Source organism: Lactuca sativa, chromosome 8, assembly GCF_002870075.4.
Source record: "Lactuca sativa cultivar Salinas chromosome 8, Lsat_Salinas_v11, whole genome shotgun sequence".
Lineage (NCBI taxonomy): Eukaryota > Viridiplantae > Streptophyta > Magnoliopsida > Asterales > Asteraceae > Lactuca > Lactuca sativa.
Genome location: NC_056630.2, coordinates 243,337,857 through 243,914,572, shown reverse-complemented (window position 1 = coordinate 243,914,572; position 576,716 = coordinate 243,337,857). Strand labels below are relative to the sequence as shown.

The 576,716-nt window shown below is 37.1% G+C and overlaps 14 protein-coding genes and 4 long non-coding RNA genes across 26 annotated transcripts; 17 read left to right on the top strand and 1 right to left on the bottom strand.

The window, feature by feature from the left end:
* Positions 1–3,144: 3,144 nt before the first annotated feature.
* On the bottom strand, positions 3,145–3,924 carry LOC128127939 (M phase phosphoprotein 10-like). Its single transcript, XM_052766690.1, has one exon. The coding sequence runs from the start codon at positions 3,922–3,924 to the stop codon at positions 3,145–3,147; it is 780 nt and encodes a 259-aa protein (XP_052622650.1).
* A 16,181-nt stretch (positions 3,925–20,105) lies between these two features.
* LOC111899104 (uncharacterized) lies at positions 20,106–26,584 on the top strand. 3 transcript variants are annotated; one of them, XR_008225357.1, is made up of 4 exons: positions 20,106–20,247; positions 21,511–21,618; positions 23,913–23,995; positions 26,168–26,584. It is a non-coding gene; the product is annotated as an uncharacterized LOC111899104 (long non-coding RNA). The 3 variants fall into 3 exon arrangements; XR_002852775.3 differs by having other exon boundaries at positions 26,107–26,584; XR_002852773.3 differs by having other exon boundaries at positions 26,103–26,584.
* Positions 26,585–32,530: 5,946 nt separating this feature from the next.
* LOC111899105 (receptor-like protein EIX1) lies at positions 32,531–34,876 on the top strand. The gene has a single exon (XM_023894981.2). It carries the CDS (start codon positions 32,531–32,533, stop codon positions 34,874–34,876), a length of 2,346 nt encoding a protein of 781 aa, XP_023750749.2.
* Positions 34,877–48,560: 13,684 nt separating this feature from the next.
* LOC128125871 (receptor-like protein EIX1) lies at positions 48,561–50,171 on the top strand. The gene has a single exon (XM_052766689.1). It carries the CDS (start codon positions 48,561–48,563, stop codon positions 50,169–50,171), a length of 1,611 nt encoding a protein of 536 aa, XP_052622649.1.
* A 216-nt stretch (positions 50,172–50,387) lies between these two features.
* On the top strand, positions 50,388–51,927 carry LOC128127595 (receptor-like protein EIX2). The gene has a single exon (XM_052766221.1). The coding sequence runs from the start codon at positions 50,449–50,451 to the stop codon at positions 51,748–51,750; it is 1,302 nt and encodes a 433-aa protein (XP_052622181.1). The 5' UTR covers positions 50,388–50,448; the 3' UTR covers positions 51,751–51,927.
* An 8,142-nt stretch (positions 51,928–60,069) lies between these two features.
* LOC128127938 (receptor-like protein EIX1) lies at positions 60,070–61,525 on the top strand. Its single transcript, XM_052766688.1, has 2 exons — positions 60,070–60,095; positions 60,640–61,525. The coding sequence occupies exons 1-2, from the start codon at positions 60,070–60,072 to the stop codon at positions 61,523–61,525; spliced, it is 912 nt and encodes a 303-aa protein (XP_052622648.1).
* A 6-nt stretch (positions 61,526–61,531) lies between these two features.
* LOC128127937 (receptor-like protein 46) lies at positions 61,532–63,760 on the top strand. Its single transcript, XM_052766687.1, has one exon. It carries the CDS (start codon positions 61,532–61,534, stop codon positions 63,758–63,760), a length of 2,229 nt encoding a protein of 742 aa, XP_052622647.1.
* A 42,713-nt stretch (positions 63,761–106,473) lies between these two features.
* LOC111899102 (LRR receptor-like serine/threonine-protein kinase GSO1) lies at positions 106,474–110,777 on the top strand. Of its 2 annotated transcripts, none has more exons than XM_042896960.2 (2): positions 106,474–109,372; positions 109,520–110,777. In XM_042896960.2, the coding sequence occupies exons 1-2, from the start codon at positions 106,933–106,935 to the stop codon at positions 109,561–109,563; spliced, it is 2,484 nt and encodes an 827-aa protein (XP_042752894.2). In that variant the 5' UTR covers positions 106,474–106,932; the 3' UTR covers positions 109,564–110,777. The 2 variants fall into 2 exon arrangements, with proteins under 2 accessions (XP_042752894.2, XP_052622767.1); XM_052766807.1 differs by having other exon boundaries at positions 106,476–109,372; positions 109,510–110,777.
* A 34,847-nt stretch (positions 110,778–145,624) lies between these two features.
* On the top strand, positions 145,625–404,656 carry LOC111911331 (receptor-like protein EIX2). Of its 2 annotated transcripts, XM_052766806.1 has the most exons (11): positions 145,625–145,766; positions 147,463–147,545; positions 239,772–239,854; positions 292,808–293,001; positions 294,698–294,780; positions 347,718–347,911; positions 349,608–349,690; positions 392,151–392,344; positions 397,781–397,867; positions 399,996–400,071; positions 400,154–404,656. In XM_052766806.1, the coding sequence occupies exon 11, from the start codon at positions 401,254–401,256 to the stop codon at positions 404,518–404,520; it is 3,267 nt and encodes a 1,088-aa protein (XP_052622766.1). In that variant the 5' UTR covers positions 145,625–145,766; positions 147,463–147,545; positions 239,772–239,854; positions 292,808–293,001; positions 294,698–294,780; positions 347,718–347,911; positions 349,608–349,690; positions 392,151–392,344; positions 397,781–397,867; positions 399,996–400,071; positions 400,154–401,253; the 3' UTR covers positions 404,521–404,656. The 2 variants fall into 2 exon arrangements, with proteins under 2 accessions (XP_052622766.1, XP_052622765.1); XM_052766805.1 differs by lacking the exons at positions 145,625–145,766; positions 147,463–147,545 and adding an exon at positions 237,929–238,075 and having other exon boundaries at positions 397,781–397,862.
* Positions 198,760–203,154, top strand: LOC128128034 (receptor-like protein EIX1). 2 transcript variants are annotated; one of them, XM_052766808.1, is made up of 2 exons: positions 198,760–201,749; positions 201,897–203,154. In XM_052766808.1, the coding sequence occupies exons 1-2, from the start codon at positions 199,511–199,513 to the stop codon at positions 201,938–201,940; spliced, it is 2,283 nt and encodes a 760-aa protein (XP_052622768.1). In that variant the 5' UTR covers positions 198,760–199,510; the 3' UTR covers positions 201,941–203,154. The 2 variants fall into 2 exon arrangements, with proteins under 2 accessions (XP_052622768.1, XP_052622769.1); XM_052766809.1 differs by having other exon boundaries at positions 198,761–201,749; positions 201,887–203,154.
* Positions 404,657–410,072: 5,416 nt separating the features above from the next.
* On the top strand, positions 410,073–411,217 carry LOC111911335 (uncharacterized). The gene is made up of 2 exons (XR_002856835.3): positions 410,073–410,172; positions 410,523–411,217. It is a non-coding gene; the product is annotated as an uncharacterized LOC111911335 (long non-coding RNA).
* Positions 411,218–412,529: 1,312 nt separating this feature from the next.
* LOC128127936 (receptor-like protein 49) lies at positions 412,530–415,932 on the top strand. Its single transcript, XM_052766686.1, has 2 exons — positions 412,530–413,815; positions 413,880–415,932. Exons 1-2 carry the CDS (start codon positions 412,530–412,532, stop codon positions 415,930–415,932), a joined length of 3,339 nt encoding a protein of 1,112 aa, XP_052622646.1.
* A 1,862-nt stretch (positions 415,933–417,794) lies between these two features.
* LOC128128035 (uncharacterized) lies at positions 417,795–430,491 on the top strand. Of its 2 annotated transcripts, XR_008225588.1 has the most exons (4): positions 417,795–417,914; positions 423,831–424,132; positions 426,247–426,295; positions 430,327–430,491. It is a non-coding gene; the product is annotated as an uncharacterized LOC128128035 (long non-coding RNA). The 2 variants fall into 2 exon arrangements; XR_008225587.1 differs by lacking the exons at positions 417,795–417,914; positions 423,831–424,132; positions 426,247–426,295 and adding an exon at positions 429,566–429,647.
* Positions 417,826–423,565, top strand: LOC128125838 (receptor-like protein 49). The gene is made up of 2 exons (XM_042896934.2): positions 417,826–423,233; positions 423,318–423,565. The coding sequence occupies exons 1-2, from the start codon at positions 420,162–420,164 to the stop codon at positions 423,420–423,422; spliced, it is 3,177 nt and encodes a 1,058-aa protein (XP_042752868.2). The 5' UTR covers positions 417,826–420,161; the 3' UTR covers positions 423,423–423,565.
* A 9,450-nt stretch (positions 430,492–439,941) lies between the features above and the next one.
* Positions 439,942–443,205, top strand: LOC128127935 (receptor-like protein EIX1). Its single transcript, XM_052766685.1, has one exon. It carries the CDS (start codon positions 439,942–439,944, stop codon positions 443,203–443,205), a length of 3,264 nt encoding a protein of 1,087 aa, XP_052622645.1.
* A 4,266-nt stretch (positions 443,206–447,471) lies between these two features.
* On the top strand, positions 447,472–450,936 carry LOC111911315 (receptor-like protein EIX1). The gene is made up of 4 exons (XM_023907107.2): positions 447,472–447,481; positions 447,586–447,682; positions 448,054–449,632; positions 449,794–450,936. The coding sequence occupies exons 1-4, from the start codon at positions 447,472–447,474 to the stop codon at positions 450,934–450,936; spliced, it is 2,829 nt and encodes a 942-aa protein (XP_023762875.2).
* Positions 450,937–497,833: 46,897 nt separating this feature from the next.
* LOC111911314 (uncharacterized) lies at positions 497,834–514,408 on the top strand. Its single transcript, XM_052766684.1, has 12 exons — positions 497,834–498,217; positions 498,401–498,547; positions 498,659–499,293; positions 499,378–499,459; positions 499,715–499,875; positions 499,954–500,135; positions 500,294–500,821; positions 500,963–501,094; positions 501,266–501,318; positions 501,631–501,856; positions 501,966–502,103; positions 514,185–514,408. Exons 1-12 carry the CDS (start codon positions 497,834–497,836, stop codon positions 514,406–514,408), a joined length of 2,892 nt encoding a protein of 963 aa, XP_052622644.1.
* A 39,877-nt stretch (positions 514,409–554,285) lies between these two features.
* Positions 554,286–556,202, top strand: LOC111911330 (uncharacterized). Of its 3 annotated transcripts, none has more exons than XR_006185985.1 (3): positions 554,286–554,755; positions 555,052–555,360; positions 555,709–556,202. It is a non-coding gene; the product is annotated as an uncharacterized LOC111911330 (long non-coding RNA). The 3 variants fall into 3 exon arrangements; XR_002856833.2 differs by having other exon boundaries at positions 555,052–555,434; XR_002856832.2 differs by having other exon boundaries at positions 555,052–556,202.
* Positions 556,203–576,716: the final 20,514 nt, after the last annotated feature.

Sequence of the window (576,716 nt, the reverse complement as noted above, 5' to 3'; positions counted from 1 at the left end):
ACCTTTCCCCTTTGCATGAGCACACAACCGAGACCTTGATTTGAAGCATCGCAATACACCACAAAATCATCAGTTCCTTCTGGAAGAGACAAGATTGGTGCGTTGCATAGGGCTTGCTTTAGTGTCTGGAAGGCGGCTTCTTTTTTATCTTCCCATTTAAACACCACACATTTCTGAGTCAGGGTGGTGAGGGGCTTAACAATCTTGGAGAAGTTCTATATGAATCTTCAGTAGTAGCCTGCGAGTCCCAAAAATTGTCGGATTTATGTTGGCATTGTAGGTGCTGACCAATTTTCAATCGCCTTGATCTTTGAGGGATCCACATGTATTCCTTCCTTGTTACCACATGGCCAAGGAATCCCACTTCTCGGAGCCAAAATCCGCACTTTGAAAACTTAGCGTAAAGCTTCTCAGCTCTTAGAGTCTCCAGAACTAGTCGTAGGTGTTGCCTGTGCTCTTCTTCGCTTCTCGAATAGACCAAGATATCGTCGATGAACACGATCACGAATTTATCTAGGAAGGGTCGGCACACTCAGTTCATCAAATCCATGAACACCGCAGGTGCGTTGGTTAATCCGAATGGCATCACTACAAACTCGTAGTGCCCATAGCGAGTTCTGAATGCTGTCTTGGGGACATCTTCTTCTTGAACTTGCAGCTGATGATAGCCCGACCTCAAGTTGATTTTTGAGAAATAACTTGCTCCTTGAAGTTGATAGAAAAGGTCATCGATTCGGGGTAGGGGATATCTGTTCTTGATGGTAAGTTTGTTTAATTCCCGGTAGTTGATGCACATGCGAAATGATCCATCCATCTTTTTCACAAAAAGGACTGGTGCACCCCAGGGTGAAAAGTTTGGTCTAATGAACCCTTTGCTCAACAGTTCATTTAATTGGTTGGACAGTTCTTGCATCTCTACCCGTGCTAGGCGGTATGGAGCTTTGGCAACGGGGGCAGCTCCAGGAATTAAGTCGATTCGGAATTCGACTTGTCGTGCGAGTGGTACACCTGGCAGGTCGTTGGGGAATACGTCCGGGAAGTTGCATACTTCTGGAATTTCTTTGATGTCTTTCACCTCTTGTTTCTTGTCTACGGACGTGGGCTAAGAATGCGTTGTATTCCTTTCGGAGGTACTTTTGGGCTTTGACGCAAGAGATGATTAGCAAATTTGCACTGGGTTTATCTTCATAGATGAGAAGGGTTTCGCCGTTTGGCAGATTAAGGCGAACGGCCCTTTCGTAACATAGGATGTCGACACGATGAGAGCTTAACCAATCCATACCAATGATTATGTCGAAACTTTTTATGTTGCCTGGCATTAAATCAATTTTGAACGAATGGTTATCTAGAGTGAGAGTACACCCTATGTAAATATCGTTAGTGCGCTCAACCTTTCCGTTTGCCATTTCTACGACGTAAGAATCTTTTAATGACTGGGAATTTTGTTTAAGTATATGTTTGAATTGGTGACTTACGAAACTTCTTTCTGCCCCACTATCGAAAAGTACGCATGCATAAAAGTTATTGAGGAGAAACGTACCGGTAACCATGGTGGGGTCCCTGACTGCTTCCCTGTGTCCTAAAGTTAAGACTCTCCCTGCATTCGCGGTATTTGTGTTTCGTGTTTTTGGGCAGTTTCTTTTGTAGTGCCTTGTCTCTCTGCAACCATAACAGGTTTGGCTTGCTCCGGTGCTAGCGGTCGTGGCGGCTTGAGTGGCGGGTTGGGTCGTCGCTCTACAGAATCGTGTAGTGTGTCCCTTCTTGTTGCAGTTATTGCAGTGTAACTCTCGAAAAGCACCGTTGTGGTGGTAGCTAAACTTGTTGCACTTGGGAAGAGTTCCCGTGTACTGTTTCGGCGGCGCTGGAGTGGTGGCAGTAGTGGCGGCATGGACAGCAACAGTCTGTTGCTTCTTGGCGGGGTCCTGCGTCGGTCGTTTCTTTTTATTGTCCCAGAACTTCCTCTTGTTGTTCCCTCCTTTTGTTGGGTCGGTGGTGGCTATCACGGTACCACGGCTAGCCCTGTGATCGATAAGTTGTTGTGCCAATTCCTTGGCACTCTCAAAGGTAGTAGGTTTCGATGCCAGTACACTATCTTGAATCTGGGATGACAGCCCCCAGAGGTATCGTTCCACCTTCTTCTCCTCTGGAGTGACCATTCTTGGACATAGGAGTGCTAGGTCATTGAAGCGGGCGGTATAAGTTTAAAGATCTGTGCTCGACATCCTGAGGTTCCAAAGTTCTTCTTCGAGTTTTTGTATTTCGCCGCTCGGGCAATACTCCTTTAACATCAAAGCTTTTAAATCCTCCCAGCTTATAGAGTTAGCCACTACAGGAGTAAGTGATTTAACTCGGCCATTCCACCAAGTAAGAGCTTTTCCGGTGAAAGTGAATGCAGCATACTTGACCTTGCTCACTTCGGGACAAGCATAGATTTCGAAGACTGCCTCGGTCCTTTCGAACCATTGCACCAGTGTGATGATGCCCCTACTTCCATTGAAAGGGTCAGGTTTGCCATTCGAGAAGTCTTTGTAAGAGCACTCCTTCGCACGCCCGGTGTTATCCCCATGAATTGAATTGATAGCTCCGGATCCAGAACCGCCAGAACCATTTGTACCCATTTCCGACATTGCTGCCGCCACAGCTGCCGTCACTACAGCCTGAAACATTGCAGGATCAAACTGCAGAGGTGGTGACGGAGGGGGCGGCGCTATGTTGCCGGAAGGTCTTGGTCTTTTCCTTGGTAGCATGGTTCTGTCATAATTTAAAAAAATGACCAGTCGGTAAGACTTCAATAGTAATAACGAGTCGAGTGTTACTTGTTTCATCTCATTTGTATTTTTTTTTATCACGACTTTATTATTTGTAAGCTATTTGTGTGATCAGGTTATGAAGTCCAATGCCAATCATTCACTAAAATAAAATGCATGCCAAAATTCATTGATAAACTTTTAGTACATAACGCTTTAGGGTAAATTTGACCTCATAAGGGTCTACATTACATCAATGCAAAAGATAGTTTCGACAGCACAAAAGCCCTTTGAATAGTGTAATCACTTAGTCGCAGGTTCAACATACATACAAAAGAGTAGCACCAACGCGTACCCATAAACTTTTACTACAAATATGTGAGAATAGTAATGAGTTCTAATCACGACGATCCTTCCCTGATGGAGCCTGGGATGATGTCGATGCGCCCTGTAGTTCTACCAATCTCCGTTCGGCTGCGACCATTCTCTCTTCGAGCACCATGTATCTTTCCCGATACTCCCTTGCTTCAGATCGAGCAGCGAGAAGGTCTTGAATGAGTTGGTCTCTGTAGTGGGAGTCTCGTTCCAAATCTCTGGTGCGAGCAGTGGTAGACTCTACGATGGTACTTAGCTCCCTGACCTGATTGGTCGTCGTCCTACCATGATCATCCATACTTGCTATTCGCTGAGTCATGACGAGGAGGTCTCTATCAGCCGGTCCACCATGGATGAGGTCATAATAACCTCGTTGGTCGCCATATGGTGACCGTTGGCGTTGTTGTCGGCTCCACCTTTCGATCGTCGTTACCCAACGGGGCTCAGGTCCATTGTATCCAAAGCGGTGTGCGGGTACCCTCGCGATGTAAGGAGGGTTGAATACTTCCAGTTCTTCTTCAATTTCGTTCTCAATCATGACTATATCATCGTCTTCCTCTTCTTCTTCTTCGTCTTCCTCCTCTTCTTCTTGCTCTTCCTCGGATTCCTCCTCGGGATCCTCCTCGGGATCCTCTTTGGGATCCTCCTCGGGGTCCTCTTCGATTTGTTGCTCGGGCTCTTCCTCGATCCATCCAGCATTTCCCTGATTGGGAAAGTACGGGTCCCCGGGTATGTGAAATCCTGCCATGTCGTCTGCACGAGAAATGGGGGGTGAGAAGGACATATCGGATAATAATATCATTACGCTATAGCAATATACAAATACTCCTATAGTATTTTAAAAGTTTATATTTGGTTCTTAGAGTATTATTTGTAGAGTGAAGTTAGGTTATTAGATTTGTCGCCCATTACGACTATCCCCCAGTATGCGTAAGTCACTTCTCGGACGGATATAGTTGATCAGGCTATATCCTTCCCAGAACTGATTACACATGCTAGGGCATACTCGTAGTGTTCAACTCCTCCTTTTTCACTTTATGTTCTCCTTAGTTATGACACTATGCGAACTTGTAATGTATGTTATGTACACTTTAACAAGAAAACTATTTATTTTCTAAAAGTATATTCAATTGAGAGATGTTTAAAATCAGAGAATTTTAGTCCCAAATGTGTTTATAGTTTGTATATCTTATGCGGTTTGATATACTTAATTCACTATAAACCGTGCTCTGATACCAATCTGTCACACCCCCAAACCAAGGATGGCGGAAACGTCCGGGGGTGGAGGACTTCATGTATAGTATCATAACCACAATTGCAATAGTAATTTAAGCAAACACAACAAACATATATATAATTGAAAGAGTTACATCACTGTATGAATTACATGTTTCAAAATCAATTACAATATGTTGACAAAATATGAAAAGTTTGACGCCTTAACGTCCCATCCTCAAAAGCACTTGGTTACCTGTTTAGTGATTCCCTGAGAATACAAGTTGTTTGAAAAAGTGTCAACACGAAGGTTGGTGAGTTCATAAGAGATTTCTTTAGAGAAGTAAACCATTTTCCTTGTAAAAGCGATAGAATATGTATTCAGAAAATCCAATATTTTCTTTAATATGTGTATGTAGTTCTAAATCCCGAGTGATCTGTAGTCTTAAATACCAAGACCGAAAGTGTACAGTAATATCCGTACTTATTGATATAAAAAGTGATTTTTAAATCGACATATAAACTCTATTTATTGTTAACTCTCTATATGAATCGCTATAACCATACTATGACTAGAGGTAACCTGCACAACGTCTTTCAGACGTCCTGATCCTATGACTCTTGTCACCCGCAGACCTGCCGGTCCGGCTGTAGCTAGCAGGGAGGTGTGGGATGTCAACCCCAATATATATATATATACACAATTATCACGCTCTCCCTACAAGAGATTTTGGTTATAACTCACAAGAATTTGGAACCCGTACTCGGACGTACGGGGAGTGAATGTTTCACCACTTAAGTTAACAAGTTTACGTGTAGTGTGTGTGAGTGTAGAACCTTTTTGTATGAATGTACCCTTTTTGTACGAGTGTGTTATGTGATGAATCATAAACAATACCTATTATAGTTTATCAAAACAAGGGTAGTAATGGTAACGTACGTAATCTAAATTCAACGTAGTTCGTTCAATTGTTTGAGTAAAATGGATGTACTTTGATTATAACAATTGTGTTATCCATTATATTTCATATGTATATCTATATCAAAATCCATTTATTAACTGATGCATGTTCATATACCAAGATAAAATATCATTCTTTTGTAATAACATACAGTCACATAAGGATATACACCTTGCTCAACATGATACAAGGTGATAATAATATGTTAGCATTTTTCTGTTTATAACAGCTTCAATCACTGTTATTAGGAAACTTATAAAAACTAAATAAAAGATCCAAATCAAAATCCGTAAATTCTGGGAGTTGGTTTAATGAGTCTAGTTTGTTCATATATTTTTCCATGATTTTTAGTGACCTCCAACTTACGTGAAAACGTCCATAAACACAGACTGGTTCGGTTTGGTTCTTGAAGTGATAGGCAGTTTTGAAAAAATCACCATAAATAGTAGAAAAATCGTATGGAGATGTGCAAGTAGTCATTTTAAAGCTAAGAACTTTAACTACTTGCACCTTATACAGTTTTGAAAACAGAAATGTTTTAGTTGACCAAAACAGTCTGTGAATGAGTCCAACTTTTCTGATGTAAGCTGTTAGAAATATTTAGTTGTGTTCTTGATGATTTCACTTGTATTATCCCCCTTAAAACATAAGAAAAATATGAACATGTAGGGGTAGGAACTCATCTTATGTGATTTCAGTAGATGGTTATTGAAAAATGGAAGTGATCAACCCAGGAACTCTTGAAGATGCCTTGAAGATTTTCGAGAATCTAACATCGAAGTGATGGAGTTTGTGTAAGAAATCAATGATTTGAGTAGAATGAAGTGCAATAATCACAAGGAGGATCAATTACACTTACCAAGAGTGTAAGAAAGATTGATAATCAGCCTTGAATCTCGAATTTGAGGAAGGAAGTTTTAGAGGAAAAGTGGAGTTGGATCCTTAGTGAAATGAGAGCAAATGAGAGAAGTGATGAGAGAAGATGGGTTGTTCCAGTTCTAAGAACGTGGGGAGGGCTGGTAAATGAGTGGAAAGGACATTGAAGTGACCTAGGTAAGGTGGGAAGGTGTGGCTGGTCATAGAGTGGGTATGGGGGTGGTTGCTTGTGTCATAAGGTAAAGCAAAGTCAACACTCCACCTCAATTATTCACCCACTACATTTTATTATTTAAATAAGGATTTTCATGAAAATATGATTAAATTATGAATATTTAGGGTTTATTATGTTAAAATACAAGTTTGAGTGAAAATCCCGCGTTAAAATCATGAAAAACGAAGCTAAAATGATGTCGTAGTCGAAAACCAGAAAGAATTGGTCTTCCAGCGAGACCTCTCGGTCCTAGCCGGAGGTTCGGTCCTCCTGAGGCTAGCAGAGAGGAGAAACGAAGTGAAACAGTAAGGAGCGAAATGCTAAGAAGCAAAGCAGCCAGAAGCGAAGGTAGGTTCGATCCGAGCGCAGCCGAAGCGAAATGGGCCGAGAGAGCGAAATGAATCGAAATGAACAGTAACTTCGGGTTCAGGTGTGTGCGAGGTTCGGTTCCGAGAGCATCCTTCGGGTTCGACCAAGAGGGTTTGGTTCTTTGTTGTTTTCAGTCCAAGGAGTTCGGTTCTTTGTTGCTTTCGGTCCAAGGAGTTCGGCCCTAAGAGGTTTCGGCCCTATAAAGGGTTTTTCGGTTCTTTTAGGGTATTTTACTCGTTTTAACCCCGTTTTAAGTGGTTTTTGACCCGGTTAAAGGTCGGAATGACCCGAATGACTTCAAAAAGTTACGAGAACCATTGAGAGAGATTTGGGAGAGATTTCAAATAGAAAGAGATAGAGTGAAAACGATTGAGAGAGGTTTCGTTTGTGCCCTTTTTGAGTGTCCGGATTCGCAACGCAAGGTCCGTAAACCTCATGAAGCCATGTTTTAATTTCTTACACACTCCCGATGAGTGTTCATTTGTGTTTTATTGCTTTGGTTCATTGTTTACCGCATTTAAGGCTTAGGAAGAATTAAATCACATGGATTTTTCAAATGATTCTTTCTCATTATAATAGCGATTGTTTAGTAAATACACCACGTAAACCCTAATACGCAAGAGCTAATTGAGTCGTCCGGTTTAACTTATTGGATTTCTTTGACTTTGACTTGACCCGAATTTGACTATTGTCATAGCCGGTTAACCACACATGCTCCACTAACAACTGTGAGAATGCAAATATCACAATTGCTATCTACTTAAAAATCTACTTAGTCAAAGCGTTTTCTCACCATCATTTTCATGAATTGGAGAGAAACCTTATGACACTTAGATTTTAAGGTGTATGTGTTCCTATCTATGTGAATTTTTCAAAACCATAATCACAAGACAAGGTTAGTGACAAATCCAAACTCATATGGATTGAACTTGCTCAACCTTATTATCTTGCCACCTGCCAGCACAAGGGCCTACCATGTCTTCCAGGTTGTTATGCAAACAATTGAGAACTCATAGAACTCATAAGCATAGTCAATTTTAACAGGAATAGGCACAGAAACAAGAATATGTTAACGCGATAGGTTACAAACCTTAAGTCGTGTTCTCTTGTCAATAACCATTCCTTGACGAACAAATATTCAAGAGTTAGTACAAATTCCTATCAAGAAAAGCACTTCACATAATTGGTCTTAGTTGGTGTCTATTTTATCCAAAACATAATAACTTTTAAAACATTTTACTCTACATTTGACAAGTGTTATTAACCTGCTTTAGATTATGTCACTCAAGGCTCGATCTTGGATGATTTTGGAACGAAGTCTGACTCATCTTCTTGATTTTAATGAATTCAACAATTTAGGATTCCTCTTCTTAACCATACAAATGCACTAAGGTGTCCTTGAAGGATCAATTGTGATATGATTTCATAATCATTAAGATGATCATAAAACATGATACTAAAGTACTCTCCTATCTTTGTAGAATGGAGAAACTTTTGTCTTTCTCCCTAATTTGAGTTTTCTCATTCTTCCTGCCATACATTGAAAATTTTCCAATATTTCAGAATTATACTTAAACTTGTAAGTATAACCATATTTACTACACTTTAGTAAATCATGACAAATAGTCTTATCGATCTTTGTGGTGGACTTAACCAACACACAACCAAGTGTACCCGATCCCCTAGTCCTTCACTTGACTCATATATACATGTCAATAAGGAATTAGTCATAATTTCCCAAAGATGAAAATTCTCATTCATCATACAATACAAGTTACATGATTCCAAGTTTCTATCCAACCGGAACTTGGGTGATGAGAATCCTTTCCTTATTTAGTAAATTATGACACTACCACAAATGAAAGATTCAAATTCATATTGCTAACATAGAAACATACAAACATCAATTTTTCACAAATGTCATTGTAAGGATATGATATAAAATAAAACAATTTTATTTATTCATAAAATGCGGAAAACTTTTCCTTACAATGCAATTACAAGTGAATTTATGCTATTACATATTTCCTAGCAATCTATCATAACTCCTAAGCAGCAACTCAAAAATCTGATCCTCAAACCATGCAACAAAAATCCATCTTCGTGATCAAATTTAGCATACTCTTCTTTTAGGCTTCTTTCTTTTTGCTTGATCCTAGAAAACATCAAAATGCAACCCTGTCACATCATGTATTAAGAATAAACAATTAGGAACTTAACAGAGTTAGATAGTAGACTTACCTGAAGCAGAGTCAAACTTTTTGATTATTCCTTCTCTCAGATTTTTCAGGTAGTCAGGGTAACTTCGCAACCAATGCCCCTTCTCTTGACAATAGAAACATATAGACTCTTTGGAAATGGTATGCGGGACTATCACAGACTTAGTCTTTCCCTCTACCTTTTGGTCAACCGGGTTGACCAAGGCCGATCCCTTTCCATTAGGAAGAGAAAGCTTTTCTGGACTTCTAATGTTACCATTGTCAATGTCCATGGAAGTTTGAGAATTAGATCTTCTAATCAAGTTTGCTTTACCAGTGCGCCAAATCATTACTGATTCAATAGCAACAAGCAAATAGGCAAGATCATTAAGGATCATGTCGTGGTATGTCACATAGTAGTCCTTTATGAACTCACTATATGAATCGGGAGGTGACTGAAGAACCCAGTCAATAGCCAACTTCCTTGGGGCTATGGCACCCAACATTCTCAACCTGTCAATGTGTGACTTCATCTCTAAGACATGAGTATACATAGGTCTTCCATCTTTATGTTTCATTTCAAGTAGAGCATGAGTGATCTTGAACTTTCCAAGTCTTCGGGCTTGTGGGTCAGGGAGAATAATTGGAGGAGGTGGAGGAAGTGAAGTATGATTTACAGTCCCATTAATACATGACAAAGGGATTAATCTTTCACCTTGAACGTCATGTGGGATATCATCTTCATTAGGAAGGCTTGTTCCTAAAGATTTGGGAAGACCATAGTTGTCTGAAGTAGACATCTAAAAGGGAGAAATTCAAGTTAGTTGATTTAAGTCCTTAATATAACACCCAAATGAAATATTAAGGCTAGGACCCAACACAATATTTTATAACTTGGAAGAGGGATGTCGTAATCTAAGCTACAAAATATTTGAAGGTAGGTAAATGACGATTTAATAATTTCCACCACGAAAAACAAAATTGAAAATTAAGTTTTAATTGGATTGAAACTCCTAGATCCTTTGAGATTCATTGAACGATTCAATGGCATGTTTAAATCTCGATTATGCCCTTCAAGTTTGTGACTAGGATGCCAAGGATCACAAACAAGGAGTGAATAACCATGCAAATTACCTTGGTACACCCAATGTTACAACAACCTAATCAATGTTCCGGTTAACCACACACGCTCCATTGATCTATGATTAACATCTAGCTACCCTTTGACATGCATTGTCAGTCCCATGTTAGTGTGCATGTTAACCACACATGCTCCACTTATGACTTAACAAGGGTGCAAAGTGAAATTTCATGGGTTAGCACCAAATTCACATTTTTCTAAAGTAACTAAGATTGGGAATTTAACAAAAGCTTAGTTACTTTATATTTATCATTATACTTTTAATGAAGGGAGAATTATAGTACTATCCTACTTGTTCGGCTAACGACCCTCCACCAGTTAAGGAAGCGGTGGGTGAGAGTGGACACCCATTAAACTACCATTTTATAGGCAGTAATTTTATACCCCCCTTAGAGACTGACTTCGTGAATGAGGCCTACTAATGGTAAGACTGACTTTACTCTTATACATATATATAAATAATAAACCTACAATATTATAATAGTATAAGGGTTGAATTTTAAACTTTTAAAATTCTAGGGTTTGGAACTAAATGTGTCTAAAGAAGACTCTACATTTACTAATTCCAAAACTGGAGGGCAAGTTTTGAACAATTCAAAAAAAACTTTTGGAATCCATAACATATGAGTTTAATATGGCTTTTAATGGTAAAACTCCTAAAATCCATAACTTGAGGACAAGTTATGACCCTCATAAAACAATTTATTAGAAAAGACTCTTCAATTACATAACTTATGACTTTTAAAGACTCGTTAACAAGAAAGACTTTTGGTTTTTCATAACATGAGGAAAAGTTATGGGATCCATTAAAGGCCATTTAGATAATCTAATAAACTAACAAACATGTCAAATAATTCTATGATCTAGATTAAACTCATATGAACAAGACAATTCAAATCAAACAATTTTTATGTAATTATCCTAACCATTATACTAATAACAAACATGAAACTTTTGATAATTATCTTTTGAATTGGATTAGTATGATCATTACGACATCAAAAATAGGTTTATAAGTTCAAAAACAGCTTAGGGTAATGATCCTAGTGAAATTCCAGACTTAAAACTCGAAGATATGCTGTCAGGGGGTCGAACTCGTCGAGTGCATGAACCAACTCAACGAGTTGGATGAATTTGTTCATGGAATCGTCGAGTCCATCAATGGACTTGGCGATTTCACTATCCAGAAAGCACAAAAACGAGTTTTTTCAGCCTTTTCAAGCAACTAGCATCAAGTATAATTGAAAACAACCCTAGGCTCTGATACCACTATTAGGTTTTGAGCATTCTAACACTCCTATGGTGTACATGCAAACCTATGTGCTTTGGATCTATGTTTTCTCTATTATACATGCATACATTCAAAATTACAAAGCATCATCTTAACTAGCATGTTATGAAGCAACTATACTATAAAATTCTAGTTAGATGACATACCTTTTGATGGAGCTTGAAGTCTTGAACCTTTCATAGCTTAGTGCCCAAAGTGTTGCACCTCAAATGGAATCACACAATACCACCAACAATTGAAATAACTTGAGAAGAGGATACTTGTGCTCCAAAATTCGGCTAGCCCTCTAGATAAGTCTTAGTGCTGATTTTGCTAGCCTATAGGGTCTTTATATAGTGTGCCACATGTAGGGTTACACCATGCAAACCCTAATATGCATGGATTTTCATATTCTTCATGATCCATGGGTTTTAACCTCCATGGAGTATCCATGGATCACTCCATGGGCTTAGCCCAACATGAAGAACTATGCATCATAAGCCCACTATATAAGAATGAATGATTTACATAATCAATCCCCATATATTTAATTAGTCACTTTTGATCACAAAATTAATTCCAAATTAATTCTTGATCAATAATAATTAAATAATATGATTTCATATTAACATATTAGAACTTATAATATATTAACAAATCATAAGTATCCTTTTTCTCATTTGTCTATCCAATTGTTCCGATGTCATGCAACCCAAATGGACCATGCTACTCTCGGGTCAAGTACATACCAATTATAGTTATAGGCTTAGACATCTAATCTAACACACTTTCCCCTAATCGAGTTCTCATACAACAACAACTACCACATGAGCATCAAAGTAGCTCCCTTCGAGGCCCTATATGGACGGAAATGTATATCACCTCTATGTTGGGATGAGGTGGGAGATACTCAACTAGTCAAGGGACTGGTACCCAACAACACTTTAACTGGTTCGGAAATCATCATGGAAACCACTGAGAATATCGTTCAGATTAGAGAACGAATGAAGGCATCCAGGGATCGACAGAAAAGATATGTAGACAAAAGGCAAAAGCCTTTGGAATTCCAGGTCGGTGATCATGTAGTACTCAAAGTCTCTCCCTGGAAGGGGATGATTCAATTCGGGAAGCGGGGAAAGTTGAATCCACGATACATTGGACCATTCGAGATCCTTGCCAGGATCGGTCCGGTGGCCTACAAGTTACAGTTACCCCCATAACTCGGCAATGTACACCCTATCTTCTATGTATCAAACCTGAAGAAATGCTTATCTGATGAAAATCTCATCGTTCCCCTTGATGAGATAGAGATCGATGAAAACCTCCACTTTGTCAAGGAACTAGTTGAGATAATGGACAGGGAAGTGAAACGAACAAAGCAAAGTCATATCCCTATTGTGAAGGTTCGATGGAATGCCAAAAGCGGACCTAAGTTCACATGGGAATGTGAAGACCAGATGATGCAAAATTACCCTCACCTTTTCTCTAGTTTTTAGTGACTACTCTCGAATGAATTTCGGGACAAAATTCCCTCTAACAGGGGGATGATGTCATAACTAGCAATTTTGGTCTATGATTTTCATGCTTGTACCAACACTCTCTACATGTAACTTAATTGTAATGGCCTATGTTGAGGTAATATGGACCTATTTTGAAGGAAAATTACAAGCATAATCCTTGAATGAACTTGCAACACTAGTTAAAGGATCAAAAGTAACCAAAACCCAAACATTATCATCCTTTCAATTGGAAATTCGGTCATGGAATGCCATGACTGAACACACATGGTTTTAGGCCTTTGCAAAACTTATTTCATCTTTATTTGGGCTCCTCAAACTGAATTCCCCTTGTATGACCCAACTAAAACCGATTTCCCTCATATATGCACATTAAGGACCGAATTTCCACTTATGTGTTATGTTAAGACCGATTTCTATTTTCTTAGGGTGAAATCGGTCATGCCTTGAGTGTGTTCGGCTATATCCAATTACTTTTTAGAGGATATCACATATTTTATTAGATATCAGTACGTAAAAGTACACTTGGAAATCAAAATTCGGCTTTACATTGTTATAACCACCGAATCACAATACAACTCCCACAAATGTCCACCAAATAACAAAACCATTCGATTCTCATTCTTAACCCATGACTGGAAGTCATTTTAATCCGCTTGTACTCCAAAACTCTTCCCTCATTCTCTCTAGAACATTCAAACAGCTTCCAACTCTTCCAAGAACAAGAACTAAGTTCTTGTAATATTTCTAACTTCCAAGTGATCTTTAGGCTTATTGGTAAGTATTCCAATAACTCTTAGTGTTCATGCACATATTATTGTTCATTCCATGTTTCCTTACACACATAAATTTTGTGTGTGCCCATCTAAGGTGCTTAGAAGCTCCTAGTTGTTCTTCAAGGGTATTTAAGCGTTAAGCTTCTAAGTTCTTCACAACACACTTCAAATCTTCCCACAAAACACCCAATGTGAGCTTCATACCCCTTATTTTCGTGTTTTCTATCTTTAGGGGGAATACAAGCTTAGTTTTGTGTTAAATCTTGTTATATATGCTTGCATGTGTATGTTTTTCATGCTTATATGGTGATATGTTGTGAAATTTTGACTTACGACCATGAACTCGAAAATTTTCATCATATATTGAAAATAGGACAAGATAACTTATCTTATGTTGCCTTATAAAATGGTTAATATGTTTACAAATTTCCAAGGAACTAAAGATATCACAAGAAAAGACCATATTTGTCAATAATGTGAAAAGTGGACTAAAATCGTCATTTATAAAAATGAACTCCATTTATGTCATTTTTCGATATTAAAAGCACTAAAATGGTTATTTTCATAAAAATGGGCCATTTATTACATTTTAAATAAAAAGGGACCAAAAAGGAACTTTTTATCAAATTTGGGCCATAAATGACAATTTTATGTAAAATGGGCCGAAAAAGGAATTATTCAACAAGTTTGGGTCAAAAGTAGCAATTTCATTTAAAAATGGGTCTTAAGTTAATATTTTAACAAATGGAGCCATTTTAGACACACGCGGAAATAATGGATCAATCATGACATTTTGGATAAATTGAGCCATTTCCGATATCGTCGACAAAAATGAACACATTATGTTTATCTATGGTTTACAGTTGAATGCATACTCTTGTATCACGTTTTCATGGAACACACGAATTTGCATAAATTTTTGTTAAGGCTCTTGTGAGACGCATCTTTACACGTACCGACCTAGTGTACTAGGTCAGATCTGTAGTTATGACCAAAGTCTCTTGAAAGGAGAGCGGAAATTTGTGTATAGATCTATACAGGGTTGACACCCCACACCTAAGCTGCTCACTACAACTAGACAAGGGTGACAAATGTCTCTTAACAAACCGACGCTTGAAAATAAATATAAAACAGGCAATCCGTCAAATTAGTATAGTTATAACAACTCACCAACATATTTTACGTTGACAGTTTTCAAAATTTCTTATATTCTCAGGAACCTAATAAACAGGTATAAGAGCCTCTGATACTAGATATTTTGCTGCATTGAGATTTACTATTGCTACTTTTGTGTAATATTTATGAACAAATATAATATGTAAACAATGTAAGTTTGTTATCTCAATGTATGATACGTGTGGTTCGGGGGTGTGACAGTGGTGGACGAAAATTCCTTTTGGATAAGGGGAATTTCGTTCATGGGGCTATCCTATCCACATGTGCTAGAGGATAAAACCCTAGGAGGTATCCAAGGCTATAAATAGGAGGTACTGCAAGGGAAGACCATGGGACAACCCATGGCAATGTATGTATGATATGTGGTATTTTGGAAAATTCACTAAGCTTTGTGCTTATGGTTTGTGTGTTTAGATGTTTTCAGGTACTTCCAGTTCTAAAGGGAAGGTTTAGCTTGATTGCACAACATTATCCCCCCTGATGATTTCCTGCATTAATGACTACTATTTTACTCTAATGATTTTAATACATTGTATTGTAATTGATTTTGAGACATTGAGACACATGATTTATGAACTTGATGATTTAAAAATGAAAAATTTTATGTCGGTTTTTGGAATGTTACAAAATAACATATCACCGATTCAATCTATAACTACATTTCACACATTATTATTTTTTGATCATACATTCTTCTATTTCATACATAATTACACAACAAAAAGAAATACATTTGTATCATCATTTCCAACATATAAGCATTAATTTTATATTATGTCATTGTTGGACCCCAAACATGAATATCGAACTTGAAAAATCCCTTAACTTGCCAACCACAAGTACTTGATTCTTTAGTGTTTATATATTGATTACAAGGTGTATCCACACAAAAGTGGAGTGTGTGTATGAAATATGATTTTTTTTCTTCCCATAGTAGCATGTAATTAATATATAATTCTCAAAACTTTTAGAGTAAATTACATGAATGGTCCTTATGGTTTGGGGTAATTTGCACGTTTGGTCCCTAACTTATTTTTTTAACTCGAAAAGTCCATATTGTTTGTTTTTGTTGCGCACTTGATCCCTATTATTTGTTTTTTATTACACGCTTGGTCCATATCTTACCTAAAAAGACGATTATTTAAATCGGAAGGGTAAATTACACCAATCGTCCCTCGTGCATATGCCAGAAAACGTGTTTAGTCCTTATTTTCAAAAATTAACTTGGACCATCCCTTGTTTGTTTAAAAGTTGCACGGTTCATCCCTCATTAAATTAAATTAGCACGGTTGATCCATTGCGAGACTTAAAAAGACTATATTGCCATTGTTTATTTTCTTTTAGATTGTTTGTTTTTTTATTAATTATAATATATAGAAAATGAAGTGGGCCTCACACTTACCCACCCCATTCTCAGTTAGCCAGATGCCTTAAATCCCTTTTCCCGTTTCTCTATCTTCATCTGAAAACCACCCTTTCCTGTGAAGTCAAAATCAGGCCACCGGAGGAAGTCAACATCTAGTCGCCGGAGGTACTCATCATCTCCTTCAAACCACTGACATCTTCCCCTTCACACCATCAATTTCATCCCCTGCAAGTAACAACGCCATATCCTCCAAGCCACCATAACCTCCTCCTCTGTGTGTTGCTATTGTGGACCTTGATTGTGGAGTTGGACGGACCACAAATCTCCTTTATGTTTGTCCTCCTTCTTTTCCGATCTAAATACTGATGAGGTTGAATGTAGAAATGGGTTAGTTTATTGAAATGGGATGATGACGATATAGTGGATGTGGAAGGGCAGAGATGAAAAAGCTCAAGGTATGGAGGATGGTGGCGTGTAGGTAGGAAGCGGATGAAGGATGGAGAGAAAGAAGTCATCTGATGATTATTTGGGAATGGATTTGGTGGATTTCGTTGATCAAATTGTCACACCCCAGAACCTAGAACGGCAGACTACGTTTTGGGATGGAGGACGTCATGTATAGTATCATTACAATTGCATAATAGTAAAAACAAGAAACAACAACCATTTCATTAATATAGTGATCATAATTACAAATGTGTTCTGTAAAGTTTAATAGACGCCAAAAGTATAACAAAATAAAAGATGGGTCTTGTATGTGCTCCATCTTCTCCAAAAGCTACACCAGTACCTGTCTATCTTTAACCTGAGGATACAAGTTATTTTGAAAACGAGTATCAGCATAAAGCTGGTGAGTTCATAAGATTTTAGTGTCGTTGTTTGTGTAAAACAGTTTTACGAACACGTAATATAGAAACTGAAACTTATGTTTATGAGTAGTAGGATTCCCTAGAAAATCCTATATTTTCCATAAATACGCATTCGTAAGTCAAATCCTTTGAGTGTGTAAAAGTATTATCTTTGAAACCTTCAGTTGTAAAAGTATAGTAATAGATCTCATGTGAGTAACATAGCTGAAGAAATGTTATGCCTGCTAACAGCAGTAGTGGTGTAACTTTAGTCAGCAATAGATCTTTAATTTCTTCGGGATATTAGCTTAGACTTTAAGTCTTAGTGTATTTATTTGGATATAAGTGTAACCCCTCATGTGACCAATTGTATGATATTAGAGTGTCCGATGACCTTCCTGGTCATCCGTAGTGAAGTGATGTAGTGTCATCCCTGGGCCTAGTAGGCTCGGACTGTTGTTAACAGTCGGGATGTAATAGTGTCAGTTCCGTATAGATATATACATGTAGTGTTGCTTTCCTTCCGGGAAGCCCTGATCACATGGTGTAAGCGCGGTAGAGTACCTTATCAAGGGATAGTGTGTTTTACTTTGGATTAGTGTGTTCTCTTATGCTTTAGCATGGTAGACTTTTCGTATAGTAGGTAGAGTGTTCTCTTATACTTGTATTAACTTGTAATATTGACAGTTGTAGTGTGTATAGTAGTAGTAGAGGTAACAAGCAGTAGCCTTAACTATACCTATTATAGTTAACTAGAGTGTGTGAATTCCTGCCTTTGATCTGCAAAGGTATTGAATAAGATGAAAACTTTCATATCTAACACAAATATATATGATATATAACTAAGAAATTAATGACAGTCGGACGGACAACCAATATCCTAAGACCACATCAAACAAGAACATGAAATAAGGCGAGCTATCGGTCCTAAGTCCTTCAAGTCTTACTTATATAAATATATTAATGTAGATATATTTTAAAAGAAATGTAGTTTAAACATAGTTTTGAAAATATTTAACAACAATTTAACCTTAAAAACACATTTGATAATTAGTTGAAAACAATTTTCTTGATAAGTATCTAAAAGTGTAGAGAGTTCTCCTTTTGATGATGAAATGTAATTCACATATGATTTGATAATAAAAACACGTAGTATTATACTTGTATCCCCCCTAAAACACGTAAAAACATTTAAAAAGGTTCATTAAGGGGTATAAACTCACCGTTTACTGTAGGGTTCAAGTTTGCGATTCGTATAACTGCTGAGTGTCAACGGATGTTCTAAACACAAGTAGCCCCTATTAATCATACGGTGACACATATATAAGTTAGAGATAAGGTGTTTTCATGACTAAACATGAGGGGAAATCCTTCCTAAGGGCATGGAATCACTAAGACTAAGTGTCCCATGTTCTATACCCAATGATCTATGCAAGTTTAAGGCCAAATATGAGTATTAGGGTGTGTTTATGGCCATATAGGTGAGTGTGCGGCTGGGGTCGGCCAGACTTGTGAGTGAGGCTGCACACTAGAGTATGCGGCCGTACACTCCTTGTTCGAGTCCCATGTGTCGATTATGTGGCCTTACTCTCACTTTGGAGGGTATTATGAGTGTGTGCGGCCACCTGATGAAGGTGTGCGGCCGCACTCCTTCATAGGATGAAGAACATGAAGAGCATTATGAGTTTGAGGCTTGGATTCAAGTATTTCATCTCCATGACAAGTAAAATGATGGTGTTCTTCACGTTTTGGGAGTCTTCTAGGTGTTCTTGGGTGGTTTTCTAGAGAGGGAAAGTATAGAGAGAGAAAGGATGCAGCCAAAAGTGAATGGAAGGGGGTCCTCTACTTTATATAGGGTTGAGTGTGAGGCTGGAGGGGTTTGCTGCTAGGTGTGCGGCTGGCTTGGCCGCACACACCTCTCTTGGTGTGTTTGGTTGGATTTCGTGATGCAGCACCCTTCCTAATCTTTCCTAAGTCCATATCTCTTATATATTAAGCCTAAAACACTAGCGCGGGCTCAACATACTTTTAAAAGATGCTAAATTCAAGTGAATTTTAGATATATGGATGGATTGCTCAGTGTAAAAGTATCAAGTTGTCACACAAATTGTAGTTCTTAGTTAAAATTGGGGGAGGAATATTGGACTTTAGAAGAATGCGACAAAGAACCACCATTCGCAGCTGCCAGCACTTGTAGTGGGTGATGATCGAAAAATAGAGAAAGAAAAAGGTTGGTATCGCCGGAGAAAGGAGAAGGAGCGCCGGAGTTGGGTAATTGTCGGTTGTGAGTGTAAATGAGAGAGAGGGAGAAGGAAACTAGGGATAGGGGGAGGGGAGGGGTGGGATATTTACTTTTTTTTAATCTATACACTGATAAATAAGTAACAAAAAAAATAAAATAAAAATTATTAAGGGTAAAATAGTCATTTTATGTCAATAGGGACTAACCATGCAAGAAAAAACAAATTCAGGGACGGTCCGAGTTAATTTTTGAAAATAAGGACTAAACACGCTTTCTACATATACACGAGGGACGGATGGTGTAATTTACCCAAATAGGAAAAAAATGATGAGTAGCTAAGGTAATGTGAGGGGGTGGTATTTGAGGGTGTATTTATTTAAATAAATTAAAAAATCAATGGCAAAATAGTTTTTTTTAGGTAAGACAGGAACCAATCGTATAATAAAAACAAACAATAAGGACCTTCTGAGTTAAAAAATAAATTAGAGACCAAAAATGCAATTTACCTTAAACCATAAAGACCATTCGTATAATTTACTCAAACTTTTATTTTGGATCCAACCATCTTAGCCCTCTTTTCATGATATCATTATTTATTTATTTTATTATTATTATTATTATTATTATTATTATAGTAACCCAATATCATCTTTTAAGCATTTTAACTTATTTCTATTTGCTTCACCTGAGGACTTTACATATGAATGATCCAATCGAAGAAATAGAAAATCATAGGTAATACAAAACAAATTTGTTACTAAATGGATTATATCTGTAACAAAACGAAAGGTAGGGACCAAATTTATAATTTGCTCGTAACAAAATTTCCCCCAAATTTCTGGTCCTCTCAAAACTATCGTCACTGGGAAATAGACGAGTACGGGGAAAATGCGAAGCCTACACTGACGATTCGTATGTCCCCTTTTGTGATTCATGAGTCATCGGTGTTCACTTGGTATGTTTTCTTATTCTTCATTTTTTCTTTGACCCAATTCTCTAGATTTTATGAACTTGCTCTATTTGTTTTTTTAAGAAAATTCAGAAAATGCTACAAAACACACAAATTGGGATCTGTAAGACAAAGAGCATCGGAATTTAGGGCTTTTGAAAACGATACATATATGCTTTTATGTGTAATATAATCCAATTGCATTGATGTATACTGAGAAATGATCCATCTATGCTCGTATGTTTCTGTTTGACCTAATTCTCACACAAATTGGGACCTGTAACACAAGAAGGTAGAATTTTAGCTTGGTGTAAAATGATGCATATAAGCTGATGGTGATAGCCTCTGTTTTGCAACACACTTGCAGCTCCAAATGGTAGATACAATGTCACCACGTAATCTGTAATTACCTGTTTAAGGGAGGAAATACTTCAAACTCAATTAAACCCCTGCTTCTCAGTAGACTCTTTGGTACTTAAAGTCGTATTTTTTTTATTGTGTCAACGAATCACCTATAGTCCTATGTTGACCAGTGGTCATGAAAGGCCTCTATCTTTTCATGCTTTTGTTTACTGTGAGAATATTGGAGAAAAACATGTTTTTTATATTGCTGCTATATATTGAATTGGTTCTTCATATGCTATGAAAGCAGTTTCTACAAATGGAATTGTTACTTTTTATTTTTATTTTATGTATATATAATTTTACTCAGCTTCACATATTATTTATGTATGTATGCAACTGCTCCAATATCATCAAATTAGGTTTTGTATTGATATCTACTGATACATGATATCATAATTGTCATAGGACTTTTAGGAAATTTTCAATTCGCATTAGCAAGTAATCTGATGAAAATGTATAAGGAACAGTTTGAGTTTTGTATACATTTTTCAGAGATCAATACGATATTGAATCTTCCTGGTAATTGCTATATGCATAGTTGCTCATGCTCAAGATCATTATGTACATCATATGCTTTCCAGTTAACTTCTGCAGTGATGATTTATGTGCATTTCTTCTTTCGTTCTATTTTTAACATGTTCACAAAAGTTTAGATTATATACCTAATAGAGTGAACTTGGTATCCTATAATAAATAGAAAGAGATTGTTTGTTTATCATGGTTATGAAGAAAGCGAACTGATTTCTTCTGATTCGAATGCAATGATATCTGCAGTTTATGGGAATTGTTTTTGTTGTGTTTGGGGAATTGGACCCATTTAGTGATCATATGCATTTATAGTGATTGCTTGTGTTGGTGTTTCAGGTGAGTTGTTGGGTGGATGAAGGTTAATACGTATGGGGAATTGAAGCATCCTATGCAGAAACATGTGTTTTTGCCATTGGAGCCTTCTCTGGGTCAAATCTGTTAAAGGTGAGTACACTTGAAATGTTGTTCCTTTATGAAATGTGTTTTTGCAATTTCTCATAATAGCAATGGATACACATACAAATGCATATATACATATACATTGATACACATACAAATACACTAACAAAAAAATACAGATACATAGATACATAGATACATAGATACATTATACATAATTACATACACATACATAGATACATGGATGCTTCCGGATTAACTAATATATGGAGAAATGGTATAAGAAATCATGTATGGCTAGCGAGATAAAGAAATCTCTCCAATGGAACATATATATAATATGTAATCTTTAGGATGTTGAAAAAGGTCTATGAAAATGGAGTGATGTTACAACCATTCCCGTGCTCAATGAATGTGCCTTGCCCATATAAAATTGTTTTAGCACCTTTTCAGTATAAGCTTCTTTGTGCACAATACTCAATCTCTAAACTAAAGACAAAATTTTGTTTGAACTCTGAACCACTATAAATGACAATGAAAATTTTCTTTCTTTATATACTCCTAGTTTTTTTGTTCTTTTTCTTTTTTGAATTGCATTGTGTATCTTATTAGTTTTTATTTTTGAGTTAGTCCTTTTGTAAATAAAGAAGCTAACAAGAGTCTGAAATTTTTTGAAAATCTATTCATCACTTTAAGTCTTTCATTTACTATTGCTATTAGACAGTCTTCCAAGTTTCTATTTTAGCTTTCAAAGTTTTTAAATCTTTCTGTCAAATAGGTTTTGGACTTTTTAATGAAAGATTAATGTTTGAATTTTTCAGAGGCATATTGACCTTTAATTATTTTGTATTGGAATATGATTTTGAAGTTGAAGAACAAACTCTTTTTTTCCATTTGAAAAACTGAAGTTTTATGACCTTTATATTATTTTGTATTGGAATATGATTTTGAAGTTGAAGAACAAAATCTTTTTTCCATTTGAAAAACTGAAGTTTTATATGGAGTTCTAATTTTTCAGAGAACTATGTTTGAAAAACACTTTTATGGCAATATCTCTTAAAATATCAGTAGCTCACCCTTATCAATGGTAAAGAATGAAGAAATCAATGCAGCTTAGGCATACTAAACAAAGACACATACTCCAAAATTTCCACAAAAGCATTGTTAGAAATAAGTTGCATGGAAAGTTCTATAAGAAAAAAATATGCTTTGTGCATTATGGCACTACTTTTCTGTGTATGTTTAAAATCATTGTGAGAAAACTTGTGGCCAGATACCTTTACGTCTACCATGGGGCATAGAATTTAGACTTGAAGTTGTAGAACATGTCTTTTATTGGGATTAAAACATCAACCTTGTTAAGCTCAAATAATCTAAAACTTCTTTACTTGCAATTTATTTTTGCAAACCTTAAACCGTTAAACTGAAGTTTATAATTTCCTGTTGACTTCTAATTCATTGAATGAAAACTTGTGGCCTAAGACATTTACATGTGCAATGAGAACTAAAGGAGTATAAAAGCTTTATACACAGATGTAGGTGGGTGTTTTATTATAGTTTTAAATAATTTAAGAAAACTATTAAAAAACTGTGTCTTAAGAAGTAAAACATTAATTGGTTATTAGAACAACTCACAAGCTTTAACACATTTAAATGAGTTTTTGAACTCGGTTGACTTATGTGAACTATTAGAAATAAAGAATGAGATGAAAATATCTGAAAATCTCTTTATGTTTTGGTGTTGGTATATATTTTAAAATCACAAGACGTGACATTGTAACTTATAATAAGAACTGTTAAATTGATAATATTAACAAGTTAAACTAAGTATACTTCATAATTAACACTGATAAGCTATATTCTTATGAAAATGTATGAGATAAAGTTTGAGTTCTGTATACCTTTTTCAGTAGGTACTGTCCTTTCTATGTCAGATATTTGTACCATTATGCTTCATCCAGTTAACTTGTGTAGTGATGATTCTTGATTGCTATGTTCATGGTTGCACATGTTCTCAATCATTATTTACATTATATGCTTTCTAGTGTCCCTAAACTTGTTCCTCAAGTTAACTTTTGCAGTGATGATTTTTATGCATTTCTTCTTTCGTTTTGTTTTGAACATATACCAAAATTAGAGATCATATATACAGTAAGTAGAATGAATTTATTATCTGATAATTATAATGAGTAAGCTTGTTTGTTTATCATAATTACCAAGAAAGTGAACTATTTATTCTCTCCCAAATAGAATGCAATGGTATCATATATGCTGGTAATTGTTGTTGTTGAGTTTGGTGGTATTAAGCATTTTTGTTGATTGCTTTTGTGGTGTTTCAGGTGACTTGTTGATCATATTGGATGTCTCAGTGGTTGTATCAAGTTTCAAGCATTAATTATGCTGATTGCAACATCTTCTAAAGGTTAGTACACTTGACATGTTATGTTGTTCCTTTATGAAATGTGTGTTTGTCATGTCTCATAAGAACAATATTACGGGTGATGTTAAAGTTAACACGTTTGTAGGATCCATTGGTAGACATATTAGTATATTACATGTACATTGATACACCAACAAATACTCACACACATACATTGATATACATATAGATACACTAAAATACATATACATGTACATTGATGTGATACTTCCGGACCAACAAACTAAATCTACAGAGGACGAGATATCAAGTCTTGTATGATTAGCAAAATATATTAATGACTTGTTTAAATCACACTTAAATGTGCTGCAAACTACCAATGAATATTTCTTATTCAAATAAAGTTGTGTTAGAACAATTTTTGTATCCTTATGTCCACAAATATCACTATACGCTCATATTGTTTCAAACCAACCAGCTTGTTGGTAGCTAGTTTTTTATCTCCTATTTTGCAACAAAGGAAACTCATGAAAGTGGTTTTTACCATTTGATTAAGAGAAAAAGAAAAATACCCCAAGACCAAAATACAAGTTTCTGGATATTAGTTATCTAATATCATTTTTTACTGTATATTTTTGACAGAAAAAAGACAGTTTATTTTCATGTAATCAACTTTTTGTAAATATCAACACAAATATTGCATCTTAGACATATTAGAGACCGCACTAGTTGCAACTAAAATGAATTACAACTTTAAAGATATGAGTTCTAGCATGCATCAATAGTTTTATTCAAATTTAATAACCTGTAAATCTGGTAAAGACAACAAAATCAGTGCTTCTTCTAAGTGCATGTGTGTTTTAAAATATCATAAGTGTTTACTGGAATGCCTTAAATATTTTAAGAAAACTTATTAAAACTGTGTTTTAAGAAGTAAGATATTAATTGGTTATTAAAACAGCTCACAAACTTTTAACACATATAAATGAGTTTTGGAACCGGGCTGACCTGTTTGACCAATTAGATATAAAGAATGACCTAAATCAACCCATTTTTCTATAAATGGGTTGGAATTGTCATCTCTACATCATATTGTATTTACTTACATTAAAAAGTGTAATTTAGAGGAACAAACGAGGATAAAATGAAAGCTGATGGGTAATGTAGAAATTCTTTGGGAAGTGGTATTCTATGAATTGAAATGAAAGTATCTGTCATGACATTCATAGTTTCTGGCATTGATTAAGGACATCAAATTTGTTTTCATTTTTTCTCTTCCATCAACCATAATCTCTTATGTTTTGGTGTTGGTATATATTTAAAAATTACAGGACGTAACATTGTAACTTAAAATAAGAACTAATAAATTGAAAATATTAACAAGTTAAGCTAAGTATACTTCACAACACTGATAGTTAGTCTATGCAATCCTGATAGTAGTTTTTGTTTTTTGTGGAATAATAGCAAAGTGGAATACATTTGGTAATCATGGTCCCCTTTTTTGTGTGTGAGTGTTATTTGGGGGTTTACTTTGTTGACTTCAAAGTTTGTGTGGAAGGTTTTGGCCAAATGTTTTTACGTGTGCCATGGGGCATAGAATATACCCAACAGTGTTCCAATTCAATAACACCAATTCGCTAAAAGCCAAAAAAGTTGTAGCAATAGTGGTATCAAACTTAAAAGAAAAAACTAGAGTAAATTACACAAATGGTCCCTGTGGTTTATGCTAATCTACATTGAGAGCAAGATAGTCATATTAATTTGTTTGGGGACACAAAACCTAAACAAAACCAAACTATAAGGACCGTCCGAGTTAGAAAAAATAGTTAAGGACCATACACACAAATTACCCAAAACTACATGACTCCATTCATGTAATTTACTAAAAAAACTATTATATAATTTCTTTAATGTAATTTTGTATTGTTTATTTAGGTCATTTTTAGTGCCTATTTTCAAGTAAATGGGTTGAAATTGTCATGTCTAATAAAACCGTAATGCATTTGAGAAGACTTTATTTTTTTTTTATAGAAGATGATATAATATCTTTAATTTGGAGTTGCAGAAGAAAGTATCTTTTAATTAGGCTTGGGCTTGGCACATCAACCATGTCAAGTCAAATAATAACAAAAAAATTATTTTCTTGTAGTTAGTTGTGTAAAATGATTGGACATCAAAATTGAGTTTATAATCTTGTCTTCATGGGTGGGTAAGGATTGTTGCCAGTGGAAGCCGGATCCCTGAGTTCATTGGATCCTTCAAACAGCTGATGTACCTCAATCTCTCTGCTGCTGGTTTTCAAGGTATGGTGGTTTTACCTGGACATCATGAGTGGATTTGCAACAGGTTTTTGGGGTGTAATTGGAGTTCTGTTGTTGAAGAAGCAGTGGAGATGGAGGCTTTTCATGTTTGTTGAGAAAATCATGGACAAGATATACGTTGCAGTCATGGTAACAGTTGTTGCCAAGATCAAGAGAGGAAGAGAAGCTGTATAGGCCCTCTGGAATGCAAGTAATTCTCGGATATATGTTATCAATGAAGTTTTTGTTTTAATGCTACTATTTGGATCTATGTTTGTAATGTGGATGTTGTTTAAAGGTTTCAATTTTAAAATGTTTGTTATATTTATCATTCAGTATTTTTATATAATATCTAGTTATTAGATTAGACTATATTTGTATGCTATTGTGCTCTTGACCTGTCACTTCTCTTGCACCAATCTGCTGCAGCATCGATCACTTATCATCTTCATGGCTCCAACTAAGAATCAGGTAATCGACTCATTATCCATTTTTTTTTTTCTAGATGTTCTTGTTTTTCATGTTAAGGAAGAAGATGATTGGGTGAAGGGGTAAAGTTTAGGTATTGATTAATATTTTGTCCCTGCTCTTTTGAACATAAAGTAAGAACAACTGGTTTGTGTGATTTTTGTGGTTTGTTTGTGGGTTTTGGTGTTAGTTTAATTTCTTGCATATTCTCTTCTACTGGTTTGCATGATTTGATTCAGAGATTCCTCTAGAATTATTGGGACATGTGGTTCTGAGGGGTTTAACAAGAGGTGGCGTTTGAAGAACGTTCCAAGGTGGAAGTCTAATCAGTCTCAGCAGGTAGCAAACAAATGAACAACAATTCAAATGGAAGCTGAGATCAAACAATTACACAAAGAGAAAACTTAAAAGAAATCAAGCATGGACATAAGCAAGTTGTGTTGTTGTGTTATTACTTTTCTCTTGAGTGTTTAAGCCCTTGATGTGTCTTTGAGCATTGTCATGCTGCAAAAACTTCCAAGGGTTTGGCAATTCCTGCGGTTCAACATCTTCTTGTTCCGTTTTGTTGCTTTCAATTTAGATACAAGTTGATTGATTGCATATACTTCTTTCTTTTTGTATTTGCTTTTTCAAGTTTCTACTTTTACTCTCAGTTTGTCTTGACCATCAATCAACAACAATAGTTAGTTGTAAAATCAAGGAGTCATTTATGTTACATATCTTGATCTATTTTTCAAAGTAGTTAAGTACTTGTTTCCTATAGTTTTCTTCCAAGATTAGTTCCTCATATACATCTTTAGTATCATTTTTCTTCTCTTCTACATCTCCTTTATTACATAGAAATGTACCAATATTTGGTGTGCTAAAACCGGGATTAATACCAATGAGACAAATTGCAATTTTTTGTCCTGCCCAAAAAGATGAGATGGTGACTTGCTCTTGTTCTTTGGTTGTGCAAAAGAAATCAATCCCCCCACGCCCGACCCTCTTTGAAAATAGTCTTAGAAATCTTGCCTTGTGTTACAAAAGCCACCATAGTACTTTCATCTTCATATATAGTTTAGGTTATATGATCAGGTTTTGAATTCATTTATGTAGTGTTTGAAGAAAGCAACACATTGTTCTTCCTTTCATGTACATTAAATATAGTCCATGATGAAACAATTGCTAGAGAACTTCTTATATTAAAGGTTGTACATTTAGCTTGTAAAATGCAGATTATTATCCTATATTCGATCCATGCTTCTTTGTTTCTTTTGAAACTTGTCATCATCTTGTTCAATTTGATTTTGTAACATAGAAGACCAAGCAATTAACCAGATGATATGACAAGGTTCCACTATTGACCAAATATTTAATGTTAATCTCATCCATTTAATCAATAAGGTTCCACTATTTATCAAATTTGACTATTAGTAAAACATAATCCGAAAACCGTCAAATTTCAAACAAAGCAATTTTATGAGTAAGAACATGGTTAAAGATGATGAAAAATATACCATGCTTACAAAATATGATTTCCACCATTTTGGAAATCATGAAGTTGTTTAGATTACACAATGTTTCTTTATAAGAGCCACAACCACATTGTTAAATCTCTTAGGAGTCTAATTCAACCAAACCAAAACCTCCCTTAAGTGAATAACTATAAGACAAGAATAAACTATTTATACATAAGTGTCACATTTTCTATGTTGAATGAAGTTTTATGATTGTGTCGATATAAACAAAAAGGGTCATATGTGTGATTTTGTTTTTACATAATTATTTATGTATTTCTACAACAATTGGTGTAGTGAAAATGATAAATGCAACAAAGCAGAGTAAACCATAGTGTAAACATGAAAGTTCTTGTAGAAATCCATTCATATATAATCCCTTTGAAATGAATGGTTCCGAATGGCAATGCTTTTATCACCCCAATAAACATAAAACCATTATTCTAACTATATAGTCATTGTTAGAGCTAAACCCAAATAACAATCCAAAGGAGCATGTTAAGTTGAAGTCAACATAGAGTTTCTCATTTGGCTTTTGAGCAAAAGCACCAAACTCCGAAAGAAGTAGTTCTTTACCTAACTGCTCAAGATCTGCATCACTCGAATAGAGTTCTTTCATCCTATCCCAAACCTTCTTCGCTGTTTCACAAGAACTCACCAGAAGAAACGTGTCTGAAGGAAGAGCGAACCTGATTATCCTCATTGCATTGACATTACTTATCAGCTTGTCTCTTTCGTCTTGAGGAACATCTTTAACATCAACAAGAAGAGCATTGTATTTTGCTCGCGTTTTAATAACCCTCCTTTTGGCAGTGTGAGTGAACGTCTGTTGAATCATAGCTTCCCAAATTAATGTGACATGATCTTCAAGACCAAGAACGTAGTCTTCGAAGTGTAAAGCCCATACTACATAGTCTTGTGGAAAGAGAATAAGGATCCTGGTAGTAGAACAATATATTAAAGGAGATAGTATGAGGGTCTTCTGGTTGCATGATGTTGATTCGCAAAGGGCTGTAAAGAGTCAAATGTGTAAAACGATAATCGAGTTAAGGGCACAATAAGGATCAAGATCCAACATCTACAATTGATGAAAATGATGAAGACGGCAAGAACAGATCCAGTAAAAGCGGAAAAACACTAATAACACTCGACAGAAGAATTGTGTATGGTTTACACAATCTCCTACTCTGATACCAATTGTTGAAACAATAAATAATAGAGTGATAGATTCAGAACAATAATATGAATCAAAACAGGAAGAACAATAATCGAAGTTGTGCTGAATGATTAATAATCAATGCCTTAGAAGAGTTCGACTTGAACTTTTATGTAAAGACAAAGTAGGGAATCACAAAACGATTAACCCTAATACAATACATGCATGCAATATATATAACCTAACCCTAGCACCATAATGACGTATGGACAAGCCCAATCCGTTTGATAAAGGCTAATTACTTACAAAGTAAATTTGACACAACACAATAAATAATCCAACAATGAAAAGAATTTCTTGGTTTTATCAACTTCACCTTGATCGGTACTAAAAATTAATACATCATCAACATATAGAAAAATTATAATTTCTTTACCAGAAGAATCAAATTTGCTATATACACATTTATCACCCTGGTTTAATGCAAAACCATTAGACAATATCACATCATTAAACTTTTGATGCCATTGTTTCGGTGCTTGTTTCAAACCATATAATGATTTCTTCAACTTGCACACCTTATGTTCATTACCAGGCATCACAAACCCTTCAAGTTGTTTCATGTAAATTTCCTCATCCAAGTCACCATTCAAGAATGCATTTTTCACATCCATTTGGTAAATCACAAGATTATGTATAACTGCAAGAGCTAACAATAATCTAATTGTGGAAATTCTAGCAACAGGAGCATAAGTATCAAAGAAGTCAATGCCTTCTTTTTGCCTAAAGCTTTGGATAACCAATCTGGCTTTATACTTATCAATTGTTCCATCCACCTTCATTTTTCTTTTGAGGATCCACTTACTTCCCAATACCTTGCAACCATGCAACCAGGAGGTAAACTAGACAATACCCAAGTATTGTTATGCATGATAGAATCAATTACATCCTGAATTGCTGAACATCTTTAGAAGCCATAGCTTCACTAAAAGTATTTGGATCCTCTTCAATATTAAAACAATATTGATGTTGACATATAGTCTCATTCCTTGTTCCTTCAACCAAATAAAGTTGAAAATCAGATCCAAAAGATATAGCTTTTCTAGCTCTTGTGTTTTTCCTAGGTTCAGGTACAATGTAGGGTTTTGAGCATTCTAACACTCCTATGGTGTACATGCAACCCTAAAAACCTTGGATCTATGTTTTATCTATGATACATGCAAATTTGTTTTTCCAAGGTTTATAACCTATCTAGCATACATGAGGAATTTTTAATCATAAAAGTGAGTAAGAAATTCATACCTTGTACTAGTTTGGATTCCTTGAAAATCTTGTGAGCCTAGCACCTCAAGTGTGATGCCTTAAATGTCTCACACAACACCAAATGCACTTGGAATAACTTAGAGAGAAATGAAGAACACTTAGAAATTGGCTAGCCCTCAATTGTATCCTTAGTGGCCAATTTTGGTCTACAACATGATGCTTATATAGCGTGTTGCAATTAGGGTTACACTATGTAAACCCTAATTGTCACAACTTTTCATTTCCATGACCCATGGGTTCTATAAACATCATGGAACATCCATGGAGCATCCTATGAGTTTTAGCCCAACTTGATAATCCATGGAGCATAAGCCCACTATACAAGTATGGATGACTTACACAATCAACCCATATATTTAATTAGTCTTCTTTTGATCACTTAAGTAATTCCAAATTAATTCTTGATCAATACTAATTAAATAATACTATTAATATATTAGAACTTATAATATATTAATAAACCTTAAGTGTTATTTCTTTCATTTTAGTCTATACAAATGCATGATGCCATGCAACCCAAATGGACCATGCTAATCGTGTCAAGTACCTTCATGGTTGGGTTTAACTTTCCCATCCTTCACAACTTGCTGGTATTTTGGGCAGTTTCGCTTCCAGTGCAACTTTTCATGGCAATAGAAGCATTCAGCCTCTTTAGGGTTAGTAGAAGGAGTGACAAAACCTTTCTTGGTTCCACTTGAAGAGGAGCCATCAAGAGACTTTCCCTTGGTACCCTTCGAAGGGCTCTTCCTCTTCTTTCCTTTGCCTTGTTCGATTGCGAAGATAGGGGTCGCGGTAGGAGTAGGAGTGATAACAACTGATTTACTCTTAAGAGTAATGGTAAAACGAATTTTACTTATACATATATAATTATTATTAAACTTATAATATAATATTATAAAGTATAACGGTTGAATTTTAACTTTTAAAATTCTAGGGGTTGGAACTAAAGTTTTTAGAGTGACTTTACATGTTCCAAAACTTGAGGGCAAGTTTTGTAACTTTCAAAAGTTTTCATCTTTCATAATTTATGAATTAATGGTTTAATAAAATGAGTGACTTTTCATTTTATGTAACTTATGTGTTTCTTTAATGGTCTTTAAAAGTGTGACTTTTGGCAATCCATAACTTGAGGACAAATTATAGATTCCATTAAAACACATAATGATCAAGATTTAAACTAACAAGCAAGTTACAAATAATTCCTATGATCTTCTAAACTCACAAGTTCATGAACATGCATATCAACGATTTCAAGAATCATAAAATTAACCATATAAAACTTGAAGTTCTGATAATAGCTATTGAAAATGGATTAGCATAACCATTACACCATCTAAAACAAGTTTTCTAGTAGCAAAACAGTTTAGGGTAATTTTTTTAGTCCATTTCCAGCAGCAAAACTCGTAAAAACTGCATTCTGTGGCTCCTACTCGTCGAGTGCAAGAACCTACTCGACGAGTAGGATGAGTTTACTCATGGACTCGTCGAGTCCCCCCATGGACTCAGCGAGTTCATGTTGCAGAGTGCATAAGAGCTTTGTCTTCATTTGTGGTATTATAAATGAACTGGTTTCTTCATCATAACAATCTATCACTTCATCATAACACAATACCTTTCCACTTCAACTTTCTTCTAAATTAAACCGAGTTAGGGAGGATTGATAATGGGGACTCCGAGGGGTTTGGGGCTCCATCTCATTTTCGTGTTTGTTGTTTTGATTGCAGCCACATATAATTGTTTGGGTGTTGGAAATGTGAGTGTGGTTTGCTCTTAGAAAGAGCAACTTGCTCTTCTCACGTTCAAACACAACATCAAATATGAGTCTAAAGGAATGTTGTCATCATGGGTGGGGGAGGATTGTTTCCTGTGGGAAAGAATCCACTGCGACAGTCTCACTGGAACGGTTGACAGCCTCAATCTCAGAGGAGATTATTATTTTGGTGGCGAAGGAGACAAATACTTAGTTGGTAAAGAGGTGAACTCTTCTTTGGCTGAGTTGAGGCATCTCAAGTACCTGGACTTGAGTTGGAATGATTTACGTGGAAGCCGGATCCCTAAGTTCATAGGATCCTTCAAACAGCTGAGATATCTCAATCTCTCTTATGCTGGTTTTCAAGGTATTATTCCTCCTCACATTGGAAATCTTTCTAATTTAAAGGTTTTGGATCTCAGTTCAAATTATAATCTGACATCAGATGATATGTCATGGACTTTTGGCCTTCCATCACTCGAGCATCTCGATTTGAGTTGGGTGGATCTTGGCGGAGCAAAGAACATGGACATGGTGCTTTACAATCTTCTTTCATTAAAAGAGTTAAGTTTGCGTGGTTGTGGACTTTCCAATGTCCATCTTGGTCCTTTTCTTAATTCGAGTAGAATTCTTGCCAACATAAAACACCTTGATCTTGGCTTAAATTCTTTGAAAACTTCACTCCCTGGATTTTTCCGAAACATGACATCCCTAGCATTCCTAGATCTTTCTAAATTTAATCTTAGTTTGGCATGGAACTTTGCAAACTTGCTAAACATGATCCCTTCTTTATTAGAGCTGCATTTGTCACTTTGTGGGCTAGATAAGACTTTTCTATCTTCCGCTCATTTTAATATCAGTATGCTTTCTAACATCCAACACCTGGATCTTAGCTGGAATTCAATTGAAGGCATAATTCCATCTGTTTTCAGTAACATGAGTTCCTTAAGAGTCCTTGATCTCTCAAGAAACATGCTGCATTCTTCGGTTCCTATTATGGCTAACCTTCTAGAGCTTGATCTTTCTGTTAACCAGCTTACGAATATTGAGGATGTAGGAATCTGGAGACAGTGTCACCTGAAACAGTTGTTTGCATTGAGGAATCCTTCTGAAATAGAAAGGATTGACCCACCGCAAAACGTTTCAGAATGCTCCCAATATGCTTTGGAGCGGTTGGATTTAAGTTGGTGTTTGAATGGTACGATTCCAGAAGCATTTGGAAGACTAACCAATTTGAGAGTCTTAAGTCTATGGAATAGCAGTTTGACAGGTCCAATCCCTGAATCTCTAGGAAGATTAAGATTCTTAGAGGTATTAGATCTACATGATAACGAGTTGACGGGTCCCATTCCTACATTCCTTGGGAATCTTTCCAGAGTTAACCTTTCTTATAACCAATTGAATGGTTCAATTCCAGAATCCTTTGGAAATCTAGCAGCTTTAGAATCTTTGTATTTACAATCCAATCACTTAACAGGCCGCATCCCAGCATCTCTAGGAAGACTTGTTTCATTACAAGATATTCTTCTTTCTTCAAATTTGTTAAATGGGACTATTCCCGTCTCAATTGGGCAACTTGCCAAACTCATTTCACTAGATATCTCAGTCAATTCCTTAGAAGGAGTAGTTTCCGAAGCCCATTTTGCTAACATTTCCATGTTGAGGTACTTGTATGCTTCTTCTAACGCCAAGTTAACATTCAATGTTTCATGTGAGTGGATTCCTCCATTCCAATTGAGAATTCTTCATCTCAGTTCTTGCAATATTACAAATGGATTTCCGCAGTGGCTTCGAAATCAAAGGGAGCTCTCTGTCTTAGTGTTGTCGAATGCTTCAATTTCTGGACCTCTGCCCACATGGTTGCGGGAGATGCCTGTCATTTATTTCTTAGATCTCTCTCACAACAAACTCAATGGACCTTTGACAAACCTTCCTAATGGGAAAAATGTCTTTGAGAAATATGTGGTATATGTAGAGGCATTAATACTGGTAAATAACATTTTCAACGAGTCGATTCCAAGGTCACTGTGCAGAAGGACAGATTTAAGATATCTTGACCTTTCCAGAAATAGGTTAACAGGGAGAATTCCCAAGTGTCTCCAGAATCTCCAAGAGTTGCAAAACCTGATATTAAGCTCGAATTTGCTTTCAGGTGTCATTCCAAGCCATATAGGTCTCAAGCATTCATATTTGTATTGGTTAAAACTGAACGACAATAAGTTCACAGGTAAACTTCCCCGAGAATTGGGAAATTTACAAGCTTTAAGAGTGTTAGATGTGGGTGATAATCAACTGTTCGGAAACATACCCCACTGGATCGGAGAAAAGCTGACAGATTTGATGGTTTTAAGGTTACATGGGAAATTCCAGAATCTTTGTGCAAAATGTCGAAACTTCAAATTTTGGATGTTGCATACAACAACTTAAGGGGAAACATCCCTCATTGCCTAAGAGAGTTGAATGCAATGGTGAAGGGTGCAGAAAAGCAGTATAATGTCATTTATGATCCCAACGAGAATGTGATTCAGGTGATGAAAGGTGTTGATCTTGAATATACAACAAATTGGGATATAGTTTTCAACATGGACCTTTCAAGCAATAAACTTGTTGGAGTAATACCTGTCGAGCTAACTGCACTTTGTACGTTGTTGGGTCTCAAATTGTCCAATAATCATCTCAGTGGGATGATTCCATACAGCATTTGAAACATGACAAGGTTAGAATCCCTCGATTTATATGGAAACAAGTTGACCGGGATGATCCCTCCAAGCATGGCAGCGTTGACTTTTTTGAGCCATCTGAATCTGTCACACAACAACTTGTCGGGATGAATTCCAACAGGAAGTCAGTTGCAGACCCTTATTGATGATCCATCAATATATTCTGGGAACAGAGATCTTTGTGGACCTCCATTGCCAAAGGATTGCTCAGATCATCAAGACCCAATCACAATGCCCAAGAAGAAACATAAAGCAGCTGAGGAGTCGATGAAGGTATGGTGGTTTTACCTAGATATTATGAGTGGTTTTGCGACAGGGTTTTGGGGTGTTATTGGAGTTTTGTTGTTGAAGAAGCACTGGAGACACAAGATTTTCATGTTTGCTGATGAAACTGTGGACAAGATATACGTTGCAATCGTGGTAAGAGTTGCCAAGATGAAGAGAGGACAAGAAGCCACATAGATCCTTGGAATCCGAGTAGTTCTTGGATATATGTTTATCAGTGAATCTTTGGATCTGTGTTTGTAACGTGGATTTATAATTTAAATCTTGGAATGTTTGTTATATTCGGTATTTATATAATATCAAGTTGTTATTATTAGACTATAGGTTTGTATGACATTTGTAATAAGCTATTGTGCTCTTGATCACCTGCTACTTCTCTCGCACTGACTTGTTGTAGCATCCACCACTTTTCATCTCCATGGCTCCAACTAAGAATCAGGTAATCGATCGACTCATTATCGATTTTTTTTTCTTGATGTTCTTGTTTTTCATGTTGAGGAAGAAGATGATTGGGTGAAGGATGAAAGCTGAAAGGTTAGGCCTTGGTTGATGTTTTGGCCCTACTCTTGTGAACAAAAAATAACAAAATACATGGTTTCTCTGGTTTTTTGGTGTTGTTTAATTTCGTGCGCATTCTCGTTTACTGGTTTGTATAGTTTGATTCAGGGATTTCTCAAGATTTATTGGGACAGATGGGTGTTTGCAAGTGAACGATGTTGAAGGGTCTAGCAAGAGGTTGCATTTGAAGAACATTCCAAGGTGGCAGTCTAATTAGTCCCAGCAGGTAACAAATCAGTGAACAATTCAAATGGAAGCTGAGATAGAACGACTACCAAAAGAGAATACGGATATGATGCAAGAAGTTATCGAGTTACAACATGTAAATGGTCAGACACATCATTATTGGAGACACAACATTATATGGAATCAATAAAGAAAAAACTTAAAAGAAGTCAAGGTTGTGTTATTGCTTTTTTCTTGTGTTTAAGCCCTAGATGTGTCTTTGAGCATTGTCATGCTGCAAGAATTTCCATGGGTTTGACAATTCCTGTGGTCAACATCTTGATTTTCCATTTTGTTGCTTTCAAATCAAATACGAGTTTATTGCCTATACTTCTTTCTTTTTGTATTTTGCTTTTCCAAATTGTTACTTTTACTCTTGGTTCGTATTGATCATCAACAACAATAGTTAATTGTAAAATCAAGGACTCATTTACGTTACATATCTTGGTCTATTTTTCAAATAGTTAAGTAAGAATCAGGTATCCACTTATTATCTATTTTTCTATTTGTAAATTTTCTTTTTCTTTTTTCATGCAAAGGGGGAAAGTTTTGGTCTTGGTTATGTTATTATGAATGATAAACAACACCGTACATGCATGGTTGTTGTGGTTTTTGGTGGTGTTTTGTTTCTTACACCTTCATCTTTTATTGGTTTCTGTGATTTAATTCAGGGATTTAGCAAGATTTATTGAATAGGTGGGAGTTTGTGCATGAACATTTCTTATGAGGGGTTTAGCAAGAGGTAACTTTTGAAGAAAATTTGAAGGTGGGACTTAAATCAACTCAGCAGGTAACATAGAATTCAAATCCAAAGGGAAGCTGAAATAGAATGGTTACGCAAAGAGAAGAGTACAGAACTGATGCAAAGTTATCAAATTACAACATCAACATGCTCAGACACATCAAGATATGGAATAAATAATAAGATAACTCAAAGCCGTCGAGCATACACAAAAACAATAGGTTTTTTGTTTTATCACCTTTTTTCTTGAGTGTAAGCCCTTGATGTGTCTTTGAGCATTGTCATGCTGCAAGATTTTCAATGGGTTTGAGATTTCATGGGTTTAACATCTTGATATTCCTTTTTGTTGCTTTCAATTCAGATACAATTTGATTCAATATACTTCTTTCTACTTGTATTTGCCTTTTATTCTTATTTACGTTTACTCTTAGCTAGTCTTGATAATCAACAAAAATAGTTAATTGCGGTTCATGGACTCATTTGAGTTACAGACCATAGTCCATTTTTCTAGTAGTTGAGTGTATGTTTCCTACAGTTATTCCAAGGTTAGTTACACATATATATGCATCTTCAATACCACTTTCCTCTCCTTTCGGCGACCCACTTTTTAGAATGGAAAAATAGGTTGTATTGTATAATTGGCATTTGATATTATACAATCGGCCTTTCAAATGGTGTTATCGACGTTTGATATGGTGGTATTAGTGTTTGATATGGTACAGAATATCTTCTGGGATCAACATATTGAATTTGTCAATACGTGTATTGGTTTTCAGAAACTACTTGTGAATTGAGTTGTTATTGGAACGCAACATATCCACCAACATCGTGATAATCATTTAGAGAGATACAGATACCTATTTGATTGTTGCTACCTCTTCTATGTATCTGTTCTTAGCAAAACTTTTTCCATCTTTTACTACCGGACCCTCTTCTGCTGCTAGATCGGTTCCCACCAACAACATATCGATTTGTTGCATTGTATAAACATGTTGTTTCTAACTGCCATCAACCACCAACAAAAAACAACAATTAGTCATGTACAATGTTTGAACTCATGTTATCTCGGCAAGAGCAAAAGGGTAAGGTGGAAAAAATTGCTAAGGAAATCAGAAGAAAAAACATAGTGAAAATTGTGCTAAAAAATGCAGACAATTGGTTCTGATAACTCTTTTTTACAAAGCAATCTCTTATAAGATAACATCCTCTACAATGTGCAAATTTTCATACCATAGGTTATGATTTTCACAGTATGGTCTTTGAATTTCGCAGTCAACATGACATGATAATACATTTTTTTTAAATCACAGATGATTTCACTTTCCACAGTCAACAACGTCCAAAACGATATCGTTTTCATTTTTCATTTTTTTTGCAGGTGAAGCACACTTTTGCAAATGGTGGCTTGGGAAATTTATGGTCTGGGATTCATTTAAGTTGCATGCCTTGGCTATTTTTCAAATAGTTAAGTATGTGTTTTCTGTAGTTCTTCCAAGATTAGTTCCTCATATGCATCTTCGGTATCACTTTTCTTCTCTTTTAAGCCTCCTTTATTATGTAGGAATGTACCTGCATTTGGAATGCATAAGACCTGGATCGATTTTCTTCCCCTCCCACTCCCAATCCTCTTTGAGAATAGTCTTAGAGATGTTGTCCTGTCATCAGTTTTGTCCTGTGTAACAAAAGCTTTCCTTAGTAATTTCATGTTCATATATAGTGTAGGACTGTAGGTTATATGATTGGGTTTTGAATTCAATCCCGTAGCACTGAAGAAAGCAACATATTGTTCTTCCTTTCATCTGCATCAACTGCACTCCATGATGCAATAACTGCTTGAGAACTTATATTAAAGGTTGTACATTTAGCTTGTAAAATGCAAATGTCCATCTTCGATCCTGCTTCCTTGTTTCTTTTGATACCTTCATCATCTTTTTGTAATTTGATTTTTTAGCATACATGACCAAACAATGAACAAGATGATGATATGACAAGGTTCCATTACTGACCAAATATTTAATGTTAATCACATTGATTTCATCAACAAGGTTCCACTACTTATCAAATATTATTCAAAGTTACTAGTCAAACTAATCTTGAAACTAAGCGTAAGTTCAAACAAAGCAATTTTATGAGTAAGAACATAGTTAAACAAGATGAAAAACATACCATGATGCAAATTGTAATACAAAAACAATATAGCTATGGCCAATCCTTCAAAAAAGTAAAGAAGGTAGGCAATTCATGGGAAAGAATATTTATATCTCCTATTTATTTCTTCATAAAATAAGTTTGTCACAATACCTAATTACCTTGCGTACTTTTCCACAAAAATCGATGGTTCTAGATATATTAGCCTTATATGTGGCAAAATTGGCATGTAGGATGCAATATCAAAACACAAACCTTAAGATACCGTTTAACCATATTGGGCTAACCTGCAAACACTTTTTTCAATTTCATATATAATTAATATATTAAATATGAATAAGATTAGGGTATTAAAACATGATCAAATTGTTTGGACTAATTAAAGCAAGTTAGGATGGTTGAAAATACTTCAATATACTATGGATTTCTATTAAAATGTTTGATCTATTTGAAATGTTTCCTTTTTAGCTAAAATAGTATTTTTACGTGTTTGGCCCATTAAGAACAAACTATTAGTCAAATACATAACTAGTAAAAAAATCCCTATACTTGGCTTTGAATAAGGATAAAATAGGTAAGAACACTTTTTTTTATCTAGTGGGACCAACATACAAAGTGGTGAAGTAAGACGTACCATGTTTTAAAAACAAAAATGTTTAGGCCGTCCAATATATGGACCACGAACCGAGTTGTGGTCTACGTGGCCACAGACAACGACCATGCAGACCACCCTGTCCGGTCGTGGTTCGTCGTTTCGTGATGGCTCATGGTGCTGAAGATGAGACGCAACGCCTAATCATGGCTTCTTGACCAATTTCTTCTCTCTCTCAGCCTTCTTCTGTCTCTCTCTTAGTTATTTCTCTTCGTTATCAGTGGAGAGTACTCCGGTTGTGGTGAGGTGGTTCGTGGTTGCTCCGGTGGCTGATCTGGAAGCTCTCCATGATCGTTGTCGTGGAGAGTATAACAGAAGGTCTTAGGGCCAAAAGTCTAAGAATTTTAGATCTACAAAGAAAAAACATATGTATTTTTTTGTTGTTTCCCCCTATCCTAGCTTAAAGAATATGATTTTCACAAATTGGAAATCATGCATTTGTTTGGATTCAACAATGTTTCTCTGAAATACCCCCAACCATAATGTTAGATCTCTTAGAAGTCGAATTCCAAGCCAAAAAAATCCATTAAGTTAATAACTATCAAGACAAGAATAAACCATTTATACCTAAATGTCACATTTTTTTTGTGTTGAATGAAGTTTTAAGATTAGGTTGATATAAACAAAAACTCAAAAAGGGACACATGGTTATTTTTTTTATTTGATTATTATGTACATCTACAACAATAATCTCTCTCTCTCTCTCTCTCTCTCTATATATATATATATATATATATATATATATATATAGCACCTGGTTCCTGGTACGTGAGTTTTGCCTTAAGTATTTGTGTTTTTGGCCGTGGACTCTGCGAGTTAGAGGCCCGACTCGCCGAGTAGAGACGAGACTTTGGGGCGCGGATAAGATGGCAACTCGACGAGTCCATATTAGGGACTCGGCGAGTTTGTGCTGTTTGATGAAACCCTAATTTCCAAGGGTTTGCACCTTATTTAAACACCCATTTGCGCCCCAACTCCGCCCCATTCACCCCCAGAACCTCTCCATACGTCCTAACTCTTGTTCTTGTGAGTTTAAGGCATTTTAGGGTGTGTTCTTGAAGATTTTGAGAAGGAAGTGGAGTAGATCAAGAGGAAGGGAAGGAAGCCAAGCATCTTAGTGTCCTCTCAGTGATTTCCTTGAGGTAAAACTCGTTTTCCCCCTGTCTATATGCTTATAACTCCATTAAAGTCTTCCTTGAGCCCTTCCCCAAGCTTGTATGTGCATCATATTTCGTAATAAGTTGATTGGTCTCTAGATCTAGACTTGGTTGAGCTCCAGGAGCTCAGATCTACTACCTTTATGGACCTATATTGCATGAAGACCTTAGATCTACTCTTTTGGTGCATTTTGAACCCTAAAACCCTCATGGAGGAATATCTACACGTAAAGTTGGAAACTTGTTGGAAACTTTATGTGTTATTCATGCTCTAGGAACCCAGATCTATGAATGGAATGGATTAGATTCGAGCAAAAACACATATATGGCTCTTGCATGGAGCAGACTCGACGAGTCTCTCATCTGACTCGGCGAGTCTAGTCGTGAGTCTCCTCATAATCTATTAAAGCTGAATATTCAAAAACTTAAAGTTAGTTTTGTAAACCTTTATATGTCAAAATCAAGTTAATAGTTTTTTGTTGATATCAAAGTCATTGAATTAAAACTTGTGGCCTAGGACATTTACGTGTGCCTAGGGACTAGAGGAGTGTAAGTCTGGGCACAATTTCCATTGGCTTCCAAGTTTTCCAAGGATTCTTTCTTGATCCTCTCTTTCTTCAAACCAACCAGCTTGTTGGTAGCTAGTTTTTTATCTCCTATTTTGCAACAAAGGAAACTCATGAAAGTGGTTTTTACCATTTGAGCTAAAATTGATTATTGTTCATATACAGTTTGAACGATCTATGGGGTATGAGCCATGCATGGGTGGAATCACAAATACAGTTTGAACGATCTGTTATAGTACATATGTAAAAGTTACAAAATATAAGTTATGGAATATGTACTTAACATTGTAACATATAATAAGAATTGATAAATATTAAATTAAGTTAAACTAACTATACTTGCTTCATGCAACTGATAATTAGACTGATGCAATCCTGATACTAGGTTCGTTTTTAATGGAATATTAAGAAAAGAGGAATATATTTGTTTTCTTGTTAGGGAGAAGTTGCATGGAAAGTTCCACAAGAAATATGCTAACTTAGTGCATCAATCATGACACTATTTTCCTGTGTCCATGTTATTTATTTCGGGGTTTACTTTGTTGACTCAAATTTCTTTTGTGAAAAATACTTGTGGCCAAATACATTTGTGTTTTCCTTGGGGCATAGAAAAAAAAAATACAGTCCAGATCCAGAGCATACCCGTTTGTGGCTACAAACTGTCCATTGACTTCCAAGTCTTTTGTAGTTAGTGACTTCTAATATAATTGTAATCTTGCCAAATACTATATTATATTCAATTCCTTTTTAATTGTTTAAATTTTTTTTTTATTGCAATTACACTTGCTTCTTCCAAGGGGGATAGACTTGGCTAAAAAGCACTTCTTTCGATCTAGAGAAAACAAAAAATAGGCTTGGATGTATTCATTGACTTCCAAGTCTTCCATGAAAATTAATAGATTGTGGCCAATAAGCCAAATACATTTACGAATGTCATGTGGAATAACCAACAACCACTTATATTGATTAAGAGAAAAAGAAAAATACCCCAAGACCAAAATACAAGTTTCTGGATATTAGTTATCTAATATCATTTTTTTACTGTATATTTTTGACAGAAAAAAGACAGTTTATTTTCATGTAATCAACTTGTTGTAAATATCAACACAAATATTGCATCTTAGACATATTAGAGACCGCACTAGTTGCAACTAAAATGAATTACAACTTTAAAGATATGAGTTCTAGCATGCATCAATAGTTTTATTCAAATTTAATAACCTGTAAATCTGGTAAAGACAACAAAATCAGTGCTTCTTCTAAGTGCATGTGTGTTTTAAAATATCATAAGTGTATGCCTTAAATATTTTAAGAAAACTTATTAAAACTGTGTTTTAAGAAGTAAAATATTAATTGGTTATTAAAACAGCTCACAAACTTTTAACACATTTAAATGAGTTTTGGAACCGGGCTGACCTGTTTGACCAATTAGATATAAAGAATGACCTAAATCAACCCATTTTTCTATAAATGGGTTGGAATTGTCATCTCTACATCATATTGTATTTACTTACATTAAAAAGTAATTTAGAGGAACAAACGAGGATAAAATGAAAGCTGATGGGTAATGTAGAAATTCTTTGGGAAGTGGTATTCTATGAATTGAAATGAAAGTATCTGTCATGACATTCATAGTTTCTGGCATTGATTAAGGACGTCAAATTTGTTTTCATTTTTTCTCTTCCATCAACCATAATCTCTTATGTTTTGGTGTTGGTATATATTTAAAAATTACAGGACGTAACATTGTAACTTAAAATAAGAACTAATAAATTGAAAATATTAACAAGTTAAGCTAAGTATACTTCACAACACTGATAGTTAGTCTATGCAATCCTGATAGTAGTTTTTGTTTTTGTGGAATAATAGCAAAGTGGAATACATTTGGTAATCATGGTCCCCTTTTTTGTGTGTGAGTGTTATTTGGGGGTTTACTTTGTTGACTTCAAAGTTTGTGTGGAAGGCTTTTGGCCAAATGTTTTTACGTGTGCCATGGGGCATAGAATGTTGAACACGACTCTTTTATATGGGAAGCAACAAGACTTTTATTAAGACGCTTAAGAAGATCTTACACTTTGTGAGACTACAATACACTTTGCTTTCTTTGAGGCTTTCTTGGATGGTTTGGATGTTGGGATTGATTTGGAGCAAATGAGCTCCACACCTATTTATAGGTGTTTCCACCTCCTTATAGGAAGTTTCTAGATCTACATAAATTCATGACTATTCTAGAACTATCTACCATATTCTATATCAATTACAAGCTTTTATATGTTTCTAGAATGTTCTATAATGTCCTAGATAAGTATAGACATTCTTGTGCCTTCCATAGTGTTCTAGAATGTTCCATAGCCTTCCAGGGTCTTCCATCTCGTTCTAGAGTATTCTAGAATCTTCTGGCATCTTCTAGACTTCTCCATAGTATTCCATAATGTTCTAGAATCTTCCAGATCATTCTAGAACATGCTAACTTCTTCTAGACAATAACATGATTCTATTGGGGCTAGTGATGACCTTCAACACTCCCCCTCAGCACTAGCCCCCATTCTCCGTATCATGTTGAGCTGACATCTAAAACCTTCATTTTTTTCCTTTACTCAGCCCTTTGGTGAATAATTCCGCTATTTGTTTATCATTCTTGATCTGTCGCATTTTGACTTCTTCCTTGAGAACTTTTTCTCTTCCACATGCTTGGTTTTTTCTTAGTTGTTGTAGTTGTTGCTTCATATATTGTTTTCGTAGTTGACAATGACATTCGTGGTTGCATTTTCTTGCAGCATAATATTGTTCCTGACTTTGTTGAACTATCTTGTGTAGTTTCTTATGCCTCCCTTTGAGAAACTTGTAAGCATGTGAGTTGTCCCTTTTACAAGCCTTGGAAAATTCCCACAATATTAACATGTTATGACGTGATCCCTTATTGATCCGCTCATCTCGTTTAGATGTTGCTCTGTTGAGAAATTCTACTTTGCTCTTACGAATTAATGTGTTTTTCTTCTTTTTCGCCTTATCCAGTTTCTCCATCACATGTTCCATTTTTCGTCTAAGATGAGACTTTTTATGCAACTCTAGTGATGTCATGTTATTATTCTCCTTCGGAACATCCATCTTCCAATGAACGTCTTCCTCCTCCAAGGTTGTCATAAACTTTGTCTCGCTCTTCTTGAGACCTTTGTTGAGTTTCATAGTTGATAGCATTCGGGATCCAATCATATTTCTCTTCAAGGGTACAATGTGAATTATTGAACCCTTAGTGATACGCATGGTATCATCTCTCTCAAATGACCAGGGTCGTACGTTGTCTAGGAAATCCATTCCTAATACCATACGATAGTCATCCATATGCACCACTGTCAAGTCTATGGTGCCTTCCCATTCTGCTATCTTAAGAGGTACTCCATATGCAACACCAATGATAGGCTTGGATAAAGAGTTGACGACTTTCAACCGGTCTGGATTTTTTGTGTATTTGATGCCCAACTTCTTAGCTTCATCTTTAGCAAGGAAATTATGGGATGCACCTGTATCTACCAAAGCCTTGGTGTATCCTCCATTTACCCTGGCATCCACGAACATCAGCCTTCCTCTTTTATTCTTATTCTCTTCTATAGCACATAGTGCCTCAGCATCCCATTCATCCTCTACTTCCTTTTTGGAAGTTACTACATTGCTTTCCACAGACTTTTTCTTTGACCAACAATCCTTGGACATGTGGCCCCACTTTCCACAGTTGTTGCAGTTGCCTTCGAACCTCTTCCCCCGAGAACTTTTATTGTCGGTCTTTTGAGATCTCCATGGTTGTGAGGTTCCTGGTTGACTCTTCCCTTTGTCAGCATTTTTGTATCCTTCTTTAGAAGGTGGCTTGAACTTCCTCCGACTTTTACTTGTGTAGAGTGCTTCTTCTTCACTCTTCAGCGTGATGCCTCCCATTTGCTTAGCCATAGCTTCTTGGCTAGCCAGCAAATTCTCAAACTCTACAAGTGATGGTTGAGCGGGCCATCCTTGTACAGCAGTAACAAAGCTTCTATATTCCGGCCTCAGTCCATGGATAATGATCCTCTTCATTCGAGCTTCTGCAATGACGGATTGCGGATCTAGTTCAGTAATCTCCCGACATATCGACTTGACCTTGTGGAAATATTGAGCAATCGTCATGTCACGTTGTGAGATTGATAATAGCTCGTTCTCCAAAAGTTGTAGTCTCGTATCATTCTTCTTTGAGAAAAGCGTCACAAACGTATCCCAAGCTTCTTTCGGGGTGTTCTCATCCCGAATATGCTCCAACATCTCTTCTTCGATTGTGGTCTTCAAGGCAAACATTGCTTTGCCTGCTTTGATTTTCCATTTACGTAAAGCACCATTAACGTCTTCCTCTGGTGGCGTAGTTTCGCTTCCACCAACGACCTCCCATAGATCTTGTCCTTGTAAGTAGGACTTCATACATGTTTCCCACGTTTTGTAGTTGTTGTTGTTGAGTTTCTTGATTCCTCCGACGACTTGGAGATCACCCATCGTGTTGGCAGTACCTCGGTAATACCAAACAAGCTAGTTTCGATACTAAACTTGCAGAGTCACAAACTACTCACGATACAACGAGAATCACTCGTTCTCACTATCAAGAAACCTTGCTCTGATACCAGATTGTTGAACACGACTCTTTTATATGGGAAGCAACAAGACTTTTATTAAGACGCTTAAGAAGATCTTACACTTTGTGAGACTACAATACACTTTGCTTTCTTTGAGGCTTTCTTGGATGGTTTGGATGTTGGGATTGATTTGGAGCAAATGAGCTCCACACCTATTTATAGGTGTTTCCACCTCCTTATAGGAAGTTTCTAGATCTACATAAATTCATGACTATTCTAGAACTATCTACCATATTCTATATCAATTACAAGCTTTTATATGTTTCTAGAATGTTCTATAATGTCCTAGATAAGTATAGACATTCTTGTGCCTTCCATAGTGTTCTAGAATGTTCCATAGCCTTCCAGGGTCTTCCATCTCGTTCTAGAGTATTCTAGAATCTTCTGGCATCTTCTAGACTTCTCCATAGTATTCCATAATGTTCTAGAATCTTCCAGATCATTCTAGAACATGCTAACTTCTTCTAGACAATAACATGATTCTATTGGGGCTAGTGATGACCTTCAACATAGAATATACCCAACAGTGTTCCAATTCAAGCCAAAAAAATTGTAGCAATAGTGGTATCAAACTTAAAAGAAAAAACTAGAGTAAATTACACAAATGGTCCCTGTAGTTTATGCTAATCTACATTGAGAGCAAGATAGTCATATTAATTTGTTTGGGGACACAAAACCTAAACAAAACCAAACTATAAGGACCGTCCGAGTTAGGAAAAATAGTTAAGGACCATACACACAAATTACCCAAAACTACATGACTCCATTCATGTAATTTACTCAAAAAACTATTATATAATTTCTTTAATGTTTAAATCTAATTATATTAAAGATATTTTAGGATAAAATATGATTGTAACATGCCAACTGTAGGTGCATTATAGACCATTTAATTTTGATTGATAAAAAAAAAAAATAGGCAAAAAAGGACTTAAACAGAATTACGTATTTCATGCAAAAGTAGCCAAAAAAGGACTTAAATTGATCAAGAAAAATTGAAAATTATCCCAAGACCAAAAAATACAAGTTTGTGGATATAAATTGTCTTCCATGACAATAAGTAAATACGACTATAGCTGTGATTATTATAACTTTTAAGACTGAAATGTTTCATGATATCAACTAACTATCAAGTGTCTTTTTTGATAGAAAAAGTCAGTTTATTCTCATGTAATTGTTAACACAGAGGTGAGAGGTTGCATGTTATACACATTAGAGATGGAAGTAGTTGCAACTGAAATGAATAACAACCTTAAAGATGTGAGTTTTAGCATGTGGAAATAGTCAGTTTTAATAACGGTCAAGAACTCAAAATCAGCAACTCTTCTTCCTAGTGACTGTTGCATATTGCATTTGGCCTGATCATTGTAAAAAACAATTGAATTCTCACTGCTATTATTTGGATGATTTTCAAAGTATAGCATGCTAATAAGAATTATTTTTGAAGAACAATGTTATAACTGGGTGCACATTTCAAAGCACAATGCCATAATAAGAAAAAAAAATGAAAATACAATGTTATGGTTAAACAAATGAAAGTGAGATTCTATAATATTTATTTATGTTGGTTTAACCTAGGAAACCTTAAAAAGCTCTTCTATATACATTATCTCATGGGTTATGTTGCTTTCCATGTTTTTTAATTTTTGATTTTTTCTTGACTCATCCCCTGTATTAATTATGTGTTTAAATTGTTTTATTCCCAAATTCTGTCTAATTCAAGTGCATTAGATGTTTTGCCTGAACCTTGTATATATTGTTTCATGACTAACTGTTTCTAATTGCTTCATTTTGTATTGTTTATTTAGGTCATTTTTAGTGCCTATTTTCAAGTAAATGGGTTGAAATTGTCATGTCTAATAAAACCGTAATGCATTTGAGAAGACTGGATTTTTTTTTTTTATAAAAGATGATATAATATCTTTAATTTGGAGTTGCAGAAGAAAGTATCTTTTAATTAGGCTTGGGCTTGGCACATCAACCTTGTCAAGTCAAATAATAACAAAAAATTAGTTTCTTGTAGTTAGTTGTGTAAAATGATTGGACATCAAAATTCAGTTTATAATTTACAACTACTATTTACAAAAAGATTATAAATTATCTTGGATATCTTGAAAATCTAAATGCTTGTTTGACATGGGGAACAGACTTGGCCAAAAACCACTTTTTTTTTTTTTTTTTTTTTTTTTATCAAGAGAGAAATAAAGATAGCATCAGACCACAAAAATACATCTTGTGGGTACAAATGTCCATTGACTTGAAGTCTTCCATGGCATTAAGTTGTTCTTCATTTGTGGCATTATAAATGAACTGGTTTCTTCTTCATAATAATCTATCACTTCATCATAACAAACTATCTTTCCACTTCAACTTTCTTCTAAATTAAACTGAGTTAGGGAGGGTTGATAAATGGGGAATCCGTGGGGTTTGGGGCTCCATCTCATTTTCATATGTGTTTTTTTGTTTGCAACCAAATATACTTGTTTGGGTGTTGGAAATGTCACTGTTGTTTGCTCCCAGAAAGAACGACTTGCTCTTCTCAGGTTCAAAGGGAGTGTCATCAAAAATCGTTACGGAATGTTGTCTTCATGGGTGGGGGAGGATTGTTGCCAGTGGGAAAGAATCCACTGTGACAGTCTCACTGGAACCGTTGACAGCCTCAATCTCAGAGGAGGCCCTTCTTACAGTGAAGGAGAAGGCTACTTAGTTGGTAATGAGGTGAACTCTTCTTTGGCTGAGTTGAGGCATCTCAAGTACCTGGACTTGAGTTGGAATGATTTACGTGGAAGCCGGATCCCTAAGTTCATTGGATCCTTCAAACAGCTGAGATATCTCAATCTCTCTTATGCTGGTTTTCAAGGTATTATTCCTCCCCACATTGGAAATCTTTCTAATTTAAAGGTTTTGGATCTCCGTTCAAATGATAATCTGACATCAGATGATATGTCATGGACTTTTGGCCTTCCATCACTCGAGCATCTCGATTTGAGTTGGGTGGATCTTGGCGGAGCAAAGAACATGGACATGGTGCTTTACAATCTTCCTTCGTTAAAAGTGTTAAGTTTGTGTGGTTGTAGACTTTCCAATGTCCATCTTGGTCCTTCTCTTAATTCGAGTAGAATTCTTTCCAACATAAAACACCTTGATCTTGGCTCCAATTCTTTCAAAGGCCCACTCCCTGGATTTTTCCGAAACATGACATCCCTTGAATTTCTGGATCTTTCTGGTTTTAATCTTAGTTTGTCATGGAACTTTGCAAACGTGCTAAACATGATCCCTTCCTCTTTATCAGAGCTGCATTTTTCAAGTTGTTGGCTAGATAATAAGACTTTTCTATCTTCCGCTCATTTTAATATCAGTATGCTTTCTAACATCCAACACCTGGATCTTAGCTGGAATTCAATTGAAGGCATAATTCCATCTTTTTTCACAAACATGAGTTCCTTAAGAGTCCTTGATCTCTCAGGAAACATGCTGCATTCTTGGGTTCCAATTATGCCTGACCTTCTAGAGCTTGATCTTTCTTCTAACCATTTTAAGAATATTGAGGATGTTGGAATCTGGAGACAGTGTCACCTGAAACAGTTGTTTGCATTGAGGAATCCTTTTGAAATAGAAAGGATTGACCCACCGCAAAACGTTTCAGAATGCTCCCAATATGCTTTGGAGCGGTTGGATTTAAGTGGGTGTTTGAATGGTACGATTCCAGAAGCATTTGGAAGACTAACCAATTTAAGAGTCTTACTTCTAATGAGCAGCAGTTTGACAGGTCCAATCCCCGAATCTCTAGGAAGATTAAGATATTTAGAAGAATTATATTTATCTGATAACCGGTTAACCGGTCCCATTCCTACATTCCTTGGGAATCTTTCCAGACTTGACCTTTCTTATAACCAATTGAATGGGCCCCATCCCAGCATCTCTAGGAAGACTTGTTTCATTACAAGCAATTCGGTTGTCTTCAAATTTGTTAAACGGGACTATTCCCGTCTCAATTGGGCAACTTGCCAAACTCTATAAGTTAGATATCTCAGACAATTCCTTAGAAGGAGTAGTCTCCGAAGCCCATTTTGCTAACCTTTCGATGTTGAGTTGCTTGGATGCTTCTTCTAACACCAAGTTGACATTCAATGTATCACGTGAGTGGATACCTCCATTCCAGTTGTATTTTCTAGATCTCAGTTCCTGCAATCTCACAAATGGATTTCCTCAGTGGCTACGGAATCAGTTCTTGCTCTCTGAGTTAGTGTTGTCGAATGCTTCAATTTCGGGACCTCTGCCCAGATGGTTGCGGAAGATGCCTGCCATTTTTATCTTAGATCTCTCTCACAACAAACTCAGCGGACCATTGACAAACCTTCCAGAAAAAGGACTGGCATTAATACTAGCAAATAACATTTTCAATGAGTCGATTTCAAGGTCCTTGTGCAGATGGACAAATTTGGAATATCTTGATCTTTCCAGAAATAGGTTAACAGGGAAAATTCCCAAGTGTCTCCAGAATCTGAAATTGTTGGAAACCATGATATTTAGTTCAAATTTGCTTTCAGGTGTCATTCCAAGTTATATAGCAAATAATCATTCATCATTGTATTGGTTAACATTGAATGGCAATAACTTTACTGGGGAAATTCCTCAAGGTTTGGGGAATTTACGAGCTTTAAGAGTGTTAGATGTGGGTGATAATCAACTGTTCGGAAACATACCCCACTGGATCGGAGAAAAGCTGACAAATTTGATGGTCTTAAAGCTACACAGGAATAACTTCACTGGGGAAATTCCTGAATCTTTGTGCAAAATGTCGAAACTTCAAATTTTGGATGTTGCGTACAACAACTTAATAGGAATCATCCCTCATTGCCTAAGAGAGTTGAATGCGATGGCGAAGGGTGCAGAAGAGCGGTATAATCACACTCTTGATCCCAACGAGAATGTGATTCAGGTGATGAAAGGTGTTGATCTTGAATATACAACAAATTGGGATATAGTTTTCAACATGGACCTTTCAAGCAATAAACTTGTTGGAGTAATACCTGTCGAGCTAACTGCACTTTGTATGTTGTTGGGTCTCAATTTGTCCAATAATCATCTCAGTGGGATGATTCCAGAAAGCATTGGAAAAATGACAAGGTTAGAATCCCTCGATTTATCTGGAAACAAGTTGACCGGGATGATCCCTCCAAGCATGGCAGCTTTGACTTTTTTGAGCCATCTGAATCTGTCAGACAACAAATTGTTGGGACGAATTCCAACAGGCCATCAGTTGCAGACCCTTATTGATGATCCATCAATATATGCTGGGAACGAAGATCTTTGTGGACCTCCATTGCCAAACAATTGCTCAGATCATCAAGACCCAATCACAATGCCCAAGAAGAAACATAAAGCGGCTGAGGAGTTGATGAAGGTATGGTGGTTTTACCTGGACATCATGAGTGGATTTGCAACAGGGTTTTGGGGTGTAATTGGAGTTCTGTTGTTGAAGAAGCAGTGGAGATGGAAGATTTTCAGGTTTGTTGAGAAAATCATGGACAAGATATACGTTGCAGTCATGGTAACAGTTGTTGCCAAGATCAAGAGAGGAAGAGAAGCTGTATAGGCGCTCTGGAATGCAAGTAATTCTCGGATATATGTTATCAATGAAGTTTTTGTTTTAATGCTACTATTTGGATCTATGTTTGTAATGTGGATGTTGTTTAAAGGTTTCAATTTTAAAATGTTTGTTGTATTTATCATTCGGTATTTTTATATAATATCAAGTTGTTAGATTAGACTATATTTGTATGCCATTTGTAATAAGCTATTGTGCTCTCCACCTGCCACTTCTCTTGCATCGACCTGCTGCCGCATCAATCACTTTTCGTCTTCATGGCTCCAAGTAAGAATCAGGTAATCGACTCATTATCTATTTCTTCTTTTGTAGATCTTGTTTTTCATGTTAAGGAAGAAGTTGATTGGGCGAAGGGGTAAAGGTTAGGTCTTAATTGATATTTTGGCCCTGCTATTGTGAAGATAAAATAGTAACTTACTGATTTGTGTGATTTCTATGGTTTGTTTTTATGGTTTTTGGTGTTAGTTTAATTTCTTGCATATTCTCTTTTACTGGTTTGTGTGATTTGATTCAGGGATTCCCCAAGAATTATTGGGACAGGTGGTTCTGAGGGGTTTAGCAAGAGGTTTGGCTGGAAGTCTAATCAGTCTCAGCGGTTAACAAACGAATGAACAACAATTCAAATGGAAGCTGAGATCAAACAATTACACAAAGAGAAAACTTAAAAGAAATCAAGCATGGACATAAGCAAGTTGTGTTGTTGTGTTATTACTTTTCTCTTGAGTATTTAAGCCCTTGATGTGTCTTTGAGCATTGTCATGCTGCAAAAACTTCCAAGGGTTTGGCAATTCCTGCGTTTCAACATCTTCATGTTCCGTTTTGTTGCTTTCAGTTTAGATACAAGTTGATTGATTGCATATACTTCTTTCTTTTTGTATTTTGCTTTTTCAAGTTTCTACTTTTACCCTCAATTTGTCTTGATCATCAATCAACAACAAATGTTAGTTGTAGAATCAAGGAGTCATATATATTACATATCTTGATCTATTTTTCAAATAGTTTGGTACTTGTTTCCTATAGTTTCCTTCCAAGATTAGTTCCTCATATAAATCTTTAGTATCATTTTTCTTCTCTTCTACGTCTCCTTTATTATTTTGAAAAGTACCAATATTTGGTGTGCAAAGACCGGGATTAATGCCGATGGGATAAATTGTAATTTTTGGCCCACCCAAAAAGATGCAATGGGGACTTGCCCTTCTTCTTTGGTTGTGCAAAAGATATCTGATAGAGAATGGAAATTGATAGAATAATAGCTTATGTAAGAAAATTTTGTAAGAGCTGAAATGAATGGAAGGAGAGATAATTTCTATTGATTAAACGTAATCAAAACCAATCAAAAGATTGTCCAGGGAATGGTCCCTCTCTCATAGAGCATGAATACTCCTGAGCCAATACAAACAGAACAAATAACAAGATGATCAAAACCAAATATTCTCCTCCCTTTTATTCTCTTCTCTCTTCCTAACCAACTTAGCCACTTTCCGGATTTGCCCTTTTTCGCCTTCTAGAATACACTCTTAGTGGTCCCAACGTGCTCCCTTTTCTGATTGTTAGACGTGTATCTGTATCATTACTCCCCCCCATCAATTAAAGTCTTGACCTCAAGACTTGTATTTGGAAACTGTTCTTGGATAGTGAAAGCATCCTCCCATGTAGCTTCTTCCAGCGCTTGACCTTTCCAATGCACCAACCATTGTTCCACCTTGTCGGAAGGATCCCCGACGACACGAGTAGCCAAAACTGCTGCAGGAGTTAAAATATCGCCAGTATCCACCTCCAAATCCGAAGGAAGAGTTGGATCCACTGGAGTTGGCACCGCTTTTTTGAGCAAAGACACGTGAAAAACAGGATGAACTTTAGATGTAGGGGGTAACTGAAGCTTGTAAGCCACCGGGCCTACTTTTTCTAGAATCTGAAATGGACCAAAAAATTTTGCAGCCAATTTATGATGTATCCTGCTAGACACAAACATCTGTCGATATGGTTTGAGTTTAACATACACCCATTCACCCTCCTGAAATTGAACATCTCGCCGTTTTTTGTCAGCTTGAGTCTTCATATTACTCTGTGCTTGAGCTAAGTGGATCTTCAATTGTCGAATTGCTTCATCACGGTCTTGCAACTCTTGAGATACAGCCTGTACGCGCACTTCGCCTGGAACATACTGAAAAATGGTAGGTGGTTTGCGCCCATAAACCACCTCAAAAGGAGAGATGCCTGTGGATCCATGGAATGTGGAATTGTACCAAAACTCAGCCCAGGGGATCCAATGAGCCCACAAACGCGGTTGATCTACTGCAAAACAACGAAGATATGCTTCTAAGCATCTATTAATTACTTGTGTCTGGCCATCAGATTCCGGATGGTAAGCCGAACTTATATGCAAGTGGGTGCCTTGAGATTTGAAAATTTCCTACCAAAACTTACTAATGAACAAGGGATCACGATCACTCACAATGGATTTGGGGATGCCATGGTGGCGGACCACCTCACGAACAAAGACTTCAGCCACCATCTTGGCGGTGTATGGGTGTTTCAAAAGTATAAAATGGGCATATTTAGACAATCGGTCAACAACAACGAAAATCGCATCAAACCCTTTGGACTTGGGAAGTCCAAGTATAAAATCCATGGAGAGATCTTCCCAAATTGCCCTTGGAATCTCTAATGGCTGCAATAAGCCCCCAGGAGTCAACGAACTCGCCTTGCACCGTTGACAAACATCACAAGCGCGCACAAAGTGCTTAATACAAGCAATCATACCAGGCCAATATAAATTTGCTGCCAGCCGTCGATAGGTGCGATAATACCCCGAATGTCCTCCGGTTGCTGACGTGTGGAACTCATGGAGGAGGTCAGGAATAAACTTAGACTGGCGAGAGATCACTAATCGATCCTTATAGTACAAAACTCCATTGCGGACTGAATAGCCCGGATGGCTAGTAGGATGTGTTTGGCATGCTTGAATTAGTCGTTGAATATCCACATCTTCCTGTGCTTCTTTGATCAATTCTGCCCCTTGAACCCATAGTGGAGTAGATTGTAATTGAGTCAACTCCCCTGCTTCGGCTCGACGCGAGACAGCATCCGCTGCCCTGTTTTCCCGGCCCGGTTTATATTGGATGTCAAAATTGTATCCTAACAGTTTTGCAACCCAATTTTGTTGATCCGGGGATGTAATACGTTGTTGCAATAAAAACTTTAGGCTTTTTTGGTCTGTGTACACCACAAATCTTGTTCCCAATAAATAAGCTCGCCAGTGTTGAACTGCAAGGACCAATGCCATAATCTCGCGTTCGTAAGTTGATTTGGACATATTCTGATTACTCAAGGCCTTACTGAAGTAAGCAATTGGTTTATTATGTTGCATCAGAACCGCTCCAATACCTCTACCAGAAGCATCACATTCAACGACGAAGGGGTGTGAGAAATCAGGCAATGCCAGAACAGGGGCTGTGACTAGCGCTGTTTTCAAATTCTCAAAAGCCAATTGAGCCTCCGAATTCCATTTAAAAGCATCTTTTTTTGTTAATTCTGTTAGCGGTCGTGCTATGCTCCCATAGTTTTTAACGAATTTGCGATAGTATCCCGTTAATCCCAGGAATCCCCGGAGCCCTTTCAACTGTTTGGGAACTGGCCACTCCACCACTGCCTCGACTTTTGTTGGGTCCATTGCAACACCCTGCCCATCGATGATGTGGCCCAAATATTCAATCGATTTTTTCCCAAATGAACATTTCTTGTGATTGACCACTAAGTGGTTAAGTTCCAAAATGTACATCACGTCCTCCAAATCTTTTAAGTGTTCATTCCAAGAAGCACTGTATACCAATATATCATCAAAAAAAATAACCACTTTTTTCCGTAACATAGGGCGAAAAACATCATTCATCACCGCTTGGAATGTGGCCGGAGCATTCATCAATCCAAAAGGCATCACCAAGTATTCATAGTGGCCATCATGGGTACGAAAAGCTGTTCTCTCAATGTTGTCTTCATGCATTCTGATCTGATTATAACCCGATTTTAAGTCGAGTTTGGAAAAATAACATGCCCCAAATAATTCATCTAATAGTTCTTCCACCACCGGAATCGGAAACTTGTCGGGAATAGTGGCTTTGTTTAGGGCTCTATAATCCACACACATTCTCCAAGTGTTATCTTTCTTGCGAACTAAGATCACCGGGCTTGAATAAGCACTTTTACTAGGTCGGATCATCCCCAAATCTAACAGCTCTTGAACTTGTCTTTCAATTTCAGACTTTTGAGCATGCGGATAACGATAAGGCCTGACACACACCGGTTCATGAAGATTGGCCAAGTTGATCATATGATCATGTGACCGAGAAGGAGGCAAGCCCTTGGGAGGTTGAAAAACTGCACCAAATCGGTTAAGCAGCGAATGCAACTCAGCTAACTGATCAACTGCTAAAGGCATATCTTCCATAGAAGTAATCAACCCACCGGGAGTACGAGGGATGCATTGGTCGGTTGTGGTGGATGGGTTCTCCTGTAACCATTTGTGTAAGGAAGCTTGAGAATGTTGGCCCGGAGCTAAACCTTGAAGCTGAACAATCTTGCCTTGATACGAAAACCGCATCCAAGACTTATCCCAACTGTGTGTCACTTCACCCAATGTCTTCAACCATTCCATGCCCAAGATGATATCCGTACTCCCCGTGTCAAACACTAACGTATTCACTTCAAAAGAACAACCCCCCCATCAAGATACGCAGGTGGAGACATTTCTCAGTCACCCGAACCACATGGCCATCTCCCAACTTAATGTTGATCCCACAAAATTGGACAGAAGGGATGCCTAAAGCCAATACCAACTGACGTGACACAAAATTGTGAGTGGCTCCACTATCCACAAGGACCACAACAGGAATCCCTAAGAGTTCACCATCAAATTTAAGGGTTTTACCTCCACTACATTCGGTTGATGAGCCAGTGAACTCTAACGCAGCGCAGTGCCCTTCCTCGATTGGAAGAGAAGATGTATCCTCTGGAATGGGTGATTCTGTAAGGATAAATTGGCTTCCCTCATATGCTTCATCATCGCCCAGTATCAACACACGTAATTTTCCTTCTGGACATTTGTGATTTGGACCAAACTGTTGACCACATCGGAAACATAAGCCTTTTTTCCGACGTTCTTCCCATTCGGTGCGTGTCAAAGATCGAACTCCTCTGTCACAATGAGGATGAGAAGGAGGATCGAGTGGGGACGTACTCGAAGAACGAGAAGCTAAGAGAGAACGATGGCCATCAATTCGTTGCATTGGGATACGCTCCGTCTGTTTAGGGTTAGTAAATCCTTTTGGGTCAACCCGACTTCCACTGAAAGATTTAATATCCGACCCAAAATCCGAACCCGATCCAGGAGCTGAATGATAACGAAAACGGGTTTGGGAAATATTACCGGTGGTCGGTCGGAGGATTTCTTCGACGTCTTTGGCGGAGTACATCGCATCTAAACGTGAGTGAGGACGTTGCAATCGAACCCACCGTCGCACTTCATCTTGCAATCCAGCCATAAAATACCCCATAGCTTGCATTTCAGGCATCTTGGGAACGAGGGCCATCAAATACTCAAAATCATCAATGTAATCGTTTATGGAAGACAGTTGTTGAATCGAAGCGAGTTGTTCATAGGGGTTTTGGATCTCCAAACCACTGAAACGCTGAATTAATTCCTCTTGGAATTGCTCCCACGTGAGAGATTCATGAACCTGACGCACAATAGAAAACCAATGTTGAGCAACACCCGTCATGCTGAGTTGAGCCAATCGTATACGAAGAGAAGGATCGGTGCCATTGATCTCGAAGAAGAGTTTGGCCTTTTGGATCCATCCTTGAGGATCGAATCCATAGAACTCAGGCAATTTCACTTTCTTCACAGCCCAGGGTAACCCACCAGCCACAGATCCCGTTGCTCCTGAGAAGGGAATCGAACCACTCCCTGACCCAGGAATGTGAATCAAAGGAGTCTGTACAAATGGAGAACCGCTTCCCATACCAGAAACGCCACCGGAAGAACCATCGGCACCGGATGCCACGGATTTATCTTGCTTCTTAACCCAGTTCATCATATACTGCCGAAATTCCACCATTTCTTCCCGTTCTCTGTCTATCTTAGATTGTATCGCCGTCAAATCAGCTTGCAATTGGGAAATCTGCTCGTCATGGTGATCTAGACGGGATGCCTGAGATCGAGTTTCAACTGTAGCCTGAACCATTCCTTACTCAAGGCAGAGCGTAGCAGGTCGGACCAGTGATAGAGAATGGAAATTGATAGAATACTAGCTTATGTAAGAAAATTTTGTAAGAGCTGAAATGAATGGAAGGAGAGATAATTTCTATTGATTAAACGTAATCAAAACCAATCAAAAGATTGTCCAGGGAATGGTCCCTCTCTCATAGAGCATGAATACTCCTGAGCTAAAACAAACATAACAAATAACAAGATGATCAAAACCAAATATTCTCCTCCCTTTTATTCTCTTCTCTCTCCCTAACCAACTTAGCCACTTTCTGGATTTGCCCTTTTTCCCCTTCTAGAATACACTCTTAGTGGTCCCAACGTGCTCCCTTTTCTGATTGTTAGACGTGTATCTGTATCAATATCAATCCCCCACTTCTTAGATCCTCTTTGAAAATAGCCTTAGAAATCTTGTCTTGTGTAACAAAAGTCAACATAGTACTTTCATGTTCGTATATAGTGTAGGTTATATGATCAAGTTTTGAATTCATTTATGTAGTGTTGTAGAAAGCAACGCCTTGTTCTTCCCTTCATGTATATTAACTGCAGCCCATGATGCAACAATTGCTAGAGAACTTCTTATATTAAAGGTTGTACATTTAACTTGTAAAATGCAACTGTCTATCTTGTTCAATTTGATTATATGACAAGGTTCCACTATTGACCAAATATTTTTTGTTAATTTCATCGATTTCATCAATAACGTTCTATTACTTATCAAATTTGACGACTAGTAAAACATAATCCGAAAACCGTGAAAGTTCAAACAAAACAATTTTATGAATAGAACATGGTTAAAGAAGATGAAAAACATACCATGCTTACAAATTATGATTTCCACCATTTTGGAAATCATGAAGTTGTTTAGATTCAACAATGTTTGTTTATAGGAGTCACAACTACAATGTTAAATCTCTTGGGAGTCAAATTCAACCAAACCTAAAGATCCATTAAATGAATAACTATCAAGACAAGAAGAAACTATTTATATATAAGTGTCGCGTTTTCTATGTTGAACCAACAATTGGTTCCATAAAAGTGACAAATGTAACAAATCAGAGTAAACCATAATGTAAACATAAAAGTTCTTGTAGAAATCCATTTGTATATAATATCTTTGAAATGAATGGTTCCAACCGAAAATACTTTTATCATCCCAACAAAGACAAACCATTATTCAAACTATATAATCATTGTTAGAGCTAAACCCAAATCATAATCCAATGGAGCACGTCAAAGTTGAAGTTAGCATAAAGTTTTTTGCACAATAAGTTTTATATTGTTACGATTTTCATCAATGTTGTTGGCGTTTATGGATAAAACCTATCATACTTAATAAATGTAAAATAATTTAAAAACTTATACTTTTATTATTAATTAAAATTTAATTAAGTTAAAATTTACAAAAAAAAAAAAGTTTAAAGAAAAACTATGAGTTTATTACAAGTTTGATCCCTTTAGGATATTTTTTGGGGTTGGTTGTCACACCTCCAAACCAGAACGGTGGAAACATTCGGGAGCGGAGGACGTCATGTATAATATCACAACAATTGAATAATAGTAATCAAAGTAATAACAACCATTGCATTGATAATATAGTGTTTACATTGTATTTGCAACATTGTTTGTATAATATCAAAATGTATACCAAAAATTATAGATGTGATACCTTGGATGCTTCGTCTTCTAAAAAACCTGTAGTGTACCTGTCTACTGGTTCCTGAGAATACAAGTGATTTTGAAAGTGTATCAACATTTAAGTTGATGAGTTCATAAGTATGTTTTTGAGATAGAAAGCTTGTCTTTGTTCTTTGAAAATGTTAGTATGTTCTCCCAGAAAATCCTATATTTTTTTGTTGTAAATGTATTGTAGTCTTAATGCCATAAGACAAAAATGTGTAATAATTGTTGTACTTAGTTACTAGTATTTAATAGTCTTATTAGTAAATAAAACTAAGTGAAAATGTATGTTTCCCTGAAATGTAAGTTTCTATGTACTGGAAAATAGTATTTTGTAGTATACTTGTATGAAAACTCTATAAATGTATGTGCCTGGATTCCACCAGCTGTAATGTAAAGCACTGTATGGTAGTTGTATCATTTAATAAAACTACTTGAAGTTGTTTATGTATTCTTATATTAATCGTATTGTTCAATACCAAATTGTGAGTTAGTATAACCATGCTTGATGACCTAGGATAGCCTGAAACGATGTTCTTCAGGTGTCGTAATAGTTATGACATTTGTCACCCCAGGCTTGCCGGCCTAATTGTATCTGACAGTTAAGGTGCGAGATTATCAGTCCTGTATAGATCTATACACAAATTCACGCTCTCCCTCCACGAGACTCTGATTATAATTTCAGAGCTTGGTTGGTACTTAGGTAAGTACTTGAAGTGTGTTTCGTAAAGCTATACTGACGATTACATGTAAAATAAATGAAAATCACTTTGTAATGAATAATTGTATGTAAGTTCCATAAACTATACCTAATGTAGTTTATATGTTTGTTACTGTAGTGAAATATGAACTTAGTAAAAGTGGTGCGTACGTTCCGTAAACTATACCAATTATAGTTCATATGTTCGTTTGTATTGTATCTCGGAATTTAGTAACGATGTTGTAAGTTGTTGCCTGTGGGAAAGAATCCACTGTGACAGTCTCACTGGAACCGTTGACAGTCTCACTGGAACCGCCGTTGACAGCCTCAATCTCAGAGGAGATTTTGGTGAAGGAGGGAGCTATTTAGTTGGTAATGAGGTGAACTCTTCTTTGGCTGAGTTGAGGCATCTCAAGTACCTGGACTTGAGTCAGAATTTTTATCAAGGAAGCCGGATCCCTGAGTTCATTGGATCCTTCAAAGAGCTGAGATATCTCAATCTCTCTTATGCTTGTTTTCAAGGTATTATTCCTCCTCACATTGGAAATCTTTCTAATTTAAAGGTTTTGGATCTCAGTTCAAATTATAATCTAACATCGGATGATATGTCATGGACTTTTGGCCTTCCATCACTCAAGCATCTCGATTTGAGTTGGGTGGATCTTGGCGGAGCAAAAAACATGGACATGATGCTTTACAATCTTTGTTCATTAAAAGAGTTAAGTTTGCGTGGTTGTGGACTTTCCAATGTGCATCTTGGTCCTTCTCTTAATTCGAGTAGAATTCTTGCCAACATAAAACGCCTTGATCTTGGCTCTAATTCTTTCAAAGGCCCACTCCCTGGATTCTTCCGAAACATGACATCCCTAACATTCCTAGATCTTTCTAAATTTAATCTTAGTTTGGCATGGAACTTTGCAAACGTGCTAAACATGATCCGTTCTTTATCAGAGCTGCATTTGTCACTTTGTGGGCTTGATAAGACTTTTCTATCTTCCGCTCATTTTAATATCACTATGCTTTCTAACATCCAACACCTGGATCTTAGCTGGAATTCAATTGAAGGCATATTTCCATCTGTTTTCAGTAATATGAGTTCCTTAAGAGTCCATCTCTGAAGAAACATGCTGCATTCTTCGGTTCCTATTATGCCTAACCTTCTAGAGCTTGATCTTTCTGTTAACCAGTTTAAGAATATTGAGGATGTTGGAATCTGGAGACAGTGTCACCTGAAACAGTTGTTTGCATTGAGGAATCCTTTTGAAATAGAAAGGATTGACCCACCGCAAAACGTTTCAGAATGCTCCCAATATGCTTTGGAGCGGTTGGATTTAAGTGGGTGTTTGAATGGTACGATTCCAGAAGCACTTGGAAGACTAACCAATTTGAGAGTCTTAAGTGTATGGAATAGCAGTTTGACAGGTCCAATCCCCGAATCTCTAGGAAGATTAAGATATTTAGAAGAATTATATTTATCTGATAACCGGTTAATCGGTCCCATTCCTACATTCCTTGGGAATCTTTGCACACTTGACCTTTCTTATAACCAATTGAATGGTTCAATTCCAGAATCCTTTAGAAATCTTGCAGCTTTAAAATCTTTGTATCTAGGATCCAATCAGTTAACAGGTCCCATCCCAGCATCTCTAGGAAGACTTGTTTCCTTACAAGCAATCTCGATGTCTTCAAATTTGTTAAATGGGACTATTCCCGTCTCAATTGGGCAGCTTGCCAAACTCATTTCACTAGATATCTCAGTCAATTCCTTAGAAGGAGTAGTTTCCGAAGCCCATTTTGCTAACCTTTCCATGTTGATGTACTTGTATGTTTCTTCTAACACCAAGTTAACATTCAATGTTTCATGTGAGTGGATTCCTCCATTCCAATTGAGAATTCTTCAACTCGGTTCTTGCAATATTACAAATGGATTTCCGCAGTGGCTTCGAAATCAAAGGGCACTTAAGGTGTTAGTGTTGTCCAATGCTTCAATTTCTGGACCTGTGCCCACATGGTTGCGGGAGATGCCTGTCATTTATTTCTTAGATCTCTCTCACAACAAACTCAATGAACCTTTGACAAACCTTCCTAATGGAAAAAATGTCTGTGAGAAATATGTGGTATATGTAGAGGCATTAATACTAGTAAATAACATTTTCAACGAGTCGATTCCAAGGTCACTGTGCAGAAGGACAGATTTAAGATATCTTGACCTTTCCAGAAATAGGTTAACAGGGAGAATTCCCAAGTGTCTCCAGAATCTCCAAGAGTTGCAAAACCTGATATTAAGCTCGAATCTGCCTTCAGGTGTCATTCCAAGCCATATAGGTCTCAAGCATTCATATTTGTATTGGTTAAAACTGAACGACAATAAGTTCACTGGTAAACTTCCCCGAGAATTGGGAAATTTACGATCTTTAAGAGTGTTAGATGTGGGTGATAATCAACTGTTCGGAAACATACCCCATTGGATCGGAGAAAAGCTGACAGATTTGATGGTTTTAAGATTACACGGGAATAAATTCACTGGGGAAATTCCAGAATCTTTGTGCAAAATGTCGAAACTTCAAATTTTGGATGTTGCATACAACAACTTAAGGGGAAACATCCCTCATTGCCTACAAGAGTTGAATGCAATGGTGAAGGGTGCAGAAAAGCAGTATAATGTCATTTTTGATCTCAACGAGAATGTGATTCAGGTGATGAAAGGTGTTGATCTTGAATATACAACAAATTGGGATATAGTTTTCAACATGGACCTTTCAAGCAATAAACTTGTTGGAGTAATACCTGTCGAGCTAACTGCACTTTGTATGTTGTTGGGTCTCAATTTGTCCAATAATCATCTCAGTGGGATGATTCCAGAAAGCATTGGAAACATGATGAAGTTAGAATCTCTTGATTTATCTGGAAACGAGTTGACCGGGATGATCCCTCCAAGCATGGCAGATTTGAATTTTTTGAGTCATTTGAATTTGTCACACAACAACTTGTCAGGAAGAATTCCAACAGGCCATCAGTTGCAGACCCTTAATGATGATCCATCAATATATGCTGGGAACAAAGATCTCCATGGACCTCCATTGCCAAACAATTGCTTAAATCATCAAGACCCAACGACATCAGCTCTCAAGAAGAAACATAAAGCAGCTGGCAAGTTGATGAAGGTATGGTGGTTTTACCTGGACATCATGAGTGGATTTGCAACAGGGTTTTGGGGTGTTATTGGAGTTCTGCTGTTGAAGAAGCACTGGAGACACAAGATTTTCATGTTTGCTGAGGAAACCATGGACAGGATATACATTGCAGTCGTGGTAACAATTGCCAAGATGAAGAGAGGAAGAGAAGCCGCATAGATCCTTGGAATCTGAGTAGTTCTTGAATATATGCTTATCAATTAATATTTGGATCCGTGTTTGTAATGTGGATTTATATATGTTTCAATCTTGGAATGTTTGTTATATTCAGAATTTATATAATATCAAGTTGTTATTATTAGACTAGATTTGTATGACATTTGTAATAAGCTATTGTGCTCTTGACCTGCTACTTCTCTCGCACTGACTTGTTGTAGCATCCACCACTTTTCATCTCCATGGCTCCAACTAAGAATCAGGTAATCGATCGACTCATTATCCATTTTTTTGTAGATGTTCTTGTTTTTCATGTTAAAGAAGAAGATGATTGGGTGAAGGATGAAAGCTGAAAGGTTAGGCCTTGGTTGATGTTTTGGCCCTACTCTTGTGAACAAAAAATAACAACATACATGGTTTCTCTGGTTTTTTGGTGTTGTTTAATTTCTTGCGCATTCTCTTTTACTGGTTTGTATAGTTTGATTCATGGATTTCTCAAGATTTATTGGGACAGATGGGTGTTTGCAAGTGAACGATGTTGAAGGGTTTAGCAAGAGGTTGCATATGAAGAACATTCCAAGGTGGCAGTCTAATTACTCTCAGCGGGTAACAAAAAAGGGAACAACAATTAAAATGTAAGCTGAGATAGAAATGATTATGCCAAGAGAGGACAGATATGATGCAAGAAGTTATCGAGTTACAACATGTAAATGGTTAGACACATCATTATATGGAATCAATAAAGAAAAAACTTAAAAGCAGTCAAGGTTGTGTTATTGCTTTTTTCTTGTGTTTAAGCCCTAGATGTGTCTTTGAGCATTGTCATGCTGCAAGAATGTCCATGAGTTTTACAATTCCTGTGGTCAACATCTTGATTTTCCATTTTGTTGCTTTCAAATCAAATACGAGTTTATTGCCTATACTTCTTTCTTTTTGTATTTTGCTTTTCCAAATTATTACTTTTACTCTTGGTTCGTCTTGATCATCAACAACAGTTAATTGTAAAATCAAGGAATCATTTAAGTTACATATCTTGGTCTATTTTTCAAATAGTTTAGTTAGAATCAGGTATCCACTTATTATCTATTTTTCTATTTGTAAATTTTCTTTTTCTTTTTTCATGCAAAGGGGGAAAGTTTTGGTCTTGGTTATGTTATTATGAATGATAAACAACACCGTACATGCATGGTTGTTCTGGTTTTTGGTGGTGTTTAGTTTCTTACACATTCATCTTTTATTGGTTTCTGTGATTTGATTCAGGGATTTAGCAAGATTTATTGAATAGGTGGGAGTTTGTGCATGAACATTTCTTATGAGGGGTTTAGCAAGAGGTAACTTTTGAAGAATATTTGAAGGTGGGACTTAAATCAACTCAGCAGGTAATTACATAGAATTGAAATCCAAAGGGAAGCTGAAATAGAATGGTTACGCAAAGAGAAGAGTACAGAACTGATGCAAAGTTATCAAATTACAACATCAACATGCTCAGACACATCAAGATATGGAATAAATAATAAGATAACTCAAAGCCGTCGAGCATACACAAAAGCAATAGGTTTTTTGTTTTATCACCTTTTTCCTTGAGTGTAAGCCCTTGATGTGTCTTTGAGCATTTTCATGCTGCAAGATTTTCAACGGGTTTAACATCTTGATATTCCTTTTTGTTTCTTTCAGTTCAGATACAATTTGATTAAATATACTTCTTTCTACTTGTATTTGCCTTTTGTTCTTATTTACGTATACTCTTAGCTGGTCTTGATCATCAACAAAAATAGCTAATTGTGGTTCATGGACTCATTTGAGTTACAGACCGTGGTACATTTTTCTAGTAGTTGAGTGTATGTTTCCTATAGTTAGACGGATGGGTGTGGGCAACGCCCTTATGGCGTTATCCGATGTGGCATCGCCATAACGGGTGAACACCTCCCCACCCTCCTGTTATTACGTGTTATGTTATCGTTCGTTATTGTGGTAACAGGGTGTAGCGTGCATAAATCCGAACGTTGCAAACTTTTGACCGTTTAAAAATGGTACAATATTTCAAAATTAAACCGTTTAAAAACGGTAACTTCAATAAAAAAAATTACTAATTAAATTTTTTTACATTACATATAATATATATACCTCATTCTTATTACCTATACATCTATTTCTCTATATCTATCTCTATTTCTCTTACACTCAAAACACAAACACAAAAATCAACCAACTATGGATCAAAATCCGAATACTCCTCCAAACACAAACACACCCACTCCAATAGGATTTGTGGCATACGAGGGCTACATAAACCTCCTCAACTCGCAAAACTCACCACAAATTCCATATTCCACCAACTTTTTCAATCCCGCCTCACCCCCACTACAATTCACTACCTCGCCTTTTATGCAACAAACAACCACACAACACCCATCCACACAAGAAATGGTTATCAAGATGCAAGTCGGGGGTAGTTGAAAAGCATCGGGAAAAAAGGGAGATCAAAAAAGAAAGGAAAAGAGCCCGGGGCGGGGCGGAGCAAATGGAAGCACCTCCAACATGGTGGACACCGGAGGAAGAGCATGCGTTGGCGGTGGCTTGGTTCGGGACTTCAAAACAACCAACTTTGGGGAATGATATGAGGAGAGTTGCTTTTTGGGAAGCCGTGGTTGTCAAATTCCGCACAATTTTGAACAAGAATGACACATATCGCATTCACGATATGCTTAGTGGCAAATGGACTCAAATTAACCGGAAGTGCACCAAATTCAATTCTATCTACAACAAACTTTCTTTGCAACACAAAGTGGTGCAAATAAGTTCAATGCGCTTAGAGCTACGAGGGAGGAATATCACGTGCAAACGGGTCACATATTTGAGCACGAAAAAATTTGGGAGATCGTAAGGAAAGATCCAAAATGGATAACAATCAAAGTGGTCTCGTGGTTCGAGTTCGGTTGATGTTTCTGACGGACGCACGAACACCGACCTCAACGCGGACACCGATGAGCTCCCGGATGACTTTGACGACATCGAGGAAATCTCTCTGCCACAACGACCAATGGGGTGCGACAAAGCAAAGCGCGCTCAACGACATGCAGAGGAGAATGAAAGTCGGCTTCGAGAGCACGCATAAATGAAACAAAAATTCGACGCCCACCCGGAAGTCGCAAATAATAGATATGAATTGCAAGGTTAGCATTTGGAGTTTCTTCGTCATGAAGCCGAGCAAGATCGCATATCGAATGATTTGGCAATTCTTATGACAAACAAAGAAAATATGCGACCAACACGAGTAGAATTGATATGGAGGAGGAAGGCAAAGATCGTGTCACACCCCCCCCAAACCGGAACGGCGGAAACGTTCGGGGGTGGATGACGTCATGTGTAGTATCACAACAATTGTATCATAACAATCATTGTAAACACAACCAATACATTGAATACATTATATGAAAAGGGTTTACATCTGTTTGATTCTTGTTTTTATATATCAAAAGTATAATCAAAATAATAAGACGTGACTCTATGCACTCCGTCTTCTCAAAACTCCAGGAGGTACCTGTCTACTGATTCCCTGAGAATACAAGCAGTTTTGAAAGAGTATCAGCATAAAGCTGGTGAGTTCATAAGCGATGTTTTTGTAATGAAAACCTGTTGATGACTCTGTTCGTATGTTTTCCAATAAAATCCAATATTTTCTTTAGTAAGAGTGAGATAATATCAGTTCCCTCTATAACCACTTAGTTCATGCTAGCCACGTATAAACAAAAATCGAACAGATAGTTGGTTATATGGATCTGCCCTAAGCCCACAACCAAACAAGGAACAGGAAATGAGGCGGAAACCACATATCCCACAGTCTATCGAGTATTCTTCATACGTAACCTTGATGCATAAACTAAAGAGTTATAGAACTAACCATGAATGTTTGTTATTGTATCCGGTTGTAGTATATAAAACATATTAGTTTGTATGTTTGGTTACTACTAGATGTCTTGTATGATGATATATGTATGAAAACCTTTGTGTAGAATGTTCTGTTTGAAAACCCTGGCTATCAGTGGTACAAATAGTAAGTTCTGTTTGAAAACTCTGGCTACCACCAGTGTGTATAGTAGTTTTATTATTTAAATAAAACCGGGTATTGTATCTCTGGAATCCCCTAATGTAATGTATAATAGTTCTATTAATTAAAATAAAACTAATGAAGAATGAAATCTTGTAAACAAAGGTTAGTTTATACTTATTGTGAGTCGTATAACCATACTTGATATGACCTAGTGACCTTTACGACGTTCTTCAAGTGTCGGTTAAATGAAATTTGTCACCTCAAGCATGTATGCCTAACTGTAGCTAGCAGTTTAGGTGTGAGATTGTCAGTCCCGAATAGATCTATTCACAAATCTCACGCTCTCCCTCCAGGAGACTCTGGTTATACTATGATAGGATTTAATTCAGTACACCTAAGGGTACAGTTTTGAAGTAGAGTCTTACAATTATGTATAATCTAGTTTACGTGTAATTATATATTGTTCCCTTGTATTTGAATCCGTTGAATACTGTATAACGTAATAATTATACTTAAATAATTATTAAATATTGTACTCTTATAGTAATGTATATCATAAACTAAATATGCCATAGTTTATATGTTTAGCAGTGTATAACTCTGAATTCGTAAAAACTGTGTATTGAAAACCCCAAACTATACCTATTTTAGTTTGCATGTATGTTGTGTATTTGGTTCGTATATTGATCTGAAAACTATGCAATTATGGTTGTACGTTGAAAACGTCCATTATGCTCAACATAGTACAAAAGGGATAAAATATCTAAATATTCTATAAAAACGTGGAAATCATTTGTCTGTATCAATTTCATAAGTTTTATACTTGTTAAATCCTTTTGTTTTGGTCCACAAAAATCATTTGTGTTTGACTCGTATTCCCCCATGAAAACGTTTAAAAACCATAAAAGCGTAGGGGTATGAACTCACTGTTAGTAGTGTGCAAACGTCAAATCACGAATTAGAATGATGACCCTCGAGTTGTAGCGTGTGGCACCTAACGGGATCCTAATAACAATTAAATACATTTATGTATTTAAATTAGTGATTTCGCTAGATAAAGTGTAGAAAAACACTTGAGTTCGGTTAAGGAATGTTACCGGGAGTTGATCGAATCGAGGGAAGTAGGATTTTCAGTCAAATACACCACTTAGGAAGTGTGTACGACCGTGTACGGGGTTTACGGACGTAAACAAGTGTGCGGTCGTGAGCAGGGTGTAAGGTCATGAACGTTGTACGACCCTTGAAGGAGTACGACCTTTGAAGGTGTACGGTCGTAGACTGGTGTGCGGTCAATGAACTTAAAGGTGTACGACCATACACTTAAGAACAAAGTTGCTAATTTCGACGAGAAACGTGTTCTAGATGCTCCGAAATGACCCCAAATGGTGTTTCTCGATGTTTTCCGGAAGGTTAAGGGTGTTTTTAGGGGTGTACAGTCGATAGTCTAGAGAGAAGAGGAGAGAGTGTCCGGCCAGAAGAGTGTAAATGAAGGGTAGGGTCTCATATTTATAGGGGTTGTTGTTGGTCGGTGGTGAGGTCCACCCAACGCCGGCCGTATACGAGTGTACGGCCGTGAACTCAAGTCCGACCATGAACTCGGTCTTGCTCGAAGGAAATTCCCGAAATTTCGAGTGGTTTTGGTTCCGACTCGAATATAGAACTTAAAATATATAGTTAAATGATTTTCCAAACCGAAGGAAGTTGACGGAACCCAATAAAATAAAATTTTATTAACGGAAATTAATTAACGGAAACTAGAAAAAGGTTCGGGTTGTCACAGATCAAGAGCAAATACTTGGACGACGAATACTTTATCAGTGTTTTTAGTTAAATTATCGTGTGTTTTTAGGACTATCATGTGTTTTTTGGTCAATTTTTTTTTTTGCTTTGTAATGTTTTTTTAAGTTTGTATGGTATTTTTAATTTACTATTTAATGAAATTATGTTTTATTAATTTGTATGTTTTATATAGATATATGACATAAATAAAAAAAATAAAACAAATTAGAAATATATAATAAAAAAAATAAAAAAATACAATAATAGAAATTAAAAACATCCAAAAAAAATAATAGGTGTTATCTCATGTTATTTGGTGTTGCCCATTTCCAACTTGGGTGTTATAACACCAAATCGTGACTAGGATGATGAGGTGGACACTTTATGTGTGGTAACATATAATAACATATTGCCCACACCTAGTAGTCTTATTCCAAGGTTAGTTACACATATGCATCTTCAATACCACTTTCCTCTCCTTTCGGCCCAGTTTTTAGACCGGAAAAATAAGTCGTATTGTATAATTGGCGTTTGATATTATACAACCAACATTTGAAATGATGTCATCGATGTTTGATATGATGGTATTAGTGTTTGATATAGTGTTTGATATGGTACAAAATATTTGGGATCGACATATTGAATTTGTCAATACGTATATTGGTTTTCATAAACTACTTGTCAATTGAGTTGTTATTTTACCGATGTTCCATAGGCAACATATCCACCAACATTGTGAGAATCATTTAGAGAGATACACATACCTGTTTGATTGTTTCTATCTCTTCTACTGGATCTGATCTTAGCAAAGCTTTTTCCATCTTTTACTACCGAACCCTCTTCTGCTTCTAGATCGGTTCCCACTAACAACATATTGATTTATAGCATTGTATGAACATGGTGTTTCTAACTGCCATCAACCACCAACAAAAACAACAATTAGTCATGTGGAATACATGTTTTTTTAAAAAAAATCACAGATGATTTCACTTTCCACATTCAACAATGTCCAGAACGATGTCGTTTTCATTTTTCATTTTTTTTTGCAGGCGAACCACATTTTCGCCAATGGTGGCCTGGGAAATTTATGGCTATTTTTGTCTCTTTTTTTTGGCTATTTTATGGTTAAAACTAAAAAACATGACTATTATGATATATTTTAAAATTATATTTCAAAACATTATTTCTAGTGTGAGAATGATACAAATATAAAATAATGGTGTAACGTCCCAAATCGCAGAATATTTTTTTTTCATTTTTAAAATAGAATAAACATATATTTTTATAAAGTTACATTCAAGTCAAACCAATTGTTCATAAACCATAATTCAAAAACCATAATCACTACAGGGAAAAGAAGAAACCTTTATTTCTGATTCATCTCTCCTTCTCCTGTTAGAGTGCAAAGTCATGCTTGGATGTGTTAGTGCTTACCCTCTTGTATTGGGTAATGAGTTGTATTTCCTTTATAAGGAAGTGAGCAAAACTCATTTATGTAATGATCATTTTGGAGTGTTAGTTTTAGAGAGAGAAATTGCAAAACCCATTTGTATCCATTCTATCAAAAACTAATGAGAGCTTAAACCAGATTTATTTACTCCATGTGTTCATGTTTTGTATGATGATTCACGAGATATTTCATCTTCCGTATTTGTCATCATAATCTACACCACTACATCTCCATTGTCGAGTCATCGACGCTCTCTTGGTAAGTTTTCCATTTTTTCTATTTGACCTAATTCTTATTCATTTCATGTACTTGCTCTATTTATTTTTTACAAAATTTCGAACATGCTTCAAAACACACAAATTGGGACCTGTAACACAAAGAAAGACAACATTTTAACGTTGTATTAACAAAGATATATCGTATGGGGACAATAATTCATCTATGCTTTCAAGTGTCAGTCTGACCTAAGTCTCACATATTGGAACCGACCTGTAAGGAAAAGAAGATAAAACTTTAGAGTAATATATAATGATGCATATATGATTGTTATTGTGATGTCCTCTGTTCTGAAAAACACTTGCAACTCCTAATAGTAGTTATAAATATATAATGTAAATTAGATAATCTTTTTACATGGGTTATGCAAGCTTTATAATCCCCATGGATCAGGTTAATCAAAACAACATAGCAGGGATTGTTATTGTGACCTTTGGTAAACCATAAGTACTAGTTATGTAATTTTGTCTAAATGTATGTGTTTCCGTTTCTGTTTTTGATTTCGATTCTCTTTTTTTTCCGTTTCGATTTCCATTGTGTAAAAAATTTAATCAAATGAAATATAATTATGAATGGATTATTGAATTTTATAGGAATTAGGAAATGAAATGCTTACATCTGTTGTTGTGTGTGATAATTGTTGGCTTGTTGTTTTTAGAAACTAATTGTATGCAAATACAGTGTTGTGTGCTTATAATGGATTTTATTCAGTATTGGTTCCTATTAAGACGTGCAGAGGAGTAAAGTTGCCAACTTTACATGTTAAGACATCAATTAGGAGCAGATATGAGAAATGGACATAGTGGCTTAACCGATTAAGCACTTAATCCAAGTGGAGAAATCTAAAGGTTGCACAAGAGTAGATAAATCTTTAGACTATCATGCACAAATCCCCCATGGGGATAGGGATCAAATCAATCGGATAGGGAACCCCGATGATCTCCAATACACAACCCTGATATATACTGGATGCAGAAACTGAAGGGTTTTGGTCATAAGACATCTTATGTGCTCATACAAACCCTAATGCTTGGATCTAGGTTTCTCTATTGTACATGCTTTGAATCCAAGACTATAAACCCTAATTCTAGCATATGGAAATCAATATTAACATATAATTAGGTTTATGATATTACCTTGATTGTTATGTAGCAATAACAATCCCAATTCCTCCTTGAATTGACTTTGGAAGGCTTAGAGTCACAAGTGTCACTCCTCTAATGGCTTACAAACACCAAAAGCAAGAGGATGAAGAGGAGAGAGGATGGAGGCTGCCCAAAACGTGTGAAAACCCTAGAAGGTTGCGTGTCCATGTTTTTGAGCCTTAAGGGTTCTATATATAGTGAGGCAATTAGGGTTATCTAACAAGGAAACCCTAATTTGGATGCTTAAGCCCTAAGCAACCCATGGAGCCCTTTCTTAAAGCCTTGGACGACTTCATATGGGCTTTCCCCATAAAATTCGTCCACCTTATAATAAAATGCAATCCATGGCCCAAATTGCAATTATCTTATAATTACAATTCCAGTCCCTTAAGTTTAATTAATCTCTTTGTCACAAAACTAGTTACCAATTAATTATTGACTAATATTAATTAAACAATATTATTTCTCCTTTAATATATTATTCTCATAATATATTAATAAATCCTATTTAATCCTTTCTCTCCATAATTCATCCTATCAAGTTGCTTCGGTGAAGGCAACCCAAAAGGACCATGCACCATCGGGTCAAGTACATACCAAAATAGTTATGGACTTAGACACTAATCCAATAGTCTCCCACTTGGATAAGTCTAATAACTATTATGCGTATGACTTTAGATCCTGATCTGCAATCGTAGCTTTCCAAAGCCGCTATCAACTCTGATCCTATCAGATACGCGTGTCCTTAGATAAGGGATCATATATTCTTCCATTCTAGATATCATATGAGATATGATTTCAAATCATTCTCTTTGTACTACTTCTCGATTTCTGATTTATGACGACAGACTAATTGAACAAATCAAATTAGCCCTAGCCCGGCTGAGCATTTATGTTTGTCATCACTAAACCATCGAGGGGCCCAAAGATATCGCCTTTATCCTACTTTGTATAAAAGGAATGGATAAACTTTGATACAATGCTTGCTTGCATTCACGCACCGAATCACACACAACAATATGTTTTATAACACCAAGTTACTAGTGCGTTTACATATTATCAATGTGCAACCGATTCGCAAGATACAACTCACACATCTCGGTTTAAAGAATATAAGATGTTATCGTCTCACCAACCACTCGTGATACAATTCATGGAGCGATCCAAGTGAGCGTGGGTTTAATCCAATGCTCAAATCATATTCATAAGCACTCATGAACGTTGCCGCAAACATTTGCTTATGTCTAATGCTCTTTAGACAATCCACACACCAATTCACGACAGTCTTCATTCATATCTACTTCCAACATATGAATGACTGTGGCCCATTTGAATAATTCGATTATTCTTAATAAACTCAATTATTCTGGAAGTCAAAACATGCAAAGTGAAACACAAGAATAATACTAATCCCATACGGCCTCAAACCTTTGAGTATAAATAAAACACCTTTTATTTATCACCATATCGATTACTCATTATTTGTCGTTTTGGGTAATCAACTTCTTACTTGAATTATTACACTTGTCCCATGCTCCTAGCATGCACACAATGTTTACCTATGGTTCTTACTTTGTGAAATAGATCACATTGAACACATTTCCAATCATTCTCATTTCACAACTCCAAATCCATTTTTCATAAGTTTAAGAATATCAAATTCTTGCCACTTATAGAATATGCTAGATTCTAACATTTTATGCAACTTACCCTTTCGTAATGCCAATGCACCAAAGTCACAAAGACTATGCCCAATGATATTACAAAGTCTTCTATCAGAGATTGTTACAAGACAATTCCTTAGATATGATGTCTCTAACTCAAAGTACATTCCTTTGAACATCCTTTTGCATAAAAGTTTCTAATCTAGTCATAGTTTTTTCAATATTTAATTTCCAATATGGACACGCTTCCATATTTTCCATATGACAACTCATTCTTAATAGAATCTTATCTATTCATAATAATGTCGATATGGTCCATCCAACATGGAAACATTTCCATATTTTCCAATACTATACTTCCAACTACTCACAAGCGACCAATCCTCGTCAAACTTTAAATTGTCCTTTGATAGTTGTTTAATCATTTTAGTCAAAACCGATTCTAGTCCTTTTTTCCTCTAAATGCGCTAGACATTTGGAAATTTTAGAATGGTCAAACATTAAAGCATTTGCAATCGATCCTATACCCGAAGCGTATGGGACACGACGCATAATGTTTTATTTGCTATGTTCCCAAAATTCGAATTGTGAAAAGGAATTCCGTAATCATAATCGAAATTTTAAGAACACACTATGTACCTTTGACTAAGTTTATTAACATTTCTCAACTTAATCCTTTAGATTTGAAATGAAGCATAATATTCTCTCCCTTAATTATAGCAAAACAACCTTTCAACTCTTACAACTTTGCAAAGTATGACTCTTGTTTTCTATAATTAATATTGCTAACCTTGCAATACTTTCCTTAATAATCATACAACCATAACTTTTATGCTCCCACTATCACGATGATTATTATAAAACATAACACTTATGCTCCCACTAGCTTCGACATGTATTCATAAACATCTTAACTTTCAGAAAACAATACTAATTCATGTTTCTAATACTTAGTGCTTTGATAATCTTTTATCAAGGCTTCTTGAACTTATACACCTTTGCCTTCGATAGTTCATCTGTGTGTCTAAACACTTAAGACTAATTGCCAAACCTCACAATTCAAATTATGGAAAGGGATACTGTAACCATAATCAAATTCGAGAATGCAATTTTACAATCACTATCTTCTTAAAATCTCTCTTAGTGAAAGCATTTCCTCACAATCATTTTCATGAAGGATGAAATCTTATGACACTTAGATTTGAGCGGTGTATGTGTTCCTATCCATGTGAATTTGTTAAAACCAAAGTTTACGACAAATTCAAACTCATATGGACCGAACTATCTTAATCTTGATTTCTTGCCTTATGGTAGCACTGCTGCCCACCACGTCTTCCAAGTAGTTAAGCAGCTCACCTTTTCCTATCAATGTACTTTCCATTGATCAAGGTCATTGCCTTTTATTCGTTCAAAATGAGAACTCATAGAACTCACATGCATAATTAACTCGATTGGATTGGCACAGAAACCAAATAATGTCATCACGATAGGTTGTAAACCTCAACTCGTGTGCTAGTGATGATCGATAAGGTTTATTTGATTTGTTCTTGAAACCTTTCAAGACCATTAAGACTCCCACTGACTCCTTGACATATAAAATTCTCTTGTCAAAACATTTCTTGACAAATAAATATTCAAGAGTTAGTGTATCTTTTATCAAGACAAAACACTTCATAACTTTGGTCCTAGTTGGTCTTTGTCTTATCCAAGACATCACAACTTTCCACAATTGATGAATGTTATAAACCTTCTTAATACTTGTCACTCATTGTCACAATCTTAACTCTAAGACTTGTTTTGGAACGAAGTATGATTGACCTTTTGATTTTAACCATTTCTTCAATTCTTGATTCCTCTTCTTAAACATACAATTGTACTAAGATTCACTTAGAGGATCAATTGAGATATGGTTCTTAATCATTAAGACCTATCATAAAGCATAAAAGGTACTCTCCCTTCTTCTTAGAATGGAGAAACTTTTATCTCTCTGCCTACTTGATTCTTGTTATTCGTTCTACTATTGATTTAAACTTTTTCAATCAATTCAGAATTACACTTAATCTTATAAGTATAATCATATTTACTAAACCTTTAGTAAATCATGACGAATATCTCGTTATTCTTATGGTGGACTTTGATCAACACACAACTTTGTGTACTCGATCTCCTAGTCCTTCACTTGAAACTTTGTCAATGAATTAGTCCAATTTTCAAATACGAAATTTCTCATTCATCGTGCATTCACGTTGCATGATTCCAAGTTTCTGTCGAATTGAAACTTGGGCGATGAGAAACTTTCTATATTCGGACATTTCCATAATTAAGAATCAAATCCATTATTGCTAATAATAGAAGCATTCTAACATCAATTTTTCATATACGCCATTGCAAGGATAAATAAATAATATAAATATCAAAATTTATTTTATTGCGGAAAAAATTTGTCCTTACAATGCAATTCTTTCAAAAACTATGCTAATACATATTTCTTAGCAATCTTATTCTAACTCTAAGTGGTAGCTTAATGATCTAATCTTCAAGTAATGCGATCAAAATCCATTTCTTCACGGTTAGATTCTGCTCACTTCTTCCTTTAAGCTTCCTTTCTTTTCTTCGATCATACAAAACATCAATTGTAATCTTATCACATTATGTATTAAGAATCTAGAATGAAGCTTAAAAGAGTTAGTCAATGGATTTTACCTAAATCAGAGCCATACATTTTGACTCTCCCATCTCTTAGATCTCTTAGGAAAATGGGGCGGCTTCGTTTCCAATGCCCCTTCTCTTGGCAATAAAAGCAAATTGACTCTTTTGGAACAGAACATGGTGATGGGTTTTAGCCATAAGAACTTTCCTATGTGCGCATGCAAAACCCTAATGCTTGGATCTAGGCTTTCTAATAAACATGCTTTGAATCCAAGACTTCTAATTACTAATTAGGTTAAACAAGAACATTAAAACAGATCTAGAATCATACCTTTGAGTTCCTTGTTGATCTTGAGGTCTTGAAGCTTCTAGAGTCACAAGTGTCACTCCTCTAATGGCTTACAAACACCAATAGCAATAAGAATGATTTAGGAGAGAGGAGAGGGGAGGAATTCGACCAGAGTTCTCTTGTTTTTTCAGAAGTGTCGAATTCCCTATGCCATGGGGTCTATTTATACTTGTAGATTCCTTAATGATTACAGATAAGTCCCTATCAGATAATCTTCTCTTAAGGCTATCCAAATCCATTCCTAGATAATCATATGGACGAATTTAGCTTTCCTAAAACTCTTAGAATTCGTCCAAACCATATCCTAATGGATTTACAGTTTAAAGCTTAACTATCAAACAATTGACAGTTTATACCCCTTTATTTAATTAATCTCTTTAAGTCACCAAATCAATTCTAATTAATTCTATGACTTATATTAATCAAATAACAAATATATTATTCATTATATTATTCCCATAATATATTAATAATATTTATTCTCTCTTAATAAATCATCCTATCAAGTTGCTATGGTGAAGGCAACCCAAAAGGACCATGCACAACCGAATATAGTTACAGCCTTAGACACTATTCCAACAGTCTCCCACTTGGATAAGTCTAGTAACTAAACAATTTGGTTTGCAATCGTAGCTCTCAAAGACGCTGTCAACTCTGATCTAATCAATCTTGTCCTTTAGATAAGGGAACGTACAGTCCTCTGTTAGATATCATGCTGACAATCCTATGGAATGGTTAGTCAAGCATTTAGGTTTCTCGATCTCTGATTTATTTGACATAGAACTTAATCGAACACATCAATTCAGTTCTGACCGGGCCCGGCACATAAGTCAAATCAAATCATCGAGCGGCCGAGATATCGCTTTTACCTTCTTAGATAAAAGTTACAGATAAACTTCGACTTATATGCATTTACTTATTCATTTACCAACTATACACAACAATACGTTTTATAACACCAAGTTACTGATGCGTTTTCGTATTATCAATGTACAATCAATTAACAAATAATAAACCATATATCTAAGTTTTAAGACTATATGATATTATCGTCTTGCGATCACCTTTTATATCTTATTCCATAAGGTGATTCCAGCAAGCGCGGGTTTATTCCAATGCTCAAAACTAGTTCATAAGCACTCATGAACGTTGCAGCAATCCTTTGCTATGTCTAACATCATTTAGACATTCTACACACCAATTCACGACAATCTTCTTTCATATCTACTTCCAACATATGAACGATTGTGGACCATTTGAATAATTCGATTATTCCTAATAACCTCAATTATTCTGGAAGTCAAAACATGCAAAGTGAAACAATAGTTAAACAATTAACATAAGATAGTAACTTTACTCATAAATAAAACTCCTTTATTTAATCATCAAATGTCAATTACATTTATCTATTACACGTTTCTAATACTATCTAATCTATGCTAATATCATCCTTCAGCCCAATACTCCTAGCATGCTGCAAGTGCTTAACCCTACTCAGTCCCTTCGTAAGCGGATCTGCTGGGTTATCTTCTGATGATATCCTCTTAACTACGAGTTGTCCTTCTTCTACACGATGTCTAATGAAGTGATACTTTCTGTCGATATGTCTTGATCTACCATGATCCCTCGGTTCCTTGGTTAAGGCAACCGCACCTTCGTTATCACAGAAAATCTCCATTGGCTCCTTTATGGCAGGTACGACTCCAAGATCACCGATGAAGTTCTTTAGCCATATTGCCTCCTTCGACGCTTCGCTCGCTGCAATGTACTCTGATTCGCACGTTGAATCAGCTACTGTTTCCTGCTTGTAACTTTTCCATGTCACTGCTCCTCCATTTAGGGTAAAGACCCAGCCCGACTGCGAACGGTAGTTGTCCCTGTCGGTTTGAAAACTGGCGTCACTATACCCTCGCACTTTCAAGTCATCACTTCCTCCGAGGACTAAGAACCATTCCTTCGTCCTCCGAAGGTACTTAAGGATATTCTTCACCGCTATCCAATGGGCTTTGCCAGGATTCCCTTGATATCTGCTAACCATGCTCAAAGCGAAGGCTACATCAGGGCGAGTACAAGTCATAGCGTACATGATTGAGCCAACTGCGGAAGCGTATGGTACTCGGCTCATTTCTGCTATCTCAGCTTCGGTACTCGGACTTTGAGTCTTACTTAACTTGGCATTACTTTGTATCGGTAGTTCTCCCTTCTTTGAGTTTTCCATACTAAAACGTTTTAGTACCTTCTCTAAGTAAGTATTCTGACTAAGTCCAATTAGTCTCTTACTTCTTTCTCTTACTATCCTTATTCCCAAAATGTAAGAAGCCTCTCCGAGGTCCTTCATAGCGAAACACTTCCCGAGCCAGGACTTTACCTCCTGCAGAGTCGGGATGTCATTTCCTATGAGTAATATGTCATCGACATATAGAACGAGGAAGCTTACTATACTCCCACTGGCTTTGACATATACACAAGATTCGTCTTCGCTTCGTACAAATCCAAACTCTTTGACTTTCTCATCGAAACAAAGATTCCATCTGCGAGATGCTTGCTTAAGTCCATAAATGGACTTCTCAAGCTTACACACTCTATCCGGATGCTTCGGATCCACAAACCCCTCTGGCTGAGCCATGTAAACATCCTCAGCCAACTTTCCGTTAAGGAAAGCGGTCTTGACATCCATTTGCCAAATCTCATAATCATGAAATGCGGCAATTGCTAACATCACCCTAATAGATTTAATCTTCGCAACTGGTGAGAAGGTCTCATCATAGTCAACTCCGGGAGTTTGAGTAAAGCCCTTCGCGACCAATCGCGCTTTATATGTGTGTACGTTCCCATCCACGTCGGTCTTCTTCTTGAAGATCCATTTGCACCCAACGGTCTTACGTCCGGGCACGTAATCAACCAAATTCCAAACTTGGTTATCATACATGGATTGGATCTCGCTATCCATTGCCTCTTTCCACTTTACAGACTCCGGGCCTGCCATGGCTTCCTTGTAGCTATTAGGTTCATCAAGACTTACTAGTGTACCATCACTAATATACGTGTCCCCTTCGGTAGTAATATGAAAGCCATAGAACTGGGGATGAACTCTAACTCTATCCGAACGTCTAAGAGGTAAGGATTCGTCAATTGGTTCAACCGGAGTTTCCTCCTCGGGTTGAGTGCCAGCGGTAGAGGTTCCTTCATCCATCGACTCTTGAATCTCTTCAAGTTCGATTTGCCTCCCACTGTCTCCTTGGCTTATGAGTTCTCGCTCTCGGAAAACTCCTCTCCTCGCAACGAAGACTACATTGTCCTTCGGTCTATAGAAGAGATATCCAAAGGATGTCTGCGGGTAGCCGATGAAAATACATCGCTCACTTCGAGGTTCAAGCTTGTCGTGAGTATCTCGTCTTACGAAAGCCTCGCAACCCCAAACCTTGATATGTGCCAACGAGGGAGCTTTCCCTGTCCACATCTCGTGAGGTGTTTTGGCAACCTTCTTAGTAGGGACTCGGTTAAGGATATGGGCGGCAGTCTCTAAGGCATACCCCCAAAAAGAGATTGGTAGTGAAGCACGACTCATCATAGAGCGAACCATATCCAATAAGGTTCGATTACGCCTTTCTGCCACACCATTCAACTGCGGTGTCCTAGGAGGCGTCAATTGCGAAACTATTCCACACTCCTTGAGATAATCGTGGAATTCAAGACTTAGGTACTCTCCTCCTCGATCGGATCGAAGCATCTTGATTTTCCTGCCCAATTGATTCTCCACTTCATTCTTGAACTCTTTGAACTTTTCAAAGGTGTCTGACTTTTGCTTGATTAAGTAGATATACCCATATCTACTATAGTCATCGGTAAAAGTCACATAGAAGCGGTTCCCATCCTTCGTGGTTGATCTAAACGGTCCACATACATCGGTATGTATTAGGTCCAATAGACCCTCGCCCCTTTCACAAGTACTTGTGAAGGGCGACTTAGTCATCTTTCCAAGCAAACAAGACTCGCATGTGTCATCTTCCCTAAGGTCGAATGACTCCAACACTCCATCCTTTTGGAGTTGGGCTATGCGTTTCTTGTTGACATGTCCAAGACGGCAATGCCACAAGGAAGCTTTATCCATACTAGTGGAAGAATCAATATTCAAAACATCATTTCCAAAGTCATCAACAATCATAACAGTTTCATATATTCCATTACATGGTATAGCTTCAAAGTAAAAGACACCATTTAGATAAGCCAAAATAGAACCATTCTCATTATTAAAAGAAAATCTAAATCCTTGTCTAAATAAACCATGAAATGAAATGATGTTTCTTGCCATTTCTGGCGAATAGCAACAATTGTTCAAATCTAAAACTAAACTATTCCTAAGCACTAAGGAATACACTCCAATCTTGGTTACAGGCGACGATCTTCTGTTCCCCATGATTAGATTGATCCTTCCTTGCTCCACATCCCTACTTCTTCTTAGTCCCTGCACATTAGAACAAATGTGATAACCACAACCGGTATCAAGAACCCAAGAAATAGCACGATTAGAATCGTTAGATTTGATTGTATATATACCTGCGAAAGATGGCTTGATCTTTCCTTCTTTGATTGCTTGCAGGTAATCCGGGCAGCTTCTCTTCCAATGTCCTATCTTGTGGCAGTGGTGACACTCTGCCTCCTTCGGGTTAGAGCAGGGCTTGGCGGGATCGACTTTGGTCCCACTAGAAGAGGCACCATCTCGGGCTTTCACCTTGCGATGGTTCTTCGATGAAGCTTTCCTCTTCTTTCCCTTCCCTTGTCCAATAGCCAAGACAGGAGCAACGGGCGGATTGGGAGTAGGTGCAACAGACTTGTCTTTAAAGTTGCTCTCAGCAACCCTCAAGAGACCTTGGAGCTTGCTTAGGGTGACCTCTTCTTTGTTCATGTGGTAGGTCATCCTAAATTGATTGTACATCGGAGGTAAAGAGTGAAGCACCATGTCGATTGCCAAGTCCTCACCGAAGTCAACATTTAACTTGCGAAGGCGGTCGACATACCTTTGCATCTTTTGCAAGTGCACGGTAAGAGATTCTCCATGACCCATATTCGCGGAAATCATGTTAGTGAAAATCTCGTACCTCTCTTGTCTCGCGTTTTGGTGGTACCTCTCCAATAAGTCTTGATGCATCTCGTACGGGTACATGTCCTCGTAGGACTTTTGGAATTCGGAGTTCATGGTGGCGATCATGATGCAATGTACCTTCGTTGCATCTCGCTCATGAGTTTCAAAGGCGGTGATTTCGGCTGGAGTAGCAATTTCGGTGTTGATTTTCTCGAGCTTCTCATCAAGGACATACTCTTTGTCCTCATAGCGAGCAATGGTGCGAATGTATCTTATCCATTCGCTAAAGTTCGTTCCATCGAAGGTGACCTTTTGGCAAAGGCTCATCAATGTGAAAGAACTAGCAGCAGCGTTGTTTGCGTTCGACATCTATTATTAGAAAAGGACAAAGATAGATTAGAATAAGAGTCCCTAATTATCACCCAATAAGAAAATTAGGGCTAGGATCCAACAATAACATTTACATACTAGAAAAGGGATGCCGTAATCTAACATGCAAATAAATTGAAGGTAAGTGAATGACGATTCACTAATTCTCCATCACGAAACTTAAACTATTAGTCCTAAGTGTTTTTGAGAATTCCTAGGTTCGGATGAGATTCATTGAAACTATTCAATGGCATGTTTAAATCTCGATATGCCCCTCTTGTTTGTGACTGGGATGCCGAGGATCACAAAGCGGGTGTGAATTACCATGCAAATTCACATGGTGCCTTCATTGTAACGATCACCTATTCGATGTGCCGGCAAACCACACACGCTCCATCGAACTATGATAAACAATGAATCACCCTTTGCCACCTTCGCTTAGAACCAATTAGTGTGCCGGTAAACCACACACGCTCCACTAACATCTTAGCAAGGTGCAAAGTGTAATTTCATGGGATTGCATCAATTCACTTTTCCTAAAGTAACTAGGATTGGGAAATTTTTAAAATATGTGTAGTTACTTGTATTTCTTATTATACTTTTAATGAGAGGATGAGGTTGCCCTATCCTACCCGTTCGGCTAACGACCCTCCACCAATCAAGCAAGCGGTGGGTGTGAGTGTACACCCATTAAGCGCCATTTTATAGGCCGCAACCTTATACCCACCTTATAGATCGGCTTCGTGAATGAGGCCTACTAACGGTAAGACTAGCATTTAGTTATACATATATATATTATTCTAGTAATATCATATTAGTATAAGGTTGTATTTTAAAACTTTTAAAAATCTAGGGTTTGAAATTTAAGTTGTCTAAATTAAAGCTTTTAATCACAAAAGTAAATTTCAAAACATGAGGGTAGGTTTTAAACATTTAAAACATGGAGGATCAAATAACAAATAATTCCAATTAACAATTAATATCCTAATTATCTATATTTGATTTATTCAAGATTTCTTTTTAAGATAATTACCAAAATAATCAAAATAATTAATTAATTATCATATAAGGAAATTAAATATTTAATTAGTTGATAATTACCTTTGATTAGATCAAGATAATAGTTATATTTATCAGAAAAACGAATTAATGTTGATCTAATTAGTTTATGGTAAGTTAAGATAAGATAAACACAAAGAAATCCCGAATCTGGCCATTCCTGACGCCTGGACTCGTCGAGTGCACAAATGGACTCGCCGAGTCAGGCCTACTCGCCGAGTCCACTTTGAGACTCGCCGAGTCCATGACTCAGAAACCAAAAAATCGAATTTTGCAGGTTTGTTTCAGTTAATCAAGCAACAATTTACAGAAAACCAAGCTAGGCTCTGATACCACTGATGGGTTTTAGCCATAAGAACTTTCCTATGTGCGCATGCAAAACCCTAATGCTTGGATCTAGGCTTTCTAATAAACATGCTTTGAATCCAAGACTTCTAATTACTAATTAGGTTAAACAAGAACATTAAAACAGATCTAGAATCATACCTTTGAGTTCCTTGTTGATCTTGAGGTCTTGAAGCTTCTAGAGTCACAAGTGTCACTCCTCTAATGGCTTACAAACACCAATAGCAATAAGAATGATTTAGGAGAGAGGAGAGGGGAGGAATTCGACCAGAGTTCTCTTGTTTTTTCAGAAGTGTCGAATTCCCTATGCCATGGGGTCTATTTATACTTGTAGATTCCTTAATGATTACAGATAAGTCCCTATCAGATAATCTTCTCTTAAGGCTATCCAAATCCATTCCTAGATAATCATATGGACGAATTTAGCTTTCCTAAAACTCTTAGAATTCGTCCAAACCATATCCTAATGGATTTACAGTTTAAAGCTTAACTATCAAACAATTGACAGTTTATACCCCTTTATTTAATTAATCTCTTTAAGTCACCAAATCAATTCTAATTAATTCTATGACTTATATTAATCAAATAACAAATATATTATTCATTATATTATTCCCATAATATATTAATAATATTTATTCTCTCTTAATAAATCATCCTATCAAGTTGCTATGGTGAAGGCAACCCAAAAGGACCATGCACAACCGAATATAGTTACAGCCTTAGACACTATTCCAACACATGGAACTACTTCAGACATCGCCTTTCTCTTATGACCAAACTTTTCAATCATAGCATGTTTTCCGTTTCCATTGTCTATATCCATAGAGGTCTTGAAGGCAGATTCACCGATCAACTTTGCTTTTTTATTGCGCCAAATCATTGCTGATTCAGCAGCAATAAGCATATGGGTGAGATCTATAAGGGTCACGTCGCAGTTCATCATATAGTACTCTCTTACGAACTCACTATATGAGTTAGGAAGTGACTGAAGAACCCAATCAACATCCATTTCCTCACAAACAACGGATTCCAACATTCTTAACCTATCAATGTGTGACTTCATCCCTAGGACATGTGCACACACCGACTTTCCTTCTTTATGTTTACTTGCCAAAAGGGCTTGAGTGAGCTTGAACTTTTCAAGCCTTTGAACTTATGGGTTAGGGAGAATAATTGGAGGAGGTGGAGGAAGTGAAGCATGATTTCTTGTTCCTCGATCGAATCGTGGAATATCATCTTCATGTGGAATGCTTGTTCCACGGGATTTGGGAAGACCATAGTTGTCGAACTTTGACATCTACAAAACGGGAGAAAAACGAATTCAAGTTAGTTGATAGATTGAGTTCTTAGTAAAACACCCAAATGAGATACTAAGGCTAGGACCCAACACAATATTCTACAACTTGGGAGAGGGATGCCGTAACCCTAATTTTAGAATATTTGAAGGTAAGTGAATGACGATTCACTAATTTTCACCATGAAAAACGAAAAAAAAAAATAAGTTTTAAATCTATGAAAATTCCTAGATCCTTTGAGATTCATTGAACTTTCAATGGCATGTTTAAATCTCGATATGCCCCTCTTGTTTGTGACTGGGATGCCGAGGATCACAAAGCGGGTGTGAATAACCATGCAAACTTACATGGTGCCCTCACATGTTACAGTCACCTATTCGATGTGCCGGTAAACCACACACGCTCCACCAAACCATGACAAACATTGAGCCACCCTTTGCTACCTTTGCTTAGAACCATTTAGTTTGCCGGTAAACCACACACGCTCCACTAACGTCTTCGCAAGGGCACAAAGTGTAATTTCATGGAATCGCATCAATTCACTTTTGCCTAAGTAACTAAGATTGGGAATTTATGAAAACATTTAGTTACTTTTATACTTCATTATACTTATAATGGAAGGTTTTTGTCCTATCCTACCCGTTCGGCTAACGACCCTCCACTAGTCAAGAGTGCGGTGGGTAAGAGTGGATACCCATTCAATCGCCATTTTATAGGCAATTTCCTTAAACACCCCTTATAGACCAGCTTCGTGAATGAGGCCTACTAACGGTAAGACTGACTTTTACTCATATATATATACATATATATATATATATATATATATATATATATATATATATATATATAATGTTAGACTTTTAATGTTATATATAGTATAGGGTGTATTTTATACTTTCAAAATACTAGGTGGTCTAATTTAACAATTATACTTTTAATTCAATTAAATTGTAAACCTAAACTTTTATGGATTTATTAAACTTCTTTTAATTATACACCTTAATTAATTAATAAAACCATAAGGGTGTGATTTGAACTTTTTCAAAAACTATACTAGAGTTTTAGAATTTAACATTCCTAATTAAACTTTTAATCAACTTTTAAATTCCAAAACTTGAGGGCAAGTTTTGAAACCTTTTTCAAAACATTAGGGTTTTAACTATTTAAATTTCAAAACAACAAAACTTTCGGGTTCAAATTTAAACTATAAAACCTAAAGGGCAAAATATGAAACTTTTCATAACAACAAGGATCAAATAACAAATAATTCAAATTAACATTTAATCACATAATTATCCATATTTGATTTATTTAATGATTTCTTGCAAAACAATTTATCAATTTACTCAAAATAATTAATCAATTATCTTATAAGGAAACAATTATCTTATTAATTGATAAATATCTTCAATTAGATCAAAAATATTGTCAAATATATCATATAATCAGATTAATATTGATCTAACATGATAAGGTAACCATCCATAAGCAGAAACAACAAGAAATCCCGAATATACCTCTGTCTGACGCACCGACTCGCCGAGTCACCCTCTGGAACTCGCCGAGTAGGGGCAACTCGCCAAGTCCACAGTGGGACTCGCCGAGTCCATCAAGCAGAACACCAAAAATCGAATTTTTTAAACATAGCAAGCATCAATACAATAGAAACCAGTCAAGGCTCTGATACCACTGAAGGGTTTTGGTCATAAGACATCCTATGTGCTCATACAAACCCTAATGCTTGGATCTAGGTTTCTCTATTGTACATGCTTTGAATCCAAGACTATAAACCCTAATTCTAGCATATGGAAATCAATATTAACATATAATTAGGTTTATGATATTACCTTGATTGTTATGTAGCAATAGCAATCCTAATTCCTCCTTGAATTGACTTTGGAAGGCTTAGAGTCACAAGTGTCACTCCTCTAATGGCTTACAAACGCCAAAAGCAAGAGGATGAAGAGGAGAGAGGATGGAGGCTGCCCAAAACGTGTGAAAACCCTAGAAGGTTGCTTGTCCACGTTTTTGAGCCTTAAGGGTTCTATATATAGTGAGGCAATTAGGGTTATCTAACAAGGAAACCCTAATTTGGATGCTTAAGCCCTAAGCAACCCATGGAGCCCTTTCTTAAAGCCTTGGACGACTTCATATGGGCTTTCCCCATAGAATTCGTCCACCTTATAATAAAAGGCAATCCATGGCCCAAATTGCAATTATCTTATAATTACAATTCCAGTCCCTTAAGTTTAATTAATCTCTTTGTCACAAAACTAATTACCAATTAATTATTGACTAATATTAATTAAACAATATGATTTCTCCTTTAATATATTATTCTCATAATATATTAATAAATCCTATTTAATCCTTTCTCTCCATAATTCATCCTATCAAGTTGCTTCGGTGAAGGCAACCCAAAAGGACCATGCACCATCGGGTCAAGTACATACCAAAATAGTTATGGACTTAGACACTAATCCAACAGAAACCTCGTGGTTGTTGGTGATAGAAACCCGCAACGGACACTTTAACTCACAAAGAGGCACACCAAAATCTTTATTGATCACGATACAAAAGACTGACTCGCGGCCGAGTCAAATAATACTAGATTAGGCAAAGAGTTCACTAAGAATGTACCTATCAGAAACATAAATATAAGCACTCCATAAAATAATCGACAAAACAATAAATAGAAATATACCGGTCACAACATCGGGCGCTGCTCTGGCCTCCTCGGAAGTAAGCTGAAATGCATGACCATAAGCCCTCAGAGGCTTCGCCCGACCCTGGCTCTCATCCGTGATCCTCATAGTAGCTGGCGTTGGAGCCTGCGCCCGTCTAGAAGCAAGCAAGGGGCATTGGGCCTTTTATGTGGCCCATTTGATCACAGTGATAGCAAATCCTGATGTTGTGTCCCTGCTTGCTACATTTGTGGCATCCCGAAGAAGATTAACTAGGTCCATCATGAACCTTGCCGCACTTCCCGCAAGTGCGGCCCCTATAACTCCCAAATCTAACATTAGCAACCTTGATCCGCTTTGGCGCAGACTAAGACTATACCGACGCCTGCCTATGCTCCTTCTCCTGGAGCTCCATCTCAATCTCACGTCGCCTAGCGGCCTCCTGTAAATCTACCAATAAACCATAGTGTTGCATGGACACAAACTGTCGGATGTCCAGCTTGAGCATGCTCAAGTACCGGGTCATCTAAGCTTGCTTAGAAGAAACAAACTTAGGGTAAAACATATCTCTCTCCGTAAACATCTTGGTGATCTCCGTCACCGACTCGGTCCCCTGCCTGAAATCCAAGTACTCTTGGGATAACCTCTCTCGCTCCACTAGTGGAACATATCTATAACGGAACATCTCCGAGAAATATACGTACCCAAGTCATGGAATCCCTCTTCTCTGGGGAATACGAGCTAGTAAACAGCCTCCACCAATACTTCGCTCCAGACCGAAGAAGGTTTAGAGCCCACTTGACCTTCTGGTCAGCTGGGCAAGAGCATGTAAATAAACATCCCCTCGATGCCAGACAGACACCTCATGGCTATGATCGGATCTTGAACTCCGCCAAACGTCGCGGGCTTCGTATTATCGAAGTCACGGTACTGGAAATCCCTCTCAATGCTAATCCCCACAGCAACAACGACTGCGGTGGCTGCAGCAGCAACAGTCTCAGAAAGTGCAGCGTATCAGTCATCAAAGAACTCCATCATAACGGTCTTAATAGACCCAAATAACTCCGTTATCTGACCCCAGATGATAGAAACGACCTCCTCCTAAATGATATCCTAAACTCGGTCCTCTGCCAAAGCTAGCCTATCCTAGCTACCCTCTCCCGATCCTGATCTGAATCCTGTCTCAAATCGCCTCGTAACTTCCATACTGTAAATAAACAAGGGATATATTAAATAAACACACAAAATACCACAAGGACCAATTCCCATAAAAAACCGAAGGGGTTGTCACTTCCCTACTATGCGTATGGATCATGTGCTTCCGGTAGTACGGACCCATACTACCTTCCACACCTACCCGTATTTGTCTCAGAAGATCATCACAACAACCGTAACAATACTCACTAGAATACGTATACACCATATTCTTACTTCCTAGAGAAAGGATAAACATCCCTCAACTGGTCGGCTGACCCCACATAACTCATCCATGAAACTTCCACCAACCCTGCAGCACTCATGTATGCTAATCATACATAACACTGGATCTTATAGATAGTCGAATACTTGATTCTACCCTAAGCCCACAACCAAACAAAGAACATGAAATAAGGCTAAACCAAACATTCCCGGGCTATAAAATCTTAGTTATGTACAATTTTGATGCATACACTAAGCAACAATAGTAATGATGTCAATTTCATATAAGGAAACACTAGGCTATCAAACATCATATAATCAGACAATTCTATCATGCGATTCATGAAGATCCATAGCCTATCACTAGCATGTTGTTTTAACATATCACAATATCAAATAACAGTGTGATAATTTGGGGTCTACTTACTGGCTCCCGCTGATTGTACACATCGCATCCTCTCTTGATTATTTTGGAAATCATTTTTAAAACCTTTTCATTTCCTTGGTTTGAGTGCTAACTTGTAAAATCTATAAAATCACAACAAATTTAAACATTTAAAAGCAACCCATAGTCATAAAATGTTTACAAAATCATCGTTTCCAAATTATCCCAAAAGCATAAAGCCATAAACATAGGATGTGTATGGTCACGCCTTCGCCTTCCCACGATCATTAGAAGTACCTGAAACAACAGCTAAAAACCGTAAGACAAATCTTAGCGAGTTTCCCTCAAAGTACCAACACACAAAAATATAACATCTACAACAACATATCAGGTCCAATAAACTATCGGGTTGGAATACCCCAGACCCAGTCAACCTCCGAGTCCAGTCATCTTCAAGATGGAATACCCTAGGTTGGAATGTCACTATACAAGGGGTCCATTCATCCTCGGGATGGAATACCCGCGGGCCCAATCAACCATCGGGTTAGAATGCTCCTGGTCTATTGGCTCATGCACAAAGAAGTAAATCCTCAACCACAACTCAAAATATGTTAACATATACATAACAGATAAATATATAATCAACCAACAGACAAACAAGTAGGTCTACAAATCACTATCACATAGCAACACCCTAGAAACTAGGATACATATCTAACATATCACTACAGCGTAACAACATATGGTAAACCAGGATATCAATCCAATGGGCTGGCCTTGGTGCCTTCGACCCGTAAGTACAGTGAGGAAGACTCACATCATAGTCTGAACAAAAGTTGATGAGGTCCCGACTCCGAATATCAGCTCTAACAGTCACCTATCCAACTAAATGACCAATTCTCAACCACAATCCAAAATACCCTTGACTCAAACTTGGGCAATGTCAAAGTCAAACTGGTCAAGATCAATAAGTCAACTGAGTCTACCCGATCGATTCAACCCATAAGAGTCAACTCAGTCGAGTCGATACAGAACGCGTACACGTGGGGTACTCCAAAGGTACACGGGGTGTACCCAAACCTTGACCGCAGACAAGAGAGATGACCTCGTACGTTCTACGTACTCAAGTTACGTAGGGTGTACGCCTAGACTTCTCAAACTTCATTAAGAGCTTAATGCCTTAAGCTCTTACGTCTAACTTTCAGATCCAAGGCTAAATCATCCTCAAGAGTCATAAAGTTTCCAACTTTATGACTTTGCATGTCTATTAAGTGCTTAATCAACATCTTAATACATTAAGATCTTCTAAAGAATACACGGAGCAAAACTAACCATTAAGACCCCATTTTTTATGACTTAAGACCCTTCCTAAGGTTTGAAGGACGACTTAATGGGTCAATGTAACAACGCAAATTTTCAAACAAATTTTTCATTTCAAAAATAAAGTATTTTCATTCAAACAAGGCATAATTATTCCAAGTGTTATGTCAAAATACAATTCATAGAATTCCCAAGATCTCAAAACATCAATCAGTGTGTACAGATCACGCCGGTGCCTTCCCACGGTCCTCGCTAGTACCTGAAACACATACATAACAACTGTAAGCATAAATGCTTGGTGAGTTCCCCAATATACAACTTACGCACATACGCCTTTCCAGGCCCTGACCTTTCGGTCCATGTGTCTCAGGGGACTTCCGTCCCTGCTGGGTAAACCTTCCGGTCCTACCCACGCCGACCTTCCGGTCCATAACACAACGCCTTCCGGCCCATAACATAATCGCCTTCCGGCCCATAACATAATCGCCTTCCGGCCCATAACATATATAGCACATATAACAAATAACTTACCACATATAGCACATATATCACATATCACATCTGACCTTACGGTCATACAGTCAAACCCTTCCGGGTACAGTATAGTGAGAAGACTCACCTCGTGAATATCGAAAGCTAGCAAATCCCGAAATCACTCATGCTCGATCCGCCGAGCTACAATCTCCCTACAACATCATATATCTCTTATTAACACTTTTATCTTCTAAGTTTGACTATCCCTAAGAAGTCAGACATAGTTCAACTCTGGTCAACGGTCAACGGTCAACTTGACCGGACTCGGCGAGTGCTATGGCGACTCGGCGAGTCTAGACGTCCTCACCAATTCTCTAATATTCCCTTTCTACTCGTCGAGTATCCCTCTTGACTCGACGAGTTCCTCGTGGAAGAATCGCGGGGCCACCCCGACTCAACTCGCCGAGCCTGAAGAACAACTCGACGAGTTCCTGTTAATCTTCAAGCTACTCACCGAGTCTGTTCATCGGACTCGGCGAGTCCATGCCATGCAACCGCTCAAACTGCTTTCTAAGGTCAGAACTGCTCCGACCATTCATAGGTCTGGCCTTCCTAGACTGATTCATCACGCAATGTCCCCATTTCGGTGCTCATAATACACCCCATGACTCATAATTTACATTTTGACCTAAGGCATAAGGATTCCAATCCAAAACCTCCATTGATTCCCGAAATGCTCAGGCATGGGACATTCTGGACCTCCAAAGGTCCCAATACAGGGTTCCAATCGTTTGGGGACTAAGGTAACATTCAATCTAGCCACAAAAGGGTTCCATAAACCCTAAATCCATATACACATCAACATAGAAGAATGTAACTCGAATTATTACCTGAATAATGTGCTCTCTGTGTCCTCAATCCTCAGAACGTGACTCTCTTGTTGTTCCCTTAACCAAGCCTTCTCTTCCTTGCACAACAACTCTTCCAAAATCAACAATGGTCTTCAACCTTGCTCCAGATGCACACAATCGAATTAGGGTTTCTCTCAGAAGGCTAAAGTGAACAATGACGGCCAATAAGTCCCTCATATACGTCCCAAACCTGAACGGTTAGGGTTTTCGCTAAACAGCGCACACTCGCCGAGTCCATATCCGGACTCGTCGAGTCCAGTCGCGAACCCGCGACCAGGTCCGCGATCCTACTCGGCGAGTCTAGGTTCCAACTCGCCGAGTCCCCTCTAAAACACCCCAAAAACATAATTATAACAATACCTGAAATTCCGGGCTGTTACAACTCTCTCCCACTAGGACTAGACTTCGCCCTCGAAGTCTCACTCTGAAAATAGCTCCGGATGCTGCTCCCGCATCTCACGCTCCGGCTCCCAAGTCATTTCCGATCCCTTCCGGTGTTGCCACTGAACCAACACCAGAGGTACCTCCTTGTTCCTCAGAACCTTGATCTTCCGATCCCTGATGGCCATTGGTCTCTCGGCATAATTCAGGCTCGCATCCACCTGAATATCTTCTAATGGAACCACTGCCGACTCATCGGCTATACACTTCCTCAATTGCGACACATGAAAAGTGTCGTGGATCTGCCCCAACTCTGCTGGCAACTCCAAACGATAGGCTACCCGGCCTATCCTTGCAATCACACGAAATGGCCTAATATACCGGGGCCCCAACTTGCCCCTCTTCCTGAATCGAATCACTCCTTTCCAAGGAGATACCTTCAGGAGAACGAAGTCGCCGACTTGAAACTCAAGTTCGGATCGGCGTCTGTCTGCATAACTCTTCTGTCGGCTCTGGGCGGTCAATAACCTCTTCCTAACCTGCTGAATCTGCTCTGTCGTCTGAAGCACGATCTCTGTACGGCCCATCACTCTCTGCCCCACCTCTCCCCAGCAAATGGGGGTTCGACATCTCCTGCTATACAACAACTCAAAGGGTGGCATACCAATGCTCGAATGATGGCTGTTGTTGTGGGAAAACTCTGCCAAGGGTAAATACGCATCCCAGCTACCCCCGAAATCTAATACACACGCTCGAAGCATGTCCTCCAGCGTCTGAATCGTTCGTTCACTCTGGCCGTCTGTCTGGGGATGGTATGCGGTACTAAAATGCAATTTAGTACCCAACTCCTCATGGAATTTCTTCCAGAATCTGGAAGTGAAGCGCACATCACGGTCTGAAACAATCGAGATCGGCACCCCATGCCGATATACCACTTCTCTCACATATATCTCCGCCAACTTCTCCGCTGAAGAACTCTCACTGATGGCAAGGATGTGTGCACTCTTCGTCAACCTATCCACAATCACCCAAATGGCATCGACTCCTCTGGCAGTCCTCGGCAATTTGGTGATGAAATCCATAGTGATCTGTTCCCACTTCCACTCGGGAACCTCCAATGGCTGCAACTTGCCATGCGGTCTCTGGTGCTCGGCCTTAACCCTACGGCAGGTCAAACACCTCTCAACGAACCATGCGACGTCCCTCTTCATACAGGGCCACCAATACTCTTTCCTCAAATCCAAATACATCTTCGTAGCCCTGGGATGGATCGAGAATTTCAATCGATGAGCCTCTTCCATCAAAGTAATACGCGTACCACCCACGAACGATACCCAAATCCGACCCTGAAACGTCATAAGCCCTCGTCCATCTGTAACGAACTCTGAAACCAAACCAACGACCCGCTCTCTCTTCTGCATCTCTGGTTGCACAGCCTCGGCCTGTGCCCCACGAATAGCATCCAATACTGGAGCTATCACAGTCAATCTCAAACATACATCTCGCAGTGGAGTGCTCTCCGCCCTGCGGCTCAATGCATCGGCTACCACATTAGCCTTGCCTGGGTGGTACAGGATCTCACAATCATAATCCTTGACCACATCCAACCACCTCCTCTGACGCATATTTAGGTTGGGCTGATCCATCAAATACTTCAAGCTCTTATGGTCCGTGTATATCGTACATCGAACCCTATACAAGTAGTGACGCCAAACCTTGAGAGCGAACACTACTGCCCCCAACTCTAAATCATGCGTGGGATATCTCGCCTCATGAGGCGCCTCGACGCATAAGCTATCACATGACCCCTCTGCATCAACACTGCACCCAGCCCCGAGATCGATGCATCGCAATATACTACAAAATCCTCCATCCCTTCCGGGAGAGCTAATACCGGGGCTTCGCACAACCTTTGGCGAAGTGTCTCAAAGGAGGTCTGCTGCTCGGGTCCCCATGAGAATGCAACACCCTTCTGGGTCAATCTGGTGAGCGGCACTGTGATCTTGGAGAAATCCTTAATAAATCTCCGATAGTACCCTGCCAACCCAAGGAAGCTTCTGATCTCAGAGGGTGACTTCGGCACCTCCCCAACTCATCACCGCCTCAACCTTGGCCGGATCGACCAATATCCCTTCCTGATTAACAACATGTCCTAAAAATTGGACCTCCCGCAACCAGAAGTCACATTTGGAGAACTTTGCATAAAGCTTCTCCGATCTCAATACCTCAAGGACCTCCCTCAAATGCTCCTCATGTTGCTCTCTAGATCTCGAATACACTAGAATATCGTCGATAAATACAATCACTGACCGATCCAACATCGGCCTGCATACCCTGTTCATGAGATCCATGAACACAGCCGGGGCATTGGTGAGCCCGAAAGGCATCACCACAAACTCATAATGCCCATATCGCATCCTAAACGCTGTCTTCTGGACGTCCTCATCCCGTACTCTCACCTGATGGTACCCTGACCTCAGATCGATCTTGGAAAACCAAGATGCTCCCTGCAACTGATCGAATAAATCATCGATCCTCGGTAACGGGTAACGGTTCTTGACCGTCAACTTGTTCAACTCCCGGTAATCGATGCACATCCGGTGTGAGCCATCCTTCTTCTTGACGAACAGAATAGGCGCTCCCCACGGCGAGCTGCTCGGCCGAATGAATCCCTTCCCCAGCAACTCTTGAAGCTGCGAGGACAACTCTTGCATCTCTGGAGGTGCAAGACGATAAGGCACCTTAGCAATAGGCGCGGCCCCCGGAACCAGATCGATACCAAACTCTACTTGCCTCACAGGAGGTACTCCCGGCAGCTCCTCGGGGAAAACATCTAGAAACTCATGCACCACTGGGACCTCCTCAACTGATCTCGGTCTCTCGGAAACCTCCCGCGTATCCATCACATACGCCACAAAACCCTTACAGCCCTGCTGTAGACACTGCCTCGCCCTAGCGGCCGAACAAAAAGCTGATCCCAAACGGGTACCCTCGCCGTACACCGAAAGAACTCCCCCACTAGGGTCTCGTATAGTCACCAGCTGACGCTCACAGTCGATGACGGCGCCGAATCGGCTCAACCAGTCCATGCCCACAATGACACAGACATCACCCATCGCAATAGGAATCAGGTCAATCGGAAACTCAACCCCGAAAATCTCTAACACACATCCCCGGAGAACCTCCATGGCACAAATCACTCTCTCGTCAGCTATAGAAACTCTCAGAGGCCGGCTCAACGACTCACGACTAACGCTGATATGCTGACTAAAAGCTAAGGATACAAAGGACCTACTCGCACCCGAGTCAAATAACACTAAAGCAGGCACAGAGTTCACAAGGAAGGTACCTACGCATATCATAACATAAGCATAACATCGCGACATCAAAATAAATACATAAAATACAGCATACCTGCCACAACATCGGGCGCAGCGCAGACCTCCTCCGCAGTCAGCTGAAAGGCTCTCCCACGAGCCCTCGGGGCCTCGGCCTTCACCGGTCGAGTCGCAGTAGCTCTGGCAGTAGGTGCAGATCCCTGAAGAAGCTGAGGGCACTCGGCCTTCCGATGGCTTGTCTGGTTGCAATGAAAGCAAACCGTAAACCCCTTGGGGCACTCCCTAGCAATGTGCCCCTCCTTGCCACACTTGTAGCAAGCACCAGATCGACACGCCCCATCATGACCCTTGCCGCACTTTCCGCAAGTGCGGCCCTTCGGACCTCCCGTCCTCAAATCGGCGGACTTGGTCCGCTTGGCTGCCGGCTGAGACTGAGCCGGCCGCCGGTCCACCCGCTGAGACTCGGCCTCCTCCCTGGCCTGGGTCTCCAACTCGATCTCGCGCTTCCTGGCATTCGCCTGAAGCTCAGCAAAGGTATGATAGGTGGAGTTTGACACAAACTCCCGGATATCCCTCCTCAAAACACCCAAGTACCGGCTCATCCGAGCCTGCTCTGTGGACACCAGCTCGGGGCAAAACATCGCCCTCTCATGAAACTTCCGCGTGATCACCGCAACCGAATCAGTACCCTGCTTGAGGGTCAAGAACTCCTGAACCAATCGTTCCCTCTCCACCGGGGGAACGTACTCGTCTCTGAACATAGAAGTAAACCCCTCCCATGTCACTGCTGAAATCTCTGCCAAAGTGAAGTTCGCCGTCACGAACTTCCACCAATCCTTCGCTCCCAGACGGAGCTGGTTCAAAGCGAACCGTACCCTCAGGTGCTCCGGACATGAACAAGTGTAGAAGCACCCCTCAATATCAGCGATCCACCTCATCGCAGCAACCGGATCCTGTGTCCCATCGAACTCAGGTGGCTTCGTGTTGCTGAACTCCCGGAACAACAACGAGTCACCCCCCTGTGGCCTGGCAGCGGCCACAACTGCGGTAGCTGCAGCGGCTGCAGCTTCAGTCAATGCGGCGTACCGCTCCTCAAACGTCTCCATCAGGGTGGTCTTAATAGACCCAAACATCTCCGGGATCTCAGCCCGGATCGCTGCAGCTACCTCCTCATGAATCATCTGACGAATCTCCTCGTCACTCACACCGCTCGAACTCGCTCCGTGGCGTGGTCTAACCATGATGTCTCTGAAATACAACATAAAACTATCAGAGACTCCACCGAGTATAATCGCACTCGATAACGCAACCCTACTCAGTCTCCGATATCCAGGGATTCTTACTTGGGTCTCCCACTGACCCGGTGTCTTCGGTAGTACGGGCCCAATACTACCGACCACACCGCATCAGCATTCATCCCAAATCTTCCTCCCCAAACCCCGGATAGTGAATACTCTACTTTTGATATGCACTATCTACCTACACGCTATCAAGCATCTCATATCGGCAAACTCCCTAGACTAAGGCATCACAAATCAGGCCACTCTAGTCCTATCATGAATACCTAGTCTTCTAGCATGCATAACAATTCATATCATAACTCATCTCATAACATAACATTGTAAGGTATTTTGGGGATCTTTACCGTTCGGGCGCTGACTGATCGTACACACTGCTTCTTTCTTGTTTACCACAAAATCATTTATAAAAGTTTATGCCTTTATTTTTAAAAGTTTTCCTCAAATCCTCGGTTTGAGTTCAGTTACGCCCGAAGGTGCACCCGAATCCCTCAAACCAAGGCTCTGATACCAATTGTAACAACGCAAATTTTCAAACAAAATTTTCATTTCAAAAATAAAGTATTTTCATTCAAACAAGGCATAATTATTCAAAGTGTTATGTCAAAATACAATTCATAGAATTCCCAAGATCTCAAAACATCAATCAGTGTGTACAGATCACGCCGGTGCCTTCCCACGGTCCTCGCTAGTACCTGAAACACATACATAAGAACTGTAAGCATAAATGCTTGGTGAGTTCCCCAATATACAACTTACGCACATACGCCTTTCCAGGCCCTGACCTTTCGGTCCATGTGTCTCAGGGGACTTCCGTCCCTGCTGGGTAAACCTTCCGGTCCTACCCACGCCGACCTTCCGGTCCATAACACAACGCCTTCCGGCCCATAACATAATCGCCTTCCGGCCCATAACATATATAGCACATATAACAAATAACTTACCACATATAGCACATATATCACATATCACATCTGACCTTACGGTCATACAGTCAAAACCTTCTGGGTACAGTATAGTGAGAAGACTCACCTCGTGAATATCGAAAGCTAGCAAATCCCGAAATCACTTGTGCTCGATCCGCCGAGCTACAATCTCCCTATAACATCATATATCTCTTATTAACACTTTTATCTTCTAAGTTTGACTATCCCTAAGAAGTCAGACATAGTTCAACTCTGGTCAACGGTCAACGGTCAACGGTCAACTTGACCGGACTCGGCGAGTGCTATGGCGACTCGGCAAGTCTAGACGTCCTCACCAATTCTCTAATATTCCCTTTCTACTCGTCGAGTATCCCTCTTGACTCGACGAGTTCCTCGTGGAAGAATCGCGGGGCCACCCCGACTCAACTCGCCGAGCCTGAAGAACAACTCGACGAGTTCCTGTTAATCTTCAAGCTACTCACCGAGTCTGTTCATCGGACTCGGCGAGTCCATGCCATGCAACCGCTCAAACTGCTTTCTAAGGTCAGAACTGCTCCGACCATTCATAGGTTTGGCCTTCCTAGACTGATTCATCACGCAATGTCCCCATTTCGGTGCTCATAATACACCCCATGACTCATAATTTACATTTTGACCTAAGGCATAAGGATTCCAATCCAAAACCTCCATTGATTCCCGAAATGCTCAGGCATGGGACATTCTGGACCTCCAAAGGTCCCAATACAGGGTTCCAATCGTTTGGGGACTAAGGTAACATTCAATCTAGCCATAAAAGGGTTCCATAAACCCTAAATCCATATACACATCAACATAGAAGAATGTAACTCGAATTATTACATGAATAATGTGCTCTCTGTGTCCTCAATCCTCAGAACGTGACTCTCTTGTTGTTCCCTTAACCAAGCCTTCTCTTCCTTGCACAACAACTCTTCCAAAATCAACAATGGTCTTCAACCTTGCTCCAGATGCACACAATCGAATTAGGGTTTCTCTCAGAAGGCTAAAGTGAACAATGACGGCCAATAAGTCCCTCATATACGTCCCAAACCTGAACGGTTAGGGTTTTCGCTAAACAGCGCAGACTCGACGAGTCCATATCGTCGCGAACCCGCGACCAGGTCCGCGATCCTACTCGGCGAGTCTAGGTTCCAACTCGCCGAGTCCCCTCTAAAACACCCCAAAAACATAATTATAACAATACCTGAAATTCCGGGCTGTTACAGTCAAGAACATGTCGTGCTCAAGAATCACCATTATGGGACCAAAAAGTGTCTTAAAAGAACAAAAATCTAGATCTATAATATGAAGTGGTAAAGTTGCAAGATTTATACCTTCTGGAGGTTGTAATCAAGGTAGAAATCACAGATCCAAGGTGCTTCCCAACTCTAAACTCTTCACACTTCACTCTTCACCTTCAAGAACTCCTCTAAACACTCTAATGGGCTCCAAAAGGCACTCTTTTTCACTTAGGGTTTGCTTGGGGTTCGTTCTCACAGAGGGTGGCTGAAGAAGGAAGGGGACATGAGGTTATAGTGATGTTTATATAGGGTCAAAATCCTAAAAATTAGGGTTTGCATGATCTTCACGTATACCCTGCATACGAGGTGTACGCCTAACGTACTAAGGCGTGCACTAGTACGCTTAGCGTACACACGTACGCTCAGCGTACTCCCCAAAGTCCGAATTTACCGAAGTGCCACTATGGGCCCCTTTTGCACTCTTTCTTTTTTCCTTAGGGACCAAAATGCAATATAATTCAATTATAAAGTCAAAATTAGAAGTACCTCATCATTGGAGTGTTACAATTATACTCATTTTGTAGGAAATTAAAAACAATGAATTTTGATATATTTTTTATAATTTTTTTTGTAGATATATAATTTAATAAATATTAAAAAAACAAAAAAAGGTTGACCAATTACACGAAGAGATAGACTCACCTCATCGTTTACCTGCACCCTCTAAACCGCAACGGTATGATATGTTACATCTTTCGGCCTTAAAAACTTATGCTTTTACTAGGTGTGAGACCCGTGTAACACACGGTTTGACTAAAAAAAATTAAATATCAAGTTGTAATCGGTTCCAGTTGGATTCGTTCACAACATACATCTTGCTCAACCCTAGTTAGATAATAGTTATGTTCTGTAACATAAAAACTTTATCATAAACAACATTAATTGTATATAACAATTTTTTTTTAAAAGCGTAAAAATATTTTAATTTAGTTATATTATTTTCTTATTTAATATAATAACAAAATTAAAAGAAATAAATTAATATGATGTTAAATATAATATATTATAATGATATTTATTATATTCTCATATTCTCTATATATTAGAAAAATAAAATAGAATTAAATTACTCAAAAGCATTAGTTTTCTTCTATATCAAATTTCAAATTCTACTTTTGACCATAAATATTTTAATAAATAAAATAATATAATAGTATAGTAATATAATACATTCTTATATATAAATCATTATTGATAGAGAAGAAATAAGAATATAAGAAGGGAGATGTAGAGATTATATTTACCAAATACATTCCTTAATTTTGTTCCTAATTTAATGACGATTGAATTATCCAATTAGGGATTTTAAATTAAAAAAATGAATTATTAAAATTAACATCTATTTATTATCCTATGAAATTTAATAAAATATAAAAGATATACAAATAAAATTTAAAATCACCATAAAATACGCAAAATTCAAATGAGCCAAAAATTATTTTCTACAACAAGAAGAGTCGAGGGCCCACACACAATTTCCCCCAAAATCTCCTTTTGTTTATCCATCGACGATCGCGTTTTCATACCCTATCCTCCGTCACTACCAGCGAAGAGGCGAGGATAAGGAAAATGCAAAGCCATCAATTGTTGATTCATCCCTCTCCTTCATTCCTTAGTCGTTGTCGACAATATTCACCTCGTAAGTTTTTTTTCCTTCTTTTCTCTATTTGACCTAATTTTCATATGTTGGGACCGGTAACACAGAGAAGATTGAAATTTAGCGTCATTAAAAATGATGCATTGATATATTTATAGGTTTCAAATGATCCTGATGTACCAATGTACCTGATGGCCTTGTTCTGCAACACACTTGCAGCTCCTAATGCTAAATATAATCTGTAGCAAATGCTTTATACTAAATTATCTCCCTTACCTACTCTACCCACATGAGACTCGGGGGAATCCAACTAAGTGTAGCCCAAGCAAGAAATACCTTCAAGACGGTTATTAATGCAGACTATGTAGACAGATATTGGTGATATTCCATATGCGCATGACTACCACAACAATCGTGTCGAATAGCGGTCTTAGAGACTGTATGGCGAGCTTATGCTCCTTAGCTACACCGGCCAGACATTTTATCGACATTAGTGTCGTGTAACACTCTTTAGCAACCTCGCACTCCTCTCAACGAAGGAGTATCTAGTCAAGGCTACATAAGTAATGCTTGGCTCATCACGCAACCCCACGACTCTCGTGGGCGGGGTTCGGTCGTTCTCTCTATTCTTTGATATATTGATGCTTTATCTAGTCCGATCCAATTGTCAGCAACCCAATCGCATCCGACTAGGGGGACTTGACGACGCACAGTTTATATGACTAAGTCCAATCCGATGTCATTGGCCGCATACCAGTAACACCAAACTGGGGGGACTTGATGATATATGGTCCATTACCATGGCCCAGACTGCTCTAGTGCACCAGCCTGGCCTGACGCGCTCCTGCCAGCCCTGCCTGGCATTCCCTTGCCAGCCTCGCTGGGGACTCTCCTGCTAGTTTATATGACTAGTTCTAGTCCGATATCATTGGCCACGTACCAATAACACCAGACTGGGGGACTTGATGATATATGGTACATCAGCATGGCCTAGACCACTCTAAAGCGCCAGCCTAGCCTAGCGCGCTCCCACCAGCCTTGCCTGACATCCCCTTGCCAGCCTTGCCTAGCGTCCCCTTGCCAGCCTTGCCTGGTGCTCCCTTGCCAGCTATATTGGGGACTCTCATGCCGGCCCGACCCGACGCTCCCTTGCCTAGCGCCCCTTGCCAGTCTTTCCTGGTACGCGCCCGCCAGCCCCGCCCCGCGCCTCCGGGCGGCCTTGCCCAACTCCTTGCTAGCTGGGCCTGAATTGGGCGGGCCCAAGGCCTGACCTAATTCCCCTTGACCTAATTTTCCTTATATAATGAACAGTACCTCCTCCATGGAGGGGGATCTTCCCTTTAGCTTAGCCGACATACTATACACAGGCCGGGTGGCTCAACCGCCGCCCGCCGCCGTTAGCCACCATACACCACCACCAACACCAAGATGATTCTCTCCAGCTATGTAGGACCATCTCAGATCTATCAGCTGATCTAACTTGATCGTCGGTGTCCGCTCCCGGGGCACAGTCCCTGGGACGGCTCTAACACATCTCTCTGATTGTGACTAACAGATCTCCGCAGCAGCAGAAGACTAGAAGAATCGTCAGAGGTTAATGTCGTATCAAATATAACGAGGAAGATGTAGAGATTATATTTACCAAAAACATCCGTTAATTTTGTTCCTAATTTAATGACATTAAAATATGATTGAATTATCCAATTAGAAATTTTAAATTTAGAAAGTGAATTATTAAAATTAATATCTATTTATTATCCTATGAAATTTAATAAAATATAAAAAACCATAAAACAATATACGAATAAAATTTAATATTACCACAAAATACGTAAAATTCAAATGAGCCAAAAATTATTTTTTACAGCAAGAAGACTCCAAAATCTCCTTTTGTTTATTCCTCCGTCGACGATCGCGTTCTCATACCCTATCCTCCGTCACTACAAGCGAAGAGGCGAGGACAAGGAAAATCCAAAGCCATCAATTGTTGATTCATCCCTCTCCTTCATTCCTCACTCGTTGTCGACAATATTAACCTCGTAAGTTTTTTTTTTCCTTTTTTTTTCTATTTGACCTAATTTTCACATGTTGCCAACCAATCACTTATTTTGATCAGTACACATCAACCCTAGAGTATTAGTTGCTGCAGCATTGGAAAAAAAAAACATTTCTTGCAATGCTGCATAATTATAGAATTGGTTCTTCTTCATATTCCATGAAAGTTCTTACAAATGATGTATCAATTTATTTATGTATAATTTTATTTGGTTTATCCAAGGATGGGGGAATAGTTATGAGGAAACCCAGCATGTATGTGTGTACTTACTTCCAATATTATCACATTAGGTTCTATTTTGACATGTTCTAGCCAGATGATATCATAGGTATAGAGTTGGTTCTTCTTCTTTGATTTTGAATACCAAACGATCAAGTGTAAAATTGATATGAATTTATTTGATTTTTGGAGATAAACGAATAGATGCTCAAATGCTACAATAAACATGAAAATAACTGGTGCTGTAACCATAGAAGAAAATCTTGTTGACCACAATTACTTTCTACTTCAATTACATATATTCATAAAACATAAATAAGTAATTAAATAAATTACCAAATACTAAAGTGTAAGTATTTAAGTTAATAGATTAATAGTTACAAAAGTCATTGTCTTACATACCTTCTTCCACATAGAATTATTTATTCCGAGTCAGATGTAATACTTTTCAGATAAAGAACATTTGTAACTGTCAAATCTGGTTATAACTTTGAAGAGATGTTGTAGTTGAAGAACACATTTATAAAGCAAAGATATGGGAACACTTGAAGTTTCATAATCATTACAGTAATGTTTTTTAAAAAATAGAAGAAAACAAAGATTTAAACAATTACACAACAAAACAGCAACAGAAACAAAATCCCGGGAATCCCTTTAGAATTGGGTAAAATTTCAAGAAAATGATAGATGATATATATATTGAGATTGTAATTTCTATTTATTAATTTTTAATTTACTTAATGATGATATATGTTAGCAAGATGCCAAGATCACATACTTAACTATTATATCATTCTTCTAAAGGATAACATGTATATATATGATTTTAATAATTCATCTTATTAATTTCTATGTTAAGCAACGTATCAGAATGGTATCTGGGAGGATTTATGTAAACAAGAAAGGACAGAATATTTGGCTGGATCATTATTTACATTATATGCTTTCTAGTGTCCCTAAACTTGTTCCTCAAGTTAACTTTTGCAGTGATGATTTTTATGCATTTCTTCTTTCGTTTTGTTTTGAACATATACCAAAATTAGAGATCATATATACAGTAAGTAGAATGAATTTATTATCTGATAATAACAAGTAAGCTTGTTTGTTTATCATAATCACCAAGAAAGCAAACTATTTATTCTCTCCCAAATAGAATGCAATGGTATCATATATGCTGGTAATTGTTGTTGTTGAGTTTGACCTGTGCTCATGAAAAGCCTCTATTTTTTCTTGCTTTTGTTTTACTGTGAGAAAATTGGAAAAAAAAACATGTTTTCATATTGCTGCTATATTAGGAACCGGTTCTTCTTCATATGCTATGAAAGCAGTTCCTACAAATGAATTTTTATTTATTTATGTGTGTACAGTTTTACCAGGCCAAATATTATATATGTATGTGTGTACACGTAATTGCTCCCAATATAATCAGATTAGGTTTTGTACATGATACCATAATTATCGTATTAGTAAATAAACCTTTTTCAGTAGGCACTGCATGCTGTCAAAGCTTACACATGCGCAAGATCATGATGTACATGATATGGTTTCTAGTGTCCCCAAACTTGTGCTTCCAGTTAACTTCTGCACTGATGGTTTATGTGCATTTCTTCTTTCGTTTCTTTTTTTTAACATTTTTACGAGAGTTGAGATTATATATCTGATCGAGTGAACTTGGTATGAATTTGATTTTCATCAGGAATGGATGATGATGTTGTTTTTTGTCTGTAACAGAGGGGAAAATGGTGTGAGGCTGGATCCTTCAATCTTTTGCAATGGTGGGGGAGGTGGTTTCAAGGGCAGCATCTGGTGTTTGGTGAAGTATCATTTTAGACATTAATAATTTACTCTATTTAATAATAACATAATAATAAAAAATGAACTAAAAAATTATAGAAAAATATTATTAAGCGCAAGATAGTCATATTAAGTTTGTTGGGTACCAAACCCGAAACAAAACCAAACCATAGGGACCATCCAAGTTTAAAAAAACGGTTAAAGGACAATACACGCTAATTACCTGAAATCATAGAGACCATTCGTGTATTTACTTAAAAACTATTGGTATATAATTTCATTAATCTTTAAAAGTAGTTATATTAAAGATATTTTAGGTTAAAATATGATTGTAATTTATTTTAGATTTAAAAGATACTTATAATTATATTAAAGATGAATACATTTGATAGGGAGAAGTTTCATGGAAAATTCCACAAGAAAGATGCTTACTTAGTGCATCAATCATGTCCTTTTTTTTTTTTTTTTTTTTTTTGTATGGGTGATTAGTGGGTCTGCTTTGTTGACTTCAAGGTCTTTGTTTGGAAGACTTTTTTTTTTTTTTTTTTTGCCAAATGCATTTACGTATGCCATGGGCCATAGACTATTCCTCAATGGTGTTCCAATTCACTACCACCAATTTGTTAAAAGCCAAAAACAATTGTAAAAACATTGGTATCAAATTTAAAAGAAAAAACTAGAGTAAATTGCATGAATGGTCCCTGTGGTTTAAGGTAATATGTATGCTTGGTCCCTTATTTAATATTATTATTTCTCAATTCGGACCATCCATGTGGTATTGTTTTGTTATGATTTTTATCCCTAACAGACCTAAAAATACATTTTTTCCCTTACTAGATTTTTTATATCTTTAATTATTTTTTGTACTTTATTTTTTTATTATTAAAACATTGGGTCCCATAAATTCCTCAACTCCCACCCCACCCCACCCCGTTTTTATCTCCTCAACATCTCTTTATATTATTATGAAAATAGGTATTTTTATTATTAATATAACAAATACCTATTTTTCAATTAATTGGGTTGAAATTGTTATGTCTAATGAAATCGTAATGCATTTGAGAAAATACATCTTTTTATAAAAAATAATATAATATCTTTAATTTGGAGTTACATAATGTATCTTTTAATTAAGCTTTGCACAATAACCTTGTCAAGTCAAATAATAACGAAAAATTTATTTTCTTGAAGCTAGTTTTGTAATATGATTGAACATCAAAATCAAGTTTATAATTTATAACTAGTATTTACAAAATATTATAAATTATCCTATACTTCTTGAAAATCTAAATGCTTGTTTGTCATTTATTTTATATTTTTTAAAAGAATTGTTGCCATATACAATTGTGTCTAGCTGTCTACCATGGGGACCACAAAAATTCAACTTGTGCATACAAATGTCTGTTGACTTCAAGTCTTCCATGGCATGGAAATTAGTTTTTCTTCATTGATGGCATTATAAATGAAGTGGTTTCTTCAATATAACAACCTATCTTTCCACTTCAACTTTCTTCTAAATTAAAAAGGAGGGTTAATAATGGGGACTCGGAGGGGTTTAGGGATCCATCTCATTTTCGTATGTGTTTTTTTGGTTGCAAACAAATATTCTTGTTTTGGTGTTGGAAATGTCAGTCTCGCCTGCTCTCAAAAAGAGCGACTTGCTCTTCTCAAGTTCAAAGGGAGTGTTGAAGATACTTCTGGAATGTTGTCTTCATGGGTGGGGGAGTATTGTTGCCTGTGGGAAGGAATCCACTGTGACAGTCTCACTGGAACCGTTGACAGCCTCAATCTCAGAGCAAATTACTACTACGACTGGGGTGATGCAGGCTATTTAGTTGGTAATGAGGTGAACTCTTCATTGGCTGAGTTGAGGCATCTCAAGTACCTGGACTTGAGTTGGAATGATTTACATGGAAGCCGGATCCCTGAGTTCATTGGTTCCTTCAAACAGCTGAGATATCTCAATCTCTCTTATGCTGGTTTTCAAGGTATTATTCCTCCTCACATTGGAAATCTTTCTAATTTAAAGGTTTTGGATCTCAGTTGGAATGGTGAGCTGATGTCGGATGATATGTCATGGACTTTTGGCCTTCCATCACTCGAGCATCTCGATTTGAGTTGGGTGGATCTTGGCGGAGCAAAGAACATGGACATGGTGCTTTACAATCTTCCTTCGTTAAAAGAGTTAAGTTTGTGTGGTTGTAGACTTTCCAATGTCCATCTTGGTCCATTTTTTAATTCGAGTAGAATTCTTGCCAACATAAAACACCTTGATCTTGGCTCCAATTCTTTCAAAGGCCCACTCCCTGGATTTTTCCGAAACATGACATCCCTTGAATTTCTGGATCTTTCAAACTATGATATTAGATTGTCATGGAATTTTGCTAACTTGCTAAACATGATCCCTTCCTCTTTATCAGAGCTGCATTTGTCACTTTGTGGGCTTGATAAGACTTTTCTATCTTCCGCTCATTTTAATATCAGTATGCTTTCTAACATCCAACACCTGGATCTTAGCTGGAATTCAATTGAAGGCATATTTCCATCTGTTTTCAGTAACATGAGTTCCTTAAGAGTCCTTGATCTCTCAAGAAACATGCTGCATTCTTCGGTTCCTATTATGGCTAACCTTCTAGAGCTTGATCTTTCTGTTAACCAGTTTAAGAATATTGAGGATGTTGGAATCTGGAGACAGTGTCACCTGAAAACATTGGCTGCATATGGAAATCCTTTTGAAATAGAAAGGATTGACCCACCGCAAAACGTTTCAGAATGCTCCCAATATGCTTTGGAGCGGTTGGATTTAAGTGGGTGTTTGAATGGTACGATTCCAGAAGCATTTGGAAGACTAACCAATTTAAGACACTTAGATCTATCAATGAGCAGTTTGACAGGTCCAATCCCCGAATCTCTAGGAAGATTAAGATTCTTAGAGGTATTAGATCTACATGATAACCAATTGAATGGTTCAATTCCAGAATCCTTTGGAAATCTTGCAGCTTTAGAATCTTTGTATCTACAATCCAATCACTTAACGGGCCCCATCCCAACATCTCTAGGAAGACTTGTTTCATTACAAGCAATTCGGTTGTCTTCAAATTTGTTAAATGGGACTATTCCGGTTTCAATTGGGCAACTTGCCAAACTCAAATATCTTGATATCTCAGACAATTCCTTAGAAGGAGTAGTTTCCGAAGCCCATTTTGCTAACCTTTCGATGTTGGAGCACTTGGATGCTTCTTCTAACACCAAGTTGGCATTCAATGTCTCACGTGAGTGGATACCTCCATTCCAGTTGTATGGTCTAGATCTCAGTTCCTGCAATCTCACAAATGGATTGCCACAGTGGCTACGAAATCAGTTCTTGCTCTCTGAGTTAGTGTTGTCGAATGCTTCAATTTCGGGACCTCTGCCCAGATGGTTGCGGAAGATGCCTGTCATTGATTTCTTAGATCTCTCTCACAACAAACTCAGCGGACCATTGACAAACCTTCCAGAAATAGGACTGGCATTAATATTAGCAAATAACATTTTCAATGAGTCGATTCCAAGGTCCTTGTGCAGATGGACGCATTTGGAATATCTTGATCTTTCCAGAAATAGGTTAACAGGGAAAATTCCCAAGTGTCTCCAGAATCTGAAATTGTTGGAAACCATGATATTTAGTTCAAATTTGCTTTCAGGTGTCATTCCAAGTTATATAGCAAATAATCATTCATCATTGTATTGGTTAACATTGAATGGCAATAACTTTACTGGGGAAATTCCTCAAGGTTTGGGGAATTTACGAGCTTTAAGAGTGTTAGATGTGGGTGATAATCAACTGTTCGGAAACATACCCCACTGGATCGGAGAAAAGCTGACAAATTTGATGGTCTTAAAGCTACACAGGAATAACTTCACTGGGGAAATTCCTGAATCTTTGTGCAAAATGTCGAAACTTCAAATTTTGGATGTTGCACACAACAACTTCACAGGTATCATCCCTCATTGCCTAAGAGAGTTGAATTTCTTGAGCATTCTCTTTTGAACAAAAAATAACAACACACATGGTTTCTCTGGTTTTTTGGTGGTGTTCAATTTCTTGAGCATTCTCTTTTACTGGTTTCTGTAGTTTGATTCAGGGATTTCTCAAGATTTATTGGGACAGATGGGTGTTTGCAAGTGAACGATGTTGAAGGGTTTAGCAAGAGGTTGCATTTGAAGAACATTCCAAGGTGGCAGTCTAATTAGTCTCAGCAGGTAACAAATCAGTGAACAACAATTCAAATGGAAGCTGAGATAGAAATTGGTTACGCAAAGAGAAGACGGATATGATGCAAGAAGTTATCGAGTTACAACATGTAAATGGTCAGACACATCATTATTGGAGACACATCATTATATGGAATCAATAAAGAAAAAAACTTAAAAGCAGTCAAGGTTGTGTTATTGCTTTTTTCTTGAGTGTTTAAGCCGTAGATGTGTCTTTGAGCATTGTCATTCTGCAAGAATTTCCATGGGTTTGACAATTCCTGTGGTCAACATCTTGATTTTCCTTTTTGTTGCTTTCAAATCAAATATGAGTTTATTGCCTATACTTCTTTCTTTTTGTATTTTGCTTTTCCAAATTGTTACTTTTACTCTTGGTTCGTCTTGATCATCAACAACAATAGTTAATTGTAAAATCAAGGACTCATTTAAGTTACATATCTTGGTCTATTTTTCAAATAATTAAGTAAGAATCAGGTATCCACTTATTATCTATTTTTCTATTTGTAAATTTTCTTTTTCTTTTATCATGCAAAGGGGGAAAGTTTTGGTCTTGGTTATGTTATTATGAATGATAAACAACACCGTACATGCATGGTTGTTGTGGTTTTTGGTGGTGTTTTGTTTCTTACACATTCATCTTTTATTGGTTTCTGTGATTTAATTCAGGGATTTAGCAAGATTTATTGAATAGGTGGGAGTTTGTGCATGAACATTTCTTATGAGGGGTTTAGCAAGAGGTAACTTTTGAAGAAAATTTGAAGGTGGGACTTAAATCAACTCAGCAGGTAACATAGAATTGAAATCCAAAGGGAAGCTGAAATAAAATGGTTACGCAAAGAGAAGAGTACAGAACTGATGCAAAGTTATTAAATTACAACATCAACATGCTCAGACACATCAAGATGTGCAATAAATAATAAGATAACTCAAAGCCGTCGAGCATACACAAAAGCAATAGGTTTTTTGTTTTATCACCTTTTTTCTTGAGTGTAAGCCCTTGATGTGTCTTTCAGCGTTGTCATGCTGCAAGATTTTCAATGGGTTTGAGATTTCATGGGTTTAACATCTTGATATTCCTTTTTGTTGCTTTCAATTCAGATACAATTTGATTCAATATACTTCTTTCTACTTGTATTTGCCTTTTATTCTTATTTACGTTTACTCTTAGCTAGTCTTGATAATCAACAAAAATAGTTAATTGCGGTTCATGGACTCATTTGAGTTACAGACCATAGTCCATTTTTCTAGTAGTTGAGTGTATGTTTCCTACAGTTATTCCAAGGTTAGTTACACATATATATGCATCTTCAATACCACTTTCCTCTCCTTTCGGCGGCCCACTTTTTAGAATGGAAAAATAGGTTGTATTGTATAATTGGCATTTGATATTATACAATCGGCCTTTCAGATGGTGTTATCGACGTTTGATATGGTGGTATTAGTGTTTGATATGGTACAGAATATCTTCTGGGATCAACATACTGAATTTCTCAATACGTGTATTGGTTTTCAGAAACTACTTGTGAATTGAGTTGTTATTGGAACGCAACATATCCACCAACATCGTGATAATCATTTAGAGAGATACAGATACCTATTTGATTGTTGCTACCTCTTCTATGTATCTGCTCTTAGCAAAACTTTTTCCATCTTTTACTACCGGACCCTCTTCTGCTGCTAGATCGGTTCCCACCACCAACATATCGATTTGTTGCATTGTATAAACATGTTGTTTCTAACTGCCATCAACCACCAACAAAAAACAACAATTAGTCATGTACAATGTTTGAACTCATGTTATCTCGGCAAGAGCAAAAGGGTAAGGTGGAAAAAATTGCTAAGGAAATCAGAAGAAAAAACATAGTGAAAATTGTGCTAAAAAATGCAGACAAATGGTTTTGATAACTCTTTTTTACAAAGCAATCTCTTATAAGATAACATCCTCTACAATGTGCAAATTTTCATACCATAGGTTATGATTTTCACAGTATGGTCTTTGAATTTCGCAGTCAACATGACATGATAATACATTTTTTTTAAATCACAGATGATTTCACTTTCCACAGTCAACAACGTCCAAAACGATGTCGTTTTCATTTTTCATTTTTTTTTTTGCAGGTGAACCACACTTTTGCAAATGGTGGCTTGGGAAATTTATGGCCTGGGATTCATTTAAGTTGCAAACCTTGGCTATTTTTCAAATAGTTAAGTATGTGTTTTCTGTAGTTCTTCCAAGATTAGTTCCTCATATGCATCTTCGGTATCACTTTTCTTCTCTTTTAAGCCTCCTTTATTATGTAGGAATGTACCTGCATTTGGAATGCATAAGACCTGGATCAATTTTCTTCCCCTCCCCACTCCCCATCCTCTTTGAGAATAGTCTTATATTAAAGGTTGTACATTCAGCTTGTAAAATGCAAATGTCCATCTTCGATCCTGCTTCCTTGTTTCTTTTGATACCTTCATCATCTTTTTGTAATTTGATTTTTTAGCATACATGACCAAACAATTAACAAGATGATGATATGACAAGGTTCCACTGCTGACCAGATATTTAATGTTAATCACATTGATTTCATCAACAAGGCTCCACTACTTATCAAATATTATTCAAAGTTACTAGTCAAACTAATCCTGAAACTAAGCGTAAGTTCAAACAAAGCAATTTTATGAGTAAGAACATAGTTAAACAAGATGAAAAACATACCACGATGCAAATTGTAATACAAAAACAATATAGCTATGGCCAATCCTTCAAAAAAGTAAAGAAGGTAGGCAATTCATGGGAAAGAATATTTATATCTCCTATTTATTTCTTCATAAAATATGTGTAAGTTTGTCACAATACCTAATTACCTTGCGTACTTTTCCACAAAAATCGATGGTTCTAGATATATCAGCCTTATATGTGGCAAATTGGCATGTAGGATGCAATATCAAAACACAAACCGTAAGATACCGTTTAACCGTATTGGGCTAACCTGCAAACACTTTTTTCAATTTCATATATAATTAATATATTAAATATGAATAAGATTAGGGTATTAAAACATGATCAAATTGTTTGGACTAATTAAAGCAAGTTAGGATGGTTGAAAATACTTCAATATACTATGGATTTCTATTAAAATGTTTGATCTATTTGAAATGTTTCCTTTTTAGCTAAAATAGTATTTTTACGTGTTTGGCCCATTAAGAAAAAACTATTGGTCAAATACATAACTGGTAAAAAAAATCCCTATACTTGGCTCTGAATAAGGATAAAATAGGTAAGAACACTTTTTTCTTATCTAGTGGGACCAACATACAAAGTGGTGAAGCAAGACGTACCATGTTTCAAAAAAAAATGTTTAGGCCATCCAGTATATGGACCACGAACCCAGTTGTGGTCTACGTGGCCACAGACAACAACCGTGCAGACCACCCCGTCCGGTCGTGGTTCGTCGTTTTCGTGATGGCTCATGGTGCCGAAGATGAGACGTAACGCCCAATCATGGCTTCTTGACAAATTTCTTCTCTCTCAGCCTTCTTCTGTCTCTCTCTTAGTTATTTCTCTTCGTTATCAGTGGAGAGTACTCCGGTTGTAGTGGGGTGGTTCGTGGTTGCTTCGGTGGCTGATCTGGAAGCTCTCCACGATCGTTGTCGTGGAGAGTATAACAGATAGTCTTAGGGCCAAAAGTCTAAGAATTTTAGATCTACAAAGGAAAAACATATGTATTTTTTTGTTGTTTCCCCCTATCCTAGCTTAAAGAATATGATTTTCACAAATTGGAAATCATGCATTTGTTTGGATTCAACAATGTTTCTCTGACCCCAACCACAATGTTAGATCTCTTAGAAGTCGAATTCCAAGCCAAAAAGATCCATTAAGTTAATAACTATCAAGACAAGAATAAACCATTTATACCTAAATGTCACATTTTTTTGTGTTGAATGAAGTTTTAAGATTAGGTTGATATAAACAAAAACTCAAAAAGGGACACATGGTTATTTTATTTTTATTTGATTATTATGTACATCTACAACAATAATCTCTCTCTCTCTCTCTCTCTCTCTCTCTATATATATATATATATATATATATATATATATATATATATATATATATATATATATATACACATAGTTGTTAAACTCGTACGAGTTAGGAGTTGACTCGTACGAGTCGAGCCACTTGATACCCAAAGCGAGGCAACTCGTAACATGACTCGTTTTTCTTCTGACTCGTAAAAAAATCCGATTTAAGTCGTGACTCGGACCGAGTTGAGTTGGCTCGTAAATCAGACGAGTCATAAAACATGTGACCTGTTTAGCGGTATGTATAGCTGTTTAGCGGTTGTAGTGCCTCGATTTGTTGTTGGCTCTAAGTTTTGAGATTCTGCTTTGGTCGAGAAAATGCTGGGAGAGATGTGAGGTAGTAGGAAAAGCAAGTAGAAACAAGTTCATCTCTTTCTTGGTGAAAAGATGAGGTTGAAAAGAGAAATCACGTGGTGGTAGGAATTATTTGAGGTGGTAAGAAAAGAAGCTAGGGTTTCAAATAAAATTAAGTGGGTGTAATATATTAATAAGAAGCATGGGCCACAATTCTTTCCTGGGCTTTAAATTAACTGGGTCTTTGTGCAGCCACCAAAAAAGTGGTTATAGTTCATTTCTTTTGATTGTTTTCTTTTTTTCATATAAAAGTAAAATTTTGTGAATATGTTAATTTCATTCTAAAATATGTAATAATCAAGAAATATTATATATATATATATATATATATATATATATATATATATATATATATATATATATATATAGTGTCATGACTCTTACGAGTCGAGTTACGATTCGAGTCACAAGTTAATATTTTGGATTTCGAGACACGAGTCGAGTTACGAGTTGACAGCTATGTGTGTGTGTGTGTGTGTGTGTGTGTGTGTGTGTGTGTGTGTGTGTGTGTGTGTATATATATATATATATATATATATATATATATATATATATATATATATATATATATATATATATATATATATATATATATATATATATATATATATATGGGGAATTGAAGGCTCCTGTGGGGAAGCATCTTCCAAGAAGCATCTTCCAAAGCTTAGTACACTTGAAATGTTCCTTTATGAAAAAAAAATCCATTATTTATAATAACAATTTTATAGATGCTGTTGAACGTGTTTAATGAGCATGACAATAAGATACATCATTGTCATTCACTATCATGTTTAATTAGTTTTTAGGATCAAAATGAATTATTCGTTGTTTAGTTTATATATATACATGTTTAAATGAAATTAAGCTGATAATTAATAACATTAACAACATTGTCATTTAATAAAAATCAACATTAGTTCTAATAGATAGAGTGTAGTGAGCACCAAATAAGTTGTATAACAAAGTCATATGCCCACTTTGATATTTTTTTTTTGCATATTTAACAAATAGTTGAACAGATGTTTATTCACCATCTCAAATATTTTTCTAAATCTATTATATTGTAATCATGAAATTTTCTTATCAAACATATTTTTAGATGTGATGGTTTCTTTTCTATAATTTCCTTTGTCGGATAATATGTAGATAGAGTTAAACAAGAAAAGAAAAATCAATGTTTGTATTCTATTTTTTTATTGGTTCGATAATGGTTTTTATTTTTATTTTTTATATACAGATATAGATGGATATCTTAATTTAGACAGATCCAATCCTGACAGTATTTTTGTTTTTTCATTGAATAATAGGAGAAGTTATAAGGAAAACTCCAGAAGAAAGATTATCGGTGCATCAATCATGACACTCTTAGTTGGTTTACTTTATTGACTTCAAAGTCTTTGTGTGGAGGACTTTTGGCCAAATGCTTTTATGTGTGCCACGGGGCATAGACTATACTCATAACTGTTCCAATACATAACACCAATTGAAAAAATGGGGTACTAGTCCAAACCACGATTTTTTTTAGATTGGTGGTCCTTTTGAGGTAGTTTCGTTGCGTTTTTGGTCCCTCTGTAAACTAAAATGACTGTAATACCTTTGGGGTATTTATTTTTCATTTTTCTTTCATTTTTTTTAAATCTAATTGTTTTTTTTATTTATTTTAATAATTAAAAAAGTGGGGCCACCTCTCTCTCTCTCTCTCTGAAAATATATTCACCCCCATCCACTTCTTCATCTTCCCCAATTCATATATGATGAACACAGATACACACTTCTAAATCATATGAGCACATGGAGTTTTCAGATTCTATTTCTCACACAACCACACATCTAAATTTTTATATGAAGACGAAAATTTCTAGAGAACTTCGTTTGTGATTCACATATATGGAAGGAGGTGTGATAACGACTGCAGGGGAACGTCGGAAGTCAGAGATAGTGACAAGACCCGTTGTCTCCATTCACTCCGATTCAACGGTAACCCTAATTGGATGTTCATAGAAACGACGACGAAACCCTAATCGGAGTTAGGGTTTGTTGTGGATCCGACGACATCAAGCTTCATCTCTATCCTTCTCTGATTGATGCCAATCTTACTACGTTTTACCCATTTCTCAACATATATACATACAGATAAATGTAGATACATGCATTGCTAGCAAAATTAAAAACCCTAGAAGACCCACATCTCCGCAATTAAACATCAATGCCATCATCACCATCCACCCGCCAGACCACCAGTTAAAACAATCACGACATCCAACAGTAGATCGTCTTCACCACCATCTTCTCTTATGTTCATCGAGAACCCCAAAAACACGAAATCGTTTGATTATCCTCCTAATTAGACTTGCAACTTGAACCAAGTGGTTGGATTAACTGATGGGTTTTGGTCCTAAGAACATCCTATGTGCTCATATAAACCCTAATGCTTGGATCTAGGTTTCTCTATTGTACATGCAAGTTATCCAAGACTATAAACCCTAATTCTAGCATTCAAGTAATCATATTAACATAAGAATAGGTTTAAGATGTTACCTTGATTGTTATGTAGTAATAACAATCCCAAATCTCCTTGTATTGACTTTAGAAAGCTTAGAGTCACAATTGTCACTTCTCTAATGGTTCACAAACACCAAGAGCAAGAGGATGAAGAGGAGAGAGGATGGAGGCTGCCCAAAAACATGTGAAACCCTAGAAGGATGCTTAGCCACGTTTTTGGGTCATAAGGGTTCTATATATAGTGAGGCTATTAGGGTTATCCAACAAGGAAACCCTAATTTGGATGCTTAAGCCCTAAGCAACCCATGGATTCCATTCCTTAAGGCCTTGGACGATTTCTTATGGGTTTCCCCATAGAATTCGTCCACTCCTTAATATAAGGCAATCCATGGCCCAAATTGCAATTATCTTATAATTACAATTACAGTCCCTTAAGTTTATTTAATCTCTTTTAGTCACAAAACTAATTACCAATTAATTCTTGACTAATATTAATTAAACAATATGATTTCTCCTTTAATATATTATTCTCATAATATATTAATAAATCATATTTAATCCTTTCTTTCCATAATTCATCTTATGAAGTTGCTTTGATAAAGGCAACCCAAAAGGACCATGCACCATCGGGTCAAGTACATACCAAAATAGTTATGGACTTAGACACTAATCCAACAGTCTCCCACTTGGATAAGTCGAATAACTATCATGCGTATGACTTCAGATCCTGATCTACAATCGTAGCTTTCCAAAGCCGCTGTCAACTCTGATCCTGTCAGATACGCGTGTCGTTAGATAAGGGATCATATATTCCTCCATTCTAGATATCGTATGAGACATGATTTCTAGTCATTCTCTTTGTACTATTTCTCGACTCCCGGTTTATGACGACTGACTAATTGAACAAATCAAATTAGCCCTAGCCCGGCCGAGCATTTACGTTTGTCATCACAAAAATCATCAAGGGGCCCAAAGATATCTCTTTTATCCTACTTTGGATAAAAGGAATGGATAAGCTTTGATACAATGCTTGCTTGCACTCACTCACCGAATCACACACAACAATATGTTTTATGACACCAAGTTACTAGTGCGTTTACATATTATCAATGTGCGACCGATTTGCAAGATACAACTCACACATCTCGATTTCAAGAATATAAGATGTTATCGTCTCACCAATCACTCGTGATACAATTCATGGAGTGATCCAAGTAAGCGTGGGTTTAATCCAATGCTCAAATCTTATTCATAAGCACTCATGAACGTTGCAGCAAACATTTACTTATGTCTAATACTCTTTTAGACAATCCACACACCAATTCACGACAATCTTCATTCATATCTACTTCTGTCACACCCCGAAAACCGAAGGCGGAATACATTTTCGGGGTTGACTACCGTGTTGAGTATCAAATCCAATGTACATAGTAAGTAAAGTAAAACAAGCATTACATTACATAATAACAGTTTTACAGTTGTTTCAAAAGTAAAGTTTGTACAGTTGTGATACATAGTATATATAGACAAAATGTAACGGGTCTTCATGTACACGCCTTCATGCAAAAGGATCTTCGGGTACCTGTTCTAACGCTGACCTGAGAACACAAGCGGTTTGAAAATCAGCATAAAGCTGGTGAGTTTATAAGCGGTTTTGTTTTACGAAAATGTATCGGTTTCCTTTCTGTTTCTGAAATGTTATGTACACCAAGAAAATCCCGTATTTTCTTAAAAGTTGGTTATTGTTTCACAAATGTAAAGTATAGTAAGTTTGTACACTGAAAACATGTTTACTCATGTGAAAATGTGTAGTTGGTTATCTGACTGGTTAAACTGTTCTGTTTACTTATCATGTGTTACTAGGAAAGTCCCACACTTTCCTTATTGTATGTTACAAATTGTAAAAGATGTAATGTTATCCATTCTGTGACTCTTTCTAGTTATGTAAGTGTTACCCAGGAAAGCCCCATGCTTTCCTGCATGTATGTATCTTATGTAAACGATGTGAAAGATGTAAAAGATGTAATCGTGATTAGATTCCATGTTTTCCCCAGGAAGGTCTCGTACCTTCCTGAATGTTAGTTACAGTAAGTAAAAGATGTAAACGATGTAAACGATGTATAAAGAAATCCATTATTACTGTAAGTAAATCTCTGTTATCCTAATTGTGAGTTCCATAACCATACAATAGATTGAAACCTGTGGCAATAAGTAGTCCACATGTGGCAATAAGTCGTCCACATACTTATGACTTTCGTCACCCTTGAACCATTTCGGTTCGGCTGTAGCTAGCAGCCAGGTGTGGGGTAGTCAGCCCCGTATAGATCTATACACTCAAGTCACGCTCTCTAAATACCAGAGATTCTGGTTATCGGTGTAGTCCTCCACTCGCGTAATCCAGGTGGAGTGTTCTCCGAGGACGTGTCTCCAATCGTACCGGAATAACAAATTTACTAGTAATAATATGAAAGTCCTCCACTCGTATAAGTGTGGGGAGTGTTACCGAGGACAAAACAGTGTACAGGTATTAAATTCAAATATTTTAATGTCATGCTTTTAACTGATAAAATGTGGAAAACCATTTGTGAAATACATGTAAAACATACTAGTTTAAAGACTTATTTCACAAATATATGTTACGTGATCTGTATGTTCGATCTGTTATCAGTTGTAGTTATCAGTTATAAAAGCATAAGAATATGAAACACACATTTGAAAACATGTTATGAGTACAAGAATTCCCTTGTACTTTGCTTGTGTTCCCCCCCCCTGAAAACAGTGAAAACAGTGAAAAAGGGTAGGGGTATGAACTCACCGGACTCGGAAACGTGTCGGTTTTGAATGCTAGACGTCGGTTCGGGGTTTGATTACTCGCGATGACCCTATGTAAAATGATATAATGTCCATATATATACAATTAGAGATACATTCGCTAATCATTTGGAACATTACACTCCAATGAGGTTAAACACCTCAAAACGAGCGTTTGGAGTGACCCGGGTGACATCTTCGGACTTGTAATGGCACTAGGGACTTGGGACATGAGTTTACTCTCCATAAGTAAACATTTAAATGAGTTTACAACCATGAAACACACTCACACATGATTTTACGGCCGTAAACTCATGTTGGTGTGGTTTTGAGGGTTTAAGGGCTCAAATGGACCTAGAGGTTGCTAGAATGGATTTTCTAAATTGTCTTGGAACACTTGGACTGAATTCAAATCATCAAAATGCTTATTTTATGGGAGTTTACGGCCCAGTATAGGCTCCTGGCCGTAAACTCCTTAATCTTCATGAAATGGGTGTCAAATGTTGTTAAAACAAATCACATGTGATTCATAAGATTATTCCAAGACCTAGTATGATTTTTATGTGACATTTGAGGGGTGTTATGGAGTTTACGACCCATGAGACCCTCCTCATGGCCGTAAACTCTAATGTAGGGTCATACAAAGTGTTTCAAGGTCTAAAACTTGCATAGAAGGGCTTCTAAAATTCATCTAAAGGCTTTAGGGGTGTTTAGTTTGCATTCTAACACCAAAAGTTTTGGAGTTTACGGCCCAAGAACAAGCCTTGGCCGTAAACCCTTATAAGTCCCACAAATGATGTGTTTTAGACCCTTAAAGCATTTTTGGTTGGTCCCTTGATTTATTCCAAGTCTTTTGGTGGTGTTGGATGGCTTTCTAACACTTTAGAATTGGGTTTATGTCACATTTTGGGGAGTTTACAGCCCAAGCACTATCCTTGGCCGTAAACTCACATAAGTCCCACAAAATTCATGTTTCAAGTGTCCAAATGCTAAAACCAAGGTCCTACAATTCATATCTAAGCCATATGAGTGATTTGGAAGGGTTTTAGGGCATGAAAAACCCCTTTTACTTGAGTTTACGGCCTAAGATTATGCCTTGGCCGTAAACTCCTTTGAATGGCTCAAAATCATAGTTTTAAATGTCCTAAGTCCATATCTTGAAGTCCCATAGCCATATCTAAAGTCCAATTGAGTTTAGGAAGGAGTTTAAGGGCTTAAAACCCCATTAAATGGAGTTTACGGCCCAAGCTTGTTCCTTGGCCGTAAACTCATGTTCTTGGACCTAAAACTCAATTATTTCATCAATTTGAAGGCTAAAGGTGTTGAATAACATGTTAGGGAGGTTACCTTAAAGATTTGAAGCCTTAAACTTGTGATTTGGACCTTAATTCTAGCTTGAGGGGAGAGGTTGTAAGAGTTTAGTGAGAAACTTGCCAAAAGGCTTCAAATGAAGTCTTAAACACGTTTATATAGTGTTTAAGTTTTGGACACGGTGGAATTCTACCCGATACCGGCGTTAGACGGGGTTTTTGGTCGTACCCGATTAAGTTACCGTAACTCGATACGGTAAATTCTAGAATTATTCCGATCACTAAAGTTGGGTGTTAAATTGATTTCTAAATGTATTAAGACACCCATTAAGTCATTTTAAATGTGTACTAATTAATGACTTAATTAAACGGAGAAATCGGAAATCGGAAATCGGAACGACGATCGGTTGCGCGAGTTGATTTATGAAAAAGTTACTTTTAAAAAGAAGCGGAAATTTCGGGTTGTTACAACTTCCAACATATGAACGACTGTGGCTCGTTCGAATAATTTGACTGTTCTAAACCAATTAAATTATTCAGGAAGTCAAAACATGCAAAGTGGAACACAAGAATAATACTAATCTCATATGGCCTCAAACCTTTGGGTATAAATAAAACTCCTTTTATTTATCACCATATCGATTACTCATTATTTTTCATTTCGGGTAATCAACTTCTTACTTGAATTATTACACTTGTCCCATGCTCCTAGCATGTACACAATGTTTACATATGGTTCTTACTTTGTGAAATAGATCAAATTGAACACATTTCCAATCATTCTCATTTCACAACTCCAAATCCTTTTTCATAAATGAAAGAATATCAAATTCTTGCTACTTATAGAATATGCTAGATTCTAACATTCTATGCAGTGATTATTTCGTAATGTCACTGCACCAAAGTCACAAAGACTATTGTCAATGATATTACAAAATCTTCTATCGGAGATTGTTACAAGACAATTCCTTAGATATGATGTATCTCACTCAAAGTACATTCCTTTGAACATCCTTTTGCATAAAAGTTTCTAATTTAGACATAGATTTTCAATATTCAATTCCCAATATGAACATGCTTCCATATTTTCCATATGACAACTCATTCTTAACAGAATCTTATCTATTCGTAATGATGTCGATATGGTCCATCCAATGTGGAAGCATTTCCATAATTTCCATACGACAACTCATTCTTAATTGAATCTTTTCTATTCATAATAACGTCGATATGGTCCATTCAATACCATGCTTCCAACTACTCATAAGCAACCAATCCTCGTCGAACTTTGGATTGTCCTTTGATAGTTGTTTAGTTATTTTAGTCAAAACCGATTCTAGTCCCTTTTCCCTCTAAATGCGCTAGACATTTTTAAAATTTTAGAATGGTCAAACATTAAAGCATTTGCAATCGATCATATACCCGAAGCGTATGGGACACGACGCATAATGTTTTATTTGCTATGTTCTCAAAATTTGAATTGTGAAGAGGAATGTTGTAATCATAATCGAAAATTTTAAGAACACACTATGTACCTTTGACTAAATTTATTAACATTTCTCAACCTAAGCCTTTAGATTTGAAACGAAGCATAATATTCTCTCCCTTAATTATAGCAAAACAACTTTACAACCCTTACCACTTTGCAAGGTATAACTCTTGTTTTCTATAATTAATATTGCCAACTTGCAATACTTGCCTTAATAATCATACAATCATAACATTTATGCTCCCACTATCATGATGATTATTATAAAACATAACACTTATGCTCCCACTAGCTTCGACATGTATTCATAAACATTTTAACTTTCAGAAAACAATACTTATTGAATTTCTTAAGTTCATGTTTCTAATACTTAGTGCTTTGATAATCCTTTATCAATGCTTCTTGAACTTATACACCTTTGCCTTCGATAGTTCATATGTGTGTCTAAACAATTAAGACTAATCGCCAAACCTCACAATTCAAATTATGGAAAGGGATGCCGTAACCATAATCGAATTCGAGAATGCAATTTTACAATCAGTATCTTCTTAAAATCTTTCTTAGTGAAAGCATTTTCTCACAATCATTTTCATTAAGGAGGAAATCTTATGACACTTAGATTTAAACGGTGTATGTGTTCATATCCATGTGAATTTGTTAAAAGCAAGGTTTACGACAAATTCAAACTCATATGGACCGAACTTTCTTAATCTTGATTTCTTGCCTTATGGTAGCATGGCTGCCCACCATGTCTTCCAAGTACTTAAGCAACTCACATTTTCCTATCAATGTACTTTCCATTGATCAAGGTCCTTGCTTTTTATGCATTCAAATGAGAACTCATAAGACTCACATGCATAATTAACTCAATTGAAACAGCACAGAAACAAAATAATGTCAACACGATAGGTTGTAAACCTCAACTCGTGTGCTAGTGATGATCGATAAGGTTTATTTGATTTGTTCTTGAAACCTTTAAAGACCATTAAGACTCCCACTGACTCCTTGACATATAAGATTCTCTTGTCAATAAACATTTCTTGACAAACAAATATTCAAGAGTTAGTGTAGTTTTTATCAAAACACTTCATAAATTGGTCCTAGTTGGTCTTTGTCTTATCAAAGACATCACAACTTATCACATTTTATGAATGTTATAAACCTTCTTAACACTTATCACTCAATGTCACAATCTTAATTCTAAGACTTGTTTTGGAATGAAGTATGATTGACTTCTTGATTTAACCATTTCTTCAATTCTTGATTCCTCTTCTTAGACTTACAATTGTACTAAGACTCACTTAGAGGATCAATTGAGATATGGTTCTTAATCACTAAGACCTATCATAAAGCATAAAAGGTACTCTCCCTTTTTCTTAGAATGGATAAACTTTTATCTTTCTGCCTACTTGATTCTTCTTATTTGTTCTGCTATTGATTTAAACTTTTTCAATCAAGTCAGAATTACACTTAATCTTATAAGTATAATCATACTTACTAAACCTTTAGTAAATCATGACGAATATCTTTGTTACTCTTTGGTGGACTTGATCAACACATAACTTTGTGTGCTCGATCTCCTAGTCCTTCACTCGACACTTTGTCAACGAATTAGTCTAATTTCCAAATATGAAATTTCTCATTCATCATGCAACCAAGTTGCGTGATTCCAAATTTCTGTCCAATTGAAATTTGAGCGATGAGAAACTCTCCCTATTTGGTAAATTTGCATAAATAAGAATCATATCCATTCGTTGTAGAAATATGCAAACATCAATTTTCATAACGATTTCATTGCAAGGGAATAAACAAATAAATAAATAAGTCAAAATAAAATTTATTTTATTTATAAAAGCAGCGGAAAACATTTGTCCTTACAATGCAAAATCCATTGAAAACTATGTATTTCAAAAGGAAAATTTCTAACAACTCTATCATAACTATCTAAGCTCAAAATCTAATCTTCAAGTCCATGCGATCAAGATCCATTCCTTGTGATTAGATTCATCTTGCTCTTTCACCAAGCTTCCTTTCTTTTCACCGATCCTGCAAAACATTCAAATGCAATCTTATCACATCATGTATTAAGAATCAATGAATAGGAACTTAACGGAGTTAGATAGTGGAGTTTATACCCGAAGCACAGCCATACTCTTTGACTCTCCCATCTTTGGAATCTTCAGGCTCTTTGGGCAGACTTGTATCCAACGCCCTTTCTCTTGGCAGCAAACGCGGGTCGCTTCTCTTAGAACGTCCTCGGAAGCATGGTCGGTTGACTTTCCCAACAAATACGCTCCATTGCTTTGCCAAATCATTTCTGATTCAGCAACAATGAGCATGTAAGTTAGGTCAATGAGGTTGTCGTCATGATCCATCATATAATACTTTCTTTTGAACTCATTATATGATTCAGGAAGTGACTGAAAAACCCAATTCACAGCCAACTCATCCGGGAATGACACACCCAACATTATCAACCTATCAATATGTGATTTCATTCATAGAACATGGTCACACACGGGTTTACCATCTTCATGTTTCATTTCCAATAGGGCTTTAGTGATATTGAACCTTTCAATTCTTCGATCTTGTGGGTTAGGGAGAACAATTGAAGAAGGTGGAGGAAGTGAAACATGATTTCTTGTTCCTCGATCAAATCGTGGAATACCATCTTCATGTGGAAAGCTTGTTCCACGGGATTTGGGAAGACCATAGTTGTCGAACTTTGATATCTACAAAACGGGAGAAAACGAATTCAAGTTAGTTGATTGATTGAGTCCTTAGTAAATCACCCAAATGAGATACTAAGGCTAGGACCCAACACAATATTCTACAACTCGGGAGAGGGATGTCGTAACCCAAATTGCAGAACATTTTAAGGTAAGTGAATGACGATTCACTAATTTCCACTATGAAAAATGAAAAAGAAATTTAAGTTTTAAATCTATGAAAACTCCTAGATCCTTTGAGATTCATTGAACATTTCAATGGCATGTTTAAATCTCGATATGCCCCTCTTGTTTGTGACTGGGATGCCGAGGATCACAAAGCGGGTGTGAATAACCATGCAAATTTACATGGTGCCCTCACATGTTACAGTCACCTATTCGATGTGCCGGTAAACCACACACGCTCCACCGAACTATGACAAACATTGAGTCACCCTTTGCTACCTTTGCTTAGAACCATTTAGTGTGTCGGTAAACCACACAAGCTCCACTAACGTCTTCGCAAGGGCACAAAGTGTAATTTCATGGAATTGCATCAATTCACTTTGCCTAAGTAACTAAGATTGGGAATTTGAAAAACATTTAGTTACTTTTGTAATTCATTATACTTATAATGGAAGGTTTCGTCCTATCCCATCCGTTCGGCTAATGACCCTCCACTAGTCAAGAGTGCGGTGGGTAAGAGTGGATACCCATTCAATCGCCATATTATAGGCAATTTCCTTAAACACCCCTTATAGACCAGCTTCGTGAATGAGGCCTACTAACGGTAAGACTAACTTTTACTCATACATATATATAATGTTAGACTTTTAATGTTATATATATAGTATAGGGTGTATTTTATACTTTTAAAATACTAGGTGGTCAAATTTAACAATTATACTTTTAATTCAATTAAATTGTAAACCTAAACTTTTATGGATTTATTAAACCTCTTTTAATTATACACCTTAATTAATTAATAAAACTGTATGGGTGTAAATTGAACTTTTCAAAACATTACTAGGGTTTTAGAATTTAACATTCCTAATTAAACTCTTAATCAACTTTTAAATTCCAAAACTTGAGGGCAAGTTTTGAAACATTTCAAAACATTAGGGTTAGAATTTAAATATACATCAAAATTAAACTTTTAATCAAAATTTAAATTCCAAAACTTGAGGGCAAGTTTTGAAACATTTCAAAACATTAGGGTTTCAACTATTTTAATTTCAAAACAACAAAACTTTTGGGTTCAAATTTAAACTATAAAACCTAAAGGGGAAAAATATGAAACTTTTCATAATAACAAGGGTCAAATAACAAATAATCTAAATTAACATTTAATCACATAATTATCCATATTTGATTTATTTAATGATTTCTTGCAAAACAATTTACCAATTTAATCAAAATAATTAATCAATTATCACATAAGGAAACAAATATTTTATTAATTGATAAATATCTTCAATTAGATCAAGAATATAGTCATATATATCATAAAATCGGATTTATATTGATCTAATATGATAAAGGCAAGTATCTCAAAGATAAACAGCAAGAAATCCCGAAAATAGCTCCATCTGATGCTCGAACTCGCCGAGTACCCCCATGGACTCGCCGAGTAGGGGGCAACTCGCCGAGTCCACAGTGGGACTCGCCGAGTCCATCATGCAGAACCACAAAAATCGAATTTTTTCAACATACAAGGTATCAATATAATAGAAACCAATCTAGGCTCTGATACCACTGATGGGTTTTGGTCATAAGACATCCTATGTGCTCATACAAACCCTAAAGCTTGGATCTAGGTTTCTCTATTGTACATGCTTTGAATCCAAGACTATAAACACTAATTCTAGCATATGGAAATCGACATTAACATATAATTAGGTTTAAGATGTTACCGTGATTGTTATGTAGCAATAACAATCCCAATTCCACCTTGAATTGACTTTGGAAAGCTTAGAGTCACAAATGTCACTCCTCTAATGGTTCACAAACACCATAAGCAAGAGGATGAAGAGGAGAGAGGATGGAGGCTGCCCAAAACGTGTTCTAACCCTAGAAGAAGTCTTCTCCATGTTTTTTGGTCATAAGGGGTCTTTATATAGTGAGGCTATTAGGGTTATCTAACAAGGAAACCCTAATTTGGATGCTTAAGCCCTAAGCAACCCATAAACTCCTTTAATTAAGGCCTTGGACGATTTCCTCATGGGCTTCCCCATAGAATTCGTCCACTCCTTAATTTAAGACAATCCATAGCCCAAATTGCAATTATCTTATAATTACAATTCCAGTCCCTTAAGTTTAATTAATCTCTTTTAGTCACAAAACTAATTACTAATTAATTCTTGACTAATATTAATTAAACAATATATTATTCTCATAATATATTAATAAATCATATTTAATCCTTTCTCTCCATAATTCATCCTATCAAGTTGCTTTGGTGAAGGCAACCCAAAAGGACCATGCACCATCGAGTCAAGTACATAGCAAAATAGTTATGGACTTAGACACTAATCCAACATTGAGTACTACCTCCGTACTCCTAATAACCCTCTGACCGACCTCGCCCCAACAGATTGAGGTCCTACACTTCCTCCCATAGAGCATCTCAAATGGAGGTCGATCTATACTGGAGTGGTAGCTGTTGTTATACAAAAATTCTGCTAACGGAAGGAACGTATCCCAACTGCCACCGAAATCTAGCACACATGCCCGAAGCATGTCCTCGAGATTCTGAATCGTCCTCTCGCTCTATCCGTCAGTTTGGGGGTGGAAAGCGGTGTTGTAGTGGAGACGAGTACCCATCTTGTCGTGAAACCGCTTCCAAAACTTGGAAGTAAAATGGACATCTCGGTTTGACACCATCGAGACAGGCACCCCGTGGTGTACTACTAGCTCTCGCACATAAATCTCAGTCGGCTTCTCGGTCGAGAAGCTCTCTTGGATCGGTATGAAGTGCGCGCTCTTGGTCAACCGATCCATGATGACCCATATCGAATCGACCCACGTGCGGTTCTGGAAAGCTTAGTGATAAAATCCATAGTAATATCTTCGCACTTTTATACACGAATATCACGAATATCAAATGGTTGCATCTTGCCATGCGGCCTCTGGTGCTCCGCCTTGACCTTCCTGCAGGTCAGGCATCTCTCAACGTACCAGGCGACGTCCCGCTTCATGCAGGGCCACCAGTAGTTTGGGCGAAGGTCCCGGTACATCTTCGTTGCTCCCTGATAGATGGAGAACCCGGACTTATGGGCCTCATCCATCAATACCTGCCACACTCCTCCCCAATACGACACCCAAACTCTCCCATGTAGGGTCAACAGCTCTCTACTGTCGTAATCGAAGGAGGCCACCTGGCCTGTAATCCTCTCGCACTTCCGACGCTCCTCCTTTAGGCTCTCGACCTACGCCCCTCGGATATGCTCCAGTAATGGAGTAATCATTGTCATCCTCAAACAGATATCTCGAGTCGAGGTTGATGTCGCCTTGCGGCTCAGGGCGTCGGCCATTACGTTGGCCTTGCCCGGGTGGTAAAGGATCTCATAGTCATAATCCTTAACCACGTCTAACCACCGGCGCTGCCTCATGTTCAGATTCGGCTGATCCATGAGGTACCTCAAACTATTGTGATCCATGTAAAATGTAAAATAGACCCCCTAGAGGTAATGCCACCCCGCGGTGTACTACTAGCTCTCACACATAAGTCTCAGTCGGCTTCTCGGTCGAGAAGCTCTCTTGGATCGGTATGAAGTGCACGCTCTTGGTCAACCGATCCATGATGACCCATATCGAATCGACTCACGTGCGGTTCTGGGAAGCTTAGTGATAAAATCCATAGTAATATCCTCCCACTTTTATACACGAATATCACGAATATCAAATGGTTGCATCTTTCCATGCGGCCTCTGGTACTCCGCCTTGACCTTCCTGCAGGTCAGGCATCTCTCAACGTACCAGGCGACGTCCCGCTTCATGCAGGGCCACCAGTAGTCTGGGTGAAGGTCCCGATACATCTTCGTTGCTCCCTGATAGATGGAGAACCCGGAATTATGGTCCTCATCCATCAATACCTGCCACACTCCTCCCCAGTACGACACCCAAACTCTCCCATGTAGGGTCAACAACTCTCTACTGTCGTAATCGAAGGAGGCCACCTGGCCTGTAATCCTCTCGCACTTCCAACGCTCCTCCTTTAGGCTCTCGACCTGCGCCCCTCGGATATGCTCCAGTAATGGAGTAATCATTGTCATCCTCAGACAGATATCTCGAGTCGAGGTTGATGTCGCCTTGCGGCTCAGGGCGTCAGCCATTACGTTGGCCTTGCCCGGGTGGTAAAGGATCTCATAGTCGTAATCCTTAACCACGTCTAACCACCGACGCTGCCTCATGTTCAGATTCGGCTGATCCATGAGGTACCTCAAACTATTGTGATCCATGTAAAATGTAAACCAGACCCCCTAGAGGTAATGCCACCAAATCTTAAGGGTGAACACCACCGCCCCTAGCTCCAAATCATGCGTCGGGTAGTTAGCCTCGTGAGGCTTCAACTGTCTCGATGCATAAGCTATCACATGCCCCCGCTAATCATCACTGCTCCCATACATATGATTGAAGCGTCACACTAGACTACAAAGTCATCTACTCCCTCTGGCAGGGTGAGAATTGGCGCCTCGCACAGTCACTATTTGAGCGTCTCAAAGGCGTCTACTGCTCAGGAACCCAATGAAAAACCACCGACTTCTTGGTCAGTCGGGTCAACGGAATTGCTATCTTGGAGAAGTCCTGGATAAATCTCCTGTAATACCCTGCCAAACCCAAGAAGCTCAGAATCTTAGTTGGAGACCTCGGAGTCTCCCACTGCATCACTGCCTCTATCTTGTCCGGGTCAACCAATATACCCTTCTGGTTGACAAGGTGCCTAAGGAACTACACCTCGCGCAACTAGAAGTCACACTTGGAGAACTTCGCATACAATCTCTCCCTCCTCAGTGTCTCTAGTACCTCCCTTAGGTGCTCCTCATGCTGCTCCTGAGTCTTGGAGTAAACCAAGATGTCAGTAATGAATACTATCACAGACCAATACAGCATCGGTCTGCATACATGGTTCATGAGGTCCATAAACGTGGCTGGAGCATTGGTGAGCCCAAACGGCATCACCACAAACTCATAATGACCATAGCGGGTCCTAAAAGCGGTCTTCTGCACATCATCATCTCTGACCCGCATCTGGTGATATCCGGACTGAAGATCAATCTTGGAGAACTAAGATACTCCCTGAAGCTGGTCAAACAAATCATTTATCCTCAGGAGTGGGTAACGGTTCTTCATCGTTACGTTGTTCAGCTCTCGGTAATCTATACACATACGGTGCGACCCGTCCTTCTTCTTCACAAACAGGATCGGGGCTCCCCATGGTGAACTGCTCGGCCTGATAAAACCCTTGTCTAGCAGCTCCTGTAGCTGTGTAGATAACTCCTGTATATCGGAAGGAGCCAACCAATATGGTGCTTTAGCTATCGGAGTAGCACCAGGGACCAGGTCAATCCGGAACTCAACCTGCCTCTCCAGAGGTATCCCAGGCAAATCCTCCGGGAATACATTTGGGTACTCTCTCACCACTGGTACATCATCCACTGTCTCCTTACCCTTATCCCGGGTATCCATGACATAGGCGACGTATCCCGCGCAACCCTGCTGAAAGTAACACCTCGCTCTTGCTGCCGAACAGAGAATCGATCCGCGTTGTGGCCTCTCACCCTGAATCACTAGCTCTACCCCACTAGGAGTGCGAACCCTCATAAGCTGAAGCTCACAATCAATCACTGCCCTGTTGGGGCTCAACCAATCTATATCCACTATGACCTTATTCCCTCGCAGGGGAATGGGAACCAAATCTATTGAGAACTACTCATCAAATAACCGTAGTGTACAACCCCTATGAACCCTCACGACTCTGATAGTCCTATCATCTGCTATCTCTACATCAAGTGGGCAATCTAGCTCCCTCGGAGCTCTACTAAACCGCTTGCTAAGTGCGAGCGACACAAAAGATTGGGTAGCCCCTGAGTCAAACAATATCATGGCCGATATACCGTTCACTAAGAATGATCCTATAAATAAACACAAAACATGAGTAATAATCAGAGATAATAAAGAGATAATGGAGAAGATACAAACCCGTAACCACGTTAGGGGTTGCTCGTGCCTCCTCTGCTGTTAACTGGAAGGCTCTGCTCTTTGCTACTGGTGCCTCAGCCCAGCCCTGACGGCTGTCTGTAATCCTTAAAGTGGTAGGCGCGGGTGCCACTACCTGTCCTACTGATGCTAGACTCGGATACTGGGACTTCTTGTGTCCCCTCTGATTGCAGGGAAAGCAAATCAGATCAGATGTTGCGGTGGTGGTGGTAGTAGTTGTACAATCCATGTTGACATGTCCGGTTCGGCCACACTTGAAACAGCCCGAACTACCCGCCCTACACGACCCCTTATGTCCCCTGCCGCACTTGCCACAGCGGCCTCGACCCTACTGGCCCTTCCCTCTGGAATCTGTCTTGGGCTTTTTGCCCGAACCCACTGCGCCAGACACCGACTCTAGCTTCCTCTTCCTCTCCATCTACAAGTCAATCTCCCTTTCACAAGCCCTCACAATCATGTCCTCCAACATCTTGCAGCTAGAGCGGCTCACAAATTGGCGGATATCACTCCGCAAAATCTCATAATATCGGGCCTTTTTCATCTCCTCGTCCGCCACATATTGCGAAATGAGAAGGGCCCTCTCCTTAAACTTGGCGGTAATCTCTACCACAGTCTCAGTCGTCTGCTGGAGATCCTGGAACTCCCTCGCAAGCTGCTGCACCTTAATAACAAGTGCAAACTCGGCCCTACACCTGGTCATAAAGTCACTCAGGTCATCATATCCAACATAGTATCATCACCAATGGCTCTCCCAACCTCCTCTAACCAGTCACATGCTCTGTCCTTCAGAAGACAGGACGCAAGCCTAACCTTGTTGCCCTTGGGACACCTGTTGTCTGCTGGTGCGGAATGCATTGGTGACACCTGCCACCCATCTAGTACTCGCAACGGGGTTCCCGATCCCCATGATAGTCCGAAGCTCCACATGCCCTAAACTCTCGAAAGGTGAGTGTGTGCGGCCCCATCATGGTCACCATCTTAGTACGGAAAGCACTAAACCTCTCATCCATTAGCTCTAGAATACCCTCCTTGACCAAACCGAAGATCACAGGAGTCTACTCAAGTATGCTGCGCATAATCTCTAAGGAGATTAACTCCCTGGTCTGCTCGTCTAACTGCCCGAATCCAGAGCCCGAGCCTGATCCCTCCCCATCACCTGAACTGCAGTCTGCTGGTCTAGGGAGTAGAACCTGATGGGTTTTGGTCATAAGACATCCTATGTGCTCATACAAACCCTAAAGCTCGGATCTAGGTTTCTCTATTGTACATACTTTGAATCCAAGACTTTGAACCCTAATACTAGCATATGGAAATCAGAATTCACATGTAAATAGGTTTAAGAACATACCTTGATTGTTATGTAGCAATAACAATCCAATTCCTCCTTGAATTGACCTTGGAAAGCAGAGAGTCACAAGTGTCACTCCTCTAATGGCTTACAAACACCATAAGCAAGTGGAGAAGGTATAAGGAGAGAGGAGGGAGGTTAGAATTCGTATTTGGCACCTCTTGGGAAGGGATACACGAATTCATAACCCTAGTGGTGTTTATATAGGTGTAAAGATAGGGTTTCAGTCATTATCCTTATCTAGTTGATTATCCATTAAGCAACCAATAAGATAATCCTTGAATCCTTATCATACTCGAATTCTAAGGCTTTCCAACCTTAAATTCGTTCACCACCCTTATAAGATAATCCTTACCTTATTTTGTAACTATCACATAATTACAAATCAGCCCCTCTAGTTTAATTAATTACATTCGATCACAAAACTAATTCTTAATTAATTATCGACCAATATTAATTAAACAAATATGATTTCTCCTTTAATATATTATTCTTATAACATATTAATAAATCATATTATCCTCTCTCTCTTTATTCATTTCTCCAATCAAGTTGCTTTGGTGAAGGCAACCCAAAAGGACCATGCACCATCGGGTCAAGTACATACCAAAATAGTTATGGACTTAGACACTAATCCAACAGTCTCCCACTTGGATAAGTCTAATAACTATTCTGCGTATGACTTCAGATCCCGATCTGCAATCGTAGCTTTCCAAAGCCGCTGTCAACTCTGATCATATCAAATACGCGTGTCCTTTGATAAGGGATCATATATTCCTCCATTCTAGATATCATATGAGATATGATTTCAAATCATTCTCTTTGTACTATATCTCGATTTCCGATTTATGACGACAGACTAATTGAACAAATCAAATTAGCCCTAGCCCGGCCGAGCATTTACGTTTGTCATCACTAAACCATCGAGGGGCCCAAAGATATCGCTTTTATCCTACTTTGGATAAAAGGAACGGATAAACTTTGATACAATGCTTGCTTGTACTCACGCACCGAATTACACACAACAATACGTTTTATAACACCAAGTTACTGGTGCGTTTACATATTATCAATGTGCAACCGATTCGCAAGATACAACTCACACATCTTGGTTTCAAGAATATAGGATGTTATCGTCTCACCAATCACTCGTGATACAATTCATGGAGTGATCCAAGTGAGCGTGGGTCTAATCCAATGCTCAAATCTCATTCACAAGCACTCATGAACGTTGCAGCAAACATTTGCTTATGTCTAATACTTTTCTAGACAATCCACACACCAATTCACGACAGTCTTCATTCATATCTACTTCCAACATATGAACGACTGTGGCCCGTTTGAATAATTCGATTATTCTTAATAAACTCAATTATTCTGGAAGTCAAAACATGCAAATGTGAAACACAAGAATAATACTAATCCCATATGGCCTCAAACCTTTGAGCATAAATAAAACACCTTTTATTTATCACCATATTGATTACTCATTATTTGTCGTTTCGGGTAATCAACTTCTTACTTGAATTACAACACTTGTCCCATGCTCCTAGCATGCACACAATGTTTACCTATGGTTCTTACTTTGTGAAATAGATCACATTGAACACATTTCCAATCATTCTCATTTCACAACTCCAAATCCTTTTCATAAGTGAAAGAATATCAAATATTTGCCACTTATAGAATATGCTAGATTCTAATCATTCTATGCAACTTATCCTTTCGTAATGTCACTGCACCAAAGTCACAAAGACTATTGCCAATGATATTACAAAATCTTCTATCGGAGATTGTTACAAGACAATTCCATAGATGTGATGTCTCTCACTCAAAGCACTTTCTTTGAACATCCTTTTGCATAGAAGTTTCTAATCTAGTCATGGATTTCTCAATATTCAATTCCCAATATGGACACACTTCCATATGTTCCATATGACAACTCATTCTTAATAGAATCTTATCTATTCGTAATGATGTCGATACGGTCCATCCAATATGGAAACATTTCCATATTTTCCAATACTATACTTCCAACTATTCACAAGCGACCAATCTTCGTCGAACTTGGATTGTCCTTTGATAGTTGTTTAATTATTTTAGTCAAAACCAATTCTAGTCCCTTTTCCCTCTAAATGCGCTCGTCATTTGGAAAATTTTAGAATGGTCAAACATTAAGCATTTGCAATCGATCCTATACCCGAAGCGTATGGGACACGACGCATAATGTTTTATTTGCTATGTTCTCAAAATTCGAATTGTGAAGAGGGATGCCGTAATCATAATCGAAATTTTAAGAACACACTTTGTACCTATGACTAAATTTATTAACATTTCTCAACCTAATCCTTTAGATTTGAAATGAAGCATAATATTCTCTCCCTTAATTATAGTAAAACAACCTTTCAACTCTTACAACTTTGCAAAGTATGACTCTTGTTTTCTATAATTAATATTGCTAACCTTGCAATACTTTCCTTAATAATCATGCAATCATAACATTTATGCTCCCACTATCATGATGATTATTATAAAACATAACACTTATGCTCCCACTAGCTTCGACATGTATTCATAAACATTTTAACTTTCAGAAAACAATACTTATTGAATTTCTTAAGTTCATGTTTCTAATACTTAGTGCTTTGATAATCCTTTATCAATGCTTCTTGAACTTATACACCTTTGCCTTCGATAGTTCATATGTGTGTCTAAACAATTAAGACTAATTGCCAAACCTCACAATTCAAATTATGGAAAGGGATGCCGTAACCATAATTGAATTCGAGAATGCAATTTTACAATCACTATCTTCTTAAAATCTTTCTTAGTGAAAGCATTTCCTCACAATCATTTTCATGAAGGAGGAAATCTTATGACACTTAGATTTTAAACGGTGTAAATGTTCCTATCCATGTGAATTTGTTAAAACCAAAGTTTATGACAAATTCAAACTCATATGGACCGAGCTTTCTTAATCTTGATTTCTTGCCTTATGGTAGCACAGCTGCCCACCATGTCTTCCAAGTATTTAAGCAGCTCACCCTTTCCTATCAATGTACCTTTCATTGATTAAGGTGCTTTGCCTTTTATGCGTTCAAAATGAGAACTCATAGAACTCACATGCATAATTAACTCGATTGGATTGGCACAGAATCAAAATAATGTCAACACGATAGGTTGTGAACCTCAACTCGTGTGCTAGTGATGATCGATAAGGTTTATTTGATTTGTTCTTGAAACCTTTCAAGACCATTAAGACTCCCACTGACTCCTTGACATATAAGATTCTCTTGTCATTAACCATTTCTTGACAAACAAATAGTGTAGTTTTTATCAAAACACTTCATAAATTGGTACTGGTTGGCCTTTGTCTTATTCAAGACATCACAACTTCCCACATTTGATGAATGTTATAAACCTTTAATACTTTTCACTCATTGTCACAATCTTAACTTTAAGACTTATTATTGGAACGAAGTATGATTGACTTATTGATTTAACCATTTCTTCAATTCTTGATTCCTCTTCTTAGACATACAATTGTACTAAGACTCACTTAGAGGATCAATTGAGATATGGTTCTTAATCACTAAGACATATCATAAAGCATAAAAGCTACTCTCCCTTCTTCTTAGAATGGAGAAACTTTTATCTTTCTGCCTGCTTGATTCTTCTTATTCGTTCTGCTATTGATCTAAACCCTTTAATCAATTCAGAATTACACTTAATCTTGTAAGTATAATCATATTTACTAAGCCTTTAGTAAATCATGACGAATATCTTTGTTATTCTTATGGTGAACTTGATCAACACACTACTTTGTGTACTTGATCTCCTAGTCCTTCACTTGACACTTTGTCAACGAATTGGTCTAATTTCCAAATATGAATTTCTCATTCATCATGCAACCAAGTTGTCTGATTCCAAATTTCTATCCAATTGAAACTTTGGACGATGAGAAACTTTCCCTATTTGGTAAATTCTTGACATTTCCATAACTAAGAATCATATCCATTCGTTGTAGAAATATTCGAACATCAATTTACATAACGATTTCATTGTAAGGAAATAAACAAATAAATAAATAAGTCAAACAAAATTTATTTTATTTATAAAAGCAGCGGAAAAATTTGTCCTTACAATGCAAAATTCATTGAAAACTATGTACAAAAGAAAATTTCTAACAACTCTATCATAACTTTCTAAGCTCAAAATCTAATCTTCAAGTCCATGCGATGGATATCCATCTCTTGTGATTAGATTCATCTTGCTCTCTTATCAAGCTTCCTTTCTTTTCACCGACCCTACAAAGCACTCAAATGTAATCTTATTACATCATGTATTAAGAATCAATGAATAGGAACTTAATGGAGTTAGATAGTGGATTTTACCTGAAGCGCAGTCATACCTTTGACTCTCCCATCTCTTAGATCTCTTAGGTAATTAGGGCAACTTCGTCTCCAATGCCCCTTCTCTTGGCAATAAAAGCAAATTGACTCTTTTGGAACAACATATGGAACTACTTCAGACATCGCCTTTCTCTTATGATCAACCTTTTCGATCATTGCATGTCTTTCATTGCCATTGTCTATATCCATAGAGGTCTTGAAGGCAGATTCACCAATCAACTTTGCTTTTCTATTGCGCCAAACCATTGCTGATTCGGCAGCAATAAGCATATAGGTGAGATCTATAAGGGTCACGTTGTGGTTCGTCATATAGTACTCTCTTACGAACTTACTATATGAGTTGGGAAGTGACTGAAGAACCCAATCAACTGCCATCTCTTCACTAACAACGGATCCCATCATTATTAGTCTATCAATGCGCGACTTCATCCCTAGGACGTGTGCACACACCGACTTTCCTTCTTTATGTTTACTTGCCAATAGGGCTCGAGTGATATTGAACCTTTCAATTTTACAATCTTGTGGGTTAGGGAGAATAATTGTAGGAGGAGGAGGAAGTGAAGCATGATTTCTTGATCCTCGATCGAATTGTGGAATATCATCTTCATGTGGAATGCTTGTTCCACGGGATTTGGGAAGACCATAGTTGTCGAATTTTGACATCTATAATACGGGAGAAAACGAATTCAAGTTAGTTGATTGAATGAGTCCTTAGTAAATCACCCAAATGAGATACTAAGGCTAGGACCCAACACAATATTCTACAACTCGGGAGAGGGATGCCGTAACCCTAATTGCAGAATATTTGAAGGTAAGTGAATGACGATTCACTAATTTCCACCATGAAAAACGAAAAAGAATTTTAAGTTTTAAATCTATGAAAACTCCTAGATCCTTTGAGATACATTGAACTTTCAATGGCATGTTTATATCTCGATATGCCCCTCTTGTTTGTGACTGGGATGCCGAGGATCACAAAGCGGGTGTGAATAACCATGCAAACTACATGGTGCCCTCACATGTTACAATCACCTATTCGATGTGCCGGTAAACCACACACGCTCCACCGAACTATGACAAACATTGAGTCACCCTTTGCTACCTTTGCTTAGACCCATTTAGTGTGCCGGTTAACCACACACGCTCCACTAACGTCTTCGCAAGGGCACAAAGTGTAATTTCATGGAATTGCATCAATTCACTTTTGCCTAAGTAACTAAGATTGGGAATTTTATAAAACATTTAGTTACTTGATAATTCATTATACTTATAATGGAAGGTTTCGTCCTATCCTACCCGTTCGGCTAACGACCCTCCACTAGTCAAGAGTGCGGTGGGTAAGAGTGGATACCCATTCAATCGCCATTTTATAGGCAATTTCCTTAAACACCCCTTATAGACCAGCTTCGTGAATGAGGCCTACTAACGGTAAGACTGACTTTTAGTTATACATATATATAATGTTAGACTTTTAATGTTATATATAGTATAGGGTGTATTTTACAACTTTTAAAATACTAGGTGGTTCAATTTAACAATTATACTTTTAATTCACTTAAATTGTAAGCCTAAACTTTTATGGATTTATTAAATCTCTTTTAATTATACACCTTAATTAATTAATAAAACCATAATGGTGTGATTTGAACTTTTTCAAAACTATAATAAAGTTTTAGAATTTAACATTCCTAATTAAACTTTTAATCAACTTTTAAATTCCAAAACTTGAGGGCAAGTTTTGAAACATTTCAAACATTAGGGTTTAGAATTTAAATATACATCAAAATTAAACTATTTAATCAAAATTTAAATTCCAAAACTTGAGGGCAAGTTTTGAAACCTTTTTCAAAACATTAGGGTTTCGACTATTTAAATTTCAAAACAACAAAACTTTTTGGGGTTCAAATTTTAAACTATAAAACCTAAAGGGCCAAATATGAAACTTTTCACAACAACAAGGATCAAATAACAAATAATTTAAATTAACATTTAATCACATAATTATCCATATTTGATGATTTCTTGCAAAACAATTTATCAATTTACTTAAAATAATTAATCAATTATCTTATAAGGAAACAATTATCTTATTAATTGATAAATATCTTCAATTAGATTAAAATTATAGTCAAATATATCATATAATCGGATTAATATTAATCTAACATGATAAGGTAATTATCCCAATGCAAAAACAGCAAGAAATCCCGAGATAAGCACTGTCTGACGCACCGACTCGCCGAGTCACCCTCTGGAACTCGCCGAGTAAGGCTGACTCGCCGAGTCAGGTCGAACAGTGAGGCCAAACACGATTTTCAGTTACATCAAGCATCAATACAATAGAAACCAATCATGGCTCTGATACCACTGATGGGTTTTGGTCATAAGACATCCTATGTGCTCATACAAACCCTAAAGCTCGGATCTAGGTTTCTCTATTGTACATACTTTGAATCCAAGACTTTGAACCCTAATACTAGCATATGGAAATCAGAATTCACATGTAAATAGGTTTAAGAACATACCTTGATTGTTATGTAGCAATAACAATCCAATTCCTCCTTGAATTGACCTTGGAAAGCAGAGAGTCACAAGTGTCACTCCTCTAATGGCTTACAAACACCATAAGCAAGTGGAGAAGGTATAAGGAGAGAGGAGGGAGGTTAGAATTCGTATTTGGCACCTCTTGGGAAGGGATACACGAATTCATAACCCTAGTGGTGTTTATATAGGTGTAAAGATAGGGTTTCAGTCATTATCCTTATCTAGTTGATTATCCATTAAGCAACCAATAAGATAATCCTTGAATCCTTATCATACTCGAATTCTAAGGCTTTCCAACCTTAAATTCGTTCACCACCCTTATAAGATAATCCTTACCTTATTTTGTAACTATCACATAATTACAAATCAGCCCCTCTAGTTTAATTAATTACATTCGATCACAAAACTAATTCTTAATTAATTATCGACCAATATTAATTAAACAAATATGATTTCTCCTTTAATATATTATTCTTATAACATATTAATAAATCATATTATCCTCTCTCTCTTTATTCATTTCTCCAATCAAGTTGCTTTGGTGAAGGCAACCCAAAAGGACCATGCACCATCGGGTCAAGTACATACCAAAATAGTTATGGACTTAGACACTAATCCAACAGAACCATCATTCTGAAAAACACATCATAACAACATCAGAATACTGTACATAACTAGAGGAATCTCAAACACTACATGTTTCCTGGATTCATCTCAGGCTTCTTTGATTCGAGTACGGATTCCCTGCTTTCAGTATTACAGGCCCATACTACCTTCCACATCTATCCGTACTTTCCTCAAGTACTGCCTCGACTCCACCAAGTCCCTAATACTACTACTAATGCTTCACGCGCTACTCTCTTCCTAGGCTTGCCCTAGGGAAATCACCATCCCACTCTCCGCCATCAGCTGCATAAGAAGTTCCTGCTATCTTTCCCTAACTAGCTCGCGAATACAATTACATATCACTCAGACTAGATAATTCTTCGAATGAGAGATCCTAACCTACAACGGTTAGACTCAAACATGAGTTGCGAAATAGAGCTAGACCTAACCTTCTAAAATTATTTAGTCCTTGCAATATGTAACGTAATATATTCGTTTACTAGTTAGTGAAAAACAACTAGAACTCCTAAGGCACAAAGAAAGCAGTATTCGGACCTTGGTCCTAAATATCATACTGGCATACCGTGCATAGGGCTAACCCATGGGTCTTCCTACTCATATCTACATGGGCCGACATTGTGGCCGTAGACCCATCCACACAAAGGGAAAACTCACCTTGCACTGCTGAACTTGCTGATAACCCTCTACTGCTGACTGGAAACTCCCCGACTGCTGATTTTTCGGCTCCCCGAGCTACCAAGATCACAATATCACTTAGCCCAATATCATAGTCACTCTTAGGGTAAAATTACCATTTTACCCCTACCCCATAATGGTCCATAACTAGGGCCCAAAACATAATATAAAAATGTCCAACATCAGGTAGGCTTCCCAAGCCCACTATTGGCCCATTAATGGCCTAATTTGCTACATTGGGCCTTACCCTATGCTCAACACATAAACTTGGCCCATAATCACTGACTCATGATGGTCCACTAAGCACAGCCCACACCGAGCGTACTGGCTGATGGCTTGTACGCCGTGCGTACCTCCTTGTATGCCCAACATACATCCCCATTAAGTCAACTTTCTAAGATGTGCTTAATACCCCGATTTAGAAGCTACAAACTCATATCCAAGCCTTATTCCATGTCTTAAGCCATAAAGTCACTGACTTGGTGACTTTATATGGCCCAAACCAACTCAAACTCCCAAAATAATCTTCTACTTCCATAAAGGGGACTAGATCTCATGCATGGACTTAATAGGACCATAAAGGTTGGAACTTTACTGCTTATGGGACTCATCTGACTCTAAGGGAGGCAACCCTGGTCTTAGAAACGTGCTTAAGTCTCAAAGACCCAATCTTGGGACCAAAAAGTCCATAAACTTGAACCAAAGGAGATCTAAGAGATTAATCATCAAGCTCAAAACTTTTTACCTTGAAGAGGTATGAAATGAAGCACTTAACCCAGATCTACAAGCTCTAGCTTCCAAGGTTCCTCCTTGCCAACCTTCTTCTTTTTCTATTCCAAGCTTTAAACCATCAAAAATGGGTTCTCCAAGGTCAAGATCTCACAAAATGAGGGTAGGGATGCTCTAGGGTTTCTTTTGAGGTTGGGGAGGCTGAAATGGGGTTAGGGTTGAAGCCAACATGTCCTTTATATAGTGCTCAACCCAAAAATTAGGGTTTCATGACTTTTAGCTTACGCTGGGCGTACCTCCATGTACGCTGGGCATACGCCTTGAACATCCGCGACCAAGTTGCCCCAGTATGCTGGGCGTACCCACGCGTGTTCCAAACATGCATGCATGGCCTTCCATGCGAACTTTTCTCCATAAGGTCCATTATTGCCAAATCTTCAAAGTGTCATAACGTCTTCATTCTAAATCCGTTTCTGATGAACTTTATATCCACAGAAAGGTGGCGAGAAGCCCTACGCTTCTAGCAGCATGTCTCAGCCCCAAAACCTTCTCAAAATAAACTCCAATCCCATAAATGACCAAAACACCCCTAGCTTTGGTTTCTGAAATTCACGAACGAATACTTTTAGAACAGGGCGTTACATGCGCAGCGCAAGTTTCGCTCATCAAAATGCGTTGCGACTCAAACTCTCGACAACTTTTCCAAAAAAAAAGGGGGGGGGTGGGAGAAGAGTAATACGCTACTACTACTAGTGAATCATTTCGAAATAACAATCAACAGCTACGTTGCGCGACTATCAACAACTATGTTGACCAACTTCAAGCAGTCTTGCTACTCAACCCTCACCATTTATGTTGACTGGCCCCTGCTAGTCTCGTTGCTCAACTCCCAGCGGTTGCGCAGCCCAATCATCAGCAGTTACATTGCCTGACTCCCAGCAGTCGTGCCAGTTGTGCTGCCCAGATTTTGTTGGTACTTGGGTCACTTAGCTTTTCTCAGTAGCTGTGTTGCCCAAATTCCTGCAACTATGCATCCATCGTTTCTATTCCTCGCCTCCTCTAAAAAAAGGGGGGGTAGGGTTGCTGCGATACTATGCAGAAGTAATTTTTACTCCGAATGGGCAAAGTTAGTGTACCGGAAGAGCTGATGTTGTCCATGACAGTGCACCCCTAGGGTGACACCAATATTCCAGATCAAAAGAGCAGCCTCGTGGTTCAATCCTCGGGAGACTCGTTGCCCAACTCTCAGTGGTCATGTTGCTCATGTATCGCTAGCAGCTCGATGCTCAGCTCTCAGCGGCCATGTTGACCAGCTCTCGACGGCAGTCTCGCTGTGCACCACTCGATAACAACTACATTATACAACTCAAAGTAGCATCGTTGCATAGCCTTCGACAGATAGCCAAGACAGCGAGGCACCAATCACCAAACTAGTGATGTAGCAAAGCATCAGATGCCATTACACTTCAACACGAGCTGATCACCCGGGCCAGACACATAGATTGTTGGCCACTAAGCTCCGCATACGAGGTTTAGTACCCTCGCCTTGAGTCGCCTGGCTTCTCAGCCCGACTCCATTATAGCGGCAAGCTCCGCATGCGAGGTTCAGTACCCACCGCCTCAAGTCGCCTGGCTTCTCAGCCCGACTCCATTATAGCAACATGCTCCGACCATTCCACGCGATGCTCTTCCACGTGATTTATCTACGATCGCTGGAAGCCAAGCCCGATCCATTCCACGCGATGCTCTCTCGCGTGATCTATTAACGATCGTTAGCAACCAAACTCGATCTGTTACACACGATGCCTTCCCTCATGACATCTCCATGTTCGCTGGCTGCTAAGCCCGAGCTATTCTCCTAAGTCGCGCATCACAAGCTTATTCCGTGACTAACACCATGATCTCGGTGCTTCCTCTCTCACAATCATCATGGTTCTCTTGTGCTCGGATGATCGATGAAGTGTTATCTACACTACAACCTGCTATAGTGAGGTTACTCTCCAGCAAGAAGGTCATCTTGACAGCAGCCCTGCTACCTACTACCTTTCAGCATCTCTGTTTCCTGGCTCTCGGAAATGGTCTTGCTATGCAACCTTACTTGTAGCCTCGCCGCGTATCCCACAAAATCTCTGTTTCCTGGCTCTCGGAAATGGTCTTGCTATGCAACCTTACCTGTATCCTCGCCGCGTACCCCACAACATCTCTGTTTCATGGCTCTCGGAAACGGTCTTGCTGCGTAACCCCACCTGTAGCCTCGCTGTGTATCCCTCAACATCACTATTGCCTAGCCCTCGGAAACGGTCTTGCTGCGCAACCCATACCTCAGCCTCACCGCTCATCCCTTAGCACCTCTGCTGCCTGGCTCTCGGCAACAGTCTTAATGCATATTTCCTACATATAGCCTCACTGCCTGTTCCTCAGGAGTTCTGTTGTCTGACTATCGACAATAGTCTCACTACGTGACCCTCGCTAGCAACCTAATCGCCCAGCTCTCAAAATCTCTGCCACTTATATTATGGTCAACAACCTTACGGTTTATTGGTTCAACGACATAGTCTGACGCGGCTACCTACTCTACCCACATCAGACTGGGGGGAATCCAACTAGGTGTAGCCCAAGCAAGAAATACCTTCAAGATGGTTATTAATGCAAACTATGTAGACAGATATTGGTGATATTCCATATGTGCATGAATACCACAACAATCATGTCGAATAGCGGTCTTAGAGACTGTACGGCGAGCTTACGCTCCTTAGCTACACTGGCCAGACATTTTATCGACATTAGTGTCGCATAACACTCTTTAGCAACCTCGCACTCCTCTCAACGAAGGAGTATCTAGTCAAGGCTACATAAGTAATGCTTGGCTCATCACGCAACCCCACGACTCTCGTGGACGAGGTTCAAACGTTCTCTCTATTCTTTGATATATTGGTGCTTTATCTAGTCCGATCCAATTGTCAGCAACCCAATCGCATCAGACTAGGGGGACTTGATGACGCACAATTTATATGACTAAGTCCAGTCCGATGTCATTGGCCGCGTACCAATAACACCAGACTGGGGGGACTTGATGATATATGGTCCACTACCATGGCCCAGACTGCTCTATGCGCCAGCCTGGCCTGGCGCGCTCCTGCCAGCCCTGCCTGGCGTTCCCTTGCCAGCCTCGCTGGGGACTCTCCTGCTTGTTTATATGACTAGTTCTAGTCCGATGTCATTGGCCGCGTACCAATAACACCAGACTGGGGGGACTTGATGATATATGGTACATTAGCATGGCCTAGACCACTTTAAAGCGCCAGCTTGGCCTGGCGCGCTCCTGCCAGCCTTGCCTAGCATCCCCTTGCCAACCTTTCCTGGTGCTCCCTTGCCAGCCATGTTGGGGACTCTCTTGCCGGCCCGGCTCGACGCTCCTTTGCCTAACGCCCCTTGCCAGTCTTTCCTGGTGCGCGCTCACCAGCCCCGCCCGCGCGCCTCCGGGCGGCCTTGCCCAACTCCTTGCTAGTTGGGCCTGAATTAGGCGGGCCCAAGGCCTGACCTAATTCCCCTTGACCTAATTGTCCCCTATATAATGAACAGTACCTCCTCCATGGAGGGGGATCTTGCCCTTAGCTTAGTCGCCACACTATACACATGCCGGGTGGCTCAGCCGCCGCCCGCCGCCATCAGCAACCATACACGACCACTAGCACCAAGATGGTTCTCTCCAGCTATGTAGGACCATCTCAGATCTATCAGCTAATCTAACTTGATCATCGGTGTCCGCTCCCGAGGCACAGTCCCTGGGACGGCTCTAACGCATCTCTCTGATTGTGACTAGCAGATCTCCGCAGCAGCAGAAGACCAAAAGAATCATCAGAGGTTAATGTCGCATCAAATATAACGAGGAAGATATAGAAATTATATTTACCAAAAACATCCGTTAATTTTGTTCCTAATTTAATGACATTAAAATATGATTGAATTATCCAATTAGAAATTTTAAATTTAGAAAGTGAATTACTATGAAATTTAATAAAATATAAAAAACCATAAAAAATGATGAACGAATAAAATTTAATATTACCACAAAATAGGCAAAATTAAAATGAGCCAAAATTTATTTTTTACAGCGAGAAGACTCGTGGGCCACACACAATTTCCCCCAAAATCTCCTTTTGTTTATTCCTCCGTCGACGATCGCGTTCTCATACCCTATCCTCCGTCACTACCAGCGAAGAGGCGAGGACATGGAAAATCCAAAGCCATCAATTGTTGATTCATCCCTCTCCTTCATTCCTCAGTCGTTGTCGACAATATTAACCTCGTAAGTTTTTTTTTCCTTCTTTTTTCTATTTGACCTAATTTTCACATGTTGGGACCCATAACACAGAGAAGATTGAAATTTAGCATCATTAAAAATGATGCATTTATATATTTATATGTTTCAAATGATCCTGATGGCCTTGTTCTGCAACACACTTGCAGCTCCCAATGCTAAATATAATCTGTAGCAAATGCTTTATACTAAATTATCTCCCCTGCTTCTTAGTAGATCCTTTGGTGCTTACGCAAGTGCTTGTATCATATTATATCAACCAACCAATCACTTATTTTGATCAGTACACATCAACCCTAGAGTATTAGTTGCTGCAGCATTGGAAAAAAAAAAACATTTCTTGCAATGCTGCATAATTATAGAATTGGTTCTTCTTCATATTCCATGAAAGTTCTTACAAATGATGTATCAATTTATTTATGTATAATTTTATTTGGTTTATCCAAGGATGGGGGAATAGTTATGAGGAAACCCAGCATGTATGTGTGTACTTACTTCCAATATTATCACATTAGGTTCTATTTTGACATGTTCTAGCCAGATGATATCATAGGTATAGAGTTGGTTCTTCTTCTTTGATTTTGAATACCAAACGATCAAGTGTAAAATTGATATGAATTTATTTGATTTTTGGAGATAAACGAATAGATGCTCAAATGCTACAATAAACATGAAAATAACTGGTGCTGTAACCATAGAAGAAAATCTTGTTGACCACAATTACTTTCTACTTCAATTACATATATTCATAAAACATAAATAAGTAATTAAATAAATTACCAAATACCAAAGTGTAAGTATTTAAGTTAATAGATTAATAGTTACAAAAGTCATTGTCTTACATACCTTCTTCCACATAGAATTATTTATTCCGAGTCAGATGTAATACATTTCAGATAAAGAACATGGGTAACTGTCAAATCTGGTTATAACTTTGAAGAGATGTTGTAGTTGAAGAACACATTTATAAAGCAAAGATATGGGAACACTTGAAGTTTCATAATCATTACAGTAATGTTTTTTAAAAAATAGAAGAAAACAAAGATTTAAACAATTACACAACAAAACAGCAACAGAAACAAAATCCCGGGAATCCCTTTAGAATTGGGTAAAATTTCAAGAAAATGATAGATGATATATATATATTGAAATTGTAATTTCTATTTATTAATGTTTTAATTTACTTAATGATGATATACGTTAGCAAGATCACATACTTAACTATTATATCATTCTTCTAAAGGATAACATGTATATATATGATTTTAATAATTCATCTTATTAATTTCTATGTTAAGCAACGTATCTCAACGGTATCTGGGAGGATTTATGTAAACAAGAAAGGACAGAATATTTGGTTGGATCATTATTTACATTATATGCTTTCTAGTGTCCCTAAACTTGTTCCTCAAGTTAACTTTTGCAGTGATGATTTTTATGCATTTCTTCTTTCGTTTTGTTTTGAACATATACCAAAATTAGAGATCATATATACAGTAAGTAGAATGAATTTATTATCTGATAATTATAATGAGTAAGCTTGTTTGTTTATCATAATTACCAAGAAAGTGAACTATTTATTCTCTCCCAAATAGAATGCAATGGTATCATATATGCTGGTAATTGTTGTTGTTGAGTTTGGTGGTATTAAGCATTTTTGTTGATTGCTTTTGTGGTGTTTCAGGTGACTTGTTGATCATATTGGATGTCTCAGTGGTTGTATCAAGTTTCAAGCATTAATTATGCTGATTGCAACATCTTCTAAAGGTTAGTACACTTGACATGTTATGTTGTTCCTTTATGAAATGTGTGTTTGTCATGTCTCATAAGAACAATATTACGGGTGATGTTAAAGTTAAACACGTTTGTAGGATCCATTGGTAGACATATTAGTATATTACATGTACATTGATACACCAACAAATACTCACACACATACATTGATATACATATAGATACACTAAAATACATATACATGTACATTGATGTGATACTTCCGGACCAACAAACTAAATCTACAGAGAACGAGATATCAAGTCTTGTATGATTAGCAAAATATACTAATGACTTGTTTAAATCACACTTAAATGTGCTGCAAACTACCAATGAATATTTCTTATTCAAATAAAGTTGTGTTAGAACAATTTTTGTATCCTTATGTCCACAAATATCACTATACGCTCATATTGTTTTAGTCTATATAATGACTTGTTTAGTTTGATCAAAGTGTTTTTGAGATCCCATCTTACATGTTTATGGTGGTTTAAATCTTTGAGGGAGGTTTATATAAAAGATTGGTATCATGGGAGGCGTACAAATAGGCAGCAGTAAGATCCATCATATGCAATTCAATCTTTCTTATATTGTGAGACTGATAACTTATTACAAAGTAGTTGCTTCTACCACATGAGAGTATGTCTCCTCATAATCTATTAAAGCTGAATATTCAAAAACTTAAAGTTAGTTTTGTAAACCTTTATATGTCAAAATCAAGTTAATAGTTTTTTGTTGATATCAAGTTCATTGAATTAAAACTTGATCCTCTCTTTATTCAAACCAACCAGCTTGTTGGTAGCTAGTTTTTTTATCTCCTATTTTGCAACAAAGGAAACTCATGTAAGTGGTTTTTACCATTTGAGCTAAAATTGATTGTTGTTCATATACAGTTTGAATGATCTATGGGGTATGAGCCATGCATGGGTGGAATCACAAATACAGTTTGAACGATCTGTTATAATACATATGTAAAAGTTACAAAATATAAGTTATGGAATATGTACTTAACATTGTAACATATAATAAGAATTGATAAATATTAAATTAAGTTAAGCTAAATATACTTGCTTCATGCAACTGATAATTAGACTGATGCAATCCTGATACTAGGTTCGTTTTTAATGGAATATTAAGAAAAGAGGAATATATTTGTTTTCTTGTTAGGGAGAAGTTGACTCAAATTTCTTTTGTGAAAAATACTTGTGGCCAAATACATTTGTGTTTTCCTTGGGGCATAGAAAAAAAAATACCAGTTTGTGGCTACAAACTGTCCATTGACTTCCAAGTCTTTTGTAGTGACTTCTAATATAATAGTAATCTTGCCAAATACTATATTATATTCAATTCCTTTTTAATTGTTTAAAATTTTTTTTTATTGCAATTACACTTGCTTCTTCCAAGGGGGATAGACTTGGCTAAAAAGCACTTCTTTCGATCTAGAGAAAACAAAAAATAGGCTTGGATGTATTCATTGACTTCCAAGTCTTCCATGAAAATTAATAAATTGTGGCCAATAAGCCAAATACATTTACGAATGTCATGTGGAATAACCAACAACCACTTATATTGATTAAGAGAAAAAGAAAAATACCCCAAGACCAAAATACAAGTTTCTGGATATTAGTTATCTAATATCATTTTTTACTGTATATTTTTGACAGAAAAAAGACAGTTTATTTTCATGTAATCAACTTTTTGTAAATATCAACACAAATATTGCATCTTAGACATATTAGAGACCGCACTAGTTGCAACTAAAATGAATTACAACTTTAAAGATATGAGTTCTAGCATGCATCAATAGTTTTATTCAAATTTAATAACCTGTAAATCTTGTAAAGACAACAAAATCAGTGCTTCTTTTAAGTGCATGTGTGTTTTAAAATATCATAAGTGTTTACTGGAATGCCTTAAATATTTTAAGAAAACTTATTAAAATTGTGTTTTAAGAAGTAAAATATTAATTGGTTATTAAAACAGCTCACAAACTTTAACACATTTAAATGAGTTTTGGAACCGGGCTGACCTGTTTGACCAATTAGATATAAAGAATGACCTAAATCAAACCCATTTTTCTATAAATGGGTTGGAATTGTCATCTCTACATCATACTGTATTTACTTACATTAAAAAGTAATTTAGAGGAACAAACAAGGATAAAATGAAAGCTGATGGGTAATGTAGAAATTCTTTGGGAAGTGGTATTCTATGAATTGAAATGAAAGTATCTGTCATGACATTCATAGTTTCTGGCATTGATTAAGGACATCAAATTTGTTTTCATTTTTTCTCTTCCATCAACCATAATCTCTTATGTTTTGGTGTTGGTATATATTTAAAAATTACAGGACATAACATTGTAACTTATAAGAACTAATAAATTGAAAATATTAACAAGTTAAGCTAAGTATACTTCACAACACTGATAGTTAGTCTATGCAATCCTGATAGTAGTTTTTGTTTTTTGTGGAATAATAGCAAAGTGGAATACATTTGGTAGGGAGAAGTTGCATGGAAAATTCCACAAGAAAGATGATTGGTTCATCAATCATGGTCCCTTTTTTTGTGTGTGAGTGTTATTTGGGGGTTTACTTTGTTGACTTCAAAGTTTGTGTGGAAGGCTTTTGGCCAAATGTTTTTACGTGTGCCATGGGGCATAGAATATACCCAACAGTGTTCCAATTCAATAACACCAATTCGCTAAAAGCCAAAAAAATTGTAGCAATAGTGGTATCAAACTGAATGGACTCGGCGAGTCCTTTGAGTGGACTCGGCGAGTAGTATGAAGATGGAGATGAACTCGACGAGTTGGATGAACAACTCGGCGAGTCTGTTGAAGATTGCCTTGGACTCAACGAGTCTGTTCATGGACTCGGCGAGTCAAGTCGCGAAACCCCAAACCCTTCGAGTCAAGGCTCAGATTAGTGAGTTGTGTGGAGACTCAGCGAGTTGGACAGGTCAGGACTCGGGAATAGTTGACTCAGCTAGTCATGGACTGACTCGACGAGTCGAGTCGCGAATAGAAAGACCCTGAGCATATGAACTCGGCGAGTCATTAGGTGGACTCGGCAAGTAGGGTTGACCCAGAAGGTTGACTTTGACCAGAGGTGACTTAGTTGACGTTTGGAGGTCAGTTGGACTAAGTGTTATATTGATATTGGTAGCTCGAGGAGCTAGTGGAGCAGCAGTTCGAAGTCAGAGGTCAGGTAGCAGTCAAAGGGATTAGCAGCAGCAGTTCAGCAGTATCAGGTGAGTTTCCTTCCAGTAGGAACGGGTCTAAGGCCACAATGCCGACCCGTTCAGTTAGCAGTAGTTTCCGGACTTCGGTCCGATGCAGTAGTTAGTATGTTTGATGCCTTCGTGGCTCAGACAGGATTTATGTGTTATGTGTTCCGGGCTACAGCCCGATGCAATATGCAGTATATGTGTTCATGCTAGTTGATATGTTATGCTATGCTATGTTCAGTCAGTTTCCGGACTTCGGTCCGATGCAGGGGACAAGGTCCCAGTCAGTTTCCGGACTTAAGTCCGATGCAGGGGGGCAAGGCCCCAGTTAGTCCGAACTTCGGTCCAATGCAGGGGACAAGGTCCCAGTCAGATTCCGGACTTCGGTCCGATGCAGGGGGCAAGGCCCCAGTCAGTCCGGACCTCGGTCCGATGCAGTGGGCAAGGCCTAGTATGTGCTTTATAGGTTATTGCATGGTATGTGGTAGATTGGGGGAGCTCACTAAGCTTCGTGCTTATGGTTTTCAGTTTTGGTTTCAGGTACTCAGTTTTCAAAAGAGGAGCTCGGGAAAGATTGCAGTGCACACATCATAGTCAGTTAGCCTGGGAATGTTTGACTCTGATAATGATATTATGTTTTGAATTAATACTCGAGAATTTATGTTATGACTTATGATACAGTTTTTATAAATATGATTTTAGTAATGTTTTTAAAGAAATTTTTAGTCATGATTTTTGGGTTGTTACAACTCTGATGGTAGCGGTCCATTAAATCCTGGTGCATCTCAAAAGGATAGTAGTCCTCATAGGACTTTTGGAGCTCGGCTGTCATAGTGGCCAACATGATGCATGCCACCTTGGTAGCATCTCTTTCATGTGCCTCATATTCAACGATCTCCTTAGGAGTAGCAGACGACTCAAGTTCGTTAAGATCCTTGTCGAGAACATATTCTTTGTTCTCATACCGAGTGACCGTCCTGATGTTCCTGATCCAATCCATAAAGTTGGATCCATCAAAGATGACTCTCCCACAAAGGTTCATGAGAGAGAAGGAGCCGGTAGGGTTTGATCAGAAGCATCTGATGGGTTTTGGTCACAAGAACATCCTATGTGCTCATACAAACCCTAATGCTTGGATCTAGGTTTCTCTATTGTACATGCAAGTTATCCAAGACTATAAACCCTAATTCTAACATATGGAAATCGATATTAACATATATTTAGGTTTAAGATATTACCTTGATTGTTATGTAGCAATAACAATCCCAATTCCTCCTTTTATTGACTTTAGAAAGCTTAGAGTCACAAATGGCACTCCTCTAAAGGTTCACAAACACCAAGAGCAAGAGGATGAAGAGGAGAGAGGATAGAGGCTGCCCAAAACGTGTTCTAACCCTAGAAGAGAAGTTCCCCACGTTTTTGAGCCTTAAGGGTTCTATATATAGTGAGGCTATTAGGGTTATCTAACAAGGAAACCCTAATTTGGATGCTTAAGCCCTAAGCAACCCATGGAATCCTTTCCTTAAGGCCTTGGACGATTTCCTCATGGATTTCCCCATAGAATTCGTCCACTCCTCAATATAAGACAATCCATAGCCCAAATTGCAATTATCTTTTAATTACAATTCTAGTCCCTTAAGTTTAATTAATCTCTTTTAGTCACAAAACTAATTACTAATTAATTATTGACTAATATTAATTAAACAATATGATTTCTCCTTTAATATATTATTCTCATAATATATTAATAATTCATATTTAATCCTTTCTCTCCATAATTCATCCTATCAAGTTGCTTTGGTGAAGGCAACCTAAAAGGACCATGCACCATCGGGTCAAGTACATACCAAAATAGTCATGGACTTAGACACTAATCCAACAGTCTCCCACTTGGATAAGTCTAATAACTACTCTGCGTATGACTTCAGATCCTGATCTGCAATCGTAGCTTTCCAAAGCCGCTGTCAACTCTGATCCTATCAGATACGTATGTCCTTTAGATAAGGGATCATATATTCCTCCATTCTATATATCTTATGAGATATGATTTCAAATCATTCTCTTTGTACTATCTCTCGATTTCCGATTTATGATGACTGACTAATTGAACAAATCAAATTAGCCCTAGCCCGGCCGAGCATTTACGTTTGTCATCACTAAACCATCGAGGGGCCCAAAGATATCGCTTTTATCCTACTTTGGATAAAAGGAACGAATAAACTTTGATACAATGCTCGCTTGCACTCACTCACCGAATCACACACAACAATATGTTTTATAACACCAAGTTACTAGTGCGTTTACATATTATCAATGTGCAACCGATTAGCAAGATACAACTCACACATCTCGGTTTCAAAAATATAAGATGTTATCATCTCACCAATCACTCGTGATACAATCCATGGAGTGATCCAAATGAGCGTGGGTTTATTCCAATGCTCAAATTCATATTCATAAGCACTCATGAACGTTGCAGCAAACATTTGCTTATATCTAATACTCTTTTAGACAATCCACACACCAATTCACGACAGTATTCATTCATACCTACTTCTAACATATGAACGACTGTGGCCCGTTCGAATAATTTTACTGTTCTTAACCAATTAAATTATTCAGGAAGTCAAAACATATAAAGTGAAACACAAGAATAACTGTGACAATCCAAAGTTATTCCGTACATTACCCCGTTACCGTTAACGGAATATTCCACTGTATAAAAGTTTCGTTAATTAGAGGTCGCCAATTAAATAAACATTTCATTTGTTTATATTTAATATGCCGTTAAGTCGTGATAAAAGGAAATAAAAACACATAACACACATTTCCATTTAATTGAAAAAAGTTAGTTTTTATTATTACGACCACTAAATCGGGTGCGACCAAAAGCCCTGTATAACGGCAGTATTGGGTAGAATTCCACTGAGCTCCAACTCCCACCCATATATAAGGGGGAGTAAACTCCATTTGAGCCTTTCCACCCTCTCTCTCTATACTCTCTCTCTAGACTCGTTTTCGACCCGAATCCGCAACCAAACGCTTCCAAATCGTAAGTCCGCTTATCCTAGCTTGTTCTAAACATTATGACTTGTGTTTATAACCCAAAATTCGACCATATAAGCTGTCAAAGAGGAGTTTACAGCCCAGGAACACTCTAGGGCCGTAAACCCCTTAAATGTGGCCAAAATGACCCGAAATTGTCCCATTGAGCCTAGGAACCAATTAAGGAATTTATCTAGGAGTGTTTAAACATGAAAACACAAAGATTTAGGGCCTAAAAGAGAGTTTACGGCCCAAGCACATGCTTAGGCCGTAAACACCTCTAAACCTTGTCAAAATGCCCCAAACACACTCCCAAACCACCCTTAGGCTTAATACATAAATTAGGGGCTTATCATTTCGGGTTTAGATCATCCAAACACAATGAAATGAAGGGGTAAAAGGAGTTTACGGCCCAGGCATGTACCAAGGCCGTAAACACCCCCAAACATGCCCAAATGATAGTTTTAATTCCCCTAAATGGCCTCACACTTCATTATAAAATGCTAGGAAGGTATTAAGGGCTTAAAACTTCACTTAATTCATGGCATAGGAGTTCACGGCCGTGAACTCCCTTAGGGATGATTCATGGGCCGTAAACTCCATAATAATGCCCTTAAAGACCTTAAACTCATTCATACTATATAGTTTTGGACCTAGAATAATTCCATGAACAAGTTAGAAGCCTTAAAACACACTAAAACCCCTCACCATGAGTTTACGGCTGTAAACTCATGGTGAGATGTCCCTGGGCCGTAAACATCATAAGGTGAGTTTACTCTTGGAGAGTAAACTCCATTCCTAAGCCATACACACCTTTAAACGCTACCCGGGACACCCCAAACACTTAACCAATGTATTTTCCGCTCCTTTGAGTGCGTATACATGTTTAATTAGTATTAAATATACTAATTGTATGTTAACATATGTTATCATATGTTAAATAGGTCATTGAGTGTGTCCGAGTCTTTACGTGACACCGAACACCCAACCGACACCTCCGTTGGACCTACTTACACCAGGTGAGTTCATACCCCTGAATGAACCTTTTAAATGTTTTTACAGGTTTTATAGGGGGAATAAAAGTTAAACATGCCAGTTATCATATCAATCACATGTGATTGATAACCCGCATGCACGAGATTTTACCACACTGTACACTGTTTTACCGAGTAGGGTACTATAAATGGTTTTCTAAAAGGTTTTCACTTGTTCAAGTTCTTAATTATACTGCTTTATCAAAGTTTCATTTCAAACTGATTTATGAAAGGTTTCCAAAGAATTTTTAAAGGTTTTAAATCAAACTTATTTCACAAAGGAATACCAAGTCGTAATTTTCTTAATATATAAAGGTTTTCCAAGGTTTTCGTCAAATTTCTCTTTTACGACGTACTTTTACTTGTTTGTTACTGTTGCTTCGCCCTACTTAGTTTAAACTCCTATCTGACACACTTATACCTGGTGATGCGTTTCATCTTCACGTATACATGATCTCGTTTCCGTTTCACTTATGCATATTAACGATTCCACTTCGGGGTACACTCATACTTGATAACGCTTATACATCACGATTCGATTATCCCACACTGTTTGTTTACACTTTACGATTTGGATATTCCACACTATTCGCTCACACTTTATGATTAAGTTATTCCACACTGTACGTTATACATCGGTTATTCTACACTGTACGTTATACATTGGTTATTCCACACTATTTGTTCACACTTTATGATTCAATTGTTCCACACTATTCATTCACACTTGTTACACACTCAGTCGTAGTTAGATGTATGGTTGTACTTGTATAGTTGCATATAAATAATGATTGAAGGACTTAGGAAGGTTTGTCCGCCCTATTTCATTTTCTTCGTTGAGATGTGGTCTGGTGGGATCGGATGGCCGTCCGAAGGTCGTTTGATTCATTAGTTGTATGTTATGTATACGAGCATAGACATATAGGTTTACTCTAGTCAGTTCAGTTAAGAGTCTCTACCTCTAGTTCACCACTCACATTTGAAACACACTACCCACTATTTGGAAGTCTCTACCCACTATTTGGGATGCATCTTCAGGACACGGCCTTCTCCGTCGTCTAGTTGGTAACCAGAGTCTCCTTTAGTAGAGCGGACATTGTGTGTATAGATCTATACGTGATTGTGTCACACCCCCAAACCTGAACGGCGGAAACGTTCGGGGGCGGATGACTTCATGTGGTAACGTAACAAATGAATACATAGCAAAGAAAGCAATACAACCATCATATATATAATTGAAAGTTTACATTTGTCAAAAGTTACATGTTCAAAACCAATTACAATATGATGTCAAAATATGAGATTAAACTGGCGCCGCAGCATCCCTTCATCAAAAGCGAAATGAATACATGAAATTACTGATTTCCTAGGACATACAAGTAATTTTGAAAGAGTAGATCAACATTTAAGCTGGTGAATTTCATAAGTATTTAAGTGACAATGTTTGAATGAAATGAAATGTTTTATCTTTGTTTGCTTGTGTTTAGAAAATCCTATATTTTCTACTAGTATAAAAGTAGCATTCACTCAAGACCAATGTTTGTTTCCAAAATGTATGTAAATGTAAAATAACCAATGAGTTTGAAAACCTTGTAAATCAATGCATTTTTAATACCCCTTGTGAGTTTTATAACCATACTATTGACTCTGAATGCCTATACACAACGTTCTTCAGGCGTTGGAATGTTATGACGTTTGTCACCCCAAACGGTGGACTGCAGCTAACAGTCAGGGCGCGGGTTGTCAAGCCCGTATAGATCTATACACAAACACCATGCTCCCCCTCCAAGGGATTCTGGTATATAATACAGGACTTGAAATGTGTACTCGAACGTACATGAAGTTAGTGTCTCACAAAACCGTGGTATAAAAACAGATCTACTTGTTAAAATGTTACGTTTGTTCTTGTATACAAAAGTAAACTTCTTGAAATATATGTTTCTAGTACATAAGAGTTAGAAATCTGTTCGTAAAACTATACCTATTATAGTTTTCAAAAAGTGTGTCTTGTTTGTTTAGAAATACCTAGAAAAAGAATCACTTGTTTATGAAAGCATAGATTTTTGGTGTAGAGTCTAAGATAGAAAAGAATAATCTAAGAACAGTTTAGTTTATACATGCATTACAACAACTTTATATTTTAACAGATAAAATGCTATTGTAACATATGTTATATATATATATATATATATATATATATATATATATATATATATATATATATATATATATATATATATATATATATATATATATATATATATATATATATATAAGTTCCTTAAAGGTTTATAAATCGCATGTAATTTGAATATATAACAGTATATGAAAGAGTTTCTTTATGTAACACACGATAATACTCGTGTATTTTACTTGTAATTCCCCCCCCCCCCCCCCTTGAAAGCATATAAAAGTATTTAGAATAATTAAAACGGTTGATTAAGGGGTATGAAACTCACTTGAAAGTTTGAAGATAGCGAGATGGAAAACCGGGCAGAGTTTCGTCTCGGGAAACGGATTTTCCTCGGGATTCTCGGGAATCTCGGGAGTAAAATTGACCTTCGGGACTTGAGCCAAAAAGACCAGAGCTTCGGGTTTGAACGGACACGGAAAACGAGGCAAATTTGAGGGAGAGAGGAGAGAAGTGAGCCCTTTCTTTGGAAACCCTCGCATCCTATTTATAGTAAGGCTGGTCTGCCTCGGTACGCGGGGCGTACGCTCGTACGCAGCGCGTACGCGTACGTCATGCATGACCGAAGCCTCGACTGCCTCGGTTCGGATGGGACGGGTTGCTGGGTACGCGGGTCAGATGGGACGGCGGGTCGGATGGGACGTCGGGTCGGACGGGTCGGTTTCCTTCGGATAGCGCGACGTGGACGATCAGAGGCCAATCCTCTCGGTTACGCGGGGCGTACAGGGGTACGCAGCGCGTACCTCGGATGAGGACGCTGACTCCCCTTCGGATAATATCCGAATTTTGATTAAAATAAATAAATAATTTATTTAATAAACTTCAAAAATTCATATCTTCTTCATACGAACTCCGTTTTCGATGGTCTTTATATCCTCGTGTAGGTGAGACTACGCTCTACAACTTTCGTTTAGACTCCGTCGGCAAATTCCGAAATTATTTTTTTTATTATTTATTAAAAATCCATCGTGTTTAAGGAATTTCTTTGAAAATTCATAACTTCTTTATCTGATGTCGGTTTTTGCCAGACTTTTTACCGCTGGAATACCATTGTCGAGACCTTCGATTCTCGTTTAGGTCATTCCGGCCAAAAGTCGCTCGATCTCCGATTCGAGTTTTTAGCTGTCTGTTGCTAAGCCGAACTTGGAAAAATCATAACTTCGCTATATGAAGTCGGATTTGGGCGTTCTTTTCACGTACGATCATGGTTCAAAGACATTTAATCATAGAAGGAAGTTAAGTGGAACTTATTTATACATTTTATTATGAAAGTAACTTTTATTACTCAGAAGTGGTTACAATACTTGACCCATTTTGGTCGTTACAAAGAGTTGAAATATCGGGTTGTCACATCATCCCCCCGTTAGAGAGAATTTCGTCCCGAAATTTAAAGTAGTAAAGATACTAGTGAATATGAAAGAGATGAGGGTACTTTTGTTTCATCTGATCTTCGCGTTCCCATGTGAATTCGGGTCCCCGCTTGGCGTTCCAGCGAACCTTCACGATGGGTATGCGACTTTGTTTTGTTTGTTTGACCTCTCGGTCCATGATTTCTACTGGTTCTTCCACAAAGTTGAGGCTCTCGTTGATCTCGATCTCGTCGAGTGGAATAACAAGAGTCTCGTCGGACAGACACTTTTTCAAGTTTGAGACGTGGAAGGTTGGATGGATGTTACTAAGTTCGCGCGGTAGGTTAAGCTTGTAAGCCACAGGGCCGATTCTGGCAAGAATCTCGAAAGGCCCTATGTATGTTGGATTTAGTTTCCCACGCTTTCCAAATCGTATTAAACCCTTCCACGGTGAGACCTTTAATAAGACGTGGTCTCCTACCTGGAATTCCAAAGGTTTCCTCCTTTGGTCATCGTAGCTTTTCTGTCGGTCTCTTGAGGCTTTCAATTGTTCACGAATCTGAACGATCTTCTCTGTTGTTTCACGTATGATCTCCGGACCGGTGAGAGTGCTTTCAGGAACTGTTCCTCTAGCTAACTGGGTATCGCCAACTTCAGTCCAGCACAGAGGGGATCTGCACTTTCGACCATAGAGGGCTTCAAACGGAGCAGCCTTTATGCTTGTATGATAACTATTGTTGTATGAAAATTCGACAAGGGGTAAATGAATATCCCATGCCTTTCCAAAGTCAATCACGCAGGCTCTCAGCATGTCTTCTAAAGTTTGTATTGTTCTCTCACTTTGTCCGTCTGTCTGTGGGTGGTAGGCTGTACTCATGTCTAGCCTAGTTCCCAGGGAACTTTGTAGTGACTGCCAGAATCTTGAAGTGAATCTACTATCTCGATCGGAGATAATGGATATCGGAACACCATGCAGTCGCACTACTTCCCTTAAGTAAGTTCTCGTAAGCTTCTCCATTTTGTCAGTCTCCTTGATGGGTAGGAAATGTGCGGATTTGGTCAATCTGTCGACAATGACCCATATGGTATCAAGTCCACTTGTCGTCTTGGGTAACTTGGTTATGAAGTCCATAGTAATCCGCTCCCATTTCCATTCTGGTATCTCTGGTTGTTGTAGTAGTCCTGACGGTTTCTGATACTCGACCTTAACCTTAGCGCAAGTAAGACATTTACTCACGAAGGTAGCAATTTCTGCTTTCATGTTAGGCCACCAGTACAGTTTCTTAAGATCCAGATACATTTTATCTGAACCCGGGTGAACGGAATATCTTGAGTTGTGAGCCTCGGTCATGACTACGTTTCTGAAACCACCATGATTTGGGGTCCAGATTCGGTCCATGAGATAGTAGGCTCCGCCACCCTTGACTTCTAAATTCTTCTCCATTCCTCGCAGGGATTCACCCGCCACATTTTCAGGTTGCAAAGCTTCCATTTGTGCTTCCTTAATTTGTGTGGATAAGTGGGAATGGATAGTCATGGTCAGAGATTTGACCCTCCGACCAATGTATTCCTTTCGACTGAGGGCGTCGGCTACTACGTTGGCCTTGCCAGGATGATAACGAATTTCACATTCGTAGTCATTCAGTAACTCGACCCATCGTCGTTGTCGCATGTTGAGTTCCTTCTGATCGAAAATGTGTTGAAGGCTCTTGTGATCGGTGAAAATAGTACTCTTTGTTCCGTATAAGTAGTGCCTCCAAATCTTCAGAGCAAATACCACTGCTCCTAATTCGAGATCGTGTGTCGTATAGTTCACTTCGTGTGTCTTAAGCTGTCGGGAGGCATAAGCGATAACCTTCCCTCTCTGCATAAGAACACAACCAAGTCCTTGATTTGAAGCGTCACAATACACTACGAAGTCTTCTATCCCTTCGGGGAGGGATAGTATCGGTGCGGTGCACAAGGCCTGCTTTAGTGTCTGGAATGCCTTCTCTTGTTTCGCTTCCCAGTCAAAGGCCACACCTTTCTGTGTTAATGAAGTAAGAGGTTTCGCAATGCTCGAAAAGTTCTTTATGAATCTGTGATAGTAGCCAGCTAGACCTAGAAATTGACGAATTTTTGTAGGTGTCTTTGGTGCCGACCAGTTCTCAATAGCCTTAATTTTGGAGGGGTCCACGTGTATACCTTTCTCGCTAACAACGTGACCTAAAAATTCGACTCTTCGAATCCAAAATTCGCATTTAGAGAACTTCGCATAGAGTTTCTCCGTTCGCAGTGTTTCTAGGACTTTTCGTAGGTGTTGACTATGCTCTTCCTCACTTCGAGAGTAGATAAGTATATCATCGATAAAGATGATGACGAACTGATCCAAGTAAGGGCGGCATACCCTATTCATTAGGTCCATAAATACTGCTGGTGCATTGGTTAATCCGAACGGCATCACCACGAATTCATAGTGTCCATAACGAGTTCGGAAGGCTGTCTTTGGAATGTCCCCCTCTAGAACTCGTAATTGGTGATATCCGGATCGCAGGTCTATTTTGGAGAAGTAGTTCGCCCCTTGAAGTTGATCGAATAGATCGTCGATACGGGGTAGAGGATAGCGGTTCTTGACAGTAAGTTTGTTCAGCTCTCTGTAGTCGATGCACATGCGGAACGATCCGTCTTTCTTCTTTACAAACAAGACCGGTGCTCCCCAAGGTGAGAAACTTGGTCTTATGAATCCTTTGTGAAGGAGTTCATTAAGCTGACTGGAAAGTTCCTGCATCTCTGCTGGTGCAAGACGGTAAGGCGACTTTGCTACTGGGGTAGCTCCTGGAATTAAGTCGATTCTGAACTCGACTTGGCGTTGCGGTGGTAATCCTGGTAGTTCTTCTGGAAAGATATCGGGAAAGTCGCGTACTACCGAGATGCTCTTGATGTCCTTCAGTTCTTGACTTGTATCGACGATGTGCGCTAGGAATGCTCGACAATCCTTCCGCAAGCACTTTCGAGCTTGGATGTACGAAATGATGCGAAGGTTTGCACTAGATTTGTCGCCGTAGATAACTAATGTTTCGTTGTTTGGGAGGTTAAGACGGACTGCTTTCTCAAAGCACATGATGTCGGCGCGAAGAAGGCTTAACCAATCCATGCCGACTATGACGTCGAAACTTTTAATTTGAACCGGCATGAGATTGATTGGGAAAGAATGGCCGTCTAATGTTAACGTACAGCCCATGTATATGCAATTTGTGTTTTCGGTTTTTCCATTGGCCATCTCTATAGTGAATGATTTTTCTAACTTGCTAGGTTTAGGTTTAAGTAAATGAATAAAGTTTTGACTCACGAAGCTTTTCTCCGTTCCACTATCGAATAATATGCATGCGTATGAATTATCGAGAAGGAACGTACCAGCAACTATAGTTGGGTCAGCTACAGCTTCGTCGTGGCCTATTGCCAAAACTCGTCCCACACCTCCGGTGCCTGCTGCCTTAGGACAGTTTCTCTTGTAGTGGCCCACCTCGCCACAACCGTAGCAAGTCTGCCCTACACCCGCACCGGGAACTTGAGTGATCGGCTTTGCGGGTTCCTTGTAGAAACGGGTTGTGTGTCCTTTCCTGCTGCAGTTGGCGCACTGCATATCTCGACAAGGTCCATGGTGGTGGTAATTGCATTTGGTGCATTTTGGGAGGTTACCTATATAAGGCTTTGTTGGGTAGGTATTTGTAGGGGCTGTAGCAGGTACAGTGGCAGCATTTACTGACACCAGTTGTTTCTTTGCGGATTCTTGGGAAGACCCACCCTTCCCTTTAATCCACGCTCTCTTCCTGCCATTGTTGTTGTTGTTGCTGTTGTTGTTGTAGTTGTTGTTGTTGTTGTTTCCTTTCTGTGGTGCTGGTGCAGAAGTGGTTGAGTTCTGATGACCTCCGTAGTCGATCAGAGATTGTGCCAGTTCCTTAGCACTTTCAAAGGTGTCAGGTTTAGAAGCTAACACGCTTGATCGCATTTGGGGCGTCAGTCCCCAGATGTACCTTTCTATCTTCTTGCTCTCGGGAGCAATCATATCTGGACAAAGGATTGCCAGTTCGCAGAATCTGTTGGTATAAGTAGCGATGTCGGTACCCACCATTCCGAGAGTCCATAGCTCGTGTTCAAGCTTTTGAATTTCTCCCCGTGGGTAGTATTCTCTCATCATCATGGCCTTCAAGCTCTCCCAGCTTATGGAGTTCGCCACGATTAGGGTAAGTACTTTAACGTGGCCATTCCACCAAGTTAAAGCTTTATCGAGAAGGGTGAAAGTTGCAAATTTGACCTTGCTGTGCTCGGGGCAGGAGCATATTTCAAAGACTGCCTCCGTCCTTTCAATCCACTGCCTCAGGGCCATCACACCACCAGTACCATAAAACATCCGGGGCTTGGCATTAGTGAAGTCCTTATAGGTGCATTCTCGAGGTGGTCCATGACTCTCGCCATGGTTGGATGGGTGTGTGCCAGATCCCGAGCCATTAGCACTTGAGTTATTGATCTGTGACATGGCAGCTGCCACCGCTGCGGTGACTGCTGCTTGAAACATTACAACATCAAATTGGGGTGGTGGAGGTGGTGGTGGTATAGGTGCTTCCTCACCGTTGTTTCGCCTTGGATTCCTATGCGGAGGCATCCTTCAACTATAGATTGAAAAGACAAGGATAAGAATTTCATAGAATGGAAAATGTATGTGTCTCATGAACTAAATCGCTATAGCTCAACAACAGATGATAGTATGAGTCTTAAAATAGAAGAATGAAAGTTATTTGTAAGACTGAAGGTATGAAACAAGTATTTGGGTTCACAAAGACCATTCAAGGTTCGAACGAAATACTTAACATAGTAGTAATAGTGCCACTTATATTAATATAAAAGTTGTTACAACGATCATGAAAATTTGACCCCTATAAGGGTCTCCGATTACAAAGTTCGAGAAATTTAAAGACTTTTAGCCGAGGTCCTAAGCTATAACAAAATTTGAGTCCTTGACAAGCACTACTTGCGTCGAAGGTTGCGCTTGGAGCTTGACTCCGCATCTGATTGCTTTGACTCCATTAGACGCCTATCGAAAGCGGCTTGTTGTTCCCTTAGTTCGGCGAGGGCTGCAATCATTTGCGCTTGAAACGCTTCGGTTTGGAATTGAGCGTTGTCTTGCATCTTGTCCAGCCTACGGATGTCAGAAGTGTGAACCTGCACTTCCGCGTTGATATCCCGGAGTCGACTAGCTTGTACTCCAGACTGATAGGACTGATTGGCTAACTTACCCACCATTACCGGGAGTGCTCGATCAGCCGAACCTCCGCCGCGGACATCATAAAAGTCCCGGCACATGTCGTAGGGAGGGCGTAGGTTTTGTTGTTGGCTCCAATGGTGGAGGTGACTTCCCCAGACGAGAGTCGGTCCTTGAAAGTTCCTTACGAAGACGGGAGGTTGAATGGGTGGTGGATCGATAACTTCCGGCTCTGAGTCGGTACCGGAGTCATCACCCACTTCTATGGGTTCCTCGTCCTCTTCGGGATCATCTTCGATCCATCCTCCGTTGCCTTGGTTGGGAAAGTAGGGGTCGCCAGGGTGGTGAAATCCAGCCATTTGACTGTACGAGAAATAGGGTTATAAGAATTGAGTAAAGTCGGAACATGTAAAACATGTAAGTTAAACTAGTTTAGATAGCAAATACTCCTATAGTATTTAAATTCTTGTGTTTGATTCTTGTAATGGTTTGGTAAGTTTTGACTTGTTGCTTACTACGATCATTCCTCGATATACGTTGGTCCAATCTTGGGCAAATATAGTTGATCACGCTATATTTGTCCAAAATCTGATTACAGATATCGAGTCTCAATCGTAGTGTCAACTTGTCTAAATACTTGTATAGTTGTATAACATGAAAATAGTTTGTGGTATGCATGTAATTGTACTTAAATGAACTATCAATTTAAGTTGAACGAAATGCTGCTTAAGTGTAAAAAGAAAATTTGTTTCGTCAGAGAGTATTAGTCCCTTAAGCATTTATAGTTTGTATATCTTATGTGGTTCGATATACTTAGTTCACTATAAACATTGCTCTGATACCAATCTGTCACACCCCCAAACCTGAACGGCGGAAACGTTTGGGGGCGGATGACTTCATGTGGTAACGTAACAAATGAATACATAGCAAAGAAAGAAATACAACCATCATATATATAATTGAAAGTTTACATTTGTCAAAAGTTACATGTTCAAAACCAATTACAATATGATGTCAAAATATGAGATTAAACTGGCGCCGCAGCATCCCTTCATTAAAAGCGAAATGAATACCTGAAATTACTGATTTCCTGGGACATACAAGTAATTTTGAAAGAGTAGATCAGCATTTAAGCTGGTGAATTTCATAAGTATTTAAGTGACAATGTTTGAATGAAATGAAATGTTTTATCTTTGTTTGCTTGTGTTTAGAAAATCCTATATTTTCTACTAGTATAAAAGTAGCCTTCACTCAAGACCAATGTTTGTTTCCAAAATGTATGTAAATGTAAAATAACCAATGAGTTTGAAAACCTAGTAAACCAATGCATTTTTAATACCCCTTGTGAGTTTTATAACCATACTATTGACTCTGAATGCCTATACACAACGTTCTTCAGGCGTTGGAATGTTATGACGTTTGTCACCCCAAACGGTGGACTGCAGCTAACAGTCAGGGCGCGGGTTGTCAAGCCCGTATAGATCTATACACAAACACCATGCTCCCCCTCCAAGGGATTCTGGTATATAATACAGGACTTGAAATGTGTACTCGAACGTACATGAAGTTAGTGTCTCACAAAACCGTGGTATAAAAACAGATCTACTTGTTAAAATGTTACGTTTGTTCTTGTATACGAAAGTAAACTTCTTGAAATATATGTTTCTAGTACATAAGAGTTAGAAATCTGTTCGTAAAACTATACCTATTATAGTTTTCAAAAAGTGTGTCTTGTTTGTTTAGAAATACCTAGAAAAAGAATCACTTGTTTATGAAAGCATAGATTTTTGGTGTAGAGTCTAAGATAGAAAAGAATAATCTAAGAACAGTTTAGTTTATACATGCATTACAACAACTTTATATTTTAACAGATAAAATGCTATTGTAACATATGTTATATATATATATATATATATATATATATATATATATATATATATATATATATATATATATATAAAAGTTCCTTAAAGGTTTATAAATCGCATGTAATTTGAATATATAACAGTATATAAAAGAGTTTCTTTATGTAACACACGATAATACTCGTGTATTTTACTTGTAATCCCCCCCCCCCCCCTTGAAAGCATATAAAAGTATTTAGAATAATTAAAACGGTTGATTAAAGGGTATGAAACTCACTTGAAAGTTTGAAGATAGCGAGATGGAAAACCGGGCAGAGTTTCGTCTCGGGAAACGGATTTTCCTCGGGATTCTCGGGAATCTCGGGAGTAAAATTGACCTTCGCGACTTGAGCCAAAAAGACCAGAGCTTCGGGTTTGAACGGACACGGAAAACGAGGCAAAGTTGAGGGAGAGAGGAGAGAAATGAGCCCTTTCTTTGGAAACCCTCGCATCCTATTTATAGTAAGGCTGGTCTGCCTCGGTACGTGGGGCGTACGCTCGTACGCAGCGCGTACGCGTATGTCATGCATGACTAAAGCCTCGACTGCCTCGGTTCGGATGGGACGGGTTTCTGGGTACGCGGGTCGGATGGGACGGCGGGTCGGATGGGACGTCGGGTCGGACGGGTCGGACGGGTCGGTTTCCTTCGGATAGCGCGACGTGGACGATTAGAGGCCAATCCTCTCGGTTACGCGGGGCGTACAGGGGTACGCAGCGCGTACCTCGGATGAGGACGCTGACTCCCCTTCGGATAATATCCGAATTTTGATTAAAATAAATAATTAATTTATTTAATAAACTTCAAAAATTCATATCTTCTTCATACGAACTCCGTTTTCGATGGTCTTTATATCCTCGCGTAGGTGAGACTACGCTCTACAACTTTCGTTTAGACTCCGTCGGCAAATTCCGAAATTATTTTTTTTATTATTTATTAAAAATCCATCGTGTTTAAGGAATTTCTTTGAAAATTCATAACTTCTTTATCTGATGTCGGTTTTTGCCAGACTTTTTACCGCTGGAATACCATTGTCGAGACCTTCGATTCTCGTTTAGGTCATTCCGGCCAAAAGTCGCTCGATCTCCGATTCGAGTTTTTAGCTGTCTGTTGCTAAGTCGAACTTGGAAAAATCATAACTTCGCTATATGAAGTCGGATTTGGGCGTTCTTTTCACGTACGATCATGGTTCAAAGACATTTAATCATAGAAGGAAATTAAGTGGAACTTATTTATACATTTTATTATGAAAGTAACTTTTATTACTCAGAAGTGGTTACAATACTTGACCCATTTTGGTCGTTACAAAGAGTTGAAATATCGGGTTGTCACAGATTGACACCCCCGCACCCTTACTGCTAGCTACAGTCCACGGCCCACCAAGCCAAGGGGTGACAAATGTCATATTTTATAGACGCTTGTAGGCCTTTAGGTACTCTAGTGTCGGTTAGTATGGTTACGAGTATCCCTGGTTGCCTTATAATTCATGGCCTTAAGGTAACGGTATTTCACCGGCAATTTACACTGTATGCTGGTAACTCATTTTTAGAGTCACACTGTTTTGACCTTGCAAGATGTATCTTTCAATTGATACTGTCTGCGGTCTGTATTCTCTGTTTTGACCTTGCAAGATGTATCTTTCATTTGATACTGTCTACGGTCTGTATTCTCTGATTTGACCTTACAAGATGTATCTTTCATTTGATACCGTCTGCGGTCTGTATTCACTGTTTTAGACATTACTAGCTGTACCTTTCATTTGGTACCTTCTGGGGTCTGTGTCTCCATTTGTTAGACTGAATCAGGCGTGTCGTTCGTTCGATACTCTCCTGGAGTCTATGATTCCTTTTCCTTAGTCAGCAGTCCTCACTGCTGAGGCCTATGTGTTTCCCTGAATTCTTCTGCTTCCTTAATAATCAAATTCAGTATTTTGATAATGATAGCGATTAAAGGAAAACTACTTTTTACCACATAATTCTGTCCAGTCTTGGTAGAAGGGTGCTTTTATTAAAGAAAATCTAGGATTTTCTGGAAAGAACTCTAATCCGCTGTAAACTCTTTAACTACTACATTATAAAGTTATTTGAATAAAATGTCACTAAATACTTATGAACTCACCAGCATTTGTAAAAATGCTGATACTCGCTTTTCAAATAACTTGTATTCTCAGGTTAGCATCAGACAGGTACATCCCAGGAGCTGTTGATGAAGATAGATTAGTACCACGCTGTATTCATTCCATTACTTGTATTTCTTTGATGTATTGTAAACCCTGTAAAAGTATTACTATTAATGCAATGTTTTGTTGTACTTTGATTACTATAATGCATGTGTTGTGATACTTGACATGACGTCATCCACCCCAAAACATTTCCGACGTTCCGGTTTTGGGGTGTGACAGATTGGTATCAGAGCATTGTTTATAGTGAGCTAAGTATATCAATTCATAAAAGATATACAACCTATAAATACAAAGGGATAAAACACTCTGACCAAGAATTATACTTTAAAATATAACCATATTTTACCAAAGTATAATAACATCCAGAATCTAAACACTCGAACACAAGTATCACAAGAACAACAAGAATAAAAGTCTTCGGATGTTGAGCATTACCGTCAAACCTAGGCAGTTATGTAATCGTACGCTGGAATAAATGTAACCTGATCAACTACATTTATTCGAGATGCGATGAACGTGTGCTTGGGAGTGATAGTGGTGTTGCAACAGGACTGAAACTTACCAACTAGGAATGCTAGAGCCAAACATAAAGTTTAAAATACTCTAGGAGTATTTTGGAACACTAAAAGACTCACACTAATCCCAGAATCATAATCAGAAGATAAGAAACAAACAAGAATTAAAATACCATAGGGGTATTTTAGGATCCGTAACTAACCTTGTGTGAAAAACTAAAAAGATCCTTATTGATATACCTATAAGTACAGAGAGTATACTCCCAAGGTTATATATAATAAGGATCCCATAGGCTAAGAATGTGTGGTTTCGCCCTATTTCCTTTTCCTTGTTTGGATGTGGATCTAGAGTAGTATCACATATTCGAAGGCCTATCGGATCTAAGTTATATATGATTTGTATACCCTGTGTAATCGTAGCAGGACTCGATATGGATCATCCAGTGAAATGTTAATAATCTCTTAGGATTCTTTAGACATTTCCATTCTCGCACGAACCCTGTAGAAAACCCTATCCACTTCAGTGCCTGACAGACGAGATGATTCAGACCCAGAAGAGGTTCATTGAGAAGATTTCCTGTTCAGAAATAAATGAACTGTGTTGAGACTATTGAATTCACCGAGAGCCTATATCTTTTGGGGACATTGGTGAAAAATTCGCTTAAACTTCCGAGATTCCAGTCATCCATCATGAAGTGATGATACCCATAGTCAGAATTAGAAGGAAGGCGGAGTAGAAATTCAATATGTCCATACGAGGAGAGAACCCTAGGTAACTACCCAAAGAAACCAACGCCGATACCAGTCAAAGATACGAGGCAGACACAAAGGGAGTCAGTGCATCGAACCCGAGAGTTGTCTTCTCCTCGTGTTCGTCACACTAATAAACCCTTAAAATAATACAATTTAGTGAGTCAGTGGTTACACTACTCACACTATGTGTTAGGTAAAATCGTCATTTCCCGTTGCCAGTCACACGATTAGAGCGGATCCCCGCACCTCTGTTGAGGTTGTTTAGCCATAAGCCTTCATGAGCCTCTCTTTCCGCGGTGTTCGTTCCGAACTGTTCTCAAATCTTTCCAGGACGGAAAGTGAAACCTTCCCAGTATAAAGGTAACGTAGTAGGAACGACTCGCATATTATGGCCTTTCCGATACCCATACTCCTACCTTGTACATCAGGACTACATCATAGGGATGTAGGTCGACACTCAAACAACCAGTGCCTGAGGCACGGGAAAAATCTATGCCTAATACAGTCAGGACAGATATGTCCAAGGTTAGCCATCATCTCTCATTATCTTGTATTCCTTTCCGTGTAGGAAAGGCCATGCCTCCAAAGAAGCGTAACCAGTCCACACGGGTTTACCATCTTCATGTTTCATTTCCAATAGGGTTTTAGTGATGTTGAACCTTTCAATTCTTCGATCTTGTGGGTTAGGGAGAACAATTGGAGGAGGTGGAGGAAGTGAATCATGATTTCTTGTTCCTCGATCGAATCGTGAAATACCATCTTCATGTGGAATGCTTGTTCCATGGGATATGGGAAGACCATAGTTGTCGAACTTTGACATCTATAAAACGGGAGAAAACGAACTCAAGTTAGTTGATCGATTGAGTCCTTAGTAAATCACCCAAATGAGATACTAAGGCTAGGACCCAACACAATATTCTACAACTCGGGAGAGGGATGCCGTAACCCACATTGCAGAACATTTGAAGGTAAGTGAATGACGATTCACTAATTTCCACCATGAAAAAACGAAAAAGAAATTTAAGTTTTAAATCTATGAAAACTCCTAGATCCTTTGAGATTCATTGAACATTTCAATGGCATGTTTAAATCTCGATATGCCCCTCTTGTTTGTGACTGGGATGCCGAGGATCACAAAGCGGGTGTGAATAACCATGCAAACTTACATGGTGCCCTCACATGTTACAGTCACCTATTCGATGTGTCGGTAAACCACACACGCTCCACCGAACTATGAAAAACATTAAGTCACCCTTTTCTACCTTTGCTTAGAACCATTTAGTGTGCCGGTAAACCACACACGCTCCACTAACGTCTTCGCAAGGGCACAAAGTGTAATTTCATGGAATTGCATCAATTCACTTTGCCTAAGTAACTAAGATTGGGAATTTGAAAATCATTTAGTTACTTTTGTACTTCATTATACTTATAATGGAAGGTTTCGTCCTATCCTACCCGTTCGGCTAACGACCCTCCACTAGTCAAGAGTGCGGTGGGTAAGAGTGGATACCCATTCAATCGCCATATTATAGGCAATTTCCTTAAACACCCCTTATAGACCAGCTTCATGAATGAGACCTACTAACGGTAAGACTGACTTTTACTCATATATATATATATATATATATATATATATATATATATATATATATATATATATATATAATGTTAGACTTTTAATGTTATATATAGTATAGGGTGTATTTTACACTTTTAAAATACTAGGTGGTCAAATTTAACAATTATACTATTAATTCAATTAAATTGTAAACCTAAACTTTTATGGATTTATTAAACCTCTTTTAATTATACACCTTAATTAATTAATAAAACCATAAAGGTGTGAATTGAACTTTTCAAAACATTACTAGGGTTTTAGAATTTAACATTCCTAATTAAACTTTTAATCAACTTTTAAATTCCAAAACTTGAGGGCAAGTTTTGAAACATTTCAAAACATTAGGGTTTAGAATTTAAATATACATCACAATTAAACTATTAATCAAAATTTAAATTCTAAAACTTGAGGGCATGTTTTGAAACCCTTTTCAAAACATTAAGGTTTTAACCATTTAAATTTCAAAACAACAAAACCTTTGTGTTCAAATTTAAAATATAAAACCTAAAGGGAAAAATATGAAACTTTTCATAACAACAAGGATCAAATAACAAATAATCTAAAATTAACATTTAATCACATAATTATCCATATTTGATTTATTTAATGATTTCTTGCAAAACAATTTATCAATTTAATCAAAATAATCAATCAATTATCACATAAGGAAACAATTATCTTATTAATTGATAAATATCTTCAATTAGATCAGGGATATAGTCAAATATATCATAAAATCGGATTTATATTGATCTAATATGATAAGGTAACTATCCCAAAGCAAAAACAACAAGAAATCCCGAGATATGCTCCATCTGACGAGTTGACTCGTCGAGTCAAGCATGGACTCGTCGAGTCAGCATGGACTCGGAGAGTTCAGCTATGGACTCGGCGAGTCCAGCCTCCAAAACACCAAAAAATCGAATTTTTCAACCATATAATGCATCAATACAATAGAAACCAGTCTAGGCTCTGATACCACTGATGGGTTTTAGTCACAAGAACATCCTATGTGCTCATACAAACCCTAATGCTTGGATCTAGGTTTCTCTATTGTACATGCAAGTTATCCAAGACTATAAACCCTAATTCTAACATATGGAAATCGATATTAACATATATTTAGGTTTAAGATATAACCTTGATTGTTATGTAGCAATAACAATCCCAATTCCTCCTTGTATTGACTTTAGAAAGCTTAGAGTCACAAATGGCACTCCTCTAATGGTTCACAAACACCAAGAGCAAGAGGATGAAGAAGAGAGAGGATAGAGGCTGCCCAAAACATGTTCTAGCCCTAGAAGAGAAGTTCCCCACGTTTTTGAGCCTTAAGGGTTCTATATATAGTGAGGCTATTAGGGTTATCTAACAAGGAAACCCTAATTTGGATGCTTAAGCCCTAAGCAACCCATGGACTCCTTTCCTTAAGGCCTTGGACGATTTCCTCATGCGTTTCCCCATAGAATTCGTCTACTCCTCAATATAAGACAATCCATAGCCCAAATTGCAATTATCTTATAATTACAATTCCAGTCCCTTAAGTTTAATTAATCTCTTTTAGTCACAAAACTAATTACTAATTAATTATTGACTAATATTAATTAAACAATATGATTTCTCCTTTAATATATTATTCTCATAATAATTAATAATTCATATTTAATCCTTTCTCTCCATGATTCATCCTATTAAGTTGCTTTGGTGAAGGCAACCCAAAAGGACCATGCACCATCGGGTCAAGTACATACCAAAATAGTCATGGACTTAGACACTAATCCAACAGTCTCCCACTTGGATACGTCTAATAACTATTTTGCGTATGACTTCAGATCCTGATATGCAATCGTAGCTTTCCAAAGCCACTGTCAACTCTGATCCTATCAGATACGCGTGTCCTTTAGATAAGGGATCATATATTCCCCCATTCTAGATATCGTATGAGATATGATTTCAAATCATTCTCTTTGTATTATTTCTCGATTTCCGATTTATGACGAATGACTAATTGAACAAATCAAATTAGCCCTAGCCCGGCCGAGCATTTACGTTTGTCATCACTAAACCATCGAGGGGCCCAAAGGTATCACTTTTATCCTACTTTGGATAAAAGGAAGGGATAAACTTTGATACAATGCTCGCTTGCACTCACTCACCGAATCACACACAACAATATGTTTTATAATGTAACAGCCCGGAATCTCAGGTATTATTAAAATTATGTTTTTGGGGTGATTTAAGAGGGGACTCGGCGAGTTGGAGCCTAGACTCGCCGAGTAGGATCGCGGACTTGGTCGCGGGTCCGCGGCTGGAGTCGACGAGTCCAGATATGGACTCGGCGAGTCGACGCTGTTCAGCAGAAACCCTAACCGTTCAGTTTGGATCGTATTTAACGCCTCTTAGGCCGTCATTTTCAGTCTTTTGGTCAATTGAGAGGAACCCTAATCGCTGTGGACGCCTAGAGCAAGGGAAAAAGCTTTGGAACTTGGAAGAATTGGTTAGGCAAGAAGAAGAGGGATTTGGCTAAAGGAATATCAAGGAGGATTGAGTCCTGAGATTTGGGGGACACAAAGAGTGCGTTTTCAGGTAATACTCGGACCAAATCTGTTATTTTGATGTATTTATGAAATTAGGGTTTATAGAACCCATTTAGTGATTTGATGATGAGATGCCTTGTTACCCCACGATTATAGTCTTGTATTAGGACCTTTAGAGGTCCAGAAGGTCCCATGCATGTGTCCTTCGGGACGAGACCTATCTCAGGAAGCAGTTACTCGTCTGCATGGCATGGACTCGCCGAGTTGTTCTTCAGACTCGGCGAGTAGCTTGAAGATGTGCTGGGACTCGCCGAGTTGTTCATCAGACTCGGCGAGTGGAGTCGGGGTGGCCCCGCGATTCTTCCACGAGGACCTCGTCGAGTCAAGAGGTATACTCGACGAGTAGAAGGGAATATTCAGGAATCTGTGAGGACGACTAGACTCGCCGAGTCGCCATGGTACTCGCCGAGTCCAGTCGAGTTGACCGTTGACCAGAGTTGACCTAAGTCTGACTTCTTAGGGATAGTCACACTTAGCTGAGATGAGTGTTAATGAGTTATGTAATGTTATAGGAGGGTTGTAGCTCGTTGGTTTGTGCGCGAGTGATTTCAGGAGCTGCTAGCTTTCAGCATTTACGAGGTGAGTCTTCTCACTATACTGTACCCGGAAGGGTTCGACTGTGTGACCGGAAGGTCGAATATGTTATGTGATATGTATGCTATATGTGGTAAGTTAAGTGTTATATGGATGTGCATGCTATGTGTGGTAAGTTAAGTGTTATATGTGCTATGTATGTTATGTGGGCCGGAAGGCAATATGTTATGGGCCGGAAGACGATTATGTTATGGGCCGGAAGGCGTTGTAATGAGAACCAGAAGGTCAGGGCCTGGAAAGGCGTATGTGTGTAAGTGTATATTGGGGAACTCACTAAGCATTTATGCTTACAGTTGTTGTGTATGTATGTATTTCAGGTACTAGCGAGGACCGTGGGAAGGCGCCGGCATGATCGATACACACTGAGATTGTTTTAGGATCTTGGGAGTTTGAATAATTGTATTGACCGAATAATTAAACTGTTTATGCCTTGTTTTTAATGGAAAATGTTATGTTTTAAAAATGAAAATTTTGTTTGAAAAATTTGAGTTGTTACATATAACACCAAGTTACTAGTGATTATATTAGGGTAAAGATGATGATGGTAAGAAAAACAGTGATGTTGTGACAAAAATCACAATTAAAATTTCTTGGGCTATGAAAATACACTAAAGTCCCAATATTTTCAACGATTTGACAAAAATATCCTAAACTTTTTTTTTATAGTAAAGTCTTAATTCACGATTTGACAAGAAAGTCATAAACTTTATTATTTTGACAAAAACAATCTAATTACCGACTAACCAGAAAAAAATGGTAAAAGTGTCAAAAACTGTCGGTGGTTAGAACTTTACTGTCAAAAAAATAAAGTTCAGGACTTTCTTGTCATTTAATTGAAAATATATGACAATAAGTCAATAAGTTATATAAAGCTCAATGTTGTTCAATTTGTGTTGAACTTCCATAATTAGTACTTTTCAAATTTCATGCTGAGAAGGCTTTGTGCTTGATTAAATGTGAATAAAATGTTATAATTAGTACTTTTCAAATTTCATGATTAGAAGACTTTCTGCTTGATTAAATGAGTGTCAATAAGTCAATAAGTTATATAAAGCTCAATGTTGTTCAATTTGTGTTGAACTTCCATAATTAGTTGAAAATATATGACAATAAGTCAATAAGTTATATAAAGCTCAATGTTGTTCAATTTGAGTTGTTACAATTGGTATCAGAGCCTTGGTTTGAGGGATTCGGGTGCACCTTCGGGGGTAACTGAACTCAAACCGAGGATTTGAGGAAACTTTTCAAATAAAGGCATAAACTTTTGTAAATGGTTTTGTAGTAAGCAAGAAAGAAGCAGTGTGTACGATCAGTCAGCGCCCGAACGGTAAAAGATCCCCAAAATACCTTACAATATTATATGATATGAATTGTTAGGCATGCTAGAAGACTAGGTATTCATGATAGGACTAGAGTGGCCTGATTTGTGATGCCTTAGTCTAGGGAAATTGCCTATATGTGATGCTTTGCTAGTATGCGGGTAGCTTGAGCGTATCAGAAGTAGAGTACTCACTATCTGGAGTTTGGGGAGGAGGACTTGGGATGAACATTGATGCGGTGTGGTCGGTAGTATTGGGCCCGTACTACCGAGGACACCGGGTCAGTGGGAGGCCCAAGTAAGAATCCCTGGATATCTGGGACTGAGTAGGGTTGCGTGTCGAGTACGATTATACTCGGTAGAATCTCTGATAGTTTTATGTTGTATTTCAGAGATATCATGGTTAGACCGCGGCACGGGGCGAGTACGAGCGGTGTGAGTGACGAGGATATTCGTCAGATGATCCACGAAGAGGTGGCGGCGGCGATCCGGGCCGAGATCCCGGAGATGTTTGGGTCTATCAAGACCACCTTGATGGAAACGTTCGACGAGCGGTACGCCGCATTGACTGAGGCTGCAACCGCTGCAGCTACCGCAGCTGTGGCCGCTGCTAGGCCACAGGGAGGTGACTCATTGATGTTCCGAGAGTTCAGCAACACGAAGCCACCAGAGTTCGATGGGACGCAGGATCCGATTGCTGCGATGAGGTGGATCGCAGATATAGAGGGGTGCTTCTACACTTGTTCATGCCCGGAGCACCTGAGGGTACGGTTCGCTTTGAACCAGCTCCGTCTGGGAGCCAAGGACTGGTGGAAGTTCGTGACGGCGAACTTCACTTTAGCAGAGACTGCGGCAGTGACATGGGAGGGGTTCACTACCATGTTCAGGGACGAGTACGTTCCCCCGGTGGAGCGGGAACGATTGGTTCAGGAGTTCTTAACCCTCAAGCAGGGTACTGATTCGGTGGCGGCGATCACGCGGAAGTTCCACGAGAGGGCGATGTTTTGCCCCGAGCTAGTGGCCACAGAGCAGGCTCGGATGAGCCGGTACTTGGGTGTTCTGAGGAGGGAGATCCGGGAGTTTGTGTCAAACTCCACTTACCATACTTTTACTGAGCTTCAGGCGAATGCCAGGAAGCGTGAGATCGAGTTAGAGACTCAGGCCAGGGAGGAGGCCGAGTCTCAGCAGGCAGACCGGCGACCGGCTCAGTCTCAGCCGGCAGCCAAGCGGATCAAGTCCGCCGATTCGAGGACGGGAGGTTCGAAGAACCGCACTTGCGTAAAGTGCGGTAAAGGTCACGATGGGGCGTGTCGAGCCGGTGCTTGCTACAAGTGTGGCAAGGAGGGACACATTGCTAGGGAGTGTCCCAAGGGATTTATGGTTTGCTTTCATTGCAACCAGACCGGCCATCGGAAGGCCGAGTGCCCTCAGCTTCGTCAGAGATCTGCACCTGTTGCCAGGACTACTGAGACTCGACCGGTGAAGGTCGAGGCCCCGAGGGCTCGTGGGAGAGCCTTTCAGCTGACTGCGGAGGAGGTCCGCGCTGCGCCCGATGTTGTGGCAGGTATGTTGTAATTCATGTATTTATTTTAATGTCGATATGTTATGCTTATGTTATTATGCGCGTAGGTACTTTCCTTGTGAACTCTGTGCCTGCCTTAGTGTTATTTGACTCGGGTGCGAGTAGGTCCTTTGTGTCCTTGGCCTCTAGTCAGCATATTGGCGTTAGTCGTGAGTCGTTGAATCGACCTTTGAGAGTCTCTATAGCTGACGAGAAGGTGATTTGTGCTACGGAGGTTCTTCGGGGATGTGTACTAGAGATTTTCGGGATTGGGTTCCCAATTGATCTGATTCCTATCGCGATGGGGGATGTGTGTGTCATCGTAGGCATGGACTGGTTGAGCCGGTTCGGCGCTGTCATCGACTGTGAGCGTCAGTTGGTGACTATACGAGACCCTAGAGGGGGAGTTCTTTCGGTGTACGGCGAGGGTACCCGTTCGGGATCAGCTTTTTGTTCGGCTGCTAGGGCGAGGCAGTGTCTACGGCAGGGCTGTAAAGGTTTTGTGGCGTATGTGATGGATACGCGGGAGGTTTCCGAGAAACCGAAGTCAGTTGAGGAAGTTCCGGTGGTGCGCGAATTTTCAGATGTCTTTCCCGAGGAGTTGCCGGGAGTACCGCCTGTGAGGCAAGTGGAGTTTAGTATTGATCTGGTTCCGGGGGCAGCGCCTATTGCTAAAGTGCCCTATCGTCTTGCACCTCCAGAGATGCAAGAGTTGTCTTCGCAACTCCAGGAGTTGCTGGGAAAGAGATTCATTCGGCCGAGCAGCTCGCCATGGGGAGCACCTATTTTGTTCGTCAAGAAGAAGGATGGTTCACACCGGATGTGCATTGATTACCGGGAGTTGAACAAGCTAACGGTCAAGAACCGTTACCCGTTGCCGAGGATCGATGATTTATTCGATCAGTTGCAGGGAGCATCTTGGTTTTCCAAGATCGATCTGAGGTCGGGTTACCATCAGGTGAGAGTACGGGATGAAGATGTCCAGAAGACAGCGTTTAGGACGCGATATGGGCATTATGAGTTTGTGGTGATGCCTTTTGGACTCACCAATGCCCCGGCTGTGTTCATGGATCTCATGAACAGGGTATGCAGGCCGATGTTGGATCGGTCAGTGATCGTATTTATCGACGACATTCTGGTGTATTCGAGATCGAGAGAGCAGCATGAGGAGCATTTGAGGGAGGTCCTTGAGGTATTGAGGTCGGAGAAGCTTTATGCAAAGTTCTCCAAATGTGACTTCTGGTTGCGGGAGGTCCAGTTTCTAGGACATGTGGTTAATCAGAAAGGGATATTGGTCGATCCGGCCAAGGTTGAGGCGGTGATGAGTTGGGAGGTGCCGAAGTCACCCTCTGAGATCAGAAGTTTCCTTGGGTTGGCAGGGTATTATCGGAGATTCATCAAGGATTTCTCCAAGATCGCAGTGCCACTCACCAGGTTGACCCGGAAGGGTGTTACGTTCTCATGGGGGCCCGAGCAGCAGACCTCCTTTGAGACACTTCGCCAGAGATTGTGCGAAGCCCCGGTATTAGCTCTCCCAGAAGGGATGGAAGATTTCGTGGTATATTTCGACGCATCGATTTCGGGATTGGGTGCAGTGTTGATGCAGAGGGGTCATGTGATAGCTTATGCATCGAGGCAGCTGAAGCCTCATGAGGCGAGATATCCCACGCATGATTTAGAGCTGGGGGCAGTAGTGTTCGCTCTCAAGATTTGGCGCCACTACTTGTATGGGGTTCGATGTACGATATACACGGACCATAAGAGTTTGAAGTATTTGATGGATCAACCCAACCTAAATATGCGTCAGAGGAGGTGGTTGGATGTGGTCAAGGATTATGATTGTGAGATCCTGTACCACCCAGGCAAGGCTAATGTGGTAGCCGATGCATTGAGCCGCAGGGCGGAGAGCACTCTATTGCGAGATGTGTGCTTGAGACTGACCGTGATGACTCCTGTATTGGACGATATTCGTAGGGCACAGGCTGAGGCTGTGCGACCAGAAATGCAGAAGAAAGAGCGGGTTGTGGGGTTAATCTCAGAGTTTGTCAAGGATGGTCGAGGCCTTATGACGTTTCGGAGTCGGATTTGGGTGCCGTTCGTGGGCGGTACGCGTATTACGTTGATGGAAGAGGCTCATAAATCGAAATTCTCGATCCATCCCGGTGCTACAAAGATGTATTTGGATCTAAGGAAGGAATATTGGTGGCCCTGTATGAAGAGGGACGTGGCATGGTTCGTTGAGAGGTGCTTGACCTGTCGTAGGGTTAAGGCTGAGCACCAGAGACCGCATGGCAAGTTACAGCCATTGGAGATCCCCGAGTGGAAGTGGGAACAGATCACTATGGATTTTATCACCAAATTGCCAAGGACTGCTAGGGGAGTAGACGCAATTTGGGTGATCGTGGATAGGTTAACCAAGAGTGCACACTTCCTTACCATCAGTGAGAGTTCTTCGGCGGAGAAATTGGCGGAGATATACGTGAGAGAGGTGGTGTCTCGGCACGGGGTGCCGATCTCGATTGTGTCAGACCGTGATGTGCGCTTTACTTCCAGATTCTGGAAGAAATTCCATGAAGAGCTGGGTACTAAATTGCATTTTAGTACCGCATACCATCCCCAGACAGACGGTCAGAGCGAGCGGACAATTCAGACACTGGAGGACATGCTCCGAGCGTGTGTATTAGACTTCGGGGGTAGTTGGGATGCGTATTTACCATTGGCAGAGTTTTCCTACAACAACAGCCATCATTCGAGCATTGGTATGCCGCCTTTCGAGCTGTTGTATGGTAGGAGGTGTCGGACTCCCATTTGCTGGGGAGAGGTGGGACAGAGAGTGATGGGCAGCACGGAGATCATACTCCAGACGACAGAGCAGATTCAACAAGTGAGACAAAGATTATTGACTGCCCAGAGCCGACAGAAGAGTTATGCAGACAGGCGCCGATCCGAGCTTGAATTTCAAGTCGGCGACTACGTTCTCCTGAAGGTCTCTCCTTGGAAAGGAGTGATTCGATTCAGGAAGAGGGGCAAATTGGGGCCCCGGTATATTGGGCCATTTCGTGTGGTTGCAAGGGTAGGCCGGGTAGCCTATCGGTTGGAGTTGCCAGCGGAGTTGGGTCAGATCCATGACACTTTTCATGTGTCGCAGTTGAGGAAGTGCATAGCCGATGAGTCGGCAGTGGTTCCATTGGAGGATATTCAGGTGGATGCGAGCCTGAATTACGCGGAGAGACCAGTGGCTATCAGGGATCGGAAGATCAAGGTTCTGAGGAACAAGGAAGTACCTCTGGTGTTGGTTCAATGGCAACACCGTAAGGGATCAGAAATGACTTGGGAACCGGAGCGCGAAATGCGGGAGCAGCATCCGGAACTATTTGCAGAATGAGACTTCGAGGGCGAAGTCTAATCCAAGTGGGGGAGAATTGTAACAGCCCGGAATCTCAGGTATTATTAAAATTATGTTTTTGGGGTGATTTAAGAGGGGACTCGGCGAGTTGGAGCCTAGACTCGCCGAGTAGGATCGCGGACTTGGTCGCGGGTCCGCGGCTGGACTCGACGAGTCCAGATATGGACTCGGCGAGTCGACGCTGTTCAGCAGAAACCCTAACCGTTCAGTTTGGATCGTATTTAACGCCTCTTAGGCCGTCATTTTCAGTCTTTTGGTCAATTGAGAGGAACCCTAATCGCTGTGGACGCCTAGAGCAAGGGAAAAAGCTTTGGAACTTGGAAGAATTGGTTAGGCAAGAAGAAGAGGGATTTGGCTAAAGGAATATCAAGGAGGATTGAGTCCTGAGATTTGGGGGACACAAAGAGTGCGTTTTCAGGTAATACTCGGACCAAATCTGTTATTTTGATGTATTTATGAAATTAGGGTTTATAGAACCCATTTAGTGATTTGATGATGAAATGCCTTGTTACCCCACGATTATAGTCTTGTATTAGGACCTTTAGAGGTCCAGAAGGTCTCATGCATGTGTCCTTCGGGACGAGACCTATCTCAGGAAGCAGTTACTCGTCTGCATGGCATGGACTCGCCGAGTTGTTCTTCAGACTCGGCGAGTAGCTTGAAGATGTGCTGGGACTCGCCGAGTTGTTCATCAGACTCGGCGAGTGGAGTCGGGGTGGCCCCGCGATTCTTCCACGAGGACCTCGTCGAGTCAAGAGGTATACTCGACGAGTAGAAGGGAATATTCAGGAATCTGTGAGGACGACTAGACTCGCCGAGTCGCCATGGTACTCGCCGAGTCCAGTCGAGTTGACCGTTGACCAGAGTTGACCTAAGTCTGACTTCTTAGGGATAGTCACACTTAGCTGAGATGAGTGTTAATGAGTTATGTAATGTTATAGGAGGGTTGTAGCTCGTTGGTTTGTGCGCGAGTGATTTCAGGAGCTGCTAGCTTTCAGCATTTACGAGGTGAGTCTTCTCACTATACTGTACCCGGAAGGGTTCGACTGTGTGACCGGAAGGTCGAATATGTTATGTGATATGTATGCTATATGTGGTAAGTTAAGTGTTATATGGATGTGCATGCTATGTGTGGTAAGTTAAGTGTTATATGTGCTATGTATGTTATGTGGGCCGGAAGGCAATATGTTATGGGCCGGAAGGCGATTATGTTATGGGCCGGAAGGCGTTGTAATGAGAACCAGAAGGTCAGGGCCTGGAAAGGCGTATGTGTGTAAGTGTATATTGGGGAACTCACTAAGCATTTATGCTTACAGTTGTTGTGTATGTATGTATTTCAGGTACTAGCGAGGACCGTGGGAAGGCGCCGGCATGATCGATACACACTGAGATTGTTTTAGGATCTTGGGAGTTTGAATAATTGTATTGACCGAATAATTAAACTGTTTATGCCTTGTTTTTAATGGAAAATGTTATGTTTTAAAAATGAAAATTTTGTTTGAAAAATTTGAGTTGTTACATATAACACCAAGTTACTAGTGATTATATTAGGGTAAAGATGATGATGGTAAGAAAAACAGTGATGTTGTGACAAAAATCACAATTAAAATTTCTTGGGCTATGAAAATACACTAAAGTCCCAATATTTTCAACGATTTGACAAAAATATCCTAAACTTTTTTTTTATAGTAAAGTCTTAATTCACGATTTGACAAGAAAGTCATAAACTTTATTATTTTGACAAAAACAATCTAATTACCGACTAACCAGAAAAAAATGGTAAAAGTGTCAAAAACTGTCGGTGGTTAGAACTTTACTGTCAAAAAAATAAAGTTCAGGACTTTCTTGTCATTTAATTGAAAATATATGACAATAAGTCAATAAGTTATATAAAGCTCAATGTTGTTCAATTTGTGTTGAACTTCCATAATTAGTACTTTTCAAATTTCATGCTGAGAAGGCTTTGTGCTTGATTAAATGTGAATAAAATGTTATAATTAGTACTTTTCAAATTTCATGATTAGAAGACTTTCTGCTTGATTAAATGAGTGTCAATAAGTCAATAAGTTATATAAAGCTCAATGTTGTTCAATTTGTGTTGAACTTCCATAATTAGTTGAAAATATATGACAATAAGTCAATAAGTTATATAAAGCTCAATGTTGTTCAATTTGTGTTGAACTTCCATAATTAGTACTTTTCAAATTTCATGCTGAGAAGGCTTTGTGCTTGATTAAATGTGAATTTCTTGTCATTTCAAATTTCATGATTAGAAGACTTTCTTGTCATTTAGTTGAAAATATATGACAATAAGTCAATAAGTTATATAAAGCTCAATGTTGTTCAATTTGTGTTGAACTTCCATAATTAGTACTTTTCAAATTTCATGCTGAGAAGGCTTTGTGCTTGATTAAATGTGAATAAAATGTTATAATTAGTACTTTTCAAATTTCATGATTAGAAGACTTTCTGCTTGATTAAATGAGTGTCAAACGGAACACAAATACTATGAATTATAAAACAAGGCATGTAGACTAAGGTTGTAATGAATGTTTTTCCCCAATTTAATGGCACAATTATATTCTTCATTTGGTTTTCTTGTGTCATTCTCTAATGTAATTATTTCTTTACGAACAATGTTTGGATCTTTGTCAATACATTTGATAGAACACCAATACTTTTCACTTCAATGTAGTTACATCTACACCGTGGTTGTTACCTAATAATCGATGAGCAAGAGCATGGTGAAGCGACCAGTGAGCAAGAAGCATGTGTTCACTACAAAGGACAAGTAACGGACTACAAAGGTGTCAATGTGAAATCTTGGCAACCAATAAAAAAGGAAAATGCTTAGATTCTGCATTGAAAACCCACATTTCTAGAGATGGAGATGACCTAATATTTATAGAAATTGGTAAGTGAATGCACGTGGTATGTGTTTAGACATGTTTTTGAAAATGTCAATTTTGATGAGGGTGTGAGATGGAAAATGGAAAGCTATCACAGCCAAAAACTCTCAGAAGACTTACATTTGGTTTCATTTTCCACATCTTTTCGAATGTACACCGATATGAGAGACCTTGCTGTGGAATTCTATTAATTACTTATGCTACAATTATCATTGTTTCCACCCAAAACTTTACCAAAACACTTTTATCATGGATCATACTACTCGAAATCTCTGCCAAATGCTTGTTCTTCCTCTCTGGGACTCCCTTCTATTGTGGGGTATTATAGCATGTCAACTAACTCATGAGGTCATGCAGTTACATCATTGGATTGGTGTTATAAACCTATAATAGAACACATAACTTAATATAATCATGAGTTTCATCATAGATATTAAGATTTATGGAACATTTGTAAACCTAGAAGACAACAAGGAAAAGGAAAGCTACCTTACAAGCTTCTACTTTAAGAATTAGCTTAGAAACACCATTGGATTTTCACTTTTACTCCTAATTTCATCATCTATCTTTCAAAATTGATTTCTCATTTTCTCATTAACTCCGATACATTTAAATAAGGAAAGGAGAGAGATTTTTTTTTTGGGGGGGGGGGGGGGGGGGGGTATGCTCTAATTTTTGACATAATTAGTTTAGGGGAAAATGACCTAAAAGGGTAACCTGGTTCTCCTTTTGTACACGTTGACTCCTTTTTATTTATTTATTTATTTATGTAAAATAGGCCCTCACACTTGTTTTTTTATACTCATGAAATCCTTTTGACCGGTTACACACCTAAACCTGGTTTGTCGGTCATATATGATTTCCCCTTTATTTTGGTGAAATGAATTACATATGTGGTGTCCAGATGGTAGCTTACGTAAATAAGCACATATTACACCCATATTATGATGATAACGGGAAATTAGGATTTATTTACTCAGCCACCATTCCTCCATTATGCCCAAGCTTCTTGAGTCGCAAATGAAATCTACCATGGAATAAGATGAAAATCCAATCTTGGATGTACACTATAATGACACGTTCTCACCTACACCATTGGTGTATTTTGATGTAACTAGAGTTTTGTACAATACATAGATGTGAACAAGATCACCTTCCCCGATTTATCTCTTTTCTTGAGGAAATTACTAAGTATAAGTGCAAAGTTGTATATTATTGTCTACCTAAAGTAAGTGTGGCTTAGGGATTGCATGCCATACAAAATGAGTGAGATTTTCATGAGTTTCTTGAAGCTACCATTAGAAACAAGAGATTAAATATGTATGTAGATCACTATCATGAATCTTTGTTTGATTGGATTCATCCGGATCTTGAAGATGATGTGGTTTCTATTGATGATGTTGATTCTATTTTAGAATATGGTGAAAAATGTGAACATGAAGATGATGAACAAAGAGTAGTTATCCAATGCAACTGCTAAACTCTTGCTGGAATCAAAACTTAGTCCTTAGACAAGTCATGAATTATTCCTTCATTCTAGATATCTCTATGAACATGAGACATTGATAGGGTAAAATCTCAATATTCAACATTTTGTTTCCCGCGATTAACAATTTCTGACAATCAAATCTAACTTCTAAATCGAACACATCAATTTAGTCAAGGCTCGACCAAACACTTTAGATAGTACCAAATCATTGAGGGGCTAATACATATTGCTTCTGAATTATGAGAATGAACAAATAAACTTTGACTACATAATTTTTGTCTACTTATCTAATCATATATGGATATATCCTTTATGACTAGTAGTTACGGATATCATTGGAGCTGACCAATGCACAAGAACCGTATAATGGTGGTCGGGGATTGTTTCTCTGGTGGGAGGTGGTTTCAACGGTAGTGGTGGTATTTCACTGAAGAAGGAAAGCGACATGGGGTTGTGGGTGGGCCTATTTTAAACATTAATAATTTACTCTATCTAATAGTAACATAAAAAAAATGAATTAAAAAAAATTATAGAAAAATATTAGTAAGAGAATGATAGTCATATTAACTCGGGTGAGGATTAAAAGCGAAACAAAACCAAACCATAAGAATCATCCAGAGTTAAAAAAAATAATAATAAGGACCATACATGTAAATTACCCAAACGACATGGACTATTCGAGTAGTTTACATATTATCAATGTGCAACCGATTAGCAAGATACAACTCACACATCTCGGTTTCAAGAATATAAGATGTTATCGTCTCACCAATCACTCGTGATACAATCCATGGAGTGATCCAAATGAGCGTGGGTTTAATCCAATGCGCAAATTCATATTCATAAGCACTCATGAACGTTGCAGCAAACATTTGCCTATGTCTAATACTCTTTTAGACAATCCACACACCAATTCACGACAGTCTTCATTCATACCTACTTCCAACATATGAACGACTGTGGCCCGTGCGAATAATTTTACTGTTCTTAACCAATTAAATTGTTCAGGAAGTCAAAACATGCAAAGTGAAACACAAGAATAATACTAATCCCATATGGCCTCAAACCTTTGAGCATAAATAAAACACCTTTTATTTATCATCATATCGATTACTCATTATTTGTCGTTTCGGGTAATCGACTTCTTACTTGAATTACTACACTTGTCCCATGCTCCTAGCATGCACACAATGTTTACCTATGGTTCTTTCTTTGTGAAATAGATCAAATTGAACACATTTCCAATCATTCTCATTTCACAACTCCAAATCCATTTCCATAAGTGAAAGAATATCAAATTCTTGCTACTTATAGAATATGTTAGATTCTAACATTTTATGCAATGATCCTTTCGTAATGTCACTGCACCAAAGTCACAAAGACTATTGCCAATGATATTACAAAGTCCTCTATCGGAGATTGTTACAAGACAATTTCTTAGATATGATGTCTCTCACTCAAAGTACATTCCTTGAACATCCTTTTGCATAAATGTTTCTAATCTAGACATAGATTTTCAATATTCAATTCCCAATATGGACACGTTTCCATATTTTCCATATGACAACTTATTCTTAATAGAATCTTATCTATTCGTAATAATGTCGACATGGTCCATCCAATATGGAAACATTTCCATATTTTCCATATGACAACTCATTCTTAATAGAATCTTTTCTATTCATAATAATGTCCATATGGTCGATCCAATACCATGCTTCCAACTATTCACAAGCAACCAATCATCGTCGAACTTTGGATTGTCCTTTGATAGTTGTTTAATTATTTTAGTCAAAACCAATTCTAGTCCTTTTTCGCTTTAAATGCGCTAGACATTTGGAAAATTTTAGAATGGTCAAACATTAAAGCATTTGCAATCAATCCTATACCCGAAGCGTATGGGACACGATGCATAGTGTTTTATTTGCTATGTTCTCAAAATTCGAATTGTGAAGAGGAATGCCGTAATCATAATCGAAATTGTAAGAACACACTATGTACCTTTGACTAATTTATCAACATTTCTCAACCTAAGCCTTTAGATTTGAAATGAAGCATAATATTCTCTCCCTTAATTATAGCAAAACAATTATTCCATCCTTACAACTTTGCAAAGAATGACTCTTGTTTTCTATAATTAATATTGCCAACTTGCAATACCTTTCTTAATAATCATACAATCATAACATTTATGCTCCCACTATCATGATGATTATTATAAAACATAACACTTATGCTCCCACTAGCTTTGACATGTATTCAGAAACAACTTAACTTTTAGAAAAACAATACCTATTGAATTTCTTAAGTCCATGTTTCTAATACTTAATGCTTTGATAATCTTTTATCAAGACCTCTTAAACTTATACACCTTTGCCTAAGATAGCTTATATGTGTGTCTAAACAATTAAGACTAATTGCCAAACCTCACAATTCAAATCATGGAAAGGGATACCGCAACCATAATCGAATTCGAGAATGCAATTTTACAATCACTATCTTCTTAAAATCTTTCTTAGTGAAAGCATTTCCTCACAATCATTTTCATGAAGGAGGAAATCTTATGACACTTAGATTTAAACGGTGTATCTGTTCTTATCCATGTGAATTTGTCAAAACCAAAGTTTACGACAAATTCAAACTCATATGGATCGATCTTTCTTAATCTTGATTTCTTGCCTTATGGTGGCATAGCTGCCCACTATGTCTTCCAAGTAGTTAAGCAGCTCACCCTTTCCTATCAATGTACCTTTCATTGATTAAGGTGCCTTGCCTTTTATGCGTTCAAAATGAGAACTCATAGGACTCACATGCATAATTAACTCAATTGGAATAGCACAGAAACAAAATAATGTCAACACGATAGGTTGTAAACCTCAACTTGTGTGCTAGTGATGATCACTAAGGTTTATTTTGATTTGTTCTCGAAACTTTTCAAGACCATTGAGACTCCCACTGACTCCTTGACATATAAGATTCTCTTGTCAATAAACATTTCTTAACAAACAAATATTCAAGAGTTAGTGTAGTTTTTATCAAAACACTTCATAATTGGTCCTAGTTGGTCTTTGTCTTATCCAAGACATCACAACTTTCCACATTTAATGAATGTCATAAACCTTCTTAATACTTGTCACTCATTATCACAATCTTAACTCTAAGACTTGTTTTGGAACGAAGTATGATTGACTTCTAGATTTAACCATTTCTTCAATTCTTGATTCCTCTACTTAGACATACAATTGTACTAAGACTCACTAAGAGGATCAATTAAGATATGGTTCTTAATCATAAAGACCTATCATAAATCATAAAAGGTACTCTCCCTTCTTCTTAGAATGGAGAAACTTTTATCTTTCTGCCTACTTGATTCTTCTTATTCGTTTTGCTATTGATTTAAACCTTTTTAATCAATTCCGAATTACACTTAATCTTATAAGTATAATCATATTTACTAAACCTTTAATAAATCATGACGAATATCTTTGTTACTCTTATGGTGGACTTGATCAACACGCAACTTTATGTACTCGATCTCCTAGTCCTTCACTTGACACTTGTCAATGAATTAGTCTAATTTCCAAATATGAAATTTCTCATTCATCATGCAACCAAGTTGCGTGATTCCAAATTTCTGTCCAATTGAAATTTGGGCGATGAGAAACTCTCCCTATTTGGTAAATTCTCAACTTTTCCATAAACACCATAAATAAGAATCATATCCATTTGTTGTAGAAATATGCAAACATCAATTTCCATAACGATTTCATTGCAAGGAAATAAACAAATAAATAAATAAGTCAAGCAAAATTTATTTTATTTATAAAAGCAGCGGAAAATATTTGTCCTTATAATGCAAAATCCATTGAAAACTATGTATTTCAAAAGGAAAATTTCTAACAACTCTATCATAAATACATAAGCTCAAAATCTAATCTTCAAGTCCATGTGATCGAGATCCATTTCCTTTGTGATTAGACTCATCTTGCTCTTTCATCAAGCTTCCTTTCTTTTCACCGATACTACAAAAACATTCAAATGCAATCTTATCACATCATGTATTTTGAATCAATGAATAGGAACTTAACGAAGTTAGATAGTGGATTTTACCGAAGCGCAGTCATACACTTTGACTCTCCCATCTTTGGAATTTTCAGGCTCTTGGGGCAGACTTCTATCCAACGCCCTTTCTCTTGGCAGCAAACGCGGGTCGCTTCTCTTAGAACGTCCTCGGAAGCATGGTCGGTTGACTTTCCCAACAAATACGCTCCATTGCTTTGCCAAATCATTTCTGATTCAGCAACAATGAGCATGTAAGTTAGGTCAATGAGGTTGTCGTCATGATCCATCATATATTACCTTCTTTTGAACTCATTATATGATTCAGGAAGTGACTGCAAAACCCAATTTATAGCCAACTCATTCGGGAATGACACACCCAACATTATCAACCTATCAATGTGTGATTTCATTCCTAGAACGTGGGCACACACGGGTTTACCATCTTCATGTTTCATTTCCAATAGGGCTTTAGTGATGTTGAACCTTTCAATTCTTCGATCTTGTGGGTTAGGGAGAACAATTGGAGGAGGTGGAGGAAGTGAATCATGATTTCTTGTTCCTCGATTGAATCGTGAAATACCATCTTCATGTGGAATGCTTGTTCCACGGGATATGGGAAGACCATAGTTGTCGAACTTTGACATCTATAAAACGGGAGAAAACGAACTCAAGTTAGTTGATCGATTGAGTCCTTAGTAAATCACCCAAATGAGATACTAAGGCTAGGACCCAACACAATATTCTACAACTCGGGAGAGGGATGCCGTAACCCACATTGCAGAACATTTGAAGGTAAGTGAATGACGATTCACTAATTTCCACCATGAAAAAACGAAAAAGAAATTTAAGTTTTAAATCTATGAAAACTCCTAGATCCTTTGAGATTCATTGAACATTTCAATGGCATGTTTAAATCTCGATATGCCCCTCTTGTTTGTGACTGGGATGCCGAGGATCACAAAGCGGGTGTGAATAACCATGCAAACTTACATGGTGCCCTCACATGTTACAGTCACCTATTCGATGTGCCGGTAAACCACACACGCTCCACCGAACTATGACAAACATTAAGTCACCCTTTGCTACCTTTGCTTAGAACCATTTAGTGTGCCGGTAAACCACACACGCTCCACTAACATCTTCGCAAGGGAACAAAGTGTAATTTCATGGAATTGCATCAATTCACTTTGCCTAAGTAACTAAGACTGGGAATTTGAAAATCCTTTAGTTACTTTTGTACTTCATTATACTTATAATGGAAAGTTTCGTCCTATCCTACCCATTCGGCTAACGACCCTCCACTAGTCAAGAGTGCGGTGGGTAAGAGTGGATACCCATTCAATCGCCATATTATAGGAAATTTCCTTAAACACCCCTTATAGACCAGCTTCGTGAATGAGGCCTACTAACGGTAAGACTGACTTTTACTCATATATATATATATATATATATATATATATATATATATATATATATATATATATATATATATATATATATATATATATATAATGTTAGACTTTTAATGTTATATATAGTATAGGGTGTATTTTACACTTTTAAAATACTAGGTGGTCAAATTTAACAATTATACTTTTAATTCAATTAAATTGTAAACCTAAACTTTTATGGATTTATTAAACCTCTTTTAATTATACACCTTAATTAATTAATAAAACCATAAATGTGTGAATTGAACTTTTCAAAACATTACTAGGGTTTTAGAATTTAACATTCCTAATTAAACTTTTAATCAACTTTTAAATTCCAAAACTTGAGGGCAAGTTTTGAAACATTTCAAAACATTAGGGTTTAGAATTTAAATATACATCACAATTAAACTATTAATCAAAATTTAAATTCTAAAACTTGAGGGCAAGTTTTGAAACCCTTTTCAAAACATTAAGGTTTTAACCATTTAAATTTCAAAACAACAAAACCTTTGTGTTCAAATTTAAAATATAAAACCTAAAGGGAAAAATATGAAACTTTTCATAACAACAAGGATCAAATAACAAATAATCTAAAATTAACATTTAATCACATAATTATCCATATTTGATTTATTTAATGATTTCTTGCAAAACAATTTATCAATTTAATCAAAATAATCAATCAATTATCACATAAGGAAACAATTATCTTATTAATTGATAAATATCTTCAATTAGATCAGGAATATAGTCAAATATATCATAAAATCGGGTTTATATTGATCTAATATGATAAGGTAACTATCCCAAAGCAAAAACAGCAAGAAATCCCAAGATATGCTCCATCTGACGAGTTGACTCGTCGAGTCAAGCATGGACTCGTCGAGTCAGCATGGACTCGCGAGTCCAGCCTCCAAAACACCAAAAAATTGAATTTTTCAACCATATAATGCATCAATACAATAGAAACCAGTCTAGGCTCTGATACCACTGATGGGTTTTGGTCACAAGAACATCCTATGTGCTCATACAAACCCTAATGTTTGGATCTAGGTTTCTCTATTGTACATGCAAGTTATCCAAGACTATAAACCCTAATTCTAACATATGGAAATCGATATTAACATATATTTAGGTTTAAGATATTACCTTGATTGTTATGTAGCAATAACAATCCCAATTCCTCCTTGTATTGACTTTAGAAAGCTTAGAGTCACAAATGTCACTCCTCTAATGGTTCACAAACACCAAGAGCAAGAGGACGAAGAGGAGAGAGGATAGAGGCTGCCCAAAACGTGTTCTAACCCTAGAAGAGAAGTTCCCCACGTTTTTGAGCCTTAAGGGTTCTATATATAGTGAGGCTATTAGGGTTATCTAACAAGGAAACCCTAATTTGGATGCTTAAGCCCTAAGCAACCCATGGACTCCTTTCCTTAAGGCCTTGGACGATTTCCTCATGGGTTTCCCCATAGAATTCGTCCACTCCTCAATATAAGACAATCCATAGCCCAAATTGCAATTATCTTATAATTACAATTCCAGTCCCTTAAGTTTAAGTAGTCTCTTTTAGTCACAAAACTAATTACTAATTAATTATTGACTAATATTAATTAAACAATATGATTTCTCCTTTAATATATTATTCTCATAATATATTAATAATTCATATTTAATCCTTTCTCTCCATAATTCATCCTATCAAGTTGCTTTTGTGAAGGCAACCCAAAAGGACCATGCACCATCGGGTCAAGTACATACCAAAATAGTCATGGACTTAGACACTAATACAACATCATCATTGTTGGAAGACATCTGAAAGGAAGAAGGACAAGTTTAGATTAGATATAAAGATAGTCCTTAATGAAACACCCAAATTCCCAATCAAACAAGAATAAGAAATGAAGCAAAGGCCACAGATTCTAAGTCTATGGCGCCCTAGTCACATGTAACCGTGGTGTATCCACTTAGCAACCATTGTCCTACCAGTAACGACCCTTTTAGTTATCACATACTTAGTTAGTAGAATGCATAATACTCCTATAGTATTCTTGTTCTAACGATCTTGTGGTAGTGTTGGTAAGTTTTTAGACTTGTTGCAACACCACAATCACTCTTAGGCACATGCTAGTCACTCCTAGAGAGATGTAGTTGATCAGGCTACATCCACCCAGATGTGACTATATGTCTCTAAGCTTAATTATGCTGCTAAATAATCTTTAATACTTCTGTTCTGTTCTAGAATGATACTGATCCTTTGTATTGGTGAATGTATATGTATATACACTTAATTAAATATTTTAGTATTTAAAAGTATATATTCTTGGTTAGAGTGTTTTAGTCCTGAAGTGTTTATAGTTTGTATATCTTTTATGGGTTGATATACTTGATTCACTATAAACAATAGCTCTGATACCAATCTATCACACCCCAAAACCTAGAACGGCGGAATACGTTCTGGGGTGGAGGACGTCATGTACAGTATCATTACAATTGCATAATAGTAAAAACAAGAAACAACAACCATTTCATTAATATAGTGATCATAATTACAAATGTGTTCTGTAAAGTTTAATAGACACCAAAAGTATAACAAAATAAAAGATGGGTCTTGTATGTGCTCCATCTTCTCCAAAAGCTACACCAGTACCTGTCTATCTTTGACCTGAGGATACAAGTTATTTTGAAAACGAGTATCAGCATAAAGATGGTGAGTTCATAAGATTTTAGTGTCGTTGTTTGTGTAAAAGAGTTTTACAAAAACATAATATAGAAACTGAAACTTATGTTTATGAGTAGTAGGATTCCCTAGAAAATCCTATATTTTCCAGAAATGTGCATTTGTAAGTCAAATCCTTTGAGTGTGTAAAAGTATTATCTTTGAAACCTTCAGTTGTAAAAGTATAGTAATAAATCTCATGTGAGTAACATAGCTGAAGAAATGTTATGCCTGCTAACAGCAATAGTGGTGTAACTTTAGTCAGCAATAGATCTTTAGTTTCTTCGGGATATTAGCTTAGACTTTAAGTCTTAGTGTATTTATTTGGATATAAGTGTAACCCCTCATGTGACCAATTGTATGATATTAGAGTGTCCGATGACCTTCCCGGTCATTCGTAGTGAAGTGATGTAGTGTCATTCCTGGGCCTAGTAGGCTCGGACTGTTGTTAACAGTCGGGATGTAATAGTGTCAGTTCCATATAGATCTATACATGTAGTGTTGCTTTCCTTCCGGGAAGCCCTTATCACATGGTGTAAGCGTGGTAGAGTACCTTATCAAGGGATAGTGTGTTTTACTTTGTATTAGTGTGTTCTCTTATGCTTTAGTATGGTAGACTTTTAGTATAGTAGGTAGAGTGTTCTCTTATACTTGTATTAACTTGTAATATTGACAGTTGTAGTATGTATAGTAGTAGTAGAGGTAACAAGCAGTAACCTTAACTATACCTATTATAGTTAATTAGAGTGTGTGAATTCCTGCCTTTGATCAGCAAAGGTATTGAATAAGATGAAAACTTTCATAGCTAACATGAATATATATGATATATAACTAAGAAATCAACGATAGTCGGACGGACAACCAATACCCTAAGACCACATCAAACAAGAACAGGAAATAAGGCGAGCTATCAGTCCTAAGTCCTTCAAGTCTTACTTATATAAATAACCTTAAAAACGCATTTGATAATTAGTTGAAAACAGTTTTCTTGATAAGTATCTAAAAGTGTAGAGAGTTCTCCTTTTGATGATGAAATGTAATTCACATATGATTTGATAATAAAAACACGTAGTATTATACTTGTACCCCCCCCCCCCCCCTCCCCCCTAAAACACGTAAAAACATTTAAAAAGGTTCATTAAGGGGTATAAACTCACCGTTTACTGTAGGGTTCAAGTTTGCGATTCGTATAACTGCTGAGTGTCAACGGATGTTCTGAACGCAAGTAGCCCCTATTAATCATACGGTGACACATATATAAGTTAGAGCTAAGGTGTTTTCATGACTAAACATGAGGGGAAATCCTTCCTAAGGGCATGGAATCACTAAGACTAAGTGTCCCATGTTCTATACCCAATGATCTATGCAAGTTTAAGGCCAAATATGAGTATTAGGGTGTGTGTATGGCCATAAAGGTGAGTGTGCGGCTGGGGTCGGCCAGACTTGTGAGTGAGGTTGCACACTAGAGTGTGTGGCCGTACAGGGTGTGTGTGCGGTCGTACACTCCTTGTTCGAGTCCCATGTGTCGATTATGTGGCCTTACTCTCACTTTGGAGGGTATTATGAGTGTGTGCGGCCACCTGATGAAGGTGTGCGGCCGCACTCCTTCATAGGATGAAGAACATGAAGAACATTATGAGTTTGAGGCTTGGATTCAAGTATTTCACCTCCATGACAAGTAAAATGATGGTGTTCTTCACGTTTTGGGAGTCTTCTAGGTGTTCTTGGGTGGTTTTCTAGAGAGGGAAAGTATAGAAAGAGAAAGGATGCAGCCAAAAGTGAATGGAAGGGGGTCCTCTACTTTATATAGGGTTGAGTGTGAGGCTGGAGGGGTTTGCTGCTGGGTGTGCGACTGGCTTGGCCGCACACACCTCTCTTGGTGTGTTTGGTTGGATTTCGTGATGCAGCACCCTTCCTAATCTTTCCTAAGGTCCATATCTATGATATATTAAGCCTAAAACACTAGCGCGGGCTCAACATATTATTAAAAGATGCTAAATTCAAGTGAATTTTAGATATATGGATGGATTGCTCAGTGTAAAGTATCAGGTTGTCACACAAATTGTAGTTCTTAGTTAAAATTGGGGGAGGAATATTGGACTTTAGAAGAATGCGACAAAGAACCACCATTCGCAGCTGCCAGCACTTGTAGTGGGTGGTGATCGAAAAATAGAGAAAGAAAAAGGTTGGTATCGCCGGAGAAAGGAGAAGGAGCGCCGGAGTTGGGTAGTTGTCGGTTGTGAGTGTAAATGAGAGAGAGGGAGAAGGAAACTAGGGATAGGGGGAGGGGAGGGGTGGGATATTTTTTTTTTCTTTTAAATCTATACACTGATAAGTAAGTAACAAAAAAAAAAATAAAAAAAAATTATTAAGGGTAAAATAGTCATTTTATGTCAATAGGGACTAACCATGCAAGAAAAAACAAATTCAGGGACGGTCCGAGTTAATTTTTAAAAATAGGGACTAAACATGCTTTCTGATATATGCACGAGGGACGGATGGTGTAATTTACCCAAATAGGAAAAAATGATGAGTAGGTAAGGTAAGGTGAGGGGGGCATTTGAGGGTGTGTTTATTTAAATAAATTAAAAAATCAATGGCAAAATAGTTTTTTTACGTAAGACAGGAACCAATCGTATAACAAAAACAAACAATAGGAACCTTCTGAGTTAAAAAAATAAATTAGAGACCAAAAATGCAATTTACCTTAAACCATAAGGACCATTCGTATAATTTACTCGAACTTTTATTTTGGACCCAACCACCTTAGCTCTCTTTTCATGATATAATTATTTATTTATTTATTTATTATTATTATTATTATTATAATAGTAACCCAATATCATCTTTTAAGCATTTTAACTCATTTCTATTTGCTTCACCTCATGTTGAGGACTTTACACATGAATGATCCAATTGAAGAAATAGAAAATCATAGGTAATACAAAAAATCATAGGTAATACAAATTTGTTACTAAATGGATTTTATCTGTAACAAAACCAAAGGTAGCTAGTTTTTTATCTCCTATTTTGCTACAAAGGAAACTCATGTAAGTGGTTTTTACCATTTGAGCTAAAATTGATTGTTGTTCATATACAGTTTGAACGATCTATGGGGTATGAGCCATGCATGGGTGGAATCACAAATACAGTTTGAACGATCTGTTATAGTACATATGTAAAAGTTACAAAATATAAGTTATGGAATATGTACTTAACATTGTAACATATAATAAGAATTGATAAATATTAAATTAAGTTAAGCTAAATATACTTGCTTCACGCAACTGATAATTAGACTGATGCAATCCTGATACTAGGTTTGTTTTTAATGGAATATTAAGAAAAGAGGAATATATTTGTTTTCTTGTTAGGGAGAAGTTGCATGGAAAATTCCACAAGAAATATGCTAACTTAGTGCATCAATCATGGCACTATTGTTTAAATTTTTTTTTTATTGCAATTACACTTGCTTCTTCCAAGGGGGATAGACTTGGTTAAAAAGCACTTCTTTCGATCTAGAGAAAACAAAAAATAGGCTTGGATGTATTCATTGACTTCCAAGTCTTCCATGAAAATAAATAGATTGTGGCCAATAAGCCAAATACATTTACGAATGTCATGTCGAATAACCAACAACCACTTATATTGATTAAGAGAAAAAGAAAAATACCCCAAGACCAAAATACAAGTTTCTGGATATTAGTTATCTAATATCATTTTTTACTGTTTTTTTTTTTTGACAGAAAAAAGACAGTTTATTTTCATGTAATCAACTTTTTGTAAATATCAACACAAATATTGCGTCTTAGACATATTAGAGACCACACTAGTTGCAACTAAAATGAATTACAACTTTAAAGATATGAGTTCTAGCATGCATCAATAGTTTTATTCAAATTTAATAACCTGTAAATCTGGTAAAGACAACAAAATCAGTGCTTCTTCTAAGTGCATGTGTGTTTTAAAATATCATAAGTGTTTACTGGAATGCCTTAAATATTTTAAGAAAACTTATTAAAACTGTGTTTTAAGAAGTAAAATATTAATTGGTTATTAAAACAGCTCACAAACTTTTAACACATTTAAATGAGTTTTGGAACCGGGCTGACCTGTTTGACCAATTAGATATAAAGAATGACCTAAATCAAACCCATTTTTCTATAAATGGGTTGGAATTGTCATCTCTACATCATACTGTATTTACTTACATTAAAAAGTAATTTAGAGGAACAAACGAGGATAAAATGAAAGCTGATGGGTAATGTAGAAATTCTTTGGGAAGTGGTATTCTATGAATTGAAATGAAAGTATCTGTCATGACATTCATAGTTTCTGGCATTGATTAAGGACATCAAATTTGTTTTCATTTTTTCTCTTCCATCAACCATAATCTCTTATGTTTTGGTGTTGGTATATATTTAAAAATTACAGGACATAACATTGTAACTTATAATAAGAACTAATAAATTGAAAATATTAACAAGTTAAGCTAAGTATACTTCACAACACTGATAGTTAGTCTATGCAATCCTGATAGTAGTTTTTGTTTTTTGTGGAATAATATCAAAGTGGAATACATTTGGTAGGGAGAAGTTGCATGGAAAATTCCACAAGAAAGATGATTGGTTCATCAATCATGGTCCCCTTTTTTGTGTGTGAGTGTTATTTGGGGGTTTACTTTGTTGACTTCAAAGTTTGTGTGGAAGGCTTTTGGCCAAATGTTTTTACGTGTGCCATGGGGCATAGAATATACCCAACAGTGTTCCAATTCAATAACACCAATTCGCTAAAAGCCAAAAAAATTGTAGCAATAGTGGTATCAAACTTAAAAGAAAAAACTAGAGTAAATTACACAAATGGTCCCTGTGGTTTATGCTAATCTACATTGAGAGCAAGATAGTCATATTAATTTGTTTGGGGACAAAACCTAAACAAAACCAAACTATAAGGACCGTCCGAGTTAGAAAAAATAGTTAAGGACCATACACACAAATTACCCAAAACTACATGACTCCATTCATGTAATTTACTCAAAAAACTATTATATAATTTCTTTAATGTTTAAATCTAATTATATTAAAGATATTTTAGGATAAAATATGATTGTAACATGCCAACTATAGGAGCTGTGCAGACCATTTAATTTTGATTGATAAAAAAAAAAAAAAAAAGGCGAGGCCCAGAGCTTACCAGTTTGTGGCTGCAAACTGTCGATTGACTTCCAAGTCTTTTGTAGTTGGTGACTTCTAACTGATTAAACAGAATTACGTATTTCATGGAAAGTAGCCAAAAAAGGACTTAAATCGATCAAGAAAAATTGAAAATTATCCCAAGACCAAAAAATACAAGTTTGTGGATATAAATTGTCTTCCATGATGATAAGTAAATACGACTATAGCTGTGATTATTATAACTTATAAGACTGAAATGTTTCATGATATCAACTAACTATCAAGTGTCTTTTTTGACAGAAAAAGTCAGTTTATTCTCATGTAATTGTTAACACAGAGGTGAGAGGTTGCATGTTATACACATTAGAGATGGAACTAGTTGCAACTGAAATGAATAACAACCTTAAAGATGTGAGTTTTAGCATGTGGAAATAGTCAGTTTTAATAACGGTCAAGAACTCAAAATCAGCAACTCTTCTTCCTAGTGACTGTTGCATATTGCATTTGGCCTGAACATTGTAAAAAGCAATTGAATTCTCACTGCTATTATTTGGATGATTTTCAAAGTATAGCATGCTAATAAGAATTATTTTTGAAGAACAATGTTATAACTGGGTGCACATTTCAAAGCACAATGCCATAATAAGAAAAAAAAATGAAAATACAATGTTATGGTTAAACAAATGAAAGTGAGATGCTATAATATTTATTTATGTTGGTTTAACCTAGGAAACGTTAAAAAGCTCTTCTATATACATTATCTCATGGGTTATGTTGCTTTCCATGTTTTTTAATTTTTGATATTTTCTTGACTCATCCCCTGTATTAATTATGTTATGTGTCTAAATTGTTTTATTCCCAAATTCTGTCTAATTCAAGTGCATTAGATGTTTTGCCTGAACCTTGTATATATTGTTTCATGACTAACTGTTTCTAATTGCTTCATTTTGTATTGTTTATTTAGGTCATTTTTAGTGCCTATTTTCAAGTAAATGGGTTGAAATTGTCATGTCTAATAAAACCGTAATGCATTTGAGAAGACTGGATTTTTTTTTTATAAAAGATGATATAATATCTTTAATTTGGAGTTGCAGAAGAAAGTATCTTTTAATTAGGCTTGGGCTTGGCACATCAACCTTTTCAAGTCAAATAATAACAAAAAATTATTTTCTTGTAGTTAGTTGTGTAAAATGATTGGACATCAAAATTCAGTTTATAATTTACAACTACTATTTACAAAAAGATTATAAATTATCTTGGATATCTTGAAAATCTAAATGCTTGTTTGACATGGGGAACAGACTTGGCCATAAACCACTTTTTTTTTTTTTTTTTTTTTATCAAGAGAGAAATAAAGATAGCATCAGACCACAAAAATACAACTTGTGGGTACAAATGTCCATTGACTTCAAGTCTTCCATGGCATTAAGTTGTTCTTCATTTGTGGCATTATAAATGAACTGGTTTCTTCTTCATAATAATCTATCACTTCATCATAACAAACTATCTTTCCACTTCAACTTTCTTCTAAATTAAACTGAGTTAGGGAGGGTTGATAAATGGGGAATCCGTGGGGTTTGGGGCTCCATCTCATTTTCATATGTGTTTTTTTGTTTGCAACCAAATATACTTGTTTGGGTGTTGGAAATGTCACTGTTGTTTGCTCCCAGAAAGAACGACTTGCTCTTCTCAGGTTCAAAGGGAGTGTCATCGAAGATGGTTTCGGAATGTTGTCTTCATGGGTGGGTAAGGATTGTTGCCAGTGGGAAAGAATCCATTGTGGCAGTCGCACTGGAACCATTGACAGCCTCAATCTCAGAGGAGATTACTTTGGCTGAGTTGAGGCATCTCAAGTACCTGGACTTGAGTCAGAATGATTTTGGAGGAAGCCGGTTCCCTAAGTTCATTGGATCCTTCAAACAGCTGAGATATCTCAATCTCTCTTATGCTGGTTTTCAAGGTATTATTCCTCCTTACATTGGAAATCTTTCTAATTTAAAGGTTTTGGATCTCAGTTGGAATGATGATATGTCATGGACTTTTGGCCTTTCATCACTCGAGCATCTCGACTTGAGTTGGGTGGATCTTGGCGGAGCAAAGAACATGGGCATGGTGCTTTACAATCTTCCTTCGTTAAAAGAGTTAAGTTTGCATGGTTGTGGACTTTCCAATGCCCATCTTGGTCCTTTTCTTAATTCGAGTAGAATACTTCCCAACATCAAACACCTTGATCTTGGCTTCAATTCTTTCAAAGGCCCACTCCCTGGATTTTTCCGAAACATGACATCCCTAGCATTCCTCGATCTTTCTAAATTTAATCTTAGTTTGGCATGGAACTTTGCAAACGTGCTAAACATGATCCCTTCTTTATCAGAGCTGCATTTGTCACTTTGTATGCTTTCTAACATCCAACACCTGGATCTTAGCTGGAATTCAATTGAAGGCATATTTCCATCTGTTTTCAGTAACATGAGTTCCTTAAGAGTCCTTGATCTCTCAAGAAACATGCTGCATTCTTCGGTTCCTATTATGGCTAACCTTCTAGAGCTTGATCTTTCTGTTAACCAGTTTAAGAATATTGAGGATGTTGGAATCTGGAGACAGTGTCACCTGAAAACATTGGCTACATATGGAAATCCTTTTGAAATAGAAAGGATTGACCCACCGCAAAACGTTTCAGAATGCTCCCAATATGCTTTGGAGCGGTTGGATTTAAGTGGGTGTTTGAATGGTACGATTCCAGAAGCATTTGGAAGACTAACCAATTTAAGACACTTAGATCTATCAATGAGCAGTTTGACAGGTCCAATCCCCGAATCTCTAGGAAGATTAAGATTCTTAGAGGTATTAGATCTACATGATAACCAATTGAATGGTTCAATTCCAGAATCCTTTGGAAATCTTGCAGCTTTAGAATCTTTGTATCTACAATCCAATCACTTAACGGGCCCCATCCCAACATCTCTAGGAAGACTTGTTTCATTACAAGCAATTCGGTTGTCTTCAAATTTGTTAAATGGGACTATTCCGGTTTCAATTGGGCAACTTGCCAAACTCAAATATCTTGATATCTCAGACAATTCCTTAGAAGGAGTAGTTTCCGAAGCCCATTTTGCTAACCTTTCGATGTTGGAGCACTTGGATGCTTCTTCTAACACCAAGTTGGCATTCAATGTCTCACGTGAGTGGATACCTCCATTCCAGTTGTATGGTCTAGATCTCAGTTCCTGCAATCTCACAAATGGATTGCCACAGTGGCTACGAAATCAGTTCTTGCTCTCTGAGTTAGTGTTGTCGAATGCTTCAATTTCGGGACCTCTGCCCAGATGGTTGCGGAAGATGCCTGTCATTGATTTCTTAGATCTCTCTCACAACAAACTCAGCGGACCATTGACAAACCTTCCAGAAATAGGACTGGCATTAATATTAGCAAATAACATTTTCAATGAGTCGATTCCAAGGTCCTTGTGCAGATGGACGCATTTGGAATATCTTGATCTTTCCAGAAATAGGTTAACAGGGAAAATTCCCAAGTGTCTCCAGAATCTGAAATTGTTGGAAACCATGATATTTAGTTCAAATTTGCTTTCAGGTGTCATTCCAAGTTATATAGCAAATAATCATTCATCATTGTATTGGTTAACATTGAATGGCAATAACTTTACTGGGGAAATTCCTCAAGGTTTGGGGAATTTACGAGCTTTAAGAGTGTTAGATGTGGGTGATAATCAACTGTTCGGAAACATACCCCACTGGATCGGAGAAAAGCTGACAAATTTGATGGTCTTAAAGCTACACAGGAATAACTTCACTGGGGAAATTCCTGAATCTTTGTGCAAAATGTCGAAACTTCAAATTTTGGATGTTGCACACAACAACTTCACAGGTATCATCCCTCATTGCCTAAGAGAGTTGAATTTCTTGAGCATTCTCTTTTGAACAAAAAATAACAACACACATGGTTTCTCTGGTTTTTTGGTGGTGTTCAATTTCTTGAGCATTCTCTTTTACTGGTTTCTGTAGTTTGATTCAGGGATTTCTCAAGATTTATTGGGACAGATGGGTGTTTGCAAGTGAACGATGTTGAAGGGTTTAGCAAGAGGTTGCATTTGAAGAACATTCCAAGGTGGCAGTCTAATTAGTCTCAGCAGGTAACAAATCAGTGAACAACAATTCAAATGGAAGCTGAGATAGAAATTGGTTACGCAAAGAGAAGACGGATATGATGCAAGAAGTTATCGAGTTACAACATGTAAATGGTCAGACACATCATTATTGGAGACACATCATTATATGGAATCAATAAAGAAAAAAACTTAAAAGCAGTCAAGGTTGTGTTATTGCTTTTTTCTTGAGTGTTTAAGCCGTAGATGTGTCTTTGAGCATTGTCATTCTGCAAGAATTTCCATGGGTTTGACAATTCCTGTGGTCAACATCTTGATTTTCCTTTTTGTTGCTTTCAAATCAAATATGAGTTTATTGCCTATACTTCTTTCTTTTTGTATTTTGCTTTTCCAAATTGTTACTTTTACTCTTGGTTCGTCTTGATCATCAACAACAATAGTTAATTGTAAAATCAAGGACTCATTTAAGTTACATATCTTGGTCTATTTTTCAAATAATTAAGTAAGAATCAGGTATCCACTTATTATCTATTTTTCTATTTGTAAATTTTCTTTTTCTTTTATCATGCAAAGGGGGAAAGTTTTGGTCTTGGTTATGTTATTATGAATGATAAACAACACCGTACATGCATGGTTGTTGTGGTTTTTGGTGGTGTTTTGTTTCTTACACATTCATCTTTTATTGGTTTCTGTGATTTAATTCAGGGATTTAGCAAGATTTATTGAATAGGTGGGAGTTTGTGCATGAACATTTCTTATGAGGGGTTTAGCAAGAGGTAACTTTTGAAGAAAATTTGAAGGTGGGACTTAAATCAACTCAGCAGGTAACATAGAATTGAAATCCAAAGGGAAGCTGAAATAAAATGGTTACGCAAAGAGAAGAGTACAGAACTGATGCAAAGTTATTAAATTACAACATCAACATGCTCAGACACATCAAGATGTGCAATAAATAATAAGATAACTCAAAGCCGTCGAGCATACACAAAAGCAATAGGTTTTTTGTTTTATCACCTTTTTTCTTGAGTGTAAGCCCTTGATGTGTCTTTCAGCGTTGTCATGCTGCAAGATTTTCAATGGGTTTGAGATTTCATGGGTTTAACATCTTGATATTCCTTTTTGTTGCTTTCAATTCAGATACAATTTGATTCAATATACTTCTTTCTACTTGTATTTGCCTTTTATTCTTATTTACGTTTACTCTTAGCTAGTCTTGATAATCAACAAAAATAGTTAATTGCGGTTCATGGACTCATTTGAGTTACAGACCATAGTCCATTTTTCTAGTAGTTGAGTGTATGTTTCCTACAGTTATTCCAAGGTTAGTTACACATATATATGCATCTTCAATACCACTTTCCTCTCCTTTCGGCGGCCCACTTTTTAGAATGGAAAAATAGGTTGTATTGTATAATTGGCATTTGATATTATACAATCGGCCTTTCAGATGGTGTTATCGACGTTTGATATGGTGGTATTAGTGTTTGATATGGTACAGAATATCTTCTGGGATCAACATACTGAATTTCTCAATACGTGTATTGGTTTTCAGAAACTACTTGTGAATTGAGTTGTTATTGGAACGCAACATATCCACCAACATCGTGATAATCATTTAGAGAGATACAGATACCTATTTGATTGTTGCTACCTCTTCTATGTATCTGCTCTTAGCAAAACTTTTTCCATCTTTTACTACCGGACCCTCTTCTGCTGCTAGATCGGTTCCCACCACCAACATATCGATTTGTTGCATTGTATAAACATGTTGTTTCTAACTGCCATCAACCACCAACAAAAAACAACAATTAGTCATGTACAATGTTTGAACTCATGTTATCTCGGCAAGAGCAAAAGGGTAAGGTGGAAAAAATTGCTAAGGAAATCAGAAGAAAAAACATAGTGAAAATTGTGCTAAAAAATGCAGACAATTGGTTTTGATAACTCTTTTTTACAAAGCAATCTCTTATAAGATAACATCCTCTACAATGTGCAAATTTTCATACCATAGGTTATGATTTTCACAGTATGGTCTTTGAATTTCGCAGTCAACATGACATGATAATACATTTTTTTTAAATCACAGATGATTTCACTTTCCACAGTCAACAACGTCCAAAACGATGTCGTTTTCATTTTTCATTTTTTTTTTTTGCAGGTGAACCACACTTTTGCAAATGGTGGCTTGGGAAATTTATGGCCTGGGATTCATTTAAGTTGCAAACCTTGGCTATTTTTCAAATAGTTAAGTATGTGTTTTCTGTAGTTCTTCCAAGATTAGTTCCTCATATGCATCTTCGGTATCACTTTTCTTCTCTTTTAAGCCTCCTTTATTATGTAGGAATGTACCTGCATTTGGAATGCATAAGACCTGGATCAATTTTCTTCCCCTCCCCACTCCCCATCCTCTTTGAGAATAGTCTTATATTAAAGGTTGTACATTCAGCTTGTAAAATGCAAATGTCCATCTTCGATCCTGCTTCCTTGTTTCTTTTGATACCTTCATCATCTTTTTGTAATTTGATTTTTTAGCATACATGACCAAACAATTAACAAGATGATGATATGACAAGGTTCCACTGCTGACCAGATATTTAATGTTAATCACATTGATTTCATCAACAAGGCTCCACTACTTATCAAATATTATTCAAAGTTACTAGTCAAACTAATCCTGAAACTAAGCGTAAGTTCAAACAAAGCAATTTTATGAGTAAGAACATAGTTAAACAAGATGAAAAACATACCACGATGCAAATTGTAATACAAAAACAATATAGCTATGGCCAATCCTTCAAAAAAGTAAAGAAGGTAGGCAATTCATGGGAAAGAATATTTATATCTCCTATTTATTTCTTCATAAAATATGTGTAAGTTTGTCACAATACCTAATTACCTTGCGTACTTTTCCACAAAAATCGATGGTTCTAGATATATCAGCCTTATATGTGGCAAATTGGCATGTAGGATGCAATATCAAAACACAAACCGTAAGATACCGTTTAACCGTATTGGGCTAACCTGCAAACACTTTTTTCAATTTCATATATAATTAATATATTAAATATGAATAAGATTAGGGTATTAAAACATGATCAAATTGTTTGGACTAATTAAAGCAAGTTAGGATGGTTGAAAATACTTCAATATACTATGGATTTCTATTAAAATGTTTGATCTATTTGAAATGTTTCCTTTTTAGCTAAAATAGTATTTTTACGTGTTTGGCCCATTAAGAAAAAACTATTGGTCAAATACATAACTGGTAAAAAAAATCCCTATACTTGGCTCTGAATAAGGATAAAATAGGTAAGAACACTTTTTTCTTATCTAGTGGGACCAACATACAAAGTGGTGAAGCAAGACGTACCATGTTTCAAAAAAAAATGTTTAGGCCATCCAGTATATGGACCACGAACCCAGTTGTGGTCTACGTGGCCACAGACAACAACCGTGCAGACCACCCCGTCCGGTCGTGGTTCGTCGTTTTCGTGATGGCTCATGGTGCCGAAGATGAGACGTAACGCCCAATCATGGCTTCTTGACAAATTTCTTCTCTCTCAGCCTTCTTCTGTCTCTCTCTTAGTTATTTCTCTTCGTTATCAGTGGAGAGTACTCCGGTTGTAGTGGGGTGGTTCGTGGTTGCTTCGGTGGCTGATCTGGAAGCTCTCCACGATCGTTGTCGTGGAGAGTATAACAGATAGTCTTAGGGCCAAAAGTCTAAGAATTTTAGATCTACAAAGGAAAAACATATGTATTTTTTTGTTGTTTCCCCCTATCCTAGCTTAAAGAATATGATTTTCACAAATTGGAAATCATGCATTTGTTTGGATTCAACAATGTTTCTCTGACCCCAACCACAATGTTAGATCTCTTAGAAGTCGAATTCCAAGCCAAAAAGATCCATTAAGTTAATAACTATCAAGACAAGAATAAACCATTTATACCTAAATGTCACATTTTTTTGTGTTGAATGAAGTTTTAAGATTAGGTTGATATAAACAAAAACTCAAAAAGGGACACATGGTTATTTTATTTTTATTTGATTATTATGTACATCTACAACAATAATCTCTCTCTCTCTCTCTCTCTCTCTATATATATATATATATATATATATATATATATATATATATATATATATATACACATAGTTGTTAAACTCGTACGAGTTAGGAGTTGACTCGTACGAGTCGAGCCACTTGATACCCAAAGCGAGGCAACTCGTAACATGACTCGTTTTTCTTCTGACTCGTAAAAAAAATCCGATTTAAGTCGTGACTCGGACCGAGTTGAGTTGGCTCGTAAATCAGACGAGTCATAAAACATGTGACCTGTTTAGCGGTATGTATAGCTGTTTAGCGGTTGTAGTGCCTCGATTTGTTGTTGGCTCTAAGTTTTGAGATTCTGCTTTGGTCGAGAAAATGCTGGGAGAGATGTGAGGTAGTAGGAAAAGCAAGTAGAAACAAGTTCATCTCTTTCTTGGTGAAAAGATGAGGTTGAAAAGAGAAATCACGTGGTGGTAGGAAATATTTGAGGTGGTAAGAAAAGAAGCTAGGGTTTCAAATAAAATTAAGTGGGTGTAATATATTAATAAGAAGCATGGGCCACAATTCTTTCCTGGGCTTTAAATTAACTGGGTCTTTGTGCAGCCACCAAAAAAGTGGTTATAGTTCATTTCTTTTGATTGTTTTCTTTTTTTCATATAAAAGTAAAATTTTGTGAATATGTTAATTTCATTCTAAAATATGTAATAATCAAGAAATATTATATATATATATATATATATATATATATATATATATATATATATATATATATATATATATAGTGTCATGACTCTTACGAGTCGAGTTACGATTCGAGTCACAAGTTAATATTTTGGATTTCGAGACACGAGTCGAGTTACGAGTTGACAGCTATGTGTGTGTGTGTGTGTGTGTGTGTGTGTGTGTATATATATATATATATATATATATATATATATATATATATATATATATATATATATATATATATGGGGAATTGAAGGCTCCTGTGGGGAAGCATCTTCCAAGAAGCATCTTCCAAAGCTTAGTACACTTGAAATGTTCCTTTATGAAAAAAAATTCCATTATTTATAATAACAATTTTATAGATGCTGTTGAACGTGTTTAATGAGCATGACAATAAGATACATCATTGTCATTCACTATCATGTTTAATTAGTTTTTAGGATCAAAATGAATTATTCGTTGTTTAGTTTATATATATACATGTTTAAATGAAATTAAGCTGATAATTAATAACATTAACAACATTGTCATTTAATAAAAATCAACATTAGTTCTAATAGATAGAGTGTAGTGAGCACCAAATAAGTTGTATAACAAAGTCATATGCCCACTTTGATATTTTTTTTTGCATATTTAACAAATAGTTGAACAGATGTTTATTCACCATCTCAAATATTTTTCTAAATCTATTATATTGTAATCATGAAATTTTCTTATCAAACATATTTTTAGATGTGATGGTTTCTTTTCTATAATTTCCTTTGTCGGATAATATGTAGATAGAGTTAAACAAGAAAAGAAAAATCAATGTTTGTATTCTATTTTTTTATTGGTTCGATAATGGTTTTTATTTTTATTTTTTATATACAGATATAGATGGATATCTTAATTTAGACAGATCCAATCCTGACAGTATTTTTGTTTTTTCATTGAATAATAGGAGAAGTTATAAGGAAAACTCCAGAAGAAAGATTATCGGTGCATCAATCATGACACTCTTAGTTGGTTTACTTTATTGACTTCAAAGTCTTTGTGTGGAGGACTTTTGGCCAAATGCTTTTACGTGTGCCACGGGGCATAGACTATACTCATAACTGTTCCAATACATAACACCAATTGAAAAAATAGGGTATTAGTCCAAACCACGATTTTTTTTAGATTGGTGGTCCTTTTGAGGTAGTTTCGTTGCGTTTTTGGTCCCTCTGTAAACTAAAATGACTGTAATACCTTTGGGGTATTTATTTTTCATTTTTCTTTCATTTTTTTTAAATCTAATTGTTTTTTTTATTTATTTTAATAATTAAAAAAGTGGGGCCACCTCTCTCTCTCTCTCTGAAAATATATTCACCCCCATCCACTTCTTCATCTTCCCCAATTCATATATGATGAACACAGATACACACTTCTAAATCATATGAGCACATGGAGTTTTCAGATTCTATTTCTCACACAACCACACATCTAAATTTTTATATGAAGACGAAAATTTCTAGAGAACTTCGTTTGCGATTCACATATATGGAAGGAGGTGTGATAACGACTGCAGGGGAACGTCGGAAGTCAGAGATAGTGACAAGACCCGTTGTCTCCATTCACTCCGATTCAACGGTAACCCTAATTGGATGTTCATAGAAACGACGACGAAACCCTAATCGGAGTTAGGGTTTGTTGTGGATCCGACGACATCAAGCTTCATCTCTATCCTTCTCTGATTGATGCCAATCTTACTACGTTTTACCCATTTCTCAACATATATACATACAGATAAATGTAGATACATGCATTGCTAGCAAAATTAAAAACCCTAGAAGACCCACATCTCCGCAATTAAACATCAATGCCATCATCACCATCCACCCGCCAGACCACCAGTTAAAACAATCACGACATCCAACAGTAGATCGTCTTCACCACCATCTTCTCTTATGTTCATCGAGAACCCCAAAAACACGAAATCGTTTGATTATCCTCCTAATTAGACTTGCAACTTGAACCAAGTGGTTGGATTAACTGATGGGTTTTGGTCCTAAGAACATCCTATGTGCTCATATAAACCCTAATGCTTGGATCTAGGTTTCTCTATTGTACATGCAAGTTATCCAAGACTATAAACCCTAATTCTAGCATTCAAGTAATCATATTAACATAAGAATAGGTTTAAGATGTTACCTTGATTGTTATGTAGTAATAACAATCCCAAATCTCCTTGTATTGACTTTAGAAAGCTTAGAGTCACAATTGTCACTTCTCTAATGGTTCACAAACACCAAGAGCAAGAGGATGAAAAGGAGAGAGGATGGAGGCTGCCCAAAAACATGTGAAACCCTAGAAGGATGCTTAGCCACGTTTTTGGGTCATAAGGGTTCTATATATAGTGAGGCTATTAGGGTTATCCAACAAGGAAACCCTAATTTGGATGCTTAAGCCCTAAGCAACCCATGGATTCCATTCCTTAAGGCCTTGGACGATTTCTTATGGGTTTCCCCATAGAATTCGTCCACTCCTTAATATAAGGCAATCCATGGCCCAAATTGCAATTATCTTATAATTACAATTACAGTCCCTTAAGTTTAATTAATCTCTTTTAGTCACAAAACTAATTACCAATTAATTCTTGACTAATATTAATTAAACAGTATGATTTCTCCTTTAATATATTATTCTCATAATATATTAATAAATCATATTTAATCCTTTCTTTCCATAATTCATCTTATCAAGTTGCTTTGATAAAGGCAACCCAAAAGGACCATGCACCATCGGGTCAAGTACATACCAAAATAGTTATGAACTTAGACACTAATCCAACAGTCTCCCACTTGGATAAGTCGAATAACTATCATGCGTATGACTTCAGATCCTGATCTACAATCGTAGCTTTCCAAAGCCGCTGTCAACTCTGATCCTGTCAGATACGCGTGTCGTTAGATAAGGGATCATATATTCCTCCATTCTAGATATCGTATGAGACATGATTTCTAGTCATTCTCTTTGTACTATTTCTCGACTCCCGGTTTATGACGACTGACTAATTGAACAAATCAAATTAGCCCTAGCCCGGCCGAGCATTTACGTTTGTCATCACAAAAATCATCAAGGGGCCCAAAGATATCTCTTTTATCCTACTTTGGATAAAAGGAATGGATAAGCTTTGATACAATGCTTGCTTGCACTCACTCACCGAATCACACACAACAATATGTTTTATGACACCAAGTTACTAGTGCGTTTACATATTATCAATGTGCGACCGATTTGCAAGATACAACTCACACATCTCGATTTCAAGAATATAAGATGTTATCGTCTCACCAATCACTCGTGATACAATTCATGGAGTGATCCAAGTAAGCGTGGGTTTAATCCAATGCTCAAATCTTATTCATAAGCACTCATGAACGTTGCAGCAAACATTTACTTATGTCTAATACTCTTTTAGACAATCCACACACCAATTCACGACAATCTTCATTCATATCTACTTCTGTCACACCCCGAAAACCGAAGGCGGAATACATTTTCGGGGTTGACTACCGTGTTGAGTATCAAATCCAATGTACATAGTAAGTAAAGTAAAACAAGCATTACATTACATAATAACAGTTTTACAGTTGTTTCAAAAGTAAAGTTTGTACAGTTGTGATACATAGTATATATAGACAAAATGTAACGGGTCTTCATGTACACGCCTTCATGCAAAAGGATCTTCGGGTACCTGTTCTAACGCTGACCTGAGAACACAAGCGGTTTGAAAATCAGCATAAAGCTGGTGAGTTTATAAGCGGTTTTGTTTTACGAAAATGTATCGGTTTCCTTTCTGTTTCTGAAATGTTATGTACACCAAGAAAATCCCGTATTTTCTTAAAAGTTGGTTATTGTTTCACAAATGTAAAGTATAGTAAGTTTGTACACTGAAAACATGTTTACTCATGTGAAAATGTGTAGTTGGTTATCTGACTGGTTAAACTGTTCTGTTTACTTATCATGTGTTACTAGGAAAGTCCCATACTTTCCTTATTGTATGTTACAAATTGTAAAAGATGTAATGTTATCCATTCTGTGACTCTTTCTAGTTATGTAAGTGTTACCCGGGAAAGCCCCATGCTTTCCTGCATGTATGTATCTTATGTAAACGATGTGAAAGATGTAAAAGATGTAATCGTGATTAGATTCCATGTTTTCCCCAGGAAGGTCCCGTACCTTCCTGAATGTTAGTTACAGTAAGTAAAAGATGTAAAAGATGTAAACGATGTAAACGATGTATAAAGAAATCCATTATTACTGTAAGTAAATCTCTGTTATCCTAATTGTGAGTTCCATAACCATACAATAGATTGAAACCTGTGGCAATAAGTAGTCCACATGTGGCAATAAGTCGTCCACATACTTATGACTTTCGTCACCCTTGAACCATTTCGGTTCGGCTGTAGCTAGCAGCCAGGTGTGGGGTAGTCAGCCCCGTATAGATCTATACACTCAAGTCACGCTCTCTAAATACCAGAGATTCTGGTTATGGGTGTAGTCCTCCACTCGCGTAATCCAGGTGGAGTGTTCTCCGAGGACGTGTCTCCAATCGTATCGGAATAACAAATTTACTAGTAATAATATGAAAGTCCTCCACTCGTATAAGTGTGGGGAGTGTTACCGAGGACAAAACAGTGTACAGGTATTAAATTCAAATATTTTAATGTCATGCTTTTAACTGATAAAATGTGGAAAACCATTTGTGAAATACATGTAAAACATACTAGTTTAAAGACTTATTTCACAAATATATGTTACGTGATCTGTATGTTCGATCTGTTATCAGTTGTAGTTATCAGTTATAAAAGCATAAGAATATGAAACACACATTTGAAAACATGTTATGAGTACAAGAATTCCCTTGTACTTTGCTTGTGTTCCCCCCCTGAAAACAATGAAAACAGTGAAAAAGGGTAGGGGTATGAACTCACCGGACTCGGAAACGTGTCGGTTTTGAATGCTAGACGTCGGTTCGGGGTTTGATTACTCGCGATGACCCTATGTAAAATGATATAATGTCCATATATATACAATTAGAGATACATTCGCTAATCATTTGGAACATTACACTCCAATGAGGTTAAACACCTCAAAACGAGCGTTTGGAGTGACCCGGGTGACATCTTCGGACTTGTAATGGCACTAGGGACTTGGGACATGATTTTACTCTCCATAAGTAAACATTTAAATGAGTTTACAACCATGAAACACACTCACACATGATTTTACGGCCGTAAACTCATGTTGGTGTGGTTTTGAGGGTTTAAGGGCTCAAATGGACCTAGAGGTTGCTAGAATGGATTTTCTAAATTGTCTTGGAACACTTGGACTGAATTCAAATCATCAAAATGCTTATTTTATGGGAGTTTACGGCCCAGTATAGGCTCCTGGCCGTAAACTCCTTAATCTTCATGAAATGGGTGTCAAATGTTGTTAAAACAAATCACATGTGATTCATAAGATTATTCCAAGACCTAGTATGATTTTTATGTGACATTTGAGGGGTGTTATGGAGTTTACGACCCATGAGACCCTCCTCATGGCCGTAAACTCTAATGTAGGTTCATACAAAGTGTTTCAAGGTCTAAAACTTGCATAGAAGGGCTTCTAAAATTCATCTAAAGGCTTTAGGGGTGTTTAGTTTGCATTCTAACACCAAAAGTTTTGGAGTTTACGGCCCAAGAACAAGCCTTGGCCGTAAACCCTTATAAGTCCCACAAATGATGTGTTTTAGACCCTTAAAGCATTTTTGGTTGGTCCCTTGATTTATTCCAAGTCTTTTGGTGGTGTTGGATGGCTTTCTAACACTTTAGAATTGGGTTTATGTCACATTTTGGGGAGTTTACAGCCCAAGCACTATCCTTGGCCGTAAACTCACATAAGTCCCACAAAATTCATGTTTCAAGTGTCCAAATGCTAAAACCAAGGTCCTACAATTCATATCTAAGCCATATGAGTGATTTGGAAGGGTTTTAGGGCATGAAAAACCCCTTTTACTTGAGTTTACGGCCTAAGCTTATGCCTTGGCCGTAAACTCCTTTGAATGGCTCAAAATCATAGTTTTAAATGTCCTAAGTCCATATCTTGAAGTCCCATAGCCATATCTAAAGTCCAATTGAGTTTAGGAAGGAGTTTAAGGGCTTAAAACCCCATTAAATGGAGTTTACGGCCCAAGCTTGTTCCTTGGCCGTAAACTCATGTTCTTGGACCTAAAACTCAATTATTTCATCAATTTGAAGGCTAAAGGTGTTGAATAACATGTTAGGGAGGTTACCTTAAAGATTTGAAGCCTTAAACTTGTGATTTGGACCTTAATTCTAGCTTGAGGGGAGAGGTTGTAAGAGTTTAGTGAGAAACTTGCCAAAAGGCTTCAAATGAAGTCTTAAACACGTTTATATAGTGTTTAAGTTTTGGACACGGTGGAATTCTACCCGATACCGGCGTTAGACGGGGTTTTTGGTCGTACCCGATTAAGTTACCGTAACTCGATACGGTAAATTCTAGAATTATTCCGATCACTAAAGTTGGGTGTTAAATTGATTTCTAAATGTATTAAGACACCCATTAAGTCATTTTAAATGTGTACTAATTAATGACTTAATTAAACGGAGAAATCGGAAATCGGAAATCGGAACGACGATCGGTTGCGCGAGTTGATTTATGAAAAAGTTACTTTTAAAAAGAAGCGGAAATTTCGGGTTGTTACAACTTCCAACATATGAACGACTGTGGCTCGTTCGAATAATTTGACTGTTCTAAACCAATTAAATTATTCAGGAAGTCAAAACATGCAAAGTGGAACACAAGAATAATACTAATCTCATATGGCCTCAAACCTTTGGGTATAAATAAAACTCCTTTTATTTATCACCATATCGATTACTCATTATTTTTCATTTCGGGTAATCAACTTCTTACTTGAATTATTACACTTGTCCCATGCTCCTAGCATGTACACAATGTTTACATATGGTTCTTACTTTGTGAAATAGATCAAATTGAACACATTTCCAATCATTCTCATTTCACAACTCCAAATCCTTTTTCATAAGTGAAAGAATATCAAATTCTTGCTACTTATAGAATATGCTAGATTCTAACATTCTATGCAGTGATTATTTCGTAATGTCACTGCACCAAAGTCACAAAGACTATTGTCAATGATATTACAAAATCTTCTATCGGAGATTGTTACAAGACAATTCCTTAGATATGATGTATCTCACTCAAAGTACATTCCTTTGAACATCCTTTTGCATAAAAGTTTCTAATTTAGACATAGATTTTCAATATTCAATTCCCAATATGAACATGCTTCCATATTTTCCATATGACAACTCATTCTTAACAGAATCTTATCTATTCGTAATGATGTCGATATGGTCCATCCAATGTGGAAACATTTCCATAATTTCCATACGACAACTCATTCTTAATTGAATCTTTTCTATTCATAATAACGTCGATATGGTCCATTCAATACCATGCTTCCAACTACTCATAAGCAACCAATCCTCGTCGAACTTTGGATTGTCCTTTGATAGTTGTTTAGTTATTTTAGTCAAAACCGATTCTAGTCCCTTTTCCCTCTAAATGCGCTAGACATTTTTAAAATTTTAGAATGGTCAAACATTAAAGCATTTGCAATCGATCATATACCCGAAGCGTATGGGACACGACGCATAATGTTTTATTTGCTATGTTCTCAAAATTTGAATTGTGAAGAGGAATGTTGTAATCATAATCGAAAATTTTAAGAACACACTATGTACCTTTGACTAAATTTATTAACATTTCTCAACCTAAGCCTTTAGATTTGAAACGAAGCATAATATTCTCTCCCTTAATTATAGCAAAACAACTTTACAACCCTTACCACTTTGCAAGGTATAACTCTTGTTTTCTATAATTAATATTGCCAACTTGCAATACTTGCCTTAATAATCATACAATCATAACATTTATGCTCCCACTATCATGATGATTATTATAAAACATAACACTTATGCTCCCACTAGCTTCGACATGTATTCATAAACATTTTAACTTTCAGAAAACAATACTTATTGAATTTCTTAAGTTCATGTTTCTAATACTTAGTGCTTTGATAATCCTTTATCAATGCTTCTTGAACTTATACACCTTTGCCTTCGATAGTTCATATGTGTGTCTAAACAATTAAGACTAATTGCCAAACCTCACAATTCAAATTATGGAAAGGGATGCCGTAACCATAATCGAATTCGAGAATGCAATTTTACAATCAGTATCTTCTTAAAATCTTTCTTAGTGAAAGCATTTTCTCACAATCATTTTCATTAAGGAGGAAATCTTATGACACTTAGATTTAAACGGTGTATGTGTTCATATCCATGTGAATTTGTTAAAAGCAAGGTTTACGACAAATTCAAACTCATATGGACCGAACTTTCTTAATCTTGATTTCTTGCCTTATGGTAGCATGGCTGCCCACCATGTCTTCCAAGTACTTAAGCAACTCACATTTTCCTATCAATGTACTTTCCATTGATCAAGGTCCTTGCTTTTTATGCATTCAAATGAGAACTCATAAGACTCACATGCATAATTAACTCAATTGAAACAGCACAGAAACAAAATAATGTCAACACGATAGGTTGTAAACCTCAACTCGTGTGCTAGTGATGATCGATAAGGTTTATTTGATTTGTTCTTGAAACCTTTCAAGACCATTAAGACTCCCACTGACTCCTTGACATATAAGATTCTCTTGTCAATAAACATTTCTTGACAAACAAATATTCAAGAGTTAGTGTAGTTTTTATCAAAACACTTCATAAATTGGTCCTAGTTGGTCTTTGTCTTATCAAAGACATCACAACTTATCACATTTTATGAATGTTATAAACCTTCTTAACACTTATCACTCAATGTCACAATCTTAATTCTAAGACTTGTTTTGGAATGAAGTATGATTGACTTCTTGATTTAACCATTTCTTCAATTCTTGATTCCTCTTCTTAGACTTACAATTGTACTAAGACTCACTTAGAGGATCAATTGAGATATGGTTCTTAATCACTAAGACCTATCATAAAGCATAAAAGGTACTCTCCCTTTTTCTTAGAATGGATAAACTTTTATCTTTCTGCCTACTTGATTCTTCTTATTTGTTCTGCTATTGATTTAAACTTTTTCAATCAAGTCAGAATTACACTTAATCTTATAAGTATAATCATACTTACTAAACCTTTAGTAAATCATGACGAATATCTTTGTTACTCTTTGGTGGACTTGATCAACACATAACTTTGTGTGCTCGATCTCCTAGTCCTTCACTCGACACTTTGTCAACGAATTAGTCTAATTTCCAAATATGAAATTTCTCATTCATCATGCAACCAAGTTGCGTGATTCCAAATTTCTGTCCAATTGAAATTTGAGCGATGAGAAACTCTCCCTATTTGGTAAATTTGCATAAATAAGAATCATATCCATTCGTTGTAGAAATATGCAAACATCAATTTTCATAACGATTTCATTGCAAGGGAATAAACAAATAAATAAATAAGTCAAAATAAAATTTATTTTATTTATAAAAGCAGCGGAAAACATTTGTCCTTACAATGCAAAATCCATTGAAAACTATGTATTTCAAAAGGAAAATTTCTAACAACTCTATCATAACTATCTAAGCTCAAAATCTAATCTTCAAGTCCATGCGATCAAGATCCATTCCTTGTGATTAGATTCATCTTGCTCTTTCACCAAGCTTCCTTTCTTTTCACCGATCCTGCAAAACATTCAAATGCAATCTTATCACATCATGTATTAAGAATCAATGAATAGGAACTTAACGGAGTTAGATAGTGGAGTTTATACCCGAAGCACAGCCATACTCTTTGACTCTCCCATCTTTGGAATCTTCAGGCTCTTTGGGCAGACTTGTATCCAACGCCCTTTCTTTTGGCAGCAAACGCAAGTCGCTTCTCTTAGAATGTCCTCGGAAGCATGGTCGGTTTACTTTCCCAACAAATACACTCCATTGCTTCGCCAAATCATTTCTGATTCAGCAGAAATCAGCATGTAAGTTAGGTCAATAAGGTTATCGTCATGATCCATCATATAATACTTTCTTTTGAACTCATTATATGATTCAGGAAGTGACTGAAAAACCCAATTCACAGCCAACTCATCCGGGAATGACACACCCAACATTATCAACCTATCAATATGTGATTTCATTCATAGAACATGGTCACACACGGGTTTACCATCTTCATGTTTCATTTCCAATAGGGCTTTAGTGATATTGAACCTTTCAATTCTTCGATCTTGTGGGTTAGGGAGAACAATTGAAGAAGGTGGAGGAAGTGAAACATGATTTCTTGTTCCTCGATCAAATCGTGGAATACCATCTTCATGTGGAAAGCTTGTTCCACGGGATTTGGGAAGACCATAGTTGTCGAACTTTGATATCTACAAAACGGGAGAAAACGAATTCAAGTTAGTTGATTGATTGAGTCCTTAGTAAATCACCCAAATGAGATACTAAGGCTAGGACCCAACACAATATTCTACAACTCGGGAGAGGGATGTCGTAACCCAAATTGCAGAACATTTTAAGGTAAGTGAATGACGATTCACTAATTTCCACTATGAAAAATGAAAAAGAAATTTAAGTTTTAAATCTATGAAAACTCCTAGATCCTTTGAGATTCATTGAACATTTCAATGGCATGTTTAAATCTCGATATGCCCCTCTTGTTTGTGACTGGGATGCCGAGGATCACAAAGCGGGTGTGAATAACCATGCAAATTTACATGGTGCCCTCACATGTTACAGTCACCTATTCGATGTGCCGGTAAACCACACACGCTCCACCGAACTATGACAAACATTGAGTCACCCTTTGCTACCTTTGCTTAGAACCATTTAGTGTGTCGGTAAACCACACAAGCTCCACTAACGTCTTCGCAAGGGCACAAAGTGTAATTTCATAGAATTGCATCAATTCACTTTGCCTAAGTAACTAAGATTGGGAATTTGAAAAACATTTAGTTACTTTTGTAATTCATTATACTTATAATGGAAGGTTTCGTCCTATCCCATCCGTTCGGCTAATGACCCTCCACTAGTCAAGAGTGCGGTGGGTAAGAGTGGATACCCATTCAATCGCCATATTATAGGCAATTTCCTTAAACACCCCTTATAGACCAGCTTCGTGAATGAGGCCTACTAACGGTAAGACTAACTTTTACTCATACATATATATAATGTTAGACTTTTAATGTTATATATATAGTATAGGGTGTATTTTATACTTTTAAAATACTAGGTGGTCAAATTTAACAATTATACTTTTAATTCAATTAAATTGTAAACCTAAACTTTTATGGATTTATTAAACCTCTTTTAATTATACACCTTAATTAATTAATAAAACTGTATGGGTGTAAATTGAACTTTTCAAAACATTACTAGGGTTTTAGAATTTAACATTCCTAATTAAACTCTTAATCAACTTTTAAATTCCAAAACTTGAGGGCAAGTTTTGAAACATTTCAAAACATTAGGGTTAGAATTTAAATATACATCAAAATTAAACTTTTAATCAAAATTTAAATTCCAAAACTTGAGGGCAAGTTTTGAAACATTTCAAAACATTAGGGTTTCAACTATTTTAATTTCAAAACAACAAAACTTTTGGGTTCAAATTTAAACTATAAAACCTAAAGGGGAAAAATATGAAACTTTTCATAATAACAAGGGTCAAATAACAAATAATCTAAATTAACATTTAATCACATAATTATCCATATTTGATTTATTTAATGATTTCTTGCAAAACAATTTACCAATTTAATCAAAATAATTAATCAATTATCACATAAGGAAACAAATATTTTATTAATTGATAAATATCTTCAATTAGATCAAGAATATAGTCATATATATCATAAAATCGGATTTATATTGATCTAATATGATAAAGGCAAGTATCTCAAAGATAAACAGCAAGAAATCCCGAAAATAGCTCCATCTGATGCTCGAACTCGCCGAGTACCCCCATGGACTCGCCGAGTAGGGGGCAACTCGCCGAGTCCACAGTGGGACTCGCCGAGTCCATCATGCAGAACCACAAAAATCGAATTTTTTCAACATACAAGGTATCAATATAATAGAAACCAATCTAGGCTCTGATACCACTGATGGGTTTTGGTCATAAGACATCCTATGTGCTCATACAAACCCTAAAGCTTGGATCTAGGTTTCTCTATTGTACATGCTTTGAATCCAAGACTATAAACACTAATTCTAGCATATGGAAATCGACATTAACATATAATTAGGTTTAAGATGTTACCGTGATTGTTATGTAGCAATAACAATCCCAATTCCACCTTGAATTGACTTTGGAAAGCTTAGAGTCACAAATGTCACTCCTCTAATGGTTCACAAACACCATAAGCAAGAGGATGAAGAGGAGAGAGGATGGAGGCTGCCCAAAACGTGTTCTAACCCTAGAAGAAGTCTTCTCCATGTTTTTTGGTCATAAGGGGTCTTTATATAGTGAGGCTATTAGGGTTATCTAACAAGGAAACCCTAATTTGGATGCTTAAGCCCTAAGCAACCCATAAACTCCTTTAATTAAGGCCTTGGACGATTTCCTCATGGGCTTCCCCATAGAATTCGTCCACTCCTTAATTTAAGACAATCCATAGCCCAAATTGCAATTATCTTATAATTACAATTCCAGTCCCTTAAGTTTAATTAATCTCTTTTAGTCACAAAACTAATTACTAATTAATTCTTGACTAATATTAATTAAACAATATATTATTCTCATAATATATTAATAAATCATATTTAATCCTTTCTCTCCATAATTCATCCTATCAAGTTGCTTTGGTGAAGGCAACCCAAAAGGACCATGCACCATCGAGTCAAGTACATAGCAAAATAGTTATGGACTTAGACACTAATCCAACATTGAGTACTACCTCCGTACTCCTAATAACCCTCTGACCGACCTCGCCCCAACAGATTGAGGTCCTACACTTCCTCCCATAGAGCATCTCAAATGGAGGTCGATCTATACTGGAGTGGTAGCTGTTGTTATACAAAAATTCTGCTAACGGAAGGAACGTATCCCAACTGCCACCGAAATCTAGCACACATGCCCGAAGCATGTCCTCGAGATTCTGAATCGTCCTCTCGCTCTATCCGTCAGTTTGGGGGTGGAAAGCGGTGTTGTAGTGGAGACGAGTACCCATCTTGTCGTGAAACCGCTTCCAAAACTTGGAAGTAAAATGGACATCTCGGTTTGACACCATCGAGACAGGCACCCCGTGGTGTACTACTAGCTCTCGCACATAAATCTCAGTCGGCTTCTCGGTCGAGAAGCTCTCTTGGATCGGTATGAAGTGCGCGCTCTTGGTCAACCGATCCATGATGACCCATATCGAATCGACCCACGTGCGGTTCTGGAAAGCTTAGTGATAAAATCCATAGTAATATCTTCGCACTTTTATACACGAATATCACGAATATCAAATGGTTGCATCTTGCCATGCGGCCTCTGGTGCTCCGCCTTGACCTTCCTGCAGGTCAGGCATCTCTCAACGTACCAGGCGACGTCCCGCTTCATGCAGGGCCACCAGTAGTTTGGGCGAAGGTCCCGGTACATCTTCGTTGCTCCCTGATAGATGGAGAACCCGGACTTATGGGCCTCATCCATCAATACCTGCCACACTCCTCCCCAATACGACACCCAAACTCTCCCATGTAGGGTCAACAGCTCTCTACTGTCGTAATCGAAGGAGGCCACCTGGCCTGTAATCCTCTCGCACTTCCGACGCTCCTCCTTTAGGCTCTCGACCTACGCCCCTCGGATATGCTCCAGTAATGGAGTAATCATTGTCATCCTCAAACAGATATCTCGAGTCGAGGTTGATGTCGCCTTGTGGCTCAGGGCGTCGGCCATTACGTTGGCCTTGCCCGGGTGGTAAAGGATCTCATAGTCATAATCCTTAACCACGTCTAACCACCGGCGCTGCCTCATGTTCAGATTCGGCTGATCCATGAGGTACCTCAAACTATTGTGATCCATGTAAAATGTAAAATAGACCCCCTAGAGGTAATGCCACCCCGCGGTGTACTACTAGCTCTCACACATAAGTCTCAGTCGGCTTCTCGGTCGAGAAGCTCTCTTGGATCGGTATGAAGTGCACGCTCTTGGTCAACCGATCCATGATGACCCATATCGAATCGACTCACGTGCGGTTCTGGGAAGCTTAGTGATAAAATCCATAGTAATATCCTCCCACTTTTATACACGAATATCACGAATATCAAATGGTTGCATCTTTCCATGCGGCCTCTGGTACTCCGCCTTGACCTTCCTGCAGGTCAGGCATCTCTCAACGTACCAGGCGACGTCCCGCTTCATGCAGGGCCACCAGTAGTCTGGGTGAAGGTCCCGATACATCTTCGTTGCTCCCTGATAGATGGAGAACCCGGAATTATGGTCCTCATCCATCAATACCTGCCACACTCCTCCCCAGTACGACACCCAAACTCTCCCATGTAGGGTCAACAACTCTCTACTGTCGTAATCGAAGGAGGCCACCTGGCCTGTAATCCTCTCGCACTTCCAACGCTCCTCCTTTAGGCTCTCGACCTGCGCCCCTCGGATATGCTCCAGTAATGGAGTAATCATTGTCATCCTCAGACAGATATCTCGAGTCGAGGTTGATGTCGCCTTGCGGCTCAGGGCGTCAGCCATTACGTTGGCCTTGCCCGGGTGGTAAAGGATCTCATAGTCGTAATCCTTAACCACGTCTAACCACCGACGCTGCCTCATGTTCAGATTCGGCTGATCCATGAGGTACCTCAAACTATTGTGATCCATGTAAAATGTAAACCAGACCCCCTAGAGGTAATGCCACCAAATCTTAAGGGTGAACACCACCGCCCCTAGCTCCAAATCATGCGTCGGGTAGTTAGCCTCGTGAGGCTTCAACTGTCTCGATGCATAAGCTATCACATGCCCCCGCTAATCATCACTGCTCCCATACATGTGATTGAAGCGTCACACTAGACTACAAAGTCATCTACTCCCTCTGGCAGGGTGAGAATTGGCGCCTCGCACAGTCACTATTTGAGCGTCTCAAAGGCGTCTACTGCTCAGGAACCCAATGAAAAACCACCGACTTCTTGGTCAGTCGGGTCAACGGAATTGCTATCTTGGAGAAGTCCTGGATAAATCTCCTGTAATACCCTGCCAAACCCAAGAAGCTCAGAATCTTAGTTGGAGACCTCGGAGTCTCCCACTGCATCACTGCCTCTATCTTGTCCGGGTCAACCAATATACCCTTCTGGTTGACAAGGTGCCTAAGGAACTACACCTCGCGCAACTAGAAGTCACACTTGGAGAACTTCGCATACAATCTCTCCCTCCTCAGTGTCTCTAGTACCTCCCTTAGGTGCTCCTCATGCTGCTCCTGAGTCTTGGAGTAAACCAAGATGTCAGTAATGAATACTATCACAGACCAATACAGCATCGGTCTGCATACATGGTTCATGAGGTCCATAAACGTGGCTGGAGCATTGGTGAGCCCAAACGGCATCACCACAAACTCATAATGACCATAGCGGGTCCTAAAAGCGGTCTTCTGCACATCATCATCTCTGACCCGCATCTGGTGATATCCGGACTGAAGATCAATCTTGGAGAACTAAGATACTCCCTGAAGCTGGTCAAACAAATCATTTATCCTCAGGAGTGGGTAACGGTTCTTCATCGTTACGTTGTTCAGCTCTCGGTAATCTATACACATACGGTGCGACCCGTCCTTCTTCTTCACAAATAGGATCGGGGCTCCCCATGGTGAACTGCTCGGCCTGATAAAACCCTTGTCTAGCAGCTCCTGTAGCTGTGTAGATAACTCCTGTATATCGGAAGGAGCCAACCAATATGGTGCTTTAGCTATCGGAGTAGCACCAGGGACCAGGTCAATCCGGAACTCAACCTGCCTCTCCAGAGGTATCCCAGGCAAATCCTCCGGGAATACATTTGGGTACTCTCTCACCACTGGTACATCATCCACTGTCTCCTTACCCTTATCCCGGGTATCCATGACATAGGCGACGTATCCCGCGCAACCCTGCTGAAAGTAACACCTCGCTCTTGCTGCCGAACAGAGAATCGATCCGCGTTGTGGCCTCTCACCCTGAATCACTAGCTCTACCCCACTAGGAGTGCGAACCCTCATAAGCTGAAGCTCACAATCAATCACTGCCCTGTTGGGGCTCAACCAATCTATATCCACTATGACCTTATTCCCTCGCAGGGGAATGGGAACCAAATCTATTGAGAACTACTCATCAAATAACCGTAGTGTACAACCCCTATGAACCCTCACGACTCTGATAGTCCTATCATCTGCTATCTCTACATCAAGTGGGCAATCTAGCTCCCTCGGAGCTCTACTAAATCGCTTGCTAAGTGCGAGCGACACAAAAGATTGGGTAGCCCCTGAGTCAAACAATATCATGGCCGATATACCGTTCACTAAGAATGATCCTATAAATAAACACAAAACATGAGTAATAATCAGAGATAATAAAGAGATAATGGAGAAGATACAAACCCGTAACCACGTTAGGGGTTGCTCGTGCCTCCTCTGCTGTTAACTGGAAGGCTCTGCTCTTTGCTACTGGTGCCTCAGCCCAGCCCTGACGGCTGTCTGTAATCCTTAAAGTGGTAGGCGCGGGTGCCACTACCTGTCCTACTGATGCTAGACTCGGATACTGGGACTTCTTGTGTCCCCTCTGATTGCAGGGAAAGCAAATCAGATCAGATGTTGCGGTGGTGGTGGTAGTAGTTGTACAATCCATGTTGACATGTCCGGTTCGGCCACACTTGAAACAGCCCGAACTACCCGCCCTACACGACCCCTTATGTCCCCTGCCGCACTTGCCACAGCGGCCTCGACCCTACTGGCCCTTCCCTCTGGAATCTGTCTTGGGCTTTTTGCCCGAACCCACTACGCCAGACACCGACTCTAGCTTCCTCTTCCTCTCCATCTACAAGTCAATCTCCCTTTCACAAGCCCTCACAATCATGTCCTCCAACATCTTGCAGCTAGAGCGGCTCACAAATTGGCGGATATCACTCCGCAAAATCTCATAATATCGGGCCTTTTTCATCTCCTCGTCCGCCACATATTGCGAAATGAGAAGGGCCCTCTCCTTAAACTTGGCGGTAATCTCTACCACAGTCTCAGTCGTCTGCTGGAGATCCTGGAACTCCCTCGCAAGCTGCTGCACCTTAATAACAAGTGCAAACTCGGCCCTACACCTGGTCATAAAGTCACTCAGGTCATCATATCCAACATAGTATCATCACCAATGGCTCTCCCAACCTCCTCTAACCAGTCACATGCTCTGTCCTTCAGAAGACAGGACGCAAGCCTAACCTTGTTGCCCTTGGGACACCTGTTGTCTGCTGGTGCGGAATGCATTGGTGACACCTGCCACCCATCTAGTACTCGCAATGGGGTTCCCGATCCCCATGATAGTCCGAAGCTCCACATGCCCTAAACTCTCGAAAGGTGAGTGTGTGCGGCCCCATCATGGTCACCATCTTAGTACGGAAAGCACTAAACCTCTCATCCATTAGCTCTAGAATACCCTCCTTGACCAAACCGAAGATCACAGGAGTCTACTCAAGTATGATGCGCATAATCTCTAAGGAGATTAACTCCCTGGTCTGCTCGTCTAACTGCCCGAATCCAGAGCCCGAGCCTGATCCCTCCCCATCACCTGAACTGCAGTCTGCTGGTCTAGGGAGTAGAACCTGATGGGTTTTGGTCATAAGACATCCTATGTGCTCATACAAACCCTAAAGCTCGGATCTAGGTTTCTCTATTATACATACTTTGAATCCAAGACTTTGAACCCTAATACTAGCATATGGAAATCAGAATTCACATGTAAATAGGTTTAAGAACATACCTTGATTGTTATGTAGCAATAACAATCCAATTCCTCCTTGAATTGACCTTGGAAAGCAGAGAGTCACAAGTGTCACTCCTCTAATGGCTTACAAACACCATAAGCAAGTGGAGAAGGTATAAGGAGAGAGGAGGGAGGTTAGAATTCGTATTTGGCACCTCTTGGGAAGGGATACACGAATTCATAACCCTAGTGGTGTTTATATAGGTGTAAAGATAGGGTTTCAGTCATTATCCTTATCTAGTTGATTATCCATTAAGCAACCAATAAGATAATCCTTGAATCCTTATCATACTCGAATTCTAAGGCTTTCCAACCTTAAATTCGTTCACCACCCTTATAAGATAATCCTTACCTTATTTTGTAACTATCACATAATTACAAATCAGCCCCTCTAGTTTAATTAATTACATTCGATCACAAAACTAATTCTTAATTAATTATCGACCAATATTAATTAAACAAATATGATTTCTCCTTTAATATATTATTCTTATAACATATTAATAAATCATATTATCCTCTCTCTCTTTATTCATTTCTCCAATCAAGTTGCTTTGGTGAAGGCAACCCAAAAGGACCATGCACCATCGGGTCAAGTACATACCAAAATAGTTATGGACTTAGACACTAATCCAACAGTCTCCCACTTGGATAAGTCTAATAACTATTCTGCGTATGACTTCAGATCCCGATCTGCAATCGTAGCTTTCCAAAGCCGCTGTCAACTCTGATCATATCAAATACGCGTGTCCTTTGATAAGGGATCATATATTCCTCCATTCTAGATATCATATGAGATATGATTTCAAATCATTCTCTTTGTACTATATCTCGATTTCCGATTTATGACGACAGACTAATTGAACAAATCAAATTAGCCCTAGCCCGGCCGAGCATTTACGTTTGTCATCACTAAACCATCGAGGGGCCCAAAGATATCGCTTTTATCCTACTTTGGATAAAAGGAACGGATAAACTTTGATACAATGCTTGCTTGTACTCACGCACCGAATTACACACAACAATACGTTTTATAACACCAAGTTACTGGTGCGTTTACATATTATCAATGTGCAACCGATTCGCAAGATACAACTCACACATCTTGGTTTCAAGAATATAGGATGTTATCGTCTCACCAATCACTCGTGATACAATTCATGGAGTGATCCAAGTGAGCGTGGGTCTAATCCAATGCTCAAATCTCATTCACAAGCACTCATGAACGTTGCAGCAAACATTTGCTTATGTCTAATACTTTTCTAGACAATCCACACACCAATTCACGACAGTCTTCATTCATATCTACTTCCAACATATGAACGACTGTGGCCCGTTTGAATAATTCGATTATTCTTAATAAACTCAATTATTCTGGAAGTCAAAACATGCAAATGTGAAACACAAGAATAATACTAATCCCATATGGCCTCAAACCTTTGAGCATAAATAAAACACCTTTTATTTATCACCATATTGATTACTCATTATTTGTCGTTTCGGGTAATCAACTTCTTACTTGAATTACAACACTTGTCCCATGCTCCTAGCATGCACACAATGTTTACCTATGGTTCTTACTTTGTGAAATAGATCACATTGAACACATTTCCAATCATTCTCATTTCAACACTCCAAATCCTTTTCATAAGTGAAAGAATATCAAATATTTGCCACTTATAGAATATGCTAGATTCTAATCATTCTATGCAACTTATCCTTTCGTAATGTCACTGCACCAAAGTCACAAAGACTATTGCCAATGATATTACAAAATCTTCTATCGGAGATTGTTACAAGACAATTCCATAGATGTGATGTCTCTCACTCAAAGCACTTTCTTTGAACATCCTTTTGCATAGAAGTTTCTAATCTAGTCATGGATTTCTCAATATTCAATTCCCAATATGGACACACTTCCATATGTTCCATATGACAACTCATTCTTAATAGAATCTTATCTATTCGTAATGATGTCGATACGGTCCATCCAATATGGAAACATTTCCATATTTTCCAATACTATACTTCCAACTATTCACAAGCGACCAATCTTCGTCGAACTTGGATTGTCCTTTGATAGTTGTTTAATTATTTTAGTCAAAACCAATTCTAGTCCCTTTTCCCTCTAAATGCGCTCGTGATTTGGAAAATTTTAGAATGGTCAAACATTAAGCATTTGCAATCGATCCTATACCCGAAGCGTATGGGACACGACGCATAATGTTTTATTTGCTATGTTCTCAAAATTCGAATTGTGAAGAGGGATGCCGTAATCATAATCGAAATTTTAAGAACACACTTTGTACCTATGACTAAATTTATTAACATTTCTCAACCTAATCCTTTAGATTTGAAATGAAGCATAATATTCTCTCCCTTAATTATAGTAAAACAACCTTTCAACTCTTACAACTTTGCAAAGTATGACTCTTGTTTTCTATAATTAATATTGCTAACCTTGCAATACTTTCCTTAATAATCATGCAATCATAACATTTATGCTCCCACTATCATGATGATTATTATAAAACATAACACTTATGCTCCCACTAGCTTCGACATGTATTCATAAACATTTTAACTTTCAGAAAACAATACTTATTGAATTTCTTAAGTTCATGTTTCTAATACTTAGTGCTTTGATAATCCTTTATCAATGCTTCTTGAACTTATACACCTTTGCCTTCGATAGTTCATATGTGTGTCTAAACAATTAAGACTAATTGCCAAACCTCACAATTCAAATTATGGAAAGGGATGCCGTAACCATAATTGAATTCGAGAATGCAATTTTACAATCACTATCTTCTTAAAATCTTTCTTAGTGAAAGCATTTCCTCACAATCATTTTCATGAAGGAGGAAATCTTATGACACTTAGATTTTAAACGGTGTAAATGTTCCTATCCATGTGAATTTGTTAAAACCAAAGTTTATGACAAATTCAAACTCATATGGACCGAGCTTTCTTAATCTTGACTTCTTGCCTTATGGTAGCACAGCTGCCCACCATGTCTTCCAAGTATTTAAGCAGCTCACCCTTTCCTATCAATGTACCTTTCATTGATTAAGGTGCTTTGCCTTTTATGCGTTCAAAATGAGAACTCATAGAACTCACATGCATAATTAACTCGATTGGATTGGCACAGAATCAAAATAATGTCAACACGATAGGTTGTGAACCTCAACTCGTGTGCTAGTGATGATCGATAAGGTTTATTTGATTTGTTCTTGAAACCTTTCAAGACCATTAAGACTCCCACTGACTCCTTGACATATAAGATTCTCTTGTCATTAACCATTTCTTGACAAACAAATAGTGTAGTTTTTATCAAAACACTTCATAAATTGGTACTGGTTGGCCTTTGTCTTATTCAAGACATCACAACTTCCCACATTTGATGAATGTTATAAACCTTTAATACTTTTCACTCATTGTCACAATCTTAACTTTAAGACTTATTATTGGAACGAAGTATGATTGACTTATTGATTTAACCATTTCTTCAATTCTTGATTCCTCTTCTTAGACATACAATTGTACTAAGACTCACTTAGAGGATCAATTGAGATATGGTTCTTAATCACTAAGACATATCATAAAGCATAAAAGCTACTCTCCCTTCTTCTTAGAATGGAGAAACTTTTATCTTTCTGCCTGCTTGATTCTTCTTATTCGTTCTGCTATTGATCTAAACCCTTTAATCAATTCAGAATTACACTTAATCTTGTAAGTATAATCATATTTACTAAGCCTTTAGTAAATCATGACGAATATCTTTGTTATTCTTATGGTGAACTTGATCAACACACTACTTTGTGTACTTGATCTCCTAGTCCTTCACTTGACACTTTGTCAACGAATTGGTCTAATTTCCAAATATGAATTTCTCATTCATCATGCAACCAAGTTGTCTGATTCCAAATTTCTATCCAATTGAAACTTTGGACGATGAGAAACTTTCCCTATTTGGTAAATTCTTGACATTTCCATAACTAAGAATCATATCCATTCGTTGTAGAAATATTCGAACATCGATTTCATTGTAAGGAAATAAACAAATAAATAAATAAGTCAAACAAAATTTATTTTATTTATAAAAGCAGCGGAAAAATTTGTCCTTACAATGCAAAATTCATTGAAAACTATGTACAAAAGAAAATTTCTAACAACTCTATCATAACTTTCTAAGCTCAAAATCTAATCTTCAAGTCCATGCGATGGATATCCATCTCTTGTGATTAGATTCATCTTGCTCTCTTATCAAGCTTCCTTTCTTTTCACCGACCCTACAAAGCACTCAAATGTAATCTTATTACATCATGTATTAAGAATCAATGAATAGGAACTTAATGGAGTTAGATAGTGGATTTTACCTGAAGCGCAGTCATACCTTTGACTCTCCCATCTCTTAGATCTCTTAGGTAATTAGGGCAACTTCGTCTCCAATGCCCCTTCTCTTGGCAATAAAAGCAAATTGACTCTTTTGGAACAACATATGGAACTACTTCAGACATCGCCTTTCTCTTATGATCAACCTTTTCGATCATTGCATGTCTTTCATTGCCATTGTCTATATCCATAGAGGTCTTGAAGGCAGATTCACCAATCAACTTTGCTTTTCTATTGCGCCAAACCATTGCTGATTCGGCAGCAATAAGCATATAGGTGAGATCTATAAGGGTCACGTTGTGGTTCGTCATATAGTACTCTCTTACGAACTTACTATATGAGTTGGGAAGTGACTGAAGAACCCAATCAACTGCCATCTCTTTACTAACAACGGATCCCATCATTATTAGTCTATCAATGCGCGACTTCATCCCTAGGACGTGTGCACACACCGACTTTCCTTCTTTATGTTTACTTGCCAATAGGGCTCGAGTGATATTGAACCTTTCAATTTTACAATCTTGTGGGTTAGGGAGAATAATTGTAGGAGGAGGAGGAAGTGAAGCATGATTTCTTGATCCTCGATCGAATTGTGGAATATCATCTTCATGTGGAATGCTTGTTCCACGGGATTTGGGAAGACCATAGTTGTCGAATTTTGACATCTATAATACGGGAGAAAACGAATTCAAGTTAGTTGATTGAATGAGTCCTTAGTAAATCACCCAAATGAGATACTAAGGCTAGGACCCAACACAATATTCTACAACTCGGGAGAGGGATGTCGTAACCCTAATTGCAGAATATTTGAAGGTAAGTGAATGACGATTCACTAATTTCCACCATGAAAAACGAAAAAGAATTTTAAGTTTTAAATATATGAAAACTCCTAGATCCTTTGAGATACATTGAACTTTCAATGGCATGTTTATATCTCGATATGCCCCTCTTGTTTGTGACTGGGATGCCGAGGATCACAAAGCGGGTGTGAATAACCATGCAAACTACATGGTGCCCTCACATGTTACAATCACCTATTCGATGTGCCGGTAAACCACACACGCTCCACCGAACTATGACAAACATTGAGTCACCCTTTGCTACCTTTGCTTAGACCCATTTAGTGTGCCGGTTAACCACACACGCTCCACTAACGTCTTCGCAAGGGCACAAAGTGTAATTTCATGGAATTGCATCAATTCACTTTTGCCTAAGTAACTAAGATTGGGAATTTTATAAAACATTTAGTTACTTGATAATTCATTATACTTATAATGGAAGGTTTCGTCCTATCCTACCCGTTCGGCTAACGACCCTCCACTAGTCAAGAGTGCGGTGGGTAAGAGTGGATACCTATTCAATCGCCATTTTATAGGCAATTTCCTTAAACACCCCTTATAGACCAGCTTCGTGAATGAGGCCTACTAACGGTAAGACTGACTTTTAGTTATACATATATATAATGTTAGACTTTTAATGTTATATATAGTATAGGGTGTATTTTACAACTTTTAAAATACTAGGTGGTTCAATTTAACAATTATACTTTTAATTCACTTAAATTGTAAGCCTAAACTTTTATGGATTTATTAAATCTCTTTTAATTATACACCTTAATTAATTAATAAAACCATAATGGTGTGATTTGAACTTTTTCAAAACTATAATAAAGTTTTAGAATTTAACATTCTTAATTAAACTTTTAATCAACTTTTAAATTCCAAAACTTGAGGGCAAGTTTTGAAACATTTCAAACATTAGGGTTTAGAATTTAAATATACATCAAAATTAAACTATTTAATCAAAATTTAAATTCCAAAACTTGAGGGCAAGTTTTGAAACCTTTTTCAAAACATTAGGGTTTCAACTATTTAAATTTCAAAACAACAAAACTTTTTGGGGTTCAAATTTTAAACTATAAAACCTAAAGGGCCAAATATGAAACTTTTCACAACAACAAGGATCAAATAACAAATAATTTAAATTAACATTTAATCACATAATTATCCATATTTGATGATTTCTTGCAAAACAATTTATCAATTTACTTAAAATAATTAATCAATTATCTTATAAGGAAACAATTATCTTATTAATTGATAAATATCTTCAATTAGATTAAAATTATAGTCAAATATATCATATAATCGGATTAATATTAATCTAACATGATAAGGTAATTATCCCAATGCAAAAACAGCAAGAAATCCCGAGATAAGCACTGTCTGACGCACCGACTCGCCGAGTCACCCTCTGGAACTCGCCGAGTAAGGCTGACTCGCCGAGTCAGGTCGAACAGTGAGGCCAAAACACGATTTTCAGTTACATCAAGCATCAATACAATAGAAACCAATCATGGCTCTGATACCACTGATGGGTTTTGGTCATAAGACATCCTATGTGCTCATACAAACCCTAAAGCTCGGATCTAGGTTTCTCTATTGTACATACTTTGAATCCAAGACTTTGAACCCTAATACTAGCATATGGAAATCAGAATTCACATGTAAATAGGTTTAAGAACATACCTTGATTGTTATGTAGCAATAACAATCCAATTCCTCCTTGAATTGACCTTGGAAAGCAGAGAGTCACAAGTGTCACTCCTCTAATGGCTTACAAACACCATAAGCAAGTGGAGAAGGTATAAGGAGAGAGGAGGGAGGTTAGAATTCGTATTTGGCACCTCTTGGGAAGGGATACACGAATTCATAACCCTAGTGGTGTTTATATAGGTGTAAAGATAGGGTTTCAGTCATTATCCTTATCTAGTTGATTATCCATTAAGCAACCAATAAGATAATCCTTGAATCCTTATCATACTCGAATTCTAAGGCTTTCCAACCTTAAATTCGTTCACCACCCTTATAAGATAATCCTTACCTTATTTTGTAACTATCACATAATTACAAATCAGCCCCTCTAGTTTAATTAATTACATTCGATCACAAAACTAATTCTTAATTAATTATCGACCAATATTAATTAAACAAATATGATTTCTCCTTTAATATATTATTCTTATAACATATTAATAAATCATATTATCCTCTCTCTCTTTATTCATTTCTCCAATCAAGTTGCTTTGGTGAAGGCAACCCAAAAGGACCATGCACCATCGGGTCAAGTACATACCAAAATAGTTATGGACTTAGACACTAATCCAACAGAACCATCATTCTGAAAAACACATCATAACAACATCAGAATACTGTACATAACTAGAGGAATCTCAAACACTACATGTTTCCTGGATTCATCTCAGGCTTCCTTGATTCGAGTACAGATTCCCTGCTTTCAGTATTACAGGCCCATACTACCTTCCACATCTATCCGTACTTTCCTCAAGTACTGCCTCGACTCCACCAAGTCCCTAATACTACTACTAATGCTTCACGCGCTACTCTCTTCCTAGGCTTGCCCTAGGGAAATCACCATCCCACTCTCCGCCATCAGCTGCATAAGAAGTTCCTGCTATCTTTCCCTAACTAGCTCGCGAATACAATTACATATCACTCAGACTAGATAATTCTTCGAATGAGAGATCCTAACCTACAACGGTTAGACTCAAACATGAGTTGCGAAATAGAGCTAGACCTAACCTTCTAAAATTATTTAGTCCTTGCAATATGTAACGTAATATATTCGTTTACTAGTTAGTGAAAAACAACTAGAACTCCTAAGGCACAAAGAAAGCAGTATTCGGACCTTGGTCCTAAATATCATCCTGGCATACCGTGCATAGGGCTAACCCATGGGTCTTCCTACTCATATCTACATGGGCCGACATTGTGGCCGTAGACCCATCCACACAAAGGGAAAACTCACCTTGCACTGCTGAACTTGCTGATAACCCTCTACTGCTGACTGGAAACTCCCCGACTGCTGATTTTTCGGCTCCCCGAGCTACCAAGATCACAATATCACTTAGCCCAATATCATAGTCACTCTTAGGGTAAAATTACCATTTTACCCCTACCCCATAATGGTCCATAACTAGGGCCCAAAACATAATATAAAAATGTCCAACATCAGGTAGGCTTCCCAAGCCCACTATTGGCCCATTAATGGCCTAATTTGCTACATTGGGCCTTACCCTATGCTCAACACATAAACTTGGCCCATAATCACTGACTCATGATGGTCCACTAAGCACAGCCCACACCGAGCGTACTGGCTGATGGCTTGTACGCCGTGCGTACCTCCTTGTATGCCCAACATACATCCCCATTAAGTCAACTTTCTAATATGTGCTTAATACCCCGATTTAGAAGCTACAAACTCATATCCAAGCCTTATTCCATGTCTTAAGCCATAAAGTCACTGACTTGGTGACTTTATATGGCCCAAACCAACTCAAACTCCCAAAATAATCTTCTACTTCCATAAAGGGGACTAGATTTCATGCATGGACTTAATAGGACCATAAAGGTTGGAACTTTACTGCTTATGGGACTCATCTGACTCTAAGGGAGGCAACCCTGGTCTTAGAAACGTGCTTAAGTCTCAAAGACCCAATCTTGGGACCAAAAAGTCCATAAACTTGAACCAAAGGAGATCTAAGAGATTAATCATCAAGCTCAAAACTTTTTACCTTGAAGAGGTATGAAATGAAGCACTTAACCCAGATCTACAAGCTCTAGCTTCCAAGGTTCCTCCTTGCCAACCTTCTTCTTTTTCTATTCCAAGCTTTAAACCATCAAAAATGGGTTCTCCAAGGTCAAGATCTCACAAAATGAGGGTAGGGATGCTCTAGGGTTTCTTTTGAGGTTGGGGAGGCTGAAATGGGGTTAGGGTTGAAGCCAACATGTCCTTTATATAGTGCTCAACCCAAAAATTAGGGTTTCATGACTTTTAGCTTACGCTGGGCGTACCTCCATGTACGCTGGGCATACGCCTTGAACATCCGCGACCAAGTTGCCCCAGTATGCTGGGCGTACCCACGCGTGTTCCAAACATGCATGCATGGCCTTCCATGCGAACTTTTCTCCATAAGGTCCATTATTGCCAAATCTTCAAAGTGTCATAACGTCTTCATTCTAAATCCGTTTCTGATGAACTTTATATCCACAGAAAGGTGGCGAGAAGCCCTACGCTTCTAGCAGCATGTCTCAGCCCCAAAACCTTCTCAAAATAAACTCCAATCCCATAAATGACCAAAACACCCCTAGCTTTGGTTTCTGAAATTCACGAACGAATACTTTTAGAACAGGGCGTTACATGCGCAGCGCAAGTTTCGCTCATCAAAATGCGTTGCGACTCAAACTCTCGACAACTTTTCCAAAAAAAAAGGGGGGGGGGGGTGGGAGAAGAGTAATACGCTACTACTACTAGTGAATCATTTCGAAATAACAATCAACAGCTACGTTGCGCGACTATCAACAACTATGTTGACCAACTTCAAGCAGTCTTGCTACTCAACCCTCACCATTTATGTTGACTGGCCCCTGCTAGTCTCGTTGCTCAACTCCCAGCGGTTGCGCAGCCCAATCATCAGCAGTTACATTGCCTGACTCCCAGCAGTCGTGCCAGTTGTGCTGCCCAGATTTTGTTGGTACTTGGGTCACTTAGCTTTTCTCAGTAGCTGTGTTGCCCAAATTCCTGCAACTATGCATCCATCGTTTCTATTCCTCGCCTCCTCTAAAAAAAGGGGGGGTAGGGTTGCTGCGATACTATGCAGAAGTAATTTTTACTCCGAATGGGCAAAGTTAGTGTACCGGAAGAGCTGATGTTGTCCATGACAGTGCACCCCTAGGGTGACACCAATATTCCAGATCAAAAGAGCAGCCTCGTGGTTCAATCCTCGGGAGACTCGTTGCCCAACTCTCAGTGGTCATGTTGCTCATGTATCGCTAGCAGCTCGATGCTCAGCTCTCAGCGGCCATGTTGACCAGCTCTCGACGGCAGTCTCGCTGTGCACCACTCGATAACAACTACATTATACAACTCAAAGTAGCATCGTTGCATAGCCTTCGACAGATAGCCAAGACAGCGAGGCACCAATCACCAAACTAGTGATGTAGCAAAGCATCAGATGCCATTACACTTCAACACGAGCTGATCACCCGGGCCAGACACATAGATTGTTGGCCACTAAGCTCCGCATACGAGGTTTAGTACCCTCGCCTTGAGTCGCCTGGCTTCTCAGCCCGACTCCATTATAGCGGCAAGCTCCGCATGCGAGGTTCAGTACCCACCGCCTCAAGTCGCCTGGCTTCTCAGCCCGACTCCATTATAGCAACATGCTCCGACCATTCCACGCGATGCTCTTCCACGTGATTTATCTACGATCGCTGGAAGCCAAGCCCGATCCATTCCACGCGATGCTCTCTCGCGTGATCTATTAACGATCGTTAGCAACCAAACTCGATCTGTTACACACGATGCCTTCCCTCATGACATCTCCATGTTCGCTGGCTGCTAAGCCCGAGCTATTCTCCTAAGTCGCGCATCACAAGCTTATTCCGTGACTAACACCATGATCTCGGTGCTTCCTCTCTCACAATCATCATGGTTCTCTTGTGCTCGGATGATCGATGAAGTGTTATCTACACTACAACCTGCTATAGTGAGGTTACTCTCCAGCAAGAAGGTCATCTTGACAGCGGCCCTGCTACCTACTACCTTTCAGCATCTCTGTTTCCTGGCTCTCGGAAATGGTCTTGCTATGCAACCTTACTTGTAGCCTCGCCGCGTATCCCACAAAATCTCTGTTTCCTGGCTCTCGGAAATGGTCTTGCTATGCAACCTTACCTGTATCCTCGCCGCGTACCCCACAACATCTCTGTTTCATGGCTCTCGGAAACGGTCTTGCTGCGTAACCCCACCTGTAGCCTCGCTGTGTATCCCTCAGCATCACTATTGCCTAGCCCTCGGAAACGGTCTTGCTGCGCAACCCATACCTCAGCCTCACCGCTCATCCCTTAGCACCTCTGCTGCCTGGCTCTCGGCAACAGTCTTACTGCATATTTCCTACATATAGCCTCACTGCCTGTTCCTCAGGAGTTCTGTTGTCTGACTATCGACAATAGTCTCACTACGTGACCCTCGCTAGCAACCTAATCGCCCAGCTCTCAAAATCTCTGCCACTTATATTATGGTCAACAACCTTACGGTTTATTGGTTCAACGACATAGTCTGACGCGGCTACCTACTCTACCCACATCAGACTGGGGGGAATCCAACTAGGTGTAGCCCAAGCAAGAAATACCTTCAAGATGGTTATTAATGCAAACTATGTAGACAGATATTGGTGATATTCCATATGTGCATGAATACCACAACAATCATGTCGAATAGCGGTCTTAGAGACTGTACGGCGAGCTTACGCTCCTTAGCTACACTGGCCAGACATTTTATCGACATTAGTGTCGCATAACACTCTTTAGCAACCTCGCACTCCTCTCAACGAAGGAGTATCTAGTCAAGGCTACATAAGTAATGCTTGGCTCATCACGCAACCCCACGACTCTCGTGGGCGAGGTTCAAACGTTCTCTCTATTCTTTGATATATTGGTGCTTTATCTAGTCCGATCCAATTGTCAGCAACCCAATCGCATCAGACTAGGGGGACTTGATGACGCACAATTTATATGACTAAGTCCAGTCCGATGTCATTGGCCGCGTACCAATAACACCAGACTGGGGGGACTTGATGATATATGGTCCACTACCATGGCCCAGACTGCTCTATGCGCCAGCCTGGCCTGGCGCGCTCCTGCCAGCCCTGCCTGGCGTTCCCTTGCCAGCCTCGCTGGGGACTCTCCTGCTTGTTTATATGACTAGTTCTAGTCCGATGTCATTGGCCGCGTACCAATAACACCAGACTGGGGGGACTTGATGATATATGGTACATTAGCATGGCCTAGACCACTTTAAAGCGCCAGCTTGGCCTGGCGCGCTCCTGCCAGCCTTGCCTAGCATCCCCTTGCCAACCTTTCCTGGTGCTCCCTTGCCAGCCATGTTGGGGACTCTCTTGCCGGCCCGGCTCGACGCTCCTTTGCCTAACGCCCCTTGCCAGTCTTTCCTGGTGCGCACTCACCAGCCCCGCCCGCGCGCCTCCGGGCGGCCTTGCCCAACTCCTTGCTAGTTGGGCCTGAATTAGGCGGGCCCAAGGCCTGACCTAATTCCCCTTGACCTAATTGTCCCCTATATAATGAACAGTACCTCCTCCATGGAGGGGGATCTTGCCCTTAGCTTAGTCGCCACACTATACACATGCCGGGTGGCTCAGCCGCCGCCCGCCGCCATCAGCAACCATACACGACCACTAGCACCAAGATGGTTCTCTCCAGCTATGTAGGACCATCTCAGATCTATCAGCTAATCTAACTTGATCATCGGTGTCCGCTCCCGAGGCACAGTCCCTGGGACGGCTCTAACGCATCTCTCTGATTGTGACTAGCAGATCTCCGCAGCAGCAGAAGACCAAAAGAATCATCAGAGGTTAATGTCGCATCAAATATAACGAGGAAGATATAGAAATTATATTTACCAAAAACATCCGTTAATTTTGTTCCTAATTTAATGACATTAAAATATGATTGAATTATCCAATTAGAAATTTTAAATTTAGAAAGTGAATTACTATGAAATTTAATAAAATATAAAAAACCATAAAAAATGATGAACGAATAAAATTTAATATTACCACAAAATAGGCAAAATTAAAATGAGCCAAAATTTATTTTTTACAGCGAGAAGACTCGTGGGCCACACACAATTTCCCCCAAAATCTCCTTTTGTTTATTCCTCCGTCGACGATCGCGTTCTCATACCCTATCCTCCGTCACTACCAGCGAAGAGGCGAGGACATGGAAAATCCAAAGCCATCAATTGTTGATTCATCCCTCTCCTTCATTCCTCAGTCGTTGTCGACAATATTAACCTCGTAAGTTTTTTTTTCCTTCTTTTTTCTATTTGACCTAATTTTCACATGTTGGGACCCATAACACAGAGAAGATTGAAATTTAGCATCATTAAAAATGATGCATTTATATATTTATATGTTTCAAATGATCCTGATGGCCTTGTTCTGCAACACACTTGCAGCTCCCAATGCTAAATATAATCTGTAGCAAATGCTTTATACTAAATTATCTCCCCTGCTTCTTAGTAGATCCTTTGGTGCTTACGCAAGTGCTTGTATCATATTATATCAACCAACCAATCACTTATTTTGATCAGTACACATCAACCCTAGAGTATTAGTTGCTGCAGCATTGGAAAAAAAAAAACATTTCTTGCAATGCTGCATAATTATAGAATTGGTTCTTCTTCATATTCCATGAAAGTTCTTACAAATGATGTATCAATTTATTTATGTATAATTTTATTTGGTTTATCCAAGGATGGGGGAATAGTTATGAGGAAACCCAGCATGTATGTGTGTACTTACTTCCAATATTATCACATTAGGTTCTATTTTGACATGTTCTAGCCAGATGATATCATAGGTATAGAGTTGGTTCTTCTTCTTTGATTTTGAATACCAAACGATCAAGTGTAAAATTGATATGAATTTATTTGATTTTTGGAGATAAACGAATAGATGCTCAAATGCTACAATAAACATGAAAATAACTGGTGCTGTAACCATAGAAGAAAATCTTGTTGACCACAATTACTTTCTACTTCAATTACATATATTCATAAAACATAAATAAGTAATTAAATAAATTACCAAATACCAAAGTGTAAGTATTTAAGTTAATAGATTAATAGTTACAAAAGTCATTGTCTTACATACCTTCTTCCACATAGAATTATTTATTCCGAGTCAGATGTAATACATTTCAGATAAAGAACATGGGTAACTGTCAAATCTGGTTATAACTTTGAAGAGATGTTGTAGTTGAAGAACACATTTATAAAGCAAAGATATGGGAACACTTGAAGTTTCATAATCATTACAGTAATGTTTTTTAAAAAATAGAAGAAAACAAAGATTTAAACAATTACACAACAAAACAGCAACAGAAACAAAATCCCGGGAATCCCTTTAGAATTGGGTAAAATTTCAAGAAAATGATAGATGATATATATATATTGAAATTGTAATTTCTATTTATTAATGTTTTAATTTACTTAATGATGATATACGTTAGCAAGATCACATACTTAACTATTATATCATTCTTCTAAAGGATAACATGTATATATATGATTTTAATAATTCATCTTATTAATTTCTATGTTAAGCAACGTATCTCAACGGTATCTGGGAGGATTTATGTAAACAAGAAAGGACAGAATATTTGGTTGGATCATTATTTACATTATATGCTTTCTAGTGTCCCTAAACTTGTTCCTCAAGTTAACTTTTGCAGTGATGATTTTTATGCATTTCTTCTTTCGTTTTGTTTTGAACATATACCAAAATTAGAGATCATATATACAGTAAGTAGAATGAATTTATTATCTGATAATTATAATGAGTAAGCTTGTTTGTTTATCATAATTACCAAGAAAGTGAACTATTTATTCTCTCCCAAATAGAATGCAATGGTATCATATATGCTGGTAATTGTTGTTGTTGAGTTTGGTGGTATTAAGCATTTTTGTTGATTGCTTTTGTGGTGTTTCAGGTGACTTGTTGATCATATTGGATGTCTCAGTGGTTGTATCAAGTTTCAAGCATTAATTATGCTGATTGCAACATCTTCTAAAGGTTAGTACACTTGACATGTTATGTTGTTCCTTTATGAAATGTGTGTTTGTCATGTCTCATAAGAACAATATTACGGGTGATGTTAAAGTTAAACACGTTTGTAGGATCCATTGGTAGACATATTAGTATATTACATGTACATTGATACACCAACAAATACTCACACACATACATTGATATACATATAGATACACTAAAATACATATACATGTACATTGATGTGATACTTCCGGACCAACAAACTAAATCTACAGAGAACGAGATATCAAGTCTTGTATGATTAGCAAAATATACTAATGACTTGTTTAAATCACACTTAAATGTGCTGCAAACTACCAATGAATATTTCTTATTCAAATAAAGTTGTGTTAGAACAATTTTTGTATCCTTATGTCCACAAATATCACTATACGCTCATATTGTTTTAGTCTATATAATGACTTGTTTAGTTTGATCAAAGTGTTTTTGAGATCCCATCTTACATGTTTATGGTGGTTTAAATCTTTGAGGGAGGTTTATATAAAAGATTGGTATCATGGGAGGCGTACAAATAGGCAGCAGTAAGATCCATCATATGCAATTCAATCTTTCTTATATTGTGAGACTGATAACTTATTACAAAGTAGTTGCTTCTACCACATGAGAGTATGTCTCCTCATAATCTATTAAAGCTGAATATTCAAAAACTTAAAGTTAGTTTTGTAAACCTTTATATGTCAAAATCAAGTTAATAGTTTTTTGTTGATATCAAGTTCATTGAATTAAAACTTGATCCTCTCTTTATTCAAACCAACCAGCTTGTTGGTAGCTAGTTTTTTATCTCCTATTTTGCAACAAAGGAAACTCATGTAAGTGGTTTTTACCATTTGAGCTAAAATTGATTGTTGTTCATATACAGTTTGAATGATCTATGGGGTATGAGCCATGCATGGGTGGAATCACAAATACAGTTTGAACGATCTGTTATAATACATATGTAAAAGTTACAAAATATAAGTTATGGAATATGTACTTAACATTGTAACATATAATAAGAATTGATAAATATTAAATTAAGTTAAGCTAAATATACTTGCTTCGTGCAACTGATAATTAGACTGATGCAATCCTGATACTAGGTTCGTTTTTAATGGAATATTAAGAAAAGAGGAATATATTTGTTTTCTTGTTAGGGAGAAGTTGACTCAAATTTCTTTTGTGAAAAATACTTGTGGCCAAATACATTTGTGTTTTCCTTGGGGCATAGAAAAAAAATACCAGTTTGTGGCTACAAACTGTCCATTGACTTCCAAGTCTTTTGTAGTGACTTCTAATATAATAGTAATCTTGCCAAATACTATATTATATTCAATTCCTTTTTAATTGTTTAAAATTTTTTTTTTTATTGCAATTACACTTGCTTCTTCCAAGGGGGATAGACTTGGCTAAAAAGCACTTCTTTCGATCTAGAGAAAACAAAAAATAGGCTTGGATGTATTCATTGACTTCCAAGTCTTCCATGAAAATTAATAAATTGTGGCCAATAAGCCAAATACATTTACGAATGTCATGTGGAATAACCAACAACCACTTATATTGATTAAGAGAAAAAGAAAAATACCCCAAGACCAAAATACAAGTTTCTGGATATTAGTTATCTAATATCATTTTTTACTGTATATTTTTGACAGAAAAAAGACAGTTTATTTTCATGTAATCAACTTTTTGTAAATATCAACACAAATATTGCATCTTAGACATATTAGAGACCGCACTAGTTGCAACTAAAATGAATTACAACTTTAAAGATATGAGTTCTAGCATGCATCAATAGTTTTATTCAAATTTAATAACCTGTAAATCTTGTAAAGACAACAAAATCAGTGCTTCTTCTAAGTGCATGTGTGTTTTAAAATATCATAAGTGTTTACTGGAATGCCTTAAATATTTTAAGAAAACTTATTAAAATTGTGTTTTAAGAAGTAAAATATTAATTGGTTATTAAAACAGCTCACAAACTTTAACACATTTAAATGAGTTTTGGAACCGGGCTGACCTGTTTGACCAATTAGATATAAAGAATGACCTAAATCAAACCCATTTTTCTATAAATGGGTTGGAATTGTCATCTCTACATCATACTGTATTTACTTACATTAAAAAGTAATTTAGAGGAACAAACAAGGATAAAATGAAAGCTGATGGGTAATGTAGAAATTCTTTGGGAAGTGGTATTCTATGAATTGAAATGAAAGTATCTGTCATGACATTCATAGTTTCTGGCATTGATTAAGGACATCAAATTTGTTTTCATTTTTTCTCTTCCATCAACCATAATCTCTTATGTTTTGGTGTTGGTATATATTTAAAAATTACAGGACATAACATTGTAACTTATAAGAACTAATAAATTGAAAATATTAACAAGTTAAGCTAAGTATACTTCACAACACTGATAGTTAGTCTATGCAATCCTGATAGTAGTTTTTGTTTTTTGTGGAATAATAGCAAAGTGGAATACATTTGGTAGGGAGAAGTTGCATGGAAAATTCCACAAGAAAGATGATTGGTTCATCAATCATGGTCCCTTTTTTTGTGTGTGAGTGTTATTTGGGGGTTTACTTTGTTGACTTCAAAGTTTGTGTGGAAGGCTTTTGGCCAAATGTTTTTACGTGTGCCATGGGGCATAGAATATACCCAACAGTGTTCCAATTCAATAACACCAATTCGCTAAAAGCCAAAAAAAATTGTAGCAATAGTGGTATCAAACTGAATGGACTCGGCGAGTCCTTTGAGTGGACTCGGCGAGTAGTATGAAGATGGAGATGAACTCGACGAGTTGGATGAACAACTCGGCGAGTCTGTTGAAGATTGCCTTGGACTCGACGAGTCTGTTCATGGACTCGGCGAGTCAAGTCGCGAAACCCCAAACCCTTCGAGTCAAGGCTCAGATTAGTGAGTTGTGTGGAGACTCAGCGAGTTGGACAGGTCAGGACTCGGGAATAGTTGACTCAGCTAGTCATGGACTGACTCGACGAGTCGAGTCGCGAATAGAAAGACCCTGAGCATATGAACTCGGCGAGTCATTAGGTGGACTCGGCAAGTAGGGTTGACCCAGAAGGTTGACTTTGACCAGAGGTGACTTAGTTGACGTTTGGAGGTCAGTTGGACTAAGTGTTATATTGATATTGGTAGCTCGAGGAGCTAGTGGAGCAGCAGTTCGAAGTCAGAGGTCAGGTAGCAGTCAAAGGGATTAGCAGCAGCAGTTCAGCAGTATCAGGTGAGTTTCCTTCCAGTAGGAACGGGTCTAAGGCCACAATGCCGACCCGTTCAGTTAGCAGTAGTTTCCGGACTTCGGTCCGATGCAGTAGTTAGTATGTTTGATGCCTTCGTGGCTCAGACAGGATTTATGTGTTATGTGTTCCGGGCTACAGCCCGATGCAATATGCAGTATATGTGTTCATGCTAGTTGATATGTTATGCTATGCTATGTTCAGTCAGTTTCCGGACTTCGGTCCGATGCAGGGGACAAGGTCCCAGTCAGTTTCCGGACTTAAGTCCGATGCAGGGGGGCAAGGCCCCAGTTAGTCCGAACTTCGGTCCAATGCAGGGGACAAGGTCCCAGTCAGATTCCGGACTTCGGTCCGATGCAGGGGGCAAGGCCCCAGTCAGTCCGGACCTCGGTCCGATGCAGTGGGCAAGGCCTAGTATGTGCTTTATAGGTTATTGCATGGTATGTGGTAGATTGGGGGAGCTCACTAAGCTTCGTGCTTATGGTTTTCAGTTTTGGTTTCAGGTACTCAGTTTTCAAAAGAGGAGCTCGGGAAAGATTGCAGTGCACACATCATAGTCAGTTAGCCTGGGAATGTTTGACTCTGATAATGATATTATGTTTTGAATTAATACTCGAGAATTTATGTTATGACTTATGATACAGTTTTTATAAATATGATTTTAGTAATGTTTTTAAAGAAATTTTTAGTCATGATTTTTGGGTTGTTACAACTCTGATGGTAGCGGTCCATTAAATCCTGGTGCATCTCAAAAGGATAGTAGTCCTCATAGGACTTTTGGAGCTCGGCTGTCATAGTGGCCAACATGATGCATGCCACCTTGGTAGCATCTCTTTCATGTGCCTCATATTCAACGATCTCCTTAGGAGTAGCAGACGACTCAAGTTCGTTAAGATCCTTGTCGAGAACATATTCTTTGTTCTCATACCGAGTGACCGTCCTGATGTTCCTGATCCAATCCATAAAGTTGGATCCATCAAAGATGACTCTCCCACAAAGGTTCATGAGAGAGAAGGAGCCGGTAGGGTTTGATCAGAAGCATCTGATGGGTTTTGGTCACAAGAACATCCTATGTGCTCATACAAACCCTAATGCTTGGATCTAGGTTTCTCTATTGTACATGCAAGTTATCCAAGACTATAAACCCTAATTCTAACATATGGAAATCGATATTAACATATATTTAGGTTTAAGATATTACCTTGATTGTTATGTAGCAATAACAATCCCAATTCCTCCTTTTATTGACTTTAGAAAGCTTAGAGTCACAAATGTCACTCCTCTAAAGGTTCACAAACACCAAGAGCAAGAGGATGAAGAGGAGAGAGGATAGAGGCTGCCCAAAACGTGTTCTAACCCTAGAAGAGAAGTTCCCCACGTTTTTGAGCCTTAAGGGTTCTATATATAGTGAGGCTATTAGGGTTATCTAACAAGGAAACCCTAATTTGGATGCTTAAGCCCTAAGCAACCCATGGAATCCTTTCCTTAAGGCCTTGGACGATTTCCTCATGGATTTCCCCATAGAATTCGTCCACTCCTCAATATAAGACAATCCATAGCCCAAATTGCAATTATCTTTTAATTACAATTCTAGTCCCTTAAGTTTAATTAATCTCTTTTAGTCACAAAACTAATTACTAATTAATTATTGACTAATATTAATTAAACAATATGATTTCTCCTTTAATATATTATTCTCATAATATATTAATAATTCATATTTAATCCTTTCTCTCCATAATTCATCCTATCAAGTTGCTTTGGTGAAGGCAACCTAAAAGGACCATGCACCATCGGGTCAAGTACATACCAAAATAGTCATGGACTTAGACACTAATCCAACAGTCTCCCACTTGGATAAGTCTAATAACTACTCTGCGTATGACTTCAGATCCTGATCTGCAATCGTAGCTTTCCAAAGCCGCTGTCAACTCTGATCCTATCAGATACGTATGTCCTTTAGATAAGGGATCATATATTCCTCCATTCTAGATATCTTATGAGATATGATTTCAAATCATTCTCTTTGTACTATCTCTCGATTTCCGATTTATGATGACTGACTAATTGAACAAATCAAATTAGCCCTAGCCCGGCCGAGCATTTACGTTTGTCATCACTAAACCATCGAGGGGCCCAAAGATATCGCTTTTATCCTACTTTGGATAAAAGGAACGAATAAACTTTGATACAATGCTCGCTTGCACTCACTCACCGAATCACACACAACAATATGTTTTATAACACCAAGTTACTAGTGCGTTTACATATTATCAATGTGCAACCGATTAGCAAGATACAACTCACACATCTCGGTTTCAAGAATATAAGATGTTATCATCTCACCAATCACTCGTGATACAATCCATGGAGTGATCCAAATGAGCGTGGGTTTATTCCAATGCTCAAATTCATATTCATAAGCACTCATGAACGTTGCAGCAAACATTTGCTTATATCTAATACTCTTTTAGACAATCCACACACCAATTCACGACAGTATTCATTCATACCTACTTCCAACATATGAACGACTGTGGCCCGTTCGAATAATTTTACTGTTCTTAACCAATTAAATTATTCAGGAAGTCAAAACATGTAAAGTGAAACACAAGAATAACTGTGACAATCCAAAGTTATTCCGTACATTACCCCGTTACCGTTAACGGAATATTCCACTGTATAAAAGTTTCGTTAATTAGAGGTCGCCAATTAAATAAACATTTCATTTGTTTATATTTAATATGCCGTTAAGTCGTGATAAAAGGAAATAAAAACACATAACACACATTTCCATTTAATTGGAAAAAGTTAGTTTTTATTATTACGACCACTAAATCGGGTGCGACCAAAAGCCCTGTATAACGGCAGTATTGGGTAGAATTCCACTGAGCTCCAACTCCCACCCATATATAAGGGGGAGTAAACTCCATTTGAGCCTTTCCACCCCCTCTCTCTATACTCTCTCTCTAGACTCGTTTTCGACCCGAATCCGCAACCAAACGCTTCCAAATCGTAAGTCCGCTTATCCTAGCTTGTTCTAAACATTATGACTTGTGTTTATAACCCAAAATTCGACCATATAAGCTGTCAAAGAGGAGTTTACAGCCCAAGAACACTCTAGGGCCGTAAACCCCTTAAATGTGGCCAAAATGACCCGAAATTGTCCCATTGAGCCTAGGAACCAATTAAGGAATTTATCTAGGAGTGTTTAAACATGAAAACACAAAGATTTAGGGCCTAAAAGAGAGTTTACGGCCCAAGCACATGCTTAGGCCGTAAACACCTCTAAACCTTGTCAAAATGCCCCAAACACACTCCCAAACCACCCTTAGGCTTAATACATAAATTAGGGGCTTATCATTTCGGGTTTAGATCATCCAAACACAATGAAATGAAGGGGTAAAAGGAGTTTACGGCCCAGGCATGTACCAAGGCCGTAAACACCCCCAAACATGCCCAAATGATAGTTTTAATTCCCCCAAATGGCCTCACACTTCATTATAAAATGCTAGGAAGGTATTAAGGGCTTAAAACTTCACTTAATTCATGGCATAGGAGTTCACGGCCGTGAACTCCCTTAGGGATGATTCATGGGCCGTAAACTCCATAATAATGCCCTTAAAGACCTTAAACTCATTCATACTATATAGTTTTGGACCTAGAATAATTCCATGAACAAGTTAGAAGCCTTAAAACACACTAAAACCCCTCACCATGAGTTTACGGCCGTAAACTCATGGTGAGATGTCCCTGGGCCGTAAACATCATAAGGTGAGTTTACTCTTGGAGAGTAAACTCCATTCCTAAGCCATACACACCTTTAAACGCTACCCGGGACACCCCAAACACTTAACCAATGTATTTTCCGCTCCTTTGAGTGCGTATACATGTTTAATTAGTATTAAATATACTAATTGTATGTTAACATATGTTATCATATGTTAAATAGGTCATTGAGTGTGTCCGAGTCTTTACGTGACACCGAACACCCAACCGGCACCTCCGTTGGACCTACTTACACCAGGTGAGTTCATACCCCTGAATGAACCTTTTAAATGTTTTTACAGGTTTTATAGGGGGAATAAAAGTTAAACATGCCAGTTATCATATCAATCACATGTGATTGATAACCCGCATGCACGAGATTTTACCACACTGTACACTGTTTTACCGAGTAGGGTACTATAAATGGTTTTCTAAAAGGTTTTCACTTGTTCAAGTTCTTAATTATACTGCTTTATCAAAGTTTCATTTCAAACTGATTTATGAAAGGTTTCCAAAGAATTTTTAAAGGTTTTAAATCAAACTTATTTCACAAAGGAATACCAAGTCGTAATTTTCTTAATATATAAAGGTTTTCCAAGGTTTTCGTCAAATTTCTCTTTTACGACGTACTTTTACTTGTTTGTTACTGTTGCTTCGCCCTACTTAGTTTAAACTCCTATCTGACACACTTATACCTGGTGATGCGTTTCATCTTCACGTATACATGATCTCGTTTCCGTTTCACTTATGCATATTAACGATTCCACTTCGGGGTACACTCATACTTGATAACGCTTATACATCACGATTCGATTATCCCACACTGTTTGTTTACACTTTACGATTTGGATATTCCACACTATTCGCTCACACTTTATGATTCAGTTATTCCACACTGTACGTTATACATCGGTTATTCTACACTGTACGTTATACATTGGTTATTCCACACTATTTGTTCACACTTTATGATTCAATTGTTCCACACTATTCATTCACACTTGTTACACACTCAGTCGTAGTTAGATGTATGGTTGTACTTGTATAGTTGCATATAAATAATGATTGAAGGACTTAGGAAGGTTTGTCCGCCCTATTTCATTTTCTTCGTTGAGATGTGGTCTGGTGGGATCGGATGGCCGTCCGAAGGTCGTTTGATTCATTAGTTGTATGTTATGTATACGAGCATAGACATATAGGTTTACTCTAGTCAGTTCAGTTAAGAGTCTCTACCTCTAGTTCACCACTCACATTTGAAACACACTACCCACTATTTGGAAGTCTCTACCCACTATTTGGGATGCATCTTCAGGACACGGCCTTCTCCGTCGTCTAGTTGGTAACCAGAGTCTCCTTTAGTAGAGCGGACATTGTGTGTATAGATCTATACGTGATTGTGTCACACCCCCAAACCTGAACGGCGGAAACGTTCGGGGGCGGATGACTTCATGTGGTAACGTAACAAATGAATACATAGCAAAGAAAGCAATACAACCATCATATATATAATTGAAAGTTTACATTTGTCAAAAGTTACATGTTCAAAACCAATTACAATATGATGTCAAAATATGAGATTAAACTGGCGCCGCAGCATCCCTTCATCAAAAGCGAAATGAATACCTGAAATTACTGATTTCCTAGGACATACAAGTAATTTTGAAAGAGTAGATCAACATTTAAGCTGGTGAATTTCATAAGTATTTAAGTGACAATGTTTGAATGAAATGAAATGTTTTATCTTTGTTTGCTTGTGTTTAGAAAATCCTATATTTTCTACTAGTATAAAAGTAGCATTCACTCAAGACCAATGTTTGTTTCCAAAATGTATGTAAATGTAAAATAACCAATGAGTTTGAAAACCTTGTAAATCAATGCATTTTTAATACCCCTTGTGAGTTTTATAACCATACTATTGACTCTGAATGCCTATACACAACGTTCTTCAGGCGTTGGAATGTTATGACGTTTGTCACCCCAAACGGTGGACTGCAGCTAACAGTCAGGGCGCGGGTTGTCAAGCCCGTATAGATCTATACACAAACACCATGCTCCCCCTCCAAGGGATTCTGGTATATAATACAGGACTTGAAATGTGTACTCGAACGTACATGAAGTTAGTGTCTCACAAAACCGTGGTATAAAAACAGATCTACTTGTTAAAATGTTACGTTTGTTCTTGTATACGAAAGTAAACTTCTTGAAATATATGTTTCTAGTACATAAGAGTTAGAAATCTGTTCGTAAAACTATACCTATTATAGTTTTCAAAAAGTGTGTCTTGTTTGTTTAGAAATACCTAGAAAAAGAATCACTTGTTTATGAAAGCATAGATTTTTGGTGTAGAGTCTAAGATAGAAAAGAATAATCTAAGAACAGTTTAGTTTATACATGCATTACAACAACTTTATATTTTAACAGATAAAATGCTATTGTAACATATGTTATATATATATATATATATATATATATATATATATATATATATATATATATATATATATATATATATATATATATATATAAGTTCCTTAAAGGTTTATAAATCGCATGTAATTTGAATATATAACAGTATATAAAAGAGTTTCTTTATGTAACACACGATAATACTCGTGTATTTTACTTGTAATTCCCCCCCCCCCCCCCCTTGAAAGCATATAAAAGTATTTAGAATAATTAAAACGGTTGATTAAGGGGTATGAAACTCACTTGAAAGTTTGAAGATAGCGAGATGGAAAACCGGGCAGAGTTTCGTCTCGGGAAACGGATTTTCCTCGGGATTCTCGGGAATCTCGGGAGTAAAATTGACCTTCGGGACTTGAGCCAAAAAGGCCAGAGCTTCGGGTTTGAACGGACACGGAAAACGAGGCAAAGTTGAGGGAGAGAGGAGAGAAATGAGCCCTTTCTTTGGAAACCCTCGCATCCTATTTATAGTAAGGCTGGTCTGCCTCGGTACGCGGGGCGTACGCTCGTACGCAGCGCGTACGCGTACGTCATGCATGACCGAAGCCTCGACTGCCTCGGTTCGGATGGGACGGGTTGCTGGGTACGCGGGTCAGATGGGACGGCGGGTCGGATGGGACGTCGGGTCGGACGGGTCGGTTTCCTTCGGATAGCGCGACGTGGACGATCAGAGGCCAATCCTCTCGGTTACGCGGGGCGTACAGGGGTACGCAGCGCGTACCTCGGATGAGGACGCTGACTCCCCTTCGGATAATATCCGAATTTTGATTAAAATAAATAAATAATTTATTTAATAAACTTCAAAAATTCATATCTTCTTCATACGAACTCCGTTTTCGATGGTCTTTATATCCTCGTGTAGGTGAGACTACGCTCTACAACTTTCGTTTAGACTCCGTCGGCAAATTCCGAAATTATTTTTTTTATTATTTATTAAAAATCCATCGTGTTTAAGGAATTTCTTTGAAAATTCATAACTTCTTTATCTGATGTCGGTTTTTGCCAGACTTTTTACCGCTGGAATACCATTGTCGAGACCTTCGATTCTCGTTTAGGTCATTCCGGCCAAAAGTCGCTCGATCTCCGATTCGAGTTTTTAGCTGTCTGTTGCTAAGCCGAACTTGGAAAAATCATAACTTCGCTATATGAAGTCGGATTTGGGCGTTCTTTTCACGTACGATCATGGTTCAAAGACATTTAATCATAGAAGGAAGTTAAGTGGAACTTATTTATACATTTTATTATGAAAGTAACTTTTATTACTCAGAAGTGGTTACAATACTTGACCCATTTTGGTCGTTACAAAGAGTTGAAATATCGGGTTGTCACATCATCCCCCCGTTAGAGAGAATTTCGTCCCGAAATTTAAAGTAGTAAAGATACTAGTGAATATGAAAGAGATGAGGGTACTTTTGTTTCATCTGATCTTCGCGTTCCCATGTGAATTCGGGTCCCCGCTTGGCGTTCCAGCGAACCTTCACGATGGGTATGCGACTTTGTTTTGTTTGTTTGACCTCTCGGTCCATGATTTCTACTGGTTCTTCCACAAAGTTGAGGCTCTCGTTGATCTCGATCTCGTCGAGTGGAATAACAAGAGTCTCGTCGGACAGACACTTTTTCAAGTTTGAGACGTGGAAGGTTGGATGGATGTTACTAAGTTCGCGCGGTAGGTTAAGCTTGTAAGCCACAGGGCCGATTCTGGCAAGAATCTCGAAAGGCCCTATGTATGTTGGATTTAGTTTCCCACGCTTTCCAAATCGTATTAAACCCTTCCACGGTGAGACCTTTAATAAGACGTGGTCTCCTACCTGGAATTCCAAAGGTTTCCTCCTTTGGTCATCGTAGCTTTTCTGTCGGTCTCTTGAGGCTTTCAATTGTTCACGAATCTGAACGATCTTCTCTGTTGTTTCACGTATGATCTCCGGACCGGTGAGAGTGCTTTCAGGAACTGTTCCTCTAGCTAACTGGGTATCGCCAACTTCAGTCCAGCATAGAGGGGATCTGCACTTTCGACCATAGAGGGCTTCAAACGGAGCAGCCTTTATGCTTGTATGATAACTATTGTTGTATGAAAATTCGACAAGGGGTAAATGAATATCCCATGCCTTTCCAAAGTCAATCACGCAGGCTCTCAGCATGTCTTCTAAAGTTTGTATTGTTCTCTCACTTTGTCCGTCTGTCTGTGGGTGGTAGGCTGTACTCATGTCTACCCTAGTTCCCAGGGAACTTTGTAGTGACTGCCAGAATCTTGAAGTGAATCTACTATCTCGATCGGAGATAATGGATATCGGAACACCATGCATTCGCACTACTTCCCTTAAGTAAGTTCTCGTAAGCTTCTCCATTTTGTCAGTCTCCTTGATGGGTAGGAAATGTGCGGATTTGGTCAATCTGTCGACAATGACCCATATGGTATCAAGTCCACTTGTCGTCTTGGGTAACTTGGTTATGAAGTCCATAGTAATCCGCTCCCATTTCCATTCTGGTATCTCTGGTTGTTGTAGTAGTCCTGACGGTTTCTGATACTCGACCTTAACCTTAGCGCAAGTAAGACATTTACTCACGAAGGTAGCAATTTCTACTTTCATGTTAGGCCACCAGTACAGTTTCTTAAGATCCAGATACATTTTATCTGAACCCGGGTGAACGGAATATCTTGAGTTGTGAGCCTCGGTCATGACTACGTTTCTGAAACCACCATGATTTGGGGTCCAGATTCGGTCCATGAGATAGTAGGCTCCGCCACCCTTGACTTCTAAATTCTTCTCCATTCCTCGCAGGGATTCACCCGCCACATTTTCAGGTTGCAAAGCTTCCATTTGTGCTTCCTTAATTTGTGTGGATAAGTGGGAATGGATAGTCATGGTCAGAGATTTGACCCTCCGACCAGTGTATTCCTTTCGACTGAGGGCGTCGGCTACTACGTTGGCCTTGCCAGGATGATAACGAATTTCACATTCGTAGTCATTCAGTAACTCGACCCATCGTCGTTGTCGCATGTTGAGTTCCTTCTGATCGAAAATGTGTTGAAGGCTCTTGTGATCGGTGAAAATAGTACTCTTTGTTCCGTATAAGTAGTGCCTCCAGATCTTCAGAGCAAATACCACTGCTCCTAATTCGAGATCGTGTGTCGTATAGTTCACTTCGTGTGTCTTAAGCTGTCGGGAGGCATAAGCGATAACCTTCCCTCTCTGCATAAGAACACAACCAAGTCCTTGATTTGAAGCGTCACAATACACTACGAAGTCTTCTATCCCTTCGGGGAGGGATAGTATCGGTGCGGTGCACAAGGCCTGCTTTAGTGTCTGGAATGCCTTCTCTTGTTTCGCTTCCCAGTCAAAGGCCACACCTTTCTGTGTTAATGAAGTAAGAGGTTTCGCAATGCTCGAAAAGTTCTTTATGAATCTGTGATAGTAGCCAGCTAGACCTAGAAATTGACGAATTTTTGTAGGTGTCTTTGGTGCCGACCAGTTCTCAATAGCCTTAATTTTGGAGGGGTCCACGTGTATACCTTTCTCGCTAACAACGTGACCTAAAAATTCGACTCTTCGAATCCAAAATTCGCATTTAGAGAACTTCGCATAGAGTTTCTCCGTTCGCAGTGTTTCTAGGACTTTTCGTAGGTGTTGACTATGCTCTTCCTCACTTCGAGAGTAGATAAGTATATCATCGATAAAGATGATGACGAACTGATCCAAGTAAGGGCGGCATACCCTATTCATTAGGTCCATAAATACTGCTGGTGCATTGGTTAATCCGAACGGCATCACCACGAATTCATAGTGTCCATAACGAGTTCGGAAGGCTGTCTTTGGAATGTCCCCCTCTAGAACTCGTAATTGGTGATATCCGGATCGCAGGTCTATTTTGGAGAAGTAGTTCGCCCCTTGAAGTTGATCGAATAGATCGTCGATACGGGGTAGAGGATAGCGGTTCTTGACAGTAAGTTTGTTCAGCTCTCTGTAGTCGATGCACATGCGGAACGATCCGTCTTTCTTCTTTACAAACAAGACCGGTGCTCCCCAAGGTGAGAAACTTGGTCTTATGAATCCTTTGTGAAGGAGTTCATTAAGCTGACTGGAAAGTTCCTGCATCTCTGCTGGTGCAAGACGGTAAGGCGACTTTGCTACTGGGGTAGCTCCTGGAATTAAGTCGATTCTGAACTCGACTTGGCGTTGCGGTGGTAATCCTGGTAGTTCTTCTGGAAAGATATCGGGAAAGTCGCGTACTACCGAGATGCTCTTGATGTCCTTCAGTTCTTGACTTGTATCGACGATGTGCGCTAGGAATGCTCGACAATCCTTCCGCAAGCACTTTCGAGCTTGGATGCACGAAATGATGCGAAGGTTTGTACTAGATTTGTCGCCGTAGACAACTAATGTTTCGTTGTTAGGGAGGTTAAGACGGATTGCTTTCTCAAAGCACATGATGTCGGCGCGAAGAAGACTCAACCAATCCATGCCGACTATGACGTCGAAACTTTTAATTTGAACCGGCATGAGATTGATTGGGAAAGAATGGCCGTCTAATGTTAACGTACAGCCCATGTAAATGCAATTTGTGTTTTCGGTTTTTCCATTGACCATCTCTATAGTGAATGAATTTTCTAACTTGCTAGGTTTAGGTTTAAGTAAATGAATAAAGTTTTGACTCACGAAGCTTTTCTCCGCTCCACTATCGAATAATATGCATGCGTATGAATTATCGAGAAGGAACGTACCAGCAACTATAGTTGGGTCAGCTACAGCTTCGTCGTGGCCTATTGCCAAAACTCGTCCCACACCTCCGGTGCCTGCTGCCTTAGGACAGTTTCTCTTGTAGTGGCCCACCTCGCCACAACCGTAGCAAGTCTGCCCTACACCCGCACCGGGAACTTGAGTGATCGGCTTTGCGGGTTCCTTGTAGAAACGGGTTGTGTGTCCTTTCCTGCTGCAGTTGGCGCACTGCATATCTCGACAAGGTCCATGGTGGTGGTAATTGCATTTGGTGCATTTTGGGAGGTTACCTATATAAGGCTTTGTTGGGTAGGTATTTGTAGGGGCTGTAGCAGGTACAGTGGCAGCATTTACTGACACCAGTTGTTTCTTTGCGGATTCTTGGGAAGACCCACCCTTCCCTTTAATCCACGCTCTCTTCCTGTCATTGTTGTTGTTGTTGCTGTTGTTGTTGTAGTTGTTGTTGTTGTTGTTTCCTTTCTGTGGTGCTGGTGCAGAAGTGGTTGAGTTCTGATGACCTCCGTAGTCGATCAGAGATTGTGCCAGTTCCTTAGCACTTTCAAAGGTGTCAGGTTTAGAAGCTAACACGCTTGATCGCATTTGGGGCGTCAGTCCCCAGATGTACCTTTCTATCTTCTTGCTCTCGGGAGCAATCATATCTGGACAAAGGATTGCCAGTTCGCAGAATCTGTTGGTATAAGTAGCGATGTCGGTACCCACCATTCCGAGAGTCCATAGCTCGTGTTCAAGCTTTTGAATTTCTCCCCGTGGGCAGTATTCTCTCATCATCATGGCCTTCAAGCTCTCCCAGCTTATGGAGTTCGCCACGATTAGGGTAAGTACTTTAACGTGGCCATTCCACCAAGTTAAAGCTTTTATCGAGAAGGGTGAAAGTTGCAAATTTGACCTTGCTGTGCTCGGGGCAGGAGCATATTTCAAAGACTGCCTCCGTCCTTTCAATCCACTGCCTCAGGGCCATCACACCACCAGTACCATAAAACATCCGGGGCTTGGCATTAGTGAAGTCCTTATAGGTGCATTCTCGAGGTGGTCCATGACTCTCGCCATGGTTGGATGGGTGTGTGCCAGATCCCGAGCCATTAGCACTTGAGTTATTGATCTGTGACATGGCAGCTGCCACCGCTGCGGTGACTGCTGCTTGAAACATTACAACATCAAATTGGGGTGGTGGAGGTGGTGGTGGTATAGGTGCTTCCTCACCGTTGTTTCGCCTTGGATTCCTATGCGGAGGCATCCTTCAACTATAGATTGAAAAGACAAGGATAAGAATTTCATAGAATGGAAAATGTATGTGTCTCATGAACTAAATCGCTATAGCTCAACAACAGATGATAGTATGAGTCTTAAAATAGAAGAATGAAAGTTATTTGTAAGACTGAAGGTATGAAACAAGTATTTGGGTTCACAAAGACCATTCAAGGTTCGAACGAAATACTTAACATAGTAGTAATAGTGCCACTTATATTAATATAAAAGTTGTTACAACGATCATGAAAATTTGACCCCTATAAGGGTCTCCGATTACAAAGTTCGAGAAATTTAAAGACTTTTAGCCGAGGTCCTAAGCTATAACAAAATTTGAGTCCTTGACAAGCACTACTTGCGTCGAAGGTTGCGCTTGGAGCTTGACTCCGCATCTGATTGCTTTGACTCCATTAGACGCCTATCGAAAGCGGCTTGTTGTTCCCTTAGTTCGGCGAGGGCTGCAATCATTTGCGCTTGAAACGCTTCGGTTTGGAATTGAGCGTTGTCTTGCATCTTGTCCAGCCTACGGATGTCAGAAGTGTGAACCTGCACTTCCGCGTTGATATCCCGGAGTCGACTAGCTTGTACTCCAGACTGATAGGACTGATTGGCTAACTTACCCACCATTACCGGGAGTGCTCGATCAGCCGAACCTCCGCCGCGGACATCATAAAAGTCCCGACACATGTCGTAGGGAGGGCGTAGGTTTTGTTGTTGGCTCCAATGGTGGAGGTGACTTCCCCAGACGAGAGTCGGTCCTTGAAAGTTCCTTACGAAGACGGGAGGTTGAATGGGTGGTGGATCGATAACTTCCGGCTCTGAGTCGGTACCGGAGTCATCACCCACTTCTATGGGTTCCTCGTCCTCTTCGGGATCATCTTCGATCCATCCTCCGTTGCCTTGGTTGGGAAAGTAGGGGTCGCCAGGGTGGTGAAATCCAGCCATTTGACTGTACGAGAAATAGGGTTATAAGAATTGAGTAAAGTCGGAACATGTAAAACATGTAAGTTAAACTAGTTTAGATAGCAAATACTCCTATAGTATTTAAATTCTTGTGTTTGATTCTTGTAATGGTTTGGTAAGTTTTGACTTGTTGCTTACTACGATCATTCCTCGATATACGTTGGTCCAATCTTGGGCAAATATAGTTGATCACGCTATATTTGTCCAAAATCTGATTACAGATATCGAGTCTCAATCGTAGTGTCAACTTGTCTAAATACTTGTATAGTTGTATAACATGAAAATAGTTTGTGGTATGCATGTAATTGTACTTAAATGAACTATCAATTTAAGTTGAACGAAATGCTGCTTAAGTGTAAAAAGAAAATTTGTTTCGTCAGAGAGTATTAGTCCCTTAAGCATTTATAGTTTGTATATCTTATGTGGTTCGATATACTTAGTTCACTATAAACATTGCTCTGATACCAATCTGTCACACCCCCAAACCTGAACGGCGGAAACGTTCGGGGGCGGATGACTTCATGTGGTAACGTAACAAATGAATACATAGCAAAGAAAGAAATACAACCATCATATATATAATTGAAAGTTTACATTTGTCAAAAGTTACATGTTCAAAACCAATTACAATATGATGTCAAAATATGAGATTAAACTGGCGCCGCAGCATCCCTTCATCAAAAGCGAAATGAATACCTGAAATTACTGATTTCCTGGGACATACAAGTAATTTTGAAAGAGTAGATCAGCATTTAAGCTGGTGAATTTCATAAGTATTTAAGTGACAATGTTTGAATGAAATGAAATGTTTTATCTTTGTTTGCTTGTGTTTAGAAAATCCTATATTTTCTACTAGTATAAAAGTAGCCTTCACTCAAGACCAATGTTTGTTTCCAAAATGTATGTAAATGTAAAATAACCAATGAGTTTGAAAACCTAGTAAACCAATGCATTTTTAATACCCCTTGTGAGTTTTATAACCATACTATTGACTCTGAATGCCTATACACAACGTTCTTCAGGCGTTGGAATGTTATGACGTTTGTCACCCCAAACGGTGGACTGCAGCTAACAGTCAGGGCGCGGGTTGTCAAGCCCGTATAGATCTATACACAAACACCATGCTCCCCCTCCAAGGGATTCTGGTATATAATACAGGACTTGAAATGTGTACTCGAACGTACATGAAGTTAGTGTCTCACAAAACCGTGGTATAAAAACAGATCTACTTGTTAAAATGTTACGTTTGTTCTTGTATACGAAAGTAAACTTCTTGAAATATATGTTTCTAGTACATAAGAGTTAGAAATCTGTTCGTAAAACTATACCTATTATAGTTTTCAAAAAGTGTGTCTTGTTTGTTTAGAAATACCTAGAAAAAGAATCACTTGTTTATGAAAGCATAGATTTTTGGTGTAGAGTCTAAGATAGAAAAGAATAATCTAAGAACAGTTTAGTTTATACATGCATTACAACAACTTTATATTTTAACAGATAAAATGCTATTGTAACATATGTTATATATATATATATATATATATATATATATATATATATATATATATATATATATATATATATATATAAAAGTTCCTTAAAGGTTTATAAATCGCATGTAATTTGAATATATAACAGTATATAAAAGAGTTTCTTTATGTAACACACGATAATACTCGTGTATTTTACTTGTAATCCCCCCCCCCCCCTGAAAGCATATAAAAGTATTTAGAATAATTAAAACGGTTGATTAAGGGGTATGAAACTCACTTGAAAGTTTGAAGATAGCGAGATGGAAAACCAGGCAGAGTTTCGTCTCGGGAAACGGATTTTCCTCGGGATTCTCGGGAATCTCGGGAGTAAAATTGACCTTCGCGACTTGAGCCAAAAAGACCAGAGCTTCGGGTTTGAACGGACACGGAAAACGAGGCAAAGTTGAGGGAGAGAGGAGAGAAATGAGCCCTTTCTTTGGAAACCGTCGCATCCTATTTATAGTAAGGCTGGTCTGCCTCGGTACGTGGGGCGTACGCTCGTACGCAGCGCGTACGCGTATGTCATGCATGACTGAAGCCTCGACTGCCTCGGTTCGGATGGGACGGGTTTCTGGGTACGCGGGTCGGATGGGACGGCGGGTCGGATGGGACGTCGGGTCGGACGGGTCGGTTTCCTTCGGATAGCGCGACGTGGACGATTAGAGGCCAATCCTCTCGGTTACGCGGGGCGTACAGGGGTACGCAGCGCGTACCTCGGATGAGGACGCTGACTCCCCTTCGGATAATATCCGAATTTTGATTAAAATAAATAATTAATTTATTTAATAAACTTCAAAAATTCATATCTTCTTCATACGAACTCCGTTTTCGATGGTCTTTATATCCTCGCGTAGGTGAGACTACGCTCTACAACTTTCGTTTAGACTCCGTCGGCAAATTCCGAAATTATTTTTTTTATTATTTATTAAAAATCCATCGTGTTTAAGGAATTTCTTTGAAAATTCATAACTTCTTTATCTGATGTCGGTTTTTGCCAGACTTTTTACCGCTGGAATACCATTGTCGAGACCTTCGATTCTCGTTTAGGTCATTCCGGCCAAAAGTCGCTCGATCTCCGATTCGAGTTTTTAGCTGTCTGTTGCTAAGTCGAACTTGGAAAAATCATAACTTCGCTATATGAAGTCGGATTTGGGCGTTCTTTTCACGTACGATCATGGTTCAAAGACATTTAATCATAGAAGGAAATTAAGTGGAACTTATTTATACATTTTATTATGAAAGTAACTTTTATTACTCAGAAGTGGTTACAATACTTGACCCATTTTGGTCGTTACAAAGAGTTGAAATATCGGGTTGTCACAGATTGACACCCCCGCACCCTTACTGCTAGCTACAGTCCACGGCCCACCAAGCCAAGGGGTGACAAATGTCATATTTTATAGACGCTTGTAGGCCTTTAGGTACTCTAGTGTCGGTTAGTATGGTTACGAGTATCCCTGGTTGCCTTATAATTCATGGCCTTAAGGTAACGGTATTTCACCGGCAATTTACACTGTATGCTGGTAACTCATTTTTAGAGTCACACTGTTTTGACCTTGCAAGATGTATCTTTCAATTGATACTGTCTGCGGTCTGTATTCTCTGTTTTGACCTTGCAAGATGTATCTTTCATTTGATACTGTCTGCGGTCTGTATTCTCTGATTTGACCTTACAAGATGTATCTTTCATTTGATACCGTCTGCGGTCTGTATTCACTGTTTTAGACATTACTAGCTGTACCTTTCATTTGGTACCTTCTGGGGTCTGTGTCTCCATTTGTTAGACTGAATCAGGCGTGTCGTTCGTTCGATACTCTCCTGGAGTCTATGATTCCTTTTCCTTAGTCAGCAGTCCTCACTGCTGAGGCCTATGTGTTTCCCTGAATTCTTCTGCTTCCTTAATAATCAAATTCAGTATTTTGATAATGATAGCGATTAAAGGAAAACTACTTTTTACCACATAATTCTGTCCAGTCTTGGTAGAAGGGTGCTTTTATTAAAGAAAATCTAGGATTTTCTGGAAAGAACTCTAATCCGCTGTAAACTCTTTAACTACTACATTATAAAGTTATTTGAATAAAATGTCACTAAATACTTATGAACTCACCAGCATTTGTAAAAATGCTGATACTCGCTTTTCAAATAACTTGTATTCTCAGGTTAGCATCAGACAGGTACATCCCAGGAGCTGTTGATGAAGATAGATTAGTACCACGCTGTATTCATTCCATTACTTGTATTTCTTTGATGTATTGTAAACCCTGTAAAAGTATTACTATTAATGCAATGTTTTGTTGTACTTTGATTACTATAATGCATGTGTTGTGATACTTGACATGACGTCATCCACCCCAAAACATTTCCGACGTTCCGGTTTTGGGGTGTGACAGATTGGTATCAGAGCATTGTTTATAGTGAGCTAAGTATATCAATTCATAAAAGATATACAACCTATAAATACAAAGGGATAAAACACTCTGACCAAGAATTATACTTTAAAATATAACCATATTTTACCAAAGTATAATAACATCCAGAATCTAAACACTCGAACACAAGTATCACAAGAACAACAAGAATAAAAGTCTTCGGATGTTGAGCATTACCGTCAAACCTAGGCAGTTATGTAATCGTACGCTGGAATAAATGTAACCTGATCAACTACATTTATTCGAGATGCGATGAACGTGTGCTTGGGAGTGATAGTGGTGTTGCAACAGGACTGAAACTTACCAACTAGGAATGCTAGAGCCAAACATAAAGTTTAAAATACTCTAGGAGTATTTTGGAACACTAAAAGACTCACACTAATCCCAGAATCATAATCAGAAGATAAGAAACAAACAAGAATTAAAATACCATAGGGGTATTTTAGGATCCGTAACTAACCTTGTGTGAAAAACTAAAAAGATCCTTATTGATATACCTATAAGTACAGAGAGTATACTCCCAAGGTTATATATAATAAGGATCCCATAGGCTAAGAATGTGTGGTTTCGCCCTATTTCCTTTTCCTTGTTTGGATGTGGATCTAGAGTAGTATCACATATTCGAAGGCCTATCGGATCTAAGTTATATATGATTTGTATACCCTGTGTAATCGTAGCAGGACTCGATATGGATCATCCAGTGAAATGTTAATAATCTCTTAGGATTCTTTAGACATTTCCATTCTCGCACGAACCCTGTAGAAAACCCTATCCACTTTAGTGCCTGACAGACGAGATGATTCAGACCCAGAAGAGGTTCATTGAGAAGATTTCCTGTTCAGAAATAAATGAACTGTGTTGAGACTATTGAATTCACCGAGAGCCTATATCTTTTGGGGACATTGGTGAAAAATTCGCTTAAACTTCCGAGATTCCAGTCATCCATCATGAAGTGATGATACCCATAGTCAGAATTAGAAGGAAGGCGGAGTAGAAATTCAATATGTCCATACGAGGAGAGAACCCTAGGTAACTACCCAAAGAAACCAACGCCGATACCAGTCAAAGATACGAGGCAGACACAAAGGGAGTCAGTGCATGGAACCCGAGAGTTGTCTTCTCCTCGTGTTCGTCACACTAATAAACCCTTAAAATAATACAATTTAGTGAGTCAGTGGTTACACTACTCACACTATGTGTTAGGTAAAATCGTCATTTCCCGTTGCCAGTCACACGATTAGAGCGGATCCCCGCACCTCTGTTGAGGTTGTTTAGCCATAAGCCTTCATGAGCCTCTCTTTCCGCAGTGTTCGTTCCGAACTGTTCTCAAATCTTTCCAGGACGGAAAGTGAAACCTTCCCAGTATAAAGGTAACGTAGTAGGAACGACTCGCATATTATGGCCTTTCCGATACCCATACTCCTACCTTGTACATCAGGACTACATCATAGGGATGTAGGTCGACACTCAAACAACCAGTGCCCGAGGCACGGGAAAAATCTATGCCTAATACAGTCAGGACAGATATGTCCAAGGTTAGCCATCATCTCTCATTATCTTGTATTCCTTTCCGTGTAGGAAAGGCCATGCCTCCAAAGAAGCGTAACCAGTCCACACGGGTTTACCATCTTCATGTTTCATTTCCAATAGGGTTTTAGTGATGTTGAACCTTTCAATTCTTCGATCTTGTGGGTTAGGGAGAACAATTGGAGGAGGTGGAGGAAGTGAATCATGATTTCTTGTTCCTCGATCGAATCGTGAAATACCATCTTCATGTGGAATGCTTGTTCCATGGGATATGGGAAGACCATAGTTGTCGAACTTTGACATCTATAAAACGGGAGAAAACGAACTCAAGTTAGTTGATCGATTGAGTCCTTAGTAAATCACCCAAATGAGATACTAAGGCTAGGACCCAACACAATATTCTACAACTCGGGAGAGGGATGCCGTAACCCACATTGCAGAACATTTGAAGGTAAGTGAATGACGATTCACTAATTTCCACCATGAAAAAACGAAAAAGAAATTTAAGTTTTAAATCTATGAAAACTCCTAGATCCTTTGAGATTCATTGAACATTTCAATGGCATGTTTAAATCTCGATATGCCCCTCTTGTTTGTGACTGGGATGCCGAGGATCACAAAGCGGGTGTGAATAACCATGCAAACTTACATGGTGCCCTCACATGTTACAGTCACCTATTCGATGTGTCGGTAAACCACACACGCTCCACCGAACTATGAAAAACATTAAGTCACCCTTTTCTACCTTTGCTTAGAACCATTTAGTGTGCCGGTAAACCACACACGCTCCACTAACGTCTTCGCAAGGGCACAAAGTGTAATTTCATGGAATTGCATCAATTCACTTTGCCTAAGTAACTAAGATTGGGAATTTGAAAATCATTTAGTTACTTTTGTACTTCATTATACTTATAATGGAAGGTTTCGTCCTATCCTACCCGTTCGGCTAACGACCCTCCACTAGTCAAGAGTGCGGTGGGTAAGAGTGGATACCCATTCAATCGCCATATTATAGGCAATTTCCTTAAACACCCCTTATAGACCAGCTTCATGAATGAGACCTACTAACGGTAAGACTGACTTTTACTCATATATATATATATATATATATATATATATATATATATATATATATATATATAATGTTAGACTTTTAATGTTATATATAGTATAGGGTGTATTTTACACTTTTAAAATACTAGGTGGTCAAATTTAACAATTATACTATTAATTCAATTAAATTGTAAACCTAAACTTTTATGGATTTATTAAACCTCTTTTAATTATACACCTTAATTAATTAATAAAACCATAAAGGTGTGAATTGAACTTTTCAAAACATTACTAGGGTTTTAGAATTTAACATTCCTAATTAAACTTTTAATCAACTTTTAAATTCCAAAACTTGAGGGCAAGTTTTGAAACATTTCAAAACATTAGGGTTTAGAATTTAAATATACATCACAATTAAACTATTAATCAAAATTTAAATTCTAAAACTTGAGGGCATGTTTTGAAACCCTTTTCAAAACATTAAGGTTTTAACCATTTAAATTTCAAAACAACAAAACCTTTGTGTTCAAATTTAAAATATAAAACCTAAAGGGAAAAATATGAAACTTTTCATAACAACAAGGATCAAATAACAAATAATCTAAAATTAACATTTAATCACATAATTATCCATATTTGATTTATTTAATGATTTCTTGCAAAACAATTTATCAATTTAATCAAAATAATCAATCAATTATCACATAAGGAAACAATTATCTTATTAATTGATAAATATCTTCAATTAGATCAGGGATATAGTCAAATATATCATAAAATCGGATTTATATTGATCTAATATGATAAGGTAACTATCCCAAAGCAAAAACAACAAGAAATCCCGAGATATGCTCCATCTGACGAGTTGACTCGTCGAGTCAAGCATGGACTCGTCGAGTCAGCATGGACTCGGAGAGTTCAGCTATGGACTCGGCGAGTCCAGCCTCCAAAACACCAAAAAATCGAATTTTTCAACCATATAATGCATCAATACAATAGAAACCAGTCTAGGCTCTGATACCACTGATGGGTTTTAGTCACAAGAACATCCTATGTGCTCATACAAACCCTAATGCTTGGATCTAGGTTTCTCTATTGTACATGCAAGTTATCCAAGACTATAAACCCTAATTCTAACATATGGAAATCGATATTAACATATATTTAGGTTTAAGATATAACCTTGATTGTTATGTAGCAATAACAATCCCAATTCCTCCTTGTATTGACTTTAGAAAGCTTAGAGTCACAAATAGCACTCCTCTAATGGTTCACAAACACCAAGAGCAAGAGGATGAAGAAGAGAGAGGATAGAGGCTGCCCAAAACATGTTCTAGCCCTAGAAGAGAAGTTCCCCACGTTTTTGAGCCTTAAGGGTTCTATATATAGTGAGGCTATTAGGGTTATCTAACAAGGAAACCCTAATTTGGATGCTTAAGCCCTAAGCAACCCATGGACTCCTTTCCTTAAGGCCTTGGACGATTTCCTCATGCGTTTCCCCATAGAATTCGTCTACTCCTCAATATAAGACAATCCATAGCCCAAATTGCAATTATCTTATAATTACAATTCCAGTCCCTTAAGTTTAATTAATCTCTTTTAGTCACAAAACTAATTACTAATTAATTATTGACTAATATTAATTAAACAATATGATTTCTCCTTTAATATATTATTCTCATAATAATTAATAATTCATATTTAATCCTTTCTCTCCATGATTCATCCTATTAAGTTGCTTTGGTGAAGGCAACCCAAAAGGACCATGCACCATCGGGTCAAGTACATACCAAAATAGTCATGGACTTAGACACTAATCCAACAGTCTCCCACTTGGATACGTCTAATAACTATTTTGCGTATGACTTCAGATCCTGATATGCAATCGTAGCTTTCCAAAGCCACTGTCAACTCTGATCCTATCAGATACGCGTGTCCTTTAGATAAGGGATCATATATTCCCCCATTCTAGATATCGTATGAGATATGATTTCAAATCATTCTCTTTGTATTATTTCTCGATTTCCGATTTATGACGAATGACTAATTGAACAAATCAAATTAGCCCTAGCCCGGCCGAGCATTTACGTTTGTCATCACTAAACCATCGAGGGGCCCAAAGGTATCACTTTTATCCTACTTTGGATAAAAGGAAGGGATAAACTTTGATACAATGCTCGCTTGCACTCACTCACCGAATCACACACAACAATATGTTTTATAACACCAAGTTACTAGTGATTATATTAGGGTAAAGATGATGATGGTAAGAAAAACAGTGATGTTGTGACAAAAATCACAATTAAAATTTCTTGGGCTATGAAAATACACTAAAGTCCCAATATTTTCAACGATTTGACAAAAATATCCTAAACTTTTTTTTTATAGTAAAGTCTTAATTCACGATTTGACAAGAAAGTCATAAACTTTATTATTTTGACAAAAACAATCTAATTACCGACTAACCAGAAAAAAATGGTAAAAGTGTCAAAAACTGTCGGTGGTTAGAACTTTACTGTCAAAAAAATAAAGTTCAGGACTTTCTTGTCATTTAATTGAAAATATATGACAATAAGTCAATAAGTTATATAAAGCTCAATGTTGTTCAATTTGTGTTGAACTTCCATAATTAGTACTTTTCAAATTTCATGCTGAGAAGGCTTTGTGCTTGATTAAATGTGAATAAAATGTTATAATTAGTACTTTTCAAATTTCATGATTAGAAGACTTTCTGCTTGATTAAATGAGTGTCAATAAGTCAATAAGTTATATAAAGCTCAATGTTGTTCAATTTGTGTTGAACTTCCATAATTAGTTGAAAATATATGACAATAAGTCAATAAGTTATATAAAGCTCAATGTTGTTCAATTTGTGTTGAACTTCCATAATTAGTACTTTTCAAATTTCATGCTGAGAAGGCTTTGTGCTTGATTAAATGTGAATTTCTTGTCATTTCAAATTTCATGATTAGAAGACTTTCTTGTCATTTAGTTGAAAATATATGACAATAAGTCAATAAGTTATATAAAGCTCAATGTTGTTCAATTTGTGTTGAACTTCCATAATTAGTACTTTTCAAATTTCATGCTGAGAAGGCTTTGTGCTTGATTAAATGTGAATAAAATGTTATAATTAGTACTTTTCAAATTTCATGATTAGAAGACTTTCTGCTTGATTAAATGAGTGTCAAACGGAACACAAATACTATGAATTATAAAACAAGGCATTTAGACTAAGGTTGTAATGAATGTTTTTCCCCAATTTAATGGCACAATTATATTCTTCATTTGGTTTTCTTGTGTCATTCTCTAATGTAATTATTTCTTTACGAACAATGTTTGGATCTTTGTCAATACATTTGATAGAACACCAATACTTTTCACTTCAATGTAGTTACATCTACACCGTGGTTGTTACCTAATAATCGATGAGCAAGAGCATGGTGAAGCGACCAGTGAGCAAGAAGCATGTGTTCACTACAAAGGACAAGTAACGGACTACAAAGGTGTCAATGTGAAATCTTGGCAACCAATAAAAAAGGAAAATGCTTAGATTCTGCATTGAAAACCCACATTTCTAGAGATGGAGATGACCTAATATTTATAGAAATTGGTAAGTGAATGCACGTGGTATGTGTTTAGACATGTTTTTGAAAATGTCAATTTTGATGAGGGTGTGAGATGGAAAATGGAAAGCTATCACAGCCAAAAACTCTCAGAAGACTTACATTTGGTTTCATTTTCCACATCTTTTCGAATGTACACCGATATGAGAGACCTTGCTGTGGAATTCTATTAATTACTTATGCTACAATTATCATTGTTTCCACCCAAAACTTTACCAAAACACTTTTATCATGGATCATACTACTCGAAATCTCTGCCAAATGCCTGTTCTTCCTCTCTGGGACTCCCTTCTATTGTGGGGTATTATAGCATGTCAACTAACTCATGAGGTCATGCAGTTACATCATTGGATTGGTGTTATAAACCTATAATAGAACACATAAGTTAATATAATCATGAGTTTCATCATAGATATTAAGATTTATGGAACATTTGTAAACCTAGAAGACAACAAGGAAAAGGAAAGCTACCTTACAAGCTTCTACTTTAAGAATTAGCTTAGAAACACCATTGGATTTTCACTTTTACTCCTAATTTCATCATCTATCTTTCAAAATTGATTTCTCATTTTCTCATTAACTCCGATACATTTAAATAAGGAAAGGAGAGAGATTTTTTTTTTTGGGGGGGGGGGGGGTATGCTCTAATTTTTGACATAATTAGTTTAGGGGAAAATGACCTAAAAGGGTAACCTGGTTCTCCTTTTGTACACGTTGACTCCTTTTTATTTATTTATGTAAAATAGGCCCTCACACTTGTTTTTTTATACTCATGAAATCCTTTTGACCGGTTACACACCTAAACCTGGTTTGTCGGTCATATATGATTTCCCCTTTATTTTGGTGAAATGAATTACATATGTGGTGTCCAGATGGTAGCTTACGTAAATAAGCACATATTACACCCATATTATGATGATAACGGGAAATTAGGATTTATTTACTCAGCCACCATTCCTCCATTATGCCCAAGCTTCTTGAGTCGCAAATGAAATCTACCATGGAATAAGATGAAAATCCAATCTTGGATGTACACTATAATGACACGTTCTCACCTACACCATTGGTGTATTTTGATGTAACTAGAGTTTTGTACAATACATAGATGTGAACAAGATCACCTTCCCCGATTTATCTCTTTTCTTGAGGAAATTACTAAGTATAAGTGCAAAGTTGTATATTATTGTCTACCTAAAGTAAGTGTGGCTTAGGGATTGCATGCCATACAAAATGAGTGAGATTTTCATGAGTTTCTTGAAGCTACCATTAGAAACAAGAGATTGAATATGTATGTAGATCACTATCATGAATCTTTGTTTGATTGGATTCATCCGGATCTTGAAGATGATGTGGTTTCTATTGATGATGTTGATTCTATTTTAGAATATGGTGAAAAATGTGAACATGAAGATGATGAACAAAGAGTAGTTATCCAATGCAACTGCTAAACTCTTGCTGGAATCAAAACTTAGTCCTTAGACAAGTCATGAATTATTCCTTCATTCTAGATATCTCTATGAACATGAGACATTGATAGGGTAAAATCTCAATATTCAACATTTTGTTTCCCGCGATTAACAATTTCTGACAATCAAATCTAACTTCTAAATCGAACACATCAATTTAGTCAAGGCTCGACCAAACACTTTAGATAGTACCAAATCATTGAGGGGCTAATACATATTGCTTCTGAATTATGAGAATGAACAAATAAACTTTGACTACATAATTTTTGTCTACTTATCTAATCATATATGGATATATCCTTTATGACTAGTAGTTACGGATATCATTGGAGCTGACCAATGCACAAGAACCGTATAATGGTGGTCGGGGATTGTTTCTCTGGTGGGAGGTGGTTTCAACGGTAGTGGTGGTATTTCACTGAAGAAGGAAAGCGACATGGGGTTGTGGGTGGGCCTATTTTAAACATTAATAATTTACTCTATCTAATAGTAACATAAAAAAAATGAATTAAAAAAAATTATAGAAAAATATTAGTAAGAGAATGATAGTCATATTAACTCGGGTGAGGATTAAAAGCGAAACAAAACCAAACCATAAGAATCATCCAGAGTTAAAAAAAATAATAATAAGGACCATACATGTAAATTACCCAAACGACATGGACTATTCGAGTAGTTTACATATTATCAATGTGCAACCGATTAGCAAGATACAACTCACACATCTCGGTTTCAAGAATATAAGATGTTATCGTCTCACCAATCACTCGTGATACAATCCATGGAGTGATCCAAATGAGCGTGGGTTTAATCCAATGCGCAAATTCATATTCATAAGCACTCATGAACGTTGCAGCAAACATTTGCCTATGTCTAATACTCTTTTAGACAATCCACACACCAATTCACGACAGTCTTCATTCATACCTACTTCCAACATATGAACGACTGTGGCCCGTGCGAATAATTTTACTGTTCTTAACCAATTAAATTGTTCAGGAAGTCAAAACATGCAAAGTGAAACACAAGAATAATACTAATCCCATATGGCCTCAAACCTTTGAGCATAAATAAAACACCTTTTATTTATCATCATATCGATTACTCATTATTTGTCGTTTCGGGTAATCGACTTCTTACTTGAATTACTACACTTGTCCCATGCTCCTAGCATGCACACAATGTTTACCTATGGTTCTTTCTTTGTGAAATAGATCAAATTGAACACATTTCCAATCATTCTCATTTCACAACTCCAAATCCATTTCCATAAGTGAAAGAATATCAAATTCTTGCTACTTATAGAATATGTTAGATTCTAACATTTTATGCAATGATCCTTTCGTAATGTCACTGCACCAAAGTCACAAAGACTATTGCCAATGATATTACAAAGTCCTCTATCGGAGATTGTTACAAGACAATTTCTTAGATATGATGTCTCTCACTCAAAGTACATTCCTTGAACATCCTTTTGCATAAATGTTTCTAATCTAGACATAGATTTTCAATATTCAATTCCCAATATGGACACGTTTCCATATTTTCCATATGACAACTTATTCTTAATAGAATCTTATCTATTCGTAATAATGTCGACATGGTCCATCCAATATGGAAACATTTCCATATTTTCCATATGACAACTCATTCTTAATAGAATCTTTTCTATTCATAATAATGTCCATATGGTCGATCCAATACCATGCTTCCAACTATTCACAAGCAACCAATCATCGTCGAACTTTGGATTGTCCTTTGATAGTTGTTTAATTATTTTAGTCAAAACCAATTCTAGTCCTTTTTCGCTTTAAATGCGCTAGACATTTGGAAAATTTTAGAATGGTCAAACATTAAAGCATTTGCAATCAATCCTATACCCGAAGCGTATGGGACACGATGCATAGTGTTTTATTTGCTATGTTCTCAAAATTCGAATTGTGAAGAGGAATGCCGTAATCATAATCGAAATTGTAAGAACACACTATGTACCTTTGACTAATTTATCAACATTTCTCAACCTAAGCCTTTAGATTTGAAATGAAGCATAATATTCTCTCCCTTAATTATAGCAAAACAATTATTCCATCCTTACAACTTTGCAAAGAATGACTCTTGTTTTCTATAATTAATATTGCCAACTTGCAATACCTTTCTTAATAATCATACAATCATAACATTTATGCTCCCACTATCATGATGATTATTATAAAACATAACACTTATGCTCCCACTAGCTTTGACATGTATTCAGAAACAACTTAACTTTTAGAAAAACAATACCTATTGAATTTCTTAAGTCCATGTTTCTAATACTTAATGCTTTGATAATCTTTTATCAAGACCTCTTAAACTTATACACCTTTGCCTAAGATAGCTTATATGTGTGTCTAAACAATTAAGACTAATTGCCAAACCTCACAATTCAAATCATGGAAAGGGATACCGCAACCATAATCGAATTCGAGAATGCAATTTTACAATCACTATCTTCTTAAAATCTTTCTTAGTGAAAGCATTTCCTCACAATCATTTTCATGAAGGAGGAAATCTTATGACACTTAGATTTAAACGGTGTATCTGTTCTTATCCATGTGAATTTGTCAAAACCAAAGTTTACGACAAATTCAAACTCATATGGATCGATCTTTCTTAATCTTGATTTCTTGCCTTATGGTGGCATAGCTGCCCACTATGTCTTCCAAGTAGTTAAGCAGCTCACCCTTTCCTATCAATGTACCTTTCATTGATTAAGGTGCCTTGCCTTTTATGCGTTCAAAATGAGAACTCATAGGACTCACATGCATAATTAACTCAATTGGAATAGCACAGAAACAAAATAATGTCAACACGATAGGTTGTAAACCTCAACTTGTGTGCTAGTGATGATCACTAAGGTTTATTTTGATTTGTTCTCGAAACTTTTCAAGACCATTGAGACTCCCACTGACTCCTTGACATATAAGATTCTCTTGTCAATAAACATTTCTTAACAAACAAATATTCAAGAGTTAGTGTAGTTTTTATCAAAACACTTCATAATTGGTCCTAGTTGGTCTTTGTCTTATCCAAGACATCACAACTTTCCACATTTAATGAATGTCATAAACCTTCTTAATACTTGTCACTCATTATCACAATCTTAACTCTAAGACTTGTTTTGGAACGAAGTATGATTGACTTCTAGATTTAACCATTTCTTCAATTCTTGATTCCTCTACTTAGACATACAATTGTACTAAGACTCACTAAGAGGATCAATTAAGATATGGTTCTTAATCATAAAGACCTATCATAAATCATAAAAGGTACTCTCCCTTCTTCTTAGAATGGAGAAACTTTTATCTTTCTGCCTACTTGATTCTTCTTATTCGTTTTGCTATTGATTTAAACCTTTTTAATCAATTCCGAATTACACTTAATCTTATAAGTATAATCATATTTACTAAACCTTTAATAAATCATGACGAATATCTTTGTTACTCTTATGGTGGACTTGATCAACACGCAACTTTATGTACTCGATCTCCTAGTCCTTCACTTGACACTTGTCAATGAATTAGTCTAATTTCCAAATATGAAATTTCTCATTCATCATGCAACCAAGTTGCGTGATTCCAAATTTCTGTCCAATTGAAATTTGGGCGATGAGAAACTCTCCCTATTTGGTAAATTCTCAACTTTTCCATAAACACCATAAATAAGAATCATATCCATTTGTTGTAGAAATATGCAAACATCAATTTCCATAACGATTTCATTGCAAGGAAATAAACAAATAAATAAATAAGTCAAGCAAAATTTATTTTATTTATAAAAGCAGCGGAAAATATTTGTCCTTATAATGCAAAATCCATTGAAAACTATGTATTTCAAAAGGAAAATTTCTAACAACTCTATCATAAATACATAAGCTCAAAATCTAATCTTCAAGTCCATGTGATCGAGATCCATTTCCTTTGTGATTAGACTCATCTTGCTCTTTCATCAAGCTTCCTTTCTTTTCACCGATCCTACAAAAACATTCAAATGCAATCTTATCACATCATGTATTTTGAATCAATGAATAGGAACTTAACGAAGTTAGATAGTGGATTTTACCGAAGCGCAGTCATACACTTTGACTCTCCCATCTTTGGAATTTTCAGGCTCTTGGGGCAGACTTCTATCCAACGCCCTTTCTCTTGGCAGCAAACGCGGGTCGCTTCTCTTAGAACGTCCTCGGAAGCATGGTCGGTTGACTTTCCCAACAAATACGCTCCATTGCTTTGCCAAATCATTTCTGATTCAGCAACAATGAGCATGTAAGTTAGGTCAATGAGGTTGTCGTCATGATCCATCATATATTACCTTCTTTTGAACTCATTATATGATTCAGGAAGTGACTGCAAAACCCAATTTATAGCCAACTCATTCGGGAATGACACACCCAACATTATCAACCTATCAATGTGTGATTTCATTCCTAGAACGTGGGCACACACGGGTTTACCATCTTCATGTTTCATTTCCAATAGGGCTTTAGTGATGTTGAACCTTTCAATTCTTCGATCTTGTGGGTTAGGGAGAACAATTGGAGGAGGTGGAGGAAGTGAATCATGATTTCTTGTTCCTCGATTGAATCGTGAAATACCATCTTCATGTGGAATGCTTGTTCCACGGGATATGGGAAGACCATAGTTGTCGAACTTTGACATCTATAAAACGGGAGAAAACGAACTCAAGTTAGTTGATCGATTGAGTCCTTAGTAAATCACCCAAATGAGATACTAAGGCTAGGACCCAACACAATATTCTACAACTCGGGAGAGGGATGCCGTAACCCACATTGCAGAACATTTGAAGGTAAGTGAATGACGATTCACTAATTTCCACCATGAAATAACGAAAAAGAAATTTAAGTTTTAAATCTATGAAAACTCCTAGATCCTTTGAGATTCATTGAACATTTCAATGGCATGTTTAAATCTCGATATGCCCCTCTTGTTTGTGACTGGGATGCCGAGGATCACAAAGCGGGTGTGAATAACCATGCAAACTTACATGGTGCCCTCACATGTTACAGTCACCTATTCGATGTGCCGGTAAACCACACACGCTCCACCGAACTATGACAAACATTAAGTCACCCTTTGCTACCTTTGCTTAGAACCATTTAGTGTGCCGGTAAACCACACACGCTCCACTAACATCTTCGCAAGGGAACAAAGTGTAATTTCATGGAATTGCATCAATTCACTTTGCCTAAGTAACTAAGATTGGGAATTTGAAAATCCTTTAGTTACTTTTGTACTTCATTATACTTATAATGGAAAGTTTCGTCCTATCCTACCCATTCGGCTAACGACCCTCCACTAGTCAAGAGTGCGGTGGGTAAGAGTGGATACCCATTCAATCGCCATATTATAGGCAATTTCCTTAAACACCCCTTATAGACCAGCTTCGTGAATGAGGCCTACTAACGGTAAGACTGACTTTTACTCATATATATATATATATATATATATATATATATATATAATGTTAGACTTTTAATGTTATATATAGTATAGGGTGTATTTTACACTTTTAAAATACTAGGTGGTCAAATTTAACAATTATACTATTAATTCAATTAAATTGTAAACCTAAATTTTTATGGATTTATTAAACCTCTTTTAATTATACACCTTAATTAATTAATAAAACCATAAATGTGTGAATTGAACTTTTCAAAACATTACTAGGGTTTTAGAGTTTAACATTCCTAATTAAACTTTTAATCAACTTTTAAATTCCAAAACTTGAGGGCAAGTTTTGAAACATTTCAAAACATTAGGGTTTAGAATTTAAATATACATCACAATTAAACTATTAATCAAAATTTAAATTCTAAAACTTGAGGGCATGTTTTGAAACCCTTTTCAAAACATTAAGGTTTTAACCATTTAAATTTCAAAACAACAAAACCTTTGTGTTCAAATTTAAAATATAAAACCTAAAGGGAAAAATATGAAACTTTTCATAACAACAAGGATCAAATAACAAATAATCTAAAATTAACATTTAATCACATAATTATCCATATTTGATTTATTTAATGATTTCTTGCAAAACAATTTATCAATTTAATCAAAATAATCAATCAATTATCACATAAGGAAACAATTATCTTATTAATTGATAAATATCTTCAATTAGATCAGGAATATAGTCAAATATATCATAAAATCGGATTTATATTGATCTAATATGATAAGGTAACTATCCCAAAGCAAAAACAGCAAGAAATCCCAAGATATGCTCCATCTGACGAGTTGACTCGTCGAGTCAAGCATGGACTCGTCGAGTCAGCATGGACTCGCGAGTCCAGCCTCCAAAACACCAAAAAATTGAATTTTTCAACCATATAATGCATCAATACAATAGAAACCAGTCTAGGCTCTGATACCACTGATGGGTTTTGGTCACAAGAACATCCTATGTGCTCATACAAACCCTAATGTTTGGATCTAGGTTTCTCTATTGTACATGCAAGTTATCCAAGACTATAAACCCTAATTCTAACATATGGAAATCGATATTAACATATATTTAGGTTTAAGATATTACCTTGATTGTTATGTAGCAATAACAATCCCAATTCCTCCTTGTATTGACTTTAGAAAGCTTAGAGTCACAAATGTCACTCCTCTAATGGTTCACAAACACCAAGAGCAAGAGGACGAAGAGGAGAGAGGATAGAGGCTGCCCAAAACGTGTTCTAACCCTAGAAGAGAAGTTCCCCACGTTTTTGAGCCTTAAGGGTTCTATATATAGTGAGGCTATTAGGGTTATCTAACAAGGAAACCCTAATTTGGATGCTTAAGCCCTAAGCAACCCATGGACTCCTTTCCTTAAGGCCTTGGACGATTTCCTCATGGGTTTCCCCATAGAATTCGTCCACTCCTCAATATAAGACAATCCATAGCCCAAATTGCAATTATCTTATAATTACAATTCCAGTCCCTTAAGTTTAAGTAGTCTCTTTTAGTCACAAAACTAATTACTAATTAATTATTGACTAATATTAATTAAACAATATGATTTCTCCTTTAATATATTATTCTCATAATATATTAATAATTCATATTTAATCCTTTCTCTCCATAATTCATCCTATCAAGTTTCTTTTGTGAAGGCAACCCAAAAGGACCATGCACCATCGGGTCAAGTACATACCAAAATAGTCATGGACTTAGACACTAATACAACATCATCATTGTTGGAAGACATCTGAAAGGAAGAAGGACAAGTTTAGATTAGATATAAAGATAGTCCTTAATGAAACACCCAAATTCCCAATCAAACAAGAATAAGAAATGAAGCAAAGGCCACAGATTCTAAGTCTATGGCGCCCTAGTCACATGTAACCGTGGTGTATCCACTTAGCAACCATTGTCCTACCAGTAACGACCCTTTTAGTTATCACATACTTAGTTAGTAGAATGCATAATACTCCTATAGTATTCTTGTTCTAACGATCTTGTGGTAGTGTTGGTAAGTTTTTAGACTTGTTGCAACACCACAATCACTCTTAGGCACATGCTAGTCACTCCTAGAGAGATGTAGTTGATCAGGCTACATCCACCCAGATGTGACTATATGTCTCTAAGCTTAATTATGCTGCTAAATAATCTTTAATACTTCTGTTCTGTTCTAGAATGATACTGATCCTTTGTATTGGTGAATGTATATGTATATACACTTAATTAAATATTTTAGTATTTAAAAGTATATATTCTTGGTTAGAGTGTTTTAGTCCTGAAGTGTTTATAGTTTGTATATCTTTTATGGGTTGATATACTTGATTCACTATAAACAATAGCTCTGATACCAATCTATCACACCCCAAAACCTAGAACGGCGGAATACATTCTGGGGTGGAGGACGTCATGTACAGTATCATTACAATTGCATAATAGTAAAAACAAGAAACAACAACCATTTCATTAATATAGTGATCATAATTACAAATGTGTTCTGTAAAGTTTAATAGACACCAAAAGTATAACAAAATAAAAGATGGGTCTTGTATGTGCTCCATCGTCTCCAAAAGCTACACCAGTACCTGTCTATCTTTGACCTGAGGATACAAGTTATTTTGAAAACGAGTATCAGCATAAAGATGGTGAGTTCATAAGATTTTAGTGTCGTTGTTTGTGTAAAAGAGTTTTACAAAAACATAATATAGAAACTGAAACTTATGTTTATGAGTAGTAGGATTCCCTAGAAAATCCTATATTTTCCAGAAATGTGCATTTGTAAGTCAAATCCTTTGAGTGTGTAAAAGTATTATCTTTGAAACCTTCAGTTGTAAAAGTATAGTAATAAATCTCATGTGAGTAACATAGCTGAAGAAATGTTATGCCTGCTAACAGCAATAGTGGTGTAACTTTAGTCAGCAATAGATCTTTAGTTTCTTCGGGATATTAGCTTAGACTTTAAGTCTTAGTGTATTTATTTGGATATAAGTGTAACCCCTCATGTGACCAATTGTATGATATTAGAGTGTCCGATGACCTTCCCGGTCATTCGTAGTGAAGTGATGTAGTGTCATTCCTGGGCCTAGTAGGCTCGGACTGTTGTTAACAGTCGGGATGTAATAGTGTCAGTTCCATATAGATCTATACATGTAGTGTTGCTTTCCTTCCGGGAAGCCCTTATCACATGGTGTAAGCGTGGTAGAGTACCTTATCAAGGGATAGTGTGTTTTACTTTGTATTAGTGTGTTCTCTTATGCTTTAGTATGGTAGACTTTTAGTATAGTAGGTAGAGTGTTCTCTTATACTTGTATTAACTTGTAATATTGACAGTTGTAGTATGTATAGTAGTAGTAGAGGTAACAAGCAGTAACCTTAACTATACCTATTATAGTTAATTAGAGTGTGTGAATTCCTGCCTTTGATCAGCAAAGGTATTGAATAAGATGAAAACTTTCATAGCTAACATGAATATATATGATATATAACTAAGAAATCAACGATAGTCGGACGGACAACCAATACCCTAAGACCACATCAAACAAGAACAGGAAATAAGGCGAGCTATCAGTCCTAAGTCCTTCAAGTCTTACTTATATAAATAACCTTAAAAACGCATTTGATAATTAGTTGAAAACAGTTTTCTTGATAAGTATCTAAAAGTGTAGAGAGTTCTCCTTTTGATGATGAAATGTAATTCACATATGATTTGATAATAAAAACACGTAGTATTATACTTGTACCCCCCCCCCCCTCCCCCCTAAAACACGTAAAAACATTTAAAAAGGTTCATTAAGGGGTATAAACTCACCGTTTACTGTAGGGTTCAAGTTTGCGATTCGTATAACTGCTGAGTGTCAACGGATGTTCTGAACGCAAGTAGCCCCTATTAATCATACGGTGACACATATATAAGTTAGAGCTAAGGTGTTTTCATGACTAAACATGAGGGGAAATCCTTCCTAAGGGCATGGAATCACTAAGACTAAGTGTCCCATGTTCTATACCCAATGATCTATGCAAGTTTAAGGCCAAATATGAGTATTAGGGTGTGTGTATGGCCATAAAGGTGAGTGTGCGGCTGGGGTCGGCCAGACTTGTGAGTGAGGTTGCACACTAGAGTGTGTGGCCGTACAGGGTGTGTGTGCGGCCGTACACTCCTTGTTCGAGTCCCATGTGTCGATTATGTGGCCTTACTCTCACTTTGGAGGGTATTATGAGTGTGTGCGGCCACCTGATGAAGGTGTGCGGCCGCACTCCTTCATAGGATGAAGAACATGAAGAACATTATGAGTTTGAGGCTTGGATTCAAGTATTTCACCTCCGTGACAAGTAAAATGATGGTGTTCTTCACGTTTTGGGAGTCTTCTAGGTGTTCTTGGGTGGTTTTCTAGAGAGGGAAAGTATAGAAAGAGAAAGGATGCAGCCAAAAGTGAATGGAAGGGGGTCCTCTACTTTATATAGGGTTGAGTGTGAGGCTGGAGGGGTTTGCTGCTGGGTGTGCGACTGGCTTGGCCGCACACACCTCTCTTGGTGTGTTTGGTTGGATTTCGTGATGCAGCACCCTTCCTAATCTTTCCTAAGGTCCATATCTATGATATATTAAGCCTAAAACACTAGCGCGGGCTCAACATATTATTAAAAGATGCTAAATTCAAGTGAATTTTAGATATATGGATGGATTGCTCAGTGTAAAGTATCAGGTTGTCACACAAATTGTAGTTCTTAGTTAAAATTGGGGGAGGAATATTGGACTTTAGAAGAATGCGACAAAGAACCACCATTCGCAGCTGCCAGCACTTGTAGTGGGTGGTGATCGAAAAATAGAGAAAGAAAAAGGTTGGTATCGCCGGAGAAAGGAGAAGGAGCGCCGGAGTTGGGTAGTTGTCGGTTGTGAGTGTAAATGAGAGAGAGGGAGAAGGAAACTAGGGATAGGGGGAGGGGAGGGGTGGGATATTTTTTTTTTTCTTTTAAATCTATACACTGATAAGTAAGTAACAAAAAAAAATAAAAAAAAAATTATTAAGGGTAAAATAGTCATTTTATGTCAATAGGGACTAACCATGCAAGAAAAAACAAATTCAGGGACGGTCCGAGTTAATTTTTAAAAATAGGGACTAAACATGCTTTCTGATATATGCACGAGGGACGGATGGTGTAATTTACCCAAATAGGAAAAAATGATGAGTAGGTAAGGTAAGGTGAGGGGGGCATTTGAGGGTGTGTTTATTTAAATAAATTAAAAAATCAATGGCAAAATAGTTTTTTTACGTAAGACAGGAACCAATCGTATAACAAAAACAAACAATAGGAACCTTCTGAGTTAAAAAAATAAATTAGAGACCAAAAATGCAATTTACCTTAAACCATAAGGACCATTCGTATAATTTACTCGAACTTTTATTTTGGACCCAACCACCTTAGCTCTCTTTTCATGATATAATTATTTATTTATTTATTTATTATTATTATTATTATTATAATAGTAACCCAATATCATCTTTTAAGCATTTTAACTCATTTCTATTTGCTTCACCTCATGTTGAGGACTTTACACATGAATGATCCAATTGAAGAAATAGAAAATCATAGGTAATACAAAAAATCATAGGTAATACAAATTTGTTACTAAATGGATTTTATCTGTAACAAAACCAAAGGTAGCTAGTTTTTTATCTCCTATTTTGCTACAAAGGAAACTCATGTAAGTGGTTTTTACCATTTGAGCTAAAATTGATTGTTGTTCATATACAGTTTGAACGATCTATGGGGTATGAGCCATGCATGGGTGGAATCACAAATACAGTTTGAACGATCTGTTATAGTACATATGTAAAAGTTACAAAATATAAGTTATGGAATATGTACTTAACATTGTAACATATAATAAGAATTGATAAATATTAAATTAAGTTAAGCTAAATATACTTGCTTCACGCAACTGATAATTCGACTGATGCAATCCTGATACTAGGTTTGTTTTTAATGGAATATTAAGAAAAGAGGAATATATTTGTTTTCTTGTTAGGGAGAAGTTGCATGGAAAATTCCACAAGAAATATGCTAACTTAGTGCATCAATCATGGCACTATTGTTTAAATTTTTTTTTTATTGCAATTACACTTGCTTCTTCCAAGGGGGATAGACTTGGTTAAAAAGCACTTCTTTCGATCTAGAGAAAACAAAAAATAGGCTTGGATGTATTCATTGACTTCCAAGTCTTCCATGAAAATAAATAGATTGTGGCCAATAAGCCAAATACATTTACGAATGTCATGTCGAATAACCAACAACCACTTATATTGATTAAGAGAAAAAGAAAAATACCCCAAGACCAAAATACAAGTTTCTGGATATTAGTTATCTAATATCATTTTTTACTGTTTTTTTTTTTTTTTGACAGAAAAAAGACAGTTTATTTTCATGTAATCAACTTTTTGTAAATATCAACACAAATATTGCGTCTTAGACATATTAGAGACCACACTAGTTGCAACTAAAATGAATTACAACTTTAAAGATATGAGTTCTAGCATGCATCAATAGTTTTATTCAAATTTAATAACCTGTAAATCTGGTAAAGACAACAAAATCAGTGCTTCTTCTAAGTGCATGTGTGTTTTAAAATATCATAAGTGTTTACTGGAATGCCTTAAATATTTTAAGAAAACTTATTAAAACTGTGTTTTAAGAAGTAAAATATTAATTGGTTATTAAAACAGCTCACAAACTTTTAACACATTTAAATGAGTTTTGGAACCGGGCTGACCTGTTTGACCAATTAGATATAAAGAATGACCTAAATCAAACCCATTTTTCTATAAATGGGTTGGAATTGTCATCTCTACATCATACTGTATTTACTTACATTAAAAAGTAATTTAGAGGAACAAACGAGGATAAAATGAAAGCTGATGGGTAATGTAGAAATTCTTTGGGAAGTGGTATTCTATGAATTGAAATGAAAGTATCTGTCATGACATTCATAGTTTCTGGCATTGATTAAGGACATCAAATTTGTTTTCATTTTTTCTCTTCCATCAACCATAATCTCTTATGTTTTGGTGTTGGTATATATTTAAAAATTACAGGACATAACATTGTAACTTATAATAAGAACTAATAAATTGAAAATATTAACAAGTTAAGCTAAGTATACTTCACAACACTGATAGTTAGTCTATGCAATCCTGATAGTAGTTTTTGTTTTTTGTGGAATAATATCAAAGTGGAATACATTTGGTAGGGAGAAGTTGCATGGAAAATTCCACAAGAAAGATGATTGGTTCATCAATCATGGTCCCCTTTTTTGTGTGTGAGTGTTATTTGGGGGTTTACTTTGTTGACTTCAAAGTTTGTGTGGAAGGCTTTTGGCCAAATGTTTTTACGTGTGCCATGGGGCATAGAATATACCCAACAGTGTTCCAATTCAATAACACCAATTCGCTAAAAGCCAAAAAAATTGTAGCAATAGTGGTATCAAACTTAAAAGAAAAAACTAGAGTAAATTACACAAATGGTCCCTGTGGTTTATGCTAATCTACATTGAGAGCAAGATAGTCATATTAATTTGTTTGGGGACACAAAACCTAAACAAAACCAAACTATAAGGACCGTCCGAGTTAGAAAAAATAGTTAAGGACCATACACACAAATTACCCAAAACTACATGACTCCATTCATGTAATTTACTCAAAAAACTATTATATAATTTCTTTAATGTTTAAATCTAATTATATTAAAGATATTTTAGGATAAAATATGATTGTAACATGCCAACCATAGGAGCCGTGCAGACCATTTAATTTTGATTGATAAAAAAAAATAAAAAAAATAGGCAAAAAAGGACTTAAACAGAATTACGTATTTCATGCAAAAGTAGCCAAAAAAGGACTTAAATTGATCAAGAAAAATTGAAAATTATCCCAAGACCAAAAAATACAAGTTTGTGGATATAAATTGTCTTCCATGACAATAAGTAAATACGACTATAGCTGTGATTATTATAACTTATAAGACTGAAATGTTTCATGATATCAACTAACTATCAAGTGTCTTTTTTGACAGAAAAAGTCAGTTTATTCTCATGTAATTGTTAACACAGAGGTGAGAGGTTGCATGTTATACACATTAGAGATGGAAGTAGTTGCAACTGAAATGAATAACAACCTTAAAGATGTGAGTTTTAGCATGTGGAAATAGTCAGTTTTAATAACGGTCAAGAACTCAAAATCAGCAACTCTTCTTCCTAGTGACTGTTGCATATTGCATTTGGCCTGAACATTGTAAAAAGCAATTGAATTCTCACTGCTATTATTTGGATGATTTTCAAAGTATAGCATGCTAATAAGAATTATTTTTGAAGAACAATGTTATAACTGGGTGCACATTTCAAAGCACAATGCCATAATAAGAAAAAAAAATGAAAATACAATGTTATGGTTAAACAAATGAAAGTGAGATGCTATAATATTTATTTATGTTGGTTTAACCTAGGAAACGTTAAAAAGCTCTTCTATATACATTATCTCATGGGTTATGTTGCTTTCCATGTTTTTTAATTTTTGATATTTTCTTGACTCATCCCCTGTATTAATTATGTTATGTGTTTAAATTGTTTTATTCCCAAATTCTGTCTAATTCAAGTGCATTAGATGTTTTGCCTGAACCTTGTATATATTGTTTCATGACTAACTGTTTCTAATTGCTTCATTTTGTATTGTTTATTTAGGTCATTTTTAGTGCCTATTTTCAAGTAAATGGGTTGAAATTGTCATGTCTAATAAAACCGTAATGCATTTGAGAAGACTGGATTTTTTTTTTATAAAAGATGATATAATATCTTTAATTTGGAGTTGCAGAAGAAAGTATCTTTTAATTAGGCTTGGGCTTGGCACATCAACCTTTTCAAGTCAAATAATAACAAAAAATTATTTTCTTGTAGTTAGTTGTGTAAAATGATTGGACATCAAAATTCAGTTTATAATTTACAACTACTATTTACAAAAAGATTATAAATTATCTTGGATATCTTGAAAATCTAAATGCTTGTTTGACATGGGGAACAGACTTGGCCATAAACCACTTTTTTTTTTTTTTTTTTTTATCAAGAGAGAAATAAAGATAGCATCAGACCACAAAAATACAACTTGTGGGTACAAATGTCCATTGACTTCAAGTCTTCCATGGCATTAAGTTGTTCTTCATTTGTGGCATTATAAATGAACTGGTTTCTTCTTCATAATAATCTATCACTTCATCATAACAAACTATCTTTCCACTTCAACTTTCTTCTAAATTAAACTGAGTTAGGGAGGGTTGATAAATGGGGAATCCGTGGGGTTTGGGGCTCCATCTCATTTTCATATGTGTTTTTTTGTTTGCAACCAAATATACTTGTTTGGGTGTTGGAAATGTCACTGTTGTTTGCTCCCAGAAAGAACGACTTGCTCTTCTCAGGTTCAAAGGGAGTGTCATCGAAGATGGTTTCGGAATGTTGTCTTCATGGGTGGGTAAGGATTGTTGCCAGTGGGAAAGAATCCATTGTGGCAGTCGCACTGGAACCATTGACAGCCTCAATCTCAGAGGAGATTACTTTGGCTGAGTTGAGGCATCTCAAGTACCTGGACTTGAGTCAGAATGATTTTGGAGGAAGCCGGTTCCCTAAGTTCATTGGATCCTTCAAACAGCTGAGATATCTCAATCTCTCTTATGCTGGTTTTCAAGGTATTATTCCTCCTTACATTGGAAATCTTTCTAATTTAAAGGTTTTGGATCTCAGTTGGAATGATGATATGTCATGGACTTTTGGCCTTTCATCACTCGAGCATCTCGACTTGAGTTGGGTGGATCTTGGCGGAGCAAAGAACATGGGCATGGTGCTTTACAATCTTCCTTCGTTAAAAGAGTTAAGTTTGCATGGTTGTGGACTTTCCAATGCCCATCTTGGTCCTTTTCTTAATTCGAGTAGAATACTTCCCAACATCAAACACCTTGATCTTGGCTTCAATTCTTTCAAAGGCCCACTCCCTGGATTTTTCCGAAACATGACATCCCTAGCATTCCTCGATCTTTCTAAATTTAATCTTAGTTTGGCATGGAACTTTGCAAACGTGCTAAACATGATCCCTTCTTTATCAGAGCTGCATTTGTCACTTTGTATGCTTTCTAACATCCAACACCTGGATCTTAGCTGGAATTCAATTGAAGGCATATTTCCATCTGTTTTCAGTAACATGAGTTCCTTAAGAGTCCTTGATCTCTCAAGAAACATGCTGCATTCTTCGGTTCCTATTATGGCTAACCTTCTAGAGCTTGATCTTTCTGTTAACCAGTTTAAGAATATTGAGGATGTTGGAATCTGGAGACAGTGTCACCTGAAAACATTGGCTGCATATGGAAATCCTTTTGAAATAGAAAGGATTGACCCACCGCAAAACGTTTCAGAATGCTCCCAATATGCTTTGGAGCGGTTGGATTTAAGTGGGTGTTTGAATGGTACGATTCCAGAAGCATTTGGAAGACTAACCAATTTAAGACACTTAGATCTATCAATGAGCAGTTTGACAGGTCCAATCCCCGAATCTCTAGGAAGATTAAGATTCTTAGAGGTATTAGATCTACATGATAACCAATTGAATGGTTCAATTCCAGAATCCTTTGGAAATCTTGCAGCTTTAGAATCGTTGTATCTACAATCCAATCACTTAACGGGCCCCATCCCAACATCTCTAGGAAGACTTGTTTCATTACAAGCAATTCGGTTGTCTTCAAATTTGTTAAATGGGACTATTCCGGTTTCAATTGGGCAACTTGCCAAACTCAATGAGTTAGATATCTCAGACAATTCCTTAGAAGGAGTAGTTTCCGAAGCCCATTTTGCTAACCTTTCGATGTTGAGTTACTTGGAAGCTTCTTCTAACACGAAGTTGACATGCAATTTTTCACATAAGTGGATGCCTCCATTCCAGTTGGATGGTCTTGATCTCAGTTCCTGCAATCTCACAAATGGATTGCCACAGTGGCTACGGAATCAGTTCTTGCTCTCTGAGTTAGTGTTGTCGAATGCTTCAATTTCGGGACCTCTGCCCACATGGTTGCGGAAGATGCCTGTCATTGCTTTCTTAGATCTCTCTCACAACAAACTCAGCGGACCATTGACAAACCTTCCAGAAACAGGTCAGGCATTGATACTGGCAAATAACATTTTCAATGAGTCAATTCCGAAGTCCTTGTGCAGATGGACAGATTTAGTTTTACTTGATCTTTCCAGAAATAGGTTAACAGGGACAATTCCCAAATGTCTCCAGAATCTGCAAGGGTTGGGTGCCATGATCCTTAGCTCAAATTTACTTTCAGGTGTCATTCCAAGCTATATAGCACTTAGTCATTCATCATTGCATTGGTTAAAATTAAATGACAACAACTTTACTGGTGAACTTCCTCAAGAGTTGGGGAATTTAAGAGATTTAAAAGACCTAGATGTGGGTGATAATCAATTGTTTGGAAAGATACCCCACTGGATTGGAGAAAACCTGACAAGTTTGATTGTTTTAAGATTACACAAGAATAACTTTACCGGGAAATTCCTGAATCTTTATGCAAAATGTCATATCTTCAAATTTTGGATGTTGCATACAACAACTTAACGGGTATCATCCCTCATTGCCTAAGAGAGTTGAATGCAATGGTTAACGGTGCAGAAAAGTGGTATGACAGTAATGGTGGTGATGATTCTAATGAGAATGTGATTCAGGTTATGAAAGGTGTTGATCTTGAATATACAAGAATTTTGGATATAGTTTATAACATGGACCTTTCAAGCAATAAACTTGTAGGAGAAATACCTGTGGAGATAACTGCGCTTTCTATGTTGTTGGGTCTCAATTTGTCAAATAATCATCTCAGTGGGAGAATTCCAGAAAACATTGGAAACATGATGAGGTTAGAATCTCTTGATTTCTCAAACAATGAGTTGACCGGGATGATTCCTTCAAGCATGGCAGCTTTGACTTTTTTGAGTCATTTGAATCTGTCACACAACAACTTGTGGGGAAGAATTCCAACAGGCCATCAGTTGCAGACCCTTATTGATGATCCATCAATATATGGTGGGAACAGAGATCTTTGTGGACCTCCATTGACAAACAATTGCTCAAAGCATGAAGACCAAACAACAACAACAACAATAACAATGCCCAAGAAGAAATACAAACAAACTGATGCGCCTACCAAAGCATGGTTGAAGACATGGTATTACGTAGATGTAACGTGTGGTTTTGCAACAGGGTTTTGGGGTGTTATTGGACTTTTGTTGTTCATGAAGCAGTGGAGACAGAAGCTTTTCACGTTTGTGGAGGAAACCATTGACAATATTTCTTAAGTGTATATTAGTTATGATTGTTTTACTTCTTAATACACCTATTGTGCTTATTTATGCTACTATTTGGATTTTATATATGTATGACATTTGTAATATAGGTGTTGTTTAGATGTCAGATTAGATTATAATGAAATTGAATCTCATGGGAACTCAAATTAAAATCTGACAAGTTTGATTGTTTTAAGATTACACAAGAATAACTTTACCGGGGAAATTCCTGAATCTTTATGCAAAATGTCAAATCTTCAAATTTTGGATGTTGCATACAACAACTTAACGGGTATCATCCCTCATTGCCTAAGAGAGTTGAATGCAATGGTTAATGGTGCAGAAAAGTGGTATGACAGTAATGGTGGTGATGATTCTAATGAGAATGTGATTCAGGTTATGAAAGGTGTTGATCTTGAATAAACAAGAATTTTGGATATAGTTTATAACATGGACCTTTCAAGCAATAAACTCGTAGGAGAAATACCTAAAGAGATAACTGCACTTTCTATGTTGGTGGGTCTCAATTTGTCTAATAATCATCTCAGTGGGAATATTCCAGACACCATTGGAAACTTGACGGCATTATTTTCTCTTGATTTCTCAAACAATGAGTTGACCGGGATGATCCCTCCAAGCATGGCAACTTTGATTTTTTTGAGTCATTTGAATCTGTCACACAACAACTTGTGGGGAAGAATTCCAACAGGCCATCAATTGCAGACCCTTATTGATGATCCATCAATATATGGTGGGAACAGAGATCTTTGTGGACCTCCATTGACAAACAATTGCTCAGATCATCAAGACCCAACAACAACAGCAAAGCCCAAGAAGAAACATAAAGCAGCTGAGGAGTCGATCAAGGTATGGTGGTTTTACCCGGACATAATGAGTGGATTTGCAACAGGGTTTTGGGGTGTAATTGGAGTTCTGTTGTTGAAGAAGCACTGGAGATGGAAGATTTTCAGGTTTGTTGAGAAAATCATGGACAAGATATACGTTGCAGTCATGGTAACAGTTGTTGCCAAGATCAAGAGAGGAAGAGAAGCTGTATAGGCCCTCTGGAATGCAAGTAATTCTCGGATATATGTTATCAATGAAGTTTTTGTTTTAATGCTACTATTTGGATCTATGTTTCATATCTTGATCTATTTTTCAAAGTAGTTAAGTACTTGTTTCCTATAGTTTTCTTCCAAGATTAGTTCCTCATATACATCTTTAGTATCATTTTTCTTCTCTTCTACATCTCCTTTATTACATAGAAATGTACCAATATTTGGTGTGCTAAAACCGGGATTAATGCCAATGAGACAAATTGCAATTTTTTGTCCTGCCCAAAAAGATGAGATGGTGACTTGCTCTTGTTCTTTGGTTGTGCAAAAGATATCAGTCCCCCCACCCCCGACCCTCTTTGAAAATAGTCTTAGAAATCTTGCCTTGTGTTACAAAAGCCACCATAGTACTTTCATCTTCATATATAGTTTAGGTTGTTTTGAATTCATTTATGTAGTGTTTGAAGAAAGCAACACATTGTTCTTCCTTTCATGTACATTAAATATAGTCCATGATGAAACAATTGCTAGAGAACTTCTTATATTAAAGGTTGTACATTTAGCTTGTAAAATGCAGATTATTATCCTATATTCGATCCATGCTTCTTTGTTTCTTTTGAAACTTGTCATCATCTTGTTCAATTTGATTTTGTAACATAGAAGACCAAGCAATTAACCAGATGATTATATGACAAGGTTCCACTATTGATCAAATATTTAATGTTAATCTCATTGATTTAATCAATAAGGTTCCACTATTTATCAAATTTGACTATTAGTAAAACATAATCCGAAAACCGTCAAAGTTCAAACAAAGCAATTTTATGAGTAAGAACATGGTTAAAGATGATGAAAGATATACCATGCTTACAAAATATGATTTCCACCATTTTGGATATCATGAAGTTGTTTAGATTACACAATGTTTCTTTATAAGAGCCACAACCACATTGTTAAATCTCTTAGGAGTCTAATTCAACCAAACCAAAACCTCCCTTAAGTGAATAACTATAAGACAAGAATAAACTATTTATACATAAGTGTCACATTTTCTATGTTGAATGAAGTTTTATGATTGTGTCAATATAAACAAAAAAGGACATATGTGTGATTTTGTTTTTACATAATTATTTATGTATTTCTACAACAATTGGTGCAGTGAAAATGATAAATGCAACAAAGCAGAGTAAACCATAGTGTAAACATGAAAGTTCTTGTAGAAATCCATTCATATATAATCCCTTTGAAATGAATGGTTCCGAATGGCAATGCTTTTATCACCCCAATAAACATAAAACCATTATTCTAACTATATAGTCATTGTTAGAGCTAAACCCAAATAACAATCCAAAGGAGCATGTCAAGTTGAAGTCAACATAGAGTTTCTCATCTGGCTTTTGAGCAAAAGCACCAAACTCCGAAAGAAGTAGTGCTTGACCTAAATGCTCAAGATCTGCATCACTCGACTAGAGTTCTTTCATCATATCCCAAACCTTCTTCGCTGTTTCACAAGAACTCACCAAACTCCGAAAGAAGTAGTGCTTGACCTAAATGAGGGTAGGGATGTTCTAGGGTTTCTTCTGAGGTTGGGGAGGCTGAAATGGGGTTAGGGTTGAAGCCAACATGTTCTTTATATAATGTTCAACCCAAAAATTAGGGTTTCATGACTTTTAGCTTACGCTGGGCGTACCTCCATGTACGTTGGGCGTACGCCTTGAACATCCGCGACCAAGTTGCCCCAGTATGCTGGGCGTAACCCAGCTTACGTTGGGCGTACCCACGCGTGTTCCAAACATGCGTGCATGGCCTTACATGCGAACTTTTCTCCTTAAGGGCCATTATTGCCAAATCTTCAAAGTGTCATATCTTCTTCATTCTAAATCCGTTTCTGATGAACTTTATATCCACAGAAAGGTGGCGAGAAGCCCTACGCTTCTAGCAGCATGTCTCAGCCCCAAAACCTTCTCAAAATAAACTCCAATCCCATAAATGACCAAAACACCCCTAGCTTTGGTTTTTGAAATCCACGAACGAATACTTTTAGAACAGGGCGTTACATGCGCAACGCAAGTTTCGCTCATCAGAATGCGTTGCGACTCAAACTCTCGACAACTTTTCCAAAAAAAAAGGGGAGGGGGGTGGGAGAAGAGTAATACGCTACTACTACTAGTGAATCATTTCGAAATAACAATCAGCAGCTGCGTTGCGCGGCTATCAACAACTGTGTTGACCAACTTCAAGCAATCTTGCTACTCAACCCTCACCATTTATGTTGATTGGCCCCTGCTAGTCTCGTTGCTCAACTCCCAGCGGTTGCGCAGCCCAATCATCAGCAATTACATTGCCTGACTCCCAGCAGTCATGCTAGTTGCGCTGCCCAGTTTTTGTTGGTACTTGGGTCGCTTAGCTTTTCTCAGTAGCTGTGTTGCCCAAATTCCTGCAACTATTCATCCATCGTTTCTATTCCTCGTCTCCTTTAAAAAAAGGGGGGGGGGGTAGGGTTGCTGCGATACTATGCAGAAGTAATTTTTACTCCGAATGGGTAAAGTTAGTGTACAGGAAGAGCTGATGTTGTCCATGACAGTGCACCCCCAGGGTGACACCCATATTCCAGATCATAAGAGCAGCCTCGTGGTTCAATCCTCGGGAGACTCGTTGCCCAACTCTCAGTGGTCATGTTGCTCATGTATCGCTAGCAGCTCGATGCTCAGCTCTCAGCGGCCATGTTGACCAGCTCTCGACGGCAGTCTCGCTGTGCACCACTCGATAACAACTACATTATACAACTCTAAGTAGCATCGTTACATAGCCTTCGACAGATAGCCAAGACAGCGAAGCACCAATCACCAAACTAGTGATACAGCAAAGCATTAGACGCCATTACACTTCAACACGAGCTGATCACCCGGGCCAGACACATAGATTGTTGGACGCTAAGCTCCATATGCGCATGAATACCACAACAATCGTGTCGAATAACGGTCTTAGAGACTGTATGGCGAGCTTACACTCCTTAGCTACACTGGCCAAACATTTTATCGACATTAGTGTCGCGTAACACTCTTTAGCAACCTCGCACTCCTCTCAACGAAGGAGTATCTAGTCAAGGCTACATAAGTAATGCTTGGCTCATCACGCAACACCACGACTCTCGTGGGCAAGGTTCGAACGTTCTCTCTATTCTTTGATATATTGGTGCTTTATCTAGTCCGATCCAATTGTCAGCAACCCAATCGCATCAGACTAGGGGGACTTGATGACGCACAGTTTATATGACTAAGTCCAGTCCGATGTCATTGGCCGCGTACCAATAACACCAGACTGGGGGGACTTGATGATATATGGTCCACTACCATGGCCCAGACTGCTCTATGCGCCGGCCTGGCCTGGCGCGCTCCTGCCAGCCATGCCTGGCGTTCCCTTGCCAGCCTCGCTGGGGACTCTCCTGCTAGTTTATATGACTAGTTCTAGTCCGATGTCATTGGCCGCGTACCAATAACACCAGACTGGGGGGACTTGATGATATATGGTACATTAGCATGGCCTAGACCACTCTAAAGCGCCAGCTTGGCCTGGCGCGCTCCCGCCAGCCTTGCCTAGTGTCCCCTTGCCAGCCTTTCCTGGTGCTCCCTTGCCAGCCATGCTGGGGACTCTCCTGCCGGCCCGGCCCGATGCTCCTTTGCCTAGTGCCCCTTGCCAATCTTTCCTGGTGCGCGCTCACCAGCGCCGCCCGGTGCCTCCGAGCGGCCTTGCCCAACTCCTTGCTAGTTGGGCCTGAATTAGGCGGGCCCAAGGCCTGACCTAATTCCCCTTGACCTAATTGTCCCCTATATAATGAACAGTACCTCCTCCATGGAGGGGGATCTTCCCCTTAGCTTAGCCGCCACACTATACACATGCCGGGTGGCTCAACCGCCATCCGCCGCCATCAGCCACCATACACCACCACCAGCACCAAGATGGTTCTCTCCAGCTATTTAGGACCATCTCAGATCTATCAGCTGATCTAACTTGATCATCGGTGTCCGCACCCGAGGCACAGTCCCTGGGACGACTCTAACGCATCTCTCTGATTGTGACTAGCAGATCTCCGCAGCAGCAGAAGACCAAAAGAATCGTCAGAGGTTAATGTCGCATCAAATATAACGAGGAAGATATAGAAATTATATTTACCAAAAACATCCGTTAATTTTGTTCCTAATTTAATGACATTAAAATATGATTGAATTCTCCAATTAGAAATTTTAAATTTAGAAAGTGAATTATTAAAATTAATATCTATTTATTATCCTATGAAATTTAATAAAATATAAAAAAGACAAAACTGCACAAATGGTCCTTGTGGTTTGTCAAAAATTGCCACTTTGGTCCAAAAAAGTTTGGGCTAGCACCAGAGGTCAAAAGTTTTCATTTCATTGCTTGTTTGGTCCAATCTATTATGATTTTTTTTCAAAATGACGGATTTGCCCTTGTCGATATGATTTTTTGGTTTTTTCTTAATTGTTTTTCTGATTTTCAGATTAAAAAAAAAATAAAATTAAATCTCTCTCTCTCTCTCTCTCTCTCTCTCTCTCTCTCTTTTCTTTCTCTTTCTCTCTCTCTCTCTCTCCCTCTCTCTCTCATCTATCTCTTTCTCTCTCTCTCTCCCTCTCTCTCATCTATCTCTTTCTCTCTCTCTCTCTCTCTCTTGATTTTATAAAATCAAAATCAATTTTACCATAAATTAATACTGAATCTTCATTTAGAACAAATAGGGAAAACCATACAAAGAAAAAACCTAGAAAAAACTCTTAGCTCCCACCACCATCGTCTCCATCGTGGTCCTCCTGCTCTGCCACCCCTTTTCTCATTGAAACCCACCTTCAACGCCAATATCATTTTAGCAGCGACATCAATCTTCACCGCCATCTCCCTCGTTCTTCAACTTATCTCCTCACTGGTGCTTATTAGCAAGAAGCGTGCTCTAATCTAAATGTATTGACTGGATTGTGTTTGTAATTAACAGGGAAGCAGAGTAAGAAAGGTGATAGATCTGATCGACTTCAAGTAGCAAGGGCTCAACAACATTGTGTCAAATTATCTCAAATCTTGGGTTCTAAAGCACCCAACTATCGACGGAGGCAGAGATGGGTGGTGGTATTGGTTGGAATATGAAGAGAGGAAGAAGATGATGATGTTCATGAGGAAGAAGACGGGTGCACTCCAGGTGCTCGACCTTATGTCTAGCTTAGTCTCCGGTCCAATTCCTCCATTAATTGGCTCTCTAAATCAACTCAATCTTCTACAACAGTACATAGCCAGAGTATACAGTTAGTTGTAGATAGTTGGTAAACCTAGTACCCAACATAGTAGGTGAAGATCCGTTCAAGTTGTAGGGCCGGTGCCGAATCACAGCAACACCTAGCCGGAGAATCATGTGCCGGGGCACAGTAACAGTCTGATTTCCAGACTGCAGGGTTGAACGGAGCCATGGTGTTCGGCCGTCGGTTTGTGACTGATATTGGAATTGGTGGTACAGTTGGTATTTGGGAGTCGAAGAAAAAAGGAGTGACGAGAAGGAAGATTGAAGAAAGAGATAGAGGAGAGAGGAGAGAGAAAGAAATAGAGAGAAAGAGAGGAGAGAGAGATTTAATTTTATTTTTATTTTTTTTGAATCTGAAAATCAAAAAAACAATTAAGAAACAAAGAAAAAAAATCATATTAACAGGGGCAAATCCGTCATTTTGAAAAAAATCATAATAGATTGGACCAAACAAGCAACAAAATGAAAACTTTGGACCTCTGGTGCTAGCCCAAACTTTTTTGGACCAAAGTGACAATTTTTGACAAACCACAGGGACCATTTGTGCAGTTTTGTCTATAAAAAACCATAAAAAATGATGAACGAATAAAATTTAATATTACCACAAAATACGCAAAATTCAAATGAGCCAAAATTTATTTTTTACAGCAAGAAGACTCGTGGCCCACACACAATTTCCCCCAAAATCTCCTTTTGTTTATTCCTCCGTCGACGATCGCGTTCTCATACCCTATCCTCCGTCACTACCAGCGAAGAGGCGAGGACAAGGAAAATCCAAAGCCATCAATTGTTGATTCATCCCTCTCCTTCATTCCTCAGTCGTTGTCGACAATATTAACCTCGTAAGTTTTTTTTTCCTTCTTTTTTCTATTTGACCTAATTTTCACATGTTGGGACCCATAACACAGAGAAGATTGAAATTTAGCATCATTAAAAATGATGCATTTATATATTTATATGTTTCAAATGATCCTGATGGCCTTGTTCTGCAACACACTTGCAGCTCCCAATGCTAAATATAATCTGTAGCAAATGCTTTATACTAAATTATCTCCCCTGCTTCTTAGTAGATCCTTTGGTGCTTACGCAAGTGCTTGTATCATATTATATCAACCAACCAATCACTTATTTTGATCAGTACACATCAACCCTAGAGTATTAGTTGCTGCAGCATTGGAAAAAAAAAAACATTTCTTGCAATGCTGCATAATTATAGAATTGGTTCTTCTTCATATTCCATGAAAGTTCTTACAAATGATGTATCAATTTATTTATGTATAATTTTATTTGGTTTATCCAAGGATGGGGGAATAGTTATGAGGAAACCCAGCATGTATGTGTGTACTTACTTCCAATATTATCACATTAGGTTCTATTTTGACATGTTCTAGCCAGATGATATCATAGGTATAGAGTTGGTTCTTCTTCTTTGATTTTGAATACCAAACGATCAAGTGTAAAATTGATATGAATTTATTTGATTTTTGGAGATAAACGAATAGATGCTCAAATGCTACAATAAACATGAAAATAACTGGTGCTGTAACCATAGAAGAAAATCTTGTTGACCACAATTACTTTCTACTTCAATTACATATATTCATAAAACATAAATAAGTAATTAAATAAATTACCAAATACCAAAGTGTAAGTATTTAAGTTAATAGATTAATAGTTACAAAAGTCATTGTCTTACATACCTTCTTCCACATAGAATTATTTATTCCGAGTCAGATGTAATACATTTCAGATAAAGAACATGGGTAACTGTCAAATCTGGTTATAACTTTGAAGAGATGTTGTAGTTGAAGAACACATTTATAAAGCAAAGATATGGGAACACTTGAAGTTTCATAATCATTACAGTAATGTTTTTTAAAAAATAGAAGAAAACAAAGATTTAAACAATTACACAACAAAACAGCAACAGAAACAAAATCCCGGGAATCCCTTTAGAATTGGGTAAAATTTCAAGAAAATGATAGATGATATATATATATTGAAATTGTAATTTCTATTTATTAATGTTTTAATTTACTTAATGATGATATACGTTAGCAAGATCACATACTTAACTATTATATCATTCTTCTAAAGGATAACATGTATATATATGATTTTAATAATTCATCTTATTAATTTCTATGTTAAGCAACGTATCTCAACGGTATCTGGGAGGATTTATGTAAACAAGAAAGGACAGAATATTTGGTTGGATCATTATTTACATTATATGCTTTCTAGTGTCCCTAAACTTGTTCCTCAAGTTAACTTTTGCAGTGATGATTTTTATGCATTTCTTCTTTCGTTTTGTTTTGAACATATACCAAAATTAGAGATCATATATACAGTAAGTAGAATGAATTTATTATCTGATAATTATAATGAGTAAGCTTGTTTGTTTATCATAATTACCAAGAAAGTGAACTATTTATTCTCTCCCAAATAGAATGCAATGGTATCATATATGCTGGTAATTGTTGTTGTTGAGTTTGGTGGTATTAAGCATTTTTGTTGATTGCTTTTGTGGTGTTTCAGGTGACTTGTTGATCATATTGGATGTCTCAGTGGTTGTATCAAGTTTCAAGCATTAATTATGCTGATTGCAACATCTTCTAAAGGTTAGTACACTTGACATGTTATGTTGTTCCTTTATGAAATGTGTGTTTGTCATGTCTCATAAGAACAATATTACGGGTGATGTTAAAGTTAAACACGTTTGTAGGATCCATTGGTAGACATATTAGTATATTACATGTACATTGATACACCAACAAATACTCACACACATACATTGATATACATATAGATACACTAAAATACATATACATGTACATTGATGTGATACTTCCGGACCAACAAACTAAATCTACAGAGAACGAGATATCAAGTCTTGTATGATTAGCAAAATATACTAATGACTTGTTTAAATCACACTTAAATGTGCTGCAAACTACCAATGAATATTTCTTATTCAAATAAAGTTGTGTTAGAACAATTTTTGTATCCTTATGTCCACAAATATCACTATACGCTCATATTGTTTTAGTCTATATAATGACTTGTTTAGTTTGATCAAAGTGTTTTTGAGATCCCATCTTACATGTTTATGGTGGTTTAAATCTTTGAGGGAGGTTTATATAAAAGATTGGTATCATGGGAGGCGTACAAATAGGCAGCAGTAAGATCCATCATATGCAATTCAATCTTTCTTATATTGTGAGACTGATAACTTATTACAAAGTAGTTGCTTCTACCACATGAGAGTATGTCTCCTCATAATCTATTAAAGCTGAATATTCAAAAACTTAAAGTTAGTTTTGTAAACCTTTATATGTCAAAATCAAGTTAATAGTTTTTTGTTGATATCAAGTTCATTGAATTAAAACTTGATCCTCTCTTTATTCAAACCAACCAGCTTGTTGGTAGCTAGTTTTTTATCTCCTATTTTGCAACAAAGGAAACTCATGTAAGTGGTTTTTACCATTTGAGCTAAAATTGATTGTTGTTCATATACAGTTTGAATGATCTATGGGGTATGAGCCATGCATGGGTGGAATCACAAATACAGTTTGAACGATCTGTTATAATACATATGTAAAAGTTACAAAATATAAGTTATGGAATATGTACTTAACATTGTAACATATAATAAGAATTGATAAATATTAAATTAAGTTAAGCTAAATATACTTGCTTCGTGCAACTGATAATTAGACTGATGCAATCCTGATACTAGGTTCGTTTTTAATGGAATATTAAGAAAAGAGGAATATATTTGTTTTCTTGTTAGGGAGAAGTTGACTCAAATTTCTTTTGTGAAAAATACTTGTGGCCAAATACATTTGTGTTTTCCTTGGGGCATAGAAAAAAAATACCAGTTTGTGGCTACAAACTGTCCATTGACTTCCAAGTCTTTTGTAGTGACTTCTAATATAATAGTAATCTTGCCAAATACTATATTATATTCAATTCCTTTTTAATTGTTTAAAATTTTTTTTTTATTGCAATTACACTTGCTTCTTCCAAGGGGGATAGACTTGGCTAAAAAGCACTTCTTTCGATCTAGAGAAAACAAAAAATAGGCTTGGATGTATTCATTGACTTCCAAGTCTTCCATGAAAATTAATAAATTGTGGCCAATAAGCCAAATACATTTACGAATGTCATGTGGAATAACCAACAACCACTTATATTGATTAAGAGAAAAAGAAAAATACCCCAAGACCAAAATACAAGTTTCTGGATATTAGTTATCTAATATCATTTTTTACTGTATATTTTTGACAGAAAAAAGACAGTTTATTTTCATGTAATCAACTTTTTGTAAATATCAACACAAATATTGCATCTTAGACATATTAGAGACCGCACTAGTTGCAACTAAAATGAATTACAACTTTAAAGATATGAGTTCTAGCATGCATCAATAGTTTTATTCAAATTTAATAACCTGTAAATCTTGTAAAGACAACAAAATCAGTGCTTCTTCTAAGTGCATGTGTGTTTTAAAATATCATAAGTGTTTACTGGAATGCCTTAAATATTTTAAGAAAACTTATTAAAATTGTGTTTTAAGAAGTAAAATATTAATTGGTTATTAAAACAGCTCACAAACTTTAACACATTTAAATGAGTTTTGGAACCGGGCTGACCTGTTTGACCAATTAGATATAAAGAATGACCTAAATCAAACCCATTTTTCTATAAATGGGTTGGAATTGTCATCTCTACATCATACTGTATTTACTTACATTAAAAAGTAATTTAGAGGAACAAACAAGGATAAAATGAAAGCTGATGGGTAATGTAGAAATTCTTTGGGAAGTGGTATTCTATGAATTGAAATGAAAGTATCTGTCATGACATTCATAGTTTCTGGCATTGATTAAGGACATCAAATTTGTTTTCATTTTTTCTCTTCCATCAACCATAATCTCTTATGTTTTGGTGTTGGTATATATTTAAAAATTACAGGACATAACATTGTAACTTATAAGAACTAATAAATTGAAAATATTAACAAGTTAAGCTAAGTATACTTCACAACACTGATAGTTAGTCTATGCAATCCTGATAGTAGTTTTTGTTTTTTGTGGAATAATAGCAAAGTGGAATACATTTGGTAGGGAGAAGTTGCATGGAAAATTCCACAAGAAAGATGATTGGTTCATCAATCATGGTCCCTTTTTTTGTGTGTGAGTGTTATTTGGGGGTTTACTTTGTTGACTTCAAAGTTTGTGTGGAAGGCTTTTGGCCAAATGTTTTTACGTGTGCCATGGGGCATAGAATATACCCAACAGTGTTCCAATTCAATAACACCAATTCGCTAAAAGCCAAAAAAAATTGTAGCAATAGTGGTATCAAACTGAATGGACTCGGCGAGTCCTTTGAGTGGACTCGGCGAGTAGTATGAAGATGGAGATGAACTCGACGAGTTGGATGAACAACTCGGCGAGTCTGTTGAAGATTGCCTTGGACTCGACGAGTCTGTTCATGGACTCGGCGAGTCAAGTCGCGAAACCCCAAACCCTTCGAGTCAAGGCTCAGATTAGTGAGTTGTGTGGAGACTCAGCGAGTTGGACAGGTCAGGACTCGGGAATAGTTGACTCAGCTAGTCATGGACTGACTCGACGAGTCGAGTCGCGAATAGAAAGACCCTGAGCATATGAACTCGGCGAGTCATTAGGTGGACTCGGCAAGTAGGGTTGACCCAGAAGGTTGACTTTGACCAGAGGTGACTTAGTTGACGTTTGGAGGTCAGTTGGACTAAGTGTTATATTGATATTGGTAGCTCGAGGAGCTAGTGGAGCAGCAGTTCGAAGTCAGAGGTCAGGTAGCAGTCAAAGGGATTAGCAGCAGCAGTTCAGCAGTATCAGGTGAGTTTCCTTCCAGTAGGAACGGGTCTAAGGCCACAATGCCGACCCGTTCAGTTAGCAGTAGTTTCCGGACTTCGGTCCGATGCAGTAGTTAGTATGTTTGATGCCTTCGTGGCTCAGACAGGATTTATGTGTTATGTGTTCCGGGCTACAGCCCGATGCAATATGCAGTATATGTGTTCATGCTAGTTGATATGTTATGCTATGCTATGTTCAGTCAGTTTCCGGACTTCGGTCCGATGCAGGGGACAAGGTCCCAGTCAGTTTCCGGACTTAAGTCCGATGCAGGGGGGCAAGGCCCCAGTTAGTCCGAACTTCGGTCCAATGCAGGGGACAAGGTCCCAGTCAGATTCCGGACTTCGGTCCGATGCAGGGGGCAAGGCCCCAGTCAGTCCGGACCTCGGTCCGATGCAGTGGGCAAGGCCTAGTATGTGCTTTATAGGTTATTGCATGGTATGTGGTAGATTGGGGGAGCTCACTAAGCTTCGTGCTTATGGTTTTCAGTTTTGGTTTCAGGTACTCAGTTTTCAAAAGAGGAGCTCGGGAAAGATTGCAGTGCACACATCATAGTCAGTTAGCCTGGGAATGTTTGACTCTGATAATGATATTATGTTTTGAATTAATACTCGAGAATTTATGTTATGACTTATGATACAGTTTTTATAAATATGATTTTAGTAATGTTTTTAAAGAAATTTTTAGTCATGATTTTTGGGTTGTTACAACTCTGATGGTAGCGGTCCATTAAATCCTGGTGCATCTCAAAAGGATAGTAGTCCTCATAGGACTTTTGGAGCTCGGCTGTCATAGTGGCCAACATGATGCATGCCACCTTGGTAGCATCTCTTTCATGTGCCTCATATTCAACGATCTCCTTAGGAGTAGCAGACGACTCAAGTTCGTTAAGATCCTTGTCGAGAACATATTCTTTGTTCTCATACCGAGTGACCGTCCTGATGTTCCTGATCCAATCCATAAAGTTGGATCCATCAAAGATGACTCTCCCACAAAGGTTCATGAGAGAGAAGGAGCCGGTAGGGTTTGATCAGAAGCATCTGATGGGTTTTGGTCACAAGAACATCCTATGTGCTCATACAAACCCTAATGCTTGGATCTAGGTTTCTCTATTGTACATGCAAGTTATCCAAGACTATAAACCCTAATTCTAACATATGGAAATCGATATTAACATATATTTAGGTTTAAGATATTACCTTGATTGTTATGTAGCAATAACAATCCCAATTCCTCCTTTTATTGACTTTAGAAAGCTTAGAGTCACAAATGTCACTCCTCTAAAGGTTCACAAACACCAAGAGCAAGAGGATGAAGAGGAGAGAGGATAGAGGCTGCCCAAAACGTGTTCTAACCCTAGAAGAGAAGTTCCCCACGTTTTTGAGCCTTAAGGGTTCTATATATAGTGAGGCTATTAGGGTTATCTAACAAGGAAACCCTAATTTGGATGCTTAAGCCCTAAGCAACCCATGGAATCCTTTCCTTAAGGCCTTGGACGATTTCCTCATGGATTTCCCCATAGAATTCGTCCACTCCTCAATATAAGACAATCCATAGCCCAAATTGCAATTATCTTTTAATTACAATTCTAGTCCCTTAAGTTTAATTAATCTCTTTTAGTCACAAAACTAATTACTAATTAATTATTGACTAATATTAATTAAACAATATGATTTCTCCTTTAATATATTATTCTCATAATATATTAATAATTCATATTTAATCCTTTCTCTCCATAATTCATCCTATCAAGTTGCTTTGGTGAAGGCAACCTAAAAGGACCATGCACCATCGGGTCAAGTACATACCAAAATAGTCATGGACTTAGACACTAATCCAACAGTCTCCCACTTGGATAAGTCTAATAACTACTCTGCGTATGACTTCAGATCCTGATCTCCAATCGTAGCTTTCCAAAGCCGCTGTCAACTCTGATCCTATCAGATACGTATGTCCTTTAGATAAGGGATCATATATTCCTCCATTCTAGATATCTTATGAGATATGATTTCAAATCATTCTCTTTGTACTATCTCTCGATTTCCGATTTATGATGACTGACTAATTGAACAAATCAAATTAGCCCTAGCCCGGCCGAGCATTTACGTTTGTCATCACTAAACCATCGAGGGGCCCAAAGATATCGCTTTTATCCTACTTTGGATAAAAGGAACGAATAAACTTTGATACAATGCTCGCTTGCACTCACTCACCGAATCACACACAACAATATGTTTTATAACACCAAGTTACTAGTGCGTTTACATATTATCAATGTGCAACCGATTAGCAAGATACAACTCACACATCTCGGTTTCAAGAATATAAGATGTTATCATCTCACCAATCACTCGTGATACAATCCATGGAGTGATCCAAATGAGCGTGGGTTTATTCCAATGCTCAAATTCATATTCATAAGCACTCATGAACGTTGCAGCAAACATTTGCTTATATCTAATACTCTTTTAGACAATCCACACACCAATTCACGACAGTATTCATTCATACCTACTTCCAACATATGAACGACTGTGGCCCGTTCGAATAATTTTACTGTTCTTAACCAATTAAATTATTCAGGAAGTCAAAACATGTAAAGTGAAACACAAGAATAACTGTGACAATCCAAAGTTATTCCGTACATTACCCCGTTACCGTTAACGGAATATTCCACTGTATAAAAGTTTCGTTAATTAGAGGTCGCCAATTAAATAAACATTTCATTTGTTTATATTTAATATGCCGTTAAGTCGTGATAAAAGGAAATAAAAACACATAACACACATTTCCATTTAATTGGAAAAAGTTAGTTTTTATTATTACGACCACTAAATCGGGTGCGACCAAAAGCCCTGTATAACGGCAGTATTGGGTAGAATTCCACTGAGCTCCAACTCCCACCCATATATAAGGGGGAGTAAACTCCATTTGAGCCTTTCCACCCTCTCTCTCTATACTCTCTCTCTAGACTCGTTTTCGACCCGAATCCGCAACCAAACGCTTCCAAATCGTAAGTCCGCTTATCCTAGCTTGTTCTAAACATTATGACTTGTGTTTATAACCCAAAATTCGACCATATAAGCTGTCAAAGAGGAGTTTACAGCCCAGGAACACTCTAGGGCCGTAAACCCCTTAAATGTGGCCAAAATGACCCGAAATTGTCCCATTGAGCCTAGGAACCAATTAAGGAATTTATCTAGGAGTGTTTAAACATGAAAACACAAAGATTTAGGGCCTAAAAGAGAGTTTACGGCCCAAGCACATGCTTAGGCCGTAAACACCTCTAAACCTTGTCAAAATGCCCCAAACACACTCCCAAACCACCCTTAGGCTTAATACATAAATTAGGGGCTTATCATTTCGGGTTTAGATCATCCAAACACAATGAAATGAAGGGGTAAAAGGAGTTTACGGCCCAGGCATGTACCAAGGCCGTAAACACCCCCAAACATGCCCAAATGATAGTTTTAATTCCCCCAAATGGCCTCACACTTCATTATAAAATGCTAGGAAGGTATTAAGGGCTTAAAACTTCACTTAATTCATGGCATAGGAGTTCACGGCCGTGAACTCCCTTAGGGATGATTCATGGGCCGTAAACTCCATAATAATGCCCTTAAAGACCTTAAACTCATTCATACTATATAGTTTTGGACCTAGAATAATTCCATGAACAAGTTAGAAGCCTTAAAACACACTAAAACCCCTCACCATGAGTTTACGGCCGTAAACTCATGGTGAGATGTCCCTGGGCCGTAAACATCATAAGGTGAGTTTACTCTTGGAGAGTAAACTCCATTCCTAAGCCATACACACCTTTAAACGCTACCCGGGACACCCCAAACACTTAACCAATGTATTTTCCGCTCCTTTGAGTGCGTATACATGTTTAATTAGTATTAAATATACTAATTGTATGTTAACATATGTTATCATATGTTAAATAGGTCATTGAGTGTGTCCGAGTCTTTACGTGACACCGAACACCCAACCGGCACCTCCGTTGGACCTACTTACACCAGGTGAGTTCATACCCCTGAATGAACCTTTTAAATGTTTTTACAGGTTTTATAGGGGGAATAAAAGTTAAACATGCCAGTTATCATATCAATCACATGTGATTGATAACCCGCATGCACGAGATTTTACCACACTGTACACTGTTTTACCGAGTAGGGTACTATAAATGGTTTTCTAAAAGGTTTTCACTTGTTCAAGTTCTTAATTATACTGCTTTATCAAAGTTTCATTTCAAACTGATTTATGAAAGGTTTCCAAAGAATTTTTAAAGGTTTTAAATCAAACTTATTTCACAAAGGAATACCAAGTCGTAATTTTCTTAATATATAAAGGTTTTCCAAGGTTTTCGTCAAATTTCTCTTTTACGACGTACTTTTACTTGTTTGTTACTGTTGCTTCGCCCTACTTAGTTTAAACTCCTATCTGACACACTTATACCTGGTGATGCGTTTCATCTTCACGTATACATGATCTCGTTTCCGTTTCACTTATGCATATTAACGATTCCACTTCGGGGTACACTCATACTTGATAACGCTTATACATCACGATTCGATTATCCCACACTGTTTGTTTACACTTTACGATTTGGATATTCCACACTATTCGCTCACACTTTATGATTCAGTTATTCCACACTGTACGTTATACATCGGTTATTCTACACTGTACGTTATACATTGGTTATTCCACACTATTTGTTCACACTTTATGATTCAATTGTTCCACACTATTCATTCACACTTGTTACACACTCAGTCGTAGTTAGATGTATGGTTGTACTTGTATAGTTGCATATAAATAATGATTGAAGGACTTAGGAAGGTTTGTCCGCCCTATTTCATTTTCTTCGTTGAGATGTGGTCTGGTGGGATCGGATGGCCGTCCGAAGGTCGTTTGATTCATTAGTTGTATGTTATGTATACGAGCATAGACATATAGGTTTACTCTAGTCAGTTCAGTTAAGAGTCTCTACCTCTAGTTCACCACTCACATTTGAAACACACTACCCACTATTTGGAAGTCTCTACCCACTATTTGGGATGCATCTTCAGGACACGGCCTTCTCCGTCGTCTAGTTGGTAACCAGAGTCTCCTTTAGTAGAGCGGACATTGTGTGTATAGATCTATACGTGATTGTGTCACACCCCCAAACCTGAACGGCGGAAACGTTCGGGGGCGGATGACTTCATGTGGTAACGTAACAAATGAATACATAGCAAAGAAAGCAATACAACCATCATATATATAATTGAAAGTTTACATTTGTCAAAAGTTACATGTTCAAAACCAATTACAATATGATGTCAAAATATGAGATTAAACTGGCGCCGCAGCATCCCTTCATCAAAAGCGAAATGAATACCTGAAATTACTGATTTCCTAGGACATACAAGTAATTTTGAAAGAGTAGATCAACATTTAAGCTGGTGAATTTCATAAGTATTTAAGTGACAATGTTTGAATGAAATGAAATGTTTTATCTTTGTTTGCTTGTGTTTAGAAAATCCTATATTTTCTACTAGTATAAAAGTAGCATTCACTCAAGACCAATGTTTGTTTCCAAAATGTATGTAAATGTAAAATAACCAATGAGTTTGAAAACCTTGTAAATCAATGCATTTTTAATACCCCTTGTGAGTTTTATAACCATACTATTGACTCTGAATGCCTATACACAACGTTCTTCAGGCGTTGGAATGTTATGACGTTTGTCACCCCAAACGGTGGACTGCAGCTAACAGTCAGGGCGCGGGTTGTCAAGCCCGTATAGATCTATACACAAACACCATGCTCCCCCTCCAAGGGATTCTGGTATATAATACAGGACTTGAAATGTGTACTCGAACGTACATGAAGTTAGTGTCTCACAAAACCGTGGTATAAAAACAGATCTACTTGTTAAAATGTTACGTTTGTTCTTGTATACGAAAGTAAACTTCTTGAAATATATGTTTCTAGTACATAAGAGTTAGAAATCTGTTCGTAAAACTATACCTATTATAGTTTTCAAAAAGTGTGTCTTGTTTGTTTAGAAATACCTAGAAAAAGAATCACTTGTTTATGAAAGCATAGATTTTTGGTGTAGAGTCTAAGATAGAAAAGAATAATCTAAGAACAGTTTAGTTTATACATGCATTACAACAACTTTATATTTTAACAGATAAAATGCTATTGTAACATATGTTATATATATATATATATATATATATATATATATATATATATATATATATATATAAGTTCCTTAAAGGTTTATAAATCGCATGTAATTTGAATATATAACAGTATATAAAAGAGTTTCTTTATGTAACACACGATAATACTCGTGTATTTTACTTGTAATTCCCCCCCCCCCCTTGAAAGCATATAAAAGTATTTAGAATAATTAAAACGGTTGATTAAGGGGTATGAAACTCACTTGAAAGTTTGAAGATAGCGAGATGGAAAACCGGGCAGAGTTTCGTCTCGGGAAACGGATTTTCCTCGGGATTCTCGGGAATCTCGGGAGTAAAATTGACCTTCGGGACTTGAGCCAAAAAGGCCAGAGCTTCGGGTTTGAACGGACACGGAAAACGAGGCAAAGTTGAGGGAGAGAGGAGAGAAATGAGCCCTTTCTTTGGAAACCCTCGCATCCTATTTATAGTAAGGCTGGTCTGCCTCGGTACGCGGGGCGTACGCTCGTACGCAGCGCGTACGCGTACGTCATGCATGACCGAAGCCTCGACTGCCTCGGTTCGGATGGGACGGGTTGCTGGGTACGCGGGTCAGATGGGACGGCGGGTCGGATGGGACGTCGGGTCGGACGGGTCGGTTTCCTTCGGATAGCGCGACGTGGACGATCAGAGGCCAATCCTCTCGGTTACGCGGGGCGTACAGGGGTACGCAGCGCGTACCTCGGATGAGGACGCTGACTCCCCTTCGGATAATATCCGAATTTTGATTAAAATAAATAAATAATTTATTTAATAAACTTCAAAAATTCATATCTTCTTCATACGAACTCCGTTTTCGATGGTCTTTATATCCTCGTGTAGGTGAGACTACGCTCTACAACTTTCGTTTAGACTCCGTCGGCAAATTCCGAAATTATTTTTTTTATTATTTATTAAAAATCCATCGTGTTTAAGGAATTTCTTTGAAAATTCATAACTTCTTTATCTGATGTCGGTTTTTGCCAGACTTTTTACCGCTGGAATACCATTGTCGAGACCTTCGATTCTCGTTTAGGTCATTCCGGCCAAAAGTCGCTCGATCTCCGATTCGAGTTTTTAGCTGTCTGTTGCTAAGCCGAACTTGGAAAAATCATAACTTCGCTATATGAAGTCGGATTTGGGCGTTCTTTTCACGTACGATCATGGTTCAAAGACATTTAATCATAGAAGGAAGTTAAGTGGAACTTATTTATACATTTTATTATGAAAGTAACTTTTATTACTCAGAAGTGGTTACAATACTTGACCCATTTTGGTCGTTACAAAGAGTTGAAATATCGGGTTGTCACATCATCCCCCCGTTAGAGAGAATTTCGTCCCGAAATTTAAAGTAGTAAAGATACTAGTGAATATGAAAGAGATGAGGGTACTTTTGTTTCATCTGATCTTCGCGTTCCCATGTGAATTCGGGTCCCCGCTTGGCGTTCCAGCGAACCTTCACGATGGGTATGCGACTTTGTTTTGTTTGTTTGACCTCTCGGTCCATGATTTCTACTGGTTCTTCCACAAAGTTGAGGCTCTCGTTGATCTCGATCTCGTCGAGTGGAATAACAAGAGTCTCGTCGGACAGACACTTTTTCAAGTTTGAGACGTGGAAGGTTGGATGGATGTTACTAAGTTCGCGCGGTAGGTTAAGCTTGTAAGCCACAGGGCCGATTCTGGCAAGAATCTCGAAAGGCCCTATGTATGTTGGATTTAGTTTCCCACGCTTTCCAAATCGTATTAAACCCTTCCACGGTGAGACCTTTAATAAGACGTGGTCTCCTACCTGGAATTCCAAAGGTTTCCTCCTTTGGTCATCGTAGCTTTTCTGTCGGTCTCTTGAGGCTTTCAATTGTTCACGAATCTGAACGATCTTCTCTGTTGTTTCACGTATGATCTCCGGACCGGTGAGAGTGCTTTCAGGAACTGTTCCTCTAGCTAACTGGGTATCGCCAACTTCAGTCCAGCATAGAGGGGATCTGCACTTTCGACCATAGAGGGCTTCAAACGGAGCAGCCTTTATGCTTGTATGATAACTATTGTTGTATGAAAATTCGACAAGGGGTAAATGAATATCCCATGCCTTTCCAAAGTCAATCACGCAGGCTCTCAGCATGTCTTCTAAAGTTTGTATTGTTCTCTCACTTTGTCCGTCTGTCTGTGGGTGGTAGGCTGTACTCATGTCTAGCCTAGTTCCCAGGGAACTTTGTAGTGACTGCCAGAATCTTGAAGTGAATCTACTATCTCGATCGGAGATAATGGATATCGGAACACCATGCATTCGCACTACTTCCCTTAAGTAAGTTCTCGTAAGCTTCTCCATTTTGTCAGTCTCCTTGATGGGTAGGAAATGTGCGGATTTGGTCAATCTGTCGACAATGACCCATATGGTATCAAGTCCACTTGTCGTCTTGGGTAACTTGGTTATGAAGTCCATAGTAATCCGCTCCCATTTCCATTCTGGTATCTCTGGTTGTTGTAGTAGTCCTGACGGTTTCTGATACTCGACCTTAACCTTAGCGCAAGTAAGACATTTACTCACGAAGGTAGCAATTTCTGCTTTCATGTTAGGCCACCAGTACAGTTTCTTAAGATCCAGATACATTTTATCTGAACCCGGGTGAACGGAATATCTTGAGTTGTGAGCCTCGGTCATGACTACGTTTCTGAAACCACCATGATTTGGGGTCCAGATTCGGTCCATGAGATAGTAGGCTCCGCCACCCTTGACTTCTAAATTCTTCTCCATTCCTCGCAGGGATTCACCCGCCACATTTTCAGGTTGCAAAGCTTCCATTTGTGCTTCCTTAATTTGTGTGGATAAGTGGGAATGGATAGTCATGGTCAGAGATTTGACCCTCCGACCAGTGTATTCCTTTCGACTGAGGGCGTCGGCTACTACGTTGGCCTTGCCAGGATGATAACGAATTTCACATTCGTAGTCATTCAGTAACTCGACCCATCGTCGTTGTCGCATGTTGAGTTCCTTCTGATCGAAAATGTGTTGAAGGCTCTTGTGATCGGTGAAAATAGTACTCTTTGTTCCGTATAAGTAGTGCCTCCAGATCTTCAGAGCAAATACCACTGCTCCTAATTCGAGATCGTGTGTCGTATAGTTCACTTCGTGTGTCTTAAGCTGTCGGGAGGCATAAGCGATAACCTTCCCTCTCTGCATAAGAACACAACCAAGTCCTTGATTTGAAGCGTCACAATACACTACGAAGTCTTCTATCCCTTCGGGGAGGGATAGTATCGGTGCGGTGCACAAGGCCTGCTTTAGTGTCTGGAATGCCTTCTCTTGTTTCGCTTCCCAGTCAAAGGCCACACCTTTCTGTGTTAATGAAGTAAGAGGTTTCGCAATGCTCGAAAAGTTCTTTATGAATCTGTGATAGTAGCCAGCTAGACCTAGAAATTGACGAATTTTTGTAGGTGTCTTTGGTGCCGACCAGTTCTCAATAGCCTTAATTTTGGAGGGGTCCACGTGTATACCTTTCTCGCTAACAACGTGACCTAAAAATTCGACTCTTCGAATCCAAAATTCGCATTTAGAGAACTTCGCATAGAGTTTCTCCGTTCGCAGTGTTTCTAGGACTTTTCGTAGGTGTTGACTATGCTCTTCCTCACTTCGAGAGTAGATAAGTATATCATCGATAAAGATGATGACGAACTGATCCAAGTAAGGGCGGCATACCCTATTCATTAGGTCCATAAATACTGCTGGTGCATTGGTTAATCCGAACGGCATCACCACGAATTCATAGTGTCCATAACGAGTTCGGAAGGCTGTCTTTGGAATGTCCCCCTCTAGAACTCGTAATTGGTGATATCCGGATCGCAGGTCTATTTTGGAGAAGTAGTTCGCCCCTTGAAGTTGATCGAATAGATCGTCGATACGGGGTAGAGGATAGCGGTTCTTGACAGTAAGTTTGTTCAGCTCTCTGTAGTCGATGCACATGCAGAACGATCCGTCTTTCTTCTTTACAAACAAGACCGGTGCTCCCCAAGGTGAGAAACTTGGTCTTATGAATCCTTTGTGAAGGAGTTCATTAAGCTGACTGGAAAGTTCCTGCATCTCTGCTGGTGCAAGACGGTAAGGCGACTTTGCTACTGGGGTAGCTCCTGGAATTAAGTCGATTCTGAACTCGACTTGGCGTTGCGGTGGTAATCCTGGTAGTTCTTCTGGAAAGATATCGGGAAAGTCGCGTACTACCGAGATGCTCTTGATGTCCTTCAGTTCTTGACTTGTATCGACGATGTGCGCTAGGAATGCTCGACAATCCTTCCGCAAGCACTTTCGAGCTTGGATGCACGAAATGATGCGAAGGTTTGTACTAGATTTGTCGCCGTAGACAACTAATGTTTCGTTGTTAGGGAGGTTAAGACGGATTGCTTTCTCAAAGCACATGATGTCGGCGCGAAGAAGACTCAACCAATCCATGCCGACTATGACGTCGAAACTTTTAATTTGAACCGGCATGAGATTGATTGGGAAAGAATGGCCGTCTAATGTTAACGTACAGCCCATGTAAATGCAATTTGTGTTTTCGGTTTTTCCATTGACCATCTCTATAGTGAATGAATTTTCTAACTTGCTAGGTTTAGGTTTAAGTAAATGAATAAAGTTTTGACTCACGAAGCTTTTCTCCGCTCCACTATCGAATAATATGCATGCGTATGAATTATCGAGAAGGAACGTACCAGCAACTATAGTTGGGTCAGCTACAGCTTCGTCGTGGCCTATTGCCAAAACTCGTCCCACACCTCCGGTGCCTGCTGCCTTAGGACAGTTTCTCTTGTAGTGGCCCACCTCGCCACAACCGTAGCAAGTCTGCCCTACACCCGCACCGGGAACTTGAGTGATCGGCTTTGCGGGTTCCTTGTAGAAACGGGTTGTGTGTCCTTTCCTGCTGCAGTTGGCGCACTGCATATCTCGACAAGGTCCATGGTGGTGGTAATTGCATTTGGTGCATTTTGGGAGGTTACCTATATAAGGCTTTGTTGGGTAGGTATTTGTAGGGGCTGTAGCAGGTACAGTGGCAGCATTTACTGACACCAGTTGTTTCTTTGCGGATTCTTGGGAAGACCCACCCTTCCCTTTAATCCACGCTCTCTTCCTGTCATTGTTGTTGTTGTTGCTGTTGTTGTTGTAGTTGTTGTTGTTGTTGTTTCCTTTCTGTGGTGCTGGTGCAGAAGTGGTTGAGTTCTGATGACCTCCGTAGTCGATCAGAGATTGTGCCAGTTCCTTAGCACTTTCAAAGGTGTCAGGTTTAGAAGCTAACACGCTTGATCGCATTTGGGGCGTCAGTCCCCAGATGTACCTTTCTATCTTCTTGCTCTCGGGAGCAATCATATCTGGACAAAGGATTGCCAGTTCGCAGAATCTGTTGGTATAAGTAGCGATGTCGGTACCCACCATTCCGAGAGTCCATAGCTCGTGTTCAAGCTTTTGAATTTCTCCCCGTGGGCAGTATTCTCTCATCATCATGGCCTTCAAGCTCTCCCAGCTTATGGAGTTCGCCACGATTAGGGTAAGTACTTTAACGTGGCCATTCCACCAAGTTAAAGCTTTTATCGAGAAGGGTGAAAGTTGCAAATTTGACCTTGCTGTGCTCGGGGCAGGAGCATATTTCAAAGACTGCCTCCGTCCTTTCAATCCACTGCCTCAGGGCCATCACACCACCAGTACCATAAAACATCCGGGGCTTGGCATTAGTGAAGTCCTTATAGGTGCATTCTCGAGGTGGTCCATGACTCTCGCCATGGTTGGATGGGTGTGTGCCAGATCCCGAGCCATTAGCACTTGAGTTATTGATCTGTGACATGGCAGCTGCCACCGCTGCGGTGACTGCTGCTTGAAACATTACAACATCAAATTGGGGTGGTGGAGGTGGTGGTGGTATAGGTGCTTCCTCACCGTTGTTTCGCCTTGGATTCCTATGCGGAGGCATCCTTCAACTATAGATTGAAAAGACAAGGATAAGAATTTCATAGAATGGAAAATGTATGTGTCTCATGAACTAAATCGCTATAGCTCAACAACAGATGATAGTATGAGTCTTAAAATAGAAGAATGAAAGTTATTTGTAAGACTGAAGGTATGAAACAAGTATTTGGGTTCACAAAGACCATTCAAGGTTCGAACGAAATACTTAACATAGTAGTAATAGTGCCACTTATATTAATATAAAAGTTGTTACAACGATCATGAAAATTTGACCCCTATAAGGGTCTCCGATTACAAAGTTCGAGAAATTTAAAGACTTTTAGCCGAGGTCCTAAGCTATAACAAAATTTGAGTCCTTGACAAGCACTACTTGCGTCGAAGGTTGCGCTTGGAGCTTGACTCCGCATCTGATTGCTTTGACTCCATTAGACGCCTATCGAAAGCGGCTTGTTGTTCCCTTAGTTCGGCGAGGGCTGCAATCATTTGCGCTTGAAACGCTTCGGTTTGGAATTGAGCGTTGTCTTGCATCTTGTCCAGCCTACGGATGTCAGAAGTGTGAACCTGCACTTCCGCGTTGATATCCCGGAGTCGACTAGCTTGTACTCCAGACTGATAGGACTGATTGGCTAACTTACCCACCATTACCGGGAGTGCTCGATCAGCCGAACCTCCGCCGCGGACATCATAAAAGTCCCGGCACATGTCGTAGGGAGGGCGTAGGTTTTGTTGTTGGCTCCAATGGTGGAGGTGACTTCCCCAGACGAGAGTCGGTCCTTGAAAGTTCCTTACGAAGACGGGAGGTTGAATGGGTGGTGGATCGATAACTTCCGGCTCTGAGTCGGTACCGGAGTCATCACCCACTTCTATGGGTTCCTCGTCCTCTTCGGGATCATCTTCGATCCATCCTCCGTTGCCTTGGTTGGGAAAGTAGGGGTCGCCAGGGTGGTGAAATCCAGCCATTTGACTGTACGAGAAATAGGGTTATAAGAATTGAGTAAAGTCGGAACATGTAAAACATGTAAGTTAAACTAGTTTAGATAGCAAATACTCCTATAGTATTTAAATTCTTGTGTTTGATTCTTGTAATGGTTTGGTAAGTTTTGACTTGTTGCTTACTACGATCATTCCTCGATATACGTTGGTCCAATCTTGGGCAAATATAGTTGATCACGCTATATTTGTCCAAAATCTGATTACAGATATCGAGTCTCAATCGTAGTGTCAACTTGTCTAAATACTTGTATAGTTGTATAACATGAAAATAGTTTGTGGTATGCATGTAATTGTACTTAAATGAACTATCAATTTAAGTTGAACGAAATGCTGCTTAAGTGTAAAAAGAAAATTTGTTTCGTCAGAGAGTATTAGTCCCTTAAGCATTTATAGTTTGTATATCTTATGTGGTTCGATATACTTAGTTCACTATAAACATTGCTCTGATACCAATCTGTCACACCCCCAAACCTGAACGGCGGAAACGTTCGGGGGCGGATGACTTCATGTGGTAACGTAACAAATGAATACATAGCAAAGAAAGAAATACAACCATCATATATATAATTGAAAGTTTACATTTGTCAAAAGTTACATGTTCAAAACCAATTACAATATGATGTCAAAATATGAGATTAAACTGGCGCCGCAGCATCCCTTCATCAAAAGCGAAATGAATACCTGAAATTACTGATTTCCTGGGACATACAAGTAATTTTGAAAGAGTAGATCAGCATTTAAGCTGGTGAATTTCATAAGTATTTAAGTGACAATGTTTGAATGAAATGAAATGTTTTATCTTTGTTTGCTTGTGTTTAGAAAATCCTATATTTTCTACTAGTATAAAAGTAGCCTTCACTCAAGACCAATGTTTGTTTCCAAAATGTATGTAAATGTAAAATAACCAATGAGTTTGAAAACCTAGTAAACCAATGCATTTTTAATACCCCTTGTGAGTTTTATAACCATACTATTGACTCTGAATGCCTATACACAACGTTCTTCAGGCGTTGGAATGTTATGACGTTTGTCACCCCAAACGGTGGACTGCAGCTAACAGTCAGGGCGCGGGTTGTCAAGCCCGTATAGATCTATACACAAACACCATGCTCCCCCTCCAAGGGATTCTGGTATATAATACAGGACTTGAAATGTGTACTCGAACGTACATGAAGTTAGTGTCTCACAAAACCGTGGTATAAAAACAGATCTACTTGTTAAAATGTTACGTTTGTTCTTGTATACGAAAGTAAACTTCTTGAAATATATGTTTCTAGTACATAAGAGTTAGAAATCTGTTCGTAAAACTATACCTATTATAGTTTTCAAAAAGTGTGTCTTGTTTGTTTAGAAATACCTAGAAAAAGAATCACTTGTTTATGAAAGCATAGATTTTTGGTGTAGAGTCTAAGATAGAAAAGAATAATCTAAGAACAGTTTAGTTTATACATGCATTACAACAACTTTATATTTTAACAGATAAAATGCTATTGTAACATATGTTATATATATATATATATATATATATATATATATATATATATATATATATATATATATATATATATATATATATATATAAAAGTTCCTTAAAGGTTTATAAATCGCATGTAATTTGAATATATAACAGTATATAAAAGAGTTTCTTTATGTAACACACGATAATACTCGTGTATTTTACTTGTAATCCCCCCCCCCCCCCCCTGAAAGCATATAAAAGTATTTAGAATAATTAAAACGGTTGATTAAGGGGTATGAAACTCACTTGAAAGTTTGAAGATAGCGAGATGGAAAACCAGGCAGAGTTTCGTCTCGGGAAACGGATTTTCCTCGGGATTCTCGGGAATCTCGGGAGTAAAATTGACCTTCGCGACTTGAGCCAAAAAGACCAGAGCTTCGGGTTTGAACGGACACGGAAAACGAGGCAAAGTTGAGGGAGAGAGGAGAGAAATGAGCCCTTTCTTTGGAAACCGTCGCATCCTATTTATAGTAAGGCTGGTCTGCCTCGGTACGTGGGGCGTACGCTCGTACGCAGCGCGTACGCGTATGTCATGCATGACTGAAGCCTCGACTGCCTCGGTTCGGATGGGACGGGTTTCTGGGTACGCGGGTCGGATGGGACGGCGGGTCGGATGGGACGTCGGGTCGGACGGGTCGGTTTCCTTCGGATAGCGCGACGTGGACGATTAGAGGCCAATCCTCTCGGTTACGCGGGGCGTACAGGGGTACGCAGCGCGTACCTCGGATGAGGACGCTGACTCCCCTTCGGATAATATCCGAATTTTGATTAAAATAAATAATTAATTTATTTAATAAACTTCAAAAATTCATATCTTCTTCATACGAACTCCGTTTTCGATGGTCTTTATATCCTCGCGTAGGTGAGACTACGCTCTACAACTTTCGTTTAGACTCCGTCGGCAAATTCCGAAATTATTTTTTTTATTATTTATTAAAAATCCATCGTGTTTAAGGAATTTCTTTGAAAATTCATAACTTCTTTATCTGATGTCGGTTTTTGCCAGACTTTTTACCGCTGGAATACCATTGTCGAGACCTTCGATTCTCGTTTAGGTCATTCCGGCCAAAAGTCGCTCGATCTCCGATTCGAGTTTTTAGCTGTCTGTTGCTAAGTCGAACTTGGAAAAATCATAACTTCGCTATATGAAGTCGGATTTGGGCGTTCTTTTCACGTACGATCATGGTTCAAAGACATTTAATCATAGAAGGAAATTAAGTGGAACTTATTTATACATTTTATTATGAAAGTAACTTTTATTACTCAGAAGTGGTTACAATACTTGACCCATTTTGGTCGTTACAAAGAGTTGAAATATCGGGTTGTCACAGATTGACACCCCCGCACCCTTACTGCTAGCTACAGTCCACGGCCCACCAAGCCAAGGGGTGACAAATGTCATATTTTATAGACGCTTGTAGGGCGTTAGGTACTCTAGTGTCGGTTAGTATGGTTACGAGTATCCCTGGTTGCCTTATAATTCATGGCCTTAAGGTAACGGTATTTCACCGGCAATTTACACTGTATGCTGGTAACTCATTTTTAGAGTCACACTGTTTTGACCTTGCAAGATGTATCTTTCAATTGATACTGTCTGCGGTCTGTATTCTCTGTTTTGACCTTGCAAGATGTATCTTTCATTTGATACTGTCTGCGGTCTGTATTCTCTGATTTGACCTTACAAGATGTATCTTTCATTTGATACCGTCTGCGGTCTGTATTCACTGTTTTAGACATTACTAGCTGTACCTTTCATTTGGTACCTTCTGGGGTCTGTGTCTCCATTTGTTAGACTGAATCAGGCGTGTCGTTCGTTCGATACTCTCCTGGAGTCTATGATTCCTTTTCCTTAGTCAGCAGTCCTCACTGCTGAGGCCTATGTGTTTCCCTGAATTCTTCTGCTTCCTTAATAATCAAATTCAGTATTTTGATAATGATAGCGATTAAAGGAAAACTACTTTTTACCACATAATTCTGTCCAGTCTTGGTAGAAGGGTGCTTTTATTAAAGAAAATCTAGGATTTTCTGGAAAGAACTCTAATCCGCTGTAAACTCTTTAACTACTACATTATAAAGTTATTTGAATAAAATGTCACTAAATACTTATGAACTCACCAGCATTTGTAAAAATGCTGATACTCGCTTTTCAAATAACTTGTATTCTCAGGTTAGCATCAGACAGGTACATCCCAGGAGCTGTTGATGAAGATAGATTAGTACCACGCTGTATTCATTCCATTACTTGTATTTCTTTGATGTATTGTAAACCCTGTAAAAGTATTACTATTAATGCAATGTTTTGTTGTACTTTGATTACTATAATGCATGTGTTGTGATACTTGACATGACGTCATCCACCCCAAAACATTTCCGACGTTCCGGTTTTGGGGTGTGACAGATTGGTATCAGAGCGTTGTTTATAGTGAGCTAAGTATATCAATTCATAAAAGATATACAACCTATAAATACAAAGGGATAAAACACTCTGACCAAGAATTATACTTTAAAATATAACCATATTTTACCAAAGTATAATAACATCCAGAATCTAAACACTCGAACACAAGTATCACAAGAACAACAAGAATAAAAGTCTTCGGATGTTGAGCATTACCGTCAAACCTAGGCAGTTATGTAATCGTACGCTGGAATAAATGTAACCTGATCAACTACATTTATTCGAGATGCGATGAACGTGTGCTTGGGAGTGATAGTGGTGTTGCAACAGGACTGAAACTTACCAACTAGGAATGCTAGAGCCAAACATAAAGTTTAAAATACTCTAGGAGTATTTTGGAACACTAAAAGACTCACACTAATCCCAGAATCATAATCAGAAGATAAGAAACAAACAAGAATTAAAATACCATAGGGGTATTTTAGGATCCGTAACTAACCTTGTGTGAAAAACTAAAAAGATCCTTATTGATATACCTATAAGTACAGAGAGTATACTCCCAAGGTTATATATAATAAGGATCCCATAGGCTAAGAATGTGTGGTTTCGCCCTATTTCCTTTTCCTTGTTTGGATGTGGATCTAGAGTAGTATCACATATTCGAAGGCCTATCGGATCTAAGTTATATATGATTTGTATACCCTGTGTAATCGTAGCAGGACTCGATATGGATCATCCAGTGAAATGTTAATAATCTCTTAGGATTCTTTAGACATTTCCATTCTCGCACGAACCCTGTAGAAAACCCTATCCACTTTAGTGCCTGACAGACGAGATGATTCAGACCCAGAAGAGGTTCATTGAGAAGATTTCCTGTTCAGAAATAAATGAACTGTGTTGAGACTATTGAATTCACCGAGAGCCTATATCTTTTGGGGACATTGGTGAAAAATTCGCTTAAACTTCCGAGATTCCAGTCATCCATCATGAAGTGATGATACCCATAGTCAGAATTAGAAGGAAGGCGGAGTAGAAATTCAATATGTCCATACGAGGAGAGAACCCTAGGTAACTACCCAAAGAAACCAACGCCGATACCAGTCAAAGATACGAGGCAGACACAAAGGGAGTCAGTGCATGGAACCCGAGAGTTGTCTTCTCCTCGTGTTCGTCACACTAATAAACCCTTAAAATAATACAATTTAGTGAGTCAGTGGTTACACTACTCACACTATGTGTTAGGTAAAATCGTCATTTCCCGTTGCCAGTCACACGATTAGAGCGGATCCCCGCACCTCTGTTGAGGTTGTTTAGCCATAAGCCTTCATGAGCCTCTCTTTCCGCAGTGTTCGTTCCGAACTGTTCTCAAATCTTTCCAGGACGGAAAGTGAAACCTTCCCAGTATAAAGGTAACGTAGTAGGAACGACTCGCATATTATGGCCTTTCCGATACCCATACTCCTACCTTGTACATCAGGACTACATCATAGGGATGTAGGTCGACACTCAAACAACCAGTGCCCGAGGCACGGGAAAAATCTATGCCTAATACAGTCAGGACAGATATGTCCAAGGTTAGCCATCATCTCTCATTATCTTGTATTCCTTTCCGTGTAGGAAAGGCCATGCCTCCAAAGAAGCGTAACCAGTCCACACGGGTTTACCATCTTCATGTTTCATTTCCAATAGGGTTTTAGTGATGTTGAACCTTTCAATTCTTCGATCTTGTGGGTTAGGGAGAACAATTGGAGGAGGTGGAGGAAGTGAATCATGATTTCTTGTTCCTCGATCGAATCGTGAAATACCATCTTCATGTGGAATGCTTGTTCCATGGGATATGGGAAGACCATAGTTGTCGAACTTTGACATCTATAAAACGGGAGAAAACGAACTCAAGTTAGTTGATCGATTGAGTCCTTAGTAAATCACCCAAATGAGATACTAAGGCTAGGACCCAACACAATATTCTACAACTCGGGAGAGGGATGCCGTAACCCACATTGCAGAACATTTGAAGGTAAGTGAATGACGATTCACTAATTTCCACCATGAAAAAACGAAAAAGAAATTTAAGTTTTAAATCTATGAAAACTCCTAGATCCTTTGAGATTCATTGAACATTTCAATGGCATGTTTAAATCTCGATATGCCCCTCTTGTTTGTGACTGGGATGCCGAGGATCACAAAGCGGGTGTGAATAACCATGCAAACTTACATGGTGCCCTCACATGTTACAGTCACCTATTCGATGTGTCGGTAAACCACACACGCTCCACCGAACTATGAAAAACATTAAGTCACCCTTTTCTACCTTTGCTTAGAACCATTTAGTGTGCCGGTAAACCACACACGCTCCACTAACGTCTTCGCAAGGGCACAAAGTGTAATTTCATGGAATTGCATCAATTCACTTTGCCTAAGTAACTAAGATTGGGAATTTGAAAATCATTTAGTTACTTTTGTACTTCATTATACTTATAATGGAAGGTTTCGTCCTATCCTACCCGTTCGGCTAACGACCCTCCACTAGTCAAGAGTGCGGTGGGTAAGAGTGGATACCCATTCAATCGCCATATTATAGGCAATTTCCTTAAACACCCCTTATAGACCAGCTTCATGAATGAGACCTACTAACGGTAAGACTGACTTTTACTCATATATATATATATATATATATATATATATATATATATATAATGTTAGACTTTTAATGTTATATATAGTATAGGGTGTATTTTACACTTTTAAAATACTAGGTGGTCAAATTTAACAATTATACTATTAATTCAATTAAATTGTAAACCTAAACTTTTATGGATTTATTAAACCTCTTTTAATTATACACCTTAATTAATTAATAAAACCATAAAGGTGTGAATTGAACTTTTCAAAACATTACTAGGGTTTTAGAATTTAACATTCCTAATTAAACTTTTAATCAACTTTTAAATTCCAAAACTTGAGGGCAAGTTTTGAAACATTTCAAAACATTAGGGTTTAGAATTTAAATATACATCACAATTAAACTATTAATCAAAATTTAAATTCTAAAACTTGAGGGCATGTTTTGAAACCCTTTTCAAAACATTAAGGTTTTAACCATTTAAATTTCAAAACAACAAAACCTTTGTGTTCAAATTTAAAATATAAAACCTAAAGGGAAAAATATGAAACTTTTCATAACAACAAGGATCAAATAACAAATAATCTAAAATTAACATTTAATCACATAATTATCCATATTTGATTTATTTAATGATTTCTTGCAAAACAATTTATCAATTTAATCAAAATAATCAATCAATTATCACATAAGGAAACAATTATCTTATTAATTGATAAATATCTTCAATTAGATCAGGGATATAGTCAAATATATCATAAAATCGGATTTATATTGATCTAATATGATAAGGTAACTATCCCAAAGCAAAAACAACAAGAAATCCCGAGATATGCTCCATCTGACGAGTTGACTCGTCGAGTCAAGCATGGACTCGTCGAGTCAGCATGGACTCGGAGAGTTCAGCTATGGACTCGGCGAGTCCAGCCTCCAAAACACCAAAAAATCGAATTTTTCAACCATATAATGCATCAATACAATAGAAACCAGTCTAGGCTCTGATACCACTGATGGGTTTTAGTCACAAGAACATCCTATGTGCTCATACAAACCCTAATGCTTGGATCTAGGTTTCTCTATTGTACATGCAAGTTATCCAAGACTATAAACCCTAATTCTAACATATGGAAATCGATATTAACATATATTTAGGTTTAAGATATAACCTTGATTGTTATGTAGCAATAACAATCCCAATTCCTCCTTGTATTGACTTTAGAAAGCTTAGAGTCACAAATAGCACTCCTCTAATGGTTCACAAACACCAAGAGCAAGAGGATGAAGAAGAGAGAGGATAGAGGCTGCCCAAAACATGTTCTAGCCCTAGAAGAGAAGTTCCCCACGTTTTTGAGCCTTAAGGGTTCTATATATAGTGAGGCTATTAGGGTTATCTAACAAGGAAACCCTAATTTGGATGCTTAAGCCCTAAGCAACCCATGGACTCCTTTCCTTAAGGCCTTGGACGATTTCCTCATGCGTTTCCCCATAGAATTCGTCTACTCCTCAATATAAGACAATCCATAGCCCAAATTGCAATTATCTTATAATTACAATTCCAGTCCCTTAAGTTTAATTAATCTCTTTTAGTCACAAAACTAATTACTAATTAATTATTGACTAATATTAATTAAACAATATGATTTCTCCTTTAATATATTATTCTCATAATAATTAATAATTCATATTTAATCCTTTCTCTCCATGATTCATCCTATTAAGTTGCTTTGGTGAAGGCAACCCAAAAGGACCATGCACCATCGGGTCAAGTACATACCAAAATAGTCATGGACTTAGACACTAATCCAACAGTCTCCCACTTGGATACGTCTAATAACTATTTTGCGTATGACTTCAGATCCTGATATGCAATCGTAGCTTTCCAAAGCCACTGTCAACTCTGATCCTATCAGATACGCGTGTCCTTTAGATAAGGGATCATATATTCCCCCATTCTAGATATCGTATGAGATATGATTTCAAATCATTCTCTTTGTATTATTTCTCGATTTCCGATTTATGACGAATGACTAATTGAACAAATCAAATTAGCCCTAGCCCGGCCGAGCATTTACGTTTGTCATCACTAAACCATCGAGGGGCCCAAAGGTATCACTTTTATCCTACTTTGGATAAAAGGAAGGGATAAACTTTGATACAATGCTCGCTTGCACTCACTCACCGAATCACACACAACAATATGTTTTATAACACCAAGTTACTAGTGATTATATTAGGGTAAAGATGATGATGGTAAGAAAAACAGTGATGTTGTGACAAAAATCACAATTAAAATTTCTTGGGCTATGAAAATACACTAAAGTCCCAATATTTTCAACGATTTGACAAAAATATCCTAAACTTTTTTTTTATAGTAAAGTCTTAATTCACGATTTGACAAGAAAGTCATAAACTTTATTATTTTGACAAAAACAATCTAATTACCGACTAACCAGAAAAAAATGGTAAAAGTGTCAAAAACTGTCGGTGGTTAGAACTTTACTGTCAAAAAAATAAAGTTCAGGACTTTCTTGTCATTTAATTGAAAATATATGACAATAAGTCAATAAGTTATATAAAGCTCAATGTTGTTCAATTTGTGTTGAACTTCCATAATTAGTACTTTTCAAATTTCATGCTGAGAAGGCTTTGTGCTTGATTAAATGTGAATAAAATGTTATAATTAGTACTTTTCAAATTTCATGATTAGAAGACTTTCTGCTTGATTAAATGAGTGTCAATAAGTCAATAAGTTATATAAAGCTCAATGTTGTTCAATTTGTGTTGAACTTCCATAATTAGTTGAAAATATATGACAATAAGTCAATAAGTTATATAAAGCTCAATGTTGTTCAATTTGTGTTGAACTTCCATAATTAGTACTTTTCAAATTTCATGCTGAGAAGGCTTTGTGCTTGATTAAATGTGAATTTCTTGTCATTTCAAATTTCATGATTAGAAGACTTTCTTGTCATTTAGTTGAAAATATATGACAATAAGTCAATAAGTTATATAAAGCTCAATGTTGTTCAATTTGTGTTGAACTTCCATAATTAGTACTTTTCAAATTTCATGCTGAGAAGGCTTTGTGCTTGATTAAATGTGAATAAAATGTTATAATTAGTACTTTTCAAATTTCATGATTAGAAGACTTTCTGCTTGATTAAATGAGTGTCAAACGGAACACAAATACTATGAATTATAAAACAAGGCATTTAGACTAAGGTTGTAATGAATGTTTTTCCCCAATTTAATGGCACAATTATATTCTTCATTTGGTTTTCTTGTGTCATTCTCTAATGTAATTATTTCTTTACGAACAATGTTTGGATCTTTGTCAATACATTTGATAGAACACCAATACTTTTCACTTCAATGTAGTTACATCTACACCGTGGTTGTTACCTAATAATCGATGAGCAAGAGCATGGTGAAGCGACCAGTGAGCAAGAAGCATGTGTTCACTACAAAGGACAAGTAACGGACTACAAAGGTGTCAATGTGAAATCTTGGCAACCAATAAAAAAGGAAAATGCTTAGATTCTGCATTGAAAACCCACATTTCTAGAGATGGAGATGACCTAATATTTATAGAAATTGGTAAGTGAATGCACGTGGTATGTGTTTAGACATGTTTTTGAAAATGTCAATTTTGATGAGGGTGTGAGATGGAAAATGGAAAGCTATCACAGCCAAAAACTCTCAGAAGACTTACATTTGGTTTCATTTTCCACATCTTTTCGAATGTACACCGATATGAGAGACCTTGCTGTGGAATTCTATTAATTACTTATGCTACAATTATCATTGTTTCCACCCAAAACTTTACCAAAACACTTTTATCATGGATCATACTACTCGAAATCTCTGCCAAATGCCTGTTCTTCCTCTCTGGGACTCCCTTCTATTGTGGGGTATTATAGCATGTCAACTAACTCATGAGGTCATGCAGTTACATCATTGGATTGGTGTTATAAACCTATAATAGAACACATAACTTAATATAATCATGAGTTTCATCATAGATATTAAGATTTATGGAACATTTGTAAACCTAGAAGACAACAAGGAAAAGGAAAGCTACCTTACAAGCTTCTACTTTAAGAATTAGCTTAGAAACACCATTGGATTTTCACTTTTACTCCTAATTTCATCATCTATCTTTCAAAATTGATTTCTCATTTTCTCATTAACTCCGATACATTTAAATAAGGAAAGGAGAGAGATTTTTTTTTTTTTTGGGGGGGGGGGGGGGGGTATGCTCTAATTTTTGACATAATTAGTTTAGGGGAAAATGACCTAAAAGGGTAACCTGGTTCTCCTTTTGTACACGTTGACTCCTTTTTATTTATTTATGTAAAATAGGCCCTCACACTTGTTTTTTTATACTCATGAAATCCTTTTGACCGGTTACACACCTAAACCTGGTTTGTCGGTCATATATGATTTCCCCTTTATTTTGGTGAAATGAATTACATATGTGGTGTCCAGATGGTAGCTTACGTAAATAAGCACATATTACACCCATATTATGATGATAACGGGAAATTAGGATTTATTTACTCAGCCACCATTCCTCCATTATGCCCAAGCTTCTTGAGTCGCAAATGAAATCTACCATGGAATAAGATGAAAATCCAATCTTGGATGTACACTATAATGACACGTTCTCACCTACACCATTGGTGTATTTTGATGTAACTAGAGTTTTGTACAATACATAGATGTGAACAAGATCACCTTCCCCGATTTATCTCTTTTCTTGAGGAAATTACTAAGTATAAGTGCAAAGTTGTATATTATTGTCTACCTAAAGTAAGTGTGGCTTAGGGATTGCATGCCATACAAAATGAGTGAGATTTTCATGAGTTTCTTGAAGCTACCATTAGAAACAAGAGATTGAATATGTATGTAGATCACTATCATGAATCTTTGTTTGATTGGATTCATCCGGATCTTGAAGATGATGTGGTTTCTATTGATGATGTTGATTCTATTTTAGAATATGGTGAAAAATGTGAACATGAAGATGATGAACAAAGAGTAGTTATCCAATGCAACTGCTAAACTCTTGCTGGAATCAAAACTTAGTCCTTAGACAAGTCATGAATTATTCCTTCATTCTAGATATCTCTATGAACATGAGACATTGATAGGGTAAAATCTCAATATTCAACATTTTGTTTCCCGCGATTAACAATTTCTGACAATCAAATCTAACTTCTAAATCGAACACATCAATTTAGTCAAGGCTCGACCAAACACTTTAGATAGTACCAAATCATTGAGGGGCTAATACATATTGCTTCTGAATTATGAGAATGAACAAATAAACTTTGACTACATAATTTTTGTCTACTTATCTAATCATATATGGATATATCCTTTATGACTAGTAGTTACGGATATCATTGGAGCTGACCAATGCACAAGAACCGTATAATGGTGGTCGGGGATTGTTTCTCTGGTGGGAGGTGGTTTCAACGGTAGTGGTGGTATTTCACTGAAGAAGGAAAGCGACATGGGGTTGTGGGTGGGCCTATTTTAAACATTAATAATTTACTCTATCTAATAGTAACATAAAAAAAATGAATTAAAAAAAATTATAGAAAAATATTAGTAAGAGAATGATAGTCATATTAACTCGGGTGAGGATTAAAAGCGAAACAAAACCAAACCATAAGAATCATCCAGAGTTAAAAAAAATAATAATAAGGACCATACATGTAAATTACCCAAACGACATGGACTATTCGAGTAGTTTACATATTATCAATGTGCAACCGATTAGCAAGATACAACTCACACATCTCGGTTTCAAGAATATAAGATGTTATCGTCTCACCAATCACTCGTGATACAATCCATGGAGTGATCCAAATGAGCGTGGGTTTAATCCAATGCGCAAATTCATATTCATAAGCACTCATGAACGTTGCAGCAAACATTTGCCTATGTCTAATACTCTTTTAGACAATCCACACACCAATTCACGACAGTCTTCATTCATACCTACTTCCAACATATGAACGACTGTGGCCCGTGCGAATAATTTTACTGTTCTTAACCAATTAAATTGTTCAGGAAGTCAAAACATGCAAAGTGAAACACAAGAATAATACTAATCCCATATGGCCTCAAACCTTTGAGCATAAATAAAACACCTTTTATTTATCATCATATCGATTACTCATTATTTGTCGTTTCGGGTAATCGACTTCTTACTTGAATTACTACACTTGTCCCATGCTCCTAGCATGCACACAATGTTTACCTATGGTTCTTTCTTTGTGAAATAGATCAAATTGAACACATTTCCAATCATTCTCATTTCACAACTCCAAATCCATTTCCATAAGTGAAAGAATATCAAATTCTTGCTACTTATAGAATATGTTAGATTCTAACATTTTATGCAATGATCCTTTCGTAATGTCACTGCACCAAAGTCACAAAGACTATTGCCAATGATATTACAAAGTCCTCTATCGGAGATTGTTACAAGACAATTTCTTAGATATGATGTCTCTCACTCAAAGTACATTCCTTGAACATCCTTTTGCATAAATGTTTCTAATCTAGACATAGATTTTCAATATTCAATTCCCAATATGGACACGTTTCCATATTTTCCATATGACAACTTATTCTTAATAGAATCTTATCTATTCGTAATAATGTCGACATGGTCCATCCAATATGGAAACATTTCCATATTTTCCATATGACAACTCATTCTTAATAGAATCTTTTCTATTCATAATAATGTCCATATGGTCGATCCAATACCATGCTTCCAACTATTCACAAGCAACCAATCATCGTCGAACTTTGGATTGTCCTTTGATAGTTGTTTAATTATTTTAGTCAAAACCAATTCTAGTCCTTTTTCGCTTTAAATGCGCTAGACATTTGGAAAATTTTAGAATGGTCAAACATTAAAGCATTTGCAATCAATCCTATACCCGAAGCGTATGGGACACGATGCATAGTGTTTTATTTGCTATGTTCTCAAAATTCGAATTGTGAAGAGGAATGCCGTAATCATAATCGAAATTGTAAGAACACACTATGTACCTTTGACTAATTTATCAACATTTCTCAACCTAAGCCTTTAGATTTGAAATGAAGCATAATATTCTCTCCCTTAATTATAGCAAAACAATTATTCCATCCTTACAACTTTGCAAAGAATGACTCTTGTTTTCTATAATTAATATTGCCAACTTGCAATACCTTTCTTAATAATCATACAATCATAACATTTATGCTCCCACTATCATGATGATTATTATAAAACATAACACTTATGCTCCCACTAGCTTTGACATGTATTCAGAAACAACTTAACTTTTAGAAAAACAATACCTATTGAATTTCTTAAGTCCATGTTTCTAATACTTAATGCTTTGATAATCTTTTATCAAGACCTCTTAAACTTATACACCTTTGCCTAAGATAGCTTATATGTGTGTCTAAACAATTAAGACTAATTGCCAAACCTCACAATTCAAATCATGGAAAGGGATACCGCAACCATAATCGAATTCGAGAATGCAATTTTACAATCACTATCTTCTTAAAATCTTTCTTAGTGAAAGCATTTCCTCACAATCATTTTCATGAAGGAGGAAATCTTATGACACTTAGATTTAAACGGTGTATCTGTTCTTATCCATGTGAATTTGTCAAAACCAAAGTTTACGACAAATTCAAACTCATATGGATCGATCTTTCTTAATCTTGATTTCTTGCCTTATGGTGGCATAGCTGCCCACTATGTCTTCCAAGTAGTTAAGCAGCTCACCCTTTCCTATCAATGTACCTTTCATTGATTAAGGTGCCTTGCCTTTTATGCGTTCAAAATGAGAACTCATAGGACTCACATGCATAATTAACTCAATTGGAATAGCACAGAAACAAAATAATGTCAACACGATAGGTTGTAAACCTCAACTTGTGTGCTAGTGATGATCACTAAGGTTTATTTTGATTTGTTCTCGAAACTTTTCAAGACCATTGAGACTCCCACTGACTCCTTGACATATAAGATTCTCTTGTCAATAAACATTTCTTAACAAACAAATATTCAAGAGTTAGTGTAGTTTTTATCAAAACACTTCATAATTGGTCCTAGTTGGTCTTTGTCTTATCCAAGACATCACAACTTTCCACATTTAATGAATGTCATAAACCTTCTTAATACTTGTCACTCATTATCACAATCTTAACTCTAAGACTTGTTTTGGAACGAAGTATGATTGACTTCTAGATTTAACCATTTCTTCAATTCTTGATTCCTCTACTTAGACATACAATTGTACTAAGACTCACTAAGAGGATCAATTAAGATATGGTTCTTAATCATAAAGACCTATCATAAATCATAAAAGGTACTCTCCCTTCTTCTTAGAATGGAGAAACTTTTATCTTTCTGCCTACTTGATTCTTCTTATTCGTTTTGCTATTGATTTAAACCTTTTTAATCAATTCCGAATTACACTTAATCTTATAAGTATAATCATATTTACTAAACCTTTAATAAATCATGACGAATATCTTTGTTACTCTTATGGTGGACTTGATCAACACGCAACTTTATGTACTCGATCTCCTAGTCCTTCACTTGACACTTGTCAATGAATTAGTCTAATTTCCAAATATGAAATTTCTCATTCATCATGCAACCAAGTTGCGTGATTCCAAATTTCTGTCCAATTGAAATTTGGGCGATGAGAAACTCTCCCTATTTGGTAAATTCTCAACTTTTCCATAAACACCATAAATAAGAATCATATCCATTTGTTGTAGAAATATGCAAACATCAATTTCCATAACGATTTCATTGCAAGGAAATAAACAAATAAATAAATAAGTCAAGCAAAATTTATTTTATTTATAAAAGCAGCGGAAAATATTTGTCCTTATAATGCAAAATCCATTGAAAACTATGTATTTCAAAAGGAAAATTTCTAACAACTCTATCATAAATACATAAGCTCAAAATCTAATCTTCAAGTCCATGTGATCGAGATCCATTTCCTTTGTGATTAGACTCATCTTGCTCTTTCATCAAGCTTCCTTTCTTTTCACCGATCCTACAAAAACATTCAAATGCAATCTTATCACATCATGTATTTTGAATCAATGAATAGGAACTTAACGAAGTTAGATAGTGGATTTTACCGAAGCGCAGTCATACACTTTGACTCTCCCATCTTTGGAATTTTCAGGCTCTTGGGGCAGACTTCTATCCAACGCCCTTTCTCTTGGCAGCAAACGCGGGTCGCTTCTCTTAGAACGTCCTCGGAAGCATGGTCGGTTGACTTTCCCAACAAATACGCTCCATTGCTTTGCCAAATCATTTCTGATTCAGCAACAATGAGCATGTAAGTTAGGTCAATGAGGTTGTCGTCATGATCCATCATATATTACCTTCTTTTGAACTCATTATATGATTCAGGAAGTGACTGCAAAACCCAATTTATAGCCAACTCATTCGGGAATGACACACCCAACATTATCAACCTATCAATGTGTGATTTCATTCCTAGAACGTGGGCACACACGGGTTTACCATCTTCATGTTTCATTTCCAATAGGGCTTTAGTGATGTTGAACCTTTCAATTCTTCGATCTTGTGGGTTAGGGAGAACAATTGGAGGAGGTGGAGGAAGTGAATCATGATTTCTTGTTCCTCGATTGAATCGTGAAATACCATCTTCATGTGGAATGCTTGTTCCACGGGATATGGGAAGACCATAGTTGTCGAACTTTGACATCTATAAAACGGGAGAAAACGAACTCAAGTTAGTTGATCGATTGAGTCCTTAGTAAATCACCCAAATGAGATACTAAGGCTAGGACCCAACACAATATTCTACAACTCGGGAGAGGGATGCCGTAACCCACATTGCAGAACATTTGAAGGTAAGTGAATGACGATTCACTAATTTCCACCATGAAATAACGAAAAAGAAATTTAAGTTTTAAATCTATGAAAACTCCTAGATCCTTTGAGATTCATTGAACATTTCAATGGCATGTTTAAATCTCGATATGCCCCTCTTGTTTGTGACTGGGATGCCGAGGATCACAAAGCGGGTGTGAATAACCATGCAAACTTACATGGTGCCCTCACATGTTACAGTCACCTATTCGATGTGCCGGTAAACCACACACGCTCCACCGAACTATGACAAACATTAAGTCACCCTTTGCTACCTTTGCTTAGAACCATTTAGTGTGCCGGTAAACCACACACGCTCCACTAACATCTTCGCAAGGGAACAAAGTGTAATTTCATGGAATTGCATCAATTCACTTTGCCTAAGTAACTAAGATTGGGAATTTGAAAATCCTTTAGTTACTTTTGTACTTCATTATACTTATAATGGAAAGTTTCGTCCTATCCTACCCATTCGGCTAACGACCCTCCACTAGTCAAGAGTGCGGTGGGTAAGAGTGGATACCCATTCAATCGCCATATTATAGGCAATTTCCTTAAACACCCCTTATAGACCAGCTTCGTGAATGAGGCCTACTAACGGTAAGACTGACTTTTACTCATATATATATATATATATATATATATATATATATATATATATATATATATATATAATGTTAGACTTTTAATGTTATATATAGTATAGGGTGTATTTTACACTTTTAAAATACTAGGTGGTCAAATTTAACAATTATACTTTTAATTCAATTAAATTGTAAACCTAAATTTTTATGGATTTATTAAACCTCTTTTAATTATACACCTTAATTAATTAATAAAACCATAAATGTGTGAATTGAACTTTTCAAAACATTACTAGGGTTTTAGAGTTTAACATTCCTAATTAAACTTTTAATCAACTTTTAAATTCCAAAACTTGAGGGCAAGTTTTGAAACATTTCAAAACATTAGGGTTTAGAATTTAAATATACATCACAATTAAACTATTAATCAAAATTTAAATTCTAAAACTTGAGGGCATGTTTTGAAACCCTTTTCAAAACATTAAGGTTTTAACCATTTAAATTTCAAAACAACAAAACCTTTGTGTTCAAATTTAAAATATAAAACCTAAAGGGAAAAATATGAAACTTTTCATAACAACAAGGATCAAATAACAAATAATCTAAAATTAACATTTAATCACATAATTATCCATATTTGATTTATTTAATGATTTCTTGCAAAACAATTTATCAATTTAATCAAAATAATCAATCAATTATCACATAAGGAAACAATTATCTTATTAATTGATAAATATCTTCAATTAGATCAGGAATATAGTCAAATATATCATAAAATCGGATTTATATTGATCTAATATGATAAGGTAACTATCCCAAAGCAAAAACAGCAAGAAATCCCAAGATATGCTCCATCTGACGAGTTGACTCGTCGAGTCAAGCATGGACTCGTCGAGTCAGCATGGACTCGCGAGTCCAGCCTCCAAAACACCAAAAAATTGAATTTTTCAACCATATAATGCATCAATACAATAGAAACCAGTCTAGGCTCTGATACCACTGATGGGTTTTGGTCACAAGAACATCCTATGTGCTCATACAAACCCTAATGTTTGGATCTAGGTTTCTCTATTGTACATGCAAGTTATCCAAGACTATAAACCCTAATTCTAACATATGGAAATCGATATTAACATATATTTAGGTTTAAGATATTACCTTGATTGTTATGTAGCAATAACAATCCCAATTCCTCCTTGTATTGACTTTAGAAAGCTTAGAGTCACAAATGTCACTCCTCTAATGGTTCACAAACACCAAGAGCAAGAGGACGAAGAGGAGAGAGGATAGAGGCTGCCCAAAACGTGTTCTAACCCTAGAAGAGAAGTTCCCCACGTTTTTGAGCCTTAAGGGTTCTATATATAGTGAGGCTATTAGGGTTATCTAACAAGGAAACCCTAATTTGGATGCTTAAGCCCTAAGCAACCCATGGACTCCTTTCCTTAAGGCCTTGGACGATTTCCTCATGGGTTTCCCCATAGAATTCGTCCACTCCTCAATATAAGACAATCCATAGCCCAAATTGCAATTATCTTATAATTATAATTCCAGTCCCTTAAGTTTAAGTAGTCTCTTTTAGTCACAAAACTAATTACTAATTAATTATTGACTAATATTAATTAAACAATATGATTTCTCCTTTAATATATTATTCTCATAATATATTAATAATTCATATTTAATCCTTTCTCTCCATAATTCATCCTATCAAGTTGCTTTTGTGAAGGCAACCCAAAAGGACCATGCACCATCGGGTCAAGTACATACCAAAATAGTCATGGACTTAGACACTAATACAACATCATCATTGTTGGAAGACATCTGAAAGGAAGAAGGACAAGTTTAGATTAGATATAAAGATAGTCCTTAATGAAACACCCAAATTCCCAATCAAACAAGAATAAGAAATGAAGCAAAGGCCACAGATTCTAAGTCTATGGCGCCCTAGTCACATGTAACCGTGGTGTATCCACTTAGCAACCATTGTCCTACCAGTAACGACCCTTTTAGTTATCACATACTTAGTTAGTAGAATGCATAATACTCCTATAGTATTCTTGTTCTAACGATCTTGTGGTAGTGTTGGTAAGTTTTTAGACTTGTTGCAACACCACAATCACTCTTAGGCACATGCTAGTCACTCCTAGAGAGATGTAGTTGATCAGGCTACATCCACCCAGATGTGACTATATGTCTCTAAGCTTAATTATGCTGCTAAATAATCTTTAATACTTCTGTTCTGTTCTAGAATGATACTGATCCTTTGTATTGGTGAATGTATATGTATATACACTTAATTAAATATTTTAGTATTTAAAAGTATATATTCTTGGTTAGAGTGTTTTAGTCCTGAAGTGTTTATAGTTTGTATATCTTTTATGGGTTGATATACTTGATTCACTATAAACAATAGCTCTGATACCAATCTATCACACCCCAAAACCTAGAACGGCGGAATACATTCTGGGGTGGAGGACGTCATGTACAGTATCATTACAATTGCATAATAGTAAAAACAAGAAACAACAACCATTTCATTAATATAGTGATCATAATTACAAATGTGTTCTGTAAAGTTTAATAGACACCAAAAGTATAACAAAATAAAAGATGGGTCTTGTATGTGCTCCATCGTCTCCAAAAGCTACACCAGTACCTGTCTATCTTTGACCTGAGGATACAAGTTATTTTGAAAACGAGTATCAGCATAAAGATGGTGAGTTCATAAGATTTTAGTGTCGTTGTTTGTGTAAAAGAGTTTTACAAAAACATAATATAGAAACTGAAACTTATGTTTATGAGTAGTAGGATTCCCTAGAAAATCCTATATTTTCCAGAAATGTGCATTTGTAAGTCAAATCCTTTGAGTGTGTAAAAGTATTATCTTTGAAACCTTCAGTTGTAAAAGTATAGTAATAAATCTCATGTGAGTAACATAGCTGAAGAAATGTTATGCCTGCTAACAGCAATAGTGGTGTAACTTTAGTCAGCAATAGATCTTTAGTTTCTTCGGGATATTAGCTTAGACTTTAAGTCTTAGTGTATTTATTTGGATATAAGTGTAACCCCTCATGTGACCAATTGTATGATATTAGAGTGTCCGATGACCTTCCCGGTCATTCGTAGTGAAGTGATGTAGTGTCATTCCTGGGCCTAGTAGGCTCGGACTGTTGTTAACAGTCGGGATGTAATAGTGTCAGTTCCATATAGATCTATACATGTAGTGTTGCTTTCCTTCCGGGAAGCCCTTATCACATGGTGTAAGCGTGGTAGAGTACCTTATCAAGGGATAGTGTGTTTTACTTTGTATTAGTGTGTTCTCTTATGCTTTAGTATGGTAGACTTTTAGTATAGTAGGTAGAGTGTTCTCTTATACTTGTATTAACTTGTAATATTGACAGTTGTAGTATGTATAGTAGTAGTAGAGGTAACAAGCAGTAACCTTAACTATACCTATTATAGTTAATTAGAGTGTGTGAATTCCTGCCTTTGATCAGCAAAGGTATTGAATAAGATGAAAACTTTCATAGCTAACATGAATATATATGATATATAACTAAGAAATCAACGATAGTCGGACGGACAACCAATACCCTAAGACCACATCAAACAAGAACAGGAAATAAGGCGAGCTATCAGTCCTAAGTCCTTCAAGTCTTACTTATATAAATAACCTTAAAAACGCATTTGATAATTAGTTGAAAACAGTTTTCTTGATAAGTATCTAAAAGTGTAGAGAGTTCTCCTTTTGATGATGAAATGTAATTCACATATGATTTGATAATAAAAACACGTAGTATTATACTTGTACCCCCCCCCTCCCCCCTAAAACACGTAAAAACATTTAAAAAGGTTCATTAAGGGGTATAAACTCACCGTTTACTGTAGGGTTCAAGTTTGCGATTCGTATAACTGCTGAGTGTCAACGGATGTTCTGAACGCAAGTAGCCCCTATTAATCATACGGTGACACATATATAAGTTAGAGCTAAGGTGTTTTCATGACTAAACATGAGGGGAAATCCTTCCTAAGGGCATGGAATCACTAAGACTAAGTGTCCCATGTTCTATACCCAATGATCTATGCAAGTTTAAGGCCAAATATGAGTATTAGGGTGTGTGTATGGCCATAAAGGTGAGTGTGCGGCTGGGGTCGGCCAGACTTGTGAGTGAGGTTGCACACTAGAGTGTGTGGCCGTACAGGGTGTGTGTGCGGCCGTACACTCCTTGTTCGAGTCCCATGTGTCGATTATGTGGCCTTACTCTCACTTTGGAGGGTATTATGAGTGTGTGCGGCCACCTGATGAAGGTGTGCGGCCGCACTCCTTCATAGGATGAAGAACATGAAGAACATTATGAGTTTGAGGCTTGGATTCAAGTATTTCACCTCCGTGACAAGTAAAATGATGGTGTTCTTCACGTTTTGGGAGTCTTCTAGGTGTTCTTGGGTGGTTTTCTAGAGAGGGAAAGTATAGAAAGAGAAAGGATGCAGCCAAAAGTGAATGGAAGGGGGTCCTCTACTTTATATAGGGTTGAGTGTGAGGCTGGAGGGGTTTGCTGCTGGGTGTGCGACTGGCTTGGCCGCACACACCTCTCTTGGTGTGTTTGGTTGGATTTCGTGATGCAGCACCCTTCCTAATCTTTCCTAAGGTCCATATCTATGATATATTAAGCCTAAAACACTAGCGCGGGCTCAACATATTATTAAAAGATGCTAAATTCAAGTGAATTTTAGATATATGGATGGATTGCTCAGTGTAAAGTATCAGGTTGTCACACAAATTGTAGTTCTTAGTTAAAATTGGGGGAGGAATATTGGACTTTAGAAGAATGCGACAAAGAACCACCATTCGCAGCTGCCAGCACTTGTAGTGGGTGGTGATCGAAAAATAGAGAAAGAAAAAGGTTGGTATCGCCGGAGAAAGGAGAAGGAGCGCCGGAGTTGGGTAGTTGTCGGTTGTGAGTGTAAATGAGAGAGAGGGAGAAGGAAACTAGGGATAGGGGGAGGGGAGGGGTGGGATATTTTTTTTTTTCTTTTAAATCTATACACTGATAAGTAAGTAACAAAAAAAAATAAAAAAAAAATTATTAAGGGTAAAATAGTCATTTTATGTCAATAGGGACTAACCATGCAAGAAAAAACAAATTCAGGGACGGTCCGAGTTAATTTTTAAAAATAGGGACTAAACATGCTTTCTGATATATGCACGAGGGACGGATGGTGTAATTTACCCAAATAGGAAAAAATGATGAGTAGGTAAGGTAAGGTGAGGGGGGCATTTGAGGGTGTGTTTATTTAAATAAATTAAAAAATCAATGGCAAAATAGTTTTTTTACGTAAGACAGGAACCAATCGTATAACAAAAACAAACAATAGGAACCTTCTGAGTTAAAAAAATAAATTAGAGACCAAAAATGCAATTTACCTTAAACCATAAGGACCATTCGTATAATTTACTCGAACTTTTATTTTGGACCCAACCACCTTAGCTCTCTTTTCATGATATAATTATTTATTTATTTATTTATTTATTATTATTATTATTATAATAGTAACCCAATATCATCTTTTAAGCATTTTAACTCATTTCTATTTGCTTCACCTCATGTTGAGGACTTTACACATGAATGATCCAATTGAAGAAATAGAAAATCATAGGTAATACAAAAAATCATAGGTAATACAAATTTGTTACTAAATGGATTTTATCTGTAACAAAACCAAAGGTAGCTAGTTTTTTATCTCCTATTTTGCTACAAAGGAAACTCATGTAAGTGGTTTTTACCATTTGAGCTAAAATTGATTGTTGTTCATATACAGTTTGAACGATCTATGGGGTATGAGCCATGCATGGGTGGAATCACAAATACAGTTTGAACGATCTGTTATAGTACATATGTAAAAGTTACAAAATATAAGTTATGGAATATGTACTTCAACATTGTAACATATAATAAGAATTGATAAATATTAAATTAAGTTAAGCTAAATATACTTGCTTCACGCAACTGATAATTAGACTGATGCAATCCTGATACTAGGTTTGTTTTTAATGGAATATTAAGAAAAGAGGAATATATTTGTTTTCTTGTTAGGGAGAAGTTGCATGGAAAATTCCACAAGAAATATGCTAACTTAGTGCATCAATCATGGCACTATTGTTTAAATTTTTTTTTTATTGCAATTACACTTGCTTCTTCCAAGGGGGATAGACTTGGTTAAAAAGCACTTCTTTCGATCTAGAGAAAACAAAAAATAGGCTTGGATGTATTCATTGACTTCCAAGTCTTCCATGAAAATAAATAGATTGTGGCCAATAAGCCAAATACATTTACGAATGTCATGTCGAATAACCAACAACCACTTATATTGATTAAGAGAAAAAGAAAAATACCCCAAGACCAAAATACAAGTTTCTGGATATTAGTTATCTAATATCATTTTTTACTGTTTTTTTTTTTTTGACAGAAAAAAGACAGTTTATTTTCATGTAATCAACTTTTTGTAAATATCAACACAAATATTGCGTCTTAGACATATTAGAGACCACACTAGTTGCAACTAAAATGAATTACAACTTTAAAGATATGAGTTCTAGCATGCATCAATAGTTTTATTCAAATTTAATAACCTGTAAATCTGGTAAAGACAACAAAATCAGTGCTTCTTCTAAGTGCATGTGTGTTTTAAAATATCATAAGTGTTTACTGGAATGCCTTAAATATTTTAAGAAAACTTATTAAAACTGTGTTTTAAGAAGTAAAATATTAATTGGTTATTAAAACAGCTCACAAACTTTTAACACATTTAAATGAGTTTTGGAACCGGGCTGACCTGTTTGACCAATTAGATATAAAGAATGACCTAAATCAAACCCATTTTTCTATAAATGGGTTGGAATTGTCATCTCTACATCATACTGTATTTACTTACATTAAAAAGTAATTTAGAGGAACAAACGAGGATAAAATGAAAGCTGATGGGTAATGTAGAAATTCTTTGGGAAGTGGTATTCTATGAATTGAAATGAAAGTATCTGTCATGACATTCATAGTTTCTGGCATTGATTAAGGACATCAAATTTGTTTTCATTTTTTCTCTTCCATCAACCATAATCTCTTATGTTTTGGTGTTGGTATATATTTAAAAATTACAGGACATAACATTGTAACTTATAATAAGAACTAATAAATTGAAAATATTAACAAGTTAAGCTAAGTATACTTCACAACACTGATAGTTAGTCTATGCAATCCTGATAGTAGTTTTTGTTTTTTGTGGAATAATATCAAAGTGGAATACATTTGGTAGGGAGAAGTTGCATGGAAAATTCCACAAGAAAGATGATTGGTTCATCAATCATGGTCCCCTTTTTTGTGTGTGAGTGTTATTTGGGGGTTTACTTTGTTGACTTCAAAGTTTGTGTGGAAGGCTTTTGGCCAAATGTTTTTACGTGTGCCATGGGGCATAGAATATACCCAACAGTGTTCCAATTCAATAACACCAATTCGCTAAAAGCCAAAAAAATTGTAGCAATAGTGGTATCAAACTTAAAAGAAAAAACTAGAGTAAATTACACAAATGGTCCCTGTGGTTTATGCTAATCTACATTGAGAGCAAGATAGTCATATTAATTTGTTTGGGGACACAAAACCTAAACAAAACCAAACTATAAGGACCGTCCGAGTTAGAAAAAATAGTTAAGGACCATACACACAAATTACCCAAAACTACATGACTCCATTCATGTAATTTACTCAAAAAACTATTATATAATTTCTTTAATGTTTAAATCTAATTATATTAAAGATATTTTAGGATAAAATATGATTGTAACATGCCAACCATAGGAGCCGTGCAGACCATTTAATTTTGATTGATAAAAAAAAATAAAAAAAATAGGCAAAAAAGGACTTAAACAGAATTACGTATTTCATGCAAAAGTAGCCAAAAAAGGACTTAAATTGATCAAGAAAAATTGAAAATTATCCCAAGACCAAAAAATACAAGTTTGTGGATATAAATTGTCTTCCATGACAATAAGTAAATACGACTATAGCTGTGATTATTATAACTTATAAGACTGAAATGTTTCATGATATCAACTAACTATCAAGTGTCTTTTTTGACAGAAAAAGTCAGTTTATTCTCATGTAATTGTTAACACAGAGGTGAGAGGTTGCATGTTATACACATTAGAGATGGAAGTAGTTGCAACTGAAATGAATAACAACCTTAAAGATGTGAGTTTTAGCATGTGGAAATAGTCAGTTTTAATAACGGTCAAGAACTCAAAATCAGCAACTCTTCTTCCTAGTGACTGTTGCATATTGCATTTGGCCTGAACATTGTAAAAAGCAATTGAATTCTCACTGCTATTATTTGGATGATTTTCAAAGTATAGCATGCTAATAAGAATTATTTTTGAAGAACAATGTTATAACTGGGTGCACATTTCAAAGCACAATGCCATAATAAGAAAAAAAAATGAAAATACAATGTTATGGTTAAACAAATGAAAGTGAGATGCTATAATATTTATTTATGTTGGTTTAACCTAGGAAACGTTAAAAAGCTCTTCTATATACATTATCTCATGGGTTATGTTGCTTTCCATGTTTTTTAATTTTTGATATTTTCTTGACTCATCCCCTGTATTAATTATGTTATGTGTTTAAATTGTTTTATTCCCAAATTCTGTCTAATTCAAGTGCATTAGATGTTTTGCCTGAACCTTGTATATATTGTTTCATGACTAACTGTTTCTAATTGCTTCATTTTGTATTGTTTATTTAGGTCATTTTTAGTGCCTATTTTCAAGTAAATGGGTTGAAATTGTCATGTCTAATAAAACCGTAATGCATTTGAGAAGACTGGATTTTTTTTTTATAAAAGATGATATAATATCTTTAATTTGGAGTTGCAGAAGAAAGTATCTTTTAATTAGGCTTGGGCTTGGCACATCAACCTTTTCAAGTCAAATAATAACAAAAAATTATTTTCTTGTAGTTAGTTGTGTAAAATGATTGGACATCAAAATTCAGTTTATAATTTACAACTACTATTTACAAAAAGATTATAAATTATCTTGGATATCTTGAAAATCTAAATGCTTGTTTGACATGGGGAACAGACTTGGCCATAAACCACTTTTTTTTTTTTTTTTTTTTTATCAAGAGAGAAATAAAGATAGCATCAGACCACAAAAATACAACTTGTGGGTACAAATGTCCATTGACTTCAAGTCTTCCATGGCATTAAGTTGTTCTTCATTTGTGGCATTATAAATGAACTGGTTTCTTCTTCATAATAATCTATCACTTCATCATAACAAACTATCTTTCCACTTCAACTTTCTTCTAAATTAAACTGAGTTAGGGAGGGTTGATAAATGGGGAATCCGTGGGGTTTGGGGCTCCATCTCATTTTCATATGTGTTTTTTTGTTTGCAACCAAATATACTTGTTTGGGTGTTGGAAATGTCACTGTTGTTTGCTCCCAGAAAGAACGACTTGCTCTTCTCAGGTTCAAAGGGAGTGTCATCGAAGATGGTTTCGGAATGTTGTCTTCATGGGTGGGTAAGGATTGTTGCCAGTGGGAAAGAATCCATTGTGGCAGTCGCACTGGAACCATTGACAGCCTCAATCTCAGAGGAGATTACTTTGGCTGAGTTGAGGCATCTCAAGTACCTGGACTTGAGTCAGAATGATTTTGGAGGAAGCCGGTTCCCTAAGTTCATTGGATCCTTCAAACAGCTGAGATATCTCAATCTCTCTTATGCTGGTTTTCAAGGTATTATTCCTCCTTACATTGGAAATCTTTCTAATTTAAAGGTTTTGGATCTCAGTTGGAATGATGATATGTCATGGACTTTTGGCCTTTCATCACTCGAGCATCTCGACTTGAGTTGGGTGGATCTTGGCGGAGCAAAGAACATGGGCATGGTGCTTTACAATCTTCCTTCGTTAAAAGAGTTAAGTTTGCATGGTTGTGGACTTTCCAATGCCCATCTTGGTCCTTTTCTTAATTCGAGTAGAATACTTCCCAACATCAAACACCTTGATCTTGGCTTCAATTCTTTCAAAGGCCCACTCCCTGGATTTTTCCGAAACATGACATCCCTAGCATTCCTCGATCTTTCTAAATTTAATCTTAGTTTGGCATGGAACTTTGCAAACGTGCTAAACATGATCCCTTCTTTATCAGAGCTGCATTTGTCACTTTGTATGCTTTCTAACATCCAACACCTGGATCTTAGCTGGAATTCAATTGAAGGCATATTTCCATCTGTTTTCAGTAACATGAGTTCCTTAAGAGTCCTTGATCTCTCAAGAAACATGCTGCATTCTTCGGTTCCTATTATGGCTAACCTTCTAGAGCTTGATCTTTCTGTTAACCAGTTTAAGAATATTGAGGATGTTGGAATCTGGAGACAGTGTCACCTGAAAACATTGGCTGCATATGGAAATCCTTTTGAAATAGAAAGGATTGACCCACCGCAAAACGTTTCAGAATGCTCCCAATATGCTTTGGAGCGGTTGGATTTAAGTGGGTGTTTGAATGGTACGATTCCAGAAGCATTTGGAAGACTAACCAATTTAAGACACTTAGATCTATCAATGAGCAGTTTGACAGGTCCAATCCCCGAATCTCTAGGAAGATTAAGATTCTTAGAGGTATTAGATCTACATGATAACCAATTGAATGGTTCAATTCCAGAATCCTTTGGAAATCTTGCAGCTTTAGAATCTTTGTATCTACAATCCAATCACTTAACGGGCCCCATCCCAACATCTCTAGGAAGACTTGTTTCATTACAAGCAATTCGGTTGTCTTCAAATTTGTTAAATGGGACTATTCCGGTTTCAATTGGGCAACTTGCCAAACTCAATGAGTTAGATATCTCAGACAATTCCTTAGAAGGAGTAGTTTCCGAAGCCCATTTTGCTAACCTTTCGATGTTGAGTTACTTGGAAGCTTCTTCTAACACGAAGTTGACATGCAATTTTTCACATAAGTGGATGCCTCCATTCCAGTTGGATGGTCTTGATCTCAGTTCCTGCAATCTCACAAATGGATTGCCACAGTGGCTACGGAATCAGTTCTTGCTCTCTGAGTTAGTGTTGTCGAATGCTTCAATTTCGGGACCTCTGCCCACATGGTTGCGGAAGATGCCTGTCATTGCTTTCTTAGATCTCTCTCACAACAAACTCAGCGGACCATTGACAAACCTTCCAGAAACAGGTCAGGCATTGATACTGGCAAATAACATTTTCAATGAGTCAATTCCGAAGTCCTTGTGCAGATGGACAGATTTAGTTTTACTTGATCTTTCCAGAAATAGGTTAACAGGGACAATTCCCAAATGTCTCCAGAATCTGCAAGGGTTGGGTGCCATGATCCTTAGCTCAAATTTACTTTCAGGTGTCATTCCAAGCTATATAGCACTTAGTCATTCATCATTGCATTGGTTAAAATTAAATGACAACAACTTTACTGGTGAACTTCCTCAAGAGTTGGGGAATTTAAGAGATTTAAAAGACCTAGATGTGGGTGATAATCAATTGTTTGGAAAGATACCCCACTGGATTGGAGAAAACCTGACAAGTTTGATTGTTTTAAGATTACACAAGAATAACTTTACCGGGAAATTCCTGAATCTTTATGCAAAATGTCATATCTTCAAATTTTGGATGTTGCATACAACAACTTAACGGGTATCATCCCTCATTGCCTAAGAGAGTTGAATGCAATGGTTAACGGTGCAGAAAAGTGGTATGACAGTAATGGTGGTGATGATTCTAATGAGAATGTGATTCAGGTTATGAAAGGTGTTGATCTTGAATATACAAGAATTTTGGATATAGTTTATAACATGGACCTTTCAAGCAATAAACTTGTAGGAGAAATACCTGTGGAGATAACTGCGCTTTCTATGTTGTTGGGTCTCAATTTGTCAAATAATCATCTCAGTGGGAGAATTCCAGAAAACATTGGAAACATGATGAGGTTAGAATCTCTTGATTTCTCAAACAATGAGTTGACCGGGATGATTCCTTCAAGCATGGCAGCTTTGACTTTTTTGAGTCATTTGAATCTGTCACACAACAACTTGTGGGGAAGAATTCCAACAGGCCATCAGTTGCAGACCCTTATTGATGATCCATCAATATATGGTGGGAACAGAGATCTTTGTGGACCTCCATTGACAAACAATTGCTCAAAGCATGAAGACCAAACAACAACAACAACAATAACAATGCCCAAGAAGAAATACAAACAAACTGATGCGCCTACCAAAGCATGGTTGAAGACATGGTATTACGTAGATGTAACGTGTGGTTTTGCAACAGGGTTTTGGGGTGTTATTGGACTTTTGTTGTTCATGAAGCAGTGGAGACAGAAGCTTTTCACGTTTGTGGAGGAAACCATTGACAATATTTCTTAAGTGTATATTAGTTATGATTGTTTTACTTCTTAATACACCTATTGTGCTTATTTATGCTACTATTTGGATTTTATATATGTATGACATTTGTAATATAGGTGTTGTTTAGATGTCAGATTAGATTATAATGAAATTGAATCTCATGGGAACTCAAATTAAAATCTGACAAGTTTGATTGTTTTAAGATTACACAAGAATAACTTTACCGGGGAAATTCCTGAATCTTTATGCAAAATGTCAAATCTTCAAATTTTGGATGTTGCATACAACAACTTAACGGGTATCATCCCTCATTGCCTAAGAGAGTTGAATGCAATGGTTAATGGTGCAGAAAAGTGGTATGACAGTAATGGTGGTGATGATTCTAATGAGAATGTGATTCAGGTTATGAAAGGTGTTGATCTTGAATAAACAAGAATTTTGGATATAGTTTATAACATGGACCTTTCAAGCAATAAACTCGTAGGAGAAATACCTAAAGAGATAACTGCACTTTCTATGTTGGTGGGTCTCAATTTGTCTAATAATCATCTCAGTGGGAATATTCCAGACACCATTGGAAACTTGACGGCATTATTTTCTCTTGATTTCTCAAACAATGAGTTGACCGGGATGATCCCTCCAAGCATGGCAACTTTGATTTTTTTGAGTCATTTGAATCTGTCACACAACAACTTGTGGGGAAGAATTCCAACAGGCCATCAATTGCAGACCCTTATTGATGATCCATCAATATATGGTGGGAACAGAGATCTTTGTGGACCTCCATTGACAAACAATTGCTCAGATCATCAAGACCCAACAACAACAGCAAAGCCCAAGAAGAAACATAAAGCAGCTGAGGAGTCGATCAAGGTATGGTGGTTTTACCCGGACATAATGAGTGGATTTGCAACAGGGTTTTGGGGTGTAATTGGAGTTCTGTTGTTGAAGAAGCACTGGAGATGGAAGATTTTCAGGTTTGTTGAGAAAATCATGGACAAGATATACGTTGCAGTCATGGTAACAGTTGTTGCCAAGATCAAGAGAGGAAGAGAAGCTGTATAGGCCCTCTGGAATGCAAGTAATTCTCGGATATATGTTATCAATGAAGTTTTTGTTTTAATGCTACTATTTGGATCTATGTTTCATATCTTGATCTATTTTTCAAAGTAGTTAAGTACTTGTTTCCTATAGTTTTCTTCCAAGATTAGTTCCTCATATACATCTTTAGTATCATTTTTCTTCTCTTCTACATCTCCTTTATTACATAGAAATGTACCAATATTTGGTGTGCTAAAACCGGGATTAATGCCAATGAGACAAATTGCAATTTTTTGTCCTGCCCAAAAAGATGAGATGGTGACTTGCTCTTGTTCTTTGGTTGTGCAAAAGATATCAGTCCCCCCACCCCCGACCCTCTTTGAAAATAGTCTTAGAAATCTTGCCTTGTGTTACAAAAGCCACCATAGTACTTTCATCTTCATATATAGTTTAGGTTGTTTTGAATTCATTTATGTAGTGTTTGAAGAAAGCAACACATTGTTCTTCCTTTCATGTACATTAAATATAGTCCATGATGAAACAATTGCTAGAGAACTTCTTATATTAAAGGTTGTACATTTAGCTTGTAAAATGCAGATTATTATCCTATATTCGATCCATGCTTCTTTGTTTCTTTTGAAACTTGTCATCATCTTGTTCAATTTGATTTTGTAACATAGAAGACCAAGCAATTAACCAGATGATTATATGACAAGGTTCCACTATTGATCAAATATTTAATGTTAATCTCATTGATTTAATCAATAAGGTTCCACTATTTATCAAATTTGACTATTAGTAAAACATAATCCGAAAACCGTCAAAGTTCAAACAAAGCAATTTTATGAGTAAGAACATGGTTAAAGATGATGAAAGATATACCATGCTTACAAAATATGATTTCCACCATTTTGGATATCATGAAGTTGTTTAGATTACACAATGTTTCTTTATAAGAGCCACAACCACATTGTTAAATCTCTTAGGAGTCTAATTCAACCAAACCAAAACCTCCCTTAAGTGAATAACTATAAGACAAGAATAAACTATTTATACATAAGTGTCACATTTTCTATGTTGAATGAAGTTTTATGATTGTGTCGATATAAACAAAAAAGGACATATGTGTGATTTTGTTTTTACATAATTATTTATGTATTTCTACAACAATTGGTGCAGTGAAAATGATAAATGCAACAAAGCAGAGTAAACCATAGTGTAAACATGAAAGTTCTTGTAGAAATCCATTCATATATAATCCCTTTGAAATGAATGGTTCCGAATGGCAATGCTTTTATCACCCCAATAAACATAAAACCATTATTCTAACTATATAGTCATTGTTAGAGCTAAACCCAAATAACAATCCAAAGGAGCATGTCAAGTTGAAGTCAACATAGAGTTTCTCATCTGGCTTTTGAGCAAAAGCACCAAACTCCGAAAGAAGTAGTGCTTGACCTAAATGCTCAAGATCTGCATCACTCGACTAGAGTTCTTTCATCATATCCCAAACCTTCTTCGCTGTTTCACAAGAACTCACCAAACTCCGAAAGAAGTAGTGCTTGACCTAAATGAGGGTAGGGATGTTCTAGGGTTTCTTCTGAGGTTGGGGAGGCTGAAATGGGGTTAGGGTTGAAGCCAACATGTTCTTTATATAATGTTCAACCCAAAAATTAGGGTTTCATGACTTTTAGCTTACGCTGGGCGTACCTCCATGTACGTTGGGCGTACGCCTTGAACATCCGCGACCAAGTTGCCCCAGTATGCTGGGCGTAACCCAGCTTACGTTGGGCGTACCCACGCGTGTTCCAAACATGCGTGCATGGCCTTACATGCGAACTTTTCTCCTTAAGGGCCATTATTGCCAAATCTTCAAAGTGTCATATCTTCTTCATTCTAAATCCGTTTCTGATGAACTTTATATCCACAGAAAGGTGGCGAGAAGCCCTACGCTTCTAGCAGCATGTCTCAGCCCCAAAACCTTCTCAAAATAAACTCCAATCCCATAAATGACCAAAACACCCCTAGCTTTGGTTTTTGAAATCCACGAACGAATACTTTTAGAACAGGGCGTTACATGCGCAACGCAAGTTTCGCTCATCAGAATGCGTTGCGACTCAAACTCTCGACAACTTTTCCAAAAAAAAAGGGGAGGGGGGTGGGAGAAGAGTAATACGCTACTACTACTAGTGAATCATTTCGAAATAACAATCAGCAGCTGCGTTGCGCGGCTATCAACAACTGTGTTGACCAACTTCAAGCAATCTTGCTACTCAACCCTCACCATTTATGTTGATTGGCCCCTGCTAGTCTCGTTGCTCAACTCCCAGCGGTTGCGCAGCCCAATCATCAGCAATTACATTGCCTGACTCCCAGCAGTCATGCCAGTTGCGCTGCCCAGTTTTTGTTGGTACTTGGGTCGCTTAGCTTTTCTCAGTAGCTGTGTTGCCCAAATTCCTGCAACTATTCATCCATCGTTTCTATTCCTCGTCTCCTTTAAAAAAAGGGGGGGGGGGGTAGGGTTGCTGCGATACTATGCAGAAGTAATTTTTACTCCGAATGGGTAAAGTTAGTGTACAGGAAGAGCTGATGTTGTCCATGACAGTGCACCCCCAGGGTGACACCCATATTCCAGATCATAAGAGCAGCCTCGTGGTTCAATCCTCGGGAGACTCGTTGCCCAACTCTCAGTGGTCATGTTGCTCATGTATCGCTAGCAGCTCGATGCTCAGCTCTCAGCGGCCATGTTGACCAGCTCTCGACGGCAGTCTCGCTGTGCACCACTCGATAACAACTACATTATACAACTCTAAGTAGCATCGTTACATAGCCTTCGACAGATAGCCAAGACAGCGAAGCACCAATCACCAAACTAGTGATACAGCAAAGCATTAGACGCCATTACACTTCAACACGAGCTGATCACCCGGGCCAGACACATAGATTGTTGGACGCTAAGCTCCATATGCGCATGAATACCACAACAATCGTGTCGAATAACGGTCTTAGAGACTGTATGGCGAGCTTACACTCCTTAGCTACACTGGCCAAACATTTTATCGACATTAGTGTCGCGTAACACTCTTTAGCAACCTCGCACTCCTCTCAACGAAGGAGTATCTAGTCAAGGCTACATAAGTAATGCTTGGCTCATCACGCAACACCACGACTCTCGTGGGCAAGGTTCGAACGTTCTCTCTATTCTTTGATATATTGGTGCTTTATCTAGTCCGATCCAATTGTCAGCAACCCAATCGCATCAGACTAGGGGGACTTGATGACGCACAGTTTATATGACTAAGTCCAGTCCGATGTCATTGGCCGCGTACCAATAACACCAGACTGGGGGGACTTGATGATATATGGTCCACTACCATGGCCCAGACTGCTCTATGCGCCGGCCTGGCCTGGCGCGCTCCTGCCAGCCATGCCTGGCGTTCCCTTGCCAGCCTCGCTGGGGACTCTCCTGCTAGTTTATATGACTAGTTCTAGTCCGATGTCATTGGCCGCGTACCAATAACACCAGACTGGGGGGACTTGATGATATATGGTACATTAGCATGGCCTAGACCACTCTAAAGCGCCAGCTTGGCCTGGCGCGCTCCCGCCAGCCTTGCCTAGTGTCCCCTTGCCAGCCTTTCCTGGTGCTCCCTTGCCAGCCATGCTGGGGACTCTCCTGCCGGCCCGGCCCGATGCTCCTTTGCCTAGTGCCCCTTGCCAATCTTTCCTGGTGCGCGCTCACCAGCGCCGCCCGGTGCCTCCGAGCGGCCTTGCCCAACTCCTTGCTAGTTGGGCCTGAATTAGGCGGGCCCAAGGCCTGACCTAATTCCCCTTGACCTAATTGTCCCCTATATAATGAACAGTACCTCCTCCATGGAGGGGGATCTTCCCCTTAGCTTAGCCGCCACACTATACACATGCCGGGTGGCTCAACCGCCATCCGCCGCCATCAGCCACCATACACCACCACCAGCACCAAGATGGTTCTCTCCAGCTATTTAGGACCATCTCAGATCTATCAGCTGATCTAACTTGATCATCGGTGTCCGCACCCGAGGCACAGTCCCTGGGACGACTCTAACGCATCTCTCTGATTGTGACTAGCAGATCTCCGCAGCAGCAGAAGACCAAAAGAATCGTCAGAGGTTAATGTCGCATCAAATATAACGAGGAAGATATAGAAATTATATTTACCAAAAACATCCGTTAATTTTGTTCCTAATTTAATGACATTAAAATATGATTGAATTCTCCAATTAGAAATTTTAAATTTAGAAAGTGAATTATTAAAATTAATATCTATTTATTATCCTATGAAATTTAATAAAATATAAAAAAGACAAAACTGCACAAATGGTCCTTGTGGTTTGTCAAAAATTGCCACTTTGGTCCAAAAAAGTTTGGGCTAGCACCAGAGGTCAAAAGTTTTCATTTCATTGCTTGTTTGGTCCAATCTATTATGATTTTTTTTCAAAATGACGGATTTGCCCTTGTCGATATGATTTTTTGGTTTTTTCTTAATTGTTTTTCTGATTTTCAGATTAAAAAAAAAAATAAAATTAAATCTCTCTCTCTCTCTCTCTCTCTCTCTCTTTTCTTTCTCTTTCTCTCTCTCTCTCTCTCCCTCTCTCTCTCATCTATCTCTTTCTCTCTCTCTCTCCCTCTCTCTCATCTATCTCTTTCTCTCTCTCTCTCTCTCTTGATTTTATAAAATCAAAATCAATTTTACCATAAATTAATACTGAATCTTCATTTAGAACAAATAGGGAAAACCATACAAAGAAAAAACCTAGAAAAAACTCTTAGCTCCCACCACCATCGTCTCCATCGTGGTCCTCCTGCTCTGCCACCCCTTTTCTCATTGAAACCCACCTTCAACGCCAATATCATTTTAGCAGCGACATCAATCTTCACCGCCATCTCCCTCGTTCTTCAACTTATCTCCTCACTGGTGCTTATTAGCAAGAAGCGTGCTCTAATCTAAATGTATTGACTGGATTGTGTTTGTAATTAACAGGGAAGCAGAGTAAGAAAGGTGATAGATCTGATCGACTTCAAGTAGCAAGGGCTCAACAACATTGTGTCAAATTATCTCAAATCTTGGGTTCTAAAGCACCCAACTATCGACGGAGGCAGAGATGGGTGGTGGTATTGGTTGGAATATGAAGAGAGGAAGAAGATGATGATGTTCATGAGGAAGAAGACGGGTGCACTCCAGGTGCTCGACCTTATGTCTAGCTTAGTCTCCGGTCCAATTCCTCCATTAATTGGCTCTCTAAATCAACTCAATCTTCTACAACAGTACATAGCCAGAGTATACAGTTAGTTGTAGATAGTTGGTAAACCTAGTACCCAACATAGTAGGTGAAGATCCGTTCAAGTTGTAGGGCCGGTGCCGAATCACAGCAACACCTAGCCGGAGAATCATGTGCCGGGGCACAGTAACAGTCTGATTTCCAGACTGCAGGGTTGAACGGAGCCATGGTGTTCGGCCGTCGGTTTGTGACTGATATTGGAATTGGTGGTACAGTTGGTATTTGGGAGTCGAAGAAAAAAGGAGTGACGAGAAGGAAGATTGAAGAAAGAGATAGAGGAGAGAGGAGAGAGAAAGAAATAGAGAGAAAGAGAGGAGAGAGAGATTTAATTTTATTTTTATTTTTTTTGAATCTGAAAATCAAAAAAACAATTAAGAAACAAAGAAAAAAAATCATATTAACAGGGGCAAATCCGTCATTTTGAAAAAAATCATAATAGATTGGACCAAACAAGCAACAAAATGAAAACTTTGGACCTCTGGTGCTAGCCCAAACTTTTTTGGACCAAAGTGACAATTTTTGACAAACCACAGGGACCATTTGTGCAGTTTTGTCTATAAAAAACCATAAAAAATGATGAACGAATAAAATTTAATATTACCACAAAATACGCAAAATTCAAATGAGCCAAAATTTATTTTTTACAGCAAGAAGACTCGTGGCCCACACACAATTTCCCCCAAAATCTCCTTTTGTTTATTCCTCCGTCGACGATCGCGTTCTCATACCCTATCCTCCGTCACTACCAGCGAAGAGGCGAGGACAAGGAAAATCCAAAGCCATCAATTGTTGATTCATCCCTCTCCTTCATTCCTCAGTCGTTGTCGACAATATTAACCTCGTAAGTTTTTTTTTCCTTCTTTTTTCTATTTGACCTAATTTTCACATGTTGGGACCCATAACACAGAGAAGATTGAAATTTAGCATCATTAAAAATGATGCATTTATATATTTATATGTTTCAAATGATCCTGATGGCCTTGTTCTGCAACACACTTGCAGCTCCCAATGCTAAATATAATCTGTAGCAAATGCTTTATACTAAATTATCTCCCCTGCTTCTTAGTAGATCCTTTGGTGCTTACGCAAGTGCTTGTATCATATTATATCAACCAACCAATCACTTATTTTGATCAGTACACATCAACCCTAGAGTATTAGTTGCTGCAGCATTGGAAAAAAAAAAACATTTCTTGCAATGCTGCATAATTATAGAATTGGTTCTTCTTCATATTCCATGAAAGTTCTTACAAATGATGTATCAATTTATTTATGTATAATTTTATTTGGTTTATCCAAGGATGGGGGAATAGTTATGAGGAAACCCAGCATGTATGTGTGTACTTACTTCCAATATTATCACATTAGGTTCTATTTTGACATGTTCTAGCCAGATGATATCATAGGTATAGAGTTGGTTCTTCTTCTTTGATTTTGAATACCAAACGATCAAGTGTAAAATTGATATGAATTTATTTGATTTTTGGAGATAAACGAATAGATGCTCAAATGCTACAATAAACATGAAAATAACTGGTGCTGTAACCATAGAAGAAAATCTTGTTGACCACAATTACTTTCTACTTCAATTACATATATTCATAAAACATAAATAAGTAATTAAATAAATTACCAAATACCAAAGTGTAAGTATTTAAGTTAATAGATTAATAGTTACAAAAGTCATTGTCTTACATACCTTCTTCCACATAGAATTATTTATTCCGAGTCAGATGTAATACATTTCAGATAAAGAACATGGGTAACTGTCAAATCTGGTTATAACTTTGAAGAGATGTTGTAGTTGAAGAACACATTTATAAAGCAAAGATATGGGAACACTTGAAGTTTCATAATCATTACAGTAATGTTTTTTAAAAAATAGAAGAAAACAAAGATTTAAACAATTACACAACAAAACAGCAACAGAAACAAAATCCCGGGAATCCCTTTAGAATTGGGTAAAATTTCAAGAAAATGATAGATGATATATATATATTGAAATTGTAATTTCTATTTATTAATGTTTTAATTTACTTAATGATGATATACGTTAGCAAGATCACATACTTAACTATTATATCATTCTTCTAAAGGATAACATGTATATATATGATTTTAATAATTCATCTTATTAATTTCTATGTTAAGCAACGTATCTCAACGGTATCTGGGAGGATTTATGTAAACAAGAAAGGACAGAATATTTGGTTGGATCATTATTTACATTATATGCTTTCTAGTGTCCCTAAACTTGTTCCTCAAGTTAACTTTTGCAGTGATGATTTTTATGCATTTCTTCTTTCGTTTTGTTTTGAACATATACCAAAATTAGAGATCATATATACAGTAAGTAGAATGAATTTATTATCTGATAATTATAATGAGTAAGCTTGTTTGTTTATCATAATTACCAAGAAAGTGAACTATTTATTCTCTCCCAAATAGAATGCAATGGTATCATATATGCTGGTAATTGTTGTTGTTGAGTTTGGTGGTATTAAGCATTTTTGTTGATTGCTTTTGTGGTGTTTCAGGTGACTTGTTGATCATATTGGATGTCTCAGTGGTTGTATCAAGTTTCAAGCATTAATTATGCTGATTGCAACATCTTCTAAAGGTTAGTACACTTGACATGTTATGTTGTTCCTTTATGAAATGTGTGTTTGTCATGTCTCATAAGAACAATATTACGGGTGATGTTAAAGTTAAACACGTTTGTAGGATCCATTGGTAGACATATTAGTATATTACATGTACATTGATACACCAACAAATACTCACACACATACATTGATATACATATAGATACACTAAAATACATATACATGTACATTGATGTGATACTTCCGGACCAACAAACTAAATCTACAGAGAACGAGATATCAAGTCTTGTATGATTAGCAAAATATACTAATGACTTGTTTAAATCACACTTAAATGTGCTGCAAACTACCAATGAATATTTCTTATTCAAATAAAGTTGTGTTAGAACAATTTTTGTATCCTTATGTCCACAAATATCACTATACGCTCATATTGTTTTAGTCTATATAATGACTTGTTTAGTTTGATCAAAGTGTTTTTGAGATCCCATCTTACATGTTTATGGTGGTTTAAATCTTTGAGGGAGGTTTATATAAAAGATTGGTATCATGGGAGGCGTACAAATAGGCAGCAGTAAGATCCATCATATGCAATTCAATCTTTCTTATATTGTGAGACTGATAACTTATTACAAAGTAGTTGCTTCTACCACATGAGAGTATGTCTCCTCATAATCTATTAAAGCTGAATATTCAAAAACTTAAAGTTAGTTTTGTAAACCTTTATATGTCAAAATCAAGTTAATAGTTTTTTGTTGATATCAAGTTCATTGAATTAAAACTTGATCCTCTCTTTATTCAAACCAACCAGCTTGTTGGTAGCTAGTTTTTTATCTCCTATTTTGCAACAAAGGAAACTCATGTAAGTGGTTTTTACCATTTGAGCTAAAATTGATTGTTGTTCATATACAGTTTGAATGATCTATGGGGTATGAGCCATGCATGGGTGGAATCACAAATACAGTTTGAACGATCTGTTATAATACATATGTAAAAGTTACAAAATATAAGTTATGGAATATGTACTTAACATTGTAACATATAATAAGAATTGATAAATATTAAATTAAGTTAAGCTAAATATACTTGCTTCGTGCAACTGATAATTAGACTGATGCAATCCTGATACTAGGTTCGTTTTTAATGGAATATTAAGAAAAGAGGAATATATTTGTTTTCTTGTTAGGGAGAAGTTGACTCAAATTTCTTTTGTGAAAAATACTTGTGGCCAAATACATTTGTGTTTTCCTTGGGGCATAGAAAAAAAATACCAGTTTGTGGCTACAAACTGTCCATTGACTTCCAAGTCTTTTGTAGTGACTTCTAATATAATAGTAATCTTGCCAAATACTATATTATATTCAATTCCTTTTTAATTGTTTAAAATTTTTTTTTTATTGCAATTACACTTGCTTCTTCCAAGGGGGATAGACTTGGCTAAAAAGCACTTCTTTCGATCTAGAGAAAACAAAAAATAGGCTTGGATGTATTCATTGACTTCCAAGTCTTCCATGAAAATTAATAAATTGTGGCCAATAAGCCAAATACATTTACGAATGTCATGTGGAATAACCAACAACCACTTATATTGATTAAGAGAAAAAGAAAAATACCCCAAGACCAAAATACAAGTTTCTGGATATTAGTTATCTAATATCATTTTTTACTGTATATTTTTGACAGAAAAAAGACAGTTTATTTTCATGTAATCAACTTTTTGTAAATATCAACACAAATATTGCATCTTAGACATATTAGAGACCGCACTAGTTGCAACTAAAATGAATTACAACTTTAAAGATATGAGTTCTAGCATGCATCAATAGTTTTATTCAAATTTAATAACCTGTAAATCTTGTAAAGACAACAAAATCAGTGCTTCTTCTAAGTGCATGTGTGTTTTAAAATATCATAAGTGTTTACTGGAATGCCTTAAATATTTTAAGAAAACTTATTAAAATTGTGTTTTAAGAAGTAAAATATTAATTGGTTATTAAAACAGCTCACAAACTTTAACACATTTAAATGAGTTTTGGAACCGGGCTGACCTGTTTGACCAATTAGATATAAAGAATGACCTAAATCAAACCCATTTTTCTATAAATGGGTTGGAATTGTCATCTCTACATCATACTGTATTTACTTACATTAAAAAGTAATTTAGAGGAACAAACAAGGATAAAATGAAAGCTGATGGGTAATGTAGAAATTCTTTGGGAAGTGGTATTCTATGAATTGAAATGAAAGTATCTGTCATGACATTCATAGTTTCTGGCATTGATTAAGGACATCAAATTTGTTTTCATTTTTTCTCTTCCATCAACCATAATCTCTTATGTTTTGGTGTTGGTATATATTTAAAAATTACAGGACATAACATTGTAACTTATAAGAACTAATAAATTGAAAATATTAACAAGTTAAGCTAAGTATACTTCACAACACTGATAGTTAGTCTATGCAATCCTGATAGTAGTTTTTGTTTTTTGTGGAATAATAGCAAAGTGGAATACATTTGGTAGGGAGAAGTTGCATGGAAAATTCCACAAGAAAGATGATTGGTTCATCAATCATGGTCCCTTTTTTTGTGTGTGAGTGTTATTTGGGGGTTTACTTTGTTGACTTCAAAGTTTGTGTGGAAGGCTTTTGGCCAAATGTTTTTACGTGTGCCATGGGGCATAGAATATACCCAACAGTGTTCCAATTCAATAACACCAATTCGCTAAAAGCCAAAAAAAATTGTAGCAATAGTGGTATCAAACTGAATGGACTCGGCGAGTCCTTTGAGTGGACTCGGCGAGTAGTATGAAGATGGAGATGAACTCGACGAGTTGGATGAACAACTCGGCGAGTCTGTTGAAGATTGCCTTGGACTCGACGAGTCTGTTCATGGACTCGGCGAGTCAAGTCGCGAAACCCCAAACCCTTCGAGTCAAGGCTCAGATTAGTGAGTTGTGTGGAGACTCAGCGAGTTGGACAGGTCAGGACTCGGGAATAGTTGACTCAGCTAGTCATGGACTGACTCGACGAGTCGAGTCGCGAATAGAAAGACCCTGAGCATATGAACTCGGCGAGTCATTAGGTGGACTCGGCAAGTAGGGTTGACCCAGAAGGTTGACTTTGACCAGAGGTGACTTAGTTGACGTTTGGAGGTCAGTTGGACTAAGTGTTATATTGATATTGGTAGCTCGAGGAGCTAGTGGAGCAGCAGTTCGAAGTCAGAGGTCAGGTAGCAGTCAAAGGGATTAGCAGCAGCAGTTCAGCAGTATCAGGTGAGTTTCCTTCCAGTAGGAACGGGTCTAAGGCCACAATGCCGACCCGTTCAGTTAGCAGTAGTTTCCGGACTTCGGTCCGATGCAGTAGTTAGTATGTTTGATGCCTTCGTGGCTCAGACAGGATTTATGTGTTATGTGTTCCGGGCTACAGCCCGATGCAATATGCAGTATATGTGTTCATGCTAGTTGATATGTTATGCTATGCTATGTTCAGTCAGTTTCCGGACTTCGGTCCGATGCAGGGGACAAGGTCCCAGTCAGTTTCCGGACTTAAGTCCGATGCAGGGGGGCAAGGCCCCAGTTAGTCCGAACTTCGGTCCAATGCAGGGGACAAGGTCCCAGTCAGATTCCGGACTTCGGTCCGATGCAGGGGGCAAGGCCCCAGTCAGTCCGGACCTCGGTCCGATGCAGTGGGCAAAGCCTAGTATGTGCTTTATAGGTTATTGCATGGTATGTGGTAGATTGGGGGAGCTCACTAAGCTTCGTGCTTATGGTTTTCAGTTTTGGTTTCAGGTACTCAGTTTTCAAAAGAGGAGCTCGGGAAAGATTGCAGTGCACACATCATAGTCAGTTAGCCTGGGAATGTTTGACTCTGATAATGATATTATGTTTTGAATTAATACTCGAGAATTTATGTTATGACTTATGATACAGTTTTTATAAATATGATTTTAGTAATGTTTTTAAAGAAATTTTTAGTCATGATTTTTGGGTTGTTACAACTCTGATGGTAGCGGTCCATTAAATCCTGGTGCATCTCAAAAGGATAGTAGTCCTCATAGGACTTTTGGAGCTCGGCTGTCATAGTGGCCAACATGATGCATGCCACCTTGGTAGCATCTCTTTCATGTGCCTCATATTCAACGATCTCCTTAGGAGTAGCAGACGACTCAAGTTCGTTAAGATCCTTGTCGAGAACATATTCTTTGTTCTCATACCGAGTGACCGTCCTGATGTTCCTGATCCAATCCATAAAGTTGGATCCATCAAAGATGACTCTCCCACAAAGGTTCATGAGAGAGAAGGAGCCGGTAGGGTTTGATCAGAAGCATCTGATGGGTTTTGGTCACAAGAACATCCTATGTGCTCATACAAACCCTAATGCTTGGATCTAGGTTTCTCTATTGTACATGCAAGTTATCCAAGACTATAAACCCTAATTCTAACATATGGAAATCGATATTAACATATATTTAGGTTTAAGATATTACCTTCATTGTTATGTAGCAATAACAATCCCAATTCCTCCTTTTATTGACTTTAGAAAGCTTAGAGTCACAAATGTCACTCCTCTAAAGGTTCACAAACACCAAGAGCAAGAGGATGAAGAGGAGAGAGGATAGAGGCTGCCCAAAACGTGTTCTAACCCTAGAAGAGAAGTTCCCCATGTTTTTGAGCCTTAAGGGTTCTATATATAGTGAGGCTATTAGGGTTATCTAACAAGGAAACCCTAATTTGGATGCTTAAGCCCTAAGCAACCCATGGAATCCTTTCCTTAAGGCCTTGGACGATTTCCTCATGGATTTCCCCATAGAATTCGTCCACTCCTCAATATAAGACAATCCATAGCCCAAATTGCAATTATCTTTTAATTACAATTCTAGTCCCTTAAGTTTAATTAATCTCTTTTAGTCACAAAACTAATTACTAATTAATTATTGACTAATATTAATTAAACAATATGATTTCTCCTTTAATATATTATTCTCATAATATATTAATAATTCATATTTAATCCTTTCTCTCCATAATTCATCCTATCAAGTTGCTTTGGTAAAGGCAACCTAAAAGGACCATGCACCATCGGGTCAAGTACATACCAAAATAGTCATGGACTTAGACACTAATCCAACAGTCTCCCACTTGGATAAGTCTAATAACTACTCTGCGTATGACTTCAGATCCTGATCTGCAATCGTAGCTTTCCAAAGCCGCTGTCAACTCTGATCCTATCAGATACGTATGTCCTTTAGATAAGGGATCATATATTCCTCCATTCTAGATATCTTATGAGATATGATTTCAAATCATTCTCTTTGTACTATCTCTCGATTTCCGATTTATGATGACTGACTAATTGAACAAATCAAATTAGCCCTAGCCCGGCCGAGCATTTACGTTTGTCATCACTAAACCATCGAGGGGCCCAAAGATATCGCTTTTATCCTACTTTGGATAAAAGGAACGAATAAACTTTGATACAATGCTCGCTTGCACTCACTCACCGAATCACACACAACAATATGTTTTATAACACCAAGTTACTAGTGCGTTTACATATTATCAATGTGCAACCGATTAGCAAGATACAACTCACACATCTCGGTTTCAAGAATATAAGATGTTATCATCTCACCAATCACTCGTGATACAATCCATGGAGTGATCCAAATGAGCGTGGGTTTATTCCAATGCTCAAATTCATATTCATAAGCACTCATGAACGTTGCAGCAAACATTTGCTTATATCTAATACTCTTTTAGACAATCCACACACCAATTCACGACAGTATTCATTCATACCTACTTCCAACATATGAACGACTGTGGCCCGTTCGAATAATTTTACTGTTCTTAACCAATTAAATTATTCAGGAAGTCAAAACATGTAAAGTGAAACACAAGAATAACTGTGACAATCCAAAGTTATTCCGTACATTACCCCGTTACCGTTAACGGAATATTCCACTGTATAAAAGTTTCGTTAATTAGAGGTCGCCAATTAAATAAACATTTCATTTGTTTATATTTAATATGCCGTTAAGTCGTGATAAAAGGAAATAAAAACACATAACACACATTTCCATTTAATTGGAAAAAGTTAGTTTTTATTATTACGACCACTAAATCGGGTGCGACCAAAAGCCCTGTATAACGGCAGTATTGGGTAGAATTCCACTGAGCTCCAACTCCCACCCATATATAAGGGGGAGTAAACTCCATTTGAGCCTTTCCACCCTCTCTCTCTATACTCTCTCTCTAGACTCGTTTTCGACCCGAATCCGCAACCAAACGCTTCCAAATCGTAAGTCCGCTTATCCTAGCTTGTTCTAAACATTATGACTTGTGTTTATAACCCAAAATTCGACCATATAAGCTGTCAAAGAGGAGTTTACAGCCCAGGAACACTCTAGGGCCGTAAACCCCTTAAATGTGGCCAAAATGACCCGAAATTGTCCCATTGAGCCTAGGAACCAATTAAGGAATTTATCTAGGAGTGTTTAAACATGAAAACACAAAGATTTAGGGCCTAAAAGAGAGTTTACGGCCCAAGCACATGCTTAGGCCGTAAACACCTCTAAACCTTGTCAAAATGCCCCAAACACACTCCCAAACCACCCTTAGGCTTAATACATAAATTAGGGGCTTATCATTTCGGGTTTAGATCATCCAAACACAATGAAATGAAGGGGTAAAAGGAGTTTACGGCCCAGGCATGTACCAAGGCCGTAAACACCCCCAAACATGCCCAAATGATAGTTTTAATTCCCCCAAATGGCCTCACACTTCATTATAAAATGCTAGGAAGGTATTAAGGGCTTAAAACTTCACTTAATTCATGGCATAGGAGTTCACGGCCGTGAACTCCCTTAGGGATGATTCATGGGCCGTAAACTCCATAATAATGCCCTTAAAGACCTTAAACTCATTCATACTATATAGTTTTGGACCTAGAATAATTCCATGAACAAGTTAGAAGCCTTAAAACACACTAAAACCCCTCACCATGAGTTTACGGCCGTAAACTCATGGTGAGATGTCCCTGGGCCGTAAACATCATAAGGTGAGTTTACTCTTGGAGAGTAAACTCCATTCCTAAGCCATACACACCTTTAAACGCTACCCGGGACACCCCAAACACTTAACCAATGTATTTTCCGCTCCTTTGAGTGCGTATACATGTTTAATTAGTATTAAATATACTAATTGTATGTTAACATATGTTATCATATGTTAAATAGGTCATTGAGTGTGTCCGAGTCTTTACGTGACACCGAACACCCAACCGGCACCTCCGTTGGACCTACTTACACCAGGTGAGTTCATACCCCTGAATGAACCTTTTAAATGTTTTTACAGGTTTTATAGGGGGAATAAAAGTTAAACATGCCAGTTATCATATCAATCACATGTGATTGATAACCCGCATGCACGAGATTTTACCACACTGTACACTGTTTTACCGAGTAGGGTACTATAAATGGTTTTCTAAAAGGTTTTCACTTGTTCAAGTTCTTAATTATACTGCTTTATCAAAGTTTCATTTCAAACTGATTTATGAAAGGTTTCCAAAGAATTTTTAAAGGTTTTAAATCAAACTTATTTCACAAAGGAATACCAAGTCGTAATTTTCTTAATATATAAAGGTTTTCCAAGGTTTTCGTCAAATTTCTCTTTTACGACGTACTTTTACTTGTTTGTTACTGTTGCTTCGCCCTACTTAGTTTAAACTCCTATCTGACACACTTATACCTGGTGATGCGTTTCATCTTCACGTATACATGATCTCGTTTCCGTTTCACTTATGCATATTAACGATTCCACTTCGGGGTACACTCATACTTGATAACGCTTATACATCACGATTCGATTATCCCACACTGTTTGTTTACACTTTACGATTTGGATATTCCACACTATTCGCTCACACTTTATGATTCAGTTATTCCACACTGTACGTTATACATCGGTTATTCTACACTGTACGTTATACATTGGTTATTCCACACTATTTGTTCACACTTTATGATTCAATTGTTCCACACTATTCATTCACACTTGTTACACACTCAGTCGTAGTTAGATGTATGGTTGTACTTGTATAGTTGCATATAAATAATGATTGAAGGACTTAGGAAGGTTTGTCCGCCCTATTTCATTTTCTTCGTTGAGATGTGGTCTGGTGGGATCGGATGGCCGTCCGAAGGTCGTTTGATTCATTAGTTGTATGTTATGTATACGAGCATAGACATATAGGTTTACTCTAGTCAGTTCAGTTAAGAGTCTCTACCTCTAGTTCACCACTCACATTTGAAACACACTACCCACTATTTGGAAGTCTCTACCCACTATTTGGGATGCATCTTCAGGACACGGCCTTCTCCGTCGTCTAGTTGGTAACCAGAGTCTCCTTTAGTAGAGCGGACATTGTGTGTATAGATCTATACGTGATTGTGTCACACCCCCAAACCTGAACGGCGGAAACGTTCGGGGGCGGATGACTTCATGTGGTAACGTAACAAATGAATACATAGCAAAGAAAGCAATACAACCATCATATATATAATTGAAAGTTTACATTTGTCAAAAGTTACATGTTCAAAACCAATTACAATATGATGTCAAAATATGAGATTAAACTGGCGCCGCAGCATCCCTTCATCAAAAGCGAAATGAATACCTGAAATTACTGATTTCCTAGGACATACAAGTAATTTTGAAAGAGTAGATCAACATTTAAGCTGGTGAATTTCATAAGTATTTAAGTGACAATGTTTGAATGAAATGAAATGTTTTATCTTTGTTTGCTTGTGTTTAGAAAATCCTATATTTTCTACTAGTATAAAAGTAGCATTCACTCAAGACCAATGTTTGTTTCCAAAATGTATGTAAATGTAAAATAACCAATGAGTTTGAAAACCTTGTAAATCAATGCATTTTTAATACCCCTTGTGAGTTTTATAACCATACTATTGACTCTGAATGCCTATACACAACGTTCTTCAGGCGTTGGAATGTTATGACGTTTGTCACCCCAAACGGTGGACTGCAGCTAACAGTCAGGGCGCGGGTTGTCAAGCCCGTATAGATCTATACACAAACACCATGCTCCCCCTCCAAGGGATTCTGGTATATAAAACAGGACTTGAAATGTGTACTCGAACGTACATGAAGTTAGTGTCTCACAAAACCGTGGTATAAAAACAGATCTACTTGTTAAAATGTTACGTTTGTTCTTGTATACGAAAGTAAACTTCTTGAAATATATGTTTCTAGTACATAAGAGTTAGAAATCTGTTCGTAAAACTATACCTATTATAGTTTTCAAAAAGTGTGTCTTGTTTGTTTAGAAATACCTAGAAAAAGAATCACTTGTTTATGAAAGCATAGATTTTTGGTGTAGAGTCTAAGATAGAAAAGAATAATCTAAGAACAGTTTAGTTTATACATGCATTACAACAACTTTATATTTTAACAGATAAAATGCTATTGTAACATATGTTATATATATATATATATATATATATATATATATATATATATATATAAGTTCCTTAAAGGTTTATAAATCGCATGTAATTTGAATATATAACAGTATATAAAAGAGTTTCTTTATGTAACACACGATAATACTCGTGTATTTTACTTGTAATTCCCCCCCCCCCCCCCCCCCCCCTTGAAAGCATATAAAAGTATTTAGAATAATTAAAACGGTTGATTAAGGGGTATGAAACTCACTTGAAAGTTTGAAGATAGCGAGATGGAAAACCGGGCAGAGTTTCGTCTCGGGAAACGGATTTTCCTCGGGATTCTCGGGAATCTCGGGAGTAAAATTGACCTTCGGGACTTGAGCCAAAAAGGCCAGAGCTTCGGGTTTGAACGGACACGGAAAACGAGGCAAAGTTGAGGGAGAGAGGAGAGAAATGAGCCCTTTCTTTGGAAACCCTCGCATCCTATTTATAGTAAGGCTGGTCTGCCTCGGTACGCGGGGCGTACGCTCGTACGCAGCGCGTACGCGTACGTCATGCATGACCGAAGCCTCGACTGCCTCGGTTCGGATGGGACGGGTTGCTGGGTACGCGGGTCAGATGGGACGGCGGGTCGGATGGGACGTCGGGTCGGACGGGTCGGTTTCCTTCGGATAGCGCGACGTGGACGATCAGAGGCCAATCCTCTCGGTTACGCGGGGCGTATAGGGGTACGCAGCGCGTACCTCGGATGAGGACGCTGACTCCCCTTCGGATAATATCCGAATTTTGATTAAAATAAATAAATAATTTATTTAATAATTTATCTCGACAAGGTCCATGGTGGTGGTAATTGCATTTGGTGCATTTTGGGAGGTTACCTATATAAGGCTTTGTTGGGTAGGTATTTGTAGGGGCTGTAGCAGGTACAGTGGCAGCATTTACTGACACCAGTTGTTTCTTTGCGGATTCTTGGGAAGACCCACCCTTCCCTTTAATCCACGCTCTCTTCCTGTCATTGTTGTTGTTGTTGCTGTTGTTGTTGTAGTTGTTGTTGTTGTTGTTTCCTTTCTGTGGTGCTGGTGCAGAAGTGGTTGAGTTCTGATGACCTCCGTAGTCGATCAGAGATTGTGCCAGTTCCTTAGCACTTTCAAAGGTGTCAGGTTTAGAAGCTAACACGCTTGATCGCATTTGGGGCGTCAGTCCCCAGATGTACCTTTCTATCTTCTTGCTCTCGGGAGCAATCATATCTGGACAAAGGATTGCCAGTTCGCAGAATCTGTTGGTATAAGTAGCGATGTCGGTACCCACCATTCCGAGAGTCCATAGCTCGTGTTCAAGCTTTTGAATTTCTCCCCGTGGGCAGTATTCTCTCATCATCATGGCCTTCAAGCTCTCCCAGCTTATGGAGTTCGCCACGATTAGGGTAAGTACTTTAACGTGGCCATTCCACCAAGTTAAAGCTTTATCGAGAAGGGTGAAAGTTGCAAATTTGACCTTGCTGTGCTCGGGGCAGGAGCATATTTCAAAGACTGCCTCCGTCCTTTCAATCCACTGCCTCAGGGCCATCACACCACCAGTACCATAAAACATCCGGGGCTTGGCATTAGTGAAGTCCTTATAGGTGCATTCTCGAGGTGGTCCATGACTCTCGCCATGGTTGGATGGGTGTGTGCCAGATCCCGAGCCATTAGCACTTGAGTTATTGATCTGTGACATGGCAGCTGCCACCGCTGCGGTGACTGCTGCTTGAAACATTACAACATCAAATTGGGGTGGTGGAGGTGGTGGTGGTATAGGTGCTTCCTCACCGTTGTTTCGCCTTGGATTCCTATGCGGAGGCATCCTTCAACTATAGATTGAAAAGACAAGGATAAGAATTTCATAGAATGGAAAATGTATGTGTCTCATGAACTAAATCGCTATAGCTCAACAACAGATGATAGTATGAGTCTTAAAATAGAAGAATGAAAGTTATTTGTAAGACTGAAGGTATGAAACAAGTATTTGGGTTCACAAAGACCATTCAAGGTTCGAACGAAATACTTAACATAGTAGTAATAGTGCCACTTATATTAATATAAAAGTTGTTACAACGATCATGAAAATTTGACCCCTATAAGGGTCTCCGATTACAAAGTTCGAGAAATTTAAAGACTTTTAGCCGAGGTCCTAAGCTATAACAAAATTTGAGTCCTTGACAAGCACTACTTGCGTCGAAGGTTGCGCTTGGAGCTTGACTCCGCATCTGATTGCTTTGACTCCATTAGACGCCTATCGAAAGCGGCTTGTTGTTCCCTTAGTTCGGCGAGGGCTGCAATCATTTGCGCTTGAAACGCTTCGGTTTGGAATTGAGCGTTGTCTTGCATCTTGTCCAGCCTACGGATGTCAGAAGTGTGAACCTGCACTTCCGCGTTGATATCCCGGAGTCGACTAGCTTGTACTCCAGACTGATAGGACTGATTGGCTAACTTACCCACCATTACCGGGAGTGCTCGATCAGCCGAACCTCCGCCGCGGACATCATAAAAGTCCCGGCACATGTCGTAGGGAGGGCGTAGGTTTTGTTGTTGGCTCCAATGGTGGAGGTGACTTCCCCAGACGAGAGTCGGTCCTTGAAAGTTCCTTACGAAGACGGGAGGTTGAATGGGTGGTGGATCGATAACTTCCGGCTCTGAGTCGGTACCGGAGTCATCACCCACTTCTATGGGTTCCTCGTCCTCTTCGGGATCATCTTCGATCCATCCTCCGTTGCCTTGGTTGGGAAAGTAGGGGTCGCCAGGGTGGTGAAATCCAGCCATTTGACTGTACGAGAAATAGGGTTATAAGAATTGAGTAAAGTCGGAACATGTAAAACATGTAAGTTAAACTAGTTTAGATAGCAAATACTCCTATAGTATTTAAATTCTTGTGTTTGATTCTTGTAATGGTTTGGTAAGTTTTGACTTGTTGCTTACTACGATCATTCCTCGATATACGTTGGTCCAATCTTGGGCAAATATAGTTGATCACGCTATATTTGTCCAAAATCTGATTACAGATATCGAGTCTCAATCGTAGTGTCAACTTGTCTAAATACTTGTATAGTTGTATAACATGAAAATAGTTTGTGGTATGCATGTAATTGTACTTAAATGAACTATCAATTTAAGTTGAACGAAATGCTGCTTAAGTGTAAAAAGAAAATTTGTTTCGTCAGAGAGTATTAGTCCCTTAAGCATTTATAGTTTGTATATCTTATGTGGTTCGATATACTTAGTTCACTATAAACATTGCTCTGATACCAATCTGTCACACCCCCAAACCTGAACGGCGGAAACGTTCGGGGGCGGATGACTTCATGTGGTAACGTAACAAATGAATACATAGCAAAGAAAGAAATACAACCATCATATATATAATTGAAAGTTTACATTTGTCAAAAGTTACATGTTCAAAACCAATTACAATATGATGTCAAAATATGAGATTAAACTGGCGCCGCAGCATCCCTTCATCAAAAGCGAAATGAATACCTGAAATTACTGATTTCCTGGGACATACAAGTAATTTTGAAAGAGTAGATCAGCATTTAAGCTGGTGAATTTCATAAGTATTTAAGTGACAATGTTTGAATGAAATGAAATGTTTTATCTTTGTTTGCTTGTGTTTAGAAAATCCTATATTTTCTACTAGTATAAAAGTAGCCTTCACTCAAGACCAATGTTTGTTTCCAAAATGTATGTAAATGTAAAATAACCAATGAGTTTGAAAACCTAGTAAACCAATGCATTTTTAATACCCCTTGTGAGTTTTATAACCATACTATTGACTCTGAATGCCTATACACAACGTTCTTCAGGCGTTGGAATGTTATGACGTTTGTCACCCCAAACGGTGGACTGCAGCTAACAGTCAGGGCGCGGGTTGTCAAGCCCGTATAGATCTATACACAAACACCATGCTCCCCCTCCAAGGGATTCTGGTATATAATACAGGACTTGAAATGTGTACTCGAACGTACATGAAGTTAGTGTCTCACAAAACCGTGGTATAAAAACAGATCTACTTGTTAAAATGTTACGTTTGTTCTTGTATACGAAAGTAAACTTCTTGAAATATATGTTTCTAGTACATAAGAGTTAGAAATCTGTTCGTAAAACTATACCTATTATAGTTTTCAAAAAGTGTGTCTTGTTTGTTTAGAAATACCTAGAAAAAGAATCACTTGTTTATGAAAGCATAGATTTTTGGTGTAGAGTCTAAGATAGAAAAGAATAATCTAAGAACAGTTTAGTTTATACATGCATTACAACAACTTTATATTTTAACAGATAAAATGCTATTGTAACATATGTTATATATATATATATATATATATATATATATATATATATATATATATATATATATATATATATATATATATAAAAGTTCCTTAAAGGTTTATAAATCGCATGTAATTTGAATATATAACAGTATATAAAAGAGTTTCTTTATGTAACACACGATAATACTCGTGTATTTTACTTGTAATCCCCCCCCCCCCCTGAAAGCATATAAAAGTATTTAGAATAATTAAAACGGTTGATTAAGGGGTATGAAACTCACTTGAAAGTTTGAAGATAGCGAGATGGAAAACCAGGCAGAGTTTCGTCTCGGGAAACGGATTTTCCTCGGGATTCTCGGGAATCTCGGGAGTAAAATTGACCTTCGCGACTTGAGCCAAAAAGACCAGAGCTTCGGGTTTGAACGGACACGGAAAACGAGGCAAAGTTGAGGGAGAGAGGAGAGAAATGAGCCCTTTCTTTGGAAACCGTCGCATCCTATTTATAGTAAGGCTGGTCTGCCTCGGTACGTGGGGCGTACGCTCGTACGCAGCGCGTACGCGTATGTCATGCATGACTGAAGCCTCGACTGCCTCGGTTCGGATGGGACGGGTTTCTGGGTACGCGGGTCGGATGGGACGGCGGGTCGGATGGGACGTCGGGTCGGACGGGTCGGTTTCCTTCGGATAGCGCGACGTGGACGATTAGAGGCCAATCCTCTCGGTTACGCGGGGCGTACAGGGGTACGCAGCGCGTACCTCGGATGAGGACGCTGACTCCCCTTCGGATAATATCCGAATTTTGATTAAAATAAATAATTAATTTATTTAATAAACTTCAAAAATTCATATCTTCTTCATACGAACTCCGTTTTCGATGGTCTTTATATCCTCGCGTAGGTGAGACTACGCTCTACAACTTTCGTTTAGACTCCGTCGGCAAATTCCGAAATTATTTTTTTTATTATTTATTAAAAATCCATCGTGTTTAAGGAATTTCTTTGAAAATTCATAACTTCTTTATCTGATGTCGGTTTTTGCCAGACTTTTTACCGCTGGAATACCATTGTCGAGACCTTCGATTCTCGTTTAGGTCATTCCGGCCAAAAGTCGCTCGATCTCCGATTCGAGTTTTTAGCTGTCTGTTGCTAAGTCGAACTTGGAAAAATCATAACTTCGCTATATGAAGTCGGATTTGGGCGTTCTTTTCACGTACGATCATGGTTCAAAGACATTTAATCATAGAAGGAAATTAAGTGGAACTTATTTATACATTTTATTATGAAAGTAACTTTTATTACTCAGAAGTGGTTACAATACTTGACCCATTTTGGTCGTTACAAAGAGTTGAAATATCGGGTTGTCACAGATTGACACCCCCGCACCCTTACTGCTAGCTACAGTCCACGGCCCACCAAGCCAAGGGGTGACAAATGTCATATTTTATAGACGCTTGTAGGGCGTTAGGTACTCTAGTGTCGGTTAGTATGGTTACGAGTATCCCTGGTTGCCTTATAATTCATGGCCTTAAGGTAACGGTATTTCACCGGCAATTTACACTGTATGCTGGTAACTCATTTTTAGAGTCACACTGTTTTGACCTTGCAAGATGTATCTTTCAATTGATACTGTCTGCGGTCTGTATTCTCTGTTTTGACCTTGCAAGATGTATCTTTCATTTGATACTGTCTGCGGTCTGTATTCTCTGATTTGACCTTACAAGATGTATCTTTCATTTGATACCGTCTGCGGTCTGTATTCACTGTTTTAGACATTACTAGCTGTACCTTTCATTTGGTACCTTCTGGGGTCTGTGTCTCCATTTGTTAGACTGAATCAGGCGTGTCGTTCGTTCGATACTCTCCTGGAGTCTATGATTCCTTTTCCTTAGTCAGCAGTCCTCACTGCTGAGGCCTATGTGTTTCCCTGAATTCTTCTGCTTCCTTAATAATCAAATTCAGTATTTTGATAATGATAGCGATTAAAGGAAAACTACTTTTTACCACATAATTCTGTCCAGTCTTGGTAGAAGGGTGCTTTTATTAAAGAAAATCTAGGATTTTCTGGAAAGAACTCTAATCCGCTGTAAACTCTTTAACTACTACATTATAAAGTTATTTGAATAAAATGTCACTAAATACTTATGAACTCACCAGCATTTGTAAAAATGCTGATACTCGCTTTTCAAATAACTTGTATTCTCAGGTTAGCATCAGACAGGTACATCCCAGGAGCTGTTGATGAAGATAGATTAGTACCACGCTGTATTCATTCCATTACTTGTATTTCTTTGATGTATTGTAAACCCTGTAAAAGTATTACTATTAATGCAATGTTTTGTTGTACTTTGATTACTATAATGCATGTGTTGTGATACTTGACATGACGTCATCCACCCCAAAACATTTCCGACGTTCCGGTTTTGGGGTGTGACAGATTGGTATCAGAGCATTGTTTATAGTGAGCTAAGTATATCAATTCATAAAAGATATACAACCTATAAATACAAAGGGATAAAACACTCTGACCAAGAATTATACTTTAAAATATAACCATATTTTACCAAAGTATAATAACATCCAGAATCTAAACACTCGAACACAAGTATCACAAGAACAACAAGAATAAAAGTCTTCGGATGTTGAGCATTACCGTCAAACCTAGGCAGTTATGTAATCGTACGCTGGAATAAATGTAACCTGATCAACTACATTTATTCGAGATGCGATGAACGTGTGCTTGGGAGTGATAGTGGTGTTGCAACAGGACTGAAACTTACCAACTAGGAATGCTAGAGCCAAACATAAAGTTTAAAATACTCTAGGAGTATTTTGGAACACTAAAAGACTCACACTAATCCCAGAATCATAATCAGAAGATAAGAAACAAACAAGAATTAAAATACCATAGGGGTATTTTAGGATCCGTAACTAACCTTGTGTGAAAAACTAAAAAGATCCTTATTGATATACCTATAAGTACAGAGAGTATACTCCCAAGGTTATATATAATAAGGATCCCATAGGCTAAGAATGTGTGGTTTCGCCCTATTTCCTTTTCCTTGTTTGGATGTGGATCTAGAGTAGTATCACATATTCGAAGGCCTATCGGATCTAAGTTATATATGATTTGTATACCCTGTGTAATCGTAGCAGGACTCGATATGGATCATCCAGTGAAATGTTAATAATCTCTTAGGATTCTTTAGACATTTCCATTCTCGCACGAACCCTGTAGAAAACCCTATCCACTTTAGTGCCTGACAGACGAGATGATTCAGACCCAGAAGAGGTTCATTGAGAAGATTTCCTGTTCAGAAATAAATGAACTGTGTTGAGACTATTGAATTCACCGAGAGCCTATATCTTTTGGGGACATTGGTGAAAAATTCGCTTAAACTTCCGAGATTCCAGTCATCCATCATGAAGTGATGATACCCATAGTCAGAATTAGAAGGAAGGCGGAGTAGAAATTCAATATGTCCATACGAGGAGAGAACCCTAGGTAACTACCCAAAGAAACCAACGCCGATACCAGTCAAAGATACGAGGCAGACACAAAGGGAGTCAGTGCATGGAACCCGAGAGTTGTCTTCTCCTCGTGTTCGTCACACTAATAAACCCTTAAAATAATACAATTTAGTGAGTCAGTGGTTACACTACTCACACTATGTGTTAGGTAAAATCGTCATTTCCCGTTGCCAGTCACACGATTAGAGCGGATCCCCGCACCTCTGTTGAGGTTGTTTAGCCATAAGCCTTCATGAGCCTCTCTTTCCGCAGTGTTCGTTCCGAACTGTTCTCAAATCTTTCCAGGACGGAAAGTGAAACCTTCCCAGTATAAAGGTAACGTAGTAGGAACGACTCGCATATTATGGCCTTTCCGATACCCATACTCCTACCTTGTACATCAGGACTACATCATAGGGATGTAGGTCGACACTCAAACAACCAGTGCCCGAGGCACGGGAAAAATCTATGCCTAATACAGTCAGGACAGATATGTCCAAGGTTAGCCATCATCTCTCATTATCTTGTATTCCTTTCCGTGTAGGAAAGGCCATGCCTCCAAAGAAGCGTAACCAGTCCACACGGGTTTACCATCTTCATGTTTCATTTCCAATAGGGTTTTAGTGATGTTGAACCTTTCAATTCTTCGATCTTGTGGGTTAGGGAGAACAATTGGAGGAGGTGGAGGAAGTGAATCATGATTTCTTGTTCCTCGATCGAATCGTGAAATACCATCTTCATGTGGAATGCTTGTTCCATGGGATATGGGAAGACCATAGTTGTCGAACTTTGACATCTATAAAACGGGAGAAAACGAACTCAAGTTAGTTGATCGATTGAGTCCTTAGTAAATCACCCAAATGAGATACTAAGGCTAGGACCCAACACAATATTCTACAACTCGGGAGAGGGATGCCGTAACCCACATTGCAGAACATTTGAAGGTAAGTGAATGACGATTCACTAATTTCCACCATGAAAAAACGAAAAAGAAATTTAAGTTTTAAATCTATGAAAACTCCTAGATCCTTTGAGATTCATTGAACATTTCAATGGCATGTTTAAATCTCGATATGCCCCTCTTGTTTGTGACTGGGATGCCGAGGATCACAAAGCGGGTGTGAATAACCATGCAAACTTACATGGTGCCCTCACATGTTACAGTCACCTATTCGATGTGTCGGTAAACCACACACGCTCCACCGAACTATGAAAAACATTAAGTCACCCTTTTCTACCTTTGCTTAGAACCATTTAGTGTGCCGGTAAACCACACACGCTCCACTAACGTCTTCGCAAGGGCACAAAGTGTAATTTCATGGAATTGCATCAATTCACTTTGCCTAAGTAACTAAGATTGGGAATTTGAAAATCATTTAGTTACTTTTGTACTTCATTATACTTATAATGGAAGGTTTCGTCCTATCCTACCCGTTCGGCTAACGACCCTCCACTAGTCAAGAGTGCGGTGGGTAAGAGTGGATACCCATTCAATCGCCATATTATAGGCAATTTCCTTAAACACCCCTTATAGACCAGCTTCATGAATGAGACCTACTAACGGTAAGACTGACTTTTACTCATATATATATATATATATATATATATATATATATATATAATGTTAGACTTTTAATGTTATATATAGTATAGGGTGTATTTTACACTTTTAAAATACTAGGTGGTCAAATTTAACAATTATACTATTAATTCAATTAAATTGTAAACCTAAACTTTTATGGATTTATTAAACCTCTTTTAATTATACACCTTAATTAATTAATAAAACCATAAAGGTGTGAATTGAACTTTTCAAAACATTACTAGGGTTTTAGAATTTAACATTCCTAATTAAACTTTTAATCAACTTTTAAATTCCAAAACTTGAGGGCAAGTTTTGAAACATTTCAAAACATTAGGGTTTAGAATTTAAATATACATCACAATTAAACTATTAATCAAAATTTAAATTCTAAAACTTGAGGGCATGTTTTGAAACCCTTTTCAAAACATTAAGGTTTTAACCATTTAAATTTCAAAACAACAAAACCTTTGTGTTCAAATTTAAAATATAAAACCTAAAGGGAAAAATATGAAACTTTTCATAACAACAAGGATCAAATAACAAATAATCTAAAATTAACATTTAATCACATAATTATCCATATTTGATTTATTTAATGATTTCTTGCAAAACAATTTATCAATTTAATCAAAATAATCAATCAATTATCACATAAGGAAACAATTATCTTATTAATTGATAAATATCTTCAATTAGATCAGGGATATAGTCAAATATATCATAAAATCGGATTTATATTGATCTAATATGATAAGGTAACTATCCCAAAGCAAAAACAACAAGAAATCCCGAGATATGCTCCATCTGACGAGTTGACTCGTCGAGTCAAGCATGGACTCGTCGAGTCAGCATGGACTCGGAGAGTTCAGCTATGGACTCGGCGAGTCCAGCCTCCAAAACACCAAAAAATCGAATTTTTCAACCATATAATGCATCAATACAATAGAAACCAGTCTAGGCTCTGATACCACTGATGGGTTTTAGTCACAAGAACATCCTATGTGCTCATACAAACCCTAATGCTTGGATCTAGGTTTCTCTATTGTACATGCAAGTTATCCAAGACTATAAACCCTAATTCTAACATATGGAAATCGATATTAACATATATTTAGGTTTAAGATATAACCTTGATTGTTATGTAGCAATAACAATCCCAATTCCTCCTTGTATTGACTTTAGAAAGCTTAGAGTCACAAATAGCACTCCTCTAATGGTTCACAAACACCAAGAGCAAGAGGATGAAGAAGAGAGAGGATAGAGGCTGCCCAAAACATGTTCTAGCCCTAGAAGAGAAGTTCCCCACGTTTTTGAGCCTTAAGGGTTCTATATATAGTGAGGCTATTAGGGTTATCTAACAAGGAAACCCTAATTTGGATGCTTAAGCCCTAAGCAACCCATGGACTCCTTTCCTTAAGGCCTTGGACGATTTCCTCATGCGTTTCCCCATAGAATTCGTCTACTCCTCAATATAAGACAATCCATAGCCCAAATTGCAATTATCTTATAATTACAATTCCAGTCCCTTAAGTTTAATTAATCTCTTTTAGTCACAAAACTAATTACTAATTAATTATTGACTAATATTAATTAAACAATATGATTTCTCCTTTAATATATTATTCTCATAATAATTAATAATTCATATTTAATCCTTTCTCTCCATGATTCATCCTATTAAGTTGCTTTGGTGAAGGCAACCCAAAAGGACCATGCACCATCGGGTCAAGTACATACCAAAATAGTCATGGACTTAGACACTAATCCAACAGTCTCCCACTTGGATACGTCTAATAACTATTTTGCGTATGACTTCAGATCCTGATATGCAATCGTAGCTTTCCAAAGCCACTGTCAACTCTGATCCTATCAGATACGCGTGTCCTTTAGATAAGGGATCATATATTCCCCCATTCTAGATATCGTATGAGATATGATTTCAAATCATTCTCTTTGTATTATTTCTCGATTTCCGATTTATGACGAATGACTAATTGAACAAATCAAATTAGCCCTAGCCCGGCCGAGCATTTACGTTTGTCATCACTAAACCATCGAGGGGCCCAAAGGTATCACTTTTATCCTACTTTGGATAAAAGGAAGGGATAAACTTTGATACAATGCTCGCTTGCACTCACTCACCGAATCACACACAACAATATGTTTTATAACACCAAGTTACTAGTGATTATATTAGGGTAAAGATGATGATGGTAAGAAAAACAGTGATGTTGTGACAAAAATCACAATTAAAATTTCTTGGGCTATGAAAATACACTAAAGTCCCAATATTTTCAACGATTTGACAAAAATATCCTAAACTTTTTTTTTATAGTAAAGTCTTAATTCACGATTTGACAAGAAAGTCATAAACTTTATTATTTTGACAAAAACAATCTAATTACCGACTAACCAGAAAAAAATGGTAAAAGTGTCAAAAACTGTCGGTGGTTAGAACTTTACTGTCAAAAAAATAAAGTTCAGGACTTTCTTGTCATTTAATTGAAAATATATGACAATAAGTCAATAAGTTATATAAAGCTCAATGTTGTTCAATTTGTGTTGAACTTCCATAATTAGTACTTTTCAAATTTCATGCTGAGAAGGCTTTGTGCTTGATTAAATGTGAATAAAATGTTATAATTAGTACTTTTCAAATTTCATGATTAGAAGACTTTCTGCTTGATTAAATGAGTGTCAATAAGTCAATAAGTTATATAAAGCTCAATGTTGTTCAATTTGTGTTGAACTTCCATAATTAGTTGAAAATATATGACAATAAGTCAATAAGTTATATAAAGCTCAATGTTGTTCAATTTGTGTTGAACTTCCATAATTAGTACTTTTCAAATTTCATGCTGAGAAGGCTTTGTGCTTGATTAAATGTGAATTTCTTGTCATTTCAAATTTCATGATTAGAAGACTTTCTTGTCATTTAGTTGAAAATATATGACAATAAGTCAATAAGTTATATAAAGCTCAATGTTGTTCAATTTGTGTTGAACTTCCATAATTAGTACTTTTCAAATTTCATGCTGAGAAGGCTTTGTGCTTGATTAAATGTGAATAAAATGTTATAATTAGTACTTTTCAAATTTCATGATTAGAAGACTTTCTGCTTGATTAAATGAGTGTCAAACGGAACACAAATACTATGAATTATAAAACAAGGCATTTAGACTAAGGTTGTAATGAATGTTTTTCCCCAATTTAATGGCACAATTATATTCTTCATTTGGTTTTCTTGTGTCATTCTCTAATGTAATTATTTCTTTACGAACAATGTTTGGATCTTTGTCAATACATTTGATAGAACACCAATACTTTTCACTTCAATGTAGTTACATCTACACCGTGGTTGTTACCTAATAATCGATGAGCAAGAGCATGGTGAAGCGACCAGTGAGCAAGAAGCATGTGTTCACTACAAAGGACAAGTAACGGACTACAAAGGTGTCAATGTGAAATCTTGGCAACCAATAAAAAAGGAAAATGCTTAGATTCTGCATTGAAAACCCACATTTCTAGAGATGGAGATGACCTAATATTTATAGAAATTGGTAAGTGAATGCACGTGGTATGTGTTTAGACATGTTTTTGAAAATGTCAATTTTGATGAGGGTGTGAGATGGAAAATGGAAAGCTATCACAGCCAAAAACTCTCAGAAGACTTACATTTGGTTTCATTTTCCACATCTTTTCGAATGTACACCGATATGAGAGACCTTGCTGTGGAATTCTATTAATTACTTATGCTACAATTATCATTGTTTCCACCCAAAACTTTACCAAAACACTTTTATCATGGATCATACTACTCGAAATCTCTGCCAAATGCCTGTTCTTCCTCTCTGGGACTCCCTTCTATTGTGGGGTATTATAGCATGTCAACTAACTCATGAGGTCATGCAGTTACATCATTGGATTGGTGTTATAAACCTATAATAGAACACATAACTTAATATAATCATGAGTTTCATCATAGATATTAAGATTTATGGAACATTTGTAAACCTAGAAGACAACAAGGAAAAGGAAAGCTACCTTACAAGCTTCTACTTTAAGAATTAGCTTAGAAACACCATTGGATTTTCACTTTTACTCCTAATTTCATCATCTATCTTTCAAAATTGATTTCTCATTTTCTCATTAACTCCGATACATTTAAATAAGGAAAGGAGAGAGATTTTTTTTTTTTTTGGGGGGGGGGGGGTATGCTCTAATTTTTGACATAATTAGTTTAGGGGAAAATGACCTAAAAGGGTAACCTGGTTCTCCTTTTGTACACGTTGACTCCTTTTTATTTATTTATGTAAAATAGGCCCTCACACTTGTTTTTTTATACTCATGAAATCCTTTTGACCGGTTACACACCTAAACCTGGTTTGTCGGTCATATATGATTTCCCCTTTATTTTGGTGAAATGAATTACATATGTGGTGTCCAGATGGTAGCTTACGTAAATAAGCACATATTACACCCATATTATGATGATAACGGGAAATTAGGATTTATTTACTCAGCCACCATTCCTCCATTATGCCCAAGCTTCTTGAGTCGCAAATGAAATCTACCATGGAATAAGATGAAAATCCAATCTTGGATGTACACTATAATGACACGTTCTCACCTACACCATTGGTGTATTTTGATGTAACTAGAGTTTTGTACAATACATAGATGTGAACAAGATCACCTTCCCCGATTTATCTCTTTTCTTGAGGAAATTACTAAGTATAAGTGCAAAGTTGTATATTATTGTCTACCTAAAGTAAGTGTGGCTTAGGGATTGCATGCCATACAAAATGAGTGAGATTTTCATGAGTTTCTTGAAGCTACCATTAGAAACAAGAGATTGAATATGTATGTAGATCACTATCATGAATCTTTGTTTGATTGGATTCATCCGGATCTTGAAGATGATGTGGTTTCTATTGATGATGTTGATTCTATTTTAGAATATGGTGAAAAATGTGAACATGAAGATGATGAACAAAGAGTAGTTATCCAATGCAACTGCTAAACTCTTGCTGGAATCAAAACTTAGTCCTTAGACAAGTCATGAATTATTCCTTCATTCTAGATATCTCTATGAACATGAGACATTGATAGGGTAAAATCTCAATATTCAACATTTTGTTTCCCGCGATTAACAATTTCTGACAATCAAATCTAACTTCTAAATCGAACACATCAATTTAGTCAAGGCTCGACCAAACACTTTAGATAGTACCAAATCATTGAGGGGCTAATACATATTGCTTCTGAATTATGAGAATGAACAAATAAACTTTGACTACATAATTTTTGTCTACTTATCTAATCATATATGGATATATCCTTTATGACTAGTAGTTACGGATATCATTGGAGCTGACCAATGCACAAGAACCGTATAATGGTGGTCGGGGATTGTTTCTCTGGTGGGAGGTGGTTTCAACGGTAGTGGTGGTATTTCACTGAAGAAGGAAAGCGACATGGGGTTGTGGGTGGGCCTATTTTAAACATTAATAATTTACTCTATCTAATAGTAACATAAAAAAAATGAATTAAAAAAAATTATAGAAAAATATTAGTAAGAGAATGATAGTCATATTAACTCGGGTGAGGATTAAAAGCGAAACAAAACCAAACCATAAGAATCATCCAGAGTTAAAAAAAATAATAATAAGGACCATACATGTAAATTACCCAAACGACATGGACTATTCGAGTAGTTTACATATTATCAATGTGCAACCGATTAGCAAGATACAACTCACACATCTCGGTTTCAAGAATATAAGATGTTATCGTCTCACCAATCACTCGTGATACAATCCATGGAGTGATCCAAATGAGCGTGGGTTTAATCCAATGCGCAAATTCATATTCATAAGCACTCATGAACGTTGCAGCAAACATTTGCCTATGTCTAATACTCTTTTAGACAATCCACACACCAATTCACGACAGTCTTCATTCATACCTACTTCCAACATATGAACGACTGTGGCCCGTGCGAATAATTTTACTGTTCTTAACCAATTAAATTGTTCAGGAAGTCAAAACATGCAAAGTGAAACACAAGAATAATACTAATCCCATATGGCCTCAAACCTTTGAGCATAAATAAAACACCTTTTATTTATCATCATATCGATTACTCATTATTTGTCGTTTCGGGTAATCGACTTCTTACTTGAATTACTACACTTGTCCCATGCTCCTAGCATGCACACAATGTTTACCTATGGTTCTTTCTTTGTGAAATAGATCAAATTGAACACATTTCCAATCATTCTCATTTCACAACTCCAAATCCATTTCCATAAGTGAAAGAATATCAAATTCTTGCTACTTATAGAATATGTTAGATTCTAACATTTTATGCAATGATCCTTTCGTAATGTCACTGCACCAAAGTCACAAAGACTATTGCCAATGATATTACAAAGTCCTCTATCGGAGATTGTTACAAGACAATTTCTTAGATATGATGTCTCTCACTCAAAGTACATTCCTTGAACATCCTTTTGCATAAATGTTTCTAATCTAGACATAGATTTTCAATATTCAATTCCCAATATGGACACGTTTCCATATTTTCCATATGACAACTTATTCTTAATAGAATCTTATCTATTCGTAATAATGTCGACATGGTCCATCCAATATGGAAACATTTCCATATTTTCCATATGACAACTCATTCTTAATAGAATCTTTTCTATTCATAATAATGTCCATATGGTCGATCCAATACCATGCTTCCAACTATTCACAAGCAACCAATCATCGTCGAACTTTGGATTGTCCTTTGATAGTTGTTTAATTATTTTAGTCAAAACCAATTCTAGTCCTTTTTCGCTTTAAATGCGCTAGACATTTGGAAAATTTTAGAATGGTCAAACATTAAAGCATTTGCAATCAATCCTATACCCGAAGCGTATGGGACACGATGCATAGTGTTTTATTTGCTATGTTCTCAAAATTCGAATTGTGAAGAGGAATGCCGTAATCATAATCGAAATTGTAAGAACACACTATGTACCTTTGACTAATTTATCAACATTTCTCAACCTAAGCCTTTAGATTTGAAATGAAGCATAATATTCTCTCCCTTAATTATAGCAAAACAATTATTCCATCCTTACAACTTTGCAAAGAATGACTCTTGTTTTCTATAATTAATATTGCCAACTTGCAATACCTTTCTTAATAATCATACAATCATAACATTTATGCTCCCACTATCATGATGATTATTATAAAACATAACACTTATGCTCCCACTAGCTTTGACATGTATTCAGAAACAACTTAACTTTTAGAAAAACAATACCTATTGAATTTCTTAAGTCCATGTTTCTAATACTTAATGCTTTGATAATCTTTTATCAAGACCTCTTAAACTTATACACCTTTGCCTAAGATAGCTTATATGTGTGTCTAAACAATTAAGACTAATTGCCAAACCTCACAATTCAAATCATGGAAAGGGATACCGCAACCATAATCGAATTCGAGAAGGCAATTTTACAATCACTATCTTCTTAAAATCTTTCTTAGTGAAAGCATTTCCTCACAATCATTTTCATGAAGGAGGAAATCTTATGACACTTAGATTTAAACGGTGTATCTGTTCTTATCCATGTGAATTTGTCAAAACCAAAGTTTACGACAAATTCAAACTCATATGGATCGATCTTTCTTAATCTTGATTTCTTGCCTTATGGTGGCATAGCTGCCCACTATGTCTTCCAAGTAGTTAAGCAGCTCACCCTTTCCTATCAATGTACCTTTCATTGATTAAGGTGCCTTGCCTTTTATGCGTTCAAAATGAGAACTCATAGGACTCACATGCATAATTAACTCAATTGGAATAGCACAGAAACAAAATAATGTCAACACGATAGGTTGTAAACCTCAACTTGTGTGCTAGTGATGATCACTAAGGTTTATTTTGATTTGTTCTCGAAACTTTTCAAGACCATTGAGACTCCCACTGACTCCTTGACATATAAGATTCTCTTGTCAATAAACATTTCTTAACAAACAAATATTCAAGAGTTAGTGTAGTTTTTATCAAAACACTTCATAATTGGTCCTAGTTGGTCTTTGTCTTATCCAAGACATCACAACTTTCCACATTTAATGAATGTCATAAACCTTCTTAATACTTGTCACTCATTATCACAATCTTAACTCTAAGACTTGTTTTGGAACGAAGTATGATTGACTTCTAGATTTAACCATTTCTTCAATTCTTGATTCCTCTACTTAGACATACAATTGTACTAAGACTCACTAAGAGGATCAATTAAGATATGGTTCTTAATCATAAAGACCTATCATAAATCATAAAAGGTACTCTCCCTTCTTCTTAGAATGGAGAAACTTTTATCTTTCTGCCTACTTGATTCTTCTTATTCGTTTTGCTATTGATTTAAACCTTTTTAATCAATTCCGAATTACACTTAATCTTATAAGTATAATCATATTTACTAAACCTTTAATAAATCATGACGAATATCTTTGTTACTCTTATGGTGGACTTGATCAACACGCAACTTTATGTACTCGATCTCCTAGTCCTTCACTTGACACTTGTCAATGAATTAGTCTAATTTCCAAATATGAAATTTCTCATTCATCATGCAACCAAGTTGCGTGATTCCAAATTTCTGTCCAATTGAAATTTGGGCGATGAGAAACTCTCCCTATTTGGTAAATTCTCAACTTTTCCATAAACACCATAAATAAGAATCATATCCATTTGTTGTAGAAATATGCAAACATCAATTTCCATAACGATTTCATTGCAAGGAAATAAACAAATAAATAAATAAGTCAAGCAAAATTTATTTTATTTATAAAAGCAGCGGAAAATATTTGTCCTTATAATGCAAAATCCATTGAAAACTATGTATTTCAAAAGGAAAATTTCTAACAACTCTATCATAAATACATAAGCTCAAAATCTAATCTTCAAGTCCATGTGATCGAGATCCATTTCCTTTGTGATTAGACTCATCTTGCTCTTTCATCAAGCTTCCTTTCTTTTCACCGATCCTACAAAAACATTCAAATGCAATCTTATCACATCATGTATTTTGAATCAATGAATAGGAACTTAACGAAGTTAGATAGTGGATTTTACCGAAGCGCAGTCATACACTTTGACTCTCCCATTCGCGACAAAGAACCACCATTCGCAGCTGCCAGCACTTGTAGTGGGTGGTGATCGAAAAATAGAGAAAGAAAAAGGTTGGTATCGCCGGAGAAAGGAGAAGGAGCGCCGGAGTTGGGTAGTTGTCGGTTGTGAGTGTAAATGAGAGAGAGGGAGAAGGAAACTAGGGATAGGGGGAGGGGAGGGGTGGGATATTTTTTTTTTCTTTTAAATCTATACACTGATAAGTAAGTAACAAAAAAAAATAAAAAAAAAATTATTAAGGGTAAAATAGTCATTTTATGTCAATAGGGACTAACCATGCAAGAAAAAACAAATTCAGGGACGGTCCGAGTTAATTTTTAAAAATAGGGACTAAACATGCTTTCTGATATATGCACGAGGGACGGATGGTGTAATTTACCCAAATAGGAAAAAATGATGAGTAGGTAAGGTAAGGTGAGGGGGGCATTTGAGGGTGTGTTTATTTAAATAAATTAAAAAATCAATGGCAAAATAGTTTTTTTACGTAAGACAGGAACCAATCGTATAACAAAAACAAACAATAGGAACCTTCTGAGTTAAAAAAATAAATTAGAGACCAAAAATGCAATTTACCTTAAACCATAAGGACCATTCGTATAATTTACTCGAACTTTTATTTTGGACCCAACCACCTTAGCTCTCTTTTCATGATATAATTATTTATTTATTTATTTATTATTATTATTATTATTATAATAGTAACCCAATATCATCTTTTAAGCATTTTAACTCATTTCTATTTGCTTCACCTCATGTTGAGGACTTTACACATGAATGATCCAATTGAAGAAATAGAAAATCATAGGTAATACAAAAAATCATAGGTAATACAAATTTGTTACTAAATGGATTTTATCTGTAACAAAACCAAAGGTAGCTAGTTTTTTATCTCCTATTTTGCTACAAAGGAAACTCATGTAAGTGGTTTTTACCATTTGAGCTAAAATTGATTGTTGTTCATATACAGTTTGAACGATCTATGGGGTATGAGCCATGCATGGGTGGAATCACAAATACAGTTTGAACGATCTGTTATAGTACATATGTAAAAGTTACAAAATATAAGTTATGGAATATGTACTTAACATTGTAACATATAATAAGAATTGATAAATATTAAATTAAGTTAAGCTAAATATACTTGCTTCACGCAACTGATAATTAGACTGATGCAATCCTGATACTAGGTTTGTTTTTAATGGAATATTAAGAAAAGAGGAATATATTTGTTTTCTTGTTAGGGAGAAGTTGCATGGAAAATTCCACAAGAAATATGCTAACTTAGTGCATCAATCATGGCACTATTGTTTAAATTTTTTTTTTATTGCAATTACACTTGCTTCTTCCAAGGGGGATAGACTTGGTTAAAAAGCACTTCTTTCGATCTAGAGAAAACAAAAAATAGGCTTGGATGTATTCATTGACTTCCAAGTCTTCCATGAAAATAAATAGATTGTGGCCAATAAGCCAAATACATTTACGAATGTCATGTCGAATAACCAACAACCACTTATATTGATTAAGAGAAAAAGAAAAATACCCCAAGACCAAAATACAAGTTTCTGGATATTAGTTATCTAATATCATTTTTTACTGTTTTTTTTTTTTTTGACAGAAAAAAGACAGTTTATTTTCATGTAATCAACTTTTTGTAAATATCAACACAAATATTGCGTCTTAGACATATTAGAGACCACACTAGTTGCAACTAAAATGAATTACAACTTTAAAGATATGAGTTCTAGCATGCATCAATAGTTTTATTCAAATTTAATAACCTGTAAATCTGGTAAAGACAACAAAATCAGTGCTTCTTCTAAGTGCATGTGTGTTTGACCAATTAGATATAAAGAATGACCTAAATCAAACCCATTTTTCTATAAATGGGTTGGAATTGTCATCTCTACATCATACTGTATTTACTTACATTAAAAAGTAATTTAGAGGAACAAACGAGGATAAAATGAAAGCTGATGGGTAATGTAGAAATTCTTTGGGAAGTGGTATTCTATGAATTGAAATGAAAGTATCTGTCATGACATTCATAGTTTCTGGCATTGATTAAGGACATCAAATTTGTTTTCATTTTTTCTCTTCCATCAACCATAATCTCTTATGTTTTGGTGTTGGTATATATTTAAAAATTACAGGACATAACATTGTAACTTATAATAAGAACTAATAAATTGAAAATATTAACAAGTTAAGCTAAGTATACTTCACAACACTGATAGTTAGTCTATGCAATCCTGATAGTAGTTTTTGTTTTTTGTGGAATAATATCAAAGTGGAATACATTTGGTAGGGAGAAGTTGCATGGAAAATTCCACAAGAAAGATGATTGGTTCATCAATCATGGTCCCCTTTTTTGTGTGTGAGTGTTATTTGGGGGTTTACTTTGTTGACTTCAAAGTTTGTGTGGAAGGCTTTTGGCCAAATGTTTTTACGTGTGCCATGGGGCATAGAATATACCCAACAGTGTTCCAATTCAATAACACCAATTCGCTAAAAGCCAAAAAAATTGTAGCAATAGTGGTATCAAACTTAAAAGAAAAAACTAGAGTAAATTACACAAATGGTCCCTGTGGTTTATGCTAATCTACATTGAGAGCAAGATAGTCATATTAATTTGTTTGGGGACACAAAACCTAAACAAAACCAAACTATAAGGACCGTCCGAGTTAGAAAAAATAGTTAAGGACCATACACACAAATTACCCAAAACTACATGACTCCATTCATGTAATTTACTCAAAAAACTATTATATAATTTCTTTAATGTTTAAATCTAATTATATTAAAGATATTTTAGGATAAAATATGATTGTAACATGCCAACCATAGGAGCCGTGCAGACCATTTAATTTTGATTGATAAAAAAAAATAAAAAAAATAGGCAAAAAAGGACTTAAACAGAATTACGTATTTCATGCAAAAGTAGCCAAAAAAGGACTTAAATTGATCAAGAAAAATTGAAAATTATCCCAAGACCAAAAAATACAAGTTTGTGGATATAAATTGTCTTCCATGACAATAAGTAAATACGACTATAGCTGTGATTATTATAACTTATAAGACTGAAATGTTTCATGATATCAACTAACTATCAAGTGTCTTTTTTGACAGAAAAAGTCAGTTTATTCTCATGTAATTGTTAACACAGAGGTGAGAGGTTGCATGTTATACACATTAGAGATGGAAGTAGTTGCAACTGAAATGAATAACAACCTTAAAGATGTGAGTTTTAGCATGTGGAAATAGTCAGTTTTAATAACGGTCAAGAACTCAAAATCAGCAACTCTTCTTCCTAGTGACTGTTGCATATTGCATTTGGCCTGAACATTGTAAAAAGCAATTGAATTCTCACTGCTATTATTTGGATGATTTTCAAAGTATAGCATGCTAATAAGAATTATTTTTGAAGAACAATGTTATAACTGGGTGCACATTTCAAAGCACAATGCCATAATAAGAAAAAAAAATGAAAATACAATGTTATGGTTAAACAAATGAAAGTGAGATGCTATAATATTTATTTATGTTGGTTTAACCTAGGAAACGTTAAAAAGCTCTTCTATATACATTATCTCATGGGTTATGTTGCTTTCCATGTTTTTTAATTTTTGATATTTTCTTGACTCATCCCCTGTATTAATTATGTTATGTGTTTAAATTGTTTTATTCCCAAATTCTGTCTAATTCAAGTGCATTAGATGTTTTGCCTGAACCTTGTATATATTGTTTCATGACTAACTGTTTCTAATTGCTTCATTTTGTATTGTTTATTTAGGTCATTTTTAGTGCCTATTTTCAAGTAAATGGGTTGAAATTGTCATGTCTAATAAAACCGTAATGCATTTGAGAAGACTGGATTTTTTTTTTATAAAAGATGATATAATATCTTTAATTTGGAGTTGCAGAAGAAAGTATCTTTTAATTAGGCTTGGGCTTGGCACATCAACCTTTTCAAGTCAAATAATAACAAAAAATTATTTTCTTGTAGTTAGTTGTGTAAAATGATTGGACATCAAAATTCAGTTTATAATTTACAACTACTATTTACAAAAAGATTATAAATTATCTTGGATATCTTGAAAATCTAAATGCTTGTTTGACATGGGGAACAGACTTGGCCATAAACCACTTTTTTTTTTTTTTTTTTTTATCAAGAGAGAAATAAAGATAGCATCAGACCACAAAAATACAACTTGTGGGTACAAATGTCCATTGACTTCAAGTCTTCCATGGCATTAAGTTGTTCTTCATTTGTGGCATTATAAATGAACTGGTTTCTTCTTCATAATAATCTATCACTTCATCATAACAAACTATCTTTCCACTTCAACTTTCTTCTAAATTAAACTGAGTTAGGGAGGGTTGATAAATGGGGAATCCGTGGGGTTTGGGGCTCCATCTCATTTTCATATGTGTTTTTTTGTTTGCAACCAAATATACTTGTTTGGGTGTTGGAAATGTCACTGTTGTTTGCTCCCAGAAAGAACGACTTGCTCTTCTCAGGTTCAAAGGGAGTGTCATCGAAGATGGTTTCGGAATGTTGTCTTCATGGGTGGGTAAGGATTGTTGCCAGTGGGAAAGAATCCATTGTGGCAGTCGCACTGGAACCATTGACAGCCTCAATCTCAGAGGAGATTACTTTGGCTGAGTTGAGGCATCTCAAGTACCTGGACTTGAGTCAGAATGATTTTGGAGGAAGCCGGTTCCCTAAGTTCATTGGATCCTTCAAACAGCTGAGATATCTCAATCTCTCTTATGCTGGTTTTCAAGGTATTATTCCTCCTTACATTGGAAATCTTTCTAATTTAAAGGTTTTGGATCTCAGTTGGAATGATGATATGTCATGGACTTTTGGCCTTTCATCACTCGAGCATCTCGACTTGAGTTGGGTGGATCTTGGCGGAGCAAAGAACATGGGCATGGTGCTTTACAATCTTCCTTCGTTAAAAGAGTTAAGTTTGCATGGTTGTGGACTTTCCAATGCCCATCTTGGTCCTTTTCTTAATTCGAGTAGAATACTTCCCAACATCAAACACCTTGATCTTGGCTTCAATTCTTTCAAAGGCCCACTCCCTGGATTTTTCCGAAACATGACATCCCTAGCATTCCTCGATCTTTCTAAATTTAATCTTAGTTTGGCATGGAACTTTGCAAACGTGCTAAACATGATCCCTTCTTTATCAGAGCTGCATTTGTCACTTTGTATGCTTTCTAACATCCAACACCTGGATCTTAGCTGGAATTCAATTGAAGGCATATTTCCATCTGTTTTCAGTAACATGAGTTCCTTAAGAGTCCTTGATCTCTCAAGAAACATGCTGCATTCTTCGGTTCCTATTATGGCTAACCTTCTAGAGCTTGATCTTTCTGTTAACCAGTTTAAGAATATTGAGGATGTTGGAATCTGGAGACAGTGTCACCTGAAAACATTGGCTGCATATGGAAATCCTTTTGAAATAGAAAGGATTGACCCACCGCAAAACGTTTCAGAATGCTCCCAATATGCTTTGGAGCGGTTGGATTTAAGTGGGTGTTTGAATGGTACGATTCCAGAAGCATTTGGAAGACTAACCAATTTAAGACACTTAGATCTATCAATGAGCAGTTTGACAGGTCCAATCCCCGAATCTCTAGGAAGATTAAGATTCTTAGAGGTATTAGATCTACATGATAACCAATTGAATGGTTCAATTCCAGAATCCTTTGGAAATCTTGCAGCTTTAGAATCTTTGTATCTACAATCCAATCACTTAACGGGCCCCATCCCAACATCTCTAGGAAGACTTGTTTCATTACAAGCAATTCGGTTGTCTTCAAATTTGTTAAATGGGACTATTCCGGTTTCAATTGGGCAACTTGCCAAACTCAATGAGTTAGATATCTCAGACAATTCCTTAGAAGGAGTAGTTTCCGAAGCCCATTTTGCTAACCTTTCGATGTTGAGTTACTTGGAAGCTTCTTCTAACACGAAGTTGACATGCAATTTTTCACATAAGTGGATGCCTCCATTCCAGTTGGATGGTCTTGATCTCAGTTCCTGCAATCTCACAAATGGATTGCCACAGTGGCTACGGAATCAGTTCTTGCTCTCTGAGTTAGTGTTGTCGAATGCTTCAATTTCGGGACCTCTGCCCACATGGTTGCGGAAGATGCCTGTCATTGCTTTCTTAGATCTCTCTCACAACAAACTCAGCGGACCATTGACAAACCTTCCAGAAACAGGTCAGGCATTGATACTGGCAAATAACATTTTCAATGAGTCAATTCCGAAGTCCTTGTGCAGATGGACAGATTTAGTTTTACTTGATCTTTCCAGAAATAGGTTAACAGGGACAATTCCCAAATGTCTCCAGAATCTGCAAGGGTTGGGTGCCATGATCCTTAGCTCAAATTTACTTTCAGGTGTCATTCCAAGCTATATAGCACTTAGTCATTCATCATTGCATTGGTTAAAATTAAATGACAACAACTTTACTGGTGAACTTCCTCAAGAGTTGGGGAATTTAAGAGATTTAAAAGACCTAGATGTGGGTGATAATCAATTGTTTGGAAAGATACCCCACTGGATTGGAGAAAACCTGACAAGTTTGATTGTTTTAAGATTACACAAGAATAACTTTACCGGGAAATTCCTGAATCTTTATGCAAAATGTCATATCTTCAAATTTTGGATGTTGCATACAACAACTTAACGGGTATCATCCCTCATTGCCTAAGAGAGTTGAATGCAATGGTTAACGGTGCAGAAAAGTGGTATGACAGTAATGGTGGTGATGATTCTAATGAGAATGTGATTCAGGTTATGAAAGGTGTTGATCTTGAATATACAAGAATTTTGGATATAGTTTATAACATGGACCTTTCAAGCAATAAACTTGTAGGAGAAATACCTGTGGAGATAACTGCGCTTTCTATGTTGTTGGGTCTCAATTTGTCAAATAATCATCTCAGTGGGAGAATTCCAGAAAACATTGGAAACATGATGAGGTTAGAATCTCTTGATTTCTCAAACAATGAGTTGACCGGGATGATTCCTTCAAGCATGGCAGCTTTGACTTTTTTGAGTCATTTGAATCTGTCACACAACAACTTGTGGGGAAGAATTCCAACAGGCCATCAGTTGCAGACCCTTATTGATGATCCATCAATATATGGTGGGAACAGAGATCTTTGTGGACCTCCATTGACAAACAATTGCTCAAAGCATGAAGACCAAACAACAACAACAACAATAACAATGCCCAAGAAGAAATACAAACAAACTGATGCGCCTACCAAAGCATGGTTGAAGACATGGTATTACGTAGATGTAACGTGTGGTTTTGCAACAGGGTTTTGGGGTGTTATTGGACTTTTGTTGTTCATGAAGCAGTGGAGACAGAAGCTTTTCACGTTTGTGGAGGAAACCATTGACAATATTTCTTAAGTGTATATTAGTTATGATTGTTTTACTTCTTAATACACCTATTGTGCTTATTTATGCTACTATTTGGATTTTATATATGTATGACATTTGTAATATAGGTGTTGTTTAGATGTCAGATTAGATTATAATGAAATTGAATCTCATGGGAACTCAAATTAAAATCTGACAAGTTTGATTGTTTTAAGATTACACAAGAATAACTTTACCGGGGAAATTCCTGAATCTTTATGCAAAATGTCAAATCTTCAAATTTTGGATGTTGCATACAACAACTTAACGGGTATCATCCCTCATTGCCTAAGAGAGTTGAATGCAATGGTTAATGGTGCAGAAAAGTGGTATGACAGTAATGGTGGTGATGATTCTAATGAGAATGTGATTCAGGTTATGAAAGGTGTTGATCTTGAATAAACAAGAATTTTGGATATAGTTTATAACATGGACCTTTCAAGCAATAAACTCGTAGGAGAAATACCTAAAGAGATAACTGCACTTTCTATGTTGGTGGGTCTCAATTTGTCTAATAATCATCTCAGTGGGAATATTCCAGACACCATTGGAAACTTGACGGCATTATTTTCTCTTGATTTCTCAAACAATGAGTTGACCGGGATGATCCCTCCAAGCATGGCAACTTTGATTTTTTTGAGTCATTTGAATCTGTCACACAACAACTTGTGGGGAAGAATTCCAACAGGCCATCAATTGCAGACCCTTATTGATGATCCATCAATATATGGTGGGAACAGAGATCTTTGTGGACCTCCATTGACAAACAATTGCTCAGATCATCAAGACCCAACAACAACAGCAAAGCCCAAGAAGAAACATAAAGCAGCTGAGGAGTCGATCAAGGTATGGTGGTTTTACCCGGACATAATGAGTGGATTTGCAACAGGGTTTTGGGGTGTAATTGGAGTTCTGTTGTTGAAGAAGCACTGGAGATGGAAGATTTTCAGGTTTGTTGAGAAAATCATGGACAAGATATACGTTGCAGTCATGGTAACAGTTGTTGCCAAGATCAAGAGAGGAAGAGAAGCTGTATAGGCCCTCTGGAATGCAAGTAATTCTCGGATATATGTTATCAATGAAGTTTTTGTTTTAATGCTACTATTTGGATCTATGTTTCATATCTTGATCTATTTTTCAAAGTAGTTAAGTACTTGTTTCCTATAGTTTTCTTCCAAGATTAGTTCCTCATATACATCTTTAGTATCATTTTTCTTCTCTTCTACATCTCCTTTATTACATAGAAATGTACCAATATTTGGTGTGCTAAAACCGGGATTAATGCCAATGAGACAAATTGCAATTTTTTGTCCTGCCCAAAAAGATGAGATGGTGACTTGCTCTTGTTCTTTGGTTGTGCAAAAGATATCAGTCCCCCCACCCCCGACCCTCTTTGAAAATAGTCTTAGAAATCTTGCCTTGTGTTACAAAAGCCACCATAGTACTTTCATCTTCATATATAGTTTAGGTTGTTTTGAATTCATTTATGTAGTGTTTGAAGAAAGCAACACATTGTTCTTCCTTTCATGTACATTAAATATAGTCCATGATGAAACAATTGCTAGAGAACTTCTTATATTAAAGGTTGTACATTTAGCTTGTAAAATGCAGATTATTATCCTATATTCGATCCATGCTTCTTTGTTTCTTTTGAAACTTGTCATCATCTTGTTCAATTTGATTTTGTAACATAGAAGACCAAGCAATTAACCAGATGATTATATGACAAGGTTCCACTATTGATCAAATATTTAATGTTAATCTCATTGATTTAATCAATAAGGTTCCACTATTTATCAAATTTGACTATTAGTAAAACATAATCCGAAAACCGTCAAAGTTCAAACAAAGCAATTTTATGAGTAAGAACATGGTTAAAGATGATGAAAGATATACCATGCTTACAAAATATGATTTCCACCATTTTGGATATCATGAAGTTGTTTAGATTACACAATGTTTCTTTATAAGAGCCACAACCACATTGTTAAATCTCTTAGGAGTCTAATTCAACCAAACCAAAACCTCCCTTAAGTGAATAACTATAAGACAAGAATAAACTATTTATACATAAGTGTCACATTTTCTATGTTGAATGAAGTTTTATGATTGTGTCGATATAAACAAAAAAGGACATATGTGTGATTTTGTTTTTACATAATTATTTATGTATTTCTACAACAATTGGTGCAGTGAAAATGATAAATGCAACAAAGCAGAGTAAACCATAGTGTAAACATGAAAGTTCTTGTAGAAATCCATTCATATATAATCCCTTTGAAATGAATGGTTCCGAATGGCAATGCTTTTATCACCCCAATAAACATAAAACCATTATTCTAACTATATAGTCATTGTTAGAGCTAAACCCAAATAACAATCCAAAGGAGCATGTCAAGTTGAAGTCAACATAGAGTTTCTCATCTGGCTTTTGAGCAAAAGCACCAAACTCCGAAAGAAGTAGTGCTTGACCTAAATGCTCAAGATCTGCATCACTCGACTAGAGTTATTTCATCATATCCCAAACCTTCTTCGCTGTTTCACAAGAACTCACCAAACTCCGAAAGAAGTAGTGCTTGACCTAAATGAGGGTAGGGATGTTCTAGGGTTTCTTCTGAGGTTGGGGAGGCTGAAATGGGGTTAGGGTTGAAGCCAACATGTTCTTTATATAATGTTCAACCCAAAAATTAGGGTTTCATGACTTTTAGCTTACGCTGGGCGTACCTCCATGTACGTTGGGCGTACGCCTTGAACATCCGCGACCAAGTTGCCCCAGTATGCTGGGCGTAACCCAGCTTACGTTGGGCGTACCCACGCGTGTTCCAAACATGCGTGCATGGCCTTACATGCGAACTTTTCTCCTTAAGGGCCATTATTGCCAAATCTTCAAAGTGTCATATCTTCTTCATTCTAAATCCGTTTCTGATGAACTTTATATCCACAGAAAGGTGGCGAGAAGCCCTACGCTTCTAGCAGCATGTCTCAGCCCCAAAACCTTCTCAAAATAAACTCCAATCCCATAAATGACCAAAACACCCCTAGCTTTGGTTTTTGAAATCCACGAACGAATACTTTTAGAACAGGGCGTTACATGCGCAACGCAAGTTTCGCTCATCAGAATGCGTTGCGACTCAAACTCTCGACAACTTTTCCAAAAAAAAAGGGGAGGGGGGTGGGAGAAGAGTAATACGCTACTACTACTAGTGAATCATTTCGAAATAACAATCAGCAGCTGCGTTGCGCGGCTATCAACAACTGTGTTGACCAACTTCAAGCAATCTTGCTACTCAACCCTCACCATTTATGTTGATTGGCCCCTGCTAGTCTCGTTGCTCAACTCCCAGCGGTTGCGCAGCCCAATCATCAGCAATTACATTGCCTGACTCCCAGCAGTCATGCCAGTTGCGCTGCCCAGTTTTTGTTGGTACTTGGGTCGCTTAGCTTTTCTCAGTAGCTGTGTTGCCCAAATTCCTGCAACTATTCATCCATCGTTTCTATTCCTCGTCTCCTTTAAAAAAAGGGGGGGGTAGGGTTGCTGCGATACTATGCAGAAGTAATTTTTACTCCGAATGGGTAAAGTTAGTGTACAGGAAGAGCTGATGTTGTCCATGACAGTGCACCCCCAGGGTGACACCCATATTCCAGATCATAAGAGCAGCCTCGTGGTTCAATCCTCGGGAGACTCGTTGCCCAACTCTCAGTGGTCATGTTGCTCATGTATCGCTAGCAGCTCGATGCTCAGCTCTCAGCGGCCATGTTGACCAGCTCTCGACGGCAGTCTCGCTGTGCACCACTCGATAACAACTACATTATACAACTCTAAGTAGCATCGTTACATAGCCTTCGACAGATAGCCAAGACAGCGAAGCACCAATCACCAAACTAGTGATACAGCAAAGCATTAGACGCCATTACACTTCAACACGAGCTGATCACCCGGGCCAGACACATAGATTGTTGGACGCTAAGCTCCATATGCGCATGAATACCACAACAATCGTGTCGAATAACGGTCTTAGAGACTGTATGGCGAGCTTACACTCCTTAGCTACACTGGCCAAACATTTTATCGACATTAGTGTCGCGTAACACTCTTTAGCAACCTCGCACTCCTCTCAACGAAGGAGTATCTAGTCAAGGCTACATAAGTAATGCTTGGCTCATCACGCAACACCACGACTCTCGTGGGCAAGGTTCGAACGTTCTCTCTATTCTTTGATATATTGGTGCTTTATCTAGTCCGATCCAATTGTCAGCAACCCAATCGCATCAGACTAGGGGGACTTGATGACGCACAGTTTATATGACTAAGTCCAGTCCGATGTCATTGGCCGCGTACCAATAACACCAGACTGGGGGGACTTGATGATATATGGTCCACTACCATGGCCCAGACTGCTCTATGCGCCGGCCTGGCCTGGCGCGCTCCTGCCAGCCATGCCTGGCGTTCCCTTGCCAGCCTCGCTGGGGACTCTCCTGCTAGTTTATATGACTAGTTCTAGTCCGATGTCATTGGCCGCGTACCAATAACACCAGACTGGGGGGACTTGATGATATATGGTACATTAGCATGGCCTAGACCACTCTAAAGCGCCAGCTTGGCCTGGCGCGCTCCCGCCAGCCTTGCCTAGTGTCCCCTTGCCAGCCTTTCCTGGTGCTCCCTTGCCAGCCATGCTGGGGACTCTCCTGCCGGCCCGGCCCGATGCTCCTTTGCCTAGTGCCCCTTGCCAATCTTTCCTGGTGCGCGCTCACCAGCGCCGCCCGGTGCCTCCGAGCGGCCTTGCCCAACTCCTTGCTAGTTGGGCCTGAATTAGGCGGGCCCAAGGCCTGACCTAATTCCCCTTGACCTAATTGTCCCCTATATAATGAACAGTACCTCCTCCATGGAGGGGGATCTTCCCCTTAGCTTAGCCGCCACACTATACACATGCCGGGTGGCTCAACCGCCATCCGCCGCCATCAGCCACCATACACCACCACCAGCACCAAGATGGTTCTCTCCAGCTATTTAGGACCATCTCAGATCTATCAGCTGATCTAACTTGATCATCGGTGTCCGCACCCGAGGCACAGTCCCTGGGACGACTCTAACGCATCTCTCTGATTGTGACTAGCAGATCTCCGCAGCAGCAGAAGACCAAAAGAATCGTCAGAGGTTAATGTCGCATCAAATATAACGAGGAAGATATAGAAATTATATTTACCAAAAACATCCGTTAATTTTGTTCCTAATTTAATGACATTAAAATATGATTGAATTCTCCAATTAGAAATTTTAAATTTAGAAAGTGAATTATTAAAATTAATATCTATTTATTATCCTATGAAATTTAATAAAATATAAAAAAGACAAAACTGCACAAATGGTCCTTGTGGTTTGTCAAAAATTGCCACTTTGGTCCAAAAAAGTTTGGGCTAGCACCAGAGGTCAAAAGTTTTCATTTCATTGCTTGTTTGGTCCAATCTATTATGATTTTTTTTCAAAATGACGGATTTGCCCTTGTCGATATGATTTTTTGGTTTTTTCTTAATTGTTTTTCTGATTTTCAGATTAAAAAAAAAATAAAATTAAATCTCTCTCTCTCTCTCTCTCTCTCTTTTCTTTCTCTTTCTCTCTCTCTCTCTCCCTCTCTCTCTCATCTATCTCTTTCTCTCTCTCTCTCCCTCTCTCTCATCTATCTCTTTCTCTCTCTCTCTCTCTCTTGATTTTATAAAATCAAAATCAATTTTACCATAAATTAATACTGAATCTTCATTTAGAACAAATAGGGAAAACCATACAAAGAAAAAACCTAGAAAAAACTCTTAGCTCCCACCACCATCGTCTCCATCGTGGTCCTCCTGCTCTGCCACCCCTTTTCTCATTGAAACCCACCTTCAACGCCAATATCATTTTAGCAGCGACATCAATCTTCACCGCCATCTCCCTCGTTCTTCAACTTATCTCCTCACTGGTGCTTATTAGCAAGAAGCGTGCTCTAATCTAAATGTATTGACTGGATTGTGTTTGTAATTAACAGGGAAGCAGAGTAAGAAAGGTGATAGATCTGATCGACTTCAAGTAGCAAGGGCTCAACAACATTGTGTCAAATTATCTCAAATCTTGGGTTCTAAAGCACCCAACTATCGACGGAGGCAGAGATGGGTGGTGGTATTGGTTGGAATATGAAGAGAGGAAGAAGATGATGATGTTCATGAGGAAGAAGACGGGTGCACTCCAGGTGCTCGACCTTATGTCTAGCTTAGTCTCCGGTCCAATTCCTCCATTAATTGGCTCTCTAAATCAACTCAATCTTCTACAACAGTACATAGCCAGAGTATACAGTTAGTTGTAGATAGTTGGTAAACCTAGTACCCAACATAGTAGGTGAAGATCCGTTCAAGTTGTAGGGCCGGTGCCGAATCACAGCAACACCTAGCCGGAGAATCATGTGCCGGGGCACAGTAACAGTCTGATTTCCAGACTGCAGGGTTGAACGGAGCCATGGTGTTCGGCCGTCGGTTTGTGACTGATATTGGAATTGGTGGTACAGTTGGTATTTGGGAGTCGAAGAAAAAAGGAGTGACGAGAAGGAAGATTGAAGAAAGAGATAGAGGAGAGAGGAGAGAGAAAGAAATAGAGAGAAAGAGAGGAGAGAGAGATTTAATTTTATTTTTATTTTTTTTGAATCTGAAAATCAAAAAAACAATTAAGAAACAAAGAAAAAAAATCATATTAACAGGGGCAAATCCGTCATTTTGAAAAAAATCATAATAGATTGGACCAAACAAGCAACAAAATGAAAACTTTGGACCTCTGGTGCTAGCCCAAACTTTTTTGGACCAAAGTGACAATTTTTGACAAACCACAGGGACCATTTGTGCAGTTTTGTCTATAAAAAACCATAAAAAATGATGAACGAATAAAATTTAATATTACCACAAAATACGCAAAATTCAAATGAGCCAAAATTTATTTTTTACAGCAAGAAGACTCGTGGCCCACACACAATTTCCCCCAAAATCTCCTTTTGTTTATTCCTCCGTCGACGATCGCGTTCTCATACCCTATCCTCCGTCACTACCAGCGAAGAGGCGAGGACAAGGAAAATCCAAAGCCATCAATTGTTGATTCATCCCTCTCCTTCATTCCTCAGTCGTTGTCGACAATATTAACCTCGTAAGTTTTTTTTTCCTTCTTTTTTCTATTTGACCTAATTTTCACATGTTGGGACCCATAACACAGAGAAGATTGAAATTTAGCATCATTAAAAATGATGCATTTATATATTTATATGTTTCAAATGATCCTGATGGCCTTGTTCTGCAACACACTTGCAGCTCCCAATGCTAAATATAATCTGTAGCAAATGCTTTATACTAAATTATCTCCCCTGCTTCTTAGTAGATCCTTTGGTGCTTACGCAAGTGCTTGTATCATATTATATCAACCAACCAATCACTTATTTTGATCAGTACACATCAACCCTAGAGTATTAGTTGCTGCAGCATTGGAAAAAAAAAAACATTTCTTGCAATGCTGCATAATTATAGAATTGGTTCTTCTTCATATTCCATGAAAGTTCTTACAAATGATGTATCAATTTATTTATGTATAATTTTATTTGGTTTATCCAAGGATGGGGGAATAGTTATGAGGAAACCCAGCATGTATGTGTGTACTTACTTCCAATATTATCACATTAGGTTCTATTTTGACATGTTCTAGCCAGATGATATCATAGGTATAGAGTTGGTTCTTCTTCTTTGATTTTGAATACCAAACGATCAAGTGTAAAATTGATATGAATTTATTTGATTTTTGGAGATAAACGAATAGATGCTCAAATGCTACAATAAACATGAAAATAACTGGTGCTGTAACCATAGAAGAAAATCTTGTTGACCACAATTACTTTCTACTTCAATTACATATATTCATAAAACATAAATAAGTAATTAAATAAATTACCAAATACTAAAGTGTAAGTATTTAAGTTAATAGATTAATAGTTACAAAAGTCATTGTCTTACATACCTTCTTCCACATAGAATTATTTATTCCGAGTCAGATGTAATACTTTTCAGATAAAGAACATGGGTAACTGTCAAATCTGGTTATAACTTTGAAGAGATGTTGTAGTTGAAGAACACATTTCTAAAGCAAAGATATGGGAACACTTGAAGTTTCATAATCATTACAGTAATGTTTTTTAAAAAATAGAAGAAAACAAAGATTTAAACAATTACACAACAAAACAGCAACAGAAACAAAATCCCGGGAATCCCTTTAGAATTGGGTAAAATTTCAAGAAAATGATAGATGATATATATATTGAGATTGTAATTTCTATTTATTAATTTTTAATTTACTTAATGATGATATATGTTAGCAAGATGCCAAGATCACATACTTAACTATTATATCATTCTTCTAAAGGATAACATGTATATGTATGATTTTAATAATTCATCTTATTATTAGCAAGATATATTAATGACTTGTTTAAATGACACTTAAATGTGCTTTGGACCACCAATTTCCTTGGAATCTTTAAAAGGTTGAAAGGGGTCTTAACCAAAGTCAAGTCTTGTATGATTAGCAACAAAATATGTAATGACTTGTTTAATTTGATCAAATAGTGTTCTTGAGATCCCATCTTACTTGTTTATGGTGGTTTAAATCTTTTGAGGGAGGTAAAAGTTTATATAAAAGATTGGTATCATGGGAGGAGTACAAAACTACAAATAGGCAGTAGCAAGATCCATCATATGCAAGTCAATATTTCTTATATTGTGAGACTGATAACCTATTAAAAAGTAGTTGCTTCTACCACATGAGATTATGTCTCCTCATAATCTGTTAAAGTTGAATAATCAAAAACTTCAAGTTAGTTTTGTAAAACTTTTATATGTCAAAATCAAGTTTATAGTTTTTTGTTGACTTTAAAGTCATTGAATGAAAACTTATAGTTTTTCGTTGGTATTTTTTATCTCCTATTTTTCAACAAAGGGAACTCAGGTAGGTGCTTTTTACCATTTGAGCTAAACTTGATTGTTGTTCATATACAATTCAAACGATCTATGGGGCATTAGGCGTGGGTGGAATCACAAATAATTGAATGAACATAGAAATCTAAAGAACATGGCAATAAGATAGATAATTATCATTTCACTATCATGTTTCTTTGGTCTATAGGATCGAAATGAACTATTCCAACATGTTTTTTAGTTCGTATTTATGGACGTTTAAATGAAATGAAATTTGGTAAATAACAACATTGTCATTTAATAAAAATCAGCATTAGTTCTAATAAAGAGAGAGCACCAAATAATGTGTAAAGGTTACATGCCCAGTTCAATTTTTTTTATATGTATCTAACAATTAGTTGAACAAATATTGATTCACCATTTCAAAGCTTCTTTTAAATTGATATTATTGATAATCATGAAAATTTATCTTAAAGCATATTTGCGATATTGTTTTTTCCGTTGAATTGTTATTTCATCGACTTAATAGAAGGAAAAATCAATGTTTGTATTTTGTTTTTTTTTTCATCGGTTGAATAATGGGTTTTATAAAGGGAAATCTTTATATATGGATATCCTATTTTAGTTAGTAAAAAGTAAAAATTTCAGGAAAGCTGTTATAAATTAATCTAAAAAAAGTAAAATATTAATCTTTTAAATTTTAATAAACATTTAATGACTGTCCATTTACCTATAAATGGGTTGGAATTGTCCCTCAAAATCATACTGTATTTAATTTCATGAAGAAGTGCAACTTAGAGGACCAACTGAGGGTAAAATGAAAGTTGAGGGTTAAGCAGAAGTTGTTTGAGAAGTGATATTTTAGGAAATGAAAATAAAATCTTCATGATTTATGGCATTGATAAAGACATTGTTTTTTGTTTTACACTCTTTCTCATTCATTAGATTAAATCTGTGATGTTTCTATGATAGTACATATGTAAAAATTACAAAATATCAGTTATGGAATATGTTAATTAACATTTGAACTTATCATATATAAGAATTGATAATATTAATTAAATTAAGTTAACCTGAATATAGTTACTTCATGCCACTGTTTGTTAGACTGATTATTCATTCCTGAATTCCTGATACTAGTTTTGTTTTCCATGGAATAACAATAAAAAAGGAATATATTTTTTAGGGAGAAGTTGCATGGAAAATTCCATAAGGAAGATTTTTGGTGCATCAATCATGGCATTATTTTTCTGTGTCCGTGTTATTTGGAGGTTTATTTTGTTGACTCAAATTTCTTTTGTGAAAAATATACAATTCATTTTTTTTTATACAGTTTGTGGCTACAAACAAACTGTCCATAGACTTCCAAGTCTTGTGTAGTGACTTCTAACTGAATAGTAATCTTACCAAATATTCAATTCATTTTTTTTATAGATTTCTTGTCAAATACACTTGCTTCTGCCTTGGGGAATAGACTTTGGCCATAAACAAACTTATTTTGATCCACAGAAAATGAAAAAAATAAAATAAAAAGCTCTTCTATATTCATTATCTTATGGGTTATGATGCTTTAATATATAAATAAATAAAAGTGCGTTGGTTTTTGCACTAATCCCTTATTATATTTATGTTGGTTTAACCTAGGAAACATTAAAAATTTCTTATGTATTAATTATGTGTTATATTTTTTTATGTATGGTTTCATGATTATCCTGGCTATTTTGCTTCTTTATATTTTGTTTCTTTAGGTCATTTTTAGTGCATCTTCCTGGGTATTATCCTCCATTCCATGTCACGGATCAGTTTTGTTGCCAAATTCTGTCTAATTCAAACTTCAAAGGATAAGACGTTTTTCCTCAACTTTTGTAATTTTTCATGGAATAATAGCAAAGAGGAATACATTTGATAGGGAGAAGTTGCATGGAAAAATTCCACAAGAAAGATGCTTATTTAGTGCATCAATCATGGCCTCTTTTTTGTGGAAAATTTTCATTAATAAAACTTACCTTTTAATTTCAAAATTCCAAGATTAAAGCTTTATTAACTTCTTTTGTTTATTTATTTAAATTACTTGTTTAAATTTAAAAGATAAAAAATATTTCAATTATAATAATTCATTATTTTTCTTATAAATTCAAAGTTCTCAAATATTTTGATTTTTATATTTATTTTAAAAAAAAATAAAAATCAACCCATATAATACATGGGTCCCACAACTAGTATTTATAAAGACATCATTTTTTTTTTCATAGTAACACAACATCACTTCTTCTTCCTTTAAACACTTTAACTCGCTTCTATTTGCTTGACCTATTTTTGAGGACATTACACATGAATAGTCTGATCGAAGAAATAAAGATAAAAATCATAGGTTTTGACATAATACAAAAAGTACAAAATTCGTAATTTATCCTAGATTTTACTAAATAGATTATATCTGTAACAAAACAAAACCTAAGGGACCAAATTTGTAATTTACTCGTAACAAACTTTCCCCCAAATTTCCGGTCCTCTCAAAACTATCGTCACTGGGAAGTAGACGAGAACGGGGAAAGGCGAAGCCTAAACTGCCGATTCATATGGTGTTCACTTGGTATGTTTTCCGATTTTCTATTTTTCTTAGGCCTAATTTTCTATACTTTATGAACTTTGCTGTATTTGTTTTTTAAGAAAAATGAGAAAATGCTACAAAGCACACAAATTGGGACCTGTAAGATAAAAAAGATAGTAATTAAGGGCTGTTGAAAACGATGCATATATGCTAATCCAATTTCATTGGTGTATACTGGGAAAATGATCCATCTACGATTTTATGATTCTGTCTGACCTAATTGTCTCACAAATTGGGACCTGTAACACAGAGAAGGTAATGATGCATATAAGCAGATGGTGATAGCCTCTGTTTTGCAACACACTTGCAGCTCCTAATGGTAGATATAATGTCACCACGTAATCTGTAATTACCTGTTTAAGGGAGGAAATGCTTCAAGCTCAATTAAACCTCTGCTTCTCAGTAGATCCTTTGATACTTAAAAGTGTTTGTATTTTTTTATTGTATCAACGAATCACCTATAGACTATAGTCCTATGTTGACCTGTGCTCGTGAAAAGCCTCTATTTTCTCTTGCTTTTGTTTTACTGTGAGAAAATTGAAAAAAAAAAACATGTTTTCATATTGCTGCTATATTAGGAACCGGTTCTTCTTCATATGCTATGAAAGCAGTTCCTACAAATGAATTTTTATTTATTTATGTGTGTACAGTTTTACCAGGCCAAATATTATATATGTATGTGTGTACACGTAATTGCTCCCAATATAATCAGATTAGGTTTTGTACATGATACCATAATTATCGTATTAGTAAATAAACCTTTTTCAGTAGGCACTGCATGCTGTCAAAGCTTACACATGCGCAAGATCATGATGTACATGATATGGTTTCTAGTGTCCCCAAACTTGTGCTTCCAGTTAACTTCTGCACTGATGGTTTATGTGCATTTCTTCTTTCGTTTCTTTTTTTTAACATTTTTACGAGAGTTGAGATTATATATCTGATCGAGTGAACTTGGTATGAATTTGATTTTCATCAGGAATGGATGATGATGTTGTTTTTTGTCTGTAACAGAGGGGAAAATGGTGTGAGGCTGGATCCTTCAATCTTTTGCAATGGTGGGGGAGGTGGTTTCAAGGGCAGCATCTGGTGTTTGGTGAAGTATCATTTTAGACATTAATAATTTACTCTATTTAATAATAACATAATAATAAAAAATGAACTAAAAAATTATAGAAAAATATTATTAAGCGCAAGATAGTCATATTAAGTTTGTTGGGTACCAAACCCGAAACAAAACCAAACCATAGGGACCATCCAAGTTTAAAAAAACGGTTAAAGGACAATACACGCTAATTACCTGAAATCATAGAGACCATTCGTGTATTTACTTAAAAACTATTGGTATATAATTTCATTAATCTTTAAAAGTAGTTATATTAAAGATATTTTAGGTTAAAATATGATTGTAATTTATTTTAGATTTAAAAGATACTTATAATTATATTAAAGATGAATACATTTGATAGGGAGAAGTTTCATGGAAAATTCCACAAGAAAGATGCTTACTTAGTGCATCAATCATGTCCTTTTTTTTTTTCTTTTTTTTTGTGTGTGTGTGTGTGATTAGTGGGTTTGCTTTGTTGTTTGGAAGACTTTTTTTGCCAAATGCATTGACGTATGCCATGGGCCATAGACAATTCCTCAATGGTGTTCCAATTCACTACCATCAATTTGTTAAAAGCCAAAAACAATTGTAAAAACATTGGTATCAAATTTAAAAGAAAAAAACTAGAGTAAATTGCATGAATGGTCCCTGTGGTTTAAGGTAATATGTATGCTTGGTCCCTTATTTAATATTATTATTTCTCAATTCGGACCATGCATTTGGTATTGTTTTGTTATGATTTTTATCCCTAACAGACCTAAAAATACATTTTTTCCCTTACTAGATTTTTTATATCTTTAATTATTTTTTGTACTTTATTTTTTTATTATTAAAACATTGGGTCCCATAAATTCCTCAACCCCCACCCCACCCCGTTTTTATCTCCTCAACATCTCTTTATATATCTATTTATATTATTATGAAAATAGGTATTTTTATTATTAATATAACAAATACCTATTTTTCAATTAATTGGGTTGAAATTGTTATGTCTAATGAAATCGTAATGCATTTGAGAAAATACATCTTTTATAAAAAAATATATAATATCTTTAATGTGGAGTTACATAATGTATCTTTTAATTAAGCTTGACACATCAACCTTGTCGAGTCAAATAATAACAAAAAAACTTATTTTCTTGAAGTTAGTTTTGTAAAATGATTGAACATCAAAATCAAGTTTATAATTTATAACTAGTATTTACAAAATATTATAAATTATCCTATACTTCTTGAAAATCTAAATGCTTGTTTGTCATTTATTTTATATTTTTTAAAAGAATTGTTGCCATATACAATTGTGTCTAGCTGTCTACCATGGGGACCACAAAAAGTCAACTTGTGCATACAAATGTCCGTTGACTTCAAGTCTTCCATGGCATGGAAATTAGTTGTTCTTCATTGATGGCATTATAAATGAAGTGGTTTCTTCAACATAACAACATTTGAACTTGTCGTAAGAATTGATAATATTAAATTAAGTTGAGCTGAATATAGTTACTTCATGCCACTGTTTGTTAGACTGATTATTCATTCCTGAATTCCTGATACTAGTTTTGTTTTCCATGGAATAACAATAAAAGTGGAATATATTTGTTAGGGAGAAGTTGTATGGAAAATTCCATAAGAAAAGATTCTTGGTGCATCAATCATGTCACTATTTTCTTTTGTCCATGTTATTTATTTGGGGGGTTTACTTTGTTGACTGAAATTTCTTTTGTGAAAAATACTTGTGGCCAAATACATTTGTGTGTTCCTTGGGGCATAGAAAAAAAATATACAGTCCAGATCCAGAGCATACCAGTTTGTGGCTAAAACTGTCTATAGACTTCCAAGTCTTGTGTAGTGACTTCTAATTGAATAGTAATCTTACCAAATATTCAATTCATTTATTTTATAGATTTGTTGTCAAATACATTTGCTTCTGCCATTCGGAATAAACTTTGCCAAAACCCACTTATTTTGATCCACAGAAAACGAAAATAAAATAAAATAAAAAGCTCTTCTATATTCATGTTGGTTTAACAGGAAACATTAAAAAGCTCTTATGTATTAAATTTTTTTATGTATGGTTTCATGACTAACCTGGCTATTTTGCTTCTTTATATTTTGTTTCTTTAGGTCATTTTTAGTGCATCTACCTGGAACAACATGTCTCTTCATGATCTCGGTTATTATCCTCCATTCCATGTCATGGGTCAGTTTTGTTTGCAAATTCTTTCTAGTTAAAGTGGATAAGACGTTTTTCCTGAACTTTGTAAATTTTCATGGAATAATAGCAAAGAGGAATACATTTGATGGGGAGAAGTTGCATGGAAAAATTCCACAAGAAAGTTGCATCAATCATGGCCCCCTTTTTTGTGTGTGAGTGTTACTTTGTTGACTTCAAAGTCTTTGTGTGGAAGACTTTTGGCCAAATGCATTTATGTGTGCCATGGGACATTAGACTCTAATCAAAAGTGTTCCAATTCAATAACACCAATTCGCTAAAAGCCATAATCATTTGTAGCAATATTGGTATCAAATTTAAAAGCAAAAACCTAGAGTAAATTAAACAAATCGTCCATGTGATATTGTTTTGTTACAGTTTTCGTCCCTAACTGACCTAAAAGACTATTTTGCCCTTCCTAGATTTTTTATTTTTTAATTACTTTTTTATACCTTATTTTTGTTATTATTAAAACATTGGGTCCCACAAATCCACCAACCCCCACCACTTCCTTTTTATTCTCCGCAACATCTCTTTATATACTATTTTTATTATTATGAAAATAGGTTTTTTTATTATTAATAAAACAAATATCTATTTTCAAGTGAATGGGTTGTCTAATAAAACCGTAATGCATTTGAGAAGGCTACATTTTTTTTATAAAAGATAATATAATATCTTTAATTTAGAGTTACAGAAGAAAGTATCTTTTAATTAGCTAGGCTTGTCACACCAGCCTTGTCAAGTCAAATAATAACAAAAAAACTTATTTTCTTGTAGTTAGTTTTGTAAAATGATTGAACATCAAAATTAAGTTTATATTGATTTACACCTACTATTTACAAAAGGTTATAATTTATCTTGGATTTCTTAAAAATCTAAATGCTTGTTTGTCAATTATTGTGCTTCATTTTATTTATAATTTTTTAAAGAATTGTTTCCATATGCAATTGCATCTGACATGGGGAACAGACTTGGACCACAAAAACACAACTTGTGGAGACAAATGTCCATTGACTTGAAGTCTTCCATGGCATTAAGTTGTTCTTCATTTGTGGCATTATAAATGAACTGGTTTCTTCTTCATAATAATCTATCACTTCATCATTACAAACTATCTTTCCACTTCAACTTTCTTCTAAATTAAACTGAGTTAGGGAGGGTTGATAAATGGGGAATCCGTGGGGTTTGGGGCTCAATCTCATTTTCATATGTGTTTTTTTGTTTGCAACGAAATATACTTGTTTGGGTGTTGGAAATGTCACTGTTGTTTGCTCCCAGAAAGAACGACTTGCTCTTCTCAGGTTCAAAGGGAGTGTTGAAGATACTTCTGGAATGATGTCTTCATGGGTGGGTAAGGATTGTTGCCAGTGGGAAAGAATCCACTGTGACAGTCTCACTGGAACCGTTGACAGCCTCAATCTCGGAGGAGACCCTTCTGACAGTGAAGGAGAAGGCTACTTAGTTGGTAATGAGGTGAACTCTTCTTTGGCTGAGTTGAGGCATCTCAAGTACCTGGACTTGAGTTGGAATTATATTAGAGGAAGCCGGTTCCCTGAGTTCATTGGTTCCTTCAAAGAGCTGAGATATCTCAATCTCTCTTATGCTGGTTTTCAAGGTATTATTCCTCCTCACGTTGGAAATCTTTCTAATTTAAAGGTTTTGGATCTCAGTTGGAATGGTGAGCTGATGTCAGATGATATGTCATGGACTTTTGGCCTTCCATCACTCGAGCATCTCGATTTGAGTTGGGTGGATCTTGGCGGAGCAAAGAACATGGACATGGTGCTTTACAATCTTCCTTCGTTAAAAGAGTTAAGTTTGCGTGGTTGTGGACTTTCCAATGTCCATCTTGGTCCTTCTCTTAATTCGAGTAGAATTCTTGCCAACATAAAACACCTTGATCTTGGCTTCAATTCTTTCAAAGGCCCACTCCCTGGATTTTTCCGAAACATGACATCCCTTGAATTTCTGGATCTTTCTGGTTTTAATCTTAGTTTGGCATGGAACTTTGCAAACGTGCTAAACATGATCCCTTCTTTATCAGAGCTGCATTTGTCACTTTGTGGGCTTGATAAGACTTTTCTATCTTCTGCTCATTTTAATATCACTATGCTTTCTAACATCCAACACCTGGATCTTAGCCGAAATTCAATTGAAGGCATATTTCCATCTGTTTTCAGTAACATGAGTTCCTTAAGAGTCCTTGATCTCTCAAGAAACATGCTGCATTCTTTGGTTCCTATTATGGCTAACCTTCTAGAGCTTGATCTTTCTGTTAACCAGTTTAAGAATATTGAGGATGTTGGAATCTGGAGACAGTGTCACCTGAAACAGTTGTTTGCATTGAGGAATCCTTTTGAAATAGAAAGGATTGACCCACCGCAAAACGTTTCAGAATGCTCCCAATATGCTTTGGAGCGGTTGGATTTAAGTCCCTGTTTGAATGGTACGATTCCAGAAGCATTTGGAAGACTAACCAATTTAAGACACTTAACGCTAAGGTTCAGCAGTTTGACAGGTCCAATCCCCGAATCTCTAGGAAGATTAAGATTCTTAGAGGTATTAGATCTACATGATAACGAGTTGACGGGTCCCATTCCTACATTCCTTGGGAATCTTTCCAGACTTGACCTTTCTTATAACCAATTGAATGGTTCAATTCCAGAATCCTTTGGAAATCTTGCAGCTTTAGAATCTTTGTATCTACAATCCAATCACTTAACGGGCCCCATCCCAACATCTCTAGGAAGAGTTGTTTCATTACAAGCAATTCGGTTGTCTTCAAATTTGTTAAATGGGACTATTCCGGTTTCAATTGGGCAACTTGCCAAACTCAATGAGTTAGATATCTCAGACAATTCCTTACAAGGAGTAGTTTCCGAAGCCCATTTTGCTAACCTTTCCATGTTGAGGTACTTGAATGCTTCATCTAATTCTAAGCTGACATGCAATTTTTCACATAAGTGGATGCCTCCATTCCAGTTGTATCATCTTGATCTCAGTTCCTGCAATCTCACAAATGGATTGCCACAGTGGCTACGGAATCAGTTCTTGCTCTCTGAGTTAGTGTTGTCGAATGCTTCAATTTCGGGACCTCTGCCCAGATGGTTGCGGAAGATGCCTGTCATTGATTTCTTAGATCTCTCTCACAACAAACTCAGCGGACCATTGACAAACCTTCCAGAAATACGATGGGTATTGATACTAGCAAATAACATTTTCAATGAGTCAATTCCGAAGTCCTTGTGCAGATGGACAGATTTGGAATTACTTGATCTTTCCAGAAATAGGTTAACAGGGACAATTCCCAAGTGTCTCCAGAATCTGGAATGGTTGGGTGCCATGATCTTTAGCTCAAATTTACTTTCAGGTGTCATTCCAAGCTATATAGGTCTTAATCTTTCATCATTGAATTGGTTAAAATTGGATGACAATAACTTCATTGGTGAACTTCCTCCAGAGTTGGGGAATTTAAGAGATTTAAAAGTCCTAGATGTGGGTGATAATCAATTGTTTGGAAAGATACCCCACTGGATTGGAGAAAACCTGACAAGTTTGATTGTTTTAAGATTACACAAGAATAACTTTACCGGGGAAATTCCTGAATCTTTATGCAAAATGTCAAAACTTCAAATTTTGGATGTTGCATACAACAACTTAACGGGTATCATCCCTCATTGCCTAAGAGAGTTGAAAGCAATGGTTAATGGTGCAGAAAAGTGGTATTACAATTATGGCTGGGGTGATTCTAATGAGAATGTGATTCAGGTTATGAAAGGTGTTGATCTTGAATATACAAGAATTTTGGATATAGTTTATAACATGGACCTTTCAAGCAATAAACTTGTAGGAAAAATACCTATAGAGATAACTGCACTTTCTATGTTGGTGGGTCTCAATTTGTCTAATAATCATCTCAGTGGGAATATTCCAGACACCATTGGAAACTTGACGGCATTATTTTCTCTAGATTTCTCAAACAATGAGTTAACCGGGATGATCCCTCCAAGCATGGCAGATTTGACTTTTTTGAGTCATTTGAATTTGTCACACAACAACTTGTGGGGAAGAATTCCAACAGGCCATCAGTTGCAGACCCTTAATGATGATCCATCAATAATATATGGTGGGAACAGAGATCTTTGTGGACCTCCATTGACAAACAATTGCTCAGATCATCAAGACCCAACAACAACAGCAAAGCCCAAGAAGAAACATAAAGCAGCTGAGGAGTCGATCAAGGTATGGTGGTTTTACCTGGACATCATGAGTGGATTTGCAACAGGGTTTTGGGGTGTAATTGGAGTTCTCTTGTTCAAGAAGCAGTGGAGATGGAGGCTTTTCATGTTTGTTGAGAAAATCATGGACAAGATATACGTTGCAGTCATGGTAACAGTTGTTGCCAAGATCAAGAGAGGAAGAGAAGCTGTATAGGCGCTCTGCAATGCAAGTAATTCTCGGATATATGTTATGAATGAAGTTTTTGTTTTAATGCTACTATTTGGATCTATGTTTGTAATGTGGATGTTGTTTAAAGGTTTCAATTTTAAAATGTTTGTTATATTTATCATTCAGTATTTTTATATAATATCTAGTTATTAGATTAGACTATATTTGTATGCTATTGTGCTCTTGACCTGTCACTTCTCTTGCACCAATCTGCTGCAGCATTGATCACTTATCATCTTCATGGCTCCAACTAAGAATCAGGTTCATTATCTATTTCCTCTTTTTTTTTTTTTTTTTTTTTTTTTTTTTTTTTTTTCGTGTTAAGTTAGAAGTTGATTGGGTGAAGGGGGAAAGGTTAGGTCTTGATTGATATTTTCATCTTCATGGCTCCAACAAAGAATCAGGTAATCAACTCATTATCCATTTTTTTTTTCTAGATGTTCTTGTTTTTCATGTTAAGGAAGAAGATGATTGGGTGAAGGGGTAAAGTTTAGGTATTGATTAATATTTTGTCCCTGCTCTTTTGAACATAAAGTAAGAACAACTGGTTTGTGTGATTTTACTCTCGGTTTGTCTTGATCATCAACAACAATAGTTAATTGTAAATACAAGGTCTCATTTAGGTTACATATCTTTGTCTATTTTTCAAATAGTTCAGTAAGAATCAGGTACCCACTTATTATCTATTCTTCTCTTTGTAAATTTTCTTTTTTCTTTCATCATGCAAAGGACGAAGACGGTTGACTAAAGGGGGAAAGTTTTGGTCCTGGTTATGTTATTATGAATGATAAACAACACCCTACATGCATGGTTGCTGTGGTTTTTGGTGTTGTTTAGTTTCTTACACGTTCATCTTTTATTGGTTTCTGTGATTTGATTCAGGGATTTAGCAAGATTTATTGAATAGGTGGGAGTTTGTGCATGAACATTTCTTATGAGGGGTTTAGAAAGAGGTAACATTTGAAGAATATTAGAAGGTGGAACTTAAATCAGCTCAGCAAGTGAAATCCAAAGGGAAGCTGAAATAGAATGGTTACGCAAAGAGAAGAGTACAGAACTGATGCAAAGTTATCAAATTACAACATCAACATGCTCAGACACATCAAGATATGGAATAAATAATAACATAACTCAAAGCCGTCAAGCATACACAAAAGATTTTCAATGGGTTTGAGATTTCATGGGTTTAACATCTTGATACACCTTTTTGTTGCTTTCAATTCAGATACAATTTGATTCAATATACTTCTTTCTACTTGTATTTGCCTTTTATTCTTATTTACGTTTACTCTTAGCTGGTCTTGATAATCAACAAAAATAGTTAATTGCGGTTCATGGACTCATTTGAGTTACAGACCATGATCCATTTTTCTAGTAGTTGAGTGTATGTTTCCTACAGTTATTCCAAGGTTAGTTACACACACACACACACACACATATATATATATATATATATATATATATATATATATATATATATATATATATATATATATATATATATATATATATATATATATATATGCATCTTCAATACCACTTTCCTCTCCTTTCGGCCCACTTTTTAGAATGGAAAAATAGGTTGTATTGTATAATTGGCATTTGATATTATACAATCGGCGTTTCAAATGGTGTTACCGACGTTTGATATGGTGGTATTAGTGTTTGATATGGTACAGAATATCTTTTGGGATCGACATATTGAATTTGTCGATACGTGTATTGGGTTTCAGAAACTACTTGTGAATTGAGTTGTTATTGGAACGCAACATATCCACCAACATCGTGAGAATCATTTAGAGAGATACAGATACCTATTTGATTGTTGCTACCTCTTCTATGTATCTGTTCTTAGCAAAACTTTTTCCATCTTTTACTACCGGTCCCTCTTCTGCTGCTAGATCAGTACCCACCAACAACATATTGATTTGTTGCATTGTATAAACATGTTGTTTCTAACTGCCATCGACCACCAACAAAAATAACAATTAGTCATGTACAATGTTTGAACTCATGTTATCTCGACAAGAGCAATAGGGTAAGGTGGAAAATTGCTAAGGAAATCAGAAGAAAGAATATAGTGAAAATTGTGCTAAAAAATGCAGACAATTGGTTCTGATAACTCTTTTTTACAAAGCAATCTCTTATAAGATAACATCCTCTACAATGTGCAAATTTTCATACCATAGGTTATGATTTTCACAGTATCGTCTTTGAATTTCGCAGTCAACATGACATGATAATACATTTTTTTTAAATCACAGATGATTTCACTTTCCACAGTCAACAACGTCCAAAACGATGTCGTTTTCATTTTTCATTTTTTTTTTCTTTTTGCAGGTGAAGCACACTTTTGCAAATGGTGGCTTGGGAAATTTATGGTCTGGGATTCATTTAAGTTGCATACCTTGGCTATTTTTCAAGTAGTTAAGTATGTGTTTTCTGTAGTTCTTCCAAGATTAGTTCCTCATATGCATCTTCGGTATCACTTTTCTTCTCTTTTAAGCCTCCTTTATTATGTAGGAATGTACCTGCATTTGGAATGCATAAGACCTGGATCAATTTTCTTCCCCTCCCCACTCCCAATTCTCTTTGAGAATAGTCTTAGAGATGTTGTCCTGTCATCAGTTTTGTCCTGTGTAACAAAAGCTTTCCTTAGTAATTTCATGTTCATATATAGTGTAGGATTGTAGGTTATATGATCGGGTTTTGAATTCAATCCCGTAGCACCGAAGAAAGCAACATATTGTTCTTCCTTTCATCTGCATCAACTGCACTCCATGATGCAATAATTGCTTGAGAACTTATATTAAAGGTTGTACATTTAGCTAGTAAAATGCAAATTTCCATCTTCGATCCTGCTTCCTTGTTTCTTTGGATACCTTCATCATCTTTTTGTAATTTGATTTTTTAGCATACATGACCAAACAATTAACAAGATGATGATATGACAAGGTTCCACTACTGACCAGATATTTAATATTAATCACATTGAAATTAGGGACTAAACTTGATATTTTTGAAAACCACAGTGATCATTTTTGAAGTTTTGTCATAAATGTATTTGAATAAAATGTCAAAAAAGAATTTAAAAAAATTAGACAAAATTGCAAAAATGGTCCTTGTGGTATGCATTTTTTGGGGTTTTAATCCAAACAATGATTTTTTTTGGATTGGTGGTCCTTTTGAGGTAGTTTGTATGTGAAAATAATCCCTCCGAAAATTGAAATGACTATAATACCCTTGGGGTATTTATTTTTCATTTTCTTTCATTTTTTTTAAATTAAATATTTATTTATTTATTTTAACAATTAAAAAATAATGGAGGACCCCTCTCTCTCTCTCTCTCTCTCTCAAGCAAACACACACACTTCAGATCATCGACATTCATCATCTTCCTTTTAGCCACCATCATCCATACATCAAGAATGTTGAACCCAAGCTTCCTTCTTCAACCACCGACGCTGCACCACTGAAAACCCCACAACAAAAACATGCACCGAGGTAATCATCCCTTGTCACCATTGATCACAAACACCATGGGGAAGAGACACACACACTGATCTTTATTTGGGTTTGATTTTGTTTATGGTGTCGATTTCGATTTTGGTTCTCCCTCTAACCAGAACCAAAAACCCATGGAACAACTCTGATTTTGTTTTCAATCAAGTTTTTAGTTTTATTTCATACTTCTATTTTGATTCCGTTCAAGTTTATTTCTTCAAGAACCCATATGAATTCCAGATTTCTTTTTAATTCAGGGCACACACAATGAAACCGTTGAAATATGGGTTTATTTTTAAATGTCAAACCTTTGATTTAGTTGCAGGTTCTCTAAGGGTTTTAGAGCAAGAAACCTTAATCTTTGATTTAGTTGACGTCCTGTAATGGTTTTTGAATAGGGATGAAGGTTTCATCTTCATCAGTTTTGAGCAAGGATGAAGGTTCCCTAGTTACACCAGAAATCCATGTATGTGTGTGTCTTTTGGTTCCTCCCCTAATCTCGACTCATCAACTTCCTCTTCCCTCCTACCTATTCTTCTTCACCATCATTATCTCCCCCCTGAACTCATCCCAGATAAAAATTAAAACATGTAACCAACACCAAACCAAAATCAAGAACAACCCATTAATCAATTCCCCCATCAAAATTAGAGGAAGGGAGAAGTATGGAGAGATAACAGGTGGGTAAATCGACTTTTTGATGAACAAGAATGGTGAAAATAGAATGAATGTTTTTTCCGAAAAACTGATCATTCCATCCTCGAAGATCGAATCGAATCTAGGGGAATTGATGAATTGACGAAGTGTAATTTAAAAAAAAATAACAAATCAGGGGAGAAGGGTGGATATTGAAAGAAGAGGGAAGGTTCGTCTGTTTGTGTGTGTGTGTGTGATGAAGTGATAGCTCGGGATGAGAGAGAGAGAGAGAGAGAGAGAGAGAGAAAAAGAGAAGAGAGAGAGAGAGAGAGGTGGGTCCTCCATTATTTTTTAATTGTTAAAGTAAATAAATAAATATTTAATTTAAAAAAATGAAAGAAAAATGAAAAATAAATACCCCAAGGGTATTATAGTCATTTCAATTTTTGGAGGGACTATTTTCACATACAAACTATCTCAAAATGACCACTAATCCAAAAAAGTCACTGTTTGGATTAAAACCCCAAAAAAATACATACCACAGGGACTATTTTTGCAATTTTGTCAAAAAATTACACGAACCAAAATCAAAAAATGCAAGTGATTTTTTAAAAAAAAATCAAGAATATATTCAAACAAAACGTTAAGAAAATTCTAAATCATAGAATATAAATAAATTAAATAAAAAAATAATAGAGAAAGTTACATAAACGGTCCCTATGGATAGAACAAATTACATAAATGGTCCGTATGGAATGAATGGCAAATAGATCATTTCACAATGAACTTAATTGAAAAAGCTAACATCTTTAGTCAAAAGGAATATCTTTGCAAGATTTTAAAACCATATGAACTATCTACACATAAAATTTGTCATAAGAGCCAAAGTTGGTCAATTGGATCAACCTCAAGGACCACTTATGTAATTTTGTCTAAAATCTATCATATTCAATAAATATCTAAAAGAAATTAGAACCATCTAACATATATACTTATAAATGTATACATTTTGCTATAAACGAGACTTGAACCTTAACATTTAACTGATGATTAATTTTTTGTCAACTTTTAATACTATTAGGCGGTAAATCTTTTGTTATTGGATAAATGTAAAACAGTTTAGAAACTTATACTTCTGATATAATTACACATTAAACGTAAAACATCATATAATTAAGAAAAAAGAGTTTACTCATGAAACTATAAGTAAAATACAAGTTTGGTCCTCTGGTATATTATCTTTTGGAATTTGAGATAAAATGTTCTTTAAAGAAAAATTTGTAAGAAAAAAGTTAATCTGGACAAAACATGTCATTTAAAAAAAAAAAAAAAAAAGAACCCGTTTTGTATTTTAATTAAAAAAACACATTTCCCCAAACTTCCAGTTCTTCTCGAAAGGAATGCTTCCTCCAGCGAAGTAGTAGTTGTGTACAGGGGAAAAGGCGAATCTGTTTTATCTCTATCCTTCTTAATTCTCGAGTCATCGATGTTCGCTGGGTATTCCAATTCTTTTTCTATTTGCGCTAATTTCTTATTGATTTCATGAACTTACTCTATTTAGTTTTTACAAAAAATTTAACATGCAACAAAACACACAAATTTGAACCTAGTAATTTAGCATGGTAGAAACGGATGCATCGTATTGGGATGCTTCTAAGTTTTTATATTTCTGTCTGACCTAATTCTCACACAAAATTGGGACCTGTAAGACATAGAAGATCGAAATCATGCGATTTTATGATGATTCATATAAGCTGATGGTGATGGACTTTGTTCTGCAACACTTTTGGAGCTCCTAATGGTAGATATAATGTCAAACTCATTATCTGTTAATACCTGTTAAACAGGTGGAGATGCTTAAAACTCAAGTGTTTCCCCTGCTTCTCAGTAGAACCTTTTATCAGTGGCATTATGGGGAAGAAATGAGCTCTTGTAGCTCAGCCATAAAAAAAAAGCACAAAGAGATGATGATGGTCCTTCTGGATTCATGCTGACATATGCTTCAAGTTATTAAATTATTTACTCTGAATAGCTGCCCATCATCCACATAATCATTCCGTAAGGCGATGCCTGGAACCCACCTTGGTTTGCCAATTAATTACTTCCTATTTAAAAATTGATATGAAATTGTTTAGTTTGTAGGGATAAATGAATGCTAATCTAAGAGTACTATAAACACCCAAATAATCAGTGTTAAAACAGTAGATACTTACTCCCTCCGTGCGAAAAAATGCCATATATGCTTGACATCTAATTTGATAAAAAATGTTACCCTTAATCAAATTTCCAAAATGCCCAATTAAGGAAACCTGTTGACCACAGTGAACTTCTGCAGTAATGGTTTTTGTGCATTTTTTCTTTTGTTTTGTTGTGATAATGTTCAGTAAAGTAGAGATTAATCTTCATTTTTAGAAGTTTGTTGAACAATTATTGTTTTGAATTTTATAAAGGTGTATTAATCATCATACGGTTTTGTATTAGAAAATTGAAGCCTTATGTATTTCATTATTTTAAAAAAAATGTTTGACACTTCTCTTAAAAATTTTATCCTATATCGAAAGCGCTGTTAGGAAGTAGCATTTAAAATTCTACCAGAAAGATGCTAGGTGCAGCATCAATCATCATGTCACTACGTTTGTGTGTACGTGTTTACTTCAAAGTTATTGTGTAAAGAGTTGTGGGGAAATAATCTAACTCTGCTAAGTGAGATCTCAGGTTCAATAATTGTCAAGGCTTTCTTAGTCTGGTGTCCATCGGATCTTTTTATTTAACAGCTGAGATCAAACACGTACTATCTTTCAGTTCCCATGCACAGATGCACTTGCCCATATGTATGTATGTATTGCATGGACCAATTGATGTGTGTCATTTTGTTCTCTTCTACCATAACATAGGCATAAGATCACAAGTCAACAAAAAAAAAAACAGCTTTAGGGAAATATATGTCATTTTGGCCCAAAATGGAAATGAGTGTGTTAGTAACTTAGTATTGTGCATAAAATCTATATTGGCTGTAGTGAGAAATGAACGAAAGTGGGTTTCTAGATGGTCATTTAGCCCTAAATAGTATTTTATTGGGCTTGAAACATAACCCTTAAAGTCAAATAATCATCAATAGCTGTCTTTTCCTGCAACATAGTTAGTTTTATAATCCTTTAAATGTCAAAGTCAAGTTTGTAATTTTGTGTAAATTTCAAAGTAAAGTTAGCTAGTCAATAACTTTCTTTTTCTGCAACTTAGTTCTTTAATCCCTCATGTAAAAGTCAAGGGTGTAGTTATGTAGACTTAAAAGTACTTGAATGAAACTTTATATTTAGAAATACATGTATTGGTTGAAATTGTTACCTCTAAAACATAAAAAGGTACTTTAGATAGGCGATAAAAAAAATGAAAGTTGAGGATTAATGTAAAATTTGTATAGAGGTCATATTCTGTCAAATTAAAGTATTTGTCACAGATGTCAGTTCTTTTTTTCATATTTCTCTTTCCTTGGATTAACGCTGTAACATTTTTATCACAATATATATATATATATATATATATATATATATATATATATATACACATATATATATATACACACACACACACACACATACACACACCCCACCAGATTTTGATTGAGAAAAAGAAAAATATGCCAGTGGATAGAATTTGTCTATTGACTTCCAAATTTTCCAAGTCATGTCCATTGACTTGCAAGTCTTTGATGGCAGCAAGTTGCTTTCAATTCAGGGTTTATAAATAAAGTAGTTTCTTGATCATAAAAACCCACCAGTTCATCATAAGAACTCATCTTTCCACTTCATTATTTTTTCGAAAAAAAAAACCAAGTTAATTAGGAAGGGTTGCTAATGGGGAATCCAAGGGGTTTGGGGCTGCATCTCATTTTCACAAGTATAGTTTTTCTTGCAAACACGTATACCTGTTTGGGTGTTCGAAATATCTCTGTTGTTTGCTCTCAGAGAGAGCGTCTTGCTCTTCTTAAGTTCAAACACAACATCAAAGATCCTTCTGGAATGTTGTCATCATGGATTGGCAGTGATTGTTGCAGGTGGGAAGGAATTCAGTGTGATGGTGTCACTGGAGATGTTGAAAGACTTCATCTGAGAAGAGATCGGGACTCTTATTCTTACACTGTTGACAACTATTTAGTTGGTAATGAGGTGAGCTCTTCGTTGGCGGAGTTAAGGCATCTAAAATACTTAGACTTGAGTGGGAATGATTTTCAAGGAAGCCGGATCCCTAATTTCATTGGTTCCTTAACGAAGCTGAGGTACCTTAATCTCTCTTACGCTGGTTTTCATGGTATTATTCCTCCTCACATTGGAAATCTCTCTAATTTAAAGGTTCTTGATCTCAGTTCAAATAGACGGCTCATGGCGGATGATATGGCATGGACTTTTGGCCTTTCATCACTCGAGCATCTCGACTTAAGTTTGGTGAATCTTGCTGGAGCACAAAACTGGGACATGGTGCTTTTCATGATTCCTCTGCTAAAAGAGATAAGTTTGTCAAAATGTGGACTTTCCAATGTTGGTCTTGGTTCCACTGTTAATTCAAGTAGAATACATCACAACATCAAACACCTGGATCTCGGCTTCAATTCTTTCAGAGGTTCACTCCCTAGTTTTCTTCAAAACATGACATCCCTAACATTCCTAGATGTTTCAGGGTTTGATCTTAGTTTTTCTCAGAACTTTCAACACTTGTTAGACATGATCCCTTCTTTATCAGAGTTGCATTTGTCAATTTGTGGGCTCCATAACATGCACCTATCTGCCCCTCATCTTAATTTCAGTACACTTTCTAACATCCAACACCTGGATCTTAGCAAAAATTCAATTGAAGGCATATTTCCATCACTTTTTACAAATATGAGTTCCTTAAGAGTTCTTGACCTTTCAAAAAACATGTTAAGTTCTTCAGTTCCTATTATGCCAAACCTTCTGGACCTTGATCTTTCTTTTAACAAGTTTAAGCAGATTGAGCAGGTTGGAATCTGGAGGCAGTGTCACCTGAAACGATTGAAAGCATCAGGAAATGATTTTGATATAGAGATGATCGCCTCACCAAAAAAACATATCGGAATGCTCCGGATATTCTTTGGAGAGGTTGGATTTACGTGGGAGTTTAAATGGTACAATTCCAAAACCACTTGGAAGTCTGTTGTTGAATTTAAGAGTCTTAGATTTATCATACAGTGGATTGACAGGTCCAATCCCCGAATCTCTAGGAAGATTAAGATTCTTAGAGGAGTTATGTCTGTCCAATAACGATTTGATGGGTCCCATTCCTACATTCCTTGGGAAACTTTCCAAACTTGACCTTTCTTTCAATCAATTGACTGGTTCAATTCCATACTCCTTTGGCCACTTAGCAACTTTAACAGATTTGCATCTACAATTCAATCGGTTAACTGGTCCCATTCCAACATTTCATTGGAAACTTTCCAAACTCGATCTTTCTTTTAACAGATTGAATGGTTCAGTTCCAGAGTCATTTGGAAAATTAACCGCTTTAACAGATTTGTCTCTAGAAGTCAATCAGTTAACCGGCCCTATCCCAGCATCTCTAGGAAGACTTGTTTCACTAAAAGCAATTTCGTTGCATTCAAATTTGTTAAATGGGACTATTCCAATTTCATTTGGGCAACTTTCCAAACTCCATTCTCTAAATATCTTTAATAATTCATTAGAAGGAGTTGTTTCTGAAGCCCATTTTGGTAAACTTGCGATGTTGACTGAACTAGATACTTCTTATAACACTAAGTTGACATTTAATGTTTCACGTGAATGGATACCCCCGTTCCAATTGGTAATTCTTCAACTCAGTTCTTGCAATATTGCAAATGGATTCCCACAGTGGCTTAGAAATCAAAGGAAACTTGAGGCGTTAATCTTGTCGAATGCTACAATTTCGGGACCTCTGCCCACATGGTTGCGGAAGCTGCCCGTCATTAGTATCTTAGACCTCTCTTACAACGAAATTAAGGGTCCTTTGAGAAATCTTCCTAATGAATATGGATCTATGAGAAAATTATTCCTTCAAAGTAACCGTTTTAATGAGTCGATTCCAAGATCATTATGCAGAATGACAAGTTTGATATTTCTTGATATCTCCAGAAACATGTTAACCGGGAAACTCCCCACGTGTCTTGAGAATCTCCAAAACTTGCTTGCCATGAGATTTAGCTCAAATCGGTTGTCTGGTGTCATCCCAGGTTCTATAGCACTTAATTCTTCATCATTAATCCGATTAAGTTTGAATGACAATAACTTTAGTGGTGAACTTCCCCAAGAGTTGGGGAATTTAAGATATTTAAGTGTCTTAGATTTGGGTGATAACAAGTTCTCCGGAAGTATACCTGAATGGATTGGAGAAAAACTTAAATCTTTGGTAGTTTTGAGGTTACACAAAAACAACTTCTCCGGAAGAATTCCTCCATCTTTATGCAAAGATTCAAATCTTCAAGTTCTTGATGTTGCATGTAACAACTTAACGGGAGCTATCCCTCCTTGTCTAGGCGAGCTGAATGCGATGTTTAATAGTAGTCGGGTACATTCGCCTCTTTGGCAATACGGTTACAATGAGAATGTGATCGAGGTCATAAAAGGTCTTGAACTTGAATATGGTACAATTCTGGGTATACTTTTTAGCATAGACCTTTCAAGCAATAAACTTGTTGGAGAAATACCAATCGAGCTAACTGCACTTTCGATGTTGGTGGGTCTTAATCTGTCTAATAATCATCTCAGTGGGGGTATTCCCGACAACATTGGAAACATGTCGAAGTTAGAATCTCTCGATTTCTCAAAAAATATATTAACAGGGAGGATACCTCCAAGCATGGCAGCTCTGACTTTTTTGAGCCGTTTGAATTTTTCATACAACAACTTGTCTGGACAAATTCCAACAGGTCGTCAATTGCAGACACTTACTGATCCATCAATATATGCTGGGAACAAAGATCTGTGTGGATCTCCATTGCCAAAGAATTGCTTAAATCATGAAGACCCAACAACAACGCCCGACAAAAAATACAAAGCAGACGACGAGCCCACGAAGATATGGCTGTTTTATTTGGACATAATCGGTGGTTTTGCAACAGGGTTTTGGGGTGTTATAGGAGTTTTGTTATTCAAGAAACATTGGAGACATAAACTTTTCATGTTTGCTGAGGAAACCGTGGACAAGATATATGTTGCAGTCATGGTAAGAGTTGCCAAAATGAAGAGACAAAGAGAAGACGCATAGATCCTTTTTAAATATATATCATCAATTAAGGATTAACAGTCCTTTTAATATTGATATTGTGCTTGTTTATAATACTATTTGGATTTTAGATTTTTATGAGATTTGTGATATAGATGGTATTAAAAGGTGTTAATTTTGAAATGTTTGTTTGATTCGGTATTTATACAAGATGAAGTTGTTAGATTAGATTAGGGTTACATCTTAGGTTGATGGTTTGGTTCTGCTTCAAACACCACAACTGATTCCATAATCATCATGGGTTCACTGTGTTAATCTCATCTTCTCTTTCTTTATATGTTTCTGTTGTCTTGTTTCTCCTTCAATTTTCTGATCTGGTAATATGCCTTTGTTACTTGTTTTGTATATATTTTGATGTAATTCTTTGATTAAGATATAAGATATCAGAGGGAATTCATATGTAATTCATGATGTTTAACATCATTATCATTATCTTGGTTTCTGCATTGGGTGTATGATCCTTTTACAGTGTATCGATGCAGATTTATGCTGTGAACATAGTTTCTTTAATGTGTTTTCATCAGTAATTAATAAAGATTTTACCATTATTGTATTTGTATTCAACTTAATATTAACAGTGGATATTTATAACTCTAATACAAGAAGCATCAACTTTAACTTCAATTTGAGTGATATTGGAGGATCAAACACATGTATCTACATATCTTGAGTATGAATTCTTATTTTATTTTTTCCATGTCTGTGATGATCCTATCCATACCATTTCAAGTAATACATTACTTACTAGATACAACTTTCATCTTTCTTTCATTCTTGCATCATCATATGTTATTTCAAGTTCACTTTAATACAGATACACTTATAGTTATGTTTACTTTACATATACAAGGAAATTAGCGTCCTACTTTCCAATATGAAATTAACCAACATTTCCAACTTGTCAAGTATCTTTGTTTACATACATTTTTTTTTTATTCAACACTTTGACAAATCATTCTCAAATTATTTACGTGTCCATTTTCCTTGACCTTTACCCAAACAAGATATGCTATCCATTTATGGACCAATTTTTCCTTAATTTGCAATTAACCTTCCATAAAATAATATTTCACCAATTCAAGCTATATCTACATGTCACACATTATTATTTTTTTGATCATATATTCTTCTATTTCACACATAATTACACATTGAAAAAAATAGATTTATATCATCCTTTCCAACATATAAACATTAATTTTATATCTTGTCATTGTTGGACTTGGACCTCAAACATGAATATTGAACTTGAAAAATCCTATAATTTGCCAACCACAAGTACCTCATTCTTTGTTGTTTATATATCGATTACAAGGTGTACACAAGAGAAGTGTGTGTTTGTGTGATCCCCTACCAATTGGTACCCCTTAACTAGTAATAAAGAAACAAAATTATTATTTTTATTTATTTTTCCCTTGCTATCATGTAATTAATACTATATCATTCTCACAACTTTCATTTCGGATCCCAACCATATCAGTCCTCTTTATATATATAATTTATAGGACTTTTACACCTAATAATTTTTAGGTTTAAGTTACTATGAATCTCCAAATTTAATGTAATGATTACAAAAATATAAAAATATTTATAATAACATCATACTTTATTTTTATGGTAGTAACCCAACATCACTTCTTCTTCCTTTAAGCATTTTAACTCACTTCTATTTGCTTGACCTCATTTTGAGGACCTTACACATAAATGGTCCATCGAAGAAATAGTTTTGAAAATTATAGATTTTGACATAATACAAAAATGACCAAATTTGTAATTAATCCTAGATTTTACTAAATGGGTTATATATCTGTAACAAAACGAAACCTAAGGGACCAAATTTGTAATTTACTTGTAACAAAATTTCCCCCAAATTTCGAGTACTCTCAAAACTATCGTCACCTGGAAGTAGACGAGAACGGGGAAAAGGCGAAGCCTACACTACCGATTCATATGGTGTTCACTTGGTATGTTTTCCGATTTTCTTTTTTTCTTTGACCTAATTCTCTATATTTTATGAACTTTGCTGTATTTGTTTTTTTAAGAAAATTCAGCACACAAATTGGGACCTGTAAGATAAAAAAGATAGTAATTTAGGGCTATTGAAAACGATGCATATATGTTTTTATGTGTAATATAATCCAATTGCATTGATGTATACTGGGAAAATGATCCATCTATACTTTTATGATTCTGTCTGACCTAATTGTCACACAAATTGGGACCTGTAACACAGAGAAGGTAATGATGCATATAAGCAGATGGTGATAGCCTCTGTTTTTCAACACACTTGCAGCTCCTAATGGTAGATATAATGTCACCACGTAATCTGTAATTACCTGTTTAAGGGAGGAAATGCTTCAAGCTCAATTAAACCTCTGCTTCTCAGTAGATCCTTTGATACTTAAAAGTGTTTGTATTTTTTTATTGTATCAACGAATCACCTATAGACTATAGTCCTATGTTGACCTGTGCTCGTGAAAAGCCTCTATTTTCTCTTGCTTTTGTTTACTGTGTGAAAATTGGAAAAATAAAAACAGGTTTTCGTATTGCTGCTATATTTGGAACTGGTTCTTCTTCATATGCTATGAAAGCAGTTCCTACAAATGAATTTTTATTTATTTATGTGTGCATAGTTTTACTAGGCCACATATTATATATGCATAATGTATGTGTGTAATTGCTCCCAATATTATTAGATTAGGTTTTGTATTGATATCTACTGGTACATGATACCATAATTATTGTAGGTCAATAGATTTTTTTATTTTTTAATTCGCATTAGTAAATAAACCTTTTTCAGTAGGCATTGCATGTTGTCAAAGTTTGCACATGTGTAAGTGTAAGATCATTAAGTACCTGATATGGTTTCTACTGTCCCTAAACTTGTGCTTCCTGTGAACTACCACAGTGATGGTTTATGTGCATTTTTTCTTTCGTTTCTATTTTTAACGTGTTTATGGAAGTTTAGATGTAGTTATATTAAAGATATTTTAGGTTAAAATATGATTGTAATTTATTTTAGATTAAAAAGATACAAATAATAATATTAAAGAGGAATACAGAGAAGTTTCATGGAAAATTCCACAAGAAAGATGCATACTTAGTGCATCATTCGTGTCCTCCATGTTTTTTGTTTATGGGTGTGATTAGTGGGTTTACTTTGCTGACTTCAATGTCTTTGTGTGGAAGATTTTTTTTTTTTTTGCCAAATGCATTTACATGTGCCATGGGCCATACACTATTCCTCAATAGTGTTTCAATTCACTAACACCGATATGTGAAAAGCCAAAAACAATTCTAAAAATATTGGTATCATATTTAAAAGAAAAACTAGAGTAAATTGCATGAATGGTCCCTATGGTTTAAGGTAATGTGTATGCTTGGTCCCTTATTTAATATTATTATTTCTCAAGTCGGACCATCCATGTGGTATTGTTTTATTATGATTTTTATCCCTAACAGCCCTAAAAATACATTTTTTCCCTCACTAGATTTTTTATATCTTTAATTATTTTTTGTACTTTATTTTTTTATTATTAAAATATTGGATCCCATAAATTCCCCAACCCCCACCCGCCCCGTTTTTATCTCCTCAACGTCTCTTTATTTATCTATTTATATTATTATGAAAATAGGTATTTTTATTATTAATATAACAAATACCTATTTTTCAATTAAATGGGTTGAAATTGTTATGTCTAATGAAATTGTAATGCATTTGAGAAAACACATCTTTTATAAAAAAAAAATATATAATATCTTTAATGTGGAGTTACATAATGTATCTTTTAATTAAGCTTGACACATCAACCTTGTCAAGTCAAATAATAACAAAAAACTTATTTTCTTGAAGTTAGTTTTGTAAAATGATTGAACATCAAAATTAATTTTATAATTTATAACTACTATTTACAAAATATTATAAAATAATCTTAGACTTCTTGAAAATCTAAATGCTTGTTTGTCAATTATTGGGTTTCATTTATTTTATATTTTTAAAAGAATTGTTTCCATTTACAATTGCATCTACCATGTGTACCACAAAAATACAACTTGTGCATCCAAATGTCCATTAACTTCTAGTCTTTCATGGAAATAAGTTGTTTTTCATTTATGGCATTATAAATGCAGTAGTTTCTTCAATGTAACAACCTATCTCTCCACTTCAACTTCCTTCTAAATTAAACCAAGTTAGTTAAGGAGGGTTAATAATGGGAATTCGGAGGGGTTTAGGGATCCATCTCATTTTCGTATGTGTTTTTTTGGTTGCAAACAAATATTCTTGTTTTGGTGTTGGAAATGTCAGTGTCGCCTGCTCTCAAAAAGAGCGACTTGCTCTTCTCAAGTTCAAAGGGAGTGTTGAAGATACTTCTGGAATGTTGTCATCATGGGTGGGGGAGGATTGTTGCCTGTGGGAAAGAATCCACTGTGACAGTCTCACTGGAACCGTTGACAGCCTCAATCTCAATGGAGATTACTATTATGGTAGCGAAGGAGACAACTACTTAGTTGGTAATGCGGTGAACTCTTCATTGGCTGAGTTGAGGCATCTCAAGTACCTGGACTTGAGTCGGAATGATTTTGGAGGAAGCCGGTTCCCTGAGTTCATTGGATCCTTCAAACAGCTGATGTACCTCAATCTCTCTGCTGCTGGTTTTCAAGGTATTATTCCTCCTCACATTGGAAATCTTTCTAATTTAAAGGTTTTGGATCTCAGTTGGAATGGTGAGCTGATGTCAGATGATATGTCATGGACTTTTGGCCTTTCATCACTCGAGCATCTTGACTTGAGTTGGTTGAATCTTAGTGGTTGGGACAAGGTGCTTTACAATCTTCGTTCATTAAAAGAGTTAAGTTTGCATGGTTGTGGACTTTCCAATGTCCATCTTGGTCCTTTTCTTAATTCGAGTAGAATTCTTGCCAACATACAACACCTTGATCTTGGCTTTAATTCTTTGAAAACTTCACTCCCTGGATTTTTCCAAAACATGACATCCCTTGAATTTCTGGATCTTTCTGGTTTTAATCTTAGTTTGTCATGGAACTTTGCAAACTTGCTAAACATGATCCCTTCCTCTTTATCAGAGCTGCATTTTTCAAGTTGTTGGCTAGATAATAAGACTTTTCTATCCTCCGCTCATTTTAATATCAGTATGCTTTCTAACATACAACACCTGGATCTTAGCCAAAATTCAATTGAAGGCATAATTCCATCTTTTTTCACAAACATGAGTTCCTTAAGAGTCCTTGATCTCTCAGGAAACATGCTGCATTCTTGGGTTCCAATTATGCCTGACCTTCTAGAGCTTTATCTTTCTTCTAACCATTTTAAGAATATTGAGGATGTTGGAATCTGGAGACACTGTCACCTGAAAACATTGGCTGCATATGGAAATCTTTTTGAAATAGAAATGAATGACTCACCACAAAACACATCGGAATGCTCCCGATATGCTTTGGAGTCGTTGGATTTAAGTGGTTCTTTGAATGGTACGATTCCAGAAGCACTTGGAAGACTAACCGATTTAAGACACTTAGATCTATCAATGAGCAGTTTGACAGGTCCAATCCCCGAATTTGCAGGAAGACTAAGACATTTAGAAATGTTAGATCTATCTAATAACCAGTTGATCGGTCCCATTCCTACATTCATTGGGAATCTTTCCAGACTTGACCTTTCTTCCAACCAATTGAATGGTTCAATTCCAGAATCCTTTGGAAATTTATCAGCTTTAACACATTTGAATCTAGGATCCAATCGGTTAACGGGCCCCATCCCAGCATCTCTAGGAAGACTTGTTGCATTACAAGATATTTTTCTTTCTTCAAATTTGTTAAATGGGACTATTCCGGTTTCAATTGGGCAACTTGCCAAACTCAAATATCTAGATATCTCAGACAATTCCGTAGAAGGAGTAGTTTCTGAAGCCCATTTTGCTAACCTTTCGATGTTGGAGCACTTGGATGCTTCTTCTAACACCAAGTTGGCATTCAATGTCTCACGTGAGTGGATACCTCCATTCCAGTTGTATCATCTTGATCTCAGTTCCTGCAATCTCACAAATGGATTGCCACAGTGGCTACGAAATCAGTTCTTGCTCTCTGAGTTAGTGTTGTCGAATGCTTCAATTTCGGGACCTCTGCCCACATGGTTGCGGAAGATGCCTGTCATTGATTTCTTAGATCTCTCTCACAACAAACTCAGCGGACCATTGACAAACCTTCCAGAAATAGGACTGGCATTAATACTAGCAAATAACATTTTCAATGAGTCAATTCCAAAGTTGTTGTGCAGAATGACAGATTTAGTTTTACTTGATCTTTCCAGAAATAGGTTAACAGGGAAAATTCCCAAGTGTCTCCAGAATCTGAAATGGTTGGGTGCCATGATCTTTAGCTCAAATTTACTTTCAGGTGTCATTCCAAGCTATATAGCACTTAGTCATTCATCATTGCATTGGTTAAAATTAAATGACAACAACTTTACTGGTGAACTTCCTCAAGAGTTGGGGAATTTAAGATATTTAAGAGTCCTAGATGTGGGTGATAATCAATTGTTTGGAAAGATACCCCACTGGATTGGAGAAAACCTGACAAGTTTGATTGTTTTAAGATTACACAAGAATAACTTTACCGGGGAAATTCCTGAATCTTTATGCAAAATGTCAAAACTTCAAATTTTGGATGTTGCATACAACAACTTAACGGGTATCATCCCTCATTGCCTAAGAGAGTTGAATGCAATGGTTAATGGTGCAGAAAAGTGGTATGACAATAATGGTTGGGCTGATTCTAATGAGAATGTGATTCCGGTTATGAAAGGTGTTGATCTTGTATATGCAAGAATTTTGGATATAGTTTATAACATGGACCTTTCAAGCAATAAACTTGTTGGAGATATACCAGTGGAGCTAACTGCACTTCGTATGTTGTTGGGTCTCAATTTGTCAAATAATGATCTCAGTGGGAATATTCCAGACAGCATTGGGAACATGACGAGGTTAGAATCTCTTGATTTATCTGGAAACAAGTTGACCGGGACGATCCCTCCAAGCATGGCAGCTTTGACTTTTTTGAGCCATCTGAATCTGTCACACAACAACTTGTGGGGACGAATTCCAACAGGCCATCAGTTGCAGACCCTTAATGATGATCCATCAATATATTCTGGGAACAGAGATCTTTGTGGACCTCCATTGACAAACAATTGCTCAGATCATCAAGACCCAACAACAACAGCAAAGCCCAAGAAGAAACATAAAGCAGCTGAGGAGTCAATCAAGGTATGGTGGTTTTACTCAGACATCATGAGTGGATTTGCAACAGGTTTTTGGGGTGTAATTGGAGTTCTGTTGTTGAAGAAGCAGTGGAGATGGAGGCTTTTCATGTTTGTTGAGAAAATCATGGACAAGATATACGTTGGAGTCATGGTAAGCGTTGCCAAGATCAAGAGAGGAAGAGAAGCTGTATAGGCGCTCTGGAATGCAAGTAATTCTCAGATATATGTTATCAATGAAGTTTTTGTTTTAATGAAACTATTTGTATCTATGTTTGTAATGTGGATGTTGTTAAAGGTTTCAATTTTAAAATGTTTGTTATATTTCTCTTCCGTTAACCATAATCTCTTATGTTTTGGTGTTGGTATATATTTAAAAAAAGAGGCACAGAGTATTACCAAAACCTCAAAATAAGGACCAAAATTACATGTGGTCTTCTTTGTACTAAAACTGAAAAATCAGCTAAACTTGGCGACTGTAAATACAATTTACCAACTAATTTTTACTTCTCTGCACTTCATCGATAAATACCATAAAAGTTCAGAAGGATAGCATACTATTTACTACTTTATGTGTAATAAATTTTCATTCCTTTTATCTTAGAACTCCACAAGAAAGAGACATGTGAGGCAGTGACAATCATTGAAACACCCCCAATGGTGGTTGTTGGGGTATGTCAAGACCCCACGTGGGCTCCGCAGCTCGAACACAGTGTGGGCCCAGCATCTGAGTGAAGACATCAAGAGGAGATTTTATAAAAGCATCTGAGTGCAAATCAAAAAAAGAAAGCTTTTACAAATTATTCAAAGAAAGATGAAACTGAAACAGGAAAGAGAGACATCCAGTCACAGCTGGAGAAGATGAAGAAGTACTGCAATGTCATCCGTGTTCTTGCTCACACTCAGGTAAACCCTAATTTTTATTTTCGTTTTCTGGTTTGATGGAATCGGAATCGTTTATTACATTGGATTCTGAAAGTATGTTTGTTGTGTCTGATGGAATGGAATATGGTATTCCTGTAGAAATTTGTAATTCTTTCAATTTTGTTAACTTTTGTACTGATGTAAGGTTTGCTTTATTTGGTATCTTTTATTCACACAAATCCTTTTCAAATGTTTTCAATATTTTTATGTTTACAAATTTGATTTATTAAATTAACGATAAATATTACTTTGATGATCCTTTTTTTTTTTTAAGATATGGTTAAATAGAAGTTTTTTTTTTCTTATTTTATTTGGGGTTTACTTTGTTGACTTCAAAGTTGGATTTAACTCGGACTATCCATGTGGTATTGTTTTGTTACGATTCTTGTCCTAAAAATGCTTTTTTGCCCTTACTAGATTTTTTATTTGTTAATTATTTTATATACATTATTTTTATTATTATTAAAACATTGGGTCCTACAATGCCCCCACTCCCACACTCTTGTTATCTCCTCAAGGTCTCTTTACTCCACAGTCCTAGATCACTTCTTTTTACTCCAACGAGTGACCATTTTAGACCATTGAAATTTGAAACTGGCGGCCGTGATATTTCTCTGATGAAGACAAGCGACGTGGGGTTGATGGGTGGGTCCATTTTAGACGTTAATAATTCTTTACTCTATTTAATAATAATAACATAATAAAAAATGATTTAAAAACTTACAGAAATTTATCATTGAGGGCAAGATAGTCATATTAACTCGGTTGGGGACCAAAACCGAAACCACAGGACTCCATTATGTGGTTTACTCAAAAAACTATTATATAATTTCTTTAATGTATAAATCTAATTATATTTAAGATATTTTAGGATAAAATATGATTGTAACATGCTAACTATAGGTGCCGTATACACCATTTAATTTTGATTGATAAAAAAAAGAAAAAGATAGGCGAGGCCCAGAGCTTACCAGTTTGTGGCTGCAAACTGTCCATTGGCTTCCAAGTCTTTTGTAGTAGTGACTTCTAACTGATTAAATAGAATTACGTATTTCATGGAAAGTAGCCCAAAACCACTTATATTGATCAAGAAAAATTGAAAATTATCCCAAGACCAAAAAATACAAGTTTGTGGATATAGATTGTTTTCCATGACGATAAGTAAATACGACTACAGCTGTGATTATAAGACTGATATGGTTCATGATATCAATTGCCTTTTTTTTACAGAAAAAGGGTAATAGTTTATTTTCATGTAAACGTCAACACAGATATTTCATGTTATACACATTAGAGATGGCACTAGTTGCAACTGAAATGAATAACAACCTTAAAGATGTGAGTTGTAGCATGTGGCAATAGTCTTATTCAGTTTTAATAACTGTAAATTTGGTAAAGAACTCAAAATCAGCAACTCTTCTTCCGAGTGAGTGTCGCATATTGTATTCTGCCTGAACATTGTAAAAAGCAATTCTCACTGCTATTATTTGGATGATTTTCTAAGTACAGCATGCTAATAAGAATTATTTTTGAAGAACAATATTATAACTGGGTGCACATTTCAAAGCACAATGCCATAATAAGAAAAAAAAAAATGAAAATACAATGTTATGGTTAAACAAATGAAAGTGAGATGCTATAATATTTATTTATGTTGGTTTAACCTAGGAAACCTTAAAAAGCTCTTCTATATACATTATCTCATGGGTTATGTTGCTTTCCATGTTTTTTAATTTTTGATTTTTTCTTGACGCATCCCCAGTATTAATTATGTGTTTAAATTGTTTTATTCCCGAATTCTGTCTAATTCAAGTGCATTAGACGTTTTGCCTGAACCTTGTATATATTGTTTCATGACTAACTGTTTCTAATTGCTTCATTTTGTATTGTTTATTTAGGTCATTTTTAGTGCCTATTTTCAAGTAAATGGGTTGAAATTGTCATGTCTAATAAAACCGTAATGTCAAATTCTGTCTTTCATTTCTTTTTTTTAACATTTTTACGAGAGTTGAGATTATATATCTGATCGAGTGAACTTGGTATGAATTTGATTTTCATCAGGAATGGATGATGATGTTGTTTTTTGTCTGTAACAGAGGGGAAAATGGTGTGAGGCTGGATCCTTCAATCTTTTGCAATGGTGGGGTAGGTGGTTTTAAGGGCAGCATCTGGTGTTTGGTGAAGTATCATTTGACATTAATAATTTACTCTATTTAATAATAACATAATAATAAAAAATGAATTAAAAATTATAGAAAAATATCATTAAGTGCAAGATAGTCATATTAACTTTGTTGGGTACCAAACCCGAAACAAAACCAAACCATAGGGACCGTCCAAGTTTAAAAAAACTGTTAAAGAACAATACACGCTAATTACCTGAAATCACAGACACCATTCGTGTGTTTACTTAAAAACTATTGGTATATAATTTCATTAATCTTTAAAAGTAGTTATATTAAAGATATTTTAGGTTAAAATATGATTGTAATTTATTTTAGATTTAAAAGATACTTATAATTATATTAAAGATGAATACATTTGATAGGGAGAAGTTTCATGGAAAATTCCACAAGAAAGATGCTTACTTAGTGCATCAGTCATGTCCTTTTTTTTTTTTTTTTTTTTTTTTTTTTTTTTTTTTTTTTGTGTATGAGTGTGATTAGTGGGTCTGCTTTGTTGACTTCAAGGTCTTTGTTTGGAAGACTTTTTTTTTGCCAAATGCATTTACGTACGCCAATGGCCATAGAGTATTCCTCAATGGTGTTCCAATTCACTACCACCAATTTGTTAAAAGCCAAAAACATTTGCAAAAACATTGGTATCAAATTTAAAAGAAAAAACTAGAGTAAATTGCACGAAGGCTCGGAGAACGGTCCAGACAGAGTGAAGGCCCTGGAGGGTGGGCCAGACATGCTGAAGGTTCTGAGAATGGTCTGGATTGGCTGAAGGCCTGGTAAGGCGGTCCAGTCATGTTAAAGACTCTGTATGTGTGGATAGATCTATATGAGGAGATGGTTGAGTATGTTGTGATGCAATAGCAACCAGTAGGTCTAGCCCCGGGTATTGATTATGTTAGTAAAAGGTGTGGAAAGGTCTATATGAGGAGATGGCTTGAGTATGTTGTGATGCAATAGCAACCAGTAGGTCTGGCCTCGGGTATTGATTATGTTAGTAAAATGTGGTGTATGGACTTTGATAGCCCTTGTGATCGGATTCAGAGTATATGTGATGCATGGAATATCAGTTACTCTATAAGGGATAGTGTAGAGTGGGGTGTGAGCATCGTGGCACTTGTTGTTGTGGTAAGGTCGTCGAGTAGGTTTCCTTGGATAAGGAAAGGGAAGGGTATGTAGCTCCGAGAAGGAGTGTTGGTTCACTGCAGTGGAAGCATTAGTATGGATGGATGATTGAAAGTATTCCAATTATGATTATTGAGCATTGTGTTTGTACCAGTGGTATGAAAGCACATACGGGTTGGGTGTCCGTTGAGGCCGCGGAAGAATTTCCGGTGGTGTAGAACCAGAGGAGTTCGGAAGGGATACAAGGATGAAGTCTTGGATTTTCAGTAGGGTTGTGATTAGGAGGTTATGTATGTAGTGGTATTTCATCCGGGGGATGTCTGGAGGTATCGTCAGTGTGTCGGGTCTTTCCAGCCCAAGGATGTTGGATCAGGTTCAATATGTGTATATGTTTGTAAATGGGAGCTCATAGGAGTTGCTCAGGAGCTGTAGGATTTATCATCCTGTTAGCATGGAAAGAAAGAGTTGTTTCAAGAAGAAATCGGGATGAGTTCCCAGCAGTGCAATTCAATAGAAGTAGTGCCGGTTTGGGCAAGGGGTAACGAATTGGTATCGGGTCAGGACCGGTACGTTGTAATGATATCTAGTTTCGCGCGAGGCGAAGTGGGAAAATTCAGAAATAAGAATGTATCCTCTGGGTGACCCTGAGTTGATAAGTGCTGTTATCAGTAGGAGAAAGCAGGTAGCCAGTTTGGAGCAATTGTCAGAAATCTACAGAGAAAGAGTTGGATTCTATGAGATTTGATGGTAGTGTTTGGAGGAATCTGAGTCAGTTGAGATCCGAAGTTTCATCGTGGGATTATTATTTTGGAATTTTGTGCTGCAGCAGGCTTCGAGGACGAAGCCTAATTTAAGTGGGGGAGAATTGTAACATACCAAGTTAGAAGCAAGAGTTCCAGGGAGTAGAGTGTAAATTAAGTCAGGGACTCGACGAGTAGGTCCTCTTACTCGCCGAGTCTGAGCGGAATTTTGTTACGGGTTAAGTGGCCAACTCGCCGAGTCGGCAGATGGACTCGACAAGTTGGTGCTAAAGGGAGAAAACCCTAATCCCGGAAGTTGTACCCTATATAAAGAACATTATAGCCACCCTCAGCCTCTTTTCTGCCCATTTGAGTTCTAGAAACCCTAATTAGTGTGTATGAGCCTCCATTGTTAAAGTTTGAGCTTGGAAGAAGAATTTAAGACAAGAAAGTTAGAATATCAAGATGCTAGCATCGGGAGATCATTGTAGATTCGAAATTTACTTCTTCTTGGGCACATTTCTGAGGTAACAAGTCGTTACCTTGAGTTTTATACTTCTAGATCCATTCTTGGTTGTTTTGGGAATTTTAGCTTGATTGGAACCCATTTTGGGTTTAGAGGTTAGATATGAAGTTGCAACTTCAGATCTAGGTTAATAGTGAGCTATGAAAGCCTAAAGCATTAGCCATGGGGTTTGATTTAGAGTATCTTTGTCCCAAAACCTCCTTATAGCTTGATTGGAGCTTGTTGAGCCTTGCATGCACGTAAAGTTGGAAACTTTACGTGTGAATCTGGCCCTAGGAGTCTAGATCTATGTTTTGGAAGTAATGAAATGGCCTGAAATCGTCTGAATGAAGATGTTATGTATGGACTCGATGAGTCTGGGAGATGACTCGGTGAGTCGGGCTAGATATTAGACTTGAGTCGCATAGTAACTCGGCGAGTCACATGGGTGGACTCGGCGAATTGTATAAAGATGGGTAGGAACTCGATGAGTTGGAAGAACAACTCGACGACTCTGTTGAAGATTGCCTCGGACTCGGTGAGTCTGTTCTTGGACTCGGCGAGTCTGGTCGTGAAGTCCTAACCTTTTCTGGTTGAGTTGTGAATCGGTGAGTCGAGGGATGACTCGGTGAGTTGAGCAGGAAAGGACTTAGAGCTTGTTGGACTTGACGAGTCTTGGGGCGACTTGGCGATTTGAATCGTGGCATGGGAGTTTCTGAGCATAGGAACTCGACGAGTCAACGGGTTGACTCGACGAGTAGGGTCAACCAGGAAGGTTGACTTTGACTGAGGACTTTGACTTGGACCAAGGGTTGACCAGTTTGACTTTCAAGGGTATTTTGGTAATTATTCGTGTTTATTGGTTTTGGTTAATTGGTAATGATCAGTGGTGGAGTTCGTGCTGGTGGTCGAAGCAATGTGGTCTTATTTCTTCAAGTCGGCAGTTGCAGGTGAGTTATCCTCACTATATCGACAGGGTCTAAGGCACCAAGGCCAACCCTTTCTCGGATTGAAATATGGGTATCTGTTTGATATGTTATTGCTTGCTATGTCTGTATCCTGGTATATATATGATGATGCTATGTTAGAGACCTGGTTAAGGTCGGTATCTTGGTATATAGGATGATACTATGTTAGTGACTGGTTAGGTCAGTATCCTGGTTAGTATGTTGCTATGATATGTGATCTACTAGATCAGTTTGATTAGATGTGAATTATTATATGATTATATGTTTATGTGCACATGGTTGTTTGGACTGAGGTTGGGTTGAGGCGGGTCATGCTATGTGCTGTAGGCCAACATACCCAGGGCGGACCGGTTAGACCGAAGGGCCGACGAGCGGTCCGGATAGGCGGAAGGCCCTAAGAGGACGGACCAGACGTGCCGAGGTTCGGAGAGTGGACCAGACAGTCTGAAGGCCCGGTGCGGGCAGACCAGTCATACTGTAGACTTAGAGAGTGGACTAGGTGGACTGAAGGCCTGGTGTAGGCGGACCAGTCACATTGTAGACTCGATATGAATGACTGTTGTGTTTATGATATGATATGCTATGTGTATGGTATTGTGGTTGGTATTTTAGGGGTAACTCACTAAGCTTTCGGGCTTACAGTTTCAGTGTATTATTTCAGGTACTTCAGGAGACCGTGGCAAGACGAATGCGTGATCGTACTGCTCCTCATGTTTTATGACTTATGTGATATGGGTTTTGGAAATACTCTGATTAAACTATTTTGAAAACAAATGTATGAACTTAATGGTTTTGAATGAATTAAAATGTTTTAATTTGGCTCGAATTTTATGGTTGTTACAATATGTGCATGATAGTGGCGGTTAAACATGTAAACATGTAGTTTTAGAGGTTGTTCACAACATGTGCCTCTGTTTAAACTTGTATAGACAAACTACTTTTGTGTTGTATAAAATGCTTGAGTGGCATGCAATTAGTAGTTACGAACTAATGATGACAAAATGATTTGATTATCTCGAAAATTGTTTGGCAATTCAATTATCAAGGCGTGACATCTTTGCATAAGATGTTGTAGTAAAAAGATTATCTATTATGTAGTAGATTAGTATTTTTGCATAAATACCTTAACTCACTGAAGTTGAAGGCATGTCATGATTGTCATAATAAAGTTTTAGTAAATATTTTAGTTTTTACTAAATGGTGATGATAAAAAAAATATTATATGGTAAAATTAGCTGAAAAGTTAACTGAAAAATATAAAACGACTTAATAAAACAATTTAAAAAAAAAGACATTTTTGTAATTAAGTAAGTGGTATATTTGGTAATCCAAACATGACAGTTTAAAAAAACTCGAAAAATAAACTAGTTTATCAGTTAACTTATCAGCTAACTGTGACGCGTCAAATACAATGTATTGCACATCAACATACTTAAGAATAATTAAGAACTTTGTCTAGTAAATATTTACATTAATAATTTTGTTATTTAATGTAATGTTTTTTTAGATAATTTCACAATTAACTTTAATTATTTATAAACAAATTATTTATTTGATATTTTAATTAAATTTATTTAGTAATATAATTTTAAAAGTTATTGTACCAAAAAAGGTTCTAGATAAATTTATGAAAATCTAGAAATAAAAATAGTATTTATGAAAGTTAAAAAAAAAAAAAAAAACAAAAAAAAAAGTATTTGAAGCGTTCTATTTTTCACTCCAGTACCCACATGTCCACACACAATTTCCCCAAATTTTGTATATTCCTCGCACCTCGATTGCGTTCTCAGGCGCTATCCTCCGCCACCACCAGCGAGGAGTTGAGGAAAAGGACAATGCTAAGCCATCGATTTCTAATTCATCTCTCTCTCCTTCATTCCTCAGTCGTTATCGACATTTACCTGGTAAGTTTTTCCAATCTTTTTTCTATTTGACCTAATTCTCACATATTGAGACCGGTAGCACAAAGACAAAGAAGATTGTAATTTAGCGTCATTGAAAATGATGCATTTATATATTTATATGTTTCAAATGATCCAGATGTATTAACATACCTGATGTCAAACGATAATCTGTAGCAAATGTAGCAAATGCTTTAAACTAAATTATCTCCCCTGCTTGTCAGTAGACCCTTTGGTGCTTACACTCGTATTATTTCAAACCAATCACTTATTTTGATCAAAACACATTAATTCTTGAGTATTAGTTGCTGCAGCAATACAAGTACATGAGATTTTTGCTCTTGCACACTGAAAAAAAAAACATTAATTATAGAATTGGTTCTTCTGCATTGGTTGTGCTGCTCTGAGTTTGAATAATGAACAATCAAGTTTAAAATTGGGATGAATTTATTTGGTTTTTAGGGATAAACGAATAGATACTCAAATGCTACAATAAACATGCAAATAACCGGTGCTGTTAACATAGAAGAAAACCTTTTTGGCCACAGTTACTTTTTACTTCAAGTACGTATATTCTTAAAAAATAAATAAGCAATAAAATAAATTCCCAAATACTAAAGTGTAAATATTTAAGTTAATAGATTAATACTTACAGAAGTTAAGGTCTTGCATACCTTCTTCCACATAGAAATTTTTTATTCCTAGTCAGATGTAATATTTTTCAGATAAAGAACATTTGTAACTGTCAAATTTGGTTATAACTTTGAAGAGATGTGGTAGTTGAAGAACACATTTATAAAGCAAAGATATGTGGAAACTTGAACTTTCATAATCATTACAGTAACTTTAAAAAAAAAAATAGAAGAAAATAAAAATTTAAACAAATACACTGACACTACAAAACAGCAATATAAACAGATCCCTGGAATCCCATTAGAATGGGGTAAAAATTCAAGAAATAGTAATAGATGATACATATTGAGATTGTAATTTGTATTTATTAATGTTTTGGTTAAGTTAAGGTTACTTAATAATGATATACATACTATTTATCAGCACATAACATGTAATTATCTGCTCATCAGTGTGTATATCTTTGTTTGGGTTAGCAATATCACATCCGTAACTGGTATTCATTCTTCCAAAGGTTAACATGAATATATTTGATCTCAATGATTCATCTTATTAATTTCTATGTTAAGCATTGTATATCAATGGTATCTGGGAGGATTTATGTAAACAAGAAAAGACATAATAGTTTCTAGGAAAGTTGGTGAGTTTGTGCATTAACAAGCTATATTCTTATGAAAATGTATGAGATAAAGTTTGAGTTCTGTATACCTTTTTCTGTAGGTACTTTCCTTTCTATGTTAGATATTTGTACCATTATGCTTCTTCCAGTTAACTTGTGTAGTGATGATTCTTGATTGCTATGTTCATGGTTGCACATGTTCTCGATCATTATGTACATGATGACATGCTTTCTAGTGTCTCTAAACTTGTGCCTCCAGTTAAATTTTGCATAGTGATGAATTTTGTGCATTTCTTCATTCGTTTTGTTTTGAACATAGCTTATATACAGTAAGTAGAATGAATTTATTATCTGATAATTATAATGAGTAAACTTGTTTGTTTATCATAATTACCAAGAAAGCGAACTATTTATTCTCTCCCAAATAGAATGCAATGGTATCATATATGCGGTTGCTGGTAATTGTTGTTGTTGAGTTTGGTGGTATTAAGCATTTTTGTTGATTGCTTTTGTGGTGTTTCAGGTGACATATTGGATGTCTTAGTGGTTGTTATCAAGTATCAATCATTTATGCTGATTGCAGCATCTTCTAAAGGTTAGTACACTTGACATGTTATGTTGTTCCTTTATGAAATGTGTGTTTGTCAATTGTCATGTCTCATACATTAGATACACTAAAATCTACAGAGAACGATATATCAAATCTTGTATTATTAGCAAGATATATTAATGACTTGTTTAAATGACACTTAAATGTGCTTTGGACCACCAATTTCCTTGGAATCTTTAAAAGGTTGAAAGGGGTCTTAACCAAAGTCAAGTCTTGTATGATTAGCAACAAAATATGTAATGACTTGTTTAATTTGATCAAATAGTGTTCTTGAGATCCCATCTTACTTGTTTATGGTGGTTTAAATCTTTTGAGGGAGGTAAAGGTTTATATAAAAGATTGGTATCATGGGAGGAGTACAAAACTACAAATAGGCAGTAGCAAGATCCATCATATGCAAGTCAATATTTCTTATATTGTGAGACTGATAACCTAATAAAAAGTAGTTGCTTCTACCACATGAGATTCTGTCTCCTCATAATCTGTTAAAGTTGAATAATCAAAAACTTCAAGTTAGTTTTGTAAAACTTTTATATGTCAAAATCAAGTTTATAGTTTTTTGTTGACTTTAAAGTCATTGAATGAAAACTTATAGTTTTTTGTTGGTATTTTTTATCTCCTATTTTTCAACAAAGGGAACTCAGGTAGGTGCTTTTTACCATTTGAGCTAAACTTGATTGTTGTTCATATACAGTTCGAACGATCTATGGGGCATTAGGCTTGGGTGGAATCACAAATAATTGAATGAACGTAGAAATCTAAAGAACATGGCAATAAGATAGATAATTATCATTTCACTATCATGTTTCTTTGGTCTATAGGATCGAAATGAACTATTCCAACATGTTTTTTAGTTTGTATTTATAGACGTTTAAATGAAATGAAATTTGGTAAATAACAACATTGTCATTTAATAAAAATCAGCATTAGTTCTAATAAAGAGAGAGTACCAAATAATGTGTAAAGGTTACATGCCCAGTTCAATTTTTTTTATACGTATCTAACAATTAGTTGAACAAATATAGATTCACCATTTCAAAGCTTCTTTTATATTGATATTATTGATAATCATGAAAATTTATCTTAAAGCATATTTGTGATATTGTTTTTTCCATTGAATTGTTATTTCATCGACTTAATAGAAGGAAAAATCAATGTTTGTATTTTGTTTTTTTTTCATCGGTTGAATAATGGGTTTTATAAAGAGAAATCTTTATATATGGATATCCTATTTTAGCTAGTAAAAAGTAAAAATTTCAGGAAAGCTGTTATAAAATAATTTAAAAAGGTAAAATATTAATCTTTTAAATTTTAATAAACATTTAATGACCGTCCATTTACCTATAAATGGGTTGGAATTGTCCCTCAAAATCATACTGTATTTAATTTCATGAAGAAGTGCAACTTAGAGGACCGACTGAGGGTAAAATGAAAGTTGAGGGTTAAGCAGAAGTTCTTTGAGAAGTTATATTTTAGGAAATGAAAATAAAATCTTCATGATTTATGGCATTGATAAAGACATCGTTTTTTGTTTTACACTCTTTCTCTTTCATTAGATTAAATCTGTGATGTTTCTATGATAGTACATATGTAAAAATTACAAAATATCAGTTATGGAATATGTTAATTAACATTTGAACTTATCATATATAAGAATTGATAATATTAATTAAATTAAGTTAACCTGAATATAGTTACTTCATGCCACTGTTTGTTAGACTGATATTCATTCCTGAATTCTTGATACTAGTTTTGTTTTCCATGGAATAACAATAAAAGTGGAATATATTTGTTTTCATTTTTTCTCTTTCAATATTAACCATAATAAGAACTGTTAAATTATAGTATTAACAAGTTAAACTAAGTATACTTCATAATTAACACTGATAAGCTATATTCTTATGAAAATGTATGAGATAAAGTTTGAGTTCTGTATACCTTTTTCAGTAGGCACTATTCTTTCTAAGTCAGATATTTGTACCATATTGCTTCTTGCAGTTAACTTGTGCAGTGATGATTCTTGATTGCTATATTCAAGGGTGCAATGTACATGCTCTCGATCATTATTTACATCATATGTTTTCTAGTGTCCCTAACCTTGTTTCTTCAAGTTTTCTTTTGTAGTGATAATTTTTGTGCATTTCTTCTTTGGTTTTGTTTTGAACATATACCAAAAGTAGAGATCATATATGTAGCAGAATGAATTGACTATCTGATAATAATGAGTAAGCTTGTTTGTTTATCATAATTACTGTTTATCATATATGTGGTTGCTGGTGATTGTTGTTGTTGAGTTTGGTGGTATTAAGCATTTTTGTTGATTGCTTTTGTGGTGTTTCAGGTGACTTGTTGATCATATTGGATGTCTCAGTGGTTGTATCAAGTTTCAAGCATTAATTATGCTGATTGCAACATCTTCTAAAGGTTAGTACACTTGACATGTTATGTTGTTCCTTTATGAAATGTGTGTTTGTCATGTCTCATAAGAACAATATTACGGGTGATGTTAAAGTTAAACATGTTTGTAGGATCCATTGGTAGACATATTAGTATATTACATGTACATTGATACACCAACAAATACTCACACACATACATTGATATACATATAGATACACTAAAATACATATACATGTACATTGATGTGATACTTCCGGACCAACAAACTAAATCTACAGAGAACGAGATATCAAGTCTTGTATGATTAGCAAAATATACTAATGACTTGTTTAAATCACACTTAAATGTGCTGCAAACTACCAATGGATATTTCTTATTCAAATAAAGTTGTGTTAGAACAATTTTTGTATCCCTAGGACATTTCCGTGTGCATAGGGACTAGTCACTAGAGGAGTGTAATTCTGGGCACAATTTCCATTGGCTTCCAAGTTTTCCAAGGATTCTTTCTTGATCCTCTCTTTCTTCAAACCAACCAGCTTGTTGGTAGCTAGTTTTTTATCTCCTATTTTGCAACAAAGGAAACTCATGTAAGTGGTTTTTACCATTTGAGCTAAAATTGATTGTTGTTCATATACAGTTTGAACGATCTATGGGGTATGAGCCATGCATGGGTGGAATCACAAATACAGTTTGAACGATCTGTTATAGTACATATGTAAAAGTTACAAAATATAAGTTATGGAATATGTACTTAACATTGTAACATATAATAAGAATTGATAATATTAAATTAAGTTAAGCTAAATATACTTGCTTCACGCAACTGATTATTAGACTGATGCAATCCTGATACTAGGTTCGTTTTTAATGGAATATTAAGAAAAGAGGAATATATTTGTTTTCTTGTTAGGGAGAAGTTGCATGGAAAATTCCACAAAAAATATGCTAACTTAGTGCATCAATCATGGCACTATTGTTTAAATTTTTTTTTTTTTTTTTTTTTTTTTTTTTTTTTTTTTTTTTTTTTTTTATTGCAATTACACTTGGTTAAAAAGCACTTCTTTCGATCTAGAGAAAACAAAAAATAGGCTTGGATGTATTCATTGACTTCCAAGTCTTCCATGAAAACAAATAGATTGTCATGTGGCCAATAAGCCAAATACATTTACGAATGTCATGTGGAATAACCAACAACCACTTATATTGATTAAGAGAAAAAGAAAAATACCCCAAGACCAAAATACAAGTTTCTGGATATTAGTTATCTAATATCATTTTTTACTGTATATTTTTGACAGAAAAAAGACAGTTTATTTTCATGTAATCAACTTTTTGTAAATATCAACACAAATATTGCATCTTAGACATATTAGAGACCGCACTAGTTGCAACTAAAATGAATTACAACTTTAAAGATATGAGTTCTAGCATGCATCAATAGTTTTATTCAAATTTAATAACCTGTAAATCTGGTAAAGACAGTTTTAAAATATCATAAGTGTTTACTGGAATGCCTTAAATATTTTACGAAAACTTATTAAAACTGTGTTTTAAGAAGTAAAATATTAATTGGTTATTAAAACAGCTCACAAACTTTTAACACATTTAAATGAGTTTTGGAACCGGGCTGACCTGTTTGACCAATTAGATATAAAGAATGACCTAAATCAACCCATTTTTCTATAAATGGGTTGGAATTGTCATCTCTACATCATATTGTATTTACTTACATTAAAAAGGTATTTAGAGGAACAAACAAGGATAAAATGAAAGCTGATGGGTAATGTAGAAATTCTTTGGGAAGTGGTATTCTATGAATTGAAATGAAAGTATCTGTCATGACATTCATAGTTTCTGGCATTGATTAAGGACATCAAATTTGTTTTCATTTTTTCTCTTCCATCAACCATAATCTCTTATGTTTTGGTGTTGGTATATATTTAAAAATTACAGGACGTAACATTGTAACTTAAAATAAGAACTAATAAATTGAAAATATTAACAAGTTAAGCTAAGTATACTTCACAACACTGATAGTTAGTCTATGCAATCCTGATAGTAGTTTTTGTTTTTTGTGGAATAATAGCAAAGTGGAATACATTTGGTAATCATGGTCCCCTTTTTTGTGTGTGAGTGTTATTTGGGGGTTTACTTTGTTGACTTCAAAGTTTGTGTGGAAGGCTTTTGGCCAAATGTTTTTACGTGTGCCATGGGGCATAGAATATACCCAACAGTGTTCCAATTCAATAACACCAATTCGCTAAAAGCCAAAAGAATTGTAGCAATAGTGGTATCAAACTTAAAAGAAAAAACTAGAGTAAATTACACAAATGGTCCCTGTGGTTTATGCTAATCTACATTGAGAGCAAGATAGTCATATTAGTTTGTTTGGGGACACAAAACCTAAACAAAACCAAACTATAAGGACCGTCCGAGTTAGAAAAAATAGTTAAGGACCATACACACAAATTACCCAAAACTACATGACTCCATTCATGTAATTTACTCAAAAAACTATTATATAATTTCTTTAATGTTTAAATCTAATTATATTAAAGATATTTTAGGATAAAATATGATTGTAACATGCCAACTATAGGAGCTGTGCAGACCATTTAATTTTGATTGATAAAAAAAAAAAAAAAAAAAGGCGAGGCCCAGAGCTTACCAGTTTGTGGCTGCAAACTGTCGATTGACTTCCAAGTCTTTTGTAGTTGGTGACTTCTAACTGATTAAACAGAATTACATATTTCATGGAAAGTAGCCAAAAAAGGACTTAAATTGATCAAGAAAAATTGAAAATTATCCCAAGACCAAAAAATACAAGTTTGTGGATATAAATTGTCTTCCATGACGATAAGTAAATACGACTATAGCTGTGATTATTATAACTTATAAGACTGGAATGTTTCATGATATCAACTAACTATCAAGTGTCTTTTTTGACAGAAAAAGTCAGTTTATTCTCATGTAATTGTTAACACAGAGGTGAGAGGTTGCATGTTATACACATTAGAGATGGAAGTAGTTGCAACTGAAATGAATAACAACCTTAAAGATGTGAGTTTTAGCATGTGGAAATAGTCAGTTTTAATAACGGTCAAGAACTCAAAATCAGCAACTCTTCTTCCTAGTGACTGTTGCATATTGCATTTGGCCTGAACATTATTGAATTCTCACTGCTATTATTTGGATGATTTTCAAAGTATAGCATGCTAATAAGAATTATTTTTGAAGAACAATGTTATAACTGGGTGCACATTTCAAAGCACAATGCCATAATAAGAAAAAAAAATGAAAATACAATGTTATGGTTAAACAAATGAAAGTGAGATGCTATAATATTTATTTATGTTGGTTTAACCTAGGAAACCTTAAAAAGCTCTTCTATATACATTATCTCATGGGTTATGTTGCTTTCCATGTTTTTTAATTTTTGATATTTTCTTGACTCATCCCCTGTATTAATTATGTGTTTAAATTGTTTTATTCCCAAATTCTGTCTAATTCAAGTGCATTAGACGTTTTGCCTGAACCTTGTATATATTGTTTCATGACTAACTGTTTCTAATTGCTTCATTTTGTATTGTTTATTTAGGTCATTTTTAGTGCCTATTTTCAAGTAAATGGGTTGAAATTGTCATGTCTAATAAAACCGTAATGCATTTGAGAAGACTGGATTTTTTTTTTATAAAAGATGATATAATATCTTTAATTTGGAGTTGCAGAAGAAAGTATCTTTTAATTAGGCTTGGGCTTAGCACATCAACCTTGTCAAGTCAAATAATAACAAAAAATTAGTTTCTTGTAGTTAGTTGTGTAAAATGATTGGACATCAAAATTCAGTTTATAATTCACAACTACTATTTACAAAAAGATTATAAATTATCTTGGATATCTTGAAAATCTAAATGCTTGTTTGACATGGGGAACAGACTTGTGGGTACAAATGTCCATTGACTTCAAGTCTTCCATGGCATTAAGTTGTTCTTCATTTGTGGCATTATAAATGAACTGGTTTCTTCTTCATAATAATCTATCACTTCATCATAACAAACTATCTTTCCACTTCAACTTTCTTCTAAATTAAACTGAGTTAGGGAGGGTTGATAAATGGGGGATCCGTGGGGTTTGGGGTTCCATCTCATTTTCATATGTGTTTTTTTGTTTGCAACCAAATATACTTGTTTGGGTGTTGGAAATGTCACTGTTGTTTGCTCCCAGAAAGAACGACTTGCTCTTCTCAGGTTCAAAGGGAGTGTCATCGAAGATCGTTACGGAATGTTGTCTTCATGGGTGGGTAAGGATTGTTGCCAGTGGGAAAGAATCCACTGTGACAGTCTCACTGGAACCGTTGACAGCCTCAATCTCAGAGGAGATTACTATTTTGGTGAAGGAGAAAGCTACTTAGTTAGTTATGAGGTGAACTCTTCATTGGCTGAGTTGAGGCATCTCAAGTACCTGGACTTGAGTCAGAATGATTTTGGAGGAAGCCGGTTCCCTGAGTTCATTGGATCCTTCAAACAGCTGATGTACCTCAATCTCTCTGCTGCTGGTTTTCAAGGTATTATTCCTCCCCACATTGGAAATCTTTCTAATTTAAAGGTTTTGGATCTCAGTTGGAATGATGAGCTGATGTCAGATGATATGTCATGGACTTTTGGCGTTACATCACTCGAGCATCTCGACTTGAGTGATGTGGATCTTGGCGGAGCAAAGAACATGGGCATGGTGCTTTACAATCTTCCTTCGTTAAAAGAGTTAAGTTTGCGTGGTTGTGGACTTTCCAATGTCCATCTTGGTCCTTTTCTTAATTCAAGTAGAATTCTTGCCAACATAAAACACCTTGATCTTGGCTCCAATTCTTTCAAAGGTCCACTCCCTGGATTCTTCCGAAACATGACATCCCTTGAATTTCTGGATCTTTCTGGTTTTAGTCTTAGTTTGGCATGGAACTTTGCAAACTTGCTAAACATGATCCCTTCCTCTTTATCAGAGCTGCATTTTTCAAGTTGTTGGCTAGATAATAAGACTTTTCTATCTTCCGCTCATTTTAATATCAGTATGCTTTCTAACATCCAACACCTGGATCTTAGCCGAAATTCAATTGAAGGCATATTTCCATCTGTTTTCAGTAACATGAGTTCCTTAAGAGTCCTTGATCTCTCAGGAAACATGCTGCATTCTTCGGTTCCTATTATGGCTAACCTTCTAGAGCTTGATCTCTCTGTTAACCAGTTTAAGAATATTGAGGATGTTGGAATCTGGAGACAGTGTCACCTGAAACAGTTGTTTGCATTGAGGAATCCTTTTGAAATAGAAAGGATTGACCCACCGCAAAACGTTTCAGAATGCTCCCAATATGCTTTGGAGTGGTTGGATTTAAGTGGGTGTTTGAATGGTACGATTCCAGAAGCATTTGGAAGACTAACCAATTTAAGACACTTAGATCTATCAATGAGCAGTTTGACAGGTCCAATCCCCGAATCTCTAGGAAGATTAAGATATTTAGAAGAATTATATTTATCTCATAACCGGTTAACCGGTCCCATTCCTACATTCCTTGGGAATCTTTCCAGACTTGACCTTTCTTATAACCAATTGAATGGTTCAATTCCAGAATCCTTTGGAAATCTTGCAGCTTTAGAATCTTTGTATCTACAATCCAATCACTTAACAGGCCCCATCCCAGCATCTCTAGGAAGACTTGTTTCATTACAAGAAATTAGGATGTCTTCAAATTTGTTAAATGGGACTATTCCGGTTTCCATTGGGCAACTTGCCGAACTCAGTTTGCTAGATATCTCAGACAATTCTTTAGAAGGAGTAGTTTCTGAAGCCCATTTTGCTAACCTTGCGATGTTGAGTGCCTTGGATGCTTCTTCTAACACCAAGTTGACATTCAATGTTTCATGTGAGTGGATTCCTCCATTCCAATTGCGATTTCTTTATCTCGGTTCTTGCAATATTGCAAATGGATTTCCGCAGTGGCTACGAAATCAAAGGGAGCTCTCTGAGTTAGTGTTGTCGAATGCTTCAATTTCGGGACCTCTGCCCACATGGTTGCGGAAGATGCCTGTCATTGCTTTCTTGGATCTCTCTCACAACAAACTCAGCGGACCATTGAAAAACCTTCCAGAAATAGAATGGGAATTAATACTAGCAAATAACATTTTCAATGAGTCGATTCCAAGGTCCTTGTGCAGATGGACAAATTTGAAATATCTTGATCTTTCCAGAAATAGGTTAACAGGGAAAATTCCCAAGTGTCTCCAGAATCTATTATGGCTGGAAACCATGAGATTTGGTTCAAATTTGCTTTCAGGTGTCATTCCAAGTTATATAGCAAATAATCATTCATCATTGTATTGGTTAACATTGAATGGCAATAACTTCATTGGTGAACTTCCTCGAGAGTTGGGGAATTTACGAGCTTTAAGAGTGTTAGATGTGGGTGATAATCAACTGTTCGGAAACATACCCCACTGGATCGGAGAAAAGCTGACAGATTTGATGGTTTTAAGGTTACATGGGAATAAATTCACTGGGGAAATTCCAGAATCTTTGTGCAAAATGTCGAAACTTCAAATTTTGGATGTTGCACACAACAACTTCACAGGTATCATCCCTCATTGCCTAAGAGAGTTGAGTGCCATGGTTAAGGGTGCAGAACAGCGGTATAATGACACTCTTGATCCCAACGAGAATGTGATTCAGGTGATGAAAGGTGTTGATCTTGAATATACAAAAACTTGGGATATAGTTTTCAACATGGACCTTTCGAGCAATAAACTTGTAGGAGAAATTCCGGTCAACCTCACAGCACTTTCTATGCTGATTGGTCTGAATCTGTCAAATAATCATCTCAGTGGGATGATTCCAGAAAACATTGGGAACATGACGAGGTTAGAATCTCTCGATTTATCTGGAAACAAGTTGACCGGGATGATCCCTCCAAGCATGGCAGCTTTGACTTTTTTGAGCCATCTGAATCTGTCACACAACAACTTGTCGGGACGAATTCCAACAGGCCATCAGTTGCAGACCCTTATTTATGATCCATCAATATATGCTGGGAACGAAGATCTTTGTGGACCTCCATTGCCAAACAATTGCTCAGATCATCAAGACCCAACAACAACAGCAAAGCCCAAGAAGAAACATAAAGCAGCTGACAAGTCGATCAAGGTATGGTGGTTTTACCTAGATATTATGAGTGGTTTTGCAACAGGGTTTTGGGGTGTTATTGGAGTTCTGTTGTTGAAGAAGCACTGGAGACACAAGATTTTCATGTTTGCTGATGAAACTGTGGACAAGATATACGTTGCAATCGTGGTAAGAGTTGCCAAGATGAAGAGAGGACAAGAAGCCACATAGATCCTTGGAATCCAAGTAGTTCTTGAATATGTGTTTATCAGTGAATATTTGTATCTGTGTTTGTAATGTGGATTTATAATTTCAATCTTGGAATGTTTGTTATATTCGGTATTTATATAATATCAAGTTGTTATTATTAGACTATAGGTTTGTATGACATTTGTAATAAGCTATTGTGCTCTTGATCACCTGCTACTTCTCTCGCACTGACTTGTTGTAGCATCCACCACTTTTCTTCTCCATGGCTCCAACTAAGAATCAGGTAATCGATCGACTCATTATCGATTTTTTTTTTCTTGATGTTCTTGTTTTTCATGTTGAGGAAGAAGATGATTGGGTGAAGGGTGAAAGCTGAAAGGTTAGGCCTTGGTTGATGTTTTGGCCCTACTCTTGTGAACAAAAAATAACAACACACATGGTTTCTCTGTTGTTTTGGTGGTGTTCAATTTCTTGTGCATTCTCTTTTACTGGTTTCTGTAGTTTGATTCAGGGATTTCTCAAGATTTATTGGGACAGATGGGTGTTTGCAAGTGAACGATGTTGAAGGGTCTAGCAAGAGGTTGCATTTGAAGAACATTCCAAGGTGGCAGTCTAATTAGTCTTAGCAGGTAACAAATCAGTGAACAACAATTCAAATGGAAGCTGAGATAGAAATTGGTTACGCAAAGAGAAGACGGATATGATGCAAGACGTTATCGAGTTACAACATGTAAATGGTCAGACACATCATTATTGGAGACACATCATTATATGGAATCAATAAAGAAAAAAACTTAAAAGCAGTCAAGGTTGTGTTATTGCTTTTTTCTTGAGTGTTTAAGCCGTAGATGTGTCTTTGAGCATTGTCATGCTGCAAGAATTTCCATGCGTTTGACAATTCCTGTGGTCAACATCTTGATTTTCCTTTTTATTGCTTTCAAATCAAATACGAGTTTATTGCCTATACTTCTTTCTTTTTGTATTTTGCTTTTCCAAATTGTTACTTTTACTCTTGGTTCGTCTTGATCATCAACAACAATAGTTAATTGTAAAATCAAGGACTCATTTAAGTTACATATCTTGGTCTATTTTTCAAATAGTTAAGTAAGAATCAGGTATCCACTTATTATCTATTTTTTTATTTGTAAATTTTCTTTTTCTTTTTTCATGCAAAGGGGGAAAGTTTTGGTCTTGGTTATGTTATTATGAATGATAAACAACACCGTACATGCATGGTTGTTGTGGTTTTTGGTGGTGTTTAGTTTCTTACACATTCATCTTTTATTGGTTTCTGTGATTTGGTTCAGGGATTTAGCAAGATTTATTGAATAGGTGGGAGTTTGTGCATGAACATTTCTTATGAGGGGTTTACCAAGAGGTAACTTTTGAAGAAAATTTGAAGGTGGGACTTAAATCAACTCAGCAGGTAACATAGAATTGAAATCCAAAGGGAAGCTGAAATAAAATGGTTACGCAAAGAGAAGAGTACAGAACTGATGCAAAGTTATTAAATTACAACATCAACATGCTCAGACACATCAAGATGTGCAATAAATAATAAGATAACTCAAAGCCGTCGAGCATACACAAAAGCAATAGGTTTTTTGTTTTATCACCTTTTTTCTTGAGTGTAAGCCCTTGATGTGTCTTTGAGCATTGTCATGCTGCAAGATTTTCAATGGGTTTGAGATTTCATGGGTTTAACATCTTGATATTCCTTTTTGTTGCTTTCAATTCAGATACAATTTGATTCAATATACTTCTTTCTACTTGTATTTGCCTTTTATTCTTATTTACGTTTACTCTTAGCTAGTCTTGATAATCAACAAAAATAGTTAATTGCGGTTCATGGACTCATTTGAGTTACAGACCATAGTCCATTTTTCTAGTAGTTGAGTGTATGTTTCCTACAGTTATTCCAAGGTTAGTTACACATATATATGCATCTTCAATACCACTTTCCTCTCCTTTCGGCGACCCACTTTTTAGAATGGAAAAATAGGTTGTATTGTATAATTGGCATTTGATATTATACAATCGGCCTTTCAAATGGTGTTATCTACGTTTGATATGGTGGTATTAGTGTTTGATATGGTACAGAATATCTTCTGGGATCAACATATTGAATTTGTCAATACGTGTATTGGTTTTCAGAAACTACTTGTGAATTGAGTTGTTATTGGAACGCAACATATCCACCAACATCGTGATAATCATTTAGAGAGATACAGATACCTATTTGATTGTTGCTACCTCTTCTATGTATCTGTTCTTAGCAAAACTTTTTCCATCTTTTACTACCGGACCCTCTTCTGCTGCTAGATCGGTTCCCACCAACAACATATCGATTTGTTGCATTGTATAAACATGTTGTTTCTAACTGCCATCAACCACCAACAAAAAACAACAATTAGTCATGTACAATGTTTGAACTCATGTTATCTCGGCAAGAGCAAAAGGGTAAGGTGGAAAAAATTGCTAAGGAAATCAGAAGAAAAAACATAGTGAAAATTGTGCTAAAAAATACAGACAATTGGTTCTGATAACTCTTTTTTACAAAGCAATCTCTTATAAGATAACATCCTCTACAATGTGCAAATTTTCATACCATAGGTTATGATTTTCACAGTATGGTCTTTGAATTTCGCAGTCAACATGACATGATAATACATTTTTTTTAAATCACAGATGATTTCACTTTCCACAGTCAACAACGTCCAAAACGATATCGTTTTCATTTTTCATTTTTTTTTGCAGGTGAAGCACACTTTTGAAAATGGTGGCTTGGGAAATTTATGGTCTGGGATTCATTTAAGTTGCATGCCTTGGCTATTTTTCAAATAGTTAAGTATGTGTTTTCTGTAGTTCTTCCAAGATTAGTTCCTCATATGCATCTTCGGTATCACTTTTCTTCTCTTTTAAGCCTCCTTTATTATGTAGGAATGTACCTGCATTTGGAATGCATAAGACCTGGATCGATTTTCTTCCCCTCCCACTCCCAATCCTCTTTGAGAATAGTCTTAGAGATGTTGTCCTGTCATCAGTTTTGTCCTGTGTAACAAAAGCTTTCCTTAGTAATTTCATGTTCATATATAGTGTAGGACTGTAGGTTATATGATTGGGTTTTGAATTCAATCCCGTAGCACTGAAGAAAGCAACATATTGTTCTTCCTTTCATCTGCATCAACTGCACTCCATGATGCAATAACTGCTTGAGAACTTATATTAAAGGTTGTACATTTAGCTTGTAAAATGCAAATGTCCATCTTCGATCCTGGTTCCTTGTTTCTTTTGATACCTTCATCATCTTTTTGTAATTTGATTTTTTAGCATACATGACCAAACAATGAACAAGATGATGACATGACAAGGTTCCATTACTGACCAGATATTTAATGTTAATCACATTGATTTCATCAACAAGGTTCCACTACTTATCAAATATTATTCAAAGTTACTAGTCAAACTAATCTTGAAACTAAGCGTAAGTTCAAACAAAGCAATTTTATGAGTAAGAACATAGTTAAACAAGATGAAAAACATACCATGATGCAAATTGTAATACAAAAACAATATAGCTATAGCCAATCCTTCAAAAAAGTAAAGAAGGTAGGCAATTCATGGGAAAGAATATTTATATCTCCTATTTATTTCTTCATAAAATAAGTTTGTCACAATACCTAATTACCTTGCGTACTTTTCCACAAAAATCGATGGTTCTAGATATATTAGCCTTATATGTGGCAAAATTGGCATGTAGGATGCAATATCAAAACACAAACCGTAAGATACCGTTTAACCATATTGGGCTAACCTGCAAACACTTTTTTCAATTTCATATATAATTAATATATTAAATATGAATAAGATTAGGGTATTAAAACATGATCAAATTGTTTGGACTAATTAAAGCAAGTTAGGATGGTTGAAAATACTTCAATATACTATGGATTTCTATTAAAATGTTTGATCTATTTGAAATGTTTCCTTTTTAGCTAAAATAGTATTTTTACATGTTTGGCCCATTAAGAACAAACTATTAGTCAAATACATAACTAGTAAAAAAATCCCTATACTTGGCTCTGAATAAGGATAAAATAGGTAAGAACACTTTTTTTTATCTAGTGGGACCAACATACAAAGTGGTGAAGTAAGACGTACCATGTTTCAAAAACAAAAATGTTTAGGCCGTCCAATATATGGACCACGAACCGAGTTGTGGTCTACGTGGCCACAGACAACGACCGTGCAGACCACCCTCTCCGGTCGTGGTTCGTCGTTTTCGTGATGGCTCATGGTGCTGAAGATGAAACGCAACGCCTAATCATGGCTTCTTGACCAATTTCTTCTCTCTCTCAGCCTTCTTCTGTCTCTCTCTTAGTTATTTCTCTTCTTTATCAGTGGAGAGTACTCCGGTTGTGGTGAGGTGGTTCGTGGTTGCTCCGGTGGCTGATCTGGAAGCTCACCATGATCGTTGTCATGGAGAGTATAACAGAAGGTCTTAGGGCCAAAAGTCTAAGAATTTTAGATCTACAAAGAAAAAACATATGTATTTTTTTGTTGTTTCCCCCTATCCTAGCTTAAAGAATATGATTTTCACAAATTGGAAATCATGCATTTGTTTGGATTCAACAATGTTTCTCTGAAATACCCCCAACCATAATGTTAGATCTCTTAGAAGTCGAATTCCAAGCCAAAAAAATCCATTAAGTTAATAACTATCAAGACAAGAATAAACCATTTATACCTAAATGTCACATTTTTTTGTGTTGAATGAAGTTTTAAGATTAGGTTGATATAAACAAAAACTCAAAAAGGGACACATGGTTATTTTTTTTTATTTGATTATTATGTACATTTACATGGAAGCCGGATCCCTGAGTTCATTGGTTCCTTCAAAGAGCTAAGATATCTCAATCTCTCTCATGCTAGTTTTCAAGGTATTATTCCTCCTCACATTGGAAATCTTTCTAATTTAAAGGTTTTGGATCTCAGTTTGAATGTTGAGCTGATGTCGGATGATATGTCGTGGACTTTTGGCCTTCCATCACTCGAGCATCTCGATTTGAGTTGGGTGGATCTTGGCGGAGCAAAGAACATGGACATGGTGCTTTACAATCTTCCTTCGTTAAAAGAGTTAAGTTTGCATGGTTGTGGACTTTCCAATGTCCATCTTGTTCCTTTTTTTAATTCGAGTAGAATTCTTGCCAACATAAAACACCTTGATCTTGGCTTCAATTCTTTCAAAGGCCCACTCCCTGGATTTTTCCGAAACATGACATCCCTAGCATTCCTAGATCTTTCTGAATTTGATCTTAGTTTGGCATGGAACTTTGCAAACGTGCTAAACATGATCCCTTCTTTATCAGAGCTGCATTTGTCACTTTGTGGGCTTGATAAGACTTTTCTATCTTCCGCTCATTTTAATATCAGTATGCTTTCTAACATCCAACACCTGGATCTTAGCTGGAATTCAATTGAAGGCATATTTCCATCTGTTTTCAGTAACATGAGTTCCTTAAGAGTCCTTGATCTCTCAGGAAACATGCTGCATTCTTCGGTTCCAATTATGCCTGACCTTCTAGAGCTTGATCTTTCTGTTAACCATTTTAAGAATATTGAGGATGTTGGAATCTGGAGACAGTGTTACCTGAAACAGTTGTTTGCATCGAGGAATCCTTTTGAAATAGAAAGGATTGACCCACCGCAAAACGTTTCAGAATGCTCCCAATATGCTTTGGAGTGGTTGGATTTAAGTGGGTGTTTGAATGTTACAATTCCAAAAGCATTTGGAAGACTAACCAATTTGAGAGTCTTAAGTCTATGGAATAGCAGTTTGACAGGTCCAATCCCCGAATCTCTAGGAAGATTAAGATATTTAGAAGAATTATATTTATCTGATAACCGGTTAACCGGTCCCATTCCTACATTCCTTGGGAATCTTTCCAGACTTGACCTTTCTTATAACCAATTGAATGGTTCAATTCCAGAATCCTTTGGAAATCTTGCAGCTTTAGAATCTTTGTATCTACAATCCAATCACTTAACGGGCCCCATCCCAACATCTCTAGGAAGACTTGTTTCATTACAAGAATGTTGGCTTTCTTCAAATTTGTTAAATGGGACTATTCCGGTTTCAATTGGGCAACTTGCCAAACTCAATGAGTTAGATATCTCAGACAATTCCTTAGAAGGAGTAGTTTCCGAAGCCCATTTTGCTAACCTTTCGATGTTGGAGCACTTGGATGCTTCTTCTAACACCAAGTTGGCATTCAATGTCTCACGTGAGTGGATACCTCCATTCCAGTTGTATCATCTTAATCTCAGTTCCTGCAATCTCACAAATGGATTGCCACAGTGGCTACGGAATCAGTTCTTGCTCTCTGAGTTAGTGTTGTCGAATGCTTCAATTTCGGGACCTCTGCCCAGATGGTTGGGGAAGATGCCTGTCATTGATTTCTTAGATCTCTCTCACAACAAACTCAGCGGACCATTGACAAACCTTCCAGAAATAGGACGGATATTAATACTAGCAAATAACATTTTCAATGAGTCAATTCCGAAGTCCTTGTGCAGATGGACAAATTTATATTTACTTGATCTTTCCAGAATAGGTTAACAGGGAAAATTCCCAAGTGTCTCCAGAATCTGCAAGGGTTGTGTGCCATGATCCTTAGCTCAAATTTACTTTCAGGTGTCATTCCAAGCTATATAGCACTTAGTCATTCATCATTGCATTGGTTAAAATTAAATGACAACAACTTTACTGGTGAACTTCCTCGAGAGTTGGGGAATTTAAGACATTTAAGAGTCCTAGATGTGGGTGATAATCAATTGTTTAGAAAGATACCCCACTGGATTGGAGAAAACCTGACAAGTTTGATTGTTTTAAGATTACACAAGAATAACTTTACCGGGGAAATTCCTGAATCTTTATGCAAAATGTCAAAACTTCAAATTTTGGATGTTGCATACAACAACTTAACGGGTATCATCCCTCATTGCCTAAGAGAGTTGAATGCAATGGTTAATGGTGCAGAAAAGTGGTATGACAGTTATAGCTGGGCTGATTCTAATGAGAATGTGATTCAGGTTATGAAAGGTGTTGATCTTGAATATACAAGAATTTTGGATATAGTTTATAACATGGACCTTTCAAGCAATAAGCTTGTAGGAGAAATACCTATAGAGATAACTGCACTTTCTATGTTGGTGGGTCTCAATTTGTCTAATAATCATCTCAGTGGGAATATTCCAGACACCATTGGAAACTTGACGGCATTATTTTCTCTTGATTTCTCAAACAATGAGTTGACCGGGATGATCCCTCCAAGCATGGCAGATTTGACTTTTTTGAGTCATTTGAATCTGTCACACAACAACTTGTGGGGAAGAATTCCAACAGGCCATCAGTTGCAGACCCTTACTGATGATCCATCAATATATGCTGGGAACAGAGATCTTTGTGGACCTCCATTGCCAAACAATTGCTCAGATCATCAAGACCCAACAACAACAGCAAAGCCCAAGAAGAAACATAAAGCAGCTGACAAGTCGATCAAGGTATGGTGGTTTTACCTGGACATCATGAGTGGATTTGCAACAGGATTTTGGGGTGTAATTGTAGTTCTGTTGTTCAAGAAGCATTGGAGACGGAGGCTTTTCATGTTTGTTGAGAAAAGCATGGACAAGATATATGTTGCAGTCATGGTAAAAGTTGCCAAGATCAAGAGAAGAAGAGAAGCTGTATAGGCCCTCTGGAATGCAAGTAGTTCTCGAATAGATGTTTATTAAAGAAGTTTTTGTTTTAGTGCTACTATTTGGATCTATGTTTGTAATGTGGATGTTGTTTAAAGGTTTCAATTTTTGAAATGTTTGTTATATTTATCATTCGGTATTTATATAATATCAAGTTGTTAGATTAGACAATATTTGTATGCTATTGTGCTCTTGACCTGTCACTTCTCTTGCACCAATCTGCTGTAGCATCGATCACTTATCATCTTCATGGCTCCAACTAAGAATCAGGTTCATTATCTATTTCCTCTTTTGTTTTTTTTTTCGTGTTAAGTTAGAAGTTGATTGGGTGAAGGGGGAAAGGTTAGGTCTTGATTGATATTTTCATCTTCATGGCTCCAACAAAGAATCAGGTAATCGACTCATTACCTTTTTTTTTCCCTAGATGTTCTTGTTTTTTATGTTAAGGAAGAAGATGATTGGGTGAAGAGGTAAAGTTTAGGTATTGATTAATATTTTGTCCCTGCTCTTTTGAACATAAAGTAAGAACAACTGGTTTGTGTGATTTCTGTGGTTTGTTTGTGGGTTTTGGTGTTAGTTTAATTTCTTGCATATTCTCTTCTACTGGTTTGTGTGATTTGATTCAGAGATTCCTCTAGAATTATTGGGACATGTGGTTCTGAGGGGTTTAACAAGAGGAGGCGTTTGAAGAACGTTCCAAGGTGGAAGTCTAATCAGTCTCAGCAGGTAGCAAACAAATGAACAACAATTCAAATGGAAGCTGAGATCAAACAATTACACAAAGAGAAAACTTAAAAGAAATCAATCATGCACATAAGCAAGCTGTGTTGTTGTGTTATTACTTTTCTCTCGAGTGTTTAAGCCCATGATGTGTCTTTGAGCATTGTCATGCTGCAAAAACTTCCATGGGTTTGGCAATTCCTGCGGTTCAACATCTTCATGTTCCGTTTTGTTGCTTTCAATTTAGATACAAGTTGATTGATTGCATGTACTTCTTTCTTTTTGTATTTGCTTTTTCAAGTTTCTACTTTTACTCTCAGTTTGTCTTGACCATCAATCAACAACAATAGTTGGTTGTAAAATCAAGGAGTCATTTATGTTACATATCTTGATCTATTTTTCAAAGTAGTTAAGTACTTGTTTCCTATAGTTTTCTTCCAAGATTAGTTCCTCATATAAATCTTTAGTATCATTTTTCTTCTCTTCTACGTCTCCTTTATTATTTTGAAAAGTACCAATATTTGGTGTGCAAAGACCGGGATTAATGCCAATGGGATAAATTGTAATTTTTTGGCCCACCCAAAAAGATGCAATGGGGACTTGCTCTTCTTCTTTGGTTGTGCAAAAGATATCAATCCCTCACCTCTCAGATCCTCTTTGAAAATAGCCTTAGAAATCTTGTCTTGTGTAACAAAAGTCAACATAGTACTTTCATCTTCATATATAGTTTAGGTTGTTTTGAATTCATTTATGTAGTGTTTGAAGAAAGCAACACATTGTTCTTCCTTTCATGTACATTAAATATAGTCCATGATGAAACAATTGCTAGAGAACTTCTTATATTAAAGGTTGTACATTTAGCTTGTAAAATGCAGATTATTATCCTATATTCGATCCATGCTTCTTTGTTTCTTTTGAAACTTGTCATCGTCTTGTTCAATTTGATTTTTTAACATAGAAGACCAAGCAATTAACCAGATGATTATATGACAAGGTTCCACTATTGACCAAATATTTAATGTTAATCTCATCGATTTAATCAATAAGGTTCCACTATTTATCAAATTTGACTAGTAGTAAAACATAATCTGAAAACCGTCAAAGTTCAAACAAAGCAATTTTATGAGTAAGAACATGGTTAAAGATGATGAAAAATATACCATGCTTACAAAATATGATTTCCACCATTTTGGAAATCATGAAGTTGTTTAGATTACACAATGTTTCTTTATAAGAGCCACAACCACATTGTTAAATCGCTTAGGAGTCTAATTCAACGAAACCAAAACCTCCCTTAAGTGAATAACTATAAGACAAGAATAACTATTTATACATAAGTGTCACATTTTCTATGTTGAATGAAGTTTTATGATTGTGTCGATATAAACAAAAAGGGACATATGTGTGATTTTGTTTTTACATAATTATTTATGTATTTCTACAACAATTGGTGTAGTGAAAATGATAAATGCAACAAAGCAGAGTAAACCATAGTGTAAACATGAAAGTTCTTGTAGAAATCCATTCGTATATAATCCCTTTGAAATGAATGGTTCCGAATGGCAATGCTTTTATCACCCCAATAAACATAAAACCATTATTCTAACTATATAGTCATTGTTAGAGCTAAACCCAAATAACAATCCAAAGGAGCATGTCAAGTTGAAGTCAACATAGAGTTTCTCATCTGGCTTTTGAGCAAAAGCACCAAACTCCGAAAGAAGTAGTGCTTGACCTAAATGCTCAAGATCTGCATCACTCGAATAGAGTTCTTTCATCCTATCCCAAACCTTCTTCGCTGTTTCACAAGAACTCACCAGACGAAACGTGTCTGAAGGAAGAGCAAACCTGATTATCCTCATTGCATTGATATTACTTATCAGCTTGTCTCTTTCGTCTTGAGGAGCATCTTTAACGTCAACAAGAAGAGCATTGTATTTTGCTCGCGTTTTAATAACCCTCCTTGTGGCAGTGTGAGTGAACGTCTGTTGAATCATAGCTTCCCAAATTAATGTGACATGATCTTCAAGACCAAGAACGTAGTCTTCGAAGTGTAAAGCCCAGACTACATAGTCTTGTGGAAAGAGAATAGGGATCCTGGTAGTAGAACCAATGTTGCTGGATAGATTAAAGGAGATAGTATGAGGGTCTTCTGGTTGCATGATGTTGATTCACAAAGGGCTGTAAAGAGTCAAATGTGTAAAACGATAATCGAATTAAGGGAAAAATAAGGATCAAGATCCAACATCTACAATTGATGAAAACGATGAAGACGGCAAGAACAGATCCAGTAAAAGCGGAAAAACACTAATAACACTCGACAAAAGAATTGTGTATGGTTTACACAATCTCCTACTTTGATACCAATTGTTGAAACAATAAATAATAGAGCGATAGATTCACAACAATAATATGAATCAAAACAGGAAGAACAATAATCAAAGTTGTGCTGAATGATTAATAATCAATGCCTTAGAAGAGTTCGACTTGAACTTTTATGTAAAGACAAAGTAGGGAATCACAAAACGATTAACCCTAATACAATACATGCATGCAATATATATAACCTAACCCTAGCACCATAATGACGTATGGACAAGCCCAATCCGTTTGATAAAGGCTAATTACATACAAAGTAAATTTGACACAACACAATAAATAATCCAACAATGAAAAGAATTTCTTGGTTTTATCAACTTCACCTTGATCGGTACTAAAAATTAATATATCATCAACATATAGAAAAATTATAACTTCTTTACTAGAAGAATCAAATTTGCTATATACACATTTATCACCCTGGTTTAATGCAAAACCATTAGACAATATCACATCATCAAACTTTTGATGCCATTGTTTTGGTGCTTGTTTCAAACCATATAATGATTTCTTCAACTTGCACACATTATGTTCATTACCAGGCATCACAAACCCTTCAAGTTGTTTCATGTAAATTTCCTCATCCAAGTCACCATTCAAGAATGCATTTTTCACATCCATTTGGTGAATCACAATATTATGTATAGCTGCAAGAGCTAACAATAATCTAATTGTGGAAATTCTAGCAATAGGAGCATAAGTATCAAAGAAGTCAATGCCTTCCTTTTGCCTAAAGCCTTGGATAACCAATCTGGCTTTATACTTATCAATTGTGCCATCCACCTTCATTTTTATTTTGAGGATCCACTTACTTCCCAATACCTTGCAACCAGGAGGTAAACTAGACAATACCCAAGTATTGTTATGCATGATAGAATCAATTACATCATGAATTGCCGAACATCCTTAGATGCCATAGCTTCACTAAAAGTATTTGGATCCTCCTCAATATTAAAACAATGTTGATGTTGACATATAGTCTCATTCCTTGTTCCTTCAACCAAATAAAGTTGAAAATCAGATCCAAAAGATATAGCTTTTCTAGCTCTTGTGCTTTTCCTAGGCTCGGGTATAATGTAGGGTTTTGAGCATTCTAACACTCCTATGGTGTACATGCAACCCTAGAAACCTTGGATCTATGTTTTATCTATGATACATGCAAATTTGTTTTTCCAAGGTTTATAACCTATCTAGCATACATGAGGAACTTTTAATCATAAAAGTGAGTAAGAAATTCATACCTTGTAGTAGTTTGGATTCCTTGAAAACCTTGTGAGCCTAGCACCTCAAGTGTGATGTCTTAAATGTCTCACACAACACCAAATGCACTTGGAATAACTTAGAGAGAAATGAAGAACACTTAGAAATTGGCTAGCCCTCACTTGTATCCTTAGTGGCCAATTTTGGTCTACAACATGATGCTTATATAGTGTGTTGCAATTAGGGTTACACCATGTAAACCCTAAGACTTTTCATTTCCATGACCCATGGGTTCTATAAACATCATGGAACATCCATGGAGCATCCTATGGTTTTTAGCCCAACTTGATAATCCATGGAGCATAAGCCCACTATACACGTATGGATGACTTACACAATCAACCCATATATTTAATTAGTCTTCTTTTGATCACTTAAGTAATTCCAAATTAATTCTTGATCAATACTAATTAAATAATACTATTAATATATTAGAACTTATAATATATTAATAAACCTTAAGTGTTATTTTTTTCATTTTAGCCTATACAAATGCATGATGACATGCAACCCAAATGGACCATGCTAATCGTGTCAAGTACCTTCATGGTTGGGTTTAACTTTCCCATCCTTCACGACTTGCTGGTACTTTGGGCAGTTTCGCTTCCAATGCAACTTTTCATGGCAATAGAAGCATTCCACCTCTTTAGGGTTAGCAGAAGGAGTGACAAAACCTTTCTTGGTTCCACTTGAAGAGGAGCCATCAAGAGACTTTCCCTTGGTACCCTTCGAAGGGCTCTTCCTCTTCTTTCCTTTGCCTTGTCCGATTTCAAAGACAGGGGCCGCGGTAGGAGTAGGAGTGATAACAACCGATTTACTCTTAAGACCAATTTCTGCGGTCTTCAAGAGCCCTTGAAGTTTGTTGAGTCTAACTTCCTCCTTGTTCATGTGGTATGTCATATGGAATTGATCATAACATGAAGGCAAGGAGTGCAAAATGATGTCTATTGCTAACTCCTCGGGGAAGTTCACATTTAGTTTCAACAAAAAGTCCACATACCTTTGCATTCTCTTCATGTGGCCCGTGATGGGATCACCATCCTTCATCCAGGTTGTTATCATAGAGGAGATGATTTCATATCGCTCTTGAGGAGCACTCTGATGGTAGCGGTCCATCAAATCCTAGTGCATCTCAAAAGGATAGTAGTCCTCATAGGACTTTTGGAGCTCGGTTGACATAGTGGCCAACATGATGCATGCCACCTTGGTAGCATCTCTTTCATGTGCCTCATATTCAGCGATCTCCTTAGGAGTAGTAGACGACTCAAGTTCGTTAAGATCCTTGTCGAGAACATATTCTTTGTTCTCATACCGAGTGACCATCCTAATGTTCCTGATCCAATCCATAAAGTTGGATCCATCAAAGATGACTCTCCCACAAAGGTTCATGAGAGAGAAGGAGCCGGTAGGGTTTGAGCCAGAAGCATCATTGTTGGAAGAGATCTGAAAGGAAGAAGGACAAGTTTAGATTATATATAAAGATATTCCTTAATGAAACACCCAAATGTAATATTAAGGCTAGGACCCAACACAATATTTTATAACTCTGAAGAGGTATACCGTAATCCAAGCTATAAAATATTTGAAGGTAGGTGAATGACGATTCACCAATTTCCACCATGAAAAACGAAATAAAATATTAGGTTTTAATTGGTTTTGAAACTCCTAGATTCTTTGAGATTCATTGAACTTTTCAATGGCATGTTTCAATCTCGAGTGTGCCCTTCAGGTTTTGTGGCTGGGATGCCGAGGATCACAAAACAAGGTGTGAAGTAACCATGCAAATTACTTGGTACCCTTAATATTTACCTTGCAATCGATGTGCCGGTTAACCACACGCGCTCCACCGATACTATGATAAATATTAAGTTACCCTTTGACTACATTGTTAAGTCCATGTTAGTATGCTGGTTAACTACACACGCTCCACTAACGACTTAATCAAAGTGCAAAGTGTAATTTCATGGGTTAGCACCTTATTCACATTTTCCTAAAGTAACTAAGATTGAGAATTTATACAAACATTTAGTTTTTTTTTATATTTATCATACTTTTAATGAAGATTTAAAGTCCTTATCTTATGCGTTCGGCTAACAATCCTCCACCGATCAAGGAAGCGGTGGGTGAGAGTGGACACCCATTAAGCTGTCATTTTATAGGCAGCAACCTTATGACCCCCTTTATAGACCAACTTCATGAATGAGGCCTACTAACGGTAAAACGAATTTTTCTTATACATATATAATTATTATTAAACTTATAATATAATATTATAAAGTATAACGGTTGAATTTTAACTTTTAAAATTCTAGGGGTTGGAACTAAAGTTTTTAGAGTGACTTTACATGTTCCAAAACTTGAGGGAAAGTTTTGTAACTTTCAAAAGTTTTCATCTTTCATACTTTATGAGTTAATGGTTTAATAAAATGAGTGACTTTTCATTTTATGTAACCTATGTGTTTCTTTAATGGTCTTTAAAAGTGTGACTTTTGGTAATCCATAACTTGAGGACAAATTATGGATTTCATTAAAACACATAATGATCAAGAATTAAACTAACAAGCAAGTTACAAATAATTCCTATGATCTTCTAAACTCATAAGTTCATGAACATGCATATCAACAATTTCAAGAATCATAAAATTAACCATATAAAACTTGAAGTTTTGATAATAGCTATTGAAAATGGATTAGCATAACCATTACACCATCTAAAACAAGTTTTCTATTAGCAAAACAGTTTAGGGTAATGTTTCTAGTCCATTTCCAGCAACAAAACTCGAAAAAACTGCATTATGTGGCTCCTACTCGTCAAGTGCAAGAACCTACTCGACGAGTAGGATGAGTTTACTCATGGACTCGTCGAGTCCCCCCATGGACTCAGCGAGTTCATGTTGTAGAGTGCATAAGAGAGTTGTCCTCAATTTGGATGTTGGGTACAACAACTTAACGGGTATCATCCCTCATTGCCTAAAAGAGTTGCAAGCAATTGTTAATGGTGAAGAAAAGTGGTATGAGAGTAATGGCGGTGGTGATTCTAATGAGAATGTGATTCAAGTTATGAAAGGTGTTGATCTTGAATATACAAGAATTTTGGGTAGGTCAGCACCCCAGAATGGCTTGACATGGGTAGGTAAGCACCCCAAAATGGCTTGACACGGGTAGGTCGGCACCCCAGAATGGCCGCATCAGGTAGGTCGGCACCCCAGAATGGCCGTACCGGGTAGGCCAGGCACCTCAGAACTGCCCGACAGTATGTATGCTTTGTGATTGTATGGTATGTGGTATGATGGGGGAACTCACTAAGCTTTGTGCTTATAGTTTTCAGTTTTGGTTTCAGGTACTTCATTTTCAAAGGAAAGGAGTCGGCTCGATCGTAGCGCATCATACTATGTTTTCCGCACATGAGATTCTTTAGAATTACTCTCTGATATGGTTTTATGATACTATGTTTTAGATTACTGACACTTGGGTTTTGACATGAGACGTTATTATCAATGTTTTTATACTGATGGTTTTATGTAATAACATAATTAAAATGAAATTTTTGGCATGTATTTTTGGGATGTTACACTAGGTTTTGGGAAAGACGAGTTTGTTATGTGGAGGCTGAGGTAGGGGAGGTTCTGGAGCTTATAATGTATTTAATATAGGCCCCAAACCCTAAATATTAGGGTTTCATTCCTGACGTTAGTACACCCAGCGTACTAAGGCGGACCTTAGTACGCTTAGCGTATTCTTATGTACGCGCAACGTACTCCCTTTTGGCCCAAATTTGCAAACTTGGCCCTTAAACTTATCTTTGCTCTTCATTCTAAATCCCAAGGGCTATAATTGACAAATTGATGATAGAAGAGGGTTCAGAAATACCTGCAAAATCTCGGGATGTTACAGTATTAGTGTTGACTAATTACTCAAAGTTGAAACTAAATTTGTGCAACTTGACATAGCTGTAGCTTTATGATCAAATTCAACAACTTGGGGGTAATATGTGTTCTTTGTACAAGATAGATACTAAATTCAATTGGTATGTATATGCCCGCTTTACATGCTATTTGCCTAACTGTAAGTCTATAAACTTCATTCGTATTAAATTCAATACATACTATTCATTCATCCCTTTAAAGAAACTAAATAAATTCACATTATATTTTACACATATGACACCTAAAACCTAATTATCATAAAATACGATTAACAAAATTTCTGAAGAAATCAAATAATCTATCACAAAACTAGAAATCAATTACCTGATTAGCACAGATGTAAGAGTGGACGATCGAATGCCCCAGTGATTAATTTGAGTAATCAACCCTTGTTGAATGATCATTTTGCATCTTTCGTGAGTGAACTACGATTCTACGACTGATCTTGATTAGAGGATTGGTCTAGACTTCCTTTGCATTTGGGCCTAAAAACTTAATATAGTATAAAAAAACAATTGGTCTGGTCTTTCAGTGAACTTCTACATTCGAGAAGAGTCTCCTCACTGTTCTATGGGTTGAAAAAACCAATGTTGGCCCATCCGGTTTATGTTTTGTAGTAAGACCCGGGGGTAACCTCTAGCATTTTGTATGAAAGACCGGGAGGAGGCTACTAGAAAACTGTATGTAGGACAAGGGTTTTAACTCTGGCAGATAATTAGTTGAGTAGTTGAAGATTGTATGCTAGTTGTCTTTGTGATGCTTTCATGGAAGACCAGGAGGTGGATCCTGACACTTATCTATAAGATCCATGGTTTTGGTCCCTGGCCTGACAAAAAGACCATGAGGTGGCTCGTAGCATAATGACAAGACTATGGTTGGCACATAGCACTTTTATTGATTGATTGGTTATGTATGATATATATATATATATATATATATATATATATATATATATATATATATATATATATATATAGACCATCAGTTGCAGACCCTTATTGATGATCCATCAATATATGTTGGGAACAGAGATCTTTGTGGACCTCCATTGACAAACAATTGCTTAGATCATCAAGACCCAACAAGAGTTGACTAGTGTTGACCGTTGACCGTTGACCGTTGACCGTTGACCAAGAGTTGACTAGTGTTGACTTAAAAAGGGTAGTCAACCTTAGTGGTAAAAGTGTTAATAAGAGATGTATGATGATATAGGGAGATTGTAGCTCGGAGGATCGAGCACGAGTGATTTCGGGATTTGCTAGCTATCGATATTCACGAGGTGAGTCTTCTCACTATACTGTACCCGGAAGGGTTTGACTGTGTGACCGGAAGGTCGGATATGATATGAGACATATGTGCTATATGTGATAAGTGAATTGTTATATGTGCTATGTATGATATGCTTGATATGGGCCGGAAGGCATTATGTTATGGGCCGGAAGGCGAATATGTTATGGGCCGGAAGGCGTTGTAATGTGGAGCGTAAGGTTGGCGTGGGTAGGACCGGAAGGTTTACCCAGTAGAGACGGAAGTCCCCTGAGACACATGGACCGGAAGGTCAGGGCCTGGAAAGGCGTATGTGCGTAAGTTGTATTTTGGGGAACTCACTAAGCATTTATGCTTACAGTTGTTGTGTATGTGTTTCAGGTACTAGCGAGGACCGTGGGAAGGCGCCGGCGTGATCTGTACACACTGATGGATGATTTATGATCTTGGGATTTGTATTATGACATGATACGTTGGATATTTATGCCTTGTTTTGGATGAAAATACATTTTTAGAAATGAAAATTTTGTTTTAAAATTTCCGTTGTTACAATTTGGTATCAGAGCCTTGGTTTGAGGGATTCGGGTACACCTTCGGGCGTAACTGAACTCAAACCGAGGATTTGAGGAAAACTTTTAAAAACAAAGGCATAAAATTTTTATAAAGGATTTTGTGGTAAACAAGAATGAAGCAGTGTGTACGATCAGCTAGCGCCCGAACGGTAAAAATCCCCAAAATACCCTTACAATGTTGTGTTAAGTGATATGATATGATATGGTATGAAATGTTATGCATGCTAGAAGACTAGGTATTCATGATAGGACTAGAGTGGCCTGATTTATGATGCCTTAGTCTAGGGAATCTATTGCTATGAGATGCTTGGAGAGCGAGCGGGTAGTTAGTGCATGACGAGAGTAGAGTACTCAGGATCCGGGGTTTGGGGAGGAGGACTTGGGATGAATGCTGATGCGGTGTAGTCGGTAGTATTGGGCCCGTACTACCGAAGACACCGGGTCAGTGGGCGACCAAAGTAAGAATCCCTGGGTATCGGAGACTGAGTAGGGTTGCGTTATCGAGTGCGATTATGCTCGATAGAGTCTCTGATAATTCTATGTTGTATTTCAGAGGCATCATGGTTGGACCACGCCACAGACCTAGTACGAGCAGTGTGAGTGACGAGGAAATTCGTCAGATGATTCACGAGGAGGTGGCTGCAGCGATCCGGGCTGAGATTCCGGAGATGTTTGGATCTATTAAGACCACCTTGATGGAGACCTTTGATGAGCGGTACGCCGCGTTGACTGAGGCTGCAGCCGCTGCAGCTACCGCACCTGTGGCTGCTGCCAGACCACAGGGAGGTGACTCGTTGCTGTTTCGGGAGTTCAGCAACACGAAGCCACCTGAGTTTGACGGGACGCAGGATCCGATCGCTGCGATGAGATGGATTGCTGACATCGAGGGATGCTTCTACATTTGTTCATGTCCGGAGCATCTGAGAGTACGGTTCGCCTTGAACCAGCTCCGTCTGGGAGCGAAGGATTGGTGGAAGTTCGTGACGGCGAACTTCACTTTGGCAGAGATTTCAGCTGTGACGTGGGAGAGGTTTACCTCTATGTTCAGAGACGAGTACGTTCCCCCGGTGGAGAGGGAACGGTTGGTTCAGGAGTTCTTGACCCTCAAGCAGGGTAATGATTCAGTTACGGTGATCACGCGGAAGTTTCATGAGAGGGAGATGTTCTGCCCCGAACAGGTGTCCACAGAGCAGGCTCGGATGAGCCGGTATTTGAGTGTGTTGAGGAGGGATATCCGGGAGTTCGTGTCGAATTCAACATATCATACCTTTGCTGAGCTTCAGGCAAATGCCAGGAAGCGTGAAATTGAGTTGGAGACCCAGGCCAGGTAGGAGGCCGAGTCTCAACGGGTGGATCGGCGGCCGGCTCAGTCTCAGCCGGCAGCCAAACGGACTAAGTCCGCCGATTCGAGGACGGGAGGTCCGAAGGGCCGCACTTGCGGAAAGTGCAGCAAGGGTCACGAGGGGACATGTCGATCAGGAGCTTGCTACAAGTGTGGCAAGGAGGGGCACATTGCGAGGGACTGCCCCAAGAGGTTTATGGTTTGCTTTCATTGCAACCAGACCGGCCATCGGAAGGCCGAGTGCCCTCAGCTTCATCAGGGATCTGCACCAACTGCCAGGGCTACTGAGACACGACCAGTGAAGGCCGAGGCCCCGAGGGCTCGTGGGAGAGCCTTCCAGCTGACTGCGGAGGAGGTCCGCGCTGCGCCCGATGTTGTGGCTGGTATGTTTTTCTTTCATGTATTTATTTTGATGTCGAGATATTATGCTTATATTATGTTATGCGTAGGTACTTTCCTTGTGAACTCTGTACCTGCTTTAGTGTTATTTGACTCGGGTGCGAGTCGGTCTTTTGTATCCTTGTCCTTTAGTCAGCATATCAGTGTTAGTTGTGAGGCGTTGAGTCGGCCTCTGAGAGTTTCCATAGCTGACGAGAGAGTGATTTATGCCGCGGAGGTTCTCCAAGGATGCGTGTTAGAGATTTTCGGTGTTGAGTTCCCGATTGATCTGGTTCCTATTGCGATGGGTGATGTCTGTGTCATTGTGGGCATGGACTGGTTGAGCAGATTTGGCGCAGTTATCGACTACGAGCATCAGTTGGTGACCATACGAGACCCTAGTGGGGGAGTTCTTTCGGTGTACAGCGAGGGTACACGTTCGGGATCGGCTTTTTGTTCGGCCGCTAGGGCCAGGCAGTGTCTACAGCAGGGCTGTAAGGGTTTTGTGGCGTATGTGATGGATACGCGAGCGAATTCCGAGAGACCGAGTTCAGTTGAGGAGGTACCAGTGGTGCGTGAGTTTCCAGATGTCTTTCCCGAGGAGTTGCCGGGTGTGCCTCCTGTGAGGCAAGTGGAGTTTGGTATTGATTTGGTTCCGGGGGCCGCGCCTATCGCTAAGGTGCCTTATCGTCTTGCACCTCCAGAGATGCAAGAGTTATCCTCGCAGCTCCAGGAGTTGCTGGGGAAGGGATTTATTCGGCCGAGCAGCTCGCCGTGGGGATCACCTATTTTGTTCGTCAAGAAGAAGGATGGTTCACACCGGATGTGCATTGACTACCCGGAGTTGAACAAGCTGACGGTCAAGAACCGTTACCCGTTACCGAGGATCGACGATTTATTCGATCAGTTGCAGGGAGCATCTTGGTTCTCCAAGATCGATTTGAGGTCGGGATATCATCAGGTGAGAGTGCGGGATGAGGACGTCCAGAAGACAGCGTTCAGGACGCGATATGGGCATTATGAGTTTGTGGTGATGCCTTTTGGGCTCACTAATGCCCCGGCTGTGTTCATGGATCTCATGAACAGGGTATGCAGGCCGATGTTGGATCGGTCAGTGATTATATTTATCGACGACATTCTGATATATTCGAGATCTAGAGAGCAGCATGAGGAGCATCTGAGGGAGGTCCTTGAGGTCCTGAGATCGGAGAAGCTTTATGCAAAGTTCTCCAAGTGTGATTTCTGGTTGCGGGAGGTCCAGTTCTTAGGATATCTCGTTAACCAGGAAGGGATATTGGTCGATCCGGCCAAGGTTGAGGCGGTGATGAGTTGGGAGGTGCCGAAGTCACCCTCTGAGATCAGGAGTTTCCTTGGGTTGGCAGGGTATTATCGGAGACTTATCAAGGATTTCTCCAAGATCGAAGTGCCACTCACCAGATTGACCCGGAAGGGTGTTGCTTTTTCATGGGGTCCCGAGCAGCATACCTCCTTTGAGACACTTCGCCAAAGGTTGTGCGAAGCCTCGGTATTAGCTCTCCCGGAAGGGATGGAGGATTTTGTAGTATATTGTGATGCATCGATTTTGGGGCTGGGTGCGGTGCTGATGCAGAGGGGGCATGTGATAGCATATGCATCGAGGCATCTGAAGCCTCATGAGACGAGATATCCCACGCATGATCTAGAGTTGGGGGAAGTAGTGTTCACCCTCAAGATTTGGCGTCACTACTTGTATGGGGTTCGGTGTACGATATACACGGACCATAAGAGTTTGAGGTACTTGATGGATCAGCCCAACCTAAATATGCGGCAGAGGAGGTGGTTGGATGTGGTCAAGGATTATGATTGTGAGATCCTGTACCACCCAGGCAAGGCTAATGTGGTAGTCGATGCGTTGAGCCGTAGGGTGGAGAGCTAGCACTCCACTGCGGGATGTATGTTTGAGATTGACCGTGATAGCTCCGGTACTGGATGCCATTCGTGGGGCACAGGCCGAGGCTGTGCAACCAGAGATGCAAAAGAAGGAGTGGGTCGTTGGGTTGGTTTCGGAGTTGGTTACGGATGTTTGAGGGCTTATGACTTTTCAGGGTCGGATTTGGGTACCGTTTGTGGGCGGTACGCGTACTACTTTGATGGAAGAGGCTCATCGGTCAAAATTTTCGATCCATCCGGGGGCTACGAAGATGTATTTGGATTTGAGGAAAGAGTATTGGTGGCCCTGTATGAAGAGGGACGTCGCATGGTTTGTTGAGAGGTGTTTGACCTGCCGTAGGGTTAAGGCCGAGCACTAGAGGCCGCATGGCAAGTTGCAGCCATTGGAGGTTCCCGAGTGGAAGTGGGAACAGATCACTATGGATTTCATCACCAAATTGCCAAGGACTGCCAAAGGAGTTGATGCAATTTGGGTGATTGTGGACAGGTTGACGAAGAGCACTCACTTCCTTGCCATCAGTGAGAGTTCTTCAGCGGAGAAATTAGCGGAGGTGTATGTGAGAGAAGTGGTATCTCGGCATGGGGTGCCGATCTTGATTGTTTCGGACCGTGATGTGAGTTTCACTTCCAGATTCTGGAAGAAATTTCATGAGGAGTTGGGTACTAAACTGCATTTTAGTACCACATATCATCCCCAGACGGACGGTCAGAGTGAGCGCACGATTCAGACGCTTGAGGACATGCTCCGCGCATGTGTGTTGGACTTCGGGGGTAGTTGGGATGCGTATTTATCCTTGGCAGAGTTTTCCTACAACAACAGCCATCATTCGAGCATTGGTATGCCACCCTTTGAGCTGTTGTATGGGAGGAGGTGTCGGACCCCCATTTGCTGGGGAGAGGTTGGACAGAGAGTGATGGGTAGTACAGAGATCGTGCTTCAGACGATAGAGCAGATTCAGCAGGTCAGACAGAGGTTGTTGACCGCCCAGAGCCGAGAGAGAAGTTATGCGGACAGACGCCGGTCCGAGCTTGAGTTTCATGTCGGCGATCTCGTTCTCCTGAAGGTCTCTCCTTGGAAAGGAGTGATTCGGTTCAGAAAGAGGGGCAAGCTAGGGCCCCGCTATATTGGTCCATTCCGTGTGATCGCGAGGGTAGGCCGGGTAGCCTATCGGTTGGATTTGCCGGCAGAGTTGGGGCAGATTCACGACACTTTTCATGTGTCACAGCTGAGGAAGTGCATCGCCGATGAGTCGGCCGTGGTTCCATTAGAGGATATTCAGGTTGATGCGAGCCTGAATTATGCCGAAAGGCTGGTGGCCATCAGAGATCGGAAGATCAAGGTTCTGAGGAACAAGGAGGTACCCTTGGTGTTGGTTCAGTGGCAACATCGGAAGGGATCAGAGATGACCTGGGAGCCGGAGCGTGAGATGCGTGAGCAGCATCCGGAGCTATTTTCAGAGCGAGACTTCGAGGGCGAAGTCTAGTTCTAGTGGGGGAGAGTTGTAACAGCCCGGATTTCCAGGTATCTTTTATGTTTCTAAATTTTGATGTTTTGTGAGTGGACTCGGCGAGTTGGAGCTCAGACTCGCCGAGTAGGGTCGTGATTCTGGACGCGGGTTCGCGTCTGGACTCGGCGAGTCCAAAGTATGGACTCGGCGAGTCCACGCTGTTTAATGAAACCCTAATTTCTCGGGTTTGGGACCTATTTAAAGGGCCTTATGGCCGTCATTTGTGCTCACCAGTCCCTTGAGTGAAACCCTAATCGAGTGTGAGCGTTTGGAGCAAAGAAGGAGGCCATTATTAATCTTGGAGGTGTCATCTTGCAAGGGAAAGGGAGGATCAGCTAAGGGAAAGCAAGAGGAGCCACTTCCTGAGAGTTTGAGGTCCAGAACATCACATTTGAGGTAATATCTTCAAGCTATCTTCTGTTATGTTGATGTTTACATTGATTTAGGGCTTATTGAGCCCTTTTGTGGCTAGATCTAGTGCCTCCTTGGTCCCTTAAGCGATTTAGATTATAGATCTGGACCCTTGGAGGTCCAGAGTGTTCCTTTGCCCAAGCTTTTTGTGAATCAATGGAGGTTTTGGATTGGAATCCTTATGCCTTAGGTCAAAATACTATTTATGAGCCATGGGGTGTGTTATGAACACCAAGATAGGGACTTTACGTGATGAATCAGTCTAGGAAGGCTAGATCTATTAATTGTTGGAGCAGATCTGACCTTAGAAGCAAGTTTGTGTGATTGCATGGCATGGACTCGCCGAGTCCGACGAACAGACTCGGCGAGTAGCTTGAAGATTGCCCTTAGATCGCCCAGTGAGTGGTCCAGTCGAGTCGTGGGTTGACTCAGTGAGTCAGGGCGAGTTAGAGAGGGTTGACAGGTGGACTGAGTCGAACTGGGACTCGCTGAGTTGTTCTTGAGACTCGGCGAGTTGAGTCGGGGTGGCCCCGCGATTCTTCCAGGTGGAACTCGTCGAGTCAGGGGAGTACTCGATGTGTCAAAAGGGAATCCTAGAGAGTTGGTGAAAACGTCTAGACTCGCCGAGTCGCCCTAGTGCACTCACCGAGTCCAGTCAAAGTTGACCGTTGACCGTTGACCGTTGACCAAGAGTTGACTAGTGTTGACTTAAAAAGGGTAGTCAACCTTAGTGGTAAAAGTGTTAATAAGAGATGTATGATGATATAGGGAGATTGTAGCTCGGAGGATCGAGCACGAGTGATTTCGGGATTTGCTAGCCATCGATATTCACGAGGTGAGTCTTCTCACTATACTGTACCCGGAAGGGTTTGACTGTGTGACCGGAAGGTCGGATATGATATGAGACATATGTGCTATATGTGATAAGTGAATTGTTATATGTGCTATGTATGATATGCTTGATATGGGCCGGAAGGCATTATGTTATGGGCCGGAAGGCAAATATGTTATGGGCCGGAAGGCGTTGTAATGTGGACCGTAAGGTTGGCGTGGGTAGGACCGGAAGGTTTTCTTCCCCTCCCCACTCCCCATCCTCTTTGAGAATAGTCTTAGAGATGTTGTCCTGTCATCAGTTTTGTCATATGTAACAAAAGCTTACCTTAGTAATTTCATGTTCATATATAGTGTAGGACTGTAGCTTATATGATCGGGTTTTGAATTCAATCCCGTAGCACTGAAGAAAGCAACATATTGTTTTTCCTTTCATCTGCATCAACTGCACTCCATGGTGCAATAACTGCTTGAGAACATATATTAAAGGTTGTACATTTAGCTTGTAAAATGCAAATGTCCATCTTCGATCCTGCTTCCTTGTTTCTTTTGATACCTTCATCATCTTTTTGTACTTTGATTTTTTAGCATACATGACCAAACAATTAACAAGATGATGATATGACAAGGTTCCACTATTGACCAGATATTTAATGTTAATCACATTGATTTCATCAACAAGGTTCCACTACTTATTAAATATTATTCAAAGTTACTAGTCAAACTAATCCTGAAACTAAGCGTAAGTTCAAACAAAGCAATTTTATGAGTAAGAACATAGTTAAACAAGATGAAAAACATACCATGATGCAAATTGTAATACAAAAACAATATAGCTATGGCCAATCCTTCAAAAAAGTAAAGAAGGTAGGCAATTCATGGGAAAGAATATTTATATCTCCTATTTATTTCTTTATAAAATATGTGTAAGTTTGTCACAATACCTAATTACCTTGCGTACTTTTCCACAAAAATCGATGGTTCTAGATATATTAGCCTTATATGTGGCAAAATTGGCATGTAGGGTGCAATATCAAAACACAAACCTTAAGATACCGTTTAACCATATTGGGCTAACCTGCAAACACTTTTTTCAATTTCATATATAATTAATATATTAAATATGAATAAGATTAGGGTATTAAAACATGATCAAATTGTTTGGACTAATTAAAGCAAGTTAGGATGGTTGAAAATACTTCAATATACTATGGATTTCTATTAAAATGTTTGATCTATTTGAAATGTTTCCTTTTTAGCTAAAATAATATTTTTACATGTTTGGCCCATTAAGAACAAACTATTAGTCAAATACATAACTGGTAAAAGAATCCCTATACTTGGCTTTGAATAAGGATAAAATAGGTAAGAACACCTTTTTTTATCTAGTGGGGACCAACATACAAAGTGGTGAAGCAAGACGTACCATGCTTCAAAAACAAAATTGTTTAGGCCGTCAGGTATACGGACCACGAACCCGGTTGTGGTCTACGTGGCCACAGACAACGACCGTGCAGACCACCCCGTCCGGTCGTGGTTCGTGGTTTTCGTGATGGCTCGTGGTGCCGAGGATGAGACGCAACGCCCAATCATGGCTTCTTGACCAATTTCTTCTCTCTCAGCCTTCTTCTGTCTCTTTCTTAGTTATTTCTCTTTGTTATCAATGAAGAGTACTCCGGTTGTGGTGGGGTGGTTCGTGGTTGCTCCGGTGGCTGATCTGGAAGCTCTCCACGATCATTGTTGTGGAGAGCATAACAGAAGTCTTAGGGCCAAAAGTCTAAGAATTTTAGATCTACAAAGGAAAAACATATGTGTTTTTTTGTTGTTTCCCCCTATCCTAGCTTAAAGAATATGATTTTCACAATTTGGAAATCATGTATTTGTCTGGATTCAACAATGTTTCTCTGAAATACCCCCAACCACAATGTTAGATCTCTTAGAAGTCAAATTCCAAGCCAAAAAAATCCATTAAGTTAATAACTATCAAGACAAGAATAAACCATTTATACCTAAATGTCACTTTTTTTTTGTGTTGAATGAAGTTTTAAGATTAGGTTGATATAAACAAAAACTCAAAAAGGGACACATGGTTATTTTATTTTTATTTGATTATTATGTACATCTACAACAATAATTAATCTCTCTCTCTCTCTCTCTCTATATATATATATATATATATATATATATAGAGAGAGAGAGAGAGAGAGAAAGAGAGAGAGAGAGAGAGAGAGATTAAAGAAGTTAAACCATATAAACAGTAAATTTGATGGGAGTTTGGCATATCTATATCTATATCTATATATACTTATAAAGGAAGCATTTTTCCTTTCACCACATTCATTTGAAACTTCTATGACTTTTCAATTTCTTTCTAATAATAATTATAAGTTGGTTAATAAGGTTAAGTAAATATCAAACCTAAAGTATAACCATATTTAAAATAAACTTCAATATAAAAAAATATCTTTACTTCTACTTATAAAGTTATGCTTTTTAACATTTAACATATTATACTTAATTTATTAGTTTTAATATATTGTTGGATGTAAACTATTATCATTTTAAAGATACAATTTTGGAACATTTTGTATAAAATACTTAAATTATTAATTTAAATAAAATATTATCGGGTCAACTTAAATATAAATTTTAGTTTAACTTAAACAACCCAATAAATATTTTGTAAATAGTTAAAAGTGATAAATTGTAGTGTATTTCTAATAACTATTATAAGTTCGTTAATAAGGTTAAATAAATATCAAATCTAAAGTGTAATCATAAATAAACTAAATTTCAATTTTAAAATAATATCTTTACTTCTACTTATAAAGTTATGTCTTAACTTTTAATATATTATACTAAATTTATTAGATTTAAAATGTTGTTGTATGTAAACCAGTATCAGTTTAAAGCTACAACTTTTAAATGATTTTGACAAAATACTTAAATTGTTAATTTAAATATAACATTATGGTGTCAACTTAAATATAAAGTTCAATTCCCTTTAAAAAAACCAAAGGATATTTTATAAATAGTTAAAAGTGATAAATTGTAGTGATAAATGCAAAAACTAAATTGTAATCTCAATATAACTAAAATATTTCTTAAATATATTTTTATAATCGTTAAAAGTTTTAAATTAGAAGCATAAAATAACTTACAATAACAATAATTAAAAAATAATTCTATATAAACGATTATATTGTTATCTTAAAATTCAAAAAATAATGTTTGATGTTTTAAATAATTATAATTATAGAAACTAAAACAATAAGAAACCTAATTTTTAAAAATCAGTTAACAATAACAACAACTATAAATAACATTAAATCATATATTATATTTAATTTTATTAATGTGTAACTCGCATATAGAAGTTATTCAAACGATTAAGAGTATACAGTTGTAATAGATGTATATATATTATCATATAATTCAAAATAATCAATATATTATATCAATTTAGTATACGAATTATTATATCAAATTTAACAATGACGTTGTTGTTATATTTTAAAAAACATATATTTGTAAATACTTCAACTATATAAGTGTTTCTGCGCAACGCGCGGGCATTCGGCTAGTATCTTATAAAGCTAGCATTTTTCTAAGCATCACATTGATTAAAAAACTCTTTTGTCCTTTCATATTCTCAAAACTTATAAAAGAGACAAATTTCCAAACACCATATTGATTTGAAACTCCCATGTTTTTTCATATTCTCCAATGACTTTTCAAATGCATTTTAATAATGATTACTAATTGTTTATACATCAAACATGTTATATAAGTTGTTACATGTGACTTATGAATCTTTGTTTCTCTCTTTAGTTCTTGATTTCCTAAACATCTCACTTTGAGTGAAATTCTTTCTGTATCTTCTTAGTTTATAGTATCACCAACTTGAAGCATTACAGTTTTAACAACATTGCACCACACTTCTCCAATCACTCATGTAAGAAGAATGTTGATTACATTGTGTTTTTATATAGAAAAGGAAAAATATGATTTGTTGTGTTATGAATTTTTAGAAAAATGGTGGTTAGATATTGTATATTTAATTGTAGTGGACGTCTAATATTATGATTTGGTTCATAATATTCTTTTTATATGTTAATATCCTTTTGTTTATGTTATATGAAGATTATTGTGCAATGTGGTGGTTGTGTGGTAACTTTATGTTTGTAATTATATTTTAGTTTTCATTTATGGGTGGTTGTAATTGTACTTTATATTTGTAATTGTATTTTAGTTTGTATTTTACTTTATGTTTATGGTGTTTACAGGAAGCAAATATGAGAATGATCGATACTTTGATTGTTGGCGTCTTTTTTGTTGTATGCATCATATCCACGTTAAACATAGATGGACATTTAACCTTATGGTTTATGTTATAATAGAGTAAAAAAATATATTTATTTTATTTAGGTACCTTTATCTTTTAATAAACAAGATTTAATTAATTAGAAAAATATAGTTTAATATATATCGATTGAAGATAAACGGGCAACAAGTTGCGCCACTAGCCCTTACTGGATGGCAAAACTAATTCTCTGGAAAAGCCTTGCTACACAAGTTCTATCTTTATTCCACTTATATAGAAGAAATTCTAAAATGTTTACATTTTTTTAATATTGGAATGCGATTGTCCTTTCTATTTTTTCCCATTGGTGTACCACACAAATGAACACAATTAATATTTAAAACAATTAGCATTATTAATAACTTTATTTATAAATAACTTAAAACTTTATCGAGTTGTAGTATATGAAGTATTTTCAACCAAATGCTTAATTTCCTTAACAATTAAACACCAATAGATGTTTATAATTCACATTTTATTAACAAATAGTGTTTTTTCTATGATAAGTAATAAAAATTGTTCTAACTATTTTCTTGAAATAACATGATAACAATAATAGTTTAAACAACATAAATTAAAAAAAAATAGATTATGATACATTGGAAAAACGATTAATGTTTGAAATTAATTATAAAATAAATAAAAAAAATGTTTAAATAAATGGTTTTCCAATTAACAATGTCAATAGTTAAAAAATGTATCAAATAAAAAACTACATTTAACTAACTAAATTCACACACAACATTTGAATGGATACCATTGAGATGATATGATCCTAAAATACATCTATCTAAGTTGATTGACCATAAGTAGATGCTATTATAATGATTTGGTTTATATATATATATATATATATATATATATATATATATATATATATATGTGTGTGTGTGTGTGTGTTATGGTATATTTAAAATAATTATAATATTTTATAACATCTTAGTGTAATATTCATTTGAAACACCCTATTTTAATTAATATCACTCAAAATTCTTCTTAATAATGACTTAAACACTCAAAAGTTTTATAACGTATGTATTATGTTAGCTTAGGAGTAGATTAGATTTGTCGGTTCAATATATATATATATATATATATATATATATATATATATATATATATATATATATATATATATATATGTGTATATATATATATATATATATATATATATATATATATATATATATATATATATATATATATATATATATATAATGTTTAATATGCATTTAATGAAAATATTACTATAAAAGATCAATATTTTATGTAGACAACCATATAAATCACATACAATTGAAAAAGAAAACAAGTTTAAAGATTTTTGTGATGTTTTGAAGTATTTTGACCTTTTTTGAATTATTTTATTATGGTAGAGATTTTAATTTATATGTTTGTTATATGTTAATTCTTTTTTTATATTTTTTTGGTTGTAGTATTCTTTTAATACAATTGTTGTATGTTGTGGTTAAATCGTTAATGCAAATTATATTGTATACATGTTATCGATCATATTATATATGTGGCTTCAAAAAATAATTAATTAAAATTCATGTATATGCTATATTTTCTAGGGGTGTGTATGGGTCGGTTTCGTTCGGTTATAGGCCAAAACCAAACCATAATCATTTCAATCGGTTAATAAATTTTGGTAACCAGTGTGAATCGGTTAACATTTTAGTCGGTTAATGGCAAAGTTCTAAATAACATAAGGCATGACTAGGCGGAAATGTCAAGTCTCAAGCTTTTCCTAGCCTTGGCGAACCATGTCGTTTGTAAGGTGAGAATTAAAGCAGCAATTTTGTATATAATTCATATTTTTATATGTATTTTCAACTATTATTTATTTCTATACACATATATGAGTCAAGGCGGCGTTTTGGTAAAGGTTGGCGGCACGTACAAGCCTTGGAGTCATGGCGCGCCATGGTGGAGCCATGACAAGCTTTTTAGAACCTTGGCTAATGGTGTTCGGTCATCGATTAATATCGGTTAACGATAATGGTTCAAAATAATATGGAAATTAAAATATATTACTACAAAATGTGAGAAACAAAAAAAATCATTGCGATAAAAACTACATTACTATAATATGTAAGCAACAAAAAATCATTGCTATAAAAAGTGAAAAATTAGAAATTAGGTTGCTAAAATTACAAGTGGGAAATTAATGGTGATTAACTAATACCAAATTTTATAACTAAATCTAATTCAAAATTGAGCACTTTATAACTGTGACATGATTACTTTTCAAATTCTCAGTTTCCAATATAATTACATATTATATATATATATATATATATATATATATATATATATATATATATATATATTAGTTTAGTTAATATTGTTGGATTGATTCAGTTCATTTTATAGTGATTTGGTTTTTGATGAAAACCATAAGGGAATCATATGTATTCGGTTAATCAGTATTAGAAATCAAACCATCTTTTAGTAATGGTTCGATTATAATGGTTCAATTATATTGGTTGATTCGATTTTTGTGTGGTTTTCGGTTAATATGTCCACCTAAATATTTTCCATGTAAGTCTCTTTTGAAATTCAAATCGTCAATCTTATCATGTTATACTAATTTTGCGCAACGCGCGAGTATACACCTAGTTTAGACGTAATTGAATCAACTTGGCATCTGATGATGATGAAAAAACTCGTATATATGGCAAACTGAAGCTTCCTCTGGGGAATTGAAGGCTCCTGTGGGGAAGCATCTTCCAAAGGTTAGTACACTTGAAATGTTCCGTTATGAAAAACAAAATTCCATTATTTATAATAACAGTTTTATAGATGATGTTGAACGTGTTTAATGAGCATGACAATAAGATAGATCATTAATTATCATTCACTATCATGTTTAATTGGTTTTTAGGATCAAAATGAATTATTCGAGCATGTTGTTTAGTTTATATATAAAGATGTTTAAATAAAATTAAGCTAATAATTAATAACATTAACAACATTGTCATTTAATGAAAATCAACATATGTTCTAATAGATAGAGTGCAGTGAGCACCAAATAAGCTGTATAACAAAGTCATATGCCCACTTTGATATTTTTTTGCATATTTAACAAATAGTTGAACAGATGTTTATTCACCATCTCAAATATTCTTCCAAATCTATTTTATTGTAATCATGAAATTTTGTTATCAAACATATTTTTAGATGTGATGGTTTCTTTTCTATAATTTCCTTCGTCGAATAATATGTAGATAGAGTTAAACAAGAAAGGAAAAATCAATGTTTGTATTCTATTTTTTTATTGGTTCGATAATGGGTTTTTTTTTTAATTTTTTATACACAGATATAGATGGATATCTTAATTTAGACAGATCCAATCCTGACAATATTTTTGTTTTTTCATTGAATAATAGGAGAAGTTATAAGGAAAACTCCAGAAGAAAGATTAGTGGTGCATCAATCATACACTCTTAGGTGGTTTACTCTATTGAATTCAAAGTCTTCTTTTGTCCAAATGCTTTTACGTGTGCCACAGGGCATAGACTATACTCATAACTGTTCCAAACACCAATTGAAAAAAGATAAAATTGCAAAAATGGTCCCTGTGGTATGCATTTTTTTGGGGTATTAGTCCAAACCACGATTTTTTTAGATTGGTGGTCCTTTTGAGGTAGTTTCGTTGCGTTTTTGGTCCCTCTATAACTGAAATGACTGTAATACCCTTTGGTTATTTATTTTTCATTTTTCTTTCATTTTTTTAAATCTAATTGTTTTTTTATTTATTTTAATAATTAAAAAAGTGGGGCCACCTCTCTCTCTCTCTCTCTCTCTCTATCTCTCGGAAAAGAAATTCACCCCCATCCACTTCTTCATCTTTCTAAATCATATGAACACATGGAGTTTTCAGATTCTATTTCTCACACAACCACACATCTATATTTTCATATGAAGACGAAAATTTCTAGAGAACTTCGTTTGCGATTCACATATATGGAAGGAGGTGTGATAATGACTGCAGAGGAACGTCGTAAGTCAGAGATAGCGACAAGACTCGTTGTCTCCATTCACTCCGATTCAACGGTAACCCTAATTGGATCTTTATAGAAAAGACGACGAAACCCTAATCGGAGTTAGGGTTTGTTGTGGCTCCGACGACATCAAGCTTCATCTCTATCCTTCTCTGTTTGATCCAATCTCACTGCGTTCTACCCATTTCTCAACACATATACATACAGATAAATGTAGATACATGCATTGCTAGCAAACTTAAAAACCTTAGAAGACCCACATCTCCACAATTAAACATCAATGCCATCATCATCATCCACCCGCCAGACCACCGGTTAAAACAATCACGACTTCCAACAGTAGATCGTCTTGACCACCATCTTCTCTTATGTTCATCGAGTACCCCAAAACACGAAATCGTTTGATTATCCTCCTAATTAGACTTGCAACTTGAACCAAGTGGTTGGATTAACAACAAAAAGAACTGATCTTATTATGCACTTTGGATTTAGATCGGATTGACATTTGCACTGATTTTCGCCATCTTCATCTATTTCTGGTTAAATTTTCATCTTCCTTACTTTCTCTTTCGTTCTCTCAACAGGTAATGCTCACTGTATTTGTTAGAATCAAATTGGTTTTGTTTTGGATCTATTAATCTAATTAAAAATGGATTGGAAGTGGGTTGATTTGGGAATCGAGGTTTGTGTTGATTGGGATATTGTTTCCTCAAAATCTGTTAAGACGGTAATGGGTTTGGAGAGAGAGAGAGAGAGAGAGAGAGAGAAGAGAAATTTATTTTGGAGACGGTAATCTAGTGAACAGTAGCAACAATAGACAGTAATATGTTATGGTGCTGAAATTGATTTTAGGGAAGGAGGAGGGTCACCAGAGGGAAGGGAGAGGGACTTCTTGATAGTCACTGAAATGGGTCTTCTTCACCTCGATCTAGAGTGTGTATGTGTGTTCATAGTGAAAGTGGGTGAAGATCTTTAGGTTTTTTGTGGGTTAATCCAAGTTGCTGGAATTTGATGTTGAAATGGATTATGAACGATCGTTGGTGTGTTTGCATAGGAGAGAGAGAGAGAGAGAGAGAGAGAGAGATTATGAATGATCGTTGGTGGGTTTGCACAGGAGAGAGACAGAGAGAGAGGGAGAGAGAGAGATGTGGGTCCAATTTAATTATTTATTTTCTTTTTCATTTAAATTAAATAGAAAAAACATAAAAATAAATATCAGAAGGGCATTACAGTCATTTTAGTTTACCGAAGGACCAAAAACGCAACGAAACTGACTATCAATCTAAAAAAGTCGTGGTTTTGACTAAAACTCCAAAAAAATGCATACCACAGGGACCATTTTTGCAATTTTGTCTTGAAATAAAAAACACTACAGCAACATTGGTATCAGATTAATGAGAAAAATATTAATTTTTTGATGTAATATCTTTAATTCTTTAAGCTAATTATATTAAACATCTTTTAAAATACGCCATACAACTTCTCGCTAACAGTGCTTCTGTAATTTGAAATTGAGTTTTAGGTAATCGGTATTAAAGAAGATGTCATTAGTGTCAAAGTCTTCACATGATTTTGAAGTCAACAAAGCCAATGTATTTGGTCTAACCTTTCAAATAAACAATGCACAAAAGTAAGTGGTGTCATAACAACAAACCTGTCAATGTCTTTTGTTGAATTATCCACCCAACTTCTTTTTCATGGAATTTTCCAAAGAACTCATTTTTTTAGTACACTCAAATTCCATGCAACTTCTTCATTCTTTGATATTGACAATGATGAAGAATTTTATACAGAGTTTATTTTCATTTACAAGACAATGTTTTAGCAGACAAGTATTTTTTATAAACTTTTTGAAAATTAATCAACAGAACTAAACTTTATTTATTCAAATATGAAAAATATTTTGATTTTAACTTCAAAATATTTTTATAATAGAAGATAATTTGAAAAACATTTTGATTTTAACTCCAACTCTTCCATGGCTATAAATTGCTCTTCATCTTTGGCTCTATAAATGAAGTGGTTGCCTCATCGTAACAGCCCATCACTAGATCATAACAACCAACCTTTCCACTTCTAATTTCATCTAAATCAAAACGATTGGGGTTGATAATGAGGAATCCAAGGGGTTTGGGGCTACATCTCATTTCCATATGTGTTTTTTGGTTGAAATAACATATACTTGTTTCGGTGTTGGAAATGTGACTGTTGTTTGCTCCCAAAAAGAGCGACTTTCTCTTCTCAAGTTCAAAGGGAGCATCCAATATGCTTCTGGAATGTTGTCATCATGGGTGGGAAATGACTGTTGCCAGTGGGGAAGAATCCAATGCGACAGTCTCACCGGAACAGTTGAAAGTCTTCAGCTACGAGGAAATTACTAGGGTGGTGGAGGCTATTTAGTTGGTAATGGGGTGAACTCTTCTCTTGCAGAGTTGAGGCATCTTAAATACTTGGATTTAATTTGTAATGATTTTGGAGGAAGTTAGATCCCTGAGTTCATTGAATCCTTCAAACAGCTCATCTTCCTCAATCTCTCTTATTCAGGTTTTCAAGGTATTACTCCCAATCACTTTGGAAACCTTTCTAATTTGAAGCTTCTGGATCTTTCAGGCTCTAATCTTAGTTTGGAATTTAACTTTGTAAACTTGATAAACATGATCCCTTCTTTATCAGAGCTGCATTTTTCAAGTTGTGGGCTTGATAAGACTTTTCTGTCTTCCCCTGATCTTAATATCAGTACGCTTTCTAACATCCGATACATGGATCTAAGCTCAAACTGGATTGAAGGCATAATTCCAGATGACACTGGAAGCTGCTAAAGATGAAGCTGATGTCGCTTCAGGTACCTTTCTCGTAAACGAATTGTCTGCCTAAATTTTATTTGATTCCGGAGCCAACTACTCATTTATATCGCATGAATTTGGTAGAAAACTAGCTTTGCCTATTGATAGACTAGATAATGTTTTATTAGTCGAAGTTGCTAGTGGCAAGTTTGTACCTGTTAGCCATCGTATGAAAAACATCTTAATTGACTTGAATGGGAATAAGTTCCATGAGGAATTATTGCCTATCGAACTAAACAGTTTCGGCATTGTGCTGGGAATGGATTGGCTTAGCGCCAATGATGTCGAAATACTATGCAAGAAGAAGATTGTAAAAGTAAACCCGCCAGGGAAAAAGTCATTTATGGTGTATGGAGATAAACGCAGAGTAAATTATGGAATCATTTCATTGATGAAAGCCAGAAAGTGTTTGCCCAAAGGATGTACATCATGTTTGACATTTGTGATAGATGTTAAGAAGGAGAAAAAGGAGGTGCAGAGCATTCCGATGGTGTATGATTATCCGGAAGTGTTTCCCAAAGATCTTCCCGAATTACCGCATGATATACAAGTGGATTTTAGAATAGACTTGTTACCAGGGACGACACCAATAGCAAAGGCACCTTACCGACTAACATCGACGGAGATGAAGGAGCTAATGATGCAGCTTCAGGAGTTATTTGACAAAGGTTTCATTAGACCTAGTTCATCATCCTGGGGAGCTCCGGTGTTATTCGTGAAGAAGAAAGATGGAAGTATGAGAATGTGCATCGATTACAGAGAGTTGAACAAGGCAACAATAAAGAATAGATATCCATTGTCGAGGATTGATGACCTGTTCGATCAGCTACAAGGTTCAAGTTATTTTTCAAAGATCGACTTGAGGTCAGGATATCATCAGCTGAAAGTAAGAGAGCAGGATATAGAGAAGACTACATTCAGAACATGATATGGACACTACGAGTGTTTGGTTATGTCGTTTGGACTAACCAATGCTCCAGCAGCATTCATGGATTTAATGAACAGGGTTTGTAATCCGTTCCTTGATAAATCTGTGATAGTGTTCATAGATGGCATTCTGATTTACTCGAAAAGCCAAGAGGAGCATGGCAAACACTTACGAGAAGTGTTAGAAGTCTTGAAGAATGAGAAGTTATATGCTAAGTTCTCCAAATGTGATTTTTGGATCCGAGAAGTCCAATTTTTGGGTCACGTGGTCAACCAAGAAGGGATAATGGTTGATCCAGCAAAGATTGAGGTTGTAATGAAGTGGGAGCAACCAAAAAGTCCCACGGAGATCCGAAGCTTTTTGGGATTAGTCGGGTATTACCGAAGGTTTATCCAAGGCTTTTCTTTGATCGCTAGTCCATTAACAGCTTTGACCCACAAAGGAGCCGCTTTATGCGTGGAGTGATAAGCACAAAGAAGCGTTCGAGATGCTAACGAAGAAGCTATGTGAGGCACCAATTTTATCTTTACCCGACAGAGTTGAAGACTTCGATGTCTATAGCAATGCGATTGGGGTTGGATTGGGTTGTGTTTTGACCCAAAGAGAAATGGTGATCGCATATACGTCTCGACAGCTGAAAGAGCATGAAAAGAACTACCCGACTCACAATATGGAGCTGGTAGCGGTAGTTTTCGCTCTTAAGATATGGAGGCATTACCTCTATGGCATGAAGTGCAAAATTTTCACTGATCATAAGAGTCTCCAATACCTCTTTAGTCAGAAAGAATTGAATATGAGGCAGCGACGCTGGCTAGAGTTACTTAAGGACTACGACTGTGAGATACTTTACCACCCCGGAAAAGCAAATGTTGTAGTTGATGCTCTCAGTCGGAAAGTCAATCTTGAAAGAAAAAGGCCAAGAGCGTTGAGAATAGAAGTTGTCTCGACAATTTTGGAGAGTATAAAGAAAGCTCAAGAGGAAGCTTCAGAGACGAATGACCGAAAGGAAGAACGTTTGGGCAAAACGTTAGTATTCGGTATAAATAGTCATGAAGAAGCTCACAAGACCATGTACTCGATTCATCCTGGTAGCACTAAAATGTATAGGGACCTGAAACCCTACTACTAGTGGCCGACGATGAAGCTTGATGTTGCGAAGTATGTGGCCGAGTGTGTGACTTGTGTGAAAGTTAAGACATAACATCAGAAACCGTACGGGAGTTTAGAACCTCTTCCTGTGCCTATGGGTAAGTGGGAAGACATAGCTATGGATTTTGTCACTAAACTGCCCAGAATGAAAAGTGATCACGACATGATTTGGGTGGTCGTTGATCGATTCACTAAGAGTGCGCATTTCATAGCAGCCAATGAGAAATGGTCTATGTATAAGCTTGAGAATTCTTACGTGAAGGAAAGTGTGAGGCTTCACGGTGTTCCGTTAACGATTGTATCGGATCGTGATAGTCGTTTCACATCAAAATTGTGGAGAAGTCTACAAGAGGAATTGGGTACCAAGTTGTGTTTGTGTACAGCTTACCATCCACAGACTGATGGTCAGAGCGAACGAACGATACAAACGCTTGAAGATATGCTGAGAGCTTGTACCCTGGAATTACAAGGCAACTGGGATGAACATTTTCCTTTGGTAGAAGTTTCCTACAATAATAGTTTCCACTCGAGCATAACGATGGCACCTTATCAAGCTATGTACGGACAAAAATGTCGTACGCCGTCTTGTTGGCTTGAGGCTGGGGAAAAGCAGTTTATAGGACCGGAGATAGTCCATCAAACTACTAAAAAGCTAAAAATAATCAGAGAAAGAATGTTAGCGGCTCAGGATCGTCAAAAGAGCTATGCTGACAAAAAGCGAAGACCGATGACTTTTGAAGTTGAAGATTCGGTTTTGCTTAAAGTCTCGCCGTGGAAGGGACTTATAAGATTTGGTAAAAGGGGAAAGTTAAGTCCAAGGTTTATTGGACCGTTTAAAGTTTTTCAAAGAATTGGGAATCAAGCTTACAAGCTCGAAATACCCGAAGAACTGAATGGAATTCATAACACTTTTCATGTGTGTTATTTGAGGAAGTTCACGGGAGAAGTTCCCGACATGATTCCATTTTTGGAGTTGAGAATCAATGAGAACAAAAGGTTGATTGAAGAACTAGAGACAATCGTTGACCGAAAGACTAAGAAGTTGCGACGCAAGATGGTCGAATTAGTGCTTGTCCAATGGAAACATACGAATGGGCCAAATCTCACTTGGGAAACGGAGAGTGACATGATGAGTCGCTATCCGCATTTGTTTGTTGATGTTCGATTCCGGGGACGGAATCATTATAACGTGGAGAGAATTGTAAAGTCCGTGTTTCTAGGCTTGTCATTAATAGCGATGTAATAGTCTAGGTTAACCTTTGTAACCCGTCTTGAAATAATAGAGATGTATTATTTGAGTATTATGTGTTTTATGCTTAATTGCTTAATTATGTGGCTTAAATGAATTAAAAATGAAAATAAGCGTGAAAATGAAATGTTAGATAAGCCCGATATCGATACATGAAGACGTAGTGGTCGTGACGAGGTTTATGAAAATATAAAGAATGCTGAAATACGAGTTATAACGAAGAAGTTATGACCTGTCGAAGTTTCGCGACAGAACCGGTACGACATTGAATGACGTAAAATACAAATTTAAGATAGAGCAATATCTAGCCTTAGTGATCTAAACAAAAGTCATAGAATATGTTAAACCGAGATCGTACATAAAAAGAACGCCCAAATCTGACTTCGTATGAGGAAGTTGTGATTTTTCGAAGTTTCAGCTTAGCAGTAGACAGCTCGAAGTTCGAATATGAGATCGAGTGATATTTAGCCAAAACTTTCTAAATGAGAATTGAAGATCTCATCAATAGTAGTGCAATGAGGGAAAGACAGACGAAAACGGACGTCAGACGAAGGAGTTATGATTTTCTAATGGAGTTTTCCTGTTCCGGCCTATTAAAAATAATATAATAAATATATAATAAAAATAAAATCAAAATTAGCCAACGGAGTCTAAAAAAAAGTTGTAGATCTTGTTTTTACCTACACGTGCATATAAAGAACGTCAAAAACGGAGCTCGTATGCGAAAGATATGAATTTCTGAAGTTCGGGGCACGAAACCCGGTACTGTGTCAGAGTTCACGACGTGAACACTATGTTCACGACGTGAACTCAGAGATTTGACCCTTCCAGAGCTGGAACACCCAAGTGGACGAGTGACTCATGCAATGACAATCAAGCCCCATGACGTGAGCATTAGAAACTCACGACGTGAACCCCGAAAATTCACCCTATAAATAGAAATCAAGGGTCAGCCGATTTAGGTTGCTCATCACTTACTCTCCCACTCCTGATACTCTCTCTAAGCCCTATTTTAACCCCCCGAAGCCCCGGTATCATCCCGAGACCCGAATCGAGTCCCGAAGCCCGAAGATCCCAAGAAGAAAAGAGTTTCCGAGCCGAAGCTCTGCCTGCGAGAAGCCCGGTGTGTGAAGATCTTCCAAATCTACCGAAGAATAGTACTCTTAGAGCCGTAGTGCTGTCCGATCATCTTTTGATCAAGTGATTGTATATTCCTTTTCTTCTGACACATATATATAAAGTATATCCGAGTGAATACGCGCTATGTGTATATAGATATATATTATATGTTACTTGGAATGAATATGTATATTTGGAACGAGTATTAAATGAATATCTTATCAGTTTTTAAGTTACATATGTATGCATATGTATATTGCTATCTACAAAATATTGGGTAGACCTTGGGTAGATAGGTGATGTGTAATAAACTAATGAGAGGCCTCGTGTAAATCCAGTCTCAAATCAAGGAAAGATTTTCAAAATGGGTTTAAATGGTTTTCGAAATAAGTAAAGGAGGATGCAGGGTGTATGATCAGCCGGAGCCAGTAAGTAGGCCCCAAAATACCATACAGATATTTGATTATGTGATATGTTAGAACATCATGCTAGTACTAGGCTAGGGATCTTCTATAATTGCATGATAGAATTGCCTGATTACATGATGCCTGCTAGCCTAGGGTTTTCCTTATATTAGATTGATATCATTACTATAGTTATTTGTGTATGCATCACAGCTGTATATAATTAAGATCTTATAGCCTGAGAATATTTGATTTGGCCTTATGTTATGTTCTCGTTTGGGGGCTTAGGGTAGGATCAAATATTCGAAAGTCTATAGGATCCAGCGTTGTGTATAGCTAGCATACACCAGTGCTGCAGGGTTGGTGGAAGTTTCATGGATGGGTGGGTTGTGTGAGGCAGGTAGGCCAATTATGAGACATTTAGCATTCCTCTAGGAGTAAGGATTGGGTGCTCGCTATGATTATGTATAATGTTAGGGCGTTTTGATGATACTAAAGACAAATATGGGTAGGTGTGGAAGGTAGTATGGGCCCGTCCTACTGAAAGCACAGGACCCATACGCGTAGCAAGGAAGTCACAACCCCTAGGGTTGGGTTGGGAGTTGGTCCCCTGTCATTATATGGATTATCAGAGATCTTTCTGGTGTCTTACCAGAATGGTGGTTACGAGACGTCTTGAGACCGGATCCAAGTTAGGATCGAGAGATGGCAGCCAGGATAGGCCAACATTGTCAAAGATCTGTGTCAGTGAGATCATCCGGGAGGAGGTGATCGAGATTGTCCGGGAATAGTTTCCGGAGATGTTTGGGTCTATTAAGACTGCCACGGTTGAGTATTTTTGATGAGTGCTATGCATCCATTGCCGAGACAGTTATCGCGACAACTATAACAGCTGTAACGACGACAAAGGGAGGAGCTGGTCGAGCTTTCCAGTACCGAGAATTGTTACTGGAACATATTCTAATGAGCAGAGGGCTACAGTTACTTAGGATCAAGGAGATATTTTGTACTTGTTACATCCCGCGGGTTGGGCAGGAGAGTCTAGCACATGAGTTTCTAGATTTGAGGCTTCGAAGGTTTTGTTCGAGGCCGGGATGTGAGTTGCGAGGACTCTAGAAAGGAGTGATGCTTGTGTTCAGCTGGGGTTTTGCAGTTGGAAGTAGAATGGTTAATTGGTGGACTGGAATGTCGTTATATAGGGAAAAGAATGTGCCCTTTCAGTTTACAAGCTCGAAGGATTGAGCAGGCTTGTGACCCCAGGATCAGGTTGTATTCTAGCTCATGTTCAGTTGGTCGTCGGGATTGGTGCCAGTAGTTTAGCACTGGTAAGCGCGGGTGGGTCGATGTGGAATAAGTATTTTGGAGGTCCAGTTTGCCTTGGATCTCTTGTATCGGGCGATAAGGATTGATTGCACGATCTGTTGCACTTTTGGGATTGTAGACTATGTCTTGGGAGTAGTTATAGCCCGATTTAGGGTAGAGTTGTTTCAGTTATTGCAGTTCAGCTGTGCATGATCAAGCTGGTGAGTGAGTCAGGGTGCGAGACCCTGAATGATATGATTTCTAGAGGTGAGAGCGGGAGATTTGTTGGAGCACTTTGGGAAGAGGGGTATTATGTGGGAGGTGTGCGGATAGGGTCCCACATGATGGCTATTCAGCATCGTCAGGATTCAATAGTTCAGTAACCGTTATTGGATAGCAGAGGAAAACGCCAAGGGAAGTAGCTCGTTGCTGAGATGCTAGTTGGAGCATCTATCTTTTGGACTTCAAGATTTGAGTGTGGGATCATTCGAGCATTGGGGACTGTTGGTGTCCCTAAGATTCAGAAAGTGTTCATCTAGTTATTAGAAGCGTGCAATCATATTGTGTTGGCTAGTAAAGGAGTACTAGTTGGAAAGGTCTGGTTATCATCAGATTGATCGTTGGAAAGCGAGAAGGATTGGAAATTTCTCAAGTTTTCATGTACGATGAAGACTTAGTTGAATCTAAGTGGGGGAGAATCATACCGGAATACAGAAGCAGGATCGGTTTTGAAATGGGATAAGTTTCCCATCGTTGTTAGGAAGGAAGACAACCCAAGTGGTTGTTTGGTTTGAGGGTTATGTGAGTTGGGAGTTCGGTAAAAACTCCCCACAATGGGTATCATGTCTTCTCGGTTGATGATAACAGGAATTAGGGAATCAGGTTGGAGCTCTATTCATGAAATGAGTTCCATTAGAGTATTCGGTCGAGGGTGTGCTTGACTCTGAAGGTTTTTGGATTGATAGATTGAGGGTTTTGTTAGCTGCCAGGGCTTGGCAATACTTTCTACACAGGTGTGCGGGTTATTAGCATATGTGGTAGACACACGGGTCATGGAACAGACCAAGGATTTCCGAGAGGATGGACGATCAACATGAGGCCTAAGGCTAGGCCGAGGTTAGAATCCACAAAATGGATCAGGAGTTTGGAACCCCAAGTGGGTGAGAACAGTATGTATTAGAAAGATCACCAAGGGGGTGGTCCAAGGAGATGCTCAACAGTTTAGAGTGGTCCAGATGACTGAAGGCCTAGTGAGGTGGTCCAGTCATGCTGAAGACTCTGTATGTGTTTGCAGATTTATGTGCAAGTATTGAGTATGTTGTTATGCTATATCAATCAATAGGTATGTTCCCAAGTATTGAACATGTTGCTGGAATAGGCTGAAGACTCCGGTGTATTTTGATTTGATCGGAAGTTGTTATTAGAAATCGGATAAAATTCAGAGGATCCTTGTGATCTCATCAGTTCGGAGTGTCTCATAGGATTAATCTGCTTGGATCGGGTAATACCAGTCGGGGACCGGGAGTACATCTGAATGGATATCATGTTGGGTTTTGAGCATTCTAACACTCCTAAGTGTACATGCAACCCTAAATACCTTGGATCTATGTTTTCTCTATTATACATACAAATATGAACATCCAAGGTATTATCCTAATCTAGCAAATAAAATAATGAATATAATAAGATAGAATACATACCTCTTTCATGTAGAAAGTCTTCATGAAGCTTGAGTGCCAAGTGCCCCAAGTGTGACACCTCAAATGGTTCACACAACACCAAATACAAGTGGAATAACTTGAGAGAATTCTACACTTCATGAAAATCGGCTAGCCCTTTCTAGAATGATACTAGTCGCCGATTTTGTCAAGAATAAGATCTTTATATAGTGTTACAATTAGGGTAAATCCTAATTGTCATGACTTTCCATTTCCTTGGATCCATGGGTTCAAATACACCATGGAGCATCCATGGACCATCCTATGGGTTTTAGCCCAACTTCATTATCCATGGAGCATTAGTCCACTATACAAGTATAGATGATTTACACAATCAACCCATATATTTAATTAGTCTTCTTTTGATCATTTAATTAATCCTAGATTAATTCTTGATCAATACTAATTAAATAATCCTATTATTCTTATTATTAATATACTAGAACTTATAATATATTAATAACCATAAGTGTCTTATTTCTCTCATTATAGTCTATCCAAGTGCATGATGCCATGCAACCCAAATGGACCATGCCGGGTCGGGTCAAGTCTTACCAATTATAGTTATGGACTTAGACATTAATCCAACAGTCTCCCACTTGGATAAGTCTAAAACTAATATTGCGTATGACTTCAGGAACTGACTGGCAATTGTAGCTCTCAAAAGCTTTTGTCGAACTCTGACCTTGTAGATGAACTCTGACCTTTGTCAGTGACTTGTCCATTAGATAAGGGATCATATATTCCTCCATTCTAGATATCATTTGGACCGAGACATGGATTATCATCATTCTCTCTGTCCATTTGTTGTTTCCCGATTACCGATTTATGACGACTGACTAATTGAACAAATCAAATTAGTCCTGGCCCGGCCGAGCACTTCCATTTGTCATCATCAAATCATTGAGGGGCCCACAGATATCGCTTTTATCTTGAAGGTAAAAGGAATGGATAAACTTCGACTCATATGGCTTGTTCTACTACTTGTTGAATCATACACAAAGACACGTTTTATAGCACCGAGTTACCAAATGCGTTTTCGTGCAATCAATGTACTATCAACTCATAATAACAACTCATATCTCTAGGTTTGAAGAATATAAGATATTATCGTCTCATGACCACTCGTGATAAAATCCATGAAGTGATTCCAATGAGCGCGAGTTGAATCCAATACTCAAAACTTATGAGCACTCATGAGTGTTGTAGCCCTTTGTCCATCACCATAGACCTCTACAAGCCAACCCATGACAGTCTTAATTCATATCTACTTCCAACATATGACTGACTGTGGATGGTTTGAATAACTTAGTCATTCCGGAAGAATAAACTAGTTTATTCGGGAAGTCAAAACATGCAAAGTGAAACACAATAATAATTGAATCCAATATGGTATCAAAACCTATGAACATAAATAAAACACCTTTTATTTATCACCATATGATTACACATTATTCATTGTATACTGTTTCAGTTATCAACTTTATTCTTGAATTTAAAACAATAGTTGTCCCATGCTCCAAGCATGTACACTATGTTTTCTAAACACTAGTCATGCCATACACCAAGTATGCATACTATGTTTGTCTATGATCTTTACTTTGTGAACTAGATCCATTGAACATAACTTCAATGATTCTCTTTTCACACTCCTAAATCCTTACTGCAAATACAAGAATTCCAAATTCATGTCATTTACTGAAATCTGTTGGATTCTAAACTTATATGCATTGATCCTCTTGTAATGATTGTGCACAAAGTCAGAAAGACATGACAACAATCATTACAGAGTATTCCAAAGGAGGTCAGCTCCTTGGAAACATCCTTCTTGCATTAAGTTTCCTAATCTTAAACAGATTGAAAATTCTAACTTTGAAACATTTCCCGATTCCATTTTGACTATCACTTCTGAACAAGAGTTGCCTCCTTCCAGATTATGTCAATATGGTCCTTCTAGAATTATCACTATACTTCCAACTGTCCTTGAGCAACCAATCTTTGGTAAACCTTAGATTGTCCTCAACAATTGTTTAATCCTTTTAGTCATATCCAGTTCTAAACCTTTTCCCTTCTTAATGCCCTAGGCATTTGGAAAATTTTAGAAAGGATGAATATAGCACATGTAATCGATCCTATATCTGAAGCATATGGGACACGATTCATGATGTCTCACATAAAGACTAAACCAATTTTTTTCTATAATATGTCCATTTCAATTTGCCAAGTTCTCATAATTCAGATTATGAAAAAGGGATGCCGTAATCATAATCGAATTTTAGAACGCAAATAATGGACCCATATACAGAATTTCCTTATGTTGAGCCATTCCAACATGAAATTCATATATATTTCCTTGACTAAATGATTAAAACCTCACGATCTAAGCTTATAGATTTGAGATGAAGTATAATTTCCTCTCCCTTATTTATAGCAAAACAACTCTTTCCCAATTGAAACTTTTGTTTTCTATAATTAACATTTCTAACTTGAAATACTTATCATAATTATCATGCTCCCACTAACATGATGATTATTAGCATAACACTTATGCTCCCACTAGCTTTGACATGTACTCAGAAATCAACTGACTTTCTTACCAAAGTTCAGATTTCTGATACTAGATTGTTTTGATAAAACTTTATCAAAATCATACACCTTCCCTTAGATAGCACACTTGTGTGTCTAAAAAATTATGAAGAGCGATGCCGTAATCATAATGGTTAGACCTTTTTCCCACTTCTCAAAAGTCCAGGTTAGTGTGCCGGTAAACCACACACGCTCCACTAACGACTTTGAGAATGCAAATATCACAATTGCTATCTAGCTAAAATCTACTTATTGAAAGTGTTTCCTCACCATCATTTTCATGAATCGGAGAGAAACCTTATGACACTTAGATTTAATGGTGTATGTGTTCTTATCCATGTGAATTGTCAAAACCATAGACACAAGACAAGGATAATGACAAATCCACACTCATATGGATTGAACTCAATCTTAATTTCTTGCCACCTGGCAGCTTAAGGGCCTGCCATTGCTTCCAAGTTGTTGTGCAACTAATTTAGAACTCTAAGAACTCATATGCAAAGCCAACTTTAACTGGATTGGGCACAAAATATGTCAACACGATAGGTTATAAGCCTCAAGTAGTGTGCTAGTGAAGAACTTCAGGTTTTATTATTGATTAGTTCTTGAGACTTTCAAGACCTTTAAGACTCCTACTGTCCTCTTCACATATAAGACTTTCTCGTCAGTTATTCAAGAGATAGTGTGGATTCTAATCAAGACAAACACTTCACAAAATTGGCCTAAGTTGGTCTTTGTTTTATCCAAAACATCACAACTTACCAATTTCAAATGTACAAGAGTAGAAAACTTTTACTCTTACATTTGACAAGTGTTTTAAACCTTCTTTAAGACATGTCACTCAAGTTACAATCTTGGAGTATGACTCTAAGACTTGTATTGGAACGAAGTATGACTCATCTTCTTGATTTAACCATTTCAACAATTCAAGTTCCTCTTCTTAGTCATAAGAATACACTAAGATTTCCTTAGAGAATTAACTTTGATATGGTTTCTTAATCATTAAGATGATCACAAAAACTGATAATAAAGTACTCTCCCATCTTTTCAGATTTGAGAAACTTTTATCCTTCTGCCTAAGTTGATTCTTCTTATTCGCTCTACCTTACATTGAAACTTTTCCAATGTCTCAGAATTATACTTTAGCCTGTAAGTATAACCATATTTACTAAGCTTTAGTAAATTATGACGAATAATCTTATCGATCTTTTGTGGTGGACTTAATCAGTGCATAAGAATGTGTACGCGATCCCTTAGTCCGTTACTTGACTCAAACATCCATGTGAACAAGTAATTAGTCTTAATTTTCCAATACTAGAAAGTTCTCATTCATCATGCTATACAACTTGCATGATTCCAAGTTCCGGTCCAATTGAAACTTGGGTGATGAGAATCTTTCCTTATTTGGTAAATTTAGACATTACCACAAATGAAAGAATCAATTTCATATTTCCACTCTTGCTATTAATGGAATCATATAAGCAACAATTTTTCCTCAAATGCCATTGTAAGGATATTTTAAAATAAATAAAATCTAAAATTTTCTTTTATTTTAAAACTTTGCGGAAAAACTTATCCTTACAATCCATATGAAAACTTGTTGTTATCTATTCCTAAGCAATATCTCATAACTCCTAAGAAGTGGCTCACGAATCTGATCTTCAAGCTACGCGATAGAAATCCATCTACGTGATCAGATTCAGCATATTCTTTATTTAAGTTTCTTTACTTTTCTTTGATTCTTAAAACATCAACATGTGACCCAGTCACATCATGTATCAAGAATCTCATATTAGAAACTTAGCAAAGTTAGATAGTGGACTTTACCTGAAGTAGAGTCAAACTTATTGACTTCAACATCCTTAGGTAAACTTGGCAGATTCGTAACCAATGTCCCTTCCTTTGCCAATATAAACATATGGACCCTTTGATAATGGTACACGGGACTATCACATACTTAGATTTTCTCTTTACCATTTGGTCAACCGATTTGACTATGGTCGATCCCTTTCCATTGGGAAGAGAATGTTTTTCTGGATTTCCTGTGTCACTATTGTCAATGTCCATCAAGTTTTAAGGAAGTTGATCTTAACAAATAGATAAGATCATTAAGGGTCTTATCATAGTCTGCTTCATAGGTGTCCCAAAGGAACTCACTATGTGACTTAGAAAGTGATTGAACCACCAACTTTTCTCAAGACTTTGACACCCAACTCTCCCAGCTTGTCAATATGTGACTACATCTCCAAGATGTGATCACAACTAGACCTTGCCTTGCCAATAGGGCTTGAGTGACCTTGAACTTGTGGGTTAGGGAGAATAACTGGAGGAGGTGAAAGAAGTATGATTTGCATGGGACATCATCTTCATTTAGGAAAGCTTGTTTCAAGAGATTTGGGAAGATCATAAATGTCTAAACCAGACATCTTTTGGGAGATATTCAAGATAGTTGATCTTAAGTCCTTAATATGACATCCAATATGAAATATTAAGGCTAGGACCCTACAAACTATTTTGTAACTTAGAAGAGGGATGCCATAATCCAAGCTATAAAATATTTTAAGGTAGGTGAATGACGATTCACCAATTTCCACCAAGATAAACGAAATGTATTATTAGGTTTTAATTGGTTTTTGAAACTCCTAGATCTTTGAGATTCATTGAACTGTTCAATGGCATGTTTCAATCTCGAGTGTGCCCTTCAGGTTTTGTGACTGGGATGCCGAGGATCACAAAACAAGGTGTGAAGTAACCATGCAAATTACTTGGTACCCTTAAGTGTTTACCCCTCAATCGATGTGCCGGTTAACCACACACGCTCCATTGATACTATGATAAACATTAAGTTACCCTTTACCTACCTTGTTAAATACGAGTTAGTGTGCCGGTTAACCACACACGCTCCACTAACCGACTTAAACAAAGTGCAAAGTGTAATTTCATGGATTAGCACCTTATTCACATTTTCCTAAGTAACTAAGATTGGGTATTATTAAGAGTTTAGTTACTTAGTATTTATCATTAATTCTTTTAATGAAGGGAGAATTCTAGTCCTGTCAAACCCGTTCGGCTAACGACCCTCCACCAATCAAGCAAGCGGTGGGTGAGAGTGGACACCCATTAAGTTGCCATTGTATAGGAAACAACCTTATACCCACTTTATAGACCGGCTTCGTGAATGAGGTGTACTAGCGGTAAGACTGACTTTACTCTTATACATATATATATTGTTAACTTATAATATTATAAAGTATAAGGGTTGAATTTTAACTTTTAAAATTCTAAGGGCTAACTTGGAATTAAAGTATTCATAATAGAAAACTTTACAAATTCCAAAACTTGATGGCAAGTTTTGAAACTATTCAAAACTAATTAATTCCATAACTTATGTGTTTAAAGTAGTTTTAATCCAAAAACTCTTCAAGTTCCATAACTTGAGGACAAGTTATGGAAGACTTTAAACTAATAAAAAAATTAACTTTTCTTTATTTTATAACTTATGAAATTAATTAAGGTTACATTTTTTTTAATTTATTATTTAATGAAGAGACTCTTGGTCCTCCATAACTTGAGGACAAGTTATGGAGTCATAAAACCATTTAATTAGAACTAGACTCTTCATTTTTGTAACCTTTGTCAACTATTATGAGTTTTATGAAACTTAAATGTGACTTTTCATATAACTTGAGGACAAGTTACAAAAACACATTTTAGAATCAACTCTTAGATTAATTTGGATTGAAAACAACTATTTCACTCAACTTTCTATTAATCTAAGCAACTCATAAGAACAAGATAATTCAAATCAAACTTTTTCATGTAATTAGTCTAAACCTTAAACTAATACAAAACATGAATCTATTGACAATTATCTCTTTGAAATTGGATTAGCATGAACATTACCATATCAAAAACAAGTTTATAAGTCCAAAAACATCTTAGGGTAATGTTCCTAGTCCAATTCCAGCCAAAAAAGTCGAATTTATGCTGTCTGGGGGTCCAACTTGTCAAGTGCACGAACCAACTCGGCGAGTTGGATGCATTTAGCCTTGGACTCGGCGAGTCCATTCATGGACTCGGCGATTCTGCTAGGCAGACAGCATCAAAACTTGATTTTTCAGGTACTTTTGCAAGTATAACAAGAAAACAAGCCTAGGCTCTGATACCACTGTTGGGTTTTGAGCATTCTAACACTCCTAAGTGTACATGCAACCCTAAATACCTTGGATCTATGTTTTCTCTATTATACATACAAATATGAACATCCAAGGTATTATCCTAATCTAGCAAATAAAATAATGAATATAACAAGATAGAATACATACCTCTTTCATGTAGAAAGTCTTCATGAAGCTTGAGTGCCAAGTGCCCCAAGTGTGACACCTCAAATGGTTCACACAACACCAAATACAAGTGGAATAACTTGAGAGAATTCTACACTTCATGAAAATCGGCTAGCCCTTTCTAGAATGATACTAGTCGCCGATTTTGTCAAGAATAAGATCTTTATATAGTGTTACAATTAGGGTAAACCCTAATTGTCATGACTTTCCATTTCCTTGGATCCATGGGTTCAAATACACCATGGAGCATCCATGGACCATCTTATGGGTTTTAGCCCAACTTCATTATCCATGGAGCATTAGCCCACTATACAAGTATAGATGATTTACACAATCAACCCATATATTTAATTAGTCTTCTTTTGATCACTTAATTAATCCTAGATTAATTCTTGATCAATACTAATTAAATAATCCTATTATTCTTATTATTAATATACTAGAACTTATAATATATTAATAACCATAAGTGTCTTATTTCTCTCATTATAGTCTATCCAAGTGTATGATGCCATGCAACCCAAATGGACCATGTCGGGTCGGGTCAAGTCTTACCAATTATAGTTATGGACTTAGACATTAATCCAACATATCCGTCAGTTTTGGGAAGGCTTGGGATTTGAATGTTCTGTCGTTCAGGTTTTGGGAACCGGATTGGACCTGGTTAAGCTAATAATAAGACTGTAGGAGCGCCACTACAGTTATGAGACTAAGGAAGCAATGGATAGCTTAAGGTTGTGTGTGATGTAAGGCTACCACTGGTCATGTAGCAATCGCTTTTAGCCATGGTTTGGTAGCGACGAGATTCGACGCATGGATCCGATTGGTTAGATCAGGAGGTTATTAGAGCCTCAGTGACATGATAACTAGTGGCAACTAGTTCCAGAGAACGATTTTGTTCAGAAGTTGTGTGAGACGACTAGGTGGGAGCCCTTTAGCTAAGTGACCTGCAGGGATAATTGGGTATGTGACTTCAACTTTCACGCTGGGAGCCCAAAGCGGACAATATTGTGATACGTGCCAGTGAGGGATGTTACAGATGATTCAGTATGAGCAATCTGTCAGGAATCCAGAGACTCTAGATTTTGGATTGAGTAAATATGATCAAGTTTTAAGGGATTCGTTTATTTTCCTGGTTTTAGAACCCTACGAGGGTTGGTTACGATTGCCTTGGAAGGGCTAGGGTTATGCTCGGGATCGTAGTTTGCGGTTGTTTAGCATGTAAGGAATGAGAAGAAACGATTTTGAGGACGAAATCAAATTTAAGTGGAGGAGAATTGTAACATCCCGTTTAAAATAGAATAATTAATATTAAACCCGGAATCCCGAGAAGTAACTTTTATTATTATTTATTTATTATTATTGTACAAAATCAAATAATAATTGGTGGGGTGTTAGTTTCGGGAAGCCACATGACAAGATCTGAATCTCTAGGGGTTAAAGTGTGATTGTGAGACTTAATTTGTAAAGATTTTCATAAGCCAAGGGCTGATTGGTAACATTTTGGACTTGAATTGTAAGGATTTCCGGAAGGAGGGGTTAAATGGTAATTTATGGATCTCAATTGAGAATAATTTGTATAGGAGGGGTTGTTTTGTAATTGTCGGACTTGTATTGAAAAGAATTATGAGAGAAAGGGTTTAAAGGGTAAATTAAGGATTTGTTTTGAAAGAAAAGGGAGGAGAGGGACTATTTCCGTCAATATGGCTTATAGTATGTATGTGATGGGTATAACTGTTCCATTGCTCATACCCTAACCCTAACAACACTATCTCCAGCCGCCACCTTCACCACCTTGTCTCTCCAGACGTCACCCCTCCATAACCGCTGATGTGAGTCATCGGCCATCCAACCCATAGTTGTTTCCACCGCCGAAAAGGACCACAAACTGCGCCATGTTTCTGTCGCTGCTGTGTATCGCCGAAGTTCGTTTGGAGCTGTGAACGCTGATGTCAAACCGCCACTATCCTCCGGCCGCCAGTGATGTCGTGAACAACAAGGGTTTTCGCCTGGGTCGTCGGAATCCGTGAGACAGAGCTGGTACCACTACTGTTGTGGTGTTATCCTTCCTCCGCGTTTTCTCTTCCCCTCTCTATATTCTTCGTTCCTTTCTGTTGTTGCTGTCGATTCGAAGCACCCATCGACGTGGGGGAGTTCTGCCGCCAAGGGCCACCGCGACTGCCGTTTTCTTGTGCTAATGTTGTCGCCACCCATTTCAGTAGGTGTTGGGTTTATTGTTTCGGGGAACTATGTTTGTTATCTGATGTCGTATGGTGGTGATGTTGTGTTGTGTGTGTGGGTTTTTGTCGAGTAAAGTTGTGAAGAATCATCATGGCAGCCGCCCATCGAGGCTGATGCCGTTGCCAACCGCCACCAGGAGGGTGGCTGGGTCCGTTTGCAAGCGAGAAGGCATGTGGGTGTTTGTTTCTGTTGTAGTGTGTTCTCGTGAGTGTGTGTATTTGAATATCATGTTGTAATTTTGTAATCCATTGGAATAGTAAATAAATTTCGTTACCACCACCATTAGGTGGTGGTTGCCGCCTCCTGCCGCCACCGGCCGCCGTGTCGGGTGGCGGTGTGCTTTGATTGCGTTTGGACCTCGTTTGGGGGATGTTTGGACAATGTGGGACCAATGAAACCCTAGTGGGCCCAATGGAACCCGAATGGGCCAATAAGACCCAATGTGACCTAAAATCCCAACCAATGGACTAATGGGCTAGTATTAGGTTGGAAAAACCTTAATTAGGGTTTGGAAAACCCTAATGGCATAAAACCCTTATTTTTGAGAATTAATCGGGACACACACGAGATTATTTAATAACTTGAAATATTAAATAATAATCATTGACAAATTAGCCTAAGTCAATATTAGACTTAATGGATTAAGTCCTTAAAAGGGTTAAGTGAGAAACACTTAACCCTAACTGTCACTTTATGTAAAACCCTAATTTGACTTGGGCTTTTGTGTTGGGTCTTTTATTGGGCTTTGGTAATTGGATTATTAATGCACCATCCAAGAATGATCATATAGATTATAATATGTTGATGGGCTTTAGGGTAAGGCCCGTATGAGGGGTTAGGCCCAATTTGTAAATTTGGGCCATAATTTGGGCCTTTATGATTATGTGATATTGGGCCATGGGAATTAGATTGGAATAATTGGATGGGCCTTAAGGAAAGACCATGAAGAGGTCTGGGCCCAATTTGGAAGATTGGGCCATATGTTAGGCCTTGCTCCATTATTGGACTTTTGGGCTTTTGTAGTGTGAGTTGGACCTTGGGCTTGGAACCCAATTATTAATTGGGAGTTGTTTGATGTTGACAGTTCAGGAACCTGTCAATCAGCAGCTGGAGTTTTATCTGCGGGACTTCAGCAATGCCAGGTGAGTTATCGTCACTATATCAACAGGGTCTATAGCACCAAGGCCGACCCTTTATGATTTATGCATGATGTTCTGTATTGGTTATATGATATGGTTATGTTGTATGGTGTTGGTATTTTGGGGTAACTCACTAAGCTCTTGGGCTTACAGTTTCAGTTTATTGTTTCAGGTACATCACATGATCGCAGGAAGGTAAAGGCATTATCATACAGCTCCTCATATTTTATGGTTTTATGAATTGATTCTGGGGATACTCTGATGTTTAAACTATTTTGAAAACAAACTATAATAATTTGATGGTTTTAGAATGTATTAAAAAGTTTTAATTTGGCTTGAATTTTTGGGATGTTACATATTCTCTCTTTTCCTTTGTCTCTTGGTTAAATCCTTGTTTTTTTAATTGTTGGGTTCGTACTGAGTTTCTGTTGAAATCCCAGTCTATTAAACCCATTAGTGAACATCTAGGGTTCTTTTTGGTTAATCTGGATCTTCATCCAGGTGGTTTTTATTTTAAGAATCTGGTACTGCGAGTTTCTTGTGATTTGTTTCAGGATTGTCTTCAAGTGGAGATCCTTGCGAGGTGTCGTCTTTATCAAGTGGAGATCCTTGAAGATTGTCTTCAGTGTTCTTGATCGGTTAATCTTGTACTCTGAAATAACTCTTATTAACAGATTTCATCACCGTTAATTTGTAAAAAGAGAACGGAGTTACAGGAGTCGATCTAGTTCATCCTTGTTCTGCTTATCGCTATGAGAGTTTCTTGTTCCCTTATATCTTGTTCTAGCTGTAGATGTGGGAGAACCTGGTTGTCTTGAGTACACCAGTTATTGTTTCAACTTATTTGTTGTCTCCTGTGATTGTTTTTGATCCAGTGATCCTTGTCTTGGGCCTCAAGATACTGTGGTGACCATCTGGACATTTAAGGATCATTATGGTTTGTTTTGTTTTCTATTTGGCTGATTCTGTGTGAACATTATGTCTGATTCACCTCCTAAGGGTAGTGGTTCTAAGGTTGATCCTGTGAACTACGATGACCCTCTGTATATACATCCTTCTGACAATACTGTAACTACAATTGTAAGTTTTATACTAACTGGGACCGATAACATTCGTGTGTGGCGTAGTTCTATGGTTAGAAGTCTTAAGGCTAGGAACAAATTAGGTTTTGTAGAGGGAATAGTAAAAAAGGATTCTACTGATGAACTAAAATCTTCAAAATGGGAACGTGCTAATGCTGTTGTGTGTTCTTGGATTCTTGGGTCTTTATCTGAGTCAATTTACTCTGGTCATGCATATTCTGAGTCTGCTGTAGATATATGGAATGAACTTTTTGAAATATATAACAAAGCTGATGGATCTGTTATTTTCAACATACATTAACGAATTAATTCACTTAAACAAGATGGTTCTTCTTTGTCTGAATATTTTAATAAACTTGACACTCTTTGGAAAGAGTTTGATGGTCTTACAAATCTATCTGAATGTACTTGTGAAGCTGCATCTCAGTATAATGATCATTCAAAATTAATGAAATTGATGCAGTTTTTAAATGGACTTGATGATTCTTTTAATCAAGTTAAAAGTCATATTCTTCTGTTGGACCCTCTTCCAAATGTTAAAACTGCTTTCTCAATTGTTTCTAGAGAGGAGTCTCATCAGAAGAATGAGGCTTTAACTTCTATTTCTAATGTGTCTAAAACTTAGTCTTCTGCATTTAATAGTAGATTTAATGATAAAAAAGATTCTCACTCAGGAGGAGGAAGAAATCAAAATTTATAGTGTAAAAATTGTGGACTTAAGGGACATCTTATTGATAGGTGTTATAAATTGATTGGTTATCCAAAAGACTTTAAACCTAGAAATAAGCTTAATAATGATAATCAAAGAAATCAAAATAAAACCTTTTCTGTTAATTCTTCTTATGTTCCTTCTAGTAGTTCCTTTGCTTCTGGAAGTAGTGGAACTTATTCATTTACTAGTGAGCAGTATAATAAACTTTTAAGTCTTATTAGTGAAAATTCATCTGCTTCTGAGGATACTTCAGTCAGTGCTAATATGGCAGGTATTCCTTTGCTTCACTCTTATAACTCTACTGTTGGTCATCAAAAGTGGATTGATGACTCAGGTGCTAATCAACATATGACTTCATCTGAGTCTCTTTTGCAAGACACTGTTGATGTTTCTAAACTAAATCTTCTTGTTAATCATCCAAATGGTTCCGCTGCAAAAATTGAAAAAACTGAAAATTTACAGTTTTCTGAAAAATTAACTTTGTTTGATGTTTTTTCTATTCCTAATTTCAATGTAAATCTTCCTTTTGTTCACAAACTATGCAAAGACACAAACTGTGAAATTGTTTTTGATGAAAACTGTTGCAAAATTCAGGATTTACAATCCAAGAAGGTTGTGGAGAACGGTAGAGAGTCCGGGGGACTGTATTATCTTGATGCTTTTCCCTCAGGTATTAGTTCTAGTTGTTTTGCTAAATCTTGTGTGTCTAAAATTACATGGCATTGTAGATTAGGACACCCTACTGAACAAGCTTTAAATTCTTTAAAACACACACTCAACTTTGATAATTCCTCTCTTCCTCCTTGTGAGGTATGTCATAAGGCTAAACAAACTTGTGAGTCCATTCCTCTTAGTGTTCATAGTTCAACTAAACTTGGTGAGTTGATTCATTTAGATGTTTGGGGTCCTTATAGAGTGTCAACTAGAGAAGGCTTTAGGTTTTTCTTGACTATTGTCGACGATTTCACAAGGGCTACTTGGGTTTATCTTTTAAAAAGTAAGGATGAAGCTTATAGCTGTTTTTCTTTATTTTTTAATGTTTTACAAAATCAATTTGATTCAAAGGTTAAAATAGTTCGTTCTGATAATGGTGCTGAATTTTTAAGTCATAAGATGAAATCTTTTTTTGAACTTCATGGTGTTATTCATCAAACTTCTTGTGTTTATACACCACATCAAAATGGTATTGTTGAAAGAAAACATAGGCATATTCTTAATGTGGCTAGGTTATTACTTTTTCATTCTGGCCTTCCTTTAAAGTATTGGGGAGAGTCTGTTTTTATTTCAGTTTTTTTAATTAATAGAATGCCAACATCAGTTTTGAAAGGTCAATCTCCTTATCAACTTGTGTTTAAGAAAAAACCTATATTTGATCACTTAAGAGTTTTTGGTAGTTTATGTTTTGCTACTAAACTTAATAATCTTGATAAGTTTTCTGAACATGCTGAAAAATGTGTTTTGTTAGGTTATTCTTCTGAGAAAAAGGGTTATAAACTATTAAGTCTTGATACAAATTCTATTTTTATTTCCAGGGATGTGAAGTTTTATGAGTCAGTTTTTCCATTTAAGTTGAAATCAACAACTGTTGATAATCAGTTTGATTTTAATAATTCATTAGACCTTTTTTTTCCTATGATGATACAGATAATTCTGAATATGTGAATGATGTAATAGATCTAAATGACTTGAGTGTTAACCATCAGATGGATGGTTCTAATGCAACTCATAATCTAAATGAAACTTTTTTTGATACTACTTTAGAAAATATTAACCAGACTAGCGGGGTATCTAAACCTTTATCTGATAGGACTATGCCAAGTCATTCAGATTCAACTGAGGAAAATAGTCATTTTGACTCATTGCCTTTTCTAGGACAGCCTTTAGGAGTGTCTAGGTCTAGAAGGGAGTCTCGAATGCCAGTGAAATTCAATGATTATATTGTTGAAGGGAGGCATAAATATGGTATTGAACACACTTTAAATTACTCTGTTCTTAGTACAGAAAATAAGTGTTTTTGTTCTAATCTAAATAAAACAATTGAACCAAAAAGTTTTGAAGAAGCCTCTTTAGATCCCAACTGGGTTGAGTCAATGAATAATGAAATGGAAGCTTTATATCGTAATCATACTTGGGATATTGTAGATCTTCCTAAAAAACAAAAACCAATAGGATGTAAATAGGTTTATAGAATTAAGTATAAACCTAACGGAGAGGTAGAAAAATATAAGGTCTGTCTTGTAGCAAAGGGTTACAATCAGAGAGAAGGTATTGATTATCAAGAAACCTTTTCTCCTGTAGCAAAAATTGTTACAGTCCGTGTAGTTATTACATTAGCTGTAAACAAATATTGGCCTTTATATCAGTTGGACATTAATAATGCCTTTATTTGTGGAGACTTAACTGAAGATGTGTATATGAATTTACCTCAAGGGTATCATACTAAAGGTGATACTAGAGTGTGCAAATTAGTTAAGTCTTTATATGGTTTGAAACAAGCCCCTAGAAAATGGAATGAGAAATTGTGTTCTGAGTTGTTTAGTTTTGGTTTTACTCAAAGTATATATGATTACTCCTTGTTTGTTAAAAAGAATAATGATTCAGTTATTGTTTTGTTAGTTTATGTAGATGACATTATTTTAACAGGTAGTAATGAAGTTGAAATTCAAAATGTAAAGTCATTTTTAAATTCAAATTTTTTAATAAAAGACTTAGGAAAGTTAGATTACTTTCTTGGAATTGAAGTCTTAAGTACAAGTGAAGGTGTGTGTTTAAATCAAAGAAAGTATTGTCTTGAATTATTACATGAATTTGGTATGTTAAGCTGTAAGCATGTTTCAACTCCAGTAGAGGCCAATTTTGTTCCTAAGAGAAGTTGTAATGACAGTGATCCTTTACTTGAAAATATAACTGAATTTCAAAAATTAATTGAAAAACTTATATATCTTACTATTACAAGACCAAATATATCTTATTGTGTTTAGATTCTTAGTCAGTTTATGCATAAGCCCCATAAGTCACATCTAAATATAACATTCAGGTTACTCAGATATTTGAAAGGTAGCCCTGGAAAAGGTGTTTCAATTGCTAAATCAAAAAATCTTGACTTAATGGGATATGTAGATGCTGATTGGGCAAAATGTCTTAATTCAAGAAAATTAGTTACTAGATATTTGGTTTATTTTGCAAACTCTTTGGTTTCATGGAAAAGTAAAAAAGCAAGCTACTGTATCCAGATCTTCAACAGAGTCTGAATACAGAGCTTTGGGTTCTGTTACTTGTGAAATTGTTTGGATTCTAAAACTATTATTTGATTTAGGAATAAAAAATTTGGTTCCTGTAACAGTGTTTTGTGATAATGAATATGCTATTAAGCTTGCTTTAAATCCTGTTTTTCAAGAAAAAACAAAACACTTTGAAATTGATTTGCATTTTGTTAGAGAAAAGATTACAAGAGGTGTTTTAAAAGTTGAAAAAATAACGTCTTCTAAACAGAGAGATGATATTTTAACAAAGTTTCTAAGTGTGTCACAACATAATTTTTTGTTGAAAGAAATTGGTTTAATTGATCTTTTTAATAAAGGATAATTTTCTTTCTTAAAATGTCAAGTTTGAGGAGGGGTGTTAAATGTTGTGGATATTGTTATTATTACAAACTTGCATTTCAGGAAAAGTGCAGGGTGCTAAGTGAAAGTTATATGGATTAGTTTTGTTTTGTTATGTGTTGAGCTTTTGGACTAGTTGTGTTATTTACTTGAAGTTGTGGACTTGCTTGTAATTGGAGGCTAATTATGTCGGGTCGTCAGACGGGTTTGCACGCAGGTTGTGAGAGTTCTTTACCCGAAGTATAAAGGTTAAGCTGAAGGGTTATTTGTATTCATTCAATCAAATATTTTGTGTGTGTTCTCTATGTTTTCTCTCAAGCGTATTACGATTAGGGTTTGTGTACTCTAAATAATTTCTTTTCTTCTTAATCGTTGTAGTTTAGGCTGAGTGTAAATCAAGAGAATAGTTTAGGTTTTGTGTAGTGAGGTTTACTCTATAAGTACCTTAAAACCATCTGTGTATTTGTCCTTCAATAATATAATAGATGATGATGTTGGGAAATTGTGTTTCTACGTTTTTTCAAACATTACCCACAAATGGTCCAATTGAAGAGGACATTACCCACGAATGGTCCAATTGAAGAAATAGTTTTAGGATGAATATCATAACTTTTGACATATACAATACAAAGAATAAATTTGTAGTTTATCCCAGATTTTACTAAATGGATTATATCTGTAACAAAACGAAACCAAGGGGACCAAATTTGTAATTTATCGTGGATTTTACTAAACGGATTCTATCTGTTACAACTTACAAAACGATACAAGTAACAAAAATTCCCCCAAATTTCCGTTCCTCTCAAAACTATCGTCACCGGGAAATAGACGAGTACGGGGGAAAGGCGAAGCTTAAACTCATATGGCGTGATTGGCGTCCACATGGTATGTTTTCTGATTTTCTTTTTTCTTTGACCTAATTCTCTATATTTTATGAACTTTGCTGCATCTGTTTTTTAAGAATATTCAGAAAATGCTACAAAACACACAAATTGGGACCTGTAATACAAAGAAGATAGTAATTTAGGGCTGTCGAAAACGATGCATATATGTTTTTATGTGTAATATAATCCAATTGCATTGATGTATACTGGGAAAATGATCCATCTACGCTTTTATGATTCTGTCTGACCTAATTGTCGCACAAATTGGGACCTGTAACACAGAGAAGGTAATGAGGCATATAAGCAGATGGTGATAGCCTCTGTTTTGCAAGACACTTGCAGTTCCTAATGGTAGATACAATGTCACCACGTAATCTGTAATTATCTGTTTAAGGGAGGAAATGCTTCAAACTCAATTAAACCTCTGCTTCTCAGTAGACCCTTTGGTAGTGGTTGTGTTGTTTTATTGTATCAACTAATCACCTATAGACTATAGTCCTATGTTGACCCGTTCTCATGAAAAACCTCAATCTTCTCTTGCTTTTGTTCACTGTGAGAAAATTGGAAAAAAATCATGTTTTCGTATTGTTGCTATGTTTGGAACTGGTTTTTCTTCATATGCTATGAAAGCAGTTCCTACAAATGAATTTTTATTTATTTATGTGTGTATAGTTTTACTAGGCCACATATTATATATGTATAATGTATGTGTGTAATTGCTCCCAATATTATCAGATTAGGTTTTGTGTTGATATCTACTGGTACATGATACCATAATTATTGTAGATTTTTTTTTCCGCATTAGTAAATAAACCTTTTTCAGTAGGCATTGCATGTTGTCAAAGTTTGCACATGTGTAAGTGTAAGATCATTAATTACCTGATACGCTTTCTAGTGTCCCTAAACTTGTGCTTCCTGTGAGCTTCCACAGTGATGGTTTATGTGCATTTCTTCTTTCGGTTCTATTTTGAACTGTTTATGGAAGTTGAGAATTTGAGATTATATATCTAATAGAGTGAATTTGGTATTCTATAATAAGGAAAGAGATTTTGATTTTCATCAGGAATGGATGATATTGTTGTTCTTTGTCTATAACAGAGGGGAAAATGGTGAGGCTGGATCCTTCAATCTTTTACAAGAAGTATGCAGTGGTGGGGGAGGTGGTTTCAAGGGCAGCATCCGATGTTTGGTGAAGTATCATTTTACACATTAATAATTTACTCTATTTAATAATAACATAATAATAAAAAAATGAATTAAAAAATTATAGAAAAATATCATCAAGTGGAAGATAGCCATATTAACTTTGTTGGGGACCAAACCCGAAACAAAACCAAACCATAGGGATCGTCCAAGTTAAAAAAAATGTTAAAGGACCATACACTCTAATTACCTGAAATATTCGTGTATTTACTTAAAAACTATTATATAATTTCTTTAATGTTTCAATGTAATTATATTAAAGATATTTTAGGTTAAAATATTATTGTAATTTATTTTAGATTTATAGATATATATGATAATATTAAGACAAAATTACAAAAATGGTCCCTATGGTTTGCCAAAAATCACAAAGTCAGTCCCTGCTAATTTTTTTTGATGCAAATGGTCCTTGTGATTTGTAAAACTTGAATTGATGGCCCTTTTTACTAACTCGGTTAGTATTTTGCCGTTAGGACTGTATCTATAAGGGCATTTTCGTCTTTTCAAGTATAAAATGACTGAATCCATGACATTTACTAAACCACAGAGATCATTTTCGAAATTTGTTTGAAAAAGACAATTAAATGGCTAGGGAGAGGCCTGGAACTCGTGACCTCCAACCTATTAAATTACTAAAGTTTTAACCAGTTGAGCTGCATGCTCACTTGGTTTATAGTTTCCTAAAACTAATTTATATAATAACAAAATCGTTAAACATAAACAATCAATAAATTACAAAAAACATTTGTTTACATAATTTTTTTTTAAATAAACAAAATGTATTTTAGTTGTATTATAAAAAATACTTTTTTTACAAACAATTTGCATGTATTTTTATATATTTATTTTATGAAAATATACTTTTTTTTCTTTAAAAAATACGTTTTCGTATAAAAAAACGTTTTCGTAAAATATATTTTTTATGTCTTTGAAATAATAACAATTAACACTGCTGATGACATAAAAAAAACTGTATAAATTCTTTTGGGTCGCTAGTTCTAAAACTGTTTTTTCGGTTATATGTATTAAAACAACTTAACAACGATTTTGTTATGCATCTAAACAATTTATACGTTTTTTATGTCAATAATATTGTTAATAATTGTTATTTCAAAAAGATATATCAATATTTTTTCCTTCTTCATTTTTAACTATACGATTTAGAACTTATGATTAAGATGAAATACATATTGTAAATAAAATATATAGTTGAATAGGTTTTTTATGTTTTCTTAAATACATATAACTGAAAACGTATTTTAAATAAGATATATAACCGAATAGGTTTTTTTGGTTTGGTATAATATGTTATTATGTTGTATTGGAAGGCAAAATCGGCTAAATATGTTTTTGATTTGGTCCAATCGGTTTTCTGAAAACTGTTTTTTTATGTTTTTTTTTATAAATACGTATTCGGTAATATGTATTTAAGAAAAGAAAAAAAAAACCTATTCGGTTATATATCTTATTTAAAATACGTGTTTCATTTTAATTGCAAGTTCTAAATCATATAGTTAAAATGAAGATGGAAAGAAATAATGATATATCTTTTTGAAATAACAATTATTAACATAAAAAAACCGTATAAATTGTTTAGATACATCAGAAAATCGTTGTTAAGTTGTTTTTAATACATATAACCGAAAAAATGGTTTTAGAACTAGCGACCCAAAAGAATGTTTATAGTTTTTTTATGTCATAAGTAGTGTTAATTATTATTATTTCAAAGGCATAAAAAAAATATACTTTACGAAAACGTATTTTTTAAAGACAAAAAAATATATTTTACGTGAAGTAAATACATAAAATACATACAAATTGTTTGTTGAAGTGTGTTAAGTGCACTAGTTTTAGTCCTACTATTTTAACATAAATTCGACACACAAAAGGCAGTGTACCTGTCAATTAGTGGTATAGTTTAAGCAAGCATGGTATTGAACACAGAGAACGGTAATTAAACTAACTACTAGAATTATCTAAAAACAAATAATAAAAGAAAGGGGTTTTCTCTAGTTTTGCAAGCCTATAAACTTAAACAATTAACTAATATTAAAACAAAGGCTATTAACAAATAAAGCAAATAAAAATCAACTAAATTCAATAATAAAGGAGCCTTCTGTTCAGGACTTCAGGTTCGACTCACTTATTCTTATGGTTGATTTTATGGCAAGTGCAATGAATTAATTTGTCATTGGCTACCGATTAATGTGATTAGGTTCATGTTCACTATTACTAATCCTTAGAAAACAATTTAAATTCAACCAGTGGCCAATTGGTTAAACTAATGAGTTTCCTAGTATATTGATTCAGGTTAAGTAAGACTTGTAGTTAGAATTAAATTACTAATTTAATTAACATCTTGTATGGTTGTTCAACATACAAGCTCACACATTAACTTATCTATTTTCTAGTTAACCCTAGTTTCAAGTTCACTATTCCTAGGCATATAATCTTGTTTTCACAGAGGCAAACAATTAAAAGGATGTTCATGCAACTTAATCTTTATAGTTAACAAAAAATAGTTATTGTTAACACAAAATGATCTTTAGCAAACTTAGCAAAAACAATCTCACCAAATCAAATAATCCATGCCATAGAAATCATACCATATTAACAAGCTAATCTACCCTAAACAGAAGCTATAAGTGTTTAGCTCATATTCATAGTAGAAAATATCTCACAAACTAAACCTAATGATTCAAACATGTTGTAAACACTAGATTAAGAAAAGAGAATATGTTTTTGCCTTTTAATCTCCTCAAAATTGATAACTAAGGTTGATATTCGAGTTCGAGAGCCTCAGTAGCACTTCTAATCACAATATGGTCGCCAAAGGCACCAGAAAAAGCTAGGGTATCGGGCAATTAAGCCCTTTATATAGACTTCTGAAACAGGGGCTACTCGTCGAGTCCAGTGACCGACTTGACGAGTCCCTCACTTAAAACCCGTGTACGGCAAGGCATCTGATGTTCGCGAATATTCGTATCTATTTGCCGAGTAGGTGTCTGACTCGCCGAGTCCTTCAGATTTTTAGCTCCTTCTGTTCTTTCTTCAATTCCCAAGCTTCCAATTGCTAGTCCTGCTTCCTTTTGCTCCCGAGCATGTCTTTTAGGCTGAAAAATACAATTTAAGCAAAATTAAGTACCTTCTGTTCAATAATTGCAATAAAATAGCCAAAAAGCATTAAGATTCTATATAAATTATATGATCAAATATGCACATATCAAAATACTCCACACTTGACTTTTGCTTTCCCCTAAGCAAAACTGAATTTTAAGCACACCAGCATCACATAAGACAATCTCACTCGAACCCAACCAATATGCCAAGACCGCAACGCATGCATCTGTGTCTTAATTTTTTCCTAAGGACACCCCCTAATTCTAAATAGTTACAATCCTCATAAACACTCATCCACTTCTTTTGAACAACGCTCATTTTATGCATTCCTCTGAATCCATCCGCAGAAAACTATCTTAACCTCAAGGTATTTTTGGTCAAGCTACCCAAGCATACATAATCTAGAAAAAATTACAATTTTTGATACCACAATGAAGCTCTTTGGAATTCTTCACTTCTTTGATAAATTGATTTCTTTGAATTCACCACCTTCTTTGTTTGATTTTTGATATCTTCAACTTTTGAATTTCTTCAGAATTTTGATATTCATATTTTATACTTTGATTGCTCCAAAATTCTTTAACTTTTTGGTAATTTCTCTCTTTTTTTTCAACATGTATCTCACTTTTTTTCTCATTCAAAACCGACTTGGGGAGGAGCATGAAGAAATCACCAAAAAGTGAGATACACGTTGAAAAAAAAAAGAGAAATTTAAAAAAAGTTAAAGAATTTTAGACCAATCAAAGTATAAAATGAAGATCAAAATTCTGAAGAAATTCAAAAGTTGAAGATATCAAAAATCAAACAAAGAAGGTGGTGAATTAAAAAAAAAAAATCAATTTATCAAAGAAATGAAGAATTCCAATGAGCTCCATTGTGGTATCAAAAATTGTATTTCTTTCTAGATTATGTATGCTTGGGTAGCTTGACCAAAAATACATTGAGGTTAAAAGAGTTTTTTGCGGATGGATTAGGAGAAATACATAAAATGAGCGTTGTTCAAAAGAAGTGGACAAGTGTTTATTAGGATTGTAAGTATATAGAATTAGGGGGGAGGTCCTTAGGAAAAAATTAAGACACAATAAATGCGTTGCGGTCTTGGCATAATGGCTGGGTTTGAGTGAGATTATCTTATGTGATGCAGGTGTGCTTAAAATTCAGTTTTGCTTGGGGGCAAGCAAAACTTAAGTTTGTGGTATTTTGATATGTGCATATTTGATCATATAATTTATGTAGAATCTTAATACTTTTTGGCTATTTTATTGCAGTTATTGAACAAAAGGTACTTAATTTTTGCTTAAATTGTATTTTCAGCCTAAAAGACATGCTCGGGAGCAAAAGGAAGCAGGACTGACAACCGGAAGCTTGAGAATTGAAGAAAGAAGAGAAAGAGCTAAAAATCTGAAGGACTCGGCAAGTCGGACACCTACTTGGCGAAAAGATACGAATATGCGTGAACATCAGATGCCTTGCCATACACGGGTTTTAAGTGAGCTACTCGTCGAGTCGGTCACTGGACTCGACGAGTAGACTCTGATTTCAAAAGTCTATATAAAGGGCTTAATTGCCCAATACCCTAGGTTTTTCTGGAACCTTTGGCGACCATATTGCGATTAGAATTTGGTGGTTGTCGATGCCAACAAAATAAATAACCCTAAATCCTTTACACTAAAATAGTGTATAGTGGTAAATGGATCGAATCCACGGGGATTGGTTTAGTTTGTTACTCAATGAAAATCTCTTTGTAAAAATATTTGTTAAATAACAATAAAAATAAGGGTTTTGGTCTTTTGAAATATACTAAAACTAAACTAAGATTTAAATAGACTATTTAACAAAAACAAGATTTTGATGTAAAATCAATAAGGGAAAGATGGTTGACTTAAGATTTTCTCACTTTGACTTTGTGATGAACAAATCATTAGAATCCAATAGTGCAATACTTGTTTTAAACCCTTAATTTGGCTATAGTAATCCAAGAAGCTTGAGATTACCTAGACTTTTCTTAGTTGTTAAAATGGTTAGAGATGTTCATAACAACTTTCTTAGTCAAAGTCACAATTTCCATTAAGCATGTAATTAGTGAAAGTCAACTAGCATTAAGAACTAAAAACTCACCAAATCTAAGAGGAATCAAAAGCTTCCACTACCATGTTGGAGAAAATGTTTTTATAATTGTGAGAAGTAAAACTAACACAAAAATCACTAGTTGCTTCCTAATTTGAAGATCTTTTACTTAATCAAGAAATTAGTCAACTAATCACCACAAACATATTTAAATTCATGAATAAAAACATACAAGTAGTGATAAAATGTTACAACACAAAACATTTTCATAAAGAGTCAAACACAAGTTCATGAAATCTTCAACATTCAACAATTAGTCAAATGATTCCACCAAAGTCGACCACAATTAGTTTAGCCAAACATGGCTAAACTTAAGAAAATAAAGTTAGTGAAGATTGTACCAAACATTTTACAAGAATCAAGAGGCGAAATAATGAAGTTCTTCAAGGTTCTTGGCTTTCAAAGCGCTCCAAAACTCCAGAGAGAATGCTCAAAAATCGGATGTCTAAGAGTGTGCTAAAGATGCACACCGACCTTCCCCATATAGCCCTCTAATGAAATTCTGAAACTGCCCCTGCTGAATCGTGCGCAGCCGCGCAACCCTGTGCGGGTGGTATCAGATCATGGGTTCTTGAGAGTTTGGGCCTCCACAGCTTAGCCTACTTGGCCCAGTTCGAGTCCAAACAGCTTCTAGCCCATTTTCTTTAAGTTCACTTCATTTTAAGCCTAATTTGGCTTCTCGAAATCCTCCAAAGCTCGTGAACTCGCCCGATTAACAATCTCCACACGCTCGAATAGTCTCCCACATCCTGCAATTTAAAGTTCATTTTCTCCAAGCGTTCAAATAATCATCAAGCCCACTCCATGCATTAACTCCATTATCATCAAGCTTATAATTCTCGACTTCCTCTTATTCCAATCGCTTTCCATACGTCCCGAACACTCCTGCTACACTAATCTCCATAAAATCTGCAATAAAGCTCACGAAACTAGAAAGTACCCGAAATGGTCATAAAAAAACAAAAAGGAAAATATGCATGATAAATACCTAAATTAGGGATGAAATAAACTAAAATAAACTATAAAAAGAAGTAAATAAAATAAACTATCAAATCACCCCAAGCTTAAACCTTACTTGTCCTCAAGTAAGACAAGACTAAAATGAACTCGGGATGAACTATCCTTAGAAAAGTAAAAAGAATGGATAGAACTGTAGAACCTGATCACCGTTAGTCAACATGGTCAGAATTGATCTTGTTGTTATCTCACGAATTTTTCATCCGATGACAATGGAACCATTAACCACAGCTAGGACAACTCCTCTAGGTGAGTAAGGAGGGATGGTCAGTCGCCGCCCCAATGGAACATGCATATAATGAAGAACATTTGTAGTAGGGAGAGAACAGCTGGATGGGCTCGTGTGGAGCTCTTCTTTAAGTGTACACTCTTATCACGACAGTTGCGTGATCTCACGTCTGTCGGTTACTCTCATGTGTAATTGGGTTTAATCCCTTGGACACCGTTGTAGGAATCGGTTCACTTAGTGTTGGCCAAAACCTCCTGTAGTATCCGACTCGACAGTCTCCTTAACATCACCAATTTACGAAAAACAACTCGATCTATATATAATAAAACAAAGCTATATAAATGAATATCAAACGCCAGGTGACCAAAACGTTGGAAATTTGTTCTATAATTAAACCGATCACCCATCTAAGACAGCTGCAGCTGGAAATTTGCTTGCCATTATTATTATATTTTTTTTTTCTTTAGTGATTCAATATGATAACACATACTTGAAGATAATGTACTAACAGTCGAAATTTTTAACAAGAAAAACCTTTTGACTCAAAATTTGGTTCCCAAAAGTGTGTAAGTGGAACCGAAAGGGTAGTAATATAATCCAAATGGTCTAAGTGTGAAAATGACCATGTGTGGAGCATAAAGATGTAAGCTCCTTTTTAAACTTGTGATTTCTCAAAAACAATGAAAATGTCCAAATGTGGACTAAAAGACTCTCTAAAATCCTAAGAAAATCGCAAAAAAAAAAAAATGGTGATGTAAAGAGACCTGATATAGATTCTACTCGGGGACAAGCACCCGTGCTTCATCCTAACGGTTCAAACATGATCAAGTGCGATCCTCTCAGCGGTATGGACCGCAAGGCTAAAAACATCTATTGCTATAGTGTATCCTACAGTTGTTAGTATTGCATGCATAATTCTTCATGAAAACTACATGTCCATGATCACTTACCCATTTAAGCTTCCAGCATCTGATCCCAAGTATGAAGTCCAAAACTGCAGCTAATGACCCCGATTCGATGGGTGAGATAGCAACAAGATCCTGGACCAATAATGATACAATAACTGTGAATATGTTCCATGGCATCCAAAGGAGGTGAGAATAAACAAACAACAAAAATGCATGAATGCTAATGCCCTAAGCTAAATGTTATGCAAAAATAAAAAGTAGAAAAGAAGAAAGTAATTTTTTTTTGGAATTTTATAAAATGAAAAAATTGAATGCAAATTCGCTTAATAACTAATATGCTATGCAACTAACTAAAAAAATGCATGAAAAAGTAAAAGGAAATACCCCACCCCAAGCTTAAGAACAAACATTGTCCTCAATGCTTAAGGTAAGGATAGAAATGACCTAAATCGGAGGATCGGGCGGCGGGAAATGCCTGTGGCGATAGTGGTAGTCCCACATGTCTTGGACTTGACGCGAAGTGGATGGGAAGGACTACTCCAGTTGACTAACGCATACTGCTACATCTTGGATCACTTGGGTGTTCGCTTGCGTTTGAGTGTCAATGCGCCGAACTGTGGAGAACATTGTGGCGAACTGATCAAAAAATGTAGGGGGGAAATATGATGGGACTTCGTGCCCCCTCTGCTAGTGTGGCTGATACTGAGGCTGAACAAAGTGTCGTGGAGGGGCCTAGATATGGTCATGTTGATACATCAGTTACTGCACCGGAGGCTGATCAAAGTCGAGTAACATACCTGTTGGAGTCGATTGATCCGGAGGACTTGGGGTCATTCGGTTCGAATGAATTACTTACCCAGCTGGGAAGGATGTAAACCGGGTGCTTGTCACCGTCAAGCCAATTGTATTTTTCATTGCCCCGACAATCCAACATTTTCGCTCGCTCAAGAGCGTAACAATCCAGTAGGAAGTTGGGCTGGTAGTGGTCAACGGACAAGTAGTCGGGGGCGGGGAAGTTTAGGCCGACGACTCGACCTATGATAGTAATGAGCCCCCCGATATGGATATCTCCTGTAATGCGCTGACGGACAGCCTCACATTTATAGATGAGAAATGTGGAGAAATCAGACTCTTCCCGATGTCTCATGCAATATAGGAAGAAAAGTTCACATCTATTTATTTGACCAGGCTCGAGGCGACCGAAAATGCTAGTGTTGAGAATGTGGTGTGCAGTGCGCCAACAAGGATGGACTATGTGCTTGGCCCTCTGGCGGCTTGGATTGAACGTGTCGAGACCGGTGATTTGCGACCAAAACTCCATGTTGTGGGAACGCAGGAAGCTGACATAAGCTTGAGAACGGATGGTTGTGTCGTTTGTGCGGTCTACTCCCATGATAGAGTTCAGTCGCCCGAATAAAAGCAGATGACTTTAGCCTTGTAATTGGAAGGTGAGGACTTTGGATTCATTGTCAGTGGCGAAAGTGGACAGGAATTCTAGTGTCGGCTCTTCGTAGGTCCTATCGTAGAGGTTGGGAAAGTCTCCCCACCCCATACCACAAAACATAGATTCTAAACCGATGTGATCCCCTAGCGTATTCATTGACTCCTCGTGGTAAAACTTTGTGGGCCGGATTGGGCGTCCGTGGAGGTTTGACCGGTATGTTTTGATTTCCGTCTTTGTAAGGGAAGGACCGCTACCCTCATTTCCACTTTGCTTCCGTTTCCCAGTGGCTTTTCGTGAAGTACCAATTGCATCCTTTTGTGGGTTAGGATCAACGGATGAGCCATGAGTGCGTGCCTAAGTTTTGGTTTTGCCCATTTCCAAGACCTACAATATCAAAAACAATTCACCAAATTAATCCCTCCCTCACCACTCTCAAAGTAATGCGACTATTTTCAAACCGAACACAAAATTCCAATAAATAATGACACCTAACTTTTGACAATTCAAAAAGGATTCAACAACACCACTCGGTTTATTTGACAATTCTAACAAAAATTTGGCAGCATTTCTAGACAAAATGAGCAAATTCCAACAAAGGTTTAAGCAAATTTTAAACAAATTCCCAAGAAAATTAACCAATTTCAACTATTCTCAAACAAAAATTTCCAAATAAACCAGGCAATAACTAACGATCCTAGGCGATTTTCATAGCATAATTGGATGCAATTATCGTATTAGAACAATGCAATGAAATAAAAACCAAGGAAAGAAGATACCCGATTCAATTGTTTTTGTCCCAAAAATTGAGCTTGAACCCGGAATCTGCTACCGTGCACCCCAAGCTTAGTGGTTGTTCGTGGGTGCCAAAATGCAAGACTTGTTCACTAAAACTATATTTTCAACTTGATGTTTGCGAAAAATCTGGCGGCGGCTCGTGGTGGCTCAAAATTCCCGGCAAAATTTTTGTGAGATTTTGAGGTTTTGTTCTGTTGAATGTAAAGAGCTTGGAAAAAGAAACACTTTGGTGGTGTCGGAATTGCGAGAGGTGGTCGGATTTGGCCGGAAAATAGCCGGAAAGTGGCGAGATGGTGATGGTAGCACCCTTAAATCCGGCAACGGATCGGAGGAAATTTTGAGTGGGGTTTGTAGAGAACGAAAAATGGTGAAGAATGGCGGTGGTCTCGCCGGATTCCGACCAGTAGAACTCCAGGAAATCGAATTTTAGTGAGAGGTGGGTGTTTGTGTTCTTGAGAGTTTGAGAGAAAAATGGTGGGATTTGTTAGGGTTGAATGAAGAAGATGAAGTGCTGGAAGTTTTAATCCATGGTCAAGGTCTGGTCAACGGAAGTCAATGTTAGTCAACACATTAATCAACCTGGTCAACAAAAGTCAAAGCTGGTCAAAAAAATAAGGCATGGTTGGACACGAGGTGTGCGGGTCGCGCAGGTATGGCACGCGGCCGCGTGCATGATGCAGTTAGAGGTCCTATTTTGTGAGCTTGTTTCAAACGATCAGGGGTGTCCGCGCAACCCACCCGCGCAAGGCTGCCCGGCCGCGCATGCTGGTTGCGTAAGGGGGCGAGCAAGGCCACACGGGCGCGTGCTGGTCACAGTCTCCGGCTTCGTTTCGCTTCCACTTGTTGGGATTCTTGGCTTGCATTTGAAGGCCTAAACACTTGAAAAACTTATTTTCTTCAAAGATATTTTCAAAATAAACATCAAAACATCTTCAACACTTCTTTATTCGAGTTCAAAGACATGAAAGCACAACGCTTTCCAAAAATGCCCTTCTTTAACGTCTTTGGCGAGACCTCCTTCTAGCTTGCTTCAACACCTCGGGACATCCAAATGGATGATTTCAAGAGCATTTGCATCGAAACCTTCATAGAATGGCTTCAAACGGTGCCCATTGACTTTGAAAATTTGTCCCGTTTCTTCACTTTGGATTTTTACCGCCCCATGGTCAAAAGTTTTTATGACAACAAAAGGCCCTATCCACCTTGATCTAAACTTGCTCGAAAAAAAGTTCAATCGTGAATGGTAAAGTACGACCCTATGTCCCGGTTCAAAGTACTTTTCGGTGATGGACTTGTCATGAAAAAGTTTTGTTTTCTCCTTATAAATCCTTGAGTTTTCATAAGAGTAATTTCTCAACTCTTCTAACTCTTGTAGTTGAAGCTTCCTATGTCCTCCTGCCTCATCAATATTGAAATTACATTGTTTGACCGCCCAAAATGCACAGTGCTCCAATTCGATAGGAAGATGACACGACTTTTCAAAAACCAACCTAAATGGGGACATTCCTATCATGGTCTTGTAAGCGGTTCGATAGGCCTACAAAGCATCATCAAGCCTTAAACTCCAATCATTTCTTGTCAGCTTCACTGTTTTCTCAAGAATACTCTTCACTTCACGATTCGAAACCTCCACTTGACCGTTTGTTTGAGGATGGTAGGCGATAGAGACGCGATGGGTCACGTTGCACTTCTTTAATAAAGCCTCCATCATCTTGTTGCAAAAATGCGTCCCTCGATAACTAATCAAAGCCCTAGGCACACCAAATCTCACAAAAACATTAGACTTCAAAAACTCGATAATCGTTTTGGCATCATCCGATCTTGTGGCTTTGGCATCAACCCATTTTGAGACATAGTCAACCGCGAGTAAGATGTAAATGTTGCCATATGAGACAGGAAATGAGCCCATAAAATCAATCCCCCATACGTCAAAAACTTCACAAACAAAGATTGGATTTTGTGGCATTTGATTCTTTTGTGAAATATTCCCCATCCTTTGGCACCGTTCATAACTTTTACAAAACAAGTAACAATCGCGTGACATGGATGGCCAAAATGGTGCACACTCAAGAACCTTTCTTAAAGTTCGGTTAGGTCCGAAGTGTCCCCTACAAGCAAATTCGTGACAAAACTGCAAAATTGATTGGTGTTCTTGTTGGGGCACACATCACCTAATGATTTGATCGGGATAATGTTTCCATAAATAAGGTTCATCCCACACATAATATTTTGCATCACTTTTCAATTTATCTTTTTGAGCACGTGTGGATGTGTCGGAATACCTTTTTGTGACCAAAAAGTTAACGATATCGGCATACCAAGGGATAGATTGAGTAAGGGAAAATAGATGCTCATATGGAAACTCGTCCCGCAACGGGAGAGGAGTTTCAGTTGAAGTGATCCGGATTAGATGGTCGACAACAAGGTTTTCACATCCTCTTTTGTCCCGAATTTCCAAATCAAATTCTTGCAATAATAAGATCCACCGGATGAGTCTTGACTTTGCATCCTTCTTCGTCATCAAGTACTTGAGGGCCGCATGATCCGAATACACAATAACTTTGGTACCAAGTACTTAAGGGCCGCAAGATCTACCTCGATTCCTTTCTTAGACACAATGTGACCCAAAATGAGACCTTGACTCACCATGAAATTAAATTTCTCAAAATTTAAAACCAAATTTGTTTCAATGTATCTTTTCAAAATTTTGGTGAGATAGGTCAAACATTCTTGAATCAAGTTCCAATACACCGTAAAGTCATCCATAAAAACTTCAATTATGTTTTCGACATATTCGGAAAAGATACTAACCATGCAACGTTGGAAAATGGCCGAGGCGTTACACAATCCAAATAGCATGCTACGGTATGCGAAAGTGCCAATTAGACATGTAAAAATTGTCTTCTCTTGGTCTTCTAGTGCCACCGTGATTTGGTGAAAACCGGAATACCCGTCTAGACATCAATAGTGAGATTTCTCGGCCAACCCTACCTCTCACTAAAATCTGATTTTCCGGAGTTCTACCGGTCGGAATCCGGCGAGACCACTGCCATTCTTATCCATTTTCCATTCTATACAAACCCCACCCAAACCTTCTTCCGATCCGTTGCCGGATTTAGGGGCGCTACCACCACCATCTCGCCATTTTCCGGCTATTTTTCGGCTAACTCCGGCCATCTCTCGCAATTCCGACTCCATCAAAGTGTTTCTTCTTCCAAGCTCTTTACATCCATCCGAACAAAACCTCAAAATCTCACAAAAATTTTGCCGGGAATTTTGAGGCACCACGAGTCACCACTAGATTTTTCGCTAAAATCAAGTTGAAAATATTGTTTTAGTGAACAAGTTTTACATTTTGGCACCCACGAACAACCACTAAGCTTGGGGTGCATGGTAGCAGATTTCGGGTTCAAGCTCAATTTTCGAGATAAAAACGATTGAATCGGGTATTTTCTTTCCTTGGTTTTTATTTCATTGCATTGTTCTAATACGATAATTGCATCCAATTATTCTTTGAAAATCGCCTAGGATCGTTAGTTATGTCCCGGTTTATTTGGAAAAATTGGTTTGAGAATAGTTGAAATTGGTTAATTTGCTTGAGAATTTGTTTAAAATTTGCTTAAACTTTGGTTGGAATTTGCTCATTTTGTCTAGAAATGCTGCCGAATTTTTGTTAGAATTGTCAAATAAACCGAGTGGTGTTATTGAAACCTTTTTGAATTATCAAAAGCTGGATATCATTCTTTATTGGAATTTTGTGTTCGGTTTGAAAATAGTCGCATTACTTTGAGAGTGGTGAGGGAGGGATTACTTTGGTGAATTGTTTTTGATATTGTAGGTCTTGAAAATGGGCAAAACCAAAACCCAGGCGCGCACTCATGGCTCATCTGTTGATCCTAATCCACAAAAAGATGCAACTGGTACTTCACGAAAAGCCATTAGGAAACTGAAGCAAAGTGGAAATGAGGGGAACGGTCCTTTCCTTACAAAGATGGAAATCAAAACATACTGGTCAAACCTCCGCGGACGCCCAATCCGACCCACAAAGTTTTACCATGAGGAGTCAATGAATATGCTTGGGGATCACATCGGTTTAGAATCTATGTTTTGTGGTATGGGGTGGGGTGATTTTCTCAACCTATGCGATAGGACCTACGAAGAGCCCACACTAAAATTCTTGTCCACTTTCGCCACTGACAATGAATCCAAAGTCCTCACCTTCCAATTACAAGGCCAAAGCCATCGGCTTTCATTCGGGCGACTAAACTCTAACATGGGAGTAGACCGCACAAACGACACAACCATCCATTCTCAAGCTTAAGTCAGCTTCCTGCATTCCCCCAACGTGGAGTTTTGGTCGCAAATCACCATTCTCGACACGTTCAATCCGAGCCGCCAGAGGGCCAAGCACATAGTCCATCCTTGTTGGTGCATTGCACACCACATTCTCACCACCAATATTTTCGGTCGCCTCGAGCCCAGTCAAATAAATAGATGTGAACTTTTCTTCCTATACTGCATGATACATCGGGAAGAACCTGATTTGTCCACATTTCCCCTCGATAAATGCGAGGCTATCTGTCAGCGCACTATAGGAGAGATCCATATCGAGGGGCTCATTACTATCATAGGTCGATTTGTCGGCCTAAACTTCCCCGCCCCCGACTACTTGCCTGTTGACCACTACCAGCCCAACTTCCTACTGGATTGTTACGTTCTTGAGCGAGCGTAAATGTTGGAGAGTCGGGGCAATGAAAAATACAGTTGGCTTGACAGTGACAAGCGCCCGGTTTACATCCTTCCCAACTGGGTAGGTGATTCATTCGAGTCGAATGACGCCGAATCCTCCGGATTAGTTGACTCCAACATGTATGTTACTCGACTCCGAGGATGAGGAGCAGGACGAAGAAGATGATGAAAGGATTCCCGAGGCAGAGGACCACTTTGATCAGCCTCCAGTGCAACAACTGATGTATCAGCATGACCACATCCAGGCTCCTCCACAACACTTTGATCAGCCACACTAGCAGGGGGGACACGAAGTCCCATCATATTTCCCCCCTACATTTTTTTGACCAGTTCGCCACAATGTTCTCCACAGTTCGGCGTATTGACACTCAAACGCAAGAGAACACCTAAGCCATCCAATATGTGGCAGCACGCGTTAGTCAACTGGAGCAGTACTTCCTATCCACTTCGCGTCAGGTCCAGGACATGCGAGACTATCACTATCACCACGGGCATTTCCTGCCGCCCGATCCTTCGATTTAGGTCACTTCTGTCCTTACCTTAAGCATTGAGGACAATGTTTGTTCTTAAGCTTGGGGTGGGGTATTTCCTTTTATTTTTCATGCATTTTTTTTTTAGTTCGGTTGCATATCATATTAGTTTTAAGCTAATTTACATTCATTTTTTTTAATTTTATAAAATTCCAAAAAGATTTTACTTTCTTCTTTTCTACTTTTTATTTTTGCATAACATTTAGCTTAGGGCATTAGCATTCATGCATTTTTGTTGTCTGTTTATTCTCACCCCCCTTGGATGCCATGAAACATATTCACAGTTATTGTATCATTATTGGTCCAGAATCTTGTTGCTATCTCACCCATCGAATCAGGACCATTAGCTGTAGTTTTGGATTTCATACTTGGGATCAGATGCTGGAAGCTTAAAGGGGTAAGTGATCATGGACATGTAGTTTTCATGAAGAATTATGCATGCAATACTAACAACTGTAGGATACACTATAATAATCGTTTTTTTTTATCATTGCGGTCCATACCGCTGAGAGGATCGCACTTGATCAAGTTTGAACCGTTAGGATGAAGCACGGGTGCTTGTCCCCGAGTAGAATCTATATCAGGTCTCTTTACATCACCATTTTTTTGCGATTTTCTTAGGATTTTAGAGTCTTTTAGTCCACATTTGGACATTTTCATTGTTTTTGAGAAATCACAAGTTTGAAAAGGAGCTTACATCTTTATGCTCCACACATGGTCATTTTCACACTTAGACCATTCGGATTATATTACTACCCTTTCGGTTCCACTTACACACTTTTGGGAACCAAATTTTGAGTCAAAAGGTTTTTCTTGTTAAAAATTTCGACTGCTAGTACATTTTCTTCAAGTATGTGTTATCATATTGAATCACTAAAGAAAAAAATAATAATAATGGCAAGCAAATTTACAGCTGCAGCTGTCTTAGATGGGTGATCGGTTTAATTATAGAACAAATTTTCAACGTTTTGGTCACCTGGCGTTTGATATTCATTTATATAGCTTTGTTTTATTATATATAGATCGAGTTGTTTTTCGTAAATTGGTGATGTTAAGGAGACTGTCGAGTCGGATACTACAAGAGGTTTTGGCCAACACTAAGTGAACCGATTCCTACAATGGTGTCCGAGCGATTAAACCCAATTACACACGAGAGTAACCGGCAGACGTGAGATCACGCAACTGTCGTGATAAGAGTGTACACTTAAAGAAGAGCTCCACACGAGCCCATCCAACTGTTCTCTCCCTACTACAAATGTTTTTCATTATATGCATGTTCCATTGGGGCGGCGACTAACCATCCCTCCTTACTCACCTAGAGGAGTTGTCCTAGCTGTGGTTTATGGTTCCATTGTCATCAGATGAAAAATTAATGAGATAACAGCGAGATCAATTCTGGCCATGTTGACTAACGGTGATCAGGTTCTACGGTTCTATCCATTCTTTTTATTTTTCTATGGATAGTTCATCCCGAGTTCATTTTAGTCTTATCTTACTTGAGGACAACTAAGGGTTAAGCTTGGGGTGATTTGATAGTTTATTTTATTTACTTCTTTTTATAGTTTATTTCATCCCTAATTTAGTTAATTTCGATGCATATTTTCCTTTTTGTTATTTTATGACCATTTTGGGTACTTTCTAGTTTCGTGAGCTTTATTGCAGATTTCATGGAGATTAGTGGAGCGGGGGTGTTTGGGACGTATGGAAAGCGATTAGAATAAGAGGAAGTCGAGAATTATAGGCTTGGTGATAATGGAGTTGATGCATGGAGTGGGATTGATGATTATTTGAAGGATTGGAGAAAATGAACTTTAAAATTGCAAGATGTGGGAGAATATTCGAGCATGTGGAGATTGTTAATCGGGCAAGTTCACGAGCTTTGGAGAATTTGGAGAAGCCAAATTGGGCATAAAATGAAGTGAACTTAAAGAAAAATGGGCTAGAAGCTGTTTGGACTCGAACTGGGCCAAGTTGGCTAAGCTGTGGAGGCCCGAACTCTCAAGAACCCATGATCTGATACCACCCGTGCAACCCACCCGTGCAGGGCTCGTGGCCGCGCACGACTCAGCAGGGGCAGTTTCAAAATTTCATTTTGAGGGCTATTTGGGGAAGGTTGGTGTGCATCTTTTGCTTATTCTTAGACATCCGATTTTTAAGCATTCCCTCTGGAGTTTTGGAGCACTATGAAGGCCAAGAACCCTAAAAAACTTCATCATTTCACCTCTTGATTCTTGTTAAATGTTTGGTACAATCTTCACTAACTTTGTTTTCTTAAGTTTAGCCATGTTTGACTATACTAATTATGGTTGACTTTGGTGGAATCCTTTGACTAATTGTTGAATGTTGAAGATTCCACGAATTTATGTTTGAATCTTTATGAAAATGTTTTGTGTTTAACATCTTATCACTACTTGTATGTTTTTATTCATGAGTTTAAATGTGTTTGTGGTGATTAATTGGCTAATTTCTTGATTAAGTAAAAGATCATCAAATTAGCAAGCAACATGTGATTTTTGTGTTAGTTTTATTTCTCACAATCATAAAAACATTTTCTCCAAAATGGCAGTGGAAGCTTTTGACTCCTCTTGGATTTGGTGACTTTTTAGTTCTTTATGCTACTTGACTTTCACTAATTACATGCTTAATGGAAATTGTGATTTTGACTAAGAAAATTGTTATGAGCTTCTCTAATTATTTTAACAACTAAGAAAAGCCTAAGTAATCTCAAGCTTCTTGGATTACTATAGCCAAATTAAGGGTTTAAAACAAGTATTGCACTATTGGATTCTAATGATATGTTCATCAAAAAGTCAAAGTGAGGAAACCTTAAGTCAACCATCTTTCCCTTATTGATTTTACATCAAAATCTTGTTTTTGTTAAATTGTATATTTAAATCTTAGTTTAGTTTTAGTTTATTTCAAAAGACCAAAACCCTCATTTTTATTTTTATTGTTATTTAACAAATATTTTTACAAATAGATCTTCATTGAGTATCAAATTGAACCAATCCCCGTGGATTCAACCCCTTTAGCACTATACATTATTTTAGTGTAAAGGATTTAGGGTTATTTATTTTGTTGGTTTCGACAACCACCAGCTTCTAATCGCAATATGGTTGCCAAAGGTTCCAGAAAAAGCTAGGGTATAATTAAGCCCTTTATATAGACTTCTGAAAACAGGGGATACTCGTCGAGTCCAATGACTGACTCGACGAGTCCCTCACTTAAAACCCGTGTACGGTAAGGCATCTGATGTTCGTGAATATTCGTATCTATTCGCCGAGTAGGTGTCTGACTCGTCGAGTCCTTCAGATTTTTAGCTCTTTCTCTTCTTTCTTCAATTCGCAAGCTTCAGATTGCCAGTCCTGCTTCCTTTTGCTCTCGAGCATGTCTTTTAGGTTGAAAATACAATTTAAGAAAAATTAAGTACATTTTGTTCAATAATTGCAATAAAATAGTGAAAAAGTATTAAGATTCTACATAAATTATATGATCAAATATGCACATATCAAAATACCCCACACTTGACTTTTGCTTGCACCCATACAAAACTGAATTTCAAGCACACCAGCATCACATAAGGCAATCTCACTCAAACTCAGTCATTCTGCCAAGACCGCAACGTATGTATCTCACTTTTTTTGTTTGATTTTTTGATATCTTTAACTTTTGAATTTCTTCAGAATTTTGATCTTCATATTTTATGCTTTGACTGCTCCAAAATTCTCACTTTTTGGTAGTTTTTCTCTCTCTCTCTCTCTCTCTCTCTCTCTCTCTCTCTCTCTCTCTTTTTCTTTTCAACATGCATCTTACTTTTTTTTCTCACTCAAAACCTACATGCTTAAGTAAGTGAGGTCAACTTCACACCTTCGAACAAGACGGCGGAAACGTCTGAGGGCTTGTGTGTGACTTCATCTTGAAATATCATTACAGTTATTAATATAATTGAAACATAACATCATCATCATCACACATTAATATAACAACATTCATTGTTTAAATCAAGTATTGTATTTTAATATTACATGCCAAAATAGTAAGAGTATGATGAAACAATATATAACACAATATCCATTAGTTTGTTTCGTTCATCCCGCTTCAACGGTTTCCTGAGAATACAAGTTATTTTGAAAATGTCAACATATATAATGTTGGTGAGTTCATAAGCATGTTTGTGAAAATGAATTGTATAACTTTGAAACCACCAGAAAATCCGATATTTTCTGCAAACTGTTTAGTATGTTTGTGTCACATCTTGTATTAATGCATGTATGTTTTTGTTTATTTGACTAAAAGGGGTAAAGAGAATATATAGGGAATGTAATGAGCATGTAAAGAGAATGTTCCCAGACAACCCAATGTTGCCTGTAAAAGAGAAAGCTGCCATACCAACCCCCGAGGTTGAGTACCAGTACGAGAATGTTTCCGAGTAACCCAAGAGAAAAGTGAATGGTCTTCCGTAAACTTCATAACGTTAATTCCTCTAAGTGAGCCGTCATAACCATACTAAATAATGACAATTTCGTCTGTCTTGGCGTTGTTGGACGCCGATTTTGATTTTTAATTATATGGTTTTCGTCACCCTAGACTGAGTTAGTCTAACTGTAGCGAACATCTCAGGTGTGGGGTGTCATCCCCGTATAGATCTATACACAAATCCCCGCTCTCCCTCCAAGAGACTCTGGTTATAACTACAGGCTACAATCATACACTTAATAGGTGCCAACCGACAAAACTCACTAGATCCTTAATCAAATTTACACGAAGAAAAGTATAAACTCATTCCAGGCCCAATGAACCATGTAAGTGAACCACTAAGACATCGCTAATCATGTAAATCATTTCAAGGCTCAATTGGAACGAGATTATATAACATGGGCCCGAAATATATATGAAAGGACAACTAAGGCCCATTTCACATGTAAGGTATTTATAGGCCCAAATAGCACACAAATAGTATCCAATGTCCGTTGCACATGTTAATGGGTCAATGAGGCCTAATAAACATATAAATAGTATACAGGACCTATCACACATAAAAAATGGACCACTAGGACCAAATAACCTAGAAAATGATCAAATTAATCCGTTTGTTGGTTTATCGTTGGTTTTGGTTGAAGTATTCACTAAAATAGCATAAAAGCCCACTTTTTGTAAAAATGACGTTCTTGGCCCAATAAGCCAAAAATTTACAATTAAGGCCCAATTTTTTTGTAAGAAATACACTTTAGTCTCCATTTTGTTCAAAACTTGTGTTGATGACTAGTTTGTGGTAAAAATAACATTTTAAAACCTATTATTGTCAAAAATATCATTCTTTGATTGATTTTTGTGAAAATACACATTTTTCTGGTTTTGAGTTTTTCTGACCTAGTTGTTGGAAAATTCGTAGAAAAATCATCGTAAGTCGAAATTTGGATCCGTAAATTCTGGAAGTTTGGAAATTTTGTCTAATTATTTTACAATTTTTTTCATAATTTTTGATGGCTTCAAACTAGTGTGAAATTACTCACCTTCACAGGTTGGTCCGAAATTATTTCAATTCTGATAGGCAGTTTTGTAAAATTCGCCAAAAATTGTAGAAAAATCGTATGAAAACGTGAGAGTAGTCATTTTAAAGGTATAGTTCTTAACTTTGACCATGTAAAACAGTTTTGAAAAATACTTCGATTAAGAGGGTCAAAACAGTTCGAGATTGGGCTAAAACTTTCCTGTCAAAAGCTGATTTTTGAGTATAAGTTATAGATCTTTGAGCACAACACTCATTTTTGTTATTTTAAGTGTATAATTCCGATATCTACAAGTTTATATGTAATATATGTGATAAAACATACTTTTCTCAAGGTTCTTATGAAGATCGAAGTGATAAACTTCAAGTTTTTAACATATTTTTAGATTAATGAAGTAATCAACACATAATCACCAAATAATTCATGGAAAACACACATAGTCATGCATATACACATAGATCTACACAAAGCAACTTGTATTCTCCCCCAAAATCATATGAAAACCGAAAACAAGGGGTATGAAGTCACCTTTGCTTGATTTTTCGGTTTTTGGAGAAGAAGTGGAAGAGATTTTTGGTCTTAGCATACCTTTGTTGTGGATCTCGAGTTTAAGAAGCTTCTAAGGTGTGATCATGGAATAAAACCATGTAAGAAGGAGTTTTTAATGTTAACATGAAAGAAGATACTTGTGTTTGACAATAACTTACCAAGAATTGGAATGACTTGATGAAGGTCCTTAAATCTCTAGCAAATTTTCGAGATCTTGGAGGAAGGAGGAGAATGATGTTTGAGAGTGATTGAGGAAGTGTTTGAAAGAGTGTGTGTGTGTGTTTTTGGTTCTTGGCCGAGATTCAAGTGGAGAGGGGAGAGAGTATGCATGGTTATATGGAACTTGTATAGATGTATGTGATGTATTAGGCTTGGTTATCCTTTAAACAAAAGTGATGTGTCACTAGTAGATAATTCCTCATTGTTCTCTTTTTTTCGTTTAGTTACATGGGCCGAGAATGTGCTTAAAAGAATGGAGATGAAATGGTTTTGGGCCCATTCTTGGCTTATTCAGATTTTTGTGAAGCTCAAAAGCATTTTTTTCTTCGGCCCATTGGGCCCCTTATTAGGGTTCACGACCCAAGATGGTAAAAGGAATGGGTTTATGGCCCATTAGGGCTAATTAAATCATTTATGACCCATCATGGTCCATTGGAGGTAGAATGAATCATTCTAGGCCCAAATGGCCCAAAATGTTATAGATTGATGAATTGATGATTTATTGGTCCCTTAGAACCAATAAGAGAATCCTACTCCATAATGAACTTGAGCCGGGATTTCTAGTGTTTTCAACCCATAGTTGAACGTATGAGGTGTATTGTATTAGGTCTTGAACCTCTTGAGAGAGTTTTGATTTCAAATGGATGATTTTGATTGAGCATAGAGTTTGATTTTCACTTAGAGCACATGCCTTACAATGGATGATGTTTTTATGAGAATAGAATTTCCTAGCTAAAAATGCTAGTTGTGACAGAGTTGAAGCGTAAAGTTGGCAGAAGTCGTGTTTTTTCACTTGGAATCGCCGAGTTGAGTATATGGACTCGCCGAGTCCATCGCTGTATGGACAAAAATTGTTCTGCCATCAGGTCCGTTTCTGGGGTGTTTGTTGGGTAATATCAACATGATACTTTTCCTCATTTTTCTTCAGTAAATAAGCACTATTTAACCCTTTTCATGATCAGACTCGATACCGGACTCTAAACTTCTATTTCTCTCGCCTAGACTCGATTATTTTCTTGGTTAGCCTTGACTCTAGACTCTTGTATGCATTCCTTACCCTCAAACTGAAAGGACCAAAAAACTACATACAAGTGATAGAAAAGGAAAACAAAAAAATCCTACATAGTTCCTGATTACTACATGTTCCAAACATAAACCAATAAAAACAAGCCAAAAACAAAATAAAAATTGTCTCAAACGAAACCACACAAATAAAAATAAAAACTAAAAAGGATAGTCATTCTGCATCTTCCTCATCATCTCCATCTCCGCAACCTCCCTCTCCGCTTCTTCTTGCTTCAGTCTACTCGTCCGAACTCCTAACATAAGGGTAATCCGGGGGATCCATGCTTGGAATATTCAAGTGGGTAAACAAATGTGAAAGAGTCATATTGTTGTAGTTCATGCTCCTCCCTAAGTCATCCTGGTACCGCCTCACCTCCATATTGTACCCATCCATTGGTACCTCATCGTCAACCGGGATTACCGGTGGGTCGTCATGTGCCTGCTCATGTCTTGGCCTCACCCGTCTACCTGGTTCCTCGGGCGATACTACTTCATCCTCATGTGGAATAGCAAAAGTCCCACCACCAAAATCCTCAACAATCCTCGCCCTCCTGTAAAGCATAATACTAAACTAAGGTGTAGGTATCATTGTCAAGGTATTCCCGAGTCCTCTCCCCATTACACCATATGATCTTGCCAAGCGGGTCACAAATATCCCGCCATTTATTTTCGAGGTCTTTCTTTCCTTGACTGCTCCATCCCCCAAATATCTTGCCAAACAATAAGGTATGTTGCAAAATGTGTTCGGCATAATAATGCTCCATAAATAAAACACATCAAGGTTCGGGACCTTGTCATCATCTTTTCTCATATTTATGGTGCTCGAGATAAGGCGGTGAATTAATCTGTGGATAGGGGATCGAATACTTCCTTTTTGAGCGGGAGATGAAATGTAAACTTCGTTGGCGATTGTGTTCCACCAACCAAGACCCATCGTCCCTTCCGGAAAGTCTTTATGGCAATGCTCCTCTATAAATGCACCAAAAGCTTCAGACATGACCACAGATTGGTCATAAATTCTCATCCTCCATCCAAGTTCCACCATACTACATCGGAGATACTCTCCGCAAAGACAAAATATAATGACCCCCGAATTGTAATAATCATTACCCCCGTAGAAGGTAATGGTCGAGAAGAACTCCCAACATAGCTCCTGGTAAACTGGTTCCTGAATCCTAAACAACCTATTCCACCCATCACATATAATGGTCACCCCGTTGTGCACAAAAGTTTTGACCGAATACAAGGTCAATTCTTCTTCCAATCTAACCTATCCAATCCATTCCCAATTTATTTCAGTTGGGACATAAATTTATTTTTCTTCAATACCTCTAGAATGGATTAGCCAAGTTAGATTGGAAGAAGAATGGTCTTCTTCTTCAATACCTCTAGCTTCTTTCTCTAATAGACCATTTGGTCAAAATGAAAGAAATTTATGTCCCAAATGAAATAAATTGGGAATGGATTGGCCAGGTTAGATTGGAAGAAGAATTGACCCCGTATTCTGTCAAAACTTTTGTGCACAACGGGGTGACCATTACATGTGACGGGTGGAATATGTTGTTTTGGATTCAGGAACCGATTTACCAGGAGCTATGTTGGGAGGTCTTCTCGACCATTACCTTCTACGGGGTGAATGATTATTACAATCTGGGGGTCATTACATTTTTTCTTGGCGGGGAGTATCGCCAATGTAGTATGGTGGAACTTGGATGGAGGATGAGAATTTATGACCAATCTGTGGTCATGTCTGAAGCTTTTGGTGTATTTATGGAGGAACATTGCCATAAAGACATTCCGAAAGGGATGACGGGTTCGGGTTGGTGGAACACAATCGCCAACAAAGTTTATATTCCATCTTCCGCTCAAGAAGGAAGTATTTGATCACTTATCCACAGATTAATTCATCGCCTTACCTCGAGCACCATAAATATGAGAAAAGATGATGACAAGGTCCCGAACCTTGATGTGTTTTATTTATGGAGCATTATTACGCCGAACACATTCTGCAACATACCCTATTGTTTGGCAAGATATTTGGGGGATGGAGCAGTCAAGGAAAGAAAGACCTCGAAAATAAATGGCAGGATATTTGTGACCCGCTTGGCAAGATCATATGGTGTAATGGGGAGAGGAGTCGGGAATACCTTGACAATGATACCTACACCTCAGTTTAGTATTATGCTGTACATGAGGGCGAGGATTGTTGAGGATTTTGGTGGTGGGACTTTTGCTATTCCACATGAGGACAAAGTAGTATCGCTCGAGGAACCGGGTAGACGGGTGAGGCCGAGACATGAGCATGCACATGACGACCCACCGGTAATCCCGGTTGACGATGAGGTACCGTTGGATTGGTACAATATGGAGGTGCGGTACCAGGATGACTTAGGGAGGAGCATGAACTACAACAATATGGCTCTTTCACATTTGTTTACCCACTTGAATATTCCAAGCATGGATACCCCAGATTACCCTTATGTTAGGAGTTGGGACGAGCGGATTGAAGCAAGAAGAAGCGGAGCGGGAGGTTGTGGAGATGGGGAAGATGAAGAATGACTATCCTTTTTAGTTTTTATTTTTATTTGTGTGGTTTTGTTTGAGACAATTTTTATTTTGTTTTTGGCTTGTTTTTATTGGTTGATGTTTGGAACATGTAGTAATCAGGAACTATGTAGGATTTTATTTGTTTTCCTTTCTATCACTTGTGTGTTGTTTTTTGGTCTTTTCAGTTTGAGGGTAAGGAATGCATACAAGAGTCTAGAGTCAAGGCTAACCAAGAAAAAAATCGAGTCTGGGCGAGAGAAATAGAAGTTTAGAGTCCGGTATCGAGTCCAATCATGAAAAAGGTTAAAGAGTGCTTATTTACTAATGAAAATTGAGGAAAAATATCATGTTGATATTATCCAACAAACACCCTAGAAACGGACTTGATGGCAGAACAATTTTTGTCCATACAACGATGGACTCGGCGAGTCCATATACTCAACTCGGCGATTCCAAGTGAAAAAACATGACTTCTGCCAACTTTACGCTTTAACTCGGCAAGCCACCTGAGGAACTCGACGAGTTGATCATTATCTTATTTTTCAAGCTGATGATTTGATGACATTCAACACAGTGATTGGCTATATTTTTAAAGATCATTTTCCGAGTGTTTCCAAGAGCTTTTTCGTCTATATTTGGAGCTGTACCACACGAGACGAATGACACCCAAGGCATGGATGAGCTGTTCCCATTTCTAAAAGTCAGCTGAAGATGGATCTTCACAAGAAGAATATCGACCTCATGATTACTATCCCAGGGGAGTTTGTTCCAATTGCCTATTTACTTTTATGTTCTTTATCCTGCATAACATGTAATGGGGACATTGCATGAATTAAGTGTGGGGTAGGGGGTTGGTTAAATTAGTAGAATCAGAATCCTAATTTTAGGTTTAATTTTAAAAAAATTTGCATGAAATTGCTAGGACTTAAATTAGAAAACCATGATAAAAAGCAATTAGGATTCCATGCTAGTATTGTGTTTGATGATTTTATGAGGACCCAAATGTGTAGTTGAGCCTATATACGTTATAATGCATTTGTGGCCCCCTTTATTCTAGTGAAATCATGGGACAAAAACACAACCTTTCTTAGTTTGAGGATCGCAATATGTTTAGCATCGTGTACTTGAAATGTATCCAGGAAAGCTTAAGTAGTCATTGCACACTAAGACTAATGCTTAAACCAATAATGGTTAAGAGTAGCTCCCTCGCTTAAGCATGTAGGTTTTGAGTGAGAAAAAAAATGAGATATATGTTGAAAAAAAGAGAGAGATTACAAAAAAGTTAAAGAATTTTGGAGCAGTGAAAGTATAAAGTATGAAGATCAAATTCTGAAGAAATTCAAAAGTTGAAGAAACCAAAAATCAAACAAAGAATGTGGTGTATTCAAAAAAATCAATTTAGCAAAGAACTGAGGAATTCTAAAGAGCTCCATTGTGATATCAAAAATTGTAATTCTTTCTAGATTATGTATGCTTGGGTAGCTTGACCAAAAATACCTTGAGATTAAGATAGTTTTCTGCGGATGGATTCGCCGCAATGCATAAAATGAGCGTTGTTCAAAAGAAGTGGACAAGTGTTTATGAGGATTGTAAGTATTTAGAATTAGGGGGGTGTCCTTAGGAAAAAATTAAGACACAAATACATGCGTTGCGGTCTTGGCATAATGGCTGGGTTTGAGTGAGATTATCTTATGTGATGCTGGTGTGCTTAAAATTCACTTTTGCTTGGGGGCAAGCAAAACTCAAGTTTGGGGTATTTTGATATGTGCATATTTGATCATATAATTTATGTAGAATCTTAATACTTTTTGGCTATTTTATTGCAATTATTGAACATAAGGTACTTAATTTTGCTTATGTTGTATTTTCAGCCTAAAAGACATGCTCGGGAGCAAAAGCAGGACTGGCAACCGGAAGCTTGAGAATTGAAGAAAGAAGAGAAAGAGCTAAAAATCAGAAGGACTCGGCGAGTCGAACACCTACTCGGCGAAAAGATACGAATATGTGTGAACATCAGATGCCTTGCCGTACACGGGTTTTAAGTGAGGGACTCGTCGAGTCGGTCACTGGACTCGACGAGTAGACTCTGATTTTAGAAGTCTATATTAAGGGCTTAATTTCCCGATACCCTAGGTTTTTCTAAAACCTTTAGAGACCATATTGCGATTAGAATTTGGTGGTTGTCGAAGCAACCAAAATAAATAACCCTAAATCCTTTACACTAAAATAGTGTATAGTGGTAAATGGATCGAATCCAGGGGGATTGGTTCAGTTTATTACTCAATGAAGATCTCTTTGTAAAAATATTTGTTAAATAACAATAAAAATAAAAATGGGGGTTTTTGTCTTTTGAAATATACTAAAACTAAAATAAGATTTAAATATACAATTTAACAAAAACAAGATTTTGATGTAAAATCAATAAGGGATAAATGGTTGACTTAAGGTTTCCTCACTTTGACTTTGTGATGAACATTTCATTAGAATCCAATAGTGCAATACTTGTTTTAAACCCTTAATTTGGCTATAGTAATCCAAAAAGCTTAAGATTACCTTGACTTTTCTTAGTTGTTAAAATGGTTAGAGAAGCTCATAACAGTTTTCTTAGTCAAAGTCACAATTTCCATTAAGCATGTAATTAGTGAAAGTCAACTAGCATTAAGAACTAAAAAGTCACCAAATCCAAGAGGAGTCAAAAGCTTCCACTACCATTTTGGAGAAAGTGTTTTTATGATTGTGAGATGTAAAACTGACACAAAAATCACATGTTGCTTGCTAATTTGATGATCTTTTACTTAATCAAGAAATTAGCCAACTAATCACAACAAACACATTTAAACTCATGAATAAAAACATACAAGTAGTGATAAGATGTTAATGTTGGGTTTTGAGCATTCTAACACTCCTAAGTGTACATGCAACCCTAAATACCTTGGATCTATGTTTTCTCTATTATTCATGCAAATATGAATATCCAATGTATTATCCTAACTAGCATACCAAAACATTGATACTAGGGTAATAAAATAGATAGAATACATACCTTGTTGATGTTGCTTGACTCCATGAAGCTCGAGAGCCTAGTGCCCCAAGTGTGACACCTCAAATGGTTCATACAACATCATGAACGCTTGGAATAACCATGAGAAGAAGACACTCTAAGCTCAAATTGACTAGCCCTCACATATGTATCACTTGTGTCCATTTCTTGAGCTAAAGGGGTCCTTATATAGTGTGCACATTAGGGTTACTCCATGTAACTCATTCATTATGCTCCATGGGTTTTAACCTCCATGGAGTATCCATGGGTCACCACATGGGTTAAACCCAACATAAGGAATCTTGGATCATAAGCGCACATATATAAGAATGAATGATTTACACAATCAATCCCCATATATTTAATTAGTCTCTTTTGATCACTAAATTAAGTCCAAATTAATTCTTGATCAATACTAATAAAATAACATGATTTCATATTAATATATTAGAACTTATAATATATTAATATGTCACAAATGTCTTATTTTCACAAAAGGTCTATCCAAATGTTTCGATGCCATGCAACCCAAATGGAGCATGTCGAGTCAGGTCAAGTCTTACCAATTATAGTTATGGACTTAGAAACTAATCCAACAGTCTCCCACTTGGATAAGTCTAAAACTATTATTGCGTATGACTTCAAAACCTAACTGGAAATCGTAGCTCTCAAAAGCCGTTGTCGAACTCTGACCTTGTCGATGCACTCTGACCTTTGTCAATGACTTGTCCATTAGATAAGGGATCATATATTCCTCCATTCTAGATATTATATGGACCGATACATGGATTATAAATCATTCTCTCCGTCCATTTGTTGTTTCCCGATTTCCGATTTATGAAGACTGACTGATTGAAGAAATCAGATCAGTCCTGGCTTGGCCAAGCACTCACATGTATCATCATTAAATCATCGAGGGGCCCACGAATAACGCTTTTATCCCGAAGGTAAAAGGAATGGATAAACTTCGACTCATATGACTTGTTCTACTACTTTTTGAATCATACACAAATGCACGTTTTATAACATCGAGTTACCAATGCGTTTTCATGCAATCAATGTACAACCAACTTATAGTAAGAACTCATATCTCTTGGTTTGAAAAATATAAGATATTATCGTCTCATGATTACTCGTGATTAAATCCATGAAGTAATTCAAATGAGCGTGGGTTGAATCCAATACACAGAACTTATGAGCACGCATGAGTGTTGTAACACCACTTTGTCCAACATCTTAGACCTCTACAAGCCATCTGGGTAGGATGGAAACTGGGTGCTTCTCACCGTCAAGCCAACTGTATTTTTCATTGCCCCGACTCTCTAACGTTTCCGCTCGCTCAAGAGCGTAACAATCTAGTAGGAAGTTGGGCTAGTAGTGGTCAACGGGGAAGTAGTCGGGGGCGGGGAAGTTTAGGCCGACAAATCGACCTATGATAGTAATGAGCCCCCCGATATGGATCTCTCCTATAGTGCATTGATGGACAGCCTCGCATTTATCGAGGAGAAATGTGGACAAATCAGGTTCTTCCCGAGATCTCATGCAGTATAGGAAGAAAAGTTCACATCTATTTATTTGACCGGGCTCGAGGCAACCAAAAATATTGGTGGTGAGAATGTGGTGTGCAATGCACCAACAAGGATGGACTATGTGCTTGGCCCTCTGGCTGCTCGGATTGAACGTGTCGAGAACGGTGATTTGCGACCAAAACTCCACGTTGGGGGAATGCAGGAAGCTGACTTAAGCTTGAGAATGGATGGTTGTGTCGTTTGTGCGGTCTACTCCCATGTTAGAGTTTAGTCGCCCAAATGAAAGCCGATGGCTTTGGCCTTGTAATTGGAAGGTGAGGACTTTGGATTTATTTTCAGTGGCGAAAGTGGACAAGAATTCTAGTGTGGGCTATTTTTAGGTCCTATCACAGAGGCTGAGAAAGTCACCCCACCCCATACCACGGAACATAGATTCTAAACCGATGTGATCCCTAAGCATATTCATTGACTCCTCGTGGTAAAACTTTGTGGGCCGAATTGGGCGTCCGCGGAGGTTTGACCGTATGTTTTGATTTCTGTCTTTGTAAGGGAAGGACCGCTCCCCACATTTCCACTTTGTTTCCGTTTCCTAGTGGCTTTTCGTGAAGTATCAGCTACATCTTTTTGTGGGTTAGGATCAACGGATGGGCCTTGAGTGCGACCCTGGTTTTTGGTTTTGCCCATTTCAAAGACCTACAATATAAAAAACCATTCACCAAAGTAATCCCTCCCTCACCACTCTCAGAGTAATGCGACTATTTTCAAACTGAACACAAAAATTCCAAGAAATAATGGCACCCAACTTTTGACAATTCAAAAAGGTTTCAACAACATCACTCGGTTTATTTGACAATTCTAACAAAAAATCGGCAGCATATCTAGACAAAATGAGCAAATTGCAACCAAAATTTAAGCAATTTTTAAACAAATTCCGAAGCAAATTAACCAATTTCAACTATTCTCAAACCAAATTTTCCAAATAAACCGAGCAATAACTAACGATCCTAGGCGATACTCAAAGCATAATTGGATGCAATTATCGTATTAGAACAATGCAATGAAATAAAAACCAAGGAAACAAGATAATTGATTCAATCATTTTTGTCCCAATAATTGAGCTTGAACTCGGAATCCGCTACCGTGCACCCCAAGCTTAGTGGTTGTTCATGGGTGCCAAAATGCAAGACTTGTTCACTAAAACAATATTTTCAACTTATTTTTTGCGAAAAATATTGCGGCGGCTCGTGGTGGCTCAAAATTCCCGACAAAATTTTTGATGAGATTTTGAGGTTTTGTTCGGTTGGATGCAAAGAGCTTGGAAAAAGAAACACTTTGGTGGTGTCAGAATTGCGAGAGGTGGCCGGAAAATGGTCGGAAGTGGAGAGATGGTGGTGGTGGCACCCCTAAATCTGACAACGGATCGGAGGAAATTTTTGGTGGGGTTTGTTGAGAATGGAAACTGGTGAAGAATGGCAGTGGTCTCGCCGGATTCCGACCGGTAGAACTTCGGGAAATCTGATTTTAGTGAGAGGTGGGTGTTTGTGTTCTTGAGAGTTTGAGAGAAAACTCGTGGGATTTGTTAGGGTTGAATGAAGAAGATGAAGTGCTGGAAGTTTTAATCCATGGTCAAGTTCTGGTCAACAAAAGTCAATGTTAGTCAACTCATTAATCCACCTGGTCAACGGAAGTCAAAGCTGGTCAAAAAATAAGGCATGGTCGGACACGAGGTGCGTGGGTCGCGCAGGTATGGCACGCAGCCGCGTGCATGATGCAGTTAGAGATCTTATTTTGTGAGCTTGTTTTAAACGATCAGGGGTGTCTACGCAACCCACCCGCGCAAGGCTGTGCTGCCGCACATGCTGGTCGCGTAAGGGGGGCGAGCAAGGCCACGCAGGCACGTGCTGGTCGTAGTCTCCGACTTCGTTTCGCTTCCACTTGTGGGGATTCTTGGCTTGCATTTGAAGGCCTAAACACTTGGAAAACTTATTTTCTTCAAAGATAACTTCAAAATAAACATCAAAACATCTTCAACACTTCTTTATTTGTGTTTAAAGACATGAAAGCACAACGCTTTCCAAAAATGCCCTTCTTTAACGTGTTTGGCGAGACATCTTTCTAGCTTTCTTCAACACCTAGGGACATCCAAATGGATGATTTCAAAAGCATTTGCATCTAAACCTTCATAGAATGGCTTCAAACGTTGCCCATTGACTTTGAAAATTTGTCCCGTTTCTTCACTTTGGATTTCCACCGCCCATGGTCAAAAGTTTTAATGACAACAAAAGGCCATATCCACCTTGATCTTAACTTGCCCGAAAATAACTTCAATCATTAATGGTAAAGTATGATCATATGTCTCAGTTCAAAGGGCTTCCGGGTGATGGACTTGTAATGAAAAAGTTTCGTTTTCTCCTTATAATTACTTGAGTTTTCATAAGAGTCATTTTTCAACTCTTCTAACTCTTGGAGTTGAAGCTTCCTATGTCCTCCAGCCTCATCAATATTGAAATTACATTGTTTGACCGCCCAAAATGCACAGTGCTCCAATTCGACGGGAAGATGACACGACTTTCCAAAAACAACCTAAATGGGGACATTCCTATCGGGGTTATGTAAGCGATCCGATAGGACCACAAAGCATCATCAAGCCTCAAACTCCAATCCTTTCTTGTCAGATTCACTATTTTCTCAAGAATACTCTTCACTTCATGATTTGAAACCTCCACTTGACCATTTGTTTGAGGATGGTAGGCGGTAGAGACACGATGGGTGACGTTGCACTTCTTCAATAAAGCCTCCATCATCTTGTTGCAAAAATGCATCCCTCGGTCACTAATCATAGACATAGGCACACCAAACCTCGAAAAAACATTAGACTTCAAAAACTCGATAACCGTTTTGGCATCATCCGATCTTGTGGCTTTGGCCTCAACCCATTTTGAGACATAGTTAACCGCGAGTAAGTTATAAACGTTGCCATATGAGACGGGAAATGGGCCCAAAAATCAATCCCTCATACGTCAAAAACTTCACAAACAAGGATTGGATTTTGTGGCATTTGGTTCTTTTGTGAAATATTCCCCATCCTTTGGCACCGTTCATAACTTTTACAAAACAAATAACAATCACGTGACATGGATGGCTAAAATAGTCTACACTCAAGAATCTTTCTTAAAGTTCGGTTAGGTCCGAAGTGTCCCCCACAAGCAAATTCATGACAAAATTGCAAAACTGATTGGTGTTCTTATTGGGGCACACATCGCCTAATGATTTGATCGGGACAATGTTTCCACAAATAAGGTTCATCAAACACATAATATTTTGCATCACTTTTCAATTTATCTTTTTAAGCACGTGTGGATGTGTCGGGATACCTTTTTGTGACCAAAAAGTTAACGATATTGACATACCAAGAAATAGATTGAGTAAGGGAAAGGAGATGCTCATCTAGAAACTCTTCCAGCAACGGGAGAGGAGTTTCAGTTGAAGTGATCCAAATTAGATGGTCAGTAACAAGGTTTTCGCTTCCGCTCTTGTCCCGAATATCCAAATCAAATTCTTCCAATAATAAGATCCACCGGATGAGTCTTGGCTTTGCATCCTTCTTCGTCATCAAGTACTTGAGGGCCGCATGATCCAAATACACAATAACTTTGGTACCAAGCAGGTATTGTCTAAACTTCTCCAAAGCAAACGCTATGGCCAATAGCTCCTTCTCCGTGGTAGAGTAGTTGCTTTGAGCATTGTCTAGTGTCCTTGATGCATAATAGATCACATGGGAGGCTCTTCCATTATTTTGATCCAAAACGGCGCCAATAGCATAATTGCTTGCATCATACAAGATCTCGAAGGGTAGATCCCAATTTGGTGCTTGTATGATGGGGGCGGATGTAAGCAATTCATTAAGCTTGTCGAAAGCTTCTTTGCACGCCTCATTGAACTTGAAATCGACCTCCTTTTGCAAAAGTTGGCACATTGGTCTTGTTATCTTTTAAAAGACCTTGATGAACCTTTGGTAGAATCTGGCATGACCTAAAAAAGAACAAACTTCCCGAACACAAGTCGGGTAAGGTAAGCTTTGAATAACATTAATTTTCGCCTTATCTACCTCGATTCCTTTCTTAGACACAATGTGACCCAAAATGAGACCTTGACTCACCATGAAATGACATTTCTCAAAATTTAAAACCAAATTTGTTTCAATGCATCTTTTCAAAATTTTGGTGAAATTGGTCAAACATTCTTGAAACGACTTCCCATATACCGTAAAGTCATCCATAAAAACTTCAATTATGTTTTTGACATATTCGGAAAAGATACTAACCATGCAACGTAGGAAAGTGGCCGGAGCGTTACACAATCCAAATGGCATTCTACGGTATGCGAAAGTGCCAAATGGACATGTAAAAGTTGTCTTTTCTTGGTCTTCCGGTGCCACTGGGATTTGGTGAAAACCGGAATACCTATTTAGACAAAAATAGTGAGATTTCCCGTCCAACCTTTCTAACATTTGGTCAATGAAAGGCGATGGAAAATGTTCTTTTCTTGTGCTTTCATTGAGTTTGCGGTAGTCAATACATACTCTCCACCTGTTTTGCTCACGGGTGGGGACCATCACACCTTTGTTGTCCTGGATCATCGTGATTCCCGTCTTCTTTGGAACAACTTGCATCGGGCTCACCCATTTGCTATCAGAGATTGGATAGATCATCCCCGCATCAAGAAGCTTCAATATCTTTTTATTCACAACTTCCATCATAGGCGGGTTCAATCTTCTTTGTGCATCCCAACTCGGCTTGCATTCATCCTCCATCAAGATCTTGTGCATACAAGTGGAGGGGCTCAATCCCTTTATGTCCGCAATTGTCCAACCCATGGCTTCTTTGTGCTCTTTCAACACCTTGAGGAGTTGTTCTTATTCACCTTCGGTTAAGTGAGTTGAAATAATAACCGAAAGAGTTTCATTCTTTCCCAAATATGCATACTTTAAGTGTTGAGGTAGGACCTTCAATTCCAATTAGGATGGTTGAACAACGGATGACGAAAACTTTGTATGGGTTGGGGGCAACTCAATTTGATTGACATCAAATCTTGTAGATTTCTTTATCTCCATTTTATTCACCAACTTCTCAACCTCCGGATCCAAAGAATAAAGCTTTAATTGCTCGACTAGTTTCCCACAATCGAATCCTTTGCTTAAGATCATCTCCAACATATCACCATTGGATAACTCAGACAATTTTTGGGTTATTGGCTCAACAACGTCAACAAAGTACAAAGATGAAGCATTACTAGGATATCTCATGGCATCATAAATATTGAAACTTATTGTTTCACCATCAAACTCCATTGTCAAACTTCCCGCATACACATCGATCTTCGTCCTAGTCGTCTTAAAAAATGGTCTCCCAAGTAAGATTAGAGCCGATTTGTAGGAGACTTGCTCATCTAGATCAATCAGATAGAAATCCATCGGAAAGACCAATTGATTCACTTGCACCAAAACATCTTCTAGAATACTTATGGGAAAGACACTCGATTTCTCCGCAAAAGAAATTATGACACTGGTTTCACTTAAAGACCCAACATTCAAAGATTCATACACCGAATAGGGCATGACATTAATAGAAGCACCAAGATCAAGCATGAAACTACTAAAAGTTACATCCCTAATCTTTCAAGGGACCGTAAACATTCCCGGGTCTTGGAACTTTGGTGGAAGTTTCCTTTGTAAGACCGCAGATGCATTTTCATTCATTGAGATTTTCTCATTCCCATTCAATTTTCTATTATTGGTGCAAAGATCCTTCAAGAATTTTGCATATCTAGGAATTTGCTTGATTGCATCGAGTAAATGAATGTTTACTTCAACCTTTCGGAAGGTGTCTAAAATCTCTTTCTCCTCCATATTCTTCCTTGAAGTTTCAAGTCGGGAGGGGAATGACGGTGGAGTGGCTATTGGTGTCACTAGAGGAATAGTCTTCTTTGGAACTCCGGCTTGTACATCGTTCTTGACTATAGATTCTTCAATGGGAATGACTTATATTTCTTCCTTTTCTTCCCTTGGCTTCTTCTTTGAACTACTCTCTCCGGTTTGTTTGCCGCTTCTCAAGGTCACCACATTGACATTTGGGTTCTTTTCAGTTTGAGAATGTAATTTTCCATGGGACTCCAACTTGCTTATGGATGTAACTATATCTCCCATTTGTGCTTCAAGGTTGGAGATACTAGTTCTTGTATCTTTTTGGAATTGTTGGGTACTAGTGGCTAAGGATTTGACAATGTCTTCAAGAAACATTCCGGAGCTATTCGGTTGGGTTTGAGGAGGTTGTTGATGATGTGGAGGGTGCGGTTTGGGTTGATAGTGTGGTTGTGGTGTTGGTAGTGAGGTTGTTGTGGTGGGTAAAAAGGTCTAACTAATGCATTTTGGCGCAATGGTCTTGGGTTGTAGCTCATATTGGGATTTGGCTTCTAACTTGAATTATACGCATTTTGGTAACCGGATGGCTTGTTGTGATAATTTTGGAACTCTCTCGTGGCATTTACATGTTCCGCATCTTCTTGAAGAATGGGACACATATCCGTAGGATGTCCCATTGTTGCACATATTCCACAAACCAGCACTTGTGGAATTTGTCCCATGGCTAACTTTTGAACAATGGATCTTAGATCTTTGATTTGAGACTCTAGATTTGATGTCCCTACTTCGTTGACTTTTTGTTGACTTTCTCTCTTCATATCTTGGCAATGGCCAAAATGTTGGGAATTCGCGGCTATGGTGTTGAAAAGTTGTCTTGTTTGTTGTGGAATTTTGCTAAAGACATCACCACCGCTTGAGGCATCAACTAGTCTTCTCTCCATTGGCAACAATCCCTCGTAGAAGTGTTGAATGAGGATTTGTTCCGGAATTTGATGTCGTGGACAACTATAGCACAAGTTGTTGAACCTCTCCCAATAATCATGAAAAGTCTCATTTTGTCCTTGGTGGATTCCACAAATCTCATTTCTAAGACTTGAGACTCGTGAAGCGGGATAGAACTTGTCTAGAAAACCTGTTGCCATGTCGGTCCATGAGTTGATTGACCCTGGAGGAAGATAGAATAGCCAATCCTTTGCTCTATCGGCCAATGAAAGGGGGAATGCCCTTAGCTTGACTTGGTCATCGGTTGACCCTTGTGGCTTCATACTAGTGCAAATAATGTGGAACATCTTCAAGTGCTTATGAGGGTCTTCATTTTCCAATCCACGAAAAGTTGGAAGGTGATGGACTAAACTTGACTTCAATTCCGAACCTCCTTCCAAAATGGGGCAATTGATACCAGTTGGAGTTTGGGTAACATCGGTCTCCATCATTTGCCTCAAAATTCTTTCGGAAGCTTCTCCTCCGCCGCCATTTCAATTGGGTTTATGATGGGTGGATTTTGTTGTAGGGGTGGTGTTTCGGGAATTTCTTGGCGAGCGTCGGGGCTAGAATCGGGTTCCGTATCACTTGATGAAGCGGTTTCAACCTCCGGGTCCCCGTGAGGATTGGAAGTTTGACCACTTTCTATTCTTTTTTCCTTCTCCAAATGCCTTGGTTCTTTTTCAATTTCCGGATTATAAATCAAAGCACCTGTACGTTGAGATTTGGGCATAGAGAAACAAACTGATTAAAAATAAACTAATCCCCGACAACAGTGCCAAAATTTGGTGGTTGTCGAGGCCAACAAAATAAATAACCCTAAATCCTTTACACTAAAATAGTGTATAGTGGTAAAGGGGTCGAATCCATGGGGATTGGTTCAATTTGTTACTCAATGAAGATCTCTTTGTAAAATTTTTTGTTAAATAACAATAAAAATAAAAATGGGGGTTTTGGTAGGGATGTCAAAAAGTCCCGTGGGACCCCGATCCCACGGGGGCCCCGTCCCGTATGGGGGCATTTGTTGAAAAAAATCGAGGACAGGGGCGGGGGCAAGTTTAACCCCCGTTTTAATTTCGGGGGCGGGGGCGGGGGTTGGCAATCCTGTCCCGAAACCCTCGTGGGGGCCCCGTTAATAAATTATATAAATTGACATATGTTAATTATATAAGTATAATAAACAACAAAATGATTTTTACGTACAAAAATTTAACAAAAACATGTCTTTAAGTTGTTTGTAACATGTAAAGTTATCTTATAAATATCTATTTGTTATCCAAAAAATAGTTTTTTTAGCCCAAACAAAAACTTATTTTAGCCCAAATAAGTTAGCTCAAAATCAATCGGGGGCGGGGGTCAGAAGGGGAATTCGGCGGCGGGGGCGGGGGAACGGGAAAATTTTGGGGGCGGGGGCGGGGGATGCAATCCTCGTCCCGTTTGCCCCCGTTGACATCCCTAGGTTTTGGTCTTTTGAAATACTTGAAATAAACTAAAACTAAACTAAGATTTAAAAAGACAATTTAACAAAAACAAGATTTTGATGTAAAATCAATAAGGGAAAGATGGTTGACTTAAGGTTTCCTCACCTTGACTTTGTGATGAACATATCATTAGAATCCAATAGTGCAATACTTGTTTTAAACCATTAATTTGACTATAATATTCCAAGAAGCTTGAGATTACCTAGACTTTTCTTAGTTGTTAAAATGGTTAGAGAAGCTCATAACAATTTTATTGGTCGAAGTCACAATTTCCATTAAACATTTAATTAGTGAAAGTCAACTAGCATTAAGAACTAAAAAGTCACCAAATCCAAGAGGAGTCAAAAGCTTCCACTACCATGTTGGAGATCATGTTTTTATGATTATGAGAAGTAAAACTAACACAAAAATCACTTGTTGCTTGCTAATTTGAAGATCTTTTACTTAATCAAGAAATTAGCCAACTAATCACCACAAACACATTTAAACTCATGAATAAAAACATACAAGTAGTGATAAGATGTTAAAACACAAAACATTTTCATAAAGATTCAAACACAAGTTCATGGAATCTTCAACATTCAACAATTAGTCAAAGGATTCCACTAAAGTTAACCACAATTAGTTTAGCCAAGCATGGCTAAATTTAAGAAAACAAAGTTAGTGAAGATTGTACCAAATATTTAACAAGAATAAAGAGGTGAAATGATGAAGTTCTTGTGGGTTCTTGGCCTTCAAAGTGCTCCAAAACTCCAGAGAGAATGCTAAAAAATCGGATGTCTAAGAGTGTGCAAAAGATGCATACCAACCTTCCCCATATATCCCTCTAAATGAAATCCCGAAACTGCCCCTGCTGAGTCGTGCGCGGCCGCGCAGCCCTACGCGGGTGGGTTGCACTAGTGGTATCAGATCATGGGTTCTTGAGAGTTTAGGCCTCCACAACTTATCCCACTTGGCCCAGTTCAAGTCCAAACACCTTCTAGACCATTTTTCTTTAAGTTCACTTCATTTTAAGCCCAATTTGGCTTCTCCAAATCCTCCAAAGCTCGTGAACTCGCCCGATTAACAATCTCCACACGCTCGAATATTCTCCCGCATCTTGAAATTTTAAAGTTCATTTTCTCCAAGCCTTCAAATAATCATCAAGCCCACTCCATGCATCAACTCCATTATCACCAAGCCTATAATTGTCGACTTCCTCTTATTCCCATCGCTTTCCATACGTCCAGAACACTCCCGCTCCACTAATCTACATGAAATCTGCAATTAAGCACACGAAACTAGAAAGTAACCAAAATGGTCATAAAATAACAAAAAGGAAAATATGAATGGAAATTAACTAAATTATGGATGAAATAAACTAAAATAAACTATAAAAAGAAGTAAATAAAATAAACTATCAGAAGTGCTACTGAGGCTCTGGAGCTCGAAGATCAACCATAGTTATCAATTTTGAGGAGATTGAAAGGCAAAAACATATTCTCTTTTCTTAATCTAGTGTTTACAACATGTATGAATCATTAGGTTTAGGTTGTGAGATGTTTTCTACTATGAATATGAGCTAAAAACTTATAGCTTCTGTTTAGGGTAGATTAGCTTGTTAATATGGTTTGAATTTTATGGCATGGGTTATTTGATTTGGTGAGATTGTTTTGCTAAGCTTGTTAAAGATTCTTTTGTGTTAATAACTATTTTTTGTTAATTATAAAGTATATTAAGTTACATGAACATCCTTTTAATTGCTTGCCTCATATAGTTTATGTTAAAACAAGATTGTATGCCTAGAAATAATGAAAATGAAACTAGGGTTAACTAAAAAATAGATAAGTAAATTTCTGAGCTTGTATAATGAACAACCATACAAGATGTTAATTAAATTAGTAATTTAATTAGCTAACTACAAGTCTTACTTAACCCGAATCAATATACTAGGAAACTCATTAGTTTAACTAATTGGCCACTGTTTGAATTAGTTTGTTTTCTAAGGATTAGTAATAGTCAGCATGAACCTGATCACTTTAATCGGTAGCCAATGACAAATTAATCCATTGCACTTGCCATAAAATCAACCATAGGAATAAGTGAGTCGAACCTGAACAAAAGTCTCCTTTATTATTGAATTCAGTTGATTTTTATTTGCTTTAGTTGTTAATAGCCTTTGTTTTAATATTACTTAATTGTTTAAGTTTCTAATCTTGAAAAACAAGAGAAAACCCCTTTCTTTTATTATTTGTTTTTAGATAATTCTAGTAGTTATTTAATTAGCGTTCCCTGTGTTCGATATCCTGCTTGCTTAAACTATACCACTAATTGATAGGTACATTGCCTTTTGTGTGTCTAATTTGCGTTAAAACAGTAGGACTAAAACTAGTGCATTCAACACACATCAAATTTTTGGCACCGTTGTCGGGGAACGGTTCTAAAATTAAATTTAATTGCTAGTGTTGTCGATCCTTTTTGTAAGATTTATCTTGCATAAAGTTACTATTTTTAGTAGGTTTGTTATTAGGTTTGAGTTTTAGTTTTTCTGATTTTAGAATTTTCGTATTAGTTTTTCTGTTTTAGCAGTGAACTCACCGAGTCCAGTCAAAGCTACTCGGCGAGTCCATCGCAAATTTTCAGTTTCGTTTTTAGTTTTGTTTTGTTCTTTTTACACGTGTTTTTATGTTTTATTGCAGTACGTTTATGACCAGAGGAGGAGTTACACCTTTGATTCAACCACTTGAAGACCCGAAAGTAACTCTTTGGAAGAATAAAGACAAAAACTGTAGAAGAGTCTGCAACATCAAAAAAGTCACCATTTAAGAGTATCAAATCAGTCTTTGGCAAGAAAAAGGGAAAGAAAGTGGGAGAATCCAGCATCTCATCATTGGCCGACAATGACCCAATTAAGGAAGACACCGAGTACGAATCTGAAAGGGAAGGAAGTGAAACAGAAACTGAAGAAGAAATCGAGCCAGAAAGCGAACCTGATAACACCATGGCTAACATCGCAAACATTCCCATGGGCGAATGGAAGAATAGGATGTGTGACGATACCAGGCCAAGACTTGTGCAACCCGCAATTCTAGCAACTGCCAACTTTGAGCTGAAGGGCCACATTCTCACCCAACTCAGGGACATCCCATTCTATGGGAAAGATCACGAAGATGCATACAAGCATCTCGACGAGGTCAACAACATAGCCGATTACTTCAACACCCCTAATATGCCTCATGCGACTGTTTTGCTTTGTATGCTATCGGTCACGTTTAAGGGAGCCGCAAAAGATTGGTTGAAATCATTCCCTCCATGATCCATCACCACTTGGGCAAAGATGCGTGAAGAGTTTATTGATCAATTTTCCCTCCCTCAAAAATAGCAAAATTAAAGAAGACCATTGCAAATTTCGAGCAACAACCAAGCGAGTCACTTTATGACGCGTGGGAATGATACAAAAGCTTGTTAAGGAACTGTCCACACCATGATCTAAGCATTCAACAAGAAGTCTCCATTTTCTATGATGGAGTGAACGTGACGACTAGGAAGCTCCTTGGTTCGCAAGGACCACTCACGAAGAGAGCACCCGCAGCTATAAAAGAGCTAACTGAAGAATTCTCTAAACACTCTAGAGATTATCATAACCCAAGGAATGACCCGAATCGAGGGGTAGTAAACTCAGTTACCGATATCATGGCGGCAATGATGGCTAAGTTGGATAGCATGGGCTGTAGGATGACAAAGATGGATCAAACCATCCATTCCATTCGGGTGGGGTGTGAGATTTGTAACGGACCTCACCTTACTAGAGATTGTGATTTCGACGAGAACGGGAACCAGAAGACACATCTTACTTCCTTAACTGTTTCTTGGTTTTTTTATACTATCTGTTGATTTTAGCGAAATTATTGATGGTCCTTTTTATCATCTATCATATACTTTGCTCCTATGTGATGATTTTTGCTTCCACTAACTATTTCATTGATCGTACTTTGATTCTATGCGTAGTGCAAGTTTGAAAGGTGAGCAGTTGATCCATCTAAAAGAGTTGTTAGCAAAATCTTCAACATCTCGCTGGAAACGTACTTGCCTTATTAAGTTTTTGGTACGTTTTTGCAGATTTCTTCATATTTGTTGGTCTTTATCACATGCCAACTATTTTTTAGTTTATAAAAATATTACTGATTGTTTCAATACATTGTTACTTTCATGTGGACAAGAACTGTTCGATGAAATGCACAAACGAAATCTTGTCTGCATATTCTTCTAATAAGTTCAACACAATTGCTATGCACCGATGGTTTTTTTTTTTTTTTTTTTTTTGTTTTATGTGTATTTGTTGACATTTAGATATCTACATGTGACTGGACTATTATTTATACGTTTAGAATTTCCCTCAAATGTGATCTTAGTGTGACTTTGCAATAACTTGGATGCAAATCCATAAAAAACATCAATTAAAAGCCCCTTTATGGTTTTCATATAGGGATTTTATATTATCTCTCTCTTATAACTGTTGGTTAATTTATTTAATTTTTTTTTAATAAACTGAGATACTGAAGTCTTCATTGATGGATAAATTTAGTTACTAGCGAGCTTATCCGATAACACTTAAGAAATGAGTTTTATAATTTAGTGATGATTTTATATATTAGTAGTAGATCTTTAAATTTGAATTTATTATTGACTCTTTTGGAAAAGATCAAGTAAAAACTTTTCTCTTGAGTGCTTTTATATCCATTATATTACTTTATGTGGTATGTGTGTCTACTAAATACAATATAGAATGGTTTTCATAATATTTTAACAAAGCTGGTGTATTTCTCATGTTATGTACACTTGATGTCAAACAAATTACTATGTCTGAGCAAGTTAAGATTGCATATTGACAAACATAACATGAAACTTTTTGGGTTTTATTCACAATGCCTAAGTAACACGGTTCTGTGTAAGTGAAGTGGTTGAAACAACCATATATAGTCAGCTTAGGTACTTAATCCATGAAGTATAAAGAAAAAAACCCCTTACCTTAATCTATGTGTCTGAATTACAACAACAAAGTATTTCAATATGCTATTGTTTAATATCTTGAGTGAGTTTTCTTATTAAGGATAAATATGTCTAAAATGTCAAGGGCAAATTTGTCTACCATGTACAGAAGAGGAATCATGGGTTCTCAAGGTCTAATGCATTTCTTACTTCTATGTTTAATCACATGAGTTTAGAATTTCGATCAATTTTATTTTGTGATGATCAAAGGGTTTTTTTTTTTAATTTAATAGTTACATTTTTTCGTGGATGACAAATTGACAATGACCGGGTCTATGCACTGGTGCTGTTATTTTGTTAAGTATTAGAGGAATGAACTCATATATGTTTGTCTTTAGTGAAGACCTTTTCTTCGGTTACCTTCTTCCACCTATTATCTTTAATGTTGGGTATCTTTTACTCTTTGTAAATTTATATATGATTATTATCCGTTTGCTTTCAATGTTTCTATTTTTTTGTTTTTTGCAATAAAAAATCAACAGGTTGGGTAAGGATTAAAGAAAATACATTTTTTTTTGCAAATTTTATGACTGTTGTGCTATTTATGGTTGTTGTTGTTGTACTGCAATATCCTTCAACATCATCTTATATGGGTAGAAACTCAAAATCATCACTCTAATACAGTCTCCATTTTATTTTCTTTATCATATGATAAAGTTTTGTGTAACTTCTTTTACGGGAGCTATAAACCTTTTCAAAAGAAGAATGTTGACTCTCTTGACCTAGGAGATTTTCTTGGTATTATTTACTCCTTTTTTCAAATATTTGCAATTTTTTTCCTTCCAGCCATATAGACCTGTTGGAAAAACCCGAAATCCGTTCTACACACCTGATCCGTTCCGAATTCGGGTAGAATGGGTCGGGTAGAACGGGTAATGGGTATGAACATTCGGGTAATATGTTAACCCGATAATAATATAGGTTGGGTTTTAGGTATGAATATTTGTTTTCAGGTATACCCGAATACCTGAATTCGTTTTTTAACTAATACCAAATATACAATGGAGTCACGTACGCACACTTCAAATAAAACAAAACCATTCATAACATATTATAATAATTTGTATTGTTATTATATATGTATTTGTTAATTGTATGGAGTATTTTGCTAACCAATTCTTTATTAAACCAACCAACATGTAAAAAACAAAAAAAAATTATCAATAAGTGTCACTTAATAAATTTTCGGGTATACCCGAAACTTACCCGACCCGACCTTAAACCCGAATACCCGAAACCTGAAAACCCGAATTACAATATAGGTCGGGTATCAGATATTATTTTCTTAAGGAAATACCCGATCTACCCGAAACCCGAAAATTTTACCCGTTCGACACCCCTACAGCCATAGGTGCTTGCAATCTTTTTTGCAACAAATTTTGTCTAGAATTTACAAGTCAAAGAAGTTCATTAAGATTTTATATAAACATTTTCAAAATAGCCCTTTATAAGTCAAAGGGTTATTTTACCCTTTTATCCATTGGAAAAAATGAACCTGTTTATCTAAGAACCATTATAAATAATGATACAAATTAAATTATATAACATCATTAAATGATTAATAATTGAAGTTAAACAACAATATTAGTCTAAACATCATTTATTGTGTTTCCAAGCTTCAAATTTAATGTAAAGGTTTGTTAAATCTAATTACTTCCAATTTTATAATTTTGCTTGATTTACCAATCAAATGGTAAATGGGTTATTATTTTGTAATTTTATAGAAATGCCACCCTTTGGAGATGATTGACAGGTAGTTTCTTCCCAAAACATCCTCTAATATTTCTGCCATTACTGATACGCTAATATGTTCATTCCTTCACTGTACAAGTTTTCATTTTTTTCATGTATGCTTCTTTTTATTATTTTTTATGACATGATGATTTTTCTCATTGTTAACGAAAAGATGATGATAAGGAAGAAATGTGGAAAGAGAGATGATGAAAACATAAACTTTCAGCATCCTTATGTAGAGGATCAGTTGTACATTCATCTTATGGCATTTTCAACATAAACTTCACCATCATGTTCATTAGTGTTGTTTTTTCATTCTCATCTATTCGTGTTTAAAAGTCGTGTGTATATATATATATATATATATATATATATATATATATATGTGTGTGTGTGTGAGCTTTTACACAGGCATCATTTCTGTTAACATATACATTTTTTAGGTTCATTGTCACCTGTATTGTGTTTTTTGTTTTTGAATGAAATGAGAATGCACTTTGATTTTGTTTTTTGGTTTTCTGTCACATGGTATGGGTTTTTCCATGAAAGGGCAGTGTAGTTTCATTGTTTTAGAAATTGTCACCTTGGTTATTGTTTTGGTAATCAAAGTAATCATTAATCTCAAAAACGATTACATAAACAAGATGTTTTTTTTTTATCAAATTTATTGTTATAATGGTATAAAAAGTACAAAAAAATGTTTTAAGAACTTTAAAAATTTATTTTTTTCCTAAATCTTTTACCTGTGGTTCGGACGTCTTGTAATCTAGTTTGTTTTAATAAATAGGGTATCTTTATGTCTTTGTTTTACTAATTAATTTACGTGTATATATCTCTAAATTATGCAAGTACTTTTAGATAGAGTAAATTACATAAATGGTCCTTGTCGGTTGGTTGAATTCTTAGTTTTGGTCCTTAAGTTTAAAATTTTATAGGTTACATCCCTGTGGTTTGTGAAAATTGCACTGTAGGTCTTTGGTCCATATAAAAAGACCAAATTACCCTTTCTTTCCTTTTTTTCTTTTAAAAATTATATATATATATATATATATATATATATATATATATATATATATAATTCTTTTTTATCTTTATATTAATAAAATTAATATAGATTATTTAGAGAATTATTTTTATTTTTTAAATCGATTATCTAAATTATATAAAATCATATTATTATTATTATTATTATTATTATTATTATTATTTATTTATTTATTTATTTATTTATTTTTTGCTTTATTTATTTATATTTGTTTTTGTGGTTGAAAAGTCTTTTAATATTTTTGACGTTTTATTTAAATACATTTTTTAATGTCGGTTTTTTGATGTTTTCTTCATTTAAATTCTATAATAATTTTTTGGATTTTTTTTTTCAAAAAAAACAAATTAAAACAATAACATGAAAATGAACACAAGTTATCGTTCGTTTAGTTAAACGAACGAACATGAATAATGATCTCTTTCGTTCCTTTATGTTTGTGAATGTTCGTTTACACTTATTTGTTTTCGTTCATTTAATTTATTTATATTCAATTATGTTCAATTTTTTATATTATAATTCCATATTATATGTTTGTTTATGCTCATATATGTTCAATTGTATTTGTTTATTTTGTTCGTTTATGTTTGCTTAATATGTTCACGAACATAAAGGAACGAACATGGACAAGATAATCTATTAAACGAACGAACACGAAAAAGAAAATCCCGTTCGTTTATCCGTTCGTGTTCGTTTGTTTGTTCGACTATTTTAAACGAACAAACACAAAGTAAACAAAAACCGCTTGTTCGTTCGTTCGTTCATGTTTGTTTATTTATTAAACGAACATGAACCAAATCATTCGTTTATATGTTGGTGTTTCTTCCTTTATTGCCTAAATAATTATATTCTTCTGTATAACTATTTACGGAAAAAAAAACCAAAGTAAACATATATATATATATATATATATATATATATATATATATATATATATATATAGGGAAAGTGAATATACCTAACAACCTTGTATAAGCTTAGGTACCTAACCACATCATACTACGTAATTTTGTATAATATTTGCATTGTTGTCACCCAAAATTCTTAAAATTCAACCTCGTAACTTGATTGCTTCCAAAATCTTTGGACTTTTACCATTATCTTTCTTCAAATGACGTCGTTCTATCGGAGACCCTTGGTGGGCTTCATATACTACCGTTACAAATGAAATGATGTACGAGGAATATAATGATGAATGTTTGAAAATTTTGGAAGTAAATCATGTTAAGGGTTGAAGTTTAAAAGCCTTAGACGATTGCAATGAAAAATATAATGCAAAACAATGTAGTATAATGTGGTTAGGTACCTAAGCTTATATAAGGTTGTTAGGTATATTCACTTTACTCATATATATATATATATATATATATATATATATATATATATATATATATATATATATATATATATATATATATCGCTAAAAGAAAGAGAAAAAAACAAATATTAAATAATTTTATTGGAAGACTGATATTTATTTGGGTTATTGTTTTAATTTGTTTTAAAAAAAAACCCAAAAAAATCATTATATAATTTAAACGGACAAAATGTAAAAAAAAGAAAAACAACTTTAGAAAATATATTTAAATATAACGTCAAAAATATTAAAAGATTTTTACACCAGAAAACAAAGATGAATAAAGCACAAAATAAATAAATAATAATAATAATAATAATAATAATATGATTTTATATAATTTTGATTTGATTTAAAAAAATAAAAATAATTTTATAAATAATCTAAATTAATTCTATTAAAATAAAGATAAAAAACAATAATATATATATATATATATATATATATATATATATATATATATATATATATATATATATATATATATATATATATATATATATATATATATATATATCGAAACAGTGAATATGTGGCTATAATGTATTTAAGATTAGGTATAGAAATTCTAATAGATTATTATTTTTACTTTGACTTTGCATATGTAAATCTATGGAGACAATCGGAATTTATGTGCCAACAGTTGACACTGAAGACATGTTTATCTTTTTTTTGTTTGAGTATTAAACAAAACTAACGTTGTTATATTTGAGAAATTGGATTTAAGAAAATTATAGTCAACTTGAAGTTAATAAATGTTTAAAATCAAATTTCAATTAAAATTATATAGTTTTGATAGATTATATATATATATATATATATATATATATATATATATATATATATATATATATATATATATATATATATATATATATATGTTCAGGTTCATTTGAGACCATTCTAATTTTGTGAGACCGTGAGACCAAATCTAAAAATAATTTTAAAATGCAAAATAAATGGAAAAATCCAAAAATTCTTTTTTTAAATGTTATTTTCGAAACTTGAATTAACTAAAAAAAATATTAAAAAAATATAAAAAAAATAAAAAAAAATCCGCTTTTTTTTTTTTTGAAAAATACGTGAAATATTCTAAATAGAATATTTCACTGACATATTCTAAAAAATAATTTTAAAATGCAAAATAAATGGAAAAATCTAAATATTCTTTTTTTAAATATTATTTTCGGAACTTGAATTAACTAAAAAAAATTAAAAAAAATAAAAAAAAAATTCTATTTTTTTTTGAAAAATACGTGAAATATTCTAAATAGAATATTACACTGTACATATTCTAAAAATAATTTTAAAATGCAAAATAAATGGAAAAATCAAAAAATTCTTTTTTTTAAATATTATTTTCGGAACATGAATTAACTAAAAAAAAATAAAAAAAAATAAACAAATGCGTCTCACGGTCTCACAAAATATAAGTGGTCTCAAATGAACCTAACCCTATATATATATATATATATATATATATATATATATATATATATATATATATAGGGTTAGTGAATATGTGGTTGTCATATATATATATATATTCACTAACCCTATATATATATATATATATATATATATATATATATATATATATATATATATATATATATATATCAATAAGAGAGAGAGAGAGAGAGAGAGAGAGAGAGAGAGAGGTAAAAGATCAAATGAGAACCCTAAGGTGCTGTTTGTTTTTACTGAGGCAAAATGTCTGCAGTCTGCGGACCACATCTGTAGACCTCTGAAGTAGAAGAGGTGGACCAAACGTCTGCAGTCTGGAAAAAGAAGACTGTTTGTTTTTTTAACATCTGCGGGCTACTAAAATAAAATAAACTGAAATCTAAATAAACTGATTTTTTTAAACTTCAAAGTGATTTTTTAATATTTTTATGACTTTGTTATAAATAATCAACGAATCTAGATCAACTTTTATGTATTATTATATAAAAAATCAAAATAAAAATGGTATGATTTAATGTATATATTTGATAAAAACCAACAACTTTGGTTACAAAGTTATAACTAAACATTATAATATGCATAAATGGATGAAAATAAACTTTCGGTTTTTTCAATTAAATCCATTAAAAATGTATCATGAATATTTTCTCGAGAAATTGACGATACTATATTAAATAATGTTTTACAAAATTTAGCAAAAAATATAAGAATATATTATGATTTTTTTTCATATTTTATAAACAACTTCAATGTCTATTATTGTAATAAATGTTTATTTATAAATTTATCAAAAAATCATGTTTGTATCGTCAAACGTTTTTTTGTAGTTTTGTAATTTTTTTTTTTCAAATTGTTTACCATTAATAAAGTTGGAAAAAATATAAATTAAAATAAAACTTAAAAATAATAAAGATATATATGTTTTTTTTTAGGCTAGACGATGTCTGAAGATGTTACAAGACTTTGGTCCACATCTGCGCCAAGAAAAGGGCGCACATACAAACGCAGATCTGCAGACAAAAAACAAACACTACCTAAAAGAGTAGGAACCCTAAGAACCATAAATATCTAACATATAATAACGTTTCAAACACTTCATAAATGTTTTTTACAAGAAAACTCTTTCAAAACCTCCTCAAAGCCTCTCAACCTCTCCCAAGAACATAAACCCTAACACCACTTCAGCTAGCTGCCACTGCCACCTTCCGCCGTCACCTACCACCTTCACTCGTATTAATATCTCAGATCTGAAACCATAACACTACTACCGTCGTGAATCATCGTCATTGTTACTCTCAGTCAATACACGAGAGGCCATAAGGATCATTTCTATAAATTACTCTTTGAAACGTGAAAAATGCACCTCGTCCTCAAAAACACTTGCATCGGTTCTCTTTGAAAACCACAGGACCAAATATGTAATTATATATATATATATATATATATATATATATATATATATATATATATATATATATATATATATATATATATATATATATATATATATATATATATATATATATATATATTAAATTTCTCCTTCCTTAGCTAAGTAAACCTATAGTTATTTTGTCTATTTTGTCACAATAGTTTGTCAGATTTGCATTCTCCTCTCCTCCCTCTGAATCTCTGATCCTTTATTATTACCAATTCTTTTACATTTTCAATCTGTTTACTTCCATCACCAAAAGAGATTGAGATGCTTCTCGAACCTTTTGATAACCACCCCACCGATTCACCGATTATTCTCCACCGCCTTATCTCATGTATTTGATTTTTTTCTCACTGCCTCCATCAGATGCTCATACGCTCTCCACCGGTCATCCTCCTACAACAGACTTTTTTTTCTTCATCCCTCTGCCTCTGCAATCGATTCGATTTTGCTTCTCTTCTACTTTCGTTTTCCTCTCTTACTCCACTTCTGCTGTAATAGAATCCTTAGAGATATAAAAATGTCGATCACTTCCACTCGTCGTCTTGTCTGTGCCCTTTTATTCCAACTCGAATCTCAGGTCTCTTCGGTAAGGTAAGGAAGTAACATAACTTAAAACCTAGGAGCCAAATTTATAACCGCTTACTACTATTTGTCGATTTTCTATATCTGGTCGTCGTCACCATCAAACCCAATTTTTCACTGGGTTTTTATTTTTTTCGCTAGTTATTTTTGCAGTTGTTGCGCACACCAACTGCTCGATATATTGCTCCAAAGAATAGTTATCTTTTTTACTTTCTTTTTACCTGCTTTCATTTATGCGGGTTCATGTATGATGTTTTGGTTATATTAGTTTTTTTATAGTTCCTTTGATGTTGATTGATTTATAGATGATGTGTTGATGACGACCGATGTTGCGGTTTTGTCCATTCAAAGAATATGATATCGAAGAAGAAGGCCAAAGGGATGGAGCATCGAATCAGATTGAGGACAAAAATGTAACACAAATAACAGTGTACCGACCTTTTATCATAGTTCTTCTGTTTTGTCTTAATATTTTACGTTTTTTTTTATCAAAATGGTGCAACCTTACACGCCTGTTATCATTTTCAGATTATTCCCATTTTTTATGTCTTGATGACAGATGTGTACCTATTTGATGCCATTATATAATGTTTCATTACATGATTTCAATACAGGTATGTGGCAGAACAAGAGAATAAAACTCTCTCTAATTTATTCAGGGGTTTGTTCATGACATTTGTTGTGTGAAGTATGTTCTCTTAGATTCACAAATTAAAGTCTTTCTTTACTATTAATTTATTTTGTGTTTATCTATTTAACTTTGTGCGTATTTGGTCATTCATTGGATACCCAAGGACAATTAAGTTAGAATTCCCAATCAAAACCTCTTTTTTTAAATCTCCATTGGGTCTCAAACCTTAGTCCTATTCATGGATATATGGCTTATATGTTGCAAAATTTGTAGTTTGCATTTGGATTCCTTAATTTCAAAACAATGTTGATCTATTGATACTGCTTTTCAGGGTTCTGTAGCCACAAAGAAACTCAAGGACCTGAAAAGGAAGGCTGGAGCAGAGAGGTTGTTATGACGATATCATCAGATATTAATAAGTCATTAAAAATTTAAAATAAAAGATATTATTCAGATTTGGGATCACATAAGTAACACAGTTAAGAAGACAACAAGAAGAAAGTTAGACTTTCTACGTTTTGATCGGCATCATGTGCTGGTTCTCTTGAAGAACAGAAAAAGAAGGCAACAAGCAAGAATACCCACAGGGGTCGAAGAGGCGATCCTCTGCTTCCGACATTGCATCTTCATGTATGTTTTTTTCTTCACATGGATGTGGATTAAGTTTTATTTGACAACAGATGGAATTTCCCTTTGGGCCAAACTGATTACGCATCTATTTCTTGATGTTAATTCTTAATTGAATATTGTAACTTTCGAACCATGGCTAAAAAAATGAAGATGATAGCAAAAAGTACGGGCTGAAGTTAGCATTATCGGAGCAAATTACTGTTATGTTCAGTTGTTATTGTGTATGCTACGTTTACCATTTTTTTCATTTATTTCAGGCAACTGATGCAGAAGTTAGCATTATTGTTGTCGAATAGGTTAAATTAGAAAAGTCTAAATCATAATTTTGTAACGATTTCTTAATGCTATCATGTACATAAACTATCACAACCCGAAATTTCTATTTGTACAAACCCTACAGTCAATCAAAATTAGATTCATTTTCTGTTAACTTTTAACTCTATTTAGAGTCCGTTTGGATGTTTTAATCTTAATTCATCAAAAGAACAAATGAAAGGAAGTACCTTCTAGGGTTTATGGTGCATCAATCAAGCATATAACACCATAACATGGTGTTTACGGCCAAAATTTAGGAGTTTGGGCCGTAAACTCCACTTTGGCTGTGAACTCATGCCATAAGCATGAGTTTACTCCTTTTCTCTTTCATTTCTTACCTTCCAAGTTCAAGAACCTTCATTTCTCTCTCAAGTATCATAAGATCTTCATCTAAATCTTCAAAACATGTAAGTATTTCTTCTCTTGATTTGTTGTTACAACTCTTCATCTAGTAGTTATATATGATTTCATACATGAAATCCTTTCATTTTGATAGATCTTCAAGTGTTCTTCATTTCACCAAGAACACACACTAGTGTTCTTGGACTTTAAACACCATTACAAGATTCCTATAAGTAATTACACTCCTCTTAACTAGTTATATGCTTAGATTACTTGTTAAACCATTGGAAAACACCAAGAAAACTCAAGAACACATGGTTTTTACGGCCAAGGAAATCTCCTTGGGCCGTAAACACTATCAAGTGGTGCATTTGTGCCACCACTCCTTCCTAAGGCTTGGATATTGTTCTAGAACACTTCCTACATGAACTAAGGACCTTAAAGACTGAAATGGTAGAAGTTACCATGGGTTTACGGCCATAAACCCATTAGGGCCACAAACCCTAGGCCGTAAACTCATGGAGAGTTTACTCTTGGACCTTACACTTCAAAGAAAAGCCCTACAACCCTTACATTCAACCCTATGATCTTCTAACACTTGAAGCAAGGTATTTTCCATGTTTTAGGATGTATATACATGCTTAATTAATGTTATAATCACTAATTAGATACATATATGTGTCTTTATATGTTAAATAAGATCATTGTGTGTGCTCAAGTCTTCACTTGACACCTACTACCTTATCCAACACTTTCATTCAAACTGCTCATTACAGGTGAGTTCATACCCCTTAATCAACCTTTTAAATGCTTTTATGGGGCGGGGGGGGGGGGGGGGGGGGATACAAGTTGAATCATGATAGTTATAATATCAATCACATGTTATTTATAACTTGCAAACAAATGGATTTACTATACTTTAAACTGTTTTGTCAACAAAACTACTTCAAAATGATTAGCAACCACTTATACATGTTAAACTCATTATAAAACTTAGTTTTAGTTATCAAATCTTTACTTTCAATTCTTTAAACTTATATATTGTCAAATCATGTCCAGTGCATATATAATTATATAAGTAAGGTTTGAAGGACTTAGGACTGATAATACACTCTATTTCATGTTCCTTGCTTGGTTGTGGACTTGGAGTACCCTATTGTTTGTCCAAGTGTCTTTTGATCCTTAGTTGTTTATCATGTGTATATGTATAGACATAAAAGCTTGTTATCTTATTTCAATACATACAGTTATACAAACAACATTTCTAGTAAACTATAATAGGTATAGTTTAGAGGTATACTACTACTATTTCTAGTACATTGAAACATACACAGAGTCCGTTCATACATGAGTCAATACATACTGTAAACAATACATACACTACACTATACAACTGAGCATACTATAATAAGAGTCAGAGAGAACATACTACACACTAGATAGAGAGAACATACACTAGTACATACTATTCATACACACTATATACTATACTAAAGAGCATAGTATGATGAGAATCAGGGAGGACATACACTACACTAGTACATACAATACATACACACTATAATATAAATGTGAGGCACTACTTCGGAGCATGGAATCTCTGTCATGGCTCGTCTTGTAACCAGAGTCTTCTGAAGGGAGAACATGAATTCGTGTATAGATCTATACTGGACTGACCGTCCTACACCTTGCTGCTAGCTACAGTGGGACCTGTAGGTCTTCGGTGATGAATGCCATACCATCTCGACGTATTCGAGCGTCGTGTTTTACTAGGTAGATCAAGTATGGTTACAATTATATCACATTATACCTTAATTAACAATTGGTTTGAGGTAGTTAGTACAACAGTAGTTACTATAACATAATACTAAAGTACTTCATTATTTTCCCATTACACCTACTTTGTGATCTTCTCACATAAACATGTAACAATGTAAATTTTCAAAACGATTTTTCATTTTTAAAGCATACTTCCATTCATAAAATATCATAATAATTCACTATATTACATGCCATCATAATAAACAAATCCCAAGATCTCAAATACATAAATCCTCTCAGTGTGTATAGATCATGCCGGCGCCTTCCCGCGATCCTCGCTAGTACCTGAAACACATATCACATAACACGGTAAGCATAAATGTTTAGTAAGTTTCCCAAAATACCACATACAAAACATACGCCACTCTAGGCCATAACTCTGTGGGACCTTCCGGTCCAAGTGTCTCAGGGGACTTCCGTCCCGAAATCCTAGTAGACCTTTCGGTCCTACCCGTATCGACCTTCCGGTCCATAACCTCCTGACCTTCCGGTCCATATCATCTTGACCTTCCGGTCCTTATCATTCATAACATACATAACACATACATATCATAGCATATAAGACCTCCCGGTCACACATAGGTACCCTTCCAGATATAGTACAGTGAGAAGACTCACCTCGAAGGATGTCTAGTAAGCTCTCGTGCTCGACGTCCTCGATCTAGCTTCCGCCTACCAACATGATAACATCTCTAATCAGTAGTTTTCTATTGTCTTCATCTCTAAAGAATGGGTAGAAGGCCATTCTACCCCTCCCTGACCTCTCTCAAATCAGCATCATCAAAATCCCATGGTCAACTGAAGTCAATTCTAGTCAACGGTTAAACTTTGACCAGACTCGTTGAGTACACTCGAGTGACTTGGCAAGTCCATGCGTGTCCTTTGAATTCCCAAAAAGCCTCACTCGACTCGTCGAGTTAACCTTTCACTCGACGGGTTACCACTGGTCACGAATCGCGGGTCAACCCGACTCGACTCATCGAGTCCCCATATGGACTCGGCGAGTTCCCTCCATGGCAACACTTAACTGACCTTCTAAGGTTAGATCTGTTTGTCTAACTTATAGATCTGACCTTATTACACCCAACAATCACATAAAGGTTCAATCTTTAAGCTCATGAAACATTCTTATGCCCTTATATGAAGAAATAGCTCCTAAAATGGCAACCTAGATCCATAACCCCAAAGGGACTGCATAAAGCTGGAAGGTTGAGACTCTCTGGACCACTTAAGGTCTAGATCTAAAGCTTATTCCACATTGGGACCTCATATACTTCATATTCCTTAAAAGAAAAGGGGTCAAGAAACCCTAGATTCATGAAATCAACATTATACAGAAGGAAAAGTCCGATTTATTACCTCAAAGTGAAGCTCCTTGCTTTAAAGTCTCAGAATGTCAACCTCCTTTGGTCTCTCATGCTAGAACCCTCCTTCTCCTTTGCAATGTCACACCAAAAAGGCTCAAGATGGCTCTTCTTCACTCTCTAAGCTCTCTGGTTCGAAAAGAGTCTCTCAAGGGTGTAGGTGGCCACCACTATAGGCCATAAGGACATATAAATATGCCCCAACCCGGACAATTAGGGTTTTCCTTAACAGCGCTGACTCGGCGAGTCAGAAACCTGACTCGTCGAGTCCTTTCATTAAACTGGTCATCGAGTCACGATTCTACTTGACAAGTTGAGGCGTCAACTCGTCGAGTCACTCCTCAAATTGTCATGCCTGGAAATCTGGATATTACAATTCTCCCCCAATTGAAATAGATTTCGCCCTCGAAATCGCTCCTCAGATGACATAGATAGAAACCAAATATTCGAAAAGCAACACTGAGAGGTTCTCACACTAAAATGATATCTTTCTTCATGAATACCTGGATCCGACCAAGAACTCCAAATTTGGAACAAAACCGACCCCTCTGTCGCTAAAATACCCCCTTCCTGACCTTCCCAGAATCAGGAAACTCTAGTGGCTTGGCCCGCCGCCATACCACCCACTCACGCTATCACCATGATGTTCGCTCCTCGAGCATCTAACCCTGATAACTCACTGCTCCTCTGATTCTCACAAGACAAATCCGACAATCGGCTACCGATCACTCATACCAACGTACCAAAACAGTCTGGATCACGCCCCAAGGAACGAAAGGGTTCACATCCCACCAGGTCTCATCCACTGAACTACTATTAGAATCCATCCGAAAAATAAACTTTCATCATCCTGTTCTCTGACATAAGAAAATCATGCTCGCTCAGAAGTCCACAGACATCTAAAATCATAAGCCTCAGCTGCATTCCTCGTATCCCTTTTAACACTGAGTACCAGGTATGATCTCGACCCAACATTTGAACCTCTGGGGTCATCCGTTGCATTATCCCACCCGTCTCCATGGTTTCCTTCTTACTATAACCACATCGGCCCAATGTGACACACAAGTAGCGAAGTTCGCTTAACCCTAAGCGAATGCTACCTTCCCAGCTGGAGATCGACACAACCCCGACCTCTGTCATCTGTTACTCATTGTTCCATGCAACTTGCGGCACCTCCCGTACCCGAGTACTGACCCTCACAAGTCTAAGACATCAGACGACAACAATACTCCTCAACATGGAACCCACCTCAAAATCCAGAATCTCATCTCGCCTATCTAACGCACTACCAGAGCCAAACTCAAACTCGAGAGTTTGGTCTGACCTAGAGTTGGAACCACTCGTCCCAACGAAACACTCAACTCAGAACTCATTTTCCGCAATGCATGTGTTCCTCACTTATCTCATTCTTTCGGATTGCGATGACCACACCTTGCTCAGAACATAATGATTCCCTATCATTGAGGAGACCCCGGTCTCGCCCCTTATACGACCACAAGGTTCCTAATAACTCATAAATTAGGGCCACCCCATGCCTAAAACTCTTCTGCACTATGCTCTGATTAAAGAGTACTTTACCATAACAACTTCTCGCTGACTAGTGTGTACTACGTCTTCCCGTAGCACCACATCAACCTCTCACTGACCGGTGAGTACTACGGCTTCCCGTAGTATCACCACAACCTCTTATTGGCTAGTGAGTACTACGGCTTCCCATAGCATCAGAACAACCTATGACTAGTGAGTACTACGACTTCCCGTAGCATCACAACAACCTATGACTAGTGAGTACTATGGCTTCCCATAGCTTCACAACAACCTCTGAATAGTGAGTACTACGGCTTCCCGTAGCATCACAACAACCTCTGACTGACCCAAAATCCACGGATCAATCATAGATAGGTGCATGCACTTACCCAAATTGTGCACCACTATATCTAGCAGCAATCGTCATAACAAAACACCCTTCCCTGCTACAATCCATATTATTGGACAATCCTACTTGCTGTCATTAGCCGAAAGGGACCCCACTGGAACCATCGATGCTCGACCCACCACTTGCCGTCTTCACTCAAGACTCACACTTATCCGAAATCCAATGCATTAAATTCGGATACCTCGATACACCACATAGAACCTCACGATGTCTCGTCTCATCCACTGATCCTCCTGTTCCACAACCTGAAATTGGTTGTCTAATCAACTTCTACCCTTCCCAAGCTGAATAACAGCTCTATCATTGAACCAGAATTTCTCAACCGCCGAACTCACCCTACGAGCCAACCATCTCGGATTCACCATTATGACCTTGAAGAATTTCCGTTCGCCCCAAGGTCTCCGATCAATGGCCACTTGCCGTGGAGGCACTCACCCTTTTCAAACATAACACATGCATTATCCCACTCTGCACCTCGTCTCAATCACCAATAACCTTGGGCTTCATGAATTTGCACCGCCGGTTTCTATATCCAGATCTCTAACCATTCTTAATCGAATCTCTGATCCCCTCAATTAAATACTCGGTTCTTCCCAACTTAGGGTTCGAACCATCCCCAATAGGCGCACCAGTAATCTATTACACAGACTGTTTCCACCAGTAACCATCGCACCTACTCTTGGAAGGTGTTAGGCAACGCTCGATGATCTCCCGACAGAGATCGAGCACTGCAAATGCCCTGAAACTCAGATGAAATCCTTAGAACTTCCCACCATGACTGCTTCTTAGTTATTCAGGATCTAACACCATTCCATCACCGGACCCCCCAACTGTCCAGTATTACCCTGACTCTTAGTTTGAAAGTAATGATCTACCGCACTCCTTATCATCGACTTCTCAACCAACATTCCATCACGTCACTTATCATAAGAGCAGAAACCATATTTCCACTCTTAATACCCATCAAAGTCAATAAGGGCCACCACCCTGATATACTCATCTTGATCGTCCGACGCTGCAGCTAACACATGCCCTACTATACTCAATTAGGGTGTATCCTGGTCCTTGACCATCTCAATCCCCACTGACGACCTGTTCAAGCTATATCTTTACCTCACAGCAGACCTACTTCCATATACTCTGTTTGAAGATCACCATACGTGCAATCCCACAGGGTTCACCCCCAAACTCAAAAACCAAAACCTCAACACCTCTTATGTCTCCCACAAGAAACAGAAATAGCACAATTCGGGTCACAGAAAGTGACCTCTCCACTATCGGCCGGTCGCCTAGCTCATGCCGTATTCTCCCATAACGCACCATCCCTTCTCATCCCTGAGTCTTGCGACTCCAACTGGCATATCACCCACAATCCCACGGAGCTCACTCAATTTCCTCTTTTAAGGGATGCTCCACTAAACTTGTTCATCATGGCCTTCTGGCCCCATACTCATTCACCTCTGATCTCAGTCTAGACAATCCCCATGGAATAACTGGTAAAAAACAGAAACACTAACCGCCACATGTCATGATACTCAAACCGTGTGGCCACCTCTCGATCTACTGTGAATCACGGTACCTGAACCATGTTATCTCTTCTTAATCTTCTACGAATCATGGTACTCAAACCATGTTCCCTCTTCTCAATCCACCTCACATCATGGCACTCGAACCATAACATCACCTCTCGACCTGCTACAACTCATGGTACTCGATCCATGACATCACTTCTCAATCCGCTACTTATCATGGTACTCGAACCATGACATCAATTCTTAATCTGTCACCAATCATGGTACTCGTACCATGATATTGCCTCTCACGGCAATCAGATCCTGTCCCATCAAACCCTGGTGACTTTGTGTTGTTGAGCTCCTGGTACAACAATGAGTCACCCCTCGTGGCCTAGCAGTTGTGACAACTTTGGTGGCTGCAACAGCAGCTTCCGAATCAGCAGCATATCGCTCATCGAACGTCTCAATCAATGTGGTCTCTATAGACCCAAACATCTCATGTATGACCTCTCGTATGGTCGCGACCACCTCGTCACGAATCATTCTACGAATCTCGTCATCGCTAACTCCACTGCTCTTTGGTGTGTGACGTGTACCCACCATGATGCCTCTGAAACGCAACACAAAGATACCAGAGACTCGATCGAGTATATTCGCACTTGATCGCCCAATCCTACTTGTTCCTTGGTACCCTAAGGATTCTTACTTGGACTGCTCACTGATCTTGTGTTTTCAGTAGTACGGGCCCTATACTACCGTCCACACATCATCAATATTCACTCAAGTCCTCCTCCTTGGATCCCAAATCACAAGTACTCTACTTCTTATCACACATAGGCTACTTTCCAGTAGACCTCTCGCTAGCTCCTTACCACTACCTACTCACTCTCGAAGCATCTCATAGCAGCAGTAATCTCCTAGGCTAAGGCATCATAAATCAGGCCACTCTAGTCCTAATATGAATACCTAGCCTACTCTAGCATGCACATCATAACATATCATATCATATCTCATAACACATAAAGTAAGGGTATTTTGGGAGATCACCGTTCGGGCGCGGGCTGATCGTACACCCTGCTTCTTTCCACTTTTCTCAAATTCTTTTACTTATTAGAAAAATTGTTTCTTTTATGAAAAACTTCCTCAAATCATCAATTTGAGTTCAGATACGCCCGAAGGTGCATCCGAATCCCTCAAACAAAGGCTCTGATACCAACTTGTAACAATGTAAATTTTCAAAAAAAAATTTCATTTCTAAAACATACTTCCATTCATAAAATATCATAATAATCCACTGTATTACATATCATTATAATAAACAAATCCCAAGATCTCAAATACATAAATCCTCTCAGTGTGTACGGATCATGCCGGCGCCTTCCCGTGATCCTCGCTAGTACCTGAAACACATATCACATAACATAGTAAGCATTAATGCTTAGTGAGTTCCCCAAAATACCACATACAACACATACGCCACTCAAGGCCATAACTCTGTGGGACCTTCCGCTCCAAGTGTCTCAGGGGACTTCCTTCCCAAAATCCTGGTAGACCTTCCGGTCTTACCCATATCGACCTTCCGGTTCGTAACCTCCTGACCTTCCGGTCCATATCATATTGACCTTCCGGTCCTTATCATTCATAACATACATAACACATACATATCATATAACAGCATACAACACATACATCTCATAGCATATAAGACCTCCTGGTCACACATAGGTACCCTTCCAGGTACAATATAGTGAGAAGACTCACCTCGAAGTATGTCTAGTCAGCTCTCATGCTCGCTGTCCTCGATCTACCTTCTGCCTACCAACATGATAACATATCTAATCAATACTTTTCTATTGTCTTCATCTCTAAAGAATAGGTAGAAGGCCATTCTACCCCTCCCTGACCTCTCTTGAATCAGCTTGACCAAAACCCATGGTCAATTGAAGTCAACGGTCAAACTTTGACTAGACTCGCTGAGTGCACTCGAGTGACTCGGCGAGTCCATGCGTGTCGTTTGAATCCTCAAAAAGCCTCACGCGACTCGTCGAGTTAACCTTTCACTCGACGGGTTACCACTGGTCATGAATCGCGGGGCAACCCGACTCGACTCGTTGAGTCCCCATATGGACTCGGCGAGTTCCCTCCATGACAACACTCAAATGACCTTCTGAGGTCAGATCTGTTTCTCTAACTTATAGATCTGACCTTATTACACCCAAAAATCACGTAAAGGTTCAATCTTTAAGCTCATGCAACATTCTTATGCCCTTACATGAAGAAATAGCTCCTAAAATGGCAACCCAGATCCATAACCCCAAAGGGATTGCATAAAGCTGGAAGATTGGGACTCTTTGGACCACTTAAGGTTCAGATCTAAAGCTTATTCCACATTGGGACCTCATATACTTCATATTCCTTAAAAGAAAAGGGGTCAAGAAACCTTAGATTCATGAAATCAACACTATACAGAAGGAAAGGTCCGATTTATTACCTCAAAGTGAAGCTCCTTGCTTTAAAGTCTCAGAATGTCAACCTCCTCTGGTCCCTGATGCTAGAACCCTCCTTCTCCTTTGCAATGTCACACCAAAAAGGCTCAAGATGTCTCTTCTTCACTCTCTAAGCTCTCTGGTTCGAAAGGAGTCTCTCAAGGGTGTAGGTGGCCGCCACTACAGGCCATAAGGACATTTAAATAGGCCCCAACCCGGACAATTAGGGTTTTCCTTAACAGTGCTGACTCGGTGAGTCAGAAACCTGACTCATCGAGTCCTTTCATTAAACTGGTCACCGAGTCATGATTCTACTCAATGAGTTGAGGCGTCAACTCGTCGAGTCACTCCTCAAATTGTCATGCCTGGAAATCCGGATGTTACGAAACTGTAATGTACAAACTATATTTTATTAATGATAGTTACATTTAGGAGAAATACTCACTTTTACAATGAATAAACATACAACACATTTGATGCCTTGGTAGAAGGCTACTTTTAGTAGAAAATATTGGATTTTCTAGGAGATTCATTACTACAAACTTATACTTAAAACACTTACAAACATTTTCATGCAAACAATGACACTAAATTGCTTATGAACTCACCAACTTTAAAGCTGATAAACTCTTTCAAAATAACTTGTATTCTCAGGTCATCGGTAGACAGGTACCGATGCCAGCTTTTGAGAAGATGGAGCACATTCAAGACTCATCTTTTATTTTGATTCATATTTTGGTGTCTTATAAACCACAGAACACACTTGTATTTAAAGTATATTATTAATGCAATGGATGATGTTGTTTGCTTGTTTACTATTATTCTGTGTTGTGATACTATACATGACGTCCTCTGCCCCAAAACGTTTCCGCCGTTCCGGTTTTGGGGTGTGATAGTTTGATATCAGAGCATTGTTTATAGTGAAATGAGTATATCAACCCATAAAAGATATAAAAACTATAAACACAATGGGATTAAAATACTCTGACCAAAAGTTTATACTTTTAAATAATAAAATATTTAAGTAAGTATACATACATGTGTTCATACTAAAATCAGTGTCACTAGGACAAAACAAAAGTATTACGATTGTTGAATGTCACAAATAGGCTTGGGGATGTATGGTCAGTACTGGGAGTGACATAGCCTGATCAACTATGTTGGTTCGAGGAGTGATTAGCATATGCCCGAGAGTGATTGTGATATGACAACAAGTCTAAAAACTTACCAACACTACTACAATGAAAACACTAGAACAGAACATAAACCTAAAATACTATAGGAGTATTTTGTGTTACTATAATTACTTATTTGAGAACTTAAAAGATCCTTACTAAGTGGGTCAATAGTTTCTATGTGGATACACTAAGGTTATATGAGATTAAGGTGTCATATATAGACTTAGAATCTGTGATCTTTGCTTTACCTCCTGTTCCTTGTGTGGTTGTGGATTTGGAGTTAGGGTCACTTATTCGAAGGTGTATCCTGTTTTGATTTCATATAACTGGTATGCACTATGCAAGTGTTGAAGTAACTAGTAAGGATCATCTTATAATTATCTTAAGTAGTGTGTCTATTTATATAAGATTCTTATATGCCTTTTATTGCGTAGATATCATGGTTGGATTCCATCCCCACGGCGACTTGTACTTCCCAAACGAAGGAAATGCTGGATGGCTCAAGGAAGAACCAGAAGATGATCATCCAATACCTTTGGTTGATTACCATGCTGAAGGCTTTTCTGACAGTTCTGACTCCGAGCCTGAAGTCAACAACCTACCCCAAGTGGGTCAAGTCCCAAACAACAACCCCCGACCAGCATTTCAAGGCCCCACACCCTTGTGGGCAACAAACTTGAATTGCTGGAGTGGCGAACAAGGTCAACCCTTATCTTACTATGGGGACCGTAGCGTTTATGACCTTAGTAAAGGTGGCTTAGTGGATCGGACTCTGCCTGTCACGATCTGCAGGATTGCTCGTAATAATGAGCAAGGTCGAGCGGCCATCGACCGAGTCATGGAAGTTGATGCCAAATCAGGCGTTAACACCATCTGCATTCGCCATCTTGAAGAGGATGTCGAAGGGACGAGAAGAGCCAATGAGGCTCTACAACAACAGTTAGCTGCATCCCGAGTCGAAGTCATAGAACTTCGAGTTCGTCAGAGGGATCACGAGCGACATCTCCAAGAGGTGGTACGTCAACTGGTGGATATGAGGATTCACCCGAGGAATGCCCGCCACCGGTAGAAGATGTCTAGCACATCTTTTCTTTTGGTTTAAGGAATAGCCTTTTCTTATCTGTGCTCTATGTAGCTCTTGTCTGTAAAATATTCCTATCTTCCAAGAACTTTAGCTAGACTTCTAAAACTGTCACTTTTTCCCTTATGGTATGATGTAAGACCTACTGATAGGTCATTTTTCCCGAACTTGTTACATCAATAATACCAGCAATATTGAAAGTTATCTAATCTGTTGGACAATCTATACTCTTGTGTTTCTCAACTCTTCTATTGTGCCTCTATTTCAAAACATACACTCGTTCAACTATTGGACTATGACAATTTAGCCCATGGATCACTCTCACTATACTTACAATTGATCCTTACTATTGTGTTCATCTTTATAAACTTATAGCTGAATGATGCCTCCTCGCAAATCAACAAGGCATAATCCTCCACCACCACCACGTCCTCCACAATTCGATGCAGCAGCTCTAAATGTTGCAGTAGCTGCGGCTGTGGCAATAGCCATGGCTCAATGTCACTCTACCGGTGCCAGCGGAGGCGGAACGCCAGTTCATTCTACTAAAGGTGAACTCCTCGTGCGCTCGAGAGAGTGTGTGACAACTGTTAATTCAGGTCATTTTCGGACTCATGCATCTTTATAAAAACCATTCATGCACAATATGCCATGGCCTAGTAGTATAGATTAGGTCAAAATCTTGCATAAACTAGGATCCAACTAAGATCTAGTACTAATATACTTGACACTTACGATTCTAGTAAGTTGCTTAACTACAATAGGAAATGCCAATGCTATAATTAGAATGAAACTTCAAACTTTGTTATAATTGAAAAAAGGTGTAAAACCCTAAAAATAAATTAAAATATTTTAATTATATTTCAATATGATGGTAAATATCAAACAATGTTCCAAAAACCCTAAAGAGACAAAATCCAAATTTATAAACCTTAAAGCTTAAAAACTTTATAAAATTGGCTATAAGCTTCCTAATATCAAATTTTTATTAATCAAATTATGGATTATAATCAATGAAATAAAAATTTAAATTATCATACATTAATCATAATTTATGAGTTAAAAACAAAGATTTTTAAATAAATCAAGAATTACATAAAGAAGAATTTTTATAAAAAAATTGGGTTTTATAAAAAGGAAGAGGGAATTTATTTAATTTGAATTTTAAGAGAGAGGGAGCCTCTCTCACTCATAAATTCAGCCACCTCCTCCAAGGCACCCCTTTTCCCCAAAAATCTTAATCGTTAAGCTCATTCCCTCACACTTCCTCTTCTCTCTTCACTCTCTCACACTCCACCTTCCTAACACACAAACTCTCTTCCTCTCTCTCTCTCTCTCTCTCTCTCTCTCTCTCTAATCCACGAAAATCCTCCCTTCCTCTGCCATAATTTCGATATTTAGGAGACCTTGAAGTGTTCTTGCTTCTCTCAAAATCAAAACCAAGGTAAACAACACAATCCTCTCTCATAGTTTCATGATTTTACTTCCTCTTCTTCATAGTTTTCTCTACTTTTTGGATTCTATGCCTTTCCATGGCTAGAAATCCTTATTTTTCCCTTGTGGTTTGTAGATTCTCACCATAACACAATGCATGTGTTTGAGATGGTGAAAATCCGGGATCAAACCCATGCAAGGAGTGAAAAAGATGCACATGTGTTCATGTGACTTCAAAACCGAGTATTACATCTTCTTCTCCATTTCTTTTGTGTTCTTGCATGACCAAAAGCATTCAAACCATTTCTAGTACATATTGGATGCTCATTCACTCCATGCATGTGCTAGAAATCAGACCTTAACAGAAGCATGTATGTTGTTCTTGTCAAAATGCCCTAAGAATGCACTCAAAGCAAACATGCAATCTGCCAGATTATTTTGTTCAACTTTGAACGACCATAACTCGGTCATTACTTAACCAAATCATTATATTCTTTTTTTATTGGATAGTTCCGCGAGTTAACTTTCAAACCCAACTGGTCTCACTGTAAAATATTAAATATCCGATTTTTGGTAATTTTTACAAAATGGTTGCGCAAACAGCTCTTTTTCTGTGATCACCATTTTTGCCTTGCATGATCAATGGCCTTAAACCCAACCATAAATCTGGGGAAAAATACTTTAGAAACTTAACATATCCAGTGAATGATGTCTGAAATTTCGTGGCTTAAAACCTCACTGAATTGGCTACTCAAATTCATGAACTTCAGCCACATTTACATCTCATGCACCATTGCATGCAACATTTCTTAACTTGTTTGGGTTCAATACCCCTATTTCCCTTCTGAATAAAATTTGAAAATTTTTCCTTTTGAAAGCCCTCACATGCATGTGAAAATCTGGAAAATTTCAAGAGCTTTTATCATTTCTTTGATTTATTAAAATTGTTGCAAGAAACCAAGGGCATAAATCACCTAAAATACTTCCAGAGGTCTATAAATCCGGAATAAATTCATGGATGACCCCCATGGTGAGTAATGACCTCTCACATAATTTCATCGATTTTTGTTGCTGTTTGGTATGATTTCCGATTTTCTTTTTTGTTTGGGTATAATAAATCACAAAACCACTTTAGAGAGTGTGAAAATTGTATCTAAAAATTTTAGCATACCTTACCTGTGGTGGGCGACTCAGAAAAGTAATTTCAAGATTTTTCATCACGCCTTACTATTTTTCCCAATTTTTGGTAATTATAATGGCCTAAAAATAGGAAAAATAGTTCTGATTATCCAAAAATTCATGAAAATTTACCAGAACATCATGTTGTACAGTAGGAGCTTACGTACAAATTTTGATAATTTTTATCTACTGTAAACGTTTTTTCTTCTATTTTCTAAAGTTAAATACACTTAAATACACATAAATACCCAAAACCGGATTATACAATATGAAAACCACTTTTGGTATTTTTCCCAGGTTAATTATATTGTAAATGATGTTACAAAAATTTTTGGTAATTTTTTTTAACTGTTTAATATTATTTCTTCAATTAATGATTATTTAAAGGAATAAAACAAGGAAAAATAGAAATACCCACTGAAAAATATCTTTTATATCTTTTCCAGCCTATTTATGTATAGTAACAGTTAACTAAAAAGTTTGGGTAATTTTGGAAACTGTTTTCTATTTATTTCAATTTTTATTGGAATAAATGCTCAAAAATCATAAAATATAATTAAGCAGCTTGGAAATCCATTTTTATATTTTTCCCAGCTTATTATTGTGTAATAACAGTTAAATAAAAAGTTTGAAAATTTTTATCCTTTGAATGCTATTTTTCGTGAATTTATGTTGTTATAAAGACTTAAAAATTTGGAAAATCAATATCCCAAAGTTGTAATTAATCGCACGACTTGTAGAATTTCATTATTTCAGAAAAAGTGTAACCAATTAATCCAATACTAAAACATAAATTGACATTTCGCTATATGTAGAGTTTAGTATATTAGCATTAGATTTCGACATGGAAACTCACTAGTGTGTGTTTGATGTCGTAGGATCCCGGTAGTAAGATGTTGGTGCATCCCGAGGCACTACTTGTACCTACACAAAACATTGTGAGTATTCACGCACTCCTCTATTTTCAGTTTTTATGTTTTGGGGTGGAAAAGTGTAACAACGGAAATTTTAAAACAAAATTTTCATTTCTAAAAATGTGTTTTCATCCAAAACAAGGCATAAATATCCAACGTATCATGTCATAATACAAATCATATAAATCCCAAGATCATAAATCATCCATCAGTGTGTACAGATCACGCCGGCGCCTTCCCACGGTCCTCGCTAGTACCTGAAACACATACACAACAACTGTAAGCATAAATGCTTAGTGAGTTCCCCAAAATACAACTTACGCACATACGCCTTTCCAGGCCCTGACCTTCCGGTCCATGTGTCTTAGGGGACTTCCGTCCCTGCTGGGTAAACCTTCCGGTCCTACCCACGCCAACCTTACGGTCCACATTACAACGCCTTCCGACCCATAACATATTTGCCTTCCGGCCCATATCAAGCATATCATACATAGCACATATAACAATTAACTTATCAGATATAGCACATATGTCTCATACCATATCCGACCTTCCGGTCACACAGTTAAAACCCTTCCGGGTATAGTATAGTGAGAAGACTCACCTCGTGAATATCGATAGCTAGCAAATCCCGAAATCACTCGTGCTCGATCCTCCGAGCTACAATCTCCCTCAATGTGATGTTCTGGACCCCAAACTCTCAGGAAGTGGCTCCTCTTGCCTTCCCTTGGCTGATCCTCCCTTTCCCTTGCAAGATGACACCTCCAAGATCAATAATGGCCTCCTTCTATGCACCAAACGCTCACACTCGATTAGGGTTTCACTCAAGGGACTGGTGAGCACAAATGACGGCCATAAGGCCCTTTAAATAGGTCCCAAACCCGAGAAATTAGGGTTTCATTAAACAGCGCGGACTCGCCGAGTCCATACCTTGGACTCGCTGAGTCCAGGCGCGAACCCGTGTCCAGAATCACGATCCTACTCGGCGAGTCTGAGCTCCAACTCGCCGAGTCCCCTCACAAAACATCAAAAATTGAAAGCATAAAAGATACCTGGAAATCCGGGCTGTTACAAAAAGCATGTCCAGAAAAACTATAATTTGCATGTTGTATTTTAATTGATTATTATCAAACATGATTGCTATTGTATTGCTATGTTTCTTTATGTATGTCTATGCAACACGGAACATGAGAACTTATCGTACTAAGGCCCTTCCCTTATCTCTAACCATTAACTCTTTGAGCCAATGGTCATTATGGATAGCGCTATTAGGAATTGACAACTCCTCACTCGCCCTATTGCTGGAGTGCATGATACCATATTCATCTATGGAACGATAAGCATAGATCTTGATAGGGCTTCAGTCATAGGTTTGGTTGAGACTCATTGTTTGCTCATATACATACAAACTCGTTCCTCGTTATAGCAATAAACTTGTATTCATTAATAGCAATCAACTTTGTTTATCATTAAAGCAATGTACTTGTATTTACGAAAAGCCTTATTTCAAGCTCGATTTTATAAACTTGTGAGCTCACCAACTATTTTCATAGTTGACGCTCGTTTTACATGCTTTTTCAGGAAATAATTAGTAAGTGGATGTAAAGATTCATCATCATAGAGCATGTTGCATCGTGTTTAAGCTATTATGAAGTTATATTTTGAACAATGTTTTTTTTGGAAAAACTTGTACTTTGTTTCTTTTAAGCTATGGGTTGTAAACTTTTAAATACTGCTATGGTGATGTATCTTTATCTTTTACAATGAAACCGTTATCACTGTCATATCTTACGTTTCCGCTTTAGCGGGGTGTGACAGAGTGCTCCTACAAGGACTTCACCAACTGCAAGCCAAAGTCCTTTAAAGAGACTGGTGGGGTCATTGCCCTCTCACAATGGTTCGAAAAGACGGAGTCGATCTTCGAGATCTGCTCCTGCCAAGCAGCGAGCAAAGTCAAATTTGCTGCTTGCAACTTCAAAGAAAAAGCCCTGAAATGGTGGAATAGCCATGTCAAGTCACTAACTCTAATAATGGCAAACAACATGGGCTGGGAAACATTGAAAGACCACATGATCGAGGAATACTACCCGCGGGGCGAAATCCAAAAGTTGGAACAGAAGCTATGGAGCGTAACCATGAAGGGCTCCGACATAGTCTCTTATACCGCCAGATTTAGCGAACTGATGGCCCTTTGTCCCAACATGGTTCTCACGGAGGGAAAGAAAATCGAGAGGTACATCTGGAGGCTGGTGCCTCCATTTTAGGGAAATGTTTTATCTTCAAACACTGCTACCTTCGACAGTGCCAAGCGATTGGCACATCGGCTCGTTGATCATGGAGTCTGTACCCCATTATCAACAACAACCCTAGCCATCTCCGAACCCTCCAAAGCCGCTAACAACAAGCAGGAGTTCTAGGATGACAAGAAGAAACAAAAAGCTACCAAAAAGCAAAAGATTGTGGCAGTTCATGCCGCAATAGCACCTGCCGCTGCTCCGGTGAAGCAGTACGCTGGAAACTTGCCAAAGTGCAACAAATGCAACTTCCACCACAATGGACCCTGCCGGGAATAGCAGTGCTCCAACTGCAACAAGAAGGGACACACTGTCCACTTCTGTAGAGCCCCGACAAGGCCAATCAGCCAGGTCCCTGGCGCTGGTGTGGGTCAGTCTTGCTATGGATGTGGCGAGGTGGGCCACTACAAAAGAGACTGCCCTAAGGCAGGGAATGCTGGTGGAGCGGGAAGAGTTTTGGCTATAGGCCACAAGGAAGCAGTTGCTGACCCTACCGTGGTGACCGGTACGTTTCTCCTTGAAAACTCTTAGGCATGGATACTATTTGATAGTGGAGCGGAGAGGAGTTTCATGAACCAGAAATTTGCTCACTTACATAAACAACAACCACGCTCACTTAAAGAACCGTTCACTGTAGAAATGGCTAACGGGAAAACTGAGAGCACTAGTAGTATATATATAGGATGTACTCTAACTCTAGATAGCCATACATTTTCGATCGAACTCATGCCGGTCTCAATTAAAAGTTTCGATGTCATTGTCGAGATGGATTGCTTGAGTCTTTATCGTGCCGACATCATGTGTTATGAAAAAGATGTACGCCTTAATGTTTCATCTAACGAGACCCTAATTATCTACGATGACAAACCTGTCACGAGCCTTCGTATCATCTCAAGTATTCAAGCTCAGAAGTACTTACATAAAGAAAACTGTGCGTTCCTTGCACACGTTGTTGATACAAGCCAAGAAACCAAAGACCTGAAGAACATCCCCGTATTACGCGACTTTCCTGACATCTTTCCAGAAGAACTACCAGGGTTACCTCCAGAATGTCAAGTCGAGTTCAAAATCGACTTAGTACATGGGCTACCCCAGTAGCAAAATCTCCCTATCGCCTAGCACCAGCTGAGATGCAAGAACTGTCCAGTCAACTTAACAAACTGCTTAGCAAGGACTTTATAAGGCCAAGCTTCTTGCCATGGGGAGCTCCGTTCTTGTTCTTCAAGAAGAAGTACGGATCGTTTCGTATGTGCATCGACTATAGAGAACTCAATAAACTAACGGTAAAAAACCGTTACCCTTTGCCTTACATAGACGATTTGTTCGACCAACTGCAAGGGGAGAATAACTTTTCAAAGACTGATCTGAGATCCGGGTATCAACAATTGCGAGTGTTAGAGGAGGATGTTCTGAAGACAGCCTTCCGAACTCGTTACAGACACTACGAGTTCGTAGTGATGCCATTCGAATTGACCAATGCGCTCGCAGTATTCATGGATCTAATGAATAGGGTGTGGCGTCCTTAATTGGATCAGTTCGTCATCGTATTCATTGATGACATACTTATCTAATCTTGTAGTGAGGAGGAGCATAGTAAGCACCTGCGGCTGATTCTAGAAACACTACAATCAGAAAATGTCTACGCAAAGTTCTCTAAATGCGAATTTTGGATCCGAAGAGTCGAATTCTTAGGACATGTGGTTAGCGAAGAGGGAATCCACGTGGACCCATCCAAAATTAAAGCCATTGAGAACTCGTCAGCACCGAAGACGCCTACGAAAATTCGTCAATTTCTAGGCCTCGCAAGCAACTGCCGCATATTCATACAGAACTTCTCTCGAATTACGAAACCTCTTACAACATTGACCCAGAAGGGCGTGGCCTTTGACTGGGAAGAGAAACAAGAGAAGGCGTTCAAACGCTGAAATGAACCTTATGCACCGCACCAATACTATCCCTCCTAGAAGGAATAGAAGACTTCGTAGTTTACTGCGATGCGTCTAATCAAGGGCTCGGTTGTGTTCTGATGCAACGAGGTAAGGTCATCGCCTATGCCTCAAGGCAGCTGAAGACATATGAGGTGAACTACACCACACACAATCTTGAATTAGGAGCAGTTGTGTTTGCTCTGAAGATCTGGAGACACTACCTGTATGGTACAAAAAGCACTATCTTTACAGACCACAAATGCCTATAACACATATTCAACCAGAAGGAGCTCAACATGAGGCAACGACAGTGGTTTGAGCTACTCAATGACTATGAATGTGAAATTTGTTATCATCCAAGTAAAGGCAATGTAGTAGCAGATGCCCTAAGCCGGGAAGAATATTCTGGTCGAAGAGTCAAATCATTGACTATAATGATCCATTCGCATCTCTCCACACAAATCAAAGAGGCTCAATTCGAAGCCTTGAAACCAGAAAATGTGGTAGGTGAATCCCTATGAGGGATGGAGAAGAATTTGGATGTCAAGGGTGGCGGAGCCTTATACCTCATGGACCGGATCTGGACACTGAAACACAGTGGCTTCAGAGACTTGGTCATGACCGAGGCGCACAACACTCGATATTTCATCCACCTGGGTTCAGATAAGATGTATTTGGATCTTAAAAAGTTATACTTGTGGCCTAACATGAAAGCAGAGGTTGCTACCTTCGTGAGTAAATGCCTTACTTGCGCAAAGGTTAAGGTTGAATACCAGAAACCATAAGGTTTACTATAGCAACCAGGGATACCGAAATGGAAGTGGGAGCAGATCACAATGGACATCATAACCAAGTTTCCCAAGACTACGGGTGGACTTGATACCATTTGGGTCATCATCGATAGATTGACCAAATCTGCACAC

Excerpts from the sequence above, each read along its gene's own strand:
- LOC128127939 (XM_052766690.1), bottom strand. The coding sequence starts at position 3,924 with ATGATATTATTATCCGATATGTCCTTCTCACCCCCCATTTCTCGTGCA.
- LOC111899105 (XM_023894981.2), top strand. The coding sequence starts at position 32,531 with ATGTTGTCATCATGGGTGGGGGAGGATTGTTTCCTGTGGGAAAGAATC.
- LOC128125871 (XM_052766689.1), top strand. The coding sequence starts at position 48,561 with ATGGGGAATCCGTGGGGTTTGGGGCTCCATCTCATTTTCATATGTGTT.
- LOC128127595 (XM_052766221.1), top strand. The coding sequence starts at position 50,449 with ATGCCTGCCATTTTTATCTTAGATCTCTCTCACAACAAACTCAGCGGA.
- LOC128127938 (XM_052766688.1), top strand. The coding sequence starts at position 60,070 with ATGTATGTGCCTGGATTCCACCAGCT. Across the intron at positions 60,096-60,639 it reads GTGCCTGGATTCCACCAGCT|TAACGATGTTGTAAGTTGTT; the intron begins GTAATGTAAAGC and ends CTCGGAATTTAG.
- LOC128127937 (XM_052766687.1), top strand. The coding sequence starts at position 61,532 with ATGCTGCATTCTTCGGTTCCTATTATGCCTAACCTTCTAGAGCTTGAT.
- LOC111899102 (XM_042896960.2), top strand. The coding sequence starts at position 106,933 with ATGGGGACTCGGAGGGGTTTAGGGATCCATCTCATTTTCGTATGTGTT. Across the intron at positions 109,373-109,519 it reads TGCACACAACAACTTCACAG|GGATTTCTCAAGATTTATTG; the intron begins GTATCATCCCTC and ends AGTTTGATTCAG.
- LOC128128034 (XM_052766808.1), top strand. The coding sequence starts at position 199,511 with ATGTCACTGTTGTTTGCTCCCAGAAAGAACGACTTGCTCTTCTCAGGT. Across the intron at positions 201,750-201,896 it reads TGCACACAACAACTTCACAG|GGATTTCTCAAGATTTATTG; the intron begins GTATCATCCCTC and ends AGTTTGATTCAG.
- LOC111911331 (XM_052766806.1), top strand. The coding sequence starts at position 401,254 with ATGGGGAATCCGTGGGGTTTGGGGCTCAATCTCATTTTCATATGTGTT.
- LOC128127936 (XM_052766686.1), top strand. The coding sequence starts at position 412,530 with ATGGGGAATCCAAGGGGTTTGGGGCTGCATCTCATTTTCACAAGTATA. Across the intron at positions 413,816-413,879 it reads TTTACGTGGGAGTTTAAATG|TGGATTGACAGGTCCAATCC; the intron begins GTACAATTCCAA and ends TTTATCATACAG.
- LOC128125838 (XM_042896934.2), top strand. The coding sequence starts at position 420,162 with ATGGGAATTCGGAGGGGTTTAGGGATCCATCTCATTTTCGTATGTGTT. Across the intron at positions 423,234-423,317 it reads CAGCTGAGGAGTCAATCAAG|TGGAGATGGAGGCTTTTCAT; the intron begins GTATGGTGGTTT and ends TTGAAGAAGCAG.
- LOC128127935 (XM_052766685.1), top strand. The coding sequence starts at position 439,942 with ATGGGGGATCCGTGGGGTTTGGGGTTCCATCTCATTTTCATATGTGTT.
- LOC111911315 (XM_023907107.2), top strand. Across the intron at positions 447,683-448,053 it reads CATGGAGAGTATAACAGAAG|CCGGATCCCTGAGTTCATTG; the intron begins GTCTTAGGGCCA and ends TTTACATGGAAG. Across the intron at positions 449,633-449,793 it reads GATGGTTGGGGAAGATGCCT|AATAGGTTAACAGGGAAAAT; the intron begins GTCATTGATTTC and ends TGATCTTTCCAG.
- LOC111911314 (XM_052766684.1), top strand. The coding sequence starts at position 497,834 with ATGTCTGATTCACCTCCTAAGGGTAGTGGTTCTAAGGTTGATCCTGTG. Across the intron at positions 499,294-499,377 it reads GGTAGAGAGTCCGGGGGACT|ATTAGGACACCCTACTGAAC; the intron begins GTATTATCTTGA and ends ATGGCATTGTAG. Across the intron at positions 501,319-501,630 it reads ATGAAGTTGAAATTCAAAAT|ATTCTTAGTCAGTTTATGCA; the intron begins GTAAAGTCATTT and ends TATTGTGTTTAG.